Consider the following 576,716-nt stretch of genomic DNA (forward strand, 5'->3'; position numbering starts at 1 on the left):
CGCTAGATTTTGGATAACCTGTAAATTGCATTGTACTACTGCATTGGTAACTAGATGTACACTTGATTTGTAATTTGAATTTACACTACTACGAATAACCTATGTAGATCACTGAACTTATAGCTCATAACTTGGAATGTATTTGTAGAATTATCTTGTAAATAATATTTTTAAAACTAAGGATCACGGTGATTCATTTCGAAATCCGCTATCTAAGCCATGTCCATGCCTTTGGTAGGTTCCCAGCCCTTCCATCTTCCCGTTTTGTCGTTCACTAGTTGGCCCTACTGATAAGTTACGTACTTGTTTTGTTGGAGATCCGCGTATGCTAGCTACTGTTTTTCCGAGTGTGTAGTGTTTTCTTATATTGTGTATTGTACTCTTACCTTCCCCTTTTAACTGTGTTTGTGCCTTGTTTGGTGTTACCACTATAGTAGAGGTAACACCTTTACCAAGTTACTGACATAATTGAATCTAACAGTGCCAACGAACTTAGATTTTTTTTCCAAGTGGTCAGAGTCTTGGTAGAACATAGTCTCAAATCTATGATTAAATGAACTGGTTCATAAGACATTTATTAATTATTATACTAGGACTTATGTCGAACTCAGGACAGTTCTCGAACAAACAGTGTTTTCATTTCAACATTATTTAATTTTGAATGGAATTAAATTCACAGAATAAGATTCTTTAGTTCAGTTTATTTCAAGGATCAATTCGGAATAGAACTGTGTGAACTTGAAAGTGATAAGAAGTGAAATACTTCCTTTCCTGCATTATTATTCAGCCAACATTATTCATATTTGACTGTGATAAAGTGACCTGTTTATTTTCTTTCTGGCTGACACATCACAGATTCAGTCTCAATTAACATTACGAGTTCAATTTGATTTCTTATTTTATTGACTGTATTAACTTCAACGTCAGTGACATTATATCATAATCATCAAGTTTGATCAGACTTTAGGGACAGTCTAAGGTTACCTGTGATCTGTTTGAAATCATTATTAATAAATTGTTTGTGCAGAGATTGAATAGCTTACGAGTTCGTTCGAACACTAGTGCAGTGTCGTTCCCATTTCTACAAGTGGTCCTAAATCATCGAGACCGAGCTCGATAGCTGCAGTCGCTTAATTGCGGCCAGTATCCAGTATTCGGGAGATAGTAGGTTCCAACCCCACTATCGGCAGCCCTGAAAATGGTTTTCCGTGGTTTCCCATTTTCACACCAGGCAAATGCTGGGGCTGTACCTTAATTAAGGCCACGGCCGATTCCTTCCCACTCCTAGCCCTATCCTGTCCCATCGTCGCCATAAGAACTATCTGAGTCGGTGCGACGTAAAGCAGCTAGAAAAAAATCATCGAGAACTTCGAGATATTCCAGAAACAGGTCATTATCCTCATGTTTGTTCCATATTGAATGATGTTGATCACAGCAATTATAATAAGAATTATTTCTTATCCACCTATTCAATACAAATCAATAGGTGGATAAGAAATACTTATTATTATTGCTGTGATATTCCAGAAATTCGAGAACTTCCAGAAATTTGAGATATTCCACACCTTCTCAGAAGATGGTGCAGCTGGAAATGAACATTGCAAACCTGTAATGTACCAGTTCCAGCCCAACCCAAGGAGAGACACTTACTGTAACTTCTGTACTGAGGTGATGTTGAATTTTGACCTTTACTTTATGAATAAACTCTTCAACAAAGAAAAACTCCATTATACTTTTTTCTTACAACCCTCTCTTCTGTAACGATTCAGATAGAGACCGGACACGCCCTGCATCAAGTCTCATGCATTGCTAGCCGATGTAATAATATTTACTGTTACAGTATATTAAAAAAAATATAAAGGCCCAAAAATACTGCCTTGAGGAATTCCCCTCTTAATTATTACAGGGTCAGATAAAGCTTTGCCTACTCAAATTCTCTGAGTTCTATTTTCTAGAAACACAGCTGCCCATTCAGTCACTCTTTTGTCAAGTCCAATTGCACTCATTTTTGCCAGTAGTCTCCCATGATCAACCCTATAATGCCTTAGATACATCAATCATGATACAGTCCATATGACCTCCTGAATCCAGGATATCTGCTATATCTTGCTGGAATCCTACAAGTTGAGCTTTTAGTGGAATAACCTTTCCTAAACCCAAACTGCCTTCTATCAAACCAGTTATTCATTTTACGAACATGTCTAATATAATCAGAAAGAATGCTTTCCCAAAACTTACATGCAATGGATGTCAAACTGACTGGCCTGTAATTTTCAGCTTTATGTCTATCATCCTTTCCTTTGTACACTGCGGCTACTATAGCAACTCTCCATTCACTTGGTATAGTTCCTTCATGCAAACAATAATCAAATAGAGTAAGTACTTCAGATATGGTACTATATTCCAACCCATTGTCTTTAGTATATCCCCTGAAACATTATCAATTTCAGCCGCTTTTCTAGTTTTCAACTTTTGTATATTACTGTAAATGTCATTGTTGTTATAGGTAAATTTTAACTTCTTTAGTATTAGTCACCTCCTCTATCTGGACATTATCCTTGTAACCAACAATCTTTACATACTGCTGACTGAATACTTCTGCCTTTTGAGAATCATCGCATACACACTCCCCTTGTTCATTAATGATTCCTGGAATATCCTTCTTGGAACCTGTTTCTGTCTTAAAGTACCTATACATACACTTCCATTTCTCACTAAAATTTGTATAACTGCCAATTAGCTTGCCATCATGTTATCCTTAGCTAACTTATTTGATTCAATTTCCTAGTAAGTTCCTTCAATTTCTCCTTATTTCCACAGCCATTTCTAACTTTATTTCTTTCCAACCTGCACCTCCTTCTTAGTCTCATTACTTATCTGTTATAATATAGTGGATCTTTAGTATTCCTTACCACCTTTAAAGGTACAAAACCATTGTCACATTCCTCAACTATTCCTTTAAACCCATCCCAGAGTCTGTTTACATTTATTTATCGTTTTCCACCGATCATAGTTACTTTTTAAAAACTCCCTTATGCCTGTTTTATCAGCCATATGATACTGCCTAATAGTCCTCATTTTAATACCTTCCTTCCTTTCACATTTATTTTTAACTACCACAAAAACAGCTTCGTGATCACTAATACCATCTATTACTTGGTTTCTCTATAGAGCTCATCTGGTTTTACCAGCACCACATCCAGAATATTCTTCCCTCTAGGTTGGTTCCATCACTTTCTGAATCAGATGCTTTTCCCATATATTAACTTATTTGCCATTTGTTGGTCATGCTTCCTGTCATTCGCATTACCTTTCCAATTGACATTTGGTAAACTGAGATCACCTGCTACAATCACGTTCCTTTCCTTATCGTTTCCCACATAGCTGATTATCTTTTCAAATAATTCTGAATCAACATCAGCGCTACCCTTTCCCTGTTTGTACAGTCCAAAGACATCAAGTTGCCTGTCTTCAGAAATGAGCCTTACACCTAGAATTTCATGTTTGTTATCTTTAACATTTTTGTAGCTTACAAATTCTTCTTTCATCAGAATGAATACTCCCCCTGCTGCCATCCCTATCCTATCTCTACGATACACCCTCCAGTTCCGTGAGAAAATTTCTGCATCCATTATATCATTTCTCAGCCATGATTCAACTCTTATTACAATATCTGGTGAGTATATATCTATTAAATTACTTAATTCTATTTCTTTCTTTACAATACTTCTACGCTTCAGCACTAAGATTATACTGATGACACAATGGATTACCTAACTGGTACTGTTTTGGGGATGCGTCAGTTGATTAGACGCTTGGGATGACTACTTATGCTTCAAGTCGTGTTTGGATTGTCATGAATGTAGTGAGATGTGTAGATAATGTGAGAAATGGGATTGTGATCTTTGAAGTATTTTGTGGCTTTGCAAAGTTTTATTAATTTATTTGGGTGGATCTTCCATGTTTAGGCAATTCATAGTGTTTTAAATCTTTTTCTGGGAATTTTTTTCCCTTTCTCTTTTTTTTGGGGGTGGGTGTTTTTGTGTGAGTGTGTGTGTCTTTTTTTTTCTTGTACCTTTTGGTATTTTTTGGTTTTCTTAATTTGTGTGCACTTCAATTTTCTACTAGAAATGTCCAGCAATTAATTACATTTCTATTATTCTCTGGTTGTTACTGCACTCAAGGAAGGATACTTTTTACAACCAAGATAAATTTTATTTAAATGGAACTGCAGTTCGATAAGAATTTACCTGAAAAATAAGATGGTTATGGGGATGTTTCTTACAAATAAGCTTTTAATTTTTTCAAAACTCATGTCCAAGGATGTGTTTATTTCTGTCTAATTTACCAATGCACAGATTATTCATATTTACAGACATTTTTAATAGATGATATTCCTTTTATTTCCATTTGAGCTTTAAATAGTTACTTCTAATGGTGCACCAATTACAGAATTTTAAAATATGTAGGTTAGTTCAAGCAAAGAAGGTATTAATCTTGAAAAATGAATTCATTGTCAAACTTAATCTCGGAATACAATGTTATAAGATTTTAATGTTTTAATCTTCCCAAATTTTATTTAAATTTTTTCATGGTTTTTAATTTCTGATTACTTCATTTCAATTTTTTTCACCACATTTAAGTCTTTTGGTTTCATAAAGTGTTTCACTGTTTAAACCATTTATGGTGTTTTGATGTTTTTCTCAAGAATTGTATTGTCTGTTGGTGACCCTGACACAGTTTGCCCAGAGTTCCATTGCTTCCTTGTCGTGACCTCCTGCTCTCGCGTGCTTTCTTGTGACTATGCTGCACAAGGCAAAGGAGATACGCTATGTTTATCATATCTGTGTTCTTTATTAGAAATTATTATTTAAGTATTTGTCTTTTACATGATAAGAAAAGCTTATATGATTGGAAAAGCAGATTTGAATACAGCACACAAAACTTAAGCTAAATAAATTTGCAGGCCTATGATGAAGAGAGTAACCGATTACTGTGTGATTCTTACTTATTTCATGAATGTCTCTTTTCTTCATCTTTTGTAATTGTTGGTTTTTCAATGCACCTCCCCTATCCTCTTTGCTGTTACAACATACAGACGTATTCCCACAGTCAGCCATCGGGTGATTAATGGAGAGCACGGTCCAGTATTTTAAACACAATTGAGAAAAAACTTGGTTATCCACCTATTCAATAATCTATACATTTCAGTTTATGAGATTGACGAAAGTCCCATGAACATTGTAAACATGTCATCATGAGTACATTATAATAAAATTATAAGCAACTTGATTAAGAATTGGAGAATTACAGTGTTCATTGTCCATAGTAAAACATTAAGACAAATGATGAATTGAGAACATTCTTCCTTATAAAAGTTACTTACGACTCTCTTAGTAAAATACATGGTTTGCTAAAATCAGTCATTGACTTATGTCCTTTGAACTATGAATGGAAAAGCGTAGTATTGCTTAAGTTTTCCAATGTATGTTCCAAACTTCTAATAACATGAGTTAATGTTCCTTGTTTAGTTGTTGCTCCTAGTACTACTCTCAAATCTGGACTCTAATCTTCTAAAAGTGTAGAACGCCAACATTCTTCATGGTATGGTGGAGTGGCATGTGTACAGTAGAGTAACAGTATTTCATAAAAACTTCTTCCTCATAGAAAGACATGTTTTTTTCTGAAGATGCAGACAATTCTCCATGAAACATGAAGACAAAATCCCAAAAGATTATCATGTCCTAACTAGTTATGGGAGCAAAATATTTGAAATAATTGTGAGTGAGCACCTCAGGGAACGGGGAAGGCTGGTGAGGACTGTATACTCCATCCATGGTGCTAAACACTTGTATTCTGTCTTCATCATAGTTGTAATGGTGTACCATTAGACTCAAGGCTCAAGGCACACAACAGGAAGTTTACGCGAACCCATTGTGCACTAGGAACATCTCAAACCTGAATTGTCCAGCACGTTCCTTACAAGTTATTCTTATCCATCAGCGCTGATTTGAAAACTTATCCAAAATTGCAGAATAAAAATCTACATCTCAGAACTTCCATCACTACCTCTCGTGCCATCCACTATCAACTTCTTCCTGATACCTCTATCCTATCCTGTTTTTCTTACTCCTGTTCCAGTTCTCTGGCCTCACTACCCAAGTAGTTCCTTGTTCCTTCCTGGTCGTAAACAGCAGCCCACATGGTGTCCCGACTGTTCTCTGTAGTCCCAAATAGCTTAGTGGGGCCATTTGTGCGCCACGTGCTTGTGGCATCGGAACACTGCCCCTTGATAATAATGAACTCAGATTGCTTTGGAGTTCACAGATCATCAACGACCTATCACTGGTGGGCCTAGAGTGAGTTAAAATAGGTTCTCATTCAAACTGACAAAATCACGGTACACAGAGAACAGTGTAATGATTCCGCTGCACCCAACGAAGGCTCGCTAGGCTCCCTGTGTTTACCTACAATGAGAGAGTCTTGAGCTGGAAGGACTCCATCTTACATTCTCAGAGTTGACCTGTTTCATGAACCATTGCCGTTTTCATGCGAGGTCACATTTCCATTTGCCTCCTGAGATCTAAGGAGGACGTATATGTTAGGAACGGCACGGAGGGGGCTGTGGACTGCTGCCTAATTGAGAAGAGAATTTAAACCCCTCTTCGTTACAAAATGTTACCACATTATTAATGACTTTCCTGCTTGAAAATGTATAACATCCCTCAATATCTTTCTCTGAGTTGGTGTCTCTGTCGCTCCCTAGACAGTGATAGCATTAACTAATGCACATATTGCATTCCTCCTAAACCAAATACACAAGAATATTTCTGGCAATTATTCATGAAACAGTCTAATTCTTAATACTGGAAGGTGAGGAGAAGAGTATTTCACCTTTAATCACCAAGAAAGAGAGAGAGAGAGAGAGAGAGAGAATTATGAACAATTAACTTCCACCATTTGCATTCCTTGTCTTAATGAAATACTGTCTGTTTCCTGGCACAGGTAAGTACATCACAGAGTCTTCAGCTTCTGTCGGAGAATCTTGCCAGATGGGTTACGAGGGATGACATCAAGAAATCTCACTCCACCACTTAAGTTCTTGTATTTCACTACTCGGGGCTTCACATGCTCGATGATTTCTCCTTCTGTCAACTTTGAATTCGGTCGAAGGACGACGAATGCTCGTGGAATCTCCCCCGCCTTGTCGTCAGGGATGCCAACCACAGCCACGTCTGACACATCAGGCAGTTCCATAATGATGTTTTCCAATTCCGTAGGAGAAACCTGAAAATAAATAACTGTTTAGTCCCACAAACACAGTAAACATAAGGAATCTCAACTGTGATCTGAATTATTAAGACTGGTCCCAATAAGAAGAAAACGCAATATTTAAATTTTGGTCGTATGTATGTATGTGCATCGTAAGAAGACAGCTAAGCAGAATTTAATGAAAATCCACATTTAAGGTGAGAAGAGGTGGCACTGCAATACAGGCTAAAAATGTCTACGTAAGTATTGATCTTACTGCTCCTACAATGCATAATATTATGGATATATATATTTTTTTCTGCCTTATCATCGTTCCACTGTTCCTTATAATTACCAGACAACAGCAATAACTACTTTTTACAGGGATATTAACAAGAGGTTCATTCCATCAAACATTATGTCGTCATCGATAGGGAGGACATTACCCGACAGGATTATCATACGTCCTCTTTTTTGTCTATTGTCTATACATAAAGCTAATATTCCTATCTGGCCCATTATTAACTACAAACCCAGCCCTCTATATAAATTTTCTCAATTTGGTCAACGTTTTCTGACTAAGAACTATCAATTTCTCTCTAAAAAATCCATCAAAAACACCACCGAACTAATTGAAAAAATGAAGTCATTCAATATACAACCCAACCATACTCTTCATTCTTTTGACATAGTAAATATGTATCCAAGCATACCTACAACCAAACTCTCCTCTACTGGGCAAATTGGCCATGCGGTCAAGGGCACGCGGCAGTGAGCTTGCATCCGGGAGATAGCGGATTCGAATCCCACTGTCGGCAGCCCTAAAGATGGTTTTTCGTGGTTTCGCATTTTCACACCAGGCAAATGCTGGAGTTGTACCATAATTAAGACCAATGACCACTTCCTTCCCACTCTTAGGCCTTTTCTATCCCATCAGAGCCATCTGTGTCGGTGCGACGTAACACAACTAGCAAAAAAACCTCTCCTTTATTATTGAAAATAACTTAAACAGAGTTCTCTCAGTAAATTAGAAATACAAGATTTAATTTCTCTTCTGAAACTAGTCATTAATAATAATTTCTTTATGTTTCCAAATATCCTTATTTGGGCCAGGTATGTTGACGACACATTTCCTGGATTTAACTATTCTCAGAAACCCTTTCGCTTAATCATATAGAATCTTCAGGAAACAGACACAAACTGCCAGTACTATTTGTCAAGATTCCATACACCCCCAAACACACAAACGGGCAGCGTACAATAGCATGGTTCATCATGCATTCATGATACCTATGACTAAGAAAGACCTCAATAACGAACTCAACACTATAAGGGCAATCGCCAAATTCAACGGTTAGAACAGATCATTTATAGAACAGATAATCAATAAATTCAGACACCAGCTTAAGAACACTCTCACAAAAGAAAAACCTAAAACTACCATTTCATCTACTTTTACATTCAATAACAATGTCCGTCAAATCACCAATCTCTTTCGAAAACATAACGTAAAAAATTTCTTCACAACTGATAACAGGACTTCAGAAATTATACACAATTCAGCATCTGTCAATACCTCTAACATATTTCCTAAATCCAGAATCTATAGATTCAAGTGTAATGACTGCAGTGCTTCTTACGTGGGACAAATAGGACGCAGCTTCACAACCAGATATTCAGAGCACATCAACGCAGTAAGATATAACAAGTTTTCTGCTATAGGCCAACACATTACGCTAATCATAAGTTCACTGACATTGAACATGACTTTTAGATACTTCAAATAGCAAATAAAGGACCAATCATGAACATTGTCAAAAATTGTTGTATTCATAGTGGTCAATATTTCAATCCTAACTATAATTTTAATAAAATTTCTGAGAGATCTAATATTCTTTTTGATCTCTTAATTAAACGGTTAAAAAATATTAGACCATCAATAAACAACTCGACCTTTCAAACCATACGTAATATATATCCTCATCATTTACCCCCCACTACCACATCCTTCCGCTCCACCCTAGCTCCCTGACAGTTGCTCCGCCTCTATCCGTCCCCTCCCCTTCACCTCGGCCCTTAACCTTATGATCACATCCATCAGTCCAGCTCCGTCTGCCAGTCAAACAGGCTGCTTAAGGTGAGTTCGTTTCTAGTCATTTCTCATCATTTCTAGACATTTCGTTTTATTCTTTCCTTCCTATCTTTTGCCTAATTCGGCTTTTAATTTCTTCTCCAGGTTCCAAAACCCCACACTGAAATGAGAATTAATTCTTTGGGTCTAACCAAGTCCATCACATGAACATTTCTTTCAGAACCAAACCACAAATCAAACAAAAATCTCAACATCACATGACATTAAACTCTGCAGCATATTTTCAACAAGATTAAAGAACTAAAGACATATACAAGCTGGACAAACTACCATGTGTAAAAAACAATGGAGTCATCATTTTTAAAAGGATTTTATACTAAAGTGTAATATCATCATGTGCCATATTTTATTTAATATTCATCTCTGCAGGTGTTGCAGTGTGTTTTAAAGTTGTTTGTGTTTGCCTGATTTGACTTGTTGGCTGATGAAGGCACGAGTTAATTGCTGAAACTAATACCTCATGTGAACGACATGCGATCAATTCACTTTAATAAATGTTTTTGTACTGAATAGGAGGACCCCTAATAATTTCAATAGTTATATTGTTATTATTATTATTATTATATATGCGTTAGGCCCTCTAAGGAGCACGTAGAACCATTAGTTAGCATTCTTCTTCTTGTTTCTCTTATCCTCCCAAAACTTCTTCATCCTCGCACTGTGAGTCTATCGTCTTTCTTGAGTCCATGCCTCCTGGAGTTTCAAGTTTCTTGTACATTGTCTGGCTGCAAAACTGTGCAAGTTAATTTTGTGTATAAATGTAGCCCTTGTAGTTGTCAGTGGGTCAACGCCGATTTCTGCGAGATCTTTTTGGGTGTCAGCAAGCCACCGTACTTTATTTTGTTGGGTTCCGCTGATAATGAGGAAGATTTTCTTGGTCAGTCGCGAGTCATCCATTCGTGCTAGATGTCCGTAGAATTGCATACAGCTTTTCCGGGCGATTGAAGTGAATCTTTCGGTCAGCGAGTCAAGTTCTTCCGAGCTTTCTCACATCCATATTCCATCTTGGAACTTTGGTCCAAATGTTTTCCTAAGTATTTGCCGTTCCATTTTCTCGATGCCATTGATATTGATGGTCAGTGTTGATGTTTCAATCGCGTAGAGTGCTTCAGGAAGAACTACTGTATGGTAGAGACGCAGCTTGGCTTGGATGGAAAGGGATTTCTTATTGTAGATATTCCAGGTGACTGTGTAGGCTTTACGTAATTTTTTGGCACGGGTTTTGTTGGCTATCCTGTCGTTACCAGTGCTTCCGATAATTTCACCTAAGTACTTGAAATGTTTAACTCGTATGATATTGCCATATTTGGTCCCAAGTGATTCCACACTGGTGTTCTTGGAGTCCATGTACTGTGTTTTCTCATATGATATTTGGAGGCCAGTCTTAATAGCAATCTCATGCAGATTCTCAAGAGCGGTTCTGGCTTCCTCGGGAGTGTGGGTGATTATTGCTAGGTCGTCAGCAAAGGCAAGACAATATCGATTCGCTTATCTCTCGTTCCCATATTTATCCCGTGTACTTCTTTCTCCCATGTTCTAACGATCTTATCTAGTACAGAATTGAACAGCAGTGGAGATAATCCATCACCCTGCCTCACGCCTGTTCTTATCTCAAATGATTCAGAGATTTCGCCCATGAATTTCACTTTAGAAGTTGTGTTAGTTAAAGTCTGTTGGATTAACTTCGTTGTTTTGTTGTCAACACCATATTCATGAAGTACATCTAATAGGGTGGCATGGTCAATTGAGTCGTAAGTTTTTTAAAAGTCAACAAAAGTGACCACTGTTCAAATTGATTGGCGATGTTGGAGAATCATCTAGAGGTTCCAGATCTGTTCTGCACATGATCGGTGAGGTCTGAAGCCCGCCTGGTATTCTCCAATCTTCTATTCTATCTGTTGTTCTAATCTGGTATGGAGAGCACGAGAGAATACTTTGTAAGCAATTGAGAGGAGAGAGATACCTCGGTAATTGTTCGGATCTGTCTTGTCACCCTTTTTGTGTAGAGGATGAATCAAAGCAGCTGTCCACTCTGCAGGTATGATTTCGCTCTCCCATATATCCGCAATGATGGCTTGTAATCAGTCAATAATGACCTCACCTCCGATCCTGAGCATCTCGGCAGTTACACCATCTTCCCCTGGTGCTTTGTTGTTTTTCAGATTTAATACAATATTCTGTATCTTGTCATGTGTTGGTGGAAGTGACTCATGGTTTGGGGTTGATATGCTGAATTGCAGTTTTTCGGCAGGAGGTTCACAGGTATGTAACGCATCAAAGTACTGCTTTAAGATGTCACAGCTGGCTTTTGTATTCGGCTCAACTGTTCCATCGATGCAATGAAAACAAATAGTAGGGGGTTTGTAGTTAGTCAGTTCTTCTCTAAAAGTTCCATAGAAATTTCGAGTGTTGTTCCTTTTGAAATCGTAATCAATTTCCGACAATCTATTGAGGTGGTAGGTACGTTTAACTTGTCTAATAGTTTTGGCTGTTCGCTTCTGTATTTCTATGAAGTTACTCCAATTTTCTGGTGTTTGGTGACTATGCTAATTCTTCCAGGCTTGCATGCGGGATTCCAGAGCTCTATCTCAATCGGCAGTCCACCACCTGTGTTTACGTTTTCGTGGAGGTTGGCCAAGTTTCTTCGCTGAGTCTTGAATGGTTGCAAGAAGGGTGTCCCATGTTTCTGTGTTAGTCTGCATTGATTCCATGAATTCCTGTGCGTGATCTTTTAAGTATTCTGGATCAATGTGTGGTATTTTAGGTTTCTGATAACTTTTCCGGTTAGGTCTGAAGCGGACTTTGATTTGTGAAAGATGGTGGTCGGACTCTACGTAACCCTTGAAAACTTGCACATTCATGATTTCAGGAGAGTATTTTCCTGTGATGGCTACGTGGCTACATATGTTGATTAGGTGATGTCCATTGGCATTAGTCTTCTTGTGCGCTGAAAAGCACCCAATGATCCTTCTGTATTCTCGTTCCCTGCCGATTTGTGCATTGAAGTCCCCAAGGAGAATTTTAACGTGATGCTGAGGTATCTTGGCGAGTGCTCGTTCGAGTTGCAACCAGAACTTCTCAATTTTGTTTTTGTCAGTTTCACTGTTCACCGGAGCATGTGCATTAACCAGTGTGTAGGCTTTGTTAGCACATTTAACCGTGAGTAGAGAGAGACGTTCCGAATGTGATGTAAAATTTATCACCGAGTTCTGTATGCTGTTATGTACTAGGAATGCAGTGCCCAAAATATGTAAATTACTATTTGCGAGTTAAATTGCAGGCCTCCCCTTATATATTCGATATCCACCTGAATCAAAGTGATCATAATCACAAAATTGCGTTTCTTGAACTGCAAGAATAAGAATTCTAAACTTGTCACAGGTATCAGTCACAATCTTGAGTTTGCCTGTTTTAGCCAGAGTCTGTACGTTGAGTGTGCCAATGAACTGCATTCTCTTGGGTTTCAGAAGTTTTGGGAAGCTCCGACTCTTCCCTGCATGATGTCCTGGTCCCCCAGAATCCGAATGACTAGGTTCGCTTTTACTGTTAGCAGTGCAGGCCGAGGTAGTTGCTCTGTCACTTGTGTTTCCATCATGCTAAGTTCGTGGTTGATGTTAGCTGGTGGGCGTGAGCCCGCGACGGATGAATCATTCATTTTGATTCACCCTCATCGTAAGGGTTATTAGTCCATACGGGTAGCTGATGTTCTGCTATGATGTTTATTATTATATTATCACAGACCACCAAGATGGCTCCCAGCAGTAGGCTAAGATCTGTTGCCTTAGAAAAGCCTCAATGGAAGAGTGGAATTATGTATCTAGTTGGTAGTATCTATGGAGACCAAGAAAATTTAGCGAGTGGGTGGTTGTTAGGGCAAGGTTAGTAACCAACATACACTCTTAGTAAGTTATCTATGGAGCAATTGTAGTTAAATCCAACATGGAGGCATTTAGGGCAATAAAATGAAACAAAACTATGCCCTCAAATCAATCAAAACAAGCTCCAGACTCCCAAGACAACACGTTCACATAACCACCACACCAATCAAATGCTCAAATACTCCCTGGTACCAACCGACACTACACAGAACGCGAGAAAAGATGTCAAGATCGCAGAGCTCCACTTCATGACTCCAGCTTGGTGGCCATGATGTATTATTATTATTATTATTATTATTATTATTATTATTTGCCTTTATTTGTAGTGGCGAAGTTAGGACTCGTGGTCCTCTCTTACACTTAACCACACTTCATTAACAGTGTACATCTGAGAGCAATATTCATAATATTATCTTAAAACTACCATTACAAACTATGAAACAAAATAACAAACTCTATAAATATTCTTAGTCATGTCTTAAAACTATCGTTACAAATTAAAAGTTGAATGACACAAAATACCACAAGCACAGTAAACGTACATTCATACACACATTCACTCTACCAGATTTATTCAGCCAGGCGGCACACATCGAGGAGATGCTCACGGCAAGACAACTTGAAGGAATTTAAGGATTTTATGGCTCTAATGTTGTGGGGGAGAGAATTCCATATTCTAGCTCCATTTGCAACAAAAGAATGGCTAAATGCTACTGACCTGCTGAGAGGGATAGCAAGTGTACTGCTGGAGCGTGTGTTATGCTGGTGGAAAGAGGATAGGAAATTGAGTTGTGAAGATAAGTAGTATGGGATATTCTCTTTTAATACTTGAAATATTAATACTGCCACGTGGAGGTTTCTATATTGTTCAAATTTTAGAAGGGAAAGTTGTCGATAATAAGGGGTAACATGAACATCATAGCGTAAAGAAAAGATACATCTAATACAAGAGTTCATAGAACGTTGTAATCGGTTTAGTTGTTCTCTTGTGGCATCAGTAGGAAAATATAGGGAGGATAAGAGTATTTATAAGCCTAATTCTCATGTTTAGTGGCAGCATATTTTGATGATTTAGTGGGTGAAGGGACGCATACACTTTTCTACAGATATTTGTAATGTGCTCTCCCCAGTTAAGATTCTCGTTTATAATTACACCAAGATTTCTTACTGAGTTTTCGTACAGAATAATTGTACCAGATAAAGTTAGTGGAGGAATGTTTTTGTTTTTTGCCGCGCTGATTTGTTTCGTCTGCGCAACAATAATAGATTTAGATTTTGATGGATTAATTAAAATACAGTTTTCATGAGCGTATGCACAGATATTATTTTAAGTCAGAGTTCATATAACCTATTGCTTGATTGATGTCTGAAATTTTGGAATGATAATAGATCTGTAGATCGTCAGCATACAAGTGGTATTTACAGTGTCTTAGCTGTGTCGATATATCGTTAATATAGATAACAAAGAGAAGTGGTCCAAGTACAGAGCCTTGTGGTACTCCTGAATATTTCATTACCCACTCGGATGACCTGTTCTGAAGAATTACGCGTTGTTTTCGTTCTGTAAGATATAAGAGAAAGAATTCTAGAGCTGTCTGTCCAAGGTGAAGCGATTTCAATTTAGCAACCAGTACGTCTATATTTACTGTGTCAAAAGCGCTGCTAAAATCAAGAAGTGTAAGTAACGTCGCCTGCCTTTCGTCCATAGCACGTCTCATGTCATCTGTAACTTTCAGCAGGGCAGTGGCCGTAATGTGTCCCTTTTTGAAACCCGATTGTAAAGGGTCAAGTAGTTTGTATTTATTTAAGGCCGGTCTCCACTGATTAACATTTAATACCAACATGTTAAATTTAACATGTTACAATTGACATGTATATTGTGATTGTGTCTTCCAATTGATTTTGCATGTTAACTCAGAATATTGTGGTTAACATTTTTAACATGTCAAGTCATTTCGTTGTTCGTGAGATGTTGGCACAGCTTCGGCAACTTCCTTTCTGTTTCCATGTCAACAGATAGCCAAATATGCAAACGACGTGCTTCTCGTGAAGTAGGATTATAATTAAAACACTCCGCATCACTCATTCCCTTTATTATAAGCTACAAATGCAGTACCAGTACTGTTACCGATACGCGCACGTGTAATACCATATAATGGTCCATTATTGGACATTATAAACTTTCCAGCTAACTCATTCCTGGTTGCCTGAGTTTCGCCCTCGTGTGCTAAGTTGGGCTCATCAGCTGGTACTTAGCACACCTACCAAGACGCAAGGCTAGTGTATACCGTGGATGCCACTGCATAGGCCGCCTGAAGCCACCGGCAGTGCCATGCACTACGAGAGACTATGTCTCACTTACAAAAATTGATGCCTGCCTGGCCATCAGATGATACGTTGTTCTCTCTGCACTATACTAAAATTTATAGTCAAAAATGGAGTGGAGCAGGATTACTTTGGACTTAATTAATGATATAATAGAAAGGGCTTGTTTGTGGGATGTCTCATCAAAGGAATGCAGTGATAAAGCGAAGAAAGCCGACATTTTCCAGGAATTCTAAATTATCTATAATTGTTCCCGCGAGTGCATAAAAAAAAAACCTAGCGTCCCTCCGCTCCCAGTACAATCGAGTATTGCAAAAAATCAGAAAAGCAGACAAACTTTATACTTCAAAATGGTTTGCTTTTAAAGCAATGAGCAGGATGATGGGAGGAAATGTGTCTAATAGAACTGCATTTCTAAATCATAACAAGAAGCAACAATGGCAGTAACAAAGGCCAAATCCTCTTCATCTGAGTCCACTGTCCTTGTCTGAAAATACCAGACACCACCTAAATGTATTACCATGAATTGATATGATGAACTACCTGTATATAAACAAAGGAAGTCAAGTTTAACATGTTTATTAAGTGTGGACACAATGTTAAATGAAACAGTAATCAACATTTAACATTTAACATGTTGATAGTGTCACCAGTTAACATTTAACACTTTTAACATTTAACATGTTGTTGTTAAATGTTAATCAGTGGAGACCGGCCTTTAAATAGTCGGTTAATTGCACGTGTACTATGCGTTCAAGAGGCTTGGAGAGAGATGAAAGTATGCAAACAAGTCGATAATCTGTTATAAGTACAGGCGAGGAAGTTTTGGGAACAGGATTTATAATGGCATTTTTCCACATTTTTGGAAAGAGGCCACTTGTGAGGCACGTGTTGTATATATGAGTAATGGCGGGAAGAATAATGTCAATGATGTGTTGTATTATGAGTATGGGTATTTCATCAGGTCCTACAGCAGATGATGTGATTGATAATACCTCGCGTTTCACGTCAATCTCTGTGACTTTGCGAAATTCAAAGAATGGCCTATTTGGTGGTGGCTGGTTCAGAAGAGATTTTATAGTCTGTGATATTGTGTGTATTTCCGGTTTAATTTTTATTTCAGAAAAATGAGCATTCAATCTCTCCAGAGAGATCCACCTTGCAGGGTTTGTGAAAGGGTAGAATTATCCGGGTTTTCATTTTTGGGTCATACAATTCTAACGTAGAGTAAGCTATCAAATCAGTTTTGCATTAATCATCTGTGTTGCAGAAATGGTAACATTATAGCTCTGGAAATATGCAATTATCATGCTTATTTCAATTGATAGTAATGGCCTATCCATCACGAGGCACCCTTTGGGACTTGTGACTAGCCGCGGCTGACTTGATCACCGCTGAGTAGGAGCATCAAGAAGTTAGTAAAATAACCACCTAATCGATACTTTATTATTGCCTCAGGCAAAATTGAATATAAATTAGCACTAACAGGACATGTTTCAACCACTTAGTGGTTCTCTTCAGCTGTATAAAGAAAGAATTGACAAGAAAAATCATTAGGACAATAAGCACAAATAATAAAAGTTCTTTGGAGACTCCTTTGTTAAAAAATGGTGGTCATCAGAACAGGACATCTTGCCTCTCATTCTTGTTTGGAAAAGATGTTTATTCTGCACTGTCTAGAGGGTTTGTCTTTGAGCGCGACCTGGTGAAGTAACGATATGACATTTCATGCAAAGCTCTGGAGAGAAGGGAAGTAGAGTTTTGTCATCATCTAAAATATCATGTGATGGAGGAGGGAGATTGGGCTGTGCTTCTGCGATGTCGTGTTTGATTATATCTCTTGTCCGTCTTGTCTGTTTTAAGTCTACCCATTCCAAGTATTTACTAATGTTCTCGTATAAGATGACTCCCTTGTGGTCTTACCTTTAATACATCTTATTGCCTTCTTTTGCCACTTGAACACATCTTGAGCCTCTGTTGAGTTACCCCATAACATGGTACCATAATGATAAGTGTGAGTGAAAGAAGGCATAGTGTGCACTCATCATCTGACTACTACTAACTGATCCTTTAAGTCTGCAAAGCAAAAATATCACTCTAGCCAGTTTTGTACATAACTTTTGCATGTGTGTGTTCCAGGTTAGTTTACAATCCAGATACGATCCTATTAATTTGACAAAATTTTGATCATTATTACCCAGACCTGAATTAATTAAATGGAAGTAGATCACTTGTGTCTTGTTATTATTTAGGATAAGTTTATTTGCCTGCAACCAAGAGGATGCTTTGTGTAGCATTGCTATCCTTTCCTCCTCAACATATTTTAAGTCTCTGTTGCTTGTCAGGATAGTAATATCACCTGCATACAGCACTGACCTAAAGGGTAAATTACTAACAATATAATTTATATACAAAAGGAAGAGGAAATTTCCTATAACTGAACCCTGAAGCACCCCTGTTTTTACTTTGAGAGCCCCAGATCATTGATTTTGTACCAGTACAATTAGATACCTGTTATTGATGTAGGATGTAATTAATAATAACTCTAAATTTTTCACACCATGGTAGCTAAGCTTACATACTAGTATATTGTGTGGTATAAGCCCAGCCACATTTGTCCCCAGAAATTAACCTGATAGTCATCAGAGTGAACCTCAGGGTTATGTGCACCTCTCGAACTGGAAGTATTGTTTCTTAAATTTATCGAGTTCCTGACGGGGAATCAAACCCACGTCCTTCCACACCTTTACTGCCTTGGGCCAGACACCTTTCAGGTAACACTTCACTTGGCCAGGCAGCCCCTCAGATAACACTTCACCTAGTCTTCCACATGGCCAGGCGGTCATAATACTTCCCCACTCTTCTACTTATCCAGGTACCCCCTCAGATAACACTTTCCCACTCTTTTACTTATCCAGGTACCCCCTCAGATAACACTTCACATACTCTTCCACTTGGCCAGGCAGCCCCTCAGATAACACTTCACCTTCTCGTTTACTTATCCAGGTACCCCCTCAGATTACACTTCACCTACTCTTCCATTTGGCCAGGCGGCCCCTCAGATAACACTTCACCTACTCTTCCACTTGGTCAGGCGCCTCCCCCAGATAACTCGGACAAAGACAGCTTCATGATCGCTTACACCATCTATCACTTCAGTTTCCCAATATAGCTCATCTGGTTTTATTTGCACCACGTCTAGAATATTTTTCACTCATGCTGGTTCCATCATTTTCCTTTAATTTCTTTGGTTTTAGTTTGGTTTTACCAAGATATTCTGTTCTGTGGTTAGCTGCTGCGTGATTTGATGAAATGTTTCAGTTTGTTTCTCTATAGTTTGTAGAACCTCTTACATCTGAAGACTGTGGAAAGATGACATAATAATGTTCCAACTATTTTTGATTTCTGTATAATGTAATCTTAGTTAGAATGATTGGCTGGATGCTAAGTTGTTTATACAACTGTCACAAGGGTTGCAAGAAATATGGAAAAAGACACGTGAAGAGACCCAGGCGGCACAGAAGAATCTGTGTCTTCAGGTTTCATAGGTAATACATTTCATTGTGGTCTGTATTAACGAATGATGACAAGTATGGACATTACAGGATGCTCACAGCAGTACATACGCTATACCTGGAGTATCTTACAACCGATGACAGTTGGAGGAATGTGAGCATGATTAAAAGTCCAATGACGTCACCACATGTTACTTTAGAACACCCAAATACTTACGCCATGTCAGAATATATATTCTTCTACCGTATGTGACTGTAGACGGTACTACCTGCGACTGTCTGGCCAAGGGTCTGGCGGCCGATACCAAACCAGGCAAACTAAGGGAAAACCAATAGCTGCGAGCAGAGGAGTTTTCCCTTAGAAGGCTGGATAAGATGAGACCTTTGTGTGGGAAAAAACACATGAATTCATCAGCTGCTGCCTTGCAGTGAGGCAGGGGACTGCCAAATGCTAAAGGAGACCACCCTGAACGAAAATCCTCTAGTACGTTAGGCCTAGCAGGTCAGTACATGAGTACAATGCAGTTGGTTTCAAAACAAAAACAAGCCTCGGAAAGAAACAAACTGAATGTCAACAATATCTCAAGTACTCTTGGAACTAATGAAGATGTCATGTCTGATGTTCATTCAAGATACACGAGAAGAACCGATACCGGTTTCACCCACTATTCCGGGTCACCATCAGCCGATCACATAAAATATAAAAAACACTGCACAGGAAAATAATAGGTGATGTATAAATTTTCAACTAGTTGTAGTTCATGAAGTATTATAACACTTTTAGCAGTAGCACTGCATGTTGAAAGTTCTCAATAACTTGAAGAGGTTGAGGATCGATCATATAAATGAAGCCAGACGTAAGTTCTTGGAGAGCAGTAAAATTTATGTGCTAATGTACCGCTTGTAATCAACTAGTAATGTAACATTACATTTCTAATTCTACATGTATTGAAAAGGTTGAACCATTACATAACTTCTTTCAATTTAATTGTGAACTCAGTTCAATATGGAACATAATGAAATTCTTATCTTTAAAAGAACCAATCATAGAAACAAGCTTTGGATTGGAACCTTAAACATTATGACTCTAACAGGAAAATGCAATGAAATCACAGATTTAATGAACAGGTTGTTCTTTTTTGTTTTTTCTTGTTTGCTAGTTGCTTTACGTCACACCGACACAGATAGGTCTTGTGGTGACAATTAATGAACAGTAGACATATTCACATCCTAGGGCTAAGTGAAACCAAATGGAAAGGTTGCAACACAAGAATGTTAGAGGATGGATATAAATTATACTGGAGTGGTAATCCTGCAGTGGCGAGGAATGGAGTTGATTTTATACTCCATAAAGACATTGATAGTGTAACAGACATTTCACACATCAATGAGAGATTAATCAAAGCTAAAATATGACTAAATGGGGAAATTCAAACTGTGATCCAAGTTTATGCTCCCCAGCAGGGTTGTGGTGACGACCAAAAAGCAAGCTTCCTAGAAAATCTATAGGACATCACTGATGAAGAGAACATAACGATAATGGGGATTTTAATGCCCAGATAGGAACTGATAGGTCAGGTCATGAAGGAATTATTGGTCCATATGGATTTGTTAATAGGAATGAGGAGGGTGAACTTCTGCTTGGTCTATGTACATGAGACCAACTTCTGGTGAAGAACTCATGGTTTCAGAAATGGGATACAGTTGGCATGGTCAGCATAGATCAGTGATAGACCTTATTGTCACCGATAGGTCAAGTGGAGAAAAGATGCATGATGTAAAAGTGATACCTAGTGAGAACCTTGATAGTGACCATAGACTTCATTGCAGACCTAAGAGTAAAGTAAACAAAAAGAAAAAGCCATGAATTGAAGACTGGAAACTGAAAGGTGTGGAAGTCGAACAGCAGTTTCAAGAGGAGATCAGAGCTAAAATACCAATAACAGACACAAAGAAAGGTAATGAAGAATGGAATGATTTCAAGACAAGTCTGATTGATAGCGCAGATAAAATATGTGGAAGAACAAGCAGAAGAGTTAGAGAGAAAAAAACATCTTGGTGGAATGATTAAGTGAAAGAAGCCATAATGAAAAGTAATAAAGCCAAAAAAAAAAAAGCTCTTGATGTGGCTAAGTCTGACAGAAGAATCAAAAGCAACCAAATAGACAACAATAAATTGGAAGAGATGGCAAAAGAATATAGATACAGGAAGTTGGAAGTCAAGAGAATTGTATGGGAAGAAAAAGAGAAAAGTTGGGAAGAATTTACATCTAAACTGGAAGAAGACAGTAAGGGGAATAAGAAAATGATATATGGAATAGTAAAAAGTAAAAGATCAGATAAAGAAGCAATTACAGCTCTGAAGACAGCAGATGGGAATATAGTTCGCAATACGAAAGATATCAGGGATACAATGGGACAGTATTTTGACAAGCTCCTAAATGGCCCTAATGAGATCTCTGTTGAGGTGTAGGACAGAAAACAACAGAGGAAGATATCCCAATTACATGAACAGAAGTAGAGCAAGCTCTCCATAGGATGAGAAGTGTTAAGTCAGCCCAGGAGTTGATGAAGTTACAGCTGACATGATTAAAGCTGCTGGTCCACAAGGAATACAATGGCTGTATAGAGTTCTCAGAGCAATATGGAAGGATAACAAAATACCTGAAGATTGGATAAAAGGGATGATAGTTCCTATCTTTAAGAAAGGGAGTAGAAGGAAAAGTAAAAATTACACAGGCATTACCCTCTTATCACACGGCCTTAAAATTACGGAGAAGATCATTGAAGCCAGAGTAAGGGATATACTAGAGCCTGTCTTAGAAGAGAAACAACATGGCTTTAGGGCCAGAAGAAGCGCAACAGATCTGATATTTGCTTTGAGGATGTTGGCAGAGAAACAGTGGGAAAGAGGAAAAGACCTAATTATTGTGTTTATGGACCTTGAAAAGGCGTATGATAATGTTCCTAGATCAACTATTTGGAAAAGTCTCAGAAAACTTGGTGTACTGGACTAGAAGATGCAAATGCTATATACTAACTGCAAAAGCTGTGCCAGTATTGGAGATGGTCACTCTGAATGGTTCAATACAACCAAAGGAGTACAACAGGGAAGTGCCTTATCACCTCTTGTATTCATAGCAGTTATGGATACCATTTTAAAAGAACTAAAAGGAAAAGGTAATAAAGATCTTCAGCCTCTGGTATTTGCAGACAATGTGGTAATATGGGATGAAACAGAGGAGGGAGTGCAAAATAATCTGAATGCATGGTGTAAGAAGTTTGATGATTATGGAGTGAAATTGAACCCATAAAAAACAGTAGCACTGAAAATTAGCAGGCATAAAACAGAATGCAACATAAAAATACAGGACCACCAAGTTGAAGTAGTACACCAATTCAGATATTTAGGAAGCGTAATGGATAGTAATAATAGAGCTGAGATAGAAATAACAGAGTAACCAAAGGCTCTCACTTTTACAGTATCATTAGACACCAACTATGGGATGAGAAGGTCCCACAAAGAACAAAAATGATCCTATACAGGTCATATTTCATTCAAAACCTTACATATTTTCTGGAAACCTGCACACTAACATCAAAGGATTGTAGTAGGATTCAAGCCTGTGAAATGAAATTTCTTAGAACTTCCCTCCAAAAGACACGGGTTGATCATGTGAAAAATGTGATTTAATCTATAACGTAGGTGTAAATGAATCAATGGAGGAAAGAATTAGGTCATCTAGACTTAAATGGTTTGGGCATGTTAAACAAATGAATTGCACAAGGTAACCATGTGCTTATTTGGAAAAGAGAATAACAGGTACAAGACCAGCTGGAAGACCAAGAAGAAGGTGGATGGACCAACTGAGGGAAGATGTGGATAGAAGAGGATGGAATTGGGAATCTATCATGGACAACAAAATCTTTTTGAATAGGCAATTTTGGAAGATGCTCATTTTCAAACACACTACCTGGCTCATTGGAAGGGCAAACCAATGATGATGATGACTTACGTCCTATAGAAAATACTGTGATAGGTTGCTGGATACAGAATAGGCATCGCCTTATTGGTGGCCACAGTTGAACCGTGGCTCAACCGTCCAACAGAGCAGAGTACGGTTACTGGTGACCACGGCTCTACCGTAGCTCTACATTCGAGAGACGGAGAGGGGCGGCTTATTGGTGGCCACAGCTGAACCGTGACTCGAGCGGCCAACCGAGCAGAATAGGCTTACGATTACTGGTGACCACGGCTCTACATTAGAGAGACGGAGAGGGGCTGGTCTCACCGCCGGCTGTCATCATCATCATCATCATCATCATTCATTTCCCCTTTTCCAGCTGACACCAGGTGGTGGCAAATATCTTTGCTCTACATCATTCCTCAGCCAACAGTGTGTTCCATTTCCAGTTTCTGTTGTTCTATGCTGTTCTACACACAATTCATCCATCGTAATCTTGATGTTCCTCATTCTCTCTTCCCTCTCATCTGTCCTTCTGGTGTATGACGTGTCCAAATCACTTCAACCTGTTGTGTTCCACTTTATCGTTAGTCTTCATTCATCACTCTATCCCTCCTTGTCTTCTGTACCTGTACCACACACCTCTGAGTAATTGTCCAGGCTTCTGCTGCATACCCCTTCTTTAGCCTTCACTGGTACATCTTTATTCCACATTAATCTCTGTTCGGTGGTAAAAGGCGCACCCCAATTGTACCCTTGTACTAATTTCCATTTTCTGTCAGTTCCCAAGTATTTCAAGTGTTCCACTATATCCAGTTCCTTACTTCCTCTACTTGATCTTCTCCACATTGATCCTTAACATTCATCTGTTGTACCTCCTCCTCATCTTCTCTTCATTACATTCGTTCTTTCCCCTCTGTGTTCTTCCCTTGCTGCCATCACCATTATGGCAACACATTGCCTTGTTTAGCCCATTGTCATTTACAAGCCATTCTGACCCACCCACTGTTGTCTTCACACAGCCGCAACAGTTATTAATTCCTTGTGTTAGACTTTCTGCCATATCTCTTTTCTAAGTTTATAAAAGTCATTACTATGTCCTTCTCATATTCCCAGCTCTTTTCCATGATCTGTCTCAGAATGAAAACTGGTTCCACTGTGGACCTTCCACTTCTGAATCCAAATTGTTCCTCTTGTAACTGACTTTTCTCTAATTCTTCTTTCCATTATCGTGGCAACATGGGAGATGATGGTGATCCCTTGGTAGTTACTGCACATCTTCTTATCTCCTTTCTTGAATATTGGTGTTATAAACCCTCCCTCTCTCTCTCCCCATTTGAGTATTCTGTTAGTCCACTGGGGTCCTGCTGGTCCTGCAGCCTTGATCATTACTATGGTACTTCATGTAATCCCACAGGTTTTCCCATTCCAGCAGTGTCATTGTAATGTCTTATTCCTTCTCTATTACTCCTGCTGCCTGGATACCTTCTCCACGTCTGACTTCTCACGTTCAGATGTTCGCTGAAATATTATTTCCATCTTTATTCTACACAAAGCTTGTATTTGCCATTTCATTCCCACAGTTTCTTATCACTCCAATCATATTTCCCACAGTTCAAATCTTCTTTTACTTCCTGGGTGAATGTTTCCCAACTTTTCATCAGCTACTACTGTGCAAACTCTTCATTTCCATGTATCTGGCTGTACTCTCTTCAGTCTTTTGCATTTTACATTCCTACCAAGTTTTCTTCTTTTCCTGTACTTTATCTTTCACTCTATCATTCCACCATGTTACCTTTCCTGATGTTCTGCACACCGTACAAATGCACTCCTAAAATTATTCCGTTCCTGTTCAACGTAACTAATATCTGTCCTAAACTTCTCCTAAATCTCTATTTCATGCAATCTCCAGACCCTAATGTTTCTTGTAGTTTTGTGACCTTGCCTACTTTCAACTTTGGTATCACCCCCATAGCTGTACCATCCATAAGATCTTTCTGATGTCCTTTCTCCACTAATATGTAATCAATCGTTTTCATTCTTCTGTCTCCCCACCCATAACCGGTAAGCTTCTGGCTATTTTTCTTCCTAAACCATGTGTTTCCTATTCTTAGTTGGTACCTCTGGTAAAAATCCATCGACATATTCCCTTCTTGGTTCTTGTTGCCACATCCATATGGTCGCAGAATCTCTTCTCTTCCCACTTGTGTGTTCAGATCCTTGTCTGCAATGTAACAAAATGGCGGGCAATAAGCAACTAGCTGTGCGTGGTTCATGCATAAAATCAATTACTGCCGAGGACGACTACATCATCTGTGATGGTGTCATAGAAAACAGAAGTGGTACTGCGGCAAGTGCGATAGTGTGAATGGCGATCTGGCCACAGGGCCGAGTGACCATAAGCTTGGGGATATGGAATCTGCAGTTAGGGACATCCACAAAAGGCTATGTAAACTAGAAGGAATCGAAGCTGAACAGAAATTAGAAAGTCGGTACCTTCTGTGCTGAGAGTTTTGACGGTATTAAGCGTCAGCTGCACAAAATACCTGATGACTTTAAAAATGCTATGGCAGAAGTAGCGGCATTGAAGTCTAAGGTTGCTGTCCTCGAAAGGGAAAAGACAAGAGCAGATGAAGTCTCTAAGCTTAGAGAGGAAAATAAAGACCTCCAACAGTATGTCCGGAGGAACAACGTAGAAATCCATGGATTGCCTCAGCTTGGTGACGAGAATCCAGTCGCAGTTGTGAAAGCACTTGGCAATGCGCTTGGTGTCGAAGTGACCGACGTTGATATTGATGCGTGTCATCATCTACCCCAAAAGAAGCAGGAACTCCCTCCTCCTCTCCTTGTAAAATTTTGTAGCCGGTTAAAAAAGGAACAACTGCTCACACAAGGAAGATTAGGTCAACATTAAGCTCAAAAGATTTAGGTATCAGGGCAGCTAACTGAGCTGTATACATCAATGAGCATCTGACATCAGGGAATAAATATCTCAACAAGATGGCCAGGGATCTATGGCATAATGGGCATAAATATATTTGACAAGGGACTGCAAAATCTACATAAGAAGGATTGAAAACCATCGATCAGTGCGAATTAGGAGCATTGATGATATTAGAAAGTTGCAGAGCGAAGATGGCAGATACAAGTGTAATGGCACACACGTTAATGGCAGTACCTAAGTGTTACAACAAATATTCCATTTTTCTATTAGGCTGTTATGAAATTCAATACGATTCCATAAATAATTTTGTTTTACAGAACATCAGTTCATATACAGTTGCTTCTCACCTGGACGGAAACAGCTCTACTGGTCCGTCAAAATCTTACAGTGCGGTTAGGTACTTGTACCTAAACAGAAGGAGTATCCGAAACAAACTTGAGGAAATAGAAATTCTTTTGCACATTATAGGTCAGGTAGATATATTGGTTGTGACATAAACCTGGGTAAAAATTGAGGAGGCGAAATACTATAATATACCAAATTATAGAAGCATCTTTTCACACAGAGACGGCAAAGCTCGAGGTAGCTTAGGTATTTACATTTCGCATGTTGGAAAGTAAATGTGAAAATGAATTGTGAACTTGATCATAGCTTAATATGGGTTGAAATTTATAGGGATAAATTTAGTAGTAGTAAATATAAAAGTATTGATTTAATTGCAGGATATAATCCAAATAAGAATAATGCCACACCATTTCTAGCACTCCTCAAAAATTTTCTAAGTAAAACAACTAACAATTTATGCCTATTTTTGGGTGACACGAATATTGATATCTTAACTAGTGACCAACTAAACAGAAAATACAAGAGTCTGCTTTCTTGCTATGATTTCAAGCAATGCAATAATGTATATCCAACATGAATATGTGATACCACAAGCACTTTAATAGATCATGTGTCTATAAATAATTCTGGAATATATTATTATTTATCAAATGTTGGTAGCTATATAAGTGACCATAATATATTAATATTTTATATTCTTTTGCCAAATTCTAAATCTCCATCACAATCGCTTGAACTGTAAAGGCTGAAAGCAACTAATGTAGACCGAAAAGATGATAGAACTGAAAGTAGTAATATCACTGAACATAACACAAAAGTCATAAACAACACTACTAGTAGAATTGACATAATATATAATTCCTTTATTGACCAACTACCACTTAGTACACAAAGACAGAAAGCACAAAGCCATCAAACACAAAGAACTGGTAGCTTGCCATGGATATCTTCTGAACTTCTCAGCCTTATTAAGCGACGTGACATTTTACATGCAAAACTTAAAAATCCCACCCTAAAGAATAACATCAATCTCAATCAGGAATATTGCAGGTGTAGAAACAATGTAACAAATCTAAAGAGGAGCTTAAAAAACAAATATTACTCTGAAAAATTTAGAATTCATAACAAGAACCCAAAGGAAACGTGGAAAATAATCAATGAAATCATACATAACAGAAAAACAACAAAAGGCGATAATTGTACATCTCTAGAAATAGATAACAAGATAATTACAGACAGTCAGGAAATATGTGAATCATTAAATTTATATTTTTCAAATATTGCTAAAACCCTAGCTTCAGCAATTCTTCCCCAGAGCACTGAAACACGTGGGGTTCCCAGTTACTTGAACTCATTTTACCTATATCCAACTGATGAAACAGAAGTAAGATCTATAATATCAAATCTAAAAAAACAAGAGTAGCTGTGGGCAGGATGGTATAACTGCCAACTTTCTAAAAGAATTCCAGGATTCTTTAAGAGGGATGCTAACAGAGATCATTAACGAATCCTTGACATCTGGTACATTACCTAGTGAGCTAAAAGTAGCTAAAGTAGTTCCTGTCTTCAAGGGTGGGGATGGGAGGAATCCTAGTAACTAAAGGCCTATCTGCATTCTCTCCATAATCTCCAAAATATTAGAAACTATTGTTAAAAAGAGACATCACTTTTTTAAACAAAAATAATTTCTTTTACAATGCACAATATGGCTTTCGTGAGAACTCTAACATTGAAATAGTAACTGTAGATCTCATAAATCTGCTGCAAGAGTCAACAGATTTTAATAATTTTGCTGGTGGGTTGTTTATAGACCTAAGGAACGCCTTTGATACAGTAGACCATGAAAGACTGTTAGCTAAATTAGAGAGAGCAGGAGTTCGTGGTGTTGCTTTGAAGTGGTTTGATAATTATCTGTCTGATAGAAAACAGTATGTAGTGCTGAATAACTGTACGAGCTCAGCAATTAGGGTAACCCATGGCATTCCACAGGGGTCAGTATTGCAACTTGCCGTTTGAAAGGACATACCACACTATATGCCGATGACACAAACTTGTTCTATACTGGTTGCAATATAGACTCCATTGCTAAAGATATGCAGGAAGACCTCGATATTCTGTGCTTTAGTTTCAAGCAAATAAATGAACAATTAATGTGCAAAAGACTAGTTATATGATAATGACAAAACAAGGTCAGAATGAAATCCCACACAGTAAAATACATATGCAGAATACTGAAATAAAACTAGTTAGTACTGTCAAATATCTTGGGTTGGTGATTGATAGGAACTTGAACTGGACAGACCATGTTGAATACATCACTAAAAAGATCACACCTGTTGCAGGAATTTTAAAGAACCTTAGTTATCTTATCCCACAACATCTTCTAAAACAGATCTACTACTCTTTAGTTCATAGGCACCTACAATATTTGAATGTAATCTGGATGCACTGTAAGAAGTCTGACTTGAACGAGCTAATGGTAGTACAAAATAGAGCTGTTAGAAATATACTTAATCTTCCCTACTTAACGCCAATAAAATATCTATACCTAAGTGCTAAAATACTACCCCTAAGCATGAGTACAGAATTCAATACAGCTGTACTCATGTATAAAAGAAAACATAAATTTATACACCACAACACTGCATATACTCTGAATTCTGACAACCATCCATATAGTACTAGGCACGCAAATGACTTTGCCTTATACAATGTTCGCTCTTATAAATATGGCATAAACAGCTTGAAGTTCTCTGCGATCCGATTATTTAATAACATCCCTGTGGAGGTAAAAACAGCACCAAATTTGGCAAAATTCAAACAAAGAGTCAAGCATTATTTTTGGGAAAGGTGTACCGGTAGTGCTGTTTAAATCAAAATATCAGTTGTCATTTAAGTCATTCTCCCAAACAATCTTGCAAACTGTCCGGAATTATTCATGTACCTCTGCAACTTTTATGTTATGTAAATGTAAATACTCTATAATCTGTTCTTGTACCTCTGCAACTCTGTGTTATGTATATATACTGTAAATACTCTGTAATCAATTCTTGTACGTCTGCAACTTTTATGTTATGTAACTGTAAATAATCTGAAATCTATTCTTGTATTTTTGCAACTCTTATGTTATGTAAATGAAAATACTCTGTAATCTATTCTTGTACCTTTGCAATTTTATGTTATGAAAATGTTAATACAGTCAGAAATAATTCTCTGTAATCCTCATATTGATGATGTACATATTTTATATATTGTATGTGTTTATATGCTCAACCATTTAATAATAATCTTATATACAAAAACTGTATTTTGATATGTAAGTGCCCACCAGTATGTAATGTCCTGTACAGTTCCTATGTATGAGCCTGCAGGCTCATTGGAATTAATTGAAATGAATGAATTAATGTATTTCTACAGTTCTTGATGGGATTGTTCTATATTCTCTTCTTTATTTCCAGTTTGTGGAGCAGATCTTGTGTTGTATCCTTGCTATTATAATTCTGTCATTGATCCCCTTCAACTCCTCCACACATTCCAGGACTAGCAAATGACCACATGCATCACTGTGGTATTCGACATTGTGTACAGATTTGTACATAAATTGCTGTACACACAGTGGGTAAGATTTTATTAAATTGCATGTCTTGTAGCGTTACCTGAGAAACACCATGGGGAGGTCCCCATACGTTGTTTGCAACGTTTGGTGTAAGTTGTGGAATTGTAATGATAATGGCAGGCCCTCCTTTTCTACTGCAATTCACAATCGAGTTTGGGAGTTTCTACTATAACAGCATGCTCGCTTGACTACTGCCATTCACAATGAGTTGGGCAGTTTTCATTATAATGGCAGGCCCCATTTCCTGATTACAGACACATTCCACTTAAGGAGATTTCATTATAATGGCAGGCTCATTCGCTATTGCCAGTCTGAATTGAATTGTGCTGTTATCATTATAATTCCAGGCCCCTTTTCCTACAGCCAGTCACAACTGAGTTGGGGTGCTTTCATTATAATAGCAGGCCCCCTTGTGTACTATAATATATTATTATATAATATTATAACGAGAGGCTGACTTTCTTACTGCTGGTCACAGTCAAGTTGGGGAAGTTTGTTTATAATGGCGGGCACGCTCGTCTATTGCCAGACACAATTGGGTGGGGGAGTTTTGACTAAAATTTATGCTCCCTTGCCTTCTTCCAGTCAAATCAATAAGGGAATTTTTCATTACACTGTTAGGTCCTCTTTACTAATGCCAGTTAGAGTGGAGTTGGGGGAGTTTCTGTTACAATGGCAGGCCCCCATTCCTGTTGCCAGTCACAGTCGATGTAGGGAGATTTGATTACAATTGCAGAGGCGTCTCCTACTGATAGTCACAATTGATTTCGGGAGTTATAATTATAATGGCAGCCCATCCCCCCTTCCTAGATCAGTACAAATCAACTTCAAAGATATATACATATGATATGAAACAGTATAGTATCATTTATAACCTTCATTTCCACATTAGCTACTGCTAAACAGTACACCACATTGATAAACTGACTGTGCCATCAGACACCTTTTTTTTTTGGTGATCTACATGGTTGGTCCTATGACATCTTCTCGTATCTCCTCTATTTATGCATTAGATTGAGTTAGAAACATTTAATAGGGTGAAATTTGGATACAGTTTTAACACATTGCTTTATTTTTCGGATACATATGTGACGGCCAGGCAGGTATCAACTTTAGGTAATGAGACAAAGTCTCTCACTGTGCATTGGTACTGCCGGTGGCTTCAAGTAGCCTACGCAGTGGCCTCCACAGTATGCACTAGCCATGTGTCTTAGTGGGTGTGCTATTTACCAACTGATGAGCTCAACTTAGCACACTGGGGCGAAACGCTGGCAACCAGGAATGAGTTAGGAGGAAAATTTATAAAGTCCAATAACGGACCATTTATATTGGTATTACATATGTGACAGCTACAATAATAAAATTTTGCTTGGATATCACCACTAGGTGTCAAACTATACAATATGCATGTGAAAAGACATAGAACCAAAGTTGTAGATCACTCCAAATTGAGTTGTGATTGTGTTATCTGTTTTGATATACAACTTACCGTTTAGCCTCCAAATACCTTGAAACAAAGGTCGGCAGCATCATTAAAAGTGCCTCAATATTTAAATAATTTTCGGGGGGGAGGGGGGGGTAAAAATTTAAACATTTGAACATCTAGGAATTTTTATTTCAGTTGCAGAGTAGAAGCTAAAATTTTGCCAAATTTCAATTTTCTAGCTGCCAATTATGCCGCCATCTTGATTTAGGGGAGGAAAAATTTAGGGCTTTCAGGAAATTTTAAGCCCATGGAAACTGTGGGTCATCTCCTTGGAAAAACATACCCCACTGGGTGTAAGAAATGCGTTCTTATGCTGAGCTCCAAATTTCAAAACCACCCAACCTGGCCCCCTCGGGGACTTTTCAAGGGATCCTGAAGTCATTAGGAGTGAGGTTTAAACTTCTATTTTCGTTTTGATACCTTTATAGATCACTCCAAAGCGACTTCCATTTCGGGAGTTATAATTATAATGGCAGCCCCTCCCCCCATTCTAAATCAGTACATTTATTTATCGTATGGCATACATGAAAATTATTTATAATTCTAATGTATTGAAGTAAGTACCTGTGGTGTCCCTAGGAAGAAGTTTCTTAATTCACCACTGAAAGATGTTTGTGGGCATTCTTGAACTAAGTGCCTAACATTCTGTCTTACAGCGCCACACTCGCAACATGATGAAGGTTTTTTCCTCCACTTGTGCAGGAGATCCCCACATACACCGTGATTGGTCCGAATTCTACTTAATATCGACCAGATCATTCTAGGTTGAATGAACCCTGGCAGTTTCTCAGTTATGCAGGGCATTTCTGAACTCTCTGGAGGGGCAAACAACTTCTAATCATGAGACCATCTCTCAGCCAGATTGAATTCGTTAGCTACGATGTTCTCCGTAGGTATAACCTTAAATTGCCCTACACGAGACCCCCGGGTGGTGCTAAACGAGCAATAGTGATCAGGCCGTCAGACTATCCTTGTGATCTCCTGGCTATCAAACATGAAAATGAGATCAGTGCAAATAAACTTCAAAGGTATGTATACATATCATATGAAATAGTATAGTATCGTTCATAATTGCAGACCTTCATTTCCACATTAGCTACTGCTAAACGGTACAGCATGTCAACCACAGGGTGGTCCACCAGCCCCTTGCGATCTAGTTTTATGCATCCCGCCGCTTTTACTACAATTCTGAGATACATCAGTCCCTCTCCCTAAACCGGGGTAATATAACAGTTACAGGCTGGAAGACAGTAGGAATAGTGAGGGCACCAATTAGGGATAACTCGAATGAAGCCGTAAAATGAGAGAACATGTGACCAGGAGCGGTGCTCGTTACATGGAAAGGGAGCAGTGGGAGATGTGACAGTGCTCGAAGGTTCAAATCCTACGCCATAATTTTTTTTTACCACCAGTAGCTTGGGATGTAGTAAGGTTGTATACTTGATAGCTTTCACAGACCAATTTGTTAATTTGGCTGAGTTATCAGTAATCATCGACCCTCTCTACAACAATCCACTAATGAGAAGTTAAGCGAACAAACATCCATATTAACAAAACCTTTAAGACAAATTATTGGTGCCCTGCAATGTGAACCCTCAAACTCTATACTTCTTCTTTCCGATGAGGCCTGCTAAGGACCACATGTCAATTTCAATTCAGTTCTTTATACCTTGTTCTTTTCTGTCCCGCTCCTTCCAATATTCTTTCATCCTTTCACTATGCCGTTTCCTTCTGTCCTTGGACCACTTTGCACCAGGCTTCTTGTACAATCTTCCTTGGAATCATTCCATACTTACTACCCTCTTTCTAAATATTTCTCTGTTGATAATTTCTTCTTCTCTTATATTATTTCTTTCTAAATCTTTCTTTACTTCTTGAATCCAGCTGGTTATTGCCTTTTTGTTCCAAACCCCATGGCACTACAGCCCTTGAAGGGCCTTAGCCTATCAAGCGACCGCTGCTCAGCCCGAAGGCCTGCAGATTATGAGGTGTCGTGTGGTCAGCATAACGAATCCCCTTGGCCGTTATTCTTGGTTTTCTAGATCAGGTTCTTGTCCCGAAGGTACTTGAAAATACTTTTTGTTAATCTGGAATCATCCATTCTGTAAATATGTCTGAAAAATTGCAGTCTTCTTTTTCTTATGGTTTCTGTTATGTTTTCTATGTTCCTGTATATTTCATCAATAGATCTTAATTTCCATACTTCTGTTGTTTTCACAGGTTCTCTTGATTCTCCTTTCTAGTACCTCAAGTTTATCTAATCTATAGTTTAGTACCAGGCATTCAATTGCATATAAGCATTCCGGTTTCACCACTGCAGTGTAGTGCCTTATTTTAAGATTTTTAGATAGACACTTTTTGTTATAAAAATTCCGTGTGATAACATATGCTCTTTCTATCTTGTGTACCCTTTCTTCTACTGCAGATTTGTCTAAACCATTTTCTTGAATTATTTCTCCCAGATATTTGAATTGCGTTACTCTTTGCACTGGACCAATATCCGTTGCCAAAAAGTTAGGAGCATTCTTGATGTTCATAATTTTTTTCTTTTTTTTTTTCTACGGAGATTCTCAAACCTGTCTTGTTGGCTATTTCTTCCAAGAGATTGATTTGTGTTGTTACACTTGTTGGGTTTTCTGACAATATAGCAAAATCGTCTGCAAATGCTAGGCAATTTATTTCAATGTCTTTGTTTTTTCTCCCCAAAGTTATGCTCTTTAACCTTTACGTTCCAAATTTTTACAATTTTCTCTAGAACACATTTGAATAGAAGGGGTGACAAACCATCACCTTGCCGTAGGTTTTGATATCTAACCCATAAATTTCACCTTTGAAATTGTGTCAGTAAGGCTTTCACTATTAGGTTTGCCAATTTAATTTTCACTCCAAATTCACGAATTGTTTAATCTGTGGTTTCTCTATCAACTGAGTTAAAGGCCATTTACAATCTACAAAAGTCACAACAATGTCTTTTGAATTCAATATCCCATGGCAAATTATGGATTTTAAGTTGAATATTTGTTCTGAACAAGACCTACCTTTTCGAAATCTAGCTTGATACTCTCTATTATTTATAATAGCAACAGCAGACATCTCTCAGTCACCTGTGAGGAGATTAAAATGTGCATCTACATCATGAAATGAGCTACTGACAACTTTCAATCGAAGGTATGACTGAGCAAGAAGAAATGAACGAGGGAAAGACCGTGTCGCTGACCTTTAGAAGAGGCTGTATTCATCATAAGACAGGACAAATATCTACAAACACCTTGCAGCAATGAACAACTCAGCACATTATCACCTCGAACAGCCATAAAATTACTCCTCATAAAGATATGGCCTACAAAACATCTGGGAAATCTCACACAAAGATACTATAAATAAATGAATGAATGAATGAATAAATAAATAAATAAATAAATAAATAAATAAATAAATAAATAAATAAATAAAACCAGCCAACCAACCAACCAACCAACCAACCAATCAATCCTGATCTCCATTTAGGGCAGTCGCCCAGGTGGCTTTCCTAGCCTTTTCTTAAATGATTTCAAAGAAATCAGTAATTTATTGAACATTTCCCTTGGTAAGCTATTCCAATCCCTAACTCCCCTTCCTATAAACAAATATTTTCCCCACTTTGTCCTCTTGAATTCCAACTTTATCTTCATCTTTCATCTTTCCTACTTTTAAAGACAGCACTCAAACTTATTTGTCTACTAATGTCATTCCATGCCATCTCTCCACTGACAGCTTGGAACATACCACTTAGACAAGCAGCCCATCTTCTTTCTCCCAAGTCTTCCCAGCCCAAACTTAGCAACATTTTTGTAACACTACTCTTTTGTCGGAAATTGCCCAGAAGTTACAAGTAACTAATCTCATTTTGTTCCATATTGAAGATACAATAAAATTCCTCTTTTGCCAAAAAGTTTTGAAACAGAACTAAATTACATAAGACAGTTAGCTCGGTACAATGGCTTTAAAGTAAATGTTATCAATCAGTTAATTAATAAGATCAAAATTAGGTTGTCGTCCAACCTAGTCCCAGAGAAATCAAAGACAAACAGCTACACCACCCTTACGTATATTAGCCCGGCTATCCATCATATCACTAATATTTTAAAAAAACACAGCGTCAACATAGCCTTCAAGACAATAAATAATAATCAGAACATATTCCTCAACAACAGTAGAGTCAATATTAACAACAACATTACTCAAGGTCAGGTGTTTATAAGTTAAAATGTGCCCAATGTGAGTTCACATATTTTGGACAAACTGGGAGGAGCTTTTACACGAGGTATCTGGAAGATTACAATGCTTCCAAGCATAATAAGTATTCGGCCATGAGCCAGCATATGACTGAAACCGGCCGTAAGTTCACCTCAATAGAAAATGATTTGACGGTCATTAAAAGCCTAAGCAAAGGGAAATTATTGAACGAAATGGAAAACTTGTACATTTATTTGGATCAAACTTATAACAATAATAATAATAATCTTAACAATGTCATCGATAACAAAAATCTGTTATATGAAATAACTCCAAGGTTAATCCAGGCCGTAAATCAGAATAAAGTTCCCAGTATGTTTAAAACACAGAACGCATGCGCTCCAATAGCCACACCTAATGCCAGACCCGCCCAATCCAATTCAAGTAACGCCTCTCAAGCAACAATACAGACACACGATTTGAAACTCACACCTCCTTCCCCACCACGCTCCACCCCTCCACTACAGCATCAATACTACACTAGGAGCAGCAAGCTTAGCCGTTCAGACACAACCGGAACAATTGGTCCCAGCTAACATCGACAAGACAAGTAAGTTCATACGATAAGCACTCACTCTACATTTATTACCGTATTGGGTTCCACATTCATCATTCTAATTCCCCGTTTTTTCTCTTATCCAGTTACAGACAACTCATATTCCTCCCAGATTGAATATGCACCAATGGGAAGTTTATCAACAAGAATGATGGAATTTTCCAAATATTTTTATCCGATAAGCAATGAATGAAATCAACAATATGTATCCTACTTACACGCTTTAATCTTAAAACATAAACAGGCTTCTTTCTAAAGGAATATTCAAACTGTTTCAAACCCTAACATGAATGACTTTAACCAAGGTTCCGGTATTGTTAAAATTCTTATGACTCAGGCGACCATATCAGCTGAAGAAACCCCAACTCACGCAGTGATAAAATCTAGTCAATATAATTCGAGAAATCCTAATTCACGTTGTGATCAATCCAATCCATAACGTCATCTAGCACAACGGTTCTCCACCTGGGCAGGCACGCCCCCCCTGGGGTAGCATTGTAGGCGTGGTGAGCAATGTAAAAAACACATGAATTATTTTAAACAGTAAAAAGTTGTGACAAAGAAAACAATCAACTACAGAAAGTTATCTTTGTCACCGCTAAATTGTACACATAGAAAAGAAAGAAGGGAAAGAAAAATTCATTCAAACGAATGAAACTCGATTCAACTGGAAGTTTTCAAGTGGAGAATGAAATGGCCATTGAAACACCTTACAAGCTCACTTTGCTTATAGCAAAAGACAAGAAACCACGTACCATTGGTGAGTTACTTATAAAACCATGTTTACTAACTGCATGCAGTACTTTACTAGGAGAGTGAAGTTGCAAGAAATACCACTCTCAAATGACTCAGCAAAAAGTAGAATTGCTAGTTGCTTTACGTCGCACCGACTCAGATAGGTCTTATGGCGACGATGGGACAGGGAAGGGCTAGGAGTGGGAAGGAAGCGGCCGTGGCCTTAATTAAGGTACAGCCCCAGCATTTGCCTGGTGTGAAAATGGGAAACCACGGAAAACCATTTTCAGGGCTGCCGACAGTGGGGTTCGAACCTACTATCTCCCGAATACTGGATACTGGCCGCACTTAAGCGACTGCAGCTATCGAGCTCGGTAAAGTAGAATTGATGATATGGCACAAGTAATAGAAGTAACAGAAAAGTTAAAAGAAATCTCCATTCTTTTCTCTGCAATGTGATCAGTAGAGCCCAGATTATATGTAATATAAAAATGAGAAATATGTACATGAATATGTAGATAAAATGGATAAAATATGTAGTTAAATATATAAAAAATAAAACATGTGTAACTTAATATCTAAGATTTATTTGATATATTCTTGTACACAGGAAAGGGAACAAAACCAAAAAAGTTGAAAGTGCCGATAGGTATTATTCAACCTCTAATTTTCATTTCGAGGCACAATTATAACAAAATATTTTTCCAAATTTTCTGCGGTCATCGAATGCCTTCTGTCTGTTAAGATGTTCTTATATATATAAAAAGACCTTTCAACTTCACATGAAGTCACTAGCACATGTTTCAAATTGCCGGGTAAAGAAATATTCAATTGTAGACTTGCTCAAACAAGGAAGGTCCTTATCAAGAGAGAAGAAATTTGATCTCATCAAACACAAATATGCGTATTAGAAAAATGTTTCTGAAGACTTTTGTATGGAGTGTAGCCCTTTATAGAAGTGAAGCATGGGCAATAAAAAGCACTTTTGACATATTATATTAAACCGAGGACTGGCGAAGGGATCACTAAATGTGAGAGAAGAACAATGTGACAAAGTTTGCACAAGGGAAGATTGATAGACACAGCTAAGTGATATGATTCTTTGACAGAACACCTCACTTTAAATTATTAAATTATTTTTAGATGTTAGAGATGTACAAGCTTTTCGAACTATCATCAAGTGTTTAATTAAAAACTTACAATCAATGTAAAATTATTGAAAAAAGTAGCATTTTCTTTCAAATGTGCTGTTGTTGTTTGAGTCATCAGACCATAGACTGGTTTGATGCAGGTCTCCATGTCACCCTATCCTGCGCTAACCTTTTCATTTCTACGTAACTATAGCATCCTACATCTGCTCTAATCTGCTTGTCATATTCATATCCTGGTCTACCCCTACCGTTCTTACCACCTACACTTCCTTCAAAAACCAACTGAACAAGTCCTGGGTGTCTTAAGATGTGTCTATCATTCTATCTCTTCTTCTCGTCAAATTTAGCCAAATCGATCTCCTCTCACCAATTCGATTCAGTATCTCTTCATTCGTGATTCAATCTATCCATCTCACCTTCAGCATTCTTCTGTAACACCACATTTCACAAGCTTCTATTCTTTTTCTTTCTGATGTTTCACATCCATACATTGCCACGCTCCACACGAAAGTCTTCAAAAACATCTTCCCATATCAATGTTTGAAGTGAGCAAATTTTTTTCTTAAGAAAACTCTTCCTTGCTTGTGCTAGTCTGCATCTTATGTCCTCATTACTTCTGCCATCTTTAGTTATTTTAGTACCCAAGTAACAATATTCATCCACTTCCTTTAAGACTTCATTTCCTAATCTAATATTTCCTGCATCACCTGCCTTCGTTTGACTACACTCCATTACTTTTGTTTTGGACTTATTTATTTTCATCTTGTACTCCTTACCCAAGACTTCATCCATACCATTCAGCAGCTCCTCAAGGTCCTCTGCAGTCTCAGATAAAACAACAATATCATTGGCAAATCTCAAGGTTTTGAATTCCTCTCCTTGGATTGTGATTCCTTTTCCAAATTCCTCTTTGATTTCCTTTACTGCCTGTTCTATGTAAACATTGAAAAGGAGGGGGGACAAACTGCAGCCTTGACTCACTCCTTTCTGGATTGCTGGTTCTTTTTCAAAGCCCTCGATTCTTATCACTGCAGACTGATTTTTATACAGATTGTAGATAATTCTTCGTTCTCGGTATCTGATCCCAATCACCTTCAGAATCTTAAATAGCTTGGTCCAATCAACATTGAATGCCTTTTCTAGATCGACGAACGCGATGTACGTGGGCTTGTCCTTCTTAATTCGATCCTCTAGGATCAGACATAAAGTCAGGATTGCTTCATGTGTTCCTACATTTCTTCTGAAGCCAAATTGATCTTCTCCCAACTCAGCTTCAACTTGTTTTTCCATTCTTCTGTAAATAATACATGTTAAAATTTTGCAGGCATGAGATACTAAACTCTTTCCTTTCTTCAATTTCTTCAACTTCAGATGGCATTTCATGACCAACAAGTTGTGGTCAGAGTCCACGTTTGCTCCTGGGAAGGTTTTGCAATCCAACACCTGGTTTCTGAGTCTCTGCCAAATCATAATGAAGTCCATTTGATACCTTCCCGTGTCTCCAGGTCTCGTCCACATATACAGCCGTTGTTTGTGGTGTTTGAACCAAGTATTGGCAAGGACAAAATTATGATCGGTGCAGAATTCAACCAGCCGACTTCCTCTTTCGTTCCTTTGTCCCAATCTGAATTCTCCTACTGTATTACCTTCATTTCCTTGGCCTACCACTGCATTCCAGTCTCCCATCACAATTAGATTCTCGTCACCTTTTACATATGGTATTAATTCTTCTATCTCTTCATATATTCTTTCGATTTCTCATCATCCGCTGAACTAGTAGGCATACTGTATAGACCTGCACTATTCTGGTGGGCATTGGTTGTAGTAGCTTAGCCGCTGCCCTATTTTCTTATTCATTATTAAACCACCTCCTACATTACCCCTGTTTGAATTTGTGTTGATAATTCGGTAGTCACCTGACCAAAAATCCTGTTCTTCCTGCCAACGTGCTTCACTTATACCAACTACATCTAACTTTAGTCTATGCATCTCTCTTTTCAGATTCTCTAACCTACCACAACGATTCAAACTTCTAACATTCAACGCTCCAACTCGCAGAATGTCAGTATCCAGCTTCCTGATGATCGTCCCCTTTCGTGTAGTCCCCACCTGGTGATTACATGTGATAAAATTCATTTTTGGGTCCGTATTGAAAGTATTTGTATTAAATAACATTGTATTGAATAGGTGGATGAATAATAAAACATACAAGTGTTATTTAATACCCACCCGGAGATCTGAATGGGGGACTAGTTTACCTCTGGAATATTTTACCTGGGAGGAAGCCATCATCAGTACATCATTCATGCAGAGAGAGCTGCATGTCCTCAGGAGTTAGTTACGACTGTAGTTTCCCATTGCTTTCAGCCGTGTAGCAGTATCAACACAGCTAAGCCATGTTGAGTATTATTACAAGGCCTTATCAGTCAATCATCTAGACTGCCGCCCTTGCAACTTCCGAAAGGCTGCTACCCCCCTTTCGATGAACCATTCCTTACTCTGGTCTCTCAACAGATACCCATCCAATATGGTTGCACCTGCGGCTCGGCTATCTGCTTCATTGCGACACGTAAGCCTCCCCACCATGGCAAGGTCACATGGTTCGCAAGGGAGGTCAAATGTGCTATATTCTTCAAAATATTTATTATATATCAAAATATGTAACTTTAAACTCCTGAAATAATGGTCCTTTTAGTGTGATTCACTGATATTTTAGCTTTTCTTGTAGCTACATATTTGGGAACAGAATATGTAATTACATATAATCCGGGCTCTAGTGGTCAGACAACTGACATTTCAAAGCACTCCCAGTGCTGTTTTATTGTAGATATGTTGACAGAAAATGCAAGTTGCAAGGTTGTTGGTGCAGTTTCCATCAATATATCAATGTGAATCTAGCTTTTCTATGCTGACTTACATCAAATCAAAATACCGAGCACGACTAGATGTTGAAAGTGATCTGAGGTGTGCACTATCACAGTTGGAACCAAAGGTTAAATAATTTGTGAAAGGAAAAAACAGTGCCAGCCTTCTCATTAATCATTAATTCTGTTCTTACAAAATCAAATCAAATGATGTAGTTTTTAATGTTAATTGCAGTGAGTGTAGAATCCTCCGTAATACGGTATATTTAACTTGCTGTAACTTGTTTTATTCTTGTGTTGTATTGTTATTTGTGTTATTAAAGACTTTCTTTTTAAAGTGATTGCATTATAATTATTACCAGTACATTGAAACATGTAATATTACAGTATGTATTAAGCACTCATAATTATTTATAAGTTAATAAAATCATTATAAAATATTTTTGGAGATATGAACCGTAACAAAACAGTAGAACTTTTGTAATTACATACTATGAATCTCATTGTTGAATTCTTATTGACGGCTGAACTTCTTACAAAATTGAACAGAACTATTTTAATCCTCCTAGTCAATACTATATAACTTATTTTATATGTCCAATTAATAATTCATTCGGGGGTGGGGAGTGAAATAATTTACGGATGCAAAGGTTGAGAACCACTCATCTAGCAGACAAAAAGTAAATTGCTGAGTGATGTCCTAGTGTGATCGTTGTAAAATTATACGAAATGATATACAAGGACGTCCGGATTAAAAATAAAAAACTGTCATAAACATTCACGAACTGAACTGCAGTTTATGATATTAAATTGATAATAATTCTATTAAACTATGAAATTCCCCAGTTTTACCTCCAAAGTGCTCGAATAATCTCCAGAAAAGTCGTTAATCAGAAAAAAAAAAATGAATCTGACGTTAACAAGGTCCTAGAATTCCCTACCGTATGATTTTTTTCAGGGACGATGTCAACTAATGTATTGTAAAGAGAAACACTTATCTGACAACGTTCTGCACCAGACAGTAACCGTGATACAAGTTCTCTCTGTCTTACAGCATGTGGCCATTGGCTGCATTAAATATTTCAAAATTTCATATTACCGCCCAGTGCCCTGCCCGCATCATTTCTCCCAACTCCCCATCAAATACAGTATTTGTCCTCATGGCCCAGCCCTGTCGATTGATCGACTAATAGATCGGTCCATCGGTCTTGAATCTCCATTAGTCGATATATACATTTTGTTTGGTATCGATTTCGAAATTCTAGTGAAAGTGATTTACGAGTGCTCTACATTTGGATAATCACTGTCCGTTACAGTGAACTGAAAACTGCGAATGGAGTTTAGAATGCATTGCTTTAAATATATAGTATAAATTTATAGTGAATTACTGTTGGTGAGAGTAGATTCGGATAGGATCAATGTCTGCATATGAAGAAATATAATAACGTAATGATATGTAGTCTAGCCAACGTAGATTCGTAGGTGTTTAAGAAATGTACTCTACTGTTTCTAATGCAAAATTGTGAGTACGACTGTTCTTTAATATGTTATTGAACAGTAAAGACAATTTTTTTATGTAGTAGGCCGCTTAATGACAATATTGATGACTTTAAGGTCTTCTAGAAGAGTCGCGTCATATTGGCAACACTTCGTGTTGTATCTGGTTGTTTGCGTCGATAAGCAGTGTTAGTTTGTGTCATCGGTTAAACTGGAGTGTTGAAAAGGTGTTCGTAATGGAAAATCCTGAAGAAGTATTGCAATCATTGGACGAATTCGCGAAATTGAAACCGAAGGATATACCAAGGGAGTTGGAAGAATATCTTTGTTACGTAGCCAAGACGGGTGATCCAGTGTATCAATGGTCGCTTGTGAAATGTTTGTTTCGTGAAAAACTTTTAAATGTGATCACTGATTTCTACGAAACATGCCCTTCTGTTGATTTACCTCCCTGTCCCAACGTTGATCCCTTTAATTATGAAACCATGAAACGTAATTTATTGGAAAGACTTGACTCCTTTGTTAATGCCCCGTTTACTGTGCAAAGACTGTGCGAATTGCTTACAACGCCTAGGAAAGAGTACAGCAGAGTAGATAAATTCATGCGTGCTATTGAAAAGAATATTCTGGTCGTTAGCACGAGAGAGCCAGGCAATGCACGGCGATCTGATGTTATGCAACCAGATTTCTTGATGAATGGGGTTATGGATGGTAGGAGTATTGATATAGGTGAAGCTATTGAGACAGTCAGTAGTGATGGTGTGAATCTAATGCACGGTGATGATGCTGAAGTTAATATTAGTGAAAATGAAACTATTCGCATAGACTGTGCTGGAGCAGAAGAAATAGACATGGATGATCACCCTGATGTTGAAGCTCCAACTGATGTTTGGGAGAAAGAGCGTGGCACAAATGCTTCAAATGAATGTGTAAAAGGATATGAAGGTCATGAGTCAGATGGTGAGAACGAACCAAAGATAAATTCTGAAGTAGATAATCTCAAAGATATTGAAAACGAGTCAAAAGAACCAGATTCACCAGATCTTGATACTGAAGGATTTGGTGAGGCAGTAGAAAGTGAACATGAGGAGAATGTTGATTCTACAACTAGGGAATCAAATGTTACTGAGCCCGTGGAAGAAGCAACAAGCATAGGCTTACCTGAAGTTTGTGAAGAAGCTAAATCAGATGATGTTGAAGAGAAAGTGGTTTCTGATATTGAAAATGGACCATCTGAGCTTAGTGCTACTTGCGTTAAAGATGATTTATCAGATGATGATGCTCTAAAGGCGAAGCCTCCGGAGGACATTCTTTCTTCAAATGATGATCTTAATGCTGTGGAAAAGTCTACCTCAAGTAGTAGTGTGTCTGAAGTGGAAGAACAGAAAGGTGAAGGAGAGCAAGAGACTCAAAAAGATGAAGACAGTGTTGCAGTGCAAAATACAGTGGCTAGCGAAAGTGGCGACAGTGTCAAAGACACACCATCCTTGGAAAGTGTTGAAGTTCCCTCCTCGGAATCTAATGCAGAAGTTAGTGCAGCAGATACTTCGAAGAACGTTGAGGTGACTGAGAGGAGCTCAGCCGATGAGGATGAGAAGAATGTGTTGGAACCAGTGGAGGAGGAACACGAGCCTAGCACCAGTGTTGAGTCAGAATCGCAGGAGCAAATGGAGGTAGATGATATCAGCCATGCTCCAGTAGTTGTACAAGGTGACGAACCCATGGACCAGTCAGAGCAACTTGCCAGCGAGAGTTAGTGCTCTTTGACAGTCATTAAAAGTGAGTTGAATTCTTGTCATGTAATAGTTTGATAATACATGTTGTATGATTTATCTGAAAAATGTTTCTGCCTTATTTTTCTGCTAGTGTGAGTTCACAGTAATTGTCATAGTTGGGATACTGGTATCGCACACTACTGTCATCCCTGTTGGCATACTACGGCACAGGGTGCAGTTAAGATAGTACAAGTGTTAGGGTTCACGAGATATTGCACAGTATTTCAGGTTAACTTTAATGAACTCGTAGAATCTTGCAATTCTTACCTCATAAGTTATAGGAGAGTTATGGATAACAATTTACTAACAGATTTTCTTGTTTAGGAATGAGGTAATCATGCAGATATGATGTAAAGTGATAACCTGAAGAACCAGAGAGGAGAAATCCTTCCTTTATGCTTGCCAGTGACGTACTCACCCACCCCTAGAAACATTCTTACATAGAAAAATTAAAACAGACTGTGGTAATCTGGGAAATACGACCATTTCCTGCGTTCCTATAGGCCAGAGCAGTTTGCTGTTTTCGTTGATAGAGCCCTCATTGTGTGTGGCTGCAGAGCTGGCACATTCTGTAAAAACTAAAATGTGAAGTGCGATAGTGTGTGCCGAATGTATCTGCAACGTGAATATATTAAGTACAGAAGGAGCGAGATTAACTGATAGCCTATGGGCTACTTCATGGCTCTAACCTGGGGGCCTGTATGTCTTTTCACGAGAGTTTAATCCTGATGTAAACAAATAGACGGAGCACGTTGCCTTTGCACGTGGACATACACGTTGCACTCACTCAACTGTATGAGAGCTCGAAGGAAAGTAGTACATGGCATTAATTTTATTTTATTTAGAGAGTTTGGAAGAATACATAATCAAATTAAAATATGGTTGTCATATACCGGTATATGTTTTTAAAATTTAAAATAGTGATTAAATAATGAGAAATGAAAGCACAAGGCATGGTGTAATACAGGAAATGTTCCTGTAGTGAGGAAAAGTCTCAAGCTGTACAGCGTGGAGATAAGGTGTTGCATCTTGCAGCAGCAGTCAGTGTCAGCATTCATAGTAGGAGAAATGGTGCAAGAGGTAGGAACATCGTGTGTACTGTAGTGAAGCACTAAAGAGGAAAACCGCTCAGAAGTGACCGTAGGCAGTATATTGTGAATGTGTTCAACAAACTGAGCAGAATCCAAGTTTAGTCATTTATTCAGATGTGCAGATCCTCGCACTGTTACCGTATGCAATGTGCAGCCCTATACGTCCGCACCCGAGACGTTGACGGGGTGGAGGTCGATACTACACGCTCAGTGAATCCCAACTCTTCCTTTGGTGGGGGCGTTGGCATACCCTGTTTACATCAGGATTAAACTCTCGTGAAGAAACATATATGCCAGTACACTCCCTTTAGTTGCCCCCAGGTTAAATCGAAAATTTTAATATTACTTATCTAGACTTGCAGAGCGCGCTGATGCTATGTGGAATATTAGAACACTTTCGTGCATCGCCATGTCGTGGGCGCTTCAGCTTTGAATGCATGGCTAGCACATGGCAATGTTTACAGTTCTTGCATGCTTTTAAACTGAATTATGGCTGTTAGTGGATCTGTTGTAGTATTATATGTGACGGAGTGTTAATATATTGTCAAACATTTTCAAGGAATGTGAGAGCTTATACATTTGAGTTTAGTTAAATTAATCAGCAATATTAAAGGGAAGTAATTTAGGCCTTACGGGAAGAATGGAAAGGATGAATTTGTGTGCAATCTTTATTTGAACAGATCGGTATCAGAAGGGATCTGGCATTTCTATTCATATGTAGGTAGAAATTGAAGTCAATACTTCAGCCCTGGAGACGACTTTCAGACATGCGGGACGACTGTAGTTTGTTTACATGCTCGCGGCCTTCTCGGGAAGGATGTTGTCAAGTGGTGCTCAATGCTGCCAACCTCTAATGTTGTGCTTCGAAAAATGGTGGTGGTGATTATTGTTACACCATTGGTCTGGACTGGTTCTTGCTGTGCGGACAGTTAGGATAGGACTTGGACAAGATCAAGATATAGGGACAAGCAAAGGGATGCTTTTATTGTGCTGGGGTTGGTAATGAATTGTGATTATCATCATTTACGGGAATGAGATCACATGCCACTTTATGTTGCCAATAGGAATGCAAGTACAGTAGAACCTCGATAATTCAAAATCAGTTCATTCAAAATCACGCTTAATTCGAAGAAGCTCTCGTTTCCGGAAACACGAGGTATGGTTTTGTACTTTATTGAAATTGTTTAATTCGAAATACGGATAATTCGTAATTCGAAAAACAATGTCGGTCCCATTACCAAAATTCAGACTTTTAATTCAAAACTCCCTTTTTAAGTTTTTAAAAATAGTATTTTACCGAGTAATTTAAATTCAAAATTTATCTGCGTCATGATAGAACGCATCTTCCGAAACGTACAGGGGTAGCTAATTGCACCTTCTCTCACTTCGGTGTGTCTACAGTGTGCTTCATATTTGCTAAGTTCAAGTGATATCGTAAGTCGTTTGTGTTCAGCGTTTTAAGGAACGCCATAATACGACATAGCAGACAGCTTGCGGAGAAGCAGAATCCGCGAACACTGGCGATGCCGACGATTGGCGAGAAAGAGTGGCTCATATAATCAATTCGTACGCACCAAACAATATTGCCGTTGTTGATGAAACTGCATAGTTTTTTGAAATGCCGAGCCCAAACAGACTTAAGGTTTTAAACGAGAGAAGCGCCAGCCGGGAAATAATACAAGGGTGGGTGTCATTTTACTGTGTTGAAACTTGTAATGCACACGGAAGCGAGAGACTTCCTCCCCTTGTCATAGGAAAGTTCGACAACCCACGCTGTTTTAAGGGCATCGGATACTTTCTGTGCAAGTACAAGGCATCTAAAAATGCGAACAGTAAAGTAATAAACATTTTCACGGGGGAGCCAGCAGTATTTGTCTTCGTCTTTGAATCGTGTGGATTTTTTTTTTCGTTGCATGAGGTTATGTTTGCCAGTGATTTATCCAAGTGCATACTATTTGAATAGGGCTAATGCCATTGCACTTTTTGGATAGTTTTTGTAAATAGTTTTCTCCTTGGCACTTGAAAGGTTTAAACTGAGAATCAAAGCGATTGCATGCATTAATGGGTCTTAAATACTTTGTGACACAGCAAGGGCTGGCATTTCTGAATTTCGAGAGAGGTGCTATGGTGGCAAATCAAAGAATGTTGTAATGCAGACGGAAGCGAGAGACTTTCTCCCCTCGTCAGAGGAAAGTTCGATAAGCCACGGTGTTTTAAGGGCATCGGGTACTTTCTGTGCAAATACAGGGCATCTAATGAATACCGCACGTGCACAGGGGAGCCAGCATAGATTTATCCTCATGTTTGAAACATGCCTTATTATTTCTTTCTTTGCATGAGGTTATGTTTGCCAGTAAGTTATCAAAGTGCATTATTTAAATACTGTAAATGCACCTTGTTGAATCAATTTTGGAAATAGATTTTTGCCATGGCATTTGAAACGTTCAAATTGTGAATCAAGGTTAATTGCATTCAGTAATGGGTCTTAAAATATTTTGTGATGCGGTAAGGGTTGGCATTTCCGATTTAGGAGTTTGCGGTTGATTCAAAATCATGTAATTCGAAGTCCGATTTTTGCGTCCCAGCGATTTCGAATTAACGAGGTTTTACTGTAGCTATTTCAGCAATGAAAATGACATGTAATACTCTTCATTAGGTTATGCAAGTAAATGTAGTTCTCCGGGATGCATTCCAAGTAAGATTTAATTAATTTCCACTTACTTATAACATTAGAAAAATCTTGTCTCCAGGGCTGGAGTCTTAATGAAAAATTAGAGCAAACTTCCAATTTTTATTTGTGCCCAGATAATGTTAATTCAGTTTGAGTTTGTAAACGCAGTAATATTGGTATTTAAGAAGAGAATATTATGAGGAGGGTTTTACATCTTAAATTATACCATTCTCATTCAAGCATAAACCACTCAGGCACACTCAAACTAAGCTAGGCATTCATTTCATATTTTACAAGTTGCTTTATGTCGCACTGACACAGATAGGTCTTATGGTGACGATGGGACAGGAAGGGACTAGGAGTGGGAAGGAAGCGGCCATGGCTTTAATTAACATACAACATTTGCCTGGTGTGAATATGGGAAACCACAGAAAACCATCTTCAGGGCTGCCGACAGTGGGGTTCAAACCCACTATCTCTTGGATACTGGCTGCACTTAAGTGACTGCAGGTGTCAAGCTCGGTTACATTCATTTCCTTTTAAGAAACACACTTACGATAGAGGTAGACTAGCACCAGTGTAATGATTTTCTGGCAGCATTTAATTAAATGCAAATCGCAGAGAAATGATGATTAGAGTTCTACTCATCCAGTTACGTTATTTCATACCCAAACCAAACCTCATTGCACAATAACCCCGAAGGGCCATGGCCCACCAAGCAACCGCTGCTCAGCCCGAAGGCCTGCAGATTACGGGGTGTCCTTTGGCCTGCAAGACGAATCCTCTTGGCTGTTATTCTTGGCTTTCCAGACCGAGGCTGCTATCTCACAGGTAGGTGGCTCTTCAGTTGTAATCCCGTTAAACTGAATGGACTTCGAACCTGCCCATTCAGATCCAGGTTAAAATCCCTGACCTGGCCTCCGGGTAAGAGGCAGGCATGCTGCCCCTACACCGCGGGGCTGGCATATAATTTCCTTCTAGATATTATAAAAAAATATATCTGATTTCTTTCTAGAATGATTTCCGCAGTCGCGATCCTTTTAAACACTGTTCACAGAATTGAGTAAAACTTGCTGTAATTACTTATCAAAGAGGAACGAGAAGCTATGTACCTTTCACAGAAACATTTTATTGCACAGGTTTTCTTTTTGTTGACATTGAAGATTCTTGCTATCAGTACAGGAGTTTGTAAATATTTAATCATTTATTAATTAATGTGTTATCCAGTCTTCTGAGAAACAGGTGATTGTTATCTCACGATATCTGTAATCATACAGTAAGTTGTACACTGTTGTCATTTGAACATGTCTTCATATTTTCAGTAAAGTGTTAAACCATAGTCCTATCAAAACCATGTGCATGTCCTGACAGCTCACAGCGTGTGGCGCCGAGCAAAGGAGAGGGAGCATTGTGTTGCCGCATGATCTGGATGGAGTTACTACAACTACAATGAAACCCTCTCGCTCTGTGATAGGTGCTGCGGAAAGTAATATCCATGTACAGGGATCAGAACGTGTTAGAATAACATTAAATATTGTTGCTATTATTCTAAAGTGGCTCAACAGTAATTTTATCAGCTCAAATATCGTAAGACATACTCATAATTCCCCTCCCTCACAGGCTTTTATCAGTCTATCTCCGAATGATTGATTTCATTTTTAGGTACATTACAGCAGCAGAATGGCACTTTGACTGATCTGCTCAACATTCTGGGTTCAAATCCAGGTGGGTATGGGAGAAATATCTTTACATAAAGAAGGGAAATCGCTCGGACCCTGCCATAGGCGTCGGCACAGTATAAGATGCCAGCTATAACTGAAACGCGAGTTGTGATGGGTAAAATTCCATCTTTCACCTTGTTTTGAGCGTCTTTAAACTTGTGATCACTACTTGCGGGAACTCTTTTTATTGAAATCCAAAGCAAAAACAAAACCTTATGTATTCTAACCACGGATCGTGATTCTTAATTCTTAATGCTTTGTCCAAAATTCCAAAAATCGGAGCCTGTCAGTCTTGATGAAAGGAAGCAAAGAAGAGTGTATAATTATTTTAAGAAACCAATAATAATAAACATTATCATAATTTTGAAGGGTGCTATAACACCTGTTATAGGCCTACTTCAATTCAACTATTAACTTTTCAAGGCATTTTCCAATTTTGCTGACTTAATTCTAGAACTGAGAAAACTGAATTACCAATTTTCGAGAAAAATCTGAAATTACATTTTATGAATATTATACTGTGTAAAATTTACACTGCACTAAAATGCCAGTCTTGATAACGATACACTTATTACCATGAACACAATAGCCGTATAAATATTTAGCTGATTTCAAAAGCTCGCTATACAGATAATGATATTGCTTACAGCAGACAGTGTTATATAGCCCGGCCACATTGGTTTCGGTGTACCAATTGGCAACATGGAACTTGGACCGGCCTTGTCACGGAGCTTGAAGACAGAGAGGGTAGGAAAGGGTAAGAGAGCTTATCTAGCTGGGATTGGCTTAACCGGGAGGGGGGCATGTACTGGTTGTCATAGTAACTGCCATCCCTTACTACCACACCGGGAGCTGTCAAACATGCACGTTGTTTTAAAGCACTCTAGGTTCCAATGACATGTACAGTATCTGTTCCGAATGTTCAAACAAATCGGCTACAAACTTGACCTGTATATTTAAATTGAGCGACATGGTAACTTTTAAGGTACCTAGGCCTACTGTTTTTTTTTTCCCCTGTTTTTGGGGCCTGGATTTTAAATGTTTGTTTATATAGGCCCTATTATTTTTGTTAGTATATTTTTCAGTATTTTTATTGAGTCTACTAAAGGTTTTTTTACCGGGCGAGTTGGCTGTGCGGTTAGAGGTGCGCGGCTGTGAGCTTGCATCCGGGAGATAGTGGGTTCAAATGCCACTGCTGGCAGCCCTGAAGATCATTTTCCGTGGTTTCCCATTTTCACACGAGGCCACGACCACTTCCAACTCCTAGGCGTTTCCTATCCAATCGTCGCCATAAGACCTATCTGTGTCGGTGCGACGTAAAACCACTAGCAAAAAAAAAAAAAAAAAAAAAGGTTTGTGTGTTCCACCTAGTGCCGGCCCCGTGGTGTAGGAGTAGCGTGCCTGCCTCTCACCCGGAGGCCCCGGGTTCGATTCCCGGCCAGGTCAGGGATTTTTACCTGGACCTGAGGGCTGTTTCGAGGTCCACTCAGCCTACGTGATTACAATTGAAGAGCTATCTGACGGTGAGATAGCGGCCCCGGTCTAGAAAGCCAAGAATAACGACCGAGAGGATTCGTCATGCTGACCACACGATACCTCATAATCTGCAGGCCTTCGGGCTGAGCAGCGGTCGCTTGGTAGGCCAAGGCCCTACAAGGGCTGTAGTGCCATGGGGTTCGGTTTGGTTTGGTTCCACCTAGTATAGGCTATCCAAAGGATTTGTGGGGATTGTTCAAAAAACAGTGGAAAATGAGTTCAGTTTTTATACATAAGCATCTTTTAATATTACCACAGTCTTGATATATGTATATTTATTGCGTGTGTGTACAGTAGTCTGTGTAGGCTGTCATTAATTTACTATGACCAGAGAATGGCTAAGTTTCCCGGTATGAGATGTTATTGGACACTTTCCAAGAATTAATTTCTGGTGCACTTTTACCATTTCAGACTGCAGAATTATTATCCTGTATAACTTATGCGTGGTACTTGATGTAGGAACACAGTTTGAGAAATGAAGAAAATTTTCATATGGATCTTCTGCTTCCTTTTGCTGCACCATTTTATAATTTTTCTGGCGGGACGTAGTGTTTACAGTGCACTATGTCTTGGTATGGGCTAGAGCAATCTTGTTACTTTCATTGATCTGTCTCAGCTTTATCCTTCGCTTTGACAAAATGAAAGTGACTGAGGTATGAGTGATGCTAGTAATGCCATTCCTTCTGCAGCCAGTCCCTGCTATGAATGGTGTGAAAATATTGTTCATAGAGTCGGTTGGTGCATGCATTTCAGTGGGCTTGGCAGACTGATATGCAATAGCAACTTCTAGACAGGCCCCCAGTGGAAGGGAGTTGCATGTACCATTTTTACCGCATACCATTCTTCCTGCCATTCGTAAATCTGTGGCAATATGGTACCGGAAATCGAACTCAGGGTCCCGAGAACGGCAGCTAGTTGTGCTAACCATTACGCTGGCGGACATTCTTAACTACAAAACATACACATATACATGAATGATGCGTGCTTGCAATGCGCGGATCGGACACGAAACTGTTCACCTATATGTGCGACGTCATCAGAGCTGCAGTAGGCCTATGCTACGGAGATGGACATTTCTTAAATACAAAACACAGATGTACCAACGAGTGTTTTCATTGCGTGGGTCATTCGGACGAAACTATTCACAAATTTGTGTGATGTCATCAGAACTGCAGTAAGGCTGGAATCGTTGTTGTTCTCTGACGAATCAGTTGGGGGGTCTTGTATACGAGATTTATTTTTTCAGTTTCTTAGTCTTGAAAAGCCACGGGGGTTCTAATACACGAGGCGGTTTAACACATGAGTAAATATGGTAATTATATTGCTAAATATATTAAATATATAAATAAATAATGTGGGAGTGTGTAAACTTCAAAAAGAGATTGATATAGCAAAGCTAAAATGGTTTGGACACATGATGAGAATGCCAGGAGAGAGAATACCAAAGAGAACATTCATGGATACAGAGACTGCAAAGAGGCCTAGGGGATGGCCTGGAATGAGATGGAGGAGCTCTGTTGTGGACTGTATTGCAAATAGAGGAGTCTATAGCAATAAGGTACTAGAAGAGGAGTGGTGGTAAGATGGAGTAAAGGTGGAGGGCTTTGGTACACTACCCTACCCAGTGAGAATCTGGAAAAGGGAATGCATGAAGAGAGGAGATAAAAATAATTAGAAAGAAAGATGCAAGCGGGGACCCTTGTTGAAAGTGCCAAAAGTTTGAGTTGTGGGCATTCTTTCTTTCTAATTCAATATTGCTTGTTTTGACCGAGTAATGAAATATTTTAGGAAAAGGGTTTTGCTCAAATCTGTAGACACCCTGATCATATTCTTGCAGGTGAACCACCTGTGCTGCTTATAGAAGGAAAAGGGGGTGTGACTCATAAACATTTTTCTTGTCCATGGTTAAATGTTAGATAATTAAATTCATTGTGCATGCACAGTTAGTTTTTTGATATTAATCCACCCTCCCCCCCCTCCTCTCTCTCTCTCTCTCTCTCTCTCTCTCTCTCTCGCTGACACCATTTGAGGTCAGATTTCCTCACTCACCCAATAAACACAGTTGGCATGTGGTCTAGTTGTATGTCAGGTAATTGTAGACATGATAATAAGCTTTTCCTGTGTCAGAAAACAAGGTGAAATTCTTTAACACTAGAATAAGCAAAAGATGAAAATGACACCCACCTTCCATCTTTCTTTAATAATTTGTACACTCCTGTATAGTTTCTCTTCAAATATCTTGACTTTTCATAGGTTTTTGTCCTGTTTCCCAGCAAAATATTTACTTTTCCATAGATTTTTGAAATGGCAAACACTGGACCTGTACAGTTGCTTATTACAACGCAGCAGCTTGCATTGTCAGACAACAGTGTGTACCCAGCCTGAATTATTATTATACTCCGCATGGGCTTACTTCTAAATTGAAGTTTCGTAAAACAAATGAGCGTTGCCTTTCCTGTGTTGCCAGCGTGCTACTCCCACGAGAACAGCTGATGCAATATGACCCCAGTAAACAGCCCTAGTAAAGTGTAATACCATACTCAGAAAAACTAACAAATATGGATTGAAAACAAATTCACAAAAACTACACTTACTAAAAACATCTGATACTAATAAGGGAATATATTATTAAGAATAAAAGAGAATGAGGAAATAACACATCACTCACCGCTAATGGCTGGTACAGGAAGAAGGTTATGGCCTACAAAGGGAACACTCCACTGATCTCAGAGTCACTGGAACCCTCCAACAGTGAATCTCTGTCACTATCACCAGCTCCCAGAGATATTATGAAACTTTTGAAGGAGTTCTCAACTACATCTTAATTTTTTCACACCTCGCATATTAATATTTGTGTACTGTGCACAACTTTCCTCCAGTCATTTCTTGTAACGGAATCCCAGTTCCTTTACCACAACATTTAGTGAAGTCTTGCTTCTGTTAAATAGTTCGCTTTCCTTCAGAGACTAACGCAGTTTTGCAAGAGCAGGGTGGTCTTTTCTGAGGTAGTAATCATAAATATGGCGACGTAGGGCATCTTTCTGGAAACTGTCCAAGTTTGTCACTGGTTTGGTCCAATTCCTTTTCTTACCTGGTGTTTCAAACTCAGAGGATCCAGGAGATTGTTTCTCAGTATGGTATTTCTCCTTTCCAACTGCCACTACTGTGTATTTACTTACTTTGGTAGCGTCAGCAGTTCTCTGTACGGCTTTTGCTAAAGGAAGCAATGTAGCACCATTCTCCTTTTCTTTCTCAAATTACTCGCACACGTTGGACACAATTTCACAGGCCTGGCTTCTCAAGGGCGTGCCTTGTCCCACACCTCTCGATTTCTTGCCACTGGTCTTTCCTGAACTTCACTGAGACATGGTAAACTCGACGAACTAAGTACACTGATGCACAGACATAAATAAAACTACAGCAGCTAATTAATAATTAAACCTATATTGTACTAACTTATGCTATGCTAAACTGTAAACTACGCTATACTGTACTACATTGGAGAGATAAAGACATATGAAAAAACCACACTAATTACTGAAGGAAATGCAAAAGATCGCAAACAGTACCGAATACCATACATGCTGAGCGAGATAGGTTAACCACGTGGTGAATGTAAATATTAGACTTGGCAACTAGGTTTCGAGATCGTGCTCTGCCAATATAAATCATTATGAATGGCAGCTTGGGAATGGTTGGATATCTATGCTTCCATGCATAACCACCAGACAGAGCCAAAATCGGCCAAAACGTCAATTTCGAAGTAGAGCAGTGCAGACTATAGTGTCAGATGAGCATTCCATTTAGCGGGTTCATCTCATCATTTAGAAAGTGTTCTTATAAACATGTGTTACGATCGTCTTTCTACTTACGAGGTGTCTCGTAAAAGGTTCAGAAAATTCAGATGTTGAATCTGAAAGTGAACTATCCGATTCAGGTGACGATTTTTTGCTAGACAAGCGAGAATAGTGAGGAAGAAGATCATGAAGAGACAGAGGATTAGCTATCAGCAGGAGAAATTGAAAGTGCAAATCTGCCTCCAAACTCTCCTCACACGTCTTGATCTCAGTTCGATGTTTCTTCAGTGAAGATAGTTGCTCGAGACGGAACCGAGTGGGATGTCTTGGATTTGAACTCTTCATCTGGAAGGCTGGGCTGCATTGAACGTCCTGAAAGAGTGGGGAGGTCCCACAACATATGCTTACCACCGAGTTGACGATTCTGTTATTAGTGCCTTTCGTCTCTTCTTTGATGAATTGATGCTTTGTCTAGTAATGACAAACAGAATTACTCGCTTGGATAGAACTCTGGAAAATGGCCTGGACTGTGTCACTTGTGGAGTTGGAGGCTATGATTGCCATCATATCTACCCAGGGTGTTGAAAACCTACAACCCATTTTCCAGTCATTGACCGGGTCAGGGATGTAGAATGAAACATATATAGGCTGTTATTACAATAGGTTCGCCACTTCCAAGGTGATTTATTAAGGAGTGATAAATGCTATGAAATGGTAATGGAGAATGTTGCTGGAATGAAAGATGACAGGGAAAACCGAAGTACCCGGAGAAAAACCTGTCCCGCCTCTGCTGTGTCCAGCACAAATCTCACATGGAGTCACCAGGATTTGAACCTCGGTATCCAGCGGTGAGAGGCCGATCCGCTGCCGTCTGAGCCACAGAGGCTCCCTACCCAGGGTGTTATGTGTTCAAAATGTGTGTTTGCGGATGATCTATGGTTTTTGTGGACAGCAATTCATGAAGAGTACAGTGTCGAGACAGATTTCGAGAACTCAGGTTCCTTTCTGAAAATGAATAATTGTTGCAATGTGGATGACTGGCTAACAGAAGGTGTTCAGTTTGTTAATTTTGTGAAAACTCCTTGGAGAAACAGAAGCATGATGCAGTTGTTTGTGATTATTCATGTGTCCATCAGTAATATGAAAGGTCCATACACTAAAGTCAGGTGTTTGTGTGTAAAATAAATTTGTGGAAACACTGTAGGCTAAAAGAAAATACTGATCTTATTGAGTTCTAATTTGAACATTTCTTACGGTGTGTCAAAATGATCCTTTACTGCTGTTCTAGGAATGTACGATTCTCAGCTGTTCTAGTTTTAAGTTTCGAAGGAACTTTCCTTCACGTCTCGCATAGAAAATCTTGTCTGTTCAGGAGCAAGACTTCTCTAAAATGAAGTTTTGAATTTAAGAATGCTTTACTCTTGGTCTTTAAGTGGTACTCTCATTTGTTGCTACATGGCTCATTGTGCACAAGCCTTCCGAGCTCCAGTTAAGATGCTTAGGTAAAAGCATGGACAAATTGTCCCCATTATTACAGCCTGCCTGTGGCTGCGGCACCCAATGTCCGTGCAGCAAGGAAAAGTAATTTAGTAGCTCTAACCTACCTTTTTGATTTGTCACAGACCAATGTGTAAGGCACAGACGTTGACACCTTTGGTGCTGCCGCCATGTTGGATATGTAACCTATATTTTGTGAACTGGCAACAGAAGTTTTGACCGTTTTGTCACTAGCCGGTACGCGTGCAGACCAAGAAAGAATAGCTGTACTTGTTCATATTGTACAGGTAGAGAATTTTTGGGTTCCTTTCTAGGAATACCAAACTTTATACTTTAGCTCAGCAAACAGCCCAGTATCATTCAAACGAGACTTAACACTTTGCGGGCGGCGGTCATTTATGGCCATAGGCGACAAAGAAAATAAAGAATAAAAATGCATGAACATTTTGGGAAATTTACTAAAACCATGAAAATATGCCTAAATACACCACATACTATATTTAGGAGTGGAAATCCAAATTTGAAGGGGTTTGAAAGCAAAATAAATATCGTAAAATAATTTTTTCATTGGAAGAATGGCACAAGGCACACTCCACTTTATGATGTGACAGTGGTTAACTTTGAAGTACACTATAGTCCGCTATCTATATATATAAAATAAGAGTTTTGTCTGTACATTACTCAGAATTTGAAAAGAATGGTATTTCTGTATCGGTCATGTCCACAGTAACAAGGAAATGCACTTTTTATTTTTCCATAATGTCTGTCTGTGTGTATGTACACGCATCACTAGAAAATGGCTAAAGAGAATTTAATGAAAATCGGTATGCAAAGTCGGCGAATAAGTCGCTACAATCTAAACTACCACTTCATTCAGCGTGAATAAAATGATTTGATGATGATGATGCTTGTTGTTTAAAGGGGCCTAAAATTTAATTTTCAAATATTTATTAGTGGTCCTATCTTAATAAAAATTGGTATGCAGTGTCTGGGAATAATTCGCTACAATCTAGGCTATAAATAATTTTATTCAGCTGATTGAAATGGTAGATTAGGGGAAGGCCTAAGATTTAATTCTTAAATATTTACGTCATCAGTGATCCTATCTCATTGAAAACTGGTATACAAAGCCGGAGAATGAGCCACTACAATCTGAGATATAAATCATTTTATTGGGCCGATGACCTTCGATGTTAGGCCCCTTTAAACAACAATCATCATCATCATCATCAAGTCATTTTATTCACGCTGAATGAAGTGGTAGTTTAGGGGAAGGCCTAAAATGTAATTCTCAAATATTTATATTATTAGTGGTCGTATCGATAAATACTACATAACCAAAATATATAGCTGCCTCTGTGGATCCGTGGTAGAGTGTCGGCTTCCGGATCCCAAGATAGCGGGTTCAAACCCGGCAGAGGTAGTCGGATTTTTGAAGGGCGGAAAAAAGTCCATTCGACACTCCATGTCGTACGATGTCGGCATGTAAAAGATCTCTGGTGATACATTTGGTATTTACCCGACAAAATTAATTAAATCTCAGCCATAGACGCCCAAGAGAGATCCGGTTTACTCTGTCTGCCATCTAGCGGACCTAGAGTAAAACGGGACGTCGAAATTGACGAGCAGACAGCCAGATGGCGTCAAATCGAAATGTCTGCACACGGTAGCTGAGGCCATACGATTATTATTATTATTATTATTATTATTATTACCAAAATATAAAATTAAATTTCCGTCCATTTATGTCTTATACATTTTTACCGTACCGGCTGTGATAACACAGATATTCATGAATTTGAATTTTTGTTGCTAAGTCCATATCGACGCCGAGCCACGAGAAAATGGGTTAACAGAATTTAATGAAAATCGGTATATAGAGTCGGGGAATAAGAAACTACAGTCTAAGCTATACACAATTTTATTCAACCTGGATGAAACTGTAGTTTAGGGGAAGGCGCCTAAAATTTAATTTTTAAATACGTATGTTTTTGGTCCTATCGAAAAGCACTGTATAACAAAAGTTGCAGAGAATACAATTTCCGATCATTTATGTTTTATTGATGGTTATGAATTTCATGTTTTTGGTCCGTATTGAACTGAGAATAATATATAAGTAATAATAATAATAACAACATAAATGTTTCCACCTTTTCAATACTACAATATATTCACAAAATTACAAAATTATACGGTACTAGTTTCGACCCATCTAGGGGTCATCATCAGCCGTATTGGAGCAAAGATCATTTGTGGCGAAATCCTAAGACAATATTATTTTAAAGAATAACAAGTGAAATGAGATGTTATGGTAATAGTTAATAATACAAGGAATATACATACTAAGAGGTTTTTAACAAAGAATAAAGTATAAATGGGGTGTTGTAAAAATTATAATCATGGAAATCAGTAAGTTCTTGTATTGAAATGAAATATGGCTTAGGAAGAGGGCTTAAGGTGGGGCTGAAGGGTGCGGGAGAAAGTGTAATTGTCTTGCAAAAGTACCTTTGATTAAATTTAGGATTGAGTTTAGGTTGGCTGCATTATTGTTTCTGAGGAAAGTGATAAATAGATCGAAGAGTATGTTGGGTTTCTCTGAGATTTCATTGAGATTGTGACTGGCATTAAAGTATTGGTCTAGGTGTATGTAGTAATTTTCCATTATGTTCAGTAAAGGGCCCTTGTTTGCTAATACGAGGATGTCCATGTCTTGTTCAATATTGGTGAAATTATGGTTATAATCTTGCATGTGTTGGCCGATGGCTGAAAACTTGTTGTATTTTATTGCGTTAGTGTGCTCGTGGTATCTGATAATGAAGTTTCTCCCGGTTTGCCCGATGTAGGTTTTTTTACAGGTGGTACATTTGATCCTATAAACTCCTGATTTTAAAAAACTGCTGGTCTTGTTGATCAAATGTACCACCTGTAAAAAAACCTACATCGGGCAAACCGGGAGAAACTTCATTATCAGATACCACGAGCACACTAACGCAATAAAATACAACAAGTTTTCAGCCATCGGCCAACACATGCAAGATTATAACCATAATTTCACCAATATTGAACAAGACATGGACATCCTCGTATTAGCAAACAAGGGCCCTTTACTGAACATAATGGAAAATTACTACATACACCTAGACCAATACTTTAATGCCAGTCACAATCTCAATGAAATCTCAGAGAAACCCAACATACTCTTCGATCTATTTATCACTTTCCTCAGAAACAATAATGCAGCCAACCTAAACTCAATCCTAAATTTAATCAAAGGTACTTTTGCAAGACAATTACACTTTCTCCCGCACCCTTCAGCCCCACCTTAAGCCCTCTTCCTAAGCCATATTTCATTTCAATACAAGAACTTACTGATTTCCATGATTATAATTTTTACAACACCCCATTTATACTTTATTCTTTGTTAAAAACCTCTTAGTATGTATATTCCTTGTATTATTAACTATTACCATAACATCTCATTTCACTTGTTATTCTTTAAAATAATATTGTCTTAGGATTTCGCCACAAATGATCTTTGCTCCAATACGGCTGATGATGACCCCTAGATGGGTCGAAACTAGTACCGTATAATTTTGTAATTTTGTGAATATATTGTAGTATTGAAAAGGTGGAAACATTTATGGTATTATTATTATTATTACTTATATATTATTTATGTTTTATTCAGTTTTACCGTACCGACTATGATGAGTGGTATTTCAGAGTCGGAAGAAAACTAAATGTGAAGGCCTACAATATCGAAAGTGCATAACAATCAACAGTAACATTACATTGACCATTGTTTGTTGTGATGTTATTTGTCTCTTATGCTGCCTCTCAACTCTCAAATGCTGCGTACCGAGTATAATTGCCTGACTGAATATTTGTGGGAAATAGCCGGGGAGTTAGAAAACTTTCTTCTTTAGCATGCCATTCCTCTGGTTCATACATTTTCTGATACAGTTGGTACATAACACAGTGGTTCTTCGTAGTATTCCAGTTATTCGATTCCTACTCTGACGCGCTGTTTTGAATGAGTAGTGTGCATTAACCCGGGAACGCCGGAGTTTTCAATTTTCGTTTTTTAAATTTTTATTTAATATTCCCAGCATTCACATATCAGGGAACATTTAAGTCATTTTTCTAAAAATTGAATCGTTGGTTTTTAAATGAGGGCCTAGTACCGCACGGCGCTTGACATAGCTTTTGGTTGGAACATAAAAATTGTTACCTCTTTAGAATACCATGAAACTGAATGCTTAATATTGTTACAGAATATCACTTACAAATAAAACAATAAACAATAAACAAAAGAAGAAACGGTGTGTATAGGTTTATTTGTGATATCCCTTTGGGAATTCCGAAATATAACATTAGCTCAGACGTGACATATCTTTAGGAAATACGAGTAATATTATTTCAGCTTTTCTTATTTAGTCACCTATTTCCACTCTTCACTAATTTAGAATGGCAAAATGCTGTTTACACAAACGCCCACACTACACGTGACGCATTCTGTGCGGCCGCGGAATTCGCATTCGTTCGCTGCACAGCTCCGGCTTTGGTTTGTCGGAGCGATATATTGATGTACGCCATTGAATCTCAAGGTGTCAGATACACTAAGAAGTGTAAACAACTGCATTTATTTACCTTAAAATACCACCCAAATATATATGTCGTTATAAATATTTTGCACCTATCTTTTTCTGGTCGTGGTACTTACACATAGCCACTTAGAAGGAAAATGCCAATGAATATTTTCATTTCTTCGGGGTTATTTTTCGTTTGTAAAAAGAATATACCGGTAGTTGTTGACTTCTGAGCACAAGAAATTCATAATTTCATCGTAAAGAAAACCCTCAAATATTTCGGTCGGCATCATATATCGAAAAGTGGAAAATTTCGCACTATGGAATTGGAGTGAAAGTGGGCCATACGCCATCTAGGTACCTGGTGGATGGGGTGATGATTTCGCTCTCTTCCCGGGCCATGAATCATTATCGGACATGGATTATCTACTCCTGTGCGGAATTTCTTGCTTTAGCACTATTTCTGCTGGTGCCCGTGATTGACCTCCCGTAAGGTTATCTGCGAGACCCCCCTTCATCTTCCTCAGATAATACCTTAGATTCCAGTGGTTCAGTATGTCATGCCGTTTAATTTTTAAAAGTAAAATCTACAATTATAGAGTTTTATGACACACACAAATCATTATTTGCAACTACAGTATGAATTGTTACCCTTAGAAGTAAGGAGGAGAAAGTAAACAGAGAGGCATGGTAAGCGCCGTGCGGTACCATACGGTACCAACGGAATAATTTATGTCATAACAGGTAACACAGGAATGCTGACCAATTGCTTGTTATTTCAATTCATGGACTTATATTTCAAGACAATAAACCACATGATACAAAATCGCATTGTCAATATTTATAAACAAAGTAAAGCAACTTACTTTAGACGGGCAGTCATTTTTATTCCTCTCGACACGATCTCAAATTACAAGCAGTTGTTGCAGCAAACAAATACTCAAATAAAACCTTTTGTTGATTTTAGGCATTGTAGAGAGTATCTCCTTGACAATGTAAAGCAAAGTTGCCAGATTTATGGCGCGAGTAAGGATCAGTATGAGAAAATCAGAAGTAAGGCGCACTGGTACTATACGGTACCACACGGCGTTGCCAGGTTAAGGCAGAGGCTGACTTAGTAGTAGTATGATGGCCTGGTCTAGAATAAGAATTTAGGCCTATTCCAAATTATAGCACCACAATTCACTAAATCACTCAAAATTCAACCCTGAAAAGAGCCATTTCTTAAGAAAAGCTTCTTTCTCTTCACTGTTATATAAATTCTACATTCATTTTATTCCAAATTATCAGTGAAGAGGGGGTTTATCTTCTGGCTTGGAGGCAAAATTTGCCTCCAAGTCGGATAGATTTTTCCGCCGCCAGTGCAGTGAATTGATATTTTCCGACTCATCGGGTACTCCTAGGAAACAGATTAGTAAAAGGGCATAGTTTTTGCCCTGGGACTTGTCACTATTTGATCCTCTCCATGCCGAAAAGAAGACAGTGTGTTCACGAATCACGGTTGTCTGCGGCTTGGTCATTCCTGCTCTGGAACTTTGGACTGTTAGATCGGCAGTGTAGTCCCGTTCGTTAAAAGTGAGAAAATGTGTGGTATTTCATATGAAAGCATTGCTTTTAATCGCTCCATTCCTACTGACGTCATTGTAATGTATGTTAATTTCAGTTGGGAAAACCGCTAAGACAGTCTTTCTGAGGATGTAAAAAAGGCAGGTGGAGAGTGAGTTTCTACCATTATAATGAAAACTCCTCAATCTGATTGTGACTGATTGTATGCAAGCGTGTCTGCCATTACAGAGAAAATTCCCTAACTCAGTCTTCATATGTTAAAAGATGTTTGGTGACTTTCCTGTCGCGTTTCTAGGGTAACGATAAGAACTATGCAATTTAATACAATCTTGCTCACAACGAGAACACTACCTAACCAAGAATTCTTTATACAATGTTGAATTCCGTAGCAAAGCATGGGTACATCAGCTAGTTATGAGATATATGTACAAAAAAAACTACTTTCAATGATATTTTGGTTTAATTTTTTGTCTTAGTCCATCAAAAAGTGAAAAAATAGTTGAAAAATAGTCTTTGACATTGGCAAGGGGTGAAGCCCCATGTTGATGACACCAATAAATGCCTTTGTCACACAATGTTGGATGATGCCAATTTCTCATTCTGCTTTTGCTTTTTTTTTGCCTGTATTTTCCTTTTGTCCCCATGTAATTTAGTTTCACTGAGAATATCATAAAATATTTCATCATCAAAAAACAGATGAAGATATTCTATTATTCTACAGGGGACGTATCAGTATCTAAGTGTGATGGTCAGTGTCTGGCCCTTGATCAATATTACGAATAGAAATAATATTTGTTGGCCCAGGGTCGCTATTACGTCCGTCCAGTCGTCCGCTATGTCTCTATATGTGTCAGCGTCACTTGCGTCGTTGCACTCAGACGAGCTGGAGAAAGAATTTTCGTCCTCAGACTCACATTCACTAAAATCGGACACTTCTTTGACCGTATCGTTCAATATTGACACTATGGCTGTATCAGTGATCTGTTTTCGCGATGTCATTTAGCGGAAAACCACGAAAATACCTAAGAAGTACGTAAACGAGAAAACTGCATCACGTAACGTATGTATTACGTAACTCCCACAAACAGCAGAACAAACTCGGCAAGATACTGCAGGGATTTCCGTCACCGGAAAAGTTGAGAGAACAGCTCCTGCTATCTCTGAGCATATTTGGGTATCTCGTGGGCTAATAAACCCGCTATTTTCGAATGGAACATATATATGTTTCCGCCCGGAGCATAAGAAAATTCGACCATATATATATATGTTTCCGCCCGTGAAGAGTTAAATTATCACCGCTCACCAGTAAAACACTTACTAGTATATATGATGCGATAAGTGTGTAGGCTTCCTCCGCTGCAACATTTTATATTAAGAACAAGTTCCAGTCGAACAACAGCAAAGCACGACTTCATCTGGCCTGATGGAATCAATTATACAATTAATTCCTAAGGTGTTATATAATTTAATGATAAATGAGTTTATCCTAGAAAGGGTTTTAATAATAATGATACCGTAAAATGTTATACCTTTGCTGGCAGGAGCTAGTGTTTACATTGTCTCTGTCTTATCCTTGTCTTTAACAGTATGAAAGTGACTGAGGTATGAGCGAGGCTAGTAATGCCAATCCTTATGCAGCCAGTCCCTGCTATGAATGTTGTGAAAATGTTGCTCATAGGGTCGGTTGGTGTATGCATTTCAGTGGGCTTGGCAGACTGATATGTAATAGCAACTCTAGGTCGGTGAGGAAAGCAACGGGAAACTACCTCGCTCCTCATTTCCCTAGTACGCCTCTTCAGTGATGCCTAGGCCATCTATGACAGCTGATGGCAGAACTGTTGAGGATCCCACCAGCGGAATCGCTGACGGACTGAACATACATACATGGTACGAAGATTTTAAATCTGGTAGTATGATAGTTGATTTTTTAATGGGCTTACCCTTAAGTGAAATACAATAAAACAAACAATAACAAGAAACTTTTTATCTTTGGCCGACTTCTGAGGGCCGGTATTATAATGAAGGTTTAAGCTGAAGATTGAGTTAAACTGTAACTTGAGTTTAAACCAATGTTGAGTCTTATAATGACCGGCCTAAGTTAAACTGAGGTGAAGAAAGAAATATATGATCTTGGTAGCAGTGACTTGCGAGAAAAGATGGCTGTCGCTAATGTTTTGCAGTGACTTGCAAGAAAAGATGACTATCGATAATGTTTTGTTTACTTCTTAAATGGCGGATAAAAACAGTTAACGTTGTCCTAATTTTACTTGTAAGGAAATATAATTGCTTGTGCAATTAGTACATAAATATTTATGTAGTCTGTGAAACAGTGGCCTTATGAATTCCTCTGGAATCTCCCATTATAATAAACAACTACCAGAGGCATAAAACCGCAATGCTATTAGTAGCTGACTGAGGGGGTTCTACAGCATGATTTCTGAAATAGAAGGAAGTTACGTTATTTTCTAAAATTTACACTTTTGGCATTCGAACAGTTCAAAAAGTAATTTTTACATTCTTACCTTTTTGTTGCCTGTTTCATTCTAGCACCAATTTGCTGAAATAGGGTTATGACAGTCTGTTTTGTAAGCCTAAACCTATTTAAAAACTGTTTTTCATTCCATATATGAAAGTGACGTACCCTTGCTCAAAAAACTTGTGGTGCCCATGATTGTTCAATAATTTGAACCATTTCTTCATCATCGCTTGGTATTTTTTCAAAGACCTCAAAAATATCTTAGAGTTCCATTTGTTCTGCCATGTTGTAAGGTTATGTATTCTTAAACTTCAGTTTAAACGGTAGATGAGTGGCAGTAAAATTAATCTTTAGGTAAACTTAAGATTAAGTTTTATAATCCATGACTAACAGATAAACCAAAGTTTAAACTGAACCAACATTTTAAACCTTAATTATAATACCAGCCATAAGAAATATATCTGAAGTTTTAATACGTATTTTAAAGTGTTGTACAATATAAGAAAAACCAGTTTAAAATTTTTACAAGTGTTTAAGTGTTCTATTATATTTTAATGTGTTCCATTACAATAGACATTATCAGGAAGTGGACAGCGTCTGTATATGGGTTAAAGATAATGTTATATATGACGATGTTTTATGTAAAACAGAATGTTAGATCTTGAGATATGGGGGATATTGATGTAGAAATCACTGATGGAGTTCGTGCTCCCAAAACACATACGTGTGATAACATTGTATGAAATTAGATATTGATAATATATTGACAGGGCAGACAAACTATGGTAAGGGACTGAAAATGGTCAGATTTGTCAAATCTTAATTGATAGTCAAAATGCTGTATGACCCTTGTCAGAGTTGAGTCCAAATAGGGAATGAATATTCGGAGTGGTTTTAGACTAGGCAGCTCACTGTCACCAGTTTAATGGATTGAATAATGAAGAGTTAAGAGGCTCAGCAACAACTCTGGAAATTGTGATACGGGGTGATAATGAGGCTGAAGTACAACAGAAGCTGAATGACTGGAATGCTGTATTCAAACAATTTGGTCTCAAGATAAACTAGTCCAAAACGGCAGTGTTCCCTGTTAGTCGACAGAACATCCGTAGTAACATCACTGTAGATGAATCAAAGTTGGAACAAGCAACAGATAGTCTATCATCTTCAGAAATCACTAGTAGCACAGTTTTATCATCTTGTGAGAAAACTTCTTCCACCTAGATCAAAATTAATACTGTACAGAAGCTTCTTTCTATCAGTTACCACATACAGTCTAGAAACCTGCATCCAAACCAACAATTTACAAGCAGTGGAAATTAAGTTCTTCAGAAAACAAGGAGGGACAAAATAAGAAATGACTAGAGAGGCCTACGCCATCTTGTCCAAGTCAGCAACCCCCTGTGTCGTGCGCTTAGGGATGTGCAGCTGTGAGCTTGCATTTGGAACCCCATTGTTCGCTGCCCTGAAGATTTTGGGGTTGTACCTTAGTAAGGCCTCCCCACTCCTCGCCCTTTCCCATCCCATCTTGCCATGAGACCCATCCGTGTTGGTGCGGCGTAAAACAAATTGTAAAAAGAAAAATGTGGAAGCCGGACTGAAATGGCATGGCCATGTGAAAAGATGGACCCTCAAAGAACAGCTAGAGTTTGGCTCGAGAGGGAACTCGGGAAGGAAGAGATGGGTGAGGTCTGGATTTGCGGCAGGTTATGGAAGAAGACTCCTAGTGGAGAACACTCATTCACTGCCCCTGGGAAACTGCAGCTGGTTCAAGATGATGGAACATTTTGTCAGTTGCATACAACGTGAAAATGTTCTTGTGTGGACAATTTCCGTACCTTTATGCAGTGCTTATCGGCACCCTTCAAGCTTATTTCTGACCCTCGTATTAATGATACAAATTCAGGCTGTGAAATAGTTATGGTATTCAAACAAAAATAAAATTACTGCAATTAATGTTGCATCTTTTTCTTCCTTTGACAGTATATTTTTCTTACAGATCTCCCTCTTTAAATATGTGAAATTCATATTTTCAGTTTCACTTTATCTGTTTTGAATACTCAGTAGTATATCTGTTGGGGGGGGGGTCTTTCCTTCAGACCGTCATTGTATCCGTTTGTTCTATCAGCTATTGAGATAATGTCTACATTGTAGAATGTGTCATTCTGACTATACTCTTTATGTCCCACAGAAAACAGCCAGTGACAACAAGAACTGGACGTGGTAATAATTCAAACGGTGACTGGACATCTGCAATCGCTTCCATTGTGGAAGATGTTGGCTTTCTAAAGTTCATTTCCTTCCTTGACCCAGATTACAATGCACCCAACAGACATTGGGATGTTCTTCATTCTAGGATTCAACAGTCAAGTCGGACACCAAAGTACGACTCTTAATCCCGTTGCTGAAGCTTGTGAACTAGTGTTGTGATATTTGGAAAAATGTTACAAGGTGCGAAACAAAAACCCACAAGACCATTGGAAACAAAATCGGACATTGGAGGTATCAACCATCAATTGTAACCAACTTCGAGACCTAGCAAGAGGATATTTCCGAAGTTGGGACTTCTTTTAAACGAGCAGAAGGGGGAAGTTAGTAAATTCAGTAATCTTCCTGAAAAGTTAAATGGGCTATTGCATGTATTTTTTTTATGTACATTCAGTGTTTTATTTTGTTTTGAAAGAGTTTTGTTGGTTTGCTTCCGTTGTTCTCCGTTCTGTCCTTGCAGACAAGCAGTGTACAGTTTTAACCAACATTAAAGTATTATTATTCATACATTTCTGAGAAATACTTTACTGAGTTTAAATTTTAGAAATGACTCTCTGATATACTCTGCCTGATAGGCATGCAATTTCACAAAGAAGCTGGACCTGTGGACTGCAGCTGAAGCCTTGCACTCCCCACGCTGTCATTTTGAAGCGTGTTCGTGATAAGAACCCATGGAACGCAGCTCTCGAAATTCTGGTGGTGAGTCATGAGATTCTCCAGTGGAAGTCTGTGTTTAGTGTTATTATCTATGCGGCTAAGTAAGCAAGCTAACAAGCTTGGGTTGTTCACATCAGAAATTGCGCAGACTATTGTTTTATGACAATGACAACAAAAGGAGGGTTGTGTCTGACAGAAACAACTAATTCTGTGTAATTTAAAGGGTGCAGGCAGATCAAACATGCAAATCATGCTTTAAAAATTTTGAAAAACGTTGAACCAGGACACGGTGGAACACGTGCTTTGTTTGTACGTCATATGACCATAAGTACTCTTACATGTTTTAAAAAGAATGTACAGTGCACATATTGGAAGAGAAGAAATATACCATTTTTAGTTATGAAAGAACATGTATTGATACTAAGAATTTTCGGTAAACTGTTTAAAATTTTTTCCTTCTCGAATACAGGGCTTTCTGGCCAGGCATTGATGGTGTTATGTAGTGTTCATAGAGAAATGGCTACAGTAGTCCTCACAACTCTTATTCCTCAAGCACTGACCACAATTTGTAATCCAAGGGATAGACTTCGGGATTGCCAGGTGATAACTGGTGCTATTACGTACACGGCAGAGTGTATGGTATAGTCTATGCAACAGCTCAAGCCTCGCATTCTCCATGGTGTCATTTTGAAGCTTGTTCATGTTAAGAATGCATAGAACGCAGCTCTCGATTCTGGTGGCTAGTCTTGAGATTCTCGTACGAAGTCTCTGTAGTGTTATTGGCATGCTGCTTATAAGTTAACAGGTTACTAATGACTCTGTCAAGGATTGAGTGCTAAATGCATTCAAACTGAGGTGTCTGCAGTGTCAAGTAGCATAAAATTCACGAGGTCAGGTGTCATGATTAATACAATCACTGTAAAGTTGGTAGTGAAGAGTTTTGAATAATGCAGTAATTCTCTTAGATCTTTTTACTGCAAGAAAATTATTTCAGTGTATTTGTATATGACTGAACACAAATCCAACAAATTTAACATGTAATTATGACAATACCTCCTGCAATTATGTTCTCAAAGAGACCTTATGAAATCCTTAACACTTTTTCCTTGTCTGGGGAGCATCATCATTCGCTTGATGCCAAAATCCGTTCTTAACTCAGATTGTTTTATGTGCATACATACGTTGTATCTGGGTATTTCTATCTTGAATAAAAATACTGAAAATCAAACCACATCAAAAGAAAGGCAGCAGAGTGGCTTAGCCGCTTCCTTCCTATGCTGGCGAAGCGGCCCAAGTTTGGGCAGCTTCTTGGAATGAAGGAACCAGCAACTGCCTAAAATTATTTCAGTTATTCGTCTCGGGGCCGGTTCGACCATCTGCTGGTAAAGTGGCTGGCAGCTGCTCGGGAGGTAAACTACCTGGGGGTGTAAATCAGCTGGTACTTTGGCGTATAAATAATGCTTATAAATAATAATACTTTGGCTTGCATGCAACCAACTCCGCGCAAGTGCTAGGTAGCAACCCGCAGCTAGACACCGATATACGGAGTTGGCTAGACTGATTTGGCCTTCTCGGTTTCGAGTGTGGTGCTGTCTATCATTAGATGTATGAAGCTCATTTCGATTGTCTTATTTTCCTGTGCCTGCATCTGCTGATTATCACCAAAAAGCCTAATAAGGAGAGTCTTAAGAGTTATGGACAAAGATTTATGTCGAGCTTTCGTGATTTTAATCTATGAGCTTCAAAATCAATACCTAATTGGGATTCAAATCTCAATTACATTTTCTTATGCCAATTATAACCTGTCATATATAAGGCAGCGTTTTTGGAAAGTATTCTTATAGTAGATTGGTGAAGTCGCTCGCTCCGTAATAGAAGGTATGCAGGTTTTCTTCGTCTTTCTAATTTACATTTAAAAATTTATTTTCGTTCCCTGCCATTGTTCTTAACTCTTTTATGCGCTTCCATATGAGTATACACACACACAAAACTTCCTTACGGAGTTACTGTCTTTGAGCATTCTATCTGCAGGCTTCTGAGAATTGATTATCTCCACGATGCTCTATTTGCAACTAGCTCTGTGACCTCGTTTAGTTCCACATGCTTCCATTGATTGATAATGCATTTCATTCTAATGTGTAACTTTATGAAGATAATGTTGGAAGGTACTCTAAATGTAAAGAACTAATCGGGGTAAATATCCATTCGTAGGAAGAGGAATTGGGGAATGGAATAGTTTCCAGTTTCTTTGAAATCATTTACAAGAAGACTATGTAAATAACTGATAGGAATCTGCTACCTGGACGACAGTCCTATGTACTATATTAATCATAACATCACTTTCTTTTGGTAGTTGCTTTACGTCACACCGACACAGATAGGTCTTATGGCGACGATGGGACAGGAAAGGGCTAGGAGTGGTAAGGAAGCGGCCGTGGCCTTAATTAAGGTACAGCCCCAGCATTCGCCTGTGGTGTGAAAATGGGAAACCACAGAAAACCATTTTCAGGGCTGCCGACAGTGGAGCTCGAACCTACCATCTCCCGAATACTGGATACTGAATGGAATAATAATAATTTATTGAATTCACCACCTAATCAATACTTTTGGTATATGAATGATATTTATCACATGTAATACTGGATGCTGGCCGCACTTAAGCGACTACTGCTATCGAGCTCGGTAACATCCACTTTCTATAAGTAGTACACATATAAAGCATTTTCCTAGTAGACATAATATTGTGATAAAACATTTCAATGAAATATATTGTTAACAAATGAACGTATGAAAAGAGGCATACATATTAGTACAACGCTAATAATGAAAATAAAAAAATCGTCATAATGAAGACTCGAACCTTCATACCTCGCATTATGCAGCGATGGCGTTAGCCATTACGCTACGAGAACACTTGGGGTATTTAGGATACATACACTAAATTATACCTGGTGTCTGAAAACTGAAAAGCCGGGCTGAGTGGCTCAGACGGTTGAGGCGCTGGCCTTCTGACCCCACCTTGGCAGGTTCAATCCTGGCTCAGTGCAGTAGTATTTGAAGGTGCTTAGATACGTCAGCCTTGTGTCGGTAGATTTACTGGCACATAAAGAAACTCCTGCGGGACAAAATTCCGGCACCTCGGCGTCTCCGAAAACCGTAAAAGTAGTTAGACGTAAAACACATAGCATTATTATTATTGAAAACTGAAAAAGTAGAAAATTAATGCTCATTTGAAGTAATTTCCAAATAGGTTTTGATTTTATATCCTTTTAGAGTTTCTTTGCGAAAAGTTTGATCTATAAAATGTGTTCCCTACGCTACGGGAAGCATTAATGTTCAAAATCCTGCAATACAATATTGATCACTGTTACAGTATCATGCTTTTTTCAGTATACTAAACTAATTTTAGTTGTATGTCACCAGAAATACAGCTAATAATGTTCAGCTCTCAAAACTTGCCTGGCAGGTAAAGTCTTATCGGGCGCCCGAAGTGGCCGATAAATGACGCGCCGGGTAACTAAGATTAATACTGCCGATAGCGCTACCTAGGAGTGGTCGAACGGAAACATCCTTTTACGCGGAGGGCAAGTTACGGCGGTACTTTATCAGTAGGTGGTAGAGCCGGCCTTCAATAGAGTTCTGTAACCATCTGAGCTTTCATATTAACACGTGGAACATACCATGAACCTACTACGCTGGCGTAGCAGGGGCTAGGTGATACTGCCACGTGATACATCCCAGGTGGCAGATAGTGGGATCCTAACCAGCTTGCTGGCGGACATGAGCGAAATAAAATAGCTCTTGTGGACCACACACACATCCCTCTGTAGATGGGGGACGCAGGCGAAGAATACACCCACGGTATCCCCCGCCTGTTGTAAGAGCCAGCTAAAAGGGGCGAACAAGGGATAATTGAATTAGAACCATGAGACTACTTGTAAATAGTACCACCATGCGGGGTACTCCATATACTAAACATGTACTAAGGCCATGGCCGCTTCCTTCCAACTCCTAAGCCTTTCCTATCCCATCGTCGCCATAAGACCTATCTGTGTCGGTGCGACGTAAAGCCCCTAGCAAAAAAAACCATGTACTAAAACTATTGTTAAAAACTATTTTTTTACAACAATTTTCACTAAGAACATATGGTACGTTTGGAAATGAACTGGCCAATCTTGTTTTAAAGTTTGTCAATCTCCCATATAGCTGAAAGAATGTTTTGATTTCCACTTGACTTTATTTGCCGTCTCATTATCGGCATTATGAGATTTATCTTTGTATTATCTCCCTTGGATGTGAACATGAACTGGTCATCCCATTAGAACTTCTAAGACATGATCGGCCAGTTCACTCCAAATATGACCATGATGTTCTTGTACATTAGTACAAATTGTTATATAAAAAAAAAAAAAAAAAAAATTTTGAGAATAGTTTTAGTATAGCATCCAATCAGAGCTCTGACTTGGAGGTTAGAATTTATGGCTGATGATGCGTGCAATGACAGGTGAATCGTACCATATGCCCAAACGTTAATATAATGATTGTATTATAGTCGTAAAGACTTTAATGGTATTGAATAGGTGGTTTTCAATAAATTGTCAAACATCTTAATATATGGATGTCAGACGAAGACCACTTCCCTTAATGGATACGTAAACGAACAGAATTTTTGTTACTGGGCGCAGGAAAATCCTTGTCAATTGCACGAGCGCCCATTACATAGCGCCAAGGTCACAGAATGTTGTGCTGTTTCATGTCATAGCTTCATTGCACCTTGCGTTTTTGAAAGTGAGGATGGCATTGCAACAACAGTAACATCTGCTCGGTATGTTGATATGCTTGAAACATTCTTTACACCGAGACTGCATGCTCTGAACCTTGAAAACTTGTGGTTTCAGCAGGACGGAGCCACGTCACATACCGCTGGACAACCGATGGAAGCCGTTCGCCAGCTGTTTGGAAGGCAAGTCATTTCATGTAATACCGACATTCCATGGCCTGCGAGATCACTTGATCTTAGCATTTGCAACTTCTTCCTGAGGGGACATCTTAAAAGTAAAGTGTACCACTCATGTCCTGTAACTCCCCATGAACTGAATTAGAAGATTGAAGATAAAATCACTGCCATTCCCCGAGACATGCTAGAGCAAGCAGTCGAGAATTTCTGTGAAGGTCATAAGAATGGAAACGAAATGGAGCACGTCTTTCTGATGTCATCTTTAAGAACTAAACTGATAATTTGTGATATTTTGTAATGAAGTGTTAAATAGCATACTGTATATACGTACTTTCGTCAATAAAAATGTTTTTCCTGCGTTCGTGCAGATTATGTTACTTCATAATTTCCCATTTCCCTGCGCCACCCTGTATGTCCACCCATTGAAAGTAGTGTATAGAATGTTTCTAACAGGTAAGAGCTATTGTTTGCTGGTGGGATCAATTGTTTACATGGAAGCAGAGGCATCTCTCTCCTTCACCCTTCCCTTTTCTTCCTTAAACACACTGAATGACCTTGGTTATTGAGGGAGCTTCGGTCATTCACTTGCTTTCAGTATCCCTAAAACGAAAGTCTCGGTTTGTGAGAAGTTGCCAAGTATTGTTCGTGAGTTGGTGAAAACATTCAGTACGGATGGACCGATCTTATTCTGTAAATTGTGTGAGGTAAAAGTTAAAAGGTAAAATGCTTCACTGTCCTACAACACTGTAATACTGCAAATCATAAGAATTGTGTAACCAAACTTGAAAATGAACGTCTGCTATTCGAAACCCCGACTTCAAGTTCACAGTGTTCACAATTTTTGCAAGATCTCTTCAAGATGATCGTTTCGTCTAATGTTCTTAACTGAAGCTTCAGACAGTTTTGAGAAATATACAAAGCATCCTGCTCCCAATGAATCTCCTCTCAGGGAGGACTATACGACCCCTTGCTTGTTGTGAAGAGATGGATATAATAAGGCAGGGCCTCTCAGGGTGCATGAACCGGTGCATTGCGCAGGTTGACCAGAGTGCTGAACCCCACTCCTCAATACAGAGGAACAGCTTTGTCTCTTTCCCTACGCCTGTCTCCCCCTTCCTCAATCTGCAGCGCTCCATCATCCGAGCAGAGTTGAGCGGAGGTTATCAGAGTCAGACCGATGCACAGTGCACAGAACCTCTGCGCCTTGGTTTGCACGCGTGAGATTTTGGGTGCTTGAGAGGGCCTGTAATAAGGTGTTGAATGGGAGACTCTAAAGCCGGGTCTCCGCTGATTTAACATTTAACATGTTAAAAATGATGTGTATATGAACATTTGGTTCATAGTTGACTTAACGTGTTAATTTGATATGTTGAATTTAACATGTTGGCATGTTTTCCGTGGTGATTGGAAAACATGTTAAATCAATTCGTTTTTCGTGTGCTATCGGCATGTCTTTGGCAAAGTTCATTAGGTAAACTACATTAAAATCATGCTCAGACATTCTCAAAGTTTAAAATCCAAACCTGTCTTCTACTTTAAGCTCATTCAGAATTTCATCCACATTGTGCCTTCTATTCAGATATTGTCGTACACACATTCTTCTTTCCTTCCTTCTCAAGAAAGGCTGATGACCTAGATGTTAGGCCCCTTTAAACAACAAGCATCATCATCTTTTTCAAAATTCTGTGATAAGCAACAGTGGCTAAATCTTCATCTGAGTCCATTGTCCTTGTTTGAAAATGCAAGACAACACCTGAATGTATTATATGATTAACTAGCTGTGTATAAACAAAGGAAGTAAAGTTTAACATGTTATATGTGTGGACACAATGTTAAATGAAACAGTGTTTAACAGTTAACATGTTGGTGGTGTCACCAGTTAACATTCATCATGTTGTTAAACGCTAATCAGTGGAGACCGACCTTAAGATGCGGGCTTCAGTGGACGAGACTATAGATGTTTAGCGAGTGTGATTGTTGGCACGCATGCCTTGCACAGGATAGCTGAAGAAATTAGAACTAGCTACCCTGAAGCAGATAAATTATCAGACTCTAAGAAAGTGTTTGTCAAAGCTCCACTTTGCATTCAGAAATTTCAAGGAGAAGCACCTTCGCCCCTACCTCCTCAGCCAGTTATGACATGTTGACTTGACTTTGTGTTGCAGTACCCCCTGTGGGTGGGGGATGCAGGCGAAGAATACACCCACGGTTTGCCCTGCCTGTCGTAAGAGGCGACTAAGGGGATGATTGAATCAGAACCATGAAACTGCTTTTGATTACTACCATCCTACGGGGAACACCACGGGTCGCCTTTAATTGCAAGTAGTACCACTGTGTTAAATACACAATAGGTTTGTGATTTGCGGCAGAGAGTGGTTCACTGTGGGTTTACAGTACCTGTGATTAGTACCACTATATGCGGAACACCCTAGGCTTACGTTGCCTGTGATCAGTACCATTATGTGAGAAACACCATGGGTCTGGGCGTTGCCTGTGATTAATACCCCTATATGGGGAAAACCGTGGGTTCGGGTTGCCTGTGAGAGGGGCCATTATGTGAGAAACACCATAGGTCTGTGTTTCCTGTACGATGTACTGTACAATACTTGTGTAGTACCGTAATGTGTGGAACACAGCGAGTCTACGTTACTTTTTATTAGTACCGCAACGTGAGAAATACCATGGTACTACTTTACTAGTGATAAGTACCATTGAAGGACCGTTGACCTGGATTAGACAACAAGCATCATAGATTCAGGTTTGTGCTTTGGAAGCTGTCCTTGGTCAGTAATACTATTTTATTATGGTTTCTGGGAAAGTAAGACATTGCAGGTCGGATTCACTGATTCATAATCATTGTTCATCGTCGACTTTTTGAATTCTAGTCAGTGGATAGATTTTGGAATTATTTTTAACTTTGAGTATTGTGAGTTGGATCCGCTGATGTATTTTAAATTCATATTCATAGAATTATTCATCATCATCATATTTTGAATTCTGGTTAGAGGATGAATTTTGGACTTTTAAATTATCATTACATTTTGTATCATTAGCGGCTGATGACGTAGATGTTAGGTCCCTTTAAACCATCATCATCATGTCACATTGTACTATGCAACAACTTGGACATCGTGGAGAAGATCGTCTTTTGATCTTGTAGAATCATCCTCCATAAAAATACTACTAAAGATTTATTTTCAAGAATTATTTTGAAAGTGGACCTGGCTTATATGAAGTTCAATTTTTATTCCTTATCTGGAGCATTCATGCAGCTGGAAATTTCAGGTGCAGAACTAAGCAATGCATTGGATGTTGTAAAGGTGCATTAAACTGGAATTAAAACATGCATAAGGAACCGTAGCATATAGGGTGTGTAGAAAATGAACCGGAAAAGAATAGTGGACTTTTGTACCTGCATGGAATAAGTAGAAATCATATTTCCAGGAATTTTCTCCAAGTGATTGAACTCTATTCAAGTATGCTCTCGTTAAATCATGTGATGTCAAAATAAGTTTTTCTTCCTATGAAATGATATTTGGTGACAACAGGAGAGGATTCTCATTCAGCAACCAGGTGCTGGTCATAAATTTCAACAATCCTGGTAATGGAGACTAGATCAGGTATGAAAGCTTCATTCAAATAACATAAAACTGCTAGAGTATTGAACAGTGAAAGTACCGTAACTGTAGTGTTTGTTTTCCACAGACTCCATCCTTACCTAGGAGTATGCAGTGTTTGAATTTTAGGTTAAAAATTTTGAAGAATTAAAACTATTTCAACTCTACATAAATTGCAACCTGTAGCCATCGTAATAAGTGTTTCTGTATGTTAATGTAGATGCTGTTCATTAAGTCACATTTTGAATTTTATGTTGTTTAGGTCATAGAAATCACCCCCCTAATTGATGATGAATAATTATTAGGTAGATCTTTAAATGTCTCCTGTTTAATTTTCTGCGCAAAGGTTTCCTGTATCTTCAAATGAAGTTAGTTCAGTTTTTAATTTTTAAGATCCAGTTAAATACAGAATGAGCTAACTGAACTAAAAGTCTGTAGTGATTGTAATGCTTACATAAATTAGTATTTCTATGCGAAGATTAACTGTTGAAGAAAGAAAAAAAAGGAATGTTTGTGGAAGACAGAAGAGAAAGACAAAGATCATTATGACATGCGTTTGGAACTTGGTAATAACGGGACTTCGATAAAGGTATAAAACATGTAAAACATCAGTCTCCAAATTTAGTTTCTATAACATTTTATGTTGTCATTCCATCCATTCCGTAATCACAGCTTCTCTTTTCTGAAAACTAAATAAAACATGTCTGGTTCGGTGTTCAGTTTTTTGCCTGAAGGTTTCCTGTATCTACAAATGAAGTTTGTTCAGTTTTTAATTTCTAAGATCCAGCGAAAGTGATGGCAAGTGCAATAGTCATTTGAAGGTTTCTGAAGAAGATATTGCATAATTTAACCATTCCTTCTTTACAAGTATACAAGTAACTAATCTCATTTTTTCTGTATTAAAGATACAATAAGTAAAACTCTTTCAAGATTAAAATTACTGTGTCCACCTATTCAATACAAATGTATTTTTTAGTGATTAAATTCTACATGAATTATAAACATCAGTTAGGGACATATTTCGCCCTAGTTATGGGCATCTTCAGCCTAATACTAATCTTAAGGTCAAGAATTAAAACTAAAAATAATGGAACTTAATAGTAAACTTAACTTAATACTAAATACAATGGTCTTATGCTTTTTGCATAGTTTATAATATGTACAATATGTACATTAACTTTGCCAGAATTTATGAACAATGAATTACAGTAGAATTCCTTTAGCCCGGCATCCAACAGTCCGGAACACCTGATGGTCCGGCACCCTTCCAGGATTTTTTATTGTTATTATCGCTTAATAATGATCTCTCCTGAACAATTTGATGCATTATTTGTCGAAACCATTGGAAGTGTATTTTTTATTATTTCAAAGTTATTAATACAAATGGATCTGATACAATCCAGTTGATATCCATTGACTTACTCAAATATCTCTACCACTGGAAATATTCAGTCTGGAAGGCTGTGTACTACACTGAGTACTGGAATGCCAACCATATGATTAAAAAAACAGATTTCAAAAATTGAATGTATGGGCTACGTTCAAAAACAGACGTTTACATGTCTTCAAAAGGAAAGACTCAAAATGGTAAAGGAAACTTACAGATAAAAACATTGATCAACTTCGGCATTATTATGGAATGGCAATAAAAAAACACGATTGAAAAGAAAAGTGTGTTATTAAACTAATGATTCTGCTGATCAACATTTTACTGCAAATCACCGTTTTACAGCTGTTTTTGCTGTACGCCTTAACTTATATCGTAGTAAGAGGTACTGCTTGATAGTCCGGCATTTTCGGTAATCTGGCACCGGGCCGGTCCCGATCGTGCCGGACTATCGGACTTCTACTGTAATTTATTTTATAATGACTAGACTTCCAAAATGTAGATTGGATTGATCACGGCGTGAATTAGGGTTTCTCCAATTGTATCGACTAGAGATTTATCACAGCATGAGTTGGGGTTTCTTCAACAGTTATGGTCACCTAAGTCGTAAGAATTGTTACAAAACCGGAACCTTGGTTAAAGTTGATCCTGTTGGGTTTGAATCTGTTTTAGAAAGAGGCATAGTTATGTTGTAAGTTTGAAGCACGTATGGTGGAAACATAGTGTTGATATCATTCATTAGTGCTCGTCGGATAAAAATTTGGAATATTAAGTTATTCTTGTTGATTAACTTTTCCATTGGTGCATTGTTCAACCTTGGGAGGAATATGAGTTGTCTGTAACTGGATAGGAGGAAAAAAAGGGAATTAGAATGATGAATGTAGAGCCCAATATGATAATAATTGTAGAGTGAAAGTGTTTATCCCATGAAAGTGGACGAACTTACTTGTCTTGTCGACGTTAGCTGGGACTAGTGATGAACAATGCTCTCGCTCAAGACTCTCGCGAAAATCTCGAGACCGATCCTCCTATAGCGCAAGCTGTGCGACGTACCAGTAACTACGACTGTAAACTTGATAGTATATCATTGGCAGTTATTGCGTGAAATAACGTTCTCATATGAAAATGTGTGATCCAATACATTTTGTCAAAAGCCTGGAAAAGTACTGCATATTCAACTATGAACCCCTTAATACCATTAACTAAAGTCGAAACAGAATGTCGGTATCTTTGGATACTAGAGACATTTAAAGATAAAAATTATTTAATTTTTAACATACTAGAGACATGCATTATTTGAACCTGAGACGGGGAAGATGTGCTTTGCTACATACGCAACCCCCATTACACATGAGTGGAGCGTGTAATCTAAAATGCCCGACTTTGCTCCAATTTTTTCAGAAGGGGTGATGGGCAACACTCTTGAGACCGATTCTCGTGTACTGCGAGCTGTGCGACGTGCCAGTAACTTCGAGTGTAAGCTTGATAGTTATCATCAGCAGTTTTCACATAGAAACGTGTGTGACGATAAATTTTGTCAAAATTCTAGGAAAGCACTGCATGTTGAACTATGAGTTCCTTACCATTAACAAAAGTGAATACAGAATGCCAGTATCTTAAACTGTTCACGAGTTATGCCAGGTGGATTTCTCTTAGCTGAATAACCCGTGTAATTTGTTAATAATTGTTATTAGGATGTAAACCTACCTGGATGCCTCACAATCGTTGTCGGCAATCGTTGTGATTCAGACCGGGCCGGAGGTGTTCTGTGACGATTCCTCTTCATTGATATTATGCGTTTGTAAGTGCCGGATCATTCCAGAAGTATTTCTGCCGATGTATTTTACTTCTTTTGAATAAGCAACACAGTGCGCTGTGCTATGTGACATCTCTTAAAAATAGGCCTAACCGACATCCACGACTTGCGTTTCGGACATCGTCTTCAAGTTGTCACGTATAGTTAGACACAGTTCACATTGTACCGTCATATATAGAAGTACCTACCTAATTATGACGCGAATACTCTATAGCATTGTAAGTAATTATTTCCTTTGTCACCAAAATATCGGTAAACACAAGCAGTGGTCATATGTTATTGAATGCGGGGTCTGATAACGATGTACACCTGCCTGTCGGAAGAATTGGAGCAAATTGAAGTATTTTTAGATTACACATTCCATTCAGTAAAATGAAAATGTTAAAGGTTCACCTTTTCAATACCATGAATGTTTATTGATGTGAATATATGTCACATAACGTCTAGAGAAGGTTGGTACTAGTTTCGACACTCAATGCGCGTCATCATCACCCAACAAATCAATTGAGCAAAATGCAACTTATCGAATAGCAATATATAACACATGATAGCACCTACAAGACAAATGTTAAACTATGACTAGTTGAAATATAAAACACATGACAGCAAATACAAGAATGTTGAAAGCTAAATTGTCAAACGTTAAAACAATGAAATCAAAACAGAGAAGGTAACAATAGTTAGGGTATGATGTACGAGAAAGTAGTCCAGCTTGAGGTTTGTAGAACATAAGGCATATCTATATACAACATTTAAATGCACCAACTAAGGCAAATTTTAAATATAACATTAAAATGATGAGGGTATGGTGCGTATAACCATCTTAAACATATGACGGCACCTATAAAGTCACTGTTAGATTATAACCAGTTGAAATGATGTGGTGTGTCTGACTGTAAAACATAACATTTTTGAGAAGGTATCCCAGTTGTTGAGTCTTGATAAACAAGAGAATAGTCCAGCTTGAAGTGCATGAATCATAAGGCCTCATATGTTATCAGTGGGAAGAATTAATCTTGTTCTCTTAAGTTGCGGTAATTAACAGGCTTAATTCAGGTGGTTTTGAAGCCAACAATGTGGTCTTGTGAAGATCATAATTTGAATTAATGTCACGATTCCCAGTTCAGTATGGAAACGTGGAGACCTGACGAAAAGATTGAAAGCCAAATTTGGCGTGATATAAATGTACATAGCCAAAAGAAATATAAGGGAAAGGAGGCAAACTCACCTTGAGTAGCGTGATGGAATAGATGTTGAAAGGAGAGGAGCTGGGCTAATTAAGAGAGCAATAATGGAGGCTGAGTAGCGGAAGGGAAGGGAGAGTGAGGGGAGGGGAAGGGGGAAAAGGAGGAGCTACAGCTGAAGAGTAGGGCTATGGTGGGGCTGAGGGATGAGGTAGTGGGGGTAAGTGACGGGGATGTGGATTGCACATGGCTTGAAAGATAGCGCTAGTGTTTGGAAATTTGATATTTTTAAACAGGTGAATTAAGAAATCGAAAAGGATATTAGGCTTGTCAGAGATTTCATTTAATTTGAAGTTTGGATTAAAGTATTGATCAAAATGGATGAAACAATTTTCGATTATGTTCATGAGAGGCCCTTTATTGGCCATTTGAAGGATCTCTAAATTGTGTTCAATGTTGGTAAACTTGTGGTTGGAGTCAGAGATGTTGACCTATTGCTGAAAACCTATTGTATCTTATAGTGTTGACGTGCTCTGAATATCTAGTGGTGAAACTGCGTCCTGTTTGCCCGACGTATGAGGAATTGCAGTCATTGCATTTGAATCTGTAGATTCCGGACTTTAAGAAAGTATTGAACATGTTAACTGGTGGGGAATTGTGCAGAATTTCAGAGTCCTGTTATTTGTTCTGAAAGAAATTTTTACGTTATGTTTACTGGAGAGATTGGTGATTTTGTAGACATCTTTGTTGAAAGTAAAGGTGGAAGAAGTGGCGTCTTTAGATTTTTGTTTAGTATGATTGGTCTTAGGTCGGTGTCTGAATTTGTTGATAATCTGTTCTGTAAAGGGTTTATTGTAACCGTTAAATTTGGCGATTGCACGAATAGTATTGGAGTTCGTTGTTCAAGTCTTTCTTTGACATGGGTATTGTGAAGGCACGGTGGACTAAACTATTGTAGGTAGCAAGTTTGTATGCTTGGGGATGTGTGGAGTCTTGACGAATGGTAGTTGCAGTTTGTGTGGTTTTCCTGAAGATTTTGTAAGAAAAAGAGGAAGGGTGTCTATGAATGGTCAAATCTAGAAAATTGATTAACCTGTTTGTTTCAGACTCTAGTGTAAATTTAATGTGGGGATCGATGCTGTTAAGATTGTGAAGGGTAGAGGCCGCGTTCTTAATTTCTTTGTTCATAATTACAAATGTGTCGTCCACGTATCTCGCCCATAGTAGAATGTTGGGAAAGTTGTTGATTTTAGAGTGTTCCAGATAATCTAAATAAATCTCCGCTAAGATACCAGAGGGTGAACCCATTGCTAATCCGTCTTGTTGATAAATAGTTTTGTCAAAAGTGAAACGGTTATTATTGACGACTAATTTCAGAATTGAGATGAACTCATATATTTCAAGTTTGCTAAGAGGACTGTATTTCTTTAAATTGCTTTCAATGATAGGGAAAAGCTTTGCTGTTTGTTTGCTTGGATACATGTTGACTACGTCGAATGTGGTTAGGTTGCAAGTCAAAGGTCTTTAGTTTGTCATTTAGTTCAATGGTGTTTTTGATAGACTTATTGACTTATTTGCTGCCATGTGTTTTATATTTTAACTAGTCATAGTTTAACATTTGTCTTGTAGGTGCTATCATGTGTTATATATTGCTATTCGATAAGTTGCATTTTGCTCAATTGATTTGTTGGCTGATGACTCGCAATGAGCGTCGAAACTAGTACCAACCTTCTCTAGATGTTATGTGACATATATTCACATCAATAAACATTCATGGTATTGAAAAGGTGGACCTTTAACATTTTCATTTTACTGTAATCCCAGTTCAATACGGAACAAAATGAAGTTTCTAACTTTCAACATTCCATTTATATGTAATGGTGGTTGCATATGCACCAGGGCGCATCTTGCTTCGTCTCGAGTTCTAATAATGCACGCCTTTAGTCACCAGGTACGTGTACCTACAGTAGCCGTCGTGTACCTACCAGTGCATACGATGTCAGAATGCGTATCCTTTATCATTATGTTGTACTGCATCAAAATAGATCTCGATAGAAATGAACGCCCCAGTCACTTGTTGACACATATTTACGAAAATGAGAAGGAACGTGGTTGGCTATTCACATATTCGGAGCAAACATTCAGCTCCGACTACCTGTAGGCCTACAACACGCTGCTCGCCGCACAATGTGGGGATAACACACTCAAGATTTCTCAAAATTTCTCGTGAGAAATAATGCCTGCGCCAGTCTCGAGAAATACCGAGAAATCTTGAGACCTCGTCTCAGACTGCCTATCACTGGCTGATCCGGTTGTGTCTGAACGACTAAGCTTGCTACTCCTAGTGTAGTATTGATGCTGTAACGGAGGGGTGGAGCGTGTTGGGGAAGGGGGAGTGGGATTCAAATTGTGCGTCCGTGTTGATGCATGAGAGATGTTACTCGAATTGGATTGCGCGGGCCTGGCAATAGGCGTGGCTATTGGAGCGCATGTGTGCTGTGATTTAAACATACTGGGAACTTTATTCTGATTTACGGCCTGGATTAACCTCAGAGTTGTCATATAATGGATTTTTGTTGTCAATGACATTGTTAAGATTATTATTTTTATTATAGGTGTGTTCCAAATAAATGTACAAGTTTTCAGTTTCGTTCAATAATTTCCCTTTACCTAGGCCTTAACGATCGTCAAATCTTTCTCTATTGAGGTGATGTTGGCCGAATACTTGTTATGCTTGGAAGCATTGTAATGTTCCAGATACCTTGTGTAAAAGCTCCTCCCTGTTTGACCAAAATACGTGAACTCACTTTACTCATTCCTTCTTTACCCGTTTAATGGGGAATGCTGCGCCTCTTCTGGGTTGGTTTATAATTTTTCAACTTGGGTAATATCTGCCAGATTGAGCTGAAATTTAAAATACGATCTCTGCCTCGTTCTCTTGGTGTTATGAAAGAGACTTTCATTATTTGAAGTTGGCGGTTACGGAGTCAGTTTCTAATTGGTCGTATAATTCTGTATTCATGGTGATTGTATTGTGTCAAAAGATCTGGTGGAAAATGAGAAGAATTTTACTAATAGAGAATGTCTATGGAGTGTGTTTTAAGAGTTGGTCTGTCCTTGTGCGCTAGTCGGGAGCACGGCGTGCGCTGAGGACTAGCTATTGCGGCGTTGGAGAGAAGAGGAAGTGGGGTCACGGAGAAAACCTGGGGAGGAGTTGCGGTAAGCTGGGGCGTGTCTATTGGAGGTTCATTTGTGCGTTTTTGCTTTTGTTTGTTGATTCTCTTTAAATAAATGTTTTTAGAGGTGGGATGGCAGCATTATAAAGGATGTTTGCTTTTTCTGTAATCTCGTTCAGATTGAAATTTTTGGGTTGGCATACTGATCCATATTGATATAGAATTTTTCCCATTTTTCCACTAGATCTTTTGACACAATACAACGGATAAAAATGAAATAATTGATAAAGAGATTCAGCCTATTCAATACAAATGAATAAGAAATGTAGTGAATTACATTCTTATTTAATAATAAGTAGAAGTGGTACCGGTTTCGACCCTAGTCCAGGTCATCATCAGCCGATTAAAACATGAGAAACAATGCATAGGTAAAGGGAAATAAAAAATCAAGTACACTCCGGATCAGTAGAAGAGGCGATGTAAAAATGAACAGGGGTAGACACTGTAAAATTCGGAAGAAGTAAAATTTAAGTCACTTAAAAGAAAACAGTGCATAATTTTCTGAGCGGCAGTATGGCACACGAAGTGTTAGGTGAAGTCTTATAATGTTTATGAATAGTGGAGAACGGTTAAAAGAGCTAGTTTTTAAACACTGTCAGGCACAAAGTCTAATCATAATCGAACACATACGAAGATCCATAATCGTGCAGGAGTTGAAGATGAGTAGATCTATTGAAGTGACTTGCCAGCTCCCGGTGATCAGCGTGATATATTTAACATCAGGCACTGTGGTTTCAAACGCCAAAGTAAAATGGAGAATAGCTTGATGATCCAGTAATTTTCTTCGGTTGCGGAAAAGTAAGTATATAGATAAATATAATATAATTCAATATAATTGAATAAGTAATTGTGCTCCTATAGAATTCTTAGAACATTTGACGTGAAAAAAACAATTGTGAAGAGAAAAAATATATAGTAAAAAGCACAATACCGGAAACAAATGAAAACGTATATGCACATTTCTTAAAACGTAAAAAATTCAGGTCATGATTGAAGTAGTCAAAATCGGCGCAAGGCAGGAGTTGAGTACGAATGAGAAGAACCGAAATGAAGGTGGAATTTTTTTTTTTAAAAGAAAAGATAGAATAAATTAATAGAAGAAGAGGAATAGTGGAATAAGAGAAGAATAAAAGAAGTTGAAGTTAAATGGTGTTGAGGAAGGATAAGATAGGGAGATGAAGGAGGGGTAGTTTAGGGTGGGTTATTGGAGGTAGAAAATGTGGGTAGGAACTTTGTAAGGCATGGAAAGTATAATTGAGGTTTTGAAATTTAGAATTTTTAAGAAGAATTAGGATGTCGAAAAGGATGTTGGGTTTTTCAGAAATGTCGTTTAAATTGAAATTAGGGTTGAAGTATTGATCTAGGTGAATAAAGCAATTTTCAGTAGTGTTTAAGAGGGGGCCTTTGTTTAAGTTTCTTAAAACGTAAAAAATTCAGGTCATGATTGAAGTAGTCGAAATCGGCGCAAGGCAGGAGTTGAGTACGAATGAGAAGAACCGAAATGAAGGTGGAATTTTTTTTTTAAAAGAAAAGATAGAATAAATTAATAGAAGAAGAGGAATAGTGGAATAAGAGAAGAATAAAAGAAATTGAAGTTAAATGGTGTTGAGGAAGGATAAGATAGGGAGATGAAGGAGGGGTAGTTTAGGGTGGGTTATTGGAGGTAGAAAATGTGGGTAGGAACTTTGTAAGGCATGGAAAGTATAATTGGGGTTTTGAAATTTAGAATTTTTAAGAAGAATTAGGATGTCGAAAAGGATGTTGGGTTTTTCAGAAATGTCGTTTAAATTGAAATTAGGGTTGAAGTATTGATCTAGGTGAATAAAGCAATTTTCAGTAGTGTTTAAGAGGGGGCCTTTAAGTTTCTTAAAACGTAAAAAATTCAGGTCATGATTGAAGTAGTCGAAATCGGCGCAAGGCAGGAGTTGAGTACGAATGAGAAGAACCGAAATGAAGGTGGAATTTTTTTTTTAAAAGAAAAGATAGAATAAATTAATAGAAGAAGAGGAATAGTGGAATAAGAGAAGAATAAAAGAAATTGAAGTTAAATGGTGTTGAGGAAGGATAAGATAGGGAGATGAAGGAGGGGTAGTTTAGGGTGGGTTATTGGAGGTAGAAAATGTGGGTAGGAACTTTGTAAGGCATGGAAAGTATAATTGGGGTTTTGAAATTTAGAATTTTTGAGAAGAAGAATTAGGATGTCGAAAAGGATGTTGGGTTTTTCAGAAATGTCGTTTAAATTGAAATTAGGGATGAAGTATTGATATAGGTGAATAAAGCAATTTTCATTAGTGTTTAAGAGGGGGCCTTTGTTTAAGTATTTTCATGTTTTTTTCAATATTGGTGAAACTATGCTTGGAGTCTTGTATGTGTTGTCCTATGGCGGAGAATCTATTGTATTTAATGGCGTTGATATGTTCAGAGTATCTGATATTGAAGTTGCGGCCAGTTTGTCTGATGTAGGTGGAGTTGCAGTTGTTACATTTGAATCTGTACACTCCAGATTTAGAAAAAGCATTAGATTTATTTAGTGATTTAAAGTTGTGTAAAATATCCAAATTTCTATTGTTAGTTCTAAAAGAAATTTTCATGTTGTGTTCAAAAAAAAAAAGTTATTTTATAAGCATCTTGAGTGAAAGTGAAAGTGGAAAATGCAGTTGGTTTTGTTATGTCTTTAGATAAAGTGGTTTTAGGACGGTGTTTGAATTTGTTGATGATGCAGTTTATGAAGGAGTTGTTAAAGCCATTGAACTTAGCGATGTTATGGATGGTGTTCAATTCATTATTTAAATCTTTTGTTAGACATAGGGGTGTTAAAGGCACGAAAAATTAAGCTATTATAAGTAGCACGTTTATGTGCTTGAGGGCGCGAAGAATCTTGTCGTATTGTGGTTGCTGTTTGGGTTGGTTTTCTGAATATTTTGTAAGATAAAGAAGAAGTATGTCTAGTAATAGTTAAATCTAGAAAGTTAAGAGTTTGGTTGTGTTCTGATTCAAGGGTGAATTTAATGTTAGAGTCTAAGTTGTTGAGATGAATAAGTGTAGAGGCTGCGTTGGTTGATTCTTCATTTAAAATTACCAAAGTGTCGTCGACATATCTGCCCCAAAAGAGGATGTTGGAGAAATTATTATTATTATTATTATTATTATTATTATTATTATTATTATTATTATTATTATTATTATTATTATTATTATTATTATTATTATTATTATTATTGATTTTTGTGTTTTCTAAGAAGTCAAGGTAAACTTCAGCAAGAATGCCTGAAGCTGGTGAGCCCATAGCCAAGCCATCTTGTTGATAAATGGTGTTATCAAAGGTAAAATAATTATTATTGAGAACCAATTTTAAAATAGACATGAAGTCTTGAATTTCAAGTTTACTTAGGTTACTGAATTTGTTTAGGTTGTTGTTTATTATGGGTAATAATTTGGAAATTGGAATACTAGGATACATGTTTACAATATCAAAAGAATGGAGAGGAAAATTTTGGTTGAATATTAAAGTTCTTTAATTTGTTGATTAGATCAGAAGTGTTTTTGATAGATTTGTTGGATAAAAATCGATAGTTTGTTGAAAAAACTGATTGGATGAAATTAGAAGTATTGTATAAGGGACTGGGTCTGTAATTGATTGGACGGATGGGAATGTTAGTTTTGTGAATTTTTGGGAGGGCTTTGGCAGTGGGTAGGCCTGGGTTCATGTTTATTTATTTAGTTTTTTCTTGATCTGTGAGGAGAAAGGAAGTGTTTTTTAAAGTTTGTTTGAGTAGGCGTTGGATTTTTGTGATTGGGCCTTTTTTTACTATAGAAAAAGAAGAGTCAATGAAAAAACTTTTGGTTTTATTGAAGTAGTCAGTTTTTTCCATTATGACAGTAGTGTTGCCTTTATCAGATTTGATGATGATGAGATTGTCATTAATTTTCTTTTTAAGGTCCGAAATGAGTTTATTATCATTAATTGAATTATTATTATTATTATTATTATTATTATTATTATTATTATTATTATTATTATTATTATTATTATTAAGAGAAGTGTTTTTGTCATTGTTAAGGAAGAGGTTTCTTTCTACTTCATATCTGATTTCATCTTGTTCATCTGTTGGCATTTTGTTAATGGCTATTTCAGATTCAGTAATTAAATTAGTGGCTACATTGAAATTGTTGAGGTTGGGCCAATTGGCCAATTGTGTTTGAGGCCCTTCGAAAGAATTGTGTTTTCATCATCACTCAGAGTTGTTTTAGATAAATTTACAATGGGAGGATGGACTTGATCAATAGTTCCTACCCACATTTTCCACCTTCAATAACCCACCCTAAACTACCCCTCCTTCATCTCCCTATCTTATCCTTCCTCAACACCATTTAGCTTCAATTTCTTTTATTCTTCCCTTATTCCACTATTCCTCTTCCTCTGTTAATTTATTCTATCTTTTCTTTAAAAAAAAAAATCCACCTTCATTTCGGTTCTTGCAAGTTACTTCGGTTGAGCTGCTAGTCTTCGGTTTCTTCATGACTTTAGATCTTCATATTTGGATTGTGTTGTTACTTTGTGCCTGACGGTGTATGCAGTCTGGCTCATTTAACTGTTCTCTGCTTTTCGTGAACATTGTGAGACAGTGCCAAACATTGCGTGTGCCGTGCTGATGCTCGGAAGATTACGCATTACTACTTTTAAGTGACTTACATTCCACTTCATCTGAATTTTACAGTGCCTACCCCCGTCATTTTTGTATCGCCTCTTCAACTGATATTGTGTGGACTTGACTGTTAACTTCTTTCTTACTTATGCATTGTTTTTCGAGTTAAAATCGGCTGATGACCCAGACGGGTCGAAACCGGTACCATTTCCACTTTTAATTAAATAAGAATGTAATCTCTACATCTCTTATTTACTTGTATTGAATAGATTGAACTACCATATTTATTATTTCAATTTAACTTCTCATTCATACTCAACTCCTGCCTTGCGCCGATTTCGACTACTTCAATCATGACCTGAATTTTTTACGTTTTAAAAAATTGTGTGCTGTGCATATACGTTTTCATTTTTTCCGGTATTGCGCTTTTTACTATATATTTTTTTCTCTTCACAATTGTTTTTTTCATGTCAACTGTTCTAAGAATTCTATAGGAGCACAATTACTTATGTTACATCCAGAGACTAAATGGAATGCACCCACGAGATTTTGTACTCTTTGGTTTTGAGAACAGTTTTTTGTTTTTGTACGAGAAGTAACGATGTAAAATAAGTTTTTAAGTTTGTGAAAAATAATAAAAGTCATCACCTGTGTGACTATCAGACTAATTCCGTTTTATCGGGTAGATTTTCGGGTTCGACGTAACATTAGAAGTGCTTCTCGACGACAGTGACGAAGAACGATACACAAATGAATACGACAAAGTGAATGAATATCGTGATAAAGTAGATGAAGCTCGTCAGAGAATGGAGTGTGTTGTATTAGCACAACGAACAAATGAAGGAAATCAAATATCGAGTGATGGCTTCGTAGGTTTCTCACAAAAAAAGCTCAAACTACCGAAAATCGAACTTCGAAAATTTTCCGGAGAGGTTAGGGACTGGTTAGGGTTTTGGAGTCAGTTTCGTCGAATTCATGACGACTCAGACATAGAAAAGGAAGATAAATTTCAATATTTGATCCAATGTACTGTTGAAGGAAGTAGAGCTAGGGAGGTGGTAACTAGGTTCCCTCCAACAGCTAAAAATTATGATAGTGCAGTTCAGTGTCTTAAAAGTAGATTTGGAAAAGAAGAATTACTCGTAGAATTTTATGTTCGCGAACTACTTGGACTTGTGATTCAAAATGTTTCTTCAACACACAGACTAACTCTCCTAAAACTCTATGATCGCTTAAAATCCCACCTTCGATCCCTTGAATCTCTGGGCATGACTGGTGACAAGTACGCAGCATTCTTGTTTCTGTTAGTTGAATCATCTCTACCAGAAGTCTTGCTGAGAATATGGCTTAGAAATTCTGTCCATCACCCTGTTAGTGACTCTACCGAGGATTTATACTGTGACAAACTCTCGCAACTGGTTTTATTCCTCAAGAATGAAGTAGAAGGTGAACAGAGGGTAGCACTTGCCCAAGGAGGATTTAATACAGCAAATCAGAAGCCTACAAAGCAGAAACCTAGGTCAAATGAAGTGGAAAACATGGCCACTGCCAGTAGTCTGTTCACAGGAGACATTAAAGATCTTGGAAATGTATGTGTATTCTGCAGAAAATCTCATGAGAGCAAAGAGTGCTTCAGGGCACAGAAGATGACTCTAGTGGAAAGAAAGAATATTTTGATGAAAGCAGGGTATTGTTTTCAGTGCTTGAAACCTGGTCATGTTGCCAAAATCTGTAAGGGTAATATACTGTGTCACTTCTGTGGAAAGAAACATGTTATTCTAATGTGCCCAACATTACCTTAAAATATTTCCAAGGAAAATGTGGAAGAAACACAAGACGAAAAGGAAGGTGCCAGTGCTACCTTGGGTAACCAAAACTGTAGTCAGGATGTTCTTCTGCAGACCTTGTTGGTGAAGATCACAGGAAGAAAAGGGGATCGGGTAGTAAGAGCACTCATAGATAGTGGATCACAACGATCATACATATTAAAGAAACTGGTAGATACCATCGGACTGGAACCATCGGGATCTGAAAACATGATTCATGCTCTGTTTGGAGGAACTGAATCAAAAGAGTATCTACATTTTAACTATCAAATACAGTTGAGCAGTTTAGATGGCAGGTACACATGTAAGATCCCTGTATTGGATCAACCAATTATTTGTGGTACTGTCCCTAGAATCCAAAGTGGTCCTTGGATGAAAGAACTTGAAAAAAATAGAATCTTTCTCTCTGATTCTGGAGAAGGGATGCCTGAAATTGAACTTCTTTTAGGAGCAGACACCTACGGAACACTTCTCACTGGAAGAATAAAAAACATGGAATGTGGACCAGAGGCTGTTGAGACTCGACTTGGGTGGGTTGCTATGGGGAGGCTATCTCTGAACAGTCTCTCAGACTCATCCAGTATGGTGGTATCGTCGATGTTGACTTTGAACACTGCAATCACTGATTTATGGAAGTTGGACACCCTGGGAATTAGGGATTCTGCTGAGAAGACATTGAAGAAAGAAATAGAGATGGCTACCTTGGATCATTTTAAGAAGACTGTCTCAATCGACGAGGAAGGCCGTTACGAAGTCCATCTACCATGGAATGAGGTATCTGAGGAGCTCCGCGACAATTTGGAAATTGCTGAGAAGAGGTGCAGGACGACAACTAACAAACTGTTGAGTAGCAACAAGTATCAGGAATACAATGTTGTGTTTCAGGATTGGCTTCAAGAAGGGGTGATTGAAGAGGCACCCTTTCAAGACCTTGAGAATGAATGTCACTATTTACCTCACAGAGGTGTATTCAAAGAAAATTCAACCACACCGTTAAGCGTATTTGATGCTTCTTGCAGGGGGAAGGAAAGTCCATCTCTGCATGAGTGCCTGGAGAAAGGACCAAATCTGCTGGAAAAAATTCCACCTATTCTGATCAGGTTTCGCCATCGTGAAATTGGAGTAATTTCGGACATAAAAAGGGCCTTTCTGCAAATTTCTATTGCTCCTTCAGACAGAGATTCCTTGAGATTTCTATGGTGGGAGGATTCCTCCATGAAGAAATTCAAGATATTCCGACATCGACGAGTTGTATTTGGGCTCAAGTGTAGTCCATTCTTGTTGGGTGCTGTTCTTGATCTCCATTTAGAAAACAGCCCTCCTGAACTGCAAGAAACAGCACAACTATTAAAAAGCTCGTTCTGTGTATAATATATCTATTTATAATAGTTTATTTAAATCCGCCTTGATCAATACACTCATTAAATGAAAGAAACATTATTAATTAAACCATACATGTTTCGGGAAATCTCAACCATTCTCTTCATCAGTGGTTAGATCAAAGAATAACACAATATGACACAATCTTTTGTTTTACAGTTTGAAGGAGTATTGTGTCCCAATACATCATATCAAAGAGTAAAGAGAACTTATGAAATATTATAAAAATGATCAATACATACAATTTTGGTTGAACTGAATGAGAACACTATACAAATTTAGAATCTTCAAGTTTTTCTTCTTTTCTTCTTTTTGTTCCTTAAATGATTATATGCTAGCCTAAACAGTGGGTTATCTTCTGTACTTTTCTCATTTAAACTTGATTCAGAATTACATTTTTGTGTAAGGTAAATTCCTAAATTTTCCAAAACATTCATCAGTTTTCCCTTTTTGGTCGAACGTAATAATTTCATGTCATTGGAAATGTCTGTAAATTTATGATTCATTTCAACCATATGTTCTCGCATTGCCGAATATCTTTTATGTTTGACCGCATTAACGTGTTCTTTGTACCTTATAGCCAAACTTCTTCCGGACTGTCCTATGTATCGTTTACATGTTTGGCATGTTAATTTGTAAATTCCTGATTTATTAAATATACATTTATTCTCTATTTTATCTGAATTGAAAATTATCTTATTAGTATTATTATCCGTTTTGTATGTGACATTGATGTTCTTTTTCCTGAAAATTTTAGCCAGTTGATAAGAGTGCTTATTTCGAAAAGTTAGAACTACGAATTTCTTTTCCTCTTTTCGCTCTTTAATTAAAGTTGTTTTAGGTTCATTTTTCACTTTATTTATCATTCTATTAATAAATCTGTTGGAATATCCGTTGCTACGAGCGATTTAATGGATTATATTTATCTCTCTATTATGATTCTTCTTAGACATAGGTATGTTCATAGCTCTATTAATTAAACTGTAAAATGTTGCCTTTTTATGTTGACATAAAAAAACAGATAATAATACTAATAAGATAATTTTCAATTCAGATAAAATAGAGAATAAATGTATATTTAATAAATCAGGAATTTACAAATTAACATGCCAAACATGTAAACGATACATAGGACAGTCCGGAAGAAGTTTGGCTATAAGGTACAAAGAACACGTTAATGCGGTCAAACATAAAAGATATTCGGCAAGGGGAGAACATATGGTTGAAATGAATCATAAATTTACAGACATTTCCAATGACATGAAATTATTACATTCGACCAAAAAGGGAAAACTGATGAATGTTTTGGAAAATTTAGAAATTTACCTTACACAAAAATGTAATTCTGAATCAAGTTTAAATGAGAAAAGTACAGAAGATAACCCACTGTTTAGGCTAGCATATAATCATTTAAGGAACAAAAAGAAGAAGAAAAGAAGAAAAACTTGAAGATCCTAAATTTGTATAGTGTTCTCATTCAGTTCAACCAAAATTGTATGTATTGATCATTTTTATAATATTTCATAAGTTCTCTTTACTCTTTGATATGATGTATTGGGACACAATACTCCTTCAAATTGTAAAACAAAAGATTGTGTCATATTGTGTTATTCTTTGATCTAACCACTGATGAAGGGAATGGTTGAGATTTCCCGAAACATGTATGGTTTAATTAATGTTTCTTTCATTTAATGAGTGTGTTGATCGAGGCGGATTTAAATAAACTATTATAAATAGTTATATTATACATTCAGACCAGTCAATACGGACCAAACACAATATTAACCTATCATGGTTAAGTTTATTAACAGTAAGCTGATTCTATGACGACAACTGTGTAACATCCCTTCATTCAGAGGAGGATACGACCCAATTTGTTGAGAAATTTATGAAACTACTTTCAGGAGCCAGATTTGAACTACGTGGCTGGGAATACACCTCAAGGGGAAAAGAGAATACGTTTGAGAAGATTTCTCCTGTTCTTGGATTATTAAGGGACAAGGAAGAAGATGTATTGTACTGTGATGTGAGGCCTCAAAATGAGACTGGATGTGCTACACGAAGAAAAATCTTGTCATCTACTCAGAGGATTTTTGATCCCATTGGTTTTTCATGTCCTCTGACCTTATTCCCTAAACTTCTCATTCAGGATAGCTGGAATTTGAAGATGGGGTGGGATGATCCATTGCCAGAGGATGTACAGAAGAAGTTTAGAAAATGGGAAGCTGAAGTTTGGCGACTTTCTGAAGTGAAAATACCGAGACATTTAGTAGTAAGCAGGTCTGAACAAACCTGGAGTTTACATACATTTTGTGATGCCAGTCGGAGTGCTTATGCTGCAGCTGTCTTCATACGAAGCTGTGCCGGTACTGGAGGGATTGTTTCTGTTCAGCTGGTCATGGCAAAGACAAGAGTTTCACCACTGAAGGAAATTTCGATGCCGCGATTGGAGCTCCTGGCATGTTGTATTGGTAGTCGACTAGCAAACTTGGTCAGAGAAAGTCTGAACTTGAACATCTCCGAGTTTTATTGGACGGACTCTTCAGTGGCATTGTATTGGATCAAGAGAGATGAGTCGTGGGGAGTATTTGTGAACAATCGAATGAAGGAGATTAGATCTCTGACGAGACAAGAAGACTGGAGGCGTGTTCCTGGGGAGCAGAATCCAGCTGACCTTCCATCTCGAGGCTGTTCCGTAGAAGTCCTGATAGACTCCAAATGGTGGGAGGGGCCCCACTGGTTGAAGTTGGCAGAAGGGGAATGGCCGACATCAGAAGTCAACGTGGATGATGACATCATCAAACAAGAGAGAAGAAAAATATCTCGATCACTGATCAATTCCTCAGCGGGGAATGGAGATGCCTGGTACTTAAGAAGATTTTCCAAGTTTTTTCAAATTGTCAGGCTCATAGGATGGATACTGCGATTTGTTGGAAAATCATTGAAATGTAGCAGTTGTGAAAGTGGGGGTGATCTGCTTCAGAACTAGCACATGCGGAGAGAAGGCTCCTGCGTCTTGTCCAGACAGGGGTTCTGGAAGAAACTGAAAGACGACGACTGAACTCCCTTTGCACCTTTGTGGACCAAGATGGTCTTCTGAGGCTGAAGACTAAAATTGTTCAAAGAGAAGATGAGGAAAATTTTAGATATCCCATTCTTCTGCCTTCCAGTCACAAACTTGTGGAGATTCTAATCAGAGACTACCATATACACTGACTGACAGAGCAAATGCAACACCAAGAAGGAGTGGTCAGAACTTTATGCCAATTGCAGGGTAGACTGACGTCACTGAGGTATGCTCATGATGTGAAATGCGCCGCTGTGCTGCGCACGTAGCGAACGATAAATGGGACACGGCGTTGGCGAATGGCCCACTTCGTACCGTGATTTCTCAGCCGACAGTCATTGTAGAACGTGTTGTCGTGTGCCACAGGACACGTGTATAGCTAAGAATGCCAGGCCGCCATCAACGGAGGCATTTCCACCAGACAGACGACTTTACGAGGGGTATGGTGATCGGGCTGAGAAGGGCAGGTTGGTCGCTTCGTCAAATCGCAGCCGATACCCATAGGGATGTGTCCACAGTGCAGCGCCTGTGGCGAAGATGGTTGGCGCAGGGACATGTGGCACGTGCGAGGGGTCCAGGCGCAGCCCGAGTGACGTCAGCACACGAGGATCGGTGCATCCGCCGCCAAGCGGTGGCAGCCCCGCACACCACGTCAACCGCCATTCTTCAGCATGTGCAAGACACCCTGGCTGTTCCAATATCGACCAGAACAATTTCCCGTCGATTGGTTGAAGGAGGCCTGCACTCCCGGCGTTCGCTCAGAAGACTACCATTGACTCCACAGCATAGACGTGCACGCCTGGCATGGTGCCAGGCTAGAGCGACTTGGATGAGGGAATGGCGGAACGTCGTGTTCTCCGATGAGTCACGCTTCTGTTCTGTCAGTGATAGTCACTGCAGACGAGTGTGGCGTCGGCGTGGAGAAAGGTCAAATCCGGCAGTAACTGTGGAGCGCCCTACCGCTAGACAACGCGGCATCATGGTTTGGGGCGCTATTGCGTATGATTCCACGTCACCTCTAGTGCGTATTCAAGGCACGTTAAATGCCCACCGCTACGTGCAGCATGTGCTGCGGCCGGTGGCACTCCCGTACCTTCTGGGGCTGCCCAATGCTCTGTTTCAGATGGATAATGCCCGCCCACACACTGCTCACATCTCCCAACAGGCTCTACGAGGTGTTCAGATGCTTCTGTGGCCAGCGTACTCTCCGGATCTCTCACCAATCGAACACGTGTGGGATCTCATTGGACGCCGTTTGCAAACTCTGCCCCAGCCTCGTACGGACGACCAACTGTGGCAAATGGTTGACAGAGAATGGAGAAACATCCCTCAGGACACCATCCGCACTCTTATTGACTCTGTACCTCGACGTGTTTCTGCGTGCATCGCCGCTCGCGGTGGTCCTACATCCTACTGAGTCGATGCCGTGCGCATTGTGTAACCTGCATATCGGTTTGAAATAAACATCAATTATTCGTCCGTGCCGTCTCTGTTTTTTCCCCAACTTTCATCCCTTTCGAACCACTCCTTCTTGGTGTTGCATTTGCTCTGTCAGTCAGTGTACAATATTCTCGTGCGGGGGTTGAGGTGTTACTTAGAATATTAAGGGAAGAATACTGGATCTTAAGAGGTCGGAAGACAGTACGAAGGGTGATCACAAAATGTGTCAAATGTCGACGATTTGAGTCAAAGAAAATTGATGTAGATCCTGCTCCATTGCCAGAAGATAGAGTGAAAGATTCATCAGTCTTCGAGGTCAGTGGGGTTGATCTTGCTGGGCCGCTGATTTTAAGGGGTGGAGAGAAAGCTTGGATTTTGTTGTTTACTTGTGCTGTGTATCGAGCTGTACATATTGATCTGGTGTTAAACCTTTCCACAGAAGCATTTCTTCAAGGACTTAGACGATTTATTGCAAGGCGGGGACGACCCAGAGTTATATACAGTGACAATGGGACCAATTCACAGGAGCTGTGAATTCCTTTGACTCTCTGAACTGGCATAAGATAGAAGAGGAAACATCTTCAAGGAGGATCCAGTGGAAATTCATTCCACCCACGGCTGCTTGGTGGGGTGGATGGTGGGAGAGGATCATTCAAATGGTCAAGAAGTTTTTGAAGAGGACATTGGGAAGAGCCTCTCTCACCTACGAAGAGGCTTTGACTGTCCTATGCGATGTGGAGTCTGTGGTAAATTCTAGGCCTTTGACGTACCTGTCTGAGGATCCAAGCGACTTAGTGCCACTGACTCCTGCCATGTTCCTGCAGGACAACCGGTTGATTGGAACATAACTTAAGGCCACCGCCACTTCCTTCCCTCTTCCTTTTCATCCCTTCCAATCTTCCCATTCCCCCACAAGACCCCTGTTCGGCATAGCCGGTGAGGTCACCTGGGCTAGGTACTGGTCGTCCACCCAAGTTGTATCCCTCGACCCAATGGAGTCCCTGATCTGGATTGCCTTGACAAGACTGATCTCAGAAGATGGGCCAAGTACCTGCAGCGTTTACGGGAGGAGTTGAGGAAAAGGTTCCGTGATGATTACCTGAGCCTTTTAGTACATCCGCAAGTTAAAGGAAAGTGTCGAACGATGCTAAAGATTGGTGACATTGTGGTAGTAGGCTCTGATCAAAGGAAAAGACTCGATTGGCCTTTGGGTAAAGTGATTGAGATGTTTCCTGGTAAAGATGGTAACACAAGAGTGGTTCGAGTGCAGACTGCTGGACGGGACATCATCAGGCCCATTCAACGTTTGTACCCACTGGAGATTACTTCATCGCAGGATACCTTACACGTGGAAGATGATGGAGATAATGAGCAAGAAAGTGTTATTTCTGCTGTAAAAGATGAAGTGAAAATGAAAAGTGGACGTTTGGTGAAACTCCCTGCACGATATAGGACTTAAGTTTTGTGATAAGTTCTTGTCTTGTTAAACTGTGAAGGTGAAATGACTGTCAGATTATTTTATTGGTTCATTTTGGTTTTCTGTTAACAATGGAATGCACCCACGAGATTTTGTACTCTTTGGTTTTGAGAACAGTTTTTTGTTTTTGTACGAGAAAAAACGATGTAAAATAAGTTTTTAAGTTTGTGAAAAATAATAAGTCATCACCTGTGTGACTATCAGACGAATTCTGTTTTATCGGGTAGATTTTCGGGTTCGACGTAACAACTTATTCAATTATATTGAATTATATTATATTTATCTATATACTTACTTTCCCGCAACCGAAGAAAATTACTGGATCATCAAGCTATTCTCCATTTTACTTTGGCGTTTGAAACCACAGTGCCTGATGTTAAATATATCACGCTGATCACCGGGAGCTGGCAAGTCACTTCAGTAGATCTACTCATCTTCAACTCCTGTACGATTATGGATCTTCGTATGTGTTCGATTATGATTAGACTTTGTGCCCGACAGTGTTTAAAAACTAGCTCTTTTAACCGTTCTCCGCTATTCATAAACATTATAAGACTTTACCTAACACTTCATGTGCCATACTGCCGCTCAGAAAATTACGCACTGTTTTCTTTTAAGTGACTTAAATTTTACTTCTTCCGAATTTTACTCTTCTACTGATCTGGAGTGTACTTGATCTTTTATTTCCCTTTTCCTATGCATTGTTTCTCATGTTTTAATCGGCTGATGATGACCTGGACTAGGGTCGAAATCAGTACCACTTCTACTTATTATTAAATAAGAATGTAATTCACTACATTTCTTATTCTTTTGTATTGAATAGGCCGAATCTCTTTATCAATTATTTCAATTTTATCTGTAAATTTCTTCAATACAAAACAATGAAATTTTTAACTTTAAACAATACAATGGATGCGAGTATGTAGAGGGGAACTTTTGCACAATAATTAACAGAACTTCAAAGTCCAACAAATTGACTGAGATGAGCTTATGAAGACTGTATAAACTCATCAATATACATCATACAATAATAAATCTACTGATGTGGAAATTATAAATACAGCACCACATAACTTAACAACAAGATATTTTATATTTAAAAAAAAGTACCTACATAACTTTAAACAATGGATTGAATGAGTGAGAATATGTACAAACATCAAGAACGGTGTTAATGGACTGGTGAACTTTCTAGACTGTCAAAGCATGTTTAATTATCATATCATTTTTTTAACATTAGCCATTCACAGTCATTAATATTTTTACCAACTCAACATTAAAATGTTTTTAAATAAGTGTGCTAACAACACAACACTGGTCTAAATGAGTGAACTTCAAGATTCAGTATCATAATGAACTTGTGAACTTTGCAGACTTTTAAAACTATTTTTCCTACCATACTTTATTTCCACAATACATCACCTCAGTGTTAGCATTAGTCATTCATATTTAGGACAAGCTGTGTTTTAGCATTATAAGTTGTTATTATTAAAACGATAGGTTCTTCAGGAGCTGAAGATGACCCATTAGAAGGGTCGAAACCAGTACTGTATTAGGATGTTTTAAGTACTTTATAAATGAATAAATGTATTGATTAGGTGGAAAGTTCCCATCTTTATATTTGCGAGCACCACATCCTATACTACAATATCTTGAGGATGATGAACAGAGACTGTGACATCCTTGTTTCAATTAATAGGTGATCAACTCGAGTTCCCAACTCGTAGAAATAATTGTGTTTCGCCATAGAGTAATCTAAATAATTGAGCATTTCCGTTTCAAATGCACTGTAAACTTGGTGCTCTCATTTGTCCTTCCTTTTCCACATCGGTTGATATTGATAATCAGATCAAAAATTAGTTCCATTTCAAATGCACTGTAAACTTGGTGCTCTCATTCGTCCTTCCTTTTCCACATGGGCTGATACTAATAATCAGATCAAAAATTAGATGTATGGCTTTTCAGGCGTTTGCTCTATTAACCAGCTTTTCATCTTAGGTCTGACACTAGACTCATCAGAGTGGGATGTGGCAGACCCTACCCACTGATGCTGGGGTGTATGCTGGTGAATTTATCAGAAGCCTATTTATGAGGCACAGTCTGATAACTGCATACGGGAGATAAAACTCCACAATGGAATTAATGCCCGCCTAGCAATTCCAAATGGAAATTCTAAATTCCCATGGAGGGAATTAGATATTTTTTCACCCTTTTTTGGACATCTTCAGCCTATTGACAATCTGAAGGTCAAGTCCAAGGCCTTGTTTAAGTTATACAACCTAAAAAGTGTATGTAATTCATGTAGAATTTAATCACTATAAACTGTGAATTGTATTGAATAGGTGGATACAGTAAATTTTATTCTTGAAAGAATTTTACACATCAGTCTAGTCGATTCTAGAGACTAGTTGCTAGGTTTGGAGTATTTTTTTAATAGTTTACTGACAGAATTTCAAAGATAGCGACTAGTGACTTTTCTAGAGATTTTAGGAGCCATTCGGAGACAATTCTGCCAAATTTTAATTTATTACTTCATAAAAATAACATTGCGTTTTGTATAATCACATGGGCACGTGATGCAATATATTCTATGCATTTGCTAAGTAATGGCATGTAAGTGCGTTACTGATTCACACATGTGGAGCACGAGTTCATACTATTTTCGGAAGACTTATCAGAGTAAGTAAAATTCTTTCGAGAATAAAATTTACTGTATCCACCTATTCAATACAATTCACAGTGAATTGGTGGATACAGTAAATTTTATTCTTGAAAAAATTTTACTTATTGTTATCTTCAATTCGGAACAGACATGAGATTTGTTACTTGTAGACTTATCAGAGACCGATCATTTCACTTGCACACTTCCTGTGAGGGAACAGAGATGTGTAATTTCTAGCCTTGTAGCCTCGTATAGCAACAGTCGTGTTTTGAGACAGTAAGTGTTATAATATACCATTGTACTCCTGTATTGCACAAGATATGTAGAACAAGGAGTTTTGACTTAATTGTATCTCCTGATTACTCCCGATTTTCATATATAAATCTCCTGATTTTTGGTTTGTGCAAGTGTGCTATACTACCTAACGAAAGAAAATTAATCACTCTTAGAAATAAAGAGCTGCAATAAAAGATATGATAAAAATGACAATGATTCTGCTAAGGAGGAAAATGATTATAAAACTTTGTTTATACAAGTGTAAAATAATTGAAATAATATTGGTCCTAGAAATAAAAGGACAGGTGGTGGTTCCAGACAAAACTTAAACAACTGGGAACTGTATACATTAGAGACATGTGACTGTCAAATATATCACTGCCTTCCCAATAAGTTAAGACGAATAAAAATAATAATAATAATCGTATGGCCTCAGCTACCGTGTGCAGACATTTCAAGTTGATGCCATCTGGCTGTCTGCTCGGCAATTTCGACGTTCCGTTTTACTCTAGGTCCACTAGATGGCAGACCGAGTAAACCGAAACTCTCTTGGGCATCTATGGCTGAGATTTAATTAATTTTGTCGGGTAAACACCAAATGTGTCACCAGAGATTTTTTACATGCCGACATCGTACGACATGAAGTGTCGAATGGACTTTTTTCCGCCCTTCAAAAATCAGACTACCTCTGCCAGGTTTGAACCGCTATCTTGGGATCCGGAGACCGATTTTCTACCACTTATCCACAGAGGCAGCTAGTTAAGACAAGTGACTGTGAAACTCATCACTGCCTCCTGAATACTACTTGTATGTAACATGACCTAATAGGTTGAAAGTTGATATCGATTACAATGCGGTTATGAAAATTGAATATTCATTTACTTTGAATTAGTTCCAAGGGGAATAATACTGAGAATTTTAAAATGCTAATAGCTATGGAATTCTTTTGGAGATGTAAACAGGCATCACTGATCAAACTGCTGAATGGGAGCAAGAACTGTTTGAATTGTTGACAGTCCAGGTTCACAGTGGCAAAAATCTGTAGATGAAACAGAGGAATGTTTTTGTTAGCTTTTTGTCAAACGACACTGGATTATCTTGAATAGTATTCTGACTTGCTTATACAATGCCTCGCATAAATCAGAATGATGACCATGTTTGCAACAGTTGTCCTGAATTATTTGACCCGTGAGAAATTGACTTGGTAACCGCCAACTTCAGTTAACAAAATAATTAGTCTCTTTTATAACATTTCCAATAAAATCCAGCACTGATCAAAATCTCAATATAACCAGGCATGTTTGTTATCTGTTATTCATTAGGCAATCAGCGCAAGTGAAGCTGAAAGACAACTGGCTCTGCAAAACACCGGATTAAGCTGCTTTATAAGCAGTGAAATTTTTTGAGAATAAACAAGAAAATTAGCAATCAACAATTACCAGATCAAATCCAAAATTTCTGGAGACGAGGCAATTCTGGAAATTCGGCATTACATAGACAAAGTAAGAATATGTTAAAGACAGTTCACAGACACCGTTTCAAGAGATAACATGGGTAGATTCATTGTAAGGCTGCCTATGAAGCTCGATGTCATCTTCGGAGAATTAAAAAAAACATGCGCTAAAGCTCGTGACAGGACTCAATTTGCAGCAAGATTCTTTTCATATCGTACTTTCACAGTCGTAAGTTCGTCATGACAATCAGATGTGGAAAAGTTCTATTAGCAAATCCTCATTTACCCTGAAGATAGAGCATTACAACAGATTTTGTGGAAAGTGGAACCTTCAGCCCCTGTGAGGATTTATCAGTTAAACACAGTAATGCACAGAACAGCATGGCCACACTACCATGCCATTAGTCGTCATCATCATCATCATCAATGTCCCACTCCAGTCACCCGGATGTGGTTAACAAGCCTCCTCCACTCCTTTCTGTCCTTCCACTTTTCCTGCTCCATTACTTCCGCCACATCCAATCCAACTTCTCTAATGTCCTTCCAAATCTGATCCATCCACCTTCTTCTCGGTCTTCGAACTGGTCTCTTCCCCGTAACGTCTCTAATTCCCTTCTTGCTACCCGTTCCTTTCCCATTCTTTTTATGTGTCTGAACCATCTGTCTTGCTTTCTGTGTGTCCTGTACTAACTTCTATATTTAGCTCTTCTGATTTTAATATTTTGGATTCTCTCTCACTTCTTGTCTTTTTAACCAATGTTCTTAAAAATTTTGTTTCTACTGCTTGGATCTTACCATGCCATTAGATGTCTAAATGGCATCTGAGGTTATTTGTGATGATTTTTTTTTTTTTTTTTTATATGGATGACCGGGCGAGTTGGCTGTGCGCGTAGAGGCGCGCGGCTGTGAGCTTGCATCCGGGAGATAGTAGGTTCGAATCCGACTATCGGCAGCCCTGAAGATGGTTTTCCGTGGTTTCCCATTTTCACACCAGGCAAATGCTGGGGCTGTACCTTAATTAAGGCCATGGCCGCTTCCTTCCAACTCCTAGCCCTTTCCTGTCCCATTGTCGCTATAAGACCTATCTGTGTCGGTGCGACGTAAAGCCCCTAGCAAAAAAAAATTTTTTTTATATGGATGACTGCTCAAGTGGAGGAGACACCCTAGAAGACGTGATGTGGCTTACAGCGGCAAATACAAGATATTCTCAAGAGCAGTGGCATGCATTTGAGGAAATGGATGTCCAACAGTAAATGAATCTTGCGGGATTTGGAGAGTAAAATGGATGAAGGGACTTTTTTAGATAAAGGCGAAGCTAGTAAGACTCTTGGACTCCCTTGGGACTCGGTATAAAATAGCCTTCAGTTTTGAGTTTAGCTGGGAAAGCAGGCACCGAGATCCAAAACAGAAGTTACCTCCAAAATCGCGGGTCTGGTACTGATCAAAGTTCTTGATGCAAAACTTGTGGATAGATGGATTGGTATAAGCCATTATCCCCAGAGCACCTGCAGATTTGTAAATGTCATTAGAAAGGGTTACCATCATCATAATCATGAGAAACTTAAGTTTTGGAAATGCTCTGGCTCTTTTGTTACGGATCTAGCAATGCTTCAGAGAAGGCTTTTGGAGCCTGCTTTATTGCTGTTTTTCAAATGCAAAGTGGTCTCTGTTTCCAGTTCACTTCATGCAAGGAAGAGAGTACCTCCTTTAAAAGAGATTTCGTTGCAAAGACTCTAAAATGGAGGCAGCCCTTCTTCTCGCATAACTTGTCGAAACAACAGTCAGTGGTTTGAAAGAAAAAATTGGTCTTGTCAAATTATGGAGTGGCAGTACAATTGTTTTGGGATGGATCAACACCGAGCCATGGTTGCTGAAGACGTGGTGGCAAACAGCCACGGATGCAACCATCTGTAATCATGTTTCTTCAATTGAAAATCCAGCTTATCTTCTCAAGGCGATCACTTCAGCTGATCTCCAAAACATATTGGTGCAGCTCCGCTCATCACGTCAACACCTAGGTTGTGCAACAGAGAGCTGAAGGTCTCGACAGTTACTTTGATGTTGCTGACAGGATGTAATCACTATTGCATGTTCCTGTAGTGTGTTGTGTGAATATGAAGAGAGCATTGGGACAAACACAAACAGCCAGTGGCCAAGCCAGAAGAATTAATCTTTGAATCTGCTGAGCCCCCTGTGGGTGGGGGACGCAGACGAAGAATACACCCACGGTATCCCTTGGCTGTCGTAAGAGGAGACTAAAAGGGGCAACCACGGGATGATTGCATCAGAGCCATGAAACTACTTGTGATTAGTATCATCATGCGGGGAACACCATGGGTCGCCTTTACTTGCAAGTAGTACCACTCTGTTAGATACTCAATAGTTTTGTGACCGAGCTCGATAGCTGCAGTCACTTAAGTGCGGTCAGTATCCAGTAATCGGGAGATAGTGGATTCGAGCCCCACTGTCGGCAGCCTTGAAGATGGTTTTCCGTGGTTTCCCATTTTTATATCAGGCAAATGCCGGGGCTGTACCTTAATTAAGGCCATGGCTGCTTCCTTCGAATTCCTAGGCCTTTCCTATCCCATCGTCGTCATAAGACGTATCTGTGTCGGTGCGACGTAAAGCAAATAGCAAAAACCAAAAAAAAAATTTTGTGATTCGTAGAAGCAGAGTGGGGTTCACTGTGGGTTTCCAGTACCTGTGATTAGTACCACTAAATGTGGAACACCACGCGAATACTAGTGCCCGTGATTAGTACACCTAGTTGAGGAACACTATGAGCTTGCGTTGCCTGTGAGATTCGCCATTATGTAAGAAACACCAGAGGTCTGCGTTACCTGTACGACGTACAATACTTGTGCGTAGTACCATAATGTTTGAAACGCCGCGAGTTTACGCTATCTTTGATTAGTACCACAACCTGAGAAATGCCATGGTTCTCCTTTACTAGCGATAAGTGCCATTATTAGGAACCGTTGACATGGATATTGCACTCCTTTAGCCAAGCATCATCGATTCAGGATTGTGCTTTGGAAACAATCCCTTGGTCCGTAATATTATTTCTAGTCAGGTGAGGCATTAAGGGTCGGATTCATACTCATTCATTCATTCTTCATCATTATGTTTTGAATTCTGGTCAGTGGATGAATTTTGTAATTTTAAATTGTCACTGCATTTCTTCTCATTTCGTACCACTAGGGACCGATGACCTAGATGTTAGGCCCCTCTAAACAACAAGCACCATCTTTATCGAATCCGAGACCCTCTTGACCAAAGGCTTCAACGCTGGCCATTCAGCCAAATTATGCCCTATAGTACCAAATTGTCAGATTCATTTATAATTGCAAAATCAAACCACCAGAAAGAAAAAAGTTTCACTAGAAATAAAAGGAACTTGTAAAGCAGAAAAGCAGGCAGTCAGATGGACACAATTAAAAGCATACCCTCAAATACTGCATTGCTTAATTAATGATCTCCCGAAGTAGAGTTCTGAGTCACTCAGTCCATTTCTGCATAGTGACGTATTGATTAGTGTTGGAAAAGGCTTCATTTTTTGGAGCTAACATCAGAACAGAGAAAATTAGATGAAATGGCGTATGGCTTTTAGTGCCTGGAGTGTCAGAGGACAAGTTTGGCTTGCCAGATGCAGGTCTTGTGATTTGACGCCCGTAGGCGATCTACGGACCACGCATGTCATGATGAGGATGAAATGATGATGAAGATGATACAAACACCCAGACCCCGCGCCAACGAAATTAACCAATTATAGTTAAAATTCCCGGGACCTCTGTGACCAAAGGCCAGCATGCTAACCATTTAGCCATGGAGCCGGACAGAACAGAGACATCCTCTTCTACTAGCGAATAATCATATCACCAGGACTATCATGGAAAATTAATTAACATTGTTGTCTGAAGTATTGCAACTGCTACATGCAACTCGGCAATGATGCTGGCCTGTTGACGGCAGAAGAGAAACAAAAAAGGATCATAGAGAGGTGTCCGATGTGCTACAATTCCAGAGGTATGCATGAAAAGTGTCAGGTTAGTTGTTCACTACTTTGTTACCACAGAAGTTGACTATGCAGGTCCAATATTTGTAAGAGGTAGCCACAGAAGAGGCCGCATTCATAGTTGTGAAGCTGTATTTACATGCTTCAGTACGAAGACAGTTAGTGTGGGAACTGCACTGCAATGCTTTATGGTGCAAAGAGGTTTGTGCGGGCAGCTTTTGTTTGACGTCACACTGACACAGATAGGTTTTATGGTGACGATGGGACAGGATAGGGCTTGGAATGGGAAGGAAGTGATGGTGCCTAAATTAAGGTGCAGCCACAGAATTTGCCTGGTGTGAAAATGGGAAATTGCTGAAACATCTTTCAGGGCTGCCGATGGTGGATGGTCCTACATTGTTACCCAGCAACCGCGCAGGCTATGTCATATGGTTGGAATTAGCAATGATTGATGGATGTCTATGACTGATCATTTGATTTTTTTCTGTTTGGCACCAGGGTGAATGAATAGCAAACATCCCTCCCTAATTACTCCACTTCGGGAAGCAGCTAGGGACGCATGTTAACTTTTGAATAAACATATACTATTTTTTGCAATATTGAGGCTGTATTATATTCACACACACACACACACACACACACACACACACACACACACACACACACACACACACACACACACCTCATTCCCTTATGGAATTATCTAAATTATTAAAAAGACCTAACATTTGCACGGTCTCTTTTGTGCAACTCAGTCATGCAACCTGTGTAAAGGGATGTGTCGAGACAATCTGATAACTGCTTGTCACATTGGTAACGTGCAGAAAATCTCGCAGCGGTTGTGGCAGAGATGGCAGTGAGAATACTTGCAGGAATTCTAAAAACAAGTAAAGTAGTGTGATACTGATCAATGTACTGATGTCGATTCGTTGTTGCTATTAATCGAGGATAACATCCTGCCTCTATAGAGTGGCCTGGGGGTAGAATAGTTCACCTTGGACGAGATGGCGAGGTGAGGGTGGTCACCGTTCAGACAGCTAGTAATTAACCTGAAGCATCAAGATGATGTGACCTCATCCCATTGAAAGGGATAATGAGAAGGAGAACAGAATTAAAGATGCCCTATGTTTTCTTCAACTTTGTTATATTTGCAAAGATGTAATCTCAATATTTATTTTTTAATAAGGAAAATAGATCCCTCTCTGTAGAGCTTTGTATTAATACACATGATAGGATTTTTTTTCTTTTTTTTTACACTTTCAATGGGGGAAATATGAAAGAGTAATTTTTTTGTAGGTCTCTTTTTTTATTACTAGCTCATGTACCTGCACTTCGCTACAGAATTCTAGGTAAAATACTATACATGCAGGATTTAATTAGTTTGCATTGCACTTAGCGTTACCCAAGAAATATCACAGGGAGATTTCTCATGTCAAGTCTGAGTTGTGGAGTTTTCATTACAAAGGCAGACCTTATTTCCTACTGCCAGTTACAGTCACATTTGGTAGTTTAGATTATAATGGCAGATCCCTTGCCACGGCATTAGGCTTAGGAGGTCTAAGGAGTTATTCAGTTTCTTTGCCAAAATATTCAATCTCCGAAGGATTGGGCCTCTAGTTTTCCTGCCAGTCACAATCTATTTCCTACTGCCAGTTACAGTCACGTTCGGTAGTTTAGATTATAATGGTAGGCCCCCTTGCCTACTGACCTTCAAATTATGTTGTCCAGGGTGGATGCTGCTTTGATCACATTACTACGTAAATACTTCACTTGTAGTCTCGTGCCATTATAAAGCTTAGATGTCAGATTCCGTAGCTGCGTTATGGATGCTCCAACTTTCAGACCAAGATTGTGAGGCGGAAAACCTGGTGGATTTAAAGTGTAACGAAAATGATTCTGAATCGTGAACTTCTTTCTGCATGTTTTCTGCTCAACGTGAGCTCTCCAGCACTTTTGATTGTAGAACCATGCAGTTTCGATCCTAGCTCAGCCCAGTGCTCAAATACGTCAGCCTCGCGTTGGTAGATTTACTGGCACGTAAAATAATTCCGGCACCTCGGCGTCTCCGAAAACAGTAAAAGTAGTGGGACGTAAAGCCAATATCATCAACATCCATCATCAGAGCCATGCCAGTATCTCAAACGATCGGTTTTAGGATCCATGGGCAGTTTTGTTCCTTGCATTGTAAGATTTCAAAGGAGTATTGTCTCGTTCTTGTATGACAGATTTGGTTTTTGCCTTCGTTAGCCTGTTTTATTGTGGCAAAGTGCCTGAGTCTAGGACAGAAGGTGAGTTTTGAAAAATCCTTTCTTAGTGTACCCCTACGGCATGTTCCTCATTTCAGCTTTCGATGTCTTTTAAGTAAAGTGATCAGGCAGTTCGTTTCTTTTTGAAGTGTAATTCTGTTATCACAAGTTTTCTTTTTCGGTTTGTTTATAAATTTCTTTATCCATAGATTAGACTGAAGAAGCTGACTGATTTGAAGCAGAAATGAAAGGGCTTCAGATATGACAAATCCGTTTTTCATTAGTCGAATAATTCTGTATTTAGGTGATTGTTCCACACATGATGGTTGAAGCTCATCAGTATGATTTATGTAAGCCACTGTATTAGAAAGTTGGAATAAAATTTATTTACTGTAATCCAATGTTGTTCAGTGTTGACAACAAACAAAACCACTTAGGACTTTGTTTAACTCTGCAGTCATGTGGCAGCTGCCTCGTGCATTTTCGCTTCTCACAGAATGTCGCACCAAGTGTACGTGAACGTTCGGAGTGGGATACACGTTGTCTAGTTTAGTAGGTGATTTTAAAAAGTATTGTTTAGACTGTAGCATGCATGATATCTTCTAACAGTATTTTGTATAAATTTGACAAATAGATAGGACACACAGTGATGTTATCTGTAAAACTTTAGAACTTGGTGATGGAAATAGCCTATATAGAAATAAATCTTCTAGTGATGGTGAATCGGTGTGTTTGGGGAATACCATATTTATTTATTTGATTGTAAGATGCCCGCTGGGAAATCAGAAACTAAAATTTAATAATAACTTAATGAAGCACACAAAGTTTAAGGAATAAATTTTCTGCCATTTCATTGTGTTTAGTCAGTCATCATCATCGGATGATTGATTCATAGTCATTTATTTCTTTGTTACTGTCTGATCCGTCAAATACATTCGAGATTAGACATGGTTTAAACACATGACCAATTATTTTATGTAATGTTTGGATACAAAGCTTCAGTTAGCAGAGTTTCTGCAATGATAGCACCCATGAGAAGATTACTTAGCATTTACTTCAGTAGAAGACCTCTATGAAATATACCATTTAGGTGCGATGGACAGTACATAAAGCTGAAATATGCTGCACTTGGGATACTTTTTCTATCAATGTTCAAGTGATTAATGAACCTAAGCTCAAAATTGGGGAGTAGCTCTGACCAGTACAATATACTATTTGAGTTGTATAGTTCCAAAAGGGTTGTTTTCCAAAATTTATTATTTTTGAGTTAGTATTACTATCACCGTCCTCTTGAAAGCTTGCACAAAAATTAGCAAGTGCAGAATCCAAAATGCACCCATTCCAACGTAATTGCATGATAAAAATCTGAGTTTGTTCCAAAAAGTATCTTGTCCCAACATCCTGTTTGTTCTGTAAGGTTTCTTATTCAGTTTGTTAAAAAATGATCCTTTTCCTTGGTTAATGCGGTAGCTATAATATTGAAGTATGTTCCATAACAGACCTTTCCCTTTCTAATTTTATTTTTCTTAATTTATTTGTCTCTATGTTGGTAGAAGTACCTCCAGTAGTGTTGTTGTTGATAAAAGCAGACAATGAAGTGCCAATTTAGTAACGGATTATTTAGCATTTTTGACTTGGCCGTTTTTGTTGCAATTTTGTGTAATTTTAGGCTTTTTTCTAAACTGTATTCAATTTAAATTCCAACCCCTTGTGAAAAAAAGGCAATTTAGTGAAAATAAATTGACATTGTAATTACTTCTCTTTATTGCAATTTAAAAAAACATTTCAGCACACATGGGATAATAATATGACAAAGAACATTAGAAAGCTGAGGACAATACAAAATAGGATTTCTCTCACTCAAATTTTGTAGTTCACTTAGAGATCTTGATCACAGTAAAAGAAAATGATCAGCAGTAATAGTCACTTATATTAATAGAATCATTTTGTAAGATAGGTACTGTTCACACATACTATATAATATTGTTGTTTTAAGTCTTCAATTTGCTCTAATTTTTAATACGTCAGGCATTTCACGTGGACGATGCAGACTTCAGAGACAGTGCTGGAATTCTCATGACCAGTGAAAGCTGTTTCACTTGCTAATATTATAGTTTTATAAAATTGCAGTGATGGATGATCTCTTTTTTCTCTTTTTTTTGCTTTACGTCACACTGACACAGATAGGTCTCATGGCGACGATGGGACAGGAAAGGCCTAGAAATGGGAAGGAAGCGGCTGTGGCCTTAATTAAGGTACAGCCCTAGCATTTGTTTAGTGTGAAAATGAGAAACCACAGAAAACCATCTTCAGGGCTGCCGACAGTGGGGTTCGAACCCACTATCTCCCGGATGCGAGTTCACAGCTGTGCGCTCCTAACTGGCCGGCCAACTCGCCCCGTTGGATGCTCATGCCATGTTGAGCCAAAGTGGTTCTGCAGGAGATTTTTTATGCCTTCTGTTTTAGACAGGATCACTGTGAGGTGTCATTTGAGCCAGCGATTTTCCTCTTTTACACAGATTTCGGTACTTCCCAAGATAATTATTTTAATATACCTCACCTTTTACATGAACAGAATTTTGTGCGAGAAACGTTGATAATCTGTAGTAAAATGAAATATTATTCTTACCACTCTTGCTTTCGTTGTTGTGATTTCCTCTGTGATGTATCTCTTGTTCTCTTTCTTGCACTTCATCTGGGGGGTTTCATCTATTGAGGTTTCCATTATGTAGGACAAGGTATGAAAATACATTTTTCAGTTCACCACTCGGGAAAATACACACGCAATAATGACAAACTACGAGCACACAGGAAATAGGTTTGTTTTTGCGCAAATGACGTAAAAAGCCTGCGAATACGTAAATCCATGTTGGCAACGAACAAAATACGAAATATTATGACATCAAAGGATATACAATATAAGGAACGGTTTTGGCTGCTGATATCACATTATGCATAATATCATTTACTATATATATTGTATTGAAAAAAAAAAAAGTGTAAATGTGTAATGGCCTATGCTGACGACTTGGTCTTAATGGCAGATTGTGCCGAAAGCCTGCAGTCTAATATCTTGGAACTTAAAAATAGGTGCAAGGAGTATGGTATGAAAATTAGCCTCTCGGAGACTAAATTGATGTCAGTAGGTAAGAAATTCAACAGAATTTAATGCCAGATTGGTGATACAAAGCTAGAACAAGTCGATAATTTCAAGTATTTAGGTTGTGTGTTCTCCCAGGATGGTAATATAGTGAGATTGAATCAAGGTGTCGTAAAGGTAATGCAGTGAGCTCGCAGTTGCGATCAACAGTATTCTGTAAGAAGGAAGTGAGCTCGCAGACGAAACTATTTACAGCGGTCTGTTTTCAGACCAACTTTGCTTTACGGGAGCGAAAGCTGGGTGGACTCAGGATATCTTATTCATCAGTTAGAAGTAACAGACATGAAAGTAGCAAGAATGGTGGAACAATGGCAGGAGGGTACTCCGAATGAAGAGGTAAAGGCTAATTTAGGAATGAGCTCGATGGATGAAGCTGTACGCATAAACTGGCTTTGGTGGTGGGGTCATGTGAGGCGAATGGAGGAGGATAGTTTACCTAGGAGAATAATGGACTGTTATAGAGGGTAAGAGAAGTAGAGGTAGACCAAGACGACGATGGTTAGACTCAGTTTCTAACATTTTAAAGATAAGAGGCATAGAACTAAATGAGGCCACAACCTAGTTGCAAATCGAGGATTGTGGTGATGTTTAGTAAATTCACAGAGGCTTGCAGACTGAACGCTGAAAGGCATAACAGTCTATAATGATAATGTATGTTTGTATGTATTGTACCAGGAAGGCCTAGGTCCTGGCACATATAAATTAAAAACTTTATTTCCAGCATACAATTCCATCCCGATACGTGAGCAGCTGTGTGAAAGAATGTTCTAGTACCTACCACACTTCACGAGAAAGTCAAGCAAGGTCAAGTGACGTCACCGCCGCTTGCAGCTTACTTCCCCTACAGATATTTCTAGACGTTTTTTCATTTACTTTTTAACGCCTGGACCGATTAAAATGAGACCAACGCTAAATTATAGCTAACATTATGGAAGTAATGCCCTGCAAATTTCAAGTCAATCCATCCAGTAGTTTTCGAAATGTAACGATTTAAATTTCGGGAAGAATGAACACCCCTTCGTCGTCTGATTCATAGCGCCGCCCACCTGGCGTGTATATACTTGCCACAGGGCCAAGGCCAGGGAGAGAGCAGTCTGACCCGTGTGGCGAGTACAGTCTGTCAGTGCAGTCTCCTCAGTGAAGAAAGTATGCTCCGTCGCGATTCGCGAGGACGTGGTTATGGCCAGGATCGAACGCCGTTGAACTAGTACCGTACGCGAAGTTCCAGCACGCCGCGATGACGGTAAAATTCTAGACGTTTCTGTAATATAACATTTGTGAAATTAACTGAATAAGACCATAATTCGGAGTGAGAATTCTAGTGTCTGATATTTTACGGACTGGTACACTTCACTAATTTCATGTAATTGTGAACTGTAACGATATCTGTGTGTAACCTTATTTTCTTAACATTCGTTCCATAACAGGACAAGACTTTGCTGCTATTTTTCCCAGTGAACTTTCTCGATCTTTCGATCGACACTATAATAAACTCAGAGAACATTAAGAACTTTTTATAGTTATATTAAATAATTCAGACTAGTGTTATATCAACACGACCATAAAATCACCTTAATCTGCCAACAACAGTTGTTCAGAGACTGTGATAAAAACTATTGCAAATGACTTTTTCAAGTGTTTGAACTGTGCTTATTACTTCGCAGTCATAATTTCAGATGTAATCAGTGACAATTATGAACTATGTTTTGTGCCACAAGGACTGTAAATATTAATTTAATGTCATAAAATTAGAGTTAAAACAGAACTGTGTATCACGACAGTGAGTGGTAATAATTTCCGTGATTACTGAATTGCACAGTGCCAATTGAACTTTCCGTGTACTAATATCACCTCCAAGAGTGACGGAGACCTTGACGAAATACTACATCCTGCTACAACGGACATCATTTCTTCATCTATGGTACCCATCGAGGGACGTCGACGTGGTCTCTTCACGGAACATCGCCGAGTTCGAGTCGTCTTCCGCACTCCGCGGAATGTTCCAGACGTCGAGTCTCCAACTTCAACATTCGTAAGCAGATATTTCTATTCTGAGTGAGTAATTACAAACTGACTGACTTTTACCAAACAGTGAAAAATGAAATGGCGTATGGCTTTTAGTGCCGGGAGTGTCCGAGGACATGTTTGGCTCGCCAGGTGCAGGTCTTTCGATTTGACACCGTAGGTGACCTGCGCGTCGTGATGAGGATGAAATGATGATGAAGACGACACATACACCCAGCCCCAGTGCCAGTGAAATTAACCAATGATGGTTAAAATTCCCGACCCTGCCGGGAATCGAACCCGGGACACCTGTGACCAAAGGCCAGCACGGTAACCATTTAGCCATGGAGCCGGACTACCAAACAGTTAATCCAATACAGTGATATTATCAGTGCTTTGCGTGAATAGTATTCCATAATTTTCTCGTCATATTAAAGAAGTTCACATTCTGTGATAAATTTATTTCAAAGTTAATAAGTAATTCAGATTCATGTTACCTAGATAAACTTTAGGGTTTTCAAGTTCTTTATTATCATTTCTTACAATCCGAACAAACTGAGACACACTCAACAAGAGTTTAAATATTTTACTCAACTTTTTCACGATAAATATGTGTGTGCATTTTTGTATGATTAAAAAAAGGACTCTAGGTGCAAAATGGATATCTTATGTTTTCACGAGATTTAGAAAGACTGTAGGATATTAATGTCCCATGAAGGAGCGATATTTATTTTCAAACTGACTTCAAGAAGGTCACGATATAAATCTTTGATTTTGACAAATATTGATGATAGATTTGAGTTCTACATTAAGATTGCAGGGTGATATATCTTTGAATACTATTAATAAATTCTATAGAAAAAGTATAACCATCTATTATTCGCCCTGCGATTCTATTCTTCTCTGTATCGGCTCCAAAACACTGTACACTACCTGAGATCCTTCTCATGCCCAAAACCCACAATCATTTCCTGGTATAAAGTGTAAAGTTAGCGTTTAATAAACATTGAATATTATGTGTTGCCACTGATTCCTTGCTTCCTACAAATACTCATTACCTCCAAAAAAAACCCTTCTTTCTGTCATAAAAACTCTGCTACATTGATGTGTTTGCCATGGTCTGATTCTGAAACAAAACAGTGGTCACATGCGGAAAGTAAAGAACTCCGACAGTTTTTGTGATCATATGTTATGATTCCGTGTTGACGTATAATATAATAGAGTTTGAGGGATATTCCACCATTCAACACTGTAAAATATATTACATTTATTAAGCGAAGACTGGTTTTGACTCCTTTGGAGTCATCAGTTCTTGTAGAATAGTAAATCAAGGGGAATCTGATAACAATCATTAGGGTAGCCTACATATATCTCGATTGGTTGACATAAGACATCATGATAAAATTACACACATAATAGTGATTGCCTATAAACATATCAATGGGTTGTAAAACGTAGTGACAAATTACGTTCACAATGACATGAAACATTTTGCACTTTAAGAAAGATCTTTGTTCTGGGTTTAAATACTGTTGTGTGTTTGTAGAACACGCAGCAGACTGTCGGTCTTGTTACAGTCAATTTGAAAATGTATCAGTTAAAATAAAATAAAAACTGATGAAAAATTTTATACATATTGACTGAAGACGCTTGGCAGTTTAAGTTCTTGATTCTGGATTGAAAATACTGCCGAGTGTTTGTGGAACACTGAACAGCCTTATTGGTCATGTTTCAATCTATTTGAAAAAAATGTGAACTAGTTGAAATATACACATTGAACTGGAACGTACACATGATATGCAATACTTGGAACTTAAGTTCTTGGTTCTGGTTTAAACTGTCGTGCGTCTCACACTTTTTACACTTTTTTTTTTTACAATAAACCTTCCAACACCTTTCTTTTGGCGTTCTGAGATTAAAAATTTTATTATGAGCTATAAATTTCATTTTGGTCCTTATTGACCTGCAATTATAAGAATAAGCGTCCACCTTTTCAATACAATATATCAAGTAAATGATATTACACAAGTCTTGAGACAAGTTTTTTTTATTTCAATTGAGGGTCGGTTCGACCATCTGCTGGTAAAGTGCCTGGCAGATGTCCGGGAGGTAAACTACCTGGGGGTGTAAATCGGCTGGTACTTTGGCTTGCGTGCAACTAACTCCGTGCAAGCACTAGGTAGCTACCTGGAGCTAGACACCGATATACGAGTTGTCTAGACTAATTTTCAGCGACTTGAGCTTTTGAGTGTGGTGTTATCTATCGTTAGATGTATGAAGCTCATTTTGATTCTTATTTTCCTGTGCTTGCATCTGCTGATTATCACCAAAAAGCTTAATAAGGGGAGCCTGAAGAGTTATTTACGATTTATGTCAAGCTTTTGTGATTTTAATCTGTGAGCTTCGAAATCAATACCTGATTGGGATTAAAATCTTAAGATTACATTTTCTTACGCCTTTTCTGGCAGGACCTAGTGTTTACAGTGCACTATGTCTTCTGGTATGGGCTAGAGCAATTTTGTTACTTTTATTGATCTGTCTCTGTCTTATCCTTGGCTTTGACACTATGAAAATGACTGAGGTATGAGGGATACTAGTAATGCCATTACTTCTGCAGCCAGTTCCTGCTATGAATGGTATGAAAATGTTGCTCATAGGGTCAGTTGGTGCATGCATGTCAGTGGGCTTAGCAGACTGATATGTAATAACTTCTGGCTCTGTGAGGAAAGCAACGGGAAACTACCTCACTCCTCATTTCCCTAGTACGACTCTTCAGTGATGCCTGGGCCATGTATGACAGCTGATGGGAGAGCTGTTGAGGATCCAACCAGCCTTAGGGCTGAAGACTGAACAACAACAATTATAACCTGTCATATAAGGCAGCGTTTTGGAAAGTATTCTCGTAGTAGATTGGTCAAGTTGCTCACTCTGTAATAGAAGGTACGCAGGTTTTCATCGTCTTCCTAATTTACCTTTAAAAATTTATTTCCGTTCCCTGCCATTGTTCTTAACTCTCTTTTATGCGCTTCCATATACGTATATACACACACACACAACTTCCTTACGGACTTATTGCCTTTGAGCATTCTATCTGCAGGCTCCTGAGAATTGATTATCTCCACGATGCTCTATTTGCAACTAGCTCTGTGACCTCGTTTAGTTCCACATGCTTCCATTGATTGATAATGCATTTCATTCTAATGTGCAACTTTATGAAGATAAAGTAGGAAGGTACTCTAAATAAAAGAACTAATCGGGGTAAATATCCATTCATAGGAAGAGGAATTGGGGAATGGAATAGTTTCCAATTTCTTTGAAATCATTTACAAAAAGACTATGTAAACAACTGATAGGAATCTGCTACCTGGACGACAGTCCTATATGCTATATTAACCATAACATCACTTTCTATAAGTAGTACACATATAAAGCATTTTCCTAGTAGACATAATATTGTGATTAAACATTTCAATGAAAAATATTGTTAACAAATGAATGTATGAAAATAGGCATACAGATTAGTACAACGCTAATAATGAAAATTTTTAAAAATCGTCATAATGAAGATTCGAACCTACATACCTTGTATTATGCAGCGAGGGCGTTAGCCATTATGCTACGAGAACGCTTGGGGTATTTAGGATACATACACTAAATTATACCTGGTGTCTGAAAACTGAAAAAGTCGAAAATTAATGCCCATTTGAAGTAATTTCCAAATAGGTTTTGATTTTATATCCTTTTAGAGTTTCTTTGCGAAAGCTTGATGTATAAAATGTGTTCCCTACGCTACCAATGTGAGAGGCTGGTGTGACCGTTGCAACTGAAGGGAAGCATTAATGTACAAAATCCTGCAATACAGTATCGATCACTGTTACAGTATCATGCGTTTTCCAAAATACTAAGCTAATTTAAGTTGTACGTCACCAGAAATACAGCTAATAATGTTCAGCTCTCAAAACTTGCCCTGCAGGTAAAGCCTTATCGGACCCTCGAAGTGGCCGATAAATTACGCGCCGGGTAACTAAGATTAATACTGCAGATAGCGCTACCTGGGAGTGGTCGAACGGAAACATCCTTTTACGCGGAGGGCAAGTTACGTGCTACTTTACCAGTAGGTGGTAGAACCGGCCCTGATTCAGATGTGTTTTAACACGGGTTGTAAAAACATCAACTTTTGTAGGTGTTTACAGAATATTTGAGCTGGAGTTACGTCAGAGGTGAAGTCCAACAGAGAAGTTCTAGTAGTAACTTTTCACTCAGATTGACAACTTGTAGTATAACTGATTGGTTAGCATGGAGGACAGTCTGCTCTATGTTCTACAAACACACGGCAGTATTTAAACCCAGATTAAAGATCTTTCTTAAAGTGCAAAATGTTTCATGCCATTGTGAGTATAATTTTATTATGATGTCTTATGTCAGCCAATCGAGATGTATGTAGGCTACCCTAATGATGATTAACAGATTCCTCTTGATTTGATGTTCTACAAGAACTGATGACTCCAAGGGAGTCGAAACCGGTCTTCGCTTAATAAATTTAATATATTTTACAATGTGTTGAATGGTGGAATGTCCCTCAAACTCTATTATATTAGTTTTTGTGAAATCTCTTTTTGAGTTTTGACTCGGTTAGGCTCTTTTGTCTGCCAAAACTAACTCTGGGAAAACATATGGTAACAGTATTGAACATCATCAGATCACACTCAGACATTATGTTTATTACTCAAAATTAGTTTCAGCAGGCTGAAGAACCTAACAGTTGTAAATTAAGTTTATTTTTTGACATGGCAAGAACAATTGGCTTTACGTCGCACAGTCTTATGGAGATACTGGGATAGGAAGCGACCATGGCCTTAATTAAAGTACAGCCCCGGCCAGCATTTGCCTGGTCTGAAAATGGTAAACCACGGAAAACCATCTTCGGGGTTGCCGACGGCGGGATTCAAACCCACTATGTTCCGAACACTGCGCTGTCTCAATGTAAAACCAATCTAAATATCCACAGTAGCCTGGCATATGGAGAGACCTGCAGTAAATGAAGCGCAAGGCTATCCAGACTGTTGTATTCTGAGTTTCACACACGTTTAATTGTGCATTATTGTGTCGACACTTGCTCTCTTGTATGCATTTTGGTTTTACAGTTGACTAACTTTTAATGTTTCAAGTAATGTGTATACGTTTGCTTGTCCCTGTTTTTTTACTTTAGTAATAATAAACATATTTTGGTGTTTCAGGTGTCGGGACTTGTGGAAGAACCTGATAAACCCACACTGCCATCATTGGAAGAAGATTGAAGATGTTTGATTTCCTTTTCTAAGTCTCTGTTCCAAGTGTAGGATAGCTTGTGGAGTATTTGTACAGATTGAAAGTAAATCAAATGTGCTGTAGTCAGCTTCTTGTGGCTAGAGTCTTAAGTTCGTAACTTAAATTTTATTTGTGTTCCCTCAATCAAGAAAATTGATTTGTGAACTTGATCCAAATAAAGGATTAACTCAAACATGTGTTCATACAAAGAATGTAAACATATATTTTGCCTTTTGGAAGACCAGACAAGGTAATAAAAGTTTAAATTATGAGTCGGTGTATTTATTTTTATGGCCTCTTTCCTTGGCATCAACTGAACTGCCTGAGTTGGATCAGACAGATAGCAGGCTGCCCATTGCATGACGAAGTGGTTTGTGCTACTAAAAGATATAGACGATCAAGATTTCACGATACATAATAATATTTTAGCTTCCATTATAAACTCTACAGAGTCGATGCTGTGAACAAGTGTGCTGTCAGTATCTCTCTCTTTCTTAGCATTAATCCCGACTTGCAGGGTCTGCTGCTTTGCTACATCTCCTCCATTTCTGTCTGTCGTTGACATCTTCTGGTGTCAAGCCAACACTGTGCATGTCTGCCCTGATGTCAGTCCATCTCTTTGCCGGTCTTCCTTGTGGTCTTGTTCCCTCTGGGTTGATGCGGAGCGCTGTTTTGGCAACTGAGTCGTCCTGTTTTCTCATGACGTGGCCGTACCAGCGGAGACGGGCTTCCCACACTTTGTCTATGATGGGCGCGACACCAAACCTTTGCCGGACGTCCGTGTTCCTTATGTGGTCACATCGGGTCAGCCCCATGGACCATCGAAGCATCTTCATCTCCATGGTTGTCAACATTTGCTCCTGTTGTTTCGTCATGGGGCGACATTCAGTCCCATAGATCGCTGCTGGCCGTACCACACTCTTATAAACTTTTGCCTTTAGATATTGAGGCATCTTTTTATCACAGAGGACTCCAGTGACCTGTCTCCACTTGATCCAAGCTGCATTTACCCTCATCCGAGTATCAGGAGTGGTGTCACAGTTTGAGGTGACGACGGATCCCAAGTACTTAAATTGCATGGTCTCCTGCAGGTCGTCTTCACTGATACTTATGGTACCTCTGGTTTGGGGGCCACATTCCAGGTATTCTGTCTTCTGGATATTGAGGTGCAGTCCATTTTCAGCCAGTCTGTCCTTCCACGTTTGAACCTGATGCTGGAGTTCAGGACGGGTTTCTTGTGCAAGTACCACGTCATCGGCATAAAGAAGGGTCCAGGGATGTGAAGTCTGTATGTCAGCTGTTGCTGTATCCATGCAGAGGATGAATAGTAATGGTGAAAGGGCAGAACCTTGATGAACACCCACAGTGATATCGAAAGGCGGAGAGATTCCAGCAGGACTCCGGACAACACTAGTGGAATTGCGATACAGAAGTTGCACCCAGCTTACATACTCTTCAGGGACGCCATGACAGCGAAGAGCTCGCCAAATAAGTTCGTGTGGGATACGGTCAAAAGCCTTTTCTAGGTCTAGAAATGCCATGTGTACACTCTTCTGTCTCTCTCTGTGCTTTTCCATCAAGAGGCGTGCGGCATGGATTGCATCGATGGTACTGCATCCCTTAACAAATCCACACTGGTTTGGTGTTACAGAGACAATACATCTGAGTCTGCTGTCAAGTACACGTTCAAAGATCTTGAAAGTATGACAGAGGAGTCGTATAGGGCGATAGGTCGAGCAATCACTCACATCTCCTTTTCCCTTCCAGATTGGAACTGTTGTGCTAGTTGTCCATGTGTGTGGAAGCTGTTTCTCGGCGATGATTTGGTTGAAGAGTGAGACAAGGAACTCTGAAGCAGGCTTTCCGAGCATTTTCCAGATTTCCGCTGGTAAGTCATCTGGACCAGTTGCTTTTCCATTTTTCATTTTGCTAATGGCAAGCATTACTTCCTCGGATGTAATTGAGGGAACAGGGCCTACGATAGGATCAGGACTAGAAATTGGTGGATGCGTAAATTCTTTGTTGCTGATGTTATTAAAGTAATCTGCCCAACGCTGGAGAATGGATTGTTGATCTCGTAGCAGTTTGGCGTCGGCTCCCTTGATGTGCATGACGTGTCCAATGTCCTGAGTTGAACGGTGACGGGACTTAGCAAGACGATATATATTGTTTTCTCCTGATGGTGTGTCAAGCTGGTCGTATAGTGACTGGTAATAATGGTCTTTTGCTGCAGCTACAGCTCTTTTTGCTGCAGATTTCAGGTCGCGATATTGCTGAAGATCAGTATCAAGACGTGAGTTCCACCAAGTCTTGTAGGCTATCTTTTTCTCCTTGATTGCTTGCTTGACTTCGTCTGTCCACCACCAGGTTTGTTTATCAATATATTTTCGTCCGGGTATGGTTTTTCCCAACGTTTTGGTCGCCGCCTGATGTATTTGTTCCACAGCATCTTTCCACATGTCTTGAACCGATTGATCGGACTTCACGGAGAAGTTTGCCAAGGCTGTCATCAACTCGTTTTGTTGGGCATTCATCCGCCACCACTTAATTCGGTCAGGCCCAGTGTGCTGTAGAAAACCTTTCAATTTCGATGAATGGGTAACTACATAGGGAAACAATAAATCTTACGGTAAGTGTTGTCGGCATGATATTCTAGTTCACTCTACAGTTCAGCAGGTGCGCATTGCATGTTTCAGTTCTTATTTCATACTACTACCATACCTGCCAACTTTCCCTATTTAGGCGGGAGACTCCCAATTTGTAGGATGCTAAAGGGTTTATTGTGTCACCTATTCAGTACATTATACATTTTTAAACATTTAGGAATTTATTATTATTTCCATTTGAGACATGTTTCACACTTCTTTGAGGGCATCATCAGTCATAGTACCACCTCAAGGCATATATCAGGTAGCTGATTAGTAATTAAATTGTAAATACTAAGATACAAACTTAACATATTACAATGAAAAAAACAAACAAAACAATGTTCAGTGATGATACAGATAAACAATATATGTTTATAGACACAGTAGTCAGCACCAATGTGTAAAATCACAGGATATTTTAGCAGTGTCCAGCAGTGGTGGTCTGAAGAATAAATGATGCTATTCTATTAGAAAATCATAGCAAATTATAAAGTTTATACATATATTTACATGGAAGCAGTTTGGGGAGAAAGGGTATAAAGTGTCTGGCGTCAATGTTCATAACACTAATTACTGCCGTTGGTTGAACGATCACAGTTATACAGTAATTTTACAATATTCCATTGAACAGTTGGGAAATTACAAGCTTATAAAACATATTTATAAGAGCAGCTTAGGGAGAAAGGATACAAAATATCTGGCACCAAGTGCGTCTCGTTGTTTCAGCCGTTGGTTGATGATTGCAGCATTAACACTATACAGTAATATGCAGAGTGGTCTAACCTCAGTTCAAAACTATTGGGGGCTGGGAATAATATTCCACCGTTTTTCCAGAATGTCAAATGAGGTTCTATAGGTGTAGTCGTACTGGAAGTTGTCTGGTTGAAGTCCCGGGTTCATGAATATGGCTCCATAAGCACGGTGACTTTGGTTGGCGTGGAAGGAAACTCTTTAAGTTACAAGTAATGAAAATCATTTTGTCCGTATTGAAAGAAGCTTAATTTATCTTGATTTATAATATAAGAAATTTATTTTAACTCAACCTATTCAATACAGTACAAGATGTTAACATATTAGTTAAACATCGTTAAAAATAGTTGAGACATGTTTCATCAGTCATATCAAATACCTCGAAATTCTACCAGACATCTGGTTGGAAATTATAAAAAATATGTTGCATGAGTGAATACATTAAAAAACATTTACAAGATCTTATCATTAACAAAATATCAAATTGATTAAAAAATGTTACACTAGTGAACACGGTGAATTTTCATTCAAAACAAGGCCGTCATATGTACAGTATTGACAATAATGGTAGTTGAAGTCTTATTTGATGCTAAGTTCGAAGACAGTTTAAAATTTATATACAAATATTGAGAATGAATGCAGAATACATATAATTACAATTTACTGTACGTGTATTTTCACTGTAAAATAATATGGAAAAGCATTCCAAATTTATATTAATTTCCATAAAGAGAAAAAAAAAATTTTTTTTTTGGACCTCGATATTACGGTCCTGGTGCAGTCTAATCAGAAATGGCTTCAAGATATGAAATTTTGTATGTGATTGATGACCAGCTCATGTAAAAAGGTTGCATTACGTCGTAATTCAACTTGGATGTCTGTTGACTAATTATATTTTAGACTCAAACAAAATAGTTCATTGAAGTATCCATGGGCTAGTCACCTCCGTTGGACACACTATGAAGACGGAGTGCCTAGTGCATGTAAACAACAGTTGATATTAGATTCAAAATGAACTATGTTGAAAAAGTTAAAATAATGGCTTGAAATAGGGCGGTTGAAATGTCGTTAAATCTTCCCAATATTGAGCAATAATGTAACAGCCCAACAACACTTAAGATTATCACATACGTAAGACAGCTCAACATTATATCGCACAACATTTTCGACTGTCGCCCATTCAACCAATAAAACTGAAATCCCATACTTCAACAACATAAACACACAGAAAAACTTAAAAACACTAGTCAATTGGGAAGATTTAACGACATTTCAACTGCCCTATTTTAACTTTTTCAACATGGTTCATTTTGAATCTAATATCAACTGTTGTTTACATGCACTAGGCACTCCGTCTTCATTGAGTGTGTCCAACGGAGGTGATTAGCCCATGGATACTTCGACGAACTATTTTGTTTGAGTCTAAAATATTATTAGTCAACATAGACATCCAAGTTGAATTACGATGTAATGCAACATTTTTACATGAGCTCGTCATCAATCACATACAAAATTTCATATTGAACCCATGACCTTTGTGCCCTAAGAACATTACGCATAAATTGACAATAGAAGTTCGATTCTTGATAGCATGGATTTGACACGTGACGAGGGGTGATTACCTTCGGTCCCACGCTCTGGGATACAAGACGTCAGCCGCACGTGTCAACGGCGGAAGAATCTCAAGTCATTTTAGTGAACTATTTCAAAGCACGTGTATATGGCGTGCCCCAAGCCAAGTCAAAAAAAAAATAGTGCCTATCAAAGGAGGTCAATTATCCCACAAATCGAACCCGTATAAATTTTAAATGTCCATGAACACTACCGCCAGAAATGTAGCAAGTATGTAGTCACTTTCAAAACTCTTGTAATTACAGTTTATTTAAGTCAGAAAATTTATAGAAATTTTCTTGGCGGCAAAGGGAGATGCCCGAAGAGAGGGGGGTAACTGGTATAAATATGAAGGAACGCCATGACGAAGTCTCCTTCTCCGGCATTTATGGTACGAAGCGGACGAAAAAAGTGTTGAGCTGCTCTGTGAAATCAAACAACAAAAGTAGAATAAGTTCAACCGCAGATTTTAGCCATTGTGGCTGGGGTCTTGACTCCATGTGGAGATAGTTTCTTGAGTGGAAATAATTGTACCAGATAGGACGGTCAAAGTACTGAATAAATTCTCATGTGATTTAGTAATTCGTATGTGGAAGTAATTACAGTCCATCAAGTGCGATCAAAAAAAGTGAAGAGCATTTCTTTTTTTAATGCTTTATTCCAGGAAACCTGAAGAAATATAATAATGATCTGTAAAGTCACGAATGTAAAAATGGCTAAATAAAAATGCCAGGGTCGCAGGTGAGCCCTATGACGAACACTGGCATGACTACATAAGGTATGTGACTTTCCATCTTACTACCTATTATATCTTGTTTCATGATCTCTAAAAGTGTATTTGAATGGGGATATACGACGCAGTGGTCACCCCTATTAAGTTTTGTAAATGTGAGAATACGACTAAAAGAGTCATTTGTTTTATTTTCCACTTGGATAAATTTTTGAAGTCTTGCGAGTGCCGTATAATGTTGTAAAAAGTTATTGAATAGGGTTTCGAAGTGATATCACGTCCAATGTAGATCGCCATTTCCGTGTGCGTGACTGCCTATATTTTGTGATGTCAAATTAAGATGTTCATTCGACGTAAAATTTTTTTGTCTGTAATTTTGACGTAAATAATTTAGAAATCCATGGTTACTCATTTTCAATCGAGTGGAAGCGCGCTGTCGGGTGAGAATCTAGTGTGATGAATTTGGTCACGGAGAGAAACGTTTTTCTAGGCCCATTTTAAACTGTATCTGACTGACAATAAAAAGATCTAGTAGAATGCTTCAGTCATTTTTCGTGAAAATCAAGTAATTAAAAATCATAATCATTAATGCATTTGCGTATTAGACGTCATGAATTCTAGTAAGGATTTTATTCCAGTTCTCTGTCGATGGTAGTTGCGAGTAGGGAAACAGAGGTTAGTTGTCGTGTGAGTCGAAATGAGATTTGTGAATCAGGTTAGAGTCCTGTCATTGAAGCCGGGACATGGAAGCCCGAGGAATATTTTTATAATGTTGGGAATGGAAAGAAATATATAGAAATCCATAGCGGTATTAATTTGCGACGCCCGAAGAGAGGGGGGGGTAACTGGTATAAATATGAAGGGACGCCATGACGAAGTCTCCTTCTCCGGCATTTATGGTACGAAGCGAACGAAAAAAGTGTTGAGCTGCTCTGTGAAATCAAACAACAAAAGTGGGCATCTTGAAGTATAATCTATGTGCATTTTTTATTGGTCAGGAATATCATATTTTGTAATTAGTCTTTTGCGGAGTTAAACGTTTCATTCTTTGAGGTCAGTCAGGCATGATGAACAGATGTTCCATATCGAGATTGACAGACAGGGAAGGGTCGTTTGTAGCTGAGACCGCCAGCGGATCAAAAGGGAAACGGGTTGTAACGGGACATGTAGTGGTTTACGTGTAGGATTGAGATTTCATTCGTGGCGACGGAGATAAATAATTATGGAATCTAGTTGAAATGTCCATCCGGGAATAACGTGCGAGTTGTTGGATACTGTGAATTTGTTTAATTGGGGACGTAATGAACATTTGAAACCACGAACTTAGAGTATAAAGTGTACTAGTAACCAAATCCAGGGTTGTCCAAAATATAGAGCGGTGGTAGTAATGATTGTTTGTCTGTGAGGGGTGCCCAAACGTTATAAAATGTTATGACGAGATATGACATCGTAATTATATGGCGAGTTGCTTTTGGTTTGTACGTAGATTATTAGGATATCCAAGTGTTAATATGGCTAGGATTAGATTAGATTTAAAGTGTGAGATCATGAGACAAGATATATAACTGGACATGAATTATGTAACAATTCTTTTCCAGCCAGATAAACATCACAGGATTGAATTTACATCACAGCCGCGTAGGAATTTGTGAAGAAACCAGAGTCCGCGGAGATAGAAATTGTTGTTCTTTAAGATTTTGTTAAATCATTTAAATTTATTTAATTATTAAATTCAGTGAAACCGCATTTTGAAATAATTTTAATCAAGCGAATAACTTGGAGATGCATTCTGGAAATCTTAGTTTGTTTTCTGGGGAATATTTAAATGGTAAAGTAACGATTAAGGGGACATATCAGAAGAAAATGGATTTTTACTGCCACAAAGTTTGTGAGCATTGCTATTGTAATTATTTAACTTTGCTTGATTGAGCAGTGAATGTGCTGGGGATAGTAAAGTGGAAACTCTGGTCATCAACCGTTGTAACTTAATTATGTTTAGTCTTCAGCTTAGAAACTTGGATGGTCAAGAAGTCATCAACCTCAGTGACTTAGATTAGGGCCATATGCCACTGTAGCATCATGTTCCTTGCGGTCATCATCCACAATGACTTTAAAGTAACTTAGAAGTTTAGATGTCGGTCCATGACATAGACGCAGGTCACATCGATTCAATTAAGGGTCCATGTCGTATGACCACTGTGTGGCACACACCGATTGGACGGCCTTAATTATACCCAGAGTCCAGAGTTCGTGTTACGAGGGCTGGACCATAACGAATCACTATGATGGTACACGTGGTCTCACATGGAAGCCGAATTTAAGGATTTCCAGACTTTCCTTTCTTTAATAAAAAATGAGACAATGGTTTCTAGTAAGAATGCCCATCAGGCAGACACGCCAAAGGCTCACCAGCGTTCTAACCTTATATGTAATATAATGATTGTGGTGTCCAGTGGACACGTGTAATTCCAGTAATACCGTTGACATATCAGAATGCTTCAGAATTTCCTGAATAAAATTGGAATCTTTTAAACAGACCTTTCATTCAAAGTAGATAGATTAGAATTACTGAACCCTACCTTTACCTCAGCAAGTGACGAAGAACCCGATACGACCCAAGAGACAGATCTCATGAACTTTGCTGATAGGTAAGGAAGGTAGGTATCCCTAAATATGGACCTAAAGTGTTCAATATCTTGAAGCCATTTCTGATTAGACTGCACCAGGACCGTAATAATGAGGTCAAATTTTTTTCTTTTTATAGAAATTAATACAAATTTGGAATGCGTTTCCATATTATTTTACAATTTAAAATACGCGTACAATAAATTGTAATTATATGTATTCTGCATTCATTCTCAATATTTGTATATAAATTTTAAACTGTCTTCGAACTTAGCATCAAATAAGACTTTAACTACCATTATTGTCAATACTGTACATATGACGGCCTTGTTTTGAGTGAAAATTCACCAACGGTTCACTAGTGTAACATTTTTAAATCAATTTGATATTTTATTAATGATAAGATCTTGTAAATGTTTTTTAATGTATTTACTCATGCAACATACTTTTATAATTTCCAACCAGGCGTCTGGTAGAATTTTGAGGTATTTGATATGACTGATGATGCCCCACAGAAGGTGCGAAACGTGTCTCAACTATTTTTAACGATGTTGAACTAATATGTTAACATCTTGTACTGTATTGAATAGGTTGAGTTAAAATAAATTTCTTATATTATTATAAATTAACTCTTTGGGTGTCGTGATGCTTAGGTATAAATTTATTGTAGTCAAAACGAAAGGTCATTGAGCTTGCGGTGCGTTGTGAATGGCAACAATGACGGCGGTTATTTGTTGATAATTGTATTTTCGGGAAATATGTTGCGGGGTTAGAATCTTTCACTACAAATTATTTTCCACTTTCACTTTTAATAACGAAATTCATAAGATCACTAATATTTTCAAGAGAAAAGGCGTAAAAAATAGCATTCAAAACCAATAATAACAGTATGCATATTCTACATACCGAGCTCGATAGCTGCAGTCGCTTAAGTGCGGCCAGTATCCAGTATTCGGTAGATAAGTTCGAACCCCACTGTCGGCAACCCTGAAGATGGTTTTCCTTGGTTTCCCATTTTCACACCAGGTAAATGCTGGGGCTGTACCTTAATTAAGGCCACGGCCGCTTCCTTCCCACTCCTAGCCCTTCCCTGTCCCATCGTCGCCATAAGACCTATCTGTGATGATGCGACGTAAAGCTACTAGCAAAAAAAAAAAAAATAAAAAAAAAAAATTCTACATGTCGCATATCAACAAGGTCAACAGGTATGCAGAATCAGTTGTTTATAGGCTCAAATGTAACTCGTGCACTAATATTTCTTATGTATGCCAAACCGGAAGAAGTTTTAATATAAAATATTTCGAACACATCAATGCGGTCAATTATAATAAATTTTCAGCTATCGTCCAACATATGGTCGATTACAATAATAAATTTACGAATACTGAACAAGACGTGGACATTCTCGAAATAGCTAACAAGGGCCCTCTACTTAATATAATTGAAAATTTTTATATACATCTGGACAAGTATTTTAATGCTGACTGTAACCTTAACGAAATAAAGGAAAAATCCAATATTTTATTTGATTTATTCATTACCTATTTCAGGAAAAACAATTTAGCAGATTAAAAATCCTTCTTTAAGTTAATTGAAGGTCCTCCGTCGATACAATCACCATCATTCCCCCACCCTTCGGCCCCGCCTTAAGCCACTTCCCAACTTCCCTCCCCTCCCTTCGCACGCCATCCGCTCCACCGGGTTGTTCCTCCCTTCACCAGCTTTCCTTTCCCCCCTGTTTCTTGTCAATCCCATTACTCTAGTTGCACACCACTGGTCAAGTCGTTCACTTTGCGTGCAAGATGAGTACTCATTCTTATTTCTTTTTCTTTGTTTTTTGCCATTCCTTTCTTAAAACTTTTGCATTAATTCTAATTTTTTTCATCGTCAGGTTCTATTGGTTCCAACTTGGATTGGGAATTCTCCTCATATCACAGGAAGAATCCATTACAATATAAGAAGTCGCATGGTTTTGCCTACATTTAATTTCTGTATCAGAAATATTGGACCTTAACCAATGTTCAACATTAAGTTTTCTAACTGAAGATGCACTTGAAATATAGAACTCAACAGAAGCATCTGGACTTTGTATTCAGACCGGCATCCTACACTTTTAATGTGCAATTTTAGAGTATGCACTAAAAAAAGGGCAATATTTTAATCATCATTGTAGAAAATTGCTGTGATTCTCACAGTCTAATTGCAACATATATGAAATTTTATTTGTCATTGATCAGTACAACATAATTTTATCTATCAACATTTCATCCACTCCACAATTTCATATGTATATTACTGCACCACATACACAGTTCACTCTTAAATTTTATTTCCACAATGTAATTTTGTTTTAGGACATCGGCAAATCAAAAGTGTATCTTATTTAGGCTGATGATGACCCACATAGGGTCGAAACTAGTCCCTCGTTAACATAGTGTAATGTATTTATAGACATTGCAATTATTGTATAGTATTGAGTAGGAGGAATAAACTTTGTAAAATTGTATGTAAAGTCACTTGCAGATGGCGAAATAGTGAAAGAGTGTTTGGTTGACACAGCTAAACTTCTCTGCCCCACAGAAGCAAGCGGGTTTGAAAATGTCCGTCCTCCCCGCTAAACAGTGACACGTTGTATGATGTACGTCGACAATTAATTAATGCGGTGAAGGATTTCATCCCCTTTTCAATCGCCTTGGATGAGTCCAGAGATATATCGGATAGTGCACATTTTTTTTCCCCCCAGGGAGTAGACAGTAACCTCCACAATACAGGGGACTTTTTAGATATTGTGTCCATTAACAACAACAACAACAACACCACCACAAGTATTTACATCCTTAGAGCCGTAGAAGATGTCATTGATGCAGTCAGTTTGGATTGGAATAAATTGGTATCGGTTACGACGGATGGTGCACCGACAATGCAAGGAAACAAAATGGGATTCATTGCCTTGTTACAAAATAAACTTGGGCATAATGAGACCACGTTTCCCAGAATTAATTTATTGCATTTTGCACCAACAAGCGCTTTGTGCGAAGTCAACCAAGTTAGGATATGTCACGGAAGTTGTTGCACGCACTGTAAACTTGACGCACCGGTAGTTTAGGAAATTTCTGAGGGAAGGAGATGAAGAGTATGGTGAGATTATGTATGGCTTAGCCGCTTTAAGGTTTTAAGCAGGTTTTTTGAGTTGAGACTCATCTCAGTTAACTTCTTAAATGAGAAAAACAAACATGAGTCCAAATTAGAAGATTCTCAGTGGTTCCTAGTTGATATTACCAATCATTATGAATGCTCTCAACGTTACTATGCAAGGTGAAAACAACATAATGTTTGATATAGTCAAGAAAGTGGAAGCTTTCAATAGAAAACTTGTACTTTGGGAAACCCAACTCAAGTGCGGGGAACGTAGGGCATTTTCCAACATTGGACTCTGTTTGTGAATGTGCTGCATGTTTCAGTATGGTAATCGTAGACATCAAGGAACAGTTTACAGAATGATTCCAAGATATTAATATCCTATCTCCTCTTCTACAAACATTTGTGAGACCATTGACTGTTTCAGGGTCAATAATGCTCCTGCTCACTTGCCTTTGAGACAAGTTCTTCCTCGTCAAAAGTACGAAAGAATTATATGAACATTTCCTGTGAGTAGACTTCTCACTCCTCCATTATGAGGCTGCCAAAGCTCTCTCAATATTTGGTTCATCATATGTTTGTGAGAGGCTTTTCTCTGTAATGAAACTTCACAAGCCACGGTTGCGTGAGAGATTATCTGACGAAAACTTGCGCTTGTCTGTGTGCTGGACATTGGTTTCATCATTGTTTCGACAAAGCATTGATAAGATACAGTAGCATTTCGTATGTGATATCTTGTTAAATAGAATGTGTGGTCACAGGTTTACTCGAACAAGGACATATCGTATGGATGTGTATTTATTTATTGTATATTAAACCACAATAAAATAATAAAATAATAATAATGTGTTTATGGGCACGTCCACAGACTGCCGGCAAGTAGACTGATACACAAGATTCTCACCTACATAGAACATCTAAAAAATATTCCATGGGTACAGGAAGTGAAGAAGGATCTGGAAAAAGCCCATATGGACTCAACTGACACTGCAGACAGAAACCTCTACAGGAAAAAATTAATGGATGGAAAGTGCCACCAGAGAACGAAGTGAAAAAGAAGACTGGAGCAAAGTGGACTGAAGAACGAAAAAGGATCCACGGAAAAAGGAGCTATTTGGCAACTCAGAAAACAGAATCGTTAGAGCTTTGCATGATCCATTGGGTCCATATGCACATAATAATAATAATAATAATAATAATAATAATAATAATAATAATAATAATAATAATAATAAAAAATTGTGGGGTGTGCAGTTTTGTGATGTGAAAGATAATTTTACTGACTATCATTAAGGATGTTGATGTTGTGTCTAAGTGGATAAAATTCTTTGCACTAGTTCCTAAACAAAAAGTGACAAATATCTCCCGGCTCATATATTATAAGCATATCTAGTGGACTGTTAGGAAGAACTATTGTGATATTTTTGACATGTCCTGCAGAGATTTTTTAAGGCAGTAGATTACTAGATGAAGCTAAATATGTTTCAAAATACCAAAGCAATAGGGTTTAAGACATAAATGTGTATGAGTTTTGACTGAAAATGGCATTTAATAAAAATGGTGGAATTTATTCAAACATGTCAATGAAAAGTTGTAACCCTAGCTCCAAGCCAAACAGTTCCCTACCTGGTTGCCCTTCACCTTGATGAGTTCCTTGGTGCGGTCTACGATAAAGAAATATTCATCCTCGTCATAGTAGACCACATCTCCAGTATGTAGCCAGCCGTCCTCATCCACAGTCTCACGAGTGGCTTCCTTATTGTTAAGATAGCCCATCATCACCTGTGAAGCAGATAAATATATTGTTAATTGATACCATTCACTAGCAAAATTTGAATTACAGCATTGTTTACAGAATCCTACAAAGTATCAGTTCTTACATTTTCAGTAAATACTACGTTGTTCCCTGAGGGCATTTTCTGAAATACAAGGTTTTCTGGAGAGAAAAGCAGGTACAGGCTGTGGCCATCAGTGCGAGAGTGGCAACCTCTGTTCAGTGTATCAAAACTATTTATGATTAAATAATGTTCAGTAAATATGTGAAAACAACACATTATACCTGAAGATCGTTTCAATTTATCAATATTAATCAATAATGATTGGCATTTAGGGCAGTCGCCCAGGTGGCAGATTCCCTATCTGTTGTTTTCCTAGCCTTTTCTTAAATGATTTCAAAGAAATTGGAAATTTAATGAATATGTCCCTTGGTTAGTTATTCCAATCCCTAACTCCCCTTCCTATAAATGAATATTTGCCCCAATTTGTCTTCTTGAATTCCAACTTTATCTATATATTGTGATCTTTCCTACTTTTAAAGACACCACTCAAACGTATTTGTCTACTAATGTCATTCTGCGCCATCTCTCCACTAACAGCTCAGAACATACCACTTACAAGTAACTATTCTCGTTTTGGTTCCATATTGAAGATGACATATATCACAAATATTATTATAGTATTTATAGATCCACCTTTTCAATACAATACATTGATATAATACAATAGATTCCCTATCTGTTGTTTTCCTATCCTTTTCTTAAATGATTTCAAAGAAATTGGAAATTTATTGAATATGTCCCTTGGTTAGTAAGAGGCAACTAAAAGGGGCCCCACGGGCTCTGAACTTTGGAGTGTGGGTTGGCGACCACGGGGCCCTTAGCTGAGTCCTGATATTGCTTCCACTTACTTGTGCCGGGCTCCTCACTTTCATCTATCCTATCTGACCTCTCTTGATCAACTCTTGTTCTTTTCCGACCCTTACGCTATTAGGTTTGCGAGGGCTAGGGAGTCTTTCATTTTCACGCCCTTCGTGGCCCTTGTCTTCCTATGGCCGATATCCTCATTTTTCGAAGTGTCGGATCCCTTCCATTTTTTTCCACTCCACAAATTCATCATTCATCAATCCATATTTCATTAATCATCCTTCCAGATCACATCTGGAATGGTAAACCCTGACTACGGTCAGAAACATTGATCATTGATCAGATAATCAGCCAAATATGATTAGTCTTCTCACGAATAAATCCACCGGTTTGGACATACAAAATCAGCAGGTCCAAACAAAGACACCACTCGGATACGGTGGGGTGTCACATAGAAGATCAAGGCGAGTCGGAGCGCCTGGAAGCCCAACAGATGATATGCAGACACATACGGTTAAGAAAAGACTGAAATTCAACAAACCAGGACAATTTTCATTTTTTGCAACATTAAATATCAATTCAATTATGAAAGTTGGCAAGTTAAAACATTTAACAGATGTATTGGACCAGCATAAGATAGTAATAACAGCTCTTCAAGAATTGCGCAATACAGATCAGGACCCATTAGAATCGGGAGGATATCGCCTTTACAAAGGTCCTCCAGGGAAAAGAGTGATTAAGAATGTTCCTCAATTTGGAGTAGGATTCTTGGTCCATAACAGAATATTAGATTCAATTGAAGCTTTTTCTTCGACCTCCCCAAGAATGGCACTCCTAACAGTTAAAGTAGAGAATAAAACATACACATTGATAAATGTCCATGCCCCAACAAATGACAAAAATAACAAAGAAAAGGAAGAAACAGAAAAAATTTGGGAAGAATTGGACCAGTTGATTTCAGGTATCTCTGATACACATATTAAAATTTTACTTGGTGACTTTAATGCTAAAATAGGAAAAGAAAAACAATTTCATTCAGTAGTGGGTAAATGGCCAGCGCATAAATTTACAAATAAAAATGGTCAAAAATTAATTGATCTTTGTATAGATCATGGATTAATTTTGGGATCTACAAGGTTTGAAAGAAGACCACACAAACTAATGACTTGGAAATGCCCTAATATTAAATTGGGGGAGTTCCAGATTGACCGTGTGGCCATGCACAAGAATTATCACAAAGAAATTTATAATGTGAAAGTACTCCGTGGGGTAGACATAGATTCAGATCACTATAGTTCCTAGATTAAAATAAAATTAATGCCAAAAAAGAAGAACAAAATATCCAAATCCAATAGGAGGAAGAAGTATGACCCTAGTTATTTAATTAATAATAAACTGTATTTTGAAAGGTCTAAAACTCCTCTAAGCGACAATTTGGGGATGGTAATTGAAAAATGAAAAACCATAGCTGAAGAAATTGCTCCTGTTAAAAAGCAAAAGAAACATGCTTGGTGGAATGTGGAGAGTGACACAGCGATTCAAAACAGGCACAAAACTTGGTTGAATGATCAACAAAAGAGAACAGAAAAGTCCCGTGAAGAACTAAATAATGCTAGAAAACAAACAGCCAAAATAATCAGAAGGGTTAAGAGAAATTATCATAAAGAATCATTAAACGCCATAGATGAAGCATTCATACAACATAAGATGAGGGATTTTTATAAAATGTTTTGACAATACCAATCAAACTATACTTCACCAACACTTATGATGAGAAATACAAATGGAAAACTGGCACATAGTAACCAAGAGAATGCAGAAATTTTAGCTCAATACTTTCAAGAATTACTTAATAGCGAAGAACCAACACAACACCTAGAGTATGACCTTCATTCAAAAAATAAAACACCAATAGAAAAGGTTATACCACCAGATTACAACGAAGTGTTGAAAGCCATCGATTCACTTAAAAATTACGAAGCTTCAGGGGAGAATCAACTAACTGCAGAAATATGGAAATATGGAACAAACCATTCAGAATTTACATAAATACCTCATAGACATTTGGAATACTGAAAAATTGCCCGAAGAGTGGAATATGGCAATAATACACCCTTTACATAAAAAAGGTGATAGATCAGATCCCAACAATTATCGGGGGATATCATTGCTGGATATCACTTACAAAATTTTTTCAAAGTTATTATACATGAGAATTCAAGAACAACTTGACTGTGAACTTGGAGAATACCAAGGAGGCTTTCGTCCAGGGAGAAGTTGTCCAGATCAAATTATCAGTTTAAAGTGGATTATGAAGCATCATAGGGTTAGAAACAAAAAGTTAGTTATCACTTTTGTTGATTTTAAAAAGGCGTATGATAGTATCCATCGTGAGTCATTATTGAATATCCTAAAAGAATTTGGTTTTCATCCAAAACTTATTCGCCTTATTGGAATTACCCTTAAGAACACAAAATCTAAAGTCAGATTTAGAAATGAACTCTCAAAGCCATTTGACATTAATACTGAACTTCGGCAGGGAGATGGACTCTCACCATTATTGTTTAATTGTGTGTTGGAAAAAATCATGCGGGAATGGAATAAGATGTATCAACCTAACATCAAGATTGGCAGAAAAATAAGACTCAATTGTTTAGCATTCGCTGATGATCTTGCACTACTTGCTAATGATATGGAAGAAGCTCAATTGCAAGTAGAAGAACTTTATAACATAGCAAGAAAAGTTGGATTGCAAATTACATATCAAAAAACAGAAATAATGCCAACCTTCCCTGTTACAGCACCAACCATTGCCTTAGCCAATACCAAACAAATTAAAATTGTGAATAAGTTTAAATATCTTGGTGAAATTATAACTTGGAACACCAACGAAAAAATATCAATAGAAAGCAGAACATTCAAGTTAAAAAAAAGCACAACGAATTACATGGCCAACGAACAAGAAAAAATCTCTTTCAATAAATGCTAAACTTCAACATTACTGTTCCATCATTAAACCTGAAGCGACTTATGCTTGTGAAACACTATTTAAATTGAACACCAAAGCAACAACTGATACACTGCAAAAGGTTGACAGAAGGATACTCAGAACAATCATTAATAGAAAACATCCAGTGGATGGACAATGGAGATTATTGCCTAATGCAGTGGTTTGTGGGGAAAGTGAATCTATAACAGATATGATGAGAAAAAGAAGAATTGCCTTTTTCTGTCATCTTTCTAGAGTAAATGATAATAGGATAATAAAACAACTATTTAATTACTTTTGGAAAAGTAAAACAAAAAATAATTGGTTTAAAGAAGTTCAGAATGATTTAGAAGAGCTGAATATTACAATGAAGCAAATTCAAAATAGAGAAGAAAAAAGGATTCTCAAGAACAAACAAATAAAATTGTCATTAAAAACTGTACAACACAAACAATATGTCATATCTGATGAAGAAAGGGCAGCCAGGTCAGCCAGAATGAAGAGGTTTTGGGAAAGGAAGAAGATGATGCAAGCTAAATCTTCAGTTAATTCTTTGTTAACGTAAATGTATTTGGGTTTGATTTAAGTGCTCCAAAGTGGGCGTAAACTATGTAAATAAATAAATAATAATATTTGTGACATATTGATTTCATGTTAACAATTTTGATAAGGACAATGTCCTAATTTTTAAAATTGTATTGTATTGAATAGGTGGATGAATAATAAAACATACAAGTGTTATTTAATACAAATATTTTCAATACGGACCCAGAAATGAATTTTATCACATGTAATTATCAGATGTAACATACCACTTAGTCGAGCACCTCGTCTTCTTTCTCCCAAGCCTTCCCAGCCCAAACTTTGCAACATTTTTTTTTAACGCTACCGGTACCCTTTTGATGGAAATCACCCAGAAAAAATCGAGCTGCTTTTCTTTGGATTTTTTCCAGTTCATGAATCAAGTAATCCTGGCAAGGGTCCCGTACACTGGAACCATACTCTAGTTGGGGTCTTACCAGAGACTTATATGCCCTCTCCTTTACATCTTTACTATAACCCCGAAACACATACCATTTCCTGCTGTTCATCTCACAATATTATCAAGGTCATTTTGCAGTTGCTCACAATCTTGTAACTTATTTATTACTCTGTAAAGAATAACATCATCCGCAAAAAGCCTTATCTCTGATTCCACTTGTTTACTCATATCATTTATATAAATAAGAAAACATAAAGGTCCAATAATACTGCTTTGAGGAATTCCCCTCTTAATTATTACAGGGTCAGATAAAGCCTCGCCTACTCTAATTCTCGGAGATCTATTTTCTAGAAATATAGCCACCCATTCAGTCACTCTTTTGTCTAGTCCAGTTGCACTCATTTTAGCCAGTAGTCTCCCATGATCCATCCTATCAAATGCTTTAGATAGGTCAATCGCGATACAGTCCATTTGACCTGATTCCAAGATATCTGCTATATTTTGCTGGAATCCTACAAGTTGAGCTTCAGTGGAATTACCTTTCCTAAACACAAACTGCCTTCTATCATACCAATTATTAATTTCAATTTTGTCTGGCAGAAGGAAAGTTATTAAATTTATTTACAAATAGAGTGAAATGTTTCATTCTATCAATCATACTTTTGAAAAATTTATTTTATTTTGTCAATTGATTAATATTATTAAGAAGTGTAAAAGCATTTATGTTAAAAACCTGTATCCACTTGAATAATTGTTGAAAAGTTATAACTAGCAAATTTACCTGTGCTTTGCTACGGTATTCTACATTGTATATCTATGAAATTACTGTACACGTAGCGAGTAAGATTTTATTAAATTGCATGTATCTCATCATTAACCGAGGAACACCATGGGGAATTCCTCATATGTTCTTTCTCATGTAAAGTGCAAATTAGGGAGTTTTGATATAATAGCAGGCCCCCTTTCCTACTACAAGTAACAGTCAAGTTGGAGAGTTTTGATTATAGTGCCAGGACCCTTGCCTACTGCCAGACAAAATTGAGTTGTGGTGTTATCATTATAATGATAAGTCCCCTTTACCCAGTGCCAGTCAAATCGAGTTGCAGATTTCTCGTTACAATGGCAACCCACTTTCCTAATACCAGTCACAGTCTCAGTGTACATAATGACAATTGTCTCCTACTGACAGTCACAATCGATTTGTCTTCTTCTTCAAGTGCCACATCTCGTCCCCTAGACGTAGGAAGTTTGTTCATGTGTTGACCAGACGTAGCATCTCAACAGCTTTTGCCTGACTTAGAGATTTAGATTATCATCACAAAAGAATGATCTCATCTTTTGGAAAGATGATCTGGAAATCTCAATACGGCATCTGATCTCTTTTTCAGGGTCCAGATTGTTTGTATATATTTGTACTTCCTACAATGATAGGCTGCTTAAGTCTGACAAAGTATACCTTAACACTTGAATATTGAATGTATGTTTAACCATGGAGAGTTTTCTGGAGTTACTCCTCATTTGCGGTACTATAGAGGTGATTTCTAACAATTTGGGTGGAGCCTTTAATAGCCAAGATGGCTAAATCACAGTACAGATTCTTGGGAATGCCCACACTTTTGTATGAACTCAACTAAGAATTTTTTATATGAACCATATCTTGCTCCGATGATAGGTTCTACAACCCTTATACAGGAGACGTTGTATGATTCTTTGAAGTAGCTGATGGTTGGTTCATAGATGGCTTGCTTCTCTGCGTCTACCTCTGCTGGCTGTCTGGAGTTGAACTCACATCTAATGGTGGGGTCCAGAATACCGTATAATCTCGAATATCACCCGCACTGTTTTTTTGAAAATATCGCTTCCAAAATTAGGTGCGTGTCTTATTTAAAATTTTGGGAAATTTATCTTTCTGAATTCACGTAAATCGGGCATCACCACTGGCACGGCTTGGCAACAATGCTCTCTCCGCTCGCATTATATGCTACTTCCGCACGTGGCGTCAGTCTCACGCACGTTCTCGGAGTGTCAACAAGACTTCCACAAAGTGTTTGTGATCTTTTACTGCGAGTGAGAAACTGAAAGTAGTTCGGGAAGCCGAAATTATTGGAAGTCGTGCCACCGGTAGGAAATACGATATTGACGAGTCGTGTATTCGCGATTGGAGAAAGAAGGAAAATGTGCTATTAACATGTAGTGGTAATCGTAGAGCTTTCCATGGAGTGAGTGTACAGTTTCCAGAAATTGAAAAAAACTTCATAAATGTGTGACAGAAGGGCGGGAATTGGAATATGGTGTGTCAACCGAAATGCGTCAGCTAAAGGCATTAGAGATTGCAAAGGAACTTTCATCGGAAGGGTTTAAGACAAGCTGAGGATGGGTTTGTAATTTTTATAAAAGTAATGGGTTGAGCGTACGAAGGCGTACCTCAATTTTGCAGCGTCTTCCTGGTGCCTACGATGAGAAGTTATTGTCGTTTCAGCGTCACATAATTTTGTTGTAGAAGGAAAATGCGTATTTGCTTTCCCAAATTGGCAAAGCAGATCAGACATCAGTCTACTTTGAAATGCCAGTGGACAGGACTATGAATGTTAAGTATGCGAAAAGTGTTACTATTTGAACAGATGGTAATGAAAAACAGTGGTGTACAGTAATGTTGTGTATTCTCGTGGATGGAACCAAATTGCCGCCGTACACTTTTCTCAAGAGAAAGACGCTTCCTAAAAATCTACCTGCTGGTATTCTCGACAGTTACCGCCACACAACAGACGCTGTGAAGAAACATATCAAGGATGGGAAAACCTACCTAGCAGTCATTCCAGGCAAGATGACGTCTATCCTACAGCCGCTGGATGTCTGCGTGAACCATCCATTTAAGCAGCCTTGAAACAGCTCTATACAGAATGGATGGCAGCTGATAATCACACACTGACGCCAACTGGTCGCATTCAGCGCCCGGAAGTTCAGCTGCTGTGTTCGTGGAGTTTGACAGCATGGAATCATATCCCTGGAGACCTCATATGGAAGAGCTTCAGGAAATGTTCCGAGTTGGTACTGATGATGATGATGATGAATGAACTCGGATATCGTTCTGGAAATGTTTGTTTACTTTTATTTGTATTTTCTAATCATCTTATGTGTGTTAGTAAAGATTGTAAATAATTTTGACTCCACTTTTTTAAATTGAAGACTACAAACCTAAATTTATAAACATTGAAAACCACATGCAAATTCTAAGTATTAACCCCAAGAGCCCCTTACTCAACATAATGGAAGAATTTTACATCAGTCTAAATCAGTATGCTAATCCAAACTTCAATTTAAATGAAATTACAGATAGAATTAATATTCTTTTCAATGCAGTCATTCCTTCCCTAAAAAACAATTACCTAAAAAGAATCAAAAAACAAGACCCAATACACATTAAAGAACCACCAGAAAACACCCCCGCTCCACTCCTACTCCCTCAACAGCCGCTCCTCCTACCCCTCCAACCTTCCCCTCCGCAGCCACAAGCAGCAGCTTCAGACACACACGGAACAGTGCTCAACGTGCTCCCGAATAGCACACACCAAGTGTCAACAACTACAGTAAGTACACGCACACCTATTCCCATGTTAAAAAGACATTCCAACTTGGCAGACGCAAAATTTCTTACACTTCATTTCTATTTTACAGATACAAAATACGTCCAACCACACAAAGTGAAGAAGGGAGCTTTCACGCTATTCACATAACATAAGATATCAAAAGTTAAAATCAAGTAATATGTAATGACGTTTGACAAAATCAAATAACATAAAGAATACGGGAAGCACGTCACTAGAACAACAATTTATCAATACTTTTACATATCCTATCAAATGTAATGGTAAAACCAGTTTTAAAATAAACTGCAAGCACTGTGTATAGATCAACAAAGTTCCGCACTAAACACTGGACAACAACCTTGATTTTAACATAAGTGTTCATGTTTCAAGAAACTTATACCATTATACCACCAATAAACGAACACGGCTGATTATATGTCATAACATAGTTACATAAATACAATACGCCGCATGAATTCATTTGTACTTCAAAATGTTTTATTCATCTAGTCATAAGTTTTAATGTGGAACAGTGGACATTTATAATTTAAGAATATTGTATATAATAGCATTGGAAAGTTTTAACTCTCACATCAATTAATGTAGACGAAGATAAGACGAAGAACATTCGCAAATTGCTAATGTTTTTTAACCCATGCTATGTGACACTTTTATAATTTAAGAATGTATTTTTAACTTATATCATTCATGTACATATAGTAGCGTTAAGCTTTAATCTTCATATCAGTTAACGTAGACGATTACTTAAACTAGTACAAAGAACATTCGTAAATGACAATGTTTTACCCATACTATGTGACATTCTTATTGTGATGTTTTAATTGCATGCTGAAGATGACCTTCACAAGGTCGAAACCGGTACTTTAGAACAACAACTTATAATAATAAAGTATTGATTAGGTGGAAGCTTCAAAAGTTCATATTTGTGAGCCTTGATTATATTCGACAGGAGTCCTGGCACCAGCTTTTACCCTGTCCCTCCCCACATCTCATTAACTCCTCTGATGAGGTTGACATCCAGTCGTAAAAACTCACTATGATTCTAAACAAAGAGTCAAGCATTACTTGTGGGAAAGTACAGTGCTGTTTAAAACAAAATATTGGTTGTCATTCAGGCTGTTCTTCAAAACAATCTTGGAAGTGTTCAGATGTACTCTTGTACTTCTGGAACTCTTATGTTATATAAATGAAAATACTCTGTAAATACAGTCAGAAATAATTCCCTGTAATCCTCATATTGATGATTTACATACTGTAGTTTATATATTGTGTGTGTTTATATGCTCAACCACTTATTAATAATTTTATATATACAAAGTATATTTAGATATGTAATTTCCCACCAGTATTCCTATGTATGAGCCTGCAACCTTGTTGGAATTAATTGAAATAAATGAGAGATTGAATGAATGAATGAATGAATGAATGAATGAATGAATGAATGAATGAATGAATGAATGAATGAATGAATTAAGATTCGTCTCATTTCATACCAGATGCCGCAGAGTAGATTGTGTATTGTAGTTAGGTTTATGATTTTTTTTTACCTGGGTTGGGGTGGTGGTGATTGTTGTTTTAAGAGGAAGTACAACTAGGTAACCATCGTCTCTGTACAATTTAAGTGAAAAAAAGAAATATTATTTATTAACCCTAGAATACTAACCTATGTAAAATTAACCTGTATGTGTCATATAACCGCACACTCCTTCCCGCGTTTTCTCCAACAGACCACCTCCACGCAGTGCTTCCACTGATCAATGTGGATGCTGTCAACATAGCATTTGAGGCATGTGTGAGGAGCGAATGGCAGGAGAGTTCATTTTCGGAAAGTCACTGCGCTTTCTTTTTACCTATGTATTATTAGTACTGACTCATTATCGTAGGTACATGAAACTTACATATTATTAGTATGTAACAGGTACTAGGATCCCTCAGGAGAGCCTGTTAACACCTAGAAGACATGTCACCAGGGGGTGGATAGAGGGACCCTACAATTCAGTAGGGCTGGTTGAAATACCCAATACAACCCACGGACCAACAGGCAGCTCATTTCCTGGGGGCTTTAAAAATACTGGGACACCCTCTCTCCAGGGGTTACAAATATGGAGGCCTCAAGCCCAGGGTATGGGTGAAGATCCCAACGGCATCAGTGGTGGAGAAGGTGGACTTCGGTACAGCATCGATGACAGAAGAGGGAAACTTGTAGCGTCTGTACTCCAGAGGAGCAGCTACAGAAGGTGCCTCTCCTCCAGTGGAGCAGCCTAGAATAACACCTGGTAGTAGGTATAAAATTCCTTTGGGAGTGGCAACCCCATCGTAATAATAGCCTATATATGGTATTGTACTAGGAAATCAACCCTGGAAAAGGTTAGGGTGTCCCATGCTTAAGGCAACGTGCAGGTCTCAGGGTACTGGGGGAACTGTGAGAAATGGGCGACCAGTAACGAACATAAAGATAGGAATAGTAAATCTTATGACCCCGACAGGAAAAGCCGAGGAAGTAGTAGACTTCATGGAGAAAGAGAATGTGGAAATGATGGGGCTGAGTGAAGTGAAATGGAAAGGTAACGGAAGGAAGAAATTGAGGAAAGGATACACATTATACTGGAGTGGTGGCCAGGAGGGAATAAACGGAGTTGGAATAATCATTTCAAAGCAATTGAAGGAGTATGTTGAAGTAGTAGAACGTATGAGTGACAGATTAATGAAGATTAGACTAAAAACGAAGAATGAAGTGATGGACTTCATACAAGTGTGTGCACCGCAGACGGGAAACAGGGAAGAAGATATTGAACGATTCTTGGAGGAAGTAGAAAGAGAAATTTCAGGTGTTGAAATGGTTATTATGGGAGATCTGAATGCACAGATCGGAAACAAGAGACACGGAAGGGAAGAAGTCATTGGACCTCACGGATATGGGAAAAAGAATCGTGAAGGAAAGAAAGTAGTGGACTTCTGTGAAAGGAATGGACTTATAGTGGGGAATACACGGTTTCGAAAGAAAAACAGCAGGAAAATGACTTGATGTGGGTGGAGTTTCAGAAGAACAAAATCAGTAATTGACTTCATTTTGGTGGAAAGGACAAATCACAGGAAGTTGATGGATGTAACAGCTTTGCCAGGAGAAGCATTTGATGCAGACCATAGAGTTGTGGTGGCAACATTACGGTTGGGAAAAGTGGAAAAACTAAGAGAGAAAAGAGAAAGCAAAATAAAAGTATGGAAATTGAAACACAAAAATGTACAAGAAGATTTTCAGGAGAGATTGAAGCAACAAATTCCAGTTACTGAAGTGGAAAATGTAGAAGAGGAGTGGGCCAATTTGAAAAAGGCATTTGTTAGTGCAGCAGAGAGTGCTTGTGGCAGGACATCTACAAGAGTGAAAGAAAAGGAGACACCGTGGTGGAATGAGGAAGTGAAGAAAGTGGTGAAAGAAAAGAAGACAGCCTGACGAGAATGGAACAGAGATCAAGGAAAAGGAAATATCTCAACAGTAAAGGGAGATGTAAGAGGGTGGTAGGAGAAGAAAAGAAGAAGAGCTGGGAAGAATATACACAAAAAATGGAAGCGGACGTAAGTGGCAGTAAAAGAATGCTGTTATGGACTTATAATAAGTAAGAGGACAGAAAGAGTTATCACAAAGCTAGTGAAAAAGGGAGATGGGAAATTCTTAACACACCCAGAAGAGATGAAGAGAAGATGGAAGAAATATTTTGGTAAGCTATTGAATGTGAACAACTGTACAGGGGAGATAGAAGCAATACAGTGTGAGGACTCAACAACAGAGGATTATATAACCAATGCTGGAGTGGTACAAAAGATGAAGGTGGGAAAAGCAACAGGGATGGATGAAATCAGTGTGGAAATGCTTAAGGCTACTGGACATATTGGTATGCAATGGTTGTACCAACTACTGAAGTGTTTGTGGAAACACAAATGTGTACCAGAAGACTTGAAAAAGGGATGATAATACCAGTGTTTAAGAAAGGGGACAAGAAAGTTTGTGGTAACTATAGAGGAATCACACTTATATCGCAGGCAGTTAAAATACTGGAAAGGATATTAGAAAGAAGAATGAGAAGAAAGATTGAAGGAGAGTTACAAGAGGAACAATATGGCTTCTGGAGTGAAAGATCTACAGTGGAAACAGATGATGGAAAAGAACTGGGAATATGGAAAGGATCTGGTCATGACTTTCATAGATATAAAAAAGATATATGATAGTGTCCCCAGAGAGAAGGTTTGGGAAACCATGGTTAAAAAGAGACTTGGAACAGGAGTGTTAGAAATGGTGCAAGCAATGTACAATAACTGTGTAAGCAGAGTACTGAACCCAGTTGGAAAGACAGAATGGTTTAGGAATAAGACTGGATTAAGACAGGGAAGTGTATTGTCATCTCTTGTTTGTTGTTGTTATTTTGCTTTACATCGCACCGACACAGATAGGTCTTTTGGCGACGATGGGACAGGAAAGGCCTAGGAATGGGAAGGAAGTGGCCGTGGCCTTAATTAAGGTACAGCACCAGCATTTGCTTGGTGTGAAAATGGGAAACCATCTTCAGGGCTGCCGACAATGGGGTTCGAACCCACTATCTTCCAGATGCAAGCTCACAGCTGTGCGCCTCTAACTGCATGGCCAACCCACTCAATATTTTGTGATCTTGGGAAAGAACAGCAAAGAAGTGCAACAACAACTAGATGTATTGAAAAAAAAAATTGAGAAGTATGGCATGAAAATCAGTACGGTACAGAGAACAGCAAGACTACGGTGATGTCGAGAGGGGAAAGGCAAGGAAGGGGCACTGTGAAAATTGGAAGTCAGAGTCTGGAAATTGTGGACAGCTTTAAATACATAGGAAGTGAATTAATGCTAGGGTGGACAAGGAGATTAGCAGGAGGGTACAACAGAGTAATGCTTTCTACCAAAGTGTAAGAAAACTTGTTTGGAGCAAAGAAGTATCAAGGAAAAGTAAAGAGATAATGTACAAAATGTACTATGTACCCATATTGACTCGTGCAGCTGAGACTTGGACTTTGACCAGCAGGCAAGAGAGTAGAATTCAAGCCAGTGAGATGAAATTCCTGAGTATGATAGGAAAGACAGAGTGAGAAATGAAGATGTTAGGAAGTTAGGATAGGAAAGCTAAATGAGAGAGTTGAAAAGAATCAACTAAGGTAGTTTGGACATTCATTCATTCATTCATTCATTCATTCATTCATTCATTCATTCATTCATTTATTTCAATTAATTCCAACGAGCCTGCAGGCTCATACATAGGAATTGTACAGGACATTACATACTGGCGGGCACTTACACATCAAAATATAGTTTGTGTATATAAGATAATTAGTAAATGGTTGAACATATAAACACATACAATATATAAAATATGTACATCATCAATATGAGGATTACAGAGAATTATTTCTGACTGTATTTACATTTACGTAACATGAAAGTTGCAAAGGTACAAGAATGGATTATGGAGTATTTTCATTTACATAAGAGTTGCTGAAGTACAAGAATAGATTTTAGATTATTTACAATTACATAACACAAAAGTTGCAGACATACAGGAATTGATTACAGAGTATTTACAGTATATATACATAACACAGAATTGCAGAGGTACAAGAACAGATTACAGAGTATTTACATTTACATAACATAAAAGTTGTAGAGGTACAAGAATAGTTCCGGACAGTTTGCAAGATTGTTTGGGAGAATGCCTTAAATGACATCTGATATTTTGATTTAAACAGCACTGTAAGGAGGATGGAGAAGAATAGAATTCCGAGACAGATGCTGGAGGCACGGTGCAAGGGCAAGAGGGCAAGAGGAAGACCTACAACAAGGTGGATCGAATCAGTGAAGGGTGACATAAGGCGATGAAATTTAGACTGGGACAAGGTTGTGGAAGAGGAATGGTGGAAGGAAGGAGGAAGATGGAGAAGTGCCCTAAATACCCTGACCCGGCAGGAGCTGGATAAGGGGAAAAGATAATGATGATGAGTCAGCATAATTTATTTATCATTAATAGTACAGTAGAGTTACTTAGGTCACACCCTCGCAGAATCTGAAGTCTCACTGCTGTATTATTTCTGAGGGTTCAACAGAATTTTCTGATTAGTCCATGGAGTGAGCGGGAGTTTAAATATTTTCTTTTCTAAGACATGACGAACTTCATAGCAGGCCTAGAAGCCCGGACAGCCTGCCACCCTAGTTCCTACTATCGGTGCAGAAAGTACGCAGGCAGATCAAAAAAGAAGTTGCACTTCCCAGTTATGGCTATTTATTACACCACCTATACAACAACAACACGACTATAACGACATACACTGTAACGTCACTTTTCCACATAGTTTTCAAGAGACTCCACACATTTCTGCGAACGCACAACCAACTTGTCGTTGCCGGATGCATATAAATTTCCTCCAGCGTTCTGCAACCACTCGGAGACAGCGGCCTTCACCTCCTCATCGGTCTGGAAACGTCGACCACCGACCTCCGTTTTTAGCTTACCGAACAGATGAAAGTTACATGGCGCTAGGTCGGGACTATAGGGTGGATGTTGCCAGACCTCCCACTTGAAGCGCTGCAGCAGTTCTCTCGTTTGGCGGGCCTTGTGAGGCGTTGCGTTATCGTGCAACAAAATCACACCGGCGCTTCTCTTTAATCGCTTTACGCAACCGGTGCAACGTTTGACAATAGGACTCCGCGTTGATCGTCGTTCCTTTCGGCATGAATTCCACGTGCAGCAAACCCTCCATGTCAAAGGACACTGTCGCCATAACCTTACCGGCTGAAGGTAGAACCTTGGCCTTCTTTCGTTGTGGTGATGAGGGGTGCACCCATTCCATTCATGTTCTCTTCGTTTCGGGGGTGAAGTGCTGGACCCACGTTTCGTCACCTGTGACGATTCGCCGCAGAAACCCGTTGCCGTCTGCGGCATAGCGTTGCAAAAATGCCAGGGAAGATTGGAAATGTTGTCCGTTGTGCTCATCGGTGAGAAGACGTGGGACCCATCTTTAACACAGCTTACGATATTCAAGGTCTTCGTGAAGGCAGATAGCACTGCGGGTGCTTCAGTAAACCTTCCAGCCAGGCTAGACTTGCAACACCACTGTGCTGTTTTTCAGACTCCAGACTGAGACGTCTGTTCTATTTGTGTTTCCTTATACTACATATATATTTGTTTAAAGTTGTTGCGCTATATTTTCTACTGATAATTGTAATAAGAAAGAAGCAAGAATGCCATGACAGTCCTCCCAAGCATGGCAGTATTTTACTAGCAGTCCAGGTAAAAAATCCGCTACTTCTAAAATTTGCAATCAGATCTATTGTACAGGTGGAGGAACGTCAAATTTGTGGAATCACATAAAACGGGCGTATCGTAAGGACATGGTACAAATACAGTTGCACATCGTGAAAGTAATTCCATTCCTACGTATGGATGAGACAGTGCAGAAGAAAGAAAAGTTGCATAGGAGTTTGGCTACTTTTGTATGCGAAGGTAAGCAGTCACTGAGGGTTGTAGAGGATAGAGCCAAACCTGTAGCTTAGATCGTTTCCAACAGAGCAAAAAAGAACGCGGCCACCATAGCTCAATCGGTAGAGCTACCAACGCGAACTCGGGAGGTTGTGGGTTCGGATCCCACTGGTGTCCGATAGGCCATTTTTTCTGTACTTAACATCTCTTCGACACGCACTAGATGTACGCAACACGACCTAATAGGTTGAAAGTCGATTTCGATTACAATGCGGTCGTCAAATTTCAATATCCATTGACCCTTAAGTGAACTTGCTCTTGCTTACCTTAGCGTACCTGCTGCATCTGTGCCCGCATTGGAGGTGTTTTGCATGTGCTGGACAAATTCTTTCAGACCGAAGGTCGTCGCCTTCTGCAAAACGAGCTGAAACTCGTATATTTCTGAATGGAAATTCCTCGTATATAACACCTGTTCCATGCAATACAGAACACTAACGGTACTTCCCATACTGTCTGTGTACAACGTATTGTGTCTTGACTTTAATGCTTGTCACAAGATGAAGAATTGAGTTCATTTGTATACTTTACTTATTTCCATTACTGATGTTATCTTAACAGATTTTTCATTTAACTCCTTACCACATAGTTATAAATGAAATGTTTGACATTATATGAGTTTCGTCAGTTATCACATTATGGAATACAGTACGTTTATCCACATGCAATTATATTTATTTATTTATTCATTTGTATGTTTATTTCTTTATTTATGTCCACTTGATATGCCTCATATTAAGCACAGGGTTGTAATTACACTGTTTGTTACGTTATCTGTTAAATTTATATTACATTATAAAATTGTGCAAATAACCAATAACAGATAGTACGGTACGGAGCATTGTACTACTGATAATAATTTATAATCTTCTTTATGAATGTAAACTGTAGCTTAGAAGGTCAATATAAATTTTAAATTTACCGCTATAAAGTTGTACTCCGTCCCCACCACTAGTGTCTGTCCCTTTCTCCGCTGTGCCCAAGTTTGCGACACACAGCGCGCTGCTGCGGCGCGTTAGTGCAACTAACCTTTTGATCCACCTACGTATGTGCAGTTCAGTATAAACGGTAATAAAATTTGAACCAGTCCACCAATCTAAAATATAATCACCCCATCTTAAAGCTTGTTTTATAATGTGTTCTTTGGTGGTATTTGCATATTTTATTATGTTTCTTGTGAAAGTTCTATTAGGTGGAATGCAAAAAGTACATATGTTCTTGCACTTTTTTTTGTAAACAACTTTGTAGTACCATTACGTGAAAACGCACTGTCCGATTTTCATGAAATTTAGGTGGATTATGAAATACACTATTTGAATATATTTATGAAGTTTAATTACTTTACACTTTTGCAAAAAAGTTATTGTTTTTGTAATGGGCTGTCCGTTTGATACTGTTTGGTCCTCCGAAATTGAGATTGAGTTCATCAGAAAGGTCGGAAGTTTTGTTTAAAATCATTGTATACTGAAAACATACAGTGATTTCTGCATTATATGCCGATTTTTATTTGAAAGCGAGCAACAGGCGCTCTGGCATGAAATCAGCTTGCTTTCGCCTGGGGTAGTACAACTAACAGATAAGGTCAGTTAGCACATGTTCACTTATATCCTGGCGCTCACGTGTTTCATTAGTGAAAGTTTCTAATTGACTTGCCGCATATATATAGTTTTCACATTTTCCATCTGTTTTTCACACGAGGTCTTTGGACTTCCATCGGTAGCTTTAAAATGTTTTTATTTTATTTTTGCAGATTTTTTCTGTATTTTGTAGACTTAGACTATTATGTACAACGTATATACAGTACTTTATAATGTTTGATATTTACAACGTAAGCATCTGTTTGCATAAGTCATTTATTCATCTACATCTGATACATCATCACTGAAGTGGAAATTATCATCGTTACTTCCGGAATCCGAGTCCTCAAGATCAATAATTAGAGGCTGTGTCATTAACGTATTTTCTGAGAAATGTAATTTTCCCCAATAATTCTCACTTTTCTTTATGTGCATTACACACTTTTCCCAAAGTTCAGGTGTCATTCCTCACACAGATCTTTGATTATATTTTCACGGTTCCCTTTTTATTGTGCATTTACCATATCAACACTTGCTGTTTTATTTTTCATGGAAGCCCAAATGAGTTATGTGGCATTTAACTCACAATGCGCGACAGGTAACCACACCAATTCAACATCTTTGTTCAATTCTTTCGTAATTTGGTCAAGTCTCTTTTGCGAAATTCCAAAATAAGGCTTAGCGTGATCAATCAGTGCGGCATCGGGAGGTAGAGAAATGTTCCTTTTTTCTATCCAGGAAATAATATTACTCCTCAGCCAAGCAATCGTTGGATTTTTTGTTTCCAGATCAAGCATCCTATGGTAAGGTGCCTGATAAATCACAATAGCCGGTTTCGGTTGGAGTTTCATTAAAATCTTGCAAAACCATTCCTCAAAATGCCGAGAATTCATCTCCTTATGATAGTCTCCAGTCCCTTTCTTTCCTATAAAGCAGAGTTCCGCCCCTTCCAAACAGAAGTCTTCACTCCCTATATGTAGTACAATTACATGTTTTCCGGCACCATATGGGGTTCTAAAGCCCCCTCTCCATCAAAAAACCTCCTGTAAATGATCACAATAGTAGTTGTAGTTTGCAAAATTAAAATTCAGTGCTTCTATGAGGTTTTTTCATCAGGCATATTTAACCATGTGATTTTGACGGCATCAAGTCTCGTCTCTGTTATACATTTTATACCCACATTCTCTGAGTCGCCATATTTTTCTTAAAATGCATGCCATGAAGCAGCAACAGACACTGATTCCATAAGGACAGGCTTTTTGTTTAATTTCTTAACTTAAAACCCATGCCTTTAATCAGCTTTGTACATAACATAAATGGGAAGTCCGGTATATTATTTCAAGTTTGTCTTCCAATGTTTTAATAGTTGGAAACAGTTTCGCCAGAAAGAACTCATGATTAGATCTGCGAATCACTCCAATAGTGAATTGATCCACTTAAATACCCGGCCGTCCGTCGATATCCACTTCCTCTTAGACAGGGTCGACAAATCAGCACACGCTTTTTTCCGCTTTAACTTGCTGCAGTGATCGGAGCGCAATACCAAGACAATCTGCCATTCGTTGGCACACAGGATATCGATTTTCACGTAGACTTTCTTCCTCTAGCGTGAAAAAGCATTTTGCACTTACAATCATACGTATTTCTTTTGCGTAAAACATGACCTCGGAGGCATTTTTTAAGTCTGCCTTATCATCATCATCATCATTTTACAATTCCAGTTTCCCGGGTACTGCTGGCGAGCCTCTTCCATTCTGTCTTATTGAGATACGTTCTGTTGTTTATGACGTCCTCCAGTGTCCCTCCCCGATCTGCAATGTCGATCTTTACGATGCCCATCCAGTGGGTTCTTGGTCTTCCCACCATCCGTTTCCCTGCCACATGTCGCTCCAGGTTAACATATGCTGTCCTTGTTGGCTCCATCCTCATTACATGCCCAAACCACCCGAGTCTGGACATGCTGATCCGATCTAACAATGATGTAACAATCCCAGCTTCCTTCCTAACCACATCATTCCTCAATTTGTCCACTTTGGTTTTTTGAATTGTGTACCTAAGAAACTTCATTTCAGATGCCTGCAACCTTGATGAGTCTTTCTAAATGAGGGTGCAGGTTTCAACACCATAGGTTAACATTAGTATGAAGTACTGCTTGAACATCACCAGGTTTGATTTTGCTGGTACTTTGGGATCCCAGAGGAGTGTTCGTACTTGCTGGTAAAAGTGAGAGCTCTTCTGCACTCTGTGTGCCACCTCCTCGAGATATTACATTGCCGATGTATGTAAAGCTTCCCACACTTTCTAGTGGATGGTTTCCTAGCATGATGTTCGCTGGTCGTCCCTCTCTGTTTATTGCCATCACTACTGTTTTGAGTTCGCTTATCTTGAGATTGAACTCCTGGAACTAAATCTGCTATTCATTGAGTATCGACTGTACTTGTTCCTCAGTTTCTCCCCAGATCATAACATCATCAGCAAAGGCCATTGCATTTAGTTCACCAGAGGATTTCTCTGTCTTAACTGAGTGATACTGAAAGCCGAGAGGAATACAAATAAGTCTGTCATCTTAACGTGAAAGGGAGCTCACTGAACAACCCTTTGCTCAAGCTGAGTGCATATCGCTCGCTTTCAAATAAAAATGAGTATAAAATACAGATATCACTCTACATTCTCGATATACAACGATTTGAAACAAAAAGCTTCAGACCTTTTTGATGAACTCAATTTCGATTTTGGAAGGCCACCTAGTATCAAATAAACAGCCTTTTACAAAAACTACAAAAACTTTTTTTTCCAAAGTGTGTAAAGTAATTGAACTTCAGAAATATATTTATAATAGTACATTCCATAAATCCACGTAAATTTCATGGGAAACTGACTGCGTGTTCATGTAATTTTATAAAAAAAGTTGTTGTTTACAAAAATTAGGTTCTTTTTGCATTCCGCCTAATATAACTTTCACAAGAAACATAATAAAATATGCAGATACCACCAAAGAACACAGAATAAACTAGTTTTGATGGGGTGATTATATTTTAGATTGTTGGACTGGTTAAAATTTTATTAGCGTTTAAACTCGACCGCACATACTTTCTGTGCCGACAGTACTATTTCTGGCCTAAGTGATGGGTTGAGTGCAGCAGAATGTTATGTGCCCCCTCGGTTCGGGCTAAGCTTCACAGTAGGAGTGCCGTTTTATTTTGTAAGGCCTTAGCTCGTCAGCTAGGCATATCCTTTTTTGGATGCAATTCCCTTTTATTAACCTTTTTAATTGTGTAATGTAAAATTTAATTTTCCATCCGGGGTTTTCCTCCCGCAGTCCTGCATCAATTTAGTATACACCGTTTGGAGCTACGCGTCTCTCATTGAAGTGTATTAGGAAGACAGCAACTCTAAAGGCTTCTGCATTAAATTTTAAATTCCTTTGTCATTTTCCTTGTAAATTATATATAATAATTTGTTAAGCTCCTTTTCTTTTTGCGTTGTAAGATGGCTGTAATTGTTTTTATATTCCCTATTAAAGTTTCCTTGTGAATTTCATTGCGTAAGTTGTGCTCACTTTCTTAAATGTAATCTTAATATTTTATTACAAATTTGGTTTTCTGAAGAACCATAGATAGGAACCTCATGGTTCGATTCACCTTTGTTTTTCTTTATTGATCATGTTAGTCCAAGCACCTCACTGGTTTTGCTACTGATTGGAACCTATGAATTTGAGCGTGTCACATTCGTCATGTCCACGGGCCCTGCGGTCCTTACTCGGCTGCTAGATAATGTTTTGTCAGACATTAAATTCAAATTTGTGTATAATTATTTGGACAATTCAGTTATTTTCAGTGAAACCTTTGAAGAGCACCTTGTTCATCTTAATGAAGTCACTGAAAGACTCTGTAAAGCAGGGCTAGCCCTTAAGGCTAGCGAAGTTACTTTCGCACACCCCAGATGTCCTTAGGGCTTATTGTGTCTGAGAAAGGTGTCTCTATTGACCAATCTCGTACTGCAGCTATTCCACATTTTCCCACCCCTAAAGATGTCAAGCCTGTAGCTAGGTTCATTGGAGTGGTCAATTTCTTCCGTAAATTCATCCCCAATTTTTCTAAAAGAGTTATGAGATGATACTTTAGAAACCATTTAGGTACCTTAAGGAAATTTAGTTATAAGCAAATTTTTGGGGCAAAAATCCGACCGGATTGTTTTAGTTGTAATAAGGGTGGTCGTTTGAGACTATGTTAGGTATAATTTAGTATAATGTTTTTTAGGTAAGGTTAAGATCTTCATTCATTTTCCTAATTAGGGATCCCTTGTAAAATTTTCTGGCTTTAAGGTAAACTCCGATTAAACTTCCTTTATTTAGTTTCTTATATTTGGTAAATTATTAAACATGCTTGCTCTGGGGTGGGATTGGTGTTCCCCAATGATATTTAGTGCGAGGTTATCCTCCCCGCACAGAATTTTAACAGTTTCTCTAATTTAGTAATGAGTTTGGCTGAAAACAGAAAACCCACCCTTCAGCCTACGTTTCTTTAAAGACTCTTCTGGATAGCCGAGCTATGGCTTTTCCTGTATAACTTCCTTTTCTGCTGCGGACTGATCTCTGTTCCAGTGATCACAATAACCTGGCCCATTCAGGGAACCTGCCGTGCCTGTTGAAGGGATACTATAAATTTCTGATGAGTTTGCATCCGACCTGGGAGTGCAGTGACCCGAAGTTCCTGGTGGTGGCAGTTGCTCAGTACTGCGCCGTGCCTTACTATTTGTTCACTGTGAGTTCACTACTCGAGTGAACTAAATGAAGCTTCGTTGGAGACCCTGGTGGAACTGAAAAGGAATACAATGTTGGCAGGCGGCCGATGTCAGCAACCCTATGGACAGCAATACTTGTGTAGAGCTGAGGACATTCTGGTTCAAATAGATATTCCTGGTGAGCATCGCATCAATATGTCCGTGCTATGTGTTGGAATCAGTGTGTTTCCACAGATTTTGGACGCCCAGTTAAAAACCTACATTTAATTTAATAATCGAGCAGAGCTCGAGATTAGGAGGTGGAGGATGTCGCCGGTGGTTTTAAGTTCATAACGTGGATGCTAAAATTTTGTGAAATCGCCATTGAAAAAACTGAGGAGAGAGAGATTTATTAAAGAAATAAATCATCCGTCCTCCAATGAGGGTGACCATTTGGATCCGGAATACATTTTCAATTTCAATGGTTTAAAAATATCAAAAGATGAACATTTAATCGTTAATGCTGTTATCTTCTTTTTTTCCACGGTTAGTGGGGGAGGAATGTAACTCACGTTCTCAGGTATAGGTGGAAATGAATGATTTGCAGCGAGTCCCTCAGTATCTGTATTACTATTTTTTCTAACTCGCAGAATGGAACTTTCAAATTTTGTAGGAAGTTCGATGTCTGACTAGGGAGGGTGCCTCTCGCTCCGAAAAGCAGGCCTGTGACAATCCACCGATCAATAGGTATTTTATACTTAGATGAAAGGTAAGGCAAGCACGGAACATAAATAGCTTGCTTTTCTAGGTCAATGAAATATTTGTTTTTCTTTTGGTGAATTTATGTACAAATATGAATGGAATTTTCAGACCTCATAAGAAAGACATATTTATTTAATCATTATGATTGTTGGAGGAAAGATATTTATTTTGGTATTGGAGATCTCCTATAGTGTGCTTGTTGTAACTTGCAATCTGTTAACCAACATTTTGTATCACCCTGTATTTGCCACATGGAGGCTTCGTTAACGAAATCGTTGCGTTTTGCAATTGAAACTCTAGAATTTGTTGTCCATATAAGGTAATTTGATTTAATTGGTCGGAATAACGACTTTCTTCACTGGCGAAAATTTTGGGTCGAATGAGTAGTAAGCTTCCCTGATTGACTGTTTGCATGTTTCTCAATTTCCGGCCTTTGGCTCGTCGGTAGGAGCAGGGGTCTTGTTTGCATCTTTGGTTTTCGTACGTCATCACAGTCGGACGGACTTCGAGTGTGGTTTCGTCAGCGGCTCCAACCACCTCAGGTTAAGCATGTTCCCTTTTCTCTAATTTTATTTATTTATTTGTTTATGACACATCTTACACTCCAATTACAACAGACATTACAAAATATAGTACAATAATACATATTACAAAACAGAAAAAATCAACAGCAGATTATGAAAAATTATAATAAATAAATTTAGAAGAAAAAATGACAAAAACAACAATAGGTTATATACAGATCAGGATTAGATGGTGCTACAATTACTGGCTCCTGATTACATAAGTAGGACGAACTAAAACTTTATGTGCAGGCATACACATATGCGAACAGGTCAGGTGCATAATTAACAGTGTAAAAATAATATCTCGAAGTTTATAGACAATTGAATTCCATTTGTATTATTTACAAAGAGATGGTGTAATGAATTCTATTTTCATTTTATGAGATGCTATTTGTTAAGAATGTTTAAAAGTATATTCACTAAAGGAAATCACTGGACATTTTTTGAAGTCTGTTAGGAACACTGAGAGATCTATGTCGTGGTTTCTGAATAAGTCATTAAACGCACTACACATCCTTACTAATGGCGATTTTTTATTAATTAATATGTTGGATAAGGGGTTGTAAAAGTATGTCCGGTTACTCAAGTTAGATTTGCTTACGTTAACATTTTTTCTGGCCAGTAGATCACCACTATCTATAACGCCATTTATCATTTTGTATAGAAACAGTTGTTGGTATAATTCTCGACGAGCGCTTAATGACTTTTTAGCTAAATTCTTCTTCTAATTATTATTATTATTATTATTATTATTATTATTATTATTATTATTATTATTACTAAATTCTTCTTCTTCTTCTTCTTATTCTTATTTCTTCTTCTAATAAGTGACTATATGATATTCTCAACCTATATGCTGACTGATTATGCTTCTTGTAATAAATAAACTCTAAGAATCTCTTTTGAACCTTTTCAATTTTATTTATATATGATTTGTAATTTGGCACCCATATAATGGATGCATGTTCTAATTTGGACCTCATGAATGAGTTATAGAGAACATATAAAGTATTAATGTTATTTATGTCCTTCCCATTTTGTATGATAAAACCTAGTTGTTTCAGTGCCCTATTTACTATTATTTCAATATGTGCACTGAATGATAAGTTACTACTCATTGTAACTCCTAAGTCATTTACGGACTCGACTCGTTTTAGATTCTGTCCATTCATGAAGTATTCACACTGAAGAAGATCATTTGCCGTAGAATAAGTCATTACGAAGCATTTGCTGATATTAAATGTGATTTTATTCTTGACGCTCCACATGTAGATATTCTCAATGTCCCTGCTTATAGTGAACCAGTCACTAACATGTGATACCGCCTTCTACAACTTAATATCGTCAGCAAACGTGAGGCATTTGGAATTTACAACAACATCTGGCAAATCATTTATAAATAACATAAACAGCAGTGGCCCTAAATTTGAACCTTGAGGTACACCTGAATTAACATTGAACACAAAAGATTTGGTCTGATGATAGGTGACAAACTGATATCTGTTATGTAAATAGGAGGAGATAAGTTTTAGCATAGGATTGCTAAATCCAAATTCCGATAATTTTCTAAGAAGCACACTGTGATGAATCTTGTCAAACGCTTTCTCGAAGTCCATATAATTCACATCAACGGATTTATGACTATTTAAAGCATTAGCCACATCTTGAACTAGATTTGATAGGTTTGTGATAGTTGACCTAGCAGGATAGAATCCATGCTGATAAGGTGAAATGTAGCTTTTAACATGATTAAAAATCCGGAAATAAATAATTATTTCAAAAACTTTTACGAAGGCACATATTGTAGAAATGATTTTGTACATCTGAATGATCTCCGGCTTTATATATCGGGCATACCCTTGACATTTTTCACATTTCTGGGAACACACCTGTATCTATTGTAAGATTAAATATGTAACATAATGGTTGCATTAATATATGTGAACAGCCGTTCACTATGTAAGGAGGAATTCCATCTGGTCCACTTGACTTAGTAGATTTAAGTTTCTTTACAGCCTGAATATATTCTTTTTCACCTACATGCGACACTGGGAGTGAAGAGTTTGTTTTCGTGGGAGATCCTACCTCATTATTACCTTTGTAACTATTACTTACATATACCTTGCTGAAATAGGTAGCAAAGCCATAGGCTATTTGCTTAGTGCTTCGCAAAGGTTCACCGTTTAAAATCATAACGCCGGGGTTTGATGTATTTTTTCCTTTTATTTTTGATGAAATTCCAAAATGATGATGGGTGTATATTTATAAGTTTTCGGAAGTTCTTTTGAACGTTTTGTATGCATTTTCTATCAATGATTTCGAAAGCTTTCTCGTCTCTTTAATCATGATCTTATTGTATTCCGAATTCTTGATATGTTTCCGATAATATTCCTTTAATTTTACGGTTTCAGTAATGTCCTCCGTAAACCAAGGTTTTTATTTTCATTTTTGGAACAGTTTTGTCCAATATCTTGTCAAGAACATTATATAAGTATTTTAACGCTTCATTACGATTTTTAATGTTTTTTAGATGATTCTAGTTTTCCCTTTCTAGCATTTTGTAAAGACTATGAAAGTCTGCTTGTGAGAAATTGTGCATAATTCTTTCAGGGTTATAAATTTTATTAATTTTATAACAAGTTTCAAAATCTATAAAGAGGGAAGGATGATAAAAATCTTCACTAACCAATGGAAAATTATTTTTAGTAATGTTAACATTAGTCATATTGGTCAACATTAAGTCAAGTGTCCCTCCGTTATGGTTCTGAACACAGTTCATTGATTTAAGGTCATGATAGGAGAGAAAGTTTGCTAGAGCCCGGTAAGAGGGACCTCCCTGCGTTAGGTCATATTGATTATCACTTATTGCTGGTAGATTAAAATCTCCAGCTATTATTATTTTATTAAACTGAATATTTGGACATTCATCAAATCTATATCTATACTAAAGAGGAAAATTTTGTTTGTTTGTAACGAATAGACTCAAAAAGTACCGAATCGATTTTAAAAATTACTTCACCTATAGAAAGCTACATTGCCAGTGAGTAACATGGGCTGAATTTTATTTTCAAAACAATTCGAGGTGAGGGCACGGGGGGGGGGAGATATAAAAATAATAGGCTAATATAGGCAAAATATTGAATTTGTCGTATAAAGACGAGACAAAGCTCAATTTAATCCTCTTGACGCAAAGAACAAAACGCGGTAAGCCCTGTGGGCCCGAAAACCATGTTTTAAGGCCCTAAAACCAACCGTTACGGAGATATTGGCACCACACTACCCCTTCTATAGGAATCGGATAAAGTAATGAACTGCCGTAACCATGGCAACGTCAGCCCCAGGATTCTACAGCAGCGAAATTATCTACAATAAAACACAAAAACCTAACATGTTACAGACATGAAAATTGATATTTGGAATCCCCTTTAAAAGTAAAAGAACTCCAATATTCGTTTTGAGAATATCCACTTAAGGGGGTATGTGTGAAAAGAAGTGAGGAAGGAGTTGAATTATTTAAATGAGGATACATATATCTCAAAAAATGAAGATGTTACAGACTTTAAAATTGGTACTTGGAATCTCCTTTAAAAATGAACACACTCTTTTTGGAAAATCCACTTAAGGGGGTGAAAAGAATAAAAAAGCGGGTGAATTTTTAAAATGAGTATCTACTTCTTCTATCGCTTTACCCACACCTGTGGGGTTGCGAGTGCGAACTGTGTCGCACATATGGATTTGACCCTGTTTTACGGCTGGATGCCCTTCCTGATGGCAACCGTATATGTAGGGATGTAATCTATACTTCTATCTATACTAATATTATAAAGAGGAAAAATTAGTTTGTTTGTGACGAATAGATTCAAAAACTACTGAACCGATTTAAAAAATTACTTCATCTATAGAAAGCTACATTGCCAGTGAGTAACATGGACTGTATTTTATTTTTAAAACAATTCGAGGCGGGGGGGGGGCGACGGGGAGAGACATAAAATTAAAATAATAGGCTAATACAGGCGAAATCGAATTTGTCGTAGAAGGACGAGACAAAGCTCATTTTAAGCCCGTTAACGCAAAAAAAAAAACCCCTCGGTAAACCCTTCGGCCCTAAAACCAACCGTTATGGAGATATTGGAACAAAACTACTCCTGCTATGGGAATCGGATAAAGAAACGAACGGCCGTAACCATGACAACGTCAGCTCCAGGATTCTACAGCAGCGAGATTATGCATATACGTTTGGGCATAGCTGCCAACCAAAATTGTTACACATATGACTTATTATCTGGAAAAAATAAACTGTTGTGTAAGACGCTCATAACACTCATTTGGGCGGGGATGGAAAGGGAGTGAAGTATAAAAATAATAGCCCAGAGATCTCCGTAGTACAGCGACCAGCGGTTGCCGACGGGCCTCGGTTTTTACGTACTGGCTTAGGTTTCAGCATTTTGCGGAGTCTGTTACCTATAGTTTAAACTATTTTCTATCAAATCATGGAGTAGTAGGATCACTGATGTTATTAGTGCCGATATTTTGGTCCACTTTTACGATCATTGTAACCATGAAAACCACACACACTCTACACAATTATTGTGCGCCCATGTCTTGAAAAATTTCTCAACATTTGTACTCAGATTCATTATATGATGTGCGACATGAGTGATAAGCACTGAGAATTATAATTCTCGATAATTATAGTAGTTTCTTTTATGCATCGCGTATTTCCTTGATCATTTGTAATAGTTACGAAATGTCGGATCAAACAAATACATTCAATAATATTTATATTTGTGGTACTATCTAGCGGAAGTATACTTACACTAAAACTGCAGCTTTGTGAAGGGAGCAGGTATATCTAGGTGGGAATGAAGGAAAAACATGGTAGCAAAAGATCTTAGAGGTCGACGCTAATTAGGAACTAATATTTAGAGGCCCCCATGAATAAATGAAGAAGAAGATACACTATAATTCCATACATTACATACATTATCATTATAGACTGTTATGCCTTTCAGCGTTCAGTCTGCAAGCCTCTCTGACTTTACTAAACGTCGCCACAATCCTCGATTTGCAACTAGTGTTGTGGCCTCATTTATTTCTATACCTCTTATCTTTAAATCGTTAGAAACCTAGTCTAACCATCGTCGTCTTGGTCTACCTCTACTTCTCTTACCCTCCATAGCAGAGTCCATTATTCTACGAGGTAACCTATCCTCCTCCATTCGCCTCACATGACCCCACCACCGAAGCCGGTTTATGCGTACAGTTTCATCCATCGAGTTCATTCCTAATTTAGCCTTTATCTCCTCATTCCGAGTACCATCCTGCCATTGTTCCCACCTGTTTGTACCAGCAATCATCCTTGCTACTTTCATGTCTGTTGCTTCTAACTTGTGAATAAGATATCCTGAGTCCACCGAGCTTTCGCTCCCGTAAAGCAAAGTTGGTCTGAAAACAGACCGATGTAAAGATAGTTTCGTCTGGGAGCTGACTTCCTTCTTACAGAATAGTGCTGATCGCAACTGTGAGCTCACTGCATTTGCTTTACTACACCTTGATTCAATCTCTCTTACTATATTACCATCCTGGGAAAACACACAACCTAAATACTTGAAATGATCGACCTGTTCTAGCTTTGTATCACCAATCTGACATTCAATTCTGTTGAATTTCTTACCTACTGACATCAATTTACTCTTCGAGAGGCTAATTTTCATACCATACGCATTGCACCTATTTTCAAGTTCCAAGATATTAGACTGCAGGCTTTCGGCACAGTCTGCCATTAAGACCAAGTCGTCAGCATAGGCCAAACCGCATACTACATTTCCACCTAACTGAATCCCTCCCTGCCATTTTATACCTTTCAGCAGATGATCCATGTAAACTACGAACAGCAAAGGTGAAAGATTACAGCCTTGTCTAACCCCTGTACGTACCCTGAACCAAGAACTCATTCTACCATCAATTCTCACTGAAGCCCAATTGTCAACATAAATACCGTTGATTGATTTTAATAATCTACCTTTAATCTCATAGTCCCCCAGTATGGCGAACATCTTTTCCCTCGGTACCCTGTCATTTGCTTTCTCTAGATCTACAAAACATAAACACAACTGCCTATTCCTCTCGTAGCATTTTTCAATTACCTGGCGCATACTGAAAATCTGATCCTGACAGCCTCTCTGTGGTCTGAAACCACACTGTGTTTCATCCAACTTTCTCTCAACGACTGATCGCACCCTCCCTTCCAAGATGCCAGTGAATACTTTGCCTGGTATACTAATCAATGAGATACTTCGATAGTTGTTGCAACCCTTCTTCTTCCCTTGCTTATAGATAGGTGCAATTACTGCTTTTGTCCAATCTGAAGGTACCTTACCAACACTCCATGCTAATTTTACTACTCGATGGAGCCATTTCATCCCTGCCTTTCCACTATACTTCACCATTCCAGGTCTAATTTCATCTATTACTGCTGCTTTATGACAATGGAGTTTATTTACCATCCTTTCCACTTCCTCAAGCATAATTTCATCAACCTCATTTTCCTCCTCCCCATGAGCTTAGCTGTTCGCAACACCACCATGATGATTTCCTTTTGCATTGAGAAGATGTTCAAAATATTCCCTCCACCCCTCCAGTGATTCCCTGGGATCTATTATGAGTTCACCTGAATTACTCAAAACACTGTTCATTTCCTTTTTCCCTCCCTTCCTAAGATTCTTTATTACTGCCCAGAAAGGTTTCCCTACTGCTTGACCTAGCCTTTCCAGGTTGTTACCAAAATCTTCCCATGACTTCTTTTTGGATTCAACAACTATTTGTTTCGCTCTGTTTCTTTCATCTACGTACAAATCCCTGTCTGCCTCGGCCCTTGTTTGGAGCCATATCTCTTAAGTCTTCTTTTTTACGTTTACAAGCTGCTCTCACTTCATCATTCCACCAAAATGTTCGCATTTTCCCATCTTTACACACAGTTGTTCCTAGGCATTCCCTTGCTGTTTCTACTACAGCATCCCTGTATGCCACCCATTCACTTTCTATATCCTGAACCTGCTTCCTGTCTACTGTTTGAAACTTCTCACTAATCATATCCACGTACTTCTGTCTAATTTCCTCGTCATGGAGATTTTCTTCCCTTATTCGTTTGCAGACAGATTTCACTTTCTCTACCCTAGGCCTCGAGATACTTAGTAATAATTTCTACGTACTTAAGTAAATACACCAGTGATCTAAATATCTAATGAAGTCAGTCACATCGATAGTATGAGTAACTAAAGGCAGTTACTGATCACCCGCACGAAGAACGGGTACTTCTGCTAGTAGTTCATAAAAAGACAAGTATGTTTCCAGTTTAGAATCAGGCGGAAAATAAACTGTACTGATATAGTAAGTAAAGCCCCCCGTGTACAACTTTATGATAATATATTCTTCTGAATTAAATTCTATTAACGGTTAAATAATCCTTCACGGCAATTAAAACTCCACCTGCTCTAGCAAACTTTCGATCCCATCTGTACACATGATATCTGTTATCAAAAAGCTCACCATCGTATACATCCTCCTTCAACCAGGTTTCTGTGAGGATGACAATGTCATATTCAGCTGATAATATGTTGTTATAAAATATATTTGTTTTTGTGTTTAGACCTCGCACATTTTGATAGTAGGTTGAAATATATTTCCTACAAGACATACGGAAAAATAATTAAAAAGTAAATTTTTATAGACATCGTCAATTTTATGACAAAATGGCCGGGTCTTCAACTGATTTTACCGTATAAACATGTCTATCATCCACTTGCTTTTTCAACTTTTTCAACCCACACAGATGCATAATTTTTTCTTTCTTGATTTTTCTAGCTTCGGAGAACCAATTCCTACAGAGCACTGTTAAACTATGGTTTACATAAATAGGGTCTCTGAATGTGAATCCAATGTCTGCCGTGTTCAAATTCTTCTTCATCTTTCGTCGTTCCATAAAATTGTCCTTATCAATACATCTAACAAATTTTACTATTATTATTCCAGCATTTTTCTGGTGTTGAGACTTCTTCAGCCGATAACAGGTGTCGATAATTTGATCGTGGGTTCCGATGATATTCGATGTTAGGCCCTTAAAAACAACAATCATCATCATCAGCATTTGATCGTGGATGTCCAGATCCAGACTGCGACCTACCATTTTAACAATATCAACTATGTTTTCATTCGCAACTTCCGGGATCCCATGAAGTTCCACGGTGTTCCTCTCCCATATTGTTCAAGATCATCGATCAGCATTGTTGCATCAGCTAACTGTTTTTTGAGAAGAGAGTTTTCATTCCTGAGTTCCGTTACGGTCTTCATGCAATTATCGATCATCTGGTATTGCTGTTTAATCAGAAGAGCGTTCTCATCTAGCTTCTCATGAGGTAGATTTAATGATTTTCCCAAGTCTTCAACTTTTTTTGTTTGCTGTTGTAATTCCATCATAGTGTTTCGAACAGATGTCAAACTCTTCACCTCACTGTCAATTTCCATCATGTTAATTATTATTATTATTATTATTATTATTATTATTATTATTATTATTATTATTATTATTATTATTATTATCATCATCATTATTATATAATTCGCTGGGGCCATCAAGGACCACGTTAAGTCTTGTTGCATTTGACACTGAACTTGGCCTTCTTTAGAACCCAAATTTGCCTCATTCTTTGTGAGTGGGCCTGCTCACGCTCCTCTGTCCAAGGGGCACCGTCTCTTCTCTTCGATTGCTCATCTCGGTTTAGCCCGTTCGTCAATATTTTCTTGAGGAAGAGATCTCTGTTAAGGGCGTCTTCAGCTGAGATATGTAGCATTTGCAGGTCTTTTTTGGTACTTCTAAACCAGGGAATTGTGGTTTTGGGGGTTGAATAAAAAAAAGTGAAAGATTTCTTTAGTTAACTTTCTTCCGTCCATTCTTTTCAGATGACCGTAAAATCGTGCCCGTCTTTTTCTGATTGTGTCGGTGATTTTCTCTATTTTGCTGTAGACTTCCTTGTTGGATCTCTTTTGATGGATTCCATTTCTGTACTTTGATCCCAAGATTCCTCTCACAATTTTGCGTTCTCTTTTCTCCAGTTCTTCAAGGAGTCCTTTGTTGGCATTTAGAGACAGGGTTTCGGCTGCATATAGAACTACTGGCTTCAGAATTGTTTCATAGTGATCTTGGTGTTTTGGGAAAAGCATTTTTTTTGTTGTTGTTGTAGATTGTGCGGGATGTTTGGTAGGCTATTTCCAGTTTGCGTACTCGCTCCTGAAGTGCTTCTTTGTCCAGTCCAATTTTCATGATGATCTCACGCAGGTATTTGAATTTGTCTAGTCGGGTGATGTCCCCGTATTTTGTATGGAGTTTTGGTGGAGCCTCTTTGATGTTAGTCATTACTTCTGTTTTCTCAAACGATATCTGCAAACCAGTTTGTTCGGCAATTTCCTTTAAAATTTCAACTTGAGCTCTAGCGGTTTCTATGTCGTTTGAGAGAACAGCAATATCATCGGCAAATGCTAAGCAGTCTGTTGTGACACCTTGTCGGACTCCTGTTTTGATGTCAAAGGAATGCGAGAGACATCCGTGGAACTTCACCTTGGATTTTGTATCGGTTATTATTATTATTATTATTATTATTATTATTATTATTATTATTATTATTATTATTATTATTATTATTATTATTATTATTATTATTATTATTATTATTATTATTATTATTGTACCGGGCGGTACACCTCCACGACGAAAGTTCAAATCATGCGCCAATTGAAACTTCTCTACTGGAGAAACTTGGAACTTTAACTACTGAACTAATTCCACGGTTATCCAGAAGATGTCACTGAGTGTTTTTGAACGATTAAGGAGTGTGGACAATCTCTAACAGATGTCTCTACCAAAAACTATGATAACGCACCCTGGTGTAAAGGAATGTACTCTCCTGAAGAAATATTGTATTCCTAAGTTTTGTTTTTACTAAATTTTGTTCTGTGGTTTGTGGGTTGGCAACAGTTATCCTTTCTTTCCGCCTGTTTTGAATTTAACCAATCGCTAATTTTTGTAATTAATTTCTGACCAATAGTGTCTTTCTTTTTCGATGTTGATGTGTAACTTTTAGCTATCCAATAAAATTGAGGGGGTGTGTCTACTCATTCCTGAAAGGTCTCGAATTTTCCACGAGGGTATAAAAACTGCTGATTTTCTTGTCTCCGTGCCACTAGTATAACATCTAACTCAGTGTGTGAATATGTAGCAGGGGGCGGGAAGCGCCTCCTTCTTCAAGCAGCAGTTCTTCAACAAGGTAATGGCCTGTTAACATCTTTATTTCTTGCTAGCTCAGCAGTTTAACTCTCGGAGAAGGTTCGAATCCTTTAATATGTAACCCATATTTTTAAAATGTAAATTCCTTTTCTGTCTATGTAAAATCTACAAATATCTTTTACTGTAAAGCGGGGATAGAGAGTGCTTCACCCTCTCGAACTCCCCTTCATTTTGAAATGGAGGTGACTATTTTTCATAACCGTTCTTCTCTTCTTTAATGTAGTAAAGTTTTCTCATACGGGTCACCTCCCTTGCTTGGGATTAGCCCTTGTATTATCGGCCTAGCGCCACATAGGTTTTAAGACAAAAACTTTGTGTAGGAGTGCAAGTTATCGCCTCCATTCAACTTTGTATTTTGGGCCATTTACTTAACCCGTTTTGTTTTCCTTCCTGCGAAGGCCCAATAGATTGGGTACGAGGTACCCCTGTATCATTATATGTGTGCCTTGAGGGCAATTAGAAGTGAAATTCGTTGTGGCCTTTGATAGGCTTGAACTATGAGAGCGGGTCTGCTCTTTCCTAAATTTGATTTCTGTGTGCCTCTAGGAGGCTTAACATGGTAATTGGGAGCAAGTGTTCCTTGGCATGATTGAGGTTTTCTGCCCCTTTGTTTGAACTTGGTACATTGGTAAAGTTGGGCTCATATCTCAAGGATTGTGAGTGTGGGGCTCGAAGCCCAAATCTTGTAACGAACTGTAATTTGTAATTTCTTAATTTGTTGATCTGCTACTTGGTACCTCTCCGTAACAATTATTATTATTATTATTATTATTATTATTATTATTATTATTATTATTATTATTATTATTTACGATGAGGCCTGCTGAGGATCACGTGCCAGTTTCAATTCAGTTCTTCATACTGTGTTCTTTTCTCTTCCGCTCCTTCCAATATTCTTATTATTATTCTTAGACCCTGGTTTTCGCCGTTTTATTTTGTAAGGCCTTAGCTCGTCAACTAGGCATATCCTTTTTTGGATGCAATTCCCTTTTATTAACCTTTTTAATTGTGCAAAGTAAAATTTAATTTTCCATCCGGGCTTGCCTTCCGTAGTTCTGCGTCAATTTAGTGTACACCGTTTGGAGCTATGCGTCTCTCGCTGATGTATGTTAGGAAGACAGCAACTCAAAGGCATTTGCATTAAATTTTAAACTCCTTTGTCATTTTCCTTGCAAATTATATGTAATAATCTGTAAAGCTCCTTTTCTATTTGCCTTGTAAGATGGTTGTAATTGTTTTTATATTCCCTGTTAAATTTTCCTTCTAAATTTCATTGCATAAGTTGTGCTCACTTTCTTAAATGTAATCTTAATATTTTATTTCAAATTTGGTTTTCTGAAGAAAACCTCATGGTTCGATTCACCTTTGTTTTTTTTTATTGATCATGTTATTCCAGGGACCTCACTGCTTTTGCTTACCTTATTTCATATTGCTGTTATTGAACTATGTTAAAATTTCCTTATTTGTTAGTAAATGCAGACTGAAGGGTAACTGCTCGCACATCTTTTCCCCTACAACATCATGTAAGTTCGTATCCTCGTAAGGATGCCAGTCCGCTTCCCACATCATTTCTCTAGTTGTCATGTTGGTAATCCTTCTTATCTTTGCTTCTAGCCATGTGCATGTTTTCGAAACTTGCGATTTTATAATAATGGTGTCTTATCGGTTGACATATGTTCCTTCAGGTTCATTACTTTGATTATTACCTTATTACCTTGATTTATATGTGCTTTAAATTAATGTGACCAGGCTCCAAAGAGGGGGGCGGGGGTTATATAACCGAGTATCACATGTTAAGTACCTTGGTGAAATAGTTCAGGAAAATGGATTTGAAACAAAAGCCAATGAAATTAGATGCCAAAAGATGGACACTGCACATCGACTATAGCAAAATATCTATAACAAAATATGTATCTCAAAGCATGCAAAATTGAGACACTACAAGACAATCATTAAACCAGAATGTCTTTATGAATCAGAGACGCTAATTTTGAACAGGAAAGCAGACGTTGAAAACAGTGAAAAAAAGGAATGCAAAATCATAAGAAAAATTCTAGGCCCGAAACTCACCAATGGACAATACCAACTCAGAGGCAGACAAGAAATCAAACAATACACACATATTCACAGTGACATTAGAAAATGCAGGCTAAGATTCTATGGACATATTAAACGAATGCATCCAGACAGACTTATTACACAAATAGTCAAATTCTATGAAAATGGGAGTAAGGCTAAAACAGACACAAATGGAATGGATTGGCGAAATTAAAACCGATTTGAAACAGGCGGGAATTACACCAGCAGATGTCCAAAACAGGGTGATCTTCAGATCCAAAATCATAAATGGCAAGTTGACCAGGAGGAAAGCCCAAAACAACCTGGTGTGAAGACAGAAAGGAAGCCCACAGTAAAATAATGAAATAAATATGGGCACAGAGGAAGGAAAATGCATGCCTCTAAGTACTTTGTGTAGTCCTAATCGGCCTTTTTGCATATAATAATAATAATAATAATAATAATAATAATAATAATAATAATAATAATAATAATAATAATATCCGGGAGATAGAAGCCCTGAAGGTGGTTTTCCGTGGTTTCCGATTTTCACACCAGGCAAATGCTGGGGCTGTACCTTAATTGAGGCCACGGCCACTTCCTTCCCATTCCTAGGCCTTTCCTATCCGATCGTCGCCATAAGACCTATCTGTGTCGGAGCGACGTAAAACAAATAGCAAAAAAATTATAACAAAAAGTGTCTATCTAAAAATTTTAAAATAAGGCACTACACTACAGTGGTGAAACCGGAATGCTTATATGCAAGTGAATGCCTGGTACTAAACTATAGATTAGATAAAGTTGAGGTACTAGAACAGAGAATCAAGAGAAAATCTTTGGCCCTGTGAAAACAACAGAAGTATGGAAATTAAGATCTAATGATGAAATATACAGGAACATAGAAAACATAACAGAAACCATAAGAAAAAGGATATTGCAATTTTTCGGACATATTTACAGAATGGATTTTCACGTATCTTTGGGACAAAAAGGCAACAACTAGCTGGATTGAAGAAGTAAAGAGAGATTTAGAAAGAAATAATATAAGAGAAGAAGAAATTATCGACAGAGAAATTTTTAGAAAGAAGGTATTAAGTATGGAATGATTCCAAGGAAGATTGAACAAGAAGCCTGGTGCGAAGTGGTCCAAGGACAGAAGGAAACAGCATAGTGAAACGATGAAAGAATATTGGAAGGAGCGGAAGAGAAAATAACAAGGTATGAAGAACTGAATTGAAATTGGCACGTGGTCCTTAGCTAATGTAACTCTCGAAACTTCTACCAGACTTTTAAGAGTAAGTTAAAGGGGTATCAAGCACCTAAAATATGCTTCAAAGATGAAAATAGTAGATTTGGCCTAAGCAATGCTGAGAATTGTGAAATACTTTTGAAGCACTTTGATCAACTTTTAAACTGCCCTGAACCCGACCATAAGTTGGAATTCTCTCAACCAACTGAAAATCTGGAAGAAAATATACCACCCACTGCTGAAGAAATGTGAAAAATAATAAAGCTAGTGGAGTAGTCTCTATAACAGCTGAACTTTTGAAATGGTCTCCGTCAAAATCATTGAAGAGCTGCAGTTAACCTTTGAAGATATTTGGAGAACAGAGAGGATTCCAGACGAATGGAAAGTGGCTCTAATACACCCAATGCATAAAAAAGGGATAAACAAAAGGTTGATAACTATGGAGGCATCTCTCTTCTGCAAATTACATACAAGGCATTCTCAAAAATATTGCTGAATATTGACAAGCAACTGGGTGAGTATCAAGCTGGATTTCGAAAAGGTAGATCTTGTTTAGAACAAATATTGAACTTAAAATCCATAATTCACCATAGGATATGAATTAAAAAGACATAATAATAATAATAATAATAATAATAATAATAATAATAATAATAATAATAATAATAATAATATCCGGGAGATAGAAGCCCTGAAGGTGGTTTTCCGTGGTGACAGAAGGAAACAGCATAGTAAAAGGATGAAAGAATATTGGAAGGAGCGGAAGAGAAAAGAACAAGGTATGAAGAACCGAATTTAAATTGGCACGTGGTCCTCAGCAAACTCATCGTAAATAATAATATTGAACTTAAAATCCATAATTCACCATAGGATATGAATTCAAAAGACATTGTTGTGACTTTTGTAGATTGACTTGTCATTAAACAACCGTAAAATAGAACAAATCCACCAGTTCAAGTAGGTACCTCGGCAGTATAATAACAGACAGTATGGATCCAGATCAGGAAATCAGATGCAGAATTGAGAACGCTAGAGCTGCATTTCGCAGGATGAGTTCTTTGTTCTGTAATAATCATCTGAATCTGAAGCTCAGACAGAGATTAATGAAGTGCTACATCTGGTCAATACTGTTATATGGAGCAGAAACATGGACCTTAAAAGCCACAAGTATCAAACGACTTGCCGCCTTTGAAATGTGGTTGCACAGAAGAATGCTTAGAATACCCTGGACAGATGTGATAACAAACGATGAAGTCCTAAGGAGAGCTAGGACGAAGCAAGAACTAGTAACAACTATAAGCAAAATAGCTTATCTAGGCCACATAATAATAGGAAACGAATATGGCCTCATAAAACTCATTCTCCAGGGTAAAATAGAGGGCAAACGGCGAGTTGGCAGACCAGAGATAACATGGTTAGACTGGCAGAAGACAGAAAAACTTTCTCCAGAGTAATCGCCGACGTCTGGGCAACCGGATATGACACTTGAATAATAATAATAATAATAATAATAATAATAATAATAATAATAATAATAATAATAATAATAATAATAATAATAATACAGATTACTAATTTTAAACTTTTTATATCTTGGACTTTTCATTATGTGATATTCTTTGATAGTCAACATGTAGGTGAGGATAGTTCTGTTTGCATGTGGAGTCTACAGCTGTGCTTTTTGGAGATCGTCACCTCTGACTCAGTTTTGTTGGCTCATTGCACGTACAGGGCGACCAAGTGGGATTTCCAGTGACAATGCAATTTGTTTCCGAGGTACTGAGAATAATTTTGTGGCTCTTTATTGGGATAAAATCAAGATACCAAGTGTATGCATAAGTCTTTTCCAGTTTCACTACGAGATGGCGCCAGCGAACAGTATGCAGCATATGAATTTAACACATATGTCAGTTTGTTCATCTGACAATAACCTACCAACACACACAATCTGAGTCCGCCAAACAATAGCGTCTGTGTTGTATCGTTCAGTGGTCATGTCAACATTTGTGCCTGAAAAAGAACATTTGCGGCATGCATTGCTTTTTTTATTTAATGAAAAGAAAATGGTTTCTAAAAACATATGGTTAACGCGCTCTATTGATTAGAACGTGTGAGACAGAGTTTCAACAATTTAAATGTGGTGATTTCAATGTGAAAGACAGCGCGTTCTGGTAAACCTCAAAAGTGCGAAGACGAGCAATTGCTGGTGAAACCATTAATGCACAATGCTATTGCCGACAAATTATTAATTTAAATCATGCATTGATTGAAAGATGACCAGAATGGGCCAGAAGACATGGCAAAGTGATTTTGTTACACAACAGTGTGCAGTCTCACACAGCAAAAGGAGTGAAAGAAACATTGGAATAGCTTGGATGGGACATCCTTCTGCACCCGCTGTACTGCTCCGACCTGGCGCCATCTATCACCTCTTCGCGTCAATGGGGCACGCGTTCGCAGAACAGCACTTCAACAATTTCGAGGAAGTTGGAAAATGGCTCGACGAATGGTTTGCCGCAAAGGACAAGCAGTTTTTCTGGCATGGTCTTCATAACTTACCTGAAGGATGGGCGAAGTGTGTAAAAGCCAATGGCCAATGTTTTGATTAAAGAAAAAATGAATTTCTCTTGATAATTAACTTATGTGTTTTCTTTACCACAGAAACTGGCAAAAACTTATGCATACACCTGGTATACTGACGAGACTCTGTTGTTAGGAAGCTGTTATAATGCTCGACCACAAGCCGCTGTGTACTGTATTACCTGCGGGCCCTTCAAGAGCAGTTCACCCAGTTGGTAGGGGCCGTTCACAGGGTAGTTGGTTTCCGTGTCCACCACCTTGGCTAACGTACCCGGTAACAGCTGTCCGGATGTCGTCTTCCCGCTTACCTGCGGCCCTCGGACCAGGAGCTCGCCCTCTGCTCGGGTTCCCTGAAGTTTCCCAGTTTCCTTGTCCACCACCTTGGCTTCTGTCAGAGGCATCAGTTGCCCCACTGAACACAGCTTACTGATGGGCACTTCGCGTCGTGGGAAGAGCGTCACTGGTGCGGACTCCGTCATGCCGTACCCTGGAACATTGCATACTGGTGACCATTTCTTCTTTCATTGATGACATGTTCGGATATCATTGTGATCCGTATTCACATTTACAAAGCCATCATCAGCTGACAAATGATGTTAAAGAATGATCATTTTGTTATAGATTAAAAGGCATACATAAATTCATGAGGATGACTTAAAATTAGTAATGTTAAAATCAATGTACATAAAATAATAAATGGCCCTTCTTGGGAATTCACTGCACGTGAATTTGGTGATGAGTGTATGAATCCTCTGTTGTTAATTAACATAAAGAGAGGTGTGCATTTTTATGGGGTTTGTTTTTTATTTTACTATTTACAATTGGGTTGATGTCGCACCGACACAGATAGGTCTTATGGTGACGATGGGATGGGAAGCAAGCGGCTGTGGCCTTAATTGAGGTGCAGTCCCAGCATTTGCTGGTGTGAAAATGGGAAACCGTGGAAAACCGTCTTCAGGACTGCCGACAGTGGGATTCGAACCCACTATCTCCCACATTTAAGCGACTGCAGCTATCGAGCTCGGTCGTGGGGTTTGAAGTAGAAGAATGTGTTCATAGAATGGTGTTAAAAACACATTAAAACAGTGTACATCTTAGTAAATTCTTAAAAAAGAAATGAGTGTCTCTTGATGAAGAGAACGCCCTATTTGAAACACTGTGTTTTGTTGCATGTGAAGGGCATATTAAATTTTGAAACAGAACATAGACCTTGATTTGAGTGAGTCCTTCAAACAGAAGTGAAAATTTCAGAATTGAGATGTTGAGATATTAACTATGATAAAACAGATTCTTGATTTGGATGATATATATTCTTGGAAAAAGTTGGATACTTTCTTTTGTTCTGTCAACACAGTCCAAATTGTTCAAATGAATGAACATGTAAACTCGTGTCCTCACCCCGAGGTGGTGCAGCTCTTTTCAGGCACTCCCTCAAGGGAGGAGAGCTGCATGTACCAGCCCTCCTGTCATTCTTAAATTTGTGGCAGAACCAGATATCGAACCTGGGCCCCCGAGGACGGCAGCTAATAACACTAACTGTTACGCTACGGAGGCGGACGATGAAACGTGCAAAACAGGAAGACATAAAGTATATAATCAAAAAGTAATGAACCAACATCATTAACTGACCTTGGCGAATTCTGACCGGACGGGCAACTTTGTCCAGGAACTTGTCCAGCAGGCTCCGAGTAGCCGGGGCCGCTCCACTGACGACCCCTTTCACACTCTCGAGATGAGCTCGAGTCACCGAGGAATGTGTTGCGAGGAAGAGCAGCAATGATGGCACGACGAACAGCATTGTGGGCTGCAACCAACAAGGACACTTGTTGCACCACCAACATTTCCCTTTATTGACATTCACAGCAATGGTAAACTCACTCACCCTGTATTTCTCCAGGCAGGCGATGTAGTCCTCCGGTGTGAAGCGAGGCAACGATACCAGCTGGAACCCGTACACCATGTTACCGTTGAGGATGCTATTGAAGCCATAGATGTGGAAGAATGGCAACACTGTTAGAGAGACTTCTTGGTATGTGTCTGAAACCGTGAGAGACAACATGAGTGTGCAATACAGGAGGCAACACCAGTGTCTACAATCCATTGCCCTTTGAAACATGTAATAAATAGGAGTGATTTGTTTGGAAAACTGACGTTGAAATCCCAGTCTGGGTGCTAACCAGAAACCAGGGTGTGCACGTCTGGGAGAAACAGTGCAAGTGACGTGATATCAGATTATTTGTTTTACATCGCACAGATGTCTTATGGCAAGGGTGGGATAGGAAAGGCCTAGGAGTGGGAAAGAAGCGAGCGTGGGCTTAATAAAGGTACAGCCCTAGCATTCGCCTGGTGTGAAAATGAGAAACTATGGAAAACCATCTTCAGGGCTGCCGACGATAGGGTTCCCACCCACTATCTCCCGGACGCAAGGTTACAGCTCCATGCCACTAAACGCAGAACCAACTCGCCAGGTAATATCAGATTAGAATGGTAGAAGCAACGAGGACAAGCCAAGAAAAGAAAGCTTTTGCTCATGTCAAACATGTCTTTGCGTTGGGCGCGTATATGGAAAATTGTGCAGAAGTACACGCGCTGTTAATTGTTAATAATAATAATAATAATAATAATAATAATAATAATAATAATAATAATAATAATAATAAAATGAAATGAAATGTCGTATGGCTTTTAGTGCCGGGATATACCAGGACGGGTTTGGCTCGCCAGGTGCAGGTCTTTCAATTTGACACCCGTAGGCGACCTGCGCGTCGTAATGAGGATGAAATGATGATGAAGACAACACATACACCCAGCCCCCGTGCCATTGGAATTAACCAATTAAGGTTAAAATCCCCGACCCGGCCGGGAATCGAACCCTGGACCCTCTGAACCGAAGGCCAGTACGCTGACCGTTCAGCCAACGAGTCGGACATAATAATAATAATAATAATAATAATAATAATAATAATAATAATAATAATAATAATAATAATAATAATAATAATAATAATTGTACCGGGAGGTACACCTCTACGCCGCACATTTAAATCTTGCGCCAATTAGAACTCCTCTACAGGAGAAATACTGAACTTGGAACTAGACCTACTGAAACTTTTCCTCAGAAGATGTCACTACTGTAATTTTGTGATTATGAAGTTGCCAGTACTGTGTGAATTTCAACTTTTTTTCCATTGATCAAGAAGTGTGGACATTCTCTCATAGATGTCACTACGCAGACTATGATCATGTACCCTGGTGCGAAGTGAAAGAACCTTTTTTGAAGAAATTTTGTATTCATAAGTTTTTCTTTACTAAATTTTGTTCATTCATCTTTGGGTTAGCAATATTTATCTTTTCTTTCCGCCAGTTTTGAATTCAGCCAATCCCTAATTTCTGTAATTAATTTTCAGCCTATCACGTATTTCTTCTTCGATTTTGAGTGTAAGTTTTGATGTTAACCAATAAAACGCCGTGGGTGTGTCTTGATTATTCAGGAAAGGTCTCGAACCTTCCCCGAGGGTTTATAAACTGCGGATTTTCACGTCTCTTGGCCACTTGATCAACATCTAACTAAGTGTGTGTATGTGAAGCAGGAGGCGGGAGGTGCCTCTTTCATGAGGCAGCAGTACTTCGACAAGGTATGGCAACTTAACATCTTCGTCTTTTGCTAGCTCCGCAGTTTAACCCGAGGGATAGGTCCGAAACTTTTCCATGTAACCTACTTTTCTAAATATGTAATTTTTGCCGGCTTATGTGAAACTTCATAAAATATTTAACTGTAAATTGGGGATAGAGAGTGCTGTACCCTCTCGAGCTCCTCTTCATATTGGTTTGAGCTGACTACGTTTCGTAACTGGTTTTCTTCATTTCTGTAATGTCTTAAATTATTCTTATACGAGTCACCTCCATAGTTTGGGAATAGCCCCTGTTTCATCGGCCTAGTGCCTTTTAGGTTTTAGAATGAGTATTTAGGAGTGCAAGTACACGCCTCCATTCATTTTGGTATTTCGGGCCATTTACTTAACCTGTTCTTTTTCCGCTAAGGCCCAGTAGGTTGGGTACAAGATACCCCCGTGTCATTTTTGTGAGTGCTGCCTTGATGGCAATTAATTGTAAAGTCTGGTATTGCCTTTAAGAGGCTTGATTAACTGAGAGCGTGTCAGCCAGTGGCGGTTCGAGATGATAAAAGTGGGTGGGGCACATTCAACATATTAGGAACACTAGGAATCAATTAAATCAATTAAATTAATCTTATCTTTTTATTTCTTGTATATCAGCTCGATTCTCCTGTCTTTGGCAATAGAAAATTCTTCAGTTACTCGATTATTGAAGTCCGGTATGGAATGTGCCATCTTCTTCTCGATCGATAACATCGCCAGTGCATTCAACCTCCTATTCCCCATGGAACTTCGCAAAAATGTATTTTTCTTTTCAGAGTGGAGAATGACCGTTCAGATTCAACAGTCGTCATTGGTATGGTGACAATTATTTTTAAAACACTCGGAAAATGTTCGTGTCATTCTATTTTCATAGAAAAATTGCAAAAGAGGCAAAGCACCGAATGCACAGCGAAGAACTTCACGACTGTACAACACTTCTAATTCGGTTCGCAATTTTGGACCATTTATCGCAGGATACAGCTTCAGGGTCGTCTGGAAGCCATGCTCAGGGAATGAACTGCAGTACTGAGGAAAGTTATCTATGAAAAAAAAGCTTAGATGCACACAGATGATCAGTGAACTGAAATCTATCATTGATGCTACTTATAATAACATCACAAACTTCCACGGCTGCCAGCCTATTGGTTGAACTGTTTGCATGATCAACGCATTGTCGTTTTCTCAGTGGCCCTGTTGAAAGGCTTCCTTCCGTTTCGTAGAGTTGGAGAACATTGGCTATCGCATTAACAAAATTTGTGACAAACTCTCTCATCTTCACAGCGTCAATGTCTCTTTTCTGAATGCAATCAAAGAATATTGCAACATGTGGCATAATCTTGTGATAGAAATTAAGCCAGTAGGTGAATTGAGGATCATTCAGAGTTCAAACAAATCCCGTAGCTTCAGTGGAAGATTTCCTGTCACTTGTTTCATGGTCTCTGATATCTTCAAAATATTTTAGCAAATTATCACGATGTTCATAAACAGTTTTCACAGTGCGATGTTGAAAATACCATCGTGTAGGTGGAACACTGCCTAATTTCTTATGAACTGACTCGATTAGGTAATCCATTCTTTTCGAAGATCTTGAAAAAAGTCCCTATACCTTGCAAGTCCTGAAAAAATATTCTGCTGTGCGAGGATGAAGATGTCGCTTTCTGAAAAATAAGATTGCCTTGATGAGCGTAGCCGTGAATATAATTTGCGTTGGGATATTTTTCTTTGACAAAACACTGAACCCCGCCCTTCTGATCGCTCATAACTGATGCTCCATCACATGTTTGACAGACTAATTTTTCAGGGAATTTTTCTACTCCAATTTCACGCAACTGTTCAAGAATTGTCGCTGCTATACCACCGGCACTTCTATCACTGATCCCAAAATAACCCCAAAACCTTTCAAAGAATTTCCCTTCGATCTGGTACCTCAAAATTATTGATAAAAGTGTTCTGCATGAATTGTCTGTAGTTTCATCAGCCTGGATGGATAAAAAGTCTAGGCTACATCTCCTATTTCTGATATCATATGTTTCCTACAAACAGATTGTTATATAAATGAGTTTTCGACAAACAATGTTTCTTGCTCTTTTCTGGTAGATGTTTTAAGTCTTTCAATCCCGTTTTTGTCCATGTTTCTTCTCCGCCGAATAATATACACGGGAAGTAAAACAGCGAATCACTTATTGGAAAACCACACAGCCATTCCCACTTTTCGTACACGTTCTTATTAAAACTGCGATTGTAGATTCTATTTTTATCTTTGAACACTTGATTTATGCTAAGCTCCGGTCTTGGTCGGCCCATTTCTTTAGCTAATAATCTGTTTTCGTAATTAAGAGATTTTGTTTGTAAGTAGCTCACTTGATTCAGTTCAAAAACACTTATGCTCGCACAGGAATACACTCAGATATATCACACTAATCTTCACACACTTTTCAGACTTACAATGAACATCGACACCGATGGACACGATTAATCTAACAGACGTACAAGGTAACACAGGTTTGCTACAAACACTACTTTTGCGCGCGTTAATGATACATATGCCGACAAGAAAGTGTAGCTGGGTGCTATCTAGTAGGCTGTAGGAGAAGTAAGTTCAAAATACGAACTAGCGCTGAAGTGTCACGTCGTATAAATACTGTGACCGGGTCAATGGAATTTGCCATAACCCCCTTCACCCCTCACAGCTCGCAGAATGAGGGAAAGATGTTTAGGTATAAGAACGAGTCGGCCCCATCCAGGATTAGACCTTTACTATGTTGCCTAGTTTAGTCCAGAGCTGCTAGAACAAGAACAACCATGGTGAATCATAGCCTCTTGAACTCACTGAAGGTGGTCGTGACAGTAATCGTGCATAATGTTGTTCTGATTTTTATAATAGTTTTAATCGGTAGAGGGGCACGTGATCATGTGACCTAAAGGCAGAACCGCGCCTGGTGTCAGCTCTTTTCAAGTGTGTAAAGGTGCCTCAGGGAGGCTTGACATTGACATTTTGGGAGCATGTGCTCCAGGCATTAGGGGATTTCTGTCCCTGCATTAAAATTTGTGCTTTGATAAAATTGAGCTAAGAGCTCAAAATTGTAAAACTAGGGGCGCGTAGCCCAAGAGTGTAAAAATCACTAAAATTGGGATCTTTCTTGCCTTGTTTCTAGTTTGTCATTGTACCTGATATATTATTGTGTTCACTTAGTGAAAGACTTTTAAGTTTGAAATTCTAAAAAAAAAAGGAAAGAAAATACCGTATAACCTTGTTACAGTCTTAAAAATAACTTTGATTCGGTAGTTAGACCCATTCACACCGGCACCTTCTTTCACCTCTGCTGATCCACCAACCACGGTAATAATAATAATAATAATAATAATAATAATAATAATAATAATAATAATAATAATAATAATAATAATAATAATAATAATAATAATAATTGTACCGGGAGGTACATCTATACGCCGCATATTTAAATCTTGCGCCTAAAAGAACTTCTCTACTGGAGAAACCGTGAACTTGAAAGTAGATTACCTAAATCTTTACTCACAAGATGTCACCACTAATATCTGATGGAATTTTTTTATTTTGAAGTTTCCTGAACTGACGGCTTTTCTACTTGGTTTGTTTGTCATTCATCAAGAAGTTTGGACATTCTTCCATAGATGTCACTGCTAAAAACTATGATCATGCACCTTGGTGCGAAGTGAAAGAACATTTGATTTGAAGAAGTTTTGTATTCATAAGTTTTTTTAACTAAATGATGTTAATTTATTTTTGGGCTGGCAATATTGAACTTTTCTTTCCACCAGTTTTGAATCTAACGAATCCCAAATTTCTGTAATTAATTTTCCGCATATGACAGGCTTCATCCTCGATTCTGAGTGTCACTTTTGAATTTAACCAATAAAATTCTGTGGGTGTGTCTCGTTTATTCGTGAAAGGTCTCGCACTTTCCCCGAGGGTTTATAAACTGCGGATTTTCTCGTCCCTTGGCCGATTGATCGTCATCTGAACTAGTGTGTGTGTGTGTCAAGCAGGAAGCGGGTGGCGCCTGTTTCATCAGGCAGTAGTACACCGACAAGGTAATGGCCACTTGACATCTTTATTTCTTGCTAGCTCTGCAGTTAACCCGAGGAAGAGGTCCGATACTTTAACTATGTAACCTACTTTTCTGAAAATGTAACTTCTGCCGGCTTATGTAATAACTTCATAAAATCTTTAACTGTAAATCGGGGATAGAGAGTGATGTACCCTCTCGAGCTCTCCTTCATATGGGTTTGAGGTGACTACGTGTTGCAACTGTTTTTTTTCCTTTCCGTAAAGTCTTAATTTATTCTTATACGAGTCACCTCCATAGTTTGGGAATAGCCCGTTTCATCGGCCTAGTGCCCTTTAGGTTTTAAGAATTCATATCTAGGAGTGCAAGCATTCGCCTCCTGTCATTTTGTGTTCGGGCCATTTATTTAACTGTTATTTCTTTTTACACGAATGCCCTATAGTTTGGGTACGAGATACCCCTGTTTCAATTTGTAAGTTGGGCCATGGAAGGCCAAAAGGTGTAAGATATTTTTGGTATTGCCTTGAGTAGGCTTGAGAACTGAGAGCACGTTAGCTCTTTTTCAAGTATTGTAAAAGTGCCTCTGGGAGGCCTGAGATTGTCATTGTTGGGGCAAGTGCTCCATGTATTAATGGATTTATGCCCTTTGAAGAGATTTGTGCTCTTTGTAAATTTGTGCTGGGAACTCAGAAATTGTAAAACTAGGGGCTTGTAGCCCAAGAGAGTTAAAGTTCTGAAATCATGGATTTTCCTAAGTCTTGTTTCTAAATTGCTATATCATTGTTATCTCACTAAGTGCAAAGTTGTTAAATTTGTTGTTTTTCAAAAATATAACCTTCAGTTAAGTTTTTAAATTCTTTTCTTGACATTTCACCCCGGCACTTCTTTCACCTCTGCGTTCCACTGGTAACCCCGAAACAAGTGGTAGCAGAGCATAGTTGAATGGGTCTCAATTAAGCCCCTTTTGACGGCTAAAACATTGGATTCGATTTGTACTCTAACAATTTTCTCAGTCGCTGGAATTTTTTTTCTTCTCCCTATTTTCTAAATTTGTAAACTTCTGTCATCATGTCCGGCCCTCGCGAAGTCCTCCATCCCGGCTACTTGCGCATGGAGGAATTGATTGATGAATTATATATTAGAAATGTTCAATCCGGAGGCACGGTTGCGGCAGATACCACCAAGATTAAGGAATCCCTTGAATGACCTATTAGTCGCCCAACTTTGGGGGAAATGGATATTGGTGAGGCTCTGTCCACTATCACGGACAACACCACTGAGCTGGCATCCGTAGTTACTTTTTTGAAGTGAGTGATCCTTCTGCTAACCAACTTAAGAGAGTGCAGGCAAGACTGTTCCACTTTCATAACAGGGTGTGCGATCTATTGTCTCTAAAATTAAAGGAAAAATCATGCCAAGGAGGCGAGTAATTTAATTGATCATCTATCAAAAATGTCCAGTAGAGTTAGTCAATTGTTAACTGGGGCAGCTACCCCCAAAACCGACCAGGCCACTGTTGTAAACATTGTAAGTGAGGAAGATTCTTCCAGGGGTGAAGTAGGTAGAAAATCTGTGGCAACTCAACAAACTTCTGCCTCATTAGGAAATTAGTCTGATCGCCGTACATCCATTCCACCATTCTTTTTAAATAATGCTGTCTCTGAAGCTTCTTTGCCCCTAGGCCGTTACCTACTGTGACATCTGGGTTCAGTAGTTTGCCTCATCCTTTGGCGATGTTGCTTAAGGGATAATCTCTAAGTTTTCTATTAATTCTACCAATGAGGTCATTTCATTTTTAAGATTCTTAGTTGAATTTCGTGCCTTTGCAGGCAGGATCTAGTGTTTATAGTGCACTATGTCTTCTGGTTTGGGCTAGAGCAATTTTGTTACTTTAATTGATCTGTCTCATCTTTATCCTTGGCTTTGACAAAATGAAAGTGACTGAGGTATGAGTGATGCTAGTAATGCCATTCCTCATGCAGCCAGTCCCTGCTATGAATGGTGTGAAAATATTTCTCATAGGGTCGGTTGGTGCATGCATTTCAGTGGGCTTGGCAGACTGATATATAATAGCAACTTCTGGCTCGGTGAGGAAAGCAGCGGGAAACTACCTCACTCCTCATTTCCACAGTACGCCTCTACATTGATGCCTAGGCCATCTGTGACACCTGATGGCGGAGCTGTTGAGGATTCAACCAGCCTTCGGGCTGAGGACTAAACATACAACAGTTGAATTTCAGGATCACGCTCTAGTGTTTTCTCTCTCACCTTCCCAAATTCTTCAAATTATTTACCCTTACTCCATAGGTATCCTCTCGGACAAAATAGTCAGAGCCATTGCTGAGCAATCTTCTATAGAAGACTTCCATGCACACCTTCTGGCGAATTTCATTCTGACTCGAGCAATGCCATCATTAATTCAAAGGTATTATTCCAGAGTACAGCGACTGGACGAAAATCTCGCCGACTTCATCCAGGATATTAAGTTTTACACAAGGGTATTTGCCCTTCATTTCCCAGAAGATCAAATCGTGCAGACCATTGTGGAAGGCATATCCCCACCCTATAGGTCATATCTGTGTTTCGCGTCGCGTCCTCAAACTTTTGCTGAATTAGAGGCTATGGCTGTCTCAGCCGAAGGAGTTAGGTATGCCGATACCTTAAGAGTCGCTAAGGAGCCCCCTCCACCTTCGTTTCGGCCTTCACCTCGCCGAACTTTCACCACAAGCAAATGCTATGCTTGTGGGTCGGCAGATCATCTCCGTGACAAGTAACCAGTAATAAAATCGAGTGGGACAAAGAATGGAGCAGGGTCATCCCAAGGCTGTTTTAAATGTGGCTCGTTTTCTCACATCGCCAAGAATTGCCCTAACGCCAATAGCACCCCCTCCTGTTCAACTTCTGGTGCAACCTCCACCAACTCGAATAATCGAAAGGGACTAGTGGCAGTGGATGAGTCGGCAAAGCCATCTTCCCAAGGCTCAGCCCCGGTTAAAACCACCGAAAGCTCGGAACAGGGTAGAAGTTCTTCTAACCTCGCATATGAATGCCCTAAAGAATGTCTTAGGATTGCGGCGGAGACCCCCGCACTTGTACCTCTTCTGAAAATGGAATTGAATAGTGAGCCCGTTACAGCTCTGTTAGACTCTGGGAATGTTTGTTCTATTATTTCGGCTGAATGGTACTCAAAATTAAGGTCTGTCTGTAAACTTTCTGAATATTGTTCGACTTCAGTTCAATGCGTTTCGGCTAATTCTTCTCCATTAGAAATTTTAGGTTTCCTATTTGCCAAAATTCGTATTTCTAAATTCACTTGGAAAGTAAAATTGTTTATGGCTAAGCACTTGTCTTGCCCCATAATATTAGGAGCAGACTTCATGTCTCATACTGGTCTAGTGCTCGATACGCAGAGCAAGTCGAGCACCTTCAAATTTGCTAATAACTGTAAAATTCCTTTGCTTAAGTGTGGTTCTGCATCATGTTCATCTCTTTCGTCTACCCAGGATGAGATGTTGTTAGACCTTAGACATATACCTGAGGAGCAGGCTGATAGTATTCGTAAGTTGTGTCAGTCGTTTCCTGATGTATTTTCTGATACTCTTGGTGTTTCTGACCTTATTGAATATACGATCGAGGTTATGGATTCTATCCCGGTTAGATTTCAACCTTATAGGCTATCTCCTCCTAAAATGAAGGCTCTCAAAGAGATCATCGACCAGATGTTAAAGGACGGTATTATTCGACCCTCTAAGTCGGCGTATTCATCGCCTATTTTTCTGGTTCCGAAACCCCAAGGTGGCTTCAGGCCTGTGATTGACTATAGGGCTTTAAATCGGAAGGTGGTGTTACAATCTGTGACTTTTCTCGACCTACACTCTTGTTTTTCATAGTTTCGGAAAGCTAAGTTCTTCACCTTCTTAGACCTTAATCAGGAGTACAATTAGATCCCTCTAAGGCGAAGAATCAAAACATCTAACAGCTTTTGAACTTGTATGAGTACAACCGCGTGCCTTTCGGGTTCCCCACGGGGTCAGCTGTGTTAACGAGACTGCTAGATTGGGTCTTCTCCGACATCAATTTCGAATACTTGTACCATTATCTTGATGATGTCGTATTTTCGGAGACCTTTGTAGAACATCTTGATCATCTAAAAGAGGTCCTTACTCGCCTGCGTAAGGCAGGGTTAACCGTGAAGTTATCTAAGGTAGCTTTTGCTAAACCTTCCATGTCATTCCTAGGGCATATCGTGTCGCCCGATGGTGTTTCTATTGATCATTCTAGAACACAGGCCATCCGTGATTTCAAACCTCCCGAGGACATCAAAGGTATTGCCAGGTTCATCGGCGTGGTGATTTTCTTCAGGAAATGTATTCCCAACTTCGCTAACAGAGCGGCGCCCTTGAACTTACTCCGTAGGAAAGGCGTCAAATTTGAGTGGGGGCTGTCTCAACAAGCCGCTTTTGAAGATCTGAAATTAGCTCTTTGCAACGCCCCCGTCCTTGCTATGCCTGATTTCTCGAAGAAATTCATCGTTCAAACCGACGCCTCGTCGTCGGCGGTGGCTGCTATGCTTCTTCAAGAAACTGAACTCGGGAGGCGACCCATCGCCTATGCATCCAGGACACTATCGGCTCAAGAAGCCAAGTATTCCATCTATGAACTTCGGGTTTGACAGTCTTATTTGCATTAGAGAAGTTCTGATTCTCTCTCGAACACGTCAAGTTTGACCTGGAAACAGATAACCAAGCCTTAAGTTGGGTCTTAGCTAGGCCGCGTCGTACGGGTCGTATAGCCCGATGGGCCATCAGGATGTCTGCCTTCCAGTTTGACGTTAGGCATATAAGAGGATCTGAAAATGTTGTGGCGGTAGGACTAAGCCGCATGTTTGCTAATGATGTAGAGACCTCCGAACTGGAAGATAGTTCTTCTCTTCCCGCGCCCATACCTTCTGGGGCCTGTTCCACAAAAGTATGGTCTTGTACATTACAAGTAAATTCTCTAGTAACTTGTACAAATACCAGAGTTTCTGTTCCACAAAAGAATTTTCTACAGTTGTACTTTACTACTCCATACTTACAAATTACTAGTGAATTTTTATAGGCGTGTTCCACAAAAGTACTAGTACTTGTAACTTACTAGCGAATTGAGAAGAATTCTCTACCAGTGAAAGGACAATAATATATAAATGTACTAGTGCTATTTAAATACGCTTATTTTGGATACATTTTGATAAATATGTGGTCTAGCAGTAGTGATAGTGATGGTGATGAAAATGAAACTATCGTCTGTACAGGGAAAGAATAAACTTCCAGTTTAACACTGTATTTGAATACAATGTACCTTTTAGGTTAAGCACAATACAAGTGGAAGAACTTTTGATAGATATTGGCCATAGCTTAAAATATCCTACGAACAGAAATAAATCTCTCTCTGCTAAACAACATTTACTAACAACATTACATTGGCTAGGAAATGGTGGTCAGTACCATGGTACTGCAGATATGCTTGGGATGGCAAAATCTTCGGTCTGTGGTAGCTGCAATAAATGATATAAAATTTCCTCAAATTGTTTGTTGGCCTGAAAATACTGAAAAAACATATTCCAAGAAGGACATTCCTGGAATCATTAATGAGCAGAATATCTCTTACATACGTCCAACTTTTCCCCTCAAAAGCTCCATGAGCTTTTCCCAAGTCAAATATTTCCATCCAACCAATTATTTTGTCTTGTTTTTTCAGACTCTCGCTGAATCCACCGAAACGAATATCTTTCCTACCTTCTATTTCCTTCAAAATGAATAACTTTGTTTCTCTTGACATCATTTTAACAATTCATGCAGAGTTTGCAATTTCGTAACAATTAAGTTTGGCGGCCGAATATCGTTATTAGCGGCATCTGATTCCTAATGACAGACCAAGGTAGGTATGTTAGACTCTCGTAGAACATACGCGAGGATCGCGGAAGAACAGAACGGGTGATAATAACGGAGTAATTTCCTATCATCAAAGATATAAACTGAAAAATAACATCGTAGCATTAAAAAATTCACAGGAATATTAGTTCTTTCAATCTTTGCTGCATAAGTTACAGTAAAATACGATATTACGAAAAATGAGGCAAGCATAACCTAATTCAACGAATGGAATGCGAAGATAAACAGCTGATTCATGCTATGACGTAGTATGTTTATTGATATGTCGTCACTTGTAAAACTTGTAACAATTCACTGGTAATATACAAGAGACTATCAATCTTTTGTGGAACAGAAATGTACAACTCCATACATTACAAGAACCCACACTAGTAACTTGTAATGTGCAAGACCATACTTTTGTGGAATAGGCCCCTGGTGTAAATGCCATTCTAACTGATGCCCCCATGTTGACCCCCTGTGGGTGGGGGCGGTAGAATAACACCCACGGTATCCCCTGCCTGTCGTAAGAGGCGACTAAAAGGGGCCCTAGGGGCTCTGAACTTTGCTTCCACTTACTTGTGCCAGGCTCCTCACTTTCATCTATCCTATCCGACCTCGCTTGGTCAACTCTTGTTCTTTTCCGACCCCGACGCTATTAGGTTTGCGAGGGCTAGGGAGTCTTTCATTTTCATGCCCTTCGTGGCCCTTGTTTTCCTTTGGCCGATATCTTCATTTTTCGAAGTGTCGGACCCCTTCCATTTTTTCCCTCTGATTAGTGTTATATAGAGGATGGTTGCCCAGTTGTACTTCCTCTTAAAACAATAATCACCACCACCACCCCCATGTTGTTCAGGGATATTGAAAAATATCAATGTGAAGATCCTGTGCTGGCTCCTTTTATGGAAACCCTTTCTTCTGGGGAACATTTCCCTTATGTGTTGAGGAATGGGGTATTATGTTGCCTGTAGAGGCATGATCAAAAGATGAAAGTTATAGTTCCAGTTGTTCTTGTACCTATGATCTTCAAGTACTACCATGAGACCCCATTAGGGGAGGGGGCATTCAGGCATCTTCAAAACTCGAGAAAAGATCCGTGTGATCTTCATTTGGAAAGGAATGGACGGTGAAATTCGAGAATTGGTAAAAGCTTGTAAATCTTGTTGGCTTAGTAAGCCCACCTTGTACACTAAGCTAGGTCTCTTACTTTCTCATCAAGCGTCGCGCCCCATGGAACGGCTCTATATCGACTACGTCGGACCTGTCTCCCAATCAAAGGGGAACGCCAACAAATTCATTCTAGTGTGCGTAGATGGTTTCACTAGGTTTTCCAGGTTATTTCCGACTAAGCTGGCTACCGCTCAGTCCACCATTCCTTGTTTAAATACCATATTTGCTTCCTTTGATCCGTGTCAATATTTAGTTTCTGATAATGCTAAGGCATTTACATCCAACCTCTTCCGTAAATTTTCTTTGACCTGTCTATATCATATGTAACTATATCGGCGTATTATCCTCAACCAACTCTGGCTGAACGGGTCAACCGTAATCTTAGATCGGCTCTCGTTGCATATCATGATGATGATCATCTAGGTGGGATACGTCTCTGCATTGGTTGGCCTTTGCTTTGAATTCGGCAGTTCATGAGTTCCATAAGTTTACTCCTGCTTCTTTGATGTTTAAATTTGTGCCTAACACGCCGCTCTCTAACCTTTGATCACTTAATGATATTCTACCAGAGACAATAGATTCCGGTAATATTAGAGATCTATAGAAGAAGGCAAAGGCCAATCTTAAAGTTTCTCATGGAAAGGTTAGGGAAAGATATGATCGTGGACGGAGGCCCACCAATTTAAAAGTAGGACATCAAGTCACGGTTAGAAACTTTGTTCCCGCGGGCAAGCTTGCCCCCAGATTTCATGGGCCGTGCATAATACTGGATTTTTTGACACCGGTTACCTTATTAGTGAGCAATCCAGCCACGGAGAGGATCTTTAGAGTTCACCTGTTTCAGGTGAAACGTCATTGTTAACTTAGCCATCAACGTTTAGCAGCAGTTTGAAGGTTATATTTGTTGGGAGGCCTTCTGCCCCAAATTATTGTATTTTGTTATCTATATAAACTGTATGTACGATCTTCCCCTCTGGTTTTCGTGCTCTCAAATCCTTTGGGACCATTACCAAGGCCCCGTCTCCTGCATATCCACACCATTGGCATAAAAAGCCTTCCACGCAGCCCGGCCCTCAGCATCACCAATGAAGATCGTACCCTCTAATCTCAAGTCACCAACAACACCTTTCTGTCGCCGGGATCTTACTGTTTCAGTGCCCCCGCAGTCGTTCCCCGTCGTACTACCACAGAGGTGAGGTACGGGCTCACTCCACTCCCGTGAAGTCTACTTGTGTACGGCGCGCCGGAGTCCATCTTCCGGCAAAGGCTGATGTGCGGCGCCCCTACCGCCAACTCATCTGGTGACTGTAGATATACTCCTCATCTGCGGCGCCCATCACCAGGACTGCCCCTCTCATACTAGCGGGAGAGGTGTATCTGAGGGTACTTGAGGGGTCCTGGCGACCTCAAATGGATATCGGCCGCGGCGGCAGGTCTTGCCGTCATAAATATGCACATGTATATTACCTTTTATGACTACAAGGACACTCTAAAAGCTTGAATTTAACACGTTTCTACCCATAAAAAACCGTTTCTTCAAAGTGAAATAATTTTTTCAAAATTCTCCTGTGTCGTCCCTTGGATGGACATTTGGGGAAGGGGGCAGGTCTGTACCGGGAGGTACACCTCTACGCCGAACATTTAAATCTTGCGCCTAAAAGAACTCCTCTACTGGAGAAACCGTGAACTTTAAACTAGACCTACTTAAAACTTTACTCACAAGATGTCACCACTAATATCTGATGGAATTTTGTTATTTTGAAGTTTCCTGAACTGACGGCTTTTCTACTTGGTTTGTTTGTCATGCATCAAGAAGTTTGGACATTCTTCCATAGATGTCACTGCCAAAAACTATGATTATGCACCCTGGTGCGAAGTGAAAGAACATTTGATTTGAAGAAGTTTTGTATTCTGAGTGTCACTTTTGAATTTAACCAATAAAATTTTGTGGGTGTCTCTTGTTTATTCGTGAAAGGTCTCGCACTTTCCCTGAGGGTTTATAAACTGCGGATTTTCTCATCTCTTGGCCAATTGATCGTCATCTGAACTAGTGTGTGTGTCAAGCAGGAGACGGGAGGCGCCTCTTTCATCAGGCAGCAGTACACCGACAAGGTAATGACCACTTGACATCTTTATTTCTTGCTAGCTCTGCAGTTTAACCCGAGGGAGAGGTCCGATACTTTAACTATGTAACCTACTTTTCTGAAAATGTAACTTCTGCCGGCTTATGTAATAACTTCATAAAATCTTTAACTGTAAATCGGGGATAGAGAGTGATGTACCCTCTCGAGCTCTCCTTCGTATGGGTTTGAGGTGACTACGTGTTGCAACTGTTTTTTTTCCTTTCCGTAAAGTCTTAATTTATTCTTATACGAGTCACCTCATAGTTTGGGAATAGCCCCTGTTTCATCGGCCTAGTGCCCTTTAGGTTTTAAGAATTCATATCTAGGAGTGCAAGCATTCGCCTCCTGTCATTTTGTGTTCGGGCCATTTATTTAACTGTTATTTCTTTTTACACGAATGCCCTATAGTTTGGGTACGAGATACCCCTGTTTCAATTTGTAAGTTGGGCCATGGAAGGCCAAAAGGTGTAAGATATTTTTGGTATTGCCTTGAGTAGGCTTGAGAACTGAGAGCACGTTAGCTCTTTTTCAAGTATTGTAAAAGTGCCTCTGGGAGGCCTGAGATTGTCATTGTTGGGGCAAGTGCTCCATGTATTAATGGATTTATGCCCTTTGAAGAAATTTGTGCTCTTTGTAAATTTGTGCTGGGAACTCAGAAATTGTAAAACTAGGGGCTTGTAGCCCAAGAGAGTTAAAGTTCTGAAATCATGGATCTCCCAAGTCTTGTTTCTAAATTGCTATATCATTGTTATCTCACTAAGTGCAAAGTTGTTAAATTTGTTGTTTTTCAAAAATATTACCTTCAGTTAAGTTTTTAAATTCTTTTCTTGACATTGTAGTTATACCCATTAACCCCGGCACGTTCTTTCACCTCTGCGTTTCACGGGTAACCCAGGAACAATAATAATAATAATAATAATAATAATAATAATAATAATAATAATAATAATAATAATAATAATAATAATAATAATAATAATAATAATAATAATAATAATAATAATAATAATAATAATAATAATAATAATAATAATAATAATAATAATAATAATAATAATAATAACAGTTATTACAGACGAAAAATTAGTTGTAATTTTTTCAATAGCCATCGGCCAGGTGTAGAGATTCCTGTTTTGGTTTAGCAGTCCGTATGTACTCTTGAAGATATCCAAACAAACTTTTGTGAATTATGTTCAAAAACCTTTGTAAACAGATGTCTGGTACTTCCAGCGTAAGATGGCATTATGGTGGATCAATGGATATGACTGAATTTCATTTTGGTCCATAATGATGATCTGTCACTACCTCACCCAATCACGGACGACAACGAGAGGGTATCCGCCCACAGCAATCATCGCAGTCATATGCAATTAGTTTTGTTACCAATAAAAATACTAAACTTGTTCCAACTTTAAACGCAACACATAATTACACTATCATTTACTGCTACACTACATCATATAAACTTAACATTTCAGGTACTGCCTAGACTTTAACAATGTCATAGAGTCTAGGATACCTCCACACACATCTTCCAACTCCTTCTTATGCTTTTGAGACCACATTGGATCACTTTAATCAACCCCTTGGTTTGCTGATTTCTTGGTAGGAACTGTCCGAGCCTTGCGGTCCTCCCAGTACTTCTTCATACGTCTTGATATTCTTGCCCTTTCCTACTACTAACTAAATTAATTTTCTCTGCTTTCATCCTCTTTTAATTTCTTTCCCCGCATTCCTCTTATAATATTACTAAGTTCTACTGTTTTTCCTGGTGTCTTCCATTCTCTGTTTAGTAACTTAGCAATAGTGTAAAGTTGAGGTTCATTTTCAATTTTACTTATCTCCTTTCCATCTATATATTTCTCCCTTATCTTTCTTGTTTTCTAAAATGCAAAGATTTTCTTCAAATTTTTGTCTTAAAGCTTATTCCTTTGGGAATCAGCCACCAAATTATTCCTCTCATTTCCCTTTTTGTCAAGCCTCTGTGGCTCAGGCGGCAGTGCGGCCCCTCACGGCTGGGTTCCGTGGTTCTAATCCCGGTCACTCCATGTGAGATTTGTGCTGGACCAAGCGGAGGCGGGACAGATTTTTCTCCGGGTACTCCGGTTTTTCCTATCATCTTTCATTCCAGCAACACTCTCCATTATCATTTCATTTCATCTGTCAGTCATTAATCATTGCCCCAGTGGAATGCGACAGGCCTCAGCAGCCGGCACAATTCCTATCCTCGCCGCAAGATGGGGGGCTCCATTCATTCCATCCCTGACCCGGTCAGTGACTAGAAAACAGGTTGTAGGTTTTAATTCATTTCCCTTTTTATCAACATTTCAATCTTTGCTGTTTAATTTTCACTTATTTTACAAAATTTGACCAGTGTTCTCTTGCTGTTACAGTCTGACCTTATTGTTTGACCACCGCTTTACACAATCCCTTGTCATTTCTTGATAAATTTCTTTCTCAATAGTATTCCATTCCTATGTCATCCAGTACTTTCTTCACTCTATCCACCCAGTAACCTCATTTTGATGTTTCATTTGGTACTGGTATGCTATCCTTAGAATTTCACCCCCTGCCCCCGTCTTTAGCCTCCACCAATATTTAATTATTCGTTTAACAATATCCGCTCGTACACCCATCGCTTCACACATCTTTCTCAGTCCACTATTTGCAGTACAGCTTGACAGCCCCCGTATTATTTTGGCAAATTTGCTTACAACTACACAATGTTACAATTCCATCATCTATTCCCCATGTCTCTGCTCCATACAATAACTTTAAGTACTGAATTAAATACATTTTTCTGAACTTCATATTCAATGTTTGGCATACGATACTAGCCAGAGCACTTGCTCTTTTTATCTGTTCTGCCCATCTACTTATGATCGACTCTATGTATTTAACAACTTCTAATTTTGCTTTACGTATCCACCACTGTTCACTTTGTGAGAGTTTGTCTCCCGTTTCACACACCGTAACTTTTGTTTTCTGTGGAATGAATTTTAGATTCCACTTTTTATAGTCAAATCCATAGTTTATGGGGTTGTTGATTATACCAATATATACATCAAGATAATCAAAGAGAATTACTAACGCGAAAAGGACTCAAAGAACACAAATTTAGAGGAGATAAAGTCATTCATTTAAAAAAAATTGCTAGTTGCTTTACGTTGCACCGACACAGATAGGTCTTATGGCGACAATGGGATAGGAAAGGCCTAGGAGTGGGAAGGAATCGGCTGTGCCCTTAAGTAAGCATGAGGACATCCCATTGCTGTGAAAATGGGAAACCACGGAAAACCATTTTCAGGGCTACTGACAGTCGGGTTCGAACCCACTACCTCCCGGATGCAAGCTCACACCTGCGTGCCCCTAACCGCACGGCCAATTCACCCAGTAAAGGCATTACTAGGACTTCTGTTTTATGCAGGCGTATTGAAATCGTCACACATGGAACACAGATGAAATGTGGAGTGACAATGGGACAGGAGTACCTGTAATGTCTCGGCAGCGCTTCTCAGAGCTTTAACGATAAAAGGGATCCTCTCATTAGAATTGCTGGTGATAAACTTGCTCCACGGTGCAAGGGTTTAGAATATATCGTAACAAAATATCAAGCAAACTTTAGTGTAACGGAATATACCACAATCGATGAAATGCTATGGGGATTTTGTGGCAGGTCTCCCTTCCGCCAATATATGCAAATGAACCGGCTAAGTACGGCATAAAAGGGTTTTTCCTTGTTGATGCTCGCACTTTCTACATCCTGAACAAGGAGGTGTACTTGGGGAAACAACTTCAAGGTCAGTACAATCAAATTGCACAAACTTCTGCTAAAGTTGTAATGAGGCTTGTAGCACCTATTTCAGGAAGTGGACGTAATGTCACCCATGACAACTGGTTCTCAAGTATTCCACTAGCTCAGAACATGTTGCTGCAGAAGAATCTACCAACTGTTGGTAGTATGAAGGAAAAATAAGACACAGCTTCCTGTTTCCTTTGTGAAACGTATGGGGTGTTATGTAGGCCTACATTCTTCCATTTTTGGATTTGGCAAGAACCTTACAACCCTAGTATCCTACGTACCAAAGAAAGGAAAGTTTTCATCTTACTTTCAGTGATGCACCACAGTAAATCTATTGATGCAAAGAAACCGGAGATCACTACGTTCTACAATTTAACGAAAGCTGGGGTTGACGTAGTCGATGAAATGTTGGGAAGAAAAACAAACAGATGGACACTTACTGGATTTTTATCACCTTATGGACGGGACAGCTATCAATGCAGTAGTTATTTATGCCTGGAACAACAAAGACAAGCACCTTGTGAGGAGGCAGTTCTTGAAAGAACTTGCCAAGGAATTGATTAGTTTTTACATCAGGACCCGTCTACTGGCTGGAAATCTTAGGCGTAAGGTAAGGACAGAAATTCTGCACACTATGAAAGAAAAGGATCCACTCCCTGAAGAGACTCAAGAAGCTGACGGTACCAGAAAATGAAAAAGATGTGCAATGTGCTCGAGGACTGCAACAAAACGCGCCAGACGTGTGAGATTTGTAAGAACTTTGCATGTGGAATCCATGGCAAACTAACTTGCCTAGACCGTCTGGAAAATGCCTGAACCAGCGATTGAGAACAATGAGAAGTTGAATTTGCAAGTGTTTTTTTGTAATTGTAGATAGAGATTCTGAATTTTTTACTTGATTTTGTCATTTATTAGTGTCTGTTAACTTTTATGTTTACTCGTACCAAAAGTTTAGGAGTGAAAATGTTTGAAAAAATTAATATGATGCCTGTTCAAAAAATGAAGTTTAAAAACTTTCTACATGTTCTTAGAAGGCATCAGTGTAAAAATATTTCTGAATTTTACCAATATTCCAGAACATAATAACAACTTTTGTAAGACATGCAATTAAGTTAAAGTTTTGCATTCACTTTTAAAAAATAAATTTGTAGTTGTATAGTAAGACCATAAATAAAGGAACAGTTGTTTTTAGGTCCAAGTATTAATTGATGTACAATCAGAGTTAAAAAATACTGACGAAACAAATAAAATAATATGTGGGTGACCCGCCGCGACCTCTTTAAGCTACACCGCGTGCCAGGTTAAAACTTGGTACCAGAGAAGCTGATGACTTCAGGATCCATAGAACAATCGAAAATTCTCAAAATTCTCTGAGGGGCCACGCTGTGGGTTTCAAATTTGAGGCTCAGCTTATGAACGCAGTCGGATGTATTTATCCAACGGGATTACCTATAGGTTTCATGGGCTTAAAAGTTTCCTGAAAGTCCTAATTTTCATCCCCCTCCCCCAAATCAAGATGGTGGCACAAGCTAGAAAATTGAAATTGGGCAAAATTCTAACTTTTAGCCTATAACCAACAAAACATTATAAGATGTTTAAATTTTTATTTTTTTACCCTTGAAAAATGTCAAAATATGCAGACAATTTTAATGATGGTGCAGACCTTCCTCTCAAGGTATTTGGTGGCTAAACGGTAAGTCGTATCACAAAACGGATGGCACAATCTCTCTTCAATTTGGAGTAATCTACAATTTTGGTTCTATCAAGTTTTGTCATATCTCCATCCCTTACACGTTAGATTTGGCTGTATTTTTCAATTGTACGTAAATTTTGTATTTTTACACGTATAATTCATAGTTTGACACCTTATAGTCAAGATAGAATCATCATATTCATCATGACTCTGGTCCAGTCAGAGGCCATATGTGAGCTAAATTCTATGTTTCTAGGTGTCACATATGTATTTGAAGAGTAATGAAGTATTCAAAACTCTATCAAATTTTGCCCTATTCAAAGTTACTAACTCAATCTAACCCACAAAATAGATATGAGAATATGTCATAGGATCACCCACTTAGACCACTAAAAGTGGCGTCTTATGGTGCAATCCGTTAGTCGATATGACGTACTGTTTAGCGGCTTTTAATCTGTAAATGAAGGTCTGCAATATTGTAAACTGCATATACTTTCGTATGTTGATTTTTATATACTTTCACTGAAGTCGATTTGTAGTGATTAAGAAAGGGGACATCTGCCATAATAATTAATAATTTACACATCAATAGTGACTGTCAATAGTAGGGCGTCTACTATTGTAAACAATACTCCCCACATCGACTTTGACTGGCAGTAGGAAAGGGGTTCTTCTACAACTCCTGTGTAACTGGCATTAGTAAGGAGGGCCTACCATTGTAATGAATAATTCCCTTCTCGATCTGACTAGCAGAAAGCACGGGAGCATGCAATTATGTTCTAAACTCCACTACCTGATTGTGTCTGGCAGCAGGCAAGGGTGCCTGCCATTAAAAAATATTACCCATCTAAAATGTGACTGGCATTAGGGAAAGGGACCTGTTCTTGTAATGATAACAGCACTACTCAATTTTGCCTCTCAGCATGGAAAGTGCCTGCTAGAATAATAAAAGCTCCTCAACTGTAATGTGTCTGGAAGTAGGAAAGGGGGCCTGCCATTGTAACTAAAACCCCCCAAATCGACTGGGACCGCGCAGTAGGCAAAGGGGCTTGCTATTATAACGAAAACTTCCCAACTTGATTGTGAATGACAGCAGACTAGTGAACCTGACGTTATCATCACAACTCCGCAACTCGCACTTTACACTGGAAACAACGTATGGGGACTTCCCTATGCTGTCTCTCGGATAACACTAAGACACATGCAATTTAAAAAATCTTAATCACTGAATGTGCAGTAATTTACTTCGATATCCATATACAATGTAGAATACCGTAGCGAAGCAGGGTACATTTGCTAGTAAATAACAAAAACAATATTGGTGATAGTTTGCAAGCTTGTTTGACATCTCCCCCACTACTGCCGCATCTTTCACTTTGATATATAATTAAAATTGCTCTTATCATCTTCCTTAATATTCCCAGATGACTCAAATTGGTCTGCTCACCAAGTCAAAAGTTTTCTCTAAATCAATTGCTGTGATGTACAATTTGCCTTTTCTTCTTTACGTATTTATCCATGATTGTTTTAACAACCATTATGTTGTCACTAGTCCTCATACCCTTCCTAAATCCTGATTGGAGTCTCGACAGGACTGAGCACCCCTCTGCCCAATATCTCTGTATAATGTTACTTAGAGAATCTAGTAACGTTATCCCTCCATAGTTACCTGGATTTGATCTTTCACCCCGATTCTTATATACAGGGCAAATGACTCCCTCCTTTTGTACTCTCACTCCTTCAAATATCTTATTGAATATTTTTACTCTACTATCGAGGATAAAGTTGTTTTTACTTGATTCTTTCCAGAATTCATTATTAATATCTGAAATTGCTCCAGCTTTACCTTTTCACCCTTTCCCCTGGTCTACGGTAGGCAGGGTGCACACTAATCCTCTCGAAATTCCAGTCTTTTCTATGTTGGGTTTCCAGTTATCCTCCCCATATAATAGCCGTCTGAAATGCTTGTTCCATTCCACATTACTTATATTCGCTTGTGTTGTACTTTTTATATCTCTACAGACTTGGTTTATTCTATTCCACACTTTATTACTGTCCTTTCTTTTGGAATCTCTGTTTGGATTTTCAGCTTGTTTCTTCTGCCATGAATACTCTATACTATTTTCGTTGGCTACAGAATGCAATTCTTGTTCCAAGACCCCTGCCTTCGTGTATGGTTTTAAAGCTTCCGTTACTTCCTCCCTTTTCCTTCGTTGCACCACCCGGTATTTCTTGGCAGCCCGGTTCAGCTTCACTCACATCTTCTGTCCTGCTATCAATATAGTATATTTCTATAAGCTGAATTGACGCATCTATTTGGTTATTTTCAATTGAAAGTCCTATCCCTATCTTCATATTTTCAAAACTTCTCCCTTTAAAAATAATCATCAAATTCTGTCCTAAGATCTTCCCTCCACTTATACTTTGGCACTAATCTCTTTTTAATATTTCCTTGATAACAAGCCATACTATGTTCTTCCTTACTTATCAAGTTAATGGTTATTGTTAAGTGGTTGGATTCTGCCCAGTCTTTAAAGTTCTACCGATAGGAATTGTTTGCTGTACCTATTCCATCCTTCATCTTGACATGTTCTCTTTTTAAATAGGCCTACTCTTACCTCTACATCTTTACCACACAGTGACTTTTCATCTGAAATCCTCGCATTTAAGCCCCCCATAAGAACAATACCTACAGTTGCATATATATTCCTTAATCTGTTTATTTCTGTTCCCAACTCAAGGAAGAAATCTTTGTTTGCAAAATGGGGAACCTTCCCGAGGGTCATAGACAAAACCAAGATATAAACTTCATCTTTACTTTTATCCAACGAACTTCTTCCATTTCTGTTTCTATAAGTTGAGTTTTCTCCTTACATCATCACTTATCAGGGTTAGTATTCCACCAGGATATCTGCCCATTGGAACTCTCCTATTCCTTGTCTTTCTAAGTCAACCTGCCCTTCGTATCCTGGTGCCCAGTTTTTGACAAAGGTATTCATGTCCATTTCGGCCATTAATTATTTCACCTCTTCATTTACTACCTTGTTGAAAAATCCCCCTATATTAATATATCCTAGTCTTCATTCTAGTTATTTTTTATTTTTGCCCTCTGTCAGATTGGTAGCCTTGCTTTTTGTTACCCTCGATTTCTCAGCTTCTAAACTACTGCCTTCTAGTGAACTAATCATTTTCTTGTCCATAGTGTCCTCATGTGACTTACCATAAGTCCTTTAAATTTAAACTTTTACCTTTGGCCATTGTTTCCCTCCTCCCGTCTTCTGTCCGCTAGTCAGACGTCCACGACTATTTGTTCGCTTCTTTTCCCCAATCTTGCATTGCACTGCCGTTTCACATGTTGCTGCAGAAGCACTATTGTTACTCCATCTGTCGTAGTCACCACACTTTGCTGTTCCTGCTGTTTCTCATTCATTTCCTTCAGATGCACTGGTGTCCAAGCTTGCCACCAATTACCCTCACCAACTACGAGGCACTGTCCTCGTATGTATGCCCTGAGTGTTCTTCTACATAAACATTCTCAGGGACTGGTTTTCCAGTTTCCAGAAAGGAATTCCTGAGTCTAAGAAAGCTCTGCAGAGATCCAGAGAAAACTGAGATTGTCTGCTGGATGCGGCAAGTGAGAATTTCTTCTGGACAGCCATTTTAGACATGACAGATTCATGTTTGGCTTTTGCGAAATGTTGAATTATAAAGTACCTTTCTTCATGTGTTGAGAATATATCTCGTTTTTATTTCTATGTTCATATACAGTACTGTTGAGCTATTTATTTAGTAGCAGAAAGAATCTGTAACAAAGCAATTAAACTTTAAAATATAAAATGAGAGCTAAAATAGCCAAAATTAAAAATTGTCTCTTTCATTCCCAAATACATCGAAAGACGTTTATCTAAACGCTGGTAACTTCTGGGCTCTACTTATAACTGTTGCAGTTTCTTCTTTTTTTTGTAACCGTTACATAAAAGTAACTAATACATTGGCAGGGATTGTGATCCGCAGCAGTAGGGAGGTTACAGGTTGGCTTTTTCCGGTCATGTGACTGGTAAAATATGTGATCAAGACAACAAAGATAAAATATGATGAAAATAGCATAAAAGTGTACAACTTGTTTGCTCCATACACACCAAATTCTTCTGTTTAAAGAGTAAATCTTGTTACTATCTTGTATATATTATTAAGTAGTATGTGAGGATTAATCTTCTTAGTCGTATTATAAGAATATCAACATTGAATTTATCAAGATATATTTTATCCAATAAGTGATAACTATTTTGTCTTAGTAGCTAATGTACCTGTACTTCGCTACCGAATTCTACATTATATCCAGAATTCTAGGTTAGGTAGTGTACACGTTGTGAGTAAGATTGTATTAAATTGCATAGCTCTTAACGTTACCCTAGAAATACGGCGGAGAAGTCACCAAATGCCTTTCCTTACGTGAAGACTGGGTTAGGCAATTTTAATTGTAATGGTAGGCCCTTTTGCCTACCATCAGCCAGAATCAGGTTGGGGAATTTTCATTATAATGGCAGACACTCACTTTGCACCTGCCTTTTTACATCCTCATAAAGGCTGTCTTAGTGGTTTTCCCAACTGAAATCAACATAGATTATTTCAATGATACCAGTAGGAATATCATGATTAAAAGCAATGCTATCATATGAAATACTCGATTAAATGAAAAACCACACATTTTTTTACTTTTAGCAAACAGTACTACGCTACCAATCTAACAGTCCTAAGTTTCAGAGCTGGAATGACCAGGCCACAGACTGCCGTGAACACTCTTTCATTTCGGGGAGGGGGGGGGGCGGGGCGGATTGTGTGGAGTCCCAGGTTTAATAGGAGTACCCGGTGAGTCGGAAAATCTCAGTTATCTATACTCCTCCAAGCCAGAGGAGAAACTCCTTCTTCGCTGCTAATATGGAATAAAATGAATATAGAATTTAATAAAAGTTAAGAGGAAGAAGCTTTTCTTAAGAAACGGCTCCTTCCAGGGCTGAATTTTGAGTTATTTGGTAAATTATGGTGCTATAATGTGGAATAGGCCTAAATTGTAATTCTAGACCAGGTCATAAGTCAGCCCCTGCCATTATTCCGTTAAGTGTGCACACAGATCATTCCAAGCAGCACGACAGAGTAGGAATCAAATACCTAGCTGGAATACTAAGATGAACCAATGTGTTATGTACCAGCAGTATCAGAAAATGTATGAACCGCGGGAATGTTGATCAATTTTATGAGTTTTCGATATTGTAGGCCTTCACACTTAACTTTCTTCTGACTCTGAAATACTTTTATCATAGTCGATATCGTAAAATTGAATAAAACATGCCGTAAATGATCGGCTACGTGCGCAGGCTTAACCCAACATGACGGCACGCTGGCTACGTGTGCAGGCTTAATCTAACATGACGTCACGCTGGCTACATGTGCAGGCTTAATCTAACATGACGTCACGCTGGCTACATGTGCAGGCTTAATCTAACATGACGTCACGCTGGCTACATGTGCAGGCTTAATCTAACATGACGTCACGCTGGCTACGTGTGCAGGCTTAACCTAACATGACGTCACGCTGGCTACGTGTGCAGGCTTAACCTAACATGACGTCACGCTGGCTACGTGCACAGGCTTAACCTAACATGACGTCACGCTGGCTACGTGTGCAGGCTTAACCTAACATGACGTCACGCTAGCTACGTGCACAGGCTTAACCTAACATGACGTCACGCTGACTACGTGCACAGGCTTAACCTAACATGACGTCATGCTGGCTACGTGTGCAGGCTTAATCTAACATGACGTCACGCTGGCTACGTGCACAGGCTTAACCTAACATGACGTCACGCTGGCTACGTGCACAGGCTTAATCTAACATGACGTCACGCTGGCTACATGTGCAGGCTTAACATGACGTCCCGCTGCCTACTTGAGCGGGCTTAATGTAATTAGGCAGTATGGCCACCGTAATTCTTTTGGGGGTTCTCAGGGATTCGGAGCTGAGTTTGGAATGTTGAACAAGATGGTGAATATGCATTTCTCTTGGGGAGGTGGTGCAGGGCCCAGTACATGTGCACTGCATATTTCTAGGGCTACCGTAGGGCTTTGGAGCTGAGCTACTACTTTCGAAGAAGATGGCGGGCTGTGTATTGCTCTTCGGGAGGTGGTTTTAATACATACGGTATGCACTGCTTATATCTGGAGGGCGACATTAGGGCTTCGGAGTTCAGCTTGGAATTCTGAACAAGATGGTGATTACATTGTTCTTAGGAAGGTAGCGTAAGGGCTAAAGGACAAAATACACACACAGTGGTCAGCTTGCCAGACTGTGCAATATTCGCCTTCTAGGTTCGAGATTCGAACCGTATGCCTGCTACTTGAGCCAAGGAGGGAGAGGTGAGAGGAGGCGAACAACTTTTTAAATTTAACGAATATTTATTGTTTACGAACATTGTGTTAACTATCACAGCTTTTACGACAATAGTTGTAATTTCGTTGCCATTCTCCTACGTCACTTAACATCTTACTCCGAAGGGGTAACATGCCCGTGAAGCCTCTGCAAATATTTATTGTTTACGAAAGCAAATTTTGAAAATATCTTATACTATGCTTTGCAAAGAAACTGTTGCTATTCTTACCATCGTGAAATCTAAGTGCCTAGTTTCCTTCAGAGGCATCATCGGGCGCAGATATTGGAGAAAGTTCACGCATACACTGTCCACAGTCCATCCAGATTAAGTTCATCTCAATACTCGCTACCATTTTCGCTCCGATCTTTGTAATATCGTCGACAGCATCTGCATGGAGCTACGTCACTTAACATCTTACTGAGGAAGGGTTACATGTCCCAAAAACATCTACGAAATGAGCAGCGTAGGTAGACAAAAAGCCTGGCGGTAAACACTGAATAAGATGCCAGTAGATTCTATGTTTGCTGAACATCTTGATACCTTCACTTACTTGAGAGAAGTAGCGTATACGTCTCACTGCGAGGCGAACAGATTACACATTTACAGTTTTTTATTAACAAGGCGATTGGTTGCAACAGAACAGTGTTCTTTTTTTCTGCTCCATAATCTTAGCGCACACTGATGATAATGATGTAGACTTATATTTATTTATAGTCTTGTAACAATATTCGATAACAGATGGTAAGTGACATCAGTCATGTGAATGGTAAGACAGTAGTCCGTTGTGTTAGTAGGGTTATTTTCAGATGTTTCAAATTCTGAACGAATGAGAGACATGAGATTCTTTGATAGAATTTTCATGATAAGAGCAGTCTATAACTACAATCGGTGATTTATTTTTATATTATTCGGGAGAAAAGAGCAGACGATATTCTATCTGCTAATATGATGATTGGAATTCACAAAACATGTCATAGAACCAACCGAATTTATTTTTCTCTAAATTAATGTCCATGTTTTCATAGGAATAAGTAACCCCGTTGAGGTATAGTCTGATATTTCTTAATTTGCAATGATCAAACTGAGAGCTATCTTTATCATGGTTGTATTTACGATCCGTATGTATGTTGGGTATTCAGCCCGAAGGCTGGTTAGATTCTTAACAGGTTCACCATTAGCTGTCATAGATGGCCTAGGTGTCACTGAAGAGGCTACTAGGGAAATGAGAAGTGAGGTAGTTTCCCGTTGCTTTCCTTACCGAGCCAGATTTGAAATAAACAAACAATGTACAGAGGTTTTTCAGTGAAAGGTGATGTTTTCAGAGCCCAACTACGCTTGTTTTTAGGCCGTAACACAGGATAGTTATGCAGCTCCCAGCTTTGAAAACGTATAGGTAATGGTGTATCATTTTCTAAAGTCTTGAGCAATCGGAGTTTTTCTCGATCAGATAATGTTACATGTGGAATCCTCCACCAGATACGTTGAAGCGTAATTTTCGAGTCTGCACGTACCGCTGCTGCTTGAAGAGCATTGGAATCATTTCGATCACGGATCAGAATTAGCTCTTGTTTTGTGTAGATTATAATACGTCTAAAGTCTTCTGGAAACCCAAGAATATGTTTTAATGATAACATACTAGAAGAAGTACCGTCCTGATTAATCATCCAGTTATTATTAGCTTTTGGACACCATCTTGCCGTATGTAAAATATATTACCTTCTACAACACTAAAAGAAGGGTAGAGTTTCATTTAACTTGTAATATTCTTCGGTCTATCTATTTCAACATTATTTACTTCATAACACGCTTCAGAAAAGAGAAAAGCTAGACCATGGTTGTTTAGCTGAGATGTGCTTGGTCCACTTCCATCTGCTTTATCTAGGCGTCCATCAATATAGAGGTAGCTTTCGTGTGGTAGGGTGTATACAACTTGCTGATAAATGATAAAGCGAATTTCATCATTGTTATTAAGTCCAAACGTAAAAAGTTGATAAGAATGAAGCTCGCTTCGTACTACACCTTCATGAGTTTCAACTGTGTTCATAACGTCTGGCATTTCTTCCATTTTGTTGTAGTAGCGTATAACCTAAAGCTGGGAGAATCTGCTTATGGTCATCTGGTTAACTCGTTGAGTCTTCGCAAACATGTAGTATGTCTCTTGAATGTACACTGTTTTTATAGACATTTTCATACTGGTTTAATATGAAGTTTGTAAGCTACATACGTGTGATGATCTAAATGAATGAGCTGATTGTGTTTATTCACAAGCGTAAGGGTGATGTCTCTAATGTGTGATACAGTCACAGGGTGATAAAGCATAAAGATTCAATAATGGAGGTTACAAGTATATACTTATCCTAAAATTTCATAAAAAGAGTGAATAAGTAGTTCTAATATGACTTAATTTAAAAATCTCGAAATAAAATAGAATTGAATAATTCGTAGAAATCAGATTATCATCTCTCCTAATTAATTAATAAATTAATGTAGTAAATGTTCAAAGATCTTTGAGACAGAATAAATGTTGACTATTTACGTTGTTTCTGCTTGAAAGTGGAAAAATAGCATTGAGATGATTCGTGATATTACGTCACATTAAATTAAAATCACGTTCCAGTTTATCATTTTATTTGCTTGAATACAAAACAACTCCCAAACTATTTTTTTAAAACTAATCATTACATATTGCAGATCTATCTGGAAGTTATAATCCTACTTTCCAGCATTTGATTATCAATATTTTACATTCGTACTTTATATCATCACTATTAATCGTTGATGTAAGAAAAACACTTATCTTCTTATTTATATCTCGAGGATTTCAGTTTCAGTAGCTCTCATGCTCGGAATTACAAGGAAGAAAAGACAAATGATAAGTCATTCAACAACATTTCATTTTAAAATAATCAAAATCACCATTACTAAATAATTCATTATTATTTACCTTAAATAAGAATTAAATTCCAAAATTTAAGTTAAGTGCCAATTACTCATATCACGTATTACATATTAAAGTGCAACCAATGACCTTCAACGCCTTATTCAACGTTGTTTCTGAAAAATATGTGGTCTGTCATCTAAGAACACTTTTACAACCAATATCTTCATCATCTAGCTATGGGTAGCCTCTTCAATAACATTATTGAAATGAGTAAGTAAGCATTGTAACAATTTATTACAAGAATCATGATTGTGGTCAAGAATTCGGGTTAATGCTGGTTAATTTTGCTCAAACTTCCCTCTATGGATTCATTTGGATGATCTACCAGTGCCTAACTGGCATATGTAAGCTATATGGATCATATTTAATGTTGGATGTGGAATACCGAATGATTAATATATGTCATGGAATTAAATACATGCATTATTAACTTTAAATCGCGTCAGATAACTCAACATCACCATCCAAATAAATCTATTTCTTCTCTCTCGACGAAATACTAATCATCACCATCATTACTCTTCTTATTATACAATTATTCTTCACCTACATAAGTTCTGTTTCATATCTTGGCATCATGCCTCTTCCTCCATTTCAATAACCCTTATATATATCTTCACTTGACGCATATGAATTTATAAATATCATCTATCCACTTAAATATTCCCTTTTCTTTCTTAATTCTCTTCGGATTCACTTCATATTATTCTTATGTCTTATTATAATCCAAGTATAACCTGTACATTGCACTGTATCACCTTTATTTTGTAATATAACATCCTAACCTAATCATAACATTAACCATAATGTTGGTATACTACTCACAATTCAATCAAATTAACTTCTTATTTACGAGAGATAACATTACGAACGCGTAATTAGGTTACCACTGATCTAATACATCCTAGCCAAAGAATTGCTATTTTTAGTTAGATTACTACCCATTATACTCCTACGTCGTCATATGTACGCGATTTCACATATAAATTCACTCTTCTTGAGCTAAATTAACGTTAGCACTTCACAATTGCATATTCAACGCAATTAGAAAATGGCACTTTCCAAAACAAAATATATAATTTACCTACTGCGAAAAATATTAATAGACTAATCTTTTCTTCCGTTCATTCCATCGAGATTGTGTCTGGACGTATCAGGACATTTGGTTAGGTGTGGCTGCTACATTCTGCCAGCCTCTGGGAACATATGGGGAGGTCATCCCTCCTTCTCCGTCACCTCTGGTCATCTCCGTCGACTTCGGGTCATCATCACCGGACAGTCAGCCTTGGTCTTCTTAGTGCACGATGCTGGACATCTCTTGCGCAGTTAAGACAAAAATATAAACATATATGGTCAGTTTCTTCATCGTAGTATGTTCAAAGCCTTCTAATTACTTATAAATGTGTTAAAAGAATGCTTCTTTAAGTTGAATCCAGCTACTATCTTCCAGATTACCGATATGTTTCCTGAATTCTCAATTGAATAATCTGATGTAGGTTTCTATATATTGCTTTTAATTCCCGTAGTTTTATTTATTTCTTGGTAGCGATTTTAAAGAATTTCCGTTGCTCTTGCTCGGCGTTTCGTGACGTAGTCTGTTACGTAACGTTTCCCAAAAAGTCGTCTCAACTTCTTGGTTTATCTATTATATGATTCGATGCAATAGTCTTCCTCCCTTTTCTTGGTATAGTTCCAGATTCCTTTCGACTTGGGCTTGTTACTCGCAATATCTTGTTCTTCACGTAGCATGTAACTTCTTTGTGGAGTTTTTGCAATAATAATCTTATAACAATCCCGTATCCTTCATTTTTTCACCGCCTTCTTGATACTAATGCTAGGCTTATTCCCGATATAAATGCTATCTCCTCGACATTAACGACTGAATTCGCATGCCATGTTTAGTTTTTCAAGTGTACACTGATAATCTTTGTCTACAGTCTCCGTTTTAAATAGGAACAGTAGACATAAGCGAGCGCACACGCGTGTAATTAACTTTTACACGCGGCTTTTGTAGTAAGCTAGCTGTAGAACCCGATTCTGCTCGGGCACTTTCTTACAAAGTTTAATTTTAGGAGTTGTATTAACTGTTTGAAGTGATTTTTCGTAGATTTCTTTATTGAGGCATTGGGTGATAATTTTACGAATTCCTTTGTAAATTTTAAGTAATTGTTATGTGTTTAATGTTAAGTTTTATCTTGATATAATAATTTCGCTTTAAACTACTACATTTCCTTGAGGTAGTCCAGATTTTCAGGAAAGTAGCTGATCTTTTCAAACAAATAATATAAGTAAGTTATAACTGTATGTAATTTACGCCTCATGCAATAGATATAACGTGCACAATTTCAACTGACTCCAATCAGGCTAGGGACTCCGAAAACTGTGGACTCAAGACAAATATCGATGATTTGGTACATATTCTTGTTCACCTCTTCTCAACCTCATATCGATGGAGGCTGAACTTGGACTTAAACGGCATCCAGTCATCTCAACGACCCCGATAGCCATGGATTCGACATAAATATCGGTCTTTTTCGTTTAGTTTTACATATCAATCCCTCCCCTAGGGGTGCTAATGGTGACTTACCCCACAGTACTTTTTCCAGGTATTAAATCATGTGTGTACCAAGTCTGGTCGAGAACTATGGTGGAACATACGCACATACGTCCTTAATCTCGGCCACTTTGGACATATGTTTTCATCTCTTCGCAATTCTAAATGGCATCCGGAGTGTCACTATTCTTCTAAAGAACACATTAACATTGGTCGTTACCGATTATTTTTACATGACACCCCTCCTCACCCCCGCCCCAAGGGATGCTAGGGGTGTATTACCTCACATTATTTTTTCGGATAGTAAGTCATATGTGTATCAAGTTCGGTTAAGAGGTATACTGGAATATACACAATTTTTTTAGGACATTCTCTTTCAACACTTCTCGAACTCCATTTCGACTGGGGCTGGACATCCTGAGTGTCACAGTTCATCTCACCCGAAAACTATCGATTCGACTCTAATATCGGTCGTTTTTTATATTTGTTACATTTTACTCCATGCCCTAGGGATGCTAGAAGTGCCTTGCCCCCACAATACCTGTTTCAGATAAGTCATATTTCTATCAAGTTTGGTTGAAACTGCTCCAGTAGTTTAGGAGGAGATGTAGAAAGGTACTCCATAAAGCATGGCGGCGTGTTCCCATCCTATATACAGTGTACTACCATGATACAGAGTAAGTCGCTGTCGCCTAGCGACAATCTGTACATCTTGGTGCTGTTTTGCAGTTAAATTAATGAAATAAAATTACTCATCATAAAACTACCTATAGGATTTCGTTCCAACCACTTCCTAAACCCTCCCAGGAGTAATAAGAACAAATTGCGAAATTTTCAGCGAAATCGACCAATGATTTTTGAGTCCATTCCAGACAGACAAAGAAACATTCATTTTTGTAGATATAAACAAAGACAATGACTGCACTGCTATGAGCTCCATAACTATCGAAATATCATACCTCAGAAATACGTTTCACGTAGGCAATGTAATGAGTTCCACGTCCACGACTGTTGTCTAAGTTGGTTACCGCACTATCGCATTGACGTAGGTATGCTGGAGCTTGATCTCGCATAAACACACCGCGAAAATAGTGAATGCCTAGTTGTTTAACGAACGAAGCAACTTCTTCGTGGGTGCGAGCTCGATGTGGCAGTGCATTCAGTAGACGTCCTTTGGCGATATGTAGACAGCGAGCCTTTTCTTGTGTGGTGTTATTTTCATGTGTACACCTTTACCTCGCAATGCAATTGCCTCCATCATCTTAATATGACGTTCACTTTCTTTCAACTGCTGCTTTGCCTCTTCTACAGCCTTGATAGTTCTTGCTACAGCTCTAGCGCCACCTAAAGCCAGCAAACAACGCCGAAAGTAATCTACTTTGTTACGGTACAGGAATAATTCAAGCACGTTTGCAAAACATTGCTGTTAGGAGAAATTATCGCTCTTGCTCTTTGTGGAGCGTTAGTGATAGCTATTCGTGGATTGCATTCTCCTCGAATAGTTTTTCGCGTCACTTTTACAACCGCTTTCCATCCTACAGTCTTCGTTTCCTTCTTCCTCTTCATAACATTGCGATACCGTTGTTTCACCATTCTGCACAAGACTTCTCTCGTTAGCAGCTATTTACGAACTCTTATCCCATTCGTTATATATACTAATTCTTCATTCAGTTAGCATGAATGTTATAAAGCAGCAAGACACACTACGTGGTAGTGACATAGCGTCACATCTCCTATCTAGTTCTGTTACAACTACGCAAAGTCGTCATGCAATGTTGTTTACATTCAACGTATCATTATCACCATCGGGATGTGGCAAGACAAATCTTCTACTCACCCTCATTACCTCTTCAAATAGCATACTTTTCCAGAACATACACATTTTTACAAACTCACTCTATCAACCGCTGTATATGATACTGCAACTTCTCATGCAGGATCTAATGCGCGTGAGCAAGTACTGCTACCGGATGACGTGCTTCCCAATTCTTTTATACTCTTTCACTCTTTACAACTTATACAGAAAAACTCTTTACAGGACACACCGACACAACCTACGATATTCGCTATGAACATGACTGTTTTCGTGTAGGTGATGCTGATATTAAGGTTAACAGCGACAGTCTCATCGTAAAAGGTGTCACCTATCCGCCTGCTAATTGTCTTTTAGAACTCCTTTTCTCTCAGGTACCCGACAATTGCGCCTGAATATCGTAAGAAGTACAGTTCAATTCTGTTTGTTGCTAAAGCTACTCGACGTAATTACAAGAGGGTAGAAATTGCAAATAAAAATGGGAGTCGCAAGTCTAGAGAGTTTAATTCTAAGCTGTTTCCTTCACATCTACTCTCTGCACGTGGTCTCACTGTTATCTGCAAGCCTGTGTTAAACGTAAGATACTGGTATGACCCCAACTTACTCGTAGAACGTCTGCAACTGCTAAGAGACTCTAGAGATGCCAGCTACACAGGTCACGAACCAGAGACTCTAGAAATAGAGGAGGACTTACGTCATGCCGGTATTACTGAGTAATGACCACTGAAGGTAACAACTCGCCTGTAAAAATAAGCATCGCACACGAGTTACATACACCAAGTCGTTGTACTTACCGCCGCGGACGTCTTATTACAAGTTGAAAGGATAAACTATGACAAGCTGACTTAGTATGAATGCTTGCTTATGCCTTTAGTAATAAAGGGTATGCCAGTGCTTTTTTTGTAAATCATTTTTAAGGGGTAATCTCAGTTGTACTAGCCAAAAATCACGATCTTACAATGTTCGGCTATTACGCACAGTCCGCTTATCGCTTTTGGGATGTCATATCTATAGAAAAAATATTACGCTATTTTATTTGTGTTCATCATGTCAAAATGATAAATGCACTCAGTATTTCTAAGCATTTTAGTTATTTAGGGGAGAGAGGGGCAATGGGACGCGTCGAGTAATGGACGCACCCATCTAAATCCCCAACCATGGTAGTAAGCATTCTGTAATCTGCTTCAATCTAATGAGGTGTCACCATAACGTTGATGTGAGCAGAATGTCAGCCTGAGTTGCGTATGTTTCTTGTGCTATGCAGAAATATTCGTTTTGTTACATCATCTTACATCAGAAGAGTTGAATTTATGTTAATGTACGTACTAAACTGTCCGCTTTTTTCTCGAAAGTCTTCAGTGTTCTTAACGTGAAATGCGATATCTTGTGATACACACGTGATTTCCATTTTTCCTTCATCGGTTATGAAATGGCAGGACACAAGGTGTCTAGAGGGGTAATCGTACGCGCTCTGCGTCTGGCATGACGATTATTGAACTACGTCGTGTTGCCTATGAATTTGCGGACAGGAACAATCTTTCTAACAATTTTAACAACGCTACTAAATTAGCTGGCCGGCAAGGACTGGTCGCAAGGTTTCTTGACAAGAAACCCAGAACTCAGTCTGCGGAAACACGTAGCTACTAGCGTAACCAGAATTTTATCATTTAATAAGGCAGAAGTTGACAGACTTGACTGTCAGTGAAAAAAGTAAGTTTCCTACGTCACGTATTTATAACATTAACGAACGTCCAGAATCCACCTCCAATAATTGCTCGCGAAGTAGGGACAGCGACCAGCTTATTACTGCATGTTTCGCCATGAATCCTACATCCATGTTTATACTATATATCATGGTGTGAGGATTTCCACTGCAATAACACATGGAGGCCCTCCAGGAAGCATTTACGTGTTCTCCAAGTGAAGATAAATGAATGAGGACTTGTTCCTGACCTGGCTCAAGCATTTCGCTGCACATCATCAGTGAACAATCCAACACATCTTTTCGAGTCACACATCACTTTCCCCTTTGATTTCTGCACGTAATACGGAATTGTTTTTGTATCAATTCCTGTCCTGTCCCTATCAGAGCATTAACATTTTGTGCGAAAACATAAAGGTCTAGGCCTAAGCAGCACTCAGATATTTTGACAGCAACACCCAGAAAATCAATATCAGAGGACTTAGAAAAGAAGAGAGAGAAACGAGTACACAGTGGTCAAGAACACTAGAGTTGCAAATTCAAGAAAATGAAGAAGACAAAGAAGGTACTTTTTCAAGACAACAACAGTTCGTCAGATGATATATGTGACGGTGAACTTTGTCAACATGATGATAATGATGATTACACGGAAGAAGTGGTGTCTGGGTTACTACGGAGGAATACCACCAAAGATATTTGTCTCTTCTGTGGTTAAAGAAGTACATGCGTGCCATTGCCCCACATGGGTGGGTAATGGTACGCAAAACCAATTTCTACATTTTGGTAGAAGACTCGGGAACTTCACTACTTGTGTACTTGTATTCCACACTCCGTATTCCTAACTATATTTCCTATCATACTGGATTATTGTAGACATTTTGGATCCAACATAGTACCTTTACAGGTGTTCTGCCTTAGATGCGTGCAATTGCTCCTCTCTCCCCTACTCATTTTGCTTAATGCTGAGCTGCCAACCAAGAGGAACTAATTCGATAGGTCGATTTAAATCGAAGATTACTCGAAATCTTCTCCAGTTGTGAACAGCTCGTTGGCGCAAGCCGATTGATGAACTTTCAAGTCTGAAATTATATTTTGCCGGACTATCAATCAATCAATCAATCAATCAATCAATCAATCAATCAATCAATCAATCAATCAATCAATCAATCAATCAATCAATCAATCAATCAATCAATCAATCAATCAATCAATCAATCAATCAATCAATCAATCAATCAATCAATCAATCAATCAATCAATCAATCAATCAATCAATCAATCAATCAATCAATCAATCAATCAATCAATCAATCAATCAATCAATCAATCAATCAATCAATCAATCAATCAATCAATCAATCAATCAATCAATCAATCAATCAATCAATCAATCAATCAATCAATCAATCAATCAATCAATCGATCGATCGATCGATCGATCAATCAATCAATCAATCAATCAATCAATCAATCAATCAATCAATCAGTCAATCCTGATCTGCATTGAGGGTAGTCGCCCAGGTGGCAGATTCCCTATCTGTTGTTTTCCTTAGCCTTTTCTAAAATGATTTCAAAGAAATTGGAAATTTACTGAACATCTCCCTTGGTAAGTTATTCCAATCCCTAACTCCCCTTCCTATAAATGAATATTTGTCCCAATTTGTCCTCTTGAATTCCATCTTTAACTACATATTGTGATGTTTCCTACTTTTAAAGACGCCCCTCAAACTTATTCGTCTACAAATGTCATTCCACGCCATCTCTCCGCTGACAGCTCGGAACATACCACTTAGTCGAGCAGCTCGTCTCCTTTCTTCCATGTCTTCCCAGCCCAAACTTTGCAACATTTTTGTAACGCTACTCTTTTGTCGGAAATCACTCAGAACAAATCGAGCTGCTTTTCTTTGGATTTTTTCCAGTTCTTGAATCAGATAATCCTACTCTAGTTGGGGTCTTACCAGAGACTTATATGCCCCCTCTTTTACATCCTTATTACAACCCCTAAACACCCTCATAACCATGTGCAGAGATCTGTACCCTTTATTTACAATCCCATTTATGTGATTACCCCAATGAAGATCTTCCCTTATATTAACACCTAGATACTTACAATGATCCCCAAAAGGAACTTTCACCCCATCAACGCAGTAATTAAAAGTGTGAGGACTTCTCCTGTTTGTGAAACTCACAACCTGACTTTTAACCCCATTTATCAACATACCGTTGCCTGCTGTCCATCTCACAACATTATCGAGGTCACGTTGCAGTTGCTCACAATCTTGTAACTTATTTATTACGCTATACAGAATAACATCATCTGCAAAAAGCCTTACCTCCGATTCCACTCCTTTACTCATATCATTTATATATATAAGAAAACATAAAGGTCCGATAATACTGCCTTGAGGAATTCCCCTCTTAAATATTACAGGGTCGGGTAAAGCTTCGCCTACTCTAATTCTCTGAGATCTATTTGTAGAAATATAGCAACCCATTCAGTCACTCTTTTGTCTAGTCCAATTGCACTCATTTTTGCCAGTAGTCTCCCATGATCCACCCTATCAAATGCTTTAGACAGGTCAATCGCAATACAGTCCATTTGACCTCCCGAGTCCAAGATATCTGCTATATCTTGCTGGAATCCTACCAGTTGAGCTTCAGTGGAATAACCTTTCCTAAAACCGAACTGCCTTCTATCGAACCAGTTATTAAATTCACAAACATGTGAAAAACATCAGAAAGAATGCCTTCCCAAAGCTTACATGCAACGCATGTCAAACTTACTGGCCTGTAATTTTCAGCTCTATGTCTATCACCCTTTCCTTTATACACAGGGGCTACTATAGCAACTCGCCATTCATCTGGTATAGTTCCTTCAAGCAAACAATAATCAAATATGTACTTCAGATATGGTACTATATCCCAACCCATTGTCTTCAGTATATCCCCAGAAATCTTATCAATTCCAGCCGCTTTTCTAGTTTTCAACCTTTGTATCTTATTGTAAATGTCATTGTTATCATATGTAAATTTCAATACCGTACTTCTTTAGCATTAGTCTCCTCCTCTATCTGGACATTATCCTTGTAACCAACAATCTTTACATACTGCTGACTGAATACTTCTGTCTTTTGAAGATCCTCACATACACACTCCCCTTGTTCATTAATTATTCATGGATGTCCTTCTCGGAACCTGTTTCTGTCTGAAAATACCTATACATACCATTCCATTTATCACTAAAATTTGTATCACTGCCATTATTATGCTTGTCATCATGTTATCTTTAGCTGCCTTCTTTGTTAGATTCAATTTTCTAGTAAGTTCCTTCAATTTCTCCTTACTTGCACAGCCATTTCTGACTCTGTTTCTTTCCAATCTGCACCTCCTTCTTAGTCTTTTTATTTCTCTATTATAATAAGGTGGGTATTTACCATTTCTTAGCACCTTTAAAGGTACAAACCTGTTTTCATATTCCTCAACAATTGCTTTAAACCCATCCCAGAGTCTGTTTACATTTTTATCTACCGTTTTCCACCGATCAGAGTTGTAACCGTCCAGGCTTCTCCAGCCAGACTAATTTAATATACTATCATTTTACGCGATATCATTTCATATCAAGTTTACCCGGCATCGGCAATTATTCGTAATAACATATTTATTCTACGTCAATCATTTGTAAACAAGGAATCATATTATATAGTTATAACATCATTTATTATTTAAATTATTATATTAGGTAGGATTGGAATTCATTATGTACTGTAAATATGGTCAATATGTTGAGACATAGTTGTTGTTACTTCATTTCATATTTGTGTATACGGAAAAGGTTATTCTTATAGCGGGGGAAAAGTACATGAGTCATTGGGTTAAACTCATGAGCCAAGGCAGTAAACAGCGACCCGCGCGCGAGGCTTGCATACCAGCAGACTACATCATCGCCACGCCTACTGGTCTTGTCAAGAAGAAAGAAGAGGGAGATGATAATGCGATCTACGAATCAGATACTTCGTTGTATAGAGATCTGAGATTGAGCTGCTACCAAGAGTGGGGAGAGCCCGGTGATATTATCTAACACGGAGTCTCGGATTCTCACTCACATCGCTACTTCTGCTGAGAACCTAACTACTGTGAACATCTACTTTGAACGACGTTATTGATTTTGATACAGTGTGTGGTCTCTCCGAGACATAGTTATTTTTGTACAGTGTGTTGTCGCTTCGATACAGTACTTAGCTGCGGTATGTTATCGGATCTGCGTGAGACGAAACAAGCTTACGGCTTGTGTTATATTCAGTAAATCTTCTGGACGAAGAACTATGTTTACTTCAAGTCCATGGAATTTGGTACAAGTCTGTACCGTATAAATAGTATAGCTCAGTTAGATTGAGATTTCTACTAACATGGAAAAATTCATATCTCTGAATTTTCTCCTCATACGATCAACGCTGATCAGTTTTTACAAGTATAGGGCCAATGTTTAATTTAAAGACTAGGAAATTAGGGGGTGCTAGTCCAGATAGCCCGTACCACATCACAGAAGGAAGGATGTCCATGGAGTCAATGCTACATCGAGAAGAAGAGAACGAGTATCCACGGAAACCAGATGACTTCAACAGAAACTGCAATTGGTGAGCTTCAGTTAGATAAAGCAAGCAATTGTAATTTGAATAACATAAATTTTACATCCCTCCATGCTTTAAGGAACTTTTCCGATTCATCTGATTTTTTGTATAATAAATTCATTTGTATTTAAAAACAAAAAACAAATGTAACTGTTCGACCCTAAGCTTCTCACTAGAGGAGACGAAAGTTAACACCTCGGGCCCCATGTTGGGTGCCAAATGTAACGCTGGCGCCCATACATCACATAGAGAAATGGGAAACCATGGGATGTTAATTGTTTCTATTTGCGTGGCAATTTGCGGTCGAGCCACATATAGTTTATGTGATATTCATGTGTCCCAAGGTATTAACTTTCGTCTCCTCTAGTGAGAAGCTTAGGGTCGAACAGTTACATAGTTACTTTTTGAAAACTACCTCATGCCTGCTTTATCAGCCATATGGTACTGCCTGGTAGTCTTACTTTTAAGACCTTCCTTTCTAACACATTTATTTTTACCTACGACAAAAACAGGTTCATGATCACTAATGCCATCTATTACTTCGGTTTCTCTATAGAGCTCATCTGGTTTTACCACCACCGCGTCCAGGATATTTTTCCCTCTAGTTGGTTCCATCACTTTCTGAATCAGCTGTCCTTCCCATATTAGCTTATTTGCCATTTTTTGATCATGCTTCCTGTCGTTCGCTTTCCTTCCCAACTGACATTGGTAAATTCAGATCCTCCACTACAATCACATTCCTTTCCATGTCGTTTCCCACACAGCTGATTATCATATCAAATAATTCTGAATCCATGTCAGCGCTAACCTTTCCCGGTCTGTACACTCCAAAGACATCAAGTTGCCTATTATCTTTAGAAATGAGCCTTACACCTAGAATTTCATGTTTCCCCATCTTTAACTTTTTCGTACCTTACAAATTGTTCTTTCAACAGAATTAATACTCCCCCTCCCACCATTCCTATCCTATGTCTACGATACACTCTCCAGTTCCATGAGAAAATTTCTGCATCCATTGTATCATTTATCAGCCATGATTCAACTCCTATTAGAATATCTGGTAAATATATATCTATTAAATTACTTAATTCTATTCCTTTCTTTACAATACTTCCACAGTTCAACACTAACAGTTCAGTTTTATGTCATACCTACTTGACTTCCAGATCTATGTGCCCTTATCACCGCTCCCTAGACAACCCCGTTTCCCTGAATGTACCTCCCTATTACCCTTCCAAACAAATTTCCTAACATACGTACCACTGCGGTTTAAATGAAGGCCATCTGAGCGCAGATCCCTATCTCCTACCCACCCATTAGGATCTAGAAATTTCACTCCCAGTTTCCCACATACCCACTCCATTGTCTCGTTTAAATCCCCAAACACCCTCAGTCAGTATCCCTCCTACACAGAATTCCACTGAAAACACTCTCCGCTTTCTTAAATTTCATCCGTGCTGCATTTACCAGATCCCACACATCTCCAACTATGTTGGTACTTACATCAGCTTGCCTTACGTTGTTGGTACCAACGTGAAACACTACCACTTTCTCCTTCCCCTCCTCCCTCTCTTCTACTTTCCTCAACATCTGCCTCAACCTAATTCCTGGATAGCACTCTACCCTGATTCTCTTTCCTCCACACACTTTCCCCACATGTCTAACGATGGAATCCCCCATGACCAGAGCCTCAACCCTAGCCACGTCATTTGATCCCCTCCCCTCCTGGTCAGCCCTATCTTTCCTGATAACTGCAGAAGCTACTTCCTCCTCCATTTTCTCCTTCCCATGACCCTGTTCTACCTGTCTTTTCCTATCCTCTACTCTACATTTCCCTTTCGTACCTTTTCCCTTCTTCCTACTTCCACACGTCTCAGCAACAGTTCCCTGATCCTCATCTTCCCTCTGTTGCTGTACCTGGAGTGGCTCGTACCGATTTCACATAGACACCTGTCCTGAATTCTGATCCTGAGTTAAGCCCTTAGTCTGCAATCTCCTTCCCGTTAGAACATTAGACCACCTGTCTTCTTCAACTCCCCCCTTTCCTTCCTCTCCCTCTTGTACACCTACTGTAACCTGTACATTGTTTGAGGGAGGCCTATCTTCCTTCCTGTCTTCCGTGAAAATCCTAATTATCTTCCTCAAACTCTCCATCTCCTCCCTCATACCTCTCAATGCCTCGCCACACCCACAGTCCCTACATTTGCACTCCTTAGCCATTCTTTACGAAAAAATCAAAATAGAAGGAAAAATAAAATAACTTGTGTGCAAAAAAGTGAACGGAGTGATGTATTGTCTGGGATAGTACTCAAAGATCACACGACAATAAGGTTATTAATATATGACTACACTACAGTACTACTTAGTCGAACTCTACTGTTAATTACTGAATACCGAAAGGAATACAGAAGAATTACACGAATCTAAACTGCAATTAAGCCTATCCTAATTACAACAGAGTTTTAGTAAAACAATTTCTACAGATACCTCTAGTATAACGGTACTACACAAATATATTACAATACCGGTAATAAAATAAGCAAGCTAAATTCTAATACGATATTACTCGTATACTACTGTACAATACACTACAATAAGTTTAAACTACGTTCAGACGTATCCTAATTCTAATTACAATACCGGTGCTGTATGTCACTACTAAGCACAAACAGAAATGAAAATTGGAAGTTTGAAATTTGCAAGAACCACTGTACTCAAAGATTACGAACAAAGCTAAATGCTTCGACAGGTTATTATTAGTACTATGCTCTATTAGACTCACACGAAAGATACACACGAATATAGCAGGCAAGATACGCTAGTATCTAAATATATTGTATCTATATACACTTTAATTCTCAGCTTAAATGTGGTTACCGGTATATGAATTTTACCGTTGGTGGATTACTATTATTTTCCCTACTACGCGGGACGTTGAATAAAAGTGTCCTTAAATGCTGAAACATATGAGGTTGTCTACAATAATTTCTGTCAAAACTACGCCGGGGGTTGATATATTGGGATATAGGAATTTGATTATTAACTTTTACTCGAATAATAAACGAAGGTGGAAAGTACAAAGTACACAGGGAACTAAGACTACAAATTATCAAAATATAGTAATCAGTTGATTTTGTTTTTATTTACACAACTACTATGTGCATGTAGCAACAATCGTCAACAATTGTAGATAGAAATTTACCAATATTTTTTCTTAAACAATCTTCAAATGTTCAAGGGGGTATGGGTACCCACGCGTTCCCCTTAAAATGCCCTGGGTGAACGTATCTACTTACTGTTACCGATGTGTACTCTAAGTTTGCTTTTGCAGAACTCGTGCGTTTTAAGACAGCTTTCAAACGTATTCCTCAGCAATCAAAACGCTGCCCAGGTCTTCTTCAGACTGATCAAGCTAAACACCATTTCTTCTTATTCAAGTTGCTCGGCATTTAACACTATTATACGAACAGCAATCTCAAGACAAGAGTTATAGAACGCTTTAACAGTACGCTCCAAACAATGATTTGGCGAGAATTTAGAGGTCAAGGTTCTTATCCTGGGATTTATGTCCTTAGTCTACCTACAATGATACGCCTCATCGCACCATCGACACAAAAGCACGTCTTGTTACCAAGAATGCATAACGTTTAGGTGATATTCATCTTGTAATCAAAACAGGTGATCCACGTTGTCATCGATTTCAAAAAGGGATTTTGTTCGTATCAGCAAACACAAGCCTGTCTTCATAAAAGGATAGGTCTTAACTGGAGCACACACATTTTCAAATCTACAGTATTAAGCTTACTAATCCAGTTACCTATTTACTTCACGATCTTTCAGGAAAGTTATCGAAGGAGCGTTGTACATCGAAGAACTGCATAAAACAAAATATCCTGATCACTAATTAATCGAACGTGTTATTCTTCGTCGTGGTAATGAATTATGTCAAATGGCTTGGTTTTAATAACAACTTAAATTCGTGGATTAAAAAGAAGGTGTATTTTAAAAACGCTAATGCATTTTCTAAATCCTGAAACCTCTACCTTTCCTCTGACTATTGCTTAAACCTGTTAGTCAACATCATTGTTACTAGTTAAGTCAGGAACTGAGCAGAGTAGGATTAACGTAAAAAACAAAAAACAAAATCAAGCAACAACTGCATTATATTTCACAAATCGTATTTATTTTAGTATGTATACACTTTTTAGTAGATTTTAGTAAATTATGATTAGTTCTTAGATTTTTTCTGTCTTCGTCTTCTGATCCCTCCACCCAGCAAGAGTTTCTCTTTGATTTCACCAGTAATGACAAGTGCTGCTATCTTCGCAGCAACTGTAGCATTAAGTGACGTAACACGCTGCGTACTTTCATGAACCAGAATGAACCACACGTCTCAGCTCAGGTTTGTTTTCAAGTTACTAGTGTACCGATTTTAGGATAACTGCGTTATATCGGTATTCAAGAGACTGTGAAATACTCTGATTATCGAGTGTTACCGCATCCAAATAACAAAGTGCATCTTAATTTAAAACTTTATTTACTGAAGTACTGTTTATCATGATATGGCGTTCATAACAATCACACTTCAATCGTAAAACAAGAACGGTACACACGGGGCGCGAGCGCAATAAACAGGAAAGTAAGAAACGTGGAATCAGGTCATAACGACCCAGCATGGGCAAGACCTTAGTTAAAACAACACAAACATATTCCATACTTTTAACTAGACCAAATTTAATTAAAATACACTGACTGACAGAGCAAATGCAACACCAAGAAGGAGTGGTCAGAACTTTATGCCAATTGCAGGGTAGACTGACGTCACTGAGGTATGCTCATGATGTGAAATGCGCCGCTGTGCTGCGCACGTAGCGAACGATAAATGGGACACGGCGTTGGCTAATGGCCCACTTCGTACCGTGATTTCTCAGCCGACAGTCATTGTAGAACGTGTTGTCGTGTGCCACAGGACACGTGTATAGCTAAGAAAGCCAGGCCGCTGTCAACGGAGGCATTTCCAGCAGACAGACGACTTTACGAGGGGTATGGTGATCGGGCTGAGAAGGGCAGGTTGGTCGCTTCGTCAAATCGCAGCCGATACCCATAGGGATGTGTCCACGGTGCAGCGCCTGTGGCGAAGATGGTTGGCGCAGGGACATGTGGCACGTGCGAGGGGTCCAGGCGCAGCCCAAGTGACGTCAGCACGCGGGGATCGGCGCATCCGCCGCCAAGCGGTGGCAGCCCCGCACGCCACGTCAACCGCCATTCTTCAGCATGTGCAAGACACCCTGGCTGTTCTAATATCGACCAGAACAATTTCCCGTCGATTGGCTGAAGGAGGCCTGCACTCCCGGCGTCCGCTCAGAAGACTACCATTGACTCCACAGCATAGACGTGCACGCCTGGCATGGTGCCGGGCTAGAGCGACTTGGATGAGGGAATGGCGGAACGTCGTGTTCTCCGATGAGTCACGCTTCTGTTCTGTCAGTGATAGTCACCGCAGACGAGTGTGGCGTCGGCGTGGAGAAAGGTCAAATCCGGCAGTAACTGTGGAGCGCCCTACCGCTAGACAACGCGGCATCATGGTTTGGGGCGCTATTGCGTATGATTCCACGTCACCTCTAGTGCGTATTCAAGGCACGTTAAATGCCCACCGCTACGTGCAGCATGTGCTGCGGCCGGTGGCACTCCCGTACCTTCAGGGGTTCCCAATGCTCTGTTTCAGCAGGATAATGCCCGCCCACACACTGCTCGCATCTCCCAACAGGCTCTACGATGTGTACAGATGCTTCCGTGGCCAGCGTACTCTCCGGATCTCTCACCAATCGAACACGTGTGGGATCTCATTGGACGCCGTTTGCAAACTCTGCCCCAGCCTCGTACGGACGACCAACTGTGGCAAATGGTTGACAGAGAATGGAGAACCTTCCTTCAGGACACCATCCGCACTCTTATTGACTCTGTACCTCGACGTGTTTCTGCGTGCATCGCCGCTCGCGGTGGTACTACATTCTACTGAGTCGATGCCGTGCGCATTGTGTAACCTGCATATCGGTTTGAAATAAACACCAATTATTCATCCGTGCCGTCTCTGTTTTTTCCGCAACTTTCATCCCTTTCGCACCACTCCTCCTTGGTGTTGCATTGTCACTGTCAGTCAGTGTATTTGAATGTATGATGGACATCAATAAAATATAATAAATTAAAGAGAATATTCATTTCATGAAAAACCATAAGGAAACGTTGAAAATATACTGCAATTTGTTGAAAAGAAATACCTATTGATACACACAAATATATAATATTTACTGATATATATATAATCTTGTTTAAACTAAGGTTCTTTAAAAACAGTATGAACTTCCACAAAATATTTAAATTGTATCTTTCAGTTTGAAAAAAGTGCATTTTACATAAGAAAGGTAGGTGTAAAACAAGGATATTAGGGTGTAGGACAATAATTAAAATTCTCAGTTCAGCTTGAGCCACTGGCGAGTGCGGACGTATTGAGTGAAGGGTCCCTGGAGTGGGAGAAGGCAGTGTAAGTGCGGTGTGCAGGAAGGCAGTGAGGTGCTTACAGGCAATGATTGGTGTGGAGCAGTACAGGGCGAGCATAGGAGGATGGGAGGGAAGATAGAAGAAAGAAGAAGTGAAGACAAGAGGATGTAAAATTGAATTGGAAAAAATAGGAGAATTAATGCTATCTGCGGCGGTGATTATGATATTGCTTTGGATTGGTGGTGTAGAACTGAACCCAGGTCCGACTTCCAGGGGAAATATGAGCTGGGAGGACATGGAAGCAATTAGAAAAATCGTAAAGGAGGTGGTCGCGGAGGCCTGTCCCTTTGAGCAAATCAAAAACATGATCCGGGAACAAACGAGGGAGTTTGAAAAAATGAAGGGGTGGTTCCAAGAAAAGGCAGAAGACACAGCTTCGCAGGTGAGAAAAAATGTCGCAGAAGTTGCAGCATTAAGAGAGAAAATAGGGCGATTAGAAGAGATGGCGAAACTGAAAGCCGAAGTAGTTACTAACACTCGGAATCGTAGAAATAAATGCCTATTTATATACGGCGTGCAAGAGGAGAAGAAGGAAAATAAAACGAGTATAATTTATAAAGTAGTGGACCTAATTCAAGGGAAAATGAAAATAAATTTCAGTCAAGTGGACACAGATGATGTGCAGAGAGTGGGAAGAATTAGAGGTAATAGGCCTATCAAAGTGCAACTATTTTCTACATTGATGGCTGATATAGTGGTTGGTAATGCAGATAACTTGCGGAGGGAAAATATGGTTAAAGAGGGACATGGGAACTGAAGCGAGGAAGAACGAAAGAATCCTTAGAAAACATAGGATACGAGCCAGGCAGCAGGGGTTGAGAGCAATCATTAGAGGAGAGGAACTAGTGGTGTCAGGCAACAACTGGAGTAAAATCTGGTCGGTGGATAGACTGATGGACCTAGAAATGAGGATGAAACAAGACGAAGAGGCAAAGAGAAGTGTAGAGAATAGTAGGGAAGATAGACAAGTGAAAGATATTAGGCAAGTGAAAGATATTGAAAATGGAGAAGAGGAGGGTGGTAGAAGTGTAATTATCGAAAGTATTAGTGAAAAGTGCGAAGAGAGACAGGGAGAGGTTCTAAGTGGAAGTGAGTGTATGAGCATCGACAAGGAAGGAACAGGTGACGGACAGTGCCGTGTGGAGATAGAAGAGCAAGCGAGTGAAGGGGGCAGGGAGAGTGAGCAGCAAGAAACTGTGAGTGCAGAGTGTAGTGGTGTAGTGAGCATCAAGGGTTCCGAGAAGACTGATCAGCATGAAGGTAAAGCAGTTATGAGTAAAGGAAGAAGTAAGGGTTTAAAAGACATCTGGGTAATAAATACAAGGAGCAAGAATAGAGGGGGAGACTTAGAAGGGAGGGAGGGAAAGTTATAACTATATTGGAAAATAGGATGTGTGAATATTGAGGGAGTAATGAATAAATTAGGGAATAAGAAAGTCCGGGAAGTAACAGAAAGTTTCGATATTGTGGCATTCTTGGAGACGTGGCTGGACACAGGGAGGGAGATTTCATGGAAGGGGTTTGTGATAAAATATAAATATAGAAGAAAGGAGAGGAATAAGGGCCGCTCCCCAGGATGGATGATAGTTTTAATAAGGGAAGAAATTAGTGATCTGGTAGAGGATATAGAGACGGATATGAAAGAAACTATATGGTTGAGATTGAATATGAGAGGGGTTGAGGGAAAGGGGAAGATAATAAATCTAGCTTTCGTTTGCTGCCATCCTAGTAGTTCAGCATATGCAAACAAATTTTTTTTGAGGAGTTATTGGTGGACATTAGTAGGATAAGAGGAAAATTTCCAGGAGAAGAGGATATGTTGTTATTCGGGGATTGGAATGCGAGAATAGGGGAACAGAGCCCAGTATATAGTAGGGAGGATGGATTGTGTATGTGGAAGAATAGAAGGAGTGAGGATAAAATTATAAACAGTTATGGGGAAAAGCTCTTAGAGATGTGCGCTGTGGGGAATTTGTATATCCTGAATGGATGGATGGAGGGTGACAGTAAGGGGAAATTGACATATGTTACTGAGAAGGGTGGTAGTGTGATAGATATGATCTTAAGTTCGGAAGGAATGACTGAGGATATTGTAAGAATGGAAGTAGGAGACTGGATTGGATCACACCATTTCCCAGTGTGGGTTATGTTGACAAGAGGGGAAGAGAAGGGTACAAGGAAGAAAGCTGAGACGAAGGATAAACACGGGAGTAGATATAATAAGTATAAATGGACGGAGGAAGTGAGAAGGGTTTGGAATAGGGTAGTAAAAGAGGAAGTACAACTTCTGAAATATGGGTGGGAAGGGGCGTTAGAGGAGAATAATATTGATAAAGCCTTGGAATTGCTGCTACATCCTATAAAGGTGGTAGCGCAAAAGGCGGAATGTGAAAAGAGAAATAAGAAAGTGGGAGAAGCATGGTTTAACAGAGAGTGTGAAGAAATGCGGAGAAAAGTGCTGGGCGCGTTAGGAGAATACAGAAAGAAAGGTGGGGGCCAAGAAAGGGAGATTTTCTGCAATTTGAGGAAGGAGTATAAAAAGAAAATTTGTGAGGTAAAAAGGCGTGATTAGAGGAACAAATTGAAACCATAAATAAGGATTGTAAGTCTAACAACTTGGAGAGAGTATGGGATAAGATTAATAGAATAATTAAAGGTGGAAGGAATATATAGAGAGAGCGTGTATTAAGGAGGTTCAATGGGTGAGGTACTTTGATGAATTACTGCGGGAGAAGGGGGAAGAAAGATGGAGAAGGGCGGGGGATGAAGTAATTTGGAGGAATAGGAGAGTGGCAATTTATGAACTGGACAAGGAAATTACAAGGGAGGAAATCCTGAGAGTGATAAGCAAAGTTAGAGGATAGTCGGCCTGGGGATGTAATGGGATAAATAACAAGTTTTGGAAAGAGATTAGCAAAAATGAGACTAGGATAGAGGGCATAGTTAAATTATTTAATAAGACCTATGAGGGAGGTAAGTACCCAAAGGAATGGGAAATAGGAATTGTATGTCCAATATATAAAGGTAAGGGTAGTAGGAACAGTGTGAACAATTATAGAGGAATATCTCTGTTAGACTCCTTAAGTAAAATATACACTGGGGTGTTAGCGAACAGATTAAGTGGGTGGGCGGAAGAAAATGAAATATTGACAGATTTTCAAGGGGGATTTAGGAAAAAGAAGAGAACAGTGGATAATATAATGATAGTGAAGACTGTTTTAGAAAAGTACAAGAGTATGGCTAGAAGTACGGTTTATGTGGCAGCAGTAGGTTTTGAGAAAGCTTTTGATAAGGTGAATAGAGAGGCCCTATTAGAGAAATTAGGTAGGCTGGGGATTTTAGACAAGATGTTGAGGGCAGTAGAGGGAATATATAGGGGTGTTAGGTTTTGTGTAAAATTGGGAGATGAGAGACTGAGTAGACCCTTAGAGTCTAGGGTGGGTTTAAAACAAGGGTGCAAGTTATCGCCAATATTGTTTATTTTATTTATTAACGATGTTCTGGAGGGGCATGGGGCAAACAACTGGGCTGTGCCTGTAATTAATGACCTGGAGGTACCGGGACTGATATTTGCTGATGACGTGATATTGATGACTCTAACTTCAAGGGGGATGAATAGAGCTTTAAATGAAGTGTCGCCCTTTGCGAAGAAATGGGGCTTGAAAATTAATGGTAATAAATCTAAAATATTAGTAGTTCAGGGAAACAAAGGAAGAAAGATGGAAGGGAAATGGATACTCCAGGGAGAAAGATTGGAACAAGTAAGGAAGTTGGAATATTTAGGAGTTATTTTTAACAGTAAAGGAACGTGGAAAGATCAGATTAGAAGGATGAAAAACAGAGGATTGGCAGCCCTAACCTCAGTCAGAATCTTGATAGCCAAATACCCGGGTATTTGTTATAACACATTGAGGTTAGTGTTAAGATCTGTTATTTTTGGGAGGGTATTGTACGGCGCAGAATTTTGGGGGTTGGATGAGAGAAGAGGGGAATTAAGAAGTATTATTAGTAGTTTTGGTAAAATAGTAATGGGTTTGCCGAGGTGCACAGCAAATGCAGGGGCGGAATTAATGTGTGGGGAGGATTTAGAATCCGAGGATGTGAAAAGAATAGTTAGATACTGGATGAATTTAAAAAGACAGGAAGGTGGGAGGGTTTTACAGGCAGCGTATGAACAGCAAAGGAAGAGCATGTATAAGGGCGGATGGCTAGAAACAATTAAGGGATATTTGGAGATGATAGGATTAGGACACCTGTGGGGGGAGGTATGGACGAAGACTGAACTTAGAGGGATGAAGATCCTTGAGAGGAGGATTAGAGATATTAATAGGTAGAAATTATTGGGGGAAAGTAGACTGAGAAATTCGCTGAATGTTTTGACGAAAATAGAGGAGATAGCAGGGATGAATATTCGATTCATTGACAGGTCTAAAAGGTATGGGATGATGTGGTGGCTCTTAGGATTGCATAGGAATAAGGGGTGACTGCAAGGGAGGGACAAGACTGTGTGTATACTTTGCGGGTCAGTAAATGATGATTTTCACTTATTAAGGGACTGTGAAGAAATGAGTAAGATAAGGCAAAGATTATTGAGTGCCGAGCATAAGAAACTATTGGCAAGAGGGGACGAGCAATCAATTCTGATATGGATTATTAAGCAGTGGGAAAGCGGGGGTGAGTTGAACAGGTATTTATGTGCGGTAAAAAAGTCCTGCGGGATCAGAATGAAAGAAGGTGAGTTAGAGGGTGGACAAGAGGGTAGGTGATTGGAATAGGCATGTAGGTTGAGTGGAAGAGTGAGTAATAAGCAGTGCTTAGGCAATGGAAGGAGAGAGTATGTTAAAATTGAATGGGAAGGAGAGTATAGGTGTGGAGTACATTGTTAAGCATGTGGAGTTGGGTAATTGATATGTGATTTCTTAAAGGCAGGGTCTCCTTGTTCATGTTATGGCGGGTTGGAATGGAAATGCTGAATGTTGCTGTTTTGGTATCGATCGGGAGTAGGTCAGGGAACAATGATTGTGACGAAAGTGCTGAGTACATAAGGACACGTGAAGAGTATGCTAAGAACCTTGAGACAGTGGCTGATACAGCTAACAGTTTTACTCCTATTATTATTATAGTATTATTATTATTGTCATAAGTACTATTATTGGTATTGATATTATTGTTATTATTATTATTATTATTATTATTATTATTATTATTATTATTATTATTATTATTATTTGTGTTATTATTATTAATACTACGAATATGTTGGTATTATTATTATTACATAAATTGTTATTATTAATATTATTATTACTATAATTATATGTCGTTTATTAGGTAAGGGTGGTCGTAATGGTAAGGGCTGGGTATTTTTGAAGTGATTATTTAAGGCTGAATTTTATGCTGGAAGGTGGTGCAGGAGAAGTATAGAGAAATGATGGTGTAGATGGCAAGGAAAGAGGGACAAGGGTGAGGTGGACTCACCCGTAAGAAGTCGGGGTGGGGAAGGGCCCAAGACAAATATACTTAGGCGGGACATGACATGAAAACACTGAGGATGACTACTGGGTGACCCTATCAGAGGGAGTCACATATCCGGAGTATCCGACGGACTTCATGGCATGTCCAAGGGGTACGTTTAGAAATGGAATGGTGAGAGGGAAAACATTGTCATCTGGTTAGATCTTGGGGCCTTCAGGAGGTCCCCACGGGCAGGGCCGATCGGGTCATCATCGGGAAGGCGGCCTTCTTCTCACCAGGGGTGATGACTCGGCCGGACAGTAGGTTTTTATGTGGTGTTCTTTCCTTTTTGTCTTTGCCTATAATCTGTTGTGTTCTTTTCTTTATTTGTATGTATATTAACTATGTCTGTTTGTTTTAAAGTTAGTAGAAGTTTGTGTGTGTGGCTGAAGTTGAACGCTGTTATTTTTCTCATTCAACGGATCAATTTGGTATTTGTTTACTGTGATCTAGAGAAAAATAATAATAATAAAGAATAATAATAAAGAATAATAATAATAAAGAATAATAATTAAAATTCTTGACACGTCAGTCAAAGGAAGTTGTTCAAACAAATATGTTTAAGTACTTTACCTTTTACGGAGCTGCAGTCCATTGCAAATTAAAATTATATTAAATAGTAAAATAATGTTAAGATATTACCTTCGAGCTCGCATTCAATATCGGGGTACCCCTTCTACAGTACAATACGTCATTTCTAATAAACCTTGAAGTGCATGACTTGAATGACAAGAAAACAGGGGCGAATAATCCCAAAATTCAAGAAATGAACAGAAAACCCCATAAGAAGTATATTAAAAACAGACTGTTTGCGGAAGGCAACGCAGCAATCATGAAAAAGTGCAATCGCCTCTAAAGTCGGCACAAATATCAGCCAAAAATCACACATTGATATTAAATGCATGTAGGGAATGTTACTCAGACTCCATCACCCTGAACAATACTAATACGAACGTGAACAAGCAACAACAACTAGTGTATAGCACCAAGCATTGGACGTGAATGACGCTACTCAAAACAATGCCAAAATTACAAAACGACGGACCTCAATAGAATTTTATCTCAGACTAAACAATGCCATAAGGGCCACGAGATAATGCAAACAACCAAACTGGCCACTATAAGTAAATGAAACAGATGCAACTGTAACTCTAGTAAACATACCCGAAAATAATTAAGGTTACGCCACTTCACGAGTTCTATTGAAATTTAAATGATATAATTACATTACCTCAGCAGCTGATGGCCATCTTGTCTTGAAAGGTCGTTTTCCAACTTTTGTAACCCCCTTAAAACATTGCTTCTGTCCTCTTACTTTTTTGCATTCTTGTATTTTCGTCGTTTATCTATCAGGTCTAGTATCTCTTGAGTTTTCCATTTATTCTTAGTGGATCTTTCCTTTCTTCCTAACCTTCCTTCAGCAGCTCTACCGACCTCATTCTTCCTCTATCGTGTTTCCTTCAGCCTTTTCATTTAGTCTTTGTGCAACGTGCTCTTTGAAACAATCTCTCACACTCTTTTCTCCCAACTTCTCTAGATCCCAACTCCTTGCATTCGTTCTTTTCTTCATGTTTTCAACTTCAGATGACATTTCATGACCAACAAGTTGTTATCAGAGTCCACGTCTGCTCCTGGAAAGTTTTGTAAACCAACACCTGGTTTCTGAATCTCTGCCTAATCACATTGAAGTCTATTTGATGCCTTCCAGCGTCTCCAGGTCTCGTCCACGTGTACGGCCGTCGTTTGTGGCGTTTGAACAGTTTTTAGAAGCGACTGAATTAAGATTGGATGTACACTATATACTGGTGCGGCACAGTACATGTAGATTACAGCTCGTGTGATAAATATAACATAGCGTAGTGTTCGGCTAGCACTTACCACACACACTATATATTGGTGCGGCACAGTTCATGTAGGTTATAGCTTGTGTGATAGTTTTTGCCATCATTTCATATCTGAGAGATTTCCCACTTTTTCAACACCTTTATTATATTCTTGTCTATATCAGCGACAAACACGTCAATTGTTCCTCTATATGGTACATCGGCAGCTACAGAGATAATTTATATCTAAAAAAGACAACGGCTATTTTCTTTAAATTAACATGTACAATATTTTAAATGGTTTTAAAATTTTTCTCATTATATTAACGTCTTCGTCTTCTTGTTCTTATAGTTAGACGCTATCTGTCCTCTGAATACCTACTATCTGATGGCATTTTTAAATCTTTAATTTAGCGGTTTCTGTAGTGGCATTTTCTCTTAAAATTCCTCTTGCTATCAATTGTGATACAACACGGAAGTATTTTCTTGTCTCCAGTGTGAGTAGTTTCCCCGCCGGCCCCTTTAGAAAGTGTGATCGCTTGTGTAGCTGGCGCCTGTTGTATTTACTTTTTAAAAGTTTTATTTAATGTCGCTTTAACTCAGAAGGAAGTCATATCGCGACATTCATAATTATGCATAGAAGAATAATTACATTGATTACTTAGAGCTATAATTGCAAAAATAACAATAGTACATATTGATCAGATAGTGATTACATGTCATTGAATAGATTTGTTTTCCTAAAGAACTTAATGATGTTTTTACACTGAGTATCTTATTTCAAGATGTCACAGACACTTTTATTCTGTTACACAAATATCTTTGTTGATCGTATAGGTGGCATTCTAGTTAAACGTGGTGAACAGTTTTTCTTTTTTGACAGGTGTCACATATTGGTGGAGGTTTCTTAGAGAAGATATGTGCATGAGTCAGTTTGCTATGGTCTATACGTATTCTAGAAATGGGGACTTGTTCTCGACGCTGGAGGAATGAAACATCAAATTTATCTGTAAATCCACGCCTGATATCGTCTAGTCTTGTGGGATGTTTCCGTGTCCAGTCAGTTAACCATTGTTTACAGATCTTTGTAGTAAGAAAAGGAGCGACATCTGTGTGGGGAATTAGAAAGTTTGGATTTACTTTTTCAGATCATTTGAAGAACACACTATTACTTAATAACCTTATGGCACAGCACCTTCATGCTTTTGTGTAGGCGATGTGTACCAGAAAGAGACATGTTTTCAGGACGTACTGTATATACAAGAGTAGGCTTATTGGCTGGAACAGGTGAATCACATGGTATGTGTTCAGTTGTAACTCGTTGCCAAGAGGATCTTCTTGTGACGAATGGAGGCCGAGTAATCCGACACATTACGGAACATTTTTTTTGTTCCACCCTGCCTAAACCGTTAAATTGTATATGGCTAAGACCATGAACATTTCTACAAGAAGTTGGTCGGACCACAATATACTTATCGCCAGCAATAATAGTATTTCTATTTGTTTACAGCAGAAATACTCTGTTAGGTTTCCTGACGCTGCTATCCTCAGTTACGTGTGTACGATTTATCTACCACACCTATCTCCACTTAGTTACGAAACTCAAGAAACACGAACGATTGCATTTGCATAACCTGTCGAAGCTTGCGGGGGTAGTAGGTTATAAAATGGCTCCCACAAAAGTTAGTGGTTTATTTTGCTGTAGTATGTTGTTTACTGTACAATACCTGTGGTAGGCTGGTGATCGACGATGTCCGGATGTTTCATCATCTGGAGGTTAGAGACTAGGTTCAGGTGATTCAGCATCACTCCTTTGGGCAGCCCCGTGGTGCCGCTGGAGTAGGGCAACAGAGCCAGGTCGCGAGGGTCCAGGGTGGGGAGCGACGTCGGTTGAGCTTCGTCCAGAAGCTGCTGGAAGGAGAGATGCGTCCCCTGGTGCTTGTCTTGTCCGACCACGATGGTGGAGGTGTAACTAGGCAACATGGCAGCCACAGCGTCAGTGAGGCCCTGTAGCTGCGGCACGGTAACACAACACCTCACACCTGCATCTTTGAACTGGCGGCCGATCTCACCTGCAACGTAAAATCCAGTATTCATTAGTAGGAAAAGTGGTTTCAACAGTTTATTATTAGTAATTAATATATTCATAATTGAATCCTATTTACCAACACCGCGACGGTGGTGATTATTCTTTTAAGAGGCAGAACAGCTACGCAACCATCCTCTATTAACACTAATTCGGAAGAGAAATGAAAGGGCCTGAAACTTCGAAAAATGAAGTTATCGAACAAAGGATAACAAGGGCCACGAAGGATGTGGAAATGAAAGACTTCCTAGGCCTCAATACGTAATACCGTCGGACTCGGAAAAGGACAGACGAAAGTAAGGAGCCTGATAGAAGCAAGATTAAGCCATACCAGGACTCATCTAAGGGCCCCATGGTCGCCAACTCACGCTCCCTAGTTCAGAGCTTCTTATGCCAGGCAGGGGATACCGTCCCCACCCACTGGGAGATTACGAACATAGAAGTCTGTGTATTTATCCACATGACTGTAGAGCAATCGTTTCCGTTTACGGAGTTGCAGTGAACAAAAGTCATTTTATGTAATTTTGAAACTCTGATGATTGTCGGTTAACACACGTCCTTTCTGCTGCAACAATCCCTCCACGTTTGATAAAAGGCGCCGTGATACCAGCATCTCTGAAGTGGCGTGGCTTGTGTGCACATCCAGTCATGTGTCCATGTGTGACTGCCGGGTCACAGTTACCAAGAGTGGTCAGCACACCGCATCCGAAGCTATGGCATATGGTTGTACAGTCTGGGACACACCAGCTATCCCGTATTGGGAACCATGTCAGCAGTGTTCGCTGATGGTGACAAGGACACTCTGACAGGACTGAACATTTGTGGCTCAACCTGGAGGAACGTTCACCAGTGAATCGCACTTGTGCTACCAGATGTGAAAGATAATTTCCACCACCTCGTTGAATTCCGAGTGGCTGCGGCAATGTGGCCAAAATTTGATGGCTGATCGGTGTATACGGAGCAACTATAGAAGTCCATACGACGTGTGTGATGTAGCCCCACTCATGTTTCGTGATTGGCCGAGGAATTGGCAAATGGCTGTTTCCCATGTCCTTTCAAATTTAATGTGCTTATGAATTCTATCATCTTCTGTGTGGATCTAGACGGCACGAGGCTCACTTGAGGCATCCGTCAGTCAGTCAGTATTAAGTGCCATGCCGTGGGCTGCAACTCCGCCGCGATTCAGTTTCCTTATATAACATCGAAGGATCAACGTGAACAAGGCATTGTGGTTAATGAAGCCAGTCAGTCCATCTTTGTAAGCATTTTCCGGCCCCACAAGTAGTAGGCTACCATATTATCTGAACCCAAGGTCCGTGGCCTTCCTTGCCTTGAAATGAATCGCCTGAATGCCTATAGGAAAGCATCTGTCGACAGCGATGGTACCAACTCTACATGCACAGCACGGTACGTAGCACATGTGAACAGGTAAATAGACCCTTTTGCCCATTCTTAAGAAACAGAGGCCCCACAAAATCAACACCCGAGACCTTGTAGACGATAGCATCACTGACTATTAACAGGCAATGCAGTGGGAAGAGATGCCAGCGTTTTTCCTTGTTGCCTTTTACAGGAAATACCGGCTGAGGTTACTGATCTAATGGTTTTCCTTCCTCCTAAGATCCAATACTACTTTCTCAAGAGTTTTAAAAGAATCTGCACACCTGCATGTCAATTTTTCACATGGACATTACAAGTTAAAACTCTGACGGTTGAATGTTTTGCTGGGAGCAACACTGGATGTTGAAAATTGAAATGATCATCTCTGCGCAACCTTTTTGTTTTCATCCTTAGCAGTCCATATTCATCGGTAAATGGGTTCTACGGAGTTCATCACCAAATGGTTCTTATTGAATGAATTACATAATATGCTTCTCCCTATCTTCTGTTTCTTAACCTGTACGTTCTCTCGATTGACGTTTCCTTCCTTAAAGTCGTCAGTTTCTTACAAATATCAATATCCAGGTTACTAGCCAGCCTACCTTCGAATACCGAGAAAAATATCTGAAGTGCCACTTAGTCCAAACCTTGACGACCTCTCCATTCTGCAGGCATTCTGTCACCACTCACTCGTAGTAGACCTCTGTAGGACTGTAATCCGTCTGTAGGACTCGTCCACTGGCCCATGCAGGACCTTCCCACCATTTTTATTTCTACATCTGGTTGGCACTGAAACTTTTTGAAGAAACTCTTCAGGTACATGTCGCCAACCCTCAGTGCAGCTTAATTTTCTGATTCCAGCTGCTCTATTCCAGACAAACACTCTCCTGTTTTCTTCTCCTCGTACCCATTCCAAAATGGTGGTAGCAAATGAACGAGCTCCCACCGTAGCAGCTAAGAGCTCTAGACGTTGGAATGGTTACCTTTTTCAGAGGCGCAACTCTAGATGTTGCAGCCATCAGTTGTACTGCCAGTTTGTACTCTCAAGAAAATGACTGCAGCATAAGCCAGCGTCAATGAATCTATCCACCGGGAAACCTTGACATTTCGGTGAGCTTGCAATTCTCCATACCATCTCAAAACCTCAGTCTTCATTCACCGGTCGATTTCTGAATCGCATTCAATTTTTAAACTCCAATCCCTTGTAGAATTATTTTAAGACAAAACCGCACAGGGCTACCAAAACCAATAGAATAAAAAATCCGAAGCGCAATTGAAAGAATATTGTCCTTTATTAACACATGATAAGTCAATTTGAAGCAGACCCGGCAAACAGCTGGAAACTGCAGATGATGATGAAGTCAGTTTGCTGTAAACACTCGATAATCATGCTTAGAACATCTCTTTGAGAATTCCACAGCCATCCTAACACATTGGACTCAAGTTCTAATCTGATGAATAATCTCCCATGATGTGAGGTCGAAACCTCTCACAGCCATCAGATTGGAGGAATCTTCAGTAAAAACTTGTAGTTCCTGCTTAGTATCTATACTAGAGTCCGGTTAGCGTGCTAGCCTTTGGTCACAGGGGTCCCGGCTTCGATTCCCGGCAGGGTCGGGAATTTTAACCATAATTGGTTAATTTCGCTGACATGGAGGCTGGGTGTATGTGTCGTCTTCATCATAATTTCATCCTAATCACGACGCGAAGGTCGCCTACGGGCGTCAAATCAAAAGACCTGCATCTGGCGAGCCAAACTTGGGCACGGACACTCCCGGCACTAAAAGCCATACGCCATTTTATTTCATTTCATTTCATTTCATCTATACTAGTGGCACATGAAACTTGTCCGAAGCTGCGCAGTCACTCTGGGACAGGCGGATCCATGTAGTAATTCTTGAAGATTACGGGTGCCAACAAGAATGGGCTGCTTTTCACGTCAAACCAGAGCCATCTATAGTCGGCTGTGAGTCCAACACAACCCGGGGGTGACGGAACGTTGCGATTTCTTTCTTTAAATAGTGTCTCTTGCGGGGAAGTACAGCAATTTGCGGAAATGCCTTCCTTATGTCGGCGACAACTCTCCAACGTCTCTTTCTACATTGTATGTTCACAGGGGGAATAAGCTCTGTTAAATTGGGCCCATTATCGAGGCAATCTTCTTTAGCTCATACGTCAAAGAATACGATAGTTTTGCCTCTCGCCTTCACAACAGCACGATGTGGTAGGTAACGTACATTAGGCCTATTGTTATTTTCAGGTCATGCGCCCCCTATTTTCGCTGCTTGCCATTCTCGAAGGACATAATCTTGAAGCAAACATTGTACCTATAGCCTCCTTGTTGCAGACTTAATGCTATTGTTAGGTAGAGGAGGGTGGCCATCAATCCATGACAGATGAACCTCATCATTATTGACAGTAGCCAGAGCCTTTTCCTCCCTTGACTTTTGCGTACAAGTTTCTGAAATTCCTATTGTGTTTAATCGCCACAACAGTTACACATTTGCCTTTTGAGCGAACACGAAGGTCACTATAACGGCCAATCTGGTGCTAAATTAACATGCCCGACATCAGCGCTCCTTCCGGAGGCAAGTTAGTTAACAACAGCCATGTTTCGAATTGTCAAAACAAAGTTAGTTGGCACGAGAACATAATATGATGAGGTGACATGGAGATTGTGCGTGACGATTGAACATTGTGGGCTTTAAGAAGTGAAAAGTTAGATTCTCTCCTTGAAGAATATCAGCCAGCTGTATGCTCAGCGTACGGCTGCACCAATCGGAGTAAAGTGATTGATAATGGTCACTTTTCTTCAGTCTTATCATACGTGATGATTTCTTGGTACCTATTTGTCTTTGCCCTTGAGAGTTCATTTTTGTTGCCATCTGATGTTGGTCCATGATTCATTGAAGCTTGATATTCAGGTTCATTCTTTTATTTTTTCCTCCATACTGTTTCTGAAGACTTGTCTTGTGCTTGGGCATTGGTTTGATGTAGGCCTATTTCAATCAAACGTACACAAAACATGGTAAATACAGTATTTTACTGGTGCTTGTGAAAATTAAGAAGTGTTTGTCGTACACCGAGCAAGTTGGCCGTGCGGTTAGGGGTGCGCAGCTCTGAGCTTGCATTTGGAAGATAGTGGGTTCCAACCCCACTATCGGAAGCTGTGAAGATGGTTTTCCGTGGTTTCCTATTTTCACACCAGGCAAATGCTGGGGCTGTACCTTAATTAAGACCACCGCTTTCTTCCCACTCCTAGCCTTTTCCCGTCCCATTGTCGCCATAAGACCTATCTGTGTCTGTACGACGTAAAGCCAATTGCAAAAAATAAAAAAAGGCGTTTATTGTAGACGTCAGTCGTATTAATATTGAAAACTAGGATACATTTCATAATAGACAATTTTCAAGGTTACCTTTCAACTGGTGATCCCAGTATGATAGGGTAAAAGAAAAAAAAACACAAAGTATAATTATGTCCCGTACAATATAATCATTCTTTTTACCGGGCGAGTTGGCCGTGCGGTTAATTAAGGTCACGGCCACGGCGACTACCTTCCCATCCTTCCTTCGCCGAAAACCTCTCACGTGCTCGTAAGACGTTAAACACGTAGTAAGTTGTAGTGGTGCTCACGAGGATGCAATAAGTTTTAAAAATATCATCAGAATGAGGTTATAACCCATCGTAGGCTCCTTTGTTTTAAGGACTTCCTTCATACATATTCACTTATGTCCACGGTTTTTGTTGTAATTTACTCTTGACCACAACAGCCAAGCAGGATAACGCTCGTGACCTGTTAGTATGTCACTGTATGACGATTCTCTTTATATCCTTTTCGAACCACCCTAAAATCATCTGATCGTGATGCTGGCCTCGCACCGTAACATGGACGAAGTGGCGCTTTTCGCACTCTCTGACCTTTCGGCTAACTGTCTTTAATTTTTCACCCGTGATTCTATAATGCGCATTTTCAATATTTTTTGTCATTCGACAGCCACGCCCCCTTGCTTATGTGTCCACCGAAAACATGGTGGACGTTCGTTCAGTTAGCTTCAGCCAGGCAGCGCTTCCTACTCCATGTTATTCTAGCTCGTTAGACTGACCGCACACGCACCTTCCCCATTAAACTCCAACCTAGAAGTGACTCGACTGTGACTCGACCACGAAATACGGAATGCAATATCATTTTCGATCCCAAAAGTTCTTAAGACATTTTTGCTGCCAAAGTCTCTAAAGCAAGATTTTTGAGATCCAGAAACAAATAGTCACGTACACTGTAACGGACTCCTCACTTCACCGGCAACTACAGTTATGAACTTCGCCACGCACATAACCCTTTTCTACTATTAATATTGTGCCGTTTCACAGTTCTTTATAAGAGCTAGAGCAACAAAGATGGAGTCTCTGCGATCAATATGTCAAATAAAATACATTTAACGTCAGTACGGGCCGAATTACAAGTCTTTTCGTCGATCAGTTACGGTAATGGCGGCGTATAGAAGGCGCAGAAAAAAATGACAGATGGACATTATTTGAAACCATTATTCAAGAAAAGAAATGCTCATCATTTATTATCTAATCTACCTTTGAGGCGTTAAGAAGACTTAAAACTCATTTTATAAGGAATTATCCAGCGGAGCAGTAAACAAGGGATTGGAAACGAAGATTAATTCCCGACTACACGATAATTTGCGGAGAGCAAGATTTAAACGACGCGGGAGATTTAATACGTGAACAAGAAAAGATAAGATATACTACAGTGGAACTACGTCACGCAGTGACGCAAGCCCTTGGCGAAATTTTCCCGATACTGTTTAACATTGCAAGATACCTACGGACCAGTGATTCAATGCACTTAGGCTAATAAAAGACGGCGGAAAGAAATTTATTTTTAAATCAGAAAATACCGAACATCTGTATTAGAGAATTTTGAACTATTTATTGGACCAACTGTACCCCAGTAAAACCTATGCAATTTGAGCAACGCAAGAGCTATAGTAATTGGAAGATGTCGGCAATGAGTCAAATATTCTATCATTGTTCTGTTCCATACGCACGAGTCTTCACCATGGGTCTGTAAGGAAGCAAGGCGATGCTGCTTGGATTCTGACGAGGCGAGACGATGTTGGCTGTCCCGGATGACCATTGATCGATGTTGAGAAGCTACGATGTACCCGACCACTTGTGGAGGAACCAGATGACGAGATCCTAGTCTCAGATGACCGGAGGAGGAAGCGCCGAGACCATCTTGAGCAAAGCTAAGTTCATTATCCAAGTCGTTTTCGTAAGTAAGAATATATCATTCCTTTTATTGTTTGTTAATATTTGTTTGAGCGAACACTGTGCGTAGGTAAACATCAAGCGGAATTGATTGGAAGTAGGTACTCATCCGTATGAAACGTCAATTCCATTTGTAGGCGTGGTCACCAAGTGATTTCCCGATCGTAATGTTTTCCAGAGATATGTGAGGAGAGATCGCTAGAGTTATTATTATTATTATCAGTGATGTGTAAACAGTGAAGTTAGCATTAATACCTGCGTGTACTAAATTTAAGCAACGTTAATCTGTTCGAGATCATGCATAGGATGTGTGTTATGAAGGAATGGCAGTAGACTACTCCAAGTTCACGTTAAAATTTGGCACTGTGACTGTAGTAAATAATGTAGGCATTTTAGTAATGTCATGGCACGTTGATGTGCAAGTAAAGGTAATGATTCACATGATGAAGTGATTATGTGGTTTTATATGAAATATGTGTAATAATTGACGCGTTATGGATATGATATAGAGTTGTTGATGTATGATGGTTGTAGTTATTGTTTCTTCGAGAGAGATAGTCATAGTTGTACGAAGTAAGGTCTCGTGACTTCTATTGTCTTAATTGAGAAGGTCACTGATTTCTCGCCAATTCCACGCAATGATTCTAAAGCCTACGCATTTTTACCTAGTTTAGGACATGATCTCAAGACGTGTACTGCAGTGTTTTCTTTTATCCATATTAAGTTACCTAGAGAAGCATGTATGTATTCTGGATAGATTTGAGCCTTCACTGATTTACTTTGGATGATCTTGAAAACTCTCACTGAATATAATTACATTTCTGTATAAATTTCAACCTATAGACTGATCACTGGTGACCTAGAATTTCAAAGAAGAATCATTTTTCCTTTAGCTGAAGATAGTGTCATACGATTAAATAGATTTTCCGTTGGTAGTATGTGTTATTATAACTATGTATGTCCAGTGTGGTGACGTTTCTTGCTACTTCGTACGCACGTAGTCTAATGTCAATAAGATAAGGTCATATTACCTTAAGTTCATGAATTAAATCTTACGAAAATGTCACTTATAGGGCGAATACGGCTTATAATGGACGTAGCTTAGCTCATGATGTGTAACACAAGGAAATATGAGTGACTAAGAAACAAATAAGTAGGCAGAAAGGAATGTTTAAGATGTAAACATATACGTGTGTACTTGTCAAGACAATGCAAGAAGAACATTATAATAGCCTTATTGATAGTCTTAAAACTGCAATCAGACAATCAGTCAGTGAAAATTTAAGGAATGTGACAGTTTTTAGAGTAGGTATCAGGTGTTAATTACCAGAATCTAATGCGATTTCCAAGAATGATAGACTTAAACGACTGAAACTCCATTTCTTGATTGAACATTAGCTCAGATATTCCATGTGCGATTCTTTATTTCTCAAAGGAATACCACTAGAAAGACTGTAAATAATAGTTAATAGGATTTTTATTTTTCTTTGTGGATGCATCCTATATTTTTAAGGTACTTAAGCTTAATGTTTATTTTCTTGCCAAGAAGGCAATTGTAAATACTATTAGCTGTGTTCAATTTAATTTATTTACTCATCACCCAACTCGGTAGGTGAATTGAAAGAGAAGGAAAAGGTAGCTTTATCAAGAATCTTCCCAGATGTTACATGTAATTTATACTGACAATTGAGGATTTCGGAGATGAATGACTTTTAAGAAAGGAAGCAATTTAAACCGAAAAAGCATTCATTTAGGTGGAAGTTGAAAGAGGTGATTTCTTTAAAAGTTGTGGAAGGACATGAATTATTAGATTGACAAAGAGTTATTCGTTACAAGAGTTTCTTTATTAGTAAAGACTTGAGATAATTTCTTGAATATTTTATTTAATATTTGAATAAATACGGAATAGTAAAACCTGAATACTCTTTCTCTGTGTTCTTAGAATAAGGATAAGTTGTAAGACCATAGTATTAACAAGCGACGACGATTCCCATAAGAATTTATAAGAATGGTACCTAACTAGATACGAGTAAGAGACGTCTTTCTGCGTTAGTTAGAGACTACCGTTGGTCGACCTGGACGTTTTTCTGTTGCGGAACTCACACCCGTAGAACTTAGTTACCAGATTTATTAAAGTTAGAGCTAGTCAGGATCTCTTGTGTCCATGCCTGGACGCGGGAACGGCGCAAGTAGAAAATGGCGCCCAACGTGGGGCAATTTGAGAAAGACACCGTGGTCGAGAACCGTTGGTCGCCAAGTAGAAAATGGCGCCTCAACGTGATGCGAATGGAGGAAAACGCCACAGGAACTGTTGGTTGCAAACCAAATAGAATTCTTTTTTTGAGATACTCATGTATGTGGAAATTCAAGAGAAAGTCGTCGTGGGAATTCAAGAGAAAGAATACGACACAGAACTGTGAAGAGGTCGATTCCCATATGTAGCAATAAGAATGAGGAAAACATTGAGAAACCTGGTAAGAAGATGACAGAGATGATAGTCGAATGGCGGATCTTTGGTGCAATATTAGAGTAAAATGGGAGAATTTACTCAAAGAAGTGGGTAAGATGAAGGAGATATTTTAGAAATTAATGGATGAGGAATTATTGATGATAGCAGCAAGAAGATTGCATGGAGATGAATATGTCGTACGGTAATTTCTTTACTGGACTGTTATGCATTATTATTTTATGGGATCGAAGTGGACACAGCAAGATATTAGACTGTGAGAACGAGTAGATGCCCAGTATAGATAATGGAATAGGAGAAAGAAGAAATGGATGACTGCTCTGAAGAGGATGACAGAAAATAGTTGGTAGCAGTCAGAACTAGGAAAGAAGGAGAGATTACTGCTAATATGTCAATGTATTTAGATGTAACTTAGATATAAGAGATAGATTGTAAGAGGTTATTTGAGTTATTTTCAGTTAAGAATTGGAGTCATAAGTACATAGTACCTCATATTTCCTAGTGTGATTGGGTCAACATCGTGAGCTGAATCAGATCCAAGTAGTGAAGCCTGCCTGTGTATTTGCTGAATATATATTGTTGATTGGAGTAGTGGGAGAGACATTGTTGGAGAACTTAAGTTGTGGAGAATTTAGGGAAACCATAGAGTTTATTAGGATTTTTAGAAGTTAGAATACTAATTGAATATCGATATGACGACGTTAAGCCATTTGAAAGCTCAATTTGAGGAGTATCAAAGGGAACAACGAGAAGAACAAGAACAGTATCGGAAAGACCAAGAAGAGAAACAAGAGAAATATCAAAAGGAACAGGAAGAGAAAGAAAGAAGACAGAAAGAAGAGCATCGAGGATTGTTACAGGCTATAAAGGAAATGATGGAAGAAGCTAAAAAGGAGAGATTAGAAGAGAACAGAAAGCGCGATGAAGAAGCTAGAAAGCGCGATGAAGAAGCTAGAAAGGAGAGGTTGGAAGAGAATAGAAAGCGCGATGAAGAAGCTAGAATGCGTGATGAAAAACGGGAGGAAGAAGCTAGAAGACGCGACGAGGAAGCTAAGAAAGAGAGGCAGGAAGAGATGAGAAAGCAGGAAGAGACGTTGAAGAAGATGATGGAAGAAATGAATAAGAAGCAGGAAGAAGAGAGGAAGAAAGAGAAGCAAGAACAAGAGGAACGATACCAAAGATTTATGGAAGAAAAACATAAAGAAATGATGGAGGAAATAAGGAGAGGTCATCAAGAACAAAAGGAAGAAATGAATAAATATCAGGAGAAGATGGAGGAGATGAAGAACAATATAGATGAATGGAAAGCTGAAATTAGTGGAAGTATGGAAGAGAAGAACCGAGAGATACGAGAAGAAATAAACGAAATTAGGAGAGAAATGGCAGGAAACAATAACTATCTCCAATCTTTAAAGGAGAATGTCATAAAAGATTTATCAGATAATATGGAAAGGTTAAGCCTAGATTCCCAAGAAAAGTGGAGATTATGTGAGGAAAGTATAGGAAAACTAGGTGAGGACGTGCTAACCACGAGTACAAGTCTGGAAAAGAAATACGACCAAGCTGCAAACCAAATTGGAAGCAGAATAACGGAGATAAGAGACGAAATAGAACAACACAAGGATGAATTAAACCAAAGAATAACGAAATCTGAAGAAGGGCTTAGACAAATGCAAGCTCAGTTACAAGAAATTCGGGAGGAAGGAACTGGAAAGACTGTGATGATGTCTAGTAGCGAGCGGAACAGAGGAGTTGAGTTTCAAATAAATGAAAGAGAAGTGACACCCATACCAGCCACACGTTCTAACCACAGTATGGGGGAGACAAATGCGGATAACGGAAACAGTGGTTATCCTACGATTATTAATGTCATAAAAACCTTCGATGATAGACCGAAGCACTTTAATAATTCCACCAGTATTTCGCCCAAACGTTTCCTTAGGGAAATGGAGGATTACTTCAAGGAACATGGCATCGCTGAGGAGAAGAAATTGAAAATAGTGGAAAAGCATTTAGATGCTAATCCAAGCTTATGGTTCCAAGCATTTAAATATACTTTCCATGAGTATAGTGACTTTAAAACGGCGTTCTTACAGAAATTTTGGAGTCCGGAAATGCAGCAGAATTTACGCTTAGAGTTGTACTCTCGCAAGTATGCTACGAACGGTCAAACAGGGTTTAGTGATTACTTCGCCTACCAGTTTCACCGTTTTCAAGACCTTGATTCGCCACCCAGTGAGCTTGAAGCGATCAAGACGATACAACGACAATTTCCCTCAGATATACAAAGGCTGCTGGCTACTGCTAACCCAACTACGGCAGTGCAAATGGAAACGACACTTAGACAGATCGATATGACTACAGCACCACACCCTCAAAGAATGGTTAGGAATGCTTACGGTGAAGAAACGGTTAATGTGCTCACACAGGAAAACATTGATGGAAATACCCCTGAAGAAAGAGGAAAAATGAACAGGAAGAGACAATGGGGAAAACAGGAGAATGGAAGGAGAGATGAAGAAAAATGCTATTGCAGGAAAGGGTCCTACAACCAAGAAGCATATCGGGGAAATAGAGCATATAGACCCAACATGCGATACAGGAACCCGTATAGAGAAAATAGAGGAAGAAATAATTTTAGAGGAAGATATGGTTACGGAAGAAGAAATATGAGAGATGACCAAGGAAGGGAAACTTATAATCGGAGACCTACACGCGATGTAAATGAGGACCGAAACGAAAAGATCAAGTGGGAAAAAGCAATTAGAGAACAGGACGTCAACGCTGATGTAGAGGGAGCGGAGAGTCTTGAGTTGCAGAGATACAAAAAGAGGAAACAGGAAGAACAGATCCTCGATCCAAACGCGAGAGAATTCGAATGTAGAAGAGAAAATGAAAAGATAACAAGCAAAAAAAAAACGCCGATTTTGAATTAGAAGGTGAGGTTGAGAATATAAAGAACGCATTGGATTCCAAAATTCACAGTTATTTCATAACGCAGGTTGATTCATGGGAAATCGATTCGGAAGAACTGATAAAGGATTTGACAGTACATCACATGAAAAGAAAATATGAATTGCCTATTATCGTAGCAAGAGTTGGAGAGCTGAAAGTACGTTGCTTAGTTGATTCTGGGGCTAGCATCAGTGTGCTTTCGAAGGAATTATTCCAAGATATGAGTAGAAGAATGAAATTATTAACCATCCCAGTTTCGAAAATTAAAATAAGAGGCATAATTCCAGATAAAACAGTGGAATGCAATATACAAACATATTTGGAAATAAATATTGGAAACAGGCACTTTGAGCATCCATTCATAGTCATGAACAAGATTAAATATAATATTATACTAGGAATAGACTTCATGACGGTAACTGGAATGACGATCGATATGGAGAAACAAGAAATAAGGTTTCCTATATCTGACGAACACACCCGGGAAAACCAAGAAAGGATTAAGATCAATGACGACATTATGATAATAGATAACAAGGAGGTATCGGAAGAAGAAAATATACCATCGGAAGAGCATCCGAACTTTCAATTAGAGGAAGGAGAAATATCTCTGGCGGATGAAAATATTGTTGCAAGCATAGAAAGGGTGATGGCTATAGAGGAGGAAGAAGACATGCCGAACATAGCGGAAGCAGTGGCGAATGCTAAGATTTCCTCGACCGAAAAATCAAAACTTCATGAAATCTTACAGGAATATTCCGATTTATTTAGGAATAAACCAGGACAGATTCCAAATTTTAAATATAAATTAATAGTGAACGATTGGACACCCTACAAAGGCAAACTCTATGGAATTCCGGAGAAACACTTCCCAGAAGTGAAGAAGATCATAAAGGAAATGGAAGACGATGGTATTATAATGAAAACATCAAGCCCGTATTTGAACCCCTTGGTAATTGTGGTGAAAAGCAACGGGAAACTCCGTTTGTGCCTTGACGCGCGTTTTTTGAACGGTCGATTGATCCCAGAGTATAATCAAACTCCAAAAATAAAGGATATTATTCAGAAATTCCGTGACATGAGGTATTTTTCAACCATGGATTTTACATCCTCATATCATCACATCGTTCTGGAGGAAAAATCCCGATTGTTAACCGGATTTATGTTTGATAATCAGACATATATCTACTGTCGTCTCCCATTCGGTTTGAGAAATAGTTGTGCTGTTTTGGTGAGAGCATTAGACAGAAATTTAACGCCGGAAGTAAAGGAGTTTTTAACTTACTATGTGGACGATCTAATTCTGGCAACTAAAACATTTACAGAACATTGTGACAAGCTTGAGAAGTTGTTTCAAAACCTAAGAGCCACTGGATTTAAGATCAACCTTTCAAAATCAAAATTCTGTCAAGAAGAGGTCCTATTCGTCGGTCACATGATAGACGGTACAGGAGTACGGCCTAACCCAGTTAAGATCCAAGCCATATGCGATTTTCCCCGACCGAAACGTATAAAGCACGTCAGACAATTTCTTGGTATGGCGCAGTTTTTCTCTAACCATTGTCAAGGATATACCCAGACCGCTGCACCTTTACAGGATTTGTTAAAGATCAACAACAGGTGGAAATGGGATGAAAAGGCAGAAAGAGCATTCCAAGAATTAAAGACCTTATTAACAAAAAGCATCAAATTAGGCTATCCTAACTATGAAAAAGAGTTTATAATACAGTCAGACGCATCTAATGTTGGCATCGGAGCTTGTTTGTACCAAGAAGAAGAAGGAACACCTCCCAAAAGGATATATCTAGCATTCACTAGCCGAAAATTAAGGAGCCACGAGGTTAACTATACTACGACAGAACAGGAGCTATTAGCAATCATTTACGCCTTACAGCAATGGAGAAAAACTATTTACGGATACCCAATAACGGTCAGATCAGACCATAAGGCATTAACGTTTGGATTGAAAGCTGCAATGACTAATGAGCGGATAACAAGGTGGATGTTGTTCACGCAGCAGTTCCAGATAAAAATCGAGTATTGTAAGGGAAAAGAAAACATCCTTGCCGACGCCTTAAGTTGTAACCCGGTGGAGAAAGAGGAAGTAATTCATAAAATTGAATTGGTCCCGGAAGATGAAGAAACATTAGAAAAACTACAGAACCTAGTACACTTGCAGCGTCAAGACGAAAGGTTGAAACAAATTACAGATAAATTGGAAGATGGAAACTGTGAAAGTGAAACAAGGTCGAAAATTGCGAAAATCTACAGCTTAGAGCAAGGAATATTAATGGCTAGATCAGGTAAAGGTCATAAGAGGATACGTATAGTACTACCTTCGATGTTATACAAGGAAGTAATCTGGCACATACACAGAATTACAGGTCACGGTGGCGTGGAAAAGGTAACACAAGTCATACTCGAGAAATTTACTTGGAAAGGTATTCGAAGAACTGTGAGGAATACAGTAAGAACATGTGACATATGCCAAAAGGTCAAACATGGCAGTGGTACAGTAAAACACGAGCCCAGAGCTATACTGCCTCATAAAGCTCGAGAACTATATGCTATAGATATCTTTGGCAGACTCCCAACTGCCAGAAGGGGACATAAGTACATAGTCGTAGTGATGGATGTGTTCTCTAAATATGTGTCGTTACAACCAATTCAACGCGCCAATACAAAGCAGGTATTACAACGTCTAATCAAAAACACTTTACCTAACATGGGAAAGCCTGAGAAATTACTGTCAGACAGAGGGACACAATTTACGTCGCTTCAATTCAGAGAAACCATGGAAGAGTTAGGAATTAAACACATTCTTTGCTCGGTGAGACATCCAGCATCCAATCCTGTTGAAAGATGCATGAAAGAAATAGCGAAATTCTGTCGAATCTATTGTCCAAACCAACACTGGAAGTGGTTAGAGGTAATGGGAATAATAGAAGACAGCATGAATAATACAATACATGAATCCAGCGGACAGATACCTAAAATTGTTCATCATAGTATTAAACCTGAAAGACCTTGGGATACAATTGTTCACCTACCTGCTGAACCTAACTTAGATATCGACGAAATTAACAAACTGGTTCGAGAGAGACTGTACAGACAAGCACAGAGAAGGTTAAAGAGAGTACGGCATAAGAAATTCAAACCTGAGTTGAAGAAAGGCGACCTTGTATTAATAAAGAAACCCGCAATCTCCAATGTAACGAACAAAATCTTTGCGAAATTCCTGCATTTATTCGAAGGACCATTTAGGATTAACCGTTCATTCCGTAATAATGCCTACGAAATTCACGACTTAGATGGAAACAGTAAAGGAGTACATAACAGTGCAAACATCAAGTTATATTTCAAGGAATAGAGAAGGGGCAAAGCATCTCAGGTGATGACGAGTCAAAGAAGTACAGATTGAAGCCACTTACATCATGAATAAACAGATTGTTCCGAAGAAAGGAGTAATAAGGCAAAAGAGAACTCCTAAAGAACAGTGAAAGGTCCCATTATAAGAAGGAAGACGAATATAATAAATATATGGCAAACCATATATTTCTTTCAACGTAGGGGAAGTTAATGTGCCGTTTCACAGTTCTTTATAAGAGCTAGAGCAACAAAGATGGAGTCTCTGCGATCAATATGTCAAATAAAATACATTTAACGTCAGTACGGGCCGAATTACAAGTCTTTTCGTCGATCAGTTACGGTAATGGCGGCGTATAGAAGGCGCAGAAAAAAATGACAGATGGACATTATTTGAAACCATTATTCAAGAAAAGAAATGCTCATCATTTATTATCTAATCTACCTTTGAGGCGTTAAGAAGACTTAAAACTCATTTTATAAGGAATTATCCAGCGGAGCAGTAAACAAGGGATTGGAAACGAAGATTAATTCCCGACTACACGATAATTTGCGGAGAGCAAGATTTAAACGACGCGGGAGATTTAATACGTGAACAAGAAGAGATAAGATATACTACAGTGGAACTACGTCACGCAGTGACGCAAGCCCTTGGCGAAATTTTCCCGATACTGTTTAACATTGCAAGATACCTACGGACCAGTGATTCAATGCACTTAGGCTAATAAAAGACGGCGGAAAGAAATTTATTTTTAAATCAGAAAATACCGAACATCTGTATTAGAGAATTTTGAACTATTTATTGGACCAACTGTACCTCAGTAAAACCTATGCAATTTGAGCAACGCAAGAGCTATAGTAATTGGAAGATGTCGGCAATGAGTCAAATATTCTATCATTGTTCTGTTCCATACGCACGAGTCTTCACCATGGGTCTGTAAGGAAGCAAGGCGATGCTGCTTGGATTCTGACGAGGCGAGACGATGTTGGCTGTCCCGGATGACCATTGATCGATGTTGAGAAGCTACGATGTACCCGACCACTTGTGGAGGAACCAGATGACGAGATCCTAGTCTCAGATGACCGGAGGAGGAAGCGCCGAGACCATCTTGAGCAAAGCTAAGTTCATTATCCAAGTCGTTTTCGTAAGTAAGAATATATCATTCCTTTTATTGTTTGTTAATATTTGTTTGAGCGAACACTGTGCGTAGGTAAACATCAAGCGGAATTGATTGGAAGTAGGTACTCATCCGTATGAAACGTCAATTCCATTTGTAGGCGTGGTCACCAAGTGATTTCCCGATCGTAATGTTTTCCAGAGATATGTGAGGAGAGATCGCTAGAGTTATTATTATTATTATCAGTGATGTGTAAACAGTGAAGTTAGCATTAATACCTGCGTGTACTAAATTTAAGCAACGTTAATCTGTTCGAGATCATGCATAGGATGTGTGTTATGAAGGAATGGCAGTAGACTACTCCAAGTTCACGTTAAAATTTGGCACTGTGACTGTAGTAAATAATGTAGGCATTTTAGTAATGTCATGGCACGTTGATGTGCAAGTAAAGGTAATGATTCACATGATGAAGTGATTATGTGGTTTTATATGAAATATGTGTAATAATTGACACGTTATGGATATGATATAGAGTTGTTGATGTATGATGGTTGTAGTTATTGTTTCTTCGAGAGAGATAGTCATAGTTGTACGAAGTAAGGTCTCGTGACTTCTATTGTCTTAATTGAGAAGGTCACTGATTTCTCGCCAATTCCACGCAATGATTCTAAAGCCTACGCATTTTTACCTAGTTTAGGACATGATCTCAAGACGTGTACTGCAGTGTTTTCTTTTATCCATATTAAGTTACCTAGAGAAGCATGTATGTATTCTGGATAGATTTGAGCCTTCACTGATTTACTTTGGATGATCTTGAAAACTCTCACTGAATATAATTACATTTCTGTATAAATTTCAACCTATAGACTGATCACTGGTGACCTAGAATTTCAAAGAAGAATCATTTTTCCTTTAGCTGAAGATAGTGTCATACGATTAAATAGATTTTCCGTTGGTAGTATGTGTTATTATAACTATGTATGTCCAGTGTGGTGACGTTTCTTGCTACTTCGTACGCACGTAGTCTAATGTCAATAAGATAAGGTCATATTACCTTAAGTTCATGAATTAAATCTTACGAAAATGTCACTTATAGGGCGAATACGGCTTATAATGGACGTAGCTTAGCTCATGATGTGTAACACAAGGAAATATGAGTGACTAAGAAACAAATAAGTAGGCAGAAAGGAATGTTTAAGATGTAAACATATACGTGTGTACTTGTCAAGACAATGCAAGAAGAACATTATAATAGCCTTATTGATAGTCTTAAAACTGCAATCAGACAATCAGTCAGTGAAAATTTAAGGAATGTGACAGTTTTTAGAGTAGGTATCAGGTGTTAATTACCAGAATCTAATGCGATTTCCAAGAATGATAGACTTAAACGACTGAAACTCCATTTCTTGATTGAACATTAGCTCAGATATTCCATGTGCGATTCTTTATTTCTCAAAGGAATACCACTAGAAAGACTGTAAATAATAGTTAATAGGATTTTTATTTTTCTTTGTGGATGCATCCTATATTTTTAAGGTACTTAAGCTTAATGTTTATTTTCTTGCCAAGAAGGCAATTGTAAATACTATTAGCTGTGTTCAATTTAATTTATTTACTCATCACCCAACTCGGTAGGTGAATTGAAAGAGAAGGAAAAGGTAGCTTTATCAAGAATCTTCCCAGATGTTACATGTAATTTATACTGACAATTGAGGATTTCGGAGATGAATGACTTTTAAGAAAGGAAGCAATTTAAACCGAAAAAGCATTCATTTAGGTGGAAGTTGAAAGAGGTGATTTCTTTAAAAGTTGTGGAAGGACATGAATTATTAGATTGACAAAGAGTTATTCGTTACAAGAGTTTCTTTATTAGTAAAGACTTGAGATAATTTCTTGAATATTTTATTTAATATTTGAATAAATACGGAATAGTAAAACCTGAATACTCTTTCTCTGTGTTCTTAGAATAAGGATAAGTTGTAAGACCATAGTATTAACAAGCGACGACGATTCCCATAAGAATTTATAAGAATGGTACCTAACTAGATACGAGTAAGAGACGTCTTTCTGCGTTAGTTAGAGACTACCGTTGGTCGACCTGGACGTTTTTCTGTTGCGGAACTCACACCCGTAGAACTTAGTTACCAGATTTATTAAAGTTAGAGCTAGTCAGGATCTCTTGTGTCCATGCCTGGACGCGGGAACGGCGCAATATGGACTTACCCTCATCATGATATAAACCGCATTTTCTCTCCAACTGGAACTTACATACTTATGTGAATTTGCACACATCATACCTTGCACGAACTCTGCTCTATCCACCTTTACGATCTACGATAAACTAACTTCCTTTTCGCCGCCTGACGTCATGTGACATCGCCTGGTTTGTCACGCATGCTCCACTAACCTCTGGAATCTTCCAGACATATTCCTCATTATTCCACACTATAAATACCCGGCCTTCCTCTGAATGTATTGAGATGGACTTTGGCCTGTGTGCAGGGAGCAACATCCAACGTCAAATCCGTCCTTAGGGACATGTGCCCAGAAGTCTCCATTTTCGGGCAGTTGGTGCAATTTGGTTCATGATGAGGTATGACAAACTGATTTCTTTACTGTAAATACCTTTAGTTGCATTGGGAGATACTTTCCTTGCAAATTCTGATTGGGAGCATGGCATTTCCAGGCCGAAATTTCACTTGTCTTTTTTGTATTTAAACTTTTCATTGACGAACCTAGTAACGACTTTCTTTCTAAATGTGCGTGTGGTGTATTGGCAACTGTGCGACTCCTACTGTACACACACTTCTACCCGTTCAGTGCTTCGCCATTTGAGTTTCTGAATGTTGTGAAACTGGTTCACTTGAAGTATATTGTGATTATTCTCCTGTAGAACTACGTTACTTTGTGTCAATCGAGTGATAACGGAATTGGTTGTGACTTGCATATAGCATTTAGATTTTGCTCAGTAGATTTCCTGCTGGCATACTCGAATTTGGTAACTGTGAACATCCTCTTTTTCTCGTTGTTCTGGGTTTCTCTTTTTACAGCTATATTTATCCTTTCCTTGTTCGTCCCTTTCCATTCCTGTGCTATTCTCTCTCATTTGCTTTCTTTCTCTTGGATATCTTATTTTACTATAATGAATCTGTATTTTGTATATGTGGTTGGGAAAATTTCATATTTGTACAGTTCTCCTTTCATGTAAATTGTTAGTTTTGATTTATTATTCTAATATATGTTTTCAAATTTTATCTTGGTTTCTCATCTGTTTTCACCCGTCATGCCCCTTATTACTCCTCACATTCTCTTTTATTTTTTATATTATCTAGCATGGTTTCCACTGCGCTATCTGCTGTTACTCTGGAATGCTTATTGGAGATCTTTTCTTTTTTTACCACGGCCTCCATTCTCAATTTGGCGTTTAACTCGCTGCGTAATATTAGTACCTACCGATTGAAACTACTCGGTGTCACCGATACTTTGTGATTTCCCTCGGCGGTATTATTATATATATATAACCCCCATGACGGGTTACACATGGTAGCAGAGTACAAAGTCGCACTCTAAATCTTCACCCTGTTACTGCCGTATTTCTCTTATTTCTTTCTTGTGAATGTTAGTATTTCTCCTCGCTAGACTTTGCTTTTTTCTTTGTCATCTCTTTCAACATGGCTAATTTTCTGATAATTTTTCTCCTTATGCTTCGGACACTTCTGACATTTCGTTTGATCCCCATTTCAATTTTTCTGATCCAAATCCTTTTACTAATATGTCTTATAATCCTTTTGTTACTTGTAATTCTGATCTTACTTCCACGTCTAGTACTCTTACTTCTACTGTTTCTTCTAGTTCATCCTCTGAACCTTTACCACCCCCGTCTCAACCTAACACCCCTTCTTGATCCCATTATTGCAACCGTTGCAGCGTTTAGAAACACGTGTGGACTGTTGTTTAGTTCTGCCCTCTTCCGGTGTTTTGCTGTTTACCTCCACTTCAGGACACATACGAACCAAGTGGTTTCTGCCACTGTTATTACACTTACTAGCATGATGACGTATCTTTAAACAAGAACGACACCTTTTCTTCTCGGCCAAAATTTTACGTTTGTCATAAATTTCATCTTTAAAACAGTCTGAGCTGCGGTGTTTCTTGTCACAAAAGACTCACATGAACATGCTTAGGACAGTCACCTATGGAACTTACAGTACTTCCTTCCTTACGCTTGGGCTCTGACGTTGTAAGACCAAATCTCTCTTCACCTTCTATCTATGAAAGCATGAACTTCATTATGATATCCAGACGATCTATCGGTGTCTCCCCAGAATGGAGTGAGCTGCGTTGTCAGACCCACAACAAATCTTCTGACATGTACAGTGTATCAAGACCGACTCCAATCCTCAGACCTTAATGTCACTCTCGATCGTTCAAAGATGGCGAATTGAGTAGGCGGAAATGCTGGAAGTGTGGGTTTATTTTGGTTTGTTGTTATCGTATGTAGTCGGTGTAATTTCATGAAATTTCACAATACATATTAGTTTCTTTGTAGAATATAAGTGTGCGAATGTATTTGTATGAGTCAGTGGACACTTAGGATCTGTAATTATACGCAGTAATGTGACAATGTGCCGTTTTAGTCAACTATGGCACTGCCTCTCATACAATTATTCTTAAGTTTCCTACGGAATAAGAGAAAGAAAAAGAGAAATGGATCAGGAATATACATCATGATTGTTTTGAAGTCGATGACAAAACTGTAGTGTTCATACATCATTTTGAGAATAAGTCTGAGGTTAGTGTGGCGTTACAATTAATAAATAAACTTCAAATCCGACGGTGTACGTCTTCGATAATCTGCATAGTATATTTGGACTTTTCGTATGTGTTGTTGGACCATATGCACGGCACATTTTATACTTCCATGTTGGTAACGTGCGTATTCAACTGCCTGAAATGTGTACGTTAACGCCATCTGTGCGCGCGCAGTGGAACTTGTGGTGAGTTTGAACGCTGATAGACAGATAGCGCGTGACTCGCTAGACTGGTGTTGTGTGCTGGCCGCTGGTGGAACGGCTGTCTGCTATTTGAACTCGTTGGAGAATGACGTTGAGAACTGGCTCTCTGATGCCAGTTTGCGTATTAAACATGCATAGTTCAGGAATTGAGTGAAAGGTATTCTGTAGCCCTTTCAGGGATTGCGAATTGTAAATAATATGTATAGCATTAGTGTATAAGAAGAATATAGTGTGGTATTAGTTTTAAAATGTAGTGTTTGCCTTGTGAGTGATAGTGATTGTTCGGTTGTTTAATTCATTATGGATTATTTGGTAATGTAGTTTTCTTCATTTATGTAAGTACCACCTTTATTTATATGTTGATAAGTTTTTTCTAAATTTTGTATGCGCCTCGTTGTTTGGTGTTCATATTTTTGCGAGGCGTAATTTATGTTCGTTCATTTTCGTCATGTAGACTTGTATTTTGGAGCCGTCGTATGTGCATTGTGATGTCCGATGAACTCTTGGTGTGTTTTGATCGTTTCCCATTTTATTTTTCATCTTATTTATTTTATTATGCTAAATTTTGTGTGTTCTTCTCGTGACGTTTCCTTCATGCTGGTGCTTTCATTTGATTTATTGTTGTCCGTGCTTGTAAATTATGCCGGTATTTGTGGTAAATTTTATTGTGACATCTTGTTCTATTTATTTCAATATTTTAATTTCGGTTTGTTTCTCCTCTGTAACTGTACATTTTGAATTGTGCACCGAGCAATCTCTGTTGACACTCATTTTCCAAAATAATAATAATAATAATTATTATTACAAGTAATTTAAGGTAGATAGTTATATTTTGGTCTATTTGGTGGTTGTAAAGTTCGGTATTATTCATTTCACGTGTAGTGCTTCTATAGAATGTAAGGACATTGTTGTTGGAGGGTTTTAATAACGTTCGTGTCATCATTCTTGCATTATTGAGTATCCTTATCTCACCTCGAACCGTGTATGATCTGCCATTGTTGATTATCTGCTCTTATCTTTGCCTGTCGTTTCGTAACTGTTGCATTATTCTTCTTCTTATTATTATTATCTTATCGCGTGTGGAGTCTACCTCTGGATGCCGTTGTGTACGGATCTCTATTGTTGTTGCTCTCTTACGAGCGTGTATTTGAGTATGTGTTATTACTGACATTTTATATTACCGGACCGATTTTTTCTTGAAGTGTACGGCATATGAATGATGATTTCTCGTTTCTTTCTGTTTGTGGTTTAATATTGGTGGTGTCTAATTTTACTATGCAGCTCGGTTCTATTTTTGTGGAATGCTAATGTGACTGACATTTTCCGTCAAGATTTGTCTTTGTGAATTGATTTGATGCGACGCGAATTTGCCTTTTTATTCTTCTTCTGCTATGCGTTCGGTGCGGAGAACCCTCCATTAACAATAGTTCTTAGAAAATTTATTTATTTTTAAGTGTAGATTGCATGTAATATGGTTCATTTTAGGTCTATTCAAGGAGCTCCTTTCTTAGTTAGGTTGCTAGGGTTAGTATTTCGTTTTAAAAATTTACATTTTCTTACATTTTGTACTATTTACCTAAATTATTTATTTATTTAAATTAAGAGATAGTATATTTATTTGTTAAAAACCTCACCTTAGGATTTATTAATTATTTATTCTAATTTAAAAAGCACTATATTTAACCAAATTTCTCTTAAAACAGAATTGTAGACATGACTTATGTATTTATTTTTATTTACTTGAAATTTCAAGTATTTTTCTAACTAGATAAAATTGATTTATTTCTCCTATTTATTTGCTGCTAAAGATGTAATAGTTTGTACTAATTTTTGAATTAATTGTAGTATAGTTGTTTCTTGAAAAGGGTGTATACATTTTTTGTAGATGTTCGTTCTGGTTTCCTTGTTGATCCCACCCCTTTTAGTTACTTGGGAAATGGGTCCCTCGTGTTAAATATTCACTCCTCCACATTTATTTTAAATTTATTCTATGTTTTTGGTGGCCTTTTATTTTGTTGCTTCCTTGTTGTGATACGCTTACCCATGGTGTCACTAGCCGGACACCATTTTGATATCACTTGTGTGGTAATAATTCCAAACTATTCGTGTTCCTCGAAAAATATTAATTTAGATAGAATATAATTGATATTGCGATATTCTGTCAGTGTCTACGTGCTTCAGAGTATTGAGTGATTCAGATGCAAGTGTATTTTACAATAATCTGTGCTTGCCTGTGGAAATGTTTGGCTGGAACTAGGAGTATAATAAAATTTATAAGTGTGACATATGGAGCAATCTGTATACTGTTTCACAGAAAAAAATGGTTACTTGGAGGGATTCGATGGGTTTGTAACGCAGGGTTTTACACTACCGACACCTTCCGATTCATGCTTGTGGTTATCTGTTGAAGCAGACTACACCGAACTGAAGCTTGTCCATGTGGTTAAATATCAGTGTTTAGATTCAGTAGAGTTTTCGCACTCATGTTCTTTAATGGGTAAATACTATTACATCTTTAGTACCTGAACGTTTCATTACTAAGGTTACCATCATTGTGTGAAGTGCTGTTATGCCATATCTCAACATTATGTTAACATTACCAGGGCCGTCCATTGGGTTAACATAATCATTTCAGGTATTCTTGGGCTGAGTGGTTCAGACGGTTAAGGCGCTGGCCTCCAGACCCCAAGTTGGCAGGTTCGATCCCAGCTCAGTCCGGTGGTATTTGAAGGTACTCAAAAACGTCAGTCCCGTGTCGGTAGATTTACTAGCACGTAAAAGAAACTCCTGCGGGACTAAATTCTGGCATTTCGACGTCGCCGACAGCCGTTAAAATGTAGTTAGTGGGACGTAAAGCCAATAACATTATTATTTCGGGTGTACTTCCCTTTCATTTGGGTGCTGAATTTAAGAAATTGTCCATCATTTCAAAACTAAGGCAACAAATTATGTTTCACAGTTCTCATGAGAGCGAATAAATTGAGGAATTTCGTACCTTAATTTACATTGAGACATTAAAAATGACGTGATAAAAATCATTTTAACAGTTTCATCACATATATTATTCTATCCAGTGAAGTAAAATATAAGAAAAACCGTTATTTGACTAATTTAAATTTATAAATAATAAGCTTGTTTTTCTCTTTTTAGTAGAATATATGCGATTCTAGTTTATTGTATGTGGTGCGTACTTGTTGGCGAAGCGTTTTCGTACGTGAAAAAAGTGACTTTCCGCATGATGTTACGTTTAACATGTTCCATTACCGCCGTTTGTATAATATGTACGTGATATTTTTGTGTTAGCCAATACCGGCAATCCGGCTACTTCGGCCGCCAAGTTTTTTATATTACGGTCTGAGGATTGGAGTCGGTCTTGAGTGTATACATCATGGCTGCACATTTGTTTGTTGTTACGCCTAATGTTTATAGAGCCCAGACGTAAGACTCAAGTTTATCACACAATACTAGCTTCAATATTTCTCGGATATGGACTTGAAGCAGAAGGTGTTTTCTTCTTAAACGAGCCTTGATACTGTCAGTAACTTTCCATAATTCTTCTTCAAGTGCCATATCTCAGACGTTGGTGATCATCCTGGAGAAAGTACCCTTTTCTATAGCTAACTTGAAGAGTTGCTTGGTGTTGTCGATGTCATGGGTGTTCTACCGGCTCCTCGCCTGCCTTGTAACATGAGGTGTAGTTCATTAAATTCAATGATAAAGTGAGAATAGCTTTGAAATATTTACTTAATAAATAAATAAATAAATAAATAAATGAATAAATAAATAAATAAATAAATAAATAAATAAATAAATAAATAAATAAATAAATAAATAAATAAATTAATTAATTAATTAATTAAAAAAATTCATGAATATTTACAACTGAATGTTCTCACATTTTAAATTAATGAAATATAAGAGTCCACCTCTGTGGTGTAGTGGTTAGTGTGATTAGCTGCCACCCCCGGAGGCCCGGGTTCGATTCCAGGCTCTGCCACGAAATTTGAAAAGTGGTAGGAGGGCTGGAACGGGGTCCACTGAGCCTTGGGAGGTCAACTGAGTAGAGATGGGTTCCATTCCCACCTCAGCCATCCTGGAAGTGGTTTTCCGTGGTTTTCCACTTCTCCAGGCAAATGCCGGGATGGTACCTAAATTAAGGCCACGGCCGCTTCCTTCCCTCTTCCTTGTCTATCCCTTCCAATCTTCCCATCCCCCACCAAGGCCCCTGTTCAGATTAGCAGGTGAGGCCGCCTGGGCGAGTTACTGGTCATTCTCCCCAGTTGTATCCCCGACCCAGAGTCTGAAGCTCCAGGACACTGCCCTTGAGGCGGTAGAGGTGGGATCCCTCGCTGAGTCCGAGGGAAAAACCGACTCTGGAGGTAAAAAGGATTAAGAAGAAGAAAAAAATCAAAGAACGAAATAAAAATTTCAGAAACAGATGTCAATAAGTAAGTTACTAGATAATATTAAGTTGGATAATTTGCTTAAAACTCAGAATACTGGAAATGTTGACTCACGTGTAGATTATTACTATGAAACTGATACCCTTTAAAAATTAAAATAAAAAAATAAAAAATACAATTTAATTTTAAGGTATACTTTTCAAAATTAGAAGATTGGCCAGTAATAATTAATTTGGTTAAACTGAAATTTGCTTGCAATATTCTTAGGTGAATCTTTAAGCAATTACGAAAACTTGGACACACACAAACACAAAATATGTCAGGATCAGTAGTTGAATTTACACAAATCGATAATTAAATTAAAATGATAATTAACAATTAGTAGAAAATATACCCCAATACAAAGGGGAGAAAAAGTAGGCCTACTTATGTTCCACAATTAAAACAGAACAACGACACAAACTGAGCCTGCAACTACAAAAGCCAAGCTATATCTCATTCTAATAACAGGCAAAGCATACCAAAAATTAAAGCGTTCACAAGATAAGAGAAAAGGAGGCTAGTGACGCAACAAAAATAAGAAAGGAAACAAACACAGGTGAGAATAAGACATGCGAGCGTTAACCACCAGATAATTTAAGAACAGGGCAAACAAATTTCAATTTTCTACAAACCGAGGAGTTACCGAACATGATTAATAATAATAATAATAATAATAATAAAAACATAAATTATGATTAAAATTCATATAATTTGGCATTTCATATAAGAAATAATTTTACACAAGACCAAGATGGTCGTTATTAAATTAAATGCGAGGTGGCCTTGGAACAGCGACCATGGACATATGAGATAAGATTTAAGCGCGGAAGATACCGACAAGAAAAGGATTACAATAAATCACCCAAGGCAGAATATTACACTAAAATTTACGGTACAATTAGAGGACGCATAACAAGAACAAGGAAAATGGACAGAAAGGAAAACTCCCCACAATATGATAATAATACGAGGATTGGGGCAAAAGTCATGGCAACTAATTTTTCTTGTAGATATGTGAATGGATCACAAACATATATGTGCCGTGTGGAAGTTCTGCTTGCATAGTGTGTATGCAGAACAACAGATGGCTCTGTGATAGTTGGTAGTAGCGCAGCGAGGGCTGTGAAATCAGTCAGTTGGTGAGTGTCGTGCGAGATGGAAGTAACCCGTGTTGAGCAGCGCGCTTACATCAAATAGCCGTTCTCGGAGGCAGAAATGCGATAGAATGTCACAGTGAAATAGTGGAAGCCCTTGGGAATAATGCTCTACCATAAAGTACAGTAACACGGTGGGTAGGAAAGTTTCAGCAAGGACGTGTGTCAACCAGTGATGAGCAACGTTTGGGACGACCTATCGCTGTACGGACCAACGTGGCACGTGCCGTCATCGAGCAGCTCCTGGATGAAGACAGACGATGGACGCTACGAGAGTTAGAGAGGGCAAGTGGCATCGAGAAACGCACCGTCCACAGGATATGACGTAATGAGCTGCAATTGAGCAAAATCGCATCGCGGTGGGTACCACATGCACTGACGGAAGTTCAAAGGTGTTTGCGCTATGCAATATGCTCCGACCACCTTGCACGCTGGCAACAGGACGGCGTTCAATTCTTCTCACGAATAATCGCCATCGTTGAATTTTGGGCCAGGGCATACGAACCAGAACAGAAACGTCAGTCCGCGGAGTGGCGACATGCTAGATCACCAAGGAGGCAGAAGGTCCGTCAGAATCCTTCCCCACTCAAACTGATGGTGATCATGGCGTATGACGTCAGGGTTGTCATTGTTTGCCACTTTGTTCTACATGGCAGAACAGTGACCGCACAGTACTACAGGGACTTCCTGGTGCGACATGTACGACATTGCGTTCCGTACAAACGTCCGAATCTTGTGGACAATGCAATAATCCTGCACGACAATGCAAAACTACATAAAGCAGAGTGTGTAGGGCAACTACTGCGACGTTGGTAATGGGAAGAATTGGAGCACCCGCCGTACTCTCCCAACATTTCGCCGTGTGACTTTGATCTCATTCGAAAGATTAAGGAACGTCTATGAGGTAGGCGGTTTGCAACACGAGAGGACATTGCTAATGCTGTGCGCCAACAGGTGACCCGATTCACACATGGTGCGGCAAATTCTGAGGCAGATGGTATTCAGCGCCTCCCACATCGTTGGCAGCGTGAGGTGTCAGTAGCAGGGGACTACTTTGAGGGTCTTTAGGCCCAGGTGTGTCGTGTGAACTTTATGTGTACTGTGTTGTCATTCTTTTGCACCGCGAAGGCCATATTGCCCTGTATACTACCGTAATAAATTAGTGTGTTACGACATTTCAGTGCTATTCATTGTCTACACATGTAGTTAACACCAAATGCAGTAGAGAGAATAGGTGACACTTCCGGATTTAGCCTTAAAAATGGGAGACAATTCGGATGTGGCTTGACCTAAAAATTCGCGCTCAATTCAAATATCAATGGAAATGCATACACGGAAATGGATAAATAAATTACGTCTAGAAAGAAAGTGTTACTAAGATATTAACTTCAAAGTTGCTAAAGCAATTCTGGATAAGTAAATGAAGAATTATTTAACAGGTTATTATTTAAAGACTGAAATTAGACATATAATCAAGATGTGAAACAGACTGCTGTGAAAGGGCCTGATCTTTCATTTATGCATCACTTTTTAGCTTTAGAATTCCTGCCTGAACCTTCACAGCTAGATTTTTCTTTTTTCTCATTTAAAAGCATTGTATCATATTAAAACACTTGTCAGCAAAAATATCACGGTATGTTTCCTGAATGAGGTTGGTAATTTGTGATGGCACTCCATACCGATTCACTTCCTTCCACATAGCTTCTCTGTTGATCGAATCAAAAGCTTTTTCGAAATCGATGAACACTGCATAGAGGCAAGATGACCATTCAGCACACTGCTCCAGAATTATCCTCAAGGTGTTTATTTGGTCTACACACGAGCGATTCGATCGAAAGCCTGCCTGTTCCCGTCGGAGCCTCAAGTTGATATACTCCTTAATTCTGTTCAACAGAACCCTGGTGAAGACTTTGCTAGGGATTAAAAGAAGCGTAATGCCCCTCCAGTTGTTACAGTTTGACGTATCGCCCTTCTTTGGCAACTTCACCAGCAACCCACATTTCCAATCTGTCGGCATTTCTCCATTAAGCCATATCTTCTCAAATAGCGGCTGCAACATATTGGCAGTGGTATCCATATCAACCTTCATGACTTCTGCTGGAATATTATCACAGGTGCGACATCCCTTACCAATATGTAACTCTCTCAATGCCCGCTTGATTTCCTCCACTCTTGGATTGCAGACTTTAATCCTTGGGTCAGGCTGGGTTTCTTCCTCTTCTTCTTCGCCTTCTGCATCTACTTGCTCCTCCAAGGAGTGGTTTAACACCGCAGAGAAATGTTCCTGCCATCGCTTCAGTTGATCCTCGGAGTTTCTTAGGAGGACACCATCTTTGTTTCTGACTGGACGGTTTTTCTGCATCTGCTTCCTTGCCAGAACTCTGGTGATGATATAGAGTTCTCTAAGATTTCCCTTTCTGGCTGCCTCCTCTGCTTGTTGAGATAGGTCATCTATCCGTTTCCTTTGATCTCTCCTCACACTTCTCTTTACTTCCTTATCCTTCGCAGCATATTTGGATTGCAATTCTGCCTTCCTTGCTCGTGGCTTACATGCATTCATTACTTCCTTTATCTCTTTCCTTTGTCTGATAATTTCCCATGTCTGGTCAGTCATCCAGTCTCTTTTCCTCCTGTCCTTAAAACCCAGGATATTTTCACTTACTTCAGTAAATACAGATTTAGTCTTCACCCATTTTTCCTCAACAGTTTCATCCTCCACCTCAGTGAGTGCTCGGAATCGATTCTTTAGCTCTATCCTGAAGGCTTCTTTCACATTTCTGTCATCCCTTAGCTTTCCAACATCATATCTCTTTCTTATTTGCTCTATCCTTCTCTTTTGTGCCTGTATCTTCATTCTAAAGGTAGCCACAACAAGATGGTGATCACTACCAATATCCGCACCTCTCTTATTCCTCACATCCAACAATGAACTCCTCCATCTTCGTCAAATAGCCACATGATCTATCTGGTTTTCTGTCCTATCATCCGGTGATACCGATGTCACCTTATGGCAGTCTTTATGTGGAAATATAGTACCACCAATAACCAAATCGTGGCTTGCACAGAAGTCCACAAACAGCTGTCCATTCTCATTTCGTTCCCCCAAACCATGCCTTCCCATAATATGTTCAAGTCCTTCGTTGTCCTGTCCCACTTTTGCATTCAAATCTCCTCCAACTAGGATGATATCCTTCCTTTTCTGTTTCTTAACCGTTCTATTAAGATGTCCATAGAACGCCTGTTTGTCTTCCTCCTCCGCCGACTCCGTAGGTGCATAGCATACTATCAACACAATGTTTCTAATATTGGTCTTAAAACGTGCCACTATTATCCTTTCCGTCACTGGGTACCACTCCATAAGGCTCCTCTTGGCCTCCTTATCCATTAATATTCCCACACCTCCATAACTCGCTCCGTCGCCCTGGGGTCTTCCAGAGTATACAAATGTAGCTCCATCATGGGTTGCCAATTCCCCAAACTCACTCCATCCTACCTCACTCAAACCTAGGATGTTCAGGCCATAACTCCTCATACATGCCAGTGCCTGTCGTAGCCTTCCACTTTCCCGCAGAGTCCTCATATTCCATAGCCCAATTTTCGTTAGCCCTTTCAAGCCAAAGGTCGTCATCTTTGGATCAGTCCGGTTTCTCATTGTTGATGTTTCTGTAATAAGGTAATTTAAGGTTGTGCAAGTTATTGGCCCACAGCACCCGAGCTTGGTGGTGGGGTTGCCACCTACGCCTCCAAGCCTGCTGTTTTCTGTTGGGGTAGTCTCCCTTAGCCTTTGAAGATCCCTCTTCACCACAAGGCAGTGGTTTTCCTCTTTATTTTCCCCCAAGAGGAAGGGTTGCCTCTCCGCCAACTTTGCCGCCTCAGTTGCCGTTAAGGACTTCACCGTGATTATACATGCAGAGTCATACATAAGGACCGTGTATCTGAGTCTATATCTGTACGCTCAGGAGTACGTCAAGGTTGTATCCTCTCACCAAGCATGTTCCTGGTGGTGATTGATGCGGTAATGCGGAATGTAACGCGAAATGTGAAACGCGGTATCCAGTGGGGATTGGCTAATAGGTTAGAAGACATAGACTTCGCTGACGATGTGTGTCTCCTGTCTGAGGCACATGGTGAAATGCAATCAAAGATTGTAATAATAATAATAATGTTATTTGTTTTACGTCCCACTAACTACCTTATTAAGGTCTTCGGAGACGCCGAGGTGCCGGAATTTGGTCCCGCAGGAGTTCTTTTACGTGCCAGTAAATCTACCGACACGGGGCTGTCGTATTTGAGCACCTTCAAATACCACCGGACTGAGCCAGGATCGAACCTGCCAAGTTGGGGTTAGAAGGCCAGCGCCTTAACCGTCTGAGCCACTCAGCCCGGCAATCAAAGATTAAAGACTTGGTAAAAGAAGGGAAAAAGGGGGACTAACGATTAACTCAAAGAAGAGCAAGGCCCTAAGGATGAACACCAACAAACTAGACCCATTTGTCTTCAGTGATGAACCTATAGAGGATGTGGATAGTTTCACCTACTTGGGCAGTGTAGTTACCAAAGATGGAGGAGCAATACAGGATGTTTCTCAACGTATACAAAAAGCAAATGGTGCCTTTGTTCGGCTCTATCCAGTATGGAAGAACAACAAAATATCATTTTCCGAAGTAATGTTAAGGCTGTTCTACTGTATGGGTCCGAGACCTGGAAAGTGATTACCTCCGAGTTGCAGAACTTTGTCAACCGCTGTTTAAGGAAGATTTTAAACATCTACTGGCCGGAAGTAATTTCCAATCATGAACTATGGAGAAGGACGGGTGAAACCGAGATGGCCATACAGATAAAGCGGCGGAAATGGAAATGGATAGGCCATACGTTGAGGAAAGGGAATGAAGCCATTGAGAGAGAGGCACTGGAATGGAACCCGCAGGGTAAAAGGAGGAGAGGAAGGCCCAAACAAACGTGGCGAAGATCTGTACACATGGAGGCAATGGAAGAAGGCAAGACCTGGAGAGAGGTGAAGAGGTTGGCTGGCAACAGAATCAGATGGAGATGCTTTGTTGATGCCCTATGTTCCACAAGGAACAACAGGAATTAAGTCAAGTAAGTCAACAAAAATATCGGCACATTCCTTACACACATGATTCAATGAATTTACATTTAAGAGCTGGACAATTTTCCTTTTAACTTGAAACCTACTAACAGAAAGAAAATCTATAAATTTAGCCTAAAAATATTCAAACTTTCCCTGTAAGCGATACTTGCCATAATGCCATTACATTAGGTTCAAGCAAACTTGCAACATCCTATTGTTTCAACAAAATATGTACATTTCTTAAATCACCCATATTCTTCAGTGCTGACTATGCATTGCGGCTTTTCAAATGGGGTAACTTGGAACACAACCAGTCACACTCACATGCATATGTATTTTCCTGAATTAAATCAAACCCACAGATCACACATACAACACATCGGTATTGAAGGTTAACTGCTGCACTATACAATAAAATATGCGTATTATATTTTAAGCCAGTTAAAATATTGGTCGAGCATATCAGAAGATTATGAATTACTATAAAAATCTCTTTGTCACTGGAAGAATATATATGCAAACACAATATTACTTATCGAAAGCGACTTTCAACCTATTAGGTCGTCTTACGTACATTTAGTACGTGTTGAAGAGATGTTAAGTACAGAACAAAAATGGCCAACCAGACACCAGTGGGATCCGAACCCACAACCTCCCGATTTCGCGTCGGTTGCTCTACCAACTGAGCTATGGTGGCCCAGGCCATCTTTGTTCTGTTGGAAAGGATCTAAGCTACAGGTCTGGTACTACTACCGTCACACTGTAGAGTGCGTTTAAGTTGCCCGTTGAGGGCCAAGTCAATGAATATTGAATTTTCACGACCACATTGTAATCAGTCGCTTTCGATTACAATGTGGTCGTGAAAATTCAATATACAATATTACTTACATTTTCTTTTCACGAGGGAAACTGAAGAAAGACCGTGCATTCTTCTCTACTTCATAGTTACTGCAGCCAACCACAGCACATACCTTTCCCCTCATGTTGAGAGGAGATATCAAGGAATGACACACGTTACTATTTAATTATGTCAACTCACTGAAAACGCATAAGTAACACCGAAAACTTCACACACAAATACACGTGCTCTTATGGCAGAATCAGTAGGTCTCAGATCAATCCGGTAGAGAGAGCTCTATTAGCTGTCTCACGATATCTCGCTGAGTGTCGCGTATTGTCTCTACTGTATTTGTTAACACCTTGTCCTTTCGTCTGTATATGTCACATTTTCCAATCGGACTGGTACCGGTATCTTGAAGAAAAAAGTGGTTGCCATGACTTTTGCCTCAGCCCTCGTAATAATAATAATAATAATAATAATAATAATAATAATAATAATAATACTAATAATAATAATAATAATAATAATAATAAACCCAAAATACTGTATATGCATACCGTATATGGAACAGAAAACTAAACACGTACAATAATATCAATTACACCACAGATTAGAATGACATAACTACGCATATGCTCGCACCACGCGTTTCCAATTTACCTCGTAATTAAATTGACATTACACTTACATGTGAAAATCTTAACAATACTCATTTAACTTATCTGAGTCGGTTGCTAAATTTTCAAATACCGGAGATAAAGTAGTTTTGATTCGATCTTGACAATATTGCCGAAAACTCTAGATAGGCCTAATATTTAATTACGGCAACAAGGTTGGCTCATAAACAGTCTAGTCAATGTTGGTAGAAATTCTATGACGGCGGTTGTACATAATGTCTCCTCCAAATAATTAACTGCAGTATATGATCTTCAAAAATGTTTTAATGAATATTTACTTACATTCGGTTGTTCCGTATCCAATTTAGTGTAATCCGATATCAAAAAACCTACATAAGATTTATCTCTTTAGTGGCAGAATGCCTGCCTACCCCTCAGGCAGCGGTAAACACACTCACATACTAAAATATCACTAAAATATAATGTTACTGTAACTTGGAGAACAGAATAATTTAAGAAAACGTATTAAGGTATGGCCTTAGTTGAAAAAACAAGTTACGTTCTGTTAGCGCAGGTGTAGCTTTTCACTCGCATACCTACGGGTTACAGAGAAGCAAGGGTAGTCTTAAAAGACTAGTACACTTACAGCAAATTCCAAGAGTAATACTTTCTTGTTAAGTTAACACAATACCTCCAGTCGAGTACAGTTAAAGTAATTGGGTACATTCTGATAAATTGTAGGTAACGATTACAGAAGAATCGCAATCACCAACCAGGTTAAGACATGAGAACAACAAAGAGGAACAACATACAATATCAAGCGAGATGACCACCATAGGACCAGACAGGAAAACAGGAAAAATGAAATTCTTTCATGCTTAGAAGCACAACTAATCCCTAGTCACAGAACCAATAATGAAATAACATCACGACAATGTGGTCACTCCACCGTACAGCATGAAGCAGACATCAAGACAACCGCCGACACACATGGGCACTAGAACAAGCTGAAATACATTTACGATTAGCACCATTTGCAGTAGAGAAGCCTGAAATTAAGAATAACATCAGACATAGCGAATTAAATAGACCAGGAAACTGTATAATGAAATGAGTTTCACCGTGGCCGGACTTTACTAAGGCCGTGACACTGGAGATCCGACAACGTCGCTTGGAGTCAAGCATGTGACTTCTGTGTTCGTAATTTGGAAACAAGTCTAACGTGGTGTATCATTATATTTTGCGTTGTGCGTGAATTAACTTGATGGCATTGTTTAAAATTCAGAGTATACTGAAGATATAATTAACCTACACGCTATTTGGTATCCTGGAACGGCATTAATCTACGGCAAAGGTGAGCTTTCTTATGTTCCAGTATGTATAAGAGTGACAATCCACATAATTTTTAAAGTCATACTGAGTTTGTATTTTTAAAATTGAGTAGTTTAAAAGGACAGCATGATCGTGTTATTTTATTTTACGTTGCACAAGTACGACAACCACAACTAAAGCTAGGCTTAATTTCAGATGCCATGGCATTGCTGTGTTCCTTCATGCTCCAGCAACTATGATTCTAATCAAGAAGGATACATTTCAGTGTTCAGAATTTCTAAGGATGATGCAGTGAAAGCGGTTTTACTGTACTTAGCATTATTTCTGATACTAATCGGATAAATTGCAACATGTTTTCTGTTCTAGGTGGAAGTTTAAATTATAAGATGCCCAACCCAAAGTGGGATTCTATTATTTACTTTTTATTTGATACTGTTCATCACCTTAAATCTGTCAGAAATAATTGGTTAAATCTGTGTGATGAAGCTAAAACCTTCTTTTATCCCGAATTTGATCCTGTCGTTGGTCATGGTTGTTCAGTTTTCAGTGTTGAGAGAATCGTACAAGTTAGAGTCCAACAAGTTATTGAAGTGTGCCTCTAGACTTAATTACAAGTCAGTGTTTCCATCAGTCATAGAGAGGCAGAACGTGGCTCTTGCTTGTAATATTTTTTGTAACAAGACAATTACAGCAGTGTCTACAAGGGGCTATTCTGAAGTAGAACATTTTCTTAACTTGATTAATAGATGGTGGACAGTAATGAACATAAAGAGCAAATCAATTGGAAGCAGAAAGAGAGAAGTGGATGCTTCTCCATTCAAATCAAGAGATGATACCAGATTACAGTTTATTGAAGAATTTGTGAATTGGTTGAGGACATGGTTTAACATTACCTTGCAATGCGGTCGCCTTCAAGTAGACACATTCAGGGCTCTCAGTGGTGGTGGTGATTATTGTTTTAAGAGGAAGTACAACTAGGTAACCATCCTCTATATAACACTAATCAGAGAGAAAAATGTAAGGGGTCCGACACTTCGAAAAATGAAGGTATCGGCCAAAGAAAGGCAAGGGCCACGAAGGGCATGAACATGAAAGACTCCCTAGCCCTCGCAAACCTAATAGCGTCGGGGTCGGAAAAGAACAAGAGTTGACCGAGGGAGGTCGGATAGGATAGATGAAAGTGAGGAGCCTGGCACAAGTAAGTGGAAGCAATGTCAGGACTCAGCTGAGGGCCCCGTGGTCGCCAACCCACGCTCCAAAGTTCAGAGCCCCTGGGGCCTCTTTTAGTCGCCTCTTACGACAGGCAGGGGATACCGTGAGTGTTATTCTACCGCCCCCACCCACAGGGGGGACAGGGCTCTCATACAAACAACAAGTTCCATGATTGAGTTGAAAGTCGAGTATGTATTGCCAGGAAAGTTTCAAACCGATAAACTTGAGAAGAGATTTAGTTTATATAGACAGTTGTGTGGTGCTAATTATAATGTATCTGTTTTACAAGTTTTTGAAGCTGAGAAGAAGGTAAGAGTGCATTGTTTGCTAGGATTAAGGTGTCCAACATATAAAGAAGTATATTTAAGCAAGGACATGTTTGAATTAGATTCCTATTCATTGAACATAACTTATGAAACAGATATATGCAGTGAATTTTCCAGTGTGCTTGTTAAATTAAATAAAATAGAAGTAGACTTGGATAACATGTTTCCTATCATTTACATTTCAGGTTATGTAGCTTTCAAGCTAGCCAGTAAACATAATTGCAGGTACTGTATCTCGAACATATCAAATGAAACAGTGGAAAATGACTTGTTTAAGAGCTTAAACAGGGATGGTTTATCGGTCCCATCAGAATTGCTCTTAAATGTGTGTACAAGTGTATATAAGATCATGCAGATTTTAATCTCTGAGTAGCATTCCTTCAGAGTAAGAATCAGAATTGTGTATTCATTCAGTGTAAGTGATACAAGGGAGTGCTGCTCATATTGTGAAAAACCTCTATATGAACTTCTCTGCCTCTCTTTGCCCTATTTTGCAAATATTTTGATCAACAGCTACACAAAACATGTTAATGATGCTGATGCCATGGTTAAGAGTTCTGGAAAGAAAAGAAAACTGATGACCCTGGAGTGATTATTTTGTAAGTTGATTCCCAATGTTAGAAATTTATTTTGATGGGCATAGGATTGTATTGTTTTTTCTAGTTGTAGCCACATATTTGTTTATTATCTTATTTACATTGACGTATTTATTTCAATTTTCAGCTTGTTTTATATGTATCCAATGAAAACTGCTCTTCCAGCAACGTTTTATTTGAGAAAACATCATTGAAGGTTAACTTCCCATATGTTATAAGTAAGACTCCAAGGAGTAGCAATACAGTGTGGCCAAGTTTCAGTGTCACGGCCTTTAGTGTAGTCTGGCCATAGTTTCACCGGACGTCAGTCAAATACCTAAGTGCAATAGATGACAATGTTAGATTAGAACATCACACATTATCTTACAATGTTATCTACGAGATAGCATACAGAGTTTAGTAATAACTTCGTAATGAATCAAGGCGTTTATGAGTTACACCGAAGACGATATATACCCTATTATCGAAGGTCCCACGCTGGCCTTATCCTAAAACCGAGAGGTATACTGAAACAGGAACGCCCGTATTTCAGTTTTGCGGAGAGGATGGATAACGCTAAGGCGTGTACGGTTCATGCTTTAGAGAGTACGAGAGAAGGGCAGTGAAATGAGTTCATTATTTAAGTGTGTAAGGTTGTTACCTAAAGTTTAATCTCCTTGAACCTCGTCCTCCTTTTGATGTCAGCAGAGGTATACATACCATTGTATGTGTACTTCTGTATGGTTTCCCCCTCCCCCTCGCGCCCTATTACTAGCGAGACCGTTGTTGGGGAAGCCATCTTTCAGTTTTATTCCTGTCTTTGTACCAGACAGACGCGTCATGTAAGAGATTACATTTTTCCAGGGTTTACCCTGGTTTTCCACCCCTTTTGGGGGGAAATTTTGGTATGTTTTTATCATTTCTTGTATCTGTTAACATAAATTGTGCTTGTACCGTTATTATTATCATTCTGGATTCTCTTCCCGACCTGGCATTATCGCTAGTAACGGGAACTTATTTGATCATTCGTCCATAACTGACCCCTTTCCTAAAACACACTTTCTGCTGGTTCTTGTATTTATTTTTCGAAAAGTCAGTTATGTTAATTTAGACCTGCCATTCTGGGGGTCATCAAACTTGTGTTTTTTTAAAAAGTAGTTCTGCATCATTTTAAGACTGGGCAATAGCTAAATATGCCTAACAGTTCTGTAAGGTTAATCTTCATCACCAACCACCCCGGGTGATAAATTGTTATTAATTGTTATGAATACCAGTCCGTTCAACGGTGTTTTGTCACTCGTTGACTGTCTGGCGGTCGTCTTGGTGACTATTCTTGTTAATGTTATTGATGGAGATTGTTGATTTTAGGCGATGACTGGTGAGTTGGTTGGAGACTGGCACGGATTACGGTTGGAATTGGTTGTTCTGAGCTTGACTTGGAACTTTGGGGAATTATTATTATTATTGGTTTTGCTTAATTCTTTCCCCGTGCTACCTCTACTACAGTCGTAACCCCAAACAAGGCACAAATACAGTTAAAAGGGGAAGGTAAGAGTACAATACACAATATAAGAAAACACTACACACTCGGCAAAACAGTAGCTAGCATACGCGGATCTCCAACAAAACAAGTACGTAACTATCAGTGGGGCCAACTAGTGAACGACAAAACGGGAAGATGGAAGGGCTGGGAACCTACCAAAGGCATGGACATGGCTTAGATAGCGGATTCCGAAACGAATCACCGTGATCCTTAGTTTTTAAAAATATTATTTACAAGATAATTCTACAAATACATTCCAAGTTATGAACTATCAGTTCAGTGATATACATAGGTTATTCGTAGCAGTGTAAATTCAAATTACAAATCAACTGTACATCTAGTTACCAATGCAGTAGTACAATGCAATTTACAGGTTATCCAAACTTTAGCGTACCTAAAGTGATACAGAACTATCAGAGGCAAACCCCAAGGGAAATACTATTAAAGTACAATATACATATTTTAGTGAAACAAAACGGGAATGCCTCGGAAACGAACAGGTAAGTCCAGCTGAAAAACTAAGGCATCATAAGTAGCTAATTTGGTGAATCTAGGCGAGGTTAGGGCAGACTCCTGTATGAAAAGCAAATCGGAACATTACGGAAATTTTAGCAGGAACGGAATTCAAGAGTGCTTACCCGAGGAGTGTGCCATCTCGAAAACCGGAGGGACGTCATCCAGATAGGCTGCTCGCAGACAGATAAACCGAGACCGACAGAATTCAGGATACAGAATTTTTTTGAACACTGCCTCGCTCACTATATATAGGAATTACTGGCCTTGGAGGCAACCAATCAGCATGCGCGTGTTCCCTATCGCCACCTAGACTCACCAATCACAATCTTACTTTCGATTGCGAACTTTGCCTAACTTTCTAGAATACGCACGATCGCGAAAGTCGTATTTTTCCAGAATAAACAGAACACACTTTCTAGAACACATACCAACAAAGTAACACACCCAGTAGAAAAGTTATGTAACTTTCTAGATCTTTCCAGGAACTATAGACAGAATTCTACTATTTACAAATGCCTATGTTACAACATTATACAGTATAGGTTAGGTCATTAAATTATCTTATGCTCTACAAATAACAGTACAGATTAGGTCATGATAAATAAAACATTATATGGTACTTCGCCAATAAAGTCTTTAAAAAAATTACGTTCCACTCATCCTACATAGTTCACTTGTAACATCTTCCTCCCCCCGAAAGTCGAGCCCTGCTCGACCAATAATATAACATCACTGGGGAGCAAGCGATAGAACGTTTTCACACAGTACCAATAGTAAAGGTACATTACTTTAACACACCCGATTTCTTGAAGTAGCCTTTGCGATAACCAACCAACACAAACTGTCACATAATTTTCAAAAATAATATAGATCCACCTCTTGAATAAATATCACAAAATCCACATGGATTGTCACATTGCACTTCAAAATGCTTTCTTTCACAGATGATTAGACAATTTGTAGTCTGTCCACCAAATTATGTACAGAATACTTTCTTCCAAATTCTAGGAATACCAAAACTCCTCACTTGTTGCTACCACTTTTGCACTACTTTCCCACAACAGCCACAGCACAGCTAGGCCACAGGTTCTTGCTGATGATGCGGCTGCCGACACGGTCGTTTGCCGCCAGCCTTCATTCAATGTCAGTCCAAACCCGACACCTAGGTGAGATGCAGTTCAGTGGTCTCTTGCACCAAATAAGCAGGGGTGAGACACCGTCCAGTCCGCCTGCCACCAATAGGACATTCCCCGCAGGATAGTGGTGCCGCATGGTGACGCCCAAAGCACACAGTGTGCCTCCCAATTTGGCACTTCTGGTTGCTGCCCGAAGAAGCTGGTCACTGCAGCCGCTGTAACACACACAAACCGCAGCAGACAGGGAAATACTTTGGGGTAAAAGTATGCTGCTGGACTCAAGATCTCGCGTAGAGTCACCCGATGGGTGGCTTAATGAATATGCAGTAGGGACTCCCTCGCACACCAGGGATATTAGGGCACTAGCCCCGGGGTAAGCACTGCTATCTAAAATTCGTGACAAGATTATGGTGGGGGTGAAAAGAAACTACAGGAGGGTGCCCTAAGCCTGACCGTAAAAGGAAGAAAATTCCAAGTAGTGACCCTAAACTAAAACTTATCTAATTTATAATACCAAATCGATTACACTAGAGGATGCCTAAAGTATTCACTTACACAATTACTTACAACTAACTTACAATAAAAATTATTATCTTATAACTAAAACCTTATAAATAACCTTACAATAAACTTATTTTATAACTAAATTCTTACAAATAACATACAACTAAATCTACAAGGTCACCGACAATGGTATTTACCCTTCCCTACCAGACTTAAGGTACCTTGATCTGGGAGAGATGTACTCTGCTGATCCTTTTCCTTTCGGGATCGCTCACCAATATTGTCACCGGGGTAAGGAACTTTAAGATGGTGCAGGGACCTCGAAATCTGGGGGCCAACTTACTGATAACATGGTCCGCAGCACTACTGACGGGATGTGTTCTAATAAATACCTGGTCACCCACAGAGAGATCATGCGGTCTTCGCCCGTGGTTGTAATTACGCTGGACCTTAGCGTAATAAACCTTCAAGTTCTTTCGTGCACGGTGCCAATTAGCTCGGATCTTTTCTGGGCTGGCAACGTCGGGCAGAAGATCATTAATTGACCATAGGTTAGATAGAGGAGAATTTGGAGTAAAAGCCAACATCAACGAAGCAGGGGTTTGCTTGTGGCTTTCATGGACAGCAGTGTTAAATGCAAATGACAACCAATTCAATGAGGAATCCCACTTGGAGTGGTCTGAGGAGTGATAAGCGATTAGGGCAGATCGCAGGTTACGATTCACTCTCTCAGCATAATTGGGCTTCGGGTAATACGGGGTAGTGGTTACATGAGCAATGGATAGATCAAAACAGAAATTCCGGAACTGGGCAGAAGTAAAGGCTCTTGCGTTATCACTTACCAAGAATTGACAGGGTCCAAACGAGGCGAATATCTTTTTCAAGCACGAGATGGTGGTGTTGGCGTTAGCCATCCGAGTGGGGAACAGCCACGTAAAACGCGAAAAGGCGTCAACACACACGAGTATGAAACGATGACCATTCCGAGATCTCGGGAAAGGACCAATAGAGTCTATGAACAGTCTTTCCATGGGGCGAGAAGCTTGCTCAGAAGACAAGAGACCTAGACGAGTATTCGAGGCAGGTTTACTAATGTTGCAAATCTTACAGGATTTGACAAGGGTACGGATCTCACTATCCATGGATTTCCAAAAAAAGTGGTTACGGATTTTTCTCTTGTTTTGAAAACGCCCAGATGACCGCCCACTGGGGATTCATGAAAGTATTTGAAGAGAGCCGGGACCAGGTTAGTTGGGACTACAATTTTGGGGTCTCTGCGACCACGAGCAGGACTACACAAGACACAATTCCTAAGAATATAGGGCTTAACATGCTCACCGGATTTAATCCTGTCGACAGTGGCTTTTAACTCAGGATCATCCTCTTGATGTTTGGCAATATCCTTGAAAAGGAAGGGAGAGTCAGTGAGAACTACATTGACAAAAGATGATGCTTGTTCGGGAGATGAGTCAACTGGCTCGGATTGAGGGTCAGAGCTGTCTGGATGGAACATCCTACTGAGGCTATCAGCCACAACGTTTTCCGTGCCACGAATGTGGCGGGCTTGAAATTGGAAGGCTGAGATGCGCACTGCCCATCGTGCTAGACGACCGGTCTTTCCCGGCTTGGCCAGTACCCAACTCAACGCCTGATTGTCAGTTTCCAGATCGAAAGGGAGATGTTCCAGGTACATTCTGAAGCGTTCTAAGGAGAAGACAACAGCCAGGGCTTCCAACTCACAAATGGAATAATTGCGCTCAGCAGGATTTAGGGCACGGGAAGCATAAGAAATAGGACGACGCCCTTCTTGAAATTCCTGTAGAAGAACTCCGGATATGCCTGAGGAAGAGGCGTCAGTCTGAAGGATGAAGCGTTTAGAAAAGATTGGCATAGCCAGTACAGGGGCGTTACATAAGGCAGATTTCAAGTCCATGAAGGCTTCACGTTGGGCATCACCCCACACAAATTTGGCATCCTTTCTTCTCAAATCGTTCAATGGAGCTGCACGTTCAGCAAATTAGGAATAAACTTGCGAAAGAAATTCACCATGCCAATGAATCTGGCTACAGCCTTGACGTCCTTTGGAGGGGGAAAATTCTGGATGGCGGCAGTACGAGACTGATCGATTGCGACACCCCTCCCCGACACGATATGTCCTAAGAAAGACATCTGGGGTTGTGCGAAGGAAACCTTGGATGCCTTGAGGGTTAGACCTGCTTTACGCAGTCTTTCAAGCACTTCCTTGAGATGGAGTAGGTGTTCCTCGAAGGTTTCGCTAAAAATTACGAGATCGTCAAGGTAATTATAAACAAACTTGAACTTAATGTCCGATAAGACATAATCTAGTAACCGTGTAAGGACAGCCGCTCCAGTTGCTAGGCCAAAAGGGACGCGTTCGAATTAATATAGGTTCAAATCGGTTGCAAATGCAGTGAGATGCTTGGATTTTTCGGCAAGGAGTATCTGGTAATAAGCCTGATTTAAATCGAAAGTGGTGAAAATTTTTGCATTGGCAAACCAAGAAAAACAAGAGTGCAAATCAGGAAGTGGGACAGATTGGAGGACTACCTTACGGTTCAACATCCGATAGTCCACTACAGGCCGATAACCACCTTGTGGTTTGGGAACCAGAAACATTGGAGAAGAATAGGCTGACTTGGAAGGGCGTATCACTCCATCAGCGAGCATTTGATCAATGATAGCATTCAGGGCTTTCATTTTGGGAGGTGACAACCGGTACGGAGGAGAGCGAACAGGTATGTTATCCGTAACCTCAATTTTGTATTCTAATACATTGGTGACACCTAACCTGTCGGTGAAGACATCAGGGAACTTATCGCAGAGTTTCCTAAGTAGATTGGCCTGCTCTTCGGGTAAGTGATTAAAATCAAAAGCCTTGGGTTCATCGGAATCTTCAGGAACAGCGTTAACGTGGCAAGGCAGAATAGGGGAGCGATCACACAGCTCAAATGTTCTTGCACAAAATTTAAAATGGAATCTGTTGAACTGGAGGTTCAAAATCATGCCTGTTTTTGCAATAAAATTTGCACCCAATATGAATTGGCAGGACAAATCTTTTGCCACTAGCACTGGCATTTTCCAGGTGAAATCACGTACTCTAATCTTGACCTCTAGGGACCCTACAATATTCAATGAATTGGAATTAGCAGTATGGCATGTTAAGGACACTGGTTGTAATGTAGGTAGCTTGCAAACAGTTTTCATAGAATCATACCAGGTCTTACTCATCAAGGTGACACTACTCCCAGAGTCTAGCAACGCACAGACAGGTTCATTATTTACCTCTATGCATAAATATGGTAGTTTACAAGAAGGTATGGCAGAAATCCTACAAGATTATAAGAAATGAAGATCCGAGTAAGACTGGGAGCAATCATTAGCCTCAGCATTAAGTAAATTAACCAAGGTACAGTCATGATCGACAAGACAAGAAGCATGCTTTGGGATTTGTCATCAGAACTGGCGGTTAGACATCTAGCACGACTATGGCCTGTGGGTCCAGAGCCAGAAGTGTTACGTGGGCACTGCCTAGAGAAATGCCTAGTTGATCCACAGTTACGGCAAGAAGTATTGGTGGACGAGCCTCCACCTATCGCAGGTTTCCTATTGCCTAATGTCCCGGCCTTGGGACAATCCCGCCTGAGATGAGCCGTGGAGCCACAATTGAAACATGAACGGGGATTACGCACGTTGGAAGCAAGTGAGGGGTTGGTTTTAGAATCCTGAGTAGGGGGTACGGTTATAGGAGGTGGGGCTAATGCCAGGCGTAGCTGGTCAGCACATCGAATGCCTTCAGCGGACACTGTAACTGCTTCCAACTGGGCGAATGTTGCAGGTCGGGTTGAAAGAGCCAGATATGATCTATAGTTGGGGGCGAGACCTTCAACTATGTTGGCAACAATCTGAGCCTCTGAATAGTGGAGCCGGAAAATCTTAGCTTGGAGCTTAATGTCTTGTACATACTCAGATAGTGACTCATTAAAATGTTGTACTCTAAAATAGTGCTTCTGCACTAATGCAGACAAGACACGAGCAGGAATGAAATATTCAAGAACATGGGCATGAAATTGATCTACTGACCATCTTCCAGTAATGGCCCTGACAATATGCTCAGGAAGAGCTCCAGAGACATGTGGGTATAGAATTTGAAATACGTTGTCATTACTGAGATTATACACTATTGCCTGATCCTTGAATTCGGTTAGAAAGCGAAGGAAGGAAATAACTTCATCAACGGAGTTAACTGAAAATTTCAAGATACCTTTAAACACAGTGGTCAACGGGTGAGGCAGATTGGAGAAAATGTGGGGGAAGACAGGTGTAGGGGGTGCTTGGGAAGGCTTAGAATAGTCCAGAGGGTTTAGCAAGGCCTCGTGCCTTTGATTCGGGTGCCATTGTGAAAAGGACGGAGTACAGGATAGGTTAGGATTAACGTTATCCTGCAGTGTTACGGGCGCAGACAACCCAATTTGAGAAAGGTTCTCACTAATCTGAGAGACCATTTGGGCATTAACCGGTTGTGTAGAGGTTATGCAACTAGATACGGGTGGCGCTAGGACAGGTGCGTGGTTTTGCACCCTTGAATCAGAACCGGTTTGATTAGGAATAGAAGGTAAACACTGAGCTTCAACGGAATTAGCAGGAATCATAGGAAAACTAGTACGGTTACCAACATGCAAAAGAGGTGTATCATCAGAATGACTTACAGGTGTCTTAGGTCCAGACAATGAAACAGAAGATCCCAGGGCAGCATTAGTCACCTCAGACTCCTGAATATGCCTAACACCAGCACTAGGTGTCAGATTGCCCACTTGAACAGCAACAGATGCCTCGCCACAATTAACACTGTCACTCATTGCAGATGGGATCAACACTTGAATTTGAGAAATGGTGTTATTGCCTTCAAACAAACCACTGATTCTGTTGAAAATTGTGGAACACTGTTCTAGTAAGGTTTGACATTTCTGCCGCTCAATTTCCGGCAATTCAACAGACAACAAATCCTTAATCCTGTCTAAATAATGTAATAACTGCCCCTTAACCCGCGCTAATTGGCCATGCGAGGGCTTCGAAGCACTAAAGGACAAAAGAATGGCGTTAAATTCGGGTAACCTGTCTTCAATCACGGCCAAAGACTCACGCAACTCGTCTGTAGTTAACTCAGGTATGGTTACAGGTAGGTCAAGGGAGTGCTTCAGCAGGCTAGTGTCATCTCTGACATTCCCTGTGGAATTAATTTTGCGAATTTTTAACTCATAAATCAGTTCTGACTTTCCTAAATGGAAAGGATTAGGAACAGCGCGAGCCATCCTGACAGGTAGAAACAAGATTTCAAGCGATATACGAACCACAACTTTTACGGAGTTTTAGGTTAGGAATGATCACAGTTCACTTTTCTTCTTCCGCAATCTAGCGCTTGCCTCTGCTACCAAAATGCTACCTCTACTACAGTGGTAACACCAAACAAGGCACAAACACAGTTAAAAGGGGAAGGTAAGAGTACAATACACAATATAAGAAAACACTACACACTCGGCAAAACAGTAGCTAGCATACGCGGATCTCCAACAAAACAAGTACGTAACTATCAGTAGGGCCAACTAGTGAACGACAAAACGGGAAGATGGAAGGGCTGGGAACCTACCAAAGGCATGGACATGGCTTAGATAGCGGATTCCGAAATGAATCACCGTGGTCCTTAGTTTTTAAAAATATTATTTACAAGATAATTCTACAAATACATTCCAAGTTATGAGCTATAAGTTCAGTGATATACATAGGTTATTCGTAGCAGTGTAAATTCAAATTACAAATCAACTGTATATCTAGTTACCAATGCAGTAGTACAATGCAATTTACAGGTTATCCAAACTCTAGCGTACCTAAAGTGATACAGAACTATCAGAGGCAAACCCCAAGGGAAATACTATTAAAGTACAATATACATATTTTAGTGAAACAAAACGGGAATGCCTCGGAAACGAACAGGTAAGTCCAGCTGAAAAACTAAGGCATCATAAGTAGCTAATTTGGTGAATCTAGGCGAGGTTAGGGCAGACTCCTGTATGAAAAGCAAATCGGAACATTACGGAAATTTTAGCAGGAACGGAATTCAAGAGTGCTTAACCGAGGAGTGTGCCATCCCGAAAACCGGAGGGACGTCAACCAGATAGGCTGCTCGCAGACAGATAAACCGAGACCAACAGAATTCAGGATACAGAATTTTTTGAACACTGCCTCGCTCACTATATATAGGAATTACTGGCCTTGGAGGCAACCAATCAGCATGCGCGTGTTCCCTATCGCCACCTAGACTCACCAATCACAATCTTACTTTCGATTGCGAACTTTGCCTAACTTTCTAGAATACGCACGATCGCGAAAGTCGTATTTTTCCAGAATAAACAGAACACACTTTCTAGAACACATACCAACAAAGTAACACACCCAGTAGAAAAGTTATGTAACTTTCTAGATCTTTCCAGGAACTATAGACAAAATTCTACTATTTACAAATGCCTATGTTACAACATTATACAGTACAGGTTAGGTCATTAAATTATCTTATGCTCTACAAATAACAGTACAGATTAGGTCATGATAAATAAAACATTATATGGTACTTCGCCAATAAAGTCTTTAAAAAAATTACGTTCCACTCACCCTACATAGTTCACTTGTAACACCCGGAATCTGATTGTTTATTGGGGGATCCGTGTTATCTCTCCTGGTGATTTCTGTGCGTGAAATATTGAATTCGGCTGAACCGTCTGCGTATTCAGGAAAGCTCTTACTGAGTTGGTGTGGACCTTTACGGTAACTACTTCTCAGTGCTTGTGATGCCATTCTGGATTTTTGGCCTATGATTTTATGTATGGAATATTGTATTTAGCAGAAATATTATCTGCTTGCTGTGTTACGCTCCTGAAGTGTTGTGATTGTATTGCCGAATTACCCTTTCCTGCATTTCACTGGCTGGGTGGTGTGATTGATGGAATTTCCTGCGATTTATTTCCTAATTCTGAATTTAGCCGTTTCTTCGCGCCAACCTATTTGGTATTGTACCGGGCCGGTTCCGTGTATTAGTGAATTTCCATTGATTTTATTTTCGGGGTTGGCTGGATTCCGAGCCCTGTTAATTAATGCAGGTTGTTCTAGAATAACACCGTGTTAAAGAGTGGTTTCATTTCTCTTCTTGGTAGTTGCGATTTAAGGTAATTAATTATCTATTTGCTCCATCCTTTGATCTTTGATTTCAAAAAACCTTGACTTATTCTTCTTTTATTTGACGTCGTGTAATGTTCATTTTGCGTTTTAATTAAATTCCGATATTTCTAAAAATCCTCGGCTTATCCTTTCATGATAAAGGTCGTGCACCTATATCTAACGTTTACTTTTAATTTTTTTTATAAAGGCCACGATAGCAACGATCCTAAGGCACCTTCCACATTCTCACATTTGAGGTAAGTTGTCTTACCTTTTACTTGTATTTACTTATTGTATTAACTGCTTCTGCATGGTGCCTCTACGTGGTAATTTATTTGGATTTACTGGGTGCACAATCTTGGATAATCGGTGTGCACTGGGTTTCTTACTGCTATTGAACTGTCAACTGGCTGCTGTCCACTACGTTACTTTGGTACAGTGTTTTAAATGAGTGTATGTTGATTTTTTTGCTTGGGCACCTCTCTACGCTAAAAGGATTATTAACTAGGGAGTTCCTCTGAGTTTCATGTGGTATGTTTTCTAACCTGGCACCTTACAGTGTTTAAAAATGTTTTTATGTTCCCGTGCCCAACATGTTAAAGTTGATCATTAACCTAACTAGTGCTGGTGGAATCCTAACCGTCACTGTGTATTTATATTAACCTAACAGTAGCAGAGTATCACTGTATATCGTAACTATCTATAACTCAATCTTCCTGTATCAAAATATAACCGACGGTCACTGTGTATCATTATCCTAACCTAACTCTAACGGTAAACTATAGCAAAACGGCCGTCACAAGTGGAACTGGCAGTTTATAAAAAAATTCACAGAAATTATATCACCTTTTACAGACGAATAGTTTGAATAGTTTGAATGTCCTCAAAATATGTGGACAAGGCGTCGTGCTGCAGCGTCGGCGTCGTCCCACGTCGTCGGCGTCGTCCCACGGTGGTTGTTAGCCCTTGATGTTGAAGGAGACTCGAACCTGGGGTGGTCGTCTGACGAAAGTGCAGCGTGGAGTAGTTGTTTAGCTTTGTATTCCACTAAGTCCCATGAACGGAGCAGTGAAATGTAAAACTTTCGCACAGAATGTCAATAGAATCTGATACGACACTTCTCTACCGCAATGCACTGCAAATTATGGCGAGGCGCTGTTTACTGGCCGAATAAGTTCCACTATAAATGGTGTTGGAGGCACATTTGAGAAAAAGAAAGATGAATTCAAAATCACAGTTCTATGAAAGTAATTAATATTGTTCGTGCAATAGTCTCTATCGAACTTGAAGTGATAGGCAATGAAAATAATCTGGAACTTTCTGAGATACGATGGTTTACCACTTCACTTAACCTCAGTGCGCAAGAAAATAAATTAAATCCTTCGGACACAGTCTCTGCACTGTTTGTAATGAGCACATGCAATGTTCTAGGACACACACACACACACACACACACACACACACACACACACACACACACACACACACACACACACACGTGTAGAAATAAATTAAAGTTTCTGCGAACACAGAAGAGAAATAATTTATGACACAGTCTCGTGAAAAAGAACCAAGTTCTGTTACGACTCAGTCTTAACAAAAAATCACGTAGTTTCTCAGAGATAAATTTTCCACTGAGGCACATTTTTACACGTAATTAAATACAACTTTTCGGCGATAAATGTAGACACAGTCCTTTATGAGGGGAATTAACATAATCCCTTGCAAAGTAATAAAGGTACCGTATTGCACGAATCAGCACAGACCTTGAAAGGATATATCGGCACAGTTTTATGAAAGTAAATGTTAGCACAGTTCTGTGAAATAGATTGATACAGTCTTATGAAAGAAAATGTCGACATTGATTTTTCACGGGGTGAATTGGCCCAGTCTTTAAAAGGAAGGTTGGCACTGTCCTTTATGAAACAAATTGACACTGTCCATAAAAAGAATTGTACTTTCACTAGGGCACAATTTTACGAAATAGCCTAGCACAATCTCTTGTAGAAGAAACAACTAAAGCACAGTCTTTATGCCCTAAGTCCTTTAAGCACAGTTTCAAAATATCAAGTGATTACTGTACAGTCTCCTCAGTTACACAATTCAAAAAACGAAATAATGTTTCTCGGCTCGACAGACCGATGTTATGAGTGAATAAGCTTTCACTTACACGCGAAGTTAGAGTCCACAGAGAAGGCTTTCAACACTCGTATTACGTACTTTCAAACCCCGGTCCTTAGTCGGACAGAGTAACGAACTGTATCACATCAGCAAGACGACCTGTTCATGACGAAGTACTGTGACACACACTGTGACACACTGACACACTCTGATCTCCTCGAGGCTGGCGACCCCCTTATATTACTCAAGGTCGGACGGCGAGACTGGAATTATGATCTTCTAAAAAATTCATATCTCGGCCATCCTTCCGCCGATTTTAATGAAATTTCGGGTAGTAGCCTCTGTTGTCCAGGCCTACAAGGTGACATTCTCCAAAAACGATCTGACCTTCTGTTCGTGATGAAACGACATAGAATCTAATAGAACTTTCGGTGTGACATCACTTGGCCTTGGCTGGCACTCGGTAGCAGCGCTTGCTTGCATGCTGTCCCCCATGATGCCTGCGCACTCGGCGCTCGTTTTGAATCCATACAGTCGTGTGTTAGTGCGTTCTTCTCAAGAAATACATGAACGTGAATGCTCGCAGGGCATTGCCGTTTCAATACCGAGACTAAGCAGCACTATAACGAAAGGACATAAAACTGATCCTCAGTGACAACTTAACTCATCCCTCACCATGAGACTTTCAAAGTCCAGGAATGAACACACACACACACACACACACACACACACACACACACACACACACACACACACACACACACACACACACACACACACACACACACACACACACACACACACACACACACACACACACACAAGGACAACAAGTAACTCAGCACAGACTATCTTAGCCCCATACACATGGACACAGCACAACACAATACATGGCAAACCATAAATGCATAACAATTAAGTATTTACGGCCAACTGCTGTGTTGTATGAGGTCGCGCCAAGTTAAATGATAGTTTTTCTTTTAAATTCCACATGTATTAGTAGAGGAGCAAAGGGGTTCCCACACCCAAGCGTGAGCATTTTCCTGCTGCGTTAACACCCGAGGTCATTGACCCCGGCGATTGATCCCCGGTCACATGACTTTGACGTCGCGACCACGTGCTCTTGTTTATAAACAAAGCCACGTGCTTGGCCACGTGCTTTCTGACAGATGTATAAACTTGACAGCTGTCGTCTTGACGGACCCTAACCTTACTTTTGAGGACAAGAGAGCATCGCTAACCTCAGTGCTGCCATTTTGACGGAGCTAAACCTCAATGCTGCCACCTTATGCACGTAGTGGCGCGGAATTTAAAATCCACGTGCTTTTTGACAACTGTTAAGATGACAGCTGCCATCTAACCATGTGGGTGTAGAATTTTAAACATGTGAACGTGAGCTAACCTCAGTGCTGACATCTTGAAGGAGCTAAACCTCACTGTTACCACCTTATGCACGTAGTGGCGCAGTATTTAAGTTGATCTTGACGGGACTTAGCCACACCGCAGAATTTGAGGACATAGCCAGGGGTCTAACCACAGGCAAGCTGCCCTTCTCGACATACCACCATCTTATGGCAAACTGCCCTTACCGACATAGTACCATCTTATGGCAAACTGCCCTTCTCGACATACTTTCCATCTTATGACAAGCTGCCCTTCTCGACATACCAACATCTTAGAGAGTGTAGTTTTAAAGCAAGCTACCCTTCTCGACATAAACTACGTTGTCTACGGAATTTGAAAATGTAACAGCTTCGTTCTCCTCCTCTTCCTCCTTCTCTGATGTGCATATGTAGAATTTAAGAAACGATCCTAACCTTATCTTGACAGATCATAGCCAAGAAGAGGAGGGAGGGGCAAGAGAAGGAGGAGGATGCGGTAAGGATAAATTAATATTTTTTTACCTCTGTTGATATTTTTCGTTTGATAAACATGTAGGAGGATGTGGTAATACAAAGATGGACAAAGGATAGATAATCTAAAACGCAGATAATCTAAAATCAAACAATATACCAATTCTACATTATTTATTATTACCATTACTGATATTTACAACGTTCAACATTGTGCATCTTGAATGATAATGTAATTTCCCCTTCTTACAGATAATGAATTTACACTATTTACAAAATTAAAGCATTAGTGATTTTGTGCATCTTAAAAATGATCATGTAATTTCGCCTCCTTACAGATCATGTCTGTACACTATTTACAAGTTAATTATAACATTAGTGATTTTGTGCATCGTGAATGATAATGCAATTTTCCCCTCTTACACATAGCACACTACATGTTGCTGTACCCCATTCTTACAGTTAATTATGATATGTATACTATTCACAAATTAATTATAGCATTAATGATTTTGATTTTGTGGATCTTGAATGATAATGTAATTTTACACATGGCACAACTCCATGTTGCTGTATCCCCATGGTACACTTGTAAGGGAATCACTTTTCCATACACGTTTATCATCAAACGCAGATAATGAGCATTTATTTTTCTCAATGGTGTGAACATGATGTCTGCGTGATTGGATTCTTTTTTCTGTACAGAAAGCGGTATTTCTAGTTGATAGTACATCGCGATAGTGTTGAACATGTAAACGGCTAACTACGCTTGAAAGTACGCCTTTTACTTTTCTGACAGATAATGGATTTTGAGTCTCATAGGCATACCTTTTTTGTGTTAAACCAATAAACTCTGTCATAACATTCATGCCACATTCATCTTTCATAAGTCCTATTATTATCTTGTTCTGTGGCTTAATGTGAAATGGATTACAAGGTGAAAAGGAAGAAGTGTCACAGTATTCGGAATGGTTTCGCATGACATCGCAGACGTCTGTATTCCGAATATGATAAATTAAACTATCTGTATCCATATACAAACGTGTAAGATTAGAAAACTGTTGCTTCGCAAATCCATAATGAAAATCATACATTTTTAATTTTGAAAAATCGAGTATGGCTATTTCCAAATAAACGAGCTTCACGTAGACGATCTCAGTTTTTTAATTTCAACAGAAATAAGGTCACGATCAATGACATGATAGGCTTTGAAATTTGGTTTTGAGATGTACTTGCGTGCCCCATACCGGCCATCCCATTGATTAATTAAATGAATGTCGCGATGTTTGCGTACATTTTCCATGCTTTTCTCATAGATAGAGTTATTCGTTAGTTTGAAAAACGTACTCTCATATGTTGTTGTAGCACGTTGACGATGTTCAGTATTCAAATCCATGTACGGTTTAAGCCATCCTTCCTGCTTAAACGCAACAATACAGTGAATACACTCTTAACTGTAAGCCATATTCGAGACATTGAACAAGACATTGTATGTGCATAACATAGCGCTTTTTCGGGAAAAGAGTAACTAGCAGTTTACTGCGCTGTGATGTATTGAACCGTACCCCTCCCTCGCTAAACATATACGACGGAAAACATAATACACGACGGGAGATTCGAGGGCGTGGATCCCGACCAGGAAAGGCAGATAACGGCCCCGAATCTCCCGTCGTGTATTATGTTTTCCTCGTATATCTTTAGCGAGGGAGGGGTACGGTTCAAATGGTAGCAGAAGCGTGCTCGATCAGGATATCTCTTCTGTAATAGACTCGGACGAGATAGAACTGGAGATGGTGATTTATGCTTGTTTTATTATGTGAAGCCTTAATTTCTCTTAATTTATCTTGCAAAGCCGCTATTATTCTGACTTTAATTTTGAGTGATATTTTCTATTTATCTGTATTGTTGTGCCAATCGGCGTGTATGCGTCGTGTTTATTTGATTTGATAAGCATTGTGTTGAATATGGAGGGCCAGAAAACGATTGAGATGAGTAAAGACACGGAACTTTTGTCTAAGGCAGTGACCAATACTGAGAGAGGTAAAGGGGAGGATACTGAAGAAGTTAATGATTCGCTCGCGTCTGATAACGATAGTGCTAGATGCCCTGACCGTGGAAATGCTATGGCGTGTCGAAATTGTGCCCTCGACCAGAACCGTGTGGAGTCCATTTCCGCTATTTCTAGACCTGCTTGTGATCCAAATGCGAATGCTAATGTGAATCCTGTCTATGATGTCGTCCGTAAATGGAAAATAAATTTTTCGGGAGAAGGCAATTGAGAAGCTTCATTGAATTCTTAGAGCGGGTGGAAGATATCGCCGAATGCAGCTCGCTACCCCTTGATCTGGGACGAGAAATGCGAAGAACTCTATAACGTTTTTCAAAGTAGCGGTGACAGAGAAATAGCAGATGATCTGATACATAACCTGGATGCTGCACGCCGACAGAAGTGGATAGACACTACTCAGAAAATCGATTTCAAAGTATCTAGCCGAAAAGCATGGTCTCTGCTACGAAAATTAGGAGGAGCTAGTCGCATCGTACGAGAAGATAACCTCGTAACACCCAACAACATTGCTTCACACATTGTTAAAACTTCTAAAGGAATAAATCATTGCGCGACTACAACCAATATTAAACAGGAACTAAAAAAACTAAAAGCTAGAGCTGGCTCTACGACAGAATATTCACACGACATCACCCCCGAAGAGGTTGCAGCTGCAATAAAGGATGTAAAACCCGGTAAAGCTCCTGGCTTTGATGGCATACTCCCCGAGTTTCTCATGAAATCTGGAAAATATATGAGGACATGGCTAGCAAAATTCTTCACCTCAATGCTAAAAACAGGAAACGTACCTCAAGAGCTTAAACGTGCCAAGATAATTGCTCTCCTTAAACCAGGAAAACGTGCAGATCTTGTGCAAAGCTACCGTCCAATTGCATTACTCTTGGAACGAGTACTGATTAATAGGATTGGTCAAACAATACTTTCGGCGATCCCTGTAGAACAAGCTGGCCTTCGTCCCAACCGAAGTTGCGCAGATCAAGGTTTGGCACTCACATCACATATTGAAGCAGGCTCTCAGAAGATGATGAAAACATCTGTGGCTTTCATTGATTTATCAGCAGCCTATGATACCGTCTGGCGGCAAGGCCTACTCTACAAGCTGATGAAGATCATTCCATGCCAACAAATTACGAAGCTTATTGATAACATGATTGGAAACAGAGGATTTCAGGTTATTATGGGAAACAAAACCAGTGGCCAGAAATTCCTCCAAAATGGTCTCCCCCAAGGTTCTGTTCTACCCCACTGCTCTTTAGCCTTTACATTGCTGATATGCCAGAAACTGTCAGCAAAAAGTTTGGATATGCTGATGATTGGGTCATTGCAACTAGGCACACTCACTTCGAACCCATGGAAGAAACTCTAACATCTGATTTGTCTGTGCTTGCAGAGTATTTTCGTAAATGGAGGCTTCGACCTAATGCATCAAAAACAGAGGTGACTTGCTTCCATCTCAACAACAGACAATCCAATAGGACTCTGGAAGTCTACTTTGATGGTACACAACTTACCCACAATAAGGAACCAACATATCTGGGAGTCACGCTAGACAGGACCCTGTCGTTTAAATCACATCTCACAAAAACTGCTGCGAAAGTGAGAACAAGAAACAACATCATACAAAAGCTTTGTGGAACCACGTGGGGATCATCCGCCACAACTCAGCGGACGTCTGCGTTGAGCTTGGTATATTCTGCGGCGGAGTACTGCGCACCAGTATGGTTGAACAGCGCCCATACTAACAAAGTTGATGTCCAACTTAATAGTACTATGCGCATTATTACAGGAACAATCAGGTCTACTCCCACAATCTGGCTGCCTGTCCTAAGTAACATACCACCTCCTAACCTGCGAAGGAAAGTAGCTTTGATCAGAGAATACAACAAGATCCTAGCAAACCCTGGACTACCGGTTCACTCTGACATCTCAGACCTCAAAATCAAACGACTTCGTTCGAGACATCCACCTCTTGCAGCCGAGATCAATCACATCGGATTCAACATCACCGATTCCTGGAGGGAAGAATGGATGCAAAATGCTCCAGCTACATGCCTGAAAATGCCATGCATCGATAAGACAGTTCCAGGGTTTGATCAACCCCGCAAGGTATGGTCAATGCTCAACCGACTCAGGACGGGACACGGAAGATGTGGAGATTCACTTTTTAAATGGCGAATGCTCTCCTCGCCGCTATGCGACTATGGTGCACCGCGACAAACTATTAAACACATGCAGCATCAGAGCATATGGAGGGCCATACGAAGACTTCTTGATGGCAACCCCAAAATGTATTGAGTACATACAAGATCTAGATATTTGTTTGTAGATTGGTTCATTGGTTATTTTTGTTCATTTGTAATAACGTATTTGTATGCCATACGCTAAATAATAAATAATAATAATCCCCGGAATGGTTCAGATTGGTGAAAGTCAGTATTCAGTCATGGTACGATTTTGCCGCCCGCATTAAACAGCGATTTGGGTCATCAGACATGGATTAATGTTTGAAAAAAAAATTTTTAGAAGGACTCAAGGAGTAGGGGAAGGAATCGACGATTACGCCACAGGCATTCTAACGCGTTAAGGTACCTGAATTTGATTATAAATTATGATTATGATTATAAATTATATATAAAAAGGTCTCAAGTTGACTGTGCTGAAGACATTATAAATTTAGGTCGTGAGTTCGAATCGACAGTCAGTCAGAACAAATTGTACCGTCCGCCTCCTGCTCCGTCCGATTGTTCATTTCCCGATGTTGCCTGTCGTGCGCCCGTCAAATCGGTTTCCTTCGGTGCAACCCCTTCTTCATCTTGCCACTGCGGCAGTCCCGATCGCAAGTCCGGCTTTGTATCCGCACCTCGGCGCTGTGTCAACGCCATTCAACCCTCTAACCCGACTGTCGTAAGCGACACTACTGCAAAAAAAATGCTGGAATTGTGGGAAACTGGGGCATATTTCGAAGTATTGCTGGTCTGAGAGTCCTCTTAAATGTTTTAATTGGGGTCTTACTGGTGTTACTCAGCACGTGTATCCTCGACGCAACCCTAAGCAGGGAAACTAAAGGCGCGCTGGCGTGATGGCCCGTCGTTGGCGCCGGATGTTGGTGTTTGTAAAAGGATCTGGGGCCTCCCCTCGTCTACACCCTGGGTCAAGAATTTTGTTGGATTGCGCACATTCTATGCCTTGTTGAATACCGGGTCGTGTGTTTCATTCATCAACCAATCCCTTGTATCTTCCGTTAATTTAGCGTATCTGCCAGCCTGTGAAAACTTAGGAAAGTTCATGTCTGCTGATGGCCGTCAGGTATGTCCCGTGGGCCAAGTTGTATGTCACATTAAAATTCATGATTTATCATGGAATTGGACGTTCAATGTTGTTCCGGACCTGTCTGTGCCGATTATCTTAGGGACTGACTTCATGCTCGCTACTGGTCTGTCTATCGATTTTATTACTCGGACCTTTGTTTTTCGGTTTAAATCGGGCGTAGGTTACCCCTTTGAAGCCTCTTTCCCACGTGCCACTGTATGTGCCCTATTGTAATCCCAACTACCCAACGCCTCGTGTGATCTCACTGAAAACCAAAGCCTTATGTTGAACGGATCGTTAGAAGAATTTTCTGATGTTTTAACCGCTGAGTTAGGGTGTGCTAAAAATTTTCATACTCCATTGAACTCAATGTGAAAACCCCTCCGTTTAGTTGTTCGCCCCCGAAGTTGTCCGCCATGCGTGATTGTGTCAACGACCTGTTGGAAAAGAAGGTCATCAGTCCCTCCAAGTCACCTTACAGTAGCCCCGCCATCCTTGTCCACAAAAGGACGGTAAATTCAGGTTCTTGTGGATTATCGTAAGATAAATAAGAATATCGTCTTTGACAGCTTACCGTTGCCCACCATTGAAAGTGCATTTCAACATTTTCATGGCGCAAGGTTCTTCACCGTTTTCGATTTCAATTCGACGTATTACCAAATTCCCTTAGACCCTAAAAGTCGCCCTTGCACTGCCTTCGCCAATCCTTTTGGCCTGTTCGAATTCAATAAAGTGCCGATGGGAATTTCTATTGGTGGCCAAGCGCTCAGCCGTGTTATGGATTCGATCTTCGGAGATCTAAAATTTTCCTACGTCTTCAATTTTCTGGATGATCTTCTGATTTTCTCTCCTACCTTGGACGAACACCTGGCTCATCTGCGTGAAGTTCTCACTCTCTTGTGAAAGCACGGATTCACAATTAACCCGAAAAAGGTCTCTCTTTGCTGCAGACGTTTGAATTTTCTGGGTCATGTCATCTCTGACTCCGGAATAGCTGTGAACCCAGACCAGGTTAAATGTATCAAAGAGTTTCCTCGGCCTAAGAATGTCCGTGGCGTGAGAAGATTCTTGGGTATGGTTGGCTTCTACAGTCGCTTCATCAAAAATTTCTCCCAAATTTCGGCCCCCTTAAACCTTTTCAAAAGAAAAAACTGTCGCTTCGTCTGGGACGAACCCCAAGCCCATGCTTTCGATCTGTTGAAAAAGGCCCTTTGTGAAGACCCGGTCCTCCGCAGTCCTGATTTCACCCGTGATTTTGTCCTGCAATGTGACTCTAGCGAAGTCGCCGTATCTGCCGTTCTTAACCAGTCTGACCAGGACGGGAAGCTTGCTCCTATTGCGTATTTTAGCAAGCTGTTGCGTGGAGCTGAATTGAAGTACTCAATTTATGAGAAAGAATGTCTGGCCGTGGTCTTAGGGGTTGAAAAATTCCGATCTTACTTAGAGCATCGTCATTCATACGGACAATCAAGCCCTATCATGGATGAGCGCAAATGTCAGGCGTCTTGGTCGCACGGCTAGGTGGATCCTTCGGCTGTTAGCCTACCAATTTACTGTTGTACATGTACGTGGTAAAGAAAATATCGTGGCCGATTGTCTGTCGCGTATGTTTGACGGGGTAAAGGAGAGCGAGGTGGAGTCAGAGGAAGACAGTCATCAGACAGATAGTGTTGAGAGTGTCAATATCCTACAAAATTATCCCTGGTCTTTCACTGATATTTCGGAACATCAAAAAGATGACAGAGAGTGTCTGGATTTGTTAAAAGGAGTCGCTGATGGGTCTCTTCGAGACAAGTCGTTCAGTGTCAAACGTGGATTGTTTGTTCATCGCAACCGTAAGAAAGGGAAGGACAAGATTTACGTTCCAGTGAAATTAAGGTCCATGATGTTGCATTATTATCACGATTCTTATCTGGGCACTCATCTCAGTCAGTATAAAACCTTGCACCGGATCTCTCGTGATTTCTTTTGGCCGAATCTCAGAAAGGACGTACTCGAATATGTGAGGAGCTGCGACATATGCCAACGGTGCAAACCTGCGCAATCCTGTCAAACTGGTCTTCATTCCGCTGATGTTGCAACGTACCAGGGAGGAAAGTTAATTGTGGATTTTTTCGGTCCTCTCACAAAATCCAAAAATGGCAACATCGGAATTCTGTCGGTAGTTGACGCTTTTTCTAAATTCGTATGGTTGTTCCCGGTTCGTAAAATTAACTCTACCAGCGCCGTTCGCCTTCTGTCTCTGCATATCTTTGGAGTATATGGCCCCCCGAAAGTCTTAGTCGCTGAAAATGCGTCGACCTTCAGCGGCAATCAATTCCGTCATCTGTGTCTCGGATGGGGAGTGAAGCATGTTTTTCTGAGGCCCACTATCCCAAGCCTTCACACGTCGAGAGATTTCATCGCAATCTTAAGGCCTGTCTGAGTGATTATCATAGCGCTGATCAGCTGACCTGGGATGATAAATAGTTTTTTGTTTTAGCCTTCAACAGTGCAGTCCACGAGTCCCATCGCCGCAGGCCAGCAGAATTATTCATTGGTAGAAATGTGGCTGAACCGCTGGAGTTGAAATGGAATATAGAGTATCTGTGTGAGCCGTCGAGGAACAGGGAGATTGAACAGAACTGGAAGGAAGCCGTTGCTCACTTAGTCCGGGCGCGAGACCGGGTGGCTGAGAGATTCAACCGGAGGAGGAAAGAGTTCACCCTACAAGTTGGAGACTTGGTGGTGGTGAAAATGTTTCCTGTAAGATCAACAGCCAACCAGGTCGCCGTCAAACTGTGTCATAAATGGTCAGGCCCCAAAAAGATTGTAAGGTTCCTGGAACCTGTCACCGTTGAATTACAGGATCTGACAAGTAACAAATTCAGTAAGGCTCACATATCTTTGTCTATCATCGACGGAGCCAATAAAGCTTCATCCATTTGTCATTATATATTAATACTTGTACATGTTCTCTTTGCTTGTAGCAAAATTGGCAATCTTCTAATATTCCTTTTCTTTCAGGGGTAATAATGTTGAGGGAAAGGAGAGACCGGAAAGAAAATCGGATGTCGTTGATTAGAGATGAGAGGAAATGAGTGCAAATTTCTTGGAGAAGAGAGGACTCTTAATCTCATTTTCCCTCGGCTACTTGACGCTTACTCGTGAAGACATTAAATAAATGGCGTAAAGAGAAAAAAGGAGAGACTGATTAATTCAACGTGTTGTTATCATTCAAGAAAGTACTGAACCTCAAAGTGGGATGAACTGAGTTTCATAATACGTTGCTGTGTACATTTCTTGTAACTATACATGTCTTGTGTACTTTCCTTAGTTTTAGCTAGATTTTAAGTTTCTTTAGTGTTTAGATGTGTGCACACATTAATTATAAGCTATGGGTCTCATTTTAAAATGTGTCTCTTGCCTGATCACCAAGAGAAGACACATTTTAAAGGAGGCTGTGTGATGATGAAACATGCTCGTTTAGCATGTTCATAAGATGTAACGTTTCCCGTAATTGCTAAGAGTTTGTATCAGCTCTTGATTGACTGACTTAACTATTTCCCCAGCTGTACCGCAGAGGGCAGTACCCTGCTTTGAACACGGATGGTTCTTCTTTCGGCGGGTCTTTGACTTTATCTCCCCTACTTGATATATTTGTTGTGGTGATAACGTGAGGAATACAAAGATAAAGTCATCTCTGATCGGCATGGCATTTCTCAATTACAAATGGGTATTCATTAGGTTTAAACCCTGCCTGTACCCCCGTTCGGGTTTTTAATTTATCAGCTTATACTGCAGGTACTGTGAGCTGTGTTTTCACTTTTATTTTATCTTTATCTCGTGGCTATTTCTTGTGCCTAAAATCGTAACTGATTGGTACACGCCTTTTTGCTCCGTGATATGAATGGTCTGTGTGCTTGATGACATTATTGTGATGGTGGTGATGTGGTAGCTGGGTCTCTGCGAAAAATTCTGATTATGTGCACGGTATTGTGATGTATTTTGCCATCAAATGCAAGTATGCTCTGGGTGTCGACACGGAGGTCCATTCGAGTCGTACCCAATGTGTGAGCTGGTGGGCTTATATGTGAACCATGGGTCCATATCATCCTGTTTATGAAATTTTTGCGTTGTGCACGTCACTCCGTCATATATGTGGCCTTTAATTATGACCAGGTGAGTCATATTGCATGTGTTTGGGGTCTGTTTTTGAATTAGTTTATTGACCCTATTGTTGCCCGATACCGGTAATGGCTGAATGTTTGTGTGTGTATGTGAACGCGAGCGAGGAGTAAAAGATGTCGTATTGGTCAGTTAATTAATACTTTTCTTTAATACTTCCGTACTTGGTTTTCACTTCGAGTACGATGTTTATTAATTTCCCTTGGTCTATATATTGACCGTTTTTGCTTGCTCTCGTGGCCGCCATTATTGTTCATTTTAAATACGGGTATGGTTCATGTTTGTGGGTTACTGTAGTCACGTCCTAGTTCGTGAACCATGGGCAACGGCTGAGTGGCCTAGTAAGTGGTCCTGAGAGTCGGGATACCAGTTGCTATGGAATGGGAGTGGGCATCTCGGACATATTCTGAGTCGTGGCCCTCCTTGTGCTCAGGCGGCTAGGACTATACAATTCACCGGAGGTCCATAACCCGTTAGAGGAGAGATCCTCACTTGGACTATGTGCAAGTAGGGCAGCATCCTGCTTCATGAATTTACCAAGCTCAGAACACTTTAAGCAAGCCTCGGACCTATGGGAGTAATGGAGTCCCACTCCCATTTGACAGGAGAGGGACTCCTTGGATACAACTTGGCGAACGAAATGGAATTCGATGGGGAGCTATCAATATTAATGGGGCTTATGGAAGAAAGAAGGTAGAACTGGCTGAGTCAGCAAAGAGAGTGCATCTGGATGTGCTAGGAGTAAGTGATATTCGGGTAAGGGGAGATAATGAGGAAGAGATGGGTGATTATAAGGTGTACTTGACGGGTGTTAGAAAGGGAAGGGCAGAGTCTGGGGTAGGGCTCTTTATCAGGAATACCATTGCACGCAACATAGTTTCTGTTAGGCACGTAAATGAGCGAATGATGTCGGTAGATTTGTCAGTGAGAGGAATTAAGACAAGAATTGTGTCTGTGTATTCACCATGTGAGGGTGCAGATGAGGATGAAGTTGACAAGTTTTATGAAGCATTGAGTGACATCGTGGTCAGGGTCAACAGCAAGAATAGAATAGTGCTAATGGGCGATTTCAATGCGAGAGTTGGGAATAGAACTGAAGGATATGAAAGGGTGATAGGTAAATGTGGGCAAGATATGGACGCTAATGGGAATGGGAATCGTTTGCTGGACTTCTGTGCTAGTATGGGTTTAGCTGTTACGAATACATTCTTCAAGCATAAGGCTATTCACCGCTACACATGGGAGGCTAGGGGTACCAGATCCATAATAGACTATATCTTAACAGACTTTGAATTCAGGAAATCTGTTAGGAATGTACGAGTTTTTCGCGGATTTTTCGATGATACAGACCACTATCTGATCTGTAGTGAACTAAGTATCTCTAGGCCTAGGGTAGAGAAAGTGAAATCTGTCTGCAAACGAATAAGGGTAGAAAATCTCCAGGACGAGGGAATTACACAGAAGTACATGGATATGATTAGTGAGAAGTTTCGAACAGTAGACAGTAAGCAGGTTCAGGATATAGAAAGTGAATGGGTGGCATACAGGGATGCTGTAGTAGAAACAGCAAGGGAATGCCTAGGAACAACTGTGTGTAAAGATGGGAAAAGGCGAACATCTTGGTGGAATGATGAAGTGAGAGCAGCCTGTAAACGTAAAAAGAAGGCTTATCAGAAATGGCTCCAAACAAGGGCCGGGGCAGACAGGGATTGGTACGTAGATGAAAGAAACAGAGCGAAACAAATAGTTGTTGAATCCAAAAAGAAGTCATGGGAAGATTTTGGTAATAACCTGGAAAGGCTAGGTCAAGCAGCAGGGAAACCTTTCTGGACAGTAATAAAGAATCTTAGGAAGGGAGGGAAAAGGGAAATGAACAGTGTTTTGAGTAATTCAGGTGAACTCATAATAGATCCCAGGGAATCACTGGAGAGATGGAGGGAATATTTTGAACATCTTCTCAATGTAAGAGGAAATCATCATGGTGGTGTTGCAAACAGCCAAGCTCATGGGGAGGAGGAAAATGATGTTGGTGAAATTATGCTTGAGGAAGTGGAAAGGATAGTAAATAAACTCCATTGTCATAAGGCAGAAGGAATAGATGAAATTAGACCTGAAATGGTGAACTATAGTGGGAAGGCAGGGATGAAATGGCTTCATAGAGTAGTAAAATTAGCGTGGAGTGTTGGTAAGGTACCTTCAGATTGGACAAAAGCAGTAATTGCACCTATCTATAAGCAAGGGAACAGGAAGGATTGCAACAACTATCGAGGTATCTCATTGATTAGTATACCAGGCAAAGTATTCACTGGCATCTTGGAAGGGAGGGTGCGATCAGTCGTTGAGAGGAAGTTGGATGAAAACCAGTGTAGTTTCAGACCAAAGAGAGGCTGTCAGGATCAGATTTTCAGTATGCGCCAGGTAATTGAAAAATGCTACGAGAGGAATAGGCAGTTATGTTTATGTTTCGTAGATCTAGAGAAAGCATATGACAGGGTACCGAGGGAAAAGATGTTCGCCATACTGGGGGACTATGGAATTAAAGGTGGATTATTAAAATCAATCAAAGGCATTTATGTTGACAATTGGGCTTCAGTGAGCATTGATGGTAGAATGAGTTCTTGGTTCAGCGTACTTACAGGAGTTAGACAAGGCTGTAATCTTTCACCTTTGCTGTTCGTAGTTTACATGGATCATCTGATGAAAGGTATAAAATGGCAGGGAGGGATTCAGTTAGGTGGAAATGTAGTAAGCAGTTTGGCCTATGCTGATGACTTGGTCTTAATGGCAGACTGTGCCGAATGCCTGCAGTCTAATATCTTGGAACTTGAAAATAGGTGCAATGAGTATGGTATGAAAATTAGCCTCTCGAAGACTAAATTGATGTCAGTAGGTAAGAAATTCAACAGAACTGAATGTCAGATTGGTGATACAAAGCTAGAACAAGTCGATAATTTCAAGTATTTAGGTTGTGTGTTCTCCCAGGGTGGTAATATAGTGAGATTGAATCAAGGTGTAGTAAAGCTAATGCAGTGAGCTCGCAGTTGCGATCAGCAGTATTCTGTAAGAAGGAAGTCAGCTCCCAGACGAAACTATCTTTACATCGGTCTGTTTTCAGACCAACTTTGCTTTACGGGAACGAAAGCTGGGTGGACTCAGGATATCTTATTCATAAGTTAGAAGTAACAGACATGAAAGTAGCAAGAATTATTGCTGGTACAAACAGGTGGGAACAATGACAGGAGGGTTCTCGGAATGAGGAGATAAAGGCTAATTTAGGAATGAACTCGATGAATGAAGCTGTACGCATAAACCGGCTTCGGTGGTGGTATCATGTGAGGCGAATGGAGGAGGATAGGTTACCTAGGAGAATAATGGACTCTGCTATGGAGGGTTAGAGGAGCAGAGGGACACCAAGACGACGATGGTTAGACTCGGTTTCTAACGATTTAAAGATAAGAGGTATAGAACTAAATGAGGCCACAACACTAGTTGCAAATCGAGGATTGTGGCGATGTTTAGTAAATGCACAGAGGCTTGCAGACTGAACGCTGAAAGGCATAAGAGTCTATAATGATAATGTATGTATGTATGTATGTATGTTAAATACGGGTGATGCGCACACCTGATTCTCTTTGCCTTACCTATTATTCTTTGGTGCAGAGATGTTCCATTCTCGGCCATCCCGATACTTGCATACTTCATTTATATGTGGATTTGCTCTACTCCATGATGCTTTGTAATCCTTTATCTTAGTAATGGCTATTGTTGTCCTGATGATGGTGGAGGCTTGATTAATGCTTGGAAATAAAAATGTAATTTACTTCGTAGGAAGGAACGACCGAACAAAATCCGTGTGGTTTGTTTTGTTTTCAAGATATTTAAATATGTTTTGAAACTATCATTCATATGGTGAACATGCCGTAAGGTATTATTTATATCGATGTTTGAGATATGCTGTGCTCGCAGACTTTCATTACTACCTCTCACAAACCTGAAGGACAAAAGTATGTGTGCTTTTATTATTTAATTTTCATTGGTGGCTACGTTTTGTTTTTATTGTTTTCTGACATTTTATTATAAATAAACTCTCACTCGATTTTATTCGTATTTCATTGCTATTAGTTAGTTACTTCCTTGTCATGCATTATTAATGAGGGACTTCTCCAGTCCGGGGCCTTTATCTGCCTTTCCTGGTCGGGATCCACGCCTTCGAATCTCCAGTCGTGTATTATGTTTTCTGCCGTATATCTTTAGCGAGGGAGGGGCACGGTTCCGTATAATTAGGTGGAATCATCTTTTCAACGCAAAACGGAAGGTCAGAATGTGAAAGACGCCAACGAGGAGGGTATGCAAGAGAAACCTCTAACACGTAGCCGCGGTTAGGATCTTCAGCAGCAGCCTTGAAAACTTCAAAATGTTCAATTACAGTTTCTGTTAGCCATACAAATTCTTTACATGGTAATGGCTGTGACATTGCCCACCTATACAGATTATTCACATCGAAATACATCAGATAAGTATCTTATTTCTCTGAATCATTATTCTGGAGGTAGGGATTATTTGCGATGGGATGCCTGACAGACAAACGAAGCAAGTCCACCGCTAATTCCACGTTCAAAAACCAAAAGCATGTCGACATCTGTAGGAAGATCAAGTTTGACACCTGGCATCCCACGAAAGACCGGGCGTCGTGTAATAATAGCAAAGGTCTAATCCATAAATAGTTAAACACATTTTACGGAACTTTCAAACACATCACAGAGTAAAATTGTATCTACCTTCAAATACAAGTCTGCATATTCACCTAATGAAAATTTGATCACACCATACAGGCATGCAAATAGTCTTCATCTGAAATCGATACCGGATGCTTATCGTATGAGAATGAGCTTAGTGATGATGTACTACATTCACTTCATACACTCGTAAATGCAGACTGAGGAGGTAATTTTGTTTCTGCCAATGTTTGAAAGCTCTGAATATAGTCATAGGGAAGAATACCTTTCCTTATACAAAGTTTAAATTGTTGAGGATCTGGAAAATCTACTCGCGAATGTGTTTCAAGTCGTCGCTTGAAAGTCCACATACAAGTGTACCAAGTGAAAAGTTCATAAGTTTATAGATATCTAGAAAGCGAAAGGAAGTGTCGTCTACAGGATAACTGAATGAAATTAAGCATTCATGATTTTTCGCAATTACAGCGAACTTTGTGCAATTTAATTGTGCAAACTCACGAGCAATGAAGTGACTGTCGCAGCCTGACAAGTTATGAAAAAAGCAAGGGATACATTTAGGAACACGATATAAGAGGTTACATGAATGATGTGCAGGTCAGTAAAGTGGCAGGGATCTCTGGGAATATAATTGGTTGTATACAGATGTGTCATTCATCGATTTCATCATGCAAAATCATCTCATCCAAAGTCATTTGAATTGGAACTGGTTGTGAAATGAGACAATGAATGCGATGTGCTTACGTTTATAATTCCTTTAACAGCTATACAGTACAGTTTTTTCCTCGATACATCTTAAAAATGATAGAGATGCATCGTATGAACAAGCAACTTTGTATGCTACTGAAAACGGAGTGTGCTTCTGCACATAAAGTAAGGCCCACGAGAGTTGAAGTCTGACGTTTACCGCCACCGGCGAGAAAAAGTTGACTAACGCTGCTCGAAAATGGTCTGTTGCTATGGTAACGATAACAGAGTTGCAACATTTTAAGACGCTATCACCATGTGGGTTGGCTTGCTCTCAGTCGCTTTTGTCATTCATATTCTGACTGATTTCTTTTCTCGATGAAGTATCGTCTTCCTATATACCGTAGTTTGTTCCTGAATTGTACAGGTACCGTTAACAATCGGAGTTAAATAATTAAAAAACTGTTAATGTAGGTAGTGTTGTTCTATTCTGTGATTACTATGTGCATTTGTTGAGGTTATTATCAGAAACTGATGATTTTGTTAGTGATTATGAAATATTTTATATATATCGATAATGTCGGGTTCTGTCTTAAATGCTAGAATTATTAACACGAGCTTAGGAACCGATCAAGGCTAAATGAATTGCATTAGGCCTAGGCCTACATGTTTTATTAAACACTCAGCCTGTCTGAAAGGGTGGTAGGCCGCAAATGGATGTAACTATGACAACGCAGCGTACTTCGTAGTTACAGCTTTCGCCGCTCACCTGTCAGACTTCAACTCTCGTGGGCCCTACTTTAATCAGTATAGGGTTCGCTAAAGTCTGGTTGGCAACGATGAAAAGGTACTGTAAAACATTCGAAATCTGCATAAACGGTAAACGGAACAAGTTCCTGACGATAATAATTCTCAAAATTCATTTCCGCATTTTCACTGTTTGACAGAACAAGTTTCACGGCTGGGTGTGTTGCACACTCATTTACGTGTGTAGCTAACAAGCTTTCTGTTGAAAAGTATTGCAAACATCTGCCACAAATAAACTTATTTTCTTTGCGCGATGAAAGTTGAGAGCTTAACAAACGTGAAAGATTGGTTGTAAGACAGTAGTGGCTTATGTTTTCATTGCAACCATACAAAAGATGAATATGGTGTTGTTTTGGAGAAGAAGCTGTGTAAATTGGTCCTACAATACTCTCTCCGTCGACACCGTACACTGAAAAGGAAAAATTTGGATTGTTTTTCTCAAACGTAGAAATGTTTGTTAAGTCCATGGGAAACGATACGCCGTCAAAATTCAATGTCTGTTGCAACTCAATAAACATATATTTATACTGAAAAGTTCTTGAAGGTTTTTGGTTGTTGCTGGTTTTAAGGCCATTGCGATACACCACAGAAAGCAATAGTCATCGCTATTCTGAATATTCATAACTGCTCTCTTGTCTACAATAGCTTGAGGAAGTTCAATATATTGACTACCTGAATTTAAGGGATCAAATCTACACACATTAATCTGAAGATGTTTTATTACTCGCACCCTCTTCAAACTTTTGAAATTTAGAGAGCATTTCGTCAACAATGTGTTCACGAAACCATTCTGAAATATTGTCCGATGATAATAGTTTTGTCATTTTTGATGAAATGTAAAATGTTTCATGAATTTCTGCATTTACTTTAAAAATAATAAAGGAACAAGCAAGTGAGGCGTTTAGTTTAAGCGCAGTATGCGTTGTGAGCAAAGAAGTGACTTTTTCTTGAAAGATATTATAAGATAGTAAAAAAGGATTTGGATCTAAAACATTAAATAAATTTCGTATAATACCACTTAGTATACGCGATGAAAAACCTGTATGAATAGCCTTCCAATTTGTTGCCATGATTAGGTATCAACGAAGACAATAATCCAAGTTTTGTTTTCTATTCCACGGTATATAATACTAATGGATAGTTGATTTAAATGTTCTAAATCTGTTAACACATTAAACCTATTGGGTAAAAGTAATTGGAATTCCTTAAGACGCACAAAATTCTTACACCAAATCTTGTATTCACTTTCCGAAGCTAAATTACTTTAAATGGTTGATTAAGCGGAAGATCACTGAGTCGTCTTGTAGTAAGGCCTGTAAAGTGACCCAGTTCATTAGTCCTTTCCTTTTTTCTACAAAAAGTAAAATGCTATTTTCTAGAATTTTTCTCAAAACAATCACCTAAATAGATAGAAACATACCTTTTAAGTAATGTATGACCTAGTCTGCAAATCTGAGTTGTGAGCAACCTCCCTAGTCCTTTTGCGGATACAGCACCACCTCTCTAGTCCTATCTGTTGATACAGCTGAAGATAATATCTGAAAGGAAAGATAAAATTCATATAGTAATAATAATAATTTAAAGAAATGAAACTTACTTTTAATGTTGAAATTCAAGCCGCAAGATTTTTAGCAGACAGCAGATATCAGCAAACCACCTTCCTAGTCCTTCCTGCGTTGTGGATACAGGGCAGCAACGCTCTAATATGATTGTGTCTAAACAGAAAAAAGGAAAATATAATCACATAAAATTATAATAATAATAAATTAAACATTAAAATAAAAAAATCAAACTTACTTTTGTTGAATATAAAGCCGCAAGATTTTTAACAGACCGTTGATAGAGCAGACAGCAGATATAAAACAGATCAACTTGACACGAACTCTGCTTCGTTGAAAGTAAGACTGGTGGGGTTATCTGTTGTTCCACCTATCTCCGGGGAGATAGGTGGTTTGTGACGTGCCGATACCGGTGCGCTGTTCCGCGCTCGACTGGTGGGGAAGAATTTTCGTCTGCCTATATACCACCGTATCAGTCAAAATTCACAATCTGTCAGCACTGCGAGATTCTGCTTGCTTGACGTTGTCATGTGACACCGCTCACGTGTCGAACAAAAGTACAATAGCGGTCAGCATTTTCGCTACACAACACGTTTTTTTGCAGGATGTGACTTGCAAAAAATTATAAGTAGAGGTTCAGATAATACTTACACCTAGGCGACCAGTGCACAAGCCCGAGATTTAACACACTCTTAACGTCCTAAAGCCATGTAGGGTTCGAACGCAATACACGCGGGATTTAACACTCTCAGATAACGACTACAAGCCTCATAGATGAGTCTGTAGGTTATAGGTTTCGACATTTCTCTTAAAACAATAATCATCACCACTAACTTTACGGTTTAAACCGACTATCTTGCGATCCAGAGGCTAACACATCGCAAATATTCATACACTTACTTTTAAAGATAAACTTTTCTCTTAAAACAATAATCATCACCACTCATATTACAGTTTGAACCGACCGAAGGCTAACACGTCGCTACACTGAATGTTTAAAATCGATTTACGAAATACAGAATTAATCGTTACATTTCTCTTAAAACAATAATCACTACTACCATGACTACCGTACGCATCTTCAGGATAGCGTTCAACCCCGTGATAGGCTAAACCGTGCAGCTAATTCACTTAGTAATGTTTAGAATACGGAACGAAGTCTCTTGTCCTAACTATAGATGTTTTGAACACACGGGGCCCTTAGGTGAGTCTGTAGGTTGCCGACTGCAGAGCTGAGTCTGTATGTTGCCGACTACAGAGCTGAGTCTGTAGGTTGTTTATAACACACGCGCGCATACAAATTACCTGAGATTATTAATAATCAGTGCTATTACTCTGCTTAGTAAAACACACACACAATACCTAATACGGTATTATTAATACATCATTGCATTCAACAGAGAAAGGTCAACTGCGTGGCTGCCTCGCTGAACAACCAACGGAAGCTAGAGTTCTAATTTCGCTTGTCTGCAGTCACCTTGTATGCAGCTATCTCGTGGACGGAAAATTACAGCACATACGACTGGCATTCTTATTAATTACGGTATATCAGATACTAGCTGATGTACCCGTGTTTCGCTACGGAATTCTACATTGTATACGGAATTGTAGTGTACACGTTGTGAGCAAGATTGTATTGAATTGTATAGCTCTTAACGTTACCCTAGAAACGGGGAAGTCACTAAGCATATTTTCTCATATGAAGACTGACTTAGGGAATTTTCACCCACTTGCATGCCATCAGTCACAGTCACTTTGGGGAGTTTTCATTGTAATGCTAGGCACTCTCCACCTGCCTTTTTACATCCTCAGAAAGACTGTCTTAGTGGTTTTCCCAACTGAAATTAACATACATTACAATGACGTCAGTACGAATAGCGTGATTAAAAGCAGTGCTTTCATGTGAAATACTCGATCAAATGAAACACCAGGTAGTTTCTCACTTTTAACGAACAGGACTACACTGCCGATCTAACAGTCCAAAGTCCCAGAGTTGGAATGACCAAGCCGCAGACAGCCGTTATTTGTGAACTCACTTCGTCTTTTTTCGGCGGGGAGAGGGTCGAATAGTGGAGATAACCAGGGCCAAAACTATGCCCTTTTACTAATCTGTTTCCTAGGAGTACCCGATGAGTCGGAAATATCAATTCACTACACTGGTGGCGGAAAAATCTATCTGACTTGGAGGCAAATTTTTTCTCCAAGCTAGAGGAGAAACCCCCTCTTCACTGATAATTTGGAATAAAAAATGTAGAATTTAATAAAAGTGAAGAGGAAGAAGCTTGTCTTAAGAAACGGCTCTTTTCAGGGTTGAATTTTGGGTTATTTATTGAATTGTGGTGCTATAATTTGGAATAGGCCTAAATTGTTATTCTAGACCAGGACATACTACTACTACTACTACTACTACTACTACTACTACTAAGTCAGCCTCTGTCTTAAGTATGCACACTGCTCATTCAAAACAACGCGTCAGAGTAGGGATCGAATAGCTGGAATACTATGAAGAACCAGTATGTTACGTACCAGCTGTATCAGAAAATGTATGAACCAGAGGAATGGCATGCTAAAGAAGAAAGTTTTCTAACTTCCCGGCTATTTCCCGCCAATATTCAGTCAGGCTGTTATACTCGGTACGCAGCAGTAATCCCATCTATTGGAGTTTAGAGTTAGCATAAGAGACAAATAACATCACAACAAACAATGGTCAATATAATGTTATTGTTGATGAATGTTATGCGCTTTCGATATTGTAGGCCTTCACATTTAGTTTTCTTCCGACTCTGAAATACCACTCTCATCATAGTCGGTACGGTAAAACTGAATAAAACATAAATGATAAGAAATTGTATTATGTGTAACTTTTGTTATGTAGTACTTTACGATAGGACCTAAAACATAGGTATTACTTTAGGCACCTTCCCCTAAACTACAATTTCATCCAGGGTGAATAAAATTGTTTATATCTTAGACTGTAGTTTCTTATTCCCCGACTCTATATACCGATTTTCATTAAATTCTGTTAACCCATTTTGTCGTGGCTTGACGTAGATTTGGCCTTAGCAACAACAATGCAAATTCATGAATATCTGTGTTATCATAGCCTGTACGGTAAAAATGTATAAGACATAAATGGTCGTAATTTAATTCTATATAACTTCACTTATGTGGTGTTTATCGATACGACCACAAATAATATAAATATTTGAGACTTAAATTTTAGGCCTTCCCCTAAATTACCATTTCGTTCATCGTGAATCAAATTATTTATGGCTTAGATTGTAGCGACTTATTCCCCGACTTTGCATACCGAATTTCATTAAATTCTTTTAGCCGTTTTCTAGTGATGCGTGTACATACATACATACATACATACATACATACATACATACATACATACATACATACATACATACATACATACATACATACATTCATACATACATACATACATACATACATACATACATACATACATACATACATACATACATACATACATACATACATACATACAGACAGAAATTACGGAAAAGAAAAAAGTGCATTTTCTTGTTACTGTGGACATGTCCGATACAGAAATACCATTATTTTCAAATTCTGAGCAATGTACAGACAAAACTCTTATTTTATATATATAGATGTTACTTACCATCCGCTAACAAATATTGTTACAAGACTAAGTAAGAAGGCCTAGAGGCGATTATGCAGCGAATTAGCTATGCAGTTAGGCATGTGTTGTGGACTGAGCAGCGGTCGCTTGGTAGGGCAAGGCTTCGATCGTAATATAATCGTAAATGTATTTGAAGGCAGCGCCAGGCAAATGATGGAAGTTGTATCTTAGCTGTAATGTAGCATTGCTAATGCAACACCGAGCGAATTGGTTGCGCGGTTAGGGCATGTGTTTCCGCGGTTGGGTTGTGGCGACCACGGGACCTAGCCTGAGTCTGGTCCGCCTAGGATCGTGGTGTATCTATGGTATGCCTTGCCATAGGCTTGATCAGTTTTAACTTACGAACGTGTGTTGTGGCGACCACGGGACCCTGGGTTGACGCCAGAAAGGGCACAATCATACACAGTTTCTGTGCAAGAAGAAATAATCATTTTATTACAATCTAAGTGTAAATCGGTCTATAGCAACAGACCGCTCCGTTTCTCTGCAGGAAACAAGATATCAACTTTTGGTAGACGCAAACACATACCTACACGCCTACCTTCTAGATGTATAGTTTCGACTGCATCGCGGCCGACACACTAGAGAGAGAATGTCGAATATTTTTTCATTGTAAAACTTACTAACTAGCCAGATGCAAGCTTACACATGGCTGCGTGCCCCTAACCGCACGGTTATCTCACCGCAAGAGCTTAAACAGCAGTGTCTCTAACCGCTGGAGATGTCCATAGTTCAAATCCTAGTTACTCTTAAAGCGGAAACAGTAGGTTTTAATAAGTTTTAACTTCACAGCGTGGGGTTGGCGGCTGCGAGGCCCTTACCTGGGTCTGGTCCCCTGCGTGTGTGTGTGTCGTGGTAGTTGAATAACACGCATGGTGTGCCCTGCTTGATATAAGAGGCGACTAATTTGGGAACGTTGGTTGTGGTGACAATGGGGTTCTTACCTGATTCTAGTCTCCTGTGTATGTGTCGTGGTGGTTGAATAACAGACATGATGTGACCTGCTTGTTGTAAGAGGCGAGTAAAATAGGTCTTAATCTGTTTAACTTGGAAACGTGGGTTGTGGCGACCACGGGGCCCTGACTTGAATATGGTCCTCCTAGGGTTGTTGCCCGTCGATATGCACACATCAACTATCGAGATAAACTTCTTCCACCACAGTGTGCAACCATCGCCTGTGCAGCACATCTGCGCCCTACGTAGTTTAAGTCGCTAGCAGTAAGGTCAAGATGGCAGCAGTGAAGTAAGATTACATTTCCTTCATCCAGAGTGTGCATCCATCGCCTATCAATATGCATAGATCGACTATCGAGATAAACTTCTTCCACCAGAGTGTCCAACATCGCCTATCAATATGCATGGATCGACTATCGAGATAAACTTCTTCCACCAGAGTGTGCAACCATCGCCTATCAATATGCATGGATCAACTATCGAGATAAACTTCTTCCACCAGAGTGTGCAACCATCGCCTATCAATATGCATGGATCGACTATCGAGATAAACTTCTTCCACCAGAGTGTGCAACCATCGCCTCTGCACATCTGCGCCCACGTAGTTAACTTTGAGTAGCAGTAAGGTCAAGATGGAAGCAGTAAAGTAAGATTAAATTTTCTTCTTCTTCCACTAGAGTGTGCATCAAAGGTTAGGATCTGTCAAGATGGATGTATTAAAGTTTACTTGTTTAAATTCCGCGGCCACGTGGTTTAAGATGGCAGCTGTCAAAAGCACATGGATTTTAAGTAGCATGTTGAGAAGGGCAGCTTGCTGTAAGATAGTAGGTATGTCGAGAAGGGCAGCTTGCCATAAGATGGTAGTATGTCGAGAAAGGCAGCTTGCCATAAGATGATGGTATGTCGAGAAGGGCTGCTTGCCTTGTGGTTAGACCCCCTGGCTATGCCCTCAAATCCTGCGGTGTGGCTAAGTCCCGTCAAGATCAATTTAAATTCCGCGCCACTACGTGCATAAGGTGGTAACAATGAGGTTAGAGCCTGTTAAGATGGAGCACTGAGGTTAGCCATGTTTACTTGTTTAAACTCGGCGGAAAAGCAAGTGCACTTGGTTAGGACTGTCAAAAGCACGTGAATTTCAAATTCCGCGCCCACGTGGTTAAAGATGGCAGCTGTCATCTTGACAGTTGTTAAAAAACACGTCGATTTTAAATTACGCGCGCCTAGATGGCAGCAGTGAGGTGAAGATGGCAGCACTGAGGTTAGCCCACGTTCACGTGTTTAAAATTCCACACCCACATGGTTAAAGATGACAGCTGTCACCTTGACAGTTGTCAAAAAGACGTGGATTTTGAATTCCGCGCCACTACATGCATAAGGAGACAGCAATGAGGTTAGGGTTTGTTAAGACGGCAGCACTGAGGTTAGCCATGTTTACTTGTTTAAAATCATGCGCCCACGTGGTTTAGACCTGTCAAGATAGCAGATGTCAAAAGCACGTTGATTTTAATTTCCGCGCCACTAGATGCATAACGTTGCAGCAATGAGGTTAGTGTTTGTTAAGATGGCAACACTGAGTTTGGCGAACTTCTGTTGTTTAAAATTCCGCTCCCACGTGGTTAAATATGGTAGCTGTCATCTTGACAGTTGTCAAAAAGCACGTGGATTTCAAATAGCCCGCCACCACGTGCATAAGGTGGCAGCAATGAGGTTTAGCCCCGACAAGATGGCAGTGCCGAGGTTAGCGATGCTCTCTTTTCCTCAAATGTAAGGTTAGGGTCCGTCAAGATGACAGCTGTCAACTTGACATCTGTCATAAAGCATGTGGCCAAGCACATGGCTTTGTTTATAAACAAGAGCACGTGGTCGTAACGTCACGGTCACATGACCGGGGTCAGTTGCCGGGGTCAATGACCTCGAGTGCTGACGCAGCATAAAAATGCTGACGTTTGGGTGTGGGAATCGCTTTGCTCCTCTACTTTTACTAAATTCAGGTGTAGCGGTAATTCCACATATTATACCGCTACAAGGAGAGCATTGACATTGGAGAATGCCTCTCAAGTACAAAAGCCGTATGTGAGCCCTATTTTGTTGTTGTCCATTTCATACTTTGATCTTATGCGTGCGTGTATAATACGCAAAAATATCTTCAGCACGTGGCTCATTAGTGGGAGGAAAACACGAGCACGAGAACCACGTTTTCTGTGTCCACCTTAACAATGTTGTGGAAGAAATGTAAAACAAAAGGCACATGGAACTTATCTGGATCGGGTTTGGCAGTCGATAATGCTTGTGAACGAAATACTGAACCCTCTGCGGGAAGGGCGGTATTCCCTGTCTGTCGTAAGAGGCAAATAGCGTGGGGAGAGTGGGTTGGCGACCATAGGGCATGAGCTGAGTCCTGGCATTGCTTACACTTATTTGTACCAGGCTCCTCACTTGCATCTATTCTATCCGACCTCCCTTAGCTTTCGAGGCCTAGGGAGTTTTTCATTTTCACATCCTTCGTGGCCCTTGTCTTGCTTTTGGCTGATACTTTTATTTTTCGAAGTGTCGGATCCCTTCCATTTTCTCTTCGATTGGCGTTTCATAGAGGATAGTTGCCTCTTAAAACAATAATCACCACCATCACCAAAAATAGTGATTTATTTTTGGATGTGGAAATAGTTCACGCCTCATGTCGCTGTCCTGGTTTATTTTACTAAACCGTCTGCAGAATGGCAGCCACTAAATCAAATCACCACTATTTTCTATGATATTGTCATTAAAAATTTATAATATTATCTTTTTAGTGACTACGGGGATTTTATACCAGTTTCTGAGTTTTTCCTAATGTTGAGACCAAGCTGTAACATTGAAATTTCTTGCGTTAGCGTTTCACATTCATTGCTAGTACTAGTTACTGATATTTTATATTGATTTATAAGATAATCGGGCGTTAGCTTATGAGAACATTTTAATAATATTTCTCTATGCTATAGAATTTTCTTATATGAATTAGTATGTTTGTTTTATTGTTTTAGCACGTGTTACTCTGTTTAGATGTCACGTAAAATGTTTCCTCGCTATTTTTGGTTTTTCATTGTAAGTGTCTTGTACATATACGCAGTTATTTTCTAGTAATATAAACTAGCATCTGCCCGCGGATTCGCTTGCGTTCATTAATTAAACCGCGTCAGATGACTATAAACCAAATAAAGGTATATTTATTAACATATCGTTCCTACATGAAACATATTATTTAACTGCCATTATCTTCTTACTTTGAATGCATAAGATACCGGGTTGGTGGACCTTTCGTCTTGGGAGAATTGTTTCGATTTCTTAAACCTGTATTTATCTAGATAATTTTAAATTGTATTTTAGAAACTATTATTTATGTGTTGTATCAAAATTATCATTTATCTGTGAATTTAAATATTTGTGTTTTTGTCATAATTTGTGAAACTGCATGTACCTACACGCGTAGTTCTGGAAGCGCGTTTCCTGTTGCGTAAACGAAGACTTTTCTCGAACATTTTTCTTCACTGTGTCAACAAGAACGAAGAGACTTTTGATTGGAGAAAATAAGAGTTAATATAAATGGTGAATGTGAAAGTCCATGGTAAATTCTATATTCTGATTGGATCTCTTTGGTGGTTGCACCATTTCCTGTTACTCTATCTCACCTAGCTCCTTCTGTAGGACCTGTGTCTTTGATGATCTGACCATCTTAGTGAGCGGACGTGTTCCTCTTTCGGTCCCCTCGTGCGAAAACCCGGTCTCAGGGTAGCATTGTTTCTATGTTTATTTCGGCCTTTAATTTCATTCAAATGTGATTTCTTTTTTCTTACGCAGGAGTTTATCCTCGAGTTTCACGTTCGCCGCTAAATTTGTCGAAATGACTTAGCTTTTCAGCTAAGATCATGTACCTTTTGTTTCGGAGGCAATACCTTGTTTCCGAACCTTTTAACTTATAACGTACTTATCCCCTTGGATTTGCCTCTAGGTATTTCCGTCACCTTGCATAAGCCCGGAAAACCAATGCACATTACCTGAGGTGTTTTATACAATGATGCAAGTTTTATGTACCTCTGTGTTTGGTTTTATTTCTATATTTGTGTAGATTGGGATTAGCTCTCATTTTAATCATCATGTATCGTTGAATTGTCTTTCTGTGTATGTTCAGTCTTCAGCCCTAAGGCTGGCTGGATCCTCCACAGTTCTGCCATCAGATGTCATAGATGGTCTAGGCGTCACTGAAGAGGCATACTAGGAAAATGAGGAGTGAGGTAGTTTCCCGTTGCTTTCCTCACCGAGCCAGAAGTTGCTATTACATATCAGTCTGCCAAGCCCACTGAAATGCATGCACCAACCGACCCTATGAGCAACATTTTCACACCATTCATAGCAGGGACTGGCCGCAGAAGGAATGACATTACTAGCACCGCTCATACCTCAGTCACTTTCATATTGTCAAAGCCAAGGATAAGACAGAGAGACAGATCAATGAAAGTAACAAAATTGCTCTAGCCTATATCAGCAGACACTGTAAACGCTAGGTCTTGCCATGGATTCAAAATCCGTGATTAAATTCCTTTCAGGACACTGCGCATGTCTCCCGGCACGGTATAACACTTTAATTTGCGTTTGGAAAGATCTTTTCATTTTGAGTTTTTGGTTTGTTCCTTTTGTTTTGAATTTTTGATTTGTTTCCTTTTAAAATAAAAGTATGTAATCCAAGAGCAATTATCCTCTACGTTTTCTTTCTTCTCAAAAGTCTACGTTACATTACGTCTCAGGGTCCCATTCCGTTTTCCACACCCATTCTGTAGTTGTCTTGTTTGCTAACTTGTTTGTTGACGTTTAGTGCTCCTATGCTTTGGTTTGAACCTTAATGTTTTTCTTTTACTGTGTTTATAATTTGATTCTTTATATATATATATAAATATATATACATTCGTTTAGCCCCTTAAGGAGCACGTGGAACCATTAAATAGCACTGGTATTCTTCATCTTCTTGTTCTTCTTATCTTCCCAAAACTTCCTCATCCTTTCACTATGGGCCTGCCGTCTTTCTTGTGTCCATGAGTTTTTGAGTTTCAAGCTTTTCTCAGATGGATTCTTGGGTGCAAATTTATGGCTGTTGATCTTTTTTTCTGTATGTATTCCTTGTGGTTGCCATTGGATCAACGTCGACTTCTGCGAGGTCCTTTTGTACATCCACTAGCCAGCGAGCTTTCGATTGTCGGTTTCCATTGATAATAAGAAATATTTTCTTAGTCAGTCGTGAGTCATCCATTCGTGCTAAATGTCCATAAAATTTCATACGCCGTTTGCGTGCGACTGAAGAGAATCGCTCAGTTAATGCGTAGAGTTCTTCCGAGCTTCTTCGCATCCATTTACCCTCTTGAAACTTGGGCCCGAATATCTTCCTCAGTACCTGTCGTTCAATTTTCTCAATGTCCTTGATGTTAATGGTAAGTGCTGATGTTGCGTAGATTGCCTCAGGGAGGACAACAGTGTGGTAGTGTCGGAGTTTGGCTTTTGTGGATATTGATTTCTTATTGTAGAAGTTCCAGGTGATTAGGTATGCTTTACGTAGTTTTTCTGCGCGCATTTTGTTGGCTGCTTTTTCATTGCCTGAATCACCAATAATTTCACCCAAGTACTGGAATTGTTTGACTTGCAAAATGTTGCCATATTTGGTCGCTAGTGATGTTAGGTGTGTGCACTTGGAGTCCATGTATTGCGTTTTTTCATAAGAGATGTGGAGACCAGTTTTGATTGCAATCTCGTGAAGCTTCTCGATGGCGTGCCTGGCTTCTTCGGGAGTTCGGGTAATTATTGCTACATCGTCAGCAAAGGCAAGGCATTTCATGTTAATCCGTTTACTTTTCGTTCCCATGTTTTAATGACCTTATCCAGTACTAGGTTCAACAGAAGTGGGGACAATCCATCACCTTGTCTAACGCCTGTTTTTATTTCAAAGGATGCAGAGATTTCACCCGTGAACTTCACCTTAGAGGTTGTATCTGTTAAGGTTTGTTGGATTAACGTGACTGTTTTGTTATCAACACCGTATTCTCGAAGGACATTGAACAGGGTACCACGATCTATTGAGTCGTATGCTTTTTAAAATCTACGAAAGTGACCACTGTGCGGTTTGACTGGCGGTGTTGGAGTATCATCTTCAGGTTCCAGATCTGTTCCACGCACGATCGATGTGGACGGAAGCCCGCCTGATATTCGCCGATCTTATCTTCTGTCTGTTGTTCCAATCTGGTAAGCAGAGCACGTGAAAGAATTTTGTATGCTATTGGCAGAAGAGAAATACCTCGGTAGTTGTTTGGATCCATCTTGTCACCTTTCTTATGCAGTGGATGGATCAGGGCAGTTTTCCAATCTACAGGTATGGCTTCACTTTCCCATATGTTCGCAATGATGACCTGTAATTGGTCGATCATTTGATCCCCTCCAATCTTCAGCATCTCGGCGATTACACCATCTTCTCCTGGTGCTTTATTGTTTTTGAGATGTAATATGATGCTCCTTATCTCCTCATGAGTCGGTGGAAGTGAATCTGGGTTTGGAGTGGGTATGTGGAATTGAAGTTTCTCAGTTGGTGGTTCGCAGTTGTGTAACTTTTTGAAGTGTTGTTTCAGGATGTCACAGTTAGCCTTTGTATTTGTCTCGAGAGTTCCGTCAGGGCGTCGAAAAGAAAGAGTGGGTGGCTTGTAGCTGGTCAGTTCTTCGCGAAAGGTTTTGTAGAAATTTCTCGTGTTATTCCGTTTGAAGTCATTATCGATCTCCTCTAATCTCTTGTTATGGTATGCGCGTTTAATTCGTCTGAGTGTTTTGGACGTTTGCTTCTGAGTTTCTGAAAAGATATGCCAATTCTCTGGTGTTTGATGACTGTGCCAATTCTTCCAGGCTCGCATACGTGTTTCCAGTGCTCTGTCACAATCCGAAGTCCACCATCTATGTTTCTGTTTACGGGGTGGTTGGCCAAGTTTCCTAGATGATTCTTGGATAGTCTCAAGGAGTGCATCCCATGTTTTTGCATTTGCACGCAATGACTGTGCAAACTCATGTGCATGTTCTTGCAGATAACCTGGGTCAATGCGTGGGATTGTAGGTTTTTGGTTTTTCCTTCGGTTGGGTCTGAAACGGATTTTGATTTGTGAGAGGTGGTGGTCTGACTCTACATAACCTTTGCGTACCCTGATGTTCATAATTTCAGGGGTACATTTTCTGGTAATTGCTACATGGTCGATCTGGTATTCACCTAGGTCACTGATAGGCGATTTTCACGTGGTCATTTTTTGTGGAGGTTTCTTAAAGTGTGTGGACATTAGCTGGAGGTTTGCCATTCCACATACGTTGATTAAACGGTGTCCATTTGCGTTAGTCTTCTTGTGTGCTGAGAAACATCCAGTAATATGCCTGTGTTCCCTTTCTCTGCCGATTTGCGCATTAAAATCTTCAAGGAGGATTTTTACATGATGCTGAAGGATCTTGGTAAGTGCCCGTTCGAGCTGTGACCAAAATTTTTCTACCCTGTTTTTGTCAGGTTCACTGTTGACTGGAGCGTGTGCATTAATTAGTGTATAGGATTTATTGGCGCATTTAACTGTGAGCAAGGAGAGACATTCTGAAGGTGACGTGAAATTTATCACAGAGTTCTGGATACTGTATTTCATTCTTTATTATTATTATTATCATTAGTAGTAGTAGTAATAGTAGTAGTAGTACCCGCCGCAATCAAGTACACTATAATTTAAAACAAAACATTAACACATTCCGTACAGCGATGTACACAGTTGCCAATTCTCACAACCTCACGGCTTGTAGTTACGGATGGCATACCTGGACAATTTTGTAATTCAAACGCATGCCTGCATACCGAAGTGTGAGTTTCGTTTGAAAGATACGACCTATAATGTTTCCTTCCTTCTACTACTTCGATTTTTTCTTTGATAATTCGCGTCACATTTGTAGTTTATTCTTTTGTTTTCTCTTTCTTCGGTCTGACGCCATCCGTTTATATTATTGTAGGTTGTTGCTTTTGCGTAACTGCTGATAAGATAACGCCAAGTATTAAGTTGCATTGTTGATGTATCTGGGAAGAATGTGATTACGTCTTATTGTAGAGTTTGTGTCGGAGTGTTTTATTGTTGAATATGGTCATAGTTAATTTGATTTTGAAGAATTTAAGAGATTTCTTTGAACTCAATGCCTTTTAATTAGATTTTACTTCTGTTTATTGCCTAATTTTCATAGCGTCATTTCTTGTTAATTTCCTCAAACTATGAGGATTAATGATGATTTAATGATTTACTATTCAGATTTATTTATTCTATATATTTTCTCTTTGAGTGTGTTAAAATTTGAAATAGATTCTTAATATATATGCGCTTCAGTATTCACAGAGGTTTTAGTTTATATTCACAGAATATGTGTTAACTTATGTTTTAACCCAGGAGTGGTCGCTAGCCAAAATGTAACGCGAGTGGTCGCGCGTGAGTCTTTCTCTCACATTAAAATAAATGTGACACTTTTCACAGTTTTGTGGGGCGTAAGGCTGAAATTTACCACTAAAATGAAACGCGAGTTCTACCTTATATATTTTAGATAAAAATGAAATAATGAAAATGAAATGGCGTATGGCTTTTAGTGCCGGGAGTGTCCGAAGACAAGTTCGGCTCGCCAGGTGCAGGTTTATAATTTGACTCTCGTAGGTGACCTGCGCATTGTGATGAGGATGAAATGATGATGAAGAAGACACATACACTCAGCCCCCGTGCTAGTGAAATTAACCAATTATGGTTAAAATTCCCGACCCTGCCGGGAATCGAACCCTGGACCCCTGTGACCAAAGGCCAGCATAACCATTTAGCCATGGAGCCGGACATAAATATGAAATGACTAGCTGTTTATTAAAGACACAAATTGCTACTTAAAATAACATATGCAATGTATATAAAAATAACTTTTGTCCTGGAGTTGTAAAAAAATAAAACCTCACACATGCATTATATCTGGTAACAGTTACGTAAAAAGCAAGGGTTCTGAACACAATAACATTTTCAAAAACAAGAAGTGCTCATAATACAAATACTAACGCGTACAACAGGAGTAAGTTTTCCGCTCCACTTCAACATAACACCAACGCCATTGGTCGCGCGATGAGAGAAACTCTCACTCAGCGCGCACGGATATATAGGAACCTTTGTTCTGACTAGGGGAGGGGGTGCTTACCCTTCAAATGTGAATCGCTGTACTCACGACAGTTATAAACTCAGCTAGAAGAGGGAACAGTCACCTCCCTTTCATCACTGTGAAGTAATATCACAATAAAAAATAATGTGAGAGAAAATCTCATATAGCGACCACTCGCGGGTTAACTCGAGTACTACATTGTTTACGAATTATGATAGCGTCAAACCTAAAGATTTTCTACGTCATACTAAAACCCCGGGACGGCCGTAAGCGAGCTCGGAGCGTACCATACTATTGTAATGGTTTACATTAATTATCGTTCCATCTGTTTTACTAAAGAGTGTTTCTTGAAGCCATCTTATCAATTTAAAAATGTATCCAAGAACACGTAGATTCATTATGTTAGCCCTTTTCCACCAACCACCCTATCATTTAATTAAATTTGCATTGTTTTAACTTCTGTCAGGCGCGGTGTTGTGTGGGACGAGATCGGGCGCGATGTATCAAAATGATCACAGAAAGTTTTCACTTAATTTAAAATGTGTTTTGAACTTATTATTGTTTATGTGGACGTTGTCTGTAATTTTCTTTCAATTACATTTTTAAGACCCAACATTTGGTCTTTGAACACGGAATAACCCAAATCACCTACTTAAAGTTTTTATATCACAAAGTTGTTATGACCGTCACTGACACACACGAATAAACTTCTAGATTGTTTAAAAACAGAAACTATTCAAAAATACCAATAAAACACAGCAGTAAAAAGAGAAGAAAATGTAACTTAATCAATTGTCTCACTTCTGGTAGATCATGATAGCAACCATTGGGTTTTACGTTAATATGCCTCATAAAAATACTAGAAAGCACAAGAGTGAAGCAAGATCAGAGATTTTGCTTATTCCAATGTTTCTTCATCATTATGAGATAGCAACTGGGGAATTTTACTACAGTCAGAGCAGAAACTCTCAATGTGCATCAAACAGATTGGCTTGTTGTGGCAGTTTTTACAATAATATTTTGTCAATCATTTCTTCACTGTACAGGTATGATACCTTTTCCTTTTGACTCCACTTCCATTTCCATCATTTCTGCTTTCTTTATCTTCTTCTTGTGTTGGTCTATAACGTTTTAGTCTCTCTTGAAGATCCATATGGATTCCTGAGGTGTTTAAACTTCTGCGAGCCAAATGAGGTATGGGATAGTTGTTTAAGGAACATTTTTCTTCGAATACTCTGTTCGTTGTTGCCAAAGGAAATTACTTGTGCATTGATTCCACTCATATTGATCATAGAAAAGAACAACCATAGGCCATCGGCGCACGTTTCTTGCAACATCGTAAGATGCGCACAACTTGTCAGCAGTGTCTACTCCACCTTTGGTACCATTAAAAATGTGGCAATGGAAGGTTTCTGTTTATGTTGTGTATCAGCATCTATTGAGTGATCCTCGTGCAAGCTTGAAGCCACCACCACGCACTTCCCTTGTGCAGGAACACGATACGATACTAAAGTTCAGCCCTTCTTGAACTGTTGACAGCTCGTCCTTCACTTGTAGTGAACTCCAGAGGAATCTCTCGTTTATTCTTTCGGACGGTCCCTACAAACAGGCCCCGATTTACAAATGGGCGGACTGGGCAGTTTTTGAGGGGCGGCGGCTGGCGGCTGGCCTGTGTGAATTACGTCTTAAATTCATTACACTCAAATTACTTTTACTTTACTCCAGTTATTTTATTACCCTATATAAAGCACTTTAAACTAAACTTTAAAACATTAATTTAATCTATATATTTAAATTTTATGAAGAAAATTAAATAACTGCAAACAATAAAGGTATTGTTTAACTCGTGTAGGTGCTGGATGGGCAACTCTGCTAGTCTAGACAGCCACTGCCCTGAAATGAAATGGCGTATGGCTTTTAGTGCCAAGAGTGTAGCCACTGCCCTGTCTGTCATTGGCTCGTGACGGTTCGTGTGCGTATTGTTGTTTACATCCGCTCATCATCCACCTGATAATCTCACCTCTCGTGTAATTTCTTACATGTTTTTTAGTATTTAACCACGAGTAAAAAGTTTAGTGGTGCTGAATACCAAAAAAAAAAAAAAAAAAAAAAAGAAAAAAAACGCGCGGCTGAAAAGCAGAGTGAAGAACTTGAACTACTTAATAAAGTGCCAAAAATGGGGAAGTGCTTTTAGTTTTTGACTCGTTCAACTCCAACCCCGGAATCGGAATGCCATGATGACTTAACAAAACCTTCGACTTCGTCATCCGTCCCATTTAACTTTACACAGGAAGACTTGCAAGGCCTAGATATACAGCCTGATCGGCCCTGTGTTAGTATTAAATTGAACGATGAGCCTGAAGTTGTCCAGCAGCCGTTTGAAACTATTTCACAATCACAACCTGAGGTAAACTTTCCTAATTCATTTTCTATAGATGATCCGTCTACTTGGAATGGCGATTAAATTCAGTAGTTGACAATGTCCAAAACAAAACGTAATGGTGGATTTTTCGAAATGTCTGCGAACTTACAATGATAGTAAAAGAACATTGTCTCAAAGCATGTTTAAGAGTACTCTTCATAGTGAGGATGTTGTTTTATTAGATTGGTTATTGTATTCACAGTCAACTAGGAAAGTATTCTGTATTCAATGCTGTTTATTTCAACCAGACAATGCAAAAACTCGTTTCTCTACCGGTTTTACTGACTGGAAGCACAGCTACGAACTATGCAAACATCATGGACATTCTCATGACCACAGGCGTAATGTTCTTACGTATATCTTCAGACAAAAACAGTTAATGCAGGTTGATACAATTCTGTTTACTCAGTATGAAGAAGAGGTAAACTACTGGCGAAGTATATTCTCAAGAATAGTTTCTGTTGTACGATTTTTGGCAGTTAGGGGTTTACCTTTCCAAGGAGACAATGAGGATTTTGGATCAACTTCAAATGGTTATATCTTGGATGCCTCGAGTTAATCAGTGAAAATGACCCTTTCCTTGCCCAGCACGTCGGGAAATATGGTAACAAAGGTCAAGGGCACATCTAAAATTTCCTTTTCAAATATGTTATGAATTTATTGAAGGAATGGGGAATTGTGTGCTTAAAACTGTAGTTGACGAAGTAAAAGAAGCTAGATAGTACACTCGCATTGTAGATTCGACGCCTTATCGCTCTCACACTGACCAGTTGGCTATTGCTTTTCGATATGTACCTAAAACAGAGCCAAAGCCTGTAGAACGACTCATTAAGCTTTTGTCTGGAATATCACATACATATGCTGGACTAGATAAAGCTGTATTTGACTCTCTTGAGACTTTCGAAATCAACAAGAACTGTAGGGGCCAAAGTTATGATAATGCTTCCAATATGTTAGGAGCTTACTCAGGACTTCAGTCCCGAATAAAGGAGGGAAGTCCCTTTGCTGAATACATACCGTGTGCAGCACATTCATTAAATCTTGTTGGTTCGCCTGCCGCAGAATGCTGCACTGCCACAGTAGTTTTCTTTGACTTCGTCCAGTGTAAAACCTGCTTGTAGACTTAAGGCACAAAACCTTGTAAATGTAAATGAGTGTGTAAACTTTCAAATGTAGTTGAACTCGAGGGATTCCAAATCTTGCCTAAGTGTATTCTTGTATTAAGCAAAACAATTTGTTAAGTACTTTTCCCAACCTTGAAATGGCAATTAGGATGTTTTTGACCTTACCAATAACCAACTGTACTGCAGAAAGGGAATTTTCAGTTTTAAGCAGAGTAAAAATGATAAGAGGGCAACACTTCTTAATTAAAAGTTAGAAGATTTAACCTTGAAAACCAACTTTGATGAAACTTTTCAAGAGTTTGCTAGGAAAAAATCTTTTATGTAAAGTAATATTATAATTATACAAGTAGCCTATATACAAAACTTGTATTTTTAAATGTGATCGAAATATATTACAATAAATTAATGATAATTTATATGTGTCTTATTTCTAAAATTATTTACTTACACACAAACTATCAAATTGAACCAATGGCTTTTTAAATAGAAATCAAAACAGCATGATTCTTATTTGGCTGTTACCTTCATTTAGCTGGATAAATTTAATTATGATAATTAACTTTGATTGCATAATGTGGTGTTTTAAAACTCACGATCTTGAAAAATGTTATCTTTAATTTATAAACGATTATATTTTTTAGAGGAACAGAAAAGCGATCGGGGGGGTGGGGGGGCGGCTAAATATTGTTTGCCCAGGGCGCTAACTACTTTAAATCGGGGCCTGCCTACAAATGAACGATTTTTTCTTCGTAATTCTTCTATTAATTGAATGCTGGTAAACGAGTTATCTGTCATTACATTGCGATCGGCCTGATAAATTGGTTGACAGAGGCTCAGAATAACATTCAATGGTTTGTTACTCACTCAGAATAACCCTTCAGGTTGCAACCCGGTGTATATTTCCAAATTATAAATGTAAAACACCTGGGATTCCATTAGGGCATAGATCTTAAAGACATATTTGCTTGGCTTGCTAGGCGTGTATTGCCGAAAGCTACTGTACATCTTCCACGGAATCCTTCCAGCTCCTCGTTTACTGTGACATTTAGTCCCAAAGAATAAATTTTTGACAGTTCTGTACAAACAGAGCAAAAATTTTGCGAATCGCTGTAATCTTGTCTAATTTTCTCCTTTCTTCGCGAGTCTCAAAGTTATCAAACCGGAGGCACCACATAATAAATTTGAAGCGCTTTATGTTCATTACAAGTCGGAATTCTTCAATACCATCCCCATCACTTCCCCACAGATCTTCCAAGCTTTGCCCGTTACTTTTGTTAACTCCGGTTAAGAACAAGTGACCGATGAAGGCTTTTAGTTCAATATCTATTGATTTTGTGTCCCTGTCACTTGAAAATGAATGTTTAATTTTCTCTATATACTGGTTTGTGTACTGAACAATGAGATTCAACATAAGTAGTGGAGCAGTGGGGCTTATAACCACATGGCGTCAGCACCCGAGTATAGTAGAAGGGCTAGGCCGATTTGCGGATTTTACGTCAGAGAGCGAGCCTAACCACACAGTCGTTATCTTGAGAGGCCTAACCACACGTTAACGGCTAGTTGTCCTTCCCGACGCCTAAGGGAGCGAGCCTAACCTCAGATCCGCCATCTTGAAGGGGCAGATGCCCTTCCCGACGCCAATTGCACAAGATGGCGACTATACACAGCTCCTTATGAGACGGCCTAGGGGCGCTTGCGCAAGATGGCTGCTATCCATAGGCACTTATGTGACGGCCTAGGGACGCTTGTGCAAGATAGCGGCTATCTCATTGCACAAGATGGCGACTATACATAGCTTCTTATGAGACGGCCTAGGGGCGCTTGCGCAAGATGGCGGCTATACATGACTCTTATGAGACGGCTATGGGCTATTGCGCAAGATGGCTGCTATACATAGGCTCTTATGGAGAAAGATGCCTGCCATGGGCGATTGCACAAGATGGCGGCTATACATGGGCTCCTATGAGACAGATGACTGCTATGGGTGCTTGCGCAAGATGGCGGCTGCTCTTATGAGACGGCCTATGGTCGATTGCGCAAGATGGCGGCTATACATAGGCTCTTATAGAGAAAGTTGCTGGCCATGGGCGATTGCACAAGATGGCGGATATACACAGGCTTGTATAGAGAAAGCTAGCTTAGAGGCTACTGCGCAAGATGGCGGCTTTACATAGGCTCTTATGGAGAAAGATGCCGGCCATGGGCAATTGCACAAGATGGCGGCTACACATGGGCTCTTATGGAGAAAGGTGATGGCCATGGGCAATTGCACAAGATGGCGGCTACACATGGGCTCTTATGGAGAAAGGTGATGGCCAAGGGCAATTGCACAAGATGGCGGCTACACATGGGTTCTTATGGAGAAATTTGATGGCCATGGGCAATTGCACAAGATGGCGGCTACACATGGGTTCTTATGGAGAAAGGTGATGGCCATGGGCAATTGCACAAGATGGCGGCTATACACAGGCTCTTATGAGACTAACTCGTAGAACCTAGGTCAGAGGTTACTGTGCAAGATGGCGGTTATACGAAAGCTCTTAGGAGATGGCTTAAGGGCGCTTGCGCGAGATAGCGGCTATACACTGGCTCTTATGGAGAAAGCTAGCTCAGGGGCTACTACACAAGATGGCGGCTATACATTGGCTCTTATGGCCTCTTTCTCTTCCGAAGGGACACAGCCGCTCTCCTCCTTCTCCTCATCCGTATAGCAAGAGGGCAAAAGGGCACCTCTTCTTAGCAAAAGGGCAAATGGGCAAAAAGGACACCTCATCTGTAGGGCAAAAGGGCTCCTCTTCCTGGCAAAAGGGCTTCTCTTCCGAACAAAAGGGCAAAAGGGCTCTTCTTATCTGTATGGCAAAAGGGCAAAACGGTTCCTCTTCCTCGCAAAAGGGCTCCTCCTCCTGGCAAAAGTGCTCCTCGTGGCAAAAGGGCAAACGGACTCCTTCTTACAGTTACTGACTTTAGCTCAATCCCTCCTCTTACGGACAGATGCTTTCCTGAATTGAACGTCACATTACAAACAAATATATTTTCATTATGTAGCGTTGTCCTCGTCGCATAAGATTTTCGATTGAGGAAGAAGCGGTAGGAGGAGGAGGCGGTAATACATTTTTCAGCATGCGAAAATATTGTAGGATAAGCAAATGCTGTATCCGACAAGACAAAACAATTTCAATCTAGTTACAGAATGCAATTGCAAAAATATAGAATTGACATGCTGTATTGTCTTTATCCGACATGACAAAACATGTTGACTATCAAACAGAAAACTTTTATCGCTACTGTGCTGTACTCGTATGTTTGTCAAGACAAGTTACAATTAGCACACACTAGAACTGATTGTAGAACAAGACAAAACATGTGTTCAGAACAGAAAAACTTATAACGCAAACCATTATAAGATTCATCTCTCTGTTGATACAATCGCACTCCTATGCATTCAACGCGCACACATAGAATTGTAAATGTTGTATATCTCTATCCGACATACTTCTTCTTAATCAGTGCAGATAAATTGATGGTACTACACAGCAGAGGATACCTTTGTCCTAAGGGGATGGATATTGCGGAATTCGAACACATGCAACAGAAAAACAATTTGTTTAGTTACTGTAACAGAATTAAAAAATTATACTACTGTGCAGATAAAATGATTGTACTATTTAGCAGGGGATACCTTTGTCCTACATCATATTGTGTTAAGGAGAAAAATTGTGGATTCAAACCCTGTTTTAACACAATAAAATCATAGGATTGAAACTTTGTTTACAAGGGAGAGAATAGAAGTGTACTTCCTCTTAATTCAATAATCACTACTATTATGCAGATAAAATGAGCTGTAGGAGGGATCGGAAATGTATGTTGTTAACTTACCTTGATTTTAGGAAGGACTACTTACGCGACACTCTTTTAAGTTGACGGGTGTTTTGAATTGATGTAACCTCGAAGGATTTACTTCTACGAATCGAACCCTGAACCTTATAAACTACGACCTAGTAGGACAGAATGCTGACACTTACAACAGGTGTTTTTGTGTTTAGAACACTGATTGTGTGATTGAAACACTTTATTAATATAGATTTAAACACTAGAGTTATTTCATGGTCTACTGTAATGTTTACAAGACTAGAAAAGGGCAAAAGGATGAAATGAATCTTCCTCTTCCTCCTTACCGCACCCTCCTCCTAGGGATAAAGGGCAAATGGGCTAGGGTGCCTCTCCTCTCTTTTTTCCGGGCTTGGGACCGGTTCTACATCTAGAGGCGGAGTTAACGCCCTAAGGAAGGGAGAATGCTGGAAAATAATCGATACTAAAATAGCTACTCGATTGACTATATACTACAGAAGGATGACTTAGGTGAGGGTGAGCGCTGGGAATGTAGGAAGGTGATTAGGCTGTTGTACTGTCGAGAGAGAGCTATTTCTCAATAATACCTACACGACGTAATTCTTGCTCCATTTCAAAAATATCTGCTTTATACTCTGTGTAACCAGAGTCTTGATAGGCTCTTAGCAGTTGCAAACGTTTTACGAGAACGTTGGGGTCTTTACAGTATCTTACGTCTATATAGGGTAAGAGAGGCTTGTTGTGAACTTTGAGCCTATATTCAGACAGTTGATGTGTAGGGATTTCTTTTGATGCAATACATGGTTGAGCAGTAGCGTTTCCAGATACAAACTTAACTCGTTTCGATAGCAATGAAGCGTTCTTCTACTTCATCTTGCATCTTTTCTTGAGATGTTTGCACGGCGACAGAACGTGTAGTACGCTTAGAAAATGAAGTAAAATTATCAAGCTCTAATGGCAATGGAACATTGAGATCTTCTTTTCTTCTTCTTCTTCTACTACTTTTCCTTTATTACTGTTATTATCTACATCGTTCTCTTTACTATCACAATAATGAACTTGCCTCTCTTTATCTTGAAGTGTGTGCTTAGTAACAGAACTTGTGGCAGGTCTAGACAACAAGGGAGAATTAAAAATATCTTGCAGAGGTGTTCTTCTTAAAAGTAAATCAGTGTTTGCTTGACTACGGTTGAGCTCTTTGTATTTTCTTCTCGATGAAGCTGCATTACACGCGGCTTCGTGACGTTGAGCGTAGTATGTGTTCTTGAACTCTCTTCTACAACGTTTGCATTGAAAAATTGTCCTACATGATGTCTCATGACGTCTCTTGGGATAGCCTCGGGAAAATGCTTTTCCACACTCTTTGCAAATATAGTTAGAAATAGGTTTATCTTTATCTTCTGCTAAGATATTCTCCTTTAAATATACTTGACACTTGTTACTCTCTACTTCGATAATGCGAACAGCTTAACACAAAAGAGTATAACCAAGTTGACAACAGTGAGGTTTGACCCCGTTAAGATGGCAGCACTGAGGTTAGCAATGTTCTGTTGTTTAAAGATTGCAGCTGTTATTTTGACAGGTGTCAAAAAAGCACGTGAAATTTTAAATTCCGCGCCAAGACGTGCATTAGGTGGCAGCAATGAGGTTTAGCTCCGTTAATATGGCGGCAGTGAGGTTAGCGATGCTCTATTGTCCTTAAAAGTGAGGATAGGGTCCGTCAAGATGACAGCTGTCATCAAAAAAGCACGTGGCTTTGTTTACAAACAAGAGCACGTGGTCGTGACGTCACGGTCACGTGGCATGCTGCGTCAGCACCCGAAGTTCAAAATCCACGCCCACGTGGTTTCTCTATGGAGCTAATTTGGTTTTAGCAGCAACACATCCAGAATATTCTTCCCTCTAGTTGGTTCAATCACTTTCTGAATCAGCTGCCCTTCTCATATTAACTTATTTGCCATTTGTTGGTCATGCTTCCTGTCGTTCGCATTACTTTCCCAGTTGACATTTGGTAAATTGAGATCTCCCGTTACAACAACATTCCTTTCCATATCGTTTCCCACATAGCTTTTTATCTTATCAAATAATTCTGAAACAGCGTAAGCGCTACCCATTCCCGGTCTGTACACTCCAAAGACATCAAGTTGCATATTATCTTTAGAAATGGCCCTTACACCTAGAATTTCAGTTTGTCATCTTTAACTTTTTCGTAGCTTACAAATTCTTCTTTCACCAAAATGAATACTCCCCCTCCTACCATGCCAATCCTATCTCTACGATACACACTCCAATTCCGCGAGAAATGTTTTCATCCATTATATCATTTACCAGCCATGATTCAACTCCTGTTACAATATCTATAAAATTACTTAATTCTATTACTTTCTTTACAAAACTTCTACAGTTCAACACTAATATTTTTATGTCTTCCCTACTTGACTTCCGGATCCCTGTACCCTTATTACCGCTCCCTAGATCACCCCGTTTCCCTTAATGTACCTCGCTATGATCCTTTAAATCATATTTCCTAATTTATGGGTACCACTGCGGTTTAAATGAAGGCAATCTAAGCGCAGATTCCTATCTCGAACCCACCCATTAGGATCTAGAAATCTCACTCCCAGTTTCCCATATACCCACTCCATAGTCTCATTTAAATCCCCAATCACCTTCCAGTCACTATCCCCCCTACACAGTCTTCCACTGATAATAATCTCCGCCTTCTTAAACTTCAGTCGTGCTGCATTTACCAGATCCCGCACATCCCCAACTATATTGGTACTTATACCTACTTGCCTTACTTTGTTGGTACCAACGTGAAACACTACCATCTTCTCCTTTCCCTCCTCCTTTTCTTCTGCTTTCCACAACATCTACCTCAACCTAATTCCCAGTTAATTTACTTGCTGATATGGATCGGCACTGTGGTCATATATTGTGCCACAATCGCATTCTGAGGCTCTAATTCCTGAGTGTGCAATTTTATGATAGTGTTGAAAAATGTTATATCTAAATGACTGAGGGATATATGGACGAATGTTTGTTCTTGACCCGTCACACCAAAGTATTTTTCCTCCAGGTATTTGCATGTTGTTTTACTTTAGTGTAATTGGTATTGATTCTTCAATTCTTGACAAATGATCTGTTTTTTTGTTTTCCAGACACATGTTGAACATCGGCAGTAAATTGTGAAATATATTTCGGATATCGAAGCTGTAGTGGTGAAGCGTCGTTTTTTTCTTCCTAAAAGTAAAAAATAAGCGGAGCATGGTCTGTGTAAATCGTGAACATTCTTCTTCGAGGAGGTGATTGAAGTATTTGGTGGCCATGTAGATACTAAGGAATTCTCTGTCATTAGTCGAATATTTCTTCTGGGCAGGATATAATTTGAGAAGAAACCAATGGGCTTCTTTACTCCATCTTGTTTTTGATGAAGTGCTGCGCCTGCTGCGAAGTTCGATGCATCCACGCACAAGGCGAGTTCCATGCTGAGAAACGAAAAATGGTCTGCTTGGGCGAGGGCGTCTTCGATTGACTATGCTGTCCATTCTATTTGCCTCTTGTCATCTCTTCTTGAACCCTTTAGATACTTAGCGCTTGATTCTGGGCAGCACGCCTTACATGACAACGATAAAAGGCTCGTAGTTAACTTACTGCTTCAGGCTCTAGTTTGGCACTATCTGCTGTAATCAAATTAATGTCTTACGAAAACAAGTTCTTGTACACTAAATGTGGTTTTTCCTACATTCATTTTCAAGCCAAACTTGTCTAGATGTTTGAAAATTGCAGCCAGACAATCAATATGTTCTTCTGCAGATGTAGATGCAATTAATATATCACCCAAAATAAGCAAAACCGAAATTGAATCCCCTCAGTACTTCGTTGATGAATTTCTGAAATGTACTGAGTGCATTGCGTAATCCGTAAGACATGAAATTAAACTCATGAAGCCAGAATGGAGTTATGATAGCTGTTTTTTGGTTCGTCTTCTTTCGGAAGCGGAATCTCATAGCAAGCCTTAAGAGGCCAACCTTAGAAAATATCTTCTTGTTTTGAAGAATGCAGTGTACGTCATCAACCATGGCCAGACTACACTAAGGCCGTGACACTGAAACTTGGCAACACTGTACTGCTACTCCTTGGAGTCTTACATGTATCATTTGGAAAGTTATATTTCAATTATATTTTCTCAAATATAACGTCGATGGAAGAACAGTTTTCATTGGATGCATGTAAAACAAGGTGAAAATTAAAGTAAATACATCAATGTAAATATGAGAATAAACAAGCATACTGCTTCAGCTAGAAAAACAATACAATCCTATGTCCATCAAAATACAATTTTAACATTGGGAATCCACTTACAACACAATCACTCCAGGGTCATCAGTTTTCTTTCCTTGCCAGGACTTTCAACCATAGCATCAGAATCATTAACATATTTTGTGTAGCTGTTGATTAAAATATTTGCAAAATAGGGCAAATATAGGCAGAGAAGTTCATATAGAGGTTTTTCACAATATGAGCAGCACTCCCTTGTGTCAATTACACTTTGCCTTGTAAGCTGAATCAATACACTCTTCTGATTCATACTCCGAAGGAATGCTACTTCATATTACTCAGAGATTAAAATCCGCATGATCTTATACATACTTGTAGTCATATTTAAGAGCAATTCTGATGGGATCCATAACCCACCTCTGTTTAAGCTATTAAACATGTCATATTCCACTGTTTCATTTGATATGTTTCAGATATTGTATCTGCAATTAAATTTACTGGCTAGCTTAAAAGCTACATAACCTGAAATGTAAATGACAGGAAACATGTTATCGAAGTCTACTTTAATTTCATTTACTTTAACTGGCACACAGGAAAATTCGCTGCATATATCTGTTTCGTCAATTATGTTCAATAAATCGGGATCTAATTTGTGCAGCGTAAAATAAAATAACACAATCATGCTCCACTTTTATACTTATGCAATTTGAAGAATAAAAACACAGAATGGCTTTAAAAACGATGTGGATTGCAATATGAGAAGCTCAGCTTTGCCGTAAATTAATGTCGTTCCAGGATACCATATACCGTGTAGGTTAATTTTTAAAATGATAATACATAAAATATCTTCAATATAGTCTGAATTTAAAACAATGCCATCATGTTAATTCACGCACAGCACAAAATATAATGTTACACGTTAGACTTGTTTACGAATTACGAACACAGAAGTCACAGGCTTGACTCCAAGCGACGTTGTCGGATCTCAACTGTCACGGCATTATAGTGTAGTTCGGCCATGCATCCACTCTAGGAATGGGGTATCGGTCTGAAAGAGTACTGTCGTTCAGACGGTGATAATCTCCACAGACTCGCCTCGGTTAATGGACTTGCGCGCTGTGACTGCGGTGGACGAATGATGATATGATTCAGCAGGCACTGAAATTCTGCTTTAGCAATGTGCGGGTCTAACCTTCGAGGTTGGGCCGCTAGGTGTTGTCATATAACGTCGAACGGTGTAACTGAAGGTTTTCTTAATTGAGGGAATTGTTCTAAAGGCTTAGATAACTTGCGTATTGCATGGAGTGAACTTATTGATTCGCTTACTTTAACAATGCCTACATCTGCTTAGTGTTGCTATCTATCAGTGTTTGTTTTTCAGATCGACTAATAACCCAAAGTGATGTAGAAAATGTGTTCCCACAATGCATTCGTCAGTGACACTGAATGACCATATAAAGCAACGCTTTAAGCTTGGTTTTGTTGGGGACGTGGAGGTTCACATTCAGTATATTTGAGCCGTAATTGTGAGCCATTAGCTGAAGAAAGTTTGAAGTTTAATGTTTCATTTTTATTACTCCGATGAATTGCTATAACAGAGATATCTGCAACATTGTCAACTAGAAAGCGTTCTTCTGAATTGTGATACAAACGATATCGAGGGCCTGATAATACCTTATGTGATAGAAGAGTTAGCCGCTATTGTGTTCGCTTCATCTAGCTTTGCTGGTTTTTCCACTGACAAGGTGGAACACATTTTTCTACTTTGCAGTTATTCCCAGACCGGAAGTGCTAGTAACAATATTTGCCATTTTGAAATCATACTTGGGCCTGGTTTTTACGTCTTCTGCGGGATCTATGCCTATTGCGACTTCGACTCCGTCTAATTTGCCTTTCTCACTGAACAGAAAGCGTGGAAGTTGATGGTAATACTTGTGAACGGGTAGTTTGCACGTCATCAGCAGTTCGCATCTCGAACGTACGGTCAGCCATCTGGGTTAATTTTTAAACATTTTCGTCAGAAATATTTAAAATACTTCTAATGTTGCATGGTAATTTATCGAGCCACGGAGTTTTCAAAATCTTATCAGACACATTTGTCCCACCATAATCTTTCATTTTTCTAAGCAACTGACTTGGTTTCATATCTCCAAGTTTGAGTTCGCTAACTAGCTTTCTTGCCGTTCTTCGCTTTCTTTAAACGAAGTGAACAGCCTATCCTTTGCAAGATAATATTTATTAATTTGTACACTTGTCATCAGATCCCAAATATTCTCGACAAATCTGGGCTCCAACTGGGCAAGAATATAGTTGAATATTGTTGTTTCGGTGGTTATTCCGGCGACAAGAAATTGTGCTTCTGCTTGGCATAACTACATCTCTGGCTTCTCGATCCAAAAACGAGTTAATTTGACGCATACTTTGTACACTTCAAGTTTAGCTCCGGGTTTCGGCATGTCACTTAATGATCCTCATTTTCACACAATCGTCGGCAAGTCACAAGTTGCGTTCACAACCAATATCATAATATTTTACTAGGTTTTTATATTTTATCTGTCTACCAAGCAACTCTCTAACTCGCAACTAACATCATAATACCTCAAAGAATATAATGCAAAGAATACTTATGTACAACAAAAATGGTTTCAAACCTGAGGTATCTAACTAAGAATTTACAGTTTTTATAATTCTGTATTTCCCTCAGTACCCATTAGAATGGTCTATGCACAAAAAATGAACACACTCGCTAAATCCTCGTACGATTTTACATCGGAATACACTCAATTTTGAACGTGATTTTATATCCATATTTGGTGGCCATCTTAGTTTGTTTGATGATGTCATCAATTTTCTCAACTCAACTCAATTCAATTAACTCTTCGAATGGCACATTGTGATTTATAAAGAAGTATTTGGGATACACCACACAACACAGGTCAGCGTTACTCGTCGAGCAACCTCTTACCTGCGGTGTAGAGCGGGTTGGCGAACGTGACGACCAAGCCAGCTGCGAGGGCTCCATGGATGGCAATGGGGAACTCCGGGGTGTTGGGCAGCAGCAGACCTATGACTTGGCCTTTCTTCAGTTTTAGGCGAGAGACGAGAGACCAAGCCAATTGCTGGGACAATTCCTTGACTTGCGAGAAAGTGTAGGTGAGTCCAGTAACTCCGCACGTCTGTAAACAGAGAAGACAGCATTTGATACAAAGTAGAATTTCACCAACCAGATACGCAAGTACAGAAACTTACATAAACTCATAAACTCTATGTACTGGACTACACACTCTATATTATGCTGATAACAGTCTAGAGATAATATAATGGCTACACAAACTTACACTATATGTATTGGACGACATACTGATACTGATGATAGTTTGAGAAAGTCTACAGAGAATAATTATAATGACTTTTAAATATAGAAACTACACTGTACGGTATGAGTAGTAGCGAAAAGAGGGTTCTCGGCCAAGGCGGTCGATCTGAATTTTGCTGAGTCAGCAATTTTGATTGGTGCAGCGTCATTAAGGTTAAAGATATCTGACGTCATCACGTGAGTCTCGCCTCGGTCCGCCAAAGATTTACCGGTCTCCTCCTGTTCTTGATGCTTGATGTTGATTCAGTGCCAGGAGGCGAGTGGTGGAGGGGTTATACAGAGCGCTGATGGTCTGGCATTTAATGTGAGCGAGAGTAGCGACTGATCATCTGCATTGACTGGTCGAGAGGGATCACTCCAGCAGGTCTCCGCCTGAGGGAAACAGGGGACTCCTGGGAATAGTTGGTAAATACTCTCCGGCCGGCATTTAGTCCTCTCCTCAAACACCGCCCCGACCAATGATCTCATAGAAGATCCAGAGCTAAAGCTTACACGCGTCAAGTATTTTCCCAAAATTCCCCATAGAGGATCTAGAGCCTCATGGCGGAATATCAATCATCATTGATCTGCATTCTTTTCAAGGATGGCTGATTCTAAAGTGCTCATATTTTCATAAGGGGCACAGAGGAGTCGCGGCTCCACGGAAACCTCTACGCGTCAAGTCTTTTGGCGATTTACTCCATGCAGGATCTAGAGTCTCATGTAGGAGCCAAAAGCTTTAAGAAAGAAACGAAGCCGCGCGGAGGAGCCAAGACCTATGGAAGAGCTGAAGACTCTACGCGTCAAGTATTTTCGTGATATATCTTAAAGATGGCCTAGAGGTCCATGGAGGAGCCGAAGCCCCGTGGAAGAGCCGAAGCCTCTATGCGTCAAGTCTTTCCGTGACATAGCCTACAGACGACACAGAGCCTCGTGGAGGAACTGAAGCCCCGTGGAAGAGCTGAAGACTACGCGTCGAGTCTTTTCGTGACATATCATAAAGACGACGTAGAGCCTCATGGAGGAGCCGAAGCCCCGTGGAAGAGCTGAAGCCTCTATGCGTCAAGTCTTTCCGTGACATAGCCTAAAGATGACACAGAGCCTCGTGGAGGAGCCGAAGCCCCGTGGAAGAGATGAAGCCTCTACGCGTCCGGTCTTTCCGTGACATAGCCTAAAGACGAGACAGAGCCTCGTGGAGGAGCCGAAGCCCCGTGGAAGAGATGAAGCCTCTACGCGTCAAGTCTTTCCCTAACATGCCCTAGAGACGACATAGAGCGTCGTGGAGGAGCCGAAGCCCCGCGGAAAAGCTGAAGCCTCTATGCGTCAAGTCTTTTCACGAAATACACTAAAGACGACGTAGAGCCCCATGGAGGAGTCGAAGCCCCATGGAAGAGTTGAAGCCTCTACGCGTCAACTTTTTTCGCGAAATACACTAAAGATGACGTAGTGCCTCATGGAGGATTCAAAGCCTCGTTATCTTATTTTGAAAGTGGTACACCTCCAACTTCATTCATCTGCCAACAGACTGCATCACAATGTAGAGAAGTCAGAGAAACTAAGCAGGAAATTATTTCAGTAGTGGTACAACTCCATGTGCTTTGTTATCTTGTGATGTCGTATGATTCTTTTCAAGGATGGCTGATTCTAAAGTGCTATTAAGCGACTCTGATGTCTCTGATCGTCTAGATTTTCAAATTATTGAAGGTAAAGATAATAAACAGAATTATTTACTACGTTTCATAAATATACTTTTCTACAAAAATGTGTTCACAAAATTAGGTTTCTTTCTTCATTTATTTACATTGTATACATAATTACAATAAACTAGTGCTATATTATAAAAATCGTAACACGCATATTTGTTTAAATTTTAGGTACAAGTACTGATGAAGATGCCGTTTCTAATAAAAGTGCTAGAAATGACAAACCAGCAGACAGGCTTACTCTTATTGATAGTTGTGAGGATGGCGCAGCTGCAGATATTCAAGGCAAAAGAAAGCGTACTCGAAACAAGAACGATGTTAGGAAAACAGACTTGTATGAACTAAATATACGGAAAAGGAACACACCGAGCTCGATAGCTGCAGTCGCTTAAGTGCGGCCAGTATCCAGTAATCGGGAGATAGTAGGTTCGAATCCCACTGTCGGCAGCCCTGAGGATGGTTTTCCGTGGTTTCCCATTTTCACACCAGGCAAATGCTGGGGCTGTACCTTAATTAAGGCCACGGCCGCTTCCTTCCCAGTCCTAGCCCTTTCCTGTCCCATCGTCGCCATAAGACCTACCTGTGTCGGTGCGACGTAAAGCCAATAGCAAAAAAAAAAAAAAAAAAAAAAAAAACGGAAAAGGAACACTGAATAGTTATACACCACAAAAACTGGTAAAATCTTTGCTGCCAAAACTTTTTCGAAATGTTAACTGCAATTGTGCGCGTACATGTTCCTATACCCTTCCAAATGATGCGAGAAAGAAATGATTTGACAATTTCTGGCAATGGGTGATGTTGGTCGCCAAAATAGTTACCTGAATGGTTTATGAGCATGTCGTTTAGTTAAACGCCGACGTCCAAAAGGTGGCTCAAGTTCTATGAGAAGTTATATTTACGATTATCGACTAGAGCTAAATGGAACCAGTAGGCAATAATTTTTCTTGAATACATTTGCAGCTTCTAATGGAAGACTTTCTAGGCTTTATTCTAACAAACAGCTAGGAAGAAGTCATGCCTCACCTTAATGGAAGGGCCAAACATGAGAACAGAAACTCTGTACCCGAATACCTTATCAATTATATAAAGGAACACCTTGAGAGCTTTCCGGTTTCAGAGAGCCAGACAAATAATTTTTAAATCCTGAGCTTAATGTGACCAAAATGTACGACTTATAGGAATAATAATATGTCTGAAAGTAAGGAATATGTGTGGGAACACATCTATCGCAACATTTAAAAAATACTTCACTCTCTCATTTTGAGCTCCACGTAGACACGTGCAGTTTTTGTGACAAAATGCAACATAAAATTCCAGCTGCTTCAAATGAAGAAAAAACAGAACTTTAAGTTGAAAAGGAGCTTTATCTTTAGAACCAAATGTACAGAAATATACTGCATGCAGCAAAGAACCAGGTGTTAGTGACATTTGACCTACAAAACTGACAACATCCATAAACGAAACATGTATGTGTATCATTTTGGATGCTACAATTGAGCAGATAATCGTATCCACATGTATTTCTAGGATGAAACAGCTGAATAAAAAGGTTCACCTGTTTGCTAAAACATATTCATGAATCAATTACATCTTAGAAACACGTACAGTAGTCGCTTACAGTGACACATGAGGTGACCGAAACATTGCTTTAGCTGTAGTGAAAGTGACACCTTTGATTGAAAGTTCCTACTGTCAGGTCACTCAGACCTGCCTAACGACAGAAACTGTAGCCTCATTGAAAATAATTTTTAAAAAGAAAGAATTTATTTACTCACCACAAGATGCTGGTAGGAAAAATAAATTTCTATGCACAGAAATGAAGCATTCTTAATTCTTAGCATTGAAGAGTTGCAAAATGCTATAGTAGGGAGGAAGAAGAATAAAGACCATAGTGCGTGTAACTGGCTTAAAATCGAATGGATGAGATTCGAGAGACAGAATCATTACAAAATGATGTATAAAGAAACGTTGGAACTTTGTGGAAGAGGAAGATCACCAGCACATTCCTCTGATATATCCAAGGATAGGAAACAGGATTTGTTCCCTTTCATTCCTGCTGTTAATCATGGACATTTCTACAAAAGACGACAGATGAAGGTTGATGCAATAACATGTGTATTACAGTGTAGGCCCTAATTGAATTATACTTGAAAATAAGCCATTCCACCAATGACGCTGTATTCCATTAATTTTCAATACAAGAATATTCCGGTTTATCTCCATTGTTGGATTTATTTGATTTGCATAATGGTACACGTACTTTGCCCCCATTGTATAGACATTGGGCCTGTGAAATTTAATAATCCAAACACATATATTGGCTTTACGTCCCACTACCTTTTTACGGTTTTCGAAGACGATGAAGTGCCGGAATTTAGTCCCACAAGAGTTCTTTTACGTGCCAGTAATTCTACTACATGAGGTTAACGTATTTGAGCACATTCAAATACCAACGGACTGAGCCAGGATCGAACATGCCAACTTGAGATCAGAAGACCAGCGTCTTAACCATCTGAGCCACTCAGCCCAAGTACACCAAAATGATTATGTTAACCCAATGAACGTAATGGCATAGCAGCACTTTTACAGTGATGGTAACCTTAATAATGAAACGTTCAGATACTAAAGATATATAATCATGTTGATAAAAACCAGAACACCTTGAAAGACTAGAGATAGGAAGTTCATATCCACGGGACACGTGCATTAGTATATTCTGAATAAATGATTAGCATTTGAACCATGTTGGCTTTCAGGTTCAAGGCCCACATCGATATCTCGGCGCAACACCACCGACTGGTAAAATGTGCCTGTAGCTCTCGTTGTCGCTATAAACCGAAGATAATGGATCAGTGTGACTTGAGCAGACGTGCAGGATGCCTCGCAGCGGTATACGAGAACCGTACCGTTAAGTGAGTGAGTTAGAAAGAGGGCGCATTATTGGCATGAGAGAACGTGATGCATCCATCCGGGAAATTGCTGCTCGTGTGGAACGAAGTATGTGGCAGTGCAAAGGGTGTGTACAGAATGGTTCACAGAAGGCCGTAGAACATGACGAGATGGGTCTGGTCACAACATCCAGACCACTTCCCGAGAAGATCGGCACCTCTTACGAATGGCATTGCAGGACAGATGTGCGTCCTCCTCGGCTCTGGCGCAACAGTGGAGCAGTGTAACACATCGTACACTATCCGTCACCGTTTATTACGGTCTGGGTTACCGGCGCGTCGTCAACTTCTCCGCCTACATTTGACTAATGTGCATAAACATGCTAGACTGCAATGGTGTATGGAACGACGTCACTGGGGACAGGAATGGCAGCAGATAGTGTTTTCGGATGAATTTAGGTTCTGTTTGTTTGAAAATCATGGCAGCTTTTTGGTTCGCCGCAGGCAGGGGGAGGGGCATCACATTGACTGCATTCGCAAAAGATATACAGCGCCAACTCAGGGCGTTATGGTGTGGGGTGCTATTGATTACACCCACAAATCACAGTTGGTGCGTGTCCAGGGTACTGTGTCCTGTTTGATCTACGCGACCCGTAGCCATACCCTTTCTGCACTACAACCCGGACGCCATATTTCAGCACGGCAATGCGCGTCCACATGTTGCTGCACGAACACGTACCTTCATGCTGTCACAGATTGTCAGACTGTTGCCCTGGCCCGCCCGTTCACCGGACTTTTCGCCAATCGAAAATGTGTGGGATATGCTGAAACGATGGGAGCAGCGCTGTGACCCAATGCCAACCACCAAAGATGAACTTGTGGATCGAGGTGAATACAGCATGAATGGCTATACGTCAGGGCGCCATTCCTGCCTTATGCGGGTCGATGTCATCACGCATGGAACAAGTTATCAGTGCCCATGGAGGACCCAGTGTCTACTAGGCAACAGGGCACATGCTGAACCTAAGTGACTGAAATGCTAATCATTTCTGCAGAATATACTAGTGAACATGTCCTGTGAATATGAACTTCCTACCTCTAGTTTTTCAAGGTGTTCTGTTTTTTATGAACATGAGTGTAAAAGGTTTTTACCCATTAAAGAACATGAGTGCAAAAACTCTATTGACTCTAAACATTGATAATTAACCACATGGACGAGCTTCACTTCGGTGTAGTTTGCTCGATAACAGATAACCACAGCATGAATCGGAAGGTGTTGGTAGTGTAAAACGCTGCGTTACAAACCCAGCTAATCCCTCCAAGTCACTATTTCTTCTGTGTGACAGTGAGAGATTGCTCCATCGATTACACTTATAAGTTTTGCTATACTCCAAGATCCAGCCAAAGTTTTCCGCACGCAAGCACAGATTATTGTAAAATACACTTGCATCTAAATCATCCGACACTTTGAAGCACATAGACACCGACGGAATATCTCAATAACAATTATATTCTACCTAAATTAATATTTTTCAAGGAACACGAATAGGTTCACCGTCTGGAATTAGAGAAAAGTCTTCCCTAACCTAAGACTTATTCTCAAAATGATGTATGCACACTCCAGTTTTGTCATCGGTTTCAAAATAATCGCGATGTATATTATCCATTTCTCTCTTAATGTTTTATTCCATAGAAAACATAAGAATAGTTGTATGAGAGGCATTGCCATAGTTAGACACACGATGAAAACGAACACATTCGTACATTACTGCGTATAATTACAGATCCTAAATGTCCACTGACTCATATAAATATAAATATAAATATAAATATAAATATAAATATAAATATAAATATAAATATAAATATAAATATAAATATAAATACAACAACTCTTGCGTGACCACATTCCGGCATCTCCGAAAATGCGAACAGTAGTTAATGGGTCGTAAAAATATTAATACTAACAATCTACCGTCGAAATGAAGTTATTACGTGCTACCTAACCTTCATCAGTCGGCACAACGTCCGCCATTTTGGTTTCGATATTATTGTCTGCTATATTGTCGTCGGTCTTGGTCTGACGGAGTCTCTGTGGCTCAGGCGGCAGCGCGCTGGCCTCTCACCACTGGGTTCCGTGGTTCAAATCCCGGTCACCCCATGTGAGATTTGTGCTGGACAAAGCGGAGGCGGGACAGGTTTTTCTCCGGGTACTGCGGTTTTCCCTGTCATATTTCATTCCAGCAACACTCTCCAATATCATGTCATATGTCATTCATTAATCATTGGCCCAGAGGAGTGCGACAGGCTTCGGCAGCCGGCACAATTCCTATCCTCGCCGCTAGATGGGGGCTTCATTCATTCCATTCCTGACCTGGTCGAATGACTGGAAGGAGGGTGTGGATTTTCTTGGTCTGAGGATTGCTCGGATCCAGACCATCTACAATAGTATCAGATCTTAATACAAAATCAACATGGCCGACGCATCGGTTGAATGTAAACAAGCCTCTGATACATAAACATAACCTTCTGATTATCGTATTGAATTGTTAACTTGTAATAATAACATACCGGTACAGAGTACTTTGCTTTGGGTATAGAACCGATGCTATCTAGAAATAGACTATATCTGGATAAGCGATATGTGGAAAATTCAAAATATGTCTTTTCTACGGACTAGTGTGGTCCGGGAAATAGGTAAGATAGGGTTGCAGTCTAAAATAACAGTCCTCGGGGATTGTGGGATGCGTTTGAAACAGTGGCAGTTTAAATTCAATCAATCAATCAATCAATCAATCAATCAATCAATCAATCAATCAATCAATGAGCTGAATTTAGGGCTGTCATCCAAGTGGCAGATTACGTACCCATTGTCTACCCAGTCTTCTTCTTGTCTTAAATGATTTCAAAGAAGTTAGACATTTATCAGATTGGTGTAGATATAGCAGTGGGCACTCTTGGTAAATTACTCCAGTCTTAATCCTTCTTGCTATAATTCAATACTTGTTTTAGAAATATATTTATTTGAATGACCTTTCTATTACCATACGCTTTGAAATGTAATAGCCTGCCCCGTTCACAGCAATGATTCCTAACTGCTATACTACATCTCTTTCACTTCAGATAATATTTGTCTCTCAACAGGAGTACTCTAGTGGCATATTAACACCCAAATCGTTTCTTTACAAGTTGCTTTACGTCGCACCGACACAGATAGGTCTCTTGGCGACGGTGGAGCAGGAATGGGAAGTAGCCGTGGCCTTAATTAAGGTACAGCCCCAGTATTTGCCTGGTGAGAAAATTTGAAACCACGGGAAACCACCTTCAGGGCTGCCGACAGTGGGTTTACCAACACAGAGTTTTGTCCTTATCCGAAAAAGAAAACTCTTCAAGTACACGGAAAATATCCTCTCTAATGACAAATTTATCCTCGAATATTTTTATGCACCATAATTCATTATTAGTAACTACGAAATCATCACGATGCATTAAGTACACTTGATCTGAACGTGAGTGCATCTGCTTTAATCTATATCTTCTTCTTCTTCTTCTTGCGTTACGGCCTCTGTAGGACCACGGACAGCTCCTTCATGGATTGCATTTTCTTCTTGTCCTCCCAGAACCTCTTCATCCTTTCTCTTCTTCTCTCCCGCTCTTCTTCCGAGATATTCAGTATCCTCTTCTCTTGTCTACTCCACTGGTGACTCTCAATCCTTTTCCTGTATCCATCCCTATCGTTGATCTCTGGCATATTAGTCGGTATGTACTTGCTTTTCCAATTTTCCTTTTCTTCCACCTTGATCCCCAATTCTGACCAATCTTTCCGGAGTTCAACTACCCACTTGGTTCCTGTCTTTCCTCGTGTCCTCGCTGTTGTTTCCCATACTCTTTTCGTCATTCTGTCCATATTCATCCTGATTACATGTCCCGCAAACCGTGCTCTTTTCAGTCTGATTTCTTCTGAGATTGTCCTCATGTTCCGGTATAGTTCTTCCCTGGGTCTCCTCATCCATCTCTCACCTCCTCTCTTAGGGCCTAGTATTTTCCTCAATATTTTTCTCTCTTCTTTCTCTAGTTGTTCCGCACCATTTCTTCCTAGTGCTATTGTCTCAGCAGCATATAATACAGCATTTCTCACCGTTGCCTTGTAATGTCTGATCTTTGCGTCTGTAGATATATTCTTTTTATTGTATATATCTCTGGTCATACAGAAGGCTGATCGCATCTTCTTTATCCTCTCTGTTATTTAATCTATATATATATAAAATAAGAGTTTTGTCTGTACATTGCTCAGAATTTGAAAGGAATGGTATTTCCGTACCGGCCATGTCCATAGTAACAAGGAAATGCACTTTTTACTTTTCCGTAATTTCTGTCTGTCTGATTGTATGTATGTATGTATGTATGTATGTATGTATGTATGTATGTATGTATGTATGTATGTATGTATGTATGTATGTCCATGCATCACGAGAAAACGGCTGAAGAGACTTTCATGAAAATCGGTATGTGTAGTCGGGGGATGAGCCACTACAATTTAGGCTATAAATAATTTTACTCACGCTGAGTGAAATGGTCGTTTAGGGGAAGGCCTAAAATTGAATTCTCAAATATTTTTATTATTAGTGGCGCTATCTATAAATACTACATAAATATAGAATTTCGGATCATTTACGTCATACATTTTTACCGTACCGGCTTTGATAACACAGATATTCATGAATTTGTATTTTTGTTGCCAAGTCCATATCAACGCAGAGCCACGAGAAAATGGATTAGTAAAAGGGCATATTTTTCCCCTGGGACTCTCCACTATTCGACCCCCCCCCCTCGAAAAAAGACTAAGAGTGTTCACGGATCACGGCTCTCTGCGGCCTGGTCATTCCAGCTCTGGAACTTTGGACTGTTAGATTGGCAGCGTAGTACTCTTCGTTAACAGTGAGGAAACGTGTGGTTTTTCATTTGATCGAGTATTTCATGTGAAATTATTGCTTTTACACTCGCCATTCCCACTGACATCATTTTAATGACTATGTTCATTTCAGTTGGGAAAACCACTAAGACAGTTTTACTGAGGATGTAAAAAGGCAGGTGGAGGGTGAGTGTCTGCCATTATAATGAAAATTCCCCAACCTCATTGAGACTGATGGCAGGAAAAGCGGGCCTACCAATACAACGAAAATTCCCTAACTCAGTCTTCATATGAGAAAAGACGTTTGGTGGTTTCCCCGTCGCGTTTCCAGGGTAACGTTAAGAGCTTGCTCACAACGTGTACTCTACCTAACTTACAATTCTGTATACAATGTAGAATTCCGTAGCGAAGCGCGGGTACATCAACTATACTTGGCCCCACGACAGTTGGAGTCTGACGTTTAGCGCCACCGGCGAGAAACAGTTGACTAACGCTGCTCGAAAATGGTCTGATGCTATTGTACCCTGGTGGGGTGTTAGCTGCGTCATTCAATTATAATTATTTATTAAAGGAATATATTTCATATTCACTGTATCAGAATATCAGACATTATACATTGTAGGCATACCGGCCAGTTCAAAAGGTATTGTGAAACCTACACAGACTTCTGTTCCCACTAGAGATTGTGAAACACAATGGCCACACAAATTAGTATTCCAAGAACTATTGCCAAGTTAGAAAGAGAAGGGGACGGTTATTTCCGTGTCAACGGAAAATCCAGAGCCTGAGAGCCAGGCGGTATTTAGAACAAAGAAAATACGGCGCGCAAGATTCTTGGAAATGACACCATGGGAAATTCTACGCTGAGCCTTGGTTTGAAGCCTGCAGTTGGTATTTAAAGCAATAACATGAGATTTCAAACTCCCGCTTAGCTATGGACCAATAGGGAAATTCGCCGGATAGAAGCAGTCAAGCCAACATTGTTTATAGGAAGTGGTATAAAAATTAACTTCGCGGATTAAATTCATAAGGCAAAACTGAATACAGATACGTAATCAGGAACACTTTAGAAACATGACCCAATATTAAAAGGGTTAAGCCGGATAGGGCCATGAGGCTCTTCGTCCGGCATAGCAAACAACAGGCAGAGATGAATAGCAATGAAGATTTACTATCATAATTCTTAGAAATTAGTGACGCTATTTGCTGATTGGTTGAAGACAGGGGACGCGGAAAATGATGCGAATGTGACCACCAAATATGCAGGAGAAAAATCTTAAGTATTATAATTACCAGCGATCGAAATTAGTTGAGATTTGACATTGAGGCAAGAATCATATAATCACATTAGTTGACCCGAAGTTCAAGCCACCGGCAGGTCTGCATGCAGTCAAATGGGGAAACTGGAACTGCTCACTCTAACCTGACCTCTCGTGACCTCGGAGAGGGGTTGAAACACACATTAATACCAGTTCAGGTAAATGATAAGACACACTTGGTAAAAGTTCGTCGAGCACTAACTACGTACAAATACGTGTAACCATAACAACTCTGTGAAAGTTATTAGAACCGTCACTGCGTCAGTACGTTTAAACTACTCTGTAAAATGTTCGGAGCTGTTACTTCATCTTTATGATAGTGGAACTTTGGAACTTTGCCTCCATAAATGTATCGTTGCTAGCAGTAATTGCCTATCGGCACCTAGCTGTCAATTACAAACATTTACAAATGTCAGTGAAAGTAAAATTTATTGTGTTAGGACTGAGGAAAGACGATTCAGGAACCATGAAGTTTCGCTTGTAGACTTTCCGATACGGGAGATACCTGGTCGGTCTTGCGGACGTTGATATTACGGAAGTGCCGAGTTCGGAAACTGAGTGCGTACCGGGCTAATAAGGTAATCGCGATGTATCACCGGTTCCTAAAGTGCCGGGAGGAACGAGGAATGAATATGTAAATTAAGCGGGTCAGATAGAAGACCAGAAGTGTAAATTGTTATTTAAAATAGCTCTGAGTGTAAATTTTCAAAATGTTAAATAGTTAATGAGTGAAAAGAATGTGTAAATTTCTAAAGCACACTGGATTACTACTTCAAGCTGACATGAAAGCTACCAGGATGCAGGGTTAAGCCGGAAAGGGCCATGAGGCTCTTCGTCCGGCATAGCAAACAACAGGCAGATGAGTAGCAGTCCCAATTTATTTATGTAGATTTGCTAGTGTTAGCGGGGAAAATCATATCATTTAATATGGTACGCAAGCCGCGCCACGGCTCGTATAATTCAGATAGAGAGACAAAGGGACAAATTGATATGTACATAATGTATGAAGCATTCTTTTTATTCTTGTGTAATTTAGTAGAGTAGATTGTGGTTGGTTTTGTGTTTTCAAGTTCATGATGTGTTCATTATTAATTATGAGGGAGCATGATTCACTTAAAGATAAATTAATATTCATTTTAGAAGCTCCAGATGTGTTTTTCTGACTTAGATCAGTTTCTCGTAAATTTTGTAGATATTTAATATTGTGGGATTGGAATGATGTCCGATTATTTTGAATGTAAATTGTTCTGAGTGTAAATTTTCAAAATGTTAAATAGTTAATAAGTGAAAAGAATGTGTAAATTTCTAAAGCGCATCGGATTACTACTTCAAGCTGACATGAAAGCTACCAGGATGCAGGGTTAAGCCGGAAAGGGCCATGAGGCTCTTCGTCCGGCATAGCAAACAACAGGCAGAGATGAGTAGCAATGATTATGTGTGTGCCGCGACGTTTCGCCAGTGGACAGCAATAAGAATAAACATTAGAAGTTTCAGAGTGATAAATGGACGGGTTAGGTCTAAGTGTTTAATATTAATGCTTTGTGAATAAGGCAAGGGCCTGATTTTATACAATGATTGCAAGTTAAAGTTATTATTATGAGCGTATGGCAAGGAAGTTATATACGTAAGATACAATATATACACAATAACAAAAACATTGATTCACTTCAGGTATTAGTGTTATCTGTTATATCTGAATGTCCAACTTTTCAATCCACTGTTGTGCTTCCGCTGTTGGAGATATGAAGTCTTCCAATCTACCTCGATAAGCCCGTAGTTGACACTCGCTTACAATGTGGAAAATAGTCTGGCGAGGGACTCCACAGCCACATTCTGAAGATGATACAAAGTTCCACTTGTAGTGAGAATCCCTGCACCTTCCATGACGTGTCCTTATCCTGTTCAGTCTGGACCAAGTTGCACGTGGCAGTTGGGATCCATTTCCAATTTTCCACCTCTGAAGATGTTATGCAGGGGCAAGTCAGCCTTTCTACTCCTCCATGCCATTGAAGTTGGTGGACGTCTTCAGAGCAGCATCACAAAGAGGTGGATGTCGTGATTTCATTCTTTTGAGACTAACAGCTGGTATGTCATTTAGAACAGGTAGCAGAGGATTCTTGCAGACCTTGTACTCTCGAACAAGAGCACTGGATCTTCGTAAGTCAGGTGGCATTATTCCAGACAACAGTGAGAGCCAGTGAAATGGAGTTGATCTGATGGTGCCAGATATAAGACGCATGCTGGTATTCAATTGTGGGTCAATATACTTTGTATACGGGCTATTAATCCACACTGGAGCACAATAGTCAGCAGCAGAGGAAACCAGTGATAAGGCTGAAGAGCGCAGGATGTCTGCAGTAGATCCTCAAGTAGTGCCAGTTAGCTTCTGAATAATATTGTTTCGGATTTTCAGTTTCTTCGACAAGTTCAAAAGTTGTTGCTTGAATGATGAAGTCTGGTCCAAGGTGACACCGAGATATTTTGGATACCTATTGTGATTAAGTACTCGATTGGAGAAGGTAATATTTAGTTTTAAGTTAGCAATCCGGTTGCTCAAATGGAAGCAAGATAGCTCCGTCCTGGCTGTACTGGGTCTGAGTCTCCATTTCCTGAAATATTCTGCCAATGAAGATAAGTCCTGAGTAAAAATGCCTTCAGTTTTCTCAAAGATCTTGTGATGTGTGGCCAGGGTCAAGTCATTATAATAAAATAACTTTCTGGATATTGTTTCTAAGATCAGAGATGTACAGATTAAACAGTAGTGGCGATAAAACTGATCCTTGGGGCAAACCATTATGCAGTTTTCTCACTGAGCTTTTCTTTTCACCTAAACTGACCTGGAATTTCCTGTTGCTGATCGTGTTGTTGATAAGCTGTGAAATCGTTCTGCAGGGTATAGCTCTGAGTACTTTATAAATCAATCCTTCCATACGGCATCAAAGGCAGCAGTGAGATCCACAAAAACAGCAGATGTTTTAAGCTTTTGCTGGTAACCGGTCTCATTGTAAGATATTTGGGGACGTGGCGTTGAACATATAATGGGAATTGTGACACCAAATTTGAGTATTACTGGTCTATGCTGGATATGAGGGCAATCTCCAATCGCAGCAATTTCGGTTAGGTCTGAAGCCTGCCTGATCCACAGGAATGAGTTATAAAATGGTTGATCCAATTCTGTTGTAGATAAGCCTTTCAAAGTGTTTGTAGCAATAGCTAAGGAGGGCTATTTGTCTGTAACTTTCAAGTCTATTTTCAGGTTTTCAGGCTTCAATATGGAAATAATTTTATCTTTCTTGAAGTCAGGTGGAATTTGTCAAGTCTGGATAATGTCCGTGTAGAACTGTGCCATCCATCTCTTCTGGATGCATTCCATCGAATCCAGGTTCCTTACCAGGTTTTAATTCTTTGAGGGCCTCTTGAACATCAAACGCTGTAAAGGGACGTGAATAGCTAGATATGCGAGGTGCTGATGATTTGAGAGCACAAAGCTGACATCTAACATACTTTGTATGCTTCTTATGAGTTGAAGCTCGGGAAGTTGTTACAGTATGGGAAGCTATTTGGTCAGGTGTCACCTGAGGTTGACCCTTCACTACTGGTGCACCTTCTCCTAGCCTTCTAAGAAGGCCCCAGGCTTTTCTGCTAGAATGAGTAAAATCTACGCTTTCGACAGTTTCAACCCATATTGTCTTCGGCAATTATCCAAGCTAGCCAGAAGTTTGTTAGCAGTTTCGGCATCCCTGTTTTGTTGGAAATTCTTAAATAATTCCTCATTCTCGGCATTCCAGCCAGGAACATACTTTTTCCGATAGCCCCTGGGCATACATTTCTTAGCAGTATATATAACTGCGCCAACAAGACGTTGATAACTTTGGTAATTTGGGAGAATTCAACGAATTCATTTATCTAGTTCTACAGAGAATGCAGACCAATCGGCTTTCTGGAAATTCCACCAGGGACGTGGCGTTGAACGTATAATGGGAATTGTGCACCAAATTCGAGTATTACTCGTCTATGCTGGCTATGAGGGATATCTCCCATCACTTTGCGTGTAGTGTGCAAGGGATTTCCATTTATATTGGACCAAACAAAGCTTAAATCTGGATTTGAATCTCTACCTCATGCAGCTGATCGAAAAGTTCCTCGATCTTTAGCGTCAAATACTATATGGAGGTTGTTACTTTCGCAACAGTCCATTAATTTAAATCCACAAACATGTGTTTTAGAATACTTCCAGAGTTCATGATGGCTATTGAAATCTCCCACATAAATCGCAGGATATTCTGCCATAAAATGCATGGTGGTTTGTAGATATTGATGATTGAGACATTATTCAGTCGGATGACAACCTGATGAACGTTTTCTTCTGTGTTTTGAGATAGTAGCTTAGCTTCTTTGACGTTATTACGGACATATGTGGCTACTCCATGTGCTTCATGGTAAGATGCTCCTAGTGCCGTGTACCCAGCAATACGACCTCTAGTACGGAGTTGTTCTTCATTAGCAACATGCGTCTCTTGAAGGATAACAACATCTATGTTGTTCTCTCTGAATACTTTTTAGAGATAATCACACTTTGTTCTGCTGATACTTTCTATATTGAGTTGGAAAATATGAATAGTGGGACCAATTTTTCTTGTTAAAGAGCTCTGAGAAGAGCTGTTTCCACATGGTGTCTTTAACATAATTTGATAGCCATGAGATTCTAGGATAGACTGGCTGCCTATTACTGTTGCTCGCTTAGTAGTCCAGTCAAGATGCACATCCGTGCTTGCGAAAGGTCCGGTCGTTCTGAATGTTTTATATGTTGTTAGGACCTAAACCAATATTTTAAAGCCAGATTTGTAATTTCCAAAGTGCTGTGCGAGCGGCGGTGTACCCAAAAAACTATGAAATTTTCGGACTTTTTAAAGGTTTTGCTCAATATCTCAGTGAAGGAAGGGTTTGAGCGGTATCGTCACTCTATATACTTCTAAAGTAGACTAAATTTTCTACAATTTGGGACGAGGGGTAGCTCCATACACCCACTGGTTCCCATGATATAGTTCTTCAAAAATAGGCAATTTTTTCCAAAAAGTTAATTTTTTCGGAATGGTCAGATATTTGGTGAAATATCTTCTAAAATACGTATCCCACGTCAAATATTATATGAAATTAATTTCTAGTAAATTTAATTAGCTTTCATTTGAAACAAGACTGGTACCTATAGGCCCAACGATTCTCTCCAAAATGGCAGATAACCGAAAACAGTCATAAGTGGGTTTTGGGGGAAATGCAAATAAACTGTTCTCAGGTCTTTTTATTGTTTTGTTTATCAAACAGTTATATTTTTATTGTTAAAATGTTTTATGAAAAAAGAAAAAGGTAATATACTTATCGGGAATTACGTCATCGTCAAACATTGTTTTATATACCTACATACTAAAATGCTTGTACAAACATCATGGTACCTACTATAAGGACAAATTACATTTACACAAAAAAGAAAACTAATATAAATCATGTAGGTATTGTATTTTGGTTGCCAAATAACGCCTTTCTTTTCTTTTAGATGGGCCGGGCTTGGGCTCGCACGAAGATGGTGTCTCGATGGCTGTGATGGACGCTAGGAGAGGCGTCCAGTCTGTTGTTGGGTCATCTTCATCTTCCGAGCATTTCAGCTCCACATCCGGAACGTTAATGCACAATTTGCCACCGCATTACTGGCAGAGGACTGAGCATTGTAGCCCAACATTTCTGCTCTTGAAGTGACAAACGTCTTATACCTCAGGAAATCCAAAGTATCCCTCGCGATGTCACCCCGATATAGAGCCAAAAAGCACTTGACGCCTGCTTCTCTCATGGTTTGTGGGGTGGAGTCTGGCCAAAGGAAAACTTCCACGTGCTCAGCAAGTGGTTCACTCTTGCTCAGGAGTGTTGTGATTTGATCTTTCACCAGATAAACACGTGGTTGAATAGTACCGTCCCTGGTGATCGCTGGGAGCCCTGGTGGTTGTAGGAGGTAGTAGAGTAGTGACAGCTACCAGCTTCGCCCTTCGTGCTCTTCTGAAGGTAGACGTTTTTTCTCTTCAGCGCCTAAGAACGAGCAGGTCGACGTCTTCTCCAACTACGACGCCCCGATCGGCTACTGCTCTTTATGAAAGCGCCGTCATGACGATCTCTCGATCCGCTTCGGCGACAGCCACTTCTACTCCCTCCTTCGGAAAGGCATCACAAAGAAGAGTTATTAGGCGTCTCTTGTTCTCATTGCCCAATACATGCTCTTGAGCAATTTGAATTACTGTGGATTCATCGAACGACAGTACGTACCTGGAATGAGCTGCATAGCGCCGGAGTCGTTCCGCTGTTTTGGTGGTGTTTTTGGTAGCATCTTCGGGGTAGCCGTCACAAAACGATGGAGACGTTCTTCCCAAAGTGGTTACTGACGTAGGTGGTAATACCCGCCAAAAGTGCTCGAACTGTGCTCTTCCACTGCCGCACAACCTTGTGCATGAGGTAGCCACCATCCAAAACGACGTGAGTGCTGGCATCTATCGGCGTGTGTCTGGAAAGAGGAGTGAAGGCAGAGTACAGAGTGGGTTTTGTGCCCTTGCGCATCCCCCGTTCATTGAACAGAGACATCGGGAACGGGGCTAACTCATACGTGAAGTCATCTTTTAAATCCTCAGGACCTGTCAGAAAACCACTACTGATAGAAAGCAAACTGTCAGTTTTGGGAAATGGAGGGTGGAGAGCAAACCAGTTTTTGAGTTTTCCACATCAATGTTTTCTCTGACGATTCTAGAAGGTCTCATGTCTACATGCTGCTCCCCAGTAGGATATGAGATGCTGCAAAAGCTTTCAAGCTCTTCACATATGTTCACCATAAACGCCATTCCTGTTGTCCACTTTGCCAGCACACTGTCTTCATGGATCGCATCAGCTTCTGTTCAGTTGTTAGGTCTGACCACAATCCAGACCAAAACTTGTCACACCGGCGAATGGTGAATGATCCTTTTGTGAACATGTCGTATTCACTTTTATCCATCCGATCTCGTAGAGGCATCATATCCTTAAGGTAGAGATGCGCGCTCTTAGCGTACAAAATAATGTCCAGCTGCGTGAAGTGTCTTGTGGACAGTGTACAAAAGAAGGTTCCAATAAAAATAAATAAAACCATAAAGCCATAAAAAGACGTGAGAACAGTTTATTTGCATTTCCCCCCAAAACCTACTTATGACTGTTTTTGGTTATTTGCCGTTTTTCATTTTGGTCTCAAATAAAAGCTAATTAAATTTACTACAACTTCATTTCATATAATATTTGACGTGGGATGCGTAGTTTAGAAGATGTTTCACAAAATAAGTGACCATTTCAAAAAAATTCACTTTTTGGAAAAAATGCCTGTTTTTGAAGAACTGTATCTTGGGAACCAATGGATGTATAGAGTTCGCCCTGGTCTCAAATTGTAGCACATTTAGTCTACTTTAAAAGTACATAGAGTGACTATACCGCTTAGACCCCTCCTTCACTGAGATATTGAGCAAAATCCGAAAAAAGTCCAAACATTTCATGGTTTTTTGGGTACACCGCCACTCGCACAGCACTTTCAAAATTGAAAATCTGTTTTTTAAAATATTGGTTTAGGTCCTAATAACATATAAAATATTCAGAACGACCGGACCTTTTGCAAGCAAGACCCCCTTTTATGTTTAACTTGACTGGACTATAGCACCACCCGGGGGCACGTGCAGGGCAGTGAGAATGTAAATCCTGCGGACGTGAGCAACGTTCATCCCCCTGCAAGTTAAAGTTAAATGTGGAGATAACATGTGGCACGTGGAAGCCACGAGTAGTAATTTTGATTTTTATCTTAATTGTTGATTTAACCTTTCTGGACTACATAATAATCATAATAACATGGTTTAGGAGCTATAGAAGCACTTGTATATGATGGTCACACTATGTTGAAGACCCATAGTGGGTTAAGCTCATTTTTGATTTTGGAAGTCGAGAGGGACAGAAATCCGGCATGAGAAAAGAAATTGAGTCGTACTGATGTTGATGATAAAATAGATGAATTCCCAGGCCTACGTCGATGTTATAGGAAGCCATTTCTATACGTCCAAATTATTCGTGTTCCTCGAAAAATATTAATTTAGATAGAATATAATTGATATTGTGGTATTTCGTCAGTGTCTATGTGCTTCAAAATGCCGAGTGCTTTAGATGCAAGTATATTTTACAATAATCTGTGCTTTACCTGCGGAAATGTTTGGCTGGATCTTGGAGTATAACAAAACTTACAAGTGTGACAGATGGAGCAATCTGTATACTGTTGTCTGTCTGTCAGGTCATCAACCCAGAGGCTGGTTGTACACAGAAGAAATAGTGACTTAGAGGGATTAGCTGAGTTTGTAACGTAGGGTTTTACACTACCAATACATTCCGATTCATGCTGTGGTTATCTGTTATCAAGCAGACTGCGTCGAACTGAAGCTCCTCCATGTGGTTAAATATCAATGTTTAGTCAATAGATTTTTTTGCACTCATGTTATTTAATGCGTAAAAACCTATTAGGCTATATCTTTAGTGTCTGAACGTTTTATTACTAAGTTTACTATCATTGTGTGAAGTGCTGTTATGCCATACGTTAACATTATCAGGGCCGTTCATTGGGTTAACATAATCATTTCGGGTGTACTTGGGCTAAGTGACTCAGACGATTAAGGCGCTGTCCTTCTGACCCCAAGTTGGCAGATTCGATCCTGGCTCAGTCCGGTGGTATTTGAAGGTGCTCACATACGTCAGCCTCGTGTCGGTAGGTTTACTGGCACGTAAGAAAAGCTACTGCAGGACTAAATTCCGGCACTTCGACGTCTCCGAAAACCGTAAAAAATGTAGTTAGTGGGACGCAAAGCCAATAATATTATTATTTCAGATGTACTTCCCATTCATCGGGTGCTGAATTTAAGAAATTGTCCACCACTTAAAAAATAAGGCAACAAATTATGTTTCACAGTTCTCATGAGAATGAATAAATCGAGGAATTTCGCGCCTTAATTTATTTTGAAACATTCAAAATGATAGAATTTCATTTTAACAGTTTTATCATGTATTTTCATCTATCCAGCGAAGTGGAATCTAAGAGAAAACGTTATTTCACGATTTGACATTTCTAAATAATCAGCTCGTTGTTCTCTTCTCTAGTAGAATATATGTGATTCTAGTTGATTATATGTGGTGCGTACTTGTTGACGAAGCGTTTTCATACGTGTAAAAGTCATTTTCCCTATGATGTTACATTCATCATGTTAAATTACCGCTGTTGATATTATACGTGCGTGATATGTTCGTGTCGGCCAGTACCAGGAACCGGCTACTTCGGCCGCCAGACCAACATGGCTGCCGTACCGGGCCAAAGCTGACATGTAGCCGAGGTGGGCATGTTTCCTGCTGATGAGCTAATGAGCTTGGGTAAGGAGGTGGCCTACGAAGAGGAACAGTTCCAGCATTTGTTTGGAATTGAAAATGGGAAACCAGGACAGCCAGCGGCGAAGTTCGAACCCACGCATCTCCCGAATGCAGAGTTCGGCTCCACAGCCGCTCACTACGAATAACGTAATACGAAAAAGTTAATCGAAGATATATCTGGTTCGCACGTGCACTTTATCTAGAAGTGTAAACTGCATTGAGCGGACTTTAAACATCAAGTTATCAACACCTAGCAAATTTCACTTCATTTGAAACATGAATACGGACGAAAGAAATAACCGACACAACGCCAAACAAACAAACAAACAAAAAAACAAACAAACAAACAAACAAACAAACAAACAAACAGTTTTCCTGTGACAGCATGCCCATTAGCACTGCATACATCAGTAGTATAATACAGGGATTCTGCGGCCTCCTCCCGCGGGAAATTGGAATTCTGGCGGGAAATTTGAATTTTGGCGCGAGATATGAATTTGTAAACAAAGCCACGTGCTTTTTGACAGCTGTCATCGACAACAACGCATCGCTAACCTCACTGCTGAAATCCTGACGGGCCTAAACCTCAGTACTGCCAACTTAACCTAACTAGCGCGAGGTAAACAAAGCCACGTGTTTTTTGACAGCCACGTGCTTTTTGACAGACAACAACGCATCGCTAACCTCAGTACTGCCATCTTGACGGGCCTAAACCTCAGTAGTACCAACTTAACCTAACTAGCGCGAGATAAACAAAGCCACGTGTTTTTTGACAGCCACGTGCTTTTTGACAGACAACAACGCATCGCTAACCTCAGTACTGCCATCTTGACGGGCCTAAACCTCAGTAGTACCAACTTAACCTAACTAGCGCGTGGTAAACAAAGCCACGTGCTTTTTGACAACCACGTGCTTTTTTGACAGCTGTCATCCGCCATCCTTAAACTACAGAGCACTGTGCTGCCCTCTTTATCGTAGAAGATGTAAAATTCGTCACCTGTCATCGGCAGTGGTGCCATCTTGGCGGGCCTAAACCTTAGTGCTACCAACTTACCCTCACTAGCGTGAGATAAACAAATCCACGTGCAGCTGACATCCGCCATCTTTAATCTATAGAGCACAGTGCTGCCCTCTTTAGCTACTTACCTTCCACGTGCAGCTGTCATCCGCCATATTTAATCTATAGAGCACAGTGCTGCCCTCTTTAGCTACTTACCTTTGAAATGTGGTGGCGGATAATTTGAAAAATGCTTTTTGACAGCAGCCATCTTTGAGCACCGTGCTGCCCTCTTTAGCTAGATACCTGTGGTGGTAGACAATTCCACGTGACAGCAGTCATCTTTGAGCACCGTGCTGCCCTCTATGTGGTAGCGGCAAATTCTACATGCTCTTGTTTAGAAACAAACTCACGCGCTTTTTTGACAGCTGTCAACCGCCATCTTTAATCACCGTGCTGCTCCTCTTTAGCTACTCACCTTTGAAATGTGGTGGCGGTAAATTCCACGTGCTCTTGTTTGGAAACAAAGCCATGTGCTTTTTAGACAGCTGGCATCCGCCATCTTTAATCAACAGAGCACCGTGCTGCTATCATGCGGGCAATTTCATCAGCTGTCATCCGCCATCTTTAATCTACAGAACACCGTGCTGCCCTCTTTATGACATGTAGTAGCGGGCAATTTTAAAAGTTCTGTTAGCTATCATCCGCCATCTTTAATCAAGAGAGCACCTTGCTGCCCTCTTTAGCTAGATACATTTGAAATGTGGTGGCGGCAAACTGAAAAATTTCACGCGCTCTTCTTTGAAAACAAACTCACGTGTTTTTTTGACAGCCATCATCCGCCATCTTTAAGCAACAGAGTACAGTGCTGCCCTCTTTGTTGTGGCGGTAAATTCTACGTGCTCTTGTTTGGAAACAAAGCCATGTGCTTTTTTTTGACAGGTGTCATCTGCCATCTTTAACTAACAGAGCACTATGCTGCTATCATGCGGGCAATTTCGTTAGCTGTCATCCGCCATCTTTTAATAAACAGAGCACCGTGCTGCCCTCTTTATGGCTACTACCTTAAGCACGTAGTAGCGGGCAATTTGAAAAGTTCTGTTAGCTATCATCCGCCATCTTTAATCAAGAGAGCACCGTGCTGCCCTCTTTAGCTAGATACCTTTGAAATGTGGTGGCGGTAAATTGAAAAATTTCACGCGCTCTTGTTTGGAAACAAACTCACGTGCTTTTTTGACAGCCATCATCCGCTATCTTTAAGCAACAGAGTACAGTGCTGCCCTCTTTGTTGTGGCGGTAAATTCCACGTGCTCTTGTTTGGAAACAAAGCTATGTGCTTTTTTTGACAGCTGTCATCCGCTATCTTTAATCACCGTGCCGCACCCTTGCGTCAGCTGTCATCCGCCCAGCAGTTCTCTTTCTATATAATAATTTCGTGTGGCTATTTCTAGCCAAGTGCAGTCTAAAAAAATAAATCCTAGTCTTGTTGTATCAGGAAGGGTAACTGGCTAAATCCCGGTCTTTCAGCGTCAGGAAGGGCAACCGGCCATACCGTGAAACAGTAGTGTATGATGTAAGAGGCTAGATACTGCTTTTTAAAATCTAAGAAGAGCATCTAGCTGTAAAACCCCGATTCTCGTGTTAAAAAGAGCATCTAGTTGTAAAACAGATTCTTAATCCCTGTTCTTTGACGTCAGGAAGGGCAACCGGTCGAAAACAATAGTGTATGATGTAAGAGGCTAGATACTACTAGTTTTGCGTCAGGAAGGGCGACTAGTCTTAAAACAAATTCTTGCGATTTAAAATCTTAGTTTTGCGTCAGGAAGGGCATCCGGCTGTAAAACAATAGTTCGTGATACAGCGATTTAAAATCTAAGAAGTGCATCTAGCTGTAAATCCCCGATTCTCGTGTTAAAAAGAGCATCTAGTTGTAAAACAGATTCTTAATCCCAGTTCTTTGACGTCAGGAAGGGCAACCGGTCGAAAACAATAGTGTATGATGTAAGAGGCTAGATACTGCCAGTTTTGCGTCAGGAAGGGCAACTAGTCTTAAAACAAATTCTTCTGATTTAAAATCTTAGTTTTGCTTCAGGAAGGGCATCCGGCTGTAAAACAATAGTTCGTGATACAGCAATTTAAAATCTAAGAAGAGCATCTAGCTGTAAATCCCCGATTCTCGTGTTAAAAAGAGCATCTAGTTGTAAAACAGATTCTTAATCCGAGTTCCTTGACGTCAGGAAGGGCAACCGGTCGAAAACAATAGTGTATGATGTAAGAGGCTAGATACTGCCAGTTTTGCATCAGGAAGGGCAACTAGTCTTAAAACAAATTCTTGCCATTTAAAATCTTAGTTTTGCGTCAGGAAGGGCATCCGGAAGTGATACAGCGATTTAAAATCTTAGTTCCTGCACTAAGAAGAGCATCTAGCTGTAAAACCCCGATTCTCGTGTTAAAAAGAGCATCTAGTTGTAAAACAGATTCTTAATCCCAGTTCTTTGACGTCAGGAAGGGCAACCGGTCGAAAACAATACTGTATGATGTAAGAGGCTAGATACTGCTATTTAAAATCCTAGGAGAGCATCCCGTTGTAAGACAGATTCTTGTGATTTAAAATCTCGCGTCAGGAAGGGCAACCGGTCGTACCGTAAAACAATAGTGTATGATGTAAGAGGCTAGATACTGCTTTTTAAAATCGTAGAAGGGCATCCTGTTGTAAAACGGATTCTTGTGATTTAAAATCTCGCGTCAGGAAGGGCAACCGGTCGTAAAACAAATTCTTGCGATTTAAACTCCTGCGTCAGGAGGAGGCACTTGGCTTTAAAACATATTTTTAATCCCGGCCCTGCTACGTTAGGAACCACATCTAGCTGTAAAAACAGGAGCTTCAAACATTTACAGTTTTAAGCTTTAGGAACGGGTTAAGGGGTTACATTTTTTGTTCTACTGCATAGAACACTATCTTTGAAGTTGTATCGGCACAGTCATTCAGAGCGAGGTACGGAATGTATGTGTTGGCTGAAATTGTACACTCATCTTCCGGCTGTAGTAACCTTGAACGAAGGCACTGTGTGCTGATAAGCGACTTGTAACTCACGTAGCTCGTGTAAGTTCCTAACATAAAATATCATGATTGTACGGAGAGGTTAAAACACAGTGCCAGCATATAGCCCACTCCTATCGAAAGAGCCTGCACGGCGCCGGCATGTAGGCTACTCCTGTTGAAGGAGCCTGTACAAGGTTTAACACCCCTCTATCAACAGCCCTTACTTAATGCTGGCTTTTTACACGCCCTCGAAACAACCTAAGAATGTAATATACAATAGTAGGGAGAGGGTAAAACCCGGTACCGGCACATAGCCTACTATTACCGAAGAAGCCCTCACACAGCTTAACGCCTCCATCCGACAAATGAATCACCCTCAACACTCTTGTACTCACATTCATTTTCGAAGGAGTCTGCATAAGGTTTAACGTCCCTATCAACAGCCCTTACTTAATGCTAGCTTTTTCTTGCACACCCCGGCTCTTAGATCATACACCATAGTTTTACGACCGGTTACCCTTCCTGACTAGGATTTTAAATCGCAGTATACGCGATAAATTTGTTATAGCGGGTTTTATAACTAGATATCCCGGTACCGGCACATAGCCTACTCCTACCGATGAAGCCTGCACAAGGCTTATTGCCTCCATCCGACAGATGAATCACCATCAACGTCTTGTACTCACAATCATTTTCGAAGGAGCGTGCACAAGGTTTAACGCCCCCTATCAACAGCCCTTACTTAATGCTAGCTTTTTGCACGCCCTCAGCCTGCACAAGGCTTATTGCCTCCATCCGACAGATGAATCACCATCAACGTCTTGTACTCAAAATCATTTTCGAAGGAGTCTGCACAAGGTTTAACGCTCCCTATCAACAGCCCTTACTTAATGCTGGCTTTTTTGCACACCCCGCCTCTTAGATCATACACCATAGTTTTACGACCGGTTACCCTTCCTGACTAGGATTTTAAATCGCAGTATACGCGATAAATTTGTTGTAGCGGGTTTTATAACTAGATGTCCCGGTACCGGCACATAGCCTACTCCTACCGAAGAAGCCTGCACACAGCTTAACGCCTCCATCCGACAAATGAATCACCCTCAACACTCTTGTACCCGCAATCATTCCCGCTACTTCGGGAGATAGCAGGTTCGAACTCCTACTGTTAGAAGCCGTAAAAATAGCAAATGCTAGGCGAGGGGGGGCCTGCGCGATCGTCATAACGTGTAACTACATGATCTAGCTAAATGTAGTTTTAGCTCAATACCTTTAAGTGCCTACAGGTAAGGAATACAGCAGATGTAGCTTAGTACCCTCCTGTTTAAGTCGAGAAGTCGAGGATCGCGCGCTGACATTCCAAGGCTCGATCCGCGGCAGAACTCTTAAATTCTGGCACCTCGGCATCAACAGCAGGTTCGATCCCGGCTTAAATATGTCAGCCTGCGGGACTCAGTGTAAGACCTTCAGGAGAGCTCTTGTTGCATAAACATTTAGTTCCGACTGTACTGCAGTTGTCAGCGATTTTCACATCCGCTTGGTAACAAGCAGCATATTGACTCGCTGCAGTCTGCGTGAAGCGCTCACAGTTCTCTGTATGCGTTTATTACGTACACATCTCCCGTCTAAGTACTGTCTGCTGTGAATATTATTCTTCAGCCTTTATCTTAAGGTAAGCTAAAACTGTTAGTTACTGTTTGCAAAGCAACTTCTACGCTAGGTAATAGACATCTACATTCATATATGTTTGTTCTTTTATTTTTGTAGGTACCGTTCGAGTTACAGGCTTGAAAGTACGCATTTTATTCATCCGAGTAACAGTCTGCAGCACGTGCATTTTTTTAAAGGTATGTTTTCGAACTCTGAGTTGTAAAGATAGCTAGGCTAGCTGATACACCCTACACTACATTCATATATGTTTGTTCTTTTCTTTTTAGGTTCGACCAGAATATTATCATTCGAGTTTCAGGCTTGAATGTACGCATTTTATTTATCCGAGTAACAGTCTGCAGCGCGAAGATTTTAAGGTATGTCTGACCTCTAAACGTTGAAACTTGGTTTCTTCCGAACATCGTAACTTTAAGCTAATCATAAATAGTTGTTCTCTTCAATCCTCATGCTATAGACGAGGTTAATCTTATAATTTCAAACTCACAGCAATGTCCGACCTCTATACGTTGAAACTTGGTTTCTTCCGAACATCGTAACTTTAGTCTATTGATAAATAGTCGCTCTCTTCAATCCTCATGCTATAGACGAGGTTTATTTTCTAATTTCAAACACACACATAGCTATGTCTGACCTCAACAGGCTGAAACTTGGTTTCTTCTGAAACATCGTAACTTTAGTCTATTGATAAATAGTTATTTTCTTTAATCTGCATGTCATAGAAGAGGTTAATATTATAATTTCAAACTCACAGCAATATCCGACCTCTATACGTTGAAACTTGGTTTCTTCCGAACATCGTAACTTTAAGCTAATCATAAATAGTTGTTCTCTTCAATCCTCATGCTATAGACGAGGTTAATCTTATAATTTCAAACTCACAGCAATGTCCGACCTCTATACGTTGAAACTTGGTTTCTTCCGAACATCGTAACTTTAAGCTAATCATAAATAGTTGTTCTCTTCAATCCTCATGCTATAGACGAGTTTAACTTATAATTTCAAACTCACAGCAATTTCCGACCTCTATACGTTGAAACTTGGTTTCTTCCGAACATCGTAACTTTAGTCTATTGATAAATAGTCGCTCTCTTCAATCCTCATGCTATAGACGAGGTTAATTTTCTAATTTCAAACACACACATAGCTATGTCTGACCTCAACAGGCTGAAACTTGGTTTCTTCTGAAATATCGTAACTTTAGTCTATTGATAAATAGTTATTTTCTTTAATCTGCATGTCATAGAAGAGGTTAATCTTATAATTCCAAACTCACAGCAAGATCCGACCTCTATACGTTGAAACTTGGTTTCTTCCGAACATCGTAACTTTAAGCTAATCATAAATAGTTGTTCTCTTCAATCCTCATGCTATAGACGAGGTTAATCTTATAATTTCAAACTCACAGCAATGTCCGACCTCTATACGTTGAAACTTGTTTCTTCCGAACATCGTAACTTTAAGCTAATCATAAATAGTTGTTCTCTTCAATCCTCATGCTATGGACGAGGTTAATCTTATAATTTCAAACTCACAGCAATGTCTGACCTCTATACGTTGAAACTTGGTTTCTTCTGAACATCGTAACTTTAGTCTATTGATAAATAGTTGTTCTCTTCAATCTTTCATGCTGTAGAAGAGGTTAATCTTATAATTTCAAAATCACAGCAATGTCTGACCTGGACAGGTTCAAACTTGCTTTCTTCCGAACATAGCAACTTTAGTCTATTGATAAATAGTTGTTCTCTTCAATCTTTTATGCTGTAGAAGAGGTTAATCGTATAATTTCAAACTTTCAGCAATGTCTGACCTCTATAGGTTGAAACTTGGTTTCACCCGAACGTTATAACATTAGTCTAATGATAAATAGTTGTTCTCTTCAATCCTCATGCTATAGAAGATGTTAATCTTATAATTTCAAACTTACAGCAATGTCTGACCTGTACAGGTTAAACTTGGTTTATTCGAACATCGTAACTTTAGTCTATTGATAAATAGTTATTTTCTTTAATCTGCGTGCTATAGAAGAGGATAATCTTATAATTTCAAACTCACAGCAATGTCTGACCTGTACAGGTTCAAACTTGGTATCTTCTGAACATCATAACTTTAGTCTATTGGTAAATAGTTATTCTCTTCAATCCTCATGCCATAGAAGAGGTTAATCTTATAATTTCAAACTTACAGCAACGTCTAACCTCTATAGGTTGAAACTTGGTTTCTTCCGAACATCGTAACTTTAGTCTATTGATAAATAGTTATTTTATTTAATCTGCATGCTATAGAAGTGGTTAATCTTATAATTTCAAACTTACAGCAATGTCTAATCTCTATAGGTTGGAACTTGGTTTCTTCCGAACGTCGTAACATTAGTCTAATGATAAATAGTTGTTCTCCTCAATCTTTCATGCTGTAGAAGAGGTTAATCTTATAATTTCAAACTCACAGCAATGTCTAACCTGTACAGGTTCAAACTTGGTTTCTTCCGAACATAGCAACTTTAGTCTATTGATAAATAGTTGTTCTCTTCAATCTTTCATGCTGTAGAAGAGGTTAATCTTATAATTTCAAACTCACAGCAATGTCTGACCTGTACAGGTTCAAACTTGGTTTCTTCCGAACATAGCAACTTTAGTCTATTGATAAATAGTTATTCTCTTCAATCTTTCATGCTGTAGAAGAGGTTAATCTTATAATTTCAAACTCACAGCCATGTCTGACCTCTATAGGTTGAAACTTGGTTTCTTCCGAACATCGTAACTCTAGGCTAGCACACTTACCCTTTTATATCCTATTATTACTATGTGTGATGCAAGTGCTAACGCTACATTTATATATTTGTTCTTTTTAGAAAAACCATGGAGAAGATTAACCAGCTAGGTCATATTTCAACTCCAACTACCAAGCCGTTAACAAGTCTACCGCTAAATGAGCAATTTAAAGTAATTTCACTACGAAGATTAAAAACGAAATTTGGAGAAAGGATTTTATGTGTCTGCAAAGACTTTCAAGTTTTTTACCTAATAGATTTAGCGTGCTAACTGATTTAGAAATAGAAGAACTAAATCAACGTTCTATTTTCATTATATATCGCGGCATAGAGAACAAATCTTGTGTTATTAGTTTTACTGATGCGTAAAAGCATGCACATACAAGAATTACATCGAGAAAGCAAAAGTATGCAAACATCACTACAAGTAAAATCATTCGTGATAAAACTAGTACATACAAGATGTAAATAAATACTGTAGAATTGGCATATTCTTTTATTTTAGATTAGGTATTACCTTCTCCTCCTACTCCTTCGTCTCGAAGAAGAATAAGAGCAAGAAAGAAGATGTTGATTAAATTCGTAAGTATGTTATCGTCTAGCACAGTAAGTATGTTGAGAAGAGATTTTTTCCTAAACAGTGCTTGATTCTAGTCTTGTAATATAGTGTACTACAACATCGCACTATAGTATGTGTATATATGTTTTTTGAACGGTAGTATGTATTCAAGTCTAAACTTGCACACTCTCGCTTTGCGATGCATGTTCAATAAAGATGTACCTTGGCAGAGTAAGTAAAGGTAAAGGAAGTTATACACATCAATTAATGTTCTGATCACATGTTAAGGTTAACGACATCGAGTGCAGTGTTCGATTCTAGTCTTGATCACTTATCTAGTGTTTTGAGCACATCAATTAATGTTCTGATGACATGTTAAGGTTAACAACATCGAGTGCAGTGTTCGATTCTAGTCTTGCTATGTTTTAATCTCATTTCATGTTCTAATCACATGTTGAAGTTAACAACATCGAGTGCAGTGTTTGATTCTAGTCTTGTTATGTTTTACAATCTTGTTTTTTTTTGCAATGCATGTTCGATAGAGGTGTACCTTGAAAGAGTAGGAAGAGTTCGATTCTAGTCTTGCTATGTTTGAACCTGATTTAATGTTGTAATCACATGTTGAACTTAACATCAAGTGCAGTGTTCGATTCCAGTCTTGTTATGTTTTACAATCTTGCTTTTGCAATGCACGTTCGATAGAGATGTACCTTCACTGAGCAGGAAGAGCAGCTCAGTAAGTATGTTGAGAAGAGAATTTTTTGTTTTTCTAAACAGTGCTTGATTCTAGTCTCGCAATGCTGTGTTCTGCAACATCGAACACTAGTATGCAGTTCAAGTTGTAATAAGTTTTGAGCAGTAGTATGTGTGTGTTCAAGTCTAAACATGCGTCACTGCGGGTATGCGAGCGGATGACAGCTGACGAAATTGCCCCGCATAGGGCAGCACGGTGCTCTGTTCATTAAAAGATGGCGGATGACAGCTAACGAAATTGCCCGCATGATAGCAGCATAGTGCTCTGTTAGTTAAAGATGGCAGATGACACCTGTAAAAAAAAGCACATGGCTTTGTTTCCAAACAAGAGCACGTAGAATTTACCGCCACAACAAAGAGGGCAGCACTGTACTCTGTTGATTAAAGATGGCGGATGATGGCTGTCAAAAAAGCACGTGAGTTTGTTTCCAAACAAGATCGCGTGAAAATTTTCAATTTGCCGCCACCACATTTCAAACGTATCTAGCTAAACAGGGCAGCACGGTGCTCTCTTGATTAAAGATGGCGGATGATAGCTAACAGAACTTTTCAAATTGCCCGCTACTACGCGCTTAAGGTAGTAGCCATAAAGAGGGCAGCACGGTGTTCTGTGGATTAAAGATGGCGGATGACAGCTGACGAAATTGCCCGCATGATAGCAGCACGGTGCTCTGTTGATTAAAGATGGCGGATGACAGCTGTCAAAAAAGCTCATGGCTTTGTTTCCAAACAAGAGCACGTGGAATTTACCGCCACCACATTTCAAAGGTATCTAGCTAAAGAGGGCAGCACGGTGCTCTCTTGATTAAAGATGGCGGATGATAGCTAACAGAACTTTTCAAATTGCCCGCTACTACGTGCTTAAGGTAGTAGCCATAAAGAGGGCAGCACGGTGTTCTGTAGATTAAAGATGGCGGATGACAGCTGATGAAATTGCCCGCATGATAACAGCACGGTGCTCTGTTGATTAAAGATGACGAATGACAGCTGTCAAAAAAGCACATGGCTTTGTTTCCAAACAAGAGCACGTGGAATTTACCGCCACCACATTTAAAAGGTGAGTAGCTAAAGAGGGGCAGCACGGCGATTAAAGATGGCGGTTGACAGCTGTCAAAAAAGCGCGTGAGTTTGTTTCCAAACAAGAGCATGTAGAATTTGCCGCCACCACATAGAGGGCAGCACGGTGCTCAAAGATGACTGCTGTCACGTGGAATTGTCTACCACCACAGGTATCTAGCTAAAGAGGGCAGCACGGTGCTCAAAGATTGCTGCTGTCAAAAAGCATTTTTCAAATTATCCGCCACCACATTTCAAAGGTAAGTAGCTAAAGAGGGCAGCACTGTGCTCTATAGATTAAATATGGCGGATGACAGCTGCACGTGGAATGTAAGTAGCGAAAGAGGGCAGCACTGTGCTCTATAGATTAAAGATGGCGGATGTCAGCTGCACGTGGATTTGTTTATCTCACGCTAGTGAGGTTAAGTTGGTAGCACTAAGGTTTAGGCACGCCAGGATGGCAGCACTGCCGATGACAGGTGACGAATTTTACATCTACTACGATAAAGAGGGCAGCACAGTGCTCTGTAGTTGAAAGATGGCGGATGACAGCTGTCAAAAAAGCACGTGGCTGTCAAAAAGCACGTGGCTTTGTTTACCACGCGCTAGTTAGGTTAAGTTGGTCCTACTGAGGTTTAGGCCCGTCAAGATGGCAGTAATGAGGTAAGCGATGCGTTGTTGTCTGTCAAAAAGCACGTGGCTGTCAAAAAACACGTGGCTTTGTTTATCTCGCGCTAGTTAGGTTAAGTTGGCACTACTGAGGTTTAGGCCCGTCAAGATGGCAGTACTGAGGTTAGCGATGCGTTGTTGTCTGTCATAAAAGCACGTGGCTTTGTCAAAAAACACGTGGCTTTGTTTATCTCGCGCTAGTTAGGTTAAGTTGGCACTACTGAGGTTTAGGCCCGTCAAGATGGCAGCAGTGAGGTTAGCGATGCGTTGTTGTCGATGACAGCTGTCAAAAGCACGTGGCTTTGTTTGCAAATTCAAATCTCGCGCCAAAATTCGCATTTCCCGCCAAAATTCAAATTTCCCGCCAGAATTCAAATTTCCCGCGGGAGGAGGCCGCAGAACTGTCCAACTATACTACTTACATCCAACAAACAATTGCACTAGGTTCCCTCCTTTTCAAGTTTCTTAGCAATTTCTTTAGAGTTTTTATTTTCATTTGAGCTCTTCGTATAACTGTTGATAAAAATATTGGCCAGAAATTTTACACACTTCTATATTACTTTTGTCAAACGAAAACCACACTTGCAGACATCACTTGAATTATTAATGTTATTTTCAAAGGCTAACACAAGGGCTCTTTTCCAGAAAGTTCCCCAAAATAAAGACTCGTCACTCAGCTCAACATACTCTCTTCATAAGTACTAAGACTTACGAAATTCGCTATCTCATACTTGAGGTCGTCTTGTCCTCATTCTAATATTAACACTAATTTTTCTGCCATTAGACTTGCACTTTTAGGTCACTTTTCACTTTAATATCGAGGGAACACAATTACGTTGAGTGGGCTCGCTTTTTGTCACGAAAGCGGTCTTATCTTCTCCACACCAACGATTAAACGGTTCTTCATCTCTCTGTGGCAATACTGTGATACTTTCTTCCTCGAGGTAAATTAATGTTGTTATGCGAAGGCTAATTGTCGAATATGTTTGGACAGATATTTAAGATTTAAGATATTTGCTAGGTTGCGAGTTAGTTGACCATACTCAGCAGTAAATACATCAGTGGCGTATACTGAAGCCCTAACCTCAAATGATAACGATGGTAATGTAAAGCACATTATGTTGTAAGCATCTGGCACTTTGTTCTATTTACAAACTCACTCTAAGACTCGACCTCATACTTCTAACTTAATTATACAGATAACAGAGTGCTCGTATTTCACTCCCGTTTACTTGTACATCCTTGTAGGAAGACACTGCAGGGCTGCTGTTGTAGGAGTAATATAGTTTTCTTTGTATAGGCAGATTTTAGTGGCGTATGCTGGGATCAAGATGTGGGCTGCCACTAGACTTAGGTTACCCTTTTTCGATAGTTGGTTCAGTTCTGAGCTGCAGCCAACAGAATATTGCCGGTGTGTTTCATAAGCCTCTGTTACTGTTCAACACGTGGTCAGTGGAGATGGAGGTCTAAGGTTTGGCAAATTAAAGTCCGGCTTTGTGCGAAATGGATAGAATGCTTGTCTTTCGTCCGATGGCCCCGGTTCAATTCTCAGAACCAACCCCATCGTACTCTAAGTTCCCCTGGCTTGAGGACTGGGTGTTTGTCACGTCTTCGCCAGTCATTTCATCCTCATTAGGTCACCTCCAAGCCTATACAGATGTCATGCACTATTATTATTATTATTATTATTATTATTATTATTATTATTATTATTATTATTATTATTATAACAGCATTACCAGCAGTCGTGTCCATCGTTCACTGGTTTATTAGCTTTTCAGTAGATCGGTGGTGGTGTCCGACCCATGATCACAGGTTCGATTCCAGACAACCAAAGAGAAGACCGAACATGAAAGATTGCTTTTCACTTTAGCAGATCTAATTATAAAAAGAAAACTATATTACTCCCATAACAGCAGCCCTGACGTGTCTTCCTACAAGGACGAAGAGTATGAGATGAGGAGGTATATCCCTTTCAGACCGAGTACGCACAATTGTGCGGGTTCGTATTTTAGTTATCCCTGACCGTATTTGATGTTTTTTCGGCGCTACACCAGACTGCAGTGATTGTGCAGGACACGTGGCGTGTATTTCAATTGATTTTAGTATGCGCTTGACCGCCAGGGCGAAGGAAGAAGAGTTTAAAAAGCACAGTTGATCGGCGAGATGGCAGGAAGCAGTAGTGCCGAAAGTAAGTATTTATTTACTGCGTTTATATTAATCTAGAAGCTTTACTGAATACCGGAATATATTCAATGAAGTGTGTACTTTGGTTAGTGAACGTAAATTTTGAAGCTACACCATCGTACGTGATACAACGAGGTTTTGAATTTTGATACGCTCAATTGTGTGGGTCCTGTTTTTCGGATGTTAGTTTTTATTTTGTAAAATAAACTATTAATATGTGTATTGAGGAGCATTTTAGTCAGTTCTTGACGTACAAACAAAAATTCACACCTCCAGTTTTCTTTCAGGTCTGAAAGGGATATACGATGAGGAATGCATGTGTCAGTTCGGGAACTTCCGCAGAACTTCGAGTTTTTGAGCTATCTTTCCGTCTCGCACCCTAGGCGCTTCGGTCCGTCAGATCGCCGCTGCTAACGAAGGTTTAGTGTTCTATTTGGTTGGTTGGAATCGAACCTGTGATCATGGGTCGGACACCACTACCGATCAATCGAGGAAGATAATAAACCAGTGAACGACACGACTGCTGGTTATGTTGTAATAATAATAATAATAATAATAATAATAATAATAATAATAATAATAATAATAATAATAGTGGTGCATGGTACCTGTATAGGCTTGTGGTGACCTCATGAGGATGAGGACGTGATAAACACCCAGTTCCCAAGTCAGGGAAATTAAAGAGTACTAGGGGTTTGATTCTGAGAACTGAACCCGGCCAAAGAGAATCATTCTATCCATTTAGCCATAAAGCAGGACTTTAATTTGGTAAACCTTAGGCTACCATCTCCACTGACCAGTTGTTGATTATTGACAGTAGCAGAGGCCAGGGCAGTAGCTTGTAAAGCAGCCTTGACAACACAGCAGGCTTCTCCGTTTGCCGTTGGCTGCAGCTCAAAACGCTTGAGGCTTGACATTCACTAAATCAGCTATCGAAAAGGGGTAACCTAAGTCTGGTGGCAGCATACGCCACTGAAATATATCTTTGCGGACAATAAAGTTAGACAGTTCCTATTTACAGCAAAAATCTCGCTATCAATGCAACGAATCCATTTCTCTCAAGTATCCTTCAGTGAAGGCAGAAATACCCCAAGAACTGCCGTAAGAAGTATACAACACGGTCAATCCATTTTAACCTAATAAGCACACTACATTTTAATAGGACATACCACCAATAACAAAACCTTTCACATATGTTAAATAAACACTTAACACGTTCAAACAAGAAATAAATAACCTACAGGTATTTTAAGCATCCATGTAAAAGCAACCAGCGACATTTTTATCAGTACGATGACAAGCAGTCCGCCTCTGTGGTGTAGTGGTTAGTGTGGTTAGCTGCCACCCCCAGAGGCCCGGTTTCGATTCCCGGCTCTGCCACGAAATTTGAAAAGTGGTACGAGGGCTGGAACGGGGTCCACTCAGCCTCGGGAGGTCAACTGAGTAGAGGGGGGTTCGATTCCCTCCTCAGTCATCCTGGAAGTGGTTTTCCGTGGTTTCCCACTTCTCCTCCAGGCAAATGCCGGGATGGTACCTAACTTAAGACCACGGCCGCTTCCTTCCCTCTTCCTTGTCTATCCTTTCCAAACTTCCCATCCCCCACAAGGCCCCTGTTCAGCATAGCAGGTGAGGCCGCCTGGGCGAGGTACTGGTCATCCTCCCCAGTTGTATCCCCCGACCCAGAGTCTGAAGCTTCAGGACACTGCCCTTGAGGCGGTAAAGGTGCGATCCCTCGCTGAGTCCGAGGGAAAAACCGACTCTGGAGGGTAAACAGATTACGAACGAACGAACGATGACAAGCAGACTCGGAATATTATCACTAAATATCGTATGCATGGCCCACGACCACTGACCGAAACCTGCCTTGGGGTCTGAGTGTTGGAGCTGGTCTTGGACCAAGGTATGAATATGACAAACACATTACAACAGATGTAGGATTTAGAAATCAAAAGTTTAGCACAGGATAGGGTGGCACGGAGAACTGCATCAAACTTGTCTATGGACTGATGACAGAATATCATCGTGGGTAAATATCTATAGTTAAACAGAAATAGTTGTCCCTCCACCCCCTTCGTACTTGGTGTTGTCTTCGCCGCCTCTCTTCAACGTGAAGGAGCACCTTCCATGTCTTAAGTAACCTCGGGTCGTGGTGCAGCTGCATGTACCAGCCCTCCTGCCATTCTTAAATTTCTGGCAGTACCGGGAACTGAACCGGGCCCCCCGAGGACGGCAGCTAATAACACTAACCGTTACGGTACGGAGGCGGACAATGATAATAAATGACGATGATGATGAAGATGGTGATGATATCTGTAATCCTTACGTATATATTTTTTGACATGAGTGGGTATTTTTAAGGAGAGAGATAGTTGTCATGTTGAACCAAACTCCTTAAAGACGTAGCTTGTCAGATAAGAGATTCTCTTATCGTCTGATGAGGTGCAAGACTCACCACAGCGGGTTTATCCGGCAGCTGCCCTGTCTCCTTGAAGATGTACTGCGGCAGGCTCATCATTGGGACCTTGACCCCGCCGAGTGGAGACTTGAGGATGCCATCTTCTCTGCTGGAGGTTGTCTTGTCTCTTGCGGACACCACAGACACGAGCACTCTACGCGACAACAAGGCGGTACGAACAGCTGACAAGCGCGACATGACACCAGAGAAGCGGGCCCACTACTGAACTAGTGAGGAAGGCAGATCAGCTGTAGGATACGCTATTAGCACGGCCCGTGACGTAACAAGGCCGCGCCTCGCCTGGCTGGCCTCTTTAAACACTCCGCGCTCCCCATTCAGCGAGCTTGCGGGTTCGAATCCGAGCTGTGATTCCACATTTTAACAACAGACTGTGGCTCGGCTGCTAATGTACGCGGACAGTTTCTGCATGTAGAACATATGGGAGGAGGACATTACCTGGCTGTTGTTTTCCAAGTCTTTCCTTAAATAATTGCGTAAATATCTACACAGTATAACGTCATCCGCAAACAATCTTATCTCTGATTCCACTTCATTGAATAGGTGGAAATATCAAGTTTATTTATTGTAATTCTTGGTTCAATACGGAAAAATGAAATTTCTTAGTCCACTTCTTTACGCATATCATATACCGAGCTAGACAGATGCAACTAGTAGGGCAAGGCCAGTTCTACATCACTGCGTCTATTATCTTGTTGAGTCAGCACATAAGGTCATTGAACCCTAGTAGTGTACCTATGGAGGTTCTGACCCGAAGTCATTGACCCCTAGTATAGTAGTACTGCAATGGAGATTCGCACAAGAGAGCAAGCCTAACCACACAGTCGCTATCTCGGAGGAACCTAACCTCACTTTTACGGCCAGATGCCCTTTCCGACGTCATATTTTGCATAAGAGAGCAAGCCTAATCTCACAGGGCTTAGTTTTACGGCCAAATGCCCTTCCCGACGTGGATTTTGCAAAATCTCACAGTCGCCATCTTGGAGGGGCCTAACCTCACTTTCAGGGCCAGATGCCCTTCCCGACGCCATCTTGCAGGGGCCTAACCACATAGGGCACAGTTTACGGTCAGATGGCGTTCCCGTCGCCATTTTGATCCTCCCACCAGAGAGTGCACATATGGCCTAACCTAGTTTTATGGCCAGATGCCCTTCCCGACGCCATCTTCGAGGGGCCTAAACTTACAGAGCCTAGTTTTACGGTTAGATGCCTCTGAGGGGTATGGCCCCTTGTTTCGAAAAAAATAAAAAAATATTATTAATCAAACGCAATTATAATTACAATTTAAGAGCTGACTGATGGTGTAAGCCGACCCTCTCGGTCTAGAAAGCAATGAATAACGGCTGAGAGATGCGACTGTGTGCCACTGTGTGTTTGAGTCAGCATGCACTTGCATGCACTGCACTTCGGCTGTTTCAATCTTACCTACCGTACTGCTTGACAATTTCCTTCTGCCACAGTGAAGAATTGGAGAGTTAACAATTATTGCACTTTTTAATCGTTATTTTCAATGCGATTTTAACTAAATCGTGAGAAGAATAGTTGAATAAGGTACAGTCCCAGCATTTGCCTTACCTCTTCTCCTAAAACGCATCTCCATACTTAGTTGTGCAGCCACAACGCTATAATAAATTGTCGGGACTGTGTGTGTTACAGCCTAGCATTTGCAAAATATTAATAATTGTCGGGCTGAGTGTGGGGTGTGGGTTGGACCCTCCCCTACTGTCGTTAGACCTGATTTTGGTTTTCCGTGGTTTCACATGTATACACCAGGCAAATGCTGGTGACCACTGCTCAGCTCGAAGGCATGCAGATTGCGACGTGACGTGTTGACAGCACGACGGATCTTTCTCGATCGTTATTCATGGTTTTGAGTTAGATACTGAACCGCGTTGCTCTTGACTGGGGTGTCAATTTCCTATTCAAGCCCCAGTATTGTCGACACTTTTTCTTTGAATCAAGTTGGGCCGACAATTTTCTTGAACCCAACACTTATTTTTGCAACCACGTTTTGAATCCCGCGGCGTCTTCTTTCCTTGTCCCACGTATGGGAGTCATTCTTTCTTCCATTTAACTACACACCAGCGTTCAAGAAAATCTCCAGCTAGCTATGCTGTATAACTCAGGGATTATCCTGTATCAAACTAAATATTGTTTTTTTTTACGTGAATCCAACTGAGATACGCGCCTCTAATATATTCATCATACCTGCATGGCTAACAGGTCAATAAATCAATATGCGACCGATTTTAAATTCAACTATTTCCATTATGAAATTACCTTAAATTAATCTTATAACCTATAAATAATAATATTAATAAGTTGAATTCTTAAATACTAATTTTATTCAACATTATTTTTGTACTAAGGTAAGTTGTCAATCAAATAAGTCTTATGTACATGAAGGTATTTCATCCAAATAACAGAAATGTGATTGCCTTGAAGTTATCATGCTAATTATTAGTTTCCATTTCACATTATCAATATTTTTCTCAACATCCACGGTCTCGTCTACTCCCATAAACAATTATCTCCCTCAATTTGTGTGCGGAATTGTATTATTTCAGGAGACTCTCCTGACCTGACGTGGATTACCTTCTACATCTCCTCAGTCTCATATAAAAGAAAATTAAAATGTTCAGTCCACTAAACTAACATAAATGATTCCAGCATTCCCACTGGCTAACTCAAAATTAATGAACTGTTATATTAAGAATAAACTAAAATGAAATTATCTGGGAATAGAACTCTCAAATTCTCCTTAAATATCAAATCCTAATTTGTTGTTAAGTTCTATCAAGATATTAAATAATTACATAATATGTTTTACATATGTACATAATTATTGAATTGTTTGTTCATTCATACATTTAAAGAATGCTTCTTTTTGGTGTCTCATCCTAATATTATTTCATGACTCTATCATTAATAACGTAGACGGAGTAAGCAATGTTTCAAATGTTTAGCTTTCAATTGCTACCTAAGCTGATATACCAATGAACATTAAAAATATATAGGCTATATATATGTTTGATCATACTTGGTCATATTCAAAATACTCCCAAAGAAATATGTAATAATTCTTCAATAAAATCTCAACAAGTTTATGTCTAGGTTAAATTAAGGTCGTAATGCTTTGTAAATCCAATCAACTGAATGCCAATGGTAAAGGACTACCGTGGATGAAACTTCCACACTCGCAAATAGCAATGACATAACGGTATGAAGACACTACCATCAATGATTTGCTGTTCCCACTTAAGTCATTTTAAATATTAAGCAACAGGTAAAATTTTCTTAAAATGTGCCGTCATTATACTCTACTATAGGTTATCTAGGGTTATTTTTGAAGATCGTACTTTATTATTAATCTGCAAGTTCACTAACCAACTGTCAATAACTCATATAATAAGACAAGCCATATTACATGTCGCTATAATCGTCAAATATATCCTGATCCATAACTGCTTGAAATAAACTGACATCAATTAGCCATACTCTGAATTCCTTCCTAATTCTTCGTCGTATAGGTCATAATTCCCCGCCTAATATCTCGATGCATATATCATTCATAACATTCACAAATCTTACCTCAATATTTCCGACGTATATGACCTCACTGCAAATATAAACATCATTACCTCTGTTCAAAGTACCGCTCAATTCAATAGATTCAATATCTCATCACCATTTATATTATATGGATCCACAACTATCATTTATATCGATGCACACTTCTCTTATCAAAGTACGAACATATTAGGCCTGTATCTATTTACATTTGGCAAAACGTTGACGTCGTATCCGCTCGATAACCTACAATTCAATGTGCTACATATTCTCATTTCAAATATCTAAGAACACATTATGTACGGCAATATTCTTTGAAAGAAAGCTGAACTTTGCTAGCAAAGCACATCATTTGCGAGTGTTATCTTTCCTACACATGGGAGTGATTATAAGTTTTGGAAGATTACCTAAATCCATCAGTTAAACGTCACTATTGGTTCATTCGCGCTGAAACTCGATATTGAAATCTAGAGATGGGCACTATCGACTGAAAAACACTATCGACTAGTCGGGCGATAGTCCCTTCAAACTATCGACTGAATAGTCGAATGTTTTCAGTCGAACAAAAGTATTCATTATTTCCTGTTGGGAAGACTGAACAGTCGAATGATTTCAGTCGAAAGAAAGTATTCATATAACGCAAGCAGTCAGTCCATGAAAAACATTCGAATGTTTCCAGTCGAAACTCTCCGTATCAAAAGTGGAGTCGTACTTTTACGAATTCGACTGATTTTAATGCAATTTACCAATAATTAGAAATCACTTGTATAGACACCCATTAGAACAAAATTAATGTTATATTGAGTGACTTACAAATTACACCACTCCACATTAGAAATAACAAGCTGCACCACCTGGATATCCCAGGTACGTATTCCATTCACTGACAGCGGATACCATATCCTTAATGCAGATTTCCATGGGGTTTTCTACATTCATTCCTGGCAATTGCCACAACATTACTGTACCTTGGGCGCATACCCCAATCCCAGACTTATATAATCACACTATCGAGGAATTCACAGTTGCGCAGGTTAAAATCCGATTTACGTACTCGTCCGTACACGGGCCTAATAAATAGGGAGATGCCCTTAATACGAATCAGCATCATAGGAATGGCCTTTCTTGGTGCTAAATGGACAGTGAAACATAGAAAGACGACAATGAGGCTCTATTCCCGAACAATGCTAGCAATAATAATATGTAAAATTTGTTGCTGTAGTACACAATCAAGATATATATATGAGAATAGCCAAACACACTAATACTGTATTTTCTAGATTATTATTATACTCATGCAGATTATTTTATAGTTATGCCTTATTTATGAATAACGTAATTAATATAAACAAATATGCAACGAAATAAAGAGCACATAAACGACAAGAGAAAATCGCCACATTAAGTATGTACATATAAAATTAACATATTATATATTACATATACGAAATGACCATAAACCGATAGTTCCATTTGCTTCCGCGTCGCTGTGACGGGAGTACGACTGAATTCAGTCGACTTGTTTTTTAAAGTAGTCGACTGTTACGATAGTTTAAACTATCGACTAGTTCGATAGTTATCAGTCGATAGTGCCCATCTCTATTGAAATCATTTCTCGAAGACATATCGACCTAGCTCTTGTACAAACATCATTGACAACTTGATATCAAATAAAATACATATAACTAAAATTTAAGAAAAGAACTTTGTGAAACTTAACTTAATCCGTCTGCGTTTCTGGACTGGGATGGCTGCTTCCTGGTTATCCTGGGACGATCATCTCCGGATTATCGCTGCATCACGATCGGGCTGCGGTCTCGATCCTCGGGTCCGTAGTAATGGTTGGTAGGTTATCGTCAGACAAGACCAACTATTGTAGTTGGTCTTGCGTCAGACGTCAATCCCATCTTCAGTTTAGCCGGTCATCGTGTCGCTCTCGAAGACATGCATAAAACACATATTTCAAAATGTCATTAGTTTGACAATCATGCTACTTGTAGATCTTCCTTGAACTATACTTATGTTGAGCTAAGTAGGTTATGACGTGACAAACGTCAATATTTTAATTTGAATGATCTAAGAGGTATCTCAAATGTTGCCCTGTTTTGATTAGATACATTAACTGATCAATTTTCAACGTCCCCAGTGATCTGCGCTCCACTAGGCCTATTTACGCCGATTTTTCTTTTGATACTCCGCTTAGGATTTCTGTTACGACTACGAAAGATGTATCGTTATAACTTTATAACGCAATCTGGTTTCACAACAATTTAGGAAGTATCCCTTTTAAATCTTCTATTCTTGTTGCCCCTTTTAAATCTTCTATTCTTGTTGCATATCAATCCACTCGTAAATCTTTTTCTAGTAACTTCATGCGATGTTCCCCTGTTCCTATTGTTGGTTCTCCCAATTAAAAGTCACTGCATTCACCTAAATTACGGCCATTTGGATTCCGTTGGTCTGTACTTTTTTACTTCACGTTTACGGCCTGTTTGATTCTATATGCTTGTATATTATAATTCGTATTTTCTGCCGCATGATTTCCGACACTTTATCGCTATTCACGGCAAAACGACGATTTTAACACCATGATTCGAAATTATCAGGGCAATGAAATGGTACAATACTATCCCGACATTTTCGTTCAGTAAAGTACAACATGGATAGGTGAGAAGGGAATCGAACCCTCTCTCTACTCTATTGTCCCTCATAGCTTATAAGGCCAGAAACCCTCTTAAAGCGAAGGGCTTTATCTCGGACTATTGTGCAAACATATAATAATAATAATAATAATAATAATAATAATAATAATAATAATAATAATAATAATAATAATAATAATAATAATAATAATAATAATCATAATCATAATAATAATAATAATTCATTAGTTTTCTTACACAAATGGATAGACAACAGGATACGATAGTGTGTTATATGCCACTGTGCTAAAATGCAGGTGTTGGTTATTTAATATTAATCATAATTTTCAGATTGTTTTTCATACACTTGAATGCACAGACGACAGAGCAGTCAGTCGGCAGTGGATGTAGAGAGCTGTACAAAATGTTAGAACTGCACGGACTGTCGAGTGCAGACGCATGTAAGGCAGACCCTCCGATAAAATTAGGCAGCATCTAACATGTGTAACTACATGTTTTTACGGTAAAGGATTGTGTTACGCATGATGTGTTTGTGTTGTACTGATGATGGTGACAGCACAGAACTGTAACAGCCATAATATTAATTTCATGTAGTTATTTCTTGCTATATGCTGACCAATGAAAGGTAGACCCTCCGATTAGGTAGTGTGGAGACTCATTGAAAGGCACACTCTCCGATAAGGGTAGTTCGGCTAGAAGAAATAATAATAATAATAATAATAATAATAATAATAATAATAATAATAATAATAATAATAATAATATGCAATTTCATCCTCAACCCCGGTTACGTATCGACGCTGTGACCCCGCTAAAACTGAAAGTCAGTAAACCCTTTCAACATGTCAGACATATTTCAGCCAATAATAATAATAATAATAATAATAATAATAATAATAATAATAATAATAATAATAATAATAATAATAATAATAATAATAATAATTGCAACCTTGCCAAGAAGAACACCAAACAACAAATGAAAACAAAACACAATACTTACCATAAGGGCAGTAGCACCAAATACGAAGCGTGGAGGGCAAAACAGGGAGAGAAAGGGCAGGATCTTACGTTAACGTTTGACAGGTTGCCAGGTCAATACTATTAACTACTAAATAACAGACGAAATCAAATTGTAAATAAGATGTTTACTTAAAGAGAAAAAAAAATTCATAGGTAGCATTTATAGTTAAATTAAATACTTCCTTTCTTTAAAAAAAATAAAGGGTAAATAACTTTCTTTCAAAATACTTAACATTTAAATAAATAAATTAAATTCATTATAATTTACAATTAAAGGTTCCTACTTTCAAAAATTAAATAAATTAAGGAAGCAATAAGGTAAATAAATGAAAATTAGACTAAATAGGGATGTAGGCAAAGAAGGTTTGCGCCAGACAGCGCTCGTGTACTACTGGGTAAGCGCAAGGCGATCGTCATATGTTTCTCCCAGTCAGCTGAGAGTAATGTATAGAAAGTGCCCGACTTTTTTGAGCTAAAGCCGATTGTATCTTCTCTACCGCACGATATAATTTTATGGTACGTTTACTTTTTCTGATATCTTCACGTTCCTAGCGAACTCTAGTATCTATCAACTATTATTGTGTCGTTACCACTATGTAATCCTTCTCTATTCCGACAGATGGCGTCTTATACGATAGGATAGGTCAAAGCATTTCTTTTTGCCCCGTCTTGTTGTGGGATTATCTTTCTGATGGATTTTTGAGATCTTTTCGACTTGAGAAGATGGAAGGATTCGATTTTCAAGTCGCCTTTATGGCTTATAAAAGATATTTTAAGAAATTCAAGATGTCCTTGTAAACATCTCAGCCTTTGGTGTATGCTGTTTGCTTATGTAGTCGAGGTATTTAATTTTCTTTAATCTTCTTTTAATTAGGTTAGAAAGGCTTCCCTCATTACGTGTTTTTCTGTTTTATTCGTGTGCTAACCTTGATTTTCTTTTACTGATTCATTGTGTTTATTTTGAGAATAGAAGGTAAGACGGATTCATGTGTGTGTATGAGATTGTTTGCTGTGTGCGACCGAGACCTTTTACCCATGTCGCTTTATTAACATTCAGCTTGAGCTCATGTATTATTTTATCGCGTGTTCTGTATAATTCATATCCATTTCATTGATCTGGTATGAATTCAAGCTAACTACGCGATTTGCCTGCTTCTGTGTGTTTTGGTGTTGAAGACACTCCGTCTCTTTTGATGGACCACTTTCTGATTCATATTGTCTGAGCTCGAGAGCGGTTGTTTATTTATTATGTGCTGTATCGTCGACGCTCTTGTACGTCCCTTTTTTGCGACAACCTAACCTCTTGGTCTCTGTGTGTGCGTGGGTGGTTCTGACGTTTGATTCGTGATACCTTTTGTGCTTAATTTACCTGTTTATTGCTCGTTTCACGTCGCCGTCATTGGCTTTCTTTACTTATTTTCTAGTTTAATATGTTTTATTCCTTGAGGGTTGCCTTTCCATATTTTCATGTTGTGTTGCGTGAAACTATGGTAACCGCCCCTTTTGCTTTTTCTCTCTGGTTGAATTTTAAGAGCTCGGTGCACCCTTCCCTCTTCTCTATTTATGCTCTTTTTACTTAATGTTATTGTATTCTCGGGGGATGTGATTATTATTATTGAGTCTTGATGCCTTGACGGTGGAATCGAATGAGAGTACGTTATGATGTGAGGCTATTACTCTCTAATCTTATGATTGTCTTGACCTGACGTGCTATAAAGAAATGTTTTGTACCGTCTAAACTCATATGCTTCAGCTAATTGATATAGATGCCATATCTTTATGCTAAACTTTTCTTCACGTCCTTTCCGAAGGTAAGCGTTTGCGAAGGTATTATTATCATTGTGTCTGGTGTATTTTAATCACGGGTCTAATATTATTAATGTTACCCATTTGATTTTCGGCCCCCTGTTTTACTTATACTATTTTCTTTTGATTTTCTTTTCATAATAAATTTAAGTTCATACCCTTGTCACTGTTATGTTTTATTTTCTTTGCGTCTCTTATATGTTTGTTTTATCTATAAGAGGCCCGAGTCCAGTTCCTGGCAGTTTTCTTTTCGCTAGTTTTGACCAAATCCACTGCACTGGGTCTTCATCGTATCCTTAGTGTCAGTTCAATTGGTAGGCAGAGCGTGGTTTGGTCAAAATGTTTCACCAGAAGAGTGATTTTTGGTGAAGGAGAGCTGGACTCGTCAAACCCCCTGAAAATATGTAATGATGTGACTGTATGTTATTATGTGCGATACATGCCCTCCCATTACCGACATTGTTTTCCACATACGCACATGTAACTGTATCTTGTGCAGTGTTGTTTTACTTTCATTCCTGATTTACGAGATCTTTTGAATTATTCCTTTATTTGGTCTTGCGTATTGTGTCTGTAAATTATGGAAAACGATATGGATAAGCATGCTTGTAGGGATAGCGAGAAAGTACCCAATGACCCTCCGGGTACTGAACTAGACAAGAGTAATAATGAAACTAATAATGATGCGTCACCTTGTGGTAGTACAAATTGTTGCGGTACGGATATCAGGGTTGGTGATATTACCCATGAACGTATCCCTGCCGCGAACACGAGAGTTATGGATCATATTCCTCATTCCATTACCGACAGATTCCCCTATTTTAGCCCTGCTCTTGATATCATTCGTAAATGGAACTTGAAATTTTCCGGGGAGGAAAAAGGACTCTCTCTTATTGAGTTTTTAGAAAAGGTCGAGGATATAGCGGCATGCACCTCGATGCCTTTAGACCTATTTGTACCTGTCATTCCTGGTATGTTGGAAGGTAGTGATAGCAAATGGTGCAGATTATGTAAATACAAAATTCAATGTTGGTCTGATTTCGTCAAAGATCTTAAAGTTAGGTTCGGGTTATCTGATATGGACTTCGTATTAAAGCAAGAGAATCTTAGGAGAACTCAAGGTCGGGATGAACCCATCGATGAATATGCCACTGGTATTCTTACCCTATTTAATCCCTTGGATATTAGAATTCATGAGTCAGAAATTTTCGATACCTTCTACCGCAACCTAGCCCCTCAATATAAATTGTTTATAAAGAGGTCAGAAGTAAATTGTGTTGACGACATCATCTGTCTTGGCCGTGAATTTGAGTCGACACTGCAACTGAACAACATGTACCAACCCCCTCCTCCTCCTGCTGATTGCTCTTTTCCCGATACAGCTTGTCGCACTTAGTCTAAAACTGTTTCTTTCACTAGGTCGCCAGCCAGTGTCCGACATTCTAACAGGTCTACTGATCGTTTTGAATCGCCTCATTCTTCGGGCCGTATTACCAATACTCTCTTGAGCCAAGATGTATCTCGCCATAAGACTGCAAATCCCGTCAAATGCTGGAATTGTGAAAAAGATGGACACATTTCCCGTAACTGTAGATTGAAGTCCTCTATAAAATGCAGTCAATGTGGTTTGACTGGGGTCTATCGCGACATATGCCCACGATGCAATTCTAACCAGGGAAACTAGCTTCGCACCAACGCGATGGTCCGCCGTTGATGCCGAATAACTGTTCCAATCGCAAAATTTGGGGACTTCCTTCATCATCACCTTGGGCCAAGGTTCTTTGCGGCTCGCGCGCCATGTATGCTCTCTTAGACACCGGGTCGTGTAGTTCTTTCATCAATCAATCCTTTCTCGATGGTATGATATTAAAATACCTTCGTAATTCTGGTTGTACGGAAAATTTTGCTTCTGCGGACGGTCGCCGCGTATTTCCTGTGAAACGCATCCGAACCCACGTGAAGATTCATAACCTCTCTTGGGACTGGAACTTCAATGTTGTCCCAGACTTGGCCGTTCCTCTCATCCTAGGTACTGACTTCATGCTTGCTACTGGACTGTCGATTGACTTCATCAGTCGGTCCTTCGCTTTCCGTTTTAGGTCGAACGAAAGTTTCCCCTTTGAGAGCCTCTTCAGAAACAAGCCCCTACGTTCCTTGTCTGACGACAAATCTTACATCGGCCTAAGCGATCTGTCTGAAAATCAAACCTTCATGCTAAATAGTCTCCTGGAAGAATTCCCTGATGTACTGTCTACTAAGCTAGGATGTGCTAAGGATTTTTAGTATCGTATCGTACTGAATTATGACACGCCTGTTAGACTCACTCCTTTTCCTTGTTCTCCTCCTAACCTAGCTGCTATGAGGAAGTGCGTCAATGATTTGCTGGATAAGGGTGTCATAAGCCCGTCGAAGTCGCCTTACGGCAGTCCTGCCTTTTTACTCCCCAAAAAAGACGGTCAAACGCGTCTAGTCATTGATTACAGGGTCCTGAACCGTAAGGTAATCTTCGACAGTTTCCCTCTTCCTACGATAGAGTCCGCCTTGCAGTCCTTCGAGAAAGTCAAGTTTTATTCTGTCTTCGACTTCAATTCAGCTTATTTTCAGATTCCCTTGGATCCTAGTTGTCGCGAATTTACTGCTTTCGCTACTCCTTTCGGCCTGTATCAGTTTAATAAGGTGCCTATGGGCATCTCAATTGGTGGTCAAACTCTAAGCCGCATACTCGACACGGTCTTCGGTGACTTAAAGTTCTCCTGTCTGTTTTCGTACCTCGATGATGTTGTAATCTTTTCCAATACCTTTGAAGAACACATTGCCCATCTCCGTGAATTTCTCACAAGGCTAAAAAGGCATGGTTTTACGGTTAACCCGGAGAAAGTATCCTTATGTACTAGAAGGATCAAGTTCTTGGGACACATCATCTCCGATTCTGGCATCTCTTTAAACCCCGACACGGTGAAATGTATCCACGAGTTTACTAGGCCTAGGAATGTCCGTGGTATCCGTAGATTTCTTGGTATGGTTGGTTTCTATTCTAGGTTCATCCCAAACTTCTCTGACATTTCTGCCCTTTTGAACCTGTTGAAAAGAAATAATACTCGTTTCTGTTGGGGCGATGCTCAAGAACAAGCTTTCAGCAAACTCAATGATGCCCTCTGTCAGGCTCCGGTCCTACACAGTCCCGATTTCGACTATGACTTCATCCTTCAATGCGATGCTAGTGACATTGCAGTCTTTGCCGTATTGTACCAGAAGTTAGAGAATGATAGTCTGGCCCCTATTGCATACTTCAGTAAGATGCTACATGGTTCAGAATTAAGCTATTCTATTTATGAGAAAGAATGCTTGGCTGTCGTTCTCGGTGTTGAAAAGTTTCACTCCTACCTAGAACACCGTCATTTCTGGATTCACACCGATAATCAGGCCTTATCTTGGATGAGCGCTAACGTAAAAAAGTTAGGGAGAACTGCCCGCTGGATACTTCGCTTGTCATCTTATAAATTTACTGTTGTGCATGTGAGAGGCAAGGACAACATCGTAGCTGACTGTCTGTCACGCATGTTTGATGGCGTGGAAAATTCCAACGATAACGTTGAATGTAGTTCTGGTTCTAATCTTTCGGTCAACGTTCTTCAAAATTACCCCTGGAGCTTTACGAATATAGGTGAATTCCAAAGGCAAGACGATGAGTGTGTTAAGATAATGGACGGAATTTCCAAGAACGACCACAGCTACGAGTCTTTCGAGATTAAGAAGGGTCTCTTGTGCCATAAGTGTCCTCGAAACAAGTCCTCGAAAGTGTTCATTCCCTGTGCCTTGAGGACTATGATTCTGAATTATTACCATGACTCATATTTGGGAGTGCACCTTGGGCAATTTAAAACATTTCATAAAATAGGCTCGAAATTACTATTGGCCGAGCCTAAAGAGAGATGTTTGTGAGTATGTCAGAACCTGCGACGTTTGTCAAAAGTGCAAGCCTGCTCAAAATAGTCAAGTCGGATTTCATTCTGCGATGTGGCTAACGCTCCTGGAGAGAAACTATTTATTGATTTCTTTGGACCTCTAGTAAGATCGCGGAACGGACATATCGGCATCCTATCTGTCATTGATGGTTTTTCTAAGTTCGTTTGGCTATTCCCTGTCCGGAAAATTAACTCTGCCGTCACCACTAAATTGTTATCCAATCAAATCTTCGCCATTTTTGAGCCTCCCAAGACATTAGTGTCAGATAATTCCTCTGTCTTCACTTGTTCTAGTTTTCAGAATATGTGTTTTTCGTGGGGTATTAAGCATATCCGTCTTAGCCCTCACCATCCTGAACCGTCCCTAATCGAGGGATTCCATCGTAACCTCAAAACATGTTTATCTGCCTTTCACCATAATAATCAGTCCCGCTGGGACTCCTGTTTGTCTTTTTTCAGCCTAGGTTTCAACACCGCGGTGCATGAATCCAGCTAATTCACGCCAGCCGAACTGTTTCTGGGCAGAATCCCTAACGATCCACTTATGTTACAGTGAAATATCGACTATCTCTCCGTTCCTTCCCGTCACCCGAGTGTAAAAGAAAAATGGAAATTAGCTTCCGATCATCTGATAAAAGCAAAGAACAAGGTGGCTCGGAGGTATAACAAGGGGAGGAAACCGGTCACTTTTGGTGTTGGGGACCTTGTTTTAATCAAGAAATTTCCTGTCAGTACCGCCTCAGACCATATCAGCCGGAAACTATGTCAGAAATGGTCCGAGCCAAAAAGAATCGTCAAATTCCTGGGACCTGTAACGGTCGAGCTGGAGAACATCGCTACGCAGGAGCTCTCCAAAGCCCATGTATCCTTGTTAAAACCGTATTACCCAAGGAAGCCGTATATACATTTTACTTCGTTTTTACTGAGTTATCATATTGTTTTCTGCATCTACCATGCAAACATGGATTATATCTGTTACAGAGTTATTCGTGGAAGGCAGAGGTGAAAGAAGGTGCGGGCTGGAATGGGTCTAACTACAAGTTCGAAAGATGAATTAAAATTTCAACAAAGGTTATATTTTCAAAACTTAACAATGGTAACATAGAATTTGAAAACTTAACAAGTCAACAACAAGCCAAAATCAGATACAAAGAAATTACAAGTGTTAGGGGATTATTACAAGGTCTGGGCTTCGAGCCCCACAATCACAATCCTTGAGCTATTAGCCCAACTTTACCAAGGTACAAATTGAACAAAGGAGCAGAAAACCCCATCATGCCAAGGAGCACTTGCTCCTAATTACAATGTTAAGCCTCCTAGAGGCACACAGAGATCAAATTTAGGAAAGAGCAGACCCGCTCTCAAAGTTCAAGCCTATCAGGAGGCCATAAGCAGACTTCACACTAACTGCCCTCAAGGCACACATATAATGGTACAGGGGTACCTCGTACCCAATCTACTGGGCCTTCTCAGGAAGGAAAACAAAACGAGTTAAATAAATGGCCCAGAATACAAAATTGAATGGAGGCGATTACTTGCACTCCTGCACTAAAGTTTTTTTAAAACCTATGTGGCGCTAGGCCGATAATACAGGGGCTAATCCCAAGCTAGGGAGGTGACTCGTATGAGAAAACTTTAACACATTAATGAAGAGAAGAAACGGTTACAAAAACGTAGCCACCTCAATTTCAAAATGTAGGGGAGTTCGAGAGGGTAAAGCACTCTCTATCCCCGCTTTACAGTAAAATAGATTTGTAGATTTTACAGAGACAGAAAAGGAATTTACATTTTAAAAGTGGTAGGTTACATATTAAAGGTTTCGAACCTTCCCCGAGAGTTAAACTGCTGAGCTAGCAAGAAATAAAGATGTTAAAAGGCCATTACCTTGTTGAAGATCTGCTGACTGAAGAACGAGGCGCTTCCCGCCCCCTGCTACATATTCACACACTGAGTTAGATGTTATACTAGTGGCCCCGGGACAAGAAAATCAGCAGTTTTTATACCCTCGTGGAAAATTCGAGACCTTTCAAGAATGAGTAGACACACACCCTCAACTTTATTGGATAGCTTAGAGCTACATATCTATATCGAAGAAGACATACATAATTGGCTGAGAATTAATTAAAGAAATTCGGGATTGGCTAAGTTCAAACCTGGCGGAAGGAAGGATTAATATTGCCAACCCAAAAAATAAAAGAACAAAATTTAGTAAAGACAACAACTTTTGAATACAAAATTTCTTCAAGAAGGTTCATTCCATTGCACCAGAGTGTATTATCATAGTTTTTGGTAGAGACATCTGTTAGAGAATGTCCACACTTCTTGATCAATGATAAACAAAAACACATCAAAATTCACACAGAGCAATCTTCGGAGAAACGGTTGAGTTAATACAGTATTTTAAAGTTCAGGCTTTCTCCTGTAGAGGAGTTTCAATTGGCGCAATATTTGAACTAGCGGCGTGGAGGTGTACCGCCCGGTACAATATCTTAGCGAGAAAACGGTATACTCAGACTTCTTTCTGTTTCAGGAATAGAAAACTGTTATCTTCTTTATGAAATCAAAAAGATAACACAGATTAATAACGACAAAAGGAAAGCCAGGAGTCGAATCGTAAAATATGGAGAAAATGAAGTATGATCGTACTTGACATGCGCATGTTTATACGCTTTACTGGACTGCGACACACTTCAGGTCTTAAAAGACTCTGCTCTTCATTGTTTCCTTGTGTTGACCTTAGTGACAGGACACTTACGTCTACACGTGTTTCTGATGCAAAACGTACATTCTCATACATGTACCTAGCTTTGTATTATACTCATGTACCTGTATTACGTTAGCATTAAGTTTAGTTATAGTTGTGTGCGCACACTTTATTTATACTCCAGCCTTCAAGTAAAATGAATTCTTCCTATCTGGCCAAAAGGACAGAATTCATTTTCGAGGGGCACTTAGAATATTTCTACCGCACCATATCATTTTATGGTACGTTTACTTTTTCTGATATCTTCATGTTCCTAGCGAACTCTAGTATCTATCAACTATTATTGTGTCGTTACCACTATGTAATCCTTCTCTATTCCGACAGATGGCGTCTTATACGATAGGATAGGTCAAAGCATTTCTTTTTGCCCCGTCTTGTGGGATTATCTTTCTGATGGATTTTTGAGATCTTTTCGACTTGAGAAGATGGAAGGATTCGATTTTCAAGTCGCCTTTATGGCTTATAAAAGATATTTTAAGAAATTCAAGATGTCCTTGTAAACATCTCAGCCTTTGGTGTATGCTGTTTGCTTATGTAGTCGAGGTATTTAATTTTCTTTAATCTTCTTTTAATTAGGTTAGAAAGGCTTCCCTCATTACGTGTTTTCTGTTTTATTCGTGTGCTAACCTTGATTTTTTTTACTGATTCACTATGTTTATTTTGAGAATAGAAGGTAAGACGGATTCATGTGTGTGTATGAGATTGTTTGCTGTGTGCGACCGAGACCTTTTACCCATGTCGCTTTATTAACATTCCGCTTGAGCTCATGTATTATTTTATCGCGTGTTCTGTATAATTCATATCCATTTCATTGATCTAGTATGAATTCAAGCTAACTACGCGATTTGCCTGCTTCTGTGTGTTTTGGTGTTGAAGACACTTCGTCTCTTTTGATGGACCACTTTCTGATTCATATTGTCTGAGCTCGAGAGCGGTTGTTTATTTATTATGTGCTGTATCGTCGACGCTCTTGTACGTCCCTTTTTTGCGACAACCTAACCTCTTGGTCTCTGTGTGTGCGTGGGTGGTTCTGACGTTTGATTCGTGATACCTTTTGTGCTTAATTTACCTGTTTATTGCTCGTTTCACGTCGCCGTCATTGGCTTTCTTTACTTATTTTCTAGTTTAATATGTTTTATTCCTTGAGGGTTGCCTTTCCATATTTTCATGTTGTGTTGCGTGAAACTATGGTAACCGCCCCTTTTGCTTTTTCTCTCTGGTTGAATTTTAAGAGCTCGGTGCACCCTTCCCTCTTCTCTATTTATGCTCTTTTTACTTAATGTTATTGTATTCTCGGGGGATGTGATTATTATTATTGAGTCTTGATGCCTTGACGGTGGAATCGAATGAGAGTACGTTATGATGTGAGGACATTGTCTTGACCTGACGTGCTATAAAGGAATGTTTTGTACCGTCTAAACTCATATGCTTCAGCTAATTGATATAGGTGCCATATCTTTATGCTAAACTTTTCTTCACGTCCTTTCCGAAGGTAAGCGTTTGCGAAGGTATTATTATCATTGTGTCTGGTGTATTTTAATCACGGGCCTAATATTATTAATATTACCCATTTGATTTTCGGCCTCCTGTATTACTTATACTATTTTCTTTTGATTTTCTTTTCATAATAAATTTAAGTTTTTACCCTTGTCACTGTTATGTTTTATTTTCTTTGCGTCTCTTATATGTTTCTTTTATCTATAAGAGGCCCGAGTCCAGTTCCTGGTAGATTTCTTTTCGCTAGTTTTGACCAAATCCACTGCATTGGGTCTTCATCGTATCCTTAGTGTCAGTTCACTTCTCAATTTTACTCCAAGACTATATTAATAAATTGTATGGGCATATCCTCTGGTATATTACGGACGATTTTCAGCGTTTAAGCCTTAAACAGCTGCAAAATGAGCTACGGACCAGAAACGCTAAAACTCGTGGGAGGAAGGAAGAATTAGTACAGCGGTAATTGGACAATTCTAACACGCTTTATTATCCAAATAATGAATAGGAGTCAGCATGCCTTTTCCTAAAGATTACTTGAGTATTGTACATTGATAAATATATAAATGTACCTCCACAAGACTTAAATCATAAATAAATATTTAAACACGCACTTGCTTCCCTTGCTTATACACTTCGATTCATGTAATTTTTAAGGTTGATGGCTTACATGAAACTGCAGATACAGCGTCTGTCCACCACCAAAGGCATGTAAATATTCTTGAGTTTCCCAGTGCCAGTTCCTTTGAATATTTGACCATCAGCCATAAGATGAAGATCACTATCACAAATTTGCATCTCATGGATTATTTCGCATTTAGAAAATCGGAAATTGATGGAACACCTGTTTCCCAAATTATTGTGTTATGCTGGATACAGACTTTTCAGTGAAAAGCTTGTTTTGTTTATAAAAGGTTAATTTCAATCGGGTGAAATTATAAAATGCAGTGCTGTGAAATCCGTGTACACAAAGCATAAGACCTATGATCTGAAGCTTTTTTTAGGATTACCTGGTGATATTATAGGAGGGGAATGTGAACGTTTTGCTGGAGCAAGCCCCAAGGCATGTTGTAAACATATTGCTGCTGTAAGCTACACATTAGAGCACTTCCCAAGACTGGTATTATTTAGTGTTCAGAAACATGCAGCCAAAATTTATAAACTTTTCTGCATCCCCCTACCAAACATCTAAGGCCAGTTAGGCCTATGAAAGTGGAATGTTTGCCCTTGGAACAAGTTTTGCTATGTATAATCTCAGTTGAACCTGTTGAACCTGGGGCTGTTTTCAAGGACATTTTCTCTATCAGGCCAAATGTTCAACTCTTTAAATTGGAAGTACATGAAATTAATCCAAACATTAAATATTCTCCCAACAGTAGTTTTATGGATTCCAAGGTTAAGACCTAGTTCTTTGTCAGATTTGTTGTCCTTAGTCAAGAAGAAACACAGTCTGGTTTCAAGAGGGAATACCTGTAAATAGTATTTGTTTTCTCCTAGAACAGCAAACACCAAATTACAATGATGGACGTCTACAAACACTATATAAAGCAATATGGCATCATCACGATTACGCATTGTTTGCTCAACAACCAAATTGCCTGCAGTATTTTTGTGTGCTGATGTCTTTGAAAATGGGAGTCACAAATGTAACATTCACTTCTTCGGGTATATTCACGATTTCTTCCCGTACTTCAAGGGAGGTTATTTCAGCATATTCCGATACTGTAGGCTTATCATGGTAATGAGGCAAATTTATGGTGTATGGCCTCTTCATTGTTTTTGTTGTGTTCGTGGTCGGCGGAAAAAGGGATGGAACAGTGCCCTGTTTTAATCTTGCTCTCTCACCTTTAAATACAAACGCATGCATTCGGTGGTTGTTATCAAAATGCCTAATCAGTTTATAGGTAGAAAATAGGAATTATTTCTCTTCGTAAATCGTACTTACCCAACAAAGTTTTCGTGAAATCACTGGGTTGAAAATAATGGGAACATCCTTTAATACTTTCGGTCAGATTCTTCCTTTCCTTCTAATAGCTTGTAACCATTTCTTCCTCATTTCTTTATTTTGTGGAAAGTGGTGAAACGAAAATGGGCTTCCGTGATATTTTCAAAGAGGAACACTGCAACAGCTCGACATAGTCACGAAAATAACAATTTAAGCTACTTAAATTCGTGGATATTTAGCGGCATGAGTACACAGGAGACAAATGAAGAGCGGATTGCGCTTACCCAGTAAAACAGCAGTGCGCTCTATCGGTGCTAGTTCTATACATCCTTATTGTACTAACTCAGACCAGTAGCAGAATTATAATACAGAAGAGGTTTACAAGCTTGGATAAACTTATTGTGAACATATCCTCTTTAAAAATATTTATTTTTAATTTTAGGATTTAAACGTTAAGGCATATCTTTGTAAATTAATTAACGGCCATTAATAATGAACTCGTTGCAACAAGGTTTCAATCTTCCTTTTGTCAATCACTAGACAATACACACCATACACACGAACTCGAAATATGTGGCAAGCAGTACCAATATTACAAAATACATTAATGAAACGAACCAAATGTTAATAATTAGGAACCAGAAAAATATTCCCCAAATTCATAAAATATTACAAGGGGAGGAAAAAAATTGTGTTCCACAATGTAAACAGAAGAACAACATACGCTAAAGGTCAGCTAGCAACTCACAACCCAAGCTATTAAATTTTATTAATAATAGGCAAGGCCTGCTAAAAACATTAGCGTTCACCAGACAATAAAAGAAGAAAACAAAACTACGTAAGAGTAAGTTATGTGAGCGTTAATCACCTCAAAGTACATGAACCGGGTAAAGAAATTTCAGATTTTCCCAACCGAGAAGTTACCGACACGAATAATAATAACAAAATTATAATAACATGTGTCATAAGATTTAAATTCTAGGATGTGGCATTTAATATAGGAAATAATTTTACAGAAGACCAAGATGGTGGTTATTAAGTTAACTACAAGGTGGCCTTGGAAGCACGACAATGAGCACATGAGATAAGACAAAACACGGAAGGTATCGGCAAGAAAAGGATTACATAGCAACAAGACACAATCTGGAAAATCACACGAAATCAGACAGATCAGAGCACGCATATCAAAATCAGGGAAAACAGGTAGTGAGAGAAACACACCCCGATAATAAAAAAAAAATACGAACAACCAAAACAATACGCACACCGAATATGGAGCAGAAAACAAAAACGTACAACAATCTCAATAATAGCAAGGTTAGAATGACATAATGCACATATGCTCACCGCGAGTTTCCAATTGGCCTCGTAATAAAATTTACATATCACTTACATGAGAATTCTAACAATAGTGATTTAATTTTTCAGTCGGCTACTAAATTTCCAAATACCGGGTATAGAGTCCAGATTCAATTCACACAACATTGGCGATAACTCGAGGTAGGCCTAAAATTAAATAACAGTGACAACGTTGGTTCGTAAACGGACAAGTTAATGTTTTTGAAAATTCCAAGACGACGGTTGTAATCTATGTCTCCTCCAAGTAATCCACTGAAGTTGGCGTTGCTCCAAAATAATTTTTGAATAAATATTACTTACATGCTGGTGGTTTTGTATCCGAATTAGTGTAATCCTTTATCACAAACTTACACCAGAAACATGTTTTAAGAGGTAATCTGCCTGCTTGGTACACAGGCCACAGTCAACACTCACATAGTAAAATAAAAGAATTAGCAAAATACCAAATCACAATCACTAGAGGAACATAAGATAGAAAACGTAATTAGGCATATTGCTTACACAATCTCACACCTAACTGGGAGTATCCAACTCCATTTCGCCACTTTTCAAAGTCTTTTAAGGAGCAAGGCTAATGGCGTCCATCTCACAGCTCGTTCAGAACAAGACTCCGCGCTCGCTAGTTGACGAGACAGAAAAACAACTGCAGAGCGCTCCGTTCAAGAGAGACTACGCATGCTCAAGTCAAGGATTTGCTTATTGTGCCAATGAGGAAAATCGAAGTTATTGACGTAATAATGGTAAAAATATGCATTTCAAATAGACATAGTTCAGGTACATAAATCAACGGCAATGCAAACAATGGCCGAGAATGGCAGATGAAAGCCCCGACACACAAATATATATGTCCAACAAATGAGGGTATCGTAAATTATCATCACAATAATAACATCTCGCAATCTCATCCTTGACTCCGGTTACGATTCTATGCAGTGATCCCGCTAGAACTGAAGGTCAGAATTTATTCGGATCGAACCATAAATCATCTTTCTCTGTTTTACAATAGTTGTGGGATGGATTATTTATGTCTTGACGATATTCATCTGTTTGAAAACTTTTTGTGTGTGTTCTGGCGTTGCCTACGCTATAATACAAGGCCTTGAAATGCACTCGTGGAAACGGGTTGCTTCCTAGTTCACCATTCAGCCGCTAGGATCGCGGTCTTGCTCCCTTGTATTCGCATGGTCGTATATGTCAATAAGTAAAGTATATCCTAAAGAAAAAGAACTGAATGTTTTTGCTAGTATTGACAGTACTTCATTTATAGAGCGGTGCTGCATTGGCTTGGATATGCCATTGAAGTTTCAAAACTTTCCTTCTGAGGGGCTTCTTATCAAGTTTCAAAACTTTCTCCCTTCTACTTGAGTGGCTCAAAGTAATGTTGTCTAACAGAGGTCTCAGAAATTTTCATAGTAGAAAAAGAGGTGGTTTGGGCCTTTCCACACTTAATTTCACTGTTGAACATGTCTTTCGAAAAAATAAACGTACACCTTTTAGTAACTCTCTTCGGGACAAGTACTGCGTAGCGGAAGTGACAAATTCCGTCGTTCACTGCAGAAGTGCCACAGACGATGATTTTCGGTATCTGAGGGCTCCTCGATCTTGAAAACGAATAAAACACAATGTTGGACTTTGAGTAGCTGGAGAACAGATATGTTCTAAACAGCCTTTACAGTCTGTTTTTTCTTTATCCACACGAACCTTAATGTCATGGTATTCTGCTCGGCGTCTTAGGTAGCTGAAGAAGAGCTCGATGTCATAGCTCGTTAAGTTCCTCATCAATGCATAATGCAAATGTATACTTATGAGGTATTTTAATAATAATAATGTTATTTGTTTTTCGTCCCACTAACTACTCTTTTACGGTTTTCGGATACGCCGAGGTGCCGGAATTTGGTCCCGCAGGAGTTCTTTTACGTGCCAGTAAATCTACCGACACGAGGCTGACGTATTTGAGCAACTTCAAATACCACCGGACTGAGCCAGGATCGAACCTGCCAAGTTGGGGTCAGAAGGCCAGCGCCTTAACCGTCTTAGCCACTCAGCCCGGCATGAGGTATTTTACGCAGGCCACAATGGACTGGGTAGTCAAGATCTATTCCTGATACATTTCTCTCATGATTCTTTTTTTACTTTCTCTGAATGCATTTTAAGTTTCTTAATATATGACAGGAAATCATTAATTAACCAACTGAGGAGTTCATCTTCAGTACTAAAAGATGCTTTTTTTTTGCTAGTGACTTTACATCGCACCGACACATGTAGGTATTATGGCGACGATGGGATAGGAAAGGCCTAGGAGTTGGAAGGAAGCGGCCGTGGCCTTAATTAAGGTACAGCCCCAGCATTTGCCTGGTATCAAAATGGGAAACCCCACGGAAAACCATCTTCAGGGCTGCTGACAGTGGGATTCGAACCCACTACCTCCCGGATGCAAGCTCACAGCCAGGCGCCCCAACCGTACGACCAACTCGCCCGGTTAAAAGATGCTCGTTTGTTCTCGTTCCTGAATATGTCCCATGTGAGGTGTTGCAGACGTTATGCGTATTGAACAATTTAATAAAATGATCCATAAAACAAATGGCTTATTTTAAACTGTATTTTATGCTCTCGGGACAAAAACACCTCCATACTTTACAAACAGGATACTGTTTCAGGGGAAAATACAATATTTTTAGCTCTTGCTACATTCATTTTCGTGAAATTTGTTGGGGAAATTATTTTCGTCGTTGGTTTCCTGATTTAAGATTTCTGAGTTTGAAGATGCCTCTCAAATGATTGCCGGTCACGGTAGCATAGTTTAAAAAAAGTCCAGTAACAAATTTTGGGATCGCCCGATTCTTATGACGTAACTCGGATCAAAACTTAGGAACAGAGGCCTACTTCGATCAGTTTGAAGTCGTATCTCATGCGTAATACTTCCTCTGTATAATGTTTCGAACATTGAACATTCACTGGAAACTTGTGAAACGAAATTCCACTACCTTTAATTTCTCGTGAATAAACCATGACTGGAACTGCGAATGCTTAACATCAGACAAATACATAATACATTCACAACCAACTCAGTTAATGAACATGTTTAAAGGCGCAAGCCTGGTAGACAGTTGGCAAGGTAGCGATCCTAGCGGCCCGGCATTGAACTTCAGTGTAACCACTTCCATAGCGTTTTACGGGCTCTATTTCCAGGCCTTGTATTATAACGTAGGCAACGGTTCTGGTCACCCTTGACTACATTCCTGCGTATTGCGTGGCGGCTTTGTCGTTCGATGCGTGAAGAGAAGACTACAGACAGTTGCATGTGGTCAGTTCCTCTGTTCCCTCGTGTGTGTGTGTGTGTGTGTGTGCATTTATTTAACATATAGTATTGATAATTCAATAATTATTTTCTTTTTAAAATTATCATTTACGATGATAAACGCGTCCCTAATCGTGTGACCAGTTCGCTCGTCAGTGTCCGCCTCTGTAGTGTAGTGGTTAGTGTGATTATCTGCTACACGCCTCGGAGGGCCCGGATTCGATTCCCGGCTCAGCCACGAAATTTGAAAAGTGGTATGGAGTCCACTCAGCCTCGGGTGGTCAACTGTGTAGACGGTGGTTAGATTCTCCCTACCTCAGCTAACCTCGAAGTGGCTTTTCGCGGTTTCCCACTTTTCGTTCAGGCAATTGCTGGGATAGTAATCGCAGAAACCTTTCACTTTTATTTGCTAGTTGCTTTACGTCGCACTGACACAAATAGGTCTTAAGGCGACGATGGGACAGGGAAGGGCTAGGAGTGGGAGGGAAGCGGCCGTGGCCTTAATTAAGGTACAGCCCCAGCATTTGCCTGGTGTGAAAATGGGAAACCACGGAAAACCATCTTCAGGGCTGCCGACAGTGGAGTTCGAACCTACTATCTCCCGAATACTGGATACTGGCCGCAATTAAGCGACTGCAGCTATCGAGCTCGGTCACGTTTGTTAAGCTCACAACTTTCATCGTACGAAGAAACTAAGTTTATATGTGACAGATACTTGCAGTGCCTTTCATCGGAAAGCATGTTAGCTACTCACATAATTGATTGTACAACACACCCAGCCGGAAAGCTTATTCTTCCAAATAGTGAAAAAGCAGAAATAAAATTTGAGAATTATTATCGTCAGGAACCTGTTCCGTTTACTGTTTATGCAGATTTCCAATGTTTTACAACACCTCTTCTTCGTTGTCAACCAGACTTGTCTGAACCATATACAGATTGTATACAGAAGCATACTCCTCTTTCTGTTGCATACAAACTTGTTTGTTCATATGATTCATCAGAATCATATTTTCAGATGTATCGCGGAGAAAAACTATACTGCATGGCTGTTAAGTGAATTACAAGAGTTAGCACATCGTGTTAATTTACATATATCACATACAGTTCCAATTCAAATGACATTTGATGATATGATTATGAATGATGAAACAGATTAATGCAGGTTAGAGATTACTGTTACTTTACTGGAAACTGTCGTAGACCTACACATCAATCACGCAACATTTTATATCGTGTTCCTAAATTTATTCCTTGATTTTTTCATAACTTGTGAGGCTACGACTCCCACTTCATCGTTCGGGAGTTATTACGATTGAAATGCACAAAATTCATTGTAATTGCACAAAATCATGAACGTTTCATATTATTTAGTTAACGTGTAGGCGTTATGAGTATTCGCTTTTTAGACTCATATACATTTATTAACTTTCAGTTTTGACACCGGCCACTCTCGAACCCATCTTCCATTTGACCCCACTAACCGTTGCCCCCTTATGTGTGCCTTCAGACTTCGGTGTCTCGCCCTCCCTAGATGTCGCTTTAAAGTTTTCAGGTTTTCAATTCCTTCACTACCTATATCTCTCTTTACACAGATTTTGTGTCCTTGTAAATTGTTAGCGTTCCTTAACATTATTTCTGCCATTAAAGAAGATAGTAACTTTACTCTAATAGGTCTGAGACCTTTAGTTTTACTCACTCTTTCCGCATCGTCTATATCCCCTAAAATTTATTTTCATCTTGTTCTGGATGACCTCCACCACATTGCAAATTATGTCTTTTCTTTCTCATCTTCCTGAACACCATATACAAATATGGATTTCTTCATCCTCTCCTGGTTACATACTTCTGCTTCTTTCTTCAACTTCAGCACCTCCTCTTCTACGTTTTTAACCTTCCCACTTAACAGCTCTACTTCTTTCTCATTGCTACACGTTTTGTTCATAGTTTCTTCTGTCTTTCCTTCCAGCTATTCCTTCATATTGCCTATCTCCTTTGATTGCTCTTTCATAATTTCCTTCATCTGTTCCCAAGGACAGGTTTCTTGTATAACTTCCCTCACTATCTCCTTAATTGGTGTCAAGTCTTCCCAGCTGAAATTGCCGCTGGTATTGAGGGTTTATTCCCCCCTCCCCCTCCTAGCACAGCTATCACTGCTGCCACCAGTACCGCCTCACCCATCTTTTCCAGGTCTCCTTTTCTCTCTCTTAGAAGTCTTCCCCTGTTTCCACTGCCACTTCCCAATCGCAGCCCGGTCTGTTCGACTCCCTCCATACTTCACGGCACGCACCACGTAGCACGTCTAGACTCGCCGCTTGCTCAGGCTAGACTGCTACACAGAATACCAATTTTGATAAATGAAAACCTACAAGTTGTTTTCCAGTCAATGACTGGGTCAGGGGCGGAATTAATGAAGCCCTCATCTTGCGGCGAGGATAGGAATTGTGCCGGCTGCCGAAGCCTGTCGCACTCCTCTGGGGCAATGATTAATGACTGACAGATGAAATTAAATGATAGTTGAGAGAGTTGCTGGAATGAAAGATGACAGTGAAAACCGGAGTACCCGGAGAAAAAAATGTTCCGCCTCCGCTTTGTCCAGCACAAATCTCAGATGGAGTGGCCGGGATTTGAACGACGGAACCCAGCGGTGAGAGGCTAACGCGCTGCCACGGAGGCTACATCTATTTAGAATGCTCAAATTTCATCCATTATTGTTTAATTATTCAAATAAGTGACTGCTTTAGTGCGCTTTTACCTGTAAAACTGATCCCTATTAGTATCACTGTAAGCGTGTAGTGAAGAAGAAAAGACAGTTTCTTACTATTACTGGTACTATTATACTGCACTGTCAAATTGTATTTTGTACATTTGCTTATTAAATATTTCACGTACCTCATAATTTATTACTATCAGAATCTTCTTCTCCTTTTCCTACCGCTTTTTCCCAAACATGTGGAGTCGTGCGCATCGCACATGTGGACTTGGCCCTGTTTTACGGCCGAATGCCCTTCCTGACACCAACCCTGTCTGGGGTGATGTAATCACTAGTGCGTGTTTCTGTAGTGGTTGGTGGTATGGTATGTTGTCTGAATATGAAGAGGAGAGTGTTGGGACGCACACAAACACCCCAGTCCTCGAGCCAGAATAATTAATCAGTAGCGATTAAATTCCCTAACCCAACCGGGAATCGAACCCGGGACCCCCGGAACCGAAGGCCAGTACGCTGACCATGCAGCCAACGAGTCGGACTATTTATCAGTATCAGAATGTGGGACATTTTATTCGGGGAACTGGACTTACCTATGAAGCGTGGCTCATGTTTCACCAAACCATCGCGAAACACTGTTTCTCTTGCAGTCCGAGACGGAAGTGCGCCGTGTGTCGACTCATTGCTTCGAAGCATTTTGCCGTGCCGTGTCGAATATTTCGAAGCTTCGGCCATCTCTACTACCCACCTCACTTGATCCCCTCCACTCCTGGTCTCTCCTATCTTTCTGCACGGCTGCAGAAGTTACTTTCTCCTCCCCTTTTTCCCGCCCATGACCCCGTTCCACCTGTCTTTTCTATCCTCTACTCCACATTTCCCTTTCCTACCCTGTTTTTCCTCCTACCTCCACACTCCTCAGCAAATATTTCTCATTTTTCCTCTGTTCTTCTACTTGCAGTGATTCGTACCGATTTCTCACAGACATCTGTCCTGAATTCTGATACTGAATAGAGCCCTTAGTCTGCAATTTCCTGTCTCTTAAAACATTAGACCATCTGTCTCTTACAAGTTCCTCTTTCCTCCCCATTCCTGTTGTGCACCTATCGTATGCCGTGCATTGTTTGAGGAAGGTCCACTTTCCTTCCTGTCCTCCGAGATAATCCGAATTATCTCCCTCAAACTCTTCAACTCCTCCCTCACACTCCTTAATGCCTGGCCATGCCGTCAGTTCCAACACCTACATTCCCAAGTAATTCATTACGGAATAATGAAAAGAGGAAAGGTAAAGTAAATTTTTGTGTGCAATAAATCGACTTTGCGATCTTCCTTTCTTCTTCCTTATTTTACCCTACTATGTTCTAATGGAAAAGAAAAATGCCGGTTAGTTAAGTGCTGAAATATCGAAAGGGTTACCGTGCACAATGAAGATACTCTCTAATATGATGAATGCACTTACGGCGTTAACTGGAGTTAAAACTATACTACTTGGTACGCGCACTTGGTCGTGTTCGTGCTAACAGAAGGCCTGGTGGCCGTGATTTTTAAGTCGCTGACGCCGTGGTTCGAGTCACGTTCACCATCAGAATGTTGGCCGGAAGGGTAGAAGAGGTGGTGGTATACAATTCCTAATCACTACATTGACTGCCATAAACCTGAATTAAATTCCAAACTTTTTTGCAGTGCTCATATGGAGTGAGGACATACGACACTGTTAATAGTGATTCGTCCGTCGGATGGAGACGTTAAGCCTTGAGCAGGCCTCTTGGTTCTATTCGACAGGAGTAGGCTATGTGCCGGCACTGCTTTTCATACTCCCCCTTCCTACTGTCATATATCACTTCATTCATTTCAGTAACTCTTCTGATGAGGTTGGCGTCAGGACGTCATAAAAAACTACCACGACTCATTCTTCTCATCTCATACCCGACTCCGTCGAGAAACGGGACAAGGGTTGGACAAACAACGCAATGATACTGTAAGTACGGTAACAACATTACAATGCGTTTCCAATTGCAACTGGTTTATTGAAACAACAGAAAGTATTTTCGTTTCATTCCCACCGAGCTCGATAGCTGCAGTCGCTTAAGTGCGGCCAGTATCCAGTATTCGGAAGATAGTAAGTTCGAACCCCATTGTCGGCAGCCCTGAAAATGGTTTTCCGTGGTTTCCCATTTTCACACCAGGCAAATGCTGGGGCTGTACCTTAATTAAGGCCACGGCCGCTTCCTTCCCACTCCTAGTCCTTTCCTGTCCCATCGGCGCCGTAAGACCTATCTGTGTCGGTGCGACGTAAAACAATTAGCGTTTCATCGCTACAAGCTAACAGGGTGCACGTACAAATTAGACTTGAACTACCTACTGAGAACTACAATTAAGTTTTCGGAATACAGGGATCACCTGATTATTATTTTTGTTTTATTAACTACACTATGCTCTTTTGAAAATTAAAAATGGATGTCTTGTATAAGTACCTGCTTTTCTTCTGAATAAATAGTGTAAATGTATGAATTCAACGGGGTGTTTGTAATTTTTAATTGGTGAACCTAACATTTACTGGCGACCGTGACAGGCAGAACACACCCGTGAAGTGGTTACGCATGCAACAGTCAAGTCCGTCATCAAGTTGTGATATCGCATCATTAAGACATATCAAATGCAATAAAGTATAGAAGGCACCAAGTTCCTTTACTTCAAAATCAAAAACAAACACATGTATACAATTTACAGCAATGTTTCCACAAACCGTTTTTCACTCATATTGTGTTACCGATCGCTAATTGCATGTATTCAGCACATAAGTTAATATTTGTCGACCGTTATTACACACTCGTTTTTATTGCTACCCCGGAGATTTACTGACCTCGGAATGACGTGTCAGTGTTCCGAATGTCCTTATGCTTTGAGTGAACATGTCCGTATATTTTTAGTTATTACAATGCGCCATTAATTGCGATTTAAAAGTGATTATATTATCAATGCTTCGCCATAAGGAGATCTCTAGAGTGGGTACACCAACTTGGCGAACCGCGCGCTCAACTTGGCGTACTTTCGCCTGCAGGGGAGAGCTGCTATCAGCGATCCACGTATAGAGATCAGTAGTGACAACCTGTAGTAAATTGTGTGCCTGACCTTGCTTTGGAATTTCTAAGAGGGTGTTCTACCTTTCACAAGAGTTGTTTCCTGTGTTTAGAAATTCCGCTAACTGGTCAGTACAAGATTGCTCCTTGCAGTGAGTGGATTCTTGACAGCAGAATGGCAAGTGGTTCACGTGATATATTCTCAGCAGGTATTGATGACGATAAATTAATGGAATATTTGGAACAATGCGAAGTGAACGCGGATAGCGATAGTGAATTTAGTTCAGATAGTAGTGATGAAATTATACCAGACACGCTCCCGGGATCACCAGAGCTAAAGAAGAGGCGTTTATTTGTTTCTAATGGCAGTAAAGCTATTGTGAATACTGTTGTTGATGAAACTAGTGATGACGAAGATTATGATGATGATGATGATGATGTCTCTGGAGAACATTTTATGGAAATTTCTCCCAATGAACCTGACAACGTTTCTCAGCCTCCTGTTTCGTTCATGGAACTTCCTGGACCTAAACATGCACCTCCGCCTGATTCTCCGCCCATATCATACTTCAATTTATTTTTCAATTTTTCTCTGCTAAACCTTATAGTCACAGAGACCAATCGCTACGCTGACCAACTCCTTACTTGTAATGAACTGTCAACCAATTCCCGCTCTCGATGTTGGAGACGCACTACGATTGATGAAACAAGGGCATTCATTGCTGTCATTATGAATATGGGACTGGTAAGAAAACCTAGCATTGTTTCGTACTGAAGTACTGTAGACCATTTCATTTCCCCTTGGTTTGGTGAAATGTTCTCAAGGAATAGGTTTCAGCTTCTTTTGAATATTTTTCATTTAGTTGACAACAGTAAGCTTTCTCCTCCTGGCTCTCCAAACTATAATACCTGTGCTCGATTCCAGCCTCTTGTACATCATGCTAATATGCTATTTAGACATTATTATACTCCTCATCAGCAACTTTCCATAGACGAAAGTTTAGTTGGAACTAAATGCCAGCCACAACTACTCATATACATGCCGAATAAGCACTATCACAAGTGGGGGATAAAATTTTGGATGTTGTGTGACGCAGTTAGTAAGCATTGTGTTGGTTTTTATACCTACCGAGGAGCAAGATCCACTGAAGACCGAAACGAAATCAGAATTAATGGACTGGCCTACACTGTAGTGACCAAACTCATGTCCCTAGGGAATTATTTTATGAAAGGTTTTCACGTTTACGCAGATAATTATTTTACGTCAATCCCCCTTGCAAAAGATTTATATTCAGTTGGAACATTTATTACCGGCACTATACGAAGAAACAGGAAGGGACTACCAGATGCTGTGAAAAAGCCATTTAAATTAGTTTGTAATAAATATTTCAGACAATTTTACTAGTGGGATCCAAACAGAAAAATCAGGTGGTGGTTATAAGTACCCGTGGAGCTGCAAAGTGCCTGCAACTGCTAGAAACATTAATCAAGCCAAGAGGAAACCTAATGTGATCTTAGACTATAATCGTTATATGGGTGGCATTGATACAAATGACATGATGGTGTATTTTTATTTAGATGAACGTACAACTTTGAAATTCTGGAAAAAAGTTGCATTCAATATAATTTCGAGAATGGTCTTAAATGCTTATTTGATGTATTTAGAAAACTGTATCGGAAAGAAAGTGACTAGGCTCCAGTTCTACTCCAGTATAATTGAATCTCTGAGTGCTGAATGGTTTGAGAATAGACAAAAGATTATCACGAATATTCCTGTGTGTGGCGTAAAACTTTTGTCAGGTAAATTAGAAAGACGGTGCGTTGTATGAAGCTCTCCGCAACAGAGAAAGAGGTCGCGAACTGTGTGCATCAAGTGCGATAAAGGCCAGCATACTAAATGTGCGGCTCTTCATTAAGTGCCCTAAGTAGTATAATAGGACAGTTCGGGCGCCACCACCACCACCGGGCTCCCAGAGGCCTCCTCCACCACCACCACAGCCAGAGGCCTCCCAGAGGCCTCCTCCGCCTCCCGCGGGAAATTTGAATTGGTAAACAAAGCCACGTGCTTTTTGACAGCTGCCATCGACAACAACGCATCGCTAACCTCAGTACTGCCATCTTGACGGGCCTAAACCTCAGTGGTACCAACTTAACCTCACAAGCGCGAGATAAACAAATCCACGTGTTTTTTGACAGCCACGTGCTTTTTGACAGACAACAACGCATCGCTAACCTCAGTACTGCCATCTTGACGGGCCTAAACCTAAGTAGTACCAACTTAACCTAACTAGCGCGAGATAAACAAATCCACGTGTTCTTTGACAGCCACGTGTTTTTTGACAGCTGTCATCCGCCATCTCTAAACTACAGAGCACCTTGCTGCCCTCTTTATCGCAGTAGCTGCAAATTCTCCACCTGTCATCGGCAGTGCTGCCATCTTGGCGGGGCTAAACCTTAGTGCTACCAACTTAACCTCACTAGCGCGAGATAAACAAATCCACGTGCAGCTGCCATCCGCCATCTTTAATCTATAGAGCACAGTGCTGCCCTCTTGAGCTACTTACATTTGAAATGTGGTGGCGGGTAATTTTTACGTCACAGCTGTCATCCGCTATCTTGCATCGCAAACCTCAGTGCTGCACTCTTTAGCTAGATACCTTTCAAATGTAGTGGCGACAATTTGAAAAGTTCCTAATGCTCTTGTTTGGAAACAAAGCCACGTGCTTTTTTGATAGCTGTTATCCGCCATCTTTAATCAACAGAGCACCGTGCTGCTATCATGCGGGCAATTTCGTCAGCTGTCATCCGCCATCTTTAAATCACAGAACACCGTGCTGCCCTCTTGCGTTAGCTGACATCCGCCATCTTTAAACTACAGAGCACCGTGCCGCACTCTTGCGAGCAATTTCGTCAGCAGTCATCCGCCATCATTAAACTACAGAGCACCGTACCGCACTCTTGCGGGCAATTCAGTCAGCTGTCATCCGCCATCTTGCATCAAGAGAGCGCAGTGCCACACTCTATGTGGTGGTGACAAATTCCACATTCGCCATCTTTAATCTACAGAGCTCCGCGCTGCACTCTGTGGTGGCGGACAATTTGAAAGGCTGCCAAGAGAGCATCGTGTTGGCATCTTTATTCTTTGACACGTGGTGGCGGCAAATTCCACATCCGCCATCTGAGAGCACTGTGCTGCGCTATTGATCGTAGTAGCGGACAATTTAAAAAGAACGTGTCAAGGAATACATTGTTCTAGGAGAAGAAAAGACTACAGTTCTGAACGGCTTGCGTAAGATAGCGATTGTGTTAACCTCCTTTTCCCTGCTCTGTTAAGGTACATCTCTATCGAATACTTGAAGATTATATTACAAAATAAGTGATTAAGAATATGATCGATACAACATATGATCAGAACATTGAATGATGTGTTTGGGGTGCACCTTCGTTCTAAGAGAATCGAACCCGAGACTGCCGGGTGAGAGGCAAGCACACTAAACCAAACCGTAGGAGCCGGCAATTCTCTTTCTATATAATAATTTCGTGTGGCTATTTCTAGCCAAGTGCAGTCTAAAAATAAATCCTAGTCTTGTTGCATCAGGAAGCGTAACTGGCTAAATCCTGGTCGTTCAGCGTCAGGAAGGGCAATCGGCTGTAAAACAGATTCTTGAGATTTAAACTCTTGCGCCAGGAGGCGGCACTCGGCTGTAAAACATAGTTTTAATCCCAAGAGAATCGAACCCGAGACTGCCGGGTGAGAGGCAAGCACACTAAACCAAACTGTAGGAGCCGGCAATTCTCTTTCTATATAATAATTTCGTGTAGCTATTTCTAGCCAAGTGCAGCCTAAAAATAAATCCTAGTCTTGTTACATCAGGAAGGGTAACTGGCTAAATCCTGGTCTTTCAGCGTCAGGAAGGGCAACCGGCCGTAAAACAGATTCTTGCGATTTAAAATCTCATGTTAGGAAGGGGCACTCGGCTGTAAAATATATTTTTAATTCCGGCCCTGTTACGTTAGGAACCACATCTAGCTGTAAAAACAGGAGCTCCAAACATTTACAGTGTTAAGCTTTAGTAGCAGGCTATGTGCTCACACCGGGTTACATTTTTTTGTTCCACTGCATAAAACACTGTCTTTGAAGTTGTATCGGCGCAGTCAGTCAGAGCGACGTGAGGAATGCATGCGTTGACTGAAATTGTACACTCATCTTCCGGCTGTAGTAACCTTGAACGAGGACACTGCGTGCTGATAAGCCACTTGTAACTCACGGAACGTTTTCTTAGCCGTGTAGCATTTAGCTGGTGTGAGTTCCTAACATAAAATATTATGATTGTACGGAGAGGTTAAAACCCAGTACTAGCACATAGCCTACCCCTATCGAAAGAGCCTACACGGCGCCGGCATATAGGCTACTCCTGTTGAAGGAGCCTGCACAAGGTTTAACACCCCCATAAACAGCCCTTACTTAATGCTGGCTTTTTGCACACCCTCGAAACTACCTAAGAATATAATATGCTACAGTAGGGAGAGGGTAAAACCCCGTGCCGGCACATAGCCTACTCCTGCCGAAAGAGCCTGCACAAGACTTAACGCCTCCATCCGACAGATGAATCACCATCAACATCTTGCACCCGCAATCAGTTTCGGAGAAGCCTGCACAAGGTTTAACGTCCCCATCAACAGCCCTTACTTAATGCTGGCTTTTTGCACGCCCTCGAAACTACGTAAGAATGTAATATACTACTGTAGGGAGAGGGTAAAACTCGGTACCGGTACATAGCCTACTCCTGTCGAAAGAGCCTGCACACGGCTTATCGCCTCCATCCGACAGATGAATCACCATCAACATCTTGCACCCGCAATCAGTTTCGGAGAAGCCTGCACAAGGTTTAACGCCCCCATCAACAGCCCTTACTTAATGCTGGCTTTTTGCACACCCTCTGGTTATTCGAAACTGCCTAAGAATGTAATATACTACAGTAGGGAGAGGGCAAAATCCGGTACCGGTACATAGCCTACTCCTGCCGAAAAAGCCTGCACGAGGCTTATCGCCTCCATCCGACAGATGAATCACCATCAACATCTTGTACCCGCAATCAGTTTCGGAGAAGCCTGCACAAGGTTTAACGTCCCCATCAACAGCCCTTACTTAATGCTGGCTTTTTGCACACCCTCTGGTTATTCGAAACTGCCTAAGAATGTAATATACCACAGTAGGGAGAGGGTAAAACCCGGTGCCGGCACATAGCCTACTGCTGTTGAAGGAGTCTGCACAAGGTTTAACGCCCCATCAACAGCCCTTACTTAATGCTGGCTTTTTGCACGCCCTCGAAACTACCTGAGAATGTAATATGTAACAGTAGGATCGCCCCCCATCCGACAGATGAATCACCCTCAACACTCTTGTACCCGCAATCATTCTCGCTACTTCGGGAGATAGCGGGTTCGAACCCCTAGTGTCGGAAGCTGTAAAAAAAGCAAATGCTAGGCGAGGGACCTGCGCGATCGTCATAACGTGTAATTACATGATCTAGCCGGATGCGGTTTTAGCTCAATATCTTTAAGTGCCTACAGGTAAGGAATACCGCGGATGTCGGCTTCCTGCTTAGCTTAGTACCCTCCCGTTTAAATCTAGAGGTCGAAGATTGCGCGCTAACTTTCCTAGCTGCGGAACTCTTAAATTCTGACACCTCGGCATCAACAGCAGGTTCGATCCCGGCTTAAATACGTCAGCCAGCAGAACTCGGTGTATGGCAGTCAGGAGAGCTCTTGTTGCATAAACATTTCGTTCCAACTGTACTGCAAACGTCTGCAATTCTTGATATCCGCTTGGTAACAAGGAGCATATTTACTCGCTGCAGTCTGCGTGAAGCGCTCACAGTTCTTTGTGTGTGTTTATTACGTGCACATCTCCCGTCTAAGTACTGTCTGCTGTGAATATTATTCTTCAGCCTTCAACTTAAGGTAAGCCTGAACTGTTAGTTACTGTTTGCAAAGCAACTTCTACGCTACGTAATAAACATCTACATTCAAATATTTTCTTTTCTTTTTTAGGTACAACTAGAATATTATCATTCGAGTTACAGGCCTGAAAGTACGCATTTTATTCATCCGAGTAACAATCTGCAGCGCGAACATTTTAAAGTATGTTTCGAACTTTGAGTTGTAAAGATAGCTAGGCTAGCTGATGTACCCTACACTACATTCATATATGTTTGTTCTTTTTTAGGTACGACCAGAATATTTTCATTCGAGTTTCAGGCTTGAACGCACGCATTTTATTCATCCGAGTAACAGTCTGCAGCACGTGCATTTTAAGGTATGTTTCGAACTTTGAGTTGTAAAGATAGCTAGGCTAGCTGATGTACCCTACACTACATTCATATATATTTCTTCTTTTTTTTAGGTACGACCAGAATATTATCATTCGAGTTTCAGGCTTGAACGCACGCATTTTATTCATCCGAGTAACAGTTTGCAGCGCGAATATTATAAGGTATGTCTGACCTCTATAGGTTGAGACTTGGTTTCTTCCGAACATAGCAACTTTAGTCTATTGATAAATAGTTGTTAGCTTCAATCTTTCATGCTGTAGAAGAGGTTAATCTTATAATTTCAAACTCACAGCCATGTTCGACCTCTATAGGTTGAAACTTGGTTTCTTCCGAACATAGCAACTTTAGTCTATTGATAAATAGTTATTTTCTTTAATCTACATGCTGTAGAAGAGGAATCTTATAATTTCAAACTTACAGCCATGTCTGACCTCTATAGGTTGAAACTCGGTTTCTTCCGAACATCGTAACTTTAGTCTATTGATAAATAGTTATTTTCTTTAATCTGCATGTCATAGAAGATGTTAATCTTATAATTTCAAACTCACAGCCATGTCTGACCTGTACAGGTTCAAACTTGGTTTCTTCCGAACATCATAACTTTAGTCTATTGGTAAATAGTTGTTCTCTTCAATCCTCATGCTATAGACGAGGTTAATCTTATAATTTCAAACTTACAGCAATGTCTAACCTCTATACGTTGAAACTTGGTTTCTTCCGAACATCGTAACTTTAGTCTAATGATAAATAGTTATTCTCTTCAATCAGCATGCTGTAGAAGAGGTTAATCTTATAATTTCAAACTCACAGGAATGTCTGACCTCTATAGGTTGAAACTTGGTTTCTTCCGAACATAGCAACTTTAGTCTATTGATAAATAGTTGTTCTCTTCAATCTTTCATGCTGTAGAAGAGGTTAATCTTATAATTTCAAACTCACAGCCATGTCCGACCTCTATAGGTTGAAACTTGGTTTGTTCCGAACATAGCAACTTTAGTCTATTGATAAATAGTTGTTCTCTTCAATCTTTCATGCTGTAGAAGAGGTTAATCTTATAATTTCAAACTTACAGCCATGTCTGACCTCTATAGGTTGAAACTTGGTTTCTTCCGAACATCGTAACTTTAGTCTATTGATAAATAGTTATTTTCTTTAATCTGCATGTCATAGAAGATGTTAATCTTATAATTTCAAACTCACAGCCATGTCTGACCTGTACAGGTTCAAACTTGGTTTCTTCCGAACATAACAACTTTAGTCTATTGATAAATAGTTGTTCTCTTCAATCTTTCATGCTGTAGAAGAGGTTAATCTTATAATTTCAAACTTTCAGCAATATCCGACCTCAGTAGGTTGAAACTGGTTTCTTCCGAGCATCGCAAATTTAGTCTAATCTCTATTGATGAATAGTTGTTCTCTTTAATCCTACATGCTGGTTAATCGTTAGTAATTAAATTTTCGTTTTTTCTTTGCGACTCGAGGAAAGGATATTGAGTTACTATATTTTTATCAACAAGAGTGCTTCGACTTTGTTAGGTATAGAACATTTATCTCTTTCTGTTTGCTTTTAAAAACTTACAACAATGTCTGACCTCTATAGGTTGAAACTTGGTTTTCTTCCGCACGTTGCAACTTTAGGCTATCCATTCATAAATAGTTGTTCTCTTCAATCTTTCATGCTGGTTGATAGTTATTAATTAAATTTTTGTTTTTTCATTGCGACTCGAGGAAAGGACAATAAGTTACTATAGTTTTAGAACAAAAGTGCTTCTGCTTTGTTAGGTATAAAACATTTATGTCTCTCTGCCTGCTTTTTAAATTTACGACAATGTCTGTCTTCTATAAGTTAAAACTTGGTTTTCTTCCGCATGTTGCAACTAATCTCTATTCATAAATGGTTGTTCTCTTTTCAGGACTTGAAGTCAACATGTTTCCCTGCTCGCAGTGCGATGTAACTTTTACAAGACGAGATGCCTTTACACGTCATTTAAAAAACATAGTAAGGCATCTACTACGTTCTCCTGCGAGCAGTGTGAGGCGAAGTTTACGAGGGTAGATGCCCTTACGCGTCATGTTAAATCAAAACACCCTAGCATAACATCCGCTTTATGTGATGTTTGCGGGCTGTACTTCGCTAATGTAGAGCAATATCAGGCTCACTTAGCAGAGGTACATCAAATATCTACTTGCCCTCAGGTAGTAGGGAAAAAGCGTGCAGCTACTGATGTAGCTGTAGAAAGTACTAGTAGTAAAAAAACCTAAGAAAAATTAACTTCAAACTATTCACTGCGAGCACTGTAACACTGATGTACCATCTGCACATTTTCAGGGACATTTACGGAGTAATGCACATAAAAATAATGCTAGTAGAAGTGGCTGTAATGCAAACATCGAGGAAATTAATACTGCATTTAAAAGTAGGATTTCTAGTTACAGAATTCGCACCAGTCAAAAGTTTCAGAGCACTTCAAACTTTTTAAATTGTGTTCAACCGGATGCACAACAGCTTCTTGCTAAATCTTTGTCCAATCAAAATTTATTTAAAGTTAATTTTGAACTTTTCGCATTGTACATTAAAAGCACGGATGAATCCGAAATAACAGATATTAAATCATTTAATACGAAGAATTTTGTCATAAGTGAGTCGACTAATTTTGGTGATGTACTTAGGGATGTCTCGAACATTATTTCAACTAAGAGCGAGGAATTTCAGGAAAAGGAATCAGGGTGGGCTTTAGTTGAAATAATGTATCTAGAAGTTAACATCAATAAGTACAATCCCATGCGAGGTTCATCGTACATCGAGCTGCCGACATGGATTCAGCGAAAAGAAGCTGTTGTAAACATCCAAAACAATGACGAGGCATGTTTTGCATGGGCGGTGATGTCGGCTTTAAATCCTGTGAAACGGAATGTAGCGAATAGAACATCATCGTATCTACACTATTCAACGCAGCTAAATTTCGATGGTATAAAATTTCCTGTGCAGTTAAAAGATATTAAGCGCTTTGAAGAACTAAATAACATTAGCATTAATGTGTATGGTGTAGAGAAAAAGTCTGTAGTAGGCCCTCTGTATTATACATGTCATAAGAAGAGTACTCATGTTAACTTACTCTATATCGAAAACAGTGAGAATAGCCACTTTTGCTGGATTAAAAATCTGAGTAGACTTGTTGGTAGTCACTTGTCAAAACATGATGGTAAAAAGTGGCTATGTGATGGATGCTTGCAGTACTTTAGAACTGAAGATCAGTTAACGAAGCATTTCAAGAATGACTGCAATCATGTACGCACAGAGATACCTACTACAGGCAATAATGTTTTAAAATTTACAAATTTTCACAAGCAGATGTGGGTACCTTTCGTGATTTATGCAGACTTTGAAGCCATCCTCACGCCATGCAACACATGCTTACCTAATCCTGACAACTCTTTCACTAATACTACGCACAAGCATGTCCCGTATAGCTTCGCGTATTACATCAAGTGTAGTTATGATAGTACGCTTAACAAGTTAGAGCTGTATCGAGGACCTGATGCTGCTAAAGTATTTTTAGAAAGACTTGAAAGTGATGCAGTTCGTCTTGGTCGTATTCTAAATAGTAATATTCCTATGAAGCCACTCACCGAAATTCAGATAAATGATCATGAACGTGCTACAAAGTGTAGCATTTGTGATGGGAAATTTTCCGAAAATGACCCTAAAGTTTTTGATCATGATCATTTAACTGGTTTCTACAGATTTGCCGCTCATTATAGCTGTAATCTTAAGTACAGAGTTCCTAAATTTATCCCTGTAATTTTTCATAACTTATCTGGTTACGACTCACATTTCATCATTTCACAATTTGGAGCTTCAGATGAAAAAGTAGATATAATCCCTCAGAATAAAGAGCGGTACATTGCGTTTGCAAAGTCTGTAAAAGTAGATGCGGAGCATTCTCTAAAACTGAGATTCCTTGACTCGTTTCGCTTTATGGCGAGTAGCCTCGATAAACTTTCTAGTCATTTACAGCCAGAACAATTTACGGAAATTCGACGCGTTTTTCCTGAAGAAGCGCAGTTTAATTTACTTCGGCGTAAGGGTGTTTTTTGTTATGAATATCTTGACTGCTTAGAACGCCTCGAAGAACGTGCCTTACCATCGAAGCAATCCTTTTACAGCTCGCTGAATTCAGCAGATATTAGTGATGATGACTCTTTACATGCACAACATATCTGGGAGCAGTTCCACATTCAAACGCTAGGTGAATACTCTGACTTATATTTAAAGACGGATGTACTTTTGTTAGCTGACGTTTTTGAAAATTTTCGCTGTGTTTGCAAGAAAACCTACAGCCTTGACCCATGTCAGTATTTTACTGCGCCTGGGTTACGTTGGGATGCGATGTTAAAATACACGCAGGTGAATTTGAAACTGCTAACTGATATTGATATGGTGCACTTTATAAAATCGTCTATTCGAGGCGGTCTAAGTCAGTGTAGTGGGCGGTATTCTAAAGCAAATAATAAGTACTTGCTGAGTTTCGATTCTAGTCAGGAATCTCAGTATATTGTTTATCTCGATGCTAACAATCAGGATGGGTGGGCAATGAGTCAGCATCTACCAGTGAGTGGTTACCGCTGGCTAACGCAGTGCGAAATTGATGCTTTACAGCTGCACGCCCTAGGCGATGAAGCTGATAAAGGCTATTTCCTCGAAGTTGACTTACAGTATCCTAAAGAGTTACACACTTCTCATAACGACTTGCCGTTCTGCCCTGAAAATATGAAGTCCCCGTACATCGCATCAACGACGAAAATGCTAATTGCTAATTTGTATGATAAATCTAAGTATATCATTCATTACCGAAATTTAAAACAGTGTTTGCAGCATGGTTTGAAGTTATCCAAAATTCATCGCGTACTAGAATTTAATCAGTCACCGTGGCTAAAGCCATATATCGATCTGAACAATAATTTAAGAACGAATGCGGTTAACGAGTTTGAAAAAGATTTCTACAAGCTCATGAATAACAGTGTGTTTGGTAAGACTATGGAAAAGGTTGACAAACGCGTTGATGAACACTGACTGACAGTGACAATGCAACACCAAGGAGGAGTGGTCCGAAAGGGATGAATGTTGGGAAAAAACAGAGACGGCACGGATTAATAATTGATGTTTATTTCAAACCGATATGCAGGTTACACAATGCGCACGGCATCGACTCAGTAGGATGTAGGACCACCGCGAGCGGCGATGCACGGAGAAATACGTCGAGGTACAGAGTCAATAAGAGTGCGAATGGTGTCCTGAGGGATTGTTCTCCATTCTCTGTCAACCATTTGCCACAGTTGGTCGTCCGTACGAGGCTGGGGCAGAGTTTGCAAACGGCGTCCAATGAGATCCCACACGTGTTCGATTGGTGAGAGATCCGGAGAGTACGCTGGCCACGGAAGCATCTGTACACCTCGTAGAGCCTGTTGGGAGATGCGAGCAGTGTGTGGGCGGGCATTATCCTGCTGAAACAGAGCATTGGGCAGCCCCTGAAGGTACGGGAGTGCCACCGGCCGCAACACATGCTGCACGTAGCGGTGGGCATTTAACGTGCCTTGAATACGCACTAGAGGTGACGTGGAATCATACGCAATAGCGCCCCAAACCATGATGCCAGGTTGTCTAGGGGTAGGGCGCTCCACAGTTACTGCCGGATTTGACCTTTCTCCACGCCGACGCCACACTCGTCTGCGGTGACTATCACTGACAGAACAGAAGCGTGACTCATCGGAGAACACGACGTTCCGCCATTCCCTCATCCAAGTCGCTTTAGCCCGGCACCATGCCAGGCGTGCACGTCTATGCTGTGGAGTAAATGGTAGTCTTCTGAGCGGACGCCGGGAGTGCAGGCCTCCTTCAACCAATCGACGGGAAATTGTTCTGGTCGATATTGGAACAGCCAGGGTGTCATGCACATGCTGAAGAATGGCGGTTGACGTGGCGTGCGGGGCTGCCACCGCTTGGCGGCGGATGCGCCGATCCTCGCGTGCTGACGTCACTCGGGCTGCGCCTGGACCCCTCGCACATGCCACATGTCCCTGCGCCAACCATCTTCGCCACAGGCGCTGCACCGTGGACACATCCCTATGGGTATCGGCTGCGATTTGACGAAGCGACCAACCTGCCCTTCTCAGCCCGATCACCATACCCCTCGTAAAGTCGTCTGTCTGCTGGAAATGCCTCCGTTGACGGCGGCCTGGCATTCTTAGCTATACACGTGTCCTGTGGCACACGACAACACGTTCTACAATGACTGTCGGCTGAGAAATCACGGTACGAAGTGGGCCATTCGCCAACGCCGTGTCCCATTTATCGTTCGCTACGTGCGCAGCACAGCGGCGCATTTCACATCATGAGCATACCTCAGTGACGTCAGTCTACCCTGCAATTGGCATAAAGTTCTGACCACTCCTTCTTGGTGTTGCATTTGCTCTGTCAGTCAGTGTAAAATTCATATTGCATAAAACTCTTAAATGAACTACAAATAAAGAGTTTGAAGGAGGTTAAAAAGAATGTCGTTCAGAATCAGCTAAGTTTTGAAAACTATAATAATTGCAATAAAAGTAATCCACCTGTTTTGCATAAGCAAATGTCTGTCATTAGAAGCAAGAAGCACCAGTTGTACACTCATTTAATTAGTAAGGTAGCCCTTAATAATGATGATTGCAAACGGTTTGTCTTCCCAAATTCTACCAACACTCTATCCTGGGGGCATAGTAGTATTGATAGGTACTACTTTACATAAAGCAGATGTGTGTAAACATTATGCTAGAGGTGTGTACTTTGTAATATATACGTTAAGCTGTCTTACATCACAATTCACTGTACATATTGTATAAAGATAGGGAGAGGTACGCTGAGAGCGTAGTACGGCAAGTTTAAACTTGTACATTCAAGAATTGCGTCGAGGATAGGAGAGGTACGCAAACATCACTAGGGTAAAATGATTCGAGATAAAACTTGTACATACAAGATGTATATAAATAATGTAGAATTGGTATATTCTTTTATTCTAGGTTAGGTATTACCTTCTTCCCGCTCCTTATTTGCAAGATAGAGTTTCGTTTATTACTCAAAGAAGAAAAGCAAGAAAGAAGGTGTTGAGCAGATTCGTAAGTATGTTATTGTCTAGTTCGGTAAGTATGTTGAGAAGAGAATTTTTTCCTTTTTCTAAACAGTGTTTGATTGCAATACAGTGTTCAACAACATCGAACTATAAACGGTAGTATGTGTTCAAGTCTAAACTTGCAATACTCTTGCTTTTGCAATGGATGTTCGATAGAGATGCACCTTAGCAGAGCAGGGAAAAGGAGGTTAACACAATCGCTATCTTACGCAAGCCGTTCAGAACTGTAGTCTTTTCTTCTCCTAGAACAAAGGTATTCCTTGACATGTTCTTTTTAAATTGTCCGCTACTACGATCAAGAGCGCAGCACGGTGCTCTCAGATGGCGGATGTGGAATTTGCCGCCACCACATGTCAAAGAATAAAGATGCCAACACGATGCTCTCTTGGCAGCTTTTCAAATTGTCCGCCACCACAGAGTGCAGCGCGGCGCTCTGTAGATTAAAGATGACGAATGTGGAATTTGTCACCACCACATAGAGTGCGGCACTGCGCTCTCTTGATGCAAGATGGCGGATGACAGCTGACGGAATTGCCCGCAAGAGTGCGGTACGGTGCTCTGTAGTTTAATGATGGCGGATGACAGCTGACGAAATTGCTCGCAAGAGTGCGGTACGGTGCTCTGTAGTTTAAAGATGGCGGATGTCAGCTGACGCAAGAGGGCAGCACGGTGTTCTGTGGTTTAAAGATGGCGGATGACAGCTGACGAAATTGCCCGCATGATAGCAGCACGGTGCTCTGTTGATTAAAGATGGCGGATGACAGCTGTCAAAAAAGCACGTGGCTTTGTTTCCAGACAAGAGCATAAAGAATTTTTCAAATTGTCGCCACTACATTTCAATCGTATCTAGCTAAAGAGTGTAGAACTGAGCTTTGCGATGCAAGATGGCGGATGACAGCTGTGACGTAAAAATTACCCGCCACCACATTTCAAATGTAAGTAGCTCAAGAGGGCAGCACTGTGCTCTATAGATTAAAGATGGCGGATGGCAGCTGCACGTGGATTTGTTTATCTCGCGCTAGTGAGGTTAAGTTGGTAGCACTAAGGTTTAGCCCCGCCAAGATGGCAGCACTGCCGATGACAGGTGACGAATTTGCAGCTACTGCGATAAAGAGGGCAGCATGGTGCTCTGTAGTTTAAATATGGCGGATGACAGCTGTCAAAAAACACGTGGCTGTCAAAAAACACGTGGATTGTTTATCTCGCGCTAGTTAGGTTAAGTTGGTACTACTGAGGTTTAGGCCCGCCAAGATGGCAGTACTGAGGTTAGCGATGCGTTGTTGTCTGTCAAAAAGCACGTGACTGTCAAAAAACACGTGGATTTGTTTATCTCGCGCTTGTGAGGTTAAGTTGGTACCACTGAGGTTTAGGCCCGTCAAGATGGCAATACTGAGGTTAGCGATGCGTTGTTGTCGATGACAGCTGTCAAGAAGCACGTGGCTTTGTTTACCAATTCAAATTTCCTGCGGGAGGCGGAGGAGGCCTCTGGGAGGCCTCTGGCTGTGGTGGTGGTGGAGGAGGCCTCTGGGAGCCCGGTGGTGGTGGTGGCGCCCGAACTGTCCTATTATACTACTGCCCTAAATAAACAAAATGTATTTAAAGTTCTATTTGAACAAAAAACACAGATTTTATATGACGTTGCGTTGCGCTTTTTATTGTTCCTATTAGTGTTAGTGACAAGTGATTATTAGTGTTAGTGATAAGTGATAAGTGTTAGTGTAAATACCCTCAAGTGCTTCAACAGTGGTCTCAAACTTTGAACAACATTATATAGCGGTGACGAGTCTTCTTCTCAAACATTTTCGGTGAGTAAATTTATTTTGTCATTTTCCTTCATTTTTACTAGTGACATATTAAATTTGTGTTTGCATTTTTTGTTTTTCCTTTTCTCGTTCAGAGCAATTATTCTGTTCATAAATGAATTCTCTATCACTACGTAAATGCCGGTCCCCACGGGTCAGGTGTAGTGTGCCTGCCTCTCACTCGGAGGTCATGGGTTCGATTCCCGGCCAGGTGAACGATTTTTACCTGGGTCTGAATGTTGGTTCGAGGTCCACTCAAACTAAGTGACCCTAAGTGATGACAATCGAGGAGAGATCTTAGGCTGAGAGAGCTACCTTGGTCTAGAAAACCATGAATAATGAACGAGAGAATTCGGCTCACTGACCATGCGTCACCTCGTAAACTGCAGGTCTTCGGACTGAGCAGCGGTCGCTTAGTAGACCGAAGCCCATCAGGGCTTTAGTACCATAGATGTTTTAATTACGCATATTGTATTGTATTGTAAAATGTTTTTCAAATTGATACTGGAACAGAAAAGTAGAAAAGGGGATTTTCGATAAAATAAAAACTATAATCTCAACTATTACTTTTTACTTTTTAATAACTCAGAACTATTTTTATACAATCTAGTGCACACATATAAAATGTATCTTAAGTGTTTGCCATACATCGATATATACATGAATTTTATCGGGGAGTAAAATTGTCTTATTTTCATTAGTGATATACGTTTGAATTTTAATTTTTTTATATTTTTAATTTTCGCGTTCAAAGTAATTATCTTATTGAATTATATTTAGAAATAAATTCCACATTATCACGTACATTCTTTTGTATCGCAGATGATATTTTCAAAGTAGATATTGAGAGAGAAAGTGCGAAAATGTTTTTCTCTCCCTAAAAGTAACCATAATACTGTGTTGTAGTCGACGCGAATGTTAAAATGCACTACTAAAAACGGCCTGGCACTTTACAGTAGCAGAGTGCAGCTGCTAGTGAGCGGCCGACCAGATCGGCTCCTGGCTCCAAGAGGAGTGCCGATATTTTATCGACAAGTGTCTTAATGTGATGATAAAATGTTTTCTAAATGAGAAAAAAGACAAATCCAACCGTAAAAGTTCAGGCAGGAATGCTAAAGCAAAAAAAGTAATGCATAAGTGAAAGATCAAGCCCTTTCACAGCAGTCCATTTCACATCTTGTTTGTATGTCTAATTTCAGTCTTTGAATAATAACATTTTAAATAATTCTTCATTCATTTATCCAGAATTGCTTTAGCAACTTCGAAGTTAATATCTCAATAACACTTTCTTTCTAGACGTAATTTATTTATCCATTTTCGTACATGCATTTCCATTGATATTTGAATTTAGCGCGATTTTTTCAGGTGAAGTCACTAGGAGCGCCACCGTCGAATTGTCTCCCATTTTAACAAGGCTAAATCCGTAAGTGTCGCGTATTGTCTCTACTGTATTTCCTAATACAACCAAACCCGGCAAAGCCACCCAAACCCAAGGCCCCCATTAACTTTTTCTAAATTCTCTCAAATTACCACCCTCCAAACTCAAAACAAACCATTAACGTCGTACCCAACTCAATCTTTCAAGTCACTCCGAATCCCCATAGCGCTCCCTCTCAACCTCCGAACACCCCGTACTAAGTCAACTTTGGCATTACCGAGCTCGATAGCTGCAGTCGCTTAAGTGCGGCCAGAATCCAGTAATCGGGAGATCGTGGGTTCGAGCCCCACTGTCGGCAGCCATGAAGATGGTTTTCCGTGGTTTCCCATTTTCACACCAGGCAAATGCCGGGGCTGTACCTTAATTAAGGCCACGGCCGCTTCCTTCCACTTCCTAGGCCTTTCCCATCCCATCGTCGCCATAAGACATATCTGTGTCGGTGCGACGTAAAGCAGATGGCAAAAAAAAAAAAAAGACTTTGGCATTCCAATGCTATACTTGCTTAAAATTGAACCGCTCTTCCAACCACTGTAATAGATGTGCCTCACTATCTCAGCACCCTCTCCACTAACATATGCCTCAAGTACCACTCAGCTGCCAACACCACGCAGATTACAGTCTCCTACAAACAATCTTGCTTGCACTGATAACAACAAACAAGTAACAACGCTACCCTGAACCACACACACACACAATCAGCACTCACCCGCTGGATCCAGTAGCCGAGCCCCGTGAATACTAGTAAACATCACGTACGACCCAACTGCAAGGTAGCTGGTTCCCTCCTTGTGAGCTAGAAGTCCTCCCTCCTCAAACCTTGCCCAACCATTAGGTACAAAGTTTCGCCACAACCATATTTCAAAGTCCCCAACCCTCCGCGTGATGTACTGGGAAGAATTGTCACTTGTCGCAGCACTATGTGCACTTCCGGTATGAAAGAAAGCCAAGTTCCGGGGTGATATATTTTTTAAAGTCATTAAATTTCCTTTTCGAAAAATGAAATGGTAAAAAGTATATCTTTCAGTGTGTGACACCGAGCGAGTTGGCCGTGCGGTTAGGGTCGTTAGGGAGGTAGTGGGTTCGGCAGCCGAAGTTTCACCTTGTCGGTGCGATCCGCTGTTGCAGGCTGTGATGTGAAGCTCTCAAGGTACTGTTGCTAAATAACCTCGCGTTACATCACACAGCTCTAATAAACACTATATAGATCTTAAACTTTCACACGAAACGAAATCTTGCAAATAAATGTTGTCATTACCTGCTTTCGTGTAAAGCCAACCTTAAGAACCCCTTGTGAAGTACCTCTCCTGCTGAGAATAACTTCTAGCTAAGATCCTATTGGACATTGTTCTAAAGTGAAATATCACGTTTCATCTTATGGTGCTACATGACGTCATCGTTCTGGAATGTCGCGGTTAACAAGAGCTCGATCTTCGCTAACAATGTCAAGTTCGAGAGCTGCAGGCAACAACGATTAACCAGTGTCATGGTATGGTATGGCAGCACAACACGCCATGTAATGTTACTGCAAGGACCTTAGTTTTCTTCCGACTCTCTGATATTAGCGCTTCCTGTCTCATTCTTTAACGATGTTCCTTCATGACTTACGCTGATGACCACGTGACTGAACAATATTTCTGTATTAGTGATGTTCCACGTTCATATGCACTCACTAACAAGCCACAAATATCTTCGTTATCACAGCCTGGACGATAAAACTATAACTCTACTAAGGACATACACATTTGATAATTACATCTTAGACCTTTTCTATGAACTACCACTTCACCCAGCGAACTCTACACACTGATTTTAATTAAATTCTGCTCAACCATTTTCTTCTGATGCGCGCAAGAGTTAAGCAGTTACGAGTAAGCAGGGCAACAGGAAATAGACCGCAAATCGCACGACATATGCACCTACCAAGCTCAGGTGTTCGGTCTGAATAGGACAGGAGTGTTCCCTGTAACACAGCCAGTGCCTGCACAGTCGTGTTTGCCCTCTTATAGTGTGTGTGTGTGTGTGTCGGGGAGGGGGCGGGCAATAAATGTACAGACAACAAAACGTACATGGGTTAGTGGGATATAGCGGGCGGGGGGCATGCATGTAACTGAAAAAATCCTCCAAAGTGGGAATTATTTATGCTCTCTGAGCTAATGTGCACAGAGAGGTAAATGTTTTACCAACTTAAATGTGGCAATAATTTGAGATTCTGATTCAATAATAGACTATACAATAAAAATTTCACCAAAGGAACAATATATATATCTACTAGCTGATGTACCCGTGCTTCGCTACGGGATTCTCAGAAAGACTAACTTGGTGGTTTTCCTAACTGAATTCAACATAGGTCATTACAAAAACGTCAGGAGGAAAGTAGCGATTGAAAGCAATGTTAACATATAAAATACTCGATCAAATGAAACACCGCACACTTTCTCACTTTCAACGAACAGTACTACGGTGCCGATCTAAGAGTCCAAAGTTCCAGAGCTGGAATAACCAGGTCGCTGACTGCCGTGAACACTCCTCTGTCATTATTCCGTTAAATATGCACACTACTCATTCCAATCAGTGGCTCAGAGTAGGGATTGTATAGCTCGAATACTGTGATGAACCAGTGTGTTACGTACCAGATATATCAGAAAATGTATGTACCAGAGGAATGGCATGCTAAAGAAGGAAGTTATCTTACACCCCAGCTACTTCCCACCAATATACAGGCAGGCTGTTACAGTCGGTACGACCAAGCGAGTTGGCCGTGTGGTTAGGGGCGCGCAGCTGTGAGATTGCATCCGGGAGATAGTGGACTCGAACACAACTGCCGGCAACCCTGAAGATGGTATTCGGGAGATGGTGGGTTCGAGCCCCACTGTCGGCAGCCCTGACGATGGTTCTCCATGGTTTCCCATTTTCACACCAGGCAAATGCCGGGACTGTACCTTAATTAAAGCCACGGCCGCTTCCTTCCACTTCCTACACCTTTCCCATCCCATCGTCGCCATAAGACATATCTGTGTCGGTGCGACGTTAAGCAAAAAAATGGTATTCCGTGGTTTCCCATGTGCACACCAGTCACATCAGGCTGTACCTTAAAGCCAAGGCCGCTTCCTTCACACAACTATTCATTTCCTATCCCATCTTCGCCATAAGACCTACCTGTGTCGGTGCGACGCCAAGCAAATTAAAAAAAACTCGGTACGCTGCAGTAATGCTATCTATCGGGGATGAGAGGAAAGAGAAGACAAAAAGCACATCACAACAAACAATGGTCAATGTAGTGTTATTGTTGATAAAGTTTATGAGCTTTCTATATTGCAGGCCTTCACATTAGTTTTCTTTCGACTCTGTGATATTAGGGTGTCTTACAAAATTATTTATATCGTAGACTGTAGTTCCTTATTCTCAGACTTTACATACCGATTTTCACTAAATTCTGTTTACCCATTTCCTCGTGACTCGGCGCTGATATGGACTTAGTAACAAAAATCCAAATTCATGAATATCTCCGATTATATGCGGTACGGTAACAATGTATAAGACATACGTGATCGGAAATTTAATAACTTCTTACACAACTACTACTAACTTACGACAAGCTAAAGTTATGTTAGTTATATAGTATTTATCGATACGACCACTAATAACATAAATAACTTATTTGAGAATTACATTTCACACCTTCCCCTAAACTACCATTTCACTCAGCGTGAATAAAATAATTTGTAGCCTAGATTGCAGTGGTGCATCACCCGTCATTAAATACCGATTTTCATTAAATTCTCTTCAGCCGTTTTCTATTGATGCGTGTACAATCATACAGACAGACAGACAGACAGACAGACAGACAGACAGACAGACAGACAGACAGACAGACAGACAGACAGACAGACAGACAGACAGACAGACAGACAGACAGACAGACAGACAGACAGACAGACAGACATTACTAAAAAATAAAAAAATGCATTTCCTTGTTACTGTGGACATGACAGATACAGAAATACCATTCATTTCAAATTCTGAGCAATGTACAGGCAAAACACTTATGTTATATGTAGATTACATTTCAGGCCTTCCCCTAAACTACCATTTCACTCAGTGCTAATAACATTATTGATAGCCTAGATTATAGCGACCTATTCCCCGACTTTGCATACCAATTTTCGTGAAGATACGACCACTAATAAAATAAATGTTTGACAATTAAATTTCAGGCCTTCCCCTAAACTACCATTTCACTCAGCGTGATTAAAATAATTTATAACCTAGATTGTAGCGGTTCATCACCCGACTTTACATTCCGATTTTCATAAAATTCTCTTCAGCCGTTTTCTATTGATGCGTGTACAGACAGACAGACAGACAGACAGACAGACAGACAGACAGACAGACAGACAGACAGACAGACAGACAGACAGACAGACAGACAGACAGACAGACAGACAGACAGACATTACGGAAAAGTAAAAAATGCATATTCTTGTTACTGTGGACATGGCCGATACAGAAATACGATTCTTTTCAAATTCTGAGTAATGTACAGACAAAACTCTTATTATATATATATATATATATAGATTACAATTAAATAGAAGTACGGCGTGATTATGCAATTAAAATCATTTAGTATTTGACTAGGCCTATACACTGTTATATTACCGTTATCCAAATTAGCATACATTCCAGTGTCTCCAGGTCTCGTCCATCTGTACAGCCGTCGTTTGTGGTGTTTGAACCAAGTATTAGCAAGGACTAAATTGTGATTGGTGCAGAAGTCAACCAGCTGACTTCCTCCTTCCTTCCTCTATCCCAATCTGAATTCTCCTACTGCATTACCTTCTTTTCCTTGGCCTACCACTGCATTCCAGGCTCCCATCACAATTAAATTCTCGCCACGTTTTACATACTTTATTAAATCTTCTATCACAGCCTGCACGCTTGTTAGGTAAAATTGTCTGGCCATTAATCTATACCTTACATCACATCCTGCACGGTTGCTAGGTAACATTGTCTGGCCATCAATCTATACCTTACATCACAGCCTGCACGGTTGCTAGGTAACATTGTCTGGCCGTCAATCTATACCTTATATCACAGCCTGCACGGTTGCTAGGTAACATTGTCTGGCCATCAATCTATACCTTACATCACATCCTGCACGGTTGCTAGGTAACATTGTCTGGCCATCAATCTATACCTTACATCACAGCCTGCACGGTTGCTAGGTAACATTGTCTGGCCATCAATCTATACCATACATCACAGCCTGCACGGTTGCTAGGTAACATTGTCTGGCCATCAATCTATACCTTACATCACATCCTGCACGGTTGATAGGTAACATTGTCTGGTCACCCATCCTTACTTACAGTGATGTGATCATCAGTAGATCTGGTTAAAAGCAGACGATCCACAGTAGATCGGGATAGAAGCAAGTGATTCCCAGTAGATCGGGTTAAAAGCAGGTGATCATCATTAGATCGGGTTGAGAACAGGTGATCATTAGATCAGGTTGGAAGCAGGTGATCATCAATAGATCGGGTTAAAAGCAGGTGATCATCAGTACATCGGGTTGAGAGCAGGTGATCATCAGTACATCGGGTTGAGAGCAGGTGATCATCAGTACATCGGGTTGAGAGCAGGTATCATCAGTACATCGGGTTGAGAGCAGGTGATCATCAGTACATCGGGTTGAGAGCAGGTGATCATCAGTACATCGGGTTGAGAGCAGGTGATCATCAACACATCGGGTTAGAAGTAGATGATCCCCAGTGGGTGGGTTAAAAGCAGGTGATCACTAGTAGATGGAGTTAAAAGCAGGTGATTCTCAGTAGATCGGGTTAAAAGCAGGTGATCCTCAGTAGATCAGGTTAAAAGCCGCTGATCACCACTAGATCGGGTTAAAAGCAGGTGATCATCAGTAGATCATGTTGAAATCAGCTGATCATCAGTAGATCGGCTTAGAAGCAGGTGATCATCAGTACATCGGGTTAAGAGCAGGTGATCATCAGTAGATCGGGTTAAAAGCAGGTGATCATCAGTAGATCATGGAGAAAGCAGCTGATCATCAGTACATCGGGTTAAAAGCAATTGATCCTTAGTAGATAAGATTAATAGCAAGTGATTCTCGGTTGATCGGGTAGAAGCAGGTGATCATCAGTAGATGGGGCTAAAAACAGGTGATCATCAGTAGAGCATGTTGAAAGCAGCTGATCATCAGTACATCGGGTTAAGAGCAGGTGATCATCAGTAGATCGGGTTAAAAGCAAGTGATTCTCGGTTGATCGGGTAGAAGCAGGTGATTCTCAGTAGTTCGGGTTAAAAGCAATTGATCCTTAGTAGATCAGGTTAAAAGCAGGTGATTCTTGGTTGATCGGGTTAAAAGCATGTGATTCTCAGTAGTTCGGGTTAAAAGCAATGTATCCTTAGTTGATCAGGTTAAAAGTAGGTGATTCTCGGTTGATGGGGTAGAAACATGTGATTCTCAGTAGTTCGGGTTAAAAGCAATTGATTTTTATTTGATCAGGTTAAAAGCAAGTGATTCTCAGTAGTTCAGGTCCAAAGCAAGTTATTCTCAGTAGATCAGGATAAAAGCGGGTGATTCTCAGTAGATCGGGTTAAAAGCATGTGATTCTCAGTAGTTCGGGTTAAAAGCAATTGATCCTTAGTTGATCAGGTAAAAAGCAAGTGATTCTCAGTAGATCAGGTTAAAAGCGGGTGATTCTCAGTAGATCGCGTTAAAAGCAATTGATCCTTAGTTGATCAGGTTAAACGCAAGTGATTCTCAGTAGATCAGGTTAAAAGCGGGTGACTCTCAGTAGTCGGGTTAAAAGCAAGTGATTCTTAGTAGATCAGGTTAAAAGCAAGTGATTCTCAGTAGTCGGGTTAAAAGCAAGTGATTCTTAGTAGATCAGGTTAAAAGCGGGTGATTCTCAGTAGTTCGGGTTAAAGCAAGTGATTCTCAGTAGTTCAGGTTAAAAGCAAGTGATTCTCATTAGATTGGATTAGAAGCAGGTGATGCACAGTAGATCAGGTTAAATGCAGGTGATTCTCGGTTGATGGGGTAGAAACATATGATTCTCAGTAGTCCGGGTTAAAAGCATATATACATACATACATACATACATACATACATACATACATACATACATACATACATACATACATACATACATTATCATTATAGACTGTTATGCCTTTCAACGTTCAGTCTGCAAGCCTCTGTGAATTTACTAACCGTCGCCACAATCCTCGATTTGCAACTAGTGTTGTGGCCTCATTTAGTTCTATACCTCTTATCTTTAAATCGTTAGAAACCGAGTCTAACCATCGTCTTCTTGGTCTCCCTCTACTTCTCTTACCCTCCATAGCAGAGTCCATTATTCACCTAGGTAACCTATCCCTCTCCATTCGCCTCACATGACCCCACCACCGAAGCCGGTTTATGCGTACAGCTTCATCCATCGAGTTCATTCCTAAATTAGCCTTTATCTCCTCATTCTGAGTAGCCTCCTGTCATTGTTCCCACCTGTTTGTACCAGCAATCATTCTTGCTACTTTCATGTCTGTTACATCTAACTTATGAATAAGATATCCTGAGTCCACCCAGCTTTCGCTCTCGTAAAGCAAAGTTGGTCTGAAAACAGACCGATGTAAAGATAGTTTCGTCTGGGAGCTCACTTCCTTCTTACAGAATACTGTTGATCGCGGCTGCGAGCTCACTGCATTCGCTTTACGACACCTTGATTCAATCTCACTAACTATATTACCATCCTGGGAGAACACACAACCTAAATACCCGGTACTTGAAGTTATCGACCTGTTCTAGCTTTTTATCACCCATCTGACATTCAATTCTGTTGAATTTCTTACCTACTGACATCAATTTTGTCTTCGAGAGGCTAATTTTCATAACATACTCATTGCACCTATTTTCTAGTTCCCAGATATTAGACTGTAGGATTTCGGCACAGTCTGCCATTAGGACCAAATCGTCAGCATAGGCCACACTGCTTACTACATTTCCACCTAATTGAATCCCTCCCTGCCATTTTATACCTTTCAGCAGATGATCCATGTATACTACGAACAGCAAAGGTGAAAGATTGCAGCCTTGTCTAACCCCTGTAAGTACCCTGAACCAAGAACTCATTCTACCATCAATTCTCACTGAAGCCCAATTGTCAACATAAATTCCTTTGATTGATTTTAATAATCTGCCTTTAATTCCATAATCCCCCAGTGTGGCGAACATCTTTTCCCTCGGTACCCTGTCATAAGCTTTCTCTAGATCTACAAAACATAAACACAACTGCCTATTCCTCTCGTAGCATTTTTCAATTACCTGGCGCATACTGAAAATCTGATCCTGACAGCCTCTCTGTGGTCTGAAACCACACTGGTTTTCATCCAGCTTCCTCTCAACGACTGATCGCACCCTCCCTTCCAAGATGCCAGTGAATACTTTGCCTGGTATACTAATCAATGAGATACCTCGATAGTTGTTGCAATCCTTCCTGTTCCCTTGCTTATTGATAGGTGCAATTACTGCTTTTGTCCAATCTGAAGGTAACTTACCAACACTCCACGCTAATTTTACTACCTCTATGAAGCCATTTCATCCCTGCCTTCCCATTATAGTTCACCATTTCATGTCTAATTTCATCTATTCCTGCTGCCTTATGAAAATGGAGTTTATTTACCATCCTTTCCACTTCCTCAAGCATAATTTCACCAACATCAATTTCCTCCTCCCCATTTGCTTGGCTGTTCACAACACCACCAGGATGATTTCCTTTTACATTGAGAAGATGTTCAAAATATTCCCTCCACCTCTCCAGTGATTCCCTGGGATCTATTATGAGTTCACCTGAATTACTCAAAACACTGTTCATTTCCTTTTTCCCTCCCTTCTTAAGATTCTTTATTACTGTCCAGAAAGGTTTCCCTGCTGCTTGACCTAGCCTTTCCAAGTTGTTACCAAAATCTTCCCAGGACTTCTTTTTGGATTCAACAACTATTTGTTTCGCTCTGTTTCTTTCATCTACGTACAAAGCCCTGTCTGCCTCAACCCTTGTTTGGAGCCATTTCTGATAAGCCTTCTTTTTACGTTTACAAGCTGCTCTCACTTCATCATTCCACCAAGATGTTCGCCTTTTCCCATCTTTACACACAGTTGTTCTTAGGCATTCCCTTGCTGTTTCTACTACAGCATCCCTGTATGCCACCCATTCACTTTCTATATCCTGAACCTGCTTACTGTCTACTGTTCGAAACTTCTCACTAATCATATCCATGTACTTCCGTCTAATTTGCTCGTCCTGGAGATTTTCTACCCTTATTCGTTTGCAGACAGATTTCACTTTCTCTACCCTAGGCCTAGAGATACTTAGTTCACTACAGATCAGATAGTGGTCTGTATCATCGAAAAATCCGCGAAAAACTCGTACATTCCTAACAGATTTCCTGAATTCAAAGTCTGTTAAGATATAGTCTATTATGGATCTGGTACCCCTAGCCTCCCATGTGTAGCGGTGGATAGCCTTATGCTTGAAGAATATATTCGTAACAGCTAAACCCATACTAGCACAGAAGTCCAGCAAACGCTTCCCATTCCCATTAGCTTCCATATCTTCCCCACATTTACCAATCACCCTTTCGTATCCTTCAGTTCTATTCCCAACTCTCGCATTGAAATCGCCCATTAGCACTATTCTATCCTTGCTGTTGATCCTGACCACGATGTTACTCAATGCTTCATAAAACTTGTCAACTTCATCCTCATCTGCACCCTCACATGGTGAATACACGGACACAATTCTAGTCCTAATTCCTGCAACTGACAAATCTACCCACATCATTCGCTCATTTACGTGCCTAACAGAAACTATGTTGCGTGCAATGGTATTCCTGATAAAGAGCCCTACCCCAGACTCTGCCCTTCCCTTCCTAACACCCGTCAAGTACACTTTATAATCACCTATCTCTTCCTCATTATCTCCCCTTACCCGAATATCACTTACTCCTAGCACATCCAGATGCACTCTCTTTGCTGACTCAGCCAGTTCTACCTTCTTTCTTCCATAAGCCCCATTAATATTGATAGCTCCCCATCGAATTCCATTTCGTTCGCCAAGTTGTATCCAAGGAGTCCCTCTCCTGTCAAATGGGAGTGGGACTCCATTACTCCCATAGGTCCGAGGCTTGCTTAAAGTGTTCTGAGCTCGGTAAATTCATGAAGCAGGATGCTGCCCTACTTGCACATTGTCCAAGTGAGGATCTCTCCTCTAACGGGTTATGGACCACCGGTGAATTGTATAGTCCTAGCCGCGTGAGCACAAGGAGGGCCACGACTCAGAATATGTCCGAGATGTCCACTCCCATTCCATAGCAACTGGTATCCCGACTCTCAGGACCACTTACTAGGCCACTCAGCCGTTGCCCATGGTTCACGAACTAGGACGTGACTACAGTAACCCACAAACATGAACCATGGGTTAAAAGCAAGTGATTCTCAGTGGTTCAGGTCAAAAGCAAGTGATCCTCAGTGGATAAATGGGGATTAAAGTCACGTTGTGAGTTTCACAAATAGGAAAATTCCTCTCAGTTTTGATTTCTGCGTTGATAGAGTGAAGGTTCCCTTTGGGGATCATTGTAAATACACAGTTATTAATATAAGGAAAGATCTTCATTGGGGTAATCACATAAATATAATTGTAAATAAAGGGTACAGATCTCTGCACATGGTTATGAGGGTATTTAAGTGTTGTAGTAAGGAAGTAAAGTTGAGAGCATATTTGTCTCTGGTGAGACCCCAACTAGAGTATGGTTCCATGTATGGGACCCTCACCAGGATTACGTGATTCAGGAACTGTAAAAAATCCAAAGGAAAGCCGCACCATTTGTTCTGGGCGATTTCTGACAAAAGAGTACCGTTACAAAAATGTTGTAAAGTTAGTGCTGGGAAGACTTGGGAGAAAGGAGACGAGCAGCTCGACTAAGTGGTATGTTCTGAGCTGTCAGTGGACATATGGCGTGGGAGGACATCAGTAGTCGAATAAGTTTGGGTGGTGACTTTAATAGAAGGAAAGGTCACAATATGAAGATAAAGTTGGAATTCAAGACTACAAACTGAAGCAATGTTTGTTTTTTTAGGAAGGGGAGTTAGTGATTAAAATAATTTACCAAGGGAGATGATCAATAAATTTCAAATTTCTTTGCAATCATTTAAGAAAAGGAAAGGAAAACAACAGATAGGGAATCTGCCATCTGGGCGACTGCTCTAAATACAGATCAGTAATGATTGATTGATTTGATTCTCAGTAGATCGGGTTAGAAACAGGTGATCATCTGTCGATCTTGTTATAAGCAAGTAATTGCCAGTAGATCGGGTTAGAGCAAGTGATTCTCAGTAGATCAGGTTAAAAGGAAGTGATCCTAGTAGATCAGGTTAAAAGCAGCTGATCATCAGTAGATCGGATTAGAAGCAGGTGATCAGTAGATCGGATTAAAAACAGGTGATCTTCAGTAGATCAGGTTAAAAGCAGCTCGAAACGGACTTTCAACCTATTAGGTCGTGTTACGTACATTTAGTACGTGTTGAAGAGATGTTAAGTACAGAACGAAAATGGCCAACCGGACACCAGTGGGATCCGAACCCACAACCTCCCGATTTCGCGTCGGTTGCTCTACCAATTGAGCTATGGTGGCCTAGGCCATCTTTGTTCTGTTGGAAAGGATCTAAGCTACAGGTCTGGTACTACTACCATCACACTGTAGAGTGCGTTTGAGTTGCCCATTGAGTGCCAAGTCAATGAATATTGAATTTTCACGACCGCATTGTAATCGAAACGGACTTTCAACCTATTAGGTCGTGTTACGTACATTTAGTACGTGTTGAAGATATGTTAAGTACAGAACGAAAATGGCCAACCAGACACCAGTGGGATCCGAAACCACAACCTCCCGATTTCGCGTCGGTTGCTCTACCAATTGAGCTATGGTGGCCTAGGCCATCTTTGTTCTGTTGGAAAGGATCTAAGCTACAGGTCTGGTACTACTACCATCACACTGTAGAGTGCGTTTAAGTTGCCCGTTGAGGGCCAAGTCAATGAATATTGAATTTTCACGACCGCATTGTAATCGAAACGGACTTTCAACCTATTAGGTCGTGTTACGTACATTTAGTACGTGTTGAAGAGATGTTAAGTACAGAACGAAAATGGCCAACCAGACACCAGTGGGATCCGAAACCACAACCTCCCGATTTCGCGTCGGTTGCTCTACCAATTGAGCTATGGTGGCCTAGGCCATCTTTGTTCTGTTGGAAAGGATCTAAGCTACAGGTCTGGTACTACTACCATCACACTGTAGAGTGCGTTTAAGTTGCCCGTTGAGGGCCAAGTCAATGAATATTGAATTTTCACGACCGCATTGTAATCGAAACGGACTTTCAACCTATTAGGTCGTGTTACGTACATTTAGTACGTGTTGAAGAGATGTTAAGTACAGAACGAAAATGGCCAACCAGACACCAGTGGGATCCGAACCCACAGCCTCCCGATTTCGCGTCGGTTGCTCTACCCATTGAGCTATGGTGGCCAAGGCCATCTTTGTTCTGTTGGAAAGGATCTAAGCTACAGGTCTTGTACTACTACCATCACACTGCAGAGTGCGTTTAAGCTGCCCGTTGAGGGCCAAGTCAATGAATATTGAATTTTCACGACCGCATTGTAATCGAAACGGACTTTCAACCTATTAGGTCGTATTACGTATATTTAGTACGTGTTGAAGAGATGTTAAGTACAGGACGAAAATGGCCAACCAGACACCAGTGGGATCCGAACCCACAACCTCCCGATTTCGCGTCGGTTGCTCTACTAATTGAGCTATGGTGGCCTAGGCCATCTTTGTTCTGTTGGAAAGGATCTAAGCTACAGGTCTGGTACTACTACCATCACACTGTAGAGTGCGTTTAAGTTGCCCGTTGAGGGCCAAGTCAATGAATATTGAATTTTCACGACCGCATTGTAATCGAAACGGACTTTCAACCTATTAGGTCGTGTTACGTACATTTAGTACGTGTTGAAGAGATGTTAAGTACAGAACGAAAATGGCCAACCAGACACCAGTGGGATCCGAACCCACACATTCACGATTTCGCGTCGGTTGCTCTACCAATTGAGCTATGGTGGCCTAGGCCATCTTTGTTCTGTTGGAAAGGATCTAAGCTACAGGTCTGGTACTACTACCATCACACTGTAGAGTGCGTTTAAGTTGCCCGTTGAGGGCCAAGTCAATGAATATTGAATTTTCACGACCGCATTGTAATCGAAACGGACTTTCAACCTATTAGATCATGTTACGTACATTTAGTACGTGTTGAAGAGATGTTAAGTACAAAACGAAAATGGCCAACCAGACACCAGTGGGATCCGAACCCACAACCTCCCGATTTCGCGTCGGTTGCTCTACTAATTGAGCTATGGTGGCCTAGGCCATCTTTGTTCTGTTGGAAAGGATCTAAGCTACAGGTCTGGTACTACTACCATCACACTGTAGAGTGCGTTTAAGTTGCCCGTTGAGGGCCAAGTCAATGAATATTGAATTTTCACGACCGCATTGTAATCGAAACGGACTTTCAACCTATTAGGTCGTGTTACGTACATTTAGTACGTGTTGGAGAGATGTTAAGTACAGAACGAAAATGGCCAACCAGACACCAGTGGGATCCGAACCCACAACCTCCCGATTTCGCGTCGGTTGCTCTACCAATTGAGCTATGGTGGCCTAGGCCATCTTTGATCTGTTGGAAAGGATCTAAGCTACAGATCTGGTACTACTACCATCACACTGTAGAGTGCGTTTAAGTTGCCCGTTGAGGGCCAAGTCAATGAATATTGAATTTTCACGACCGCATTGTAATCGAAACGGACTTTCAACCTATTAGGTCGTGTTACGTACATTTAGAGCAACGGACGCGAAATCGGAAGGTTGTGGGTTCGGATCCCACTGGTGTCTGGTTGGCCATTTTCATTCTGTACTTGACATCTCTTCAACACGTACTAAATGTACGTAACACGACCTATTAGGTTGAAAGTCCGTTTCGATTACAATGCGGTCGTGAAAATTCAATATTCATTGACTTGGCCCTCAACGGGCAACTTAAACGCACTCTACAGTGTGATGGTAGTAGTACCAGACCTGTAGCTTAGATCCTTTCCAATAGAACAAAGATGGCCTAGGCCACCATAGCTCAAATGTTAGAGCAACCAACGCGAAATCGGGAGGTTGTGGGTTCGGATCCCACTGGTGTCTGATTGGCCATTTTCGTTCTGTACTTAACATCTCTTCAACACGTACTAAATGTACGTAACACGACCTAATAGGTTGAAAGACCGTTTCGATTACAATGCGGTCGTGAAAATTCAATATTCATTGACTTGGCCCTCAACGGGCAACTTAAACGCACTCTCCAGTGTGATGGTAGTTGTACCAGACCTGTAGCTTAGATCCTTTCCAACAGAACAAAGATGACCTAGGCCACCATAGCTCAATTGGTAGAGCAACCGTCGCGAAATCGCGAGGTTGTGGGTTCGGATCCCACTGGTGTCTGGTTGGCCATTTTCGTTCTGTACTTAACATCTCTTCAACACGTACTAAATGTACGTAACACGACCTAATAGGTTGAAAGTCCGTTTCGATTACAATGCGGTCGTGAAAATTCAATATTCATTGACTTGGCCCTCAACGGGCAACTTAAACGCACTCTACAGTGTGATGGTAGTAGTACCAGACCTGTAGCTTAGATCCTTTCCAACAGAACAAAGATGGCCTAGGCCACCATAGCTCAATTGGTAGAGCAACCGACGCGAAATAGGGAGGTTGTGGGTTCGGATCCCACTGGTGTCTGGTTGGCCATTTTCGTTCTGTACTTAACATCTCTTCAACACGTACTAAATGTATGTAACACGACCTAATAGGTTGAAAGTCCGTTTCGATTACAATGCGGTCGTGAAAATTCAATATTCATTGAATTTGCCCTCAACGGGCAACTTAAACGCACTCTACAGTGTGATGGTAGTAGTACCAGACCTGTAGCTTAGATCCTTTCCAACAGAACAAAGATGGCCTAGGCCACCATAGCTCAATTGGTAGAGCAACCGACGCGAAATCGGGAGGTTGTGGGTTCGGATCCCACTGGTGTCTGGTTGGCCATTTTCGTTCTGTACTTAACATCTCTTCAACACGTACTAAATGTACGTAACACGACCTAATAGGTTGAAAGTCCGTTTCGATTACAATGCGGTCGTGAAAATTCAATATTCATTGACTTGGCCCTCATCGGGCAACTTAAACGCACTCTACAGTGTGATGGTAGTAGTACCAGACCTGTAGCTTAGATCCTTTCCAACAGAACAAAGATGGCCTAGGCCACCATAGGTCAATTGGTAGAGCAACCGTCGCGAAATCGGGAGGTTGTGGGTTCGGATCTCACTGGTGTCTGGTTGGCCATTTTCGTTCTGTACTTAACATCTCTTCAACACGTACTAAACGTACGTAACACGACCTAATAAGTTGAAAGTCCGTTTCGATTACAATGCGGTCGTGAAAATTCAATATTCATTGACTTGGCCCTCAACGGGCAACTTAAACGCACTCTGCAATGTGATGGTAGTAGTACCAGACCTGTAGCTTAGATCCTTTCTGTACCGGGTGGTACACCTCCACGTCGCTAATTCAAACCTTGCGCCTGTTGAAACTCCTCTGCTGGAGGAAGTCCGAACTTTATCTAATGTATTAATTTTCAAGTTTCTCAGAAGATGTCACTACTTGGAAATTTTGAAGTTTCTGAACTGGGTCGTTTTCGACGTATTTTTGTTTTTTGCTGTAGTAAGAAGTGTGAACATTCTCTTCTAGAGGACACTACTGAAGAACTACAATGGTGCACCCTAGTGCGAAGTGAAAGAAATGTTTTTGGAGAAATTTTTATTTCAAAAGTTTGTTTCTTGTTAAATTTCTTTCTATTATTGTTTAAGTTGGCAATATTAACCCTTTCTTTCTCCTCGTTTTGAAATTAGCCAATCCCGAATTTCTTAAATTAATTTTCGGCCAATCGGGGCCTTCTTCCCTAACCTGCTCTGTAGCTGTGTTCTGTAACCAATAAAATGATTGTGGGCGGGTGTTTTCTTTCCTGAAACGCCTCGAACTTTCCGCGGGAGTATATAAACTGCTGATTTTAGGGTCTCCGGGCCACTTCAGTACCATCTTTCAGTGTGTAAAGTACATAGCAGGGGGCGGGAAGCGCCTCTTTCTTCGGGCGGCAGTTCAACAACAAGGTAATGGCCGTTTAATAACTTCTTTTCTTGCTAGCTCAGCAGTTTAACTCTCGGGGCGGGTTCGAAGCTTTTCCACCATGTAACTTTTCCCTAAAATGTAAAGACTCTTAGTATCTATTCTCTTTTAAGCTACATATTTGGATAGAGAGTGCTTAACCCTCTCGAGCTCCCACTCATATTGTTTTGAGGTGAACTTATTTTCTCAACCGTTTCTTCCTGTCTAGCGTAATGTAAATTAGTTTCATTCTAAAGTCACCTCTTTAGTATGGGATTAGCCCTTGCATTAGCGGCCTAGAGCCAGATTAGGTTTTAAACAAAAGGTATTAGGAGTGCAGCTTCGCCTCCTCTCAAATTGGTATGGTCGAGGCCATGTAATATTTTTGTTTCTTCACTGAATAGGCCTCAGTAGGTTGGGTATTTTTACCCCTGTGTATATGTCCGTGGAGGACAGCTTGAAAGTCGAGTTTGGTGTGGCCTTTGGTAGGCTTAAATTTTGAGAACGGATTGCTCTTTTGAAATTGATTTTGGGTGCCTCAAGGAGGCTTTACTGTGTAATTTGGAGCAAGTGCTCCTGGGCATGATTGGGATTTTCTGCCCCTCTGTTGAATCTTGTTTTTGGGTAAAGTTGGGCTAATTGCTCAAGAATTGTGAGTCCGGGGCTCGAAGCCCAAATCTAGTAAATACTGTAATTGTGCTTTTGTTGCCTTGCTACTCTGTACCTGCCATTCTTGTTATTTCTTGATTTTACAAAGAAAATATAACCTTGTTAAATTTTAAACTAACTTTAATTTCGTATTTTGAGACCTGTTCACCCCCAGCTCCTTCTTTCACCTCTAACTACCACGGAAAACTCCGTAACAAGTGGTAGCAGAGCGTGGTTGAATTGGTCTCAATTTAGCCCCTTTTGACGGCTAAACGTTGCTTTGATTCGAACTCTAACAATTTTCTCAGTTGCTGGAATTTTTTTATTTTTCCTTTTTCAAAATTGTTCTGTCATCATGCCCGGCCCTCGCGATGTTCTCCATCTTAACTATTTGCGCAAGGAGGAGTTGATCTATGAATTGACTATTAGAAATGTGCAATCTGGAGGCACGGTTGCGGTAGATTCAAATAAGCTTAGAGAGTCCCTTGATTTGCCCATTTCCATCCCCACTTTGGGAGAGAAAGAAATTGACGACTCTCTTTCCACGATCACTGACAATACTACTGAGCTAGCATCTGTATTAATTTTTTTTGTAGAAAATGATCCTTCTCCTAATCAAATTAAACGTGTGCAAGCCAGGTTATTTCATTTTTCTAACAGAGTTAACGATCTGTTGTCTCTAAAGTTGAATGACGTTCAGAGGAAGGAAGCTAGTATGGTTCTTGAAAATCTTTCGGAATTATCTAGTAAGGTTACCCAATTGTTAACTGGGGAAGTTCCTCCCAAAATCGATCAACCCACCACGGTGAATATAGGTAGCGAGGAAGAGCCTCCTAAGGGAGAAGTAAATAGGAAAACCGTCGCTGCTCAAACAACCTCTGCCCCATTGGACGAGTCTGAACGCCGTACATCGTTGAATAATATACGTTCTGAATTAACTTCTTCGCCGCTTAAACCTTTACCTACTATGTCACCTGGGTTCAGCAGCTTGCCTCATCCATTAGCAATGTTGCTCAGAGGCATCTCTAAGTTTTCTGTTAATACCACCAAAGAAGTAATTTCATTTTTAAGATTTTTAGTTGAATTTCAGGATCATGCCCTTGTTTTTTCCCTTTCCCCATGTCAGATTTTGCAAATCACTATCCCTATGCAATTGGTATTCTCTCAGACAAAATAGTAAGAGCCATTGCCGAGCAAACATCTATTGAGGACTTCCACGCCCACTTGCTAGCTAACTTCATCCCGGCTAGGGCAAGGTCCTCCCTTATTCAGAAGTACTATTATCGTGTACAGCGGTTGGATGAAAACTTGGCAGATTTCATCCAAGATATTAAGTTCTATACTAGGGTGTCTGCTCTTCACTTCCCTGAGGATCAGATTGTACAAGATATTGTGGAAGGCATTTCACCATCCTATAGGTCATATTTGTGTTTCGCGGCGTGCCCGCAAACTTTCTCTGAACTTGAAGCATTGGCTGTCTCAGCGGAAGGAGTTAGATACGCCGATTCCTTGCGTGTAGCGAAAGAACCTCCTCCTTCTTTTGGTAATCCTCGGCCTCCACCTCGCCGACCAGTCACACCTCGTAAATGTTATGCTTGCGGGTCGCCTGACCATCTTCGGAACAAGTGTCCATTGATCAAATCTAGTAGGGCAAATAATGGAGCTGGCTCATCACAAGGCTGTTTTAAATGTGGGGCTTTCTCACATATCGCCAAGAATTGCCCAAATTCAAATAGCACCCCCTCCTGCTCAACTTCTAGTGCAACTTCCACCAATGCCAATAATATAAAGTGACTAGTGGCTTCGGCTGAGTCGACTAATCCATCTTCCCGAGTCTCAGCCCCTGGTAAACAAGTCGAAAATTCAGGGAAAATTCAGTCCTCAAATTCATCTTTTGAATGCCCCAAAGAATGTCTTAGGATTGCGGCGGATACCCCCGCAACCGTACCTTTTCTCAAAATTGAGTTAAATAATGAGCCTATAACAGCTCTATTAGATTCAGACAGTGTTTGTTCTATTATTTCGGCTGAATGGTATGCAAAATTGAAATCTGTTTGTAAGCTTCCTAACTATTGTTTGTCTGCGATCCAATATGTTTCGGCTAATTCATCTCCATTAGAAATTCTAGGTTCTTTACATGTCAAAATTCGTATTTTTAAATTTACATGGAAAATCAAATTGTTCGTGGCCAAGCACTTGTCTTGCCCCATTATATTGGGAGCTGACTTCATTTCTCACACTGGTCTTGTGCTCGATCTTCAGAGTAGGTCGTGCACTTTCAAATTTGCGTCTAATTGTAAAATCCCATTATTGAAATGTAATTCTGCATCATGTTCATCTATTTCGCCTACCCAGGATGAGATGTTGTTAGACCTTAGACATCTACCTGAGGAGCAGGCTGATAGTATTCGTAAGTTGTGTCAGTCGTTTCCAGAGGTGTTCTCTGATACTCTTGGTGTTACTGACCTTATCGAATGCAAAATTGAGGTCACGGATTCGATTCCTGTCCGTTTTCCACCATATAGGCTGTCTCCACCTAAAATGAAGGCTCTGAAAGAAATCATCGATCAGATGTTGAAGGATGGTATTATTAGGCCCTCTAAGTCGGCGTATTCTTCACCTATTTTTCTAGTCCCGAAACCCCAAGGGGGCTTCAGGCCTGTCATTGATTATAGGGCTCTCAATCGGAAGGTGGTGTTACAATCTGTACCCCTTCCCGACCTTCATTCTTGTTTTTCATGGTTCCGTAAGGCCAAGTTCTTCACCATCTTGGATTTGAATCAGGCCTACAATCAAATTACCCTTGCAGAAGAGTCTAAACATCTTACAGCGTTTGCCACGGATTGGAATTTGTATGAATACAACCGCGTGCCTTTCGGGCTCCCCACGGGAGCAGCTATACTCACTAGGCTGCTAGATAGGGTCTTCTCCGACATCAAATTTGAGTACTTGTATCACTACCTGGATGATGTCGTCGTATTTTCGGAGACCTTTGAAGAACATATAGATCATCTGCGAGAAGTTCTTAATCGCCTTCGTAAAGCTGGGTTAACTGTTAAGTTGTCCAAGGTTGCCTTCGCTAAGCCCTCCATGTCATTCCTAGGGCATATTGTGTCACCTGATGGTGTTGCAGTCGATCATTCTAGAACACAGGCCATCCGTGATTTTAAACCTCCTAAGGACATCAAAGGTATCGCCAGGTTCATTGGTATGGTGAATTTCTTTAGGAAGTTTATTCCTAACTTCGCTAATAGAGCGGCGCCCTTAAACCTTCTTCGTAGGAAAGGCATCAAATTCGAGCGGGGACCTTCTCAACAAGCCGCTTTTGAAGATCTTAAATTAGCTCTCTGTAATGCCCCTGTCCTTGCTATGCCTGATTTCTCAAAGAAATTCATCGTCCAAACCGACGCGTCGTCGTCGGCGGTAGCTGCAGTCCTTCTTCAAGAGACTGAACTAGGGAGGCGACCCATCGCCTATGCATCTAGGACTTTGTCGGCTCAAGAAGCCAAATATTCCATCTATGAGCTCGAAGGTTTGGCAGTCTTATTTGCCTTAGAAAGGTTCCGTCTTTATCTGGAACATGTCAAATTCGACCTGGAGACAGATAATCAAGCCTTAAGCTGGGTCTTAGGTAGGCCGCGTCGTACTGGTCGTATAGCCCGTTGGGCCATCCGTATTTCGGCCTTCCAATTCGATGTCAGGCATATCAGAGGTACCGAAAATGTTGTTGCTGATGGACTCAGCCGTATGTTTTCCAACGACGTTGAGACCCATTAACCGGTCGATAGTTCATCTCATCCCGAGTCCATGCTATCTGATGTTAATGCCATCTTAACAGATGCTCCCATGCTCTTTAGAGATATCGAGAAATACCAACCTGAAGATCGGACGCTGGCTCCGATAATGGAAACCCTTTCTTCTGGGGAACATGTCGTCCCTTATGTACTGAGGAATGGTGTTTTATGTTGCCTATCGAGGCATGATAAGATGATGAAAGTTGTCGTTCCAGCTGTTCTTGTACCTATGATCTTCAAGTACTATCATGAGACCCCATTAGGGGGGCATCTTGGAATCTTTAAAACTCGTGAAAGGATTCGTGAAAGGTTCATCTGGAAGGGTATGGACGGTGAAATCGGTGAACTAGTAAAGGCTTGTAAATCCTGTTTGCTTAGTAAACCAACCATGTCCACCAAGGTAGGCCTTTTGTCTTCTCATCAAGCGTCGCGCCCCATGGAACGCCTGTATATTGATTATGTAGGACCCTTCCCCCAGTCAAAGGGAAATGCCAACAAGTTCATCTTTGTATGCGTAGATGGTTTTACAAGATTTTCCTGGTTATTTCCGACTAAGCTGGCTACCGCTCAGTCCACCATTACTTGTCTAAATTCTATCTTTGCTTCTTTTGGTCCGTGTCAATATATTGTGTCTGATAATGCTAAGGCTTTCACATCAAATCTTTTTCGTAAATTCTGTTTGACCTGTCCATCTCTCATGTGACGACTTCTGCTTATTACCCTCAACCATCTCTGGCTGAACGGGTTAATCGTAATCTCAGGTCCGCGCTTATTGCCTATCATCATGAAGATCATTCTAGGTGGGACACGTCCCTGCATTGGTTAGCTTTTGCTTTGAATTCGGCGGTTCATGAATCTCATAAGTTTACTCCAGCTTCTTTGATGTTAAAGTTTGTTCCCAACACGCCGCTCTCTAACCTCTGGTCTCTGAGTGACATTCTACCTGAGACAATAGACCCAGACAACATTAAAGATCTTTGGAAGAAGGCTAAAGCCAATCTTAAAGTGTCTCATGAAAAGGTTAGTGAAAGATATGATCGTGGACGGAGACCCACCAATTTGAAGATAGGTGACCAGGTGATGGTCAAAAATTTTGTTCCCGCGGGCAAGTGAGCCACACCCTCCCTAACTAAAGGACACACATAGTGAATCACGACCATCGTAGGGAAACAAATTTGCCGTGGATCCCCGATCAGGAAGGGCGAAATACATAGCCCTGAGCTGAAAACGTTATTCTCCTCAAACAATTAAAGCTAACAACTAACACTACTACGAGTAAAAATCGTTATAAATGATAGATGAGAATTTATTGTAATGTAACGTAAGTCAAAGGGATTAATTAGATGAAATAACCAGTAATAATAACAAGGTAATACATACATATTCGGCGTCAGCCCAAAAGATAATCGTACCAAGGTCTCGTGACCTCATCTTTTCTTACATGCATAGGGCACAGTTACTCTTGAGATGATAGCATTTATTCCACCACTGACCTCGCTACTAAAAACTGCGAGCTGAATATCATTAACTCAATCTTTATTCAATCTTTCCTTCGGCGAGGAATAGAAACGCAATTCCAAGCGTGGGAGTAATTTTCAATATCCCCTCTTTTTTAACAATACCCCTCTCATATCGATTCCACACACCAAGGAGCAGATAAAATAATAAAGTGATTAAATCAGAAAACTGCCGGACCAAGGAAATAATCCACGAGGGGCAAAGACAATGCTCCATGGAGCAATGAACGCAAAGCAAAACAATAACAGAAAACATGGACCTGCACACGGCCATGAAATAAATAAACCAACATGGCGAGCTCCAGGTCGTAAACAACAAGGATGCACACCATACAAAATAAAGACTTCGCACCCAGGAGAAAAGAGGCACGATAAGGAACAAATAGGTATAAATTCAACAGACCGAAACGTCATCTTGGCACTCAGCTCATTCATCTACACATTCATTCAATCACGCGATCCTTTTGCCCCCAAAGGCAAATAATTCCGGCAGATTGGTGCGAGTAAATAAAATCAAGGCAACTCGTGGAGTGCAGTTCAACATTTCATCAATAAGGTCTCACGTCAGTAGTAGATATATAGCCCACGTAGGGCAAATGACAGTAGGACGTTTGTGACCCCACGGTCACGCGTAGATCCATCACCTACATACTGCGTACGGCTAGAATAGACCTGGCCGACACACAGACCATACCTCCAAATAATGGCAAAATGTTTCATCGAGAAATTCATTTAAAATAATCATTAGAGACCAGATTTTGACGCACCACAATCACTTACACAACTCATACACATGCCACTCTCGCTTCGAGTACCGAGATGGACTTCGGTCGGCCATAATAAAAAGAAAGATAATACATCAAATAAATTTAAAACGTTACATTACCGTCAATATCATTCATCGAAGCATGCAAATGATGCAGCAGTTTTGCATAGATTTAAACTTATAAAACAACCATAAGAAAAGCAAAAACGCCGCTCCTGTGTGTGTGTGACACATCTCTTCTTTCCCCAGCATAAACAGCCCACATTACATCAAGGAGAAGATATTCAAAAGGTCTCGCCGAGAAAAGATCCTTCACGCTCGCGACAGAGGGAGCTGCCCTCTGTCGACAGAAGGATGAAATACAATAACTATAGGAACAGCCAGATATCTACTCTTGGAGACATCGGTATAATCACATTAGAAACCATGCTAAATTAGCATGTTTCATCATCACACCGCTCTGCCTTTAAAATGGGTCCGAACTTGATGATCAGTCAAGGAGACACATTTTAAAGTGAGGTCCCAACGCTAAATATGATTACTTATGTATATAGTGCGCACTATATAACTAAAATTAACTAACCTAATTACTAACCTAATTAATCAGAGTAACAACAAACAACACTGATTATCACCAACAGCCACAAGGGAGCATAGATTGGCGGAATACACATTGCTTAAAGTGCAATACTTTAACAGGAAGGAAAGGCGTTGAATTTAATCAGTCTTTTTCCTATCATTAATACGACACTTTCACGAATCGGTTGCAGGCAGGTAAAGGATAACAGTAGTCATAGAATGTTCGTGTCCTAGGATAACAGTAGTAATGCAATGTTCGTGTCCTATCAATAGGTCTGTTGTTTATTTTATATTATCCTTGTCCTTCGATACTGAAATATCCTTTGGCTCTTCTTTACTTTCCCTCTCTTTCCTTTTTTCCTGAAAAGAAAAAGACTTTAGAACAACGATTCTAAGAGTGATAAATTAATCAAATCACGTTACCACCAGGTACTAATAGCTACTAGATCAATTATTTCTGGCCCCGTGAATGGTAGGGCTTCAATAAACTCACGTGAGCTCTGGATTCCCTCTTATTTATTTCATCCTCCAACAACACGGTAACAGGTCCCAAGAATTTAACAATACGGTTGGGACCAGACCATTTTAGGCAGAGTTTCGCTCCAATTTGGTCTGCTGCCGAGCTTGTCGGGAACCTTTTAATCATTACTAAGTCTCCAACCTTTAGGGTGACTTCTTTCCTTCCCTTGTTGAACCTTTTGGCTACACGATCTCTGGCTTTGATCAGTTGCTCGACCGCTTCCTTCCATTTTTCTTCGACGCTCTTGGTCCTTAACGGTTCGGACAAATATCCAAAATTCCATTTTAATTGTAATGGGTCAGCAACATTCCTGCCCAAGAACAACTCCGCCGGTGTGTGCCGATGCGACTCATGTTGAGCACTGTTGAAAACTAGAACAAAGAAATTTAAGTTTTCGTCCCAACTGCGCTGATCAGCGCTGTGGAACGCGGTTAGGCAGGCCTTAAGATTACGATGAAACCTCTCTACATGAGACGGTTTAGGGTAGTGAGGGCTGAGAAATATCTGGTTCACTCCCCACTCAAAACACAATTGACGAAAATTACTACCGCTGAAAGTGGATGCATTGTCAGTTACCAACTTTTTGGGGGGGCCATAAATTGCAAAGATGTGACGAGACAAGATGTGAACGGCGTTATTAGAATTGATTTTGCGCACTGGGAACAACCAGACGAATTTTGAGAAACCATCAATGACGGATAGGATACCAACGTTGCCTTTACGGGACTTGACGAGAGGGCCGAAATAATCTACGAATAACTTTTCTCCGGGGTACGTTGCCACATCAGCGGAATGCAACCCAACTTGAGATGATTTGGCAGGTTTAGACCGTTGACACACGTCGCAGCTTTTCACGTAGTCGAGCACATTTTTTTCATATTTGGCCAGTAGAAGTCACGAGAAACGCGATGTAATGTCTTGTACTGACCCCCATGCGTCTTATGTTATCTGGAATGTAAATCTTGTCCTTTCCCCTATTACCACAACGACGAACTAACAATCCACGCTTAATACAAAATGATTTATCATGAAGTGACCCATCGGCGACACCTTTCATCAGTTTTTGACACTCGTCATCAGTATTCTGGTGCTCTGAAATATCAGAAAATGACCAAGGATATTTCTGCAAAATATTAACACATCCAGCACTATCAGATCTATGGTATTCCTCCGCGTCATCGGCTTCTCTCATGTTTATTCCGTCAAACATACGTGACAGACAGTCAGCCACGACATTTTCCTTTCCGCGAACATGTACAATGGTGAACTTATACGCAGACAGTCGAAGAATCCACCTGGCTGTTCTTCCAAGTCGTTTGACGTTGGCACTCATCCACGACAGGGCCTGATTATCAGTGTGGACAAAGAAGTGACGGTGTTCGAGGTAAGTTCTAAATTTTTCTACACCCAACACGACGGCCAAACATTCTTTTTCGTAAATGGAGTAACGTAACTCGGCCCCGTGTAGTAGCTTGCTAAAATATGCGATCGGGACTAGTTTTCCGTCCTCATCGGTTTGGTTTAGCACGGCGGAAATCGCAATTTCACTGGAATCGCATTGGAGCACGAAATCGCGGGGGAAATCGGGGCTGTGGAGAACAGGGGCTCGACAAAGGGCATCTTTCAGCTGACTGAAGGCAAGGATTTGGGCTTCACCCCAGACGAAACGACAATTCTTCCTTTTTAGAAGATTCAAAGGGGCCGAAATTTGAGAAAAATTCTCGATGAACCGACTGTAAAAACCCACCATACCCAAGAACCTTCTTACGCCGCGGACGTTCTTGGGCTGAGGAAACTCTTTAATACATTTAACCCTCTCAGGGTTTACAGCTATACCGGAATCCGAGATGACATGCCCCAAGAAATTCAATCGTTTGGAACAGAGAGATACTTTTTTGGGGTTGATAGTGAACCCGTGTTTGCGCAGACGACTAAGTACCTCACGTAGGTGAGCCAGGTGTTCGTCAAAGCTTGCAGAGTATATGAGGAGATCATCCAGAAAATTAAATACATAGGAGAACTTTAGATCGCCAAAGATCGAATCCATGACCCGGCTAAGCGCTTGTCCCCCGATCGAGATGCCCATGGGTACTTTATTGAAATGAAAGAGACCAAAGGGGGTGACAAAAGCTGTACAACGGCGACTTTTTGGGTCCAAAGGAATCTGGTAATACGCCGAGTTAAAGTCGAAGACAGTGAAAAACCTAGCACCATGAAAATGCTGAAAGGCGCTTTCGATGGTGGGCAATGGGAAGCTGTCAAACACAATGTTCCTATTTATCTTGCGGTAATCCACAATGAAACGAAAACTCCCGTCTTTTTTAGGGATTAGGAAGGCGGGGCTACCATAAGGTGACTTGGATGGACTGATGACCTTCTTTTCTAAAAGTTCATCTACACATTCTCTCATGGCGGACAACTTCGGAGGCGAACATCCGAAAGGAGGGGACCTAACAGGAGTTTTATCTTTGAGTTCAATTGAATAAGAAAAGTTTTTCGCACAACCCAACTCAGGCGTCAAAACATCAGAAAATTCCTCCATTAAACTGTTTAGCATCAAATTCTGCCCGTCGGTTAGGTCACACGACGCACTTGGAGTCACAAAAGTAGAAAGAGGGCACACAATATTACGCAGAAAGGGGGTTTCGAAAGGATAATTTACGTCAGACCGGAAACGGAAGGCGAAACTTCGAGTAATGAAATCAATGGATAGACCCGTCGCTTGCATAAAGTCAGTCCCCAAAATGATCGGGACAGACAGATCTGTAACAACATAAAATTTCCAATTCCACGAAAGATTATGAATTTTGATGTGACATACGACGCGGCCCACCGGACACACTTGACGGCCTTCAGCAGACATAAACTTATCTATCTTCCCGCAATCCGAGAGATAATCTAAATGCATGGAAGACACAAGGCTCAGATTCAAGAAGGAAACGCTGGAACCGGTATCCAGCAGGGCGTATAGCGTGCGGGATCCCATACAAACTTTGGCCCAGGGTGTCGACGAAGGAAGGCCCCAGATCCTTTTGTTAACACCGACATTTTGCGCCAACGAAGGGCCATTTCGCCGGCGCGCGTTCAGTTTCCCTGCCCGGAACTACATCTAGGACATACACGCGCAGTGACACCAACGAGGCCACATTTAAAACACTTCAGTCGCGATTTTGACCAACAATTTTTAGAAATATGTCCCGCCTTACCGCAATTCCAGCACTTTCTTGTAGCGGAACCACGTTCAACAGGCGACTCGGAGGGTTGGATGGCGTTAATACAGCGTCGAGCCGGAGACACAACGCTGGTCCTTGGCTCGGGACTACTCGAGGGGCGCGACGGCGAAGGGGGGGCATCAAAGGATACTGACTTGAGGGACGTGCGGCAGGCGACGTCGGGGAAAGAGCATTCGGACGGAGTCGGAGGGGGACGATATTGTTTATTTTGACATACGATCGATTCAAACTCGCGACCCAAGTTAATAACATCATCGACGGTCTGAACCTCGGATCTCTTAATGAATAATTTGTATTGAGGGGACAGGTTTCGTTAAAACTGGTCGAAAATTTCACACTCAGGAACCTTCACACCCAATCGGTTATACAGGGTCAAAATACCAGTTGCATAGTCGTCAACACCTTCCCCAACGCCTTGGGTTCTTCTAAAGATCTCTTGTTTCAGACGATAATCCATATCGGACAACCCGAAACGTTTTTTAATGCGATCAGCGAAATCCTCCCACGACCGGACATTTGATTTAACCAACCTAAACCACCTTAATGCCGGCCCTTCGAGCATCCCAGGAATTACAGGAACAAAAAGGTTAAGGGGTATCGAAATGCATTCAGCGATGTCCTCGACCCTCTCAAGAAATTCAACCACATTAGAATTTTCCCCTTCCCCGGAGAAATTGAGCTTCCATTTCCTAACTATATCGAAAACGGGGTTAATATGAGGACTACGTTCACTACTGGGTCCATAACAGGGGGAAATCAAATCGACACGATTCTCATCGAGGGCACAATTTCTATCAACAACAGCATTGTTATTTCCTAAGCACATATTACTCTCACTACCTGATAGGTCAGAAGCACTATCCCGATTAATACGTTCACGCCTTTCTCTTTCGACATCGGAGACCTCTCCAGCAAATACATCACTCTCACCACTCATGTCAACAACTTTATCACTTTCCATATTTCAACCAAGGTTTCGTCAGCAATTAAAAACCCACACATACACAATGGTCATCGAAAGAGTTAATTAATAAACGACACACAAGATCAGAATAACTGTAGCAAGTTTCAATAGGTTAAATCGAAAAGAAATAACGATTTTTCTTAACGCATCCGAAACAGAATACCATTCCCAGTTCTATCTCACCCGTGCACTTTTCCAGATGAGATATCCTGATCGAGCACGTCTCTGCTACCATTTCTGAGCCACACCCTCCCTAACTAAAGGACACACATAGTGAATCACGACCATCGTAGGGAAACAAATTTGCCGTGGATCCCCGATCAGGAAGGGCGAAATACATAGCCCTGTGCTGAAAACGTTATTCTCCTCAAACAATTAAAGCTAACAACTAACACTACTACGAGTAAAAATCGTTATAAATGATAGATGAGAATTTATTGTAATGTAACGTAAGTCAAAGGGATTAATTAGATGAAATAACCAGTAATAATAACAAGGTAATACATACATATTCGGCGTCAGCCCAAAAGATAATCGTACCAAGGTCTCGTGACCTCATCTTTTCTTACATGCATAGGGCACAGTTACTCTTGAGATGATAGCATTTATTCCACCACTGACCTCGCTACTAAAAACTGCGAGCTGAATATCATTAACTCAATCTTTATTCAATCTTTCCTTCGGCGAGGAATAGAAACGCAATTCCAAGCGTGGGAGTAATTTTCAATATCCCCTCTTTTTTAACAATACCCCTCTCATATCGATTCCACACACCAAGGAGCAGATAAAATAATAAAGAGATTAAATCAGAAAACTGCCGGACCAAGGAAATAATCCACGAGGGGCAAAGACAATGCTCCATGGAGCAATGAACGCAAAGCAAAACAATAACAGAAAACATGGACCTGCACACGGCCATGAAATAAATAAACCAACATGGCGAGCTCCAGGTCGTAAACAACAAGGATGCACACCATACAAAATAAAGACTTCGCACCCAGAAGAAAAGAGGCACGATAAGGAACAAATAGGCATAAATTCAACAGACCGATACGTCATCTTGGCACTCAGCTCATTCATCTACACATTCATTCAATCACGCGATCCTTTTGCCCCCAAAGGCAAATAATTCCGGCAGATTGGTGCGAGTAAATAAAATCAAGGCAACTCGTGGAGTGCAGTTCAACATTTCATCAATAAGGTCTCACGTCAGTAGTAGATATATAGCCCACGTAGGGCAAATGACAGTAGGACGTTTGTGACCCCACGGTCACGCGTAGATCCATCACCTACATACTGCGTACGGCTAGAATAGACCTGGCCGACACACAGACCATACCTCCAAATAATGGCAAAATGTTTCATCGAGAAATTCATTTAAAATAATCATTAGAGACCAGATTTTGACGCACCACAATCACTTACACAACTCATACACATGCCACTCTCGCTTCGAGTACCGAGATGGACTTCGGTCGGCCATAATAAAAAGAAAGATAATACATCAAATAAATTTAAAACGTTACATTACCGTCAATATCATTCATCGAAGCATGCAAATGATGCAGCAGTTTTGCATAGATTTAAACTTATAAAACAACCATAAGAAAAGCAAAAACGCCGCTCCTGTGTGTGTGTGACACATCTCTTCTTTCCCCAGCATAAACAGCCCACATTACATCAAGGAGAAGATATTCAAAAGGTCTCGCCGAGAAAAGATCCTTCACGCTCGCGACAGAGGGAGCTGCCCTCTGTCGACAGAAGGATGAAATACAATAACTATAGGAACAGCCAGATATCTACTCTTGGAGACATCGGTATAATCACATTAGAAACCATGCTAAATTAGCATGTTTCACAAGCTTGCCCCCAGATTTCATGGGCCGTGCATAATTCTCGATTTTCTTACGCCGGTCACATTATTATTAAGCAATCCAGCCACCGAGAGGATATTTAGGGTTCACCTGTCACAGGTGAAACCGGTGTAATTTCTGTGTTAACTTGCTTCATATAATTTTGAAAGAAATAGGAAGGTTATATTTTTTTTCTGAGGGGTTTCACTTTTAGGCCTTCTGCTCTTGGAATCTGTTTCCTTTGTGTGTAATTATTTATTGTAAACCTTCCCCGCACTGTTAAACTGCCATCCTGTCCTTGCCACGGCCATTACCACGCTCCCGTCTCCTGCTCCACAACACACAGTGGCTTATACATGCCATGAATATCTTCACGCCGCTGGCCCCTCAACCTCTCCACAAAGCCTGTGCCCTCAAAGAAGATGATGGTCCAACAAAATTCTGCCGCCTAGCCTTAATGTTTCAGTGCCCCCGCAGCAGCGCGGCGCCGTACCGCCACTGAGGCAGGGTACGGGCCCACCCTTCCCCAGTGAGGCCAACCTGTGTACGGCGAGCCGGAGTCCTCCTCCCGGCCAAGGCTGATGTGCGGCGCACAACCTGTAACTGGCCCGCGACCTGCATGTTCGCCGCGGGCGCGGCGTGCTTCTACTCCACTACTCCTCTCATAGTGCGGGCGAGCGGTATCTCAGGGTACTTGAGGGGTCCGAGCGGCCTCCTCTGAACTCAAGCAGCGGCGGCTGGTCTGGCCGTCAAACTGATCAACGTTTAAAGTACATATCCAGCTATATGGACATTCCAGTTCAACATTACTACCTTTTTTTGGATTTTACTGCAATATCTGGTAGACTTAGGAAATTTTTCCTCAACTTTAAAAACTAATTTTCCGTCTGAATTCAACTTCTACAAACATAAAGACATTACATCAGCAGTTACTATAATGAATTCTGAAAACTGGATCAGACCAAACTTACAAAAGTTTTATAAATACTTCTGCAATTAATCTCCATATCAACATCATAACTTGGACCTTGTATTCCAACAAATTTCATGTGTCACCCCTGGAGGGACTTTTTTTTGGTGGCGGGGAGGTCTGTACCGGGTGGTACACCTCCACGTCGCTAATTCAAACCTTGCGCCTGTTGAAACTCCTCTGCTGGAGGAAGTCCGAACTTTATCTAATGTATTCATTTTCAAGTTTCTCAGAAGATGTCACTACTTGGAAATTTTGAAGTTTCTGAACTGGGTCGTTTTCGACGTATTTTTGTTTTTTCCTGTAGTAAGAAGTGTGAACATTCTCTTCTAGAGGACACTACTGAAGAACTACAATGGTGCACCCTAGTGCGAAGTGAAAGAACTGTTTTTTGGAGAAATTTTTATTTCAAAAGTTTGTTTCTTGTTAAATTTCTTTCTATTATTGTTTAAGTTGGCAATATTAACCCTTTCTTTCCCCTCGTTTTGAAATTAGCCAATCCCGAATTTCTTAAATTAATTTTCGGCCAATCGGGGCCTTCTTCCCCAACCTGCTCTGTAGCTGTGTTCTGTAACCAATAAAATGAATGTGGGCGGGTGTTTTCTTTCCTGAAACGCCTCGAACTTTCCGCGGGAGTATATAAACTGCTGATTTTAGGGTCTCCGGGCCACTTCAGTACCATCTATCAGTGTTTAAAGTACATAGCAGGGGGCGGGAAGCGCCTCTTTCTTCGGGCAGCAGTTCAACAACAAGGTAATGGCCGTTTAATAACTTCTTTTCTTGCTAGCTCAGCAGTTTAACTCTCGGGGCGGGTCCGAAGCTTTTCCACCATGTAACTTTTCCCTAAAATGTAAAGACTCTTAGTATCTATTCTCTTTTAAGCTACATATTGGGATAGAGAGTGCTTAACCCTCTCGAGCTCCCACTCATATTGTTTTGAGGTGAACTTATTTTCTCAACCGTTTCTTCCTGTCTAGCGTAATGTAAATTAGTTTCATTCTAAAGTCACCTCTTTAGTATGGGATTAGCCCTTGCATTAGCGGCCTAGAGCCAGATTAGGTTTTAAACAAAAGGTATTAGGAGTGCAGCTTCGCCTCCTCTCAAATTGGTATGGTCGAGGCCATGTAATATTTTTGTTTCTTCACTGAATAGGCCTCAGTAGGTTGGGTATTTTTACCCCTGTGTATATGTCCGTGGAGGACAGCTTGAAAGTCGAGTTTGGTGTGGCCTTTGATAGGCTTAAATTTTGAGAGCGGATTGCTCTTTTGAAATTGATTTTGGGTGCCTCAAGGAGGCTTTACTGTGTAATTTGGAGCAAGTGCTCCTGGGCATGATTGGGGTTTTCTGCCCCTCTGTTGAATCTTGTTTTTGGGTAAAGTTGGGCTAATTGCTCAAGAATTGTGAGTCCGGGGCTCGAAGCCCAAATCTAGTAAATACTGTAATTGTGCTTTTGTTGCCTTGCTACTCTGTACCTGCCATTCTTGTTATTTCTTGATTTTACAAAGAAAATATAACCTTTTTAAATTTTAAACTAACTTTAATTTCGTATTTTGAGACCTGTTCACCCCCAGCACCTTCTTTCACCTCTAACTACCACGGAAAACTCCGTAACACTTTCCAACAGAACAAAGATGACCTAGGCCACCATAGCTCAATTGGTAGAGCAACCGACGCGAAATCGGGAGGTTGTGGGTTCGGATCCCACTGGTGTCTGGTTGGCCATTTTCGTTCTGTACTTAACATCTCTTCAACACGTACTAAATGTACGTAACACGACCTAATAGGTTGAAAGTCCGTTTCGATTACAATGCGGTCGTGAAAATTCAATATTCATTAAAAGCAGCTGATCACACGTAGATCAGGTTAGAAGCAGGTGATCATCATTAGATCGGGTTAGAAGCAGGTGATCTTCAGTAAATCAAGTTAAAAGTAGCTGTTCATCAGTAGATCGGATTAGAAACAGGTGATCGTCAGTAGATCGGATTAGAAGCAGGTGATCTCAGCAGATCGGGTTAGAAGCAGGTGATCATCAGTAGACGAGGTTAAAAGCAGCTGATCACCAGTAGATCGTCCGACTCGTTGGCTGAATGGTCAGCGTACTGGCCTTCGGTTCAGAGGGTCCCGGGTTCGATTCCCGGCCGGGTCGTGGATTTTAACCTACATTGGTTAATTCCAATGGCTCGGGGGCTGGGTGTCTGTGCCGTCCCCAATATCCCTGCAACTCACACACCACACATAACACTATCCTCCACCGCAATAACACGCAGTTACCTACACATGGCAGATGCCGCCCACCCTCATCGGAGGGTCTGCCTTACAAGGGCTGCAGTCGGCTAGCAATAGCCACGCGAAATTAATTTTTACCAGTAGAACAGGTTAGAAGCAAGTGATCATCAATAGATTGGGTTAAAAGCAAGTGATTCTCAGTAGATCGGGTTAAAAGCAGCTGTTCATCAGTAGATCAGGTTAAAAGCTAGTGATTCTCAGTATATCATGTTAAAATCAAAGGATTCTCAGTAGAAAATTGGTTGAGAGCAGCTGTTCCGCAGTAAATCGGGTTAAAAGCAAGCGACTCTCAGTAGATGAGGTTAAAAGCAAGCGAATCTCGGTAGATGGGATTAGAAGCAGGTGATTCTCAGTAGATCGGGTTAAAAGCAGGTGATCATCAGTAGATCATGTTAAAAGCTAGTTATTCTCAGTAGATCAGGTTAAAAGCAGCTGTTCATCAGTAGATCAGGTTAAAAGCAAGGTATTCTCGGTAGATCAGTTTAATAGCAAGTGATTCTCAGTAGAAAATTGGTTGAGAGTAGCTGTTACGCAGTAAATCGGGTTAAAAGCAGGTGATCATCAGTAGATCATGTTAAAAGCAAGTGATCCTCTGTATATCAGGTTAAAAGCAGCTTATCATCACTAGATCGGGTTAGAAGCAGCTTAATAGCATGTGATTCTCAGTAGTTCGTGTTACAAACAAGTGAATCTCGGTAGATCGGATTAGAAGCATGTGATTCTCAGTAGATCGGGTTAAAGGCAGCTTATCATCAGTAGATGGGGTTAGAAGCAGCTGATCATCAGTAGATCAGGTTAGCAGGTAGTGATTCTCAGTACATCAGGTTAAAAGCAACTGATTCTCAGTAGATCGGGCTAAAAGCAAGTTATTCTCAGTAGTTCAGTTTAAAAGCAAGTGATTCTCAGTAGAAAATTGGTTAAGAGCAGCTGTTCCACAGTAGATCGGTTTAAAAGCAAGTGATTAGATGAGGTTAAAAGCAAGCGAATCTCGGTAGATCGGATTAGAAGCATGTGATTCTCAGTAGATCGGGTTAAAAGCAGCTTATCATCAGTAGATCGGGTTAGAAGCTGTGAGAAACCAGTAATATGTGTTCTTTGTGTTGTTTACTTCCTTGAACTTGGTTATGTACTCTTTGGAAATGGAGAACTCTGGGAGTGTGTAAAAAGAAAATGGTGTGATTGTTTGTGGTTTGTAGATGTCTGGAGAATTAAATCTCGTGTGAAAGTATGTTCTGTGTTTTGAACTGTGTTTACATGTATAGATGACGTTCTGTAGTTTTTAATGTTGGTGCAAGGATCTGTGACACGCCTAGTGCGCGAGTGTCTAACCCAACATTTAATGTGGTGACCCCGACGTGATAAGTAAACTGTACGTGCCACAATGGAGAATTTGTGTAAGAAACGGAAACCTGTGAGGATATCATTCACGAAAACCTCCCGACTTTTACTAGATGAGCTAAATAAAGACGCGATAAATGACGAAGATGTTAGGTTAATGTCCGTAAAATTGGAACGGTTATTTCAAGAACTTTCGATGTTAGATGAGCAAATACTGGACTTGGCTTTGCAGGAAGAAGGGAGTGATAAGAAATATGAAGATGAGTATGTCAATATTGAAGAATATAGGGATAAAATGGACGCTGTGAGATTCAAAATAGAAGCACACACTCAGAGGTTAGGTGTAACCCAAGAAAATGATAGGTTTGAGATGGCATGTTCTGTTGATTCACATAAAAAGAAGATGAAATTACCAAAAATAGAGTTGGTTAAATTTAGCGGTGACATAAAGGACTGGCTTTCCTTTTGGAGTCAGTTTCGCAGAATTCATGAAGATGAAGACATAGCAGCAGAAGACAAATTCCAGTACCTGATCCAGGCGACAGTTCCAGGAACAAGAGCACGAGAGATCATCGACAGCTATCCACCGACTGCAGAAAACTATCAGAAGGCAGTGGACGGACTGACTGAAAGATTTGGTAAGGAGGAGTTGCTGACAGAGTTCTACATCAGAGAACTCCTAGGTTTGGTCATAAAAAATGCCACCAGTGAAAGGTAAGGAACATACTTTACAACTCTACGATAAACTTGAGTGTTACTTAAGAGCGCTGGAATCCATTGAAGTGACTTTTGACAAGCATGCGGCAATTTTGTTTCCACTTGTTGAATCAAGCATTCCAGAGGAGCTTTTGAGAATCTGGATGAGGAGTAGTTCAAGTGTGACTCAGGCAAGTGATTACAGTGAAAAATTGAAGATGTTGCTAGAATTTCTAAAGGAGAGGAGAGGATAATGTTAGCTAAAACTGGGTTTAAAGTGACTCATAGATCAGGTAAAACCTCCAATGAAAGAAAAGATTCAGAGGATGAAAGTGTACCTACTGCATACAATCTGTTGACTGGTGAAAAACAGAATACACGATCAAATGTTTGTGTATTTTGTGAGAAGTTTCATGAGAGTAAGGAGTGTTTTAAAGCCCAAAGGATGTCTCTTAGGGAAAAGACGAACATGTTAAAATCTAAACGGGCTTGTTTTACATGTTTAAAACCTGGACACAGGTCTGTAAGGTGTAAATCCGCACTAAAATGTTTGATCTGTGGGAAAAAACTTTATCCGACAATGTGTTCTGATCTGCCTAGAAATAACGAGAAACCAATATTGTCAGAAGAAAATAGGAGGGAAAACACGAGTGTCGTTGGTGCAAACCACTGTTGTTCTCCAGACGTCCTGTTGCAGACTCTAATGGTAGTTATCACAGCTAAGGGTGGTCAACGTGTGGTAAGGGCGATAATAGATACTGGATCCCAGCGTTCCTAAAGAAGACTGCTCTGGAAATGGCTTCAATTCCTCGCATTAATTAAAGTGCTTGCCTGCAAGAATTAAAAGAGAAGGGCATTGTAGTCTCTGACACTGGAGCTGGTCATCCTACTATTGAAATTTTAATTGGAGCTGATTATGCAGGAAGCTTATTCACGGGAAATATGGTAGGACTGTGGCTTAGTGGCACAAGAAACTTGTCTTGGCTGGGTGATAATGGGAACAACCCAAAATACAGGGCATGGTAACACGGCTAACCTGGTAACATCCTTACTAACACATAGTGAAGATCTGGCAAGACTCTGGAGGTTAGATGTGCTCGGGATTACAGATCCAGCAGACAGGAAAAACAGAGAGGAGGTGGAGTTAGCAGTTCTGAATCATTTCAAAAGAACAGTCGCTGTTAACAAAGATGGTAGATATGAAGTCTGCCTACCCTGGTGTGAAAGAAGAGAGGATCTTGAGAATAACAGATTGGTGGCAGAGAAAAGACTTGCATCGATGACTTCAAAACTTGTCTCCGAGAACAGATACGAAGAATATCATTCAGTACTACAAGACTGGCTAAAAGAAAATATAATTGAAGAAGTTGATGATGACATTGGAAACAAGCAGGGATACTTTATGCCTCATCGTGGAGTTTTCAAGAGTGATTCAACTACGACGTGCCGACCCGTGTTTGATGCTTCCAGTAAACAAGGAGGAGAGCTGTCCCTAAATGACTGTTTGGAGAAAGGCCCCAACTTGCTGGAACTTCTACCATCCATCCTGCTGCGATTTCGAGAAAGGGAAATAGGAGTAGTGTCAGATATAAAGAAGGCATTTCTGCAAATCTCTGTGAACTAAGTGGACTGTAATTATCTGAAATTCCTTTGGTGGGATGATTATGCGACCAGGAAGATTAAGATTTTTCGCCACTGTCGCTTGGTATTTGGTGCAAATTGCAGCCCGTTCATTCTAGGAGCTGTTATAGAGCATCATCTTGATAACTGTCCTGCTGGGTACCGTGAAACTGCAGAAAAACTCAAGCATTCATTTTATGTGGACAACTGTGTTGCTTCAGTCAACTCGGAAGAAGAATTAAACTCTTTCATACAAGAGGCTTCTCGTTTGATGGCCACGGCAAAGTTTGAGTTAAGAGGTTGGGCGAGTACTGCACTAAATGAAAGCGATGTGATTCAAGAAACCATACCGGTACTCGGATTACTATGGAACAGAACAACTGATAGCCTGTCTTGTGTAGGGAAAATACAAAATATAGAGCCACCTGTAACAAGAAGAAAGATTTTGTCTGTCTGTCAGGCAGTATTTGATCCTGTAGGGTATACATGTCCTGTCACTGTTGTACCGAAAAAACTATTGCAGGAAAGTTGGAAAGAGAAGACAAGCTGGGATGCTGAGGTCTCGGAAGATCTGCAAAGAAACTTCGAGAGGTGGTTAGAAGAATTGCATTGTTTGGCTGATGTTGAAATTCCTAGACAATTTACTTCAAGCAGCGATCGAACATCATACACTTTACATGTCTTCTGTGATGCTAGTGCTTCAGCCTATGCTGCTGCTGTATTTTTAAGAAGTGAAAGTAACTGTGGGATGACAGTGCAGTTGTTACTAGCGAAGTCACGAGTTGCACCGGTGAAGAAAGTAACTATGCCTAGACTAGAATTGTTATCTTGCTGCATTGGTGTCCGACTGCTAGTCACTGTCAAGAACAGTTTAGGTCTCATGGAGACTCCTCAATATTGTTGGACTGATTCGACTATTGTATTGAGTTGGATTAGGAGGGATGGAAGATGGGGAACCTTCGTAGAGAACAGAATAAAGGAGATACTAAACTTCACACAAAGGGATGAGTGGAACCACGTTCCTGGGAAACAAAATCCTGCTGAATTCCCGTCGCTAGGATGTTCGGCTAAAGAACTCTTAGAATCTGCCTGGTAGGAGGGACCAGCATGGCTAAGGCTACCTGAGAAGGAATGGCCTAGTAATATGGCTGTGGACATAGAGTTCTCTTGTCAGGAAGAGGAGAGAGGGGTAGTGATGACAGTTGGTAGTACTACCTCGTGGTTTCTGGAGTACTTTTCAAAGTATACCAAGATAGTGAGGATGGTGGCATGGATATTCAGACTTGTGAAGAATAGTGCAAAACAAAGAAATGAAAGGTATAAAGGGAAGTTAACAGTGCAAGAGATAGAAAGGGCTGAAAAGAAGCTTATACAACTGGTACAAGAGGAAACGTTCACCAAAGAAAGGGTTTCTAGTTTGAAATCTCTGTGTGTCTTCAAGGATGCAGAAGGAATCCTGCGGGTGAAGACGAAAATTGTGGAAAGGAAGGACGGCGATAACTTCAATGTCCCGTTGTCTTGCCAAACTAGTTCAGCTTTTGATTCAGGAGGAACATAGTGGAACTCATATACTACTAGCTCGCTTGCGCCAGAGATACTGGATACTGAAAGGTCGAAGAACTGTTAGAAATGTGATTGCATTGTGCAAGAAATGCAGACGACATGAAGCCAAAGGTATGGTTCCAGAAGTGCAGTGCCCTCTTCCAGAAGATAGAGTGAAGGACGCATGGGTGTTTGAAGTTGTGGGAACAGACCTTGCAGGTCCACTAATCCTCAAGGGAGGACAGAAGTCGTGGATTGTACTATTCACTTGTGCCGTGTATAGGGCAGTTCATCTAGAATTAATAACCACTCTGTCAACAAATGGATTTACTATGAGTCTTCGTAGGTTCATTGCGCGAAGAGGAAGGCCAAAGATAATTTACAGCGACAATGGAAGCAACTTTGTTGGGAGTAATAACCTGCTCAGATCCATTGACTGGAGCAAGATAGAAGAAGATGCCTCGTTGCTACGAATCCAGTGGAAGTTCAACCCTCCAACCGCTGCCTGGTGGGGAGGTTGGTGGGAACGGATCATCCAAACAATCAAAAGAGCCCTTCGTCGTGTGCTGGGAAGAGCGTCTCTAAACTACGCAGAACTACTGAGTATAATATGTGACTGCGAGGCTCTGATAAACTCTCGACCTCTCACTTACAACATCAGAAAATCCTCAAGATTTGAGTCCAATCACGCCTAGCATGTTTCTACAAGACCTGCCTAATGTGAGTACTCCTGATTTGGACTTGATAGATGAGAAGTGTTTAACAAAAAGGATGAGATATATCCAGCAACTACGTCAAGACTTGAGGAAGCGATTCAGGGATGAATATCTGGGTCAGCTTGTACACTGTCATCAGAAGTCAAGTGGTGAAACTACAATAATCAAGGAAGGGGACATTGTGCTCGTTGGTTGCGACCAGAAAAGACGGATCGAGTTTCCTATTGCCAAGGTGCTTGAGGTATATCCTGGAAGAGATGGTGTGGTACGAGTGGTACGGTTGAAGACTTCTTCTGGTGAACTTACCCGCCCTTTACAGAGACTCTAATTGTTGGAGGAATCCTCACCTTCAGATGTTAGTCCTGTCATTGATGTTGATGACAGAGCCCGACAACCTTCAATGTCGCCACTGAGGGAGGTACAGGTGACGAGAAGCGGAAGGAGAGTAAAATTTCCTGAGAAACTGAACCTTTGAGCATAGTTGACTGTTGCTTCGTGCAACAATCAAGGGGGGAGGATATGAGAAACGTGTTCTTTGTGTTGTTTACTTCCTTGAACTTGGTTATGTACTCTTTGGAAATGGAGAACTCTGGGAGTGTGTAAAAAGAAAATGGTGTGATTGTTTGTGGTTTGTAGATGTCTGGAGAATTAAATCTCGTGTGAAAGTATGTTTTGTGTTTAGAACTGTGTTTACATGTATAGATGACGTTCTGTAGTTTTTAATGTTGGTGCAAGGATCTGTGACACGGGTATTGCGCGAGTGTCTAACCCAACAGAAGCAGCTGATCATCAGTAGATCAGGTTAAAAGCATGTGATCCTCAGTATATCAGGGTAAAAGCAAGTGATCCTCAGTATAACAGGTTAAAAGCAGTTCTTCCTTTCAGTAGATCGGGTTAGAACTGGATTGATCTGGTTAAAAGCATGTGATTCTCAGCAGTTCGGGTTAAAAGCAAGTGATTCTCAGTAGATCGGGTTAAAAGCAAGTGATTCTCAGTAGATCGGGTTAAAAGCAAGTGATCCTCAGTAGATCGGGTTAAAAGCAGGTGATTCTCAGTAGATCGGGTTAAAAGCAGGTGATTCTCAGTAGATCGGGTAATAAGCAGGTGATTATCAGTAGATCGGGTTGGAAGCAGGTGATCATAAGTAGATCGGGTTATAAGCAGGTGATTATCAGTAGATCGGGTTAGCAGCAGGTGATCATCAGTAGATCTGGTAAGAAGCAGGTGATCATCAGTAGATCTGGTTAAAAGCAAGTGATTGTCAGTGGATCGGGTTAAAAGCAGGTGATCATCAGTAGATCACAGGCTTCTTCTCCGATTCTGAATGTCACTTTTGAACTCAACCAATAAAATTCTGTAGGCGTGTCTTCATCTTTCATGAATGATCTCGAACTTTCCCCGAGGGTTTATAAAGTGCGGTTTTTCTCGTCTCTTGGTCATTTGATCATCATCTAACTAAGTGTGTGTGTCAAGCAGGAGGCGAGCGGCGCCTCTTTCATCAGACAGCAGTACAGCGACAAGGTAATGGCCACAAAACATCTTTATTTCTTGCTAGCTCCGCAGTTGAACCTGAGGGAAAGGTCCGTAGTATGTAACCTAGTTTTTCTTCTTGAAGTGAGTGATCCATCTCCTAACCAACTTAAAAGAGTACAGGCTAGATTGTTTCACTTTTACAATAGAGTTAGGGACCTATTGTCTCTTAAACTGAAAGAAGACCGTGTTAAAGAAGCTAGTAACTTGGTTGAACACCTTTCCGAAATGTCTGATAAAGTTCTTAAATTGTTGACTGGATCAGCTACTCCCAAAACCGACCAAGCCACTGTCGTAAACATAGTAAGTGAGGAGCATTCTTCCAAGAATGTAGAAAGCAGAAAATCTGTAGCTACTCAACAAACTTCTGCCCCATTGGAAACCGAGTCTGATCGTCGTATATCCATTCCACCTTTCTTTTTAAATAATGCTGTCTCTGAAGCTTCTTCAGCCCCTAGGCCTTTACCTATTATGTCATCCGTGTTCAGTAGTTTGCCTCATCGTTTGGCTATGTTGCTTAGGGGAATTTCTTTCCCATTAATTCTACTAATGATGTCATTTCATTTTTAAGATTTTTAGTTGAATTCCAAGATCGCGCTCTAGTGTTTTCCCTCAAACCTTCTCAAATCCTTCAAGTTATTTACCCTTACTCCATAGTTGTCCTCTCGGACAAAATAGTCAGAGCCATAGCTGAACAATCGAAGGGGTGATAGGAAAAACAACCCTTGTCAATACAAACACTTTTTTCAGGAAAGTGAAAAAAAAAAATTACACCTTCATTCCTTAAAGGAGTATAACACTGAAATTATAGATTTACATTGCTTCATGCTTTATCAATGTATTCTTTGTATTAGATTTAGTTATTTAAGAAAACTGTTCAAGTTATTGTGCGTTTTTTGGGACGTTCACGTTGACAAGGGTTATTTTTCCTAGAAATTCAAATCAGTAATGTGGACATAAACAACCGTATAAGGCAACTCCTTCTTGTATTTCTCCTAACAATAACATTATGACACCAAAGTATCCAAATAAAACACTGAAACAATTCTTACAGCATATTAAAATAAATTGAACCATCATATTCTAGTTTTCATTAGACAGGTTTTTTTCAGTTCCTCTTTCACCTGCTAACCTATCTCTATTCGTCTTCACCGCTGCTATTATCTGACAGATCAACTTCAATATCATTATCGACTTCAGAATCTCCGGCAACATGCATTTCAAGTGATTTGTAAAATAACACACTGCTGGCCTTCAACACACCATACAGTTTTTTCAAATTTCCAAGTTTTCCAGGATTCAGAGGAATGGGGCCTTTGTAGAGTCTCTTCAGGCACAGTTCGTTTGGCAGTTTTGTCCTATTTCTTACAACACATGACCTCCAACCCCCATTGTAAGTTTGTTTGACTGCAAGGAACTCGTGTTCTTGTGTTATTCTGAGCATTCTAGCTTCCTTAAGTTTAACTGCTGCCCCGGGATTCTTCAGAAAAAACTTCTCAACAGAATCTTTGACGTCATATAGGTCATCTTGATCAACATTGACAACTTGGAAATGCCTAGGTTTTGACCGACATTTTCGCAGTATTTCATCCCATTCAGATGGAGTTTCAACAATAACTTTCCTCTTCATTTTCTCTATGATAGAGAAATCTTGGTCATTTTGTAAGTACGAGTGGCCTCGAATTGGGAAAGTGTAGGTGATTGACTTAAACATTTTGAAACAGTGGACTAGCATGTACAGAAAATAAACCATCACATAGTTCTTATTCTGCCCTGAGCAGCCATCTGATAACAGCACAAGATCCTCTTTGATGTTATCGTGATTATTGCAAAAGTAATTAAGAAGAAGTGAGGTAACACAGTTTTGACCCTTTTCTCCTACACATTCACTATACACATACAGAGACACCCTATCATCACTGAGATCATGTACCCCTAACACATAATACTATAGCTGGCGAGCATAGAACACAGCATTGGTTTGTATATGTGGAAGGAGTAAATTCTGCATGAAGTCAAAGGATATAACTGACACTAATCCTTCACGAGTTTTCTGTTTCCATTTCCTCTTCAGCTCATAGAATGCCTCTGCTTTTCTTAGGTGAAGTTCTTTCTTCAGTTGAAGAATTAATGTTTTGCAGAAGCTGGTCACAAGTTGTGCACGTATCAGATCGTGGAACACCGAACTTTAGATTGAACTTACTTGTAAACACACACCAATATGCTTTGTATGATACAGCAATCTGGTACAAGTCCAAAAACATTTGATGCATCTGCTTAACTGTCAAAGTCTCTGGCAAATATGAAGTGTGTGGATTGTCACGGAGAGAGTAGTGTGATTGCCTGGATTTGAATGATCTAATGTGATCTTGTACAAGATATTCTATTTCATTAGGCATTTGGTTCGGCCTAGGTCCATATTTACCTCTGCGTTCCAAGGGTGCCTTTGCGGAGGTTACGAGTGATGACTGAATAGTGCGCAACCTAGCTCTAGTTATTCCATGGATACTCATAAAAGCATTTCGACATACTGCAATATCTTCATACAGTTGTGTTTCTCCTGGAATCTGCACCCTTACTTTATAATGAAACGCAGCTCTATGAGTGAACTTGGTGGGCTTTGAACTTGAGTCTTCGTCTTCTTCTGAAATGGATTCATTGTTCTTTCCTTCTATTGTAACCTGACGAGATCTTCTTTGTTTGATGGCGGCTAATGTTATCATCCCAGCTAAATATGAATCTTGCAGTTCCTTGGAATGTAACGTGTAAAACGACTGGAAAATATCATATCTCTGATTTGGTCCTACTGCAATAAAGCATTTGTATCCCTTGCACCTGCAAAACCAAACCAATAAACACATTCACATTTTCTTTACATATAACGCACATATCCACTGTCATATAGGCATTATATAAGTATAATTTCAATAATGGCAAAGATACAACAACATTACATTCTTGTATCAAGATGTTAACAAGATTTTGGAGGTTCGAAAAGATATTCGAATTACCTGCAATCATCTCCAACTCTCTTGGCACTTATTTGTTTGCCTACATGGTTAATATGCGCTTCACCACTGAGTTTTGCTTTCTTGATTAGGCCCTTTTTATGAAGTGCTCTCTTTCGCTTTCGAGGCCTAATATCAAGAGCTACATCATTGCAGCTGTTACCATCCATGTTGTTATTTCTTCAATGCAAGTGTTGCCACACTTCTGAGAAAACCAACCCATGTCATTTGACAAGGGTCGTTCTTCCAGAACTGGCACTTGACATAGGTTGTTTTTCCAGAACTACTGATATTATCAAAGGCTATATTCTTTGACAAGGCCTGTTTTTCTCGAAACCATAAGCACAAACAGATGCCAGACGTCCTGCACTCCCCGTTGATATCGATAACTCGTTTTTGACAAAAAAGTGACATGGGTTGTTTTTCCTATCAACCCTTCAGAAGACTTCCACTCACATCTGTTGGCTAACTTCATTCCGGCTCGAGCAATGTCATCATTAATTCAAAGGTACTATTACAGAGTACAGCGACTGGATGAAAATCTCGCCGACTTCATCCAGGACATTAAGTTTTATACAAGGGTATTTGCTCTTCATTTCCCAGAAGATCAAATTGTTCAGACCATTGTGGAAGGCATCTCCCGACCCTATAGGTCATATCTGTGTTTTGCGTCGCGTCCTCAAACCTTTGCTGATTTAGAGGCTATGGCGGTCTCAGCCGAAGGAGTGCGGTATGCCGACACCTTAAGAGTCGCTAAGGAGCCCCCTCCGTCTTCGAGTAACTTTCGGCCTCAACCTCGCCGAACCTTCACCACCCGGAAATGCTATGCTTGTGGGTCTACAGATTATTTGCGTAACAAGTGCCCAGTAGTAAAATCGAGTGGGACAAAGAATGGAGCAGGGTCATCACAAGGATGCTTTAAGTGTGGCTCGTTTTCGCATATAGCCAAGAATTGCCCTAACGCCAATAGCACCCCTCCTGTTCAACTTCTGGTGCAACCTCCGCGAACTCTAATGATAGGAAATGACTAGTGTCATCGGTTGAGTCGGCGTGTTCATCCTTTCCAGCCTCAGCCCCTGTTAAACCCACCGAAAGCTCGGAACAGGGTAGGAGTTCTTCTAACCCCGCATTTGAATGCCCTAAAGAATGCCTCAGAATTGCGGCGGAGTCCCCGTACTGGTACCTTTTCTCAAGATTGAGTTGAATTTTGAACCCGTTACCGCTCTATTAGACTCAGGGAGTGTTTGTTCCATTATTCCGCCTGAATGGTACTCAAAATTAAAGTCTGTCTGTAAAAGTTCTTCGGTTCAATGCGTTTCGCCTAACTCCTCTCCATTAGAAATTTTAGGTTTCATCTTTGCCAAAATTCGGATTTCTAAATTTACTTGGAAAATTAAATTGTTTGTGCTAAGAGCTTGTCTTACCCCATAATATTAGGAGCAGACTTCATATCTTCTACTGGTCTAGTGCTCGAAATTCAGAGCAAGTCGTGCACCTTCAAATTTGCTAGTAACTGTAAAATTCCCTTGCTTAAGTGTAATTCTGCATCATGTTCATCTGTTTCGCCTACCCAGGATGAGATGTTGTTAGACCTTAGACATCTACCTTAGGAGCAGGCAGATATAATTCGTAAGTTGTGTCAGTCATTTCCGGATTATTTTCCGATACTCTTGGTGTTACTGACTTTATTGAATACAAGATTGAGGTTACTGATTCGATCCCGGTTAGATTTCCACCTCATAGGCTATCTCCTCTAGAGGATGATTACGTCGTTGTACTTCCTCTTAAAACAAAAATCACCACCACCACCACCGCTATCTCCTCTTAAAATGAAAGGCCTCAAGGAGATCATCGATCAGATGTTAAAGGATGGTATTATTCGACCCTCCAAGTCGGCGTATTCATCGCCTATTTTCCTGGTTCCGAAACCCCAAGGTGGCTTCAGGCCTGTGATTGACTATAGGGCTTTAAATCGGAAGGTGGTGTTACAATCTGTGCCTCCTCCCGACCTTCACTCTTGTTTTTCATGGTTCCGAATTAGGCGTACAGTCACATCCCTCTAGCCGAAGTATCAAAACATCTAACAGCTTTTGCCACGGATTGGAACTTGTATGAGTACAACCGCGTGCTTTTCGTGCTCCCCACGGGGGCAGCTGTGCTCACGAGACTGCTAGATAGGGTTTTCTCCGACATCAATTTCGAATACTTGTACCATTATCTTGATGACGTCGTCGTATTTTCTGAGACCTTCGAAGAACACCTTGAGCATCTAAAAGTGGTCCTTAATCGCCTTCGTAAGGCAGGGTTGACTGTGAAGTTATCTAAAGTAGCTTTTGCTAAGTCTTCCATGTCATTCCTAGGGCATATTGTGTCGCCCGATGGCGTTTCGAAGATCATTCTAGGACACAGGCTATCCGTGATTTCAAACCACCTAAGGACATCAAAGTTATTGCCAGTTTCATAGGCATGGTGAATTTCTTCAGGAAATTTATTCCTAACTTCGCTAACAGAGCGGCGCCCTTGAACTTCCTTCGTAGGAAAGGTGTCAAATTTGAGTGGAGGCAGTCTCAACAAGCCGCTTTCGAAGATCTGAATGCCTTTGTAATGACCCTGTCCTTGCGATGCCTGCTTTCTCGAAGAAATTCATCGTTCAAACCGACGCCTCGTCGTCGGCGGTGGCTGATGTGCTTCTTCAAGAAACTGAACTCGGAAGGCGACCCATCGCCTATGCATCCAGGACTTTATCGCCTCAAGAAGCCAAATATTCTATCTATGAACTTGAGGGTTTAGCAGTCTTATTTGCATTAGAAAAGTTCCGCCTCTGTCTGGAACATGTCAAGTTCGACCTAGAGACAGATAACCAAGCCTTAAGTTGGGTCTTAGGTAGGCCGCGTGGTACTGGTCGTATAGCCCGATGGGCCATCAGAATTTCTGCCCTCCAGTTTGATGTTAGGCACATCAGAGGTTCTGGAAATGTTGTTGCGGATGGACTAAACCGCATGTTTGCTAATGATTTGGAGACCCCGAATTGGAAGATAGTTCCTTTCTTCCCGCGTCCATACTTTCGGGCATTAATGCCATTCTAACTGTTGCCCCCATATTGTTCAGGGATATTGAAATATATCAACGTGAAGATCCTGTGCTGGCCCCTATTATGGAAACCCTTTCTTCTGGGGAACATGTTGTCCCTTGTGTGCTGAGGAACGGGATTTTGTGTTGCCCGTCGAGGCGTGATCAAAAGATGAAAGTTGTAGTTTCAGCCGTGCTTGTAACTATGATCTTCAAGTACTACTATGAGACCCCATTAGGGGGGACATTTAGGCATCTTCAAAACTCGAGAAAAGATCCGAGAGATGTTTATTTGGAAAGGTATGGACGGCGAAATTCGAGAATTGGGAAAATCTTGTAAATCTTGCTTGCTTGGTAAGTCCACCTTGTCCACTAAGCTAGGTCTACTATCTTTTCATCAAGCGTCGCGCTCCATGGAACGCCTCTATATAGACTACGTTGGACCCTTCCCCCAATCAAAGGGGAACTCCAACAAATTATTTCTTGTGTGTGTAGATGGTTTCAGTAGGTTTTCCTGGTTACTTCCGACTAACCTGGCTACCGCTCAGTCCACCATCGCTTGTTTAAATACCATCTTTGCTTCTTTTGGTCCGTGTCAATATATAGTTTCGGATAATGCTAAAGCCTTTACCTCCAATCTCTTCCGTAAATTCTGTTTTGATCTGTCCATCTCTCATGAAACTACTTCGGCGTATTATCCTAAACCATCTCTGGCTGAGCGGGTCAATCTTAATCTGAGATCGGCTCTCATTACATATCACGATTACCATTCCAGGTGGGATACGTCCCTGCATTGTTTGGCCTTTGCTTTGAATTCGGCAGTTCACAAATCTCATAAGTTCACTCCAGCTTCTTTGATGTTAAAATTTGTGCCTGACAAGCCGCTCTCTAACCTTTGATCCCTTAATGATATTACACCAGAAACAATAGAACCCGATAATATTAGAGATCTATGGAAGAAAGCTAAGCACAACCTGAAAGTTTCTCATGAAAAGGTTAGGGAAAGATATGATCGTGGACAGAGGCCCACCAATTTAAAAGTCGGTGATCAAGTCATGGTCAGTGGCGAAGCTAGCTATATTACTTGGGGAGTCTAAGAATATTGTTCAAGCTTACCTTAAATTCTTTTATACAGCAAGTGTATGCGGCGCTCCTTTCTCTCTGCAAATGCATCAATGACACGGTCCCTGAAGCTCTGATTATTTGACAGTTCGTGCAATAGAGATTTCTCTATCGCAAGTGTACTTAAATTACATAGTCTACTGTTTGTCATTGAATTCCTCAGGAAGGTTTTTATGCGTTTTAGCGCACTCATACTTCTTTCACTCGAACACGTTGTCACTGGAATTGTGAGAACTAAACGAACCAAACGTGTTGTTTGTTCGTAAACCTTGTCCAGACCATTATCCAACATATATTTTAGCAGTATTTGTGGAGGTAGATGTTTAGCTTCATCAGAGTACACATTCACAAGTTCATTTGTCAGTTGTTCACTTTCGAAGAAAGGGTACATCTTCAGGAGTTGTTTCATTTTCATTGAGGGAAAACTTGTGTTGTAAGCCTTAAATTGATTCTCATCCAATAATTCTGCAAAATGGAAGTTTTCAAAGTCACAGAACCGTATTTCCATCTGTACCACGGTGGTATCAATTATTTCATATGCTAATGCTGTGAGGGTTGGCACTACAAATGATTCGGTTGCCATTGCGGTATTGAGAGCTTTGCTGGTGCCTGTGCATTCATTCACTGTTTCTTCATTTCTCAGATTTTTTAAGTTATTTATGGTTTGCTTTATCTCATGGTTGCAGATATTTACATTAGATGTGCATTTTGCTTGCAGCACCTTGAATAAATTATCCGTGAAGCAAAATATCTTGTTGAAGACGCACAACAGGAAGAGGAAATTAGGGTCATCTAATCTCTTAACCAGTCCCATAGCACCATTAACAGATTCGCCATCCCATTCTTCATCTTTATCAACAATGTGTGTAAGAGCTTCTTTCAGGTGCTTGCAATGGGATGCTATTGTTAGTGTTGCTCTGGAGTGGAAGTTCCAACGTGTCGTACATGCCGGGGGAAGTTTAAAGCCTTTATCTCTTAGGACTTGAGTTCTCTTTGATGACTTGCTGAAATATGTATGGAAGGCAGTCAAATCATAAGTAAAGAGACGCACTTTCTTTATAGCTTTTGCTCCATACAAGAGTACCAAATTAAGCTTATGTGCATAGGAATGTATAAACATTGCATGTGGGCAAACTTGCTTTACGATACTTTGAACACCCCCTGTAGAACCCGCCATTACGGAAGCCCCGTCTTAAGTCTGACATATTAACTTCTTTTCTACGCCCCATTTTCGTAAGACATCCAATATTACGGCTGACAGTCCAGTGGCACTTTTATCTTTTGAGACGTCATAGAACCCCACAAACCTCTCGTGAACGTTATAACCAACACAATACCGAAATATAATGTTCATCTGATTCTGACAAGATATATCTAATGTTTCATCCGCCTGAACTGATAGAAATTCACAAATAGAAATTTCTTTCTGAATCTCTTCATTCATCACTTGAGTTACACAGTCAATAAGTTCATTCTGAATGTCACTCGAAGTTCCTTTAAATCCTGAAGTTGCTCCCAGATGCTCTCTCATGAATTGTTCTTGTGCTAGCAATTCCAAGGTCTCGAGGTAGTTACCATTATTTACGGAGTCACTACTCTCGTCATGCCCACGGAATGGAAGTTCTTGTTTTCCGAGAAAACACACCACTTGAACTAACCTGCCAAGAACCCGTCTATTATGATTTACTAACTCATTATGCTTTAGAGCTGCAAGACGAGCCGCTTCTGATATCGCATGATCTATTCTACTCCTGCCGAGAAGAAGAAAACGCTCACTGTTCTGAATATGTCTTTTTGAAATCTGGTGTGTACGTGCTCTTCTATGAAAATTTTTTAGGGTACTGATGCCACCCTCATTCCATTCACTATCACCTCCAAATAATATGCAAATGTAACAATAAAACTTACAATCTGTCACACTTGCTGTAAGCCATGTATAATCCTTATACCATTGGGACTGGAAAGTTCTTATTTGGTTTCCATCCTTTTGCACAATTTTCAATAATGGCTGTGGCCGCTTGTCTTTCAGGGCACATTTTTCTTCGAAAGACAAAGAAGAAAATGGAGTTTGAAGCAAGTATGTAATAAGATCATTACTTTCATTCATTATACACGGATTTAAAAAATACTGGCAACTCTTCACAAAACACAGACCACTAATAATAAGTTGTAAACTTCACAGATCAACAGATCAGAACGCAAACATTAACTCGTAACTCGCGACTTGGAGACTAGACTCCCAGCTAGGTTTCAAAGCGAGCACTTACCGCTGCATGACGTCATACGTTGTCATAGCAACCAGTACAAGCCCCGCCCGCTAGGAGAAAGGTAAGAGTCTGGCTGAAGCCAGACTCAACGGCTAGGCTCAGTGCTCTGCGAGTACGCGGCAGATCGGAGAGGCGTGAAGTCTATTAAGTTTATTAGACATAATTTTCGTGCCTTATATCAATAATTTATTATTCGTATTTCGTCTGGGGAATCTGAGACTCTTAGATTCCCCCAAGCCTCGCCACTGGTCATGGTTAGGAATTTTGTTCCCGCAGGCAAGCTTGCCCCCAGATTTCATGGGCCGTGCATCATATTGGATTTCGTGACTCCTGTTACATTATTAGTGAGCAATCCAGCCACGGAGAAGATCTCTAGAGTTCACCTGTCTCAGGTGAAACTTGTGTAATGTCATCAAAGTTTAGCAGCAGTTTATTAAATAATCTCTCGAGGCCGTCTGCCCCGGATACCGTATTATATTTTGTATATCGTCTGTATGTACGATCTTCCCCTCTGGTTTTCCTGCTGTCAATTCCGTTGCGGCTATAACCAAGCCCCCGTCTCCTGCATATCCACACTATTGGCTGTAAAGCACTTTCCACGCCGCCTGCCCCTCAGCATCTCCGATAAAGATCGCACTCTCTAGTCTGCAACAACACTTTTCTGTCGCCGAAATCTTACTGTTTCAGTGCGCCCTCAACCATCAGCCGCCGTGCAGCAACATCCGGCGAAATAAACTAGAACGAGGTATGGGCCCACTTCGCTCCATTGAAGGCTCCTTGTGAACTGTGCGCCGGGGTCCATCTTCGCGGCAAAGGCTGATGTGTGGTAACCCTACAGCCAACTCATCTGGGGACTGTATATATAGTTCTAATCTGCGGCGTCCACCACCACGACTACCCCTCTCATAGTAGCGGGAGAGGTGTATCTGAGGGTACTTGAGGGGTCCGGGCGACCTCGACGGGATACCGGCAGCGGCGGCAGGACTTGGCGTCATATTTATCAACATGTATTTCATATTCTACTACAACAAAAACACTAAAGCTGGAGTTAAACTGCCTTCTACCTATCAACTTCAGAAAACTTAGAAAATTTTCTTCGACTGGAAATATTTTCAAAACTCTTCTGTGTCACCCCTAGGAAGGACATTTGGGGAGGGGAGGTGTGTATCGGGAGGTACATCCAAACGTCGCGCATTTAAATCTAGCGCCAAATAACTCCTCTAGTGGAGAAACCGTGGAATTGAAACTAGACCAACTTATAAATTTACTCAGAAGATGTCACCACTGAAATATGATATAATTTTGTTATTGTGAAGTTTCCTGCACTGACTGTATTTCTACTTGTTTTATTCGCCATTCATCAAGAAGTTTGGACTTTCTTCCATAGATGTCACTACATAAAAAACATGATCATGCATCCTGGTGTGAAGTGAAAGAACTTTTGATTTAACGAAGTTTTGTATTCATAAGTTATTTTTTACTAATTGATGTTCATTTATTTTTGGGTTGGCACTATTTATCTTTTCCTTCCACCAGTTTTGAATGCAGCCAATCCCAAATTTCTGTAATTAATTTCCCACCTATCACAGGCTTCATCCTCGATTCTGAGTGTCACTTGTGAATTTAACCAATACAATTCTGTGGGTGTCTCTTGTTTTTTCGTGAAAGGTCTCGCACTTTCCCCGAGGGTTTATAAACTGCGGAATTTCTAGTTCCTTGGCCAATTGATCGTCATCTGAACTAGTGTGTGTGTCAAGCAGGAGGCGGGCGGCACCTCTTTCATCAGGCAGCAGTACAGCGACAAGGTAATGGGCACATAACATCTTTATTTCTTGTTAGCTCCGCAGTTGAACCTGAGGGAAAGGTCCGAATCATTAACTATGTAACCTAGTTTTCCTAAAAATGTAACTTTCTGCCGGCTAATGTAAAAACTTCATAAAATCTTTAACTGTAAATCTTGGATAGAGATTGATGTACCCTATCGAGCTCCTCTTCATATTGGTTTGAGGTGACTGTTTTCTTCCTTTCCGTAATGTTCTAATCTATTCCTCCATAGTTTAGAATAGCCCCTGTTTCCTTGTCTAGGAGTGCAAGGCATCCGCATTTTGTGTTCGGGCAATTTATTTAACCGTTTTTCCTTTTACATGAAGGCCCAGTAGGTTGGTATTAAATACCCCTGTATGATCATTTTCCTATTGTAAGTTGTGCCTTCAGAGGCCACAATTTGTAAGTTGATGTTGCCTTGAGTAGGCTTGGCAAACTGAGAGCCTGTTAGCTATATTTCAAAGGTTTTGTAAGATTAATGAATGCCTCTTAAAGACTAGATGTTGTATTTTGGGAGCAAGTGCTCCGTGAATTAGGGGATTTCTGCCCTTGGAACAAATTTGTGCTCGTTTGTAAATTTGAGCTGGGAGCTCAAAAATTGTAAAACTAGGGGCTTGAAGCCCAAGAGTGTTCAAGTTCTGAAATCTTGGATTTTTCTATTTTGTACCTGAAATGTAATTGTTATCTCACTAAGTGGAAATTTGTTAAGTTTGTTGTTTTTCAAAAAATATAACCTTCAGTTTACGTTTTAAATTCAATTCTTAACATTGTAGTTAGACCCATTCACCCCGGCACCTTCTTTCACCTCTGCGTTCCACGATAAACGCCGGAACAGTTGTGACTAATGTCGGCATCATATTCATTTTAACTTACCGAGTTTTAAGAAGGAATTATTGTATTCGTCGTCTATGCAGTTCTAATTATAGTTTCGTTGTGCGTTATTCATGTTTACCCGAAAACTTTGAAAAGAGACAGTCAATGGTAAGTTGATGTTTATCACCAATTAGAGGACAATTTTTGCTAAATGTAAAGCTAAAAATCAATTTTCTATTACCGTCGGTTTAGGCGTTATTAACTTTTAAAATGAAGGTTTGTTACATTCCCCGACCTATATTTTTCTCTAAACTTTTTTTTACTTCAAAATTTTGAAACAGTATAGAGAAGGACAGCCTGCTGTAAGGTACGGTAGCCAGTGAGATTAAGCCTACACTCTTAGCTAGCGGAGGTTAAAAGTACACTGAAGCTCAGTTCTGAAGTCCTAAGGTTACCCTGACGTGTACCGAGTAGGGCAGCCTGCTGTACGGTAGGGCAGCCGGAGAGGTTGAGGCTACTCTATTAGCTAGCGTGAGGTTAAGCGTACACTGAAGCTCATTTCTGTAGTCCTAAGGCTACCCAGATGTGTGCCGAGAAGGGCAGCCTGCTGTAAGGTAGGGCAGCCAGTGAGGTTAAGCCTACACTCTTAGTTAGCCTGAGGTTAAACGTACACTGAAGCTCAGCTCTAAAGCGCAAGGCTACCCAGATGGGTGCCGAGAAGGGCAGTCTGCTATAAGGTAGGGCAGCCGGTGAGGTTAAGCCTACACTCTTTAGCTAGCGTGAGGTTAAACGTACACTGAAGCTCAGCTCTAAAGCGCTAAGGCTACCCAGATGTGTGCCGAGAAGGGCAGCCTGCTGTAAGGTGGGGCAGTCGGAGAGGTTGAGGATAGTCTGTTAGCTAGCGTGAAGTTAAACGTACACTGAAGCTCATTTCTGTAGTCCTAAGGCTACCCAGACGTGTGCCGAGAAGGGCAGCCTGCTGTAAGGTAGGGCAGCCAGTGAGATTAAGCCTACACTCTTAGCTAGCGTGAGGTTAAATGTACACTGGAGCTCAGTTCCACAGTCCTAAGACTATCCAGACGTGTACCGAGTAGGGCAGCCTGCTGTAAGGTAGGGCAGCCTGTGAGGTTAAGCCTACACTCTTAGCTAGCGTGAGGTTAAACGTACACTGAAGCTCAGCTCTAAAGCGCTAAGGCTACCCAGATGTGTGCTGAGAAGGGCAGCCTGCTGTAAGGTAGGGCAGCCAGTGAGATTAAGCCTACACTCTTAGCTAGCGTGAGGTTAAATGTACACTGAAGCTCAGTTCCACAGTCCTAAGACTACCCAGACGTGTACCGAGTAGGGCAGCCTGCTGTAAGGTGGGGCAGTCGGAGAGGTTGAGGATAGTCTGTTAGCTAGCGTGAAGTTAAACGTACACTGAAGCTCATTTCTGTAGTCCTAAGGCTACCCAGACGTGTGCCGAGAAGGGCAGCCTGCTGTGAGGTAGGGCAGTCGGTGAGGTTAAGCCATAGTCGCCCAAGAGAGTTTCGGTTTACTCGGTCTGCCATCTAGTGGGCCTAGAGTAAAACGGAACGTCGAAATTGACGAGCAGACAGCCAGATGGTGTCAAATTGAAATGTCTGCACACGGTAGCTGAGGCCATACGATTATTATTATTATTATTATTATTATTATTATTATTATTATTATTATTATTATTATTATTATTATTATTATTATTATTATTATTATTATTATTATTATTATTATTATTATTATTAGCTAGCGTGAGGTTAAACCTACACTGAAGCTCAGTTCTAAAGTCCAAAGGCTACCCAAACGTGTGCCGAGGAGGGCATCCGGGGTGGGCAGTCGGTGTGTCAAGCCTACACTCTAGCTCGACCCCTAAATTTTACCAAAATATTGGGAAAGACAGTCAGGTATAACGAACGTTCAGCTGGTTAAGTTAGACTGAGGTTAAACTTACACTCATAGGTAGCATGAAGTTAGGTTATGTTAGGGAAGGTTAACTTCGCTAACTTTTCAAATCTTTCGCGCTGTGATCTCAGTCATGTGATGCTGTGACGTCATGATGACGATGAGGCCTAATCCACTTTCATATTTACACTAATTATTATTATTAGGTTGTAGGTCGAGGTGCTGACCCTTGTTGTGCACGGTAGTGAATTTCCCGCAGAAGACAAATGTGTCCTATCCATCGCACGGCCGCCCGACTCGTTGGCTGAATGATCAGCGTACTAGCCTTGGGTTCAGTGTGTCCCAGGTTCGATTCCCGGCCAGGTTGGGGATTTTAACCTTCATTGGTTACCTGCAATGGCCCGGGGGCAGGGTGTTTGTGCTGTGCCCAAGATCCCTGCAACTCACATAACACGTAGCAGCTGCCACCCACCCCTCATCGGAGGGTCTGCCTTACGAGGGCTGCACTCGGCTAGAAATAGCCACACGAAATTATTATCTCACGGCCAGTACGAGGTCTCACGTGCCACTGGTTCGACCACAGCACCGTCCGGTTAGGGTCGCGCCATTGTGACCTGCATTCTGGAGATGGTGGGATCGAATCCCACCGTTCGCACCCTGAAGCAGTCCTTTAGTATTGCGACGTTAAACCGCTAGCTCAGTTCGTTAACCTTTTGCGGTCGGTTGCCTGTTGCCCGGAGATGTAGGATTCTGTTCCCGGCCGGGTCGGTATTTTTTGTACAAACTTCTTTATGTCGGACACAGACTGAAAGGTGTGAAAATGGGAAACGGTGGTAAATCGTCTCCAGGGCTGGCGACAGTGAGGGTCGAATCCAGTGTCTGCCAAATGTAAGGTGACGCCTACGCACCCCAGAACTCGTAGTCACTTGCTACGCGTGTTGAGCTAACTGACGGTGAGATAGTGTCCCCGGTCACACGACATCTCTTAATCTGCGGACCTTCGCTTGAGGTTTGTTTTTGTCCTCTGTCTTCTGTCCTCCTCACAGTGTCCGCAGTAGTCTCGCAACTTGGCATCATTTAAAGCATCTTTTCATGTCCAACAAGGTTGGCGAATCTTTCTGATTTGTCCCAATAAGCCCTCATGTTCTGGACGTGGCGAACTACAATATATCTGCCGAAGAAACGGAGACTCACAAACACAATACTGGCTGAGTCACTGCCTTATCTCGTCTGCTTTGAACTTTGAGCGGCCCAAGTTCACTTCACGATACAAACAGCGCACTTGACGCACCTTTATCGCACAGAGTTACCGGATCGCAGCTGTCATCGTATTAAGTACGTGTTTCCTTCTCCTTCAAGCAGCTCTTTGTCCCTGAACCGATGTCAAATTGAACTGAGTCAGCAATCCTGAACTCCTCGCTGGGCTGTACCTTCCCTACACCAAGGGCGGAGGGGTGCAGGTTTCGTTAGTGGGCTTCATAATTCAAGCCATTATATCAAGAATTTGGAATACAAATCAATTGAATTTAAGCTAATAAAATTGTACTGTTTCTCTATGAATACAGTTAACAAGTTTACTGAAAAAACAATTTAACATTTTAATTTTGGTGAGACGCATTTGTTTGTAAGTTAAAAAATAAATATTGCATAATCACTGAATTATTTATGCTCCAGACCAAGTTATTCTTGAAATTTTCATTAGCGTCATATAAATACAGAAAACGAGAACCGTTAAGTGTTGCTATCAATCCGTGTTTCAGATATACTTGTACCTTCCTGCCTCAGGACGTCACAAACACTCATTCTCCGAGTCCCATCCATGAAACGAACCCGGGACGCCGACTTACAGACTTGCTCTATACTGTATAGCAAAGAATCGTTTTTGTTAACACAGTCTCGAGTTTTTCAAGACTTTGTGGCGCTCATCATTTTGAATTTCCCTTAGAACAACTGAGTTTGTAAATGTGCCACTCGATTAACAAAGAAAGCACGAAGATAAATACTCGCAAAGGGAACCTTCAGCATGAGCAAAACCAACAGATGCAGAGCTACAGAAATTGGAGGGAAAACCCACATCACCCCACCTAAACGGCACTCCACTAATGGAGCAGAGTCTCACTTGTTAGTTGTTCGTGATCTATACAGCTACCTCTGTGGTGTAGTGGTTAGTGTCATTAGCTGCTACTCCCGGAAGTCTGGGTTGGATTCCCGACTCTTTCACGATATTTGAAAAGTTATACGAAGAGTGGATCCACTCAACCTCGGGAGGTCAACTGAGCGGAGCGGGAGTTCTGTTCCCGCTTCAGCCACCCTCGAAGTGGTTTTCCTTGTTTCTCCACTTCTTCTCCAAGCACGGTCGCTTTCTTCCCTTTCCCATCCCTCGCCCCCGCCCAGTTCCTCTTCAGCCTGGCCGAGGTACAGTTTCTTCTGAGCTGTTGTACCCCCGAACCAAAGTCTCGCGCACCAGGACATTGCCCTTGCGCTGTCTCCTGATCGTGCTCAAATACGCCACCCTCCACGTTAAAGAACTCCTGCGGGACAAACTTTCGGGACCTCGGCGTCTGCGAAAATTTTAAAAGTAGTTACTGGTACGTAGAAACAACAGCATTAAAATAAACTTTCCCACTTAAAAAAGTACGTATTAGGGAATATATTTATACATAAATGTCAAAATTGGTACGAACAAATGATTGATTTCAACATGTGGTACCTACGAAGAAAAAAAGAAATCCTCCTCATGTACACATTGTTGTTACTAGCCGCGGTGTACGGAAGTATAACTGGCATGAGCATCAGTTGGTACAAGTGGAGTGGAGGGAGGAATTTTAGAATGTTGTGTGTGGGAAGGGTATTTACACTCTTCTGAAAGGGCGACGAACTTGCAGAAAGGGAGATTCCTCATGACTTTGCCAATTGAAAGTTAACATTGAAACAGCGTTTCATTCCCCTCGTCTTTCGCAGTGCCACATACAGCACGGAACGAGGAAATGAGTGGCAGAGCGGGCGGAGAATCTAAACTGGGCCAATGACCACTCACGTCTTCAAGACGTCACAACCTGCCCCACACTTATCTGACAACACAAACCTAATGTCAAACGTTCCATGAAGGATCCCATCGGTCAGGATGGTGACTAAATTGGGGGAGAGGGCTTAATCATTTCTAGCCTGGACCAGTGCACGCAGCATCCCCTGCAGTCCAGCAGTCAGCTCTTCACACGATAGTGAATTGCACACCACCGTGTCAGGTAAAGAACACCGTCAGTAGGAAAGAATAGTCGGAGCTGGCCCAGGGGCAAGTGGGCAAGATGGCCGCCACGCGCAACTACTATGACGCAATAGCTGTACGAGTGCTTCGCTTATTTACACTTTTACACCGCCGGGGTGCGGCTAGTGATGAGATCAACGGTTCGGTCCCTAATTAGTCCTTTTGGCATTTGGTCTGTTTTAGCCTGTTATGTTGTGTCTTGGAGCAATTTTTCGTAACTTGATATGTTCTTGCTATGGCATAGATTATAACGTGCCGTGCTAGAAACAACGGTTCGATTCATTAAATTTGGGGCTTAAATGCAAAATGTTAAATATCTCGAAAACGGTGCGTCGAAGAGTTAAACGGACAAAATTTGTCTGCCTAATTCGCAGGTACGCTCTGTCGGGAACATGATAGCATACGAAAAAATAGTCTAATGATGAGATCAACGGTTCGGTTCTTACTTAAGCCCTTTGGCATTTGGTCTGCTTTAGCCTGTTATGTTGTGTCTGGAGCAACATTTTATAACTTGATCTGTTCTTGCAAAGGCATAGGGAGAAATGAGGCAAGAGCTACTATGCAAGACGACTGCTATACTGTATCCGTATAGGCCTTAACTAGAGGGCTGCCTCAGGGGCTCACAACTTGTATCTTATGACCTATTAGTTTGATCAGCTTAACATTCGAGAAATGAGACAAGGGCTACTATGCAAGACGACTGCTATACTGTATCCGTATAGGCCTTAACTAGAGGGCTGCCTCAGGGGCTCACAACTTGTAATTACGACCTATTAGTTTGATCAGCTTAACATTCGAGAAATGAGACAAGGGCTACTATGCAAGACGACTGCTATACTGTATCCGTATAGGCCTTAACTAGAAAGCTGCCTCAGGGGCTCACAACTTGTATCCCTATTTCTCTACTCTATTTCTCTATTTTTATTTCTATTTCTAAGGACCCGATGATTTTCGAAGTCAATTTGGTCACGAGTTCGTTTAAAGCGTCGGTAAAGTGCATCGCGGTGGGCCATCATGTTTTTAATTTCATTATTTAGCCAGGGACAAGGTGGACGAGTAACGTTTATCTGTCGCTTAGGGGCGTGTTTATCGTACAGAGTGAATACAAGGGAGTTAAACTTGTCTACTTTCGCGTCTATATCGTCCAATAGGAGTATGTCATTCCAGCGTAGATTGTAAGCGTCATGTCTTAACTCGTCCATATCCATGCCTTTTGTGTTTCTGGAAATTCATTCATTAATTCATTTATTTCAATTAATTCATACGAGCTGCAAGCTCATACATAGGAATTGTACAGGACATTACATACTGGCGGGCACTTACACATCAAAATATAGTTTGTTTATATAAGATTATTAGTAAATGGTTGAGCATACAAACATATACAATATATAAAATATGCACATCTTCAATATGAGGATTACAGAGAATTATTTCTGACTGTATTTACATTTACATAACATGAAAGTTGCAAAGGTACAAGAATAGATTACAGAGTATTTTCATTTACATAACATAAGAGTTGCAGAAATACAAGAATAGATTTCAGATTATTATTTAGCGTATGGCTTATACAGACATAATCAGTACATACATATATACATATATACAGCTGAGAAACAATCCCACTATCGGCAGCCCTGAAGATGGTTTTCCGTGGTTTCCCATTTTCACACCAGGCAAATGCTGGGGCTGTACCTTAATTAAGGCCACGGCCGCTTCCTTCCAACTCCTAGGCCTTTCCTTTCCCATCGTCGCCATAAGACCTTTCTGTGTCGGTGCGACGTAAAGCCCCTAGCAAAAAAAAAAAAAAAGAGAAACAAAGCAACTTGTGCTTCACAATTGAATGTCTAATTCTTCGATCCAGCATGTAGCATCCGGAGTTAGCAGCAGGAAGTCATCCTCATCACCGTGATAGGCTCGAATCCTACATTCCCTGACGATATGACGAACAGTCTGGCGAGGAGCTCTGCAGTCACAGTCTGGACATAACATAAAAGTTGCAGAGGTACAAGAATAGTTCCGGACAGTTTGCAAGATTGTTTGGGAGAATGACTTAAATGACAACTGATATTTTGATTTAAACAGCACTGTACCTTTCCCCAAATTTATGCTTGACTCTTTGTTTGAATTTTGCCAAAGTTGGTGCTGTTTTTACCGCCACAGGGATGTTATTAAATAACCGGATCGCAGAGAACTTCAAGCTGAATATTTATAAGAGCGAACATTGTATAAGGCAAAGTCATTTGCGTGCCTAGTACTATATGGATGGTTGTCAGAATTCAGAGTATATGTGGTGTTGTGGTGTATAAATTTATGTTTTATTTTATACATGAGTGCAGCTGTATTGAATTCTGTACTCATGCTTAGGAGTGGTATATTAGCACTTAGGTATAGATATTTTATTAGCGTTAAGTAGGGAAGGTTAAGTATATTTCTAACAGCTCTATTTTGTACTACCATTAGCTCATTCAAGTCAGACTTCTTACAGCGCATCCAGATTACATTCAAACATTGTAGGTGACTATGAATTAACGAGTAGTAGATCTGTTTTAGAAGATGTTGTGGGATAAGATAACTAAGTTTCTTTAAAATTCCTGCAACAGGTGTGATCTCTTTAGTAATGTATTCAACATGGTCTGTCCAGTTCAAGTTCCTATCAATCACCAATCCAAGATATTTGACAGTCCTAACTAGTTGTATTTCAGTATTCTGCATATATATTTTACTGTGTGGGATTTCATTCTGACCTTGTTTTGTCATTATCATATAATTAGTCTTTTGCACATTAATTGTTAATTTATTTGCTTGAAGCCAAAGGCACAGAGTATTGAAGTCTTCCTGCGTATCTTAAACAATGGAGTCTATTGCAACCAGTATAGAACAAGTTTGTGTCGTCGGCATATAGTGTGATACGTCCTTTCAAACGTTAAGTTGCAATGTCGTTGATGTAGACTAGAAAGAGTATCGGCCCTAATACCGACCCCTGTGGAACGCCATGGGTTACCCTAATTGCTGAGCTCCTACAGTTATTCAGCACTACATACTGTTTTCTATCAGACAGATAATTAACAAACCACTTCAAAACAACACCACGAACTTCTGCTCTCTCTAATTTAGCTAACAGTCTTTCATGGTCCACTGTATCAAAGGCCTTCTTTAGATCTATAAACAACCCACCAGCAAAATTATTAAAGTCTATTGACTCTTGCAGCAGATTTATGCGATCTACGGTTGCTATATCAGTGTTAGAGTTCTCACGAAAGCCATATTGTGCATTGAAAAGAAATTATTTTTGTTTAAAAAAGTGAGAATTCTCTTTCTAACAATAGTTTCTAATATTTTGGAGATTATGAAGAGAATGCAGATAGGCCTATAGTACTAGGATTCCTCCCATACCCACCCTTGATGACAGGAACTACTTCAGCTACTTTTTGTTCACTAGGTAATGTACCAGACGCCAAGAATTCGTTAATGATCTCTGTTAGCATCCCGCTTAAGGAATCCTGGAATTCTTTTAGAAGGTTGGCAGTTATACCATCCTGCCCACAGCTACTCTTGTTTTTTAGATCTTACTTCTTACTTTTACTTCCTACTATTTAGATCTTACTTCTGTTTCATCAGTTGGGTATAAGTAAAATGAGTTCAAGTAACTAGGAACCCCACGTGTTTCAGTGCTGTGGGGAGGGATTGCTGAAGCTAGGGTTTTAGCAATATTTGAAAAATATAAATTTAATGATTCACATATTTCCTGACTGTCTGTAATTATCTTGTTATCTATTTCTAGAGATGTACAATTATCGCCTTTTGTTGTTTTTCTGTTATGTATGATTTCACTGATTATTTTCCACGTTTCCTTTTAGTTCTTGTTATGAATTCTAAATTTTTCAGAGAAATATTTGTTTTTAAGCTCCTTTTTAGATTTGTTACATTGTTTCTTCATCTGCGATATTCCTGATTGAGATTGATGTTATTCTTTAAGGTGGGATTTTTAAGTTTCGTATGTAAATTGTCACGTCGCTTAATAAGGCTGAGAAGTTCAGAAGATAACCATGGCAAGCTACCAGCTCTTTGTGTTCGATGACTTTGTGCTTTCTGTCTTTGTGTACCAAGCGGTAGCTGGTCAATAAAGGAATTATATATTATGTCAATCCTACTAGTAGTGTTGTTTATGACTTTTGTGTTATGTTAAGAGATATTACTACTTTCAGTTCTATCATCTTTTCGGTCTACAATAGTTGCTGTCAGCCTTTTCAGTTCAAGCGATTGTGGTGGAGATTTAGAATTTGGCAAAATAATATCAAATATTAATATATTATGGTCACTTATATAGCTACCAACATTTGATAAATAATAATATATTCCAGAATTATGTATAGACGCGTGATCTATTAAAGTGCTTGTGGTATCACATATTCGTATTGGATAAACATTATTGCATTGCTTGAAATCATAGCAAGAAAGCACGTTCATGTACGGTATTTTCTTTTTAGTTGGTCACTAGTTAAGATATCAATATTCGTGTCACCCCAAAATAGGCATAAATTGTTAGTTGTATTTTTTTAAGAAAATTTTCGAGGGATGCTAGAAATGGTGTGGCATTATTCCTATTTGGGTTATATCCTGCAAATAAATCAATACTTTTATATTTACTACTACCCATGTCAAGCTATGATCAAGTTCACGATTCATTTTCACATTTACTTTCCAACAGTGCGAAATGTAAATACCCAAGCCACCTCCAGCTTTGCCGTCTCTGTGTGAAAACATGCTTCTATAATTTGGTATATAATAGTATTTCGCCTCCTCACTTTTTACCCAGGTTTCTGTCAGAACCAATATATCTACCTGGCCTATAATGTGCAACAGAATTTCTATTTCCTCAAGTTTGTTTCGGATACTCCTGCTGTTGAGGTACAAGTACCTAACCGCACTGTAAGATTTTGACGGGCCAGTAGAGCTGTTTCCATCCAGGTGAGAAGCAACTGTATATGAAGTGATGTTCTGTAAAACAAAATTATTTATGGAATCGTATTGAATTTCATAACAGCCTAATGGAAAAATGAAATATTTCTTGTAACACTTAGGTACTTCCATTAACGAGTGTTGGTATGATATCTTGGCTGTGCCGTTACACTTGTGTCTTCGATCTGCAACTTTTTAATATCATCAATGCTCCTAATTCGCACTGATCGATGGTTTTCAGTCCTTCTTACGTAGATTTTGCAGTCCCTTGTCCAAATATATTTATATCCATATTGCCGTAGATCCCTGGCCATCTTGTGGAGATATTTATTCCCCGATGTCAGATGTTCATTGATATATACAGCTCGGTTAGCTGCTTGGATACCTAAATCTTTTGAGCTTAGTGTTGATTTATTCTTCCTTGCTGCGAGCAGCTAATCTTTTTTTAACGGGCTACAAAATTTTACAAGGAGACGAGGAGGGAGTTCCTGCTTTTTTGGGAGGTAGACGATGACACGTATCAATATCACCGTCGGTAACTTCGACACCGAGCGCATTGCCAAGTGCTTTCATACTTAGGTTTATATTTTGGCATTCGGAGGGTGTAGGATAGGTAGATAAGGTCATGAGTGGAGATGGCTGGGACTGGAATCTGGCAGTGAGTTATAACTGTGTTTGGGTTATTTGTCACAATGTGGTCAATGAGCGTGTGTGTTTTGTAGTTTTCTGTGTAAGTGTGATTAGTAGGCTCTAAACAGAGGATGGTCATATCACAGGAAGAAACATGTTGAAGTCACCAATGGCAATAATATGCTCGTAGCTAGGCACTAGGTCAAGTAAGCGAAATTCGAATTCAGTCATATTTGTTATTTTGGGCGGCTTGTATACAATAACTATAAGGAGTTTCTGTTGGTTAATAATGACTTCAATAAACATGACTTCTGGCCCCAGCTGTGCATCCCGGCTTTTTAAGTCGTTTCTGCAGTCCAAGGCCACCCCACCTCCTCTTCTGCCATCGGATCTATCATGGCGTAAGAGGGAATACCGGTCAAGTTGTACCATACCAGAGGGTATGCTCGACGTAAGCCAGCTTTCGCTAATAGCAAGAATATTATGGCTTGAATTTCGTCGTAACGCGCTATCAGGGAGAGTGCGTTGACATGGCAGCACTGTAAACAGTTGGTAGAGGGAAGTAATCCCTGTTTGAGGAGCAAGCTGGTGGTGAGAGGTGACGGGGTGAGAGGGGGGATGTTGCCAAGGTCAGTTTCAGGTACAGAGCTCTGGATCAGCTGAATAACTGAATGTTAACGAAATAGTATAACTGAAATAGCATGCAACTTACCTCGACATCCTGATAAATGCTTACACTGACTACCAATAACACACACACACACACACACACACACACACACACACACACACACACACACACACACACACACACACACACACACACACACACACACACACACACGCACACACACACACACACACAGAATACACTCACAAAAACACTTATGAATAACAAGCAGATCCACTATCGATCTGTGCTGTTTCATATTAATTGTCACTGTTATCTCGCAGAATTTTTTATGCTGTCCAGTTCCGCGACAGTCGTGATGGATCTTTTCGTCCCATTAGGAAGGTGAATCACGATGCGTCCGTCTTGGGTCCAGACGCGGGATGGTCCGAAGTGATCCGTAGCAAGGTTTAATATGCACTTTCGGGTTTTGATGAGGGACTCGTTGATGAGTACCTCTGTGCCCTTCAGGAGCCGCCTCGCCTTGCCCACTCGGTGAAGTTCGTGGTAACGGGTAAATTTAACTATTATAGGGCGCCTGCCTGTATATACCACGTCAGCTGCTGAGCGCTGATGCCGCCCAATCCTGTGGCACCGGTCGAAGCTCTCCATCGTGAAGTCCACGTTAAACTTCGTTCGGAAGGTTTCCTTCACTTTCTCCCGCGGTTCCACGGAGACTCCATGGATTAGGAGGCAGTTTATACGGATGTGCTGCTCTCCTTAATCAATGAGAGCTTCTTGATGGTCGAGCTGCCGTGCTAACTTGCACAGCTCTTCTTTCAGTATGGCAAGTTCGGAGGAGATGGCGCCTCGGAAGCCTCGAAAATCCTGACTCAGCGAGTCTAGGGACTCTTCCCTGGGGTTGGCAGAGCTGGATAACAACTGAAGGCGCGCCTCAATGTCCTTCATCGTTGCTTCAAAAGCATTAATCCGCTTATTTACTTTCTGGACGGACATATCTGTTATTATTTATGTCCAACTCGAACCACACTTGTACTAGATGACTTAGTACACACTTGCAGGACAAATATGCTACCAGTTATGCGGTTTCTGCGAGATATAGATAGAGCATTCCTACGCGTACGTTACAGTAGACGCCATGTTTTGAAATTTACTAGATTAGTGCGTGGGGGATGTTGAAGTTGCCTGGACGCATCACCATGTTTAACGTCTTCCGCAAAGGAACATGCAGCTTCAAGGTCCGAAAAGGTAGTTGGGCATTTTTTCAACGACAAATACGATCGGCATGCGTGTGATATACCTTTAATAATCCTAGCCACCATCTCTTCTTCCGGCACAGCTATTCTAAATACTTTACAGTAGAATTTAAAATCAAGGATATATGTCAGCAAATTTTCATGCAAAAGCTGTACCCTAAATCAATGTTGAGGGATCAAACTCTGGAGAGCCAACGAGGGGATGTATTTAGAAAGAACCAATTCATCGAATTCACTTATTTTTAACCCTTTGGCACTCAACCTATATGCAGGAGTTTGCTCGAAGACACTCAGACGAATTTCTGTCATTTTCCAAACCAAATTACAAAAAATCAATACGTAAATTACATTGCAAGGTGGCGGAAGTGAAGAAGTGCATATGAGAGAGCTGCGTAAACCACCTAGCAAATCAGCAAGTTTAACTATAATTCGTATGTGCTGGATCAAGTTTCATAACTAAATAACACTCAGTGGTTACATACATTCATTCACAATGTCTCTAAAGTCATTGAACAAGCGGATTTCTTCATTCGAAGAAAAGCTAAATGACATCCAAGCTCGCTTTGAGAAGGCAACGCGCGCCGCCAACAACAGTGATACCAACCCCGGCGATGTTTCCCTAGACGCACTCGCCCTTGAGTTCCAGTCTTTCAGAGCTGCTGTCACTGAGGAGCTCTAGGAGGTGAAGTCTGAACTTACCGAAATGCATAACCAGATCTCCAAACAGGACGACCTAATGGACGAAGCAGAGCAGTACAGCAGGAGACTGCCTATTACTCCACGGGGTGGCAGAAGGTCCGAACGAGGACGTCTATGATAAGATGTTCGGTGTTGTGAAATCCCACCTAGGGATAGACTTGACATTGGACAATTTAGATCGCTGTCACAGGATTGGGAAACCAAGGAGAACTACAGCTGAGGTAGTGACGGGAGGTAAAAGACCCATCATAATAAAGTTCACGCGATATCACGAACTTGACCGTATCTGGCGTGCAAAGAAATCGCTGAAGGGATCGGGTATGCTGATAACAGAATCGCTAACAGCAACGAGAAAGGACATACTAAACGCCGCGCGTGACCACTTCGGTCAGAAATCTGTATGGACTAAGGATGGACGTATCATTATTCTAAGCTCTGATGGGAAGAAAATTCAAGTGACCACACGAGCTGACCTTAACAATGTTATTCAAGCAGCTAGGGGGTGAAACAGTGTGAAGTAACGACAATGTGGATTAGTTTACGGTTGTATTGTAGTGTTTTATTATTGGGTGTGAATGTGATTGAGTGCATGAAAAGCCGGCGCGATATCAAAGGAAATACGCAGGTAAGAAGCATGTATTCTTCTAGGTATTCTGCTTGTGTGATGAGTACTGTTCACTGCCAGCTGTGGACCTGACTCAAGGTAGGTAGAGTATAATAGGTAGGCCATTCCCGCTCACAGCGCTCTCATTGGTTGATCACGCGTGACGTAGCCGGGAGGGCTCGAAGCGCGCGCCTGCATTGCCTGCATGCAGCATAGACCTCGATAATTTCTGATAAATAATTAAAAGTTTGGCGTTATTATAATAAAGTGGTACTTTACATACCACCTGCAATCAGCGATATAATACTGTTGATAGAAAATAGAAGAAACTCTGAGTAATTACATCTTAAAAGCCGGCTGTTAGAACAATACATACATAGAAACACTGGAATAATTATTGGTTTAATTGCATTTAAAACTCACGTTTTGATGACTTAGGAAGTTGTTGAAGAAGGTGAAACTGCCCACAGTCGACTCTTTTGCGCTGAATACTTCTTCATATCATTTATATGATGCTTTTTGTTGAGGTGACGTATTCTAATGAAAGTTCTGACGTACAACGATATAATATTGTCGTCAAGTTCTGGAAATTTTGATTTATTATAGAAGTCAAAGTCTGCATTACCGGTACTCTTTCACATTTAGAAATATAAAGCCCGTGAAAACTACCAAAGAGTACCTCAAACTCCATAATTTTTGATACCATTCTTCGGTTGGACGAGTAAGGCCTCCTTTTGAAATGATTAATAACCAGTCGTGAGGCACTTCCTTTGGCAAGGCAAACATTTCACCTTTATCACCCAAGCTGTCATAAACAGAGTGACATTTGAATGCCAAGTAGTCTGCTAGGTACTTAATTGCATCCTGGTTTATGTTTTCAATTTCGAAGTCCTGACAAGTCTTCCATCCTTAACAACTCCAACGTTTCTTCTTGTTCATCTACGGGTAAAGGTGTTAACGGCCCCTCAAAAACACCTATACATAGTTCATCGCTTACGAAGCGCAAGAAATCTTCTTCATTATCAGTATCAGGATGAAAAATACCCGTATCACTCGGCGATGAATTATTTTCAGTAAAGTTTTCCGTTGACTAAATCTCACTTGTGTAGGCCTAATCAGGTAATCACCTCCAGAAAGCGCTCCTTAAGTTTAAGCCGTATCCACTCCTTCATCTTTAGGCTCCCTGGAGGTCAACACGTCGAAAGTGTCATTGACTAGCTCGATAAAGTTGCTTTTAGCGTCCTTGTTTTAAGTATACCGCACTGCCAGAGCTGTGCTCCTGGAAAATAACTGCGCAGCCATTCTCACATTCTGACGGAATCTGTCTGTTAGACTCAAATGAGCCTCATTAATATGATGGGTAGTTGATAGGTCACCTGTTTGAGTTTGTAATAGGTGTTCCATTGTCTATTTCGGAAATTCTGAACCATCAGCTAACGTCAAACCTTCATCTAAAAAGTGGTTTCTCAATAATTTCAAGATGTGGGGTACATCCAAGGCCAACTAGTGTAGCCTTGGTACATCACAGAACACCCACACCTTCCTTTTATCATCCACTGGATTGGCAAAAGAGCTCTTGTCCTTGTGCACGTCTATTTCCTTCCACACTTTGGTATTTTTGCCCCCCATGTCACAAGTTACTGCGACAATATGAATGTCACAAGCCTCAAGTTTACTAATTATGTTTATTAACAACTCCGACGCCATTGTCACGTCGAAATCATAAAAAATTGGGTTGCTTCTATGCAGCAAAGAGCCCTCGAATCATCGCTACCTAACGTTGCTGTGAGGCCCTAGTATGCGGTCATCAGATGAATCGTATGAAATACGTCCGTCTGTATTAATTTCATCAAATGTCAAAACCGCGATATTTTCAGACTCCTTGTAATTTACTGCGCTCCTCACGTTTTGGAAATCTGTGGTACAAGACACCAGTTATTTTCGATCTGTAATTAGTACATTGTGCCGTAGCACAATTAACTTTATATTTAGAAACCTTAATCATCTTTAACACAATAATCAACACAATACGGAAAATGTTACAAGACTGCGTACCGCAAAATAGACCTATACTGAAAGCGAGTTCCTTATCGTTCAATGCTACAGCTGCCGACATGAGACCTCCACGTGACGTCAGCATGAGGCGATGTTACGCTGGAAGCAAAGCGCGGGAGTCGGGAATGAGCCCCCCTGGACCTGACTGTCCCCCTACCCCTAACCTCTCCTATCCGAGAACGGAGACACCACGCTCCCAGAGCTCATTAGTGAAAGCATTTCAGGCCAACGCACGTTCATTGAACTGCATTCATTTAAATTCTCAATCCCTACCTGCTCACCATGGCGAGCTAACCGCTCTCCTTGAAAACAGTAATGTACACGTAGCTTGTATCAGTGAGAGCTGGTTACGCGCAACTATCCCTAGTAGTATGGTACACATAACGGGCTATAATATTTACAGGCATGACCGAATAGATAAAAGAGGTGGAGGAGTAGCCTTGTACTGTAGAGATGATATTAAATGTATAATCGTATGCACATCTGCCCACTGTGCCGACCCGAGACCTGAGTTCATTTTTGCCGAGATCACTGTGACAACAGTTAAAGCCATAATAGGAGTTGTTTATCGGCCACCACGGGTAGGTTACCTCTCAGACATTGAAGACATCCTGCAGAGACTATCACCTGCTCATGAACATATTTTAATATTTGGAGACTTCAATACTAATTTACTGGAACAGGCTGGAGAAACAAAGCAACTCTTAAGTATTTTCCAGACGTGTGGCATGACAATACTTCCACTAAAACTGACAAATCATACCTCATCTTCACATACACTTAATGGTTACTAACAACCCACAGAAAATGGACAAATTCCTACCCCTAGCATTTCGACACATGACTTAATATACTTGTCTAACTCGCTCAAAGTACCGAAGTAAAAGTCCAGATAAATCACAATCAGGGACATTAAACATATAAACTTAGATCATCTGAGAGTTGACGCCTTGAATAGTCCTTGGGATGACGTAAAAAATATAAACGGTATCGATAAGAAAGTTGAAACTTTAAGTTCACTTATACTTGGTCTCCTTGATAAACATGCACCTAAGCGTACGGCCAAAGTCTCCCGACCTCCTTCTCCACGTGATGCGTCACACCGGCTCTCCAGACGCACACACTCGTCCAGTGCGCTTGAACGGTATCGGACACTTCGGAATAGAATTACAGTAATCATTCGAAATAAGAAATTTTCTTTTTACAATCACCTGGCTGGAAATTTAAATGTGTCAAACACTTGGAAACAACTTCGTCCCATTGGAATTGGGAAAGCATTGCCACAGCCATGTAATCCAGACATCATACATACATACATTATCATTATAGACTGTTATGCCTTTCAGCGTTCAGTCTGCAAGCCTCTGAGAATTTACTAAACGTCGCCACAATCCTCGATTTGCAACTAGTGTTGTGGCCTCATTTAGTTCTATACCTCTTATCTTTAAATCGTTAGAAACCGAGTCTAACCATCGTCGTCTTGGTCTCCCTCTACTTCTCTTACCCTCCATAACAGAGTCCATTATTCTCCTAGGTAACCTATCCTCCTCCATTCGCCTCACATGACCCCACCACCGAAGCCGGTTTATGCGTACAGCTTCATCCATCGAGTTCAATCCTAAATTAGCCTTTATCTCCTCATACCGAGTACCATCCTGCCATTGTTCCCACCTGTTTGTACCAGCAATCATTCTTGCTACTTCATGTCTGTTACTTCTAACTTATGAATAAGATATTCTGAGTCCACCCAGCTTTCGCTCCCGTAAAGCAAAGTTGGTCTGAAAAAAGACCGATGTAAAGATAGTTTCGTCTGGGAGCTGACGTCCTTCTTACAGAATACTGCTGATCGCAACTGCGAGCTCACTGCATTAGCTTTACTACACCTTGATTCGATCTCACTATATTACCATCCTGGAAGAACACACAACCTAAATACTTGAAATTATCGACCTGTTCTAGCTTTGTATCACCAATCTGACATTCAATTCTGTTGAATTTATTACCTACTGACATCAATTTAGTCTTGGAGAGGCTAATTATCATACCATACTCATTGCACCTATTTTCAAGTTCCAATATATTAGACTGCAGGCTGTCGGCACAGTCTGCCATTAAGACCAAGTCGTCAGCATAGGCCAAACTGCTTACTACATTTCGACCTAACTGAATCCCTCCCTGCCATTTTATACCTTTCAGCAGATGATCCATGTAAACTACGAACAGCAAAGGTGAAAGATTACAGCCTTGTCTAACCCCTGTAAGTACCCTGAACCAAGAGCTCATTCTACCATCAATTCTCACAGAAGCCCAATTGTCAACATAAATGCCTTTGATTGATCTTAATAATCTACCTTTAATTCCCATAGTCCCCCAGTATGGCGAACATCTTTTCCCTCGGTACCCTGTCATATGCTTTCTCTAGATCTACGAAACATAAACACAACTGCCTATTCCTCTCGTAGCATTTTTCAATTACCTGGCGCATACTGAAAGTCTGATCCTGACAGCCTCTCTGTGATCTGAAACCACACTGGTTTTCATCCAACTTCCTCTCAACGACTGATCGCACCCTCCCTTCCAAGATGCCAGTGAATACTTTGCCTGGTATACTAATCAAAGAGATACCTCGGTAGTTGTTGCAATCCTTCCTGTTTCCTTGCTTATAGGTAGGTGCAATTACTGCTTTTGTCCAATCTGAAGGTACCTTACCAACACTCCACGCTAATTTTACTACTCTATGAAGCCATTTCATCCCTGCCTTCCCACTATACTTCACCATTTCAGGTCTAATTTCATCTATTCCTGCTGCCTTATGACAGTGGAGTTTATTTACTATCCTTTCCACTTCCTCAAGCATAATTTCACCAACATCATCTTCCTCCTCCCCATGAGCTTGGATGTTTGCAACACCACCATGATGATTTCCTTTTACATTGAGAAGATGTTCAAAATATTCCCTCCACCTCTCCAGTGATTCCCTGGGATCTATTACTAGTTCACCTGAATTATTCAAAACACTGTTCATTTCCTTTTCCCCTCCCTTCTTAAGATTCTTTATTACTGTCCATAAAGGTTTTCCTGCTGCTTGACCTAGCCTTTCCAGGTTATTACCAAAATCTCCCCATGACTGCTTTTTGGATTCAACAACTATTTGTTTCGCTCTGTTTCTTTCATCTACGTACAAAGCCCTGTCTGCCTCAGCCCTTGTTTGGAGCCATTTCTGATAAGCCTTCTTTTTACGTTTACAAGCTGCTCTCACTTCATCATTCCACCAAGATGTTCGCCTTTTCCCATCTTTACACACAGTTGTTCTTAGGCATTCCCTTGCTGTTTCTACTACAGCATCCCTGTATGCCACCCATTCACTTTCTATATCCTGAACTTGCTTACTGTCTACTGTTCGAAACTTCTCACTAATCATATCCATGTACTTCCGTCTAATTTGCTCGTCCTGGAGATTTTCTACCCTTATTCGTTTGCAGACAGATTTCACTTTCTCTACCCTAGGCCTAGAGATACTTAGTTCACTACAGATCAGATAGTGGTCTGTATCATCGAAAAATTCGTGAAAAACTCGTACATTCCTAACAGATTTCCTGAATTCAAAGTCTGTTAAGATATAGTCTATTATGGATCTGGTACCCCTAGCCTCGCATGTGTAGCGGTGGATAGCCTTATGCTTGAAGAATGTATTCGTAACAGCTAAACCCTTACTAGCACAGAAGTCCAGCAAACGCTTCCCATTCCCATTAGCTTCCATATCTTCCCCACATTTACCAATCACCCTTTCGTATCCTTCAGTTCTATTCCCAACTCTCGCATTGAAATCGCCCATTAGCACTATTCTACCCTTGCTGTTGACCCTGACCACGATGTCACTCAATGCTTCATAAAACTTGTCCACTTCATCCTCATCTGCACCCTCACATGGTGAATACACGGACACAATTCTAGTCCTAATTCCTGCAACTGACAAATCTACCCACATCATTCGCTCATTTACGTGCCTAACAGAAACTATGTTGCGTGCAATGGTATTCCTGATAAAGAGCCCTACCCCAGACTCTGCCCTTCCCTTTCTAACACCCGTTAAGTACACTTTATAATCTTCTATCTCTTCCTCATTATCTCCCCTTACCCGAACATCACTTACTCCTAGCACATCCAGATGCATCCTCTTTGCTGACTCAGCCAGTTCTACCTTCTTTCTTCCTTAGGCCCATTAATATTGATAGCTCCCCATCGAATTCCATTTCGTTCGCCAAGTTGTTTCCAAAGAGTCCCTCGCCTGTCAAATGGGAGTGGGACTCCATTACTCCCATAGGTCCGAGGCTTGCTTAAAGTGTTCTGAGCTCGGTAAATTCATGAAGCAGGATGCTGCCCTACTTGCACATAGTCCAAGTGAGGATCTCTCCTCTAACGGGTTATGGACCACCGGTGAATTGTATAGTCCTAGCCGCGTGAGCACAAGGAGGGCCACGACTCAGAATATGTCCGAGATGCCCACTCCCATTCCATAGCAACTGGTATCCCTACTCTCAGGACCACTTACTAGGCCACTCAGCCGTTGCCCATGGTTCACGAATTAGGACGTGACTACAGTAACCCACAAACATGAACCATATCCATAACCATAACCATATCCAGACATCTCTCTGGAGAAATTGAATGCTCATTTTTCTGAAATAAAAATTAAACCGGGAATACGCACAAAATCACAGACTATAAAATCTCTTCTGAACCAGCCACCACCAAATAGGCCATTCTTTGAATTTCGCGAAGTCACAGAGATTGACGTGAAACGCGAGGTATTATCAATCACATCATCTGCTGTAGGACCTGATGAAATACCCATACTCATAATACAACATATCTTCCCGCCATTACTCATATATACAACACGTGCCTCACAAGTGGCCTCTTTCCGAAAATGTGGAAAAATGCCTAATAAATCCTGTTCCCAAAACTTTCTCACCTGTACTTGTAACAGATTATCGACCTGTTTGCATACTTTCATCTCTCTCCAAGCCTCTTGAACGCATATTACACGTGCAATTAACCGACTATTTAAATAAATACCAACTACTTGACCCTTTAAAATCAGGTTTCAAAAAGGGGCACAGTACGGCCACTGCCCTGCTGAAAGTTCTAGACGACATGAGACGTGCTATGGACGAAAGGCAGGTGACGTTACTTACACTTCTTGATTTTAGCAGCGCTTTTGACACAGTAAATATAGACGTACGGGTTGCTAAATTAAAATCGCTTCACCTTGGACGGACAGCTCTAGAATTCTTTCTCTCATATCTTACGGAACGAGAACAACGCGTAATTCTTCAGAATAGGTCATCCGAATGGGTAATGTAATATTCAGGAGTACCACAAGGCTCTGTACTTGGACCACTTATCTTTGTTATCTATATTAACGATATATCGACATGGCTAGGACACTGTAAATACCACTTGTATGCTGACGATCTACAGATCTGTTATCATTCCAAAATTTCAGACATCAATCAAGCAATAGGTTATATGAACTCTGACTTAAATAATATCTGTGCTTACGCTCATGAAAACTGTATTTTAATTCATTCATCAAAATTAAAGCTATTATTGTTGGGCAGACGAAACAAATCAGTGCGGCAAAAAACAAAAACGTTCCTCCACTAACTTTATCTGGTAAAATTATTCCGTACGAAAACTCGGTAAGAAATCTTGGTGTAATTATAAACGTGAATCTTAGCTGGGGAGAGCACATTACAAATATCTGTAGAAAAGTGTACGCGTCCCTTCACCCACTAAAATATCATCAAAATATGCTGCCACTAAACATGAGAATTAGGCTTATAAATACTCTTATCCTCCCTATATTTTCCTACTGTGACGTAGTACTAATTGATGCCACGAGAGAACAACTAAACCGATTACAACGTGCTATGAACTCATGTATTAGATTTATCTTTTCATTACGCTATGATGTTCATGCTACCCCTTATTATCGACAACTTTCCCTTCTAAAATTTGAACAATATAGAAACCTCCACGTGGCAGTATTAATCTTTCGAGTATTAAAAAAGTATATCCCATACTACTTATCTTCACAACTCAATTTCCTATCCTCTTTCCACCAGCATAACACACGCTCCGGCAGTACACTTGCTATCCCTCTCAGCAGGTCAGCAGCATTTAGCCGTTCCTTTGTTGCAAATGGAGCTAGAATATGGAATTCTCTCCCCCAAAACATTAGAGCCTTCAAGTTGTCTTGCCGTGAGCATCTCCTCGATGTGTGCCGCCAGGCTGAATGAATCTGGTAGAGTGAATGTGTGTATGAATGTACGTTTACTGTGCTTATAGTATTTTGTGTCATTCAACTTTAATTTGTAACGACAGTTTTAAGACATGACTAAGAATATTTATAGAGTTTATGTTATTTTGTTTCATACTTTGTTTCTAGTTTGTAATGGTAGTTTTAAGATAATATTATGAATATTGCTCTCAGATGTACATTGTTAATGAAGTGTGGTTAAGTGTAAGAGGGGACCATGAGTCCTAACTTCGCCACTACAAATAAAGGCAAATATAATAATAATATAATAATACAGAAAACTATGAGCATTTCATAAATGAACATGCCTAGGACGTATTGTTATTGGTAAAGCCAAAAAATTACTAAATTTTGAAAATAAATAAAAAATTATTTTTGATTTTCAATGACTGAAAAATGCGTCTTCCTTCTTTACTCTTAGACATGAAAGAAAGAACATTTAATTCTGAATAATTTGATATCAATATGATGCGTGTGCTGCAATTCATACATGAAGCATGGCACATAGTTTTTCACTGTAGGCCTACATGTAACGGTCATCGATGTCAGGTCCTCGCGGTCCGATGCACGGTGAGCAGCTGTGACTGTGTCATTTCCCACATAATGCGAATCACTTTCGGCAAAAGAAGGTCATTATTTCTGTCTACATCATCTGAAAATTCAAAGATATCGGCCTCATTCGGCCTTGTATATAGCCTAGCCATTGCGATAAAAAGATGACGCAAGCACGTGCAACAACGGAGTTATGAAATGGAGTATTATGGAGAATGGAGAATTATGAGGAGGGGTGACATTGAAGCGTGACAACTTCTCCAAAAAAGTAGCAGTTACACAGCATGTACTATGGTTGTAAGAATTAGAGGAACCTGATTTGAGTCATTATCAGAATTAGGCTTAGAATAGCCTTGAAAACTTGTAATGGACAAATTCTCCATATCTCTACTGGCGAGTATAACTTCTAGTTCGGCAGAGATACTCGTGGACAGAGTTAAAAGTCTAACACATTCGGACACATTTTCGGCATTAGGTTTGATACTTAGCAAATCATTTACTCTATTAGAGAAGTAGCATGTTCTAGCTCTGAGTCGATTGATTTGCGCCTTAGTAGGAGTTTGCTCGGCAAACTCTTTTTAAAAATAAGAATTTGATCATGAATTATCAGAGCAAGCAGAACAGGGCGTGCACACATAAAATCAAATCAGCATGAAGCGCAAGGCAGCTCAAACCACCAGAAAAAGGTCCCACACTCAAATCACAAATCAATTAAGGAGAAGAATACAGAGCGAACAGCTCCCAACTTAATGACACGCTCGTCACAAATTAAATCAATCGCCAATCATCATCAATACATTTTCAATAATCCAAAACAACCGTTCCCATGGGCGACGGTTGCCATGGAGACGTCAACAAGAGTGAGCGTCACCGAAGCATAAAAGGAAATTTCACATAAGGAAAAGGACAGAAAAGATCAAATTAACGCAGAGAGAGTTTCCGAACCACGGAGATAATTTCGCGATCTCAAACCTTTTAATAGATGCCTTTACATTTTTAAATTAATTCACTCAAAACTTCTTTAACATAATCCGAAACGGAAATATCTTCCACTCATAGTAAGTTTAAACAGTGTAATCAGTAATCCAAAAACTTTTCACTTTACGAGATTTCCAAGTTCATTCGAAATGAAGATCTATCAGAATTGGTGATCGTTGAACGGAATAATATCCACTAATTAAGGTTTTGAGACGAGGCAATCCAGCTCCAGGAGAAAAAGAAAATAATAATATCCTGAAAGTAGACTTACATTTTGTCCATGAGTAGAAAACTAACGCATGGCGTCAGTTGAGATGTAGTTTACTTACATAGTCGTAGAGATAAAATTAAGTAGAATAAATAGCGGACGTCCACTCCAGGTAAGAAGATAATAATAATTAAAAATACACTTCAGGGCCATAGCCCATATCCTTTACATGTTATCCAGGCATGTTGAGATGAGAAGATGCTCTTACAAGGAGCCTACGCGCTAAGCTTCCAACCATGATGGTGTTGACAGTTAACTGACCTCACGCTACAAAGGCGATATGCAGCGAGAGAAATTAGGGCAGCGATTGAGCCAAACATGGGACTCGCTCTCTGGCTGGCCCGACGGCAGACCAATAGATAACAGGAAATAATAGTGAGACACATCGTATATAAACATTTGAAGTTACTCCGCGGACGGAGAAGATGCAATTACAATAAGCGACATAAGTCGCACAGAAAAAATTAAAAGTGAGTTGGAATAAAATTCCAAAGCAATATAAATTTCAATGGCGGGTCACCCAGGTCTAAAATGTTGGGGAGAAAGGCTAAAAACGTGTCTCCACTGGGACAGCCTCCCCCGGAAAGCACAAGATAATCTCCTTCCACCAACAGTGATCCAGAAACAAACTAAATTTCAAAATAATAGTCCATAAGGGATCACTGACCTCTAGAACACCCAGTTTCAATTCATTTTCAATCACTAATATCAATCACAACTCTCAATGCTCGGTGAACATCACTTTCACAACAGAAGTTCATCCAGTACAGTTGTTACACACTGAATCTCCTTTGCCTTCTGCATGGAGCTGGTCAGTTTCTCCGCACTGTGACTGTGGGGAGGTTCGCCAAACAATGAAACATGTAGTGCAGGAATGTCCACTCCGTGCGTTCACTGGCACCATGGAAGACCTCAACTTAGCAACACCCGAAGTAGTGAAGTGGGTGGCGGGTTGGGACATTCACATTTGGTGAGATGTACATCACTCGCACTCAATGTATATATATGAACTGTCAGAGTTGATAGATGGATAGTGATGTAAATATATTGTGTTTTCTTCTTGTTCTTTCAGACTTTGTAAATTGCTTTCTTTGACTGTACAAATATGATAATTTGTATTTACTTTGTACTTATCTTTCACTGGTAGTGTAAATATTTTATAGGTTGTCATTATTCATCATACGCCAAATAAATAAATAAATAATGAAGGATGGAAAGATAGAATATATGTTGCTACGTCGATAAAAGAAGAAAATGATTTATGTTTGAAGAGAAAGGTGATGATATTTGACGAAATCCAGGATCATTTATGTTCGTGATACCATTATGATATTTCATAGACAGAGAATCTATATCTTACGACAGTGACAACGTGTTTTGGTAGTTATGTGTTATGGCATGATTAGATCATCACAATGAATCATTTTAGGAAGTGTCGGTTAGTACTTTGATAGATTTTAACCTAGTACCTCTACCGTAAGGTTATATTTTTCTGAATGATAAGCATGGCTTACATCTAATCAAATGGATAGGCATTATTATTACCCTATAAATAATCCTAGGAGGATAGATGATTTCTAGTATCTTCAAGAAAGATATCCTTTGCATATGATACGAGGTCATACATTAAAATTCAGACACTCATGTGAGAAATATGGTTAATTAGTTACATTTTATGATTAATTTGAATCTAAGATTATTTTGATAAATGATGCAATGATGAATAATGTAAGATGTTAAGGTGAATATTAGCACATGTTTTGATAACAAGAAAAACTTTTTTTCGGAAGCACACAAATACTGTGATAATCCAAAAATAAGCCCTAAGAAACGAATTATGATACCGATAAAGACAAAACAACTTAACATTACCCTCGACTTTCCAAGTGGATTTGTACTTATATAAAGATTTTAATTTTGATTTATGTATATTTTCTTAATTTGAATGGTGATGTGGATGTGATATGTAAGTTCATTTTACATCTTAATAATTTTTACTATACATAACTAACAAATTAATGAGCAATATTCATGATTTACCCTATCGAAGCAGATTCATTTAATTCAATGTGAGATAATAATTTTTCTTCGTTTCATTTTCTTTTCACACCCCTTTCTTAATTCGAATAAATGATTACGGTTAAGACTCGAAGTCCTACTTATCAATTTGATTAAGCATTTTAGACAGATTTAGAGTTAAGGCGTAATATAGATCGTATTCTTCAATAAATTACGATTCGTAGGATGGAGACGTCCATCATCACTACTGGTAAATAATGCCTTTATCAAGAAGCCCTTCTCCTCTTTTTCGGAACTCACGTTAAAAATATGTATAATCATCGAACCCTGGCAGGACGCGGCACTACTTGTTATTCATTTCCTTTTTTTATTTATGATTGGGTTTCCAGCTCTCCTCCCAAATGGACTTTTATTGGATTGTCGAGGGTAAGTTTTGTTGACTTATTGTGCATCATTTAAGAGTTTTATTTTTGTGCACTCCTGGCCATTTTCTTATAATGTACCGTCCATCGATGAATTATTCGGGAGAGTAGCATCATTGTATGTTGTTACTTATGTAGATCGAGTGCTAGGTCCGCAGTTGGAGGTCCTCTTAAATATAAACTGCTATGCAAAACTTAAGGACGAGATATGTAAAGCATCAACATGACATCATCATCAATCACTACCGATCTGCATTTAGGGCAGTCGCCCAGTGGCAGATTCCCTACATGATGTTTCCCTAGCCTTTTCGTAAATGATTGCAAAGAAATTGGAAATGTATTGAACATTTCCCTTGTATATGCCCCAATTCGTCCTCTTAAATTCCAGCTTTAACTTCACATTGTGTTCTTTACTACTTTTAATGACACCACTCAAACGTATTCATCTACTGACGTCATTCCACACCATCTCTCCACTGACAGCTCGCAACATACAACTTAGTCGAGCAGTTCGTCTCCTTTCTCCCAAGTCTTCCCAGCCCAAACTTTGCAAACATTTTTGTAAAGCTACTCTTTTGTCGGAAATCACCCAGAACAAATCGAGCTGCTTTTCTTCGGATCTTTCCAGTTCTTGAATCATATAATCCTGGTGAGGGTCCCATACACTGGAACCATACTCTAGTTGGGGTCTTACCAGACACTCATATAGCCTCTCCTTTACATCCTTACTACAACCCCTAAAACACCCTCATAACCATGTGAATAGATGCTTACCCCTTATTCACAATCATATTTCGGTGGAAATTAATGAAAGTGCCAAAGGTTTCCCACACGTGCATAGAAACCTGGCGTGAGGTCAGAGCGACTATAGCGCCAAATGGCTCTGGCCTCAAAAACGAGGCTGTTGAAAGAACGGGACAAGGCAGTGTGAGTCAATCAGCGAGCTGTTACGGTGCACTGTGGTGGTGGTATTCATTACAACATGGCCCGGAGACAACATTTCGATGACTTCACAGGGGAAGAATCCTCGGGAACTGGAAGAAGGACAAGTGTGACGATTGTAGCCCAGGAGTATGGTATTGCTCACAGCATTTTTAACGTGCGTGGAGAGCATTCAAAACCACAGGCACTGCTATCCGAAAGAGAGGAGGGGGCAACGACGGTCAACTACAGAAGCAGATGACGGCTACATTATGCAAGAGGCAACAAGAGCCTCACGTCAAACAGTGGATGCAATTTCAACCACATTTGACAGGACTGCAAGGCTCCACACTGGCGCGGAGACTGCATGGGTGTCGTTTGTTTGCCTGACGACCATTACACTGTGTTCCATTGACACCTGCACATGGGCGGCTCCGTTTGCGAAAGTGCCAAGAGCATCAGGTCTTGATCGACGATGCATGGGATGTTCTTCTCAGATGAGGGCAGATTCAGTCTGAGTAGTGATTCTAGACGTACCCTCATCTGGCGAGAGGTGGGAACATGTAATGCTCCCAGGAACATTGTCGAACATGATCATTTTGGTGGTCCAATTGTTATGGTGTGGGGAGACATAATGTTGCACGTGCGTACCGACCTCCAAACTCACCGGTCAACGTTATTGTGACAGTGTACTCCTTTCCCACGTGTGTCTTGTAAGAGGTGCCCTCGGCCCTGGCTTCATTTTTATGGTTGACAATGCGCAACGTATCGAATATCGCATGTTTAGAAACTCTTGGAAGGAGAGTATATTCGACGAGTGGAGTAGTTTGCCCGTTCCCCGACTTAATCCTTCTGAGAAGGAGCATTTAAAAATCTAGCCTTAACTGGATGCTGGAGGAGCTTTCACTGGACATTTAAAGGCTAGCATACCTTGCATCAAATTGTTTTATGATACTGTATCTCTGTTAATTTCCAAACGATTATATTGGAAATATTTTTTTGGTCCGCCATATATAGTGCGTTTAGTCTTGTTGTCATTGAAGTGAGGTAATTTACATGTGTATTCAAGTTTGTCTAAAGATATGAATCAAATAGAGGCTGACAACGTCACAATTTTTTGAGAAGTGAGACATAACATTTAGTTTCTGTACTATTCCCATCTACATGAAGAGGGCTAAGGTAACATAAATCTGATTTTTCATTGACTGGAATGTATTCCCTTAACCTAGATCGAAATAGAAATAATATTCCTCGGGACTTCATGTAACGTTAAGTGTAGTGATTTGTTTCCGTTGCACTCAACAGGACGACTTCAAGTGAAAAAAAACTGTTTGGGAGACTTTACTGGTTGCACGACATTTAGAGCTAAACCTCGAGGTAAAAAAAACCTTACAAAATGTTTATTTCGTACGAACTTATCTATGTCATTCCAGTAAATAATACACTAACCAACGACCTAGGATAACATAGAGGGGCTGTATGTCTGACATCAACGCCCTCTGTGGAAGCAAGTTGATAAAGTGCAGCCATCTTAACGCAAGGCCAACTCCAATCCTCAGACCGTAATATAAAAAACATGGCGGCCGAAGTAGCCGGATTGCTGGGGTTGGCTAACGCGCAAATATCACGTACAATGGCGGTAACATGATAAATGTAACATCATAGGGAAAATCACTTATACATGCGAAAACGCTTCGCCAACAAATACGCAACACATAATCAACTAGAATTACATATATTCTTTAGAAATTTTATTTTGTCAAATAACGTATCTCTTATATTTCACTTCTATGGTAGATGAAAATACATGATAAAACTGTTAAAATGTTATTTATAATATCATCTCGAATGTTTCAAAATAAATTAAGGTGTGAGGTTCCTAAATTTATTCGCTCTCATGAGAACCATGAGACATAATTTGTTGCCTTAGTTTTGAAGTTGTGGACAATTTCTTATATTCAGCACCCAATGAAAGGGAAGTATATCCGAAAGAATAATGTTATTGGCTTTACGTCCCACTAACTACATTTTTACTGTTTTCGGAGACGTCAACGTGTCAAAGTTTTGTCTCGCAGGAGTTCTTTTACATGCCAGTAAATCGACCAACACGAGGCTGATGTATTTGAGCACCTTCAAATACCACCGGACAGAGCCAGGATCGAACCTGCCACCATGGGATCGGAAGGCCGGCGCCTTAACCGTCTGAGCCACTCAGCCTAAGTACACCCGAAAAGATTATGTTAACCCAATGAACGGCCCTGGTAATGCTAACATAATGTTGACATATGGCATAGCAATACTTCACACAATGAAGGTAACCTTAGTAATGAAACGTTCAGACACTAAAGATGTAATAGGTTTTTACCCATTAAAGAATATAAGTGCAAAATCTGTATTGACTCTAAACACTGATAGTTAACCACATGGACGAGCTTCAGTTGGGCGTAGTCTGCTTCACAACAGATAAACACAACACGAATCGGAAAAGGTTGGTAGAGTAAAACCCTGCGTTACAAACCCAGCTAAGCCCTCCAATTCACTATTTCTTCTGTGTAACAGTATACAGATTGCTCCATCTGTTATTCTTACAAGTTTTGTTATACTCCAAGATCCAGCCAAACATTTCCGCAGGCAAGCACAGATTATAGTAAAACACACTTGAATCTAAATCACTTGACTCTTTAAAGCACATAGACGCTGACTGAATATCACAATATAAATTAAATTATATTCTATCTAAATTAATACATTTTGAGGCACACGATTAGTTTCACCGTTTGGAATTAGAGAAAAGTCTTCCCTAACCTCAGACTTATTATCGTAATAATATCACACTACAGTTTTATCATCGACTTCAAAATAATAACGATTTATATTCCAAATCCATTTCTCTCTTAATCTTTTATTCCGTAGAAAACTTAAGAATAGTTGTATGAGAGGCATTGGCAAAGTTAGACTTAAACCTGGTTCACAACACGATCAAATTAAGCACCATTCTCAGATTACGGCGCAATATTACAGGTCCCAAGTGTCCACTGACTCATATAAATACACTCGCACGCTTGTATTCTAGAATGAAACTAACATTTTTCGTCAACTTTCATGAAATGACACCAACGAGCGACAATAACATAGAGGGGCGGAAGCGCTGCCTGGATGAAGCTAATAGAATGGACGTCTGCCATGTTTCCTGTGGTCACACAAGCAAGGGGGCGTGGCCATTAATTACGAAAAGTGTAGAAAATACGCATTTTATAATCACTGGGGGAGAAATAAAGACCGTTGCCGAAAGCTTAAGCATTAAAAATCATAGACTGCGAATACCGCCACTTCATAATATTGCGGCATGAGGTCCACATCACGATCACTTGATTGTAGGGTAGTTAGAAATCATCGCACAGTGACATACTGCCCCCGTTATTGCCTAGCTAAGCCCAGCCAGTGAGCGAGAGATCCCAAGGTGGACCGTTCGTTCATTGGCTATTGTTTTCTAGAGGCATTTAAGGGAAAAGAAGGGTTGATGACCAAGCCAGATTAAAAAAAATAAAACAACACTCTGACATTTATTAGCACAAGCAGATCACAAATGAAAATGTTCTTACTGGTATTACTTTCTTTTACATTGAACTTACATAATATCCATTTCTTCCTCAGTCTTTGAGAGACACGTATTTCTTAACCTCCAGCCTTACTGTTCTGTAACGAAAATCAAAGAAAAATTAGGCCTACCGCCTTTTAAAATCAAAATATTCGGCTGAAAGAATTCAAGAACTTAACAAAGAGGTTCACAAAATAACTAGATAACTGTCTTGCTAATGTTTTTACAATAAAGTAGTTAAAGGCTGCATGACTTTAAAGTAGCCTCAACACGTGGTTTAAGTTGAATTCTACTAACTTTTATCATTTAGAGTATTTAACATTGATCAATAACACCAATATAAGCTTTAATGGAAAATCGAAATTAATTTCAAAAAGTTCAAAATTAATTAATTCTTCTTCTTATTATTATTATCACTCTATCTCCTTATTTAATTAACACGTTCTTCACCATCACACGATCGGGTTTCTAATTAATTTTTTACTGCATCATTCACATAGCGATTGTCATTTATATTCCAAAATAATTATTCTCCAATTAATTATTGTGACTCATTATCACCAGAATTCAAAGTAATTATGCAGCTAGTAAACATCTACTTCTGATCTTTGCATGGCATTCACGTTTCAAATTAATTTTAAAATATTTCAAAATTCAAATATAAATATGTTAGAAAACTTTGATATCCACGTGTGAGCTAGTTAAATAATAGTTTACTTTTCAAATCGATTGCCTTTGTGAAAATAACGAGATGATCTTTCCTTTTAAATCACGTCCATCAACAAATAAATCCTTTCATAGTCTACCTCGACTTAAACTTATCAAATTTTCCCTTAATTGCACGAAATTCACTTCTTAAGGTAGCACACAAACGATGAATGTAATCTGCGTCGCCACAAGTACACGACCAGATCAAGTTAAATTGAACAAACATGATACAAGAAAAATACACATATTTACACACACACACATTCATACTGGGAAACACGTATTTTATATACATTATTAACATCGAATCCTGTTCCTGCAAATTTACTCTTGACTTTTAAGAATGGTCAGGTCACGTCATATCCAGTAGGAGATAATTTGTGTACGGAAATTATTTTTATCATTAATGGTGACTAGTAATCGAAGTTAGGGATATCACTTGGGTAGGAATATGCTTCTCTCAACGATGGAAATTCATCTAACTTTTGAAATTATAATTGAAGATTCCAATAAAATCCGTAATCACTACCAGCGCATGGGTTACCAGTTGAAACTATCGCGTCCGTGAGCCTCAATCGCATTATTATTATTCCCTATCCGTGAAATACACACGCAACACGTGCTCCATTGATTATAATTTATCTTGCGCTCCCAATAACACAAGAACACATCACTCATTATAAATAACTCATCCAATAACTCAATTACATAATAAATATCCCGCAGGATTGGTCATATTCCAGGCACTTCATGAACAGAGCACATTCAATCTCACATATCAGAAATCTACTGTAAAGTTATGGCTCACGAGCGTTTAATTCTCTTTTACCCGATCTTTAGTCATTTTTATTATTACTCAAGTGATTATTACATCTACCAATCCTCGTGAAATATCATACAATTAGATGAATCGATCCTAAGGAATACAAGTGATCTTGAAAAGACACTAGGTTGGACCCTATCTCACAAAATGTACACGTAAATTCAATTCCGATAAATTTCAACATTACACAAAAAGTAGATTTATCGCGTGGTCAGTGATTTTTAGATATTTAGCTCACAAGCACGGGAAATCATTCAAAGACAGACTACATGTCTAATCTAACAGGTTCCAAATTTCATTCACACACGTGACTCGTCTACCACGACACCTTAAGAAATGGAAGAATGAAATGTTTCTAACTACAACAAAACTAATAGATCTATGATTTAAAGACCTCTAGTTTTACAAAAGATAAGACAGAAATTAAATTAAATGGTACTCAAGTTTAGATGAGGTTCGATCCCAGGTAGCAGTCAATCATTCCAACATTTCCCCGGTCAGTTTCCTTCCCATGACCAGAGACGCTTCACATTTTAGAGATCCATGGAGACTTAGTAGTCGAGGTCCCTCGATGAAGTTGAGTTGCAGATGATCGCAGAATTATCCATGTTGATGTGCTGCGGCTTTCAAGACGACTTCTGTTGAGTTCCGGACGTAAGCTGTAACTGAGATGGCAAGAATAAATATTGGCACAAACACATGCAGAATTTTGATTATTCTTCTAGATAGTCACACTTAACTTGGATTTTGAGATGATTTTTACTCCGTATGAGTTAGCTAATTATTTCACTAAATTGTGGCAGAAGGGGTGTCTGCTTGCACTGAAAAGTTATTTCTCCACGTGGTCGTAGCGTCGCACAGCAGCGTAGCAAGTACAGAGTGCAGAGAGTGCAGAGTATTCAGAGAGTCGAGTAGAGTAGAGCGTAGAGCATTCAGAGAGTGATTTACTCGGAACGAGGCTTTTTATATTCTCGACTTGGGAGGCGTGTACTCCAACGAGAACGATAATTGGTCGTTAGGTCTCCTTTAATTGGCTCAGACTATTCTGGAATCAGGCTGTCTGTCGGTCACGCGTGGCAGGGTAGTGCATGGACATGTCACGTGATTTGCCTTGGCCTTGTCGAAGCTCAATCCATACATCGCCTCTCTGAATGACGAAAAAACTGGTTCTGAGCTCGCCACACTACTTCCCAAATGCCAAATTACAGCTCCAGGCAGACAACAAAACTTTTAATATCTACTTGTTGGAAATATACTAGATATCGCCAAATTTGACGGGGACAATACGAAGAGGCCTAGAAATCGGAACAAGAGCGTTACCCTGCTTGGCTTTTGTGGTTAAACGTAAATTACAATGAAACCGTGAACATAAATATTTATGACATGATAGGGACCTACAAAAGGTTACAACCTCATTCTGATTATATTTTTAAAAGTATTGCATCCCCATGTGTACTGTCTTTCTTTATTAATCTGTTTACCCTCCAGGGTTGGTTTTTCTCACGGACTCAGAGAGGGTTCCAACCCCTACCATCTCAAGGACAGTGTTCTGGAGCGTGAGACTTTGGGTCGGGGCATACAACCAGGAAGAAGGGCCAGTACCTCGCCCAGGCTACCGCACCCGCTATGCTGAACATGGGGCTTGTGGGGAGATCATAAGATTAGAACGGTCTAACCTAGTCAGCGGTCGGAGGCAGACGTACTAATTGAGTGTGCCGGGAGAGCGGGAGAGGAGTGTGAGCGACGAGTGAAAAAAGAAAGACGGGCGGGAAGAGGAAGATGATTGGTGTGGATCAATATCGGGTAGTTATTGGAAGATGGCAGGGGAGATGGAAGAAGAAAACAGCCAGGAGTCAAGGAGGTACTGTGGAAACAAGAATGATGGGTGAGATGATACTGGTGGCAGCGGTGATTATGGTACTGCTAGTTATAGGGGGTGTCGAAGTAAACCCTGGCCAGACTTCCAGTGGTAATATGATCTGGGAAGACGTGGAGGTCATAAGAAGAGTGGTTAAAGAAGTGGTGGAAGAAGTATGCCCGTTTGAACAGATTAAAATATGATGAAGGAACAAGTGAAATAATTTGAAAATATGAGGCGCTGGATACAGGGAAACAGATGAAACAATGACCAAAGTGGAAACCAACGAGAGAGAAATTATATCACTCAAGGTGAAAATAAGGGAGATTGAGGAAGAGATGGTGAAGCTGAAGGCAGAAATAGAAGACGGTAGCCTAGAATGCAGGAAGAAATGCTTATTTATATATGGAGTGCCGGAAGAAAAAGGAGGGGACAAAGTGATGACTATCTACAAAGTTGTGGAAGTCATCCAAAAAATGATGAAAATTAACTTTACTGAAGCTGATATTGACGATGTGGAAAGGATAGTTAAAGCACGGAGTAATAGGCCGATAAAAGTGAAGTTGTTTTCCACCCTGATGGCGGAAATCGTGATAAGAGGTGCGGAGAATATACGGAGGACAAAAATTTGGATTAAAAGAGACATGGGAAGAGAAGGGATTAAGAATATAAACACTTTGAAAAAACACTTGGTCAGGGCTAGATTGCAAGGGTGAAGAGCCTACATTAAGGGTCAAGTATTAGTGGTAACCAATGGACAATGGATCAAATTTTGGACAGTAACGAAATTACGTGAAATGGAGGAGAATATGAAGAATGAAGTGGTAATGGAGAAGAGAGTGGAAGAAAGGCTATTTAGAGACAGTAAAGTTGGTGAAGACGGGCATAGGGATAAAGACAAAACCAAGGAAAATAGGGCATTGGAACAGAGTTTGCAGCTAAAAGAAAGTAACAGAACAGAAGAGGTCGCGCATGCTATTTTCGAATCGTTCATAGAAGGAGCCAGGGAAGCAGCAACTGAGATGAGGAGGGAGACCAGGGCAATATTTAAGGAGATGAGGACGGAGATCAGTGCGGGAGGAGAAAAGAAGATACAGGGAATGAAAGTGGGGGATGAAGCACAAGATGCGACAAGTGTACATAAACGAAGTGAAAATACGGCCTGGAGGGAGAAAGCAGAAGCACGAGGTGCCTTGACGAAAGGGAGAAGCTTGAGCCTAAAAGAAATGTGGGATAAGACGAGTAAATTGGACGTATTCGTAACGACGAGAAGTAAAAAACCAACAACAGTAAATAAATTGGTTAAGCACATGAGAATAGTGGAGGGTGTGTGTTACTTTGTAACTGAAATAAGAGCGATTAAGTAGTAGGCGCTGAAGTGTGTATTTAATATAGTGAGATGGTAAATGTAGTGGTATAATTTAATATGGTGAGAGGCTTGTGTGGATATAGTTGAGATACGTAGGTTGGTGAATACAAGTAGGTGGCAGGATGAGTGCTATTCAAAGTTGTGATGGCAAGTGTGGTGGCTTAGTAAATAATCACGAGGGTTCGTGATTAAGTTAATGTGTGGAGTTGGATGGTATAAGGTAGTTGAGTGATTGTAAAATCTATGTGATGAGTCAAGGCTGGTGGATGAGTAGGGAGATAGTGATTTTTGGCTGGTAATGTATGGAATGGCAAGTGAGATGGGCTCATTTAATGTCGAGAGTTGTCTGAAATTGTAAAAGAAATAAGTGTAGTAAGACAACAGTAAGTAGTAAGACAGTTGACAATAGTAATGAAACGCAAGGAGAATAACTGCACACCGACACGTCAGTGGATGTAGCATGAAAGCTGGGTTGCAGCATCAGAGAGGTCAGTGCTCAGAAAGGATTTCGCTGAGTTGCAAACCAGGCCAGAAGTGATATGCTGTTTGTTTAAGTTACAGATGCCGTCTGCTGACACGATTGTACTCTATGCAGCTATATGCTATTGTTTTAGTTTATTATTATTGTACTGCCTTACTGCCTTCTGCCATGGCCAACAGACCACCAATAAGGGTTTATATCGGGTCAGGCAACAGTGATTATCCCGCCTCATTGCAATTTTATTTTTATTATTTATATTATTATTTTCATTATTTTACTATTATGTATGGTTTTGTTCATGTGTCTGTCTATCTGGTGACATACTTTTCCTATTCTTTTTGTGAGCTGGCTTAGGTAAGACTTGTTATTTTTCTCCACATTAATGGATCATATACATATTATGTAGATCTGAAGAAAGAATAAAGCATGTATATACCTAAGATTAGAAGGGATAGACAAGGAAGAGAGAAGGAAACGGCCGTGGCCTTAAGTTAGGTACCATGCTGGCGTTTACCTGGAGGAGAAGTGGGGAACCACGGAAAACCACTTCGAGATGGCTGAGGTGGGAGTCGAATCTACCTCTACTCAGTTGACCTCCCGAGGCTGGGTGGACCCCCGTTCCAGCCCTCGTACCCCTTTTCAAATTTCGTGGCAGAGCCGGAAATCGAACCCGGGCTTTCGGGCGTGGCAGCTACTCACGCTAACCACTACACCACTGACGCGACACATGAGTACTGTACCACTATAATTGTTTAATGTTATTATTTATTATAATATAGGGGGCATATCATCCAGGGGAGTGCGACAGGCTTCGACAGCCGGCACAATTCCTATCCTCGCCGCTAGATGGGGACTTCATTCATTCCATTCCTGACCCGATCGAATGACTGGAAACAGGCTGAGGATTTTCATTTTCAGGGGGCATATCATGTTTTTCCCATTACCATATCATACTGGGATTAGTAGCTGAAAGGTAACCTTGAAAGTTGTCCATTATGAAGTGTAGCCTAGTTTTAAATGCCAATGCAACTGACATCTACAATAACAACTGCATACATTTCACAAATAGCAGTAAAATACTTTATTTATCATACTTGGTGTACGTTTAACCGAAATAGGTGACTTTTCGTGGTTACGTTTCCTTGGTGGTGGGCGCTCAATTGTCTTTGTTTGTAAATGTGAATGAAAATGAAATAGGGTTGGAAAGGCATTTGCTAGTAATGACCGTTGGTCATTTGTTTCATACATGTACTAATCGTTGCCTACGCTATAATACAAGGCCTGGAAATAGAGCCCGTAAAACGCTATAGAAGTGGTCACACTGCAGTTCATTGGCGGGCCGCTAGGATCGCTACGTTGCCCCCTGTTTACCAGGTTCGCGCCTTTAAACGTGTGTATTGAGTTGGTTGTGAATGTGTGTAATCTTGTGATAATAAGCACTCGCAGGTTCAATCATGGTTTATTGCTGTGTTCCTTATTGTCATTCACGACAAATTAAAGGTAGTGGAATTTCATTTCACAAGTTTCCAGTGAATAGTGCTTTGAAAGAACGGTGGCTTGTTGCTATATCTCGCAGAGGAGACAAGCCAGGATCTCTCTGGGTTCCTACAGAAAAATCTAGGGTGTGCAGTAAACACTTCAGAGAAGAAGACTTTAGTATAAGTACATCTAAAAAGACGCTCCTGCCTAATAAAGTCCCTTCAGTTTTTACAGAGTTCCCCAAACACAAACAAGTCACTTTAAAATGTAGGAAAGCTCCTAAGAAAAGACAGCTTGAAAAAACGGACAGTGAAAATGAGTATATAAGAAATAAGAGAAAATGTGTGGAACAATCGGATTCTCCTGTGCCTGATAATACTGGAGAATCTGACCTGATAAATGTAGGCACCGCAACAGTAGGTACACAGTTTTCTCCCGTCCTAAAATCAACAGTACCAAAATACATTACCAGGAAATTAAGGAAGGAGATCAGAAGAAATAGAAAGCACGTGACAATTATTCAGAGGTTGCGCGTAAAAATTCGTGACTTGGAAGCAGAACTTAGTAAGGTAAAGAAGGATCCCGGAAATCTTGCAAGTCGAGTTTCTAAAATTCAGAAGGAAGCTGAGGGAGGTAATATGAAAGCAAACTTTTTGTTAGAACAACTTCAGAGCTTTGGAAAAAAGAAATGTAAATACCAGGAGACTACAGTTAAAATTTGTGTACTATTATCTTCAAGGTCGCCAACTGGTTATCGGCTTCTCAGAACACTCGATATTTTGCATCTTCCTCATCCAAAAACGTTGAAATCGTATGTTGGATACTCAAAAGGGGAGACCGGCATAACTTCGCTAACTAAAGCCCGATTACTGGTAGAAAAACTGTCGTTAGTGAACGATAACGAAAAGGTTGGTTCCCTTATAATAGATGAAATGTCCATAAAGCCGAAACTTATGTATGACAGGAAATTAGATATGTTTATTGGACTGAATGACATGGACATTGACGCTCTTGGAATCGAAGATAGGTTGGCCAATAAACTACTCTGCATTTTGTTCAAGGGACTCTCTACATATTACAGAATACCGGTGTCTTTCTATTTCACTTCATCCATTACGGGCTCACAACTTGCAAAATTAACCTTGGATGCGTTAAATGCTGTTGAAGAGTGTGGTTTCAGAGTGATCAGAATTGTGACCGACAATTCTCAGGTAAATGTTTCGATGTTCGAAACATTATGTGGAGGAAGCATTACGCATGAGATACAACATCCAGCTGATAAAACTAGGCCTCTGTTCCTTAGTTTCGATCCCAGTCACGTCATAAAAAACGTGCGATCCCAACATTTCACGAGACTTTTTTGTAAACAATGCTATCGTGACCGGCGATCATTTGAGAGTTCTTTTCAAACTCCAGAAATCTTCAATTATGAAGCCGGTGAGGAAACTAACCAGAAAAGTAGTTTATCCTACAAATTTGGAGAAAATGAATGTAGCAAGAGCCAAAATTGTATTTTCCCCTGAAACAATCGCTGGTTTGAAGGGTATGGAGGTGATTTGTCCCGAGAGCATTAAAGACAGGAACAGTTTAAAAGAAACAATTTCTTTCATGGAGCACTTTATGAAGTGGTTCGATGCCCATGATGTCTGCAACACCTCGTATGGGACATATTCCAGGAATGAGAACAAACTGGCATTTTTCAGCATTGAAGATGAACGCCTCAGTTGGTTAATAAATGATTTCCTGTCATATATCAAGAACATTCAAATGCATCCAGAGAAAGAGAAAAGATTCACGAGGGAAACGTATCAGGCGTTGGTCTTGACTACCCAATCCACTGTGGCCTGCGTAAAATACCTCATAAGTATAAATTTTCATTATGTCTTGACGAGGAATCTAACAAGCGATGATATCGAGCTTTTCTTTAGCCACCTACGACGCAAAGCGGGATACAATGACACAATGGATGCAAGGTCATGCCTTAACGCAATCGAAACAACGCTCCATACAGGAATTATTGCGGCATCAAAACATGGCAATGTTGAGCTGAGGGATGAAAATAAGATCCGCAATGTACGAACCAGTTTACTACAACCAAGAATGTGCCAGATGGATGAAAGGTATAGAAGGAATGAAAGTCACGATGATGTGCAAATTCCGCAGCTTCCTGAACACGTAATGTCTATCATTACAAAACCCTTGCAAGGTAAATTACATCAGATCTGTGTGAACAATACTTTTTTATTTAAGTGTTCGCTAGTACATAAATATGATTAATTTGTTTCAGATTCAACAGCTACAATACCTTGTATTTCTCTAGCTATGGTAGCAGGATACTTAGTGCGTGTGGCAGAAGAACAAACAGACTGTGAAGGCTGTTTAGAACATATCACTTCTCCAGCTAGTGAAAGTCCAACATTGTGTCTTATTCGCTTTCAAGATCGAGGAGCCCTCAGATACCCGAAATCATCGTTTGTGGCTCTTCTGCAGCGCATGACGGAATTTGTTACCTCTGCTGTGCAGTATTTACCTCGACGACAGTTACTAAAAATGTGTACGTTTTTTCTGAAAACCAGGTTCATAAGTGAAATTAAGTGTAGAGTGTGTAAAGACGACAAACTACCTCTTTTTCTACTCCAAAAATTTCTGAGACCTCTATTAGACAACATTGCTTCGAGCCACTCAAGTAGAAGTGAGAAAGTTTTGAAACTCGATAAGAAGCCCCTGAGTAGGAAAGTTTTAAAACTGTAGACACCTACAACATTCAGCTCTCTTTATTTAGGATATAATTTACTTATAGACATACACGGCCATGCGAACGAAAGGGGGCAACAGCGCGATCCTAGTGGCTGAACGGTGAACTAAGGTGGCACCCGTTTTCAGTAGTGCATTTCAAGGCCTTGTATTATAGCGTAGGCAACGGTACTAATCTTCGAAATGTACAGAGCAGAAGCGACTGTATTGAGTGGGATACCTTTTACCTCTTTTCGTCCTCACAACGTATTATTCCGTTAATTCCTTGTTCTTTAAAGGAAATCTGAAACATAATCCGAAAAATAATTACCGTGGCTATCCGTACTTTCGCTGTGTAAACAATAAAATGGGTTTGATTACAAACAGAAGTTACAAAAAGGAATCTCCGCTATCATTCAGTAATACTTACTTAAAATACGATATATCCTTGGTTTTATTACTCCGATTAGTACAACAGTGCGCTGAGTATACGGGTGGTATTCTTAAAAGCGAGAATCTATCCTTTCACTATTTAAAACTTACGAAAACTTAGGAAATTAAATTGGCTTGCGGTATTTCCCTGTCACCTCAACATATGTTCTCGCACCAATTCGCTTTGTTTTGACTTCCGCTAACATGGCTGCCGCTTATCAACTTGCTTCCGCAAGGAGCGCAGATGTCAGGCATACAGCCATGGCCGGACTGATACAGCCCAAGGTCAGTCTAGGAAGGTCTGGTCACGCTACCACAATCCTTTGCAGTGGCGGCCATATTGGGTCTTAAATATCGTTGTTATGTGGGCGTGTCCGATGTAATGATGCGAGTTATTACTCGCATTTTGAATGAAAATGGGATACTGTGCCGCACCAAATTGTCAAAATAAGACAACTGATGGAATGAGAGTGTTTCGCTTCCCGAGAGATAAGCAGTGGAGAGCTCAGTGGGTACAGAAGTGTAGGCGTGACAAATGGCAACCTACAGATAATTCCGTCTTGTGCGAGGTTAATGAAGTTATACATTCGTATTATTCCTGAAGGAAAATACGGTTATATGAACGATGTTTTATTTTTATGGGTCTTATTATGTATTTGGTATTACTCCAGCCCGGTCGACAACATATTTCTAATGTTATAAGTAAGCGAAAATTAATGAAATCTTACTTGAAGTGCGTCTCAGAGATGTGTTCATTGCAGGCGCGGCTCCATAATACGATCTGCAGAGCTGCAGAACCACCACAATGAAAGATATACAGTACCTAATGTAATATATAGCGATTAGCGATCCCATCCTTCATACTGAGTGTGTATATCTAGCCAAAGATCGATACCCACACTGCTGCTGGTGATCTGGCAACACTGTTTAGATCTGTGAACGAGAGAACATTGGGAGAGCACACTTAATTACAGCTTTCTTCCGGTAGGTGGCTAAGAGTCGCCCATAAGGTTATGTATGAACTGCACGCCTTGCAGTACGTCTGGCCTATTCCCGTGACCATAGAGTTAGTAAATAATACACTTGACAGCGCCACCATCCGTAAGAGAATCGCTGCAGCGAGTGAGCCTGTTGAAATCTCAGCTGTTTGGGAAAAGCTCCCTCCATTGTACTCACCAGTGTAAATAGAGAACTTTTGAACTTTTAAAACCGTGTGGATATGGTTTAAAATTCTCACATGTCAACATTCTCACATACTACAGTAGAGTTGTGATGCTTCTGTTCAGTAGAAAGAAAGCCCAAAAAGTTTAAATACAGGATAAATGAGTGATAAAAGAGGATGGTTGTGATTAAGTAACACAAAATCAATTTACTGTTCAAGTTAAGTCTTCAAACAACGTACCTTATGATTGGGGTATGCATATTTTTCTATCTTTTGTGTAAATGACCAGGACTTCAGCAAAATTCTATCCAACGACCGAAAACGTTCTCTCTCGTACGAAGCGTATGAGCGAGTTCTTAGGCTTACAAGTAATCATAACTATGTTTCTCCGTAATGGTAGTGAATTCTTCCGAGTTAGGTAGTCTTGCAAATGAAAACAAAAACGCTAGTACCATCAGATGATGTTCCCCCTCCATTAAGAAAGCCGGCTGCCAAAGATGTATGCAGGTCTCGGAACCTTTGTAAATATGAATGTGTCGATAAGTCAACTTTTTCTTTTTCGATAAGCGGAAGGGGCTTTATTTTTTGAAAATTTTAATTGTTGTTTTTTGTACAAGTCAGTTATTTATATTTATATTCGGTACATTTTCGAGAACTTCACACATGGAGAAAAGCGTTCCCGCGGGATTGGAGGACGTATTCACACGAGCTCAGCTGACACTTCCTGTATACAATACGAATTTAGATTTGTCTATTACACTTACTGCAATGGACTCGGCGTCACAGAGCAGAACCACCAACATTATTCAGCACGAGCCGCAACTGGTTCATTGCGATGTCCAGGAATCCGTCCCATCCCAAGAAGTAATTTTACTTTTAAAACCTAATGAAGAATATTACACGCCATTTTCATGTCTGAAGTAGCTTCTTGTATTCCTATTGGCCAAAGTAAAGTGGCACGTGATCTCGTTCCCGTCAATAATGTTAATCATAACCCGTTACCAACCCCAGCACAATAAAAACACAAGAGGACGTTAAGATAGGAACTGGACAAGATAGGATAGACGAAAGTGAGGAGTCTGGCACAAGTAAGTGGAAGCAATGCCGGGACTCAGCTAAGAGCCCCGTGAGTAGTATAATAGGACAGTTCTGCCGCCGCCTCCGCTTCCGGGCTCCCAGGGGCCTCCTCCTCCTCTTCCCGAGGGGCCTTCCCAGGGGCCCACTCCTCCTCCTACTCCCGAAGGCCTTTCCAGGGGCCCGTACCTCCTCCTCCTCCCGGGAGCCTTCTCAGGGGCCTGCTCCTCCTCCCGCGGGAAATTTGAATTGGTAAACAAAGCCACGTGCTTTTTGACAACTATCATCGATAACAACGCATCGCTAACCTCAGTACTGGCATCTTAACGGGCCTAAACCTTAGTGCTACCAACTTAACCTCACTAGCGCGAGATTTGAATCGGTAAACAAATCCACGTGCTTTTTGACAGCTGTCATCCTCCATCTTTAATCTATAGAGCACAGTGCTGCCCTCTTTAGCTACTCACCTTTGAAATGTGGTGGCGGATAATTTGAAAAATGCTTTTTGACAGCAGCCATCTTTAATCCAGAGAGCACCGTGCTGCCCTCTTTAGCTAGATACCTATGAAATGTGGTGGCAGGCAATTCCACGTGACAGTAGCCATCTTTAATCAAGAGAGCACAGTGCTGCCCTCTTTGTGGTGGCGGCAAATTCCACGTGCTGTTGTTTGGAAACAAATCACGCGCTTTTTGTCATCCGCCATCTTCAATCAACAGAGCACAGTGCTGCCCTCTTTAGCTAGATACCTTTGAAATGTGGTGGCGGAAAATTCTATGTGCTCTTGTTTGGAAACAAAGCCACGTGCTTTTTTGACAGCTGTCATTCGCCATCTTTAATCAATAGAGCACTGTGCTGCTATCATGCGGGCAATTTCGTCAACTGTCATCCACCATCTTTAATCCACAGAACACTGTGCTGCCCTCTTTGTGACATGTAGTAGCGGGCAATTTGAAAAGTTCTGTTAGCTGTCATCCGCCATCTTTAATCAAGAGAGCACCGTGCTGCCATCTTTAGCTAGATACCTTTGAAATGTGGTGGCGGCAAATTGAAAAATTCCACGTGCTCTTGTTTAGTAAACTAATTCACGCGCTTTTTGTCAGCTGTCATCCGCCATCTTACATCGCAAACCTCAGTGCTACACTCTTTATTTGAAATATGGTGGCGGATAATTTAAAAAAGAAAAATTCTACAGCAGCCATCTCTCGACGCTAATTGCACAAGATGGTGGCTATATATGACTCCTTAAAGGTGCTTATGCAAGATGGCCGCTATATATAGGTTCTTATGAGACGCCCTTGGGATGCTTGCGCAAGATGGCGGTTATACAAGGCTCCTTATGAGACTCCCTAGGGATGCTTGCGCAAGATGGCGGTTGCTCTTATGAGGCGGCTTAAGGGTCCTTGCACAAGATGGCTAGAGACGCCCTAAGGATGCTTGCGCAAGATGGCGGACGCAAGATGGCGGCTATACACGACTCCTTATGAGACGCTTTAAGGGTGCTTGCGCAAGATGGCAGCCGCTCTTATGAAGAAAGCTAGCTTAGAGGCTAACGTGTCGTGCTAGTTCGATTCATTAAATTTAGGGCTCAAATGCAAAATGTTAAATATCTCGAAAACAGTGCACCGTAGAGCCAAACGGACAGACAATTTTTTGCCCAATACCCAGGTTCGCAGTATGAGGAACATGATAGTATAAGAAAAACATAGTCTAATGATGAGATCAACGGTTCGGTTCCTACTTAGGCCCTTTGGCATTTGCTCTGTTTTAGCTTGTATTGAAGCGAGCCTTCGTAACATGATCAGGTCTAGCTATGGTAGAGAGTATAACGTACCGTGCTGGTTCGATTCATTTAATTTGGGGCTTAAATGCAAAATGTTAAATATCTCGAAAACGGTGCACCGTAGAGCAAAACGGATAAAATTTTTCTGCCAAATACTTCGGTTCGCAGTATGAGGAACATGATAGTATAAGAAAAACATAGTCTAATGATGGGATCAACGGTTGGGTTCCTACTTAGGCCCTTTGGCATTTGCTCTGTTTTAGCTTGTATTGAAGCGAGCCTTCGTAACATGATCAGGTCTAGCTATGGTAGAGAGTATAACGTACCGTGCTGGTTCGATTCATTTAATTTGGGGCTTAAATGCAAAATGTTAAATATCTCGAAAACGGTGCACCGTAGAGCAAAACGGATAAAATTTTTCTGCCAAATACTTAGGTTCGCAGTATGAGGAACATGATAGTATAAGAAAAACATAGTCTAATGATGGGATCAACGGTTGGGTTCCTACTTAGGCCCTTTGGCATTTGCTCTGTTTTAGGTTGTATTGAAGCGAGTCTTCGTAACATCGTCAGGTCTAGCTATGGTAGAGAGTATAACGCACCGTGCTGGTTCGATTCATTAAATTTGGGGCTTAAATGCAAAATGTTAAATATCTCGAAAACGGTGCATCGTAGAGCAAACCGGACAAAATTTTTCCGCCTAATACCCAGGTTCGCAGTATTAGGAACAAGAAAAACATAGTCTAATGATGAGATCAACAGTTCGATTCCTACTTAAGCCCTTTGGCATTGGCAGCTATCTAATTCTACAAGATGGTGGCTGCTCTTATGAGACACAAGATGGCTTGAGACGTCCTAGGGATGCTTACGCAAGATGGCGGACACAAAATGGTGACTATACATAGCTCCTTATGAGACAGCCTTGGGGTGCTCGCACAAGATGGCGGCTACTCTTATGAAGAAAGCTAGTTTAGAGGCTACTGCGCAAGATAACGGCTGCTGTTATGCATGCGGTGGAGGGCAATTTGAAATTCTATGTGCTTAATCAACAGAGCACCCTGCTGCCCTCTTTACCTGAAATGTGGTGGCAGATAATTTGAAAAATTCTTTTGACAGCTGTCCTCTTTAAACAATGGCAACTATACATAGGCTGTTAAGGCCTTATCATTCTCCTACTCCTCCTTCTGTACCTCCTCCTCCTCCTCCTCCGCCTCTTATGTCAAGGCATAGCTTTATATCGAACAAGTTTAAACCTGCATCGCGAAGGCAAGCGTGTGCAGCGATAACATTATTGTGCATGTTTAGACTTGCGAAACATAAGAAGAGTAGAATCAAACGCTGTACTCGATACAACATGTGATCTGAACATTGATTGATGTGTCCAGAACACGAAATAAGTGATCAAGACTAGAATCGAACACTGTACTCAATACATCAGGTGTTTAGAACATGTCAGGGGATACCCTTGTTCTAAGAAGATCAGATTGAAACATAACAAGACTAGAATCGAACACTGTAATCGATGTTGTTAACTTCAACATGTGATCAGGACATTGACTGATGTGTTCAGAACACAAAATAAGTGATCAAGACTAGAATCGAACACTGTACTCGATACAACATGTGATCAGAACATTGATTGATGTATTCAGAACATAAAATAAGTGATCAGGACTAGAATCGAACACTGTACTCAATACAACATGTGTTTAGAACATGTTAGGGGGTACCCTTGTTGTAAGAAGATCAGAATGAAACATAACAAAACTAGAATCGAACACTGTACTCTTCTTTGGCAGCTGATAAGCCTTCAATATTTATGGATATTAGTAGTATAATGGGAGAGTTCGACCGCCACCGCCACCGCAGTGCTCCCAGGGGCCTCCTCCACCGCCACCGCACTGGGGGGCCTCCAGGGGCCTCCCCACCGCAGCCAGGGGCCTCTTCCAGTGCTGCCAACTTAACCTTACTAGCGCGAAATTTGAATTGGTACAGAAAGCCACGTGCTTTTCTTGACAGCCACGTGCTTTTTGACAGCTATTATCGACAACAACGTATCGCAAACCTCAGTGCTTCCATCTTGACGGGTCTAAACCTTAGTGCTGCCAATTTAACCTTACTAGCGCGAGATTTGAATCGGTAAACAAAGCCACGTGCTTTTTTGACAGCTGTCATCCGCCAACTTTAATCAAGACAGCACCGTGCTGCCCTCTTGCAGGTAATTTCGTCAGCTGTCATCCGCCATCTTTAATCCACAGAGCACCGTGCTGCCCTCTTTATGGCACGTAGTAGCGGGCAATTTGAAAAGTTCCGTTAGCTGTCCTTCGCCATCTTTAATCAAGAGAGCACCATGCTGCACTCTTTAGTTGAAATGTGGTGGTGGCAAATTCTACGTGCTCTTGTTTGGAAACAAACCCACGTGCTTTTTGACAGCTGTCATCCGCCATATTTAATCAACAGAGCACAGTGCTGCAATCTTTAGCTAGACACCTTTGAAATGTGGTGGCGGTAAATTCCACATGCTCTTGTTTGGAAACAATGCCACGTGCTTTCTTGACAGCTGTCATCCGCCATCTTTAAACTAAAGAACAATGTGCTGTCCTCTTTATGGCTACTACCTTAAGCATGTAGTAGCGGGCAATTTGAAAAGTTCTGTCAGCTGTCATCCACCATCTTTAATCTACAGAGCACCGTGCGGCCCTTCTTGCGAGCAATTTCGTTAGCTGTCATCTGCCACCTTTAATCAACAGAGCAGCGTGCTGCACTCTTTAGCTAGATACCTTTTAGAGGGCAATTTCGTCAGCTGTCATCCGCTATCTTTAATCAAGAGAGCGCAGTGCTGCACTCTTTAGTTGTAATGTGGTGGCGGCAAATTCCACATCAGCCATATTTAATCTACAGAGCACCGTGCCGCACTCTTTAGTTGAAATGTGGTGGCGGGCAATTTGACAAGCTACCAGCTTTAATCAAGAGAGCATCGTGCTGCCATCTTTATTCTTTGACATGTGGTGCTAGGTAATATGCTTAGCAGCCACCTTTAATCAAGAGAGCACCGTGCTGCGCTCTTTATCGTAGTAGCGGACAATTTAAAAGAACATGTCAAGGAATACCTTTGTTCTAAGAGATAAAAGAAAAATAATAAGACTACAGTTCTGAACAGCTTGCGTAAGATAGCGATTGTTTGCTTAGCATAACTTGCACCTAACATGCTTTTGAAACTTAGCTAGAAAAGAAATCCTAGTCTTGTCACATTAGGAAGGTTAACTGGCTAAATCCCGGCCTGTTAGCGTCAGGAGGGGCATCTAGCTGTAAAAACAATGGTTCATGACGTAAAACACTAGATACTGTGATTTAAAATCCTAAAAGGGCATCCGGCTTAAAACAGGTTCTTACGACTTAAAATCTCGCGTCAGGATTGGCAACCGGTCGTAAAACAGGACTAGGAGTAGGAGAGCAGCAGCTAGCTGCTTCCTAGTGTAGTTCAGACGTTATACCTTGCGAGTAGGTATGTACTAGCATCGGGTTTGGAATAAGCAGACGCTAGAGTACCTGAACAAGAAAAAAATATCAGGGATGTGTGTTTTTAGATGAAGTTTGAAGCAAGCCTACGCACACAAGCTACATCGGGTTGGCGAGCTGCTGCTGGTATGTGATGCATCAGCTACGTTCGCAGAGTACGAAGTTCACCGCACACGTACATTCTACATCAAAATTATTAGCAGCAGCAGCAGCTTGTCGAGCTGAGCTTAGACCTTCTCGTTTAATCGCAGTACAAATATGTTTGCCTGCAGAACTTGTATATTTCGGTACCTCAGCGTCTCGTGTTGTTCTTACCCTAGCTCAAAGGTCGCTAACAGGTATGGGATACTGTGGATGTAGGCTTAGCTTAGATGCGGTCTTTGCTCAATACCTTTAAGGACCTACAGGCAAGGGATACCGAGATATCGACATTTTGCTTAGCTCAGCACTCTGCTAAGTACAGGTAGTGAATACCGTAGATGTGATCTTTGCTCAATACTTTTAAGTATCTACAGGCAAGGGATACCGTAGATGTCGACTTTTAGCTTAGCTCAGCACCCTGCTAAGTACAGGTAGGGGATACCGTAGATGCGATTTTAGCTCAGTACTATTAAGTATCTACAGGCATGGGATACCGTAAATGTAGGCTTTTAGCTTAGCTCAGCACCCTGCTAAGTACAGGTAGTGGATACCGTAGATGCGATCTTAGCTCAGTACTATTAAGTATCTACAGGCATGGGATACCGTAAATGTCGACTTTTTGCTTAGCTCAGCACCCTGCTAAGTACAGGTAGGGGATACCGTAGATGCGATCTTAGCTCAGTACTATTAAGTATCTACAGGCATGGGATACCGTAAATGTCGACTTTTTGCTTAGCTCAGCACCCTGCTAAGTACAGGTAGGGGATACCGTAGATGCGATCTTAGCTCAGTACTATTAAGTATCTACAGGCATGGGATACCGTAAATGTAGGCTTTTAGCTTAGCTCAGCACCCTGCTAAGTACAGGTAGTGGATACCGTAGATGCGATCTTAGCTCAGTACTATTAAGTATCTACAGGCATGGGATACCGTAAATGTCGACTTTTTGCTTAGCTCAGCACCCTGCTAAGTACAGGTAGGGGATACCGTAGATGCGATCTTAGCTCAGTACTATTAAGAATCTACAGGCATGGGATACCGTAAATGTCGACTTTTTGCTTAGCTCAGCACCCTGCTAAGTACAGGTAGGGGATACCGTAGATGTGATCTTAGCTCAATACCTTTAAGTACCCATAGGCAAGGGATACCGTAGATGTCGACTTTTTGCTTAGCTCAGCACCCTGCTAAGTACAGGTAGGGGATACCGTAGATGTGATCTTAGCTCAGTACCTTTAAGTACCTACTGTAACGGTTCAAATCCCGTTACAAGATGATATCTGTATTTTTTATTGTATGATTTTATCTGTATTATTATTATTATTATTATTATTATTATTATTATTATTATTATTATTATTATTATATCCGTATTATTATGTTATCTGTGATATTGTTACTATTATTGTAATTATCAGTCTTATTTAATTCGATTTTGCAATTGCCTGTTGCTTGCAAGATTGTACTTAGATGTATGCATATATACGTATGTGTAAAATAACACTCAATACCTGTACAGTGAGAATTGTTGTATATATCAGAGATTGGGTGTGACGTTGGGACATTGTGCAAGATTAGTGGCGATTCTGCCAAGTCATCGCCGCGCCATGGCTACGGCATTGTATTTATTTAGATATGCGCTCACGGAGTTAGCCGATTCCGGGCTATTTCACCACTGTATGTTATATTTGTCGCGTAGGTGGGAGTATGTCATTGTTATTTCTGGAGATTACGTAGTTGTGTCAACCAACGTCTATATAAGGTGGGTGCATATTGTAGCGTCAGTCATTACTTATACGGATGCAGTAAAGTGAAGAAGTCTACTAGATCAAGAGGCCTTAGTTGGTCAGTCAACCAGTGTGAACGAGAGATGGTGAAGACTCAGTGAGCCATTAATTATTGGTCATTGAGAGAGTGAGACCAAATGGTTGGTCGCTCACTCAGTTGAAGACACGGACGCAAGGCTTACCATGGAGTCAGAGAGGGCAACCCTGGACCTGCCAAGAGGTCATACCATATTGACTTACAAAGAAGTCAGATGATATGGAGAAGAAGCAGTCACAAGGATGTATCACCAAGTTAGGCGTGACACATCTACAGTAAACACCAGATCAAAGGAATACGTCGTAATTACACCCAAAGTGTTGAAGGTACAGTCAAGTGAATCAGTGAGGGAAATATTTCGTATAAATTGTTAAATGTCCGGTCAAGAAGACTTCAAATTCATGCCTAGTTTCTTTCAGTTGCAATGTCATAATTTCACATTCTCATCTGTTTTATCGCAACAAGACTCACTATTTTTGATATATTATTTAAAGAATATATATTGTTCTATCAAACGAATTCAGAGTTTCATTTCATTGACAGTAAAATATCTTAACCTCAAAATTAATGGGGAAACCGAACGCCAATCTCCTTTCCCCAGAACTTATATGGTATGTTGTCAAAAGTAAGCTTATTACCCCACACCCTAGAGATAGTCAAGAGTCTCATTCTATTATTGCTGTACTGACTGACAGCTGGCGCCCTTCAAATAACGTATGTGTAAGTAAGCAGGTAACAAGTAAGTGTGAGTACAAGGTTCGACGAGTGTGTATTTTATTTAATGAATATTAATTTTCATAATTTCCATTATAAATGCAAATGTTCAGATTTTTCATGTTAAATGCAGATTTATATGTTTGTAAAGTTAGTCAGACAGTTAGAAAACTCTCAATGTGGCGCCCAACGTGGGGCTCGAATAAATTCAGAATTTGGTCTGAATGACAGCATATCATAGGTTCATTTGGGAAGAGTATGCACATTTAAGCCAACGGAATTATTACCGGTAAATGTTAGGAGTGTAATTTTGTGATATATATTTGTATTTTGGGGATATGTCAAGGGATTTGAAGAGGGAAATTAATTTGAGATCGCGTACTATCACTAGTGAACCAAAGATGGACCAGGAAGACAATAACAAGTCATGTGACGACGAGGTCATTGCTTCTGCGGACATCCAAGGTGAAATTCAGAGTAAGGAACAGGTGAATACGATGGAAGCTTCTGAGATAATTCAGGAAAGTGCAGATATTGAGAAGCACACTGAAACTCAAAAGGAAATCGCGGGGGGAATGAACCAAGATATTCTAAGTTTGCTGCTGGCGAGATTTACAGTGATGGAAGAAAAGATTGATACTAAAAGTGAGAATAACAAGAAAGCGATGAAAGAATCTTTTAGTACTAGTAACGAAAATAGTAAGAAAGAGATAAGTAATAAAATGGAAGAAATGATTGGTATTAGTAATGAAAATAATAAGAAAGAGATGAAAGAATTAATTAGTACTAGTAATGAAAATTTTAATAAACATATTAACTCTGTGAGTAGAAAAATGGATCAATTAATTAGCAGCAATAACCAAAATTGTAATGTTATCATTAGTAATATAGATACTAAGATATTAGAGATAAATAATCAAACATCTAAGTTAGAAAGTAAGTCAAATGAAAAGTGTGTTGACCTTAGGGAAGAAATGGAGTCGAGTCGGAGCGAGCTTCATACTCAAATTGAGCATGTCAAAGGAACTTGTACAGAGAATATCAAGGAGTTAAGTAATAAGATTTATAGTAATCGGGAAAAATTCATGAGATAGTTGAGAAAAGGTTGGACAAAATTTGCAGTGCAGTTGGGGAAGAGATGGGGGAACAGGTTAGTAGAAATGAGCAAGTTGAAAGCAAACTTGTGGAGGTCACTGAACTACGGAACGAACAGGAAACGCTATCACAGCAGGTAAGAGAAAGAGAGGAAGAATTGAAGGAAGAAGTGAGAATAGAGGAAGAGAATGCTGAGAGAGTAGCGGTAGAAGAAATTTTGAGTTGCCAGGAAGTGATACGGCAGGAATTTGAATTTGCAAGTGAGTCGGCGGGTGAGGTGATAGCGAGTGGTTTGTTCAGTAGGGATCGTGAGTTAACCAAGTTTTCTGGAAAACAGTTCAGTACTACAGAATTTGTAAAAGTAGTCGAGAAAAGATTTGCTAGTAAGTTGAGGAATAATAATACTGAATGGGAATACGTACTGAAATCTTGTCGAATGTTTTTATCGGTGAAAGTAGAATATGGTGTCGAGTGTACTGGAATAATTTGTCTAATTTAGGAAAGATTAAAGGCAAGTTCATTGATACGCTTTGGAAAGAATGTGTGCAAGGGCGCGCGTGAGAGAGAGAGCGCATTATGTCTAGGGAAAGTAATATTGTAGAGAGAAGGGGGAAAATGTTAGCCGTGTATCAGAGGAGAGGGGGTGATCATGATCCGCAGAGGATTAATAGTTGTGCTGATGGTGATAGTGGTCAGAAGAGTACCGAAAGAGAATAGGAAGATGGGAGGCGTATGAATTTGAGTTGTGAGAGAGAGTATCAGAGGAGTAATCAGAGAGAATCGGAAGATGGGTGGCGTATGTATTTGAGTTATGAGAGAAAAGGTCAGAAGAGTAATCAGAGAGAATCGGAAGATGGGAGGCGTACGGATTTGAGTTATCAGAGAGACTATGTTAGTCTTAATATGAATGTTATCAAGGTGTCGTTATCGAGCCAGAGTATTTCAGATTCACAGGGAATCGGGTAAGGTAAGTGAACAGTCCGAAGGTAGAAGATGAACTGGTATTTATTATAAGTAGTTATGTAGTGAAAGTAGAGTTAAGAGTAGTGTGATTGTGACCTAAGTAATGTTAAGTGAGATATTTAAGGAATGACGTAGTCGTAGATAATGAAGTAATTAATAGTAGTAGTAAGTTAGACGTAAGAAGTGATCTGTTAAAGTGATGTAAGTACTCGTGATACTGAGAAAGTGATGTAAGTAATGAGGTGATAACTCCGACGATAGAAATTGTGATACGAAGAAGGTATGCAAAGGTACTATTAGATATTATAACAGCTGTTGGTTAAGTCACAGTGAGTAAATAAGATGATAGCGGTACAAATCATAATTGAAGATAATTGTAAGTTTCAGCCATGCCTTGTACCAAAACTTGTGTATTCAGTTGTTTTAGGAGCTGACTTGGTTGCAAATTATGGAAGTAGAGTAGACTTTAATTTAGATAGTGTGTGGTTGTTCTTTGATGAAACTAGCAAAGAAGTACGTGTTAATTATGATGGTCTGAGGTAAGTGTTTGGGTAACGTGTGTTCTTTAAAGATATATGAGAGGTAAGTGAAGTTGTTCCTAGTGAGAGGAAATGTTAGTGTGGGTTACGTGTCTATAACGACCAGGATCTGAGGGATCGTCGGTATGAGGCAGTGACGTGAGGTAATTTGAGTGAGTTACAGGAGGAGTAATTGTGTTCGATGTTAGGTAAGCATCGAGATGTATTTAGTGGTAAGTGAGGAAGAACACGTATATGAACATAAATTTGTAGTAGATGACCATTCATCATTTGTGGGAGGTAAGTACCCCATTCAACTTAAAAATGCTAGTGAAGTCTAAGAACAAATAAACATTATGCTGGATTACGGAATAATTGAACCATCTTGTAGCCATAGTATTGATTCTTTAATTGTTGTTGCCAAGTAGGATGTGATTTTTTGACATATGTAAGTTAATGAGGGCAAAATTGATTCGTTTGAGTGACAGAGTGCTACCCAGAGTTCCATTTCATCATCTTCAGAGGAGGGAAATATCTTGAAGTTATTTTTATAAGGGGTATTTCACTATTGTGAACCGTATCGGGAAGTGTGCATATTCCTTAAAAGGTCAGGAAGGGGATATTGTCGGTGCTTATAGTATTATATATGTAAAGAAGTATTTCACGTGAGATTTGTTGAAATAAGAGTAAGATGAATAAATTTTGTGAGAAACTGGCAAAATAAAACTAACATCTGCGATATGCGTGTGAACCAAGTGTCGTATTGGTGTATTGGAAGAATAAGTGCTACATTGTCATGTACTGTGTGACAAAAAACGGAGAACAGGACATTGGACAGTTATCTGCGATAACAATATGCGAAAACAGTTCTCATATAAGTGATATTTCACAAAAAAGTTTTGATATGTTAAAAAAAAAGAAGAATGTAGTGTAATCATTTAAAATTATTTGTATGTGTTAAATTGAGTGCTGTACTCTTGTGATTTGTATGAGAGAAAAAGAGAATGGGACACTGAACAGTTATCTACGATGGCAATGTGCGAGAAAAATTCTCATACATGTGATGTATCATAAAATGTATGGATGCTGAAAAAGAAAATTATTATTGTATACTCATTTAAAGTGTTTATATGTGTCAGTGTTCATAAATCAATCGATTCTTTGTTCTTCGATTTATTTATGAGGGAGGCGAATAATTGTGACGGTTCAAATCCCGTTACAAGATGATATCTGTATTTTTATTATTGTATGATTTTATCTGTATTATTATTATTATTATTATTATTATTATTATTATTATTATTATTATTATGTCCGTATTATTATGTTATCTGTGATATTGTTACTATTATTGTAATTATCCGTTTTATTCAATTCGATTTTGCAATTGCCTGTTGCTTGCAAAGATTGTACTTAGATGTATGCATATATACGTATGTGTAGTATAACACTCAATACCTGAACAGTGAGAATTGTTGTATATATAAGAGATTGGAAGTGACGTTGTTATATTGCTAGACCACTGGCGATTCTGCCAAGTCATCGCCACTCCATGGCTACGTCATCGTATTTATTTAGAACATGCGCTCAGAGAGTCGGCGGCCCGGGGCTATTTCACCACTGTGTGTAATATCTGTCGCGTAGGTGGGAGTATGTCACTGTTATTTCTGGAGATTACGTAGTTGTGTCAACCAACGTCTATATAAGGTGGATGCATATTGTAGCGTCAGTCATTAGTTATACGGATGCAGTACAGTGAAGTAGTCTACTAGATCAAGAGGCCTTAGTTGGTCAGTCAACCAGTGTGAACGAGAGATGGTGAAGACTCAGTGAGCCATTATTGGTCATTGAGAGAGTGAGACCAAATGGTTGGTCCGTCACTTAGTGGAAGACACGGACGCAAGGGATTACCATGAAGTCAGAGAGGGCAACCCTGGACCTACCAAGAGGTAATACAATATTGACTTACAAAGAAGTCAGATGAGATGGAGAAGAAGCAGTCACACGGATGTATCACCAAGTTAGGCGTGACACATCTACAGTAAACACCAGATCAAAGGAATACGTCGTAATTACACTCAAAGTGTTGAAGGTACAGTCAAGTGAATCAGTGAGGGAAATATTTCGTATAAATTGTTAAATGTCCGGTCAAGAAGAATTCAAATTCATGCCTAGTTTCTTTCAGTTGCAATGTCATAATTTCATATTCTCATCTGTTTTATCGCAACAAGACTCACTATTTTTTGATATATTATCTAAAGAATATATATTGTTCTATCAAACGAATTCATAGTTTCATTTCATTGACAGTAAAATATCTTAACCTCAAAATTAATGGGGAAACCAAACGCCAATCTCCTTTTCCCAGAACTTATATGGTATGTTGTCAAAAGTAAGCTTATTACGCCACACCTTAGAGATAGTCAAGAGTCTCATTCTATTATTGCTGTACTGAGTGGCAGCTGGCGCCCTTCAAATAACGTATGTGTAAGTAAGCAGGTAACAAGTAATTGTGAGTACAAGGTTCGACGAGTGTGTATTTTATTTAATGAATGTTAGTTCACAGATTTCCTATTTTAAATGCAGATATTCAGATTTTCAAGTTAAATGCAGTTTTATATATATGTTTGTAAAATTAGTCAGCGACTCAGGAACATGTTCCTCAATGTGTCGACGCAACGTGGGACTCGAATAAATTCAGAATCTGTTCTGAATGACTGCATATCATAGGTTCATTTGGGAAGAGTATGCACATTTAAGCCAACGGAAATCATTACCGGTAAATTTCAGGAGTGTAATTTTGTGACATATATTTGTATTTTGGGGATATGCCAAGGGATTTGAAGAGGGAAATTAATTTGAGATCGCGTACTATCACTAGTGAAACAAAGATGGACAAGGAAGACAATAACAAGTCATGTGACGACGAGGTCATTGCTTCTGCGGACTTCCAAGGTGAAATTCAGAGTAGGGAACAGGTGAATACGATGGAAGCTTCTGAATTAATTCAGGAAAGTACAGAAATTGAGAAACACACTGAAACTCAAAAGGAAATCGCGGGGGGAATAAACCAAGGTTTTTTAAATTTGTTGATGGCCAGATTTACCGAGCTCAGTAATGAAAATAAGAAAGAGATGAAATAATTTTTTAGTAGTATTAGTAATGAAAATAACAAGAAACAGATGGAAGAATTAATTAGCAGTAATAACGAAAATTGTAATGCGATCATTAGTAATATAGATTCTAAGATACTAGAGGTAACAGGGCAAACATGTAAGTTAGAACGTAAGTCAAATGAAGAGTGTGTTGAAAATGAAGATGAAATGAAGTTGAATCGGAGCAGTCTTCATATTCAGACCGAGCAAGTCAAAGAAATATGTACAGAGAATATCGTAGAATTAAGTAATAAAATTTCGAGTAATCGGGAAGAAATTCATGAGGTAGTCGAGGAAGGATTGGACAGGATTTGCAATGCAGTTGGGGAATAGACGAGGGAACAGATTAGTAGAAATGAACAGATTGAAAGCAAACTTGTGGAGGTCACTGAACTACGGAACGAACGGGAAACGCTAACACAGCAGGTGAAAGAGAGAGAGGAAGAATTGCAGGAAGACGTGAGAATAGGGGAAGAGAATGCTGAGAGAGCAGCGGAAGAAGAATAAGAAGAAGTTGAGAACTGCCAGGGAGTGATACGGCAGAAAGGTACAGGTGAGACGGCGAGAGAAGTGGTAATAGCGAGTGGTTTATTCAGTAGGGATCGTGATTTAACCAAGTTTTCTGGAGAACAGTTCAGTTCTATAGAATTTGTCAAAGTAGTTGAGAAAAGATTTGCAAGTAAGTCGAGGAATAATATTATTGAATGGGAATACGTGTTGGAGATTTTGTCGAATGTTTTTGTCGGTGAAAGTAAAATATGGTTTCGAGTGTACTGCGATAATATGTCTAATTTAGGAGAAATTAAAGGCAAGTTCATTGATACGCTTTGGAAGGAATGTGTGCAAGGTCGCGCGCGCGCGCGAGAGAGAGAGAGAGCGCATGATGTCTGGAGAAAGTAGTATAGTAGAAAGAAGGGGAAAAATGTTAGCCGTGTATCAGAGAAGGGGTAATCATGATCCGCAGAGGATTAATAGTTGTGTTGAAGGTGATAGTGGTCGGAAGAGTAACGAGAGAGAATCAGAAAATGGGAGGCGTATGGATTTGAGTTGTGAGAGAGAGGATCAGAAGAGTAATCAGAGAGAATCGGAAGATGGGTGGCGTATGTATTTGAGTTATGAGAGAGAAGGTCAGAAGAGTAATCAGAGAGAATCGGAAGATGGGAGGCGTACGGATTTGAGTTATCAGAGGGATTATGGTAAGCCGAATATGAAGGTTATCAAGGTGTCGTTATCGAGCCAGAATATTTCAGATTCACAGGGAATCGGGTAAGTTAAGTAGACAGGCTGAAGGTAGTAGATGAACAGGTATTTAGTATAAGTAGTTATGTAGTGAAAGTAAATTTAAGAGTAGTGTGATTGTGACCTAAGTAATGTTAAGTGAGATATTTAAGTAATGACGTAGTCGTAGATAATGAAGTAATTAATAGTAGTAGTAAGCTAGACGTAAGAAGTGTTCTGTTAAGTGATGTAAGTACTTGTAATGCCGAGAATATGACGTAAGTAGTGAGATAGTAACTCCGATGATGTAAATTGTGAAGGTAAGCAAAGGTACTATTAGATATTATAAAAGCTGTTGGGTACGTCAAAGTGAGTAAATAAAATAATAGCCGTACCAATCATAAGTAAAGATAATTGTAAATTTCAGTCATGCCTTGTTGTACCAAAACTTGTGTATTCAGTTACTTTAGGAGCTGAGTTGGTTGCAAATCATGGAAGTAGAGTAGACTTTAATTTATGTAGTGCGTGTTTGTTCTGGGATATAACTAGCAAAGAAGTACGTGTTAATTATGATGGTCTGAGGTAAGTGTGTTGGTGACGTGTGTTCTTTGAAATATATGAGAGGTAAGTGAAGTTGTTCCTAGTGAGAGGAAATGTTCTGTTGGGTGTGTTACGTGCCTGTACGACCAGTATCCGAGGGATAGTCGGTATGAGGCAGTGACGTGAGGTAATTTGAGTGAATTACAGGAGTAATTGTGTTCGATGTTAGGTAAGCATCGAGATGTATTTAGTGGTTAAGTGAGGAAGAACACGTATATGAATATGAATTTGTAGTACATGACCATTCATCACTGTGGGAGGTAAGTACCCCACTCAACTTAAAAATGCCAGTGACGTCTAAGAACAAATAAACATTATGCTGGATTACGGAATAATTGAACCATTTTGTAGTCATAGTGTTGATTCTTTAATTATTGTTGCCAAGAAGGATGTGATTTATTGAGATATGTAAGTTTATAAGGGCAAAATTGATTCAGTTTGAGTGACAGAGTGCTACTCAGAGTTCCATTTCATCATCTGCAGAGGCGGGAAATATCTTGAAGTTATTATTTTGTATCAGGGGTATTTCACTATTGTGAACCGTATCGGGAAGTGTGCATAATCCTTAAAAGATCAGGAAGGGGATATTGTCGGTATTTATAGTATAATGAATGTAAAGAAGTACGTCACGTGAGATTTGTTGAGATAATAATAAGATGATTAATTTTGTGAGAAACTGCCAACATAAAACTAACATCTGCGATATGCGTGTGAACCAAGTGTCGTATTGGTGTATTGGAAGAATAAGTGCTACATTGTCATGTACTGTGTGACAAAAAAACGGAGAACAGGACATTGGACAGTTATCTGCGATAAAAAATATGCGAGAACAGTTCTCATATAAGTGATATTTCACAAAAAGTTTTGATATGTTAAAAAAAAGAAGAATGTAGTGTAATCATTTAAAATTATTTGTATGTGTTAAATTGAGTGCTGTACTCTTGTGATTTGTATGAGACAAAAAGAGAATGGGACACTGAACAGTTATCTACGATGGCAATGTGCGAGAAAAATTCTCATATGTGATGTATTATAAAATGTATAGATGCTGAAAAAGAAAAATTTTTGTTGTATACTCATTTAAAGTGTTTATATGTGTTAGTGTTATATTATGTTGTTCACAAATCAATCGATTCTTTGTTCTTCGATTTATTTATGAGGGAGGCGAATTGTAACGGTTCAAATCCCGTTACAAGATGATATCTGTATTTTTATTATTGTATGATTTTATCTGTATTATTATTATTATTATTATTATTATTATTATTATTATTATTATTATTATTATTATTATTATTATTATTATTATTATTATGTCCGTATTATTATGTTATCTGTGATATTGTTACTATTATTGTAATTATCCGTTTTATTCAATTCGATTTTGCAATTGTATGTGTAGTATAACACTCAATACCTGTACAGTGAGAATTGTTGTATATATAAGAGATTGGAAGTGACGTTGTCATATTGCTAGACCACTGGCGATTCTGCCAAGTCATCGCCACTCCATGGCTACGTCATCGTATTTATTTAGAACATGAGCTCAGAGAGTCGGCGGCCCGGGGCTATTTCACCACTGTGTGTAATATTTGTCGCGTAGGTGGGAGTATGTCACTGTTATTTCTGGAGATTACGTAGTTGTGTCAACCAACGTCTATATAAGGTGGATGCATATTGTAGCGTCAGTCATTAGTTATACGGATGCAGTACAGTGAAGTAGTCTACTAGATCAAGAGGCCTTAGTTGGTCAGTCAACCAGTGTGAACGAGAGATGGTGAAGTCTCAGTGAGCCATTATTGGTCATTGAGAGAGTGAGACCAAATGGTTGGTCCGTCACTTAGTGGAAGACACGGACGCAAGGACTTACCATGAAGTCAGAGAAGGCAACGCAGGACTTAACAAGAGGTAATACCATATTGACTTACAAAGAAGTCAGATGAGATGGAGAAGAAGCAGTCACAAGGATGTATCACCAAGTTAGTCGTGACACATCTACAGTAAACACCAGATCAAAGGAATACGTCGTAATTACACTCAAAGTGTTGAAGGTACAGTCAAGTGAATCAGTGAGGGAAATATTTCGTATAAATTGTTAAATGTCCGGTCAAGAAGAATTCAAATTCATGCCTAGTTTCTTTCAGTTGCAATGTCATAATTTCATATTCTCATCTGTTTTATCGCAACAAGACTCACTATTTTTTGATATATTATTTAAAGAATATATATTGTTCTATCAAACGAATTCATAGTTTCATTTCATTGACAGTAAAATATCTTAACCTCAAAATTAATGGGGAAACCAAACGCCAATCTCCTTTTCCCAGAACTTATATGGTATGTTGTCAAAAGTAAGCTTATTACCCCACACCTTAGAGATAGTCAAGAGTCTCATTCTATTATTGCTGTACTGAGTGGCAGCTGGCGCCCTTCAAATAACGTATGTGTAAGTAAGCAGGTAACAAGTAATTGTGAGTACAAGGTTCGACGAGTGTGTATTTTATTTAATGAATGTTAATTCACAGATTTCCTATTTTAAATGCATATATTTCATAATTTCCATTTTAAATCCAGTTTTAAATATAATATTTGTAAAATTAGTCAGACAGTTAGGAAATTCTCAATGAGTCATTACTTATACGGATGCAGTACAGTGAAGTATTCTACTAGATCAAGAGGCCTTAGGTGGTCAGTCAACCAGTGTGAACGAGAGATGGTGAAGACTCAGTGAGCCATTATTGGTCATTGAGAGAGTGAGACCAAATGGTTGGTCCGTCACTTAGTGGAAGACCCGGACGCAAGGCTTACCAAGGAGTCAGAGAGGGCAAGCCTGGACCTACCAAGAGGTCATACCATATTGACTTACAAAGAAGTCAGATGATATGGAGAAGAAGCAGTCTCAAGGATGTATCACCACGTTAGGCGTGACACATCTACAGTAAACACCAGAGCAATGGATTACGTCGTAATTACACTCAAAGTGTTAAAGGTACAGTCAAGTGAATCAGTGAGGGAAATATTTCGTATAAATTATTAAATGTCCGGTCAAGGTGAATTCAAATTCATGCCTAGTTTCTTTCAGTTGCGATCTCATAATTTCATATTCTCATCTGTTTTATCGCAACAAGACTCACTATTTTTTGATTTATTATTTAAAGAATATATATTGTTCTATCAAACGAATTCATAGTTTCATTTCATTGACAGTAAAATATCTTAACCTCAAAATTAATGGGGAAACCAAACGCCAATCTCCTTTTCCCAGAACTTATATGGTATGTTGCCAAAGTAAGCTTATTACCCCACACCCTAGAGATGGTCAAGAGACTCATTCTATTATTGCTGTACTGAGTGACAGCTGGCGCCCTTCAAATAACGTATGTGTAAGTAAGCAGGTAACAAGGAAGTGTGAGTACAAGGTTCGACGGGTGTGTATTTTATTTAATGAATGCTAATTTTTTTTAAATTTCCATTTTAAATGCTAATTTTCAGATTTTTCAAGTAAAATCCAGATTTATAATATTTGTAAATTTAGTAAGAGAGTCAGAAAAGTTACAATGTGTCGACGCAACTTGGTGCACGAATAAATTCAGAATCTGTTCTGAATGACAGAATATCATAGGTTCATTTGGGAAGAGTATGCCCATTTAAGCCAACGGAATTATTACCGGTAAATTTCAGGACTATAATTTTGTGATATATATTTGTATTTTGGGGATATGTCAAGGGATTTGAAGAGGGAGATTAATTTAAGATCGCGTACTATCACTAGTGAACCAAATATGGACACGGAAGACAGTAACAAGTCATGTGAGGACGAGGTCATTGCTTCTGCGGACATCCAAGGTGAAATTCAGAGTAGGGAGCAGGTGAATACGATGGAAACTTCTGAGGAAATTCAGGAAAGTGCAGAAATTGAGAAGCACACTGAAACTCAAAAGGAAATCGCGGGGGGGACGAACTAAGATTCTATCAATTTAATGATGGCCAGATTTACTGAGAACATTAGTGAAAATAATAAGAAAGAGATGAAAGAATTAATTAGTAATAGTAATGAAAATTGTAATAAACAGATTAACTCTCTAAGTAGTAAAATCGAAGAATTGATTAATGGTAACAGTGCGATCAATGAGAAAATAGATGGGTTAAATGAATCACTAAATTATAAAATAGATACTAAGATAGTAGAGGTAACTAGTCAAATATGCAAGTTAGAAAATAAGTTAAACAAAGTGTGGGTTGACCGTAGAGAAGGTGAAATGAAGTTCAGTCGGAGCAATATTCATTTTCTGACCGAGCAAGTCAAAGAAATATGTACAGAGAATATCATAGAATTAAGTAATAAAAGTTCTAGTAATCGGGAAGGAATTCATAACGTAGTCGAGGAAGGATTGGACAGGATTTGCAATGCAGTTGGGGAAGAGATGGGGGAACAGATTAGTAGAAATGAACAAAGTGAAAGCAAACTTGTGGAGGTCACTGAACTACGGAACGAACAGGAAACGCTATCACAGCAGGTGAGAGAGATAGAGGAAGAATTGCAGGAAGAAGTGAGAATAGTGGAAGAGAATGCTGAGAGAGCAGCGGAAGAAGAAGAAGAAGTTGAGAACTGCCAGGGAGTGATACGGCAGGAATTTGAATTTGCAGGTGAGTCGGCTGGTGAGGTGATAATAGCGAGTGGTTTGTTCGGTAGGGATCGTGATTTAACCAAGTTTTCTGGAAAACAGTTCAGTACTATAGAATTTGTAAAAGTAGTTGAGAAAAAATTTGCAAGTAAGTTGAGGAATAATGTTATTGAATGGGAATACGTACTGGAAGTCTTGTCGAATGTTTTTATCGGTGAAAGTAAAATATGCTTTCAAGTGTACCGTAATAATATGTCTAATTTGGAAGAATTTTAAGAGAAGTTTATTAATAAGTTTGGGAATGAGAATATCCAGGGTCGTGAAAGAGAACGGATTATGTTTGGTAAATATAGACAACAGGAGGGGGTGTCTATGACAGAATACTTTCTGGCACACGTGCTTATCTGGAAAAATCTAAATAGTATTGGTTCACAAGTCGATATCGTAAGGATTATGTTAAAACATTATTCTGATCGGATTAGGGAAGCTGCGTGTATGCAGAAAGTCAGTACTATCAAAGAAATGGAGGTATTGCTAGATAGTTTTGAGGCTCTGAATAGTAGCATAGGTGGCAATCGATCACAATGTAGAAATGTAGAGGGAGCGGGAAACAGGTCAGATAATTATCAGAGGAGAGTAAACAATTATGATCAGACGAGGGCTAATAGGAATTTTAATAGTGATAGTGGTCAGCAGAGTTACCCGAGACAATCCGACAATGGGAAGCGTGGGGATTTGAGTCATAGAGATGAAAATAGGTCTAACACGAGTGTTATTCAGGATCCATCATTGAGCCAGCGCACTTTAAACTCTCAGCGGACTGCATAAACAGGTCACGTGAACAGTCCGAAGGTAAAAGTTGTCGAAAACAGGTAGGTAGTGTAGATAATTGTGTAGTAAAAGTAGATTTAAGAGAACAACGTGATTGTGACCTAAATAGTGATAAGTCAAATGTTTTAAGTGATGACGTAGTCATAGATAATAAAGTAAGAAATAGTAGTATTAATCTAGATATAAGGAGTGATCTATTAAGTGATATAAGTAGTTATAATACTGAGGATATAGGTAGTGAGGTAGTGACTCCGACGATAGAAATTATTATATGGAGAAGAAAAGTGAAGGTATTATTAGACTCTGGTAGTGAAAGGTCATGTATTAGCTCCAAGCTTTACGAGGAAATTCTGAAAGAAAGTCAGAATATAACAGAGATTCCTGTGAGGCAAACCTTCATTATAACAGCGGTGGGTAGCAAGTCACAGAGAGTAAATAAAATGATAGCGGTACCTATTACGATTGAAAATGAATGTAACTTTCAACCATGCCTTGTTGTGCCAAATCTGGTGTATTCAGTTATTTTAGGAGCTGACTGGCTTACAAATCATGGAGCTAGAATAGACTTTGATTCGGGTAGTGTGTGTTTGTCCTGGGGGAAAACTAGCAAACAAGTATGTGTGAATTATGAAGGGTCTGAGGTAAGTGTTGATAACGTGTGTTCTGGTAAAGGTATTAGGGAGGTGAGTGAAGGTGTTCCTAGTGAGAGGAGATGTTTTGACGTGTGTCACTTGTGCATAAGACAGGATCCAAGGGATAGTCTGTATGAGACAGTGGCGAGAAGTAATTTGAGTGAATTACAGGAGGAGCAGTTGTGTTCGATGTTAGGTGAGCATCGAGATGTATTTAGTGATAAGCCAGGAAGAACACATGTATTTGAACACAAATTTGTTGTACATGACCATTCATCATTTGTGGGAACTAAGTACCCCATTCCACTCAAATATGCTAGTGCTGTCGAAGAACAGATAAACATTATGCTGGATTACGGAATAATTGAACCATCTTGTAGCCATAGTATTAATCCTTTAATTATCGTTGCCAAGAAGGACGGGTCAGTCAGGCTGTGTATTGACGCCAGGCTTATGAATCAGAGGATTGAGGCAGACCAACAGAGGCCTGAAACAGTGGAAGAGCTCATTCAGCGTTTTTAAGGGAAAACATGGTTTTCTATCATGGATTTGTCGTCTTCATTTTGGCAAATTCCCCTCAGAAGAGAGGATAGACCTCTCACAGCTTTCGCATATAAGAACTGTTTGTATCAATTTGCAAGAGTCCCTTTTGGTACGAAAAGGTCTTCGGCAGCGTTGATTCGTGCTATGTCTAGAGTTTTAGGTCGGGATACAGGGGATTTTGTTACAATGTACATTGATGACGTAGTAATAGCATCTCACACTTTTGAAGAACACATGGAACATTTGAACATAGTCTTACAGAAAGTTAGAGAGGGAGGCTTCACATTAAAACTGGATAAGTCAACATTTTGCACACAACAGATTACATTTTTGGGGCACACTGTATCTGCACAGGGGGTAAAACCAGAACAAACGAGATTAGAGAAGATTAACAACACGAGCACTCCACGTAATAGTAAACAGTTAAAATCATTTTTAGGGGTTTGTAATTATTTTAGACGTTTTGTCATCCAATATGCAGCGTTGTTAGAGCCATTCAGAGGCTTATTGAAAGGTGGAGCTAAATGGAAGTGGACAGTTGAACATGATGAGGCATTTCTTAGGATGAAGGAAGGTTTTAATAATGCCGTTATGTTAAAATACCCTATGCCTGATCGCGAGTTCATACCCATGACCGATGCATCGGAAAAGGGCATTTCCGGATGTTTGTGTCAGAGGGATGACGAAGGAAGTTTGGGTATCGTTTCTTTGGCGAGTCGGGGACTCAGCTTGACTGAAAAAAGGTATACCATCACGGAAATTGAGTTCTTGGCTATTATTTATTCATTAAGCAAATTTAGGATGTATGTATTAGGAAATAAGTTTGAGATATGGACAGATCATCAGGCATTAGTATTTATTAAAACATGTAAGTTAACAAGTAATAGAATGACAAGGTGGATTTTAGCTATCAGTGAATATGACTTCACTATTAGACATAGTAAAGGTAAAGATAATGTCTTAGCCGATTTCGTCAGTAGGAATTTATCAGGCAATACTGAGTCAAGGTATGTAGATATACGAGAAGGAATACTGGTATGTGTGGGTAATGTGACGGACAACATGACAGAACGAGATCGATTACGTCATCTCATGTTGGAACAGGAGAGGGACGATGAGATGAATGTTATCCTGACCTGGTTAAGAGATAAGGAGGCAGATGTTCTTGTGAAGAAAGGTAAACATGAATATAAACTAAGTAGTGGTTTCCTGTCCAGGAAGTGTCATTCTGGGGAATTTAAAGTTTGTGTACCAAAGGCATTAGTGGAAGACATGATTTGGTATTATCACAAAGAACTCGGTCATTTTGGGGCAAACAAGGTTCTTTATACTATTCAAAGGAATTTTGTGTGGAAGAATATGGGAAGGAGTATTAGGAAATTACTTGCGACCTGTGATCTATGTCAACGTAGTAAGCATCCTAACAGGACGTTAGAGGGCCCACGGCAAGCCGCCATTGTAGACAAGCCAGGCCAACTTATATGCGTAGATCTGTTCGGGCAACTAGTAAGATCTCGGTATGGATAACGGTATGTGTTCGTTTTGATTGATGCCTTCAGCAAATATGTCAAAATGTATCCCCTGAGAAAAGCTACGGGAAGGGGTTGCCTAAAGCAGGTTATTGACAGATATATTCCTGAGTTTGGATGTCCACTCAGAATATTATCAGATCACGGCAGTCAGTTCAGTTCAAAGATATGGACTACCAAGTTGAATGAACTGGGTGTTAAGGCCATATATTCGTCTATTCGATACCCACAAGGTAATATGGTCGAGCGGGTCATGAGAGAGATCGGGAGAATATTCAGACCATACGTACATGATAAGCACAGTTCGTGGTTTTCACGACTGGGTGATGTAGAACGATGGTGTAAAACTACGTTACACGAGTCTACGGGATGTACGCCGTATGAAATTCATTTTGGTAGGAAGCCAACCGATCATATTGCAAGTATGCTAGGCTTAGACTTGGGAGAGGGAAAAACTAAGGATTATTATATCCAGCTGGCTAGGGAAAATTTAATCAAAGCAGGCAATAAACGTATTCACCAGCAGAAAAGGGCAAAATTGGACGAATTCAGTTTGGGTGACAAGGTGCTACTCAGAGTTCCATTCCCATCATCTGCAGAGGCAGGAAATATGTCTAAATTCTTTCTTTAGTATCAGGGGTATTTCACTATTGTGAACCGTATCGAGAAGTGTGCATATTCTTTAATAGATCAGGAAGGGAAGATTGTCGGTACTTATAATATTAAGAATTTAAAGAATTTCTTCACGTGAGATTTGTTGAGATAAGATTAAGATGATTAATTTTTGTGAGAAACTGGCAAAATAAAATTAACATCTGCGATTTGCGTGTGAACCAAGTGTCGTATTGGTGTATTAGAAGAATAAGTGCTACATTGTCATGTACTGTGTGACAAAAAAACGGAGAACAGGACATTGGACAGTTAACTGCGATAACAATATGCGAGAAAAGTTCTCATATAAGTGAATTTTCACAAAATATCTTGATATGTTAAATAAAAAGGAGAAGAATGTTGTATATTGATTGAAAATTATTTGTGTGTGTTAAATTAAGGGCTATGCTCTTGTGAATTGTATGAGAATGGGACACTGGACAGTTACATGCGATGACAATGTGCGAGAAAAATTCTCATATATGTGATGTATTATAAAATGTATGGATGCTGAAAAAGAAAATTATTGTTGTATACTCATTGAAAGTGTTTATATGTGTCAGTGTTATATTTATATTATGTTGTTCATAAATCAATCGATTCTTTGTTCTTCGATTTATTTATGAGGGAGGCGAATTGTAACGGTTCAAATCCCATTACAAGATGATATCTGTATTTTTATTATTTTATCTGTATTTTATTATTATTATTTTTATTATTATTATGTCAGTATTATTATTATTATGTTATCTGTGATATTGTTACTATTATTGTAATTATCCGTTTTATTCAATTTGATTTTGCAATTGCCTGTTGCTTGCAAGATTGTACTTAGATGTATGCAGATATACGTATGTGTAGAATAATACTCGATACCTGTACAGTGAGAATTGTTGTATATATCAGAGATTGGGTGTGACGTTGGGACATTGTGCAAGATTAGTGGCGATTCTGCCAAGTCATCGCCGCGCCATGGCTACGTCATCGTATTTATTTAGATATGCGCTCACGGAGTCGGCCGGCCTGGGGCTATTTCACCACTGGATGTAATATTTGCCGCGTTGTGGGAGTATGCCATGGTTATTTCTTGAGATTACGTAGCTGTGTCAACCAACGTCTATATAAGGTGGATGCATATTGTAGCGCCAGTCATTACTTATACGGATGCAGTACAGTGAAGTAGTCTACTAGATCAAGAGGCCTTAGTTGGTCAGTCAACCAGTGTGAACGAGAGATGGTGAAGACTCAGTGAGCCATTATTGGTCATTGAGAGAGTGAGACCAAATGGTAGGTCCGTCACTTAGTGGAAGACGCGGACGCAAGGCTTACCAAGGAGTCAGAGAGGGCAAGCCTGGACCTGCCAAGAGGTCATACCATATTGACTTACAAAGAAGTCAGATGATATGGAGAAGAAGCAGTCTCAAGGATGTATCACCACGTTAGGCGTGACACATCTACAGTAAACACCAGAGCAATGGATTACGTCGTAATTACACTCAAAGTGTTAAAGGTACAGTCAAGTGAATCAGTGAGGGAAATATTTCGTACAAATTATTAAATGTCCGGTCAAGAAGAATTAAAATTCATGCCTAGTTTCTTTCAGTTGCAATGTCATAATTTCATATTCTCATCTGTTTTATCGCAACAAGACTCACTATTTTTTGATATATTATTTAAAGAATATATATTGTTCTATCAAACGAATTCAGAGTTTCATTTCATTGACAGTAAAATATCTTAACCTCAAAATTAATGGGGAAACCGAACGCCAATCTCCTTTTCACAGAACTTATATGGTATGTTGTCAAAAGTAAGCTTATTACCCCACACCCTAGAGATGGTCAAGAGTCTCATTCTATTATTGCTGTACTGAGTGACCTCTGGCGCCCTTCAAATAACGTATGTGTAAGTAAGCAGGTAACAAGGAAGTGTGAGTACAAGGTTCGACGAGTGTGTATTTTATTTAATGAATGTTAATTTCTTTAATTTCCATTTTAAATGCAGCTATTCAGATTTTTCAAGCTAAATGCGGTTTTATATATGTTTGTAAAAGTTAGTCAGCAATTCAGGAAAGTCACAATGAACCGTTACAAGATGATATCTGTATTTTTATTATTTTATCTGTATTTTATTATTATTATTATTATTATTATTATTATTATTATGTCAGTATTATTATTATGTCATCTGTGATATTGTTACTATTATTGTAATTATCCGTTTTATTCAATTTGATTTTGCAATTGCCTGTTGCTAGCAAGATTGTACTTAGATGTATGCATATATACGTATGTGTAGAATAATATTCGATACCTGTACAGTGAGAATTGTTGTATATATATCAGAGATTGGGTGTGACGTTGGGACATTGTGCAAGATTAGTGGCGATTCTGCCAAGTCATCGCCGCGCCATGGCTACGTCATCGTATTTATTTAGTTATGCGCTCACGGAGTCGGTCGGCCTGGGGCTAATTCACCACTGGATGTGATATTTGCCGCGTTGTGGGAGTATGTCATGGTTATTTCTGGAGATTACGTAGCTGTGTCAACCAACGTCTATATAAGGTGGATGCATATTGTAGCGCCAGTCATTACTTATACGGATGCAGTACAGTGAAGTAGTCTACTAGATCAAGAGGCCTTAGTTGGTCAGTCAACCAGTGTGAACGAGAGATGGTGAAGACTCAGTGAGCCATTATTGGTCATTGAGAGAGTGAGACCAAATGGTAGGTCCGTCACTTAGTGGAAGACGCGGACGCAAGGCTTACCAAGGAGTCAGAGAGGGCAAGCCTGGACCTGCCAAGAGGTCATACCATATTGACTTACAAAGAAGTCAGATGATATGGAGAAGAAGCAGTCTCAAGGATGTATCACCACGTTAGGCGTGACACATCTACAGTAAACACCAGAGCAATGGATTACGTCGTAATTACACTCAAAGTGTTAAGGGTACAGTCAAGTGAATCAGTGAGGGAAATATTTCGTACAAATTATTAAATGTCCGGTCAAGAAGAATTAAAATTCATGCCTAGTTTCTTTCAGTTGCAATGTCATAATTTCATATTCTCATCTGTTTTATCGCAACAAGACTCACTATTTTTGATATATTATTTAAAGAATATATATTGTTCTATCAAACGAATTCAGAGTTTCATTTCATTGACAGTAAAATATCTTAACCTCAAAATTAATGGGGAAACCGAACGCCAATCTCCTTTTCCCAGAACTTATATGGTATGTTGTCAAAAGTAAGCTTATTACCCCACACCCTAGAGATGGTCAAGAGTCTCATTCTATTATTGCTGTACTGAGTGACCTCTGGCGCCCTTCAAATAACGTATGAGTAAGTAAGCAGGTAACAAGGAAGTGTGAGTACAAGGTTCGACGAGTGTGTATTTTATTTAATGAATGTTAATTTCTTTAATTTCCATTTTAAATGCAGCTATTCAGATTTTTCAAGCTAAATGCGGTTTTATATATGTTTGTAAAAGTTAGTCAGCAATTCAGGAAAGTCACAATGAACCGTTACAAGATGATATCTGTATTTTTATTATTTTATCTGTATTTTATTATTATTATTATTATTATTATTATTATTATTATTATTATTATTATTATTATTATTATTGTTATTATTATTATTATTATTATTATTATTATTATTATGTCAGTATTATTATTATGTCATCTGTGATATTGTTACTATTATTGTAATTATCCGTTTTATTCAATTTTATTTTGCAATTGCCTGTTGCTAGCAAGATTGTACTTAGATGTATGCATATATACGTATGTGTAGAATAATATTCGATACCTGTACAGTGAGAATTGTTGTATATATATCAGAGATTGGGTGTGACGTTGGGACATTGTGCAAGATTAGTGGCGATTCTGCCAAGTCATCGCCGCGCCATGGCTACGTCATCGTATTTATTTAGTTATGCGCTCACGGAGTCGGCCGGCCTGGGGCTAATTCACCACTGGATGTAATATTTGCCGCGTTGTGGGAGTATGTCATGGTTATTTCTGGAGATTACGTAGCTGTGTCAACCAACGTCTATATAAGGTGGATGCATATTGTATCGCCAGTCATTACTTATACGGATGCAGTACAGTGAAGTAGTCTACTAGATCAAGAGGCCTTAGTTGGTCAATCAACCAGTGTGAACGAGAGATGGTGAAGACTCAGTGAGCCATTATTGGTCATTGAGAGAGTGAGCCCAAATGGTAGGTCCGTCACTTAGTGGAAGACGCGGACGCAAGGCTTACCAAGGAGTCAGAGAGGGCAAGCCTGGACCTGCCAAGAGGTCATACCATATTGACTTACAAAGAAGTCAGATGATATGGAGAAGAAGCAGTCTCAAGGATGTATCACCACGTTAGGCGTGACACATCTACAGTAAACACCAGAGCAATGGATTACGTCGTAATTACACTCAAAGTGTTAAAGGTACAGTCAAGTGAATCAGTGAGGGAAATATTTCGTACAAATTATTAAATGTCCGGTCAAGAAGAATTAAAATTCATGCCTAGTTTCTTTCAGTTGCAATGTCATAATTTCATATTCTCATCTGTTTTATCGCAACAAGACTCACTATTTTTTGATATATTATTTAAAGAATATATATTGTTCTATCAAACGAATTCAGAGTTTCATTTCATTGACAGTAAAATATCTTAACCTCAAAATTAATGGGGAAACCGAACGCCAATCTCCTTTTCCCAGAACTTATATGGTATGTTGTCAAAAGTAAGCTTATTACCCCACACCCTAGAGATGGTCAAGAGTCTCATTCTATTATTGCTGTACTGAGTGACCTCTGGCGCCCTTCAAATAACGTATGTGTAAGTAAGCAGGTAACAAGGAAGTGTGAATACAAGGTTCGACGAGTGTGTATTTTATTTAATGAATGTTAATTTCTTTAATTTCCATTTTAAATGCAGCTATTCAGATTTTTCAAGCTAAATGCGGTTTTATATATGTTTGTAAAAGTTAGTCAGCAATTCAGGAAAGTCACAATGAACCGTTACAAGATGATATCTGTATTTTTATTATTTTATCTGTATTTTATTATTATTATTTCTATTATTATTATGTCAGTATTATTATTATTATTATGTTATCTGTGATATTGTTACTATTATTGTAATTATCCGTTTTATTCAATTTGATTTTGCAATTGCCTGTTGCTTGCAAGATTGTACTTAGATGTATGCATATATACGTATGTGTAGAATAATACTCGATACCTGTACAGTGAGAATTGTTGTATATATCAGAGATTGGGTGTGACGTTGGGACATTGTGCAAGATTAGTGGCGATTCTGCCAAGTCATCGCCGCGCCATGGCTACGTCATCGTATTTATTTAGATATGCGCTCACGGAGTCGGCCGGCCTGGGGCTATTTCACCACTGGATGCAATATTTGCCGCGTTGTGGGAGTATGTCATGGTTATTTCTTGAGATTACGTAGCTGTGTCAACCAACGTCTATATAAGGTGGATGCATATTGTATCGCCAGTCATTACTTATACGGATGCAGTACAGTGAAGTAGTCTATTAGATCAAGAGGCCTTAGTTGGGCAATCAACCAGTGTGAACGAGAGATGGTGAAGGCTCAGTGAGCCATTATTGGTCATTGAGAGAGTGAGCCCAAATGGTAGGTCCGTCACTTAGTGGAAGACGCGGACGCAAGGCTTACCAAGGAGTCAGAGAGGGCAAGCCTGGACCTGCCAAGAGGTCATACCATATTGACTTACAAAGAAGTCAGATGATATGGAGAAGAAGCAGTCTCAAGGATGTATCACCACGTTAGGCGTGACACATCTACAGTAAACACCAGAGCAATGGATTACGTCGTAATTACACTCAAAGTGTTAAAGGTACAGTCAAGTGAATCAGTGAGGGAAATATTTCGTACAAATTATTAAATGTCCGGTCAAGAAGAATTAAAATTCATGCCTAGTTTCTTTCAGTTGCAATGTCATAATTTCATATTCTCATCTGTTTTATCGCAACAAGACTCACTATTTTTTGATATATTATTTAAAGAATATATATTGTTCTATCAAACGAATTCAGAGTTTCATTTCATTGACAGTAAAATATCTTAACCTCAAAATTAATGGGGAAACCGAACGCCAATCTCCTTTTCCCAGAACTTATATGGTATGTTGTCAAAAGTAAGCTTATTACCCCACACCCTAGAGATGGTCAAGAGTCTCATTCTATTATTGCTGTACTGAGTGACCTCTGGCGCCCTTCAAATAACGTATAGACCTTATATAGACGTTGGTTGACACCGCTACGTAATCTCCAGAAATAACAATGACATACTCCCACCTACGCGACAGATATTACATACAGTGGTGAAATAGCCCGGAGGCGGCTATCTCCGTGAGCGCATATCTAAATAAATACAATGCCGTAGCCATGGCGCGGCGATGACTTGGCCGAATCGCCACTAATCTTGCACAATGCCCCAACGTCACATCCAATCTCTGATATATACAGCAATTCTCACTGTATAGGTATTGAGTGTTATTCTACACATACGTATATATGTATACATCTAAGTACAATCTTGCAAGCAACAGGCAATTGCAAAATCAAATTGAATAAAACGGATAATTACAATAATAGTAACAATATCACAGATAACATAATAATAACACTGACATAATATGTCTAATAGTGAAGTCATATTCACTGATAGCTAAAATCCACCTTGTCATTCTATTACTTGTTAACTTACATGTTTTAATAAATACTAATGCCTGATGATCTGTCCATATCTCAAACTTATTCCCTAATACATACATCCTAAATTTGCTTAATGAATAAATAATAGCCTAGAACTCAATTTCCGTAATGGTATACCTTTTTTCAGTCAAGCTGAGTCCCCGACTCGCCAAAGAAACAATACCCAAATTTCCTTCGTCATCCCTCTGACACAAACATCCGGAAATGCCCTTTTCTGACGCATCGGTCATGAGTACAAACTCGCGATTAGGCATAGGGTATTTTAACATAACGGCATCATTAAAACCTTCCTTCAGCCTAAAAAATGCCTCATCATGTTCAACTGTCCACTTCCATTTAGCTCCACCTTTCAATAAGCCTCTGAATGGCTCTAACAACGCTGCATATTGGATGACAAAACGTCTAAAATAATTACAAACCCCTAAAAATGATTTTAACTGTTTACTATTACGTGGAGTGCTCGTGTTGTTAATCTTCTCTAATCTCGTTTGTTCTGGTTTTACCCCCTGTGCAGATACAGTGTGCCCCAAAAATGTAATCTGTTGTGTGCAAAATGTTGACTTATCCAGTTTTAATGTGAAGCCTCCCTCTCTGACTTTCTGTAAGACTATGTTCAAATGTTCCATATGTTCTTCAAAAGTGTGAGATACTATTACTACGTCATCAATGTACATTGTAACAAAATCCCCTGTATCCCGACCTAAAACTCTAGACATAGCACGAATCAACGCTGCCGAAGACCTTTTCGTACCAAAAGGGACTCTTGCAAATTGATACAAACAGTTCTTATATGCGAAAGCTGTGAAAGGTCTGTCCTCTCTTCTGAGGGGAATTTGCCAAAATGAAGAAGACAAATCCATGATGGAAAACCATGCTTTTCCTTCAAAACGCTGAATGAGTTCTTCCACTGTTTCAGGCCTCTGTTGGTCTGCCTCAATCCTCTGATTCATAAGCCTGGCGTCAATACACAGCCTGACTGACCCGTCCTTCTTGGCAACGATAATTAAAGGATTAATACTATGGCTACAAGATGGTTCAATTATTCCGTAATCCAGCATAATGTTTATCTGTTCTTCGACAGCACTAGCATATTTGAGTGGAATGGGGTACTTAGTTCCCACAAATGATGAATGGTCATGTACAACAAATTTGTGTTCATATACATGTGTTCTTCCTGGCTTATCACTAAATACATCTCGATGCTCACCTAACATCGAACACAACTGCTCCTCCTGTAATTCACTCAAATTACTTCTCGCCACTGTCTCATACAGACTATCCCTTGGATCCTGTCTTATGCACAAGTGACACACGTCAAAACATCTCCTCTCACTAGGAACACCTTCACTCACCTCCTTAATACCTTTACCAGAACACACGTTATCAACACTTACCTCAGACCCTTCATAATTCACACATACTTGTTTGCTAGTTTTCCCCCAGGACAAACACACACTACCCGAATCAAAGTCTATTCTAGCTCCATGATTTGTAAGCCAGTCAGCTCCTAAAATAACTGAATACACCAGATTTGGCACAACAAGGCATGGTTGAAAGTTACATTCATTTTCAATCGTAATAGGTACCGCTATCATTTTATTTACTCTCTGTGACTTGCTACCCACCGCTGTTATAATGAAGGTTTGCCTCACAGGAATCTCTGTTATATTCTGACTTTCTTTCAGAATTTCCTCGTAAAGCTTGGAGCTAATACATGACCTTTCACTACCAGAGTCTAATAATACCTTCACTTTTCTTCTCCATATAATAATTTCTATCGTCGGAGTCACTACCTCACTACTTATATCCTCAGTATTATAACTACTTATATCACTTAATAGATCACTCCTTATATCTAGATTAATACTACTATTTCTTACTTTATTATCTATGACTACGTCATCACTTAAAACATTTGACTTATCACTATTTAGGTCACAATCACGTTGTTCTCTTAAATCTACTTTTACTACACAATTATCTACACTACCTACCTATTTTTGACAACTTTTAACTTCGGACTGTTCACGTGACCTGTTTATGCTGTCCGCTGAGAGTTTAAAGTGCGCTGGCTCAATGATGGATCCTGAATAACATTCGCGTTAGGCCTATTTTCGTCTCTATGACTCAAATCCCCACGCCTCCCATTGTCGGATTGTCTCGGGTAACTCTGCTGACCTCTATCACTATTGAAGTTCCTATTAGCCCTCGTCTGATCATAATTGTTTACTCTCCTCTGATAATTATCTGACCTGTTTCCCACTCCCTCTACAGTTCTACTTTGTGGTCGATTACCACCTATGCTACTATTCAGAGCCTCAAAACTATCTAGCAATACTTCCATTTCTTTGATAGTACTGACTTTCTGCATACACGCAGCTTCCCTAATCCTATCAGAATAATGTTTTAACATAATCCTTACGATATCAACTTCTGAACCAATACTATTAAGATTTTTCCAGATAAGCACGTGTGCCAGAAAGTATTCTGTCATAGACACTCCCTCCTGGTGTCTATATTTACCAAACATAATCTGTTCTCTCTCACGACCCTGGACATTCTCATCCCAAAACTTATTAATAAACTTCTCTTTAAATTCTTCCAGATTCGACATATTATTACGGTACACTTGAAACCAGGTTTTACTTTCACCGATGAAGGAATTAGACAAGATCTCTAACACGCATTCCCATTCGATAATATTATCCCTCAACTTATTTGCAAATCTTTTCTCAACTAATGATAGAAATTCCATAGGATTAAATTGTTTTCCAGTAAACTTAGGCAAATCTTGGTCCCTATTGTATAAACCACTCGTTACTACTATTTCTCTTGTAATCTGACCTTCTCTCATTTCTTGCCGTAGTACCCTCTGGCAATTCAAAATTTTTCTTCCGGCACTTTCTCCGCATTCCCTTTCATTATTCTCAATTCTTCCTGTAATTTTTCCTCTTTCTCGGTTACCTTCTGCAAGAAAGTTTCTTGTTTATTCTTTAGTTCTCTGACCTGCCCAAGCTCTTTTTCAAACGTTTCTACCTTACTGACACATTCCTTCAGATCTTGCCCCACTGCATTATGGATCTTGTCTAGTCTTTTATCTACGATCTCGTGAATTTCTTCCTGATTACAAGAAATCTTATTACTTAATTCTTTGATATTCTCTGTACAAGTTCCTTTGACATGTTCAATTTGAGTATGAAGATCGCTCCGATTCAACTCCATTTCACCTCTATGGTCAACACACTCTTTATTTACCTTATTTTCTAACTTAGATATTTGACTAGTTACCTCTACTATCTTAGTATCTATTTTATAATTTAGTGATTCACTTAAAGCATCTATTTTCTCATTGGTCACATTAAAATTTTCTTTATTACTGCCAATTAATTCTTCCATTTGTTTCTTATTATTTTCATTACTAATATCAATCATTTGTTTCATTTTATTACTTAGAGAGTTAATTTGTTTATTACAATTTTCATTATTAGTACTAATTTATTCTTTCATCTCTTCCTTACTATTTTCGTTACTACTAACTATTTGTTCCATTTTATTACTTAGAGAGTTAATCTGTTTATTACAATTTTCATTACTATTGTCAATTAATTCTTTCATCATTTTCTTATTATTTTCACTACTAGTATCAATCTTTTCCTCCATACGTTTTTGACTATTTTCACTACTACTAAAAAAAATTTTCATCTCTTTCTTATTATTTTCACTACTAGTATCAATCTTTTCCTCCATTCGTTTCTGAATATTTTCACTACTAGTATCAATCTTTTCCTCCATATGTTTCTTGAGCCCGGTCATTTCGGCCATGAACAAATTAAAAAAATCTTGGTTCATTCCCCCCACGATTTCCTTTTGGGTTTCAGTATGCTTCTCAATTTCTGCACTTTCCTCAATTGCCTCAGAACCTTCCATCGTGCTCACCTGCTCCCTATTTTCAATCTCACCTTGGATGTCCGCAGAAGCAATGACCTCGTCGTCACATGACTTGTTATTTTCCTCCTTGTCCATCTTTGGTTCACTAGTGATAGTACGCGATCTCAAATTAATTTCCCTCTTCAAATTCCTTGACATATCCCCAAAATGCAAATATATTTCACAAAATTACACCCCTGACATTTACCGGTAATAATTCCGTTGGCTTAAATGTGCATACTCTTCCCAAATGAACCTATGATATGCTGTCATTCAGAACAGATTCTGAATTTATTCGAGTCCCACGTTGCGTCGACACTTTGTAAGATTCCTAACTGTCTGACTAACTTTACAAACATATAAAATTGCATTTAACTTGAAAAATTTGAATATCTGCATTTAAAATGGAAATTATGAAAATTAACATTCATAAAATAAAATACACACTCGTCGGACCTTGTACTCACACTTACTTGTTACCTGCTTACTTACACATACGTTATTTGAAGGGCGCCAGCTGACACTCAGTGCAGCAATAATAGAATGAGACTCTTGACTATCTCTAGGGTGTGGGGTAATAAGCTTACTTTTGACAACATACCATATAAGTTCTGGGAAAAGGAGATTGGCGTTCGGTTTCACCATTAATTTTGAGGTTAAGATATTTTACTGTCAATGAAATGAAACTCTGAATTCGTTTGATAGAACAATATATATTCTTTAAATAATATATCAAAAAATAGTGAGTCTTGTTGCGATAAAACAGATGAGAATGTGAAATTATGACATTGCAACTGAAAGAAACTAGGCATGAATTTGAATTCTTCTTGACCGGACATTTAACAATTTATACGAAATATTTCCCTCACTGATTCACTTGACTGTACCTTCAACACTTTGAGTGTAATTACGACGTATTCCTTTGATCTGGTGTTTACTGTAGATGTGTCACGCCTAACTTGGTGATACATCCTTGTGACTGCTTCTTCTCCATATCATCTGACTTCTTTGTAAGTCAATATGGTATGACCTCTTGGCAGGTCCAGGGTTGCCCTCTCTGACTCCATGGTAAGCCCTTGCGTCCGTGTTTTCCACTAAGTGACGGACCAACCATTTGGTCTCACTCTCTCAATGACCAATAATTAATGGCTCACTGAGTCTTCACCATCTCTCGTTCACACTGGTTGACTGACCAACTAAGGCCTCTTGATCTAGTAGACTTCTTCACTGTACTGCATCCGTATAACTAATGACTGACGCTACAATATACACCCACCTTATATAGACGTTGGTTGACACCGCTACGTAATCTCCAGAAATAACAATGACATACTCCCACCTACGCGACAGATATTACATCCAGTGGTGAAATAGCCCGGAGACGGCTAACTCCGTGAGCGCATATCTAAATAAATAAAATGCCGTAGTCATGGCGCGGCGATGACTTGGCAGAATCGCCACTAATCTTGCACAATGCCCCAACGTCACATCGAATCTCTGATATATACAACAATTCTCACTGTACAGGTATTGAGTGTTATTCTACACATACGTATATATGTATACATCTAAGTACATTCTTGCAAGCAACAGGCAATTGCAAAATCGAATTAAATAAGACTGATAATTACAATAATAGTAACAATATCACAGAAAACATAATAGTACGGACATAATAATAATAATAATAATAATAATAATAATACAGATAAAATCATACAATAATAAAAATACAGATATCATCTTGTAACGGGATTTGAACGTTCGGCGCCACTTTGTGAGACTTTCCTAACTGTCTGACTAACTTTTGAAACATATTATCAAACTGCATTTATATTGAAAATCTGAATATCTGCATTTGAAATGGAAAATCTGAAAATTAATATTCATTATATGAAATACACACTCGTCGAACCTTGTACTCACACTTACTTGTTACCTGCTTACTTACACATACGTTATTTGAAGGGCGCCAGCTGCCACTCAGTGCAGCAATAATAGAATGAGACTCTTGACTATCTCTAGGTTGTGGGGTAATAAGCTTACTTTTGACAACATACCATATAAGTTCTAGGAAAAGGAGATTGGCGTTCGGTTTCCCCATTAATTTTGAGGTTAAGATATTTTACTGTCAATGAAATGAAACTATGAATTCGTTTGATAGAACAATATATATTCTTTAAATAATGTATCAAAAAATAGTGAGTCTTGTTGCGATAAAACAGATGAGAATATGAAATTATGACATTCCAACTGAAAGAAACTAGGCATGAATTTGAAATCTTCTTGACCGGACATTTAACAATTTATACGAAATATTTCCCTCACTGATTCGCTTGACTGTACCTTCAACACTTTTAGTGTAATTACGACGTATTCCTTTGATCTGGTGTTTACTGTAGATGTGTCACGCCTAACTTGGTGATACATCCTTGTGACTGCTTCTTCTCCATCTCATCTGACTTCTTTGTAAGTCAATATGATATTACCTCTTGGTAGGTCCTGGGTTGCCCTCTCTGACTTCATGGAAAGCCCTTGCGTCCGTGTTTTCCACTAAGTGACGGACCAACCATTTGGTCTCACTCTCTCAATGACCAACAATTAATGGCTCACTGAGTCTTCACCATCTCTCGTTCACACTGGTTGACTGACCAACTAAGGCTTCTTGATCTAGTAGAATTCTTCACTGTACTGCATCCGTATAAGTAATGACTGACGCTACAATATGCATCCACCTTATATAGACGTTGGTTGACACAGCTACGTAATCTCCAGAAATAACCATGACATACTCCCACCTACGCGACAGATATTACACACAGTGGTGAAATAGCCCCGCGGCGACTGACTCCGTGAGCGCATACAACAATTCTCACTGTACAGGTATTGAGTGTTATACTACACATACGTATATATGCCTACATCTAAGTACAATCTTGCAAGCAACAGGCAATTGCAAAATCGAATTGAATAAAACGGATAATTACAATAATAGTAACAATATCACAGATAACATAATAATACGGACATAATAATAATAATAATAATAATAATAATAATAATAATAATAATAATAATAATAATAATAATAATAATAATAATAATACAGATAAAATCATACAATAATAAAATACAGATATCATCTTGTAACGGGATTTGAACCGTTACAATTCGCCTCCCTCATAAGTAAATCGAAGAACAAAGAATCGATTGATTTATGAACAAAATTATATATATCCCCTCAGCGCCGACCTCTATACGTGGTATAGACCCTCTTTTCTTCCGTAGCCGCCGACCTCTATACGTGGTATAGACCCATACATGGTTTCACATTTACGGCTATAGCGCGAAGAGTTTTGGAGTTATGGACACGCAAATTGTTGTGTTTCCAAGAAGAGATTTTGGAGTTTATCAGTGTTGTAAAATAAGAATTGAAGATCGTTAAAATGTAGTTGTTTTTGCAAGGATACATATTTGTCAAGTAAGTCTGAGCCCTAATCTCTGTTTTTCTTTTAAGTCCGTTTGCTTCATTCTTTCCCACAGAATAAAATAAAGAAATGATGATCTGAGTAGTTTGTCTTTTCGCATGATGCTCTTTGCTCTATTTGTACAGTGACAGTGCGGTTTATTTGTTATATTTACCTTTATTTCTCGGCTTGTAATATTTTCGTAACTCTCCACGAGCGCTCTGTGTAGGCATCAGTTAGTGCTGCTTTCTGTCATACGATATGAGAACCAACTGTGCATGGTGTAGATCACATTTGAAAGACGATGTTTCAACCTTTTATCTGAAATATGTATCGAGTTGGTTTATTTCGTCATAAATGTTATTCCCCTCATTCAGTTTCGTACTGCTGCCTTCGGTCTCGCTGCAGCTTCATCAGTCCGTGTGACGCGCCGCGCTCAATGGCTAGCTCCAGCCGTGGTTTGACTGACAGTAACGTGCTTGATATATTGTATAATTCAGATGAAAGTTTAGTCGGAAGTAGTAGTGACAGTATAAGCAGCAGTGACAATGAAATAGATGATTTGGCTGTGGCGAATGCAGTGGTAAATGATGAGAGTGACGATGAGGAGGAACCAGTACTTGGAAATTTCGTGTGGGAGACTATGGATAATTACACAGGTCAGAGGGAAGTTTTCAACAGTGAATTCGGACCAAGAGGTGGTGCACAAAATATCAGGGGAATCGTTGAATGTTTTGAAACTTTCTTTGATATTAGCGTAGTAGAGTTAATTGTGAAAGAAACCAACAGGTATGCAGAGCAATATCAAAATGCTCGTGGAAATCTTTTTTCGTTTCGGTCACCCGTTCGAACCTGGACACCTGTCACAGTAAATGAAATTTATACTGTGTTAGCTTTATTTCTGCTGATGGGCATTGTACAAAAGCCAACATCTCGGTCTTATTTTTCGAAGAGCAGGGTCATATCAACACCTGGGTTTTCAGATGTCATAAGTAGGGACAGGTTTGAAATGATATGTAGGTTTTTGCATTTTATAGACAATAACAGCTTGTCTACATACCAAGGGCCTCCCAAACTGTTCAAAATATATCCTATTCTGTGTCATTTGAATAACAAAGTTCAGTCCCTGTACTTACCACATCAAAATATTGCTATTGATGAAAGTCTGACTCTGTGGAAAGGGCGCCTCTCGTTTCGGCAATACTTGCCGCTAAAGGCCTCAAAATTTGGCATAAAAACATTCGAACTGTGTGAGTCAAGTACTGGTTATTTGTGGCGTTTTCTTGTATACACAGGGAAAGGAACTGTCATTGAATCAACTCTTATCACACCCGAAACTCCGAAAACTGCAGCAATTGTCTTGAAATTGTTAGAACCTTTGTTAGGCCGCGGACACACCTTATGGATGGACAATTACTACAATAGTCCAGAATTAGCGAGGGCTCTAAAACAACATCATTCAACAGACTGTGTTGGGACACTGAAACTGAACAGAAAAAACGTTCCCAAGGAAGTAAAAGAAAAAAAACTTAAGAAGGGGGAAATAATAGCTAGGCATTCTGGCCCCGTCACTGTGCTAAAATGGTGTGACAAAAAAAATGTTACGTTCGTGTCCACATACCACAATGAAGAAACAAGACGTGTTACTAAGAGGGGGAAAGAAACAGTAAAGCCTTTATGCGCGATAGATTACAACTATGGCATGGGGGGCGTTGATCTCAAGGACCAGTTACTACATATGTTTTTAGTCGAAAGAAAGAGAACAACTAAATGGTATATAAAGCTGTTCAAAAGACTATTGAATGCAACCGTCCTAAATTCTCTAATAATATTCAGACAAGCCACAGGGACAAGCATTGAGCAGTTATCTTATCGGATTCAGCTGGTAGAAGGTTTGTTTACAAAATACGCTCGCACGGGCGGGGAGCGAAACATTCAAGGCCGGCGCGCATCAGATAATACAGTTCCAAGGTTGCAAGAAAGACATTTTATCAGGAAATTAGCACCAAAAAGTGAGAAATCCAAACCTCAGAGACGTTGTGTCGTGTGTTCAAAACACGGCAAAAAGAAGACGTCGGTGTACTGCTGCCAGGAGTGTGACGTGGGTCTCTGTCTCGAAGAGTGCTTCGAACTCTATCACACGAAACTAAATTACTAAGGTAATGTGAAAAAATGATGTCATTATCTGCATGTACATAGTTCTATCATAAGGAGTTCCAAATTTCGTGAATATCGTGCTACTCTTATACTTGTAGTAACACTTTAAGTGAATCAATGTATTTCAGACGCGCGTAGTTGAAATCTCATCCGGCCGCGGGGAAGGAAGCTCTTTAAATGGCTACGACGCTGAGGGGATATATAACACTGACACATATAAACACTTTAAATAAGTATACAACAATAATTTTCTTTTTCAGCATCCATACATTTTGTAATACATCACATATGAGAATTTTTCTCGCTCATTGCCATCGTAGATAACTGTTCAGTGTCCCATTCTCTTTTTCTCTCATACAAATCACAAGAGTACAGCACTCAATTTAACACATACAAATAATTTTAAATGATTACACTACATTCTTCTTTTTTTAACATATCAAAACTTTTTGTGAAATATCACTTATATGAGAACTGTTCTCGCATATTGTTATCGTAGATAACTGTCCAATGTCCTGTTCTCCGTTTTTTGTCACACAGTACATGACAATGTAGCACTTATTCTTCCAATACACCAATACGACACTTGGTTCACACGCATATCGCAGATGTTAGTTTTATTTTGCCAGTTTCTCACAAAATTTAATCATCTTATTATTATCTCAACAAATCTCACGTGACGTACTTCTTAACATATATAATACTATAAACACCGACAATATCCCCTTCCTGATCTTTTAAGGAATATGCACACTTCCCGATACAGTTCACAATAGTGAAATACCCCTGATAAAAAAATATACTTTGAACATATTTCCCGCCTCTGCAGATGATGAAATGGAACTCTGAGTAGCACTCTGTCACTCAAACTGAATCAATTTTGCCCTTATTAACTTACATATCTCAATAGATCACATCCTTCTTGGCAACAATAATTAAAGAATCAATACTATGGCTACAAGATGGTTCAATTATTCCGTAATCCAGCATAATGTTTATTTGTTCTTAGAGTTCACTAGCACATTTAAGTTGACTGGGGTACTTACCTCCCACAAATGATGAATGGTCATGTACTACAAATTTATGTTCATATACGTGTTCTTCCTCACTTACCACTAAATACATCTCGATGCTTACCTAACATCGAACACAATTACTCCTCCTGTAATTCACTCAAATTACCTCACGTCACTGCCTCATACCGACTATCCCTCGGATACTGGACGTACAGGCACGTAACACACCCAACAAAACATTTCCTCTCAGTAGGAACAACTTCACTTACCGCCCATATATTTCAAAGAACACACGTCACCACCACACTTACCTCAGACCATCATAATTAATGCGTACTTCTTTGCTAGTTTTCCTCCAGAACAAACACACACTACCTAAATTAAAGTCTATTCTACTTCCATGATTTGCCACCAAGTCAGCTCCTAAAGTAACTGAATACACAAGTTTTGGTACAACAAGGCATGACTGAAACTTACAATTATCTTCAATTGACTGGTACCGCTATCATTTTATTTACTCACTTTGACTTACCCGACGGCTGTTATAATATCTATTAGAACCTTCATCACATCACAATTTCCATCATCGGAGTTACTACCTCACTACTTACATCATACTCTCGGTATAACAAGTACTTACATCACTTTAACAGATCACTTCTTACGTCCAACATACTGCTACCATTAATTACTGCATGATCTACGACTACGTCATTACTTAAATATCTCACTTAACGTTACTTAGGTCACAATCACACTATACTCTTAAATCTACTTTCACTACATAACTACTTATACTAAATACCTGTACAACTTCTACCTTCGGACTGTTCACTTAATTTATCCGATTCCCTGTGAATCTGAAATACTCTGGCTCGATAACGACACCTTGATAACATTCATATTGTGACCGTTCGTGGACGCCGTGGTTTGTAGATAACCATGAACTATCAAATTATTTGCCGACTAGTATTCAGAAGGTTCGCATGATACTCCACTCAGGGCATGGCCCTTCGAAGAGTATTCGGTCACATTCAGATAACGACGACTGAGCTATAGATACTGCCAATCATAAAATGTAAATTATACACTAAGGCAAAGTTTTCAAATAAATCGCAACAGAAATTGGAAGGATCACATTTTAATTTAAAAAAAAAATCAATTGATTGAATATGAACAACTGAAATGAACAACGTAAAATAAATCATATGCATTCATTAACATTAACTAAGGACCGAGTCCATCTTGCATTGTCCATCATAAACCGGAAACAATTATTTAACACAAATTCACAGAAACGTAGAATCTTATGGATATATCAAAGTCTATCGGGTCATATTATGTCATTCACTCGTCGTCGCAAATGTAAATTGTACCTGTCCACTCCGCCTTGCCTTTCATAGTTATCATTGTTCCTATCTGACTAACTAAATATCAGTTAACTTGAACCCCCCAACAGATTTCAGCATTTATAAATGATCACACATAGCAACACAATACACATAAATGAGTAAAATGCACGTCGTTTCCACCCATCGAGCTGTTGGCTGCACCTGAAATGAATCTTTATCTACTGGCATGAAAATATAAGTTGGTACAGTCTGGACTGCGTCGAGGTCTGCCTTCACCATCAGCTGAAATGCTACTACAGCATGAATCTACTACAAGCATCTACTACATGTACATCGATCGCAATAGGTAATTCTGATCTTAAACATAACTATCATTGAATTGCATTTTAAGACCCTAACCGTGCGCACATTCCAACATTTCGTTACTTGCAACTATGAATCTTAATTTATTAATTCATGTACTTGATGACTCTCTTCAATTCCAATGCCTAATGCTGGACTAGCTTGTTCAATCATCTCACAAAATATGCGGCGGAAATTCTATTAACAACACCATTAACAACTTAACACGTCTCGAAACTCAATATAATTCGACACGCAAACCATAAAAATCAACCTAAATTATCTCGTGTCCGCCACGCTTTATGACGACCCTACGTTCGTCATCACATTGTATACCGCACAAATCATCACATCCTAACTGCACAAGCAATATTAAGGAAGAGCCTTATCAACATTATACATGAACATTACCTAATACACCTTAATGAACATCCATATCACATCATGGGAATTATACCAAGATCACGCACCAATATTTCACACATACTGTCACACTGCAACTTACCTGTAGTAAATGATATTATTTTTGTTTCACAGCGATAAATAATACGGACACAACGCAGTAAAACGTCTCATCCACGGTAATTGACGGCATACACTATTTACCCACGTATGATCAATCGCAACCCGACAAATACAACCGAAAATCTGTTAGATCGTTCAAGTTAACACACCCTTGTCACCTACGTGACATTGACAAAAGGACTAACGCTACTAAAGCATTCTAGGAAAGCAAAAGATAGACAAGTACAATAACTTATCTGGCTTCTTCATGGTAATTCCGCAGCGGTTTAATCATCATTTTTGTAATTCCGTCCATTCCGGCAGAGGCCTGAGTCCGCCAGGGCACTATATTGGTTTAGCACTTCATGTTGTTCATTTACATTCCCTGGTCAGATAGTGATTTAACATCTCCGGCCGCCACCTGAAACTTGTACAATATCATTAGGAATACAATTTCACACTAATTGTATTTTCACTATTCCAGTTTGATACTGGCCTGAGGAAACATATAATTCGAGGTTTGCAAATGATTTTGGCTATTATATAACTTATATCTGGGCTTATTCTTTATGTTTATCAATTACAGAACCAGATCCTTAAGCTTGCTTCTATTATCTTCCTTCATACAGTAATCAGTAAGTAAAACACGAACTCCTTCCATTATTATTTTAATAATAATAAGTTGCTTTCCATAAGCAGAGAAATCCTATGCTAGCTATACATGTGTTTTTGACATTTGAGGAACTGAATAACAACTCTAACCTTCATCATAGAAGTTGCTAAAGGAAAACACACACTATTGTTCTTCTTCTTACTATGAAACACGTCAGCACGGGCCCATTAGATGATTTGCCATATGAAGTTTCATGCTAATCCATGGCCCCCTTATACAACTTCAAACTAGATATCATGTCTAGCCACATTCTTCTCAGCTGATGCTGACATTGTACTGAGCTCTTGCTTGTAAATAAAGCTGATCTTGACGTAATTCGACATGTACCACGGGGTCTTGAGTTCGATCCACCGGCTCTCATCCATTATGTCTATTCTACACTTACGAGTTGTATCGGTTCTTTTTATCAATATGCGCGTAAGCCGCATATTGACACGTTACACCTTTTTCCAAGTCATTGATACACATTTCATTTCACTTATGACTTTCAATGACCGGCCGACATATTGCTACAGGTCATTGAAAGGTCATATTCCCCCTCTACTTGGAGAAGAAATTTCGAACATGGGGAGAAATTTCTTATTATATCAGTCTTTGACTGGCTAAATCCTTCCTTTCTTAAAATATCAATACTTCCAAGCCTCATTTCCGAACAACTCGTGCTTATCACTCAGATCAAAACCCGTGTATTTATTTGCTACGTCTCATCATTCATCTTCAGAAGTATGCATTGGTATCAGCTTTATGAACATCTACTTCCTCGCTCGTGAGATCGTTTCCACTCAAGGTATCGTCTGTTATATCGTCCTCAAAAACGAGATTATTACATTATGTTGAATCCTATCCATTACCAAAAATGGATGTTCGAATGTAACTTTGCCAACCTCAACTGGAAGGAACGTCTGCATCTTACAATTGGCAACCTTATCTGGAATAATCCCTCTTATCTTTATGTTGGCTACTGGCATTATGGGGACTCGTGCTCTGCGTTGGAGTTCTGTTAATAATACCTTTGAAATAATACTAATACTGGCGCCTGTATCCAACAACGAGTAAATTTTAATACCTAATATTGTGACCCATATGACCGGAAGTCCTCTTTTAATTTCAGATTCGCCCAATTGGCGGTCTTCCAACAACTCTTCGGGTTCAAATTCCCAAGATTCTATGTTTCCAATCACCCCTTCACGTTGCTCATTCAGTTGCTGCTTGAAATCTATCTTATTCTCCTTAAATTCTAATTTGGCGTTTTTTTTTTCACCCCATTCCTCTCGTGGGAGTTATCATCAAATGAGGTTGCATTAGGATTAAGCATCCGGTCTGCAGCATCTTTTCTTTGTTGCCGCTGATACTCGAGACTCGACGCACCAATGCAATCTGCGTTCATCTCTTGACTCCTTATCGCTTCTTCCCAACGTTTAGTCTCTTGTTGGCGTTTTAATTCTTCTACGTATTTCCTCTTTTCTTGGTCAACGTCTCCTTCTTGATTTTCACTTCTATATCCTATCCTTCCTTGACTTCTATTCCTCCGGTACGGCCATCTATCTCGTTGGTAACCCCAACGTGTTCCTCTTCTAAACCGTGGATATCTTCCATTACCATTCTGACATGATGTCCATCTCCGGTCGCGTTGGTTGTCTTCTGAATTATCATGTCTCTCCTGCTTCTCTCTCCTCATGCAGTAGCATTGATTATTCCCCCGACATTCATTTTCCTGTTCCACTGTCGTTGCGACGTTTACCACTGGATCTACATGCCTTATTATTCTATTTCCGACTTGCGTGTTTGTGCTGTCAAGCTGCCTCAAAATTGCCTCTGCTTGCACCGCGGACTGTACGTTCGCTGTTGTCATCAACCGTTGAACATCAGGTGGAAATTGTTTAATTATGGCTCGCACCATTTCGAGTTCTGTTGGGGGTGAGTCAAGCTCTTTCAAACGGTGGAACTGCATGGTAAAATAGTCCGAGAAACAACTCGGTCCGCTGAGAGAATATTTTTTTGAATACAGCTCCAATCTGACATTTTGTTGAACGTCAATTCCCCAAAAACGTTCTAAGAACGCGCTCTTAAATCCGGCGTAGTCTTCAAAAATGTACCTGAACGCTTTGTACCATATCAGTGGTGCTCCGTCCAAATGTCGTTCCACTGCCTTTAATTGCCTCTCCGGCATTATTTTTGCCTCGCGGAAATACTCTTCGATTTCTCGAATGAACCCTCGAGGAGTCATTCCCGACTTTATATTTCCGGTGAACTTTTTTGGTCTATCTTCGTTTGTGCGTATTACATTTATTATTTGGGTTCCGTTCGCTGTATGCGCAACACTATTCTCACTACTGTCGGTGTTATATACCGGTATTTCAAACTGATAGTCTAGCTCAGTTTTCCTTTCATTATCGACCGATGACTGTTTCTCCAAAGTCGTCAACACAAGTTTCTTGGTTGTTTCAGAATCAATCCTCATATTCTGGATGTTCTTCTGTACATTTTCCAACTCGTCACTTAATTTCTTTATCTGCTGATCCGTTTGGGTCCTGTTTCTATCTGTCTCATCAATAATGGACTGAAATTTACTATTAATGTGTTCTTTCGCCGTATCCATCTCCTCATGAACTCCTCTATTGATTTCTTCAATATTTTCAGTCACTTTCCTAAACTTATCGTCCCAACTAGTATCCGATTCGATAATTTTCCCTTGCATAATAATTACTTCTTCTTTTAATTCATTAATATCACGGTCAACTTGTGTTTGAATATCGTTCACGTTGACCTTCAATTCAGCTTGAAGTTCGGTGAACCTCTCGTTAATCTCTTTTCTATTCTCATTTATTGCTACTGTCACCTCACTTCTCAAGCTTTTCATGTCCTCCTGTATGTCCGCCTGTATTTCGGCTATTCGCGACCCTAGTGCTGATATTTCTTCCTGCATCACCCTTGAGTTCTGCATGACTAATTCTGAAACAACACGCTGATTCTCTTTAATCTCTCTATTGGTCTCCTCCTGCCTTTCTCGTATTTCTCTTCGCATCTCATTTGCCACTGCTTCCTGTGATTCTCTAACCTCCTTTCGCATTTCAATAGCTGCCATTTCCTGTGACTCTCTAATTTCTTTTCGCACCTCATTAGCGGTCATCTCCTGTGATTCTCTAATTTCTTTTCGCATTTCGCTCGCCGACATTTCCTGCGATTCTCTAATTTCTTTTAATGCGACTCCCTGCGACTCTCTAATTTCTTTTAATGCGACTCCCTGCGACTCTCTAATTTCTTTTAATGCGACTCCCTGCGACTCTCTAATTTCTTTCCGCATTTCATTAACGGTCGTTTCCTGGGATTCCTGCACTTTCGTCAATCTACCCGCTAACTCTTCTAGCAGTAACTTTACTTGCGCTAATGACGCCATTACTAATAACACTGATATTCAAGCAGTAAATGTCTTTATCCTACGTTCCTCAAATATCACCTAACCTATCACTATTGCTTTAGTAGCCACAAAATTCACTGATTAAGCCCTGACGAACCCAAGCTCATACCGAAATGACCGAATAATTACCATACTCACATGAATGAACGAATAATCTGACCCTGATTAATTTATCCTTCCAACTTCCCATTGCCAAACTAAGTCTTTACTATCATCGCTCCGTTGCCTACTATACGCATCATCATCGAGCGGACAAAATACATCATTATTTTCGTTCAATGCCTCGCGATTGACAATCAAAATATAATATATTAACCTGCTCACTCGTCAATACTCAGCCCCACGGTGGGCGACCAAAAACACTAATACACTATGTGACCGTTCGTGGACGCCGTGGTTTGTAGATAACCATGAACTATCAAATTATTTGCCGACTAGTATTCAGAAGGTTCGCATGATACTCCACTCAGGGCATGGCCCTTCGAAGAGTATTCGGTCACATTCAGATAACGACGACTGAGCTATAGATACTGCCAATCATAAAATGTAAATTATACACTAAGGCAAAGTTTTCAAATAAATCGCAACAGAAATTGGAAGGATCACATTTTAATTTAAAAAAAAAATCAATTGATTGAATATGAACAACTGAAATGAACAACGTAAAATAAATCATATGCATTCATTAACATTAACTAAGGACCGAGTCCATCTTGCATTGTCCATCATAAACCGGAAACAATTATTTAACACAAATTCACAGAAACGTAGAATCTTATGGATATATCAAAGTCTATCGGGTCATATTATGTCATTCACTCGTCGTCGCAAATGTAAATTGTACCTGTCCACTCCGCCTTGCCTTTCATAGTTATCATTGTTCCTATCTGACTAACTAAATATCAGTTAACTTGAACCCCCCAACAGATTTCAGCATTTATAAATGATCACACATAGCAACACAATACACATAAATGAGTAAAATGCACGTCGTTTCCACCCATCGAGCTGTTGGCTGCACCTGAAATGAATCTTTATCTACTGGCATGAAAATATAAGTTGGTACAGTCTGGACTGCGTCGAGGTCTGCCTTCACCATCAGCTGAAATGCTACTACAGCATGAATCTACTACAAGCATCTACTACATGTACATCGATCGCAATAGGTAATTCTGATCTTAAACATAACTATCATTGAATTGCATTTTAAGACCCTAACCGTGCGCACATTCCAACATTTCGTTACTTGCAACTATGAATCTTAATTTATTAATTCATGTACTTGATGACTCTCTTCAATTCCAATGCCTAATGCTGGACTAGCTTGTTCAATCATCTCACAAAATATGCGGCGGAAATTCTATTAACAACACCATTAACAACTTAACACGTCTCGAAACTCAATATAATTCGACACGCAAACCATAAAAATCAACCTAAATTATCTCGTGTCCGCCACGCTTTATGACGACCCTACGTTCGTCATCACATTGTATACCGCACAAATCATCACATCCTAACTGCACAAGCAATATTAAGGAAGAGCCTTATCAACATTATACATGAACATTACCTAATACACCTTAATGAACATCCATATCACATCATGGGAATTATACCAAGATCACGCACCAATATTTCACACATACTGTCACACTGCAACTTACCTGTAGTAAATGATATTATTTTTGTTTCACAGCGATAAATAATACGGACACAACGCAGTAAAACGTCTCATCCACGGTAATTGACGGCATACACTATTTACCCACGTATGATCAATCGCAACCCGACAAATACAACCGAAAATCTGTTAGATCGTTCAAGTTAACACACCCTTGTCACCTACGTGACATTGACAAAAGGACTAACGCTACTAAAGCATTCTAGGAAAGCAAAAGATAGACAAGTACAATAACTTATCTGGCTTCTTCATGGTAATTCCGCAGCGGTTTAATCATCATTTTTGTAATTCCGTCCATTCCGGCAGAGGCCTGAGTCCGCCAGGGCACTATATTGGTTTAGCACTTCATGTTGTTCATTTACATTCCCTGGTCAGATAGTGATTTAACATCTCCGGCCGCCACCTGAAACTTGTACAATATCATTAGGAATACAATTTCACACTAATTGTATTTTCACTATTCCAGTTTGATACTGGCCTGAGGAAACATATAATTCGAGGTTTGCAAATGATTTTGGCTATTATATAACTTATATCTGGGCTTATTCTTTATGTTTATCAATTACAGAACCAGATCCTTAAGCTTGCTTCTATTATCTTCCTTCATACAGTAATCAGTAAGTAAAACACGAACTCCTTCCATTATTATTTTAATAATAATAAGTTGCTTTCCATAAGCAGAGAAATCCTATGCTAGCTATACATGTGTTTTTGACATTTGAGGAACTGAATAACAACTCTAACCTTCATCATAGAAGTTGCTAAAGGAAAACACACACTATTGTTCTTCTTCTTACTATGAAACACGTCAGCACGGGCCCATTAGATGATTTGCCATATGAAGTTTCATGCTAATCCATGGCCCCCTTATACAACTTCAAACTAGATATCATGTCTAGCCACATTCTTCTCAGCTGATGCTGACATTGTACTGAGCTCTTGCTTGTAAATAAAGCTGATCTTGACGTAATTCGACATGTACCACGGGGTCTTGAGTTCGATCCACCGGCTCTCATCCATTATGTCTATTCTACACTTACGAGTTGTATCGGTTCTTTTTATCAATATGCGCGTAAGCCGCATATTGACACGTTACACCTTTTTCCAAGTCATTGATACACATTTCATTTCACTTATGACTTTCAATGACCGGCCGACATATTGCTACAGGTCATTGAAAGGTCATAATATTAAGACTATCATAGTCTCTCTGATAACTCAAAACCGTACGCCTCCCATCTTCCCATTCTCTCTGATTACTCCTCTGACCTTCTCTCTCATATCTCAAATACATACGCCTCCCATCTTCCGATTCTCTCCGATTACTCTTCTGATCCTCTCTCTCAAAACTCAAATCCATACGCCTCACATTTTCCGATTCTCTCTCGTTACTCCTCTGACCTTCTCTCTCATAACTCAAATACATACGCCTCCCATCTTCCGATTCTCTCTGATTACTCCTCTGACCTTCTCTCTCATAACTCAAATACATACGCCTCCCATCTTCCGATTCTCTCTGATTACTCTTCTGACCTCTCTCATAACTCAAATACATACGCCTCAGATCTTCCGATTCCCTCTGATTACTCTTCTGACCTTCTCTCTCATAACTCAAATACATACTCCTCCCATCTTCCGATTCAGTCTTCCCCCCGCGATTTCCCTTTGAGTTTCAGTGTGCTTCTCAATTTCTGCACTTTCCTGAATTTCCTCAGAAGGTTCCATCGTATTCACCTGCTTCCTATTTTCAATTTCACCTTGGATGTCCGCAGAAGCAATGACCTCGTCGTCACATGACTTGTTATTGTCTTCCTTGTACATCTTTGGTTCACTAGTGATAGTACGCGTTCTCAAATTAATTTCCCTCTTCAAATCCCTTGACATATTCCCAAAATACAAATATATATCACAAAGTTACACTCCTTTTACCGGTATTACTTCCGCTGGCTTAACTGTGCATACTCTTCCCAAATGAACCTATGTTATGCTGTCATTCAGACCAAATTCTGAATTTATTCGTGCCCCACGTTGGGCGCCACATTGTGAACATGTTCCTGAGTCGCTGACTAATTTTACAAGCATATATATATATATCTGGATTTAGCTTGAAAAATCTGAATATCTTCATTTAAAATGGAAATTATGAAAATTAACATTCATTAAATAAAATACACACTTGTTGAACCTTGTACTCACACTTACTTGTTACCTGCTTACTTACACATACATTATTTGAAGGGCGCCAGCTGTCAGTCAGTACAGCAATAATAGAATGAGACTCTTAACTATCTCTAGGGTGTGGGGTAATAAGCTTACTTTTGACAACATACCATATAAATTCTGGGAAACGGAGATTGGCGTTCGGTTTCCCCATTAATTTTGAGGTTAAGATATTTTACTGTCAATGAAATGAAACTATGAATTCGTTTGATAGAACAATATATATTCTTTAAATAATATATCAAAAAATAGTGAGTCTTGTTGCGATAAAACAGATGAGAATATGAAATTATGACATTGCAACTGAAAGAAACTAGGCATGAATTTGAATTCTTCTTGACCGGACATTTAACAATTTATACGAAATATTTCCCTCACTGATTCACTTGACTGTACCTTCAACACTTTGAGTGTAATTACGACGTAATCCATTGCTCTGGTGTTTACTGTAGATGTGTCACGCCTAACTTGGTGATACATCCTTGTGACTGCTTCTTCTCCATCTCATCTGACTTCTTTGTAAGTCAATATGGTATGACCTCTTGGCAGGTCCAGGGTTGCCCTCTCTGACTCCATGGTAAGCCCTTGCGTCCGTGTCTTCAACTGAGTGAGCGACCAACCTTTTGGTCTCACTCTCTCAATGACCAATAATTAATGGCTCACTGAGTCTTCACCATCTCTCGTTCACACTGGTTGACTGACCAACTAAGGCCTCTTGATCTAGTAGACTTCTTCACTGTACTGCATCCGTATAAGTAATGACTGACGCTACAATATGCATCCACCTTATATAGACGTTGGTTGACACAGCTACGTAATCTCCAGAAATAACCATGACATACTCCCACCTACGCGACAGATATTACACACAGTGGTGAAATAGCCCCGCGGCGACTGACTCCGTGAGCGCATATCTAAATAAATACAATGCCGTAGCCATGGCGCGGCGTTGACTTTGCAGAATCGCCAGTGGTATAGCAATATAACAACGTCACTTCCAATCTCTGATATATACAACAATTCTCACTGTACAGGTATTGAGTGTTATACTACACATACGTATATATGCATACATCTAAGTACAATCTTGCAAGCAACAGGCAATTGCAAAATCGAATTGAATAAAACGGATAATTACAATAATAGTAACAATATCACAGATAACATAATAATACGGACATAATAATAATAATAATAATAATAATAATAATAATAATAATAATACAGATAAAATCATACAATAATAAAAATACAGATATCATCTTGTAACGGGATCTGAACCGTTACAATTCGCCTCCCTCATAAATAAATCGAAGAACAAAGAATCGATTGATTTATGAACAACATAATATATATATAACACTGACACATATAAACACTTTAAATGAGTATACAACAATATTTTTCTTTTTCAGCATCCATACATTTTATAATACATCACATATATGAGAATTTTTCTCGCACATTGTCATCGCATGTAACTGTCCAGTGTCCCATTCTCATACAATTCACAAGAGCATAGCCCTTAATTTAACACACACAAATAATTTTCAATCAATATACAACATTCTTCTTCTTTTTTTAACATATCAAAATATTTTGTGAAAATTCACTTATATGAGAACTTTTCTCGCATATTGTTATCGTAGATAACTGTCCAATGTCCTGTTCTCCGTTTTTTTGTCACACAGTACATGACAATGTAGCACTTATTCTTCCAATGCACCAATACGACACTTGGTTCACACGCCAATCCCAGATGTTAGTTTTACTTTGCCAGTTTCTTACAAAAATTAATCATCTTAATCTTATCTGAACAAATCTCACGTGAAATACTTCTTTAAGTTCTTAATGTTGTAAGTACCGACAATCTTCCCTTCCTGATCTTTATAAGAATATGCACACTCCCCGATATGGTTCACAATAGTGAAATACCCCTGATAAAAAATATACTTTGAACATATTTCCCGCCTCTGCAGATGATGAAATGGAACTCTGAGTAGCACTCTGTCACTCAAACTGAATCAATTTTGCCCTTATTAACTTACATATCTCAATAGATCAAATCCTTATTGGCAACAATAATTCAAGGATCAATACTATGGCTACAAGATGGTTCAATTATTCCGTAATCCAGCATAATGTTTATTTGTTCTTAGACTTCACTAGCATATTTAAGTTGAATGGGGTACTTACCTCCCACAAATGATGAATGGTCATGTACTACAAATTTATATTCATATACGTGTTCTTCCTCACTTACCACTAAATACCTCTCGATGCTTACCTAACATCGAACACAATTACTCCTCCTGTAATTCACTCAAATTACCTCACGTCACTGCCTCATACCGACTATCCCGCGGATACTGTTCGTTATAGACACGTAACATACCTCAACACATTTCCTCTCACTAGGAACATCTTCACTTACCTCTCATATATTTCAAAGAACACACGTTACCAACACACTTACCTCAGACGATCATAGTTAACACGTACTTCTTTGCTAGTTTTATCCCAGAACAAACACACACTACCTAAATCAAAGTCTACTCTACTTCCATGATTTGCAACCAAGTCAGCCCCTAAAACAACTGAATATACAAGCTTTGCTACAAGGCATGGTTGAAACTTACATATATCTTCAATTGACTGGTACCGCTATATTATTTACTTACTATGACTTACCCAACGGCTGTTATGAAATAGTACCTTCTTCACATCACAATTTCCATCATTGGAGTTACTATCTCACTACTTACATCATATTCTCGGTATCACAAGTACTTACCTCACTTAACAGAATACTTCTTACGTCTACCTTAGTACTACTATTAATTACTTCATTATTTACGACTACGTCACTACTTAAATATCTCACTTAACATTACTTAGGTCACAATCACACTATACTCTTAAATCTACTTTCACTACATAACTACTTATACTACATACCTGTTCAACTACTGCCTTCGGCCTGTCAACTTAACTAACCCGATTCCCTGTGAGTGGCTCGATGACTATTCCTGAATACCATTCGTATTTGGCCTACTACTCTCCCTCTGATGACTTAAATCCTCACGCCTTCGGTTACTTTGGCCTATAAAGTTTCCTCGCCTTCCTTCTCCGGATTGCCCCTGGTAACTCTGCTGAACCCTATCACTATTGAAATGTCTATTAGTCGTCCGCTGATCATAATTATTCCCTCTCCTGCTATTCTGTCTATAATTCCTCACATAATTCACATCTGCACGCCTCCCATCTTCCGATTCTCTCTGGTAATTCTGCTGACCTCTATCACTATTGAAATATCTATCATTCCTCGGCTGATGATAATTATTCCCTCTCCAGTTATTCTGTCTATAATTCCTCAAATAATTCACATCTGCACGCCTCCCATCTTCCGATTCTCTCTGGTAATTCTGTTGACCTCTATCACTATTGAAATTTCTATCATTTCTCGGCTGATCATAATTATTCCCTCTCCAGCTATTCTGTCTATAATTCCTCACATAATTCTCATCTGCCCGCCTCCCATCTTCCGATTCTCTCTGGTAATTCTGCTGACTTCTATCACTATTTAAATTTCTATTAGCCCTCGGCTGATCATAATTGTTACCTCTCCTGTGATAATTCTCTGACCTGTTTCCCGCTCCCTCTACAGTTCTACTTTGCGGTCGATTACCCCCTATGCTACTATTCAGAGCCTCAAAACTATCTAACAATACCTCCATTTCTTTGATAGTACTGACTTTCTGCATACACGCAGCTTCCCTAATCCTATCAGAATAATGTTTTAACATAATCCTTACGATATCAACTTCTGAACCAATACTATTAAGATTTTTCCAGATAAGCACGTGTGTCAGAAAGTATTCTGTCATAGACACTCCCTCCTGTTGTCTATATTTACCAAGCATAATCCGTTCTCTCTCACGATCTTGTATATTCTCATCCCAAAACTTGTCAACGAACTTCTCTTTAAATTCTCCTAAATTAGACATATCATTACGGTACACTTGAAACCAGGTTTTACTTTCACCGATGAATGAATTAGACAAGATCTCTAACACGTATTCCCATTCGATACTATTATCCCTCAACTTATTTGCAAATCTTTTCTCAACTAATGTTACAAATTCCATAGGATTAAATTGTTTTGCAGTAAACTTAGGCAAATCTTCGTCCCTATTGTATAAACCACTCGTTACTACTATTTCTCTTGTAATCTGACCTTCTCTCATTTCTTGCCATAGTACCCTCTGGCAATTCAAAACTTTTTCTTCCGCCACTCTCTCCGCATTCTCTTTCATTATTCTTAATTCTCCCTGTAATTTTTCCTCTTTCTCTGTAACCTTCTGCGACAAAGTTTCTTGTTTATTCTTTAGTTCTCTGACCTGCCCAAGCTCTTTTTCAAACGTTTCTACCTTACTGACACATTCCCTCATATCTTGCCCCACTGCATTATGGATCTTGTCTATTCTTTTGTCTACAATCTCGTGAATTTCTTCCCGATTACTAGAAATTTTGTTACTTAACTCTTTGATATTCTCTGTGCAAGTTCCTTTGACATGCTCAATTTGAGTATGAAGATCGCTCTGACTCGACTCCATTTCTCCTCTAAGGACAACACACTCTTTATTTAACTTATTTTCTAAATTAGATATTTCATTAGTTACCTCTACTATCTTAGTATCCATTTTACAATTTAGTGATTCACTTAACCCATCTATTTTATCATTGATCAAATTAAAATTTCCGTTAATACTAACAATCATTTCTTCCATTTTACTACTTATGGCGTTAATCCGTTTATTACAATTTTCATTAATAGTCTCAATCTTTTTCTCCATCTTACTACAGATACCAATCACTTCTTCCATTTGTTTCTTATTATTTTCACTGAGCTCGGTCATTCTAGCCATGAACAAATTAGAAAATCTTGGTTCATTCCCCCCGCGATTTCCTTTTGAGTTTCAGTGTGCTTCTCAATTTCTGCACTTTCCTGAATTTCCTCAGAAGGTTCCATCGTATTCACTTGCTTCCTATTTTCAATTTCACCTTGGATGTCCGCAGAAGCAATGACCTCGTCGTCACATGACTTGTTATTGTCTTCCTTGTCCATCTTTGGTTCACTAGTGACAGTACGCGATCTCAAATTAATTTCCCTCTTCATATCCCTTGACATATCCCCAAAATACAAATATATATCACAAAGTTACACTCCTTTTACCGGTAATACTTCCGCTGGCTTAACTGTGCATACTCTTCCCAAATGAACCTATGATATGCTGTCATTCAGACCAAATTCTGAATTTATTCGTGCACCACGTTGCGGAGCCACATTGTGAACATTTATTACTAAGTAACTAACAGGGTGTGCAGGCAAGGGATACCGTAGATGTCGGCTTTTTGCTTAGCTCAGTACCCTGCTAAGTACAGGTAGGGGATACCGTAGATGCTATCTTAGCTCAGTACCATTAAGTACCTAAGGCAACGGATACCGTAGATGTCGGCTTTTTTGCTTAGCTCTGCACCCTGCTAAGTACAGGTACGGGATACCGTAGATGTGATCTTAGATCAGTACCTTTAAGTACCTACAGGCAAGGAATACCGTAGATGTCGACCTTTTGCTTAGCTCAGCACAATGCTAAGTACAGGTAGGGGATACCGTAGGTGTGATCTTAGCTCAATACCTTTAAGTACCCATAGGCAAGGGATACCGTAGATGTCGACTTTTTGCTTAGCTCAGCACCCTGCTAATTACAGCTAGGGAATACCGTAGATGCGGTCTTAGCTCAATACCTTTAAGTACCTACAGGCAAGGGATACCGTAGATGTCGGCTTTTTGCTTAGCACAGTGCCGCCGTTTTCAGAGGTCGAGGATCGCGCGCTGACCTTCCTAGGTTCGATCCGATCAGCCTGCAGAACTCTTAAATTCTGGCACCTCGGCATCTTTAAAAAACAGTAGGTTCGATCTCGGCCTAGTGCTTAAATACGTCAGGCTGCAGAACTCAGCGTAAGGCAGTCAGGAGAACTCTTGTTGCATAAATATTTCGTTCCAACTGTAGTGCAGACGTCTGCAACTCCCACATCCGCTTAGTAACAAGCTCGGTGCAGCTTGTGTCAAGCGCTCACAGTTCTCCGTGTGGCTTTATTGTGTGCACATCCTCTACGTTCTCACTTACCGTCTAATTACTGTCTGCTGTGAATATTATTCTTCAGTTTGCAGCCTTCAACTTAAGTAATCCTGAACTGTTGGTTAGTGTTTGCATTTTTATTCGAAAGCAACTTCTACGCTACGTAATAAACATCTTTGAGTTGCATGTTTGTAAAGATAGCTAGGCTAGCTGACTTACCCTTTCATATCCCTACACTACATTCATATATTTTTGTTCTTTTTTAGGTACAACGAGAATATTATCGTTCGAGTTACAGGCTTGAACGTGCACATTTTATTTATCTGAGTAACAGTTTGCAGCGCGTACATTTTAAGGTATGTTTCGAAATTTTTCAATCGATCTTATATGTTTACATTGTTTTTAGCGTTTTAGGATAGGAGAATTAGAAGGCATAGACATAGAAGAGGTTAATCATCCAATTTCAAACTCACGACAATGTCTGACCTCAATAGGTTGACTACTTGGTTTCTTTCGAACATCGCAACTCTAAGCTAGCTGACTTACCCTTTCATATCCTATCATGACAAGTGCTTAAAGAAGTCTAGGCAAGCTGACTTACCCTTTTATATCCAATTATTACAAGTGCTTTTACGTTTGTAAAGGTAGCAAGGCTAACTGACTTACCCTTTCATATCCGTACACTACATTCATATATTTTTGTTCTTTTTAGGTACAACAAGACTATTATCGTTCGAGTTACAGGCTTGAACGTGCACATTTTATTCATCTGAGTAACAGTTTGCAGTCTGCAGCGTGTACATTTTAAGGTATGTTTCGAACTTTTTTATCGATCTTATATGTTTACATTGTTTTTAGGATTATAAGATAGGAGAATTAGAAGGCATAGACATAGAAGAAGTTAATCTTGTAATTCTAAACTCACAACAATGTCCGACCTCTATAGGTTAAAACTTGGTTTATTCCGAACATGGCACATTTAGTCTAATCACTATTGATAAATAGTGGTTCTCTTCAATCCTTCATGCTGGTTGATCGTTATTAATTGAATTTTCGTTTTTTCTTTGCGACTCGAGGGAAGGACATTGAGTTACTATAGTTTTAACAACAAGAGTGCCTCTACTTTGTTAGGTATAGAACATTCATCTCTCTCTGTCTGCTTTTTAAATTTACGACAATGTCTGACCTCTATAGGTTGAAACTTGGTTTCTTCCGAACATTGCAATTTTAGGCTAATCTCTATTGATAAATAGTTGTTCTCTTCAATCCTCATGCTGGTTGATCGTTATTAATTGAATTTTCGTTTTTTCTTTGCGACTCGAGAGAAGGATATTGAGTTACTATAGTTTTAACAACAAGAGTGCCTTACTTTTTTAGGTATAGAACATTCATCTCTCTCTGTCTGCTTTTTAAATTTACGACAATGTCTGACCTCTATAGGTTGAAACTTGGTTTCTTCCGAACATTGCAACTTTAGGCTAATCTTTATTGATAAATAGTTGTTCTCTTCAATCCCTTCATACTGGTTGATCGTTATTAATTGAAATTTCGTTTTTTCTTTGGGACTCGAGGGAAGGACATTGAGTTACTATAGTTTTAACAACAAGAGTGCCTCTACTTTGTTAGGTATAGAACATTCATCTCTCTCTGTCTGCTTTTTAAATTTACGACAATGTCTGACCTGTATAGGTTAAAACTTGGTTTCTTCCGAACATTGCAACTTTAGTCTAATCTCTATTGATAAATAGTTCTTCTCTTCAATCCTTCATGCTGGTTGATCGTTATTAATTGAATTTTCGTTTTTTCTTTGGGACTCGAGATAAGGATATTGAGTTACTATAGTTTTAACAACAAGAGTGCTTCTACTTTGTTAGATATAGAACATTCATCTCTCTCTGTCTGCTTTTTAAATTTACGACAATGTCTGACGTCTATAGGTTAAAACTTGGTTTCTTCCGAACATTGCAACTTTACGCTACTCTCTATTGATAAATGGTTGTTCACTTTTAAGAACTTGAAGATACGATGTTCCCTTGCTCGCCGTGTGACGTAATGTTCACAAGACAAGATATCCTCATACGACATATAAAAGGAAAACACCCTAGCATAACGTGCGCTTTATGTGAAGTTTGTGGGGTGTATTTCGCTAATGCGGAGCAATTCTAGGCTCACTTAGTAGAGGTACATCAGGTATCTACTTACAACTATAACCCTCAGGTAGCAGGAAAAAAGCGTGTAAATACGGATGTAGCTGTAGAAAGTAGGAAAAATGAAGAACTTCAAACTATACACTGCGAACACTGTAACATTGATGTACCATCTTCACATTTTCAGGGTCACTTACGGAGTAATGGAGTAATGCGCATAAGAATAATGCCTGTAGGAGTGCTACTAATACAAACATCGAGGAAGTTAATACTGCATTTAAAAGTAGAATTTTTAGTTGTAGAATTCGTGCTAATCAGAAGTTTCAAACTAATGAACACTTTTTAAATTGCGTTCAACCGGTTGTGCAACAGCTTCTTGACAAACTTTGTCTAATCATAATTGATTTAAAGTTAATTTCGAACTTTTTGCGTTGTATATTAAGAGCACAGATGAATCCGAAATAACTGACATTTAATCATTTAATACGAAGAATTTTGTAGTAAGTGAGTCGACTAATTTTGGTGATGTACTTAGGGATGTCTCGAACATTATTTCAACTAAGAGCGAGGAATTTCAGGAAAAGGTATCAGGGTGGGCTTTAGTTGAAATTTTGTATCTGGAAGTTAACATCAATAAGTACAATCCCATGCGAGGATCTTCGCACATCGAGCTGCCGACATGGATTCAGCGAAAAGAAGCTGTTGTAAACGATGACGAGGCGTGTTTTGCATGGGCTGTGTTATCGGCTTTAAATCCTGCGAAATCGAATGTAGAGAATAAAACATCATCGTATCCTCACTATTCAACACAACTAAATTTAGATAGTATAGAATTTCCTGTGCAGTTAAAGGACATTAAGCGCTTTGAAGAACTAAATAATATTAGCATTAATGTGTATGGTGTAGAAAAGAAGTCTGTAGTAGGTCCTCTGTATTATACATGTCATAAGAAGAGTACACATGTTAACTATATCGAAAACAGTGACAATAGCCACTTCTGTTGGATTAAAAATTTGAGTAGACTTGTTGGTAGTCAGTTGTAAAAACGTAATGGTAAAAAGTGGCTATGCGATGGATGCTTGCAGTATTTTAGAACTGAAGATCAGTTAACGAACCATTCCAAGAATGACTGCAATCATGTACGTACAGAGATACCTACTACAGGCAATAATGTTTTAAAATTCACGAATTATAACAAGCAGATGTGGGTGCATTTCGTGATTTACGCAGACTTTGAAGCCATCCTCAAGTCATGCAGCACATGCTCACCTAATCCTGTCAACTTTTTCACTAATACTACACACATGCATGTCCCGTATAGCTTCGCGTATTACATCAAGTGTAGTTATGATAGTACGCTTAACAAGTTAGAGCTGTATCGAGGACCTGATGCTGCTAAAGTATTTTTAGAAAGACTTGAAAGTGATGCAGTACGTCTTGGCAGTATTCTAAATAGTAATGTTCCTCTGAAACCGCTCACCGAAATTCAGTTACATGGACATGAACATGCTACAAAATGTAGTATTTTTGATGGGGAATTTTCCGAAAATGACCCTAAAGTTTTCGACCATGATCATTTAACTGGCTTGTACAGTTGTCCCGCTCATAATAGCTGTAATCTTACATACAGAGTTCCAAAATTTATCCCTGTAATTTTTCATAACTTATCTGGTTACGACTAACATTTCATCATTTCACAATTTGGAGCTTCAGATGAAAAAGCAGATATAATCCCTCGGAACAAAGAGCGGTACATTGCATTTACTAAGTGTGTAAAAGTAGATGAGGAGCATTCTATAAAACTGAGATTCCTGGACTCGTTCCGCTTTATGGCGAGTTGCCTCAATAAAATTTCTAGTAATTTGCAGCCAGAACAATTTACGGAAATTCGACGCGTTTTTCCTGAAGAGGCTCAGTTTAATTTACTTCAGCGTAAGGGTGTTTTTGTTATGAATACCTTGACTGCTTAGAATGCCTTGAAGAACGTGCTTTACCATCAAAACAATCACTTTACAGCTCGCTAAATTCAGCGGATATTAGTGATGATGACTATTTACATGCGCAACATATCTGGGAGCAGTTCCACATTCAAATGCTAAGTGAATACTCCGACTTATATTTAAAGACGGATGTACTTTCATTAGCTGATGTTTTCGAAAATGTTCGCTGTGTTTGCAAGAAAACCTACAGCCTTGATCCATGTCAGTATTTTACAGCACCTGGGTTAAGTTGGGATGCCATGTTAAAATACACGCAGGTGAATTTGGAACTGCTAACCGATATTGATATGGTGTACTTTATAAAATCGTCTATTCGAGGTGGTCTAAGTCAGTGTAGCGGGCGGTATTCTAAGGCAAATAATAAGCATATGCAGAGTTTCGATTCTAGTCAGGTATCTTAGTATATTGTTTATCTCGATGCTAATAATCAGTATGGGTGGGCAATGAGTCAGCATCTACCGGTAAGTGGTTTCCGCTGGCTAACGAAGTGCGAAATTAGTAATTTAAAGCTACACGCCCTAGACGATGAAGCTAATAAAGGCTATTTCTTCGAAGTTGACTTACAGTATCCTAAAGAGTTACACACTTTTCATAATGACTTACCGTTCTGCCCTGAAAATATGAAGTCCCCGTACATCACATCAACAACAAAAATGCTAATTGCTAATTTGTGTGATAAATCTAAGTATGTCATTCATTATCTAAATTTAAAACAGTGTTTGCAGCATGGTTTGAAGTTAACTAAAATTCATCGCGTACAAGAATTTAATCAGTTACCGTGGCTAAAGCCATATATCGATCTCTACAGTAATTTAAGAACAAATGCAGTTAACGAGTTTGAGAAAGATTTCTACAAGCTCATGAATAACAGTGTGTTTGGTAAGACTATGGAAAATGTTGACAAACGCGTTGATGTAAAATTGATTACAAACTGGAAAAATATTAAGAAAAGGTATGGTGCTAACTATTTAATAAATAAACCAAATTTGCACAGCTGTACTATCATACATGAAAATTTAGTTATTATACAGATGAATCGTGTTAAGGTTAAGTACGACAAACCTACCTACGTCGGCTTTGCAGTACTTGAATTGGCTAAAACACTCATGTATGAATTCCATTACGATTATATGATGAAGAAGTACGCTCATAATGCACAATTGCTCTACACAGATACCGATTCGTTTACTTATCAAATCAAAACTGATGACTATTACAATGATATTGTGACGTGAAAATGGGAACTAATATTTACTGGGCATAACTGAATTATAACATCAAAACATTTACGAGATTTTTTAAATTTATCTGGCATGTCTGCTTGCGTATCGAGCCGTTATCTACATTATCGGCCATTGTTGGAACTGCTGCCTAACTGTGGGATTTACCATCAGATTTTAATTCAAAACTATATCCCTAATTGTTACGTATTTGCTGGACATTTGGCTGGACTAATATGATTCGCTGAATTGCCGTTTGATTTCTGCGCGCCGTAGCGGTGCGCGCTTTGAATCATGGGAATTTTGCCACTTCCGCCTTCTCTGTGAGAGAGACCAGTCGCTCTCTTGTGGTTGAGTATTCAACATGGCTACGTTAAGCCGAGCTGCTGAAGTGACATCGTTGCGGGATCGAAGCGCTTTAGTATTGGAGCTTGACTCTGGAGGATAACTTCGACAACCTCAGGGCTATGCCCTTTAATTTTTTTAAATATTTCTCAGTGTGCTCCAGCCTTAATTCCTTGTTATTGGTGTAAGAAGAAAACTTCATATGAGTGTTTACCGTTAACTAGGTGGGATGTGCAAAATGTGTTGTAAGTTGGATATCTTAACTCTACCCAAGTAAGTACTGTAAAGCATATATTATTAAAGTGACCTCGTACGGCCAGGCAGCACATCTTCGAAACGTCTGTTTGTTAATAAAAAAACTGTAAACGTCTGGTAACAAAATTTACTGTAACGGATAGGATTTAAATTTGTAAAAGTATGTAACAAAGTTTTACGGGAACTTGGAATCGCTAGGTATGCGTGTATGAGGATGTAGTTCGTGGGTGTTGTTTAAACTTACTGTGTTGTGGTTCATATCTTGTTTGCCTTCCCATTCTTGGTGATGTTGTTATTATTATTATTATTTCCGTCGTGACCATTATTATTATTACTATTATTCTTATTTTTCTATGTGTATTTTCTTCCCTATGTTTCTTCTTTGTTTGGAATTGCCTTCCTACTGTGTTGCTTTTGCGTTTGCTGGCTGACAATATGTAATTTGTGTGTGATCGTTATTTGCATTGTCGGGACGTTAATTAAATGACACCTCATGTATGCATCTTAGCGTTATCCAAAGCCCCCTCCATTCTAAATTATCTAAGCTGTTGGCGTACTGTTTAAAAATAGGTAAATGTAATTTCCTACTATAACCCATGGGAGTAATAATAATAATAATAATAATTATTATTATTATGATTTTAGTAAGGTGGAATCTGTGAAAAATTGAAATTTGCTGGTCGACATTTAATTTAATGTATGCCATTCTCTTAACGTTTACTTGTCACATCTATCCATTGTTTGAGTTCATTGCCTTTGTGGATTATTACGTAAGGGTCATCCATTTTTTTATCTTGTCTGATGACACGTTATTAATTTTGGTGGCTTTGATGATTATAATGAAATGATGGCTTGGCGTCGGTAAATGTTGCTCCTGGGGAGTGCTTCGAGTTCTGTTGTTGTGTGGGCACGCACTGTGTATCTTTTCCTTTGATATTTTCTTATTAGGTTGGGATCATTATCCTCCTTGTTTATTATCATTTAATCTGGTTTCCTTTAATTGTGTAGTTTTTTATTCGCGGTTGGAGCCACTGATTTATTATTATTATACTCTTTGGTGTGTGCTTTTTTGGGGATGTGTGTCCTCTTATTTGTAGTGTAGCAAATTTCAGTTTGAAACAGATTTTATATCGCGGGCCCGCATATCGGTTGCAACCAAATTTTAAGATTAAATTTTTAATCTTTCTGTACATAAGGTAACGAGTTAGTTATGAATTTCAAACTTTGATTTTGGTGGAAGCCAATGTTAATTTAATGTAAGCTCCATTTCATCTTAATTTCAATTTTATTTTAAAATACTGTTTCTCTCATTTAGTTTAATTGCATTTTAATTTTTTGGAAAAAGAAATATATATATTTATTGTTCTTATTTTATACCATTTTCAAATTAAATTTACATAGTAAATTTTCTTCATTTTAAATTTATCTCGTGTGTCATTTAGTAGCTAGCAATATTTACCTGGCAACCTGTCAAAGTTATGTAAGACACTGGCCTTTTAATTCTCCCCTTTGCCCTCCACGCTTCATATTTTATGCTACTGCCCTTACGGTAAGTATTGTGCTTGTTTTCTTCTTGATGTTTGTGCTTTTCATTTGGATGTTTTGTTTACTAATTGGTAAGGTTGCAGATATAAAGCCAGACTTGGGTAGGTTTGATACTAGTAACTATCCTGAAAAAAATCAATATCATCTACCGCTAGTTAACAAAAAGGTTCTAGGTAAAATGAAAGACGAATGTGCTGGAAATATTATCGATTCATTTGTAGGTACTAAATCAAAGTCATATTGCATAAAACTCTTAAATGAACTACAAATAAAGAGATTGAAGTAATAAAGAAATATATAAAACATGCAGTAGGATTTCAGATGTCATTCGAAAGCGAAGAGTTAAATTTTTGGACATATTTCAAGAATGCCTGATAACAGACTTGCCAAGAAAATCTTTAACCACTTCAATAAGCCCAATAGGAAAGGCAGCTCTTATGAAAATTGGTTTGTTAACACGAAGAAGGATTTGCAAGAAATGAACATCACACATCAAGACATCCACAATAGAACCACCTTCAGAAACAAGTTACACACATTTAAGGGTTTCCTAGAGCCAGAAACAGCGACCAAGAAGAAACAACAATGGACGGCTGAAAGAAAAGAAGCAGCAAGCAGGAGGATGAAGGAGTACTGGCGCCAAAGAAAGTTTAAATCATGAGGAGTTATTTACGTGGTCCACAGCTGGCCAAAATCGATAGAAGAAGAAAGAGATTGAAGGGGATTGAAAAGAATGTAGTTCAGAATCAGCTAAGTTTAGAAAATTATAAAAATTGTATTAAAAGTAATCCATCTATTTTACATAAGCAAATGTCTGTTATTAGAAGCAAGAAGCATCAGTTGTACACTCATTTAATTAGTAAGGTAGCCCTTAATAACGATGATTGCAAACGGTTTGTCATTCCAAATTCTACCAACACTCTAGCCTGGGGGCATAGTAGTATTGATAGGTACTACTTCACATAGAGCAGGTGTGTGTGTGTGTGTGTGTGTGTGTGTGAAAACATTATGCTAGAGGTGTGTACTTTGTAATATATACTTTAAGTTGTCTTACATCACAATTCACTGTACATATTGTATAAGGATAGTAAGAGGTACGCTGAGAGTGAAGTACAGCAAATGATTCAAGTTTAAACTTGTACATATAAGAATTGTGTCGAGAATAGGAGAAGTACTCAAACATTTCTACGGTAAAATGATTCGAGATAAAACTTGTACATACAATATGTAAATAAATACTGTAGAATTGGCATATACTTTTATTTATTCCTCCCGCTCCTTATTTGCAAGATAGAGTTTTGTTCAATACTACTGTATATCACTCAAGGAAGAAGAGTAAGTATATCAAGAAATAAGGTGTTTGAGCAGATTCGTTAGTATGTTATCGTCTAGCTCAGTAAGTATGTTGAGAAAAGATTTTTTTCTGAACAGCGTTTGATTCTAGTCTTGCAATGCAGTGTTCAGCAACATCGAACTCTAGTATGTATATATGTTTTTGAACGGTAGTATGTGTTCAAGTCTAAACTTGCACACTCCTGCTTTTGCAATGCATGTTCGATAGAGATGTACTTTGACAGAAGAGGTAGAAGAAGAGCAGCTTAATAAGTATGTTGAGAAGAGAATTTTTTCTTTCTAAACACTGTTTGAATCTAGTCATGCAATGCAGTGTTCAACATCGAACTATAGTATGCGATTGTAGTTGTAATAGGTTTTGAACAGCAGTATGTGTTCAAGTCTAAACATGCATCAACCAACCTCGATAGCTGCAGTCGCTTAAGTGCGGCCAGTATCCAGTATTCGGGAGATAGTAGGTTCGAATCCCACTGTCGGCAGCCCTGAAAATGGTTTTCCGTGGTTTCCCAATTTCACACCAGGCAAATGCTGGGGCTGTACCTTAATTAAGGACACGGCCGCTTCCTTACCACTCCTAACCCTTCCCTGTCCCATCATCGCCATAAGACCTATCTGTGTCGGTGCGACGTAAAGCAACTAGCAAAAAACCATACATCACTGCAGGTATGCGATATGTGTGCTGTCTTATGCATACGATCGCATTGTATGTCCGATAAAGCTATGCCTTGACAGAGCAGGGGAAAAGGAGGTTATAACAATCGCTATCTTACCCAAGCTGTTCAGAACTGTAGTCTTATTATTTTTCTTTTTTTCTCTTAGAACAAAGGTATTCCTTGACATGTTCTTTTAAATTGTCCGCTACTAAGATAAAGAGCGCAGCACGGTGCTCTCTTGGTTAAAGATGGCTGCTAAGCATATTACCTAGCACCACATGTCAAAGAATAATGATGGCAGCACGATGCTCTCTTGATTAAAGCTGGCAGCTTGTCAAATTGCCCGCCACCACATTTCAACTAAAGAGTGCGGCACGGTGCTCTGTAGATTAAAGATGGCTGATGTGGAATTTGGCGCCACCACATTTCAACTAAAGAGTGCAGCACTGCGCTCTGTTGATTAAAGATGGCGGATGACAGCTGACGAAATTGCCCGCATGATAGCAGCACGGTGCTCTGTTGATTAAAGATGGCGGATGACAGCTCTCATAAAAACCAGGGGCTTTGTTTCCAAACAAGAGAATGTGGAATTTACCGCCACCACATTTCAAAGGTATCTAGCTAAAGATTGCAGCACTGTGCTCTGTTGATTAAAGATGGCGGATGACAGCTGTCAAAAAAGCACTTGGGTTTGTTTCCAAACAAGAGCATGTGGAATTTACCGCCACCACATTTCAAATGGATCTAGCTAAAGATTGCAGCACCGTGCTCTGTTGATTAAAGATGGCGGATGACAGCTGTCAAAAAAGCACGTGGGTTTGTTTCCAAACATGAACACGTGGAATTTGCCACCACCACATTTCAACTAAAGAGTGCAGCATGGTGCTCCCTTGATTAAAGATGGCGGATGACAGCTA

General features: G+C 39.7%; 3 protein-coding genes and 1 non-coding gene across 9 annotated transcripts; 2 read left to right on the forward strand and 2 right to left on the reverse strand.

Moving 5' to 3' along the window:
* Nucleotides 1–4,293: 4,293 nt before the first annotated feature.
* LOC136883075 (uncharacterized) lies at nt 4,294–365,847 on the reverse strand. 2 transcript variants are annotated; one of them, XM_067155245.2, is made up of 8 exons: nt 365,619–365,847; nt 328,800–329,010; nt 230,569–230,913; nt 174,358–174,512; nt 174,105–174,279; nt 172,784–172,962; nt 132,481–132,636; nt 4,294–7,287 (listed from the first exon to the last, which is right to left on the reverse strand). In XM_067155245.2, exons 1-8 carry the CDS (start codon nt 365,817–365,819, stop codon nt 7,015–7,017), a joined length of 1,695 nt encoding a protein of 564 aa, XP_067011346.1. In that variant the 5' UTR covers nt 365,820–365,847; the 3' UTR covers nt 4,294–7,014. The 2 variants fall into 2 exon arrangements, with proteins under 2 accessions (XP_067011346.1, XP_067011345.1); XM_067155244.2 differs by having other exon boundaries at nt 172,658–172,962.
* On the forward strand, nt 42,318–73,514 carry LOC136883076 (serine/threonine-protein phosphatase 4 regulatory subunit 2). Of its 5 annotated transcripts, none has more exons than XR_011018820.1 (3): nt 42,318–44,334; nt 67,463–67,862; nt 73,095–73,514. XR_011018820.1 is itself a non-coding variant. In XM_068229578.1 (2 exons), the coding sequence occupies exon 1, from the start codon at nt 42,792–42,794 to the stop codon at nt 44,310–44,312; it is 1,521 nt and encodes a 506-aa protein (XP_068085679.1). In that variant the 5' UTR covers nt 42,318–42,791; the 3' UTR covers nt 44,313–44,334; nt 67,463–73,514. The 5 variants fall into 5 exon arrangements, 3 of the variants coding, with proteins under 3 accessions (XP_068085679.1, XP_068085680.1, XP_068085681.1); XR_011018821.1 differs by having other exon boundaries at nt 73,098–73,514; XM_068229578.1 differs by having other exon boundaries at nt 67,463–73,514.
* On the reverse strand, nt 263,825–263,898 carry TRNAS-CGA (transfer RNA serine (anticodon CGA)). Its single transcript has one exon. It is a non-coding gene; the product is annotated as a tRNA-Ser (tRNA).
* A 182,330-nt stretch (nt 365,848–548,177) lies between the features above and the next one.
* LOC137502722 (piggyBac transposable element-derived protein 4-like) lies at nt 548,178–548,930 on the forward strand. The gene has a single exon (XM_068229741.1). The coding sequence runs from the start codon at nt 548,178–548,180 to the stop codon at nt 548,928–548,930; it is 753 nt and encodes a 250-aa protein (XP_068085842.1).
* The last annotated feature ends 27,786 nt before the right edge of the window (nt 548,931–576,716 follow it).

Source organism: Anabrus simplex, chromosome 11 (assembly GCF_040414725.1).
Source record: "Anabrus simplex isolate iqAnaSimp1 chromosome 11, ASM4041472v1, whole genome shotgun sequence".
In the NCBI taxonomy this organism is placed as follows: domain Eukaryota; kingdom Metazoa; phylum Arthropoda; class Insecta; order Orthoptera; family Tettigoniidae; genus Anabrus; species Anabrus simplex.

Excerpts from the sequence above, each read along its gene's own strand:
- LOC136883076 (XM_068229578.1), top strand. The coding sequence starts at position 42,792 with ATGGAAAATCCTGAAGAAGTATTGCAATCATTGGACGAATTCGCGAAA.
- LOC136883075 (XM_067155244.2), bottom strand. The coding sequence starts at position 365,819 with ATGTCGCGCTTGTCAGCTGTTCGTACCGCCTTGTTGTCGCGTAGAGTG. Across the intron at positions 174,280-174,357 it reads CCTGCCTGGAGAAATACAGG|CCCACAATGCTGTTCGTCGT; the intron begins GTGAGTGAGTTT and ends TGTTGGTTGCAG. Across the intron at positions 172,963-174,104 it reads TCCGGTCAGAATTCGCCAAG|GGTACGGCATGACGGAGTCC; the intron begins GTCAGTTAATGA and ends GCAATGTTCCAG.
- LOC137502722 (XM_068229741.1), top strand. The coding sequence starts at position 548,178 with ATGGACAATTACTACAATAGTCCAGAATTAGCGAGGGCTCTAAAACAA.